This window comes from Phyllobates terribilis, unplaced genomic scaffold, assembly GCF_046119375.1.
Source record: "Phyllobates terribilis strain yellow unplaced genomic scaffold, ASM4611937v1 Scaffold_12__6_contigs__length_324123572, whole genome shotgun sequence".
In the NCBI taxonomy this organism is placed as follows: domain Eukaryota; kingdom Metazoa; phylum Chordata; class Amphibia; order Anura; family Dendrobatidae; genus Phyllobates; species Phyllobates terribilis.
In genome coordinates this window covers 75,753,215-76,329,930 of record NW_027362772.1, presented here as the reverse complement: position 1 = coordinate 76,329,930, position 576,716 = coordinate 75,753,215, and the positions used below count along the sequence as shown (strand labels likewise).

General features: G+C 44.2%; 1 protein-coding gene across 3 annotated transcripts; it reads right to left on the bottom strand.

The window, feature by feature from the left end:
* Positions 1 to 224,210: 224,210 nt before the first annotated feature.
* On the bottom strand, positions 224,211 to 512,349 carry SYT3 (synaptotagmin 3). Of its 3 annotated transcripts, none has more exons than XM_073655997.1 (10): positions 511,718 to 512,348; positions 403,911 to 404,112; positions 398,401 to 398,567; positions 335,935 to 336,307; positions 318,517 to 319,066; positions 272,522 to 272,642; positions 269,659 to 269,830; positions 269,141 to 269,270; positions 257,472 to 257,601; positions 224,211 to 226,001 (listed from the first exon to the last, which is right to left on the bottom strand). In XM_073655997.1, exons 3-9 carry the CDS (start codon positions 398,543 to 398,545, stop codon positions 257,515 to 257,517), a joined length of 1,578 nt encoding a protein of 525 aa, XP_073512098.1. In that variant the 5' UTR covers positions 398,546 to 398,567; positions 403,911 to 404,112; positions 511,718 to 512,348; the 3' UTR covers positions 224,211 to 226,001; positions 257,472 to 257,514. The 3 variants fall into 3 exon arrangements, with proteins under 3 accessions (XP_073512098.1, XP_073512099.1, XP_073512097.1); XM_073655998.1 differs by lacking the exon at positions 511,718 to 512,348 and adding an exon at positions 510,844 to 510,997; XM_073655996.1 differs by lacking the exon at positions 403,911 to 404,112 and having other exon boundaries at positions 511,718 to 512,349.
* Positions 512,350 to 576,716: the final 64,367 nt, after the last annotated feature.

The window sequence follows — 576,716 nt, the reverse complement described above, 5'->3', positions numbered from 1 at the left end:
GCCCTTTATCCTCTACACCGACGCAAGTAACATCGGGCTAGGAGCCGTACTGTCCCAGATCCAGCAGGGGAGAGAACGGGTAATTGCTTACGCCAGCCGAAAACTGCGACCCACCGAAAGAAACCCTGAGAATTACAGCTCATTCAAGCTAGAGTTCCTGGCAGTGGTGTGGGCAGTCACCGAACGCTTTAAGCACTACCTCGCCTCTTCCCGGTTCACCGTGTACACGGATAACAACCCGTTGACACACCTGGACACTGCAAGACTCGGTGCCCTGGAGCAGAGATGGATGGCCCGCCTGTCCAACTATGAGTTCACGATCAAATACCGGGCAGGACGCTCCAATACCAACGCGGATGCCTTGTCCAGAATGCCAAACCTACCGGACGTAGGGGAAGATCCAGAGGAAATGGAAGAGGTTGAACTCCCCGCGTTTCACCGTCATGGGACTACCCAGTATTCCCACCGTGTAAGGGGTAAGCAATCCGCTACGTTCAACCCCTTACCTCATTACAACTGGGCGGAAATGCAAGACAGTGACCCCGCCGTCCGACTGGTGAAGGAGATGCTGACTCAGCCAGATGCCCGCCTTGACCCAGACGCTCCGGAGGAGACCAAGCAACTGTGGGCTGAGAAGAGTCGACTGTTCCTTTACAAGGGGAAGTTGTGCCGCAGAATGGTTAACTCCCGGACGCATGAACTGATCTGGCAAGTAGTGGTGCCAAGAAGAGACGCGGCTATGGTACTGGAGGCATACCACGACGGAGCTGGGCACTTCGGATGGAAGAAGCTGGAGTTCCTGCTGCGCGGGCGGTTCCACTGGGTAGGCATGAGAGGAACCATCGAGAGGTGGTGCAGAGACTGTGGCCCATGCAACCTAAGAAGGAAGGACCGTGCCAGCCAGAAGACTCCCCTGCAGTCCATCGTCACCAGGCAGCCGTTGGAACTGGTAGCCTTGGACCATGTAAAACTGACCCCCAGCAGAAGTGGCTACGTCTATGCGTTGACCATCGTGGATCACTATTCCCGGTTCTTGGTTGTAGTCCCCGTCAAGGACTTAACGGCTCAAACAGCAGCTAGAGCCTTCCAGCAGCACTTCTGCCGTCCACACGGATACCCAGAGCAGGTGCTGACGGACCAAGGACCTGCCTTTGAAGCGGAAGTCTTCCAGGAGTTCTGCACCCTGTATGGCTGCCGGAAGATAAGAACAACACCCTATCATCCGCAAACCAATGGACTCTGCGAGAAGATGAACCAGGTGGTGATAGACCTTCTGAAAACATTGCCCCTGGAAGAACGCAGTATGTGGCCTGAGAAACTGCCTGATCTGGTGGACCTATACAACCACATCCCTGTAGGTTCTACCAACTGTACCCCGGCTTACCTAATGAGAGCAAGACCTGGTAAGCTGCCTGTTGATCTGGATATGGGAGTCCTGACACCCGAGGACCCTTCACCAGAAGCAGACTGGGACACAGAGAGGCAGCAGCAGTACCGGAAAGTACAGGAGAGCGTTGAGCGAAGTCTCCGTCAAGCAAGAGAAAGACAGGAGAAGACTTACAACCAGTATGCTCCCGCTGTTCCCCTGGTACCTGGAGAGCAGGTCTTGAAGAGGAAAAGACGGCTCCACAAGTTGGACAACCAGTGGGAGAAGGACCCGTACACCGTACTGCCATCAAGCCATGAAAACCCAAAAATCTGCACAATCAGTAAGGATGGAGGAGAAACCACAGCCATTGTCTCCCGAGATCACCTGAAGAAGTGTCCCGAGCAGCTACGAAACCCTAAAGAAGATCAAGAAAACCCTCGACCCGCAGAGGAAAGGGAAGAGATGGTCAGTACTGTACTCGGAGACTTCCCTCGGTCTTGGACACAGGTAAATGGCGCTGTTGTGGTACCCGTCCTCACCTTCCTCCAGCCAGCATCCCAAGTGCCTACGGAAAAACAGGTAGAGCTGGAAGAGCAACCGGTCCAGGAGGCAGAAGACCCCACACAAGCAGACCAGGAGAATCGACCCTCTGCTTATAGTGAGCCTGCCGTGCCCCTACTGAGCCAAAGAGTCCGTAGACAGTTGCCCAGCTTACCTTTGACACCTCCTACACCCTGTAGTGCAGGACCAGTTAGTGAGCTCCGTAGGTCTACTAGGGCCACTAGAGGCCAGTTGCCCGTACGTTGGAGGATCTAAAGTGTTTAGACTGTTTTATTAATATTTACCTGTTTACTGTTGCTTGTAAATAATTATGTTTTTCTAGTTATTTTATAGGTGTCTTTTGTGGATTAACCGGAACTCTGTTGTATATATGTTTGGAGCGTAACCCAGGAACGGACTATAGACTGTTAAAGACTCGGGGCAGGACAGACCCCTACCTGGTTACGGCTCCCTGTTCTTTGGTGAAATGGACACCCTTTTTGTTTCAAAAATTGCACCCGGTTGCGGACACGCCGTGACCACTTTAACATGTTTTTCCTTATTGTATTGTTCCTGTTTATACCCTGTTATATTTTCAAAAATATGTTTAGTCCCGGAGTACTAAATTTTACTAGGGGGGAATGTGGAACCCAGGGGTCTGGTTACCACAGTAATAGCAATATTACGTCTGTGAGCAGGTGGGAGGTCTCCTGGTCAGGAATCCTAAGCATGCCACACCTCCTGCCCAGTCCTGGGAGGGGAAGAACTTCCCCTATATAAACTGGGGCTGAGGTAGGGTTAGAGAAGAGGAGTCCCAGACAGAGACACAGTCTGGTCTGGAGTGGATCAGTTGCAGGGAGAGCAAGATCAGGAGCTCTGTGGGAGCAGTGATAAAAGAGGTCAGAGACTGGAAGCTGTAGAGCTCGTCCTGACTGAAGACATCTCACCGGACACGGAGTCCGAGGCTGTGGGGACTGTTCCATACCCAGCAGCAGAAACCGACCGGCAGAGGATTTCAGGTCCTCTGGCCAAGAAACCCGAAGGCACGGTCACACGCAAGGGACCAGCACCGCCGTCGTGGAGCGGAGGCTACCAGAAGGCCCCGAGTCACCGGCCATACGGGTGAGCACCACACGGTACACTCAGGGACGTGGGCTACTTTTACCCGCTTCTAGCAAGGAAGCCAAGAAGAGTACAGTTAGTTGGGGAGGCCTACAACTCCGCCTGGCCAGGGGAGATCCTGTCTGCTCACGGACTGACCAGACCCCGACCGCTAGCCAGTACTCCCGGGAGGGTCTATCTTTGTCACCAGTAAAGACCCTGAACTACACCGCATCGTCTCTGAGTGGTTCCTGGTGCCTGCGTGCAATTCTACCATCCCCATCATCCACGTCCGCTGCCCTGAGGCCGTACCCCTCCCGTTGGGGGTTATACTATCCACGCTGCACAACCGTACCACCGGCCTCAGCGGTCTGCCCTGCAGCGGCGGTTTCGTAACCGCATTCAACGGGTGGCGTAGTCGAACAATATCACATCTGCCACTAAAAACATCCCCACTTAGTTTGACACCCTGGGCACGGACCGGGTCACCGCCACGAGGACTACCACCCCCAACGGATCCGGCTCCGGGTATTCCCCAAACATGGCCCAGGGGGCGCGTCATATATATACATGGAATCGGAGGGGGGAGGGAAAGAGCATATATACAAGGAATGGGAGGGGGGAGAAAAAGAGCATATATACATGGAATCGGAGGGAGGAGGGAAAGAGCATATATACATGGAAAGGGAGGGGGGAGGGAAAGAGCATATATATATGGAATGGGAGGGGGAAGGAAAAGAGCATATATACATGGAATCGGAGGGGGGAGGGAAAGAGCATATATATATGGAATGGGAGGGGGGAGGGAAAGAGCATATATACATGGAATCGGAGGGGGGAGGGAAAGAGCATATATATATGGAATGGGAGGGGGGAGGGAAAGAGCAAATGTACATGTAATCGGAGGGGGGAGGGAAAGAGCATATATACATGGAATCGGAGGGGGAGGGAAAGAGCATATATACATGGAATGGGAGGGGGAAGGGAAACAGCATATATACATGGAATGGGAGGGGGGAGGGAAAGAGCATATATACATGGAATGGGAGGGGGGAGGGAAAGAGCATATATACATGGAATGGGAGGGGGGATGGAAAGAGCAAATATACATAGAATGGGAGGGGGAAGGAAAAGAGCATATATACATGGAATGGGAGGGTGGAGGGAAAGAGCATATATACATGGAATGGGAGGGTGGAGGGAAAGAGCATATATACATGGAATGGGAGGGGGGAGAAAAAGAGCATATATACATGGAATCGGAGGGAGGAGGGAAAGAGCATATATACATGGAAAGGGAGGGGGGAGGGAAAGAGCATATATATATGGAATGGGAGGGGGGAGTGAAAGAGAAAATATACATGGAATCGGAGGGGGGAGGGAAAGAGCATATATACATGGAATCGGAGGGGGAGGGTAAGAGCATATATACATGGAATGGGAGGGGGGAGGGAAACAGCATATAGACATGGAATGGGAGGGGGGAGGGAAAGGGCATATACACATGGAATGGGAGGGGGGATGGAAAGAGCATATATACATGCAATGGGAGGGGGAAGGAAAAGAACAAATACATGGAATCGGAGGGGGAGGGAAAGAGCATATGTTCATGAAATGGGAGGGGGGAGGAAAAGAGCATATATACATGGAATGGGAGGGGGAAGGAAAAGAGCATATATACATGGAATCTGAGGGGGGAGGGAAAGAGCATATATACATGGAATGGGAGGGGGGAGGGAAACAGCATATATACATGGAAAGGGAGGAGGGAGGGAAAGAGCATATATATATGGAATAGGTGGGGGGAGGAAAAGAGCATATATACATGGAATCGGAGGGGGGAGGGAAACAGCATATATACATGGAAAGGGAGGGGGAGGGAAAGAGCATATATATATGGAATGGGAGGGTTAAGGAAAAGAACATATATACATGGAATCGGAGGGGGGAGGGAAAGAGCATATATACATGGAATGGGAGGGGGAAGGAAAAGAGCATATATACATGGAATGGGAGGAGGGAAGGAAAGAGCATAGATACATGGAATGGGAGGGGGGAGGGAAAGAGCATATATACATGGAATGGGAGGGGGAAGGAAAAGAGCATATATACATGGAATGGGAGGGGGGAAGGAAAGAGCATATATACATGGAATCGGAGGGGGAAGGAAAGAGCATATATATATGGAATGGGATGGGGGAGGGAAAGAGCATATATACATGGAATGGGAGGGGGGAGGGAAAGAGCATATATACATGGAATGGGAGGGGGAAGGAAAAGAGCATATATACATGGAATGGGAGGGGGGAAGGAAAGAGCATATATACATGGAATGGGATGGGGAAGGAAAGAGCATATATATATGGAATGGGACGGGGGAGGAAAAGAGCTTATATACATGAAAAGGGAGGGGGAGGGAAAGAGCATATATACATGGAATGGGAGGGGGGAGGGAAAGAGCATATATATATGAAATGGGAGGGGGGAGGGAAAGAGCATATATACATGGATTGGGAGGGGGAGGGAAAGAGCATATATATATGGAATGGGAGGGGGTAGGGAAAGAGCATATATACATGGAATGGGGGACGGGACAGCAATATATACATGGAATGGGAGGGGGAGGGAAAGAGCATATATATATGGAATGGGAAGGGGGAGGGAAAGAGCATATATACATGGAATGGGAGGGGGAGGGAAAGAGCATATATACATGTAATGGGAGGGGGAAGGGAAAAAGCATATATATATGGAATGGGAGGGGGGAAGGAAAGAGCATATATACATGGAATGGGAGGGGGGAGGGAAAGAGCATATATATATGGAATGGGAGGGGGGAGGGAAACAGCATATATACATGGAATGGGAGGGGGGAGGGAAAGAGCATATATACATGGAATGGGAGGGGGGAGGGAAAGAGCATATATACATGGAATGGGAGGGGGGATGGAAAGAGCATATATACATGGAATGGGAGGGGGAAGGAAAAGAACAAATACATGGAATCGGAGGGGGGAGGGAAAGAGCATATATTCATGGAATGGGAGGGGGGAGGAAAAGAGCATATATATGACTCGCCCCCTGGGCCGTGGGGCACGCGGATCCGGGCGATAGGGGAACGATGGGGGTAGTAGTAGTGGCGGCCCGGTCCCGCGGCTCAGGGTGGTCAGGCCAATGGTAGTCTGCTATGCGCTCCAAATAATGTCCGACTACGCCACCCGTGGATTGCGGTTATTAGGAACCGCCGCTGCAAGGCAGTCCGCTGGGGCTGATGATGGGTGCAGCTGAGGTGATGTGACTCCCCACGGGAAGAGTGCAGCCCCAGGGCAGTGTAGTGGATGTTGGGAGTGATGGTAGTGCGAGTCCCGGTGCTGATAGTGCTGGAGGCGCGAAGAAGCACACAGACAACAAGTTACAGTCCAGGGTCTTTACTCACAGTTCGTTTGTTCCAGGTCACTTCGGCCAGCAGTGACCGCCCGAGCCGTGCTGCGTCCACCAGGTGAGGGGCTCGGTCAACTCCCAGGCAGTTCAGGAGCATGGCACAGGACCCCCTTTTATCCTTTCTCTGGCCTGCCTCACCAGTGACCCACTTTTGTCCAGCTGCCGCGGACCTGTGCGGTTAAACGTGGGCCCCGTCCTCCGCTGTCCTATATGGTGCCTTCCTAGCAGGTTTGATGAGGTGTCGCACCAATATATGATCACGACGACCGGTCTTTGGCTGAGGGTAGTTTCTCCTCCACCAACTTGGGATCCGGTACCCTTAATCTGCCTGACCCTTCACCCTGGATTCTCGTGGGTTCTTAGGGTCCCTTCCACCTTCTTGTTCCTGAGCCCTTCTGTTTCTCTGTCTCTCCTTCTTTGCAGTTCCTTTCTGTTTCTGTTCCTTTCTCTTGGAGCTGAGATGAGCCAGAATCTCAGCTCCCCTTCACCTCCTCCTCGGCCTCTTCTCCAGGCCCACTTCTCCTTCTCCTCTCAGGCCCCGGCCTCTTCCCTAGGCCTGCCTCTGGAGCTGCACTCAGCCTGAGCTGCTGCTCCCTGTCTTCTCCTCTCCACAGAACGAACCTAGATCTAAGATGGTGCCCACCTTTTATACCTCCCTCTAGCCATGAGCCCAGGTGACCAGCAACCAATGGGCTCCTACCTACGCTCAGGAACCGCCCCCTATCTGCCCCTACAGCACTGGGTGTTCCACCCCTCCCTCCCCACTCCAGCAGGGACATGGTCGGTGGTGCCTGCACTTATGTCTAGTGGGAGCACCGTTGAGCTGTCCCTCGGAAATGGGGTGTGTGTGCTGCATGCAGCTAACTGAGCCCTGGTCCACACTCCATCCTTACCTGGGAGTGGAATATCACACCTCCGGTCTGAGGTGCAATACCCCTGTAGCGGCCGAACCCTCGGGGCGCTACATATACATGGAATCGGAGGGGGGAGGGAAAGAGCATATATACATGGAATGGGGGGGGGGAGGGAAAGAGCATATATATATGGAATGGGAGGGGGAAGGAAAAGAGCATATATACATGGAATCGGAGGGGGGAGGGAAAGAGCATATATACATGGAATCGGAGGGGGAGGGTAAGAGCATATATACATGGAATGGGAGGGGGGAGGGAAACAGTATATAGACATGGAATGGGAGGGGGGAGGGAAAGAGCATATATACATGGAATGGGAGGGGGGATGGAAAGAGCACATATACATGGAATGGGAGGGGGAAGGAAAAGAACAAATACATGGAATCGGACGGGGGAGGGAAAGAGCATATATTCATGAAATGGGAGGGAGGAGGAAAAGAGCATATATACATGGAATCGGAGGGGGGAGGGAAAGAGCATATATACATGGAATGGGAGGGGGGAGGGAAACAGCATATATACATGGAAAGGGAGGGGGGAGGGAAAGAGCATATGTATATAGAATGTGAGGGGGAAGGAAAAGAACATATATACATGGAATCGGAGGGGGGAGGGAAAGAGCATATATACATGGAATGGGAGGGGGAGGGAAAGAGCGCATGTACATTAAATGGGAGGGGGGGGAAAGAGCATATATACATGGAATGGGAGGGGGGAAACAGCATATATATATGGAATGGGAGGGGGGAGGGAAACAGCATATATATATATGGAATGGGAGGGGGGAGGGAAAGAGCATATATACATGGAATGGGAGGGGGGAGGGAAAGAGCATATATACATGGAATGGGAGGGGGGAGGGAAAGAGCATATATATATATATGGAATGGGAGGGGGGAGGGAAAGAGCATATATACATGGAATGGGAGGGGGGATGGAAAGAGCATATATACATGGAATGGGAGGGGGGAGGGAAAGAGCATATATATATGGAATGGGAGGGGGGAGGGAAAGAGCATATATATATGGAATGGGAGGGGGAGGGAAAGAGCACATGTACATTAAATGGGAGGGGGGGAGGGAAAGAGCATATATACATGGAATGGGAGGGGAGAGGGAAAGAGCATGTATATATGGAATGGGAGGGGGAGAGAAAGAGCACATGTACATTAAATGGGAGGGGGGGAGGGAAAGAGCATATATACATGGAATGGGAGGGGGGGAAACAGCATATATATGGAATGGGAGGGGGGAGGGAAACATCATATATATATGGATTGGGAAGGGGGAGGGAAAGAGCATATATACATGGAATTGGAGGGGGGAGGGAAACAGCATATATATATGGAATGGGAGGGGGGAGGGAAACAGCATATATACATGGAATGGGAGGAGGGAGGGAAAGAGCATATATATATGGAATGGGAGGGGGGGAGGGAAAGAGCATATATACATGGAATGGGAGGGGGAGGGAAAGAGCATATATACATGGAATGGGAGGGGGGAAGGAAAGAACATATATACATGGAATGGGAGGGTGGAGGGAAAGAGCATATATACATGGAATGGGAGGGGGGAGGGAAAGAGTATATATATATGGAATGGGAGGGAAAGAGCATATATACATGGAATGGGAGGGAAAGAGCATATATATATGGAATGGGAGGGGGAAGGGAAAGAGCATATATATATGGAATGGGAGGGGGGAGGGAAAGAGCATATATATATATGGAATGGGAGGGGCGAGGGAAAGAGCATATATACATGGAATGGGAGAGGGAGGGAAAGAGCATATGACTCGCCCCCTGGGCCGTGGGGCACTCGGATCCGGGCAATAGTGGAACGATAGGGGTAGTAGTGGCAACCCGGTTCCGTGGCTCAGGGTGGTCAGGCCAGTGGTAGTCCTTTATGTGCTGATGATTATGTCCGACTACGCCACCCGTGGATTGCGGTTATTAGGAAACGCCCCTGCATGCAGACCGCTGGGGCTGATGAGGTGTGCAGCTAGGGTAGTGTGACTCCCCACGGGAAGAGTGCGGCCCCAGGGCAGTATAATGGATGGTGGGAGTGATGGTGGTGAGAGTCCCAGTACCGGTAGTGCTGGAGGTACGAAGGAGCACGCAGACAACAGGTTGCAGTCTAGGGTCTTTACTTGAACAGGTAAACTAACCCACAAACAGTCCCGGCTAGGAGGGGACCTGGATGTCTGAAAGCAATTGGGAGATTGGCCCTGGTCAGGGTGAGGGTGTAGGCCTACCGTGCTTTCTGCGCTCCTTCTGGCTATCTCCTCCTTATAGGGTAACAGCCCACGTTTCCGAGCTCTCCGTGTACTCTCGCCTGTATGGCCTGCAACGTGGGTTCCTTTCTGCTCCCGGCCTGGTACGGCTTTCCTGGTCCCTTCTGTTGTGGCAGGGCCTTCAGGCTTCTTAGGCCAAGGAATATACAGTCCCCTGCGGACTGGTTATCTGCTGGAGAATGTGGAATCCTCCCAGCCTCAGACACCAAAGTCTGGTAAATTAAGTCCGTTATCGGCTTGTGGCTCTCCTCCTGCCACACTTCCTCTTAGGTGCAATTCAACTTTCTGTCCCTGCTCTGCTCCGGGACACGTCTCAGTGCTGAGACAGGTCATCCAGTTCTCCCTAACCCTGCCCCCAGCACCAGCTTTTATAGGGGCAGCCAGCTCCCCCTACTGGCCTGAGACAGGAGGCATTGCATGCTAATGTTCCCCTGACTAGAGAACCTCCCCCTTGCTCTCAGACACAGCTTTAATATACTTGTGGCATCCAGGCCAGTGTGACACATTCCCCCCTAGTAGAATTTTAGTACTCCGGGACTAAACAATAAACAAAGACAATATACATGACTATAAAACATTATCAGACAGACGGCGCACAGATTGAGTTCTTAAGGTCACAGTGTGGTCTGTGACCGGGTGTCCATATCACCAGTACAACGGGGAGCCTTAACCAGGTGGGGGTCTGTCCTACCCCAAGTCCTTCACAGTCTTAGTTCATTCCGTGGTTAGGCTCCAAACGCAGTCCATACAAGGTCCCGGTTATAAAAAGTCCATAACCTGTGAGTCCTTACAGTAGCTGCAAGAAACTGAAACACAGAATTACCAAACATGCATGTAACTTTGCAAACATTTCAACATTTGGCAACAGGGTTATTTACAATTTTAGTACACTCTATATTCTCCAGCGAGCGGGTATCTGTCCCTTTGTGCTCCTGGTTTACCTCCTTAACCCACTGTCTGGTGGTGGACTGACTTGGCTTTCCCCACTAGCGTTAGGGGTGCAGCTACCAGCTGGGTGTACAGGTAGGGCAGGCAGCTGTCTGCGGGTCCTTAGGCTTACCGCAAGCATGGCAGGCTCACTGTCAGCAGAGGGTTGACTATCCTGGGCTGTTGGTACAGGCTCTTCTGGCTCTGGAACCGCTTGCTCCTCTTCACCTTCTGGCTCTGGTGTTGGTTGTTGCTGTGCCGGTTGCAGGAAATGCAGGACGGGTACCACTATGGCATCATTTATGCGAGTCCAGGACTGAGGGAACTCTCCGAGAACGGTGCTGATCATTTCTTCCTTGTCCTCTGTGGGTTCAAGGTCACTCTGATCCTCTTCTGCACTACGGAGTTACTCGGGGCATCTTTTGAGGTGGTCTCTGTAGACGGTGCTAGTGGTTTCTCCTCCGTCCTTGGTGATTACGCACACCTTCGGGTTGTCGTGATCAGACTGCAGTACGGTGTAGGGTTCGCTTTCCCACTGGTCGTCCAACTTATGTAGCCTTCTCTTCCTCTTCAGGACTTGCTCACCAGGTTCTAGGGGACCAGCAGGGGCGTGTTGGTTGAAGAGTTTTTCTTGCCTCTCTCTCACCTGGGCCAGGCTCTTCTCCACACTCTCCTGTACATTCTTGTACTGTAGTTGCCTTTCCGTATCCCAGTCTGCATCCGGGGAGGTGTCCTCAGGTGTTAGGACTCCCATCTCCAGGTCTACGTGCAGCTTACCTGGTCTGGCTCGCATCAGGTAAGCCGGGGTGCAGTTGGTAGCATTCACCGGGATATGATTGTATAAGTCTATCAGGTCCGGCAGTTTTTCTGGCCACAGGCTGCGTTCCTCCAGGGGCAACGTCTTCAGGAGAACAATGACTATATTGTTCATCTTCTCACACATCCCGTTGGTTTGTGGGTGGTAAGGCGTTGTCCGAATCTTCTTACAGCCATAGAGGTTGCAGAACTATTGGAAGATTTCAGCCTCGAACGCTGGGCCCTGGTCTGTCAGGACCTGTTTCGGATACCCGTGTGGATGGCAGAAGTATTGCTGGAAGGCTCTGGCCGCTGTTTGGGCTGTCAAGTCCTTTACGGGGACCACCACTAGAAAACGGGAATAGTGGTCCACGATTGTCAGGGCATAGATGTATCCTGACCGGCTGGGAGCCAATTTAACATGGTCCAGAGCTACCAGCTCAAGAGGCTTCATGGTGACGATGGGCCTCAAGGGTGTCCTCTGGCTGGCACGGTCCTTCCTCCTTAGGTGACAAGGGCCACAGTCTCTGCACCATTTTTCTACAGCTCCTCTCATGCCGACCCAAAAGAATCTTCCTCTTAGCAGGAACTCCAGTTTCTTCCAACCGAAGTGCCCCGCTCTGTCATGGTAAGCCGCCAGGACCATAGTTGCATCCCGCCTTGGGACCACGACTTGCCAGGTCAGCTCGTGCGTCCGGTGGTTGACAATCCTTCTGCACAACTTGCCTTCGTAGAGGAACAGCTTGCTCTTCTCTTTCCATAGCTTCTTGGCTTCCTCTGGGGCATCTGGATCCATGCGGGCGTCTTCCTGGGTCAGCAGATCTTTCACCAGGCGGATGGCAGGGTCACTATCTTGGGTCTCGGCCCAGCTGTGGTGAGGTAGGGGATTGATCATCACGGTTGTTAGATCCTCCTCCTTCACACGGTGGGAGTATTGAGCGGCTCCATATTGGTGAAACGCAGGGAGTTCTACCTCCTCCAGCTCTTCTGGGTCTTCGTCACCTTCAGGTAAGTGAGGCATTCTCGATAGGGCGTCAGCGTTGGCATTGGTTTTGCCTGCCCGGTACTTGATCACGAAGTCATAGTTCGAGAGTCGCGCCATCCACCGCTGTTCCAGGGCACCCAGTCTTGCATTGTCCAGGTGTGTCAACGGGTTCTTGTCCGTGTACACGGTGAACTTTGCGGAGGCCAGGTAATGCTTGAAGCGTTCCGTCACGGCCCACACCACCGCCAAGAATTCTAGCTTGAAGGAGCTGTAATTCTCCGGGTTCCTGTCGGTGGGCCTCAGCTTTCGACTGGCGTATGCGATCACCTGTTCTCTGCCCTGTTGGTTTTGGGACAGTACGGCTCCCAGTCCCACATTACTGGCGTCTGTGTGGAGAATGAAAGGCTGGCCGTAATCAGGGTAGGCCAGGATCTCATCCCCCGTGAGGGCCATCTTTAGCTGGCGGAAGGACTCCTTTTCCGGTTTATCCCACTTGAAGTGTGGCTTTTGACTTCTGGACTTAGACTGTCCGATCAGGAGGTCCTGCATAGGAGCTTCCATCTTAGTGAACCCGGGGATGAACCTTCGGTAGTAGCCTACCAACCCGAGAAACTGTCTCACCTCTTTGATGTTCGAGGGTCTTGGCCAGCTCTTGATTGCTGTGACCTTGTCAGGGTCGGGGGCTACTCCTTCCGCACTTACCACGTGCCCTAGGTACTGGACCTTTGGTTTCAGCAGGTGACACTTCGATGGTTTCACCTTCAGGCCATAGCCTGCCAGGGCTTCGAACACCTCGGTCAGGTGCTTGAGATGGTCCTCGTAGGTCTTCGAATAGACGATCACGTCGTCCAGGTAAAGGAGGACCGTCTCGAAGTTTTGGTGCCCCAGACAGCATTCCATCAGCCGCTGGAAGGTCCCTGGTGCGTTGCAGAGCCCGAAAGGCATACAGTTGAATTCGCTCAGTCCCATCGGGGTGGTGAAGGCGGTCTTCTCCTTGTCAGCTTCTGCCACAGGAACCTGCCAGTACCCGCTAGTAAGGTCCAAAGTAGAAAAGAAGTTAGCAGATTTTAGTGCGGCTAAAGACTCCTCTATTCTAGGCAGCGGATATGCGTCTTTGTGGGTGATACGGTTGATTTGTCTATAGTCCACGCACATTCTCATGGTGCCGTCTTTCTTTTTCACCAGAACCAAGGGGGCTGCCCAGGGGCTACAGCTATCTCTAATGACCCCAGCTTCCTTCATTTCTCTTAGCATGCCCTTTGCGTTCTGATAATGTGCAGGGGGTACAGGTCGGTGTCTTTCTTTTATCGGTGGGTGGCTCCCTGTGGGGATGTGGTGTTCTATCCCTTTTACTCTGCCGAAGTCTAGCGGGTGCTTACTAAAGACTCTCTCGTACTCCTGTACCACCCGGTAGACTCCTTGTTTTTGGTGCAGGGGAGTGGAGTCAGCACCCACGTGGAGTTTCTGGCACCAGTCCTCCTTTTGTTTCTGGGAGCCATTACCCTCCGCCTGAGGAGATGGAGGCAAGGGTTCCACGGCCCTGATAGCTTTGTGTTCGACAACAAACAGTTTGGCGAGTGTAGCGTACCTGGGTAAGTGTACTTCCCTCTCCCCAATGTTGAGGATGCGGACAGGCACCCTCCCATGACGGACATCAACCACCCCACGGGCTGTCAAAATGGTGGGCCTGCTGTCTCAGTACACGGGTTCTACCATGGCTTGGTAGTCTCTACCTCTCAACCCGATTGCAGTCTGACACCAGATCATCATTTCACTTTTGGGAGGCATGGAAATGGGGAATGGGTCACTCAGTCTTACGCTACCGATCTCACCACCAGACAGTTCAACCTGCTGTCGTCTCATCAGGGCTTTTATCTCCTTGTTGAGGACTCTCTGTTGGCTGGAACTAGCATTCACCGCCACCTGTTGTAGAATTACAATTACCTCTGAAAGACAATTTTCAATTACGTTAGTACCCGCAGTTATTTTAGGGTGACTTTCACGTCGGTCAATGTCCACAATAATTACTCCTTGTGCCGGTAGTTCAACTTTACCAATTTTAATGGTCATCTCCTTGAACCCCATCTGCAGCACGGGTAAGCCATTACTGGCGATGATGCTCAAGTTACTGTCTGGATACCGTGTGATATCAGCATCAGTCCAATACTGCTTAAAAAGTACATAAGGGATAGTGGTTACTTGCGACCCAGTATCCAGCAAGGCGCTCATGGGGATACCGTCCAGCACCACGGGTAAAACCGGGCGCCCCCAATGTACTTATCACGCCAATTATAAGGGCCTGGTGATCTTATGCCTGGGGGTTGGCCCTCTGCCCCAGGTTGGACCCGTTTAAATTACAGTACCTGGAAATGTGTCCGGGCTGGTTGCATCGATGGCAAATGGGCTGTCCATCCTCTGCATATCGGTCTGTGGGCCTCCCTCGGAACGACGGGATCCTCTTCTGTCGACGCCACGGGACATCCTCCGGACTTGAAGCCAACTCGATGGGTCTTGACGGGTCCACTTGCAACGCCTGGACGGTCCTGGTCAACGCCGCGACGCTCCTGGTCAGCTCCTGGACTTGGTGGTGCAGGTTTTTCGACCGGGCTTGGTTCAGGGCCTGTGCATCAGCCCCTACGGAGTCCATAGAGGAGGGCGCCGCCTCCTGGTGGTAGGTGAGAGCAGGGCGCCGGGGGTTTATAGCGCCACTTGTTGCGGATTCATGGAGCACCCTTATGGCCCTGTCCTTAAATTGGGCAAAGGTCAGATCAGGGTTCTGAAAGAACATGAGGTGCAGTTGGGCCCTGTGGGCGCTGGACAGCAGACCTTCTATGAATTGTTCTGTTAGTAGTTTATCCGTTTCCTGCACACTGCCAGGGTCAGTTTGTTGGATAGCCCTTAGGGCTTCCTGCAAATTTAGGGCATAGTCTCTGATGCTGTCCTGTGCCCGCTGCTTACATCCATAGAACCTCATTTTAATTTCAGCGGAGGTACGTGTGTCAAAGATACCCCGCAGCCGGGCCAGAATACCCTTCACGGTTCTTTTCTCCTCAGTGGGCCATGATTTTACCTCCCTCTGGGCTGCGCCAGTTAACTGCCCTGTTAATATGCTGACCTTCTGTTCCTCTGTCAGGGGGTAGACTTGGAACAAACTGTACAGCCTTTCCTTAAAATCAGTTAGGGCATGGGGCTCCCCTGAGTACTTGGGCAGCCAGGCCGCTCCAGGGATGTAGGGCAGGGAAAAGGGCATCACCGCTGCTGCAGCCGCGTTGGTCCGAGAAAACGGCTGGAGATGGCGGGAACCGGCGGAAGATGGCGGGAGACGGCTGGAAATGGCGGAAAACGTCTCCGGATGGCGGGAAACCTCTTTTCAGGTAAGTGCAAAGTCTTTTCTAGGCACGCAATACCCGTTAGTGGCGGGCTGGTAACGATCCTGCCGACTACGCCAAAACTGACTCGCCCCCTGGGCCGTGGGGCACTCGGATCCGGGCAATAAGGGAACGATGGGGGTAGTAGTGGCAACCCGGTTCCGTGGCTCAGGGTGGTCAGGCCAGTGGTAGTCCGTTATGTGCTGATGATTATGTCCGACTACGCCACCCGTGGATTGCGGTTATTAGGAACCGCCGCTGCATGCTGACCGCTGGGGCTGATGAGGTGTGCAGCTAGGGTAGTGTGACTCCCCACGGGAAGAGTGCGGCCCCAGGGCAGTATAATGGATGGTGGGAGTGATGGTGGTGAGAGTCCCAGTACCGGTAGTGCTGGAGGCACGAAGGAGCACACAGACAACAGGTTGCAGTCTAGTGTCTTTAATTGAACAGGTAAACTGACCCACAAACAGTCCCGGCTAGGAGGGGACCTGGATGTCTGAGAGCAATTGGGAGATTGGCCCTGGTCAGGGTGAAGGTGTAGGCCTACCGTGCTTTCTGCGCTCCTTCTGGCTATCTCCTCCTTATAGGGTAACAGCCCACGTTTCCGAGCTCTCCGTGTACTCTCGCCTGTATGGCCTGCAACGTGGGTTCCTTTCTGCTCCCGGCCTGGTACGGCTTTCCTGGTCCCTTCTGTTGTGGCAGGGCCTTCAGGCTTCTTAGGCCAAGGAATATACAGTCCCCTGCGGACTGGTTATCTGCTGGAGAATGTGGAATCCTCCCAGCCTCAGACACCAAAGTCTGGTAAATTAAGTCCGTTATCTGCCAAGACAGGCTCTCTTCGCCTGTTGTCTCTGGCTTGTGGCTCTCCTCCTGCCACACTTCCTCTTAGGTGCAATACAACTTTCTGTACCTGCTCTGCTCTGGGACACGTCTCAGTGCTGAGACAGGTCATCCAGTTCTCCCTAACCCTGCCCCCAGCACCAGCTTTTATAGGGGCAGCCAGCTCCCCCTACTGGCCTGATACAGGAGGCATTGCATGCTAATGTTCCCCTGACTAGAGAACCTCCCCCTTGCTCTCAGACACAGCTTTAATATACTTGTGGCATCCAGGCCAGGGTGACACACATATTTACATGGAATGGGAGGGGGAGCGAAAGAGCATATATACATGGAATGGGAGGGGGGAAGGAAAGAGCATATATACATGGAATGGGAGGGGGAGGGAAAGAGCATATATATATGGAATGGGAGGGAAAGAGCATATATATATGGAATCGGAGGGGAGAGGGAAAGAGCATATATACATGGAATGGGAGGGTAAGAGCATATATACATGGAATGGGAGGGGGGAGGGAAAGAGCATATATATATGGAATGGGAGGGGGGAGGGAAAGAGCATATATATATGGAATGGGAGGGGGGAGGGAAATGACTCGCCCCCTGGGCAGTGGGGTACTCAGGGCCGGGCCTCTGGATGCGGATGGGGAGTAGTAGTGGCGACCCGGTCCCGTGCTCAGGGTGTCAGGCTTAAAAGGTAACCGTCTTTTGATATATATATAGGGTTCGTTCCGACTACGCCACCCGTGGATTGCGGTCAGGGATAACCGCCGCTGCAGTGCAGACCACTGGGGCAGATGTAAGTGTGCAGCACTGAATAATATAACTTCGCACGGGAGGAGCGTGGCCCCAGGGCAGTATAGATAGGTGATGGAGGGGATGATTCCGACCCCAATAGCCAGGAAACGGAGGCCTCTTACACACTTCATGGTCTTTATTTGAACAGATGAAATGACCCAAAAACAGTACCGGCTAGGAGGGGGCCTGGATGTCTGAGAACAAGTGGGAAGCCCTTCTGGTCAGGGTGAGGGTGTAGGCCTACCGTGCTCTCTGCGCTCTTCCTGCCTATTTCCCTCCTCGTGGTGTAATAGCCCACGTTCCTGAGCTTGCTGTGTCTTCTCGCCCTTATGGCTTGCAACTTGGGTCCCTTTCTACTCCTGGCCTGGTGCAGCTCTGCTGGTCCCTTCTTCTGTGGCGGAACCTCCGGGCTTCTTAGGCCAAGGGACATACAATCCCCTGCGGTCTGGTTATTTGCTGTAGGACTTGGAATCCTAACAGCCTCGGACACCAAAGTCCGGTAGATTCGTTTCTCTCTCAGCCAGGACAGGCTCACGTCGCCTTCCGTCCCTGGCTCGTGGCTCCTCTACTGCCACACGACCTCCTTAGCTTCAGTTGAACTGGCTCTCCCTTCTCTGGGACACCTCTCACTTCAGAGACAGGTCATCCAGTTCTCTCTAACCCTGCCCCCAGTTCCAGCTTTTATAGGGGCAGCCTGCTCCCCCTACTGGCCTGGGACAGGAGGTGCTGCATGCTAATGATGCGCCCCCTGGGCCTGTGTGGTGCGTGCACGTGTGTGCGGGGAATACCCGGAGCCGGATTGCTGGGGGTTGTAGTCTCCGTGGTGATGACCCGGTCCGTGCCCAGGGTGGTCAAACCAGTGGCAGTCTTAGTAGTATTACAATTGTCCGACTACGCCACCCGTGGATTGCGGTCAGTGGGGACCGCCGCTGCAAGGGAGACCTCTGAGGCCGGTGTTGTGTGTGCAGCTAAGAATGGGATGACTCCCCACGGGAGAAGTATAGCCTCAGGCAGTTAGTGTGGATGATGCGAGTGATGGTGCACAAGCGCAGCAGGAATAACTCAGAGTCAGTGCAGTGCAGTTCAGGGTCTTTACTGGTGTTATAAAGTAGACCCTCCCGGGAGTACTGGTTAGCAGTAGAGGCCTGCTCAGTCTGCGAGCAAGCAGGATCTCCCCTGGCCAGGTGGAGTTGTAGGCCTCCCCGTCTATCTGGACTCTTCCTGGATACCTTGCTGTATGCGGGTAGAAGTAGCCCACGTCCCTGAGTATACCGTGTGGTGCTCACCCGTATGGCCGGTGACTTGGGGCCTTCTGTTAGCCTCCGCTCCACGATGGCGGTGCTGGTCCCTTGCTTGTGACCGTGCCTCCGGGCTTCTATGGCCAGAGGACCTGGAATCCCCTGCCGGTTGGATTCTGCTGCTGGACCTGGATGTCCCCACAGCCTCGGACTCCGTGTCCGGTCTTAGTGTCTTCAGCCAGGGCGAGCTATCTGGCTTCCAGCCCCTGGCACTCGCTCCTGCTCCTATAGAGCTCCTGCTGTAACTTTCCCTCTCCAGGCTTTGACTCACCTAATCCCGCCCCAGATCCAGTTTATAAGGGCAAATTTCTCCCCTCCCAGTTCTGGGCGGGCGGTGTTGCATGCTTAGGGCTCCTGACCAGAGAAACCTCCCACTTGTTCTCAGACGTAATATTTCTATTACTGTGGTAACCAGACCCCTGGGGTGCCACACTAATGGTCCCTAACCAGAGAAACCTCCCCCTTGCTCTCAGACACAGCTTTATTATACATTTGTGCCATCCAGGCCAGGGTGACACAGAAAGAGCATATATATATATGGAATGGGAGGGGGGAGGGAAAGAGCATATGTAAAGGGAATGGGAGGGGGGAGGGAAAGAGCATATATACATGGAATGGGAGGGGGGAAGGAAAGAGCTTATATACATGGAATGGGAGGGGGGAGGGTAAGAGCATATATATATGGAATGGGAGTGGGGAGGGAAAGAGCATATATACATGGAATGGGAGGGGGGAGGGAAAGAGCATATATACATGGATTGGGAGGGGGGAAGGAAAGAGCATATATACATGGAATGGGAGGGGGGAGGGAAAGAGCATAAATACATGGAATGGGAGGGGGAGGGAAAGAGCATATATACATGGAATGGGAGGGGGGAGGGAAAGAGCATATATATATGGAATGGGAGTGGGGAGGGAAAGAGCATATATACATGGAATGGGAGGGGGGAGGGAAAGAGCATATATACATGGATTGGGAGGGGGAAGGAAAGAGCATATATACATGGAATGGGAAGGGGGAGGGAAAGAGCATATATATATATGGAATGGGAGGGAAAGGGCATATATATATGGAATCGGAGGGGGGAGGGAAAGAGCATATATACATGGAATGTGAGGGAAAGAGCATATCTATATGGAATCAGAGGGGGGAGGGAAAGAGCATATATACATGGAATGGGAGGGGGGAGGGAAAGAGCATATATATATGGAATGGGAGGGAAAGAGCATATATGCATGGAATGGGAGGGGGAGGGAAAGAGCATATATACATGGAATGGGAGGGGGAGGGAAAGAGCATATATAAATGGAATGGGAGGGGGAGGGAAAGAGCATATATATATGGAATGGGAGGGAAAGAGCATATATATATGGAATGGAGGGGCAGCATATATACATGTGTAGCGCCCCGAGGGTTCGGCCTCTACAGGGGTATTGCACCTCTGCCAGAGGTGTGATATTCCACTCCCGGGTATGGATGGAGTATGGACCAGGGCTCAGTTAGCTGCATACAGCACACACACCCCATTTCCGAGGGACAGCTCAACGGTGCTCCCACTAGACAGAAGTGCAGGCACGACCGACTATGTCCCTGCCTGGAGTGGGGAGGGGGGTGGAACACCCAGTGCTGTAGGGGCAGATAGGGGTTGGTTCCTGAGCGTAGATAGGAGCTCATTGGTTGCTGGTCACCTGGGCTCATGGCTAGAGGGAGGTATAAAAGGTGGGCACCATCTTAGAACAGGGTTCTGTCCAGAGAGGAGAAGACAGGGAGTAGAGGCTCTGTAGGAGTTCTACTCCAGAGTGGGCCTAGTGAGAGGCCAAGGAGGAGAGTGGAGAGAGAGAGGAGGTGAAGGGGAGCTGAGATTACGTCTCATCCCAGCTCCACGAGAAAGGAACAGAAAGGAACAGAAAAGGAGAAGAAGAGAAAGAGAGAAACAGAAGGGCTCAGGAACAAGAAGGTGGAAGGGACCCTAAGAACCCACGAGAATCCAGGGTGAAGGGTCAGGCAGATTAATGGTACCGGATCCCAGGTTGGTGGAGGAGAAACAACCCTCAGCCAAAGACCGGAGGCTGTGACCATTTATTGGTGCAGCACCTCATCAAACCTGCTAGGAAGGCACCCTAAAGGACAGCAGGGAATGGGGCCCACGTTTACCTGCGCAGGTCCGCGGCGACCGGACAAATGTGGGTCACTGGTGAGGCAGGCCAGAGAAAGGAAAGAAGGGGGTCCTGTGCCATACTCCTGAACTGCCTGGGAGTTGACCGAGCCCCTCACCTGGTGGACGCAGCACGGCTCGGGCGGTCACTACCTGTACAGAAGTGACCTGGAGTACCTGAACTGTGAGTAAAAGACATTGGACTGCAGTACGTTGTCTGTGTGCTCTTTCGCTCCTCCAGCACTACCGGTACTGGGACTCTCACCACCATCACTCCCACCATCCACTACACTGCCCTGGGGCTGCACTCTTCCCGTGGGGAGTCACACCATCCCAGCTGCATACATCATCAGCCCCAGCGGACTGCCTTGCAGCGGCGGTTCCTAATAACTACCATTGGTCTGACCACCCTGAGCCACGGGACCGGGCCGCCACTACTACCCCCATCGTTTCCCTATCGCCCGGATCCACGTACCCCACGGCCCAGGGGGCGAGTCACATGGAATGGGGAGGAAACAGCATATATACATGGAATGGGGGGAAACAGCATATATACATGGAATTGGGGAGGGCAGCCATATATACATGGATTGGGGAGGGCAGCCATATATACATGTGACTCACCCCCTGGGCCGTGGGGCACTCGGAGCCGGGCAACAGGAGACGATGGGGGTAGTAGTGGCAACCCGGTCCGTGGCTCAGGGTGGTCAGACCAGTGGCAGTCCTTTATGAGTTTTAAGTGATGTCCAACTACGCCACCCGTGGATTGCGGTCAGGGCTAACCACCGCTGCAGTGCAGATCGCTGGGGCTGATATAAATGTGCAGCACTGAATTGTTCAACAATGGGAGGAGTATGGCCCCAGGGCAGAATATATAATGGATGATAGAGGGGATGATTCCGACCGCGATAGCCAGGAAACGGAGGCCTCTTAAACAGTTCAGGGTCTTTATTAGAACAGGTAATATGACCCAGAAACAGGCCCGGCTAGGAGGGGGCCTGGATGTCTGAGAACAAGTGGGAGGCTGGCCCTGGTCAGGGTGAGGGTGTAGGCCTACCGTGCTCTCTGTGCTCCTTCTGGCTATTTCCCTCCTTGTAGGGTAACAGCCCACGTTCCCAAGCTCACCGTGTCCTCTCGCCCATATGGCTTGCAACGTGGGTCCCTTTCTACTCCCGGCCTGGTATGGCTTTGCTGGTCCCTTCTGCTGTGGCGGAGCCTCCGGGCTTCTTAGGCCAAGGAACATACAGTCCCCTGCGGACTGATTTCTGCTGTGGGACGTGGAATCCTCACAGCCTCATACACCAAAGTCTGGTAGATTAGTCTCTTTGTCTGCCAGGACAGGCGCACTTCGCCTCTTGTCCCTGGCTCGTGGCTCTCCTACTGCCACACGTCCTCTTAGGCTGCAACACAACTGTCTCTCCCTGCTCAGGGACACCTCTCAATCCAGAGACAGGTCGTCCAGTTCTCCCTAACCCTGCCCCCAGTTCCAGCTTTTATAGGGGCAGCCTGCTCCCCCTACTGGCCTGAGACAGGAGGTATTGCATGCTAATGTTCCTTGACTAGAGAACCTCCCCCTTGCTCTCAGACACAGCTTTATTATATTTGTGGCATCCAGGCCAGGGTGACACACATGGATTGGGGAGGGCAGCCATATATACATGGATTGGGGGGGGGGCAGCCATATATACATGGAATTGGGGGGGGGGAACAGCATATATACATGGATTGGGGAGGGCAGCCATATATACATGGATTGGGGGAGGGCAGCCATATATACATGGATTGGGGAGGGCAGCCATATATACATGGATTGGGGAGGGCAGCCATATATACATGGATTGGGGGGACGACAGCATATATACATGGAATTGGGGGGACGACAGCATATATACATGGATTGGGGAGGGCAGCCATATATACATGGATTGGGGGAGGGCAGCCATATATATAAGGATTGGGGGAGGGCAGCATATATACATGGATGGGGGCATATAACAAGATGGGGGGAAGCACATTCTTTATTTCTGCAGTCTCATCCCCCTGCTCCTTTCTGTGGCTGCTCTATACTGCGCTCGTCTGCTCTCTATATGAGTTGTTTTTCCTAAACTAAAACCTCAGTATTCAGGTTAATTTGCCGTGTTGGCACTTGGCGATAAATAAGTGGGTTTTGGATTGCAGTTTGGGCACTCGGTCCATAAAAGGTTCCCCATCACTGACCTAGAGTGTTTTTAGTGGATTTTTCTAATAGTGGACTATCCATTGTTTTACAGGACAGATATAATTAATAAAGGGTAAAGCATACTTTCCAACATCCTGTTTTTAACTGGATTGTCAGTTCAAACAGACCTCTAAAGAACAGGATTTATGTAAAGCACCAGTTCTAAGTGGTCTTGTGGGCATTCCTGGGTAAAAAGTTGTAGATGATTTAGGGCAAATCAGTTCAAGATTTAAAGTGTCTTGCAAACAGAGATTATTTCTCACAGGGGTTGTCCAGGTTTGGGGTGCAAGTCTGCAGGCACTCTATGTGATTGCAGACTTGTGAATCCTCACAGCATGCAGTGTACGCACTGTCAGGATTATCTGGCACCAGGAGCAGACAGCCCAGAAACCACAAGTAGGAGATTTGCATACATACAGTCGGTGCTGACTATGCAAGGCCAAACATATCTAGTCAGAAGAATGCAAATGCAAATCAACTGGAGAATCCTGACAGTGCGCACTGTGCACACTGCGGGGATTCACAAGTCTGCATTCACTAGTGACTGCAGACTAGTACCCCAACGCTAAACTACCCTTTAATAATCATTTGCATTTTTAACTTTTTAAACATAAAATTAAGCAACTTTCTAAATAGTTTTTGTTAGAGTTTTTTTTCAAAGTGTATGTAAGTCTTTCGCCTACCTAGTTTGTCTGCAAAATCTTAAGGCCCCGTCACACTAAGCGATATCGCTAGCGAGATCGCTGCTGTGTCACGGTTTTGGTGACTCACCAGCGACCTCACCAGCGATGTCGCTGTGTGTGACACTTTGCAACGATCAGGCCCCTGCTGTGAGGTCGCTGATCGTTGCAAAGTGTCCTGGACCATTTTTTGGTCGTTGGCCTCCCGCTGGCCAGCACACATCGCTGTGTGTGACCAGCGGGACCAACGATCTGGCTGGTAACCATGGTAAATATCGGGTTACTAGGGGCACGCGCACACTTAGTAACCCGCTGTTTACCATAGATACCACTCTGCTACGGTGAGCGGAGGCTCCAGCGCACGGTAGCAGAGTGGTATCCTTGGTAAACAGCAGGTTACTAGGGGCACACGCGCACTTAGTAACCCGATGTTTACCATAGTTACCAGCCTGCTCCTGCTTAAGCAGCAGGCTGGGAACGGGAGCAGGACATCGTGGAACGATTCTTTCCACGATATCGCTGCTCCCCTCATCGCTGGTGAGCCTGCCTGTTTGACAGCTCACCAGCGATGTATTAGCGATGCAGCAACGATCCCTGACAGGTCGTATCGTTGTCGGGATCGCTGCTGCATCGCTTAGTGTGACGGGGCCTTTACACAAATCCATTAGAACAATGCTCTCTGCCTCTCTCTGCTCTTTAACTCTTTTCATTTATTGTTAGAGATAGCAGCTGTGAGTGGGTTGTACACAGTAGATCAGAAAGTAAAGATTGGGAAAGCATTTAAATTCATAGGGAGGGCAGATCAGGTTGTAGATAGGAAGGAAAGCACATAATCGTTCGTGTTTTACTTGGGGAATATACTAGTTAAGAAAAATCTAACACTTGAAACAAGTTTCAAACTGCATATTAGTGCTATCTCTTGATTCGATAGACAAAGAAGCCTAATTATACAGTGGGTGGAATAAATATTGATTTTCTAAGTAAATATATTTCTAAAGCTGCTATTGACATGAAATTCTCTCCAGATGTCAGTAACAACATATACAATCCACAGAGGCAAAAAAATCAAGCCATAGATGTCCATAAATAAAGTTATGTGGAATAATGAGAAATGACACAGGGAAAAGGTATTGAACACATGAAGAAAGATAAATGCAAACAGTCATGGAAAGCCATGATACAAGCTGAAATCTTAGTGAAAATTAATATCAGCTGATCCCACTGTTGGCCTATGTAAAGGTGATTTATTATCGAGGTGCCACACAAGAAGCATCTCATGATGGGTAAAAGCAGTGAGCTGTCTCAATATCTTCGCAACCTTATTGTTTTATTGTTGCAAAACATACTGATGACATTGACAGAAGAATTTCTAAAAAACTGAAGGTTCCAGTGAGCACTATTGGAGTCATAATCTGGGAGTGGAACGAACATCATTTCACCATAACCCGGCCATGACCAGGTGCTCCCTGCAAGATTTCAAACAGAGGAGTGAAAAGAATTATTATAAGAGTTGTATTAGAAGAGAAGAGCCAAGGACCACCTGTGGAGAGCTACAGAAAAACCAAAAACCTGGAATCAGCACGTACAATTATTTCAAAGAAAACTGTAAGTAATGCCCTCAACCTCCATCTCCTGTATGCACACTCACCATGCAAGACTCCACTGCTGAACAAAAAGCATGTTCAAGCATGTTTAAAGTTTGTTCAACAACATTTAGACAAGCCTGTGATATACTGTGAGAATATAGCCTGGTCAGATGAGACCAAAATGTAACTCTTTCGATGCCATAATACACATCATGTTTGGAGGCCAAAAGGCACTGCATATCACCCCCAAAAACACCCTACCACCAGTGAAGTTTGGAGGTGGGAACATCATGGTGTGGAGCTGTTTTTCAGAATATGCCACTGGCAAACTTCATGTAGTTGAAGAAAGAATGAATAAACAAATCTACCGAGATATTCATGATAAAAATCTGCTGCCATCTCCCAGGATGATGAAGATGAAACGAGGGTGGACATTTCAGCAAGACAATAACCCCAATACACAGCCAAGGAAACTCTCAATTGGCTTCAGAGAAAGAAAATAAAGCTGCTAGTATGGCCGAGCCGATCACTGGACCTGAATCTAATAGAAAATGTATGGAAGGAACTAAAGCTCAGAGTTCATAGAAAGAGCCCACAAAAGCTTCAGGATGTGAAGAGTGTTTGTGAGGAAGAATGGACCAAAATCACACCTGAGCAATGCTTGCGACTAGTTTCTCCTTAGAGGCGGCGTCTTGAAGCTTCATCACCAACAAAGGCTTTTGTATGAAGTATTAAATAAATATCAGTAATCATGTCCATGTGTTATTTCTCATTATTACGCATAACGTAATTTATGGACATCTATGGTTTGATTTCTTTGCCTCTGTGGATTGGATGGGTTGCTACCGATATCTAGTGAGAATTTCATGTCAATAATACCTTTAGAAATATAGTTACTTAGGAAATTGGTGACGTGTTCAATATTTATTTTATCTGCTGAAAGTCGATTAGATCAATTGTGCAGAGCGTCAGTATGAACAGAGATCAATTTTTCCACTTCGGCTCCGTGTCATACAGCATGCAATCGTAGAATCATATAAAGTAGAAGTATTATGAATTTGTGCCTTCCTTCCTTAAAATCTTTAAAGAGTTTTCAGTAGGTTGAGAACATGATTCTCATCGTTTAAGTCGTTTTTGGTTTTCTTATTTACGTACTCTTATTTAGAGCTAGATGTGGGTGTTGAAATGAGGAGACAAGACATACGAGATTATTTAAGAGTCCCTTTTGCCTAATTAGAAAAGAAAATTGCTTAAATTGGTCTGGAAACGTTTGGTTCATTTGGAACAATTTGCAATATAATGGCACACCCTATCCCACTCACGCGGCTGGATTTCCTGAGGTTTTCTGCTGAGTGTGATAGCACCTGCAGCTAAATAGGTAATTTCGACTTTAGTCAGTAAACATAGCTATGAATAGGTAATGGTAGCTCCTCAGTATGTACAAGCTGCACATTAGACTCTTCATCTCTTTACATCATTGCTTTTCACTTTGACATGCCAACTGTAAAGCCGTGAAAACAGGTGCCAGGAAATATGACAGTTGGGTAAATGCACCCAGGGCTATCCAATATAGGCTGTAATTAGGATAAATAAACATCCACAAAAAATGGGAAACGCTCGTTCGAATCAAAAGTGCAAAATTGACATCTATTAGTGCATAAAAATATACAAAAATATGGAAAAAAAATCAAACGTGAAATTATATTCTGTTACACACACGCCGCTAGGCTCAGATAGGGGCAAGACAGATTACATGAATTCTTTGGAATCCTGGGCGACCATAGCTTCTCTCAGGTACACAGGGGTATTGACCCTCAGGCACAGACACGTAGGTTGTTTCACTTGCTGACCAGACACACTTGACAAGAGTTCTCATAAACGGTAGAACAGAAGCATTTAATAAGAAGCCGCACAGCCAGTGCAAGTTAAGAGTTATGAGCAACAGGCTCCAGTGACAAACAGTACACTTTCCTTAGCAGCACAGCAGTTCACAGTTTTCCCATTAGTACAGGACAGCACAGTTCTAATGCAAAGGCACATTAATGAACACAGCATTCTTTACAGCACAGTGAGATGGAGGAGGGGGGGAGGGTTTCCTGAGGGAGATGATCCCTGTGACACCATTTCTTCCAGTCCTTATCTTTCTGCCTGACAATACTCTGCACTGCTAGTTCAGGAACTCTACCTGACCTGTGCTTAGCTTCACTCCTGACTTGAATCCTTTTCACTTGCAGGGGCACTTCTGTGAGATACAGAACACACACACCACATTTCTCTTTGGCTCCAGCAAGACACTAAACAACTTTTCTACAATCCCCCTGGGCTTTGCTAAAACACTCCCCCTTCTCCTTTGACTGTGTTAACCCCTCTAGTTGCTGGATGCTTCTGGAGCACAACACTTCCTGTCTCCTGTGCTTGTGTTACTGCTAAAAGTTGCTGAGTGCTTTTAAAGCAACAGCACTACTTCTGCATGTCACGATTCTATAATATCATGAGATACTGAAAAGCAAGGTCAGAAAGTTGCGAAGGATCCTCTTGCTCCTCACACTTAACTCTAGTTAAACCCTAAGTAGAATTGAGCGAATTGACCCATAACTAATATACACTGCTCAAAAAAATAAAGGGAACACTTAAACAACACAATGTAACTCCAAGTCAATAACACTTCTGTGAAATCCACCTGTCCACTTATGATGCAACACTGATTGTGAATCAATTTCTCCTGCTGTTGTGCAAATGGAACAGACAACTGGCAGAAATGATAGGCAATTAGCAAGATATCCCCTATAAAGGAGTGGTTCTGCAGGTGGTGACCACAGACCATTTCTCTGTTCTCATCCTTTTTGGCTGTTGTTTTGGTCACTTTTTCATTTTGCCATTGCTCTCACCCCTAGAAGTACAGTAGCTTGAGGCGGTGTCTACAGTACAACCCACACAAGTTGCTCAGGTAGTCCAGTTCATCCAGGATGGCACATCAGTGCGAGTTGTGGCAAAAAGGGTAGCTGTGTCTGTCAGCACAGTGTCCAGAGCATGGAGCAGATACCAGGAGATGTGGAGGGAGCCATAGGAGGGCAATAGCCCAGCAGCAGGACCGCTACCTCCTTCTTTGTGCAAGGAAGAACAGGAGGAGCACTGTCAGAGCCCTGCAAAATGACCTCCAGCAGGCCACAAATATGCATGTGTCTGCACAAACGGTTAGAAACCGACTCCATGAGGGTGGTATGAGGGCCCGACATCCACAGATGGGGTTGTGCTCACAGCCCAACAGGATGCTTGGCATTTGCCACAGAACACCATGATTGGCAAAGTCATCACTGACTCCCTGTGCTCTTCACAGATGAAAGCAGGTTCACACTGAGCACATGTGACAGACGTGACAGAGTCTGGAGACGCCATGGAGAGCGATCTGCTGTCTGCAACATTCTTCAGCATGACCGGTTTGGCAGTGGGTCAGTAAAGGTGTGGGGTAGCATTTCTTTGAAGGGCCGCACAGCCCGCCATGTGCTCGCCAGAGGTTGCCTGACTGCCATTAGGTACCGAGATGAGATCTTCAGACCCCTTGTGAGACCATATGCTGGTGCGGTTGGCCCTGGGTTCCTCCTAATGCAGGCCAATGCTTGACCTCATGTGGCTGGAGCGTGTCAGCAGTTCCTGCAAGATGAAGGCATTGAAGCTATGGCCTGCCCGTTCCTCAGACCTGAATCTGATTGAGCACATCTGGGACATCATGTCTCGCTCCATCCACCAACGTCACGTTGCACCACAGACTGTCCAGGAGTTGGAGGATGCTTTAGTCCAGGTCTGGGAAGAGATACCACAGGAGACCATCTGCAACCTCATCAGGAGCATGCCCAGGCATTGTCGGGAGGTCATACAGGCACGTGGAGGCCACACACAATACTGAGCCTCATTTTGACTTGTTTTACGGACATTACATCAAAGTTGGATCAGCCTGTAGTGTGTTTTTCCACTTTAATTTTGGGGGTGACTCCAAATCCAGGCCTCCATTGGTTAATAAATTTGATTTCCATTGATGATTTTTGTGTGATTTTGTTGTCAGCACATTCAACTTTGTACAGAACAAAGTACTCAATGAGAATATGTCATTCATTCAGATCTAGGATGTGCTAGTTGAGTGTTCCCTCTATCTTTTTGAGCAGTGTAGTTTGTTATGATTTTTCCTCAAATTTTGATTTGTGGCATTCAGAACCCATATTGATTCATTTTTTTGAGGGATGGAGTTATTAACTTCCTACACTGCCCGACTCCACCACCATTGCTCCTCTGAATGGGTCTTCAATCCTTCTTGGAGCTTAGGTCCACGCAGTCATAGGGGCGATGAACATTCATTGACGTCAATCACATACAGTATGTCATCCCCCTACATAACAGCAGCCTCACACGATCATAAGGTGGATGCCGCACATCTTTGAAAGTAATGACAAGTCGACTTCACCCATGGGACCATCGAAATCGAAGTCTGCGACGGCAGATGCAGCATGAGAAGTGAGATGGAGGCCTAGCACATATGCACATAGTGTGCATTTTTGTTAATTTTTACATCCTTCACTCTCCTCCATTTACTATGCATTGTGGTTTGGAGAGACCACAGAGTACAATATTAGTCTATTCCTGGCAATCACGGCACTTTGGATTAAGAACAATCGTATTCAGACCAAATCGAATCTGCTAGGCATTAGAGCAAATCTGTGTCCAACAAATTTTGGGAAATCCTTCATCTCTAATTCAAGGATTTTGACCCCCCGCTCCCAAAAGTAACCACAAATTGGCAACATATGTTTGACTAGCTTTATCTATAAGGCAGAATCAGTGGACTTCTATCTTGGAGATAGATGTTGGTGCTACCAATAGATATATGGATGTTCCTACAACTAATTAATCTTGTGTTACTTTTGGCTGTTTTTATAGTTATAGTGAAGCTACAATAAATAGTATCACTGCTTAAGGCCATAGCCCCACTATCAGTGTTCGGTCAGTATTCGATCAGTATTTTTTATCAGGAGTGGGAGCTACAACCAGGTGAGGAACAATCAGAGAAAAGGTAGAATAGAAACAAGTCACCAATTCTGCATTTATCACCCACTCCTGGTTTTGGATCCCACTCCTGAGAAAAAATACTGACCGAATACTGACCAAATACTATTAGTGAAGGGGTGGATTTAGACAAACCAATATAGCTGACAAACAAAATAAAATCCATATGCTTTAGGAAAATTAATTTCTGATCATTGCCCTTTGGAAACATACCCAGTGATCTACAAAAAAGTGAGCAAATGTTCGTTTGTTGGCTGATCACAGCAGAATAATGAAATTCCCAAAATTCGATTTTGCTTAGAATCGTTCAGTTTCATGAAAAATTTGATTAGGTCTGAACTGAAGGCAATTAAAAGTGCTTCAAAGATTCCAATTGTCCCGGAAAGACACATATAACACACCGAGGTCTCCTAGAACTAAATCGAAAACCTTTCAAGCTCTTTAATGCAAACAAAGCCTTAATAATGTCCAAGTGACCTCATCATATCTAGCTATAATAATTTTTAAAACTATTAATTTTTAAAAAAAAAATGAATTAATACACCTACCGGAGCCAAAGGACAACTGTGGCGTGCGTCTGCTACTACTGGCTGGACAGCTGGTGCCACTGACAACAGTGCTGCCCCTGCTGCTACTTGCTCTACAGCCTTCCACGTTCTTACTGACAGATGACATGGCACAGGTGTTTCATTTTACAATGCCCTAACCATTGCCAATCATTCTCTGAAACAAAACTGAGCCTGCATTGGTTATTGAGTGCTAAATTATCGCAGACTGAGCTAGAATAAATGGCGTTGTGTTTGAATACTAGTCGATTGAAACAGAACATAGCAATATTGGGTGTGAGGTAGAAGAAGACACTGGACAGGTACAAAAAATTAATGCTGTGCCGGAAGAGACTAAGTGAATTGCAGTACTAACACAGTGTGTCTCCTCTCTCTCTCTCTCTCTTCTTCTGCCTCTCTCTTTGTATTTCTTATAATAAAATTCATCTAGCCTTTTGGGCTCGTTCACATGGCGTATTGTCAGTCAATGAGATGTCCATCTGCTCAACGGACAGCACACTGATCCAGCAGTAACCAGTGTGCCTGTGCACACTAACAATTTTTCACAGACCAATGGTCCACATGAATAGAGTTGCAGCATGTTGGAATCCGCTCTGATTTACGGGCTACACTAGGACATGTCACTAACAGGCAGCTCCTTCACTCATCCGCTATTCGCACAAGCACGCAAAGACAGTCACGTCCACACGTTTGTTAGTTCTCAATGTGTTGTATGTCTCTCTGAGATTCTCTCTTTGATCCACATTATCAATTAATTGGCAGCTGCATCTTCTGCTTGGGCTTTTATAGTGGCTATAAGTCACAGTGACCTCTGATCTATAGTTCTTCATGATTAGCTGAGCTATAAGGTTGGATAACTGCAGTGCATTATTGTGAAGCCCATTAGGCCAGCCCCAAGGTCATATAACCCATCTTTTCTGTATAAGGTTCTCTGTAACATGGCAAATGTTATTTTACGCAATTCATCCAAAACAAATAGAGAATTATTTTGATTCAGAAACTTCATTGAATTTCAAAAAAGCTCGATCTGAACTTAATCCTTGCAGAATCGATTTGCTCATCTCTACTGATTACAGCTTTTATGTGGTCATAAAAAATTATCGATTGTTGGCTGCACACATGCTTGCGTAAAACACTACATGACTACGGAGACTAGTGGCATTCGCCATTCGTAAAGAAAGACACAGACACCATGATGGATAGAGCAGCCCTTAATTGATAAACACCATAAACTATAAATTGCATATTTAAAAGATCCCCCAATGATGTAACCTTTACAAGAAAGCAGAACCAATCGAGTCAGTCCAATAAAAATCACCCTTTGCCGCGTTCACCAACTCGAGGCCACTTGACTCTGAGTATGAAAATGTAAGCATAAATATGTTCACTGAACTCACTCAGGTACCCTAACCATCAATGTCCACATCTCATTTTTTGCAGTACACCCTTGAATGACCATATCTTCTGCCAAAACTGCTGTAACAAGATAACTACACCACTCCCCTACAAAAAACACAGTCCACCTTGAATGGGGCAGGTGGGCGAGACAACTCCAGCCTAGTAGCTTTGATCTTAGAGGAAGCTTCACCTTACAAGGACTCAGAAAGCCTTGATGTCTTCGCGGCACAGCTTCCTCCCCTTTTTCATCCCCGATAATGCCTCCCAACTGCTCCTGAAGCCATTCAGGGTCAAATGAGGCAGCTTCAATGTTAACCTTCTTTAACAATGCCTCCGTTACAATTGCTGTTTAAGCTCTGCAAGGGAACAGCAAAGAGCCTGGAGGAAAATGACTGAAGATAACTTCAGCCCAGAAGCTTTGATCAGGAAGAGGTAGAGGAGCCTTCAAGCACACCTTTATAAACATTAGCCCACCAGCCTTACCATATAAAATTAACCACTTGTTTGGCTACTTCACCGCCCCGGTCATGTTTTCCTTCCGCTATGCTCTATGCGACTCACTCTTGTGCTGATAACAAATATGCAAATTGTATGAGGATGAACGATTGCCCTAATAATCATTTGTCTCCATTTTGTTTACACAGTCATGATGATTTTCATATGTAAATGAAAGTTTCAGGAGTGCCAATCGACACGCAGTACCTTTGATCAATGCTCATTATGAGCAGATTATCTGGCATGTAAATAATTTATGCCCAGGTGTCAAATGATGGAACATCAAATGTGTCTCGTAGTTCCACTCATTCCAATTGATATTAGATTATATTACAGCATTGCTGTTGTATTTTGAATTGAAAACCACAAATCAGCGAGGAACAAAACTAGTTTCAACCCAGGTTCGGACTGGTCCACAGGGTAACAGGTGAATCCCCAGGTGAGTCCCCCCATATGAGCCGTTAGTGGTGGCAGACCACGCGGTTGCTTTGGGTCCCCCCATGCATCATACTGTCAACCATTTCGGCTTCCTGGATGCCGATACGGTTGAAAACAATGATGTGAGAGGGAGCCGTCAACTGACGCTCCCTCTCCCATCATTCCCCCCTCTGCGTCTGAGCTCTGTGCCGTCTCAGCGCAGAGGGTGCGATGATGTCACTACAGTGTGTCCTCTGTGCCGAGCAGTGCAGAGGGTCAGAAGACGCACTGCAGAGACCGGTGCAGCAGGGAATGAGGACAGGTGAGTATTTGTTGGTTTATTTTTTATTTATGGAGGACTATATTGTGCACATTATACTGTATGGAGCAATATATGGGGCCCATTATACTGTATGGAGGACTATATGTGGCCCATTATACTGCCTGGAGGACTATGTGGGGCCCATAATACTGTATGGGGGACTATGTGGGACCCATAATACTGTATGGGGGGTTATGTGGAACCCATAATACTGTATGGAGGGCTATGTGAGACCCATAATACTGTATGGAGGACTATGTGGGGCCCATAATACTGGATGATGGGCTATGTGGGGCCCATAATACTGTATTTGGGGCTATGTGGGACCCATAATACTGTATAGGGAACTATGTGGGACCCATAATACTGTATGGAGGGCTATGTGAGGCCCATAATACTGTATGGAAGGCTATGAGGGGCCCATAATATTGTATGGAAGGCTATGTGGGGCTCATTATACTATTTGTAGGGTTATCTGGGGGCCATTATATTATTTGGAGCGCTATGTGGGGGCTATTATATTGTTTGCCAGACTATATGGGGGCTGTTATACTGTCTGCAGGTCTATGTGGAGAGGGTATTATACTGTTTGCAGGTCTATGTAGGGACCCTTATACTGCTTGGTGGGCTATTTGGGGGCTATAATATTCTTTGGAGGGCAGAATGAAGCAGAGGTAAATTTGTAAATGAGGGTAATGTTATGTTACATGTAGTTGAACAGTTGGCCCGGAGTCAGTGTTTCTGGTGGGCCTTTGGCACCCCAGTCTGACATAGTTTCAATCTATTTGGATGTAGTAGAAATCAATATATTCAACAGCCTTATGCGTACAAAAGTAAGAAATGGGATTTCCAGCAGCGTTAATGCACACCCCGTAATGCCTGTCCTCAGCAGTTTTTGCTCAATTGTCTAGAGATCTGCTTAAAAAATACAAAAAGCAACGTAATATTTTGGAATAAAACCAATCACCTATGCCCCTATGAAAGCAAGAGCAGGAAATGCTATTTTTGCTCCTCTACGGCTGTAGAAGGTTTGTTGAGCATTTACTATAAACCTGCAGTAGTCTTCAAGCTGTGCACCTGCAGGTGGTTTTCTGTATGACCGAAACATCTTGACTTTTTCCGTCAATGGAATCAACAATTACTAAAGTGAACGACAAGAGATTATTCATTCACGCAACTGAACTGGACAGGGATGATTGCTTCTAGTGACAAACACTATTGAGACTATATCAAGATGCTTTAATGGAAAGAGAGTATTTTGTGTATTCATGGTTTATTTTATTGATTATATTTATGTTCCTTTTTTATTTTTTCTTAGGGCGGCCATATTGAATGCACATGCTTCTTATATTCTTTGTATAGAGAACAAATGAATATGACTTATTGTCTTGTTATCAGCCTTTGTAGAATAAATAACACAAAACAAGTTTCCATGTAGCGACGAAGAATGGTCCATACCAAAGAAAACAGAAATAAGGGAACTTGTACTCGGTGCCTCTAATGCTTATAGAATGGTCACAGAACGTAGTGAGCAATGGTAGTCCTTATTTCTTCACATGGTTGCAAACACACAGGAAAGTGTGACGCCCAGCAGCGCTTGGTATCACAGATCCTAGAAGTGTGCATTGAAGGATTCCTCCACAACAGGGCCCCCATAACCATTCACACATCTCCACCTTCCACCTCAGACCACCAGAGCGAGCCCGTTAGGGATAGATAAATAGAGAAGGTGGAGTCAGGCAGCAGTTAGTCTGTTGGAGTCAGAGTCTAGTCTATTCTGGTTTAGCAGTGAGTCCAGTACAGTCTGAGAAGAGTTACCTCAGAGGACAAAATCCTGTTCCGGCTCCTGCAATTGCTATCCTGCAGTGGAGCTTATCCAGAGCAAGACTCCATGTAGCTCAGAGAGGTGAGCTTTAGGTGTGCCGGCGCCATAAGATCGGTGAAGCGCGGCAAGCTGCTGTTAGTGTGAGTAGCCTAGTGAGGGCCCGAGTAGGCCGAAGGCAAGTGGAGAGTTAGTACATAGGGGGCAGAGGAGCTTAACTGGCTCACCCCGAAGAAGTTACCGGACACCGGGTCCGAAGTTTACCGGGATCTCTATGACCCAGTAAGATATAACCGGAATCCCTGGAGAACTACAAGTCCCAGGATCGCTAAAGTGCTGATACGTAACAGAGCCAGAAGACACATAGGCCCGCAGCTAAGGTGCGTGTACTCCAAGAAAAGGCCCTACCACAAGGTCAGCCAGCGCAAGACAGCGACAAAGTTAGGCCTAGCTCCAAGCAGGTCAGAAACTTACTACGCAGAGGCAGGAAACAGGAGGCCCAAAACCCGCTCATTGGGGAGGATCCTGACGTGCACCCTTCACCCTACAGTGCTCTGGGACGTGCCTGAATTTCCATCAGTAAAAGGTACTGAAGTGACTATCGTGTCTGTCCCTGTTCTTGCTCTGACCCGGCTGGGTCTCGCCTGTCCTGCATACCCCATCATACACTGCCCTGAGGCCCTGCTCCACCTGTGGGGATCAATACCATCGAGCTGCCTTATCATCGGCCTCAGTGGACTGCGCAGCGCTGGTGATCCCCACCAGAAGCCACAGGTGGCGTCACGAACTCTTTCTTAAAATTAACAAATATCCACCCTTTTTAGGAGAGACCCCAGGGTAGGGGCCCGGGACCCAACCACCGCGACATCCCTAAAGACAAAGGCCCGGGTACCGAGTCATCCCCATCCCCTGGGCTAGTCATCTCTAACTGGCGTCACGAATAGTGTTGAGCCACCCCCGTAGTGTTCGAGTTCGGTTCGGTTCGTCGAACACCCGTGTGTTCGCCGAACTGTTCGTCGAACTGTTCGTCGAACACCTTCGAACACCGTTAAAACCAATGGCAGGCAAACAAAAACACATAGAAACACATAGAAAACACCTTCAAAGGTGTCCAAAAGCTGACAAACTGCTCAGAAGACACAACTAACACATGGAAAAGTGACAAGTACATATAGTCATGCGAAAAGAAAAGAGGTGGAGGAGTAAAAGGAGGGGGAGACACAGATATAGGCATGTCATGCCCTTCTAAAATCCAAAAAGTGAGAAGCCGAGACGGCCAGTCCGCTCCTGCCCGTGCCACCTCTGTGTCGCCGGGTTTGTGCCAGAGCCGCGGTGAACCCTGACGGCCAGCCCCCCTCTCCCAATACTGGTGCCTGTCCGCTGGTGGGTCGAGAGAGCCCCCCTGTGGTGGAGGCAGCTCTAAGCTTTTTAATTTAAATTGTCCCTCTAATTTGAATGAATACACTTTAAATCCATTTACAAGGATCTATTGGAGGGCAAGTCTCATGCCAGCAGCCGCGTAATTCCAGCTCCAGTAGCGTCCACTAAAGCTGCTGCAGTTAAAAAGCTTTTATAAGGATCGAGCTCGGCTGTCCACCGCAAGGCATCCTAGTGCCAGTCCCAGCCCCTATGCCTTGGGGTGCCTCCTGATGCTCTTCACTAAGTATCCCGTGGTCCCGAAGCATTTCCTTTGAAAAAATTAAGTGTCCAAACTACAGGTGGTGTAGCTTGCTTAACAGCCGGGATAATCCGCTGACTAGCAGACACTGCTACTAGGCACAAAGTATTTCCTGGGCTAGATGCAGTTAAAAATTTGTAAGTAGATACTCTCGTTGGATGCTGAGAAAGCATTCCATAGAGTCTCCTGGCACGCCATATATGATTCTCTTAAAAAGCTTGGGGTAGGGGTCTAGGGGACCCTTTTATAGCCAAAATCACGGCCCTGTATCACAATACGTCACCTAGGCTGAAGATAAATGGAACTGTAGCACCGAGGGCTTGGTTGCTACAGACGTATTGCACCTCACCCAGAGGTGTGATATCTCACTCTCAGATAAGGATGGAGTGTGGATCAGGACCCGACACCTGCATGCATTACACCACATTGCCGTGGGGCAGGGCGACCAATATGCCCCTGAGATGGGCACGACAGTCCCTGTCCCTGGCTGGAGTGGGGGGAGGGAACACTGAGGAAGGGGAACCCTGCAGTGCAGGAGCAGGGAGGAAGCAGTTCCTGGGTGCATTGAGAAGGGAGTATAAAAGGTGGGCACCATCTTAGTTCAGTGCAGAGAAGTCTGAGCAGAAGTGGCAGGGAGCAGGGGCTCTGCATGAGCTCTGCTCCGGAGGCGGGCCTAGTAACAGAGGCCCAGGCCTGCAAGAGGGAGAAGGAAGGAAGAGGAGCGGAGAAGGCTCCAGGAACGAGGAATGAAGGGATCCCAGGGGTGCGGACGGGCGAGTCGCCACCGCACGCCCCAATCCACCTGCGTGGAGGGGTCAGGCCAAAGGGGGAGACTGGTCCCCGAACTAGTGGAGGCAGGAAACGACCCTCAGCTAGAAACCGGAGGCTCTGACATTTTATGTGGCGCAGCCCCTTGCTCCACCCGCTAGGAAGGCACCACATAGGGTCAGGGAAACTGGCGCCAAGTTTACCAAGAGGAGGCCCGAGGCAGCCGGACAGAAGTGTTGGTAAGAAAGGCCAGACAAAGGACACACAAAGGGGGTCCTGTGAAGCGCTCCAAAGTTATCTGGGAGTTGTCTGAGCCCCTCACCTGGTGAGCACAGTACGACGTGGGCAGCCGTTACCTGCAGACGTGGTCTGGATAATAAGAACTGTGAGTAAAGGCCCTGAACTGCATCACTGACTCCGTGTCGTTACTGCTGCTGCCCTGCACCATCACCCCCATCCTCCGCATACACTGCCCTGAGGCTATACTCCTCCCGTGGGGAGTTATGCTACGCTCTGCTGCACCCACAACACCAGCCTTAGCGGTCTGCCCTGTAGCGGCGGTTCACTCTGACCGCAATCCACGGGTGGCGTAGTCGGACATTTAAACATCAAAACCACATAAATAGTTCCGCCACTGGTTTGACCGCCCTGAGCCACGGAACCGGATCGCCGCCACGAAGACTACAACCACCAGCATCCACCAAAAAGGGTCCGGCTCCGGGTGTCCCAAGGCCCAGGGGGTGCGTCAGAACATTTTCATCACCTTTCACAATCACCAATGGGACAAGGCAGGGATGTCCTCTGTCCCCTCTCTTATACATCCTAGTGACGGAGCACCTGCTCTCATCAATTCGCCATAACCCCAATATTAGGTGGATTGAGGTGGGAGGCACCGAGTACAAGTGCTCTCTATTTGCTGATGATGTCCTAGTATATATCACTCAATCACATATATCCATCCCTGCTGTTATGGCTGAAATAGATCACTTTGTTACATGGTCAAATTTTAAAATCAATGCAGCGAAGTCTGAGGCCCTCGATGTCTCCCTCCCTAAATCCATATAGGATTCCATCCAGTCCAACTTTCCCTTTGCCTGGCCCTCACAGGGTATCAAATACTTAGGAATTCCTATTCATAGAGACCTCTCCCATCTATGTTATCTTAATTTTGGGCCCTTTATTGAACAATTCCATACAGACCACGGTTGGCAAGTTAGAACTGTAAGATTCACTACGTGAACCACTGGTGTTTTGTGGAAAAGCACATGTACACCGCGTTCCAAATTATTATGCAAAAAGTGTTTAGGAGTGATAAGGGAAGAATTTGTTTGTTTGTCAGTTAAACTCATTGATGGTGATGTGTGTCAGGGCTCTTTATATCACTGTAAGCAATTGCAGACACCTGTGCTAATTAGTTTGGCAGGTGTGTCCAATGAAAGGCAAGACTACTTAAGAAGGCTCTCTCACATTATTAAGCAGCCTACATTTTCTGCCAAAATGGGAAAGAAAAAGGATGTGTCGGCTGCTGAGAAGCAACAAATTGTGGAGTGTTTAGGTCAAGGCATGACTACAATCAACATTGTGCGATGATCAGGATGAAGTGTCTTGGCAATCAAGAAGTATGTAGCTGATTCACAGTACACACGTGTGCGTGCTGATAAGGGCAAATTGAGGACTCTTTCCTACAGGCAATTACGTCAGGTTGAAAGAGCAGCGGCAAAAAAGCCTTGTCATAGCAGCAGACAAGTTTTTGAAGCTGCTTGTGCCTCCAACGTCCCCCGAACAACAAGATGCAGGGTCCTTCAGAGGTTTGCAGCTGTGCATACGCCATCCTGTCAACCTCCTCTATCCACTTCACACAAGCAGAAACGGCTCCAGTGGGCCAAACATTACATGAAGACTGATTTCAAAACTGTTTTGTTCACGGATGAGTGCCGTGCAGCGCTCGATGGTCCAGATGAATGGAGTGGAGGATGGCTGGTTGATGGACACCCCACGCAAACACGGCTACAGCGCCAACAAGGAGGAGGTGGAGTAATGTTTTGGGCTGGAATCATGGGGAGAGAGATTGTCGGCCCCTTTAGGATCCCTGAAGGCGCTAAAGATGAACTCCATAATGTATGTGGATTTTCTCAAACAGCACTTCCTGCCATGGTTCAAGAAGAAGAACCGTGTATTTCACAGCAAGATCATTTTTCTGCATGATAATGCACCATCTCATGCTGCACATAAAACATCTGCATCTCTGGCTGATATGGGCATAAAAGGGGACAAACTTATGGTGTGACCCCCATGCTCCCCTGACCTCTACCCCATTCAGAACCTTTGGAGCATCATTAAAAGGAGTGTCTATGATGGCGGGAGGCAGTTCACATCTAAGCAACAGCTCTGGGAGGGTATTCTGTCCTCATGCAAAACAATTGAAGCAGAAACCATCCAAAACCTGACAAATTCAATGGACGAGAGAGTTCAGAAGCTCCTTTCGAACAAGGGGTCCTATGTGAAAATGTAACATCACCTAGAATAAAGTTTTGAGTTGAAAACTGTTTGATTTCAGTTTCTAACAACCTGCTAATGCTTATAATTTCAAAAATGACCATTTTTTTGGTCTTTATTAAAATGAAAAGGTTGATCGAAAAGTTTGGGGGATCTAAGAGTGTGGCAACCCAGTAGTCATGATTACTTCGAATTCTGACAATATGAGGGTCATGCTGCAGGTAGTGCAGCAAGAAGGCACTTATGTGTCTTGCGCATCTCGGAGCCCCAAAATTATTTTCCGGGCTAGATGCAGCTAAAAATTATTTTTAATTTTAAATCTGGTGAAGCTTATTATAGATGGCCTAATAGGATCAGTGCTGCACACTGCTACAAAGCCCAAATTATTTTCCAGTCAAGATACAGATAAACATGATTAGTAATTTGAAAGCTTAAAACGGTTGGTAGGGTGATTTTAACCAATCATCAAGCTTTTACTCTCCCCAGGATGACACAGGGGTAGAAAAGTCGTTTCGGATCCATGATTTGTTCATCTTTATGAACGTGAGTCTGTCTACATTATCAGTGGAGAGCCACGTGCGCTTATCTGTCAGCACACCACCAGCAGCGCTGAACACACGTTCAGACAGAACGCTGGCTGCGGGGCATGACAAGATCTCCAAGGCGTAAGTGGCTAGCTCCGGCCATTTATCCAGATTGGAAGCCCAAAAAGAGCAAGGGTCCAGTGACACAGTCGTGGCTTCAATGTTTACTTGGAGATACTCCTGTACCATCGTCTCTAGGCGTTGACTATGTGTCAGACTTCTTGTCTCCTGTGGCCTTGCAAAGGATGGGCTAAAAAAGTGGTGAAATGATTCCGCAAAATTGATGTTACCAGCAGATACTGTGGTTCTGTTACGGTTTGAGTGCTGAACACTTGACGGTCCCACGGTTGGCAAGTTGGAACTGTGAGATTCACTACGTGCACCACTGGTATTTTGTGGAAAAGCACATGTAAGATTCTGCAACAGTCTCTGCTGATACTCCTGCATGCGTGCATCCCTTTCTATGGCAGGAATAATTTCTGCAAATTTACTTTTGTACCGGGGATCTAACAGTGTGGCAACCCAGTAGTCAGGATTATTTCTAATTCTCACAATTCGAGGGTCATGTTGCAGGTAGTGCAGCAAGAAGGCACTCATGTGTGTTGCGCATCCAGGAGCACCAAGTCCCTGTTGTGTTGGTGGCGAGGTAACAATCATGCTTCCTTCCTCTGTCCTCTCCCCCCAACCTCGCACAACATAAATGTGATCAAGGTCTCCCTCATCTGATGAGTCTTCCATCAGTTCGTCCTCCACTTCTTCCTGGGCTCCTGCACCTTCCTCACTAGTTTGGCTGCTACCATGCGCCCTGGTAAAACCATCTCCCCCACCCTCACATGCCTGCCGCCTTGGTGCTGCCGACCGTCTGGACCTTGCAGATGTTAGCCCTTCCGCATACAACTCCTCCTCCTCTACTTCCTCCACCTCCTCTTGTGCCACCACCTGACTCCGAATTCTGTTTAACATGTGCTCCAGCATGTAAATCACCGGAATAGTCATGCTGATAATGGCATTGTCAGCACTAAACATCTTCGTCGCCATTTCAAAACTGTGCAGAAGGGTGCATAGGTCCCTGATCTGAGACCACTCCTCCAGCGTGATTTGCCCCACCTCTGAATCTCGTTGGCCCAGGCTATACGTCAGAACGTATTGCACCAGGGCTTGTCGGTGCTGCCACAGTCGCTGCAACATGTGCAGAGTTGAATTCCACCGGGTAGGCACATCGCATTTTAGCCGGTGAAGTGGCAGGCCCAACGACTTCTGTAGAGATGTAAGTCGCTGAGCTGCGGGATGCGAACGGCGGAAGTGAGCACACAGCGACCGTGCCCTCTGCAGAAGGCCATCTAGTCTGGGATAGTGGGCTAAAAATTGCTGGACAACCAGGTTCAACACGTGAGCCATACAAGGCACGTGTGTGACATTGCCCCGGCGAAGGGCCGCACCCAGGTTTGCAGCATTGTCGCACACGGCCTTCCCTGGTTTCAGGTCCAGTGGAGACAACCATTCATGAAATTGGTTCTCCAGAGCTGACCACAACTCCTCAGCTGTGTGACTCACATTTCCCAGACATTTCAATGTAAAAACCGCCTGATGACGTTGAGCCCTACTGCCAGCATAGTAAGGAGGTGTGCAGGATCCCTTCTGCGCAGTTAGAAAGCTTGTGGCATGACCAGACAGGCTTTGGGTGCAGGTGGAAGACCGAGAGGAGGTTGAGGAGGCAGAAGCAGTGGAGAAACTTTGACATAAAGAGGATTGACGCACAACTCGTGGGGACGGCAAGACTTGGACAGCAGCCCCTTGTCCTGCTGTCACCATAGTTACCCAGTGCCCAGTCAGCGACATGTAACGCCCCTGTCCATGCCTACTCGTCCAAGTGTCTGTGGTGAAATGCACCCTGTCACACACAGAGTTTCTCAAAGAAGCGGTGATGTTGTGTGCGACATGCTGGTGGAGCGCAGGCACACCTTTCTTTGAGAAGTAGTGCCGACTGGGCATCTGGTACTGGGGCACTGCGACGGACATAAGGTCTCGAAAATCCTCTGTGTCCACCAGGCGGAAAGGCAGCATTTCTGTAGACAAGAGCTTGCAGATGGTGAAATTCAACCTCTTAGCTTTCTCATGGCTAGGAGGAAATGGTCTTTTACTTGTCCACATCTGAGGGACCGAGGGCTGGCTATTGTGCTTAGACGGGGTTGATAAGGGTGTCCCCGGCAAACTGCCGGTCTGTGAGGAAGATGCAGGCGGACATGTTAGGTTGCCTTGATCCAAAGGTGGTGCTATCGATGTCGGACAGCGCTCAAGACCAGCTGGTGTTACCACCTCCAAAGAAAATGATGACCTGCCAATCACGCTGGCTGTTGCGGGTAAAGAGGTGGCAGGTCTGCGCCCCAAAACAGGTGTGACTGCTGTCCCCCCAGTCACAGAGGATGAAGAGGCCGCGGATGCACAAGATATGGCAGACGGTGGTTGGCCCGGCCGGCTAGACCGCATTGTAGCACACTGAGCTTCCCACTGCAACTTATGCTTCATGTCCATGTGCCGGTTCTTGCATGAAGTACTCAAACTATGTATTTTTTGGCCTCTACTTAGCTTTTGCTGACAAATGTTACAGATAACACGAGTTGGGTCATCTTTATCGATCTGAAAAAATGCCCAGGCTATGCAAGGCTTAGCACCCATGCGACCTGAAGAGCCACCACGACTTGTGGTGAGAGGCAGAGTTGTGTTTGAGGATGCAGTTGTTGACGTGCTTCCAGTACTACGTCTCTGTCCAGGAAGGCGCAACCTGACCTCGTCGTCACTAGCATCTTCCTCCACCTCCTCTGCTGACCTCATCTCTTGGCTGACTGTGGGTTGACAGTAAGTGGGATCTCCGACCTCATCATCATCACCCTGTGCGTTATCACACCCGTCGTCCTCAGAGCCAACCTGTTCCTGCCCTGACAAAAAACTAAAGTTGTCGCTCCAATCAGGTATTTGAGTCTTATCATCGTCTTCCTCATTGTCTCCACCAACAGGAGTTACAGTTTGGGAATGAGGGTCTACATTATGGTCAGAACCTTCTGCGTCTGGTCCTGGATCCGACTCATAAAGATTCTGGGCATCAGTGCAGATCATTTCCTCGTCTGGATTCACAGAAGCGCTGGAGTCGACCTCTGATTCCCAGGCTATAGTATGAGTAAACAGCTCTGCAGACTCAACCATCTGTTCTACCTCATACTCAGACGGGCAGCTGGAGATTTGGGAGCTGTGAGGAAGCAAGTGCGATTTGGGTGACACCTTTGAGGACTGGAGTATTTGTGATGTTGAAGTTGATGTGGAGGAGAGCCCACTTAAAGGAGCACTTGATATCCGTTGAAGCACCTGCTGTTTTTGTGCCTCATCTGGAATTTGTAGCGATTGGCGTGGCCGTAAGAAAGGGATCTTATCACATTGTCCGCTAAAAGAAGTAGACATTTTAGTTTGGCTGGAAGATGGTCTTTCTTCTGCACCTACCCCACGGACACAACCTTTTTTCCCCTTCCCAACACGCCTATTCCCCTTTCCACCAGCAGCAGGCCTTTTTCCACTCATTTTGGTGGTTAACTAATTCACAACTCTGGAGTTGTTTGCACAAAAAAACAATGGATGGTAACCGAGCAGAGCTGAGTGGCCAAACTGTGGTATTAGGCCAAAACTATTGGCTGGGTTAGATGCAGAAAAAAATTATTTTTAATTTGCAACCTGATGGAGGTCAGTATAGATGGACTAATAGACCAAGTCCCACACACCGCTAGAAGCCCAAATATTTTTTCAGAGCTAGATGCAGAAAATTTTTTTATTCAATTTGCAACCTGATGGAGGTCAGTATAGATGGACTAATAGACCAAGTCCCACACACTGCTAGAAGCCCAAATATTTTTTCAGAGCTAGATGCAGAAAAAAATTATTTTTAATTTGCAACCTGATGGAGGTCAGTATAGATGGACTAATAGACCAAGTCCCACACACCGCTAGAAGCCCAAATATTTTTTCAGAGCTAGATGCAGAAAAAAATTATTTTTAATTTGCAACCTGATGGAGGTCAGTATAGATGGACTAATAGACCAAGTCCCACACACCGCTAGAAGCCCAAATATTTTTTCAGAGCTAGATGCAGAAAAAAATTATATTCAATTTGCAACCTGCTGGAGGTCAGTATAGAAGGACTAATAGAACAAGTCCCACACACTGCTAGAAGCCCAAATATTTTTTCAGAGCTAGATGCAGAAAAAAATTATTTTTAATTTGCAACCTGATGGAGGTCAGTATAGATGGACTAATAGACCAAGTCCCACACACCGCTAGAAGCCCAAATATTTTTTCAGAGCTAGATGCAGAAAAAAATTATTTTTAATTTGCAACCTGATGGAGGTCAGTATAGATGGACTAATAGACCAAGTCCCACACACCGCTAGAAGCCCAAATATTTTTTCAGAGCTAGATGCAGAAAAAAATTATATTCAATTTGCAACCTGCTGGAGGTCAGTATAGAAGGACTAATAGAACAAGTCCCACACACTGCTAGAAGCCCAAATATTTTTTCAGAGCTAAATGAAGAAAAAAATTATTTTTAATTTGCAACCTGATGGAGGTCAGTATAGATGGACTAATAGACCAAGTCCCACACACTGCTAGAAGCCCAAATATTTTTTCAGAGCTAGATGCAGAAAAAAATTATTTTTAATTTGCAACCTGATGGAGGTCAGTATAGATGGACTAATAGACCAAGTCCCACACACCGCTAGAAGCCCAAATATTTTTTCAGAGCTAGATGCAGAAAAAAATTATATTCAATTTGCAACCTGCTGGACGTCAGTATAGAAGGACTAATAGAACAAGTCCCACACACTGCTAGAAGCCCAAATATTTTTTCAGAGCTAAATGAAGAAAAAAATTATTTTTAATTTGCAACCTGATGGAGGTCAGTATAGATGGACTAATAGACCAAGTCCCACACACTGCTAGAAGCCCAAATATTTTTTCAGAGCTAGATGCAGAAAAAAATTATTTTTAATTTGCAACCTGATGGAGGTCAGTATAGATGGACTAATAGACCAAGTCCCACACACCGCTAGAAGCCCAAATATTTTTTCAGAGCTAGATGCAGAAAATTTTTTTATTCAATTTGCAACCTGATGGAGGTCAGTATAGATGGACTAATAGACCAAGTCCCACACACTGCTAGAAGCCCAAATATTTTTTCAGAGCTAGATGCAGAAAAAAATTATTTTTAATTTGCAACCTGATGGAGGTCAGTATAGATGGACTAATAGACCAAGTCCCACACACTGCTAGAAGCCCAAATATTTTTTCAGAGCTAGATGCAGAAAAAAATTATTTTTAATTTGCAACCTGATGGAGGTCAGTATAGATGGACTAATAGAACAAGTCCCACACGCTGCTAGAAGCCCAAATATTTTTTCAGAGATAAATGAAGAAAAAAATTATTTTTAATTTGCAACCTGATGGAGGTCAGTATAGATGGACTAATAGACCAAGTCCCACACACTGCTAGAAGCCGAAATATTTTTTCAGAGCTAGATGCAGAAAAAAATTATTTTTAATTTGCAACCTGATGGAGGTCAGTATAGATGGACTAATAGACCAAGTCCCACACACCGCTAGAAGCCCAAATATTTTTTCAGAGCTAGATGCAGAAAAAAATTATATTCAATTTGCAACCTGCTGGAGGTCAGTATAGAAGGACTAATAGAACAAGTCCCACACACTGCTAGAAGCCCAAATATTTTTTCAGAGCTAAATAAAGAAAAAAAATATTTTTAATTTGCAACCTGATGGAGGTCAGTATAGATGGACTAATAGACCAAGTCCCACACACTGCTAGAAGCCCAAATATTTTTTCAGAGCTAGATGCAGAAAAAAATTATATTCAGTTTGCAACCTGATGGAGGTCAGTATAGATGGACTAATAGAATGATGCTATACCCAAAAGATTTTACTTCACTAGGTGCAGTAAAAAAATTGGTATTCTATACACAGGTGGTATATCTTGCAACACAGATAGGCTACTCCACTGACTAACACACTCTGCAATAGGCCAAAAAGGATTAGCTTTGCTAGATTCAGCCAAATGCTGTGAAAAAAACTTGCACAGCACTGGCACAGACCTGCCTGGCAAAAACTGATAGGAACTGATGTAACCTAGTCCTGAAAAGGACTCCAATTACAATTAGTCTTTACTCCCACAATCTATCTATTTAAGAGCACAGACCTGCCTGATAAAAGTCGTAGGAAATGCTGTAACCTAGTCCTTAAAAGGACTGCAATCACAACTATTCCCTACTCCCAAGCTATCTGTATATTTGTGCGAAAATTGGCTTGAAATTAACAAGGTATAGCGCACACAGCAACAGCGGTGCCGTCTAACACGCAGCTGCAGCAGTGAGAAAATGGTGGCGACGGGGAAAATGGCTTGGTCTTATAGGGCAAGGACATGTGACATACACTGCCAATCACACATGCCCTTGCTTGTGTGAAAAAAAGCACTTCGCTCCGTGTGTGCGCTGCTGATAGGCTGACAGATTGCACCTCCCCACTGCAAATGCGGGAAAGAGAAAAAAAAATGGAGATCTTCATTGTTCCTGCAGAGATCCATCCCCTGCCCCTCCCCCCGCCCCGCTGTACACTCAAACTGCGTATTAACATTAATTTTCATCATTACTGAGAAAAAATCCAGTTATGATTTTGGTGCACGAACAGTTATCGAACATAACCTCGAACAGCCGAATTTTTCTCAAATTGTTCGTGTTCGCCGACCGGCTCGAACACCGCCCAAAACAGCTCGAATTTGAGATTGGCGAACAGTTCGAGTAGAACAACGCTCATCTCTAGTCACGAACAGGATTGTGTGCCCGCTGCAGCGACGAAGTGTTGTGCCCGTTGCCACCGGGTACTGTGCGCCTTTATTCTGAACTGTGTACGTAAAGTTGTGGTGAAGGTTGCCGCCATTGTTGGGTCGTTGAGCGAGAAGAAGGGCGGGAAAATTAGGGGCGTACCTGCAAAAAGAGCGCGAAGCCTCGGACACGCCCAACGCCTTGATGTTAAACTAACAAGCGCCAGGTCCTGTAAGGGGCGTCGCTGAATGCGCTGACGTAAGACGCAAGCGACGCAAGGTCCTGAAGACGACCGTCACCTGCGGAGCTGCGGCCTACCGGAAGAAAAACCAGAAGGTAGGCCATGGTTAACTAGGGGGGCGCTAAGAAGTCAGACGAGCAGCAGAACGCCAATATGCCGGCTAAAATTTCTGAGGTTTAACCCACGCCCGATGATGAGCAGGCCGAAGCCGCCGCTCCACCAGCAGCGCCTGTAACACCTGTCATTCCTATGACTTTACCGTACATTCCTGGAGCAAAGTGGCTCCCCCAGTACAACGGCAAACCAGATACCCTGTCTGGATTCAAACGGAAGATATGTGGTATCTTAGACATGTACTCTATGACAGGCAAACAAAGAGCCGCCGTTGTATTAGGACAACTGACCAGTGCTGCGGAACGGGAAGTGGAAACATGGTCGGCCGCAGACCAGGAGTCAGTGTCCGCAATATTTCAAAAACTACAGACAGTCTTTGAGGACCTTACTGAGGCGGACCTCCGGATGAGGTTCTACAGCTGTTCCCAACAACCGGAGGACAATGTTCTGGACTACGCCTGGCGTCTTCAAGGGGCCCTGCGGGCTCTGAACCAGGTTAGTCCAACCAGCATCGAAAATGAGAACAAAATGCTGAAGGAACAGTTTGTCCGGGGACTGAGGTCTCCAGAGGAGAGCAGGACTGTGCGTTGGTGGTCCCTGGATCATCCATATGCCACCTTTGACAATATCAAGGACATGGCTATAAAAGGACTGCAGCCCCTGGTAACAAATGCCATCCAATGTTACCAGGGTGGGGCTACCCCAGTCCCTGCAACACCCACCTTTTCCCCAGTGGCTGCTGAAGCCAAAGTTCCAGCAACGTCCCCTAAAGAACTGGACAGTCTGCGCTCTGAGGTGCGTCAGTTGAGCAAAACCCTGACCACCGTGCTGAGTGCTCTGCAGTAGTGTTGAGCCACCCCCGTAGTGTTCGGGTTCGGTTCGGTTCGTCGAACACCGGGATGTTCGAGGAACTGTTCGTCGAACTGTTCGTCGAACACCTTAGAACACCGTCGAACACCGTTAAAACCAATGGCAGGCAAACAAAAACACATAGAAACACATAGAAAACACCTGCAAAGGTGTCCAAAAGCTGACAAACTGCTCAGAAGACACTCTCTTTAAAAAAGCCGGCCGGCAAATTCAGCAGCGGCATACACCGGTACCCGACAATTTAGACAAGAAGGAATAGAACATCACACATAGATTAGATAGATAGAAACATGTCAGTCACACATATAAGAAGCACAGTGACAGTGTTGGTTACTGCACTTGTCATTTAGTGTAAAGGATTTATTAAAAAAAATATTAGTGTTTTCATGCACCGTCTCTTTAAAAAAGCCGGCCGGCAATTCAGCATCTGTACCCGACAATTTAGAACAGAAAGAATAGAGCTTCACACATAGATTAGATAGATAAAAACATGTCAGTCACATATATAATAAGTACAGTGATAGTGTTGCTTACTGTACTTGTCATTTAGTGTAAAGGATTTATTTAAAAAAATAATAGTGTTTTCATGCACTGTCTCTTTAAAAAAGCCGGCTGGCAATTCAGCAGCGGTACCCGACAATTTAGAACAGAAAGATAGAGCATCACACATAGATTAGATAGATAGAAACATGTCAGTCACATATATATGAAGTACAGTGATAGTGTTGGTTACTGTACTTGTCATTTAGTATTAAAATAAAGGATTTATTATTAAAAAAATTGGCGTGGGGTTCCCGTTAATTTTAGGCTCTAGCGGAGGTTAAGCAGACGGCTGGGGCAGATGTTTGAAGCCTGGGAAGGGGGTAATACCCACGGAGCTTCCCAGGCTACTAATATCAGCCCCCAGCTGAATACATAGCCTTTACTAGCTATTAAAATGGGGGACCCCCCCAAAAAAATGACGTGGGGTCCCCCCTAATTTAATAGCTAGCAAAGGCTAGGCAGACAGCTGGGGGCTGATATTAATAGCCCAGGAAGGGAGCCATGAATATTGGCCCCCTCCCAGGCTAGAAACACCAGCCGTCAGCCGCCCCAGAAATGGCGCATTCATAGGATGCGCCAATTCTGGCACTTAGCCTCGCTCTTCCACGCTGCCCTGGTGCGGTGGCAGGGGGTAATAGGGTTGGGGTTGATGTCAGCTTATAATGCCAGCTGACATCAAGCCCAGGTTAGTAATGGAGAGGCGTCTATAAGACACCCCCATTACTAACCCCATAGTCAAAGTTAAAAAAAACACAAACACCCAGAATAAAGTCCTTTAATTGAAATAAAGACACAATCCTTTATTGTTCTAAATTAAACCATACTTACCATCACGCCCATTCCAGCTGAAGCCAACGATCTCCTGCAATAAAAGAAAAATATTAAAGCAACCTCATCCTTACCTTTCCATGGTTCCCACGACAGCTTCAGCTCTGCTACATCGAGATGACAGGCTGGACCGCAGCAGAACGCTGCCATCCAGCCTGTCATCCCGCAGACACTGAGAAGCGCAGGCATGCTTGCGCTGCTCAGCGTCTCTCTGTGACGACATCCAGATGAGCCGAGTTCATGTCCAATGAACTCGGCTCACCTCATGCACGTCACTGACAGCGTGGGAAAATTCTCACGCTGAAGCGCTGATTGCAGGAGAATTTTCCCACGCTGTCAGTGACGTGCAGGAGGTGAGCTGAGTTCATTGGACATGAGCTCACCTCATGCACATCACTGACAGCGTGGGAGAATTCTCCTGCACTCAGCAGTTCAGCGTGAGAATTTTCCCACGCTGTCAGTGACGTGCATGAGGTGAGCCGAGTTCATTGGACATGACCTCGGCTCATCTGGATGCCGTCACAGCGAGACAGTGAGGAGCGCAAGCAAGCCTGCGCTTCTCAGTGTCTGCGGGATGACAGACTGGATGGCAGCGTTCTGCTGCGGTCCAGCCAGTCATCTCGATGTAGCAGAGCTGAAGCTGTCGTGGGAACCATGGAAAGGTAAGGATGAGGTTGGTTTATTATTTTTCTTTTATTGCAGGAGATCGTTGGCTTCAGCTGGAATGGGTGTGATGGTAAGTATGGTTTAATTTAGAACAATAAAGAATTGTGTCTTTATTTCAATTAAAGGACTTTATTCTGGGTGTTGTGTTTTTTTTAAATACTTTACTAGAAATTCATGGCGGTCATGTCTAATACTGGCGTGACCCCATGAATTTTGGGCTTGGGGCCAGCTGATAATACCAAGCTGGCCCTAACCCCTTTATTACCCAGTGAGCCACCGCACCAGGGCCCTGGATGAGTTGGGTACAGCGCCAGAAGATGGCGCTTCTATGAACGCGCCATTTTCCGGGGTGGCTGCGGACTGCAATTTGTAGCGGGGGGGGGGCCCAGAAAGCTTGGGCCTCCCTGCGCTGCAGATTCCAGCCCCCAGCTGCCTAGTTGTACCTGGCTGGACACAAAAATAGGGCGAAGCCCCACGTACTTTTTTTTTAATTATTTCATGAAATTCATGAAATAATTAAGAAAAAAAGGCCTTCCCTATATTGTTGTGTCCGGCCAGGTACAAATAGGCAGCTGGTGGTTGGGGGCAGCCCGTTCCTGCCTGCTGTACCTGGCTGGACACAAATATAGTGCGAAGCCCCACTTCAATTTTTTTTAATTATTTCATGAAATTCATGAAATAATTAAGAAAAAAAGGGCTTCCCTATATTGTTGTGTCCGGCCAGGTACAAATAGGCAGCTGGTGGATGGGGGCAGCCCGTTCCTGCCTGCTGTACCTGGCTGGACACTAATATAGTGCGAAGCCCCACTTCAATTGTTTTAAATTATTTCAGGAAATTCATGAAATAATTTAAAAAAAATTGACGTGGGGCTTCGCACTATATTTGTGTCCAGCCAGGTACAGCAGGCAGGAACGGGCTGCCCCCAACCACCAGCTGCCTATTTGTACCTGGCCGGACACAACAATATAGGGAAGCCCTTTTTTTCTTAATTATTTCATGAAATAATTTAAAGAAAATTGACGTGGGGCTTCGCCCTGTTTTTGTGTCCAGCCAGGTACAACTAGGCAGCTGGGGGCTGGAATCCGCAGCGCAGGGAGGCCCAAGCTTTCTGGGCCACCCCCGCTGCAAATTGCAGTCCGCAGCCACCCCGGAAAATGGCGCGTTCATAGAAGCGCCATCTTCTGGCGCTGTACCCAACTCATCCAGGGCCCTGATGCGGTGGCTCACTGGGTAATAAAGGGGTTAGGGCCAGCTTGGCATTATCAGCTGGCCCTAAGCCCGAAATTCATGGGGTCACGCCAATATTAGACATGACCACCATGAATTTCTAGTAAAGTATTTAAAAAAAACACAACACCCAGAAAAAAGTCCTTGAATTGAAATAAACACACAATTCTTTATTGTTCTAAATTAAACCATACTTACCATCACGCCCATTCCAGCTGAAGCCAACGATCTCCTGAAATAAAAGAAAAATAATAAAGCAACATCATCCTTACCTTTCCATGGTTCCCATGACAGCTTCAGCTCTGCTACATCGAGATGACAGGCTGGACCGCAGCAGAACGCTGCCATCCAGCCTGTCATCCCGCAGACACTGAGAAGCGCAGGCTTGCTTGCGCTCCACAGTGTCTCTCTGTGAGGGCATCCAGATGAGCCGAGTTATTGTCCAATGAACTCGGCTCACCTCATGCACGTCACTGACAGCGTGGGAAAATTCTCCTGCACTCAGCGCTTCAGCGTGGGAGAATTCTCACACTGAAGCGCTGAGTGCAGGAGAATTCTCCCACGCTGTCAGTGACGTGCAGGAGGTGAGCTGAGTTCATTGGACATGAGCTCACCTTATGCACGTCACTGACAGCGTGGGAAAATTCTCCTGCACTCAGCGCTTCAGCGTGAGAATTTTCCCACGCTGTCAGTGACGTGCATGAGGTGAGCCGAGTTCATTGGACATGACCTCGGCTCATCTGGATGCCGTCACAGCGAGACAGTGAGGAGCGCAAGCAAGCCTGCGCTTCTCAGTGTCTGCGGGATGACAGACTGGATGGCAGCATTCTGCTGCGGTCCAGCCAGTCATCTCGATGTAGCAGAGCTGAAGCTGTCGTGGGAACCATGGAAAGGTAAGGATGAGGTTGGTTTATTATTTTTCTTTTATTGCAGGAGATTGTTGGCTTCAGCTGGAATGGGTGTGATGGTAAGTATGGTTTAATTTAGAACAATAAAGGATTGTGTCTTTATTTCAATTAAAGGACTTTATTCTGGGTGTTTGTGTTTTTTTTAACTTTGACTATGGGGTTAGTAATGGGGGTGTCTTATAGACGCCTCTCCATTACTAACCTGGGCTTGATGTCAGCTGGCATTATAAGCTGAGATCAACCCCAACCCTATTACCCCCTGCCACCGCACCAGGGCAGCGTGGAAGAGCGAGGCTAAGTGCCAGAATTGGCGCATCCTATGAATGCGCCATTTCTGGGGCGGCTAACGGCTGGTGTTTCTAGCCTGGGAGGGGGCCAATATTCATGGCTCCCTTCCTGGGCTATTAATATCAGCCCCCAGCTGTCTGCCTAGCCTTTGCTAGCTATTAAATTAGGGGGGACCCCACGTCATTTTTTTTGGGGGGTCCCCCATTTTAATTAGAGATGAGCGTTGTTCTACTCGAACTGTTCGCCAATCTCAAATTCGAGCTGTTTTGGGCGGTGTTCGAGCCGGTCGGCGAACACGAACAATTTGAGAAAAATTCGGCTGTTCGAGGTTATGTTCGATAACTGTTCGTGCACCAAAATCATAACTGGATTTTTTCTCAGTAATGATGAAAATTAATGTTAATACGCAGTTTGAGTGTACAGCGGGGCGGGGGGAGGGGCAGGGGATGGATCTCTGCAGGAACAATGAAGATCTCCATTTTTTTTTCTCTTTCCCGCATTTGCAGTGGGGAGGTGCAATCTGTCAGCCTATCAGCAGCGCACACACGGAGCGAAGTGCTTTTTTTCACACAAGCAAGGGCATGTGTGATTGGCAGTGTATGTCACATGTCCTTGCCCTATAAGACCAAGCCATTTTCCCCGTCGCCACCATTTTCTCACTGCTGCAGCTGCGTGTTAGACGGCACCGCTGTTGCTGTGTGCGCTATACCTTGTTAATTTCAAGCCAATTTTCGCACAAATATACAGATAGCTTGGGAGTAGGGAATAGTTGTGATTGCAGTCCTTTTAAGGACTAGGTTACAGCATTTCCTACGACTTTTATCAGGGAGGTCTGTGCTCTTAAATAGATAGATTGTGGGAGTAAAGACTAATTGTAATTGGAGTCCTTTTCAGGACTAGGTTACATCAGTTCCTATCAGTTTTTGCCAGGCAGGTCTGTGCCAGTGCTATGCAAGTTTTTTTCACAGCATTTGGCTGAATCTAGCAAAGCTAATCCTTTTTGGCCTATTGCAGAGTGTGTTAGTCAGTGGAGTAGCCTATCTGTGTTGCAAGATATACCACCTGTGTATAGAATACCAATTTTTTTACTGCACCTAGTGAAGTAAAATCTTTTGGGCATAGCATCATTCTATTAGTCCATCTATACTGACCTCCATCAGGTTGCAAACTGAATATAATTTTTTTCTGCATCTAGCTCTGAAAAAATATTTGGGCTTCTAGCAGTGTGTGGGACTTGGTCTATTAGTCCATCTATACTGACCTCCATCAGGTTGCAAATTAAAAATAATTTTTTTCTTCATTTAGCTCTGAAAAAATATTTGGGCTTCTAGCAGTGTGTGGGACTTGTTCTATTAGTCCTTCTATACTGACCTCCAGCAGGTTGCAAATTGAATATAATTTTTTTCTGCATCTAGCTCTGAAAAAATATTTGGGCTTCTAGCGGTGTGTGGGACTTGGTCTATTAGTCCATCTATACTGACCTCCATCAGGTTGCAAATTAAAAATAATTTTTTTCTGCATCTAGCTCTGAAAAAATATTTGGGCTTCTAGCAGTGTGTGGGACTTGGTCTATTAGTCCATCTATACTGACCTCCATCAGGTTGCAAATGAAAAATAATTTTTTTCTTCATTTATCTCTGAAAAAATATTTGGGCTTCTAGCAGCGTGTGGGACTTGTTCTATTAGTCCATCTATACTGACCTCCATCAGGTTGCAAATTAAAAATAATTTTTTTCTGCATCTAGCTCTGAAAAAATATTTGGGCTTCTAGCGGTGTGTGGGACTTGGTCTATTAGTCCATCTATACTGACCTCCATCAGGTTGCAAATTAAAAATAATTTTTTTCTGCATCTAGCTCTGAAAAAATATTTGGGCTTCTAGCAGTGTGTGGGACTTGGTCTATTAGTCCATCTATACTGACCTCCATCAGGTTGCAAATTAAAAATAATTTTTTTCTGCATCTAGCTCTGAAAAAATATTTGGGCTTCTAGCAGTGTGTGGGACTTGTTCTATTAGTCCATCTATACTGACCTCCATCAGGTTGCAAATTAAAAATAATTTTTTTCTGCATCTAGCTCTGAAAAAATATTTGGGCTTCTAGCAGTGTGTGCGACTTGGTCTATTAGTCCATCTATACTGACCTCCATCAGGTTGCAAATTGAATAAAAAAATTTTCTGCATCTAGCTCTGAAAAAATATTTGGGCTTCTAGCGGTGTGTGGGACTTGGTCTATTAGTCCACCTATACTGACCTCCATCAGGTTGCAAATTAAAAATATTTTTTTTCTGCATCTAGCTCTGAAAAAATATTTGGGCTTCTAGCAGTGTGTGGGACTTGGTCTATTAGTCCATCTATACTGACCTCCATCAGGTTGCAAATTAAAAATAATTTTTTTCTTCATTTAGCTCTGAAAAAATATTTGGGCTTCTAGCAGTGTGTGGGACTTGTTCTATTAGTCCTTCTATACTGACGTCCAGCAGGTTGCAAATTGAATATAATTTTTTTCTGCATCTAGCTCTGAAAAAATATTTGGGCTTCTAGCGGTGTGTGGGACTTGGTCTATTAGTCCATCTATACTGACCTCCATCAGGTTGCAAATTAAAAATAATTTTTTTCTGCATCTAGCTCTGAAAAAATATTTGGGCTTCTAGCAGTGTGTGGGACTTGGTCTATTAGTCCATCTATACTGACCTCCATCAGGTTGCAAATTAAAAATAATTTTTTTCTGCATCTAGCTCTGAAAAAATATTTGGGCTTCTAGCAGTGTGTGGGACTTGGTCTATTAGTCCATCTATACTGACCTCCATCAGGTTGCAAATTAAAAATAATTTTTTTCTTCATTTAGCTCTGAAAAAATATTTGGGCTTCTAGCAGTGTGTGGGACTTGTTCTATTAGTCCTTCTATACTGACCTCCAGCAGGTTGCAAATTGAATATAATTTTTTTCTGCATCTAGCTCTGAAAAAATATTTGGGCTTCTAGCGGTGTGTGGGACTTGGTCTATTAGTCCATCTATACTGACCTCCATCAGGTTGCAAATTAAAAATAATTTTTTTCTGCATCTAGCTCTGAAAAAATATTTGGGCTTCTAGCGGTGTGTGGGACTTGGTCTATTAGTCCATCTATACTGACCTCCATCAGGTTGCAAATTAAAAATAATTTTTTTCTGCATCTAGCTCTGAAAAAATATTTGGGCTTCTAGCAGTGTGTGGGACTTGGTCTATTAGTCCATCTATACTGACCTCCATCAGGTTGCAAATTGAATAAAAAAATTTTCTGCATCTAGCTCTGAAAAAATATTTGGGCTTCTAGCGGTGTGTGGGACTTGGTCTATTAGTCCATCTATACTGACCTCCATCAGGTTGCAAATTAAAAATAATTTTTTTCTGCATCTAACCCAGCCAATAGTTTTGGCCTAATACCACAGTTTGGCCACTCAGCTCTGCTCGGTTACCATCCATTGTTTTTTTGTGCAAACAACTCCAGAGTTGTGAATTAGTTAACCACCAAAATGAGTGGAAAAAGGCCTGCTGCTGGTGGAAAGGGGAATAGGCGTGTTGGGAAGGGGAAAAAAGGTTGTGTCCGTGGGGTAGGTGCAGAAGAAAGACCATCTTCCAGCCAAACTAAAATGTCTACTTCTTTTAGCGGACAATGTGATAAGATCCCTTTCTTACGGCCACGCCAATCGCTACAAATTCCAGATGAGGCACAAAAACAGCAGGTGCTTCAACGGATATCAAGTGCTCCTTTAAGTGGGCTCTCCTCCACATCAACTTCAACATCACAAATACTCCAGTCCTCAAAGGTGTCACCCAAATCGCACTTGCTTCCTCACAGCTCCCAAATCTCCAGCTGCCCGTCTGAGTATGAGGTAGAACAGATGGTTGAGTCTGCAGAGCTGTTTACTCATACTATAGCCTGGGAATCAGAAGTCGACTCCAGCGCTTCTGTGAATCCAGACGAGGAAATGATCTGCACTGATGCCCAGAATCTTTATGAGTCGGATCCAGGACCAGACGCAGAAGGTTCTGACCATAATGTAGACCCTCATTCCCAAACTGTAACTCCTGTTGGTGGAGACAATGAGGAAGACGATGATAAGACTCAAATACCTGATTGGAGCGACAACTTTAGTTTTTTGTCAGGGCAGGAACAGGTTGGCTCTGAGGACGACGGGTGTGATAACGCACAGGGTGATGATGATGAGGTCGGAGATCCCACTTACTGTCAACCCACAGTCAGCCAAGAGATGAGGTCAGCAGAGGAGGTGGAGGAAGATGCTAGTGACGACGAGGTCAGGTTGCGCCTTCCTGGACAGAGACGTAGTACTGGAAGCACGTCAACAACTGCATCCTCAAACACAACTCTGCCTCTCACCACAAGTCGTGGTGGCTCTTCAGGTCGCATGGGTGCTAAGCCTTGCATAGCCTGGGCATTTTTTCAGATCGATAAAGATGACCCAACTCGTGTTATCTGTAACATTTGTCAGCAAAAGCTAAGTAGAGGCCAAAAAATACATAGTTTGAGTACTTCATGCATGAACCGGCACATGGACATGAAGCATAAGTTGCAGTGGGAAGCTCAGTGTGCTACAATGCGGTCTAGCCGGCCGGGCCAACCACCGTCTGCCATATCTTGTGCATCCGCGGCCTCTTCATCCTCTGTGACTGGGGGGACAGCAGTCACACCTGTTTTGGGGCGCAGACCTGCCACCTCTTTACCCGCAACAGCCAGCGTGATTGGCAGGTCATCATTTTCTTTGGAGGTGGTAACACCAGCTGGTCTTGAGCGCTGTCCGACATCGATAGCACCACCTTTGGATCAAGGCAACCTAACATGTCCGCCTGCATCTTCCTCACAGACCGGCAGTTTGCCGGGGACACCCTTATCAACCCCGTCTAAGCACAATAGCCAGCCCTCGGTCCCTCAGATGTGGACAAGTAAAAGACCATTTCCTCCTAGCCATAAGAAAGCTAAGAGGTTGAATTTCACCATCTGCAAGCTCTTGTCTACAGAAATGCTGCCTTTCCGCCTGGTGGACACAGAGGATTTTCGAGACCTTATGTCCGTCGCAGTGCCCCAGTACCAGATGCCCAGTCGGCACTACTTCTCAAAGAAAGGTGTGCCTGCGCTCCACCAGCATGTCGCACACAACATCACCGCTTCTTTGAGAAACTCTGTGTGTGACAGGGTGCATTTCACCACAGACACTTGGACGAGTAGGCATGGACAGGGGCGTTACATGTCGCTGACTGGGCACTGGGTAACTATGGTGACAGCAGGACAAGGGGCTGCTGTCCAAGTCTTGCCGTCCCCACGAGTTGTGCGTCAATCCTCTTTATGTCAAAGTTCCTCCACTGCTTCTGCCTCCTCAACCTCCTCTCGGTCTTCCACCTGCACCCAAAGCCTGTCTGGTCATGCCACAAGCTTTCTAACTGCGCAGAAGGGATCCTGCACACCTCCTTACTATGCTGGCAGTAGGGCTCAACGTCATCAGGCGGTTTTTACATTGAAATGTCTGGGAAATGTGAGTCACACAGCTGAGGAGTTGTGGTCAGCTCTGGAGAACCAATTTCATGAATGGTTGTCTCCACTGGACCTGAAACCAGGGAAGGCCGTGTGCGACAATGCTGCAAACCTGGGTGCGGCCCTTTGCCAGGGCAATGTCACACACGTGCCTTGTATGGCTCACGTGTTGAACCTGGTTGTCCAGCAATTTTTAGCCCACTATCCCAGACTAGATGGCCTTCTGCAGAGGGCACGGTCGCTGTGTGCTCACTTCCGCCGTTCGCATCCCGCAGCTCAGCGACTTACATCTCTACAGAAGTCGTTGGGCCTGCCACTTCACCGGCTAAAATGCGATGTGCCTACCCGGTGGAATTCAACTCTGCACATGTTGCAGCGACTGTGGCAGCACCGACAAGCCCTGGTGCAATACGTTCTGACGTATAGCCTGGGCCAACGAGATTCAGAGGTGGGGCAAATCACGCTGGAGGAGTGGTCTCAGATCAGGGACCTATGCACCCTTCTGCACAGTTTTGAAATGGCGACGAAGATGTTTAGTGCTGACGATGCCATTATCAGCATGACTATTCCGGTGATTTACATGCTGGAGCACATGTTAAACAGAATTCGGAGTCAGGTGGTGGCACAAGAGGAGGTGGAGGAAGTAGAGGAGGAGGAGTTGTATGCGGAAGGGCTAACATCTGCAAGGTCCAGACGGTCGGCAGCACCAGGGCGGCAGGCATGTGAGGGTGGGGGAGATGATTTTACCAGGGCGCATGGTAGCAGCCAAACTAGTGAGGAAGGTGCAGGAGCCCAGGAAGAAGTGGAGGACGAACTGATGGAAGACTCATCAGATGAGGGAGACCTTGATCACATTTCTGTTGTGCGAGGTTGGGGGGAGAGGACAGAGGAAGGAAGCATGATTGTTACCTCGCCACCAACACAACAGGGACTTGGTGCTCCTGGATGCGCAACACACATGAGTGCCTTCTTGCTGCACTACCTGCAACATGACCCTCGAATTGTGAGAATTAGAAATAATCCTGACTACTGGGTTGCCACACTGTTAGATCCCCGGTACAAAAGTAAATTTGCAGAAATTATTCCTGCCATAGAAAGGGATGCACGCATGCAGGAGTATCAGCAGAGACTGTTGCAGAATCTTACATGTGCTTTTCCACAAAATACCAGTGGTGCACGTAGTGAATCTCACAGTTCCAACTTGCCAACCGTGGGACCGTCAAGTGTTCAGCACTCAAACCGTAACAGAACCACAGTATCTGCTGGTAACATCAATTTTGCGGAATCATTTCACCACTTTTTTAGCCCATCCTTTGCAAGGCCACAGGAGACAAGAAGTCTGACACATAGTCAACGCCTAGAGACGATGGTACAGGAGTATCTCCAAGTAAACATTGAAGCCACGACTGTGTCACTGGACCCTTGCTCTTTTTGGGCTTCCAATCTGGATAAATGGCCGGAGCTAGCCACTTACGCCTTGGAGATCTTGTCATGCCCCGCAGCCAGCGTTCTGTCTGAACGTGTGTTCAGCGCTGCTGGTGGTGTGCTGACAGATAAGCGCACGCGGCTCTCCACTGATAATGTAGACAGACTCACGTTCATAAAGATGAACAAATCATGGATCCGAAACGACTTTTCTACCCCTGTGTCATCCTGGGGAGAGTAAAAGCTTGATGATTGGTTAAAATCACCCTACCAACCGTTTTAAGCTTTCAAATTACTAATCATGTTTATCTGTATCTTGACTGGAAAATAATTTGAGCTTTGTAGCAGTGTGCAGCACTGATCCTATTAGGCCATCTATAATAAGCTTCACCAGATTTAAAATTAAAAATAATTTTTAGCTGCATCTAGCCCGGAAAATAATTTTGGGGCTCCGAGATGCGCAAGACACATAAGTGCCTTCTTGCTGCACTACCTGCAGCATGACCCTCATATTGTCAGAATTCGAAGTAATCATGACTACTGGGTTGCCACACTCTTAGATTCCCCAAACTTTTCGATCAACCTTTTCATTTTAATAAAGACCAAAAAAATGGTCATTTTTGAAATTATAAGCATTAGCAGGTTGTTAGAAACTGAAATCAAACAGTTTTCAACTCAAAACTTTATTCTAGGTGATGTTACATTTTCACATAGGACCCCTTGTTCGAAAGGAGCTTCTGAACTCTCTCGTCCATTGAATTTGTCAGGTTTTGGATGGTTTCTGCTTCAATTGTTTTGCATGAGGACAGAATACCCTCCCAGAGCTGTTGCTTAGATGTGAACTGCCTCCCGCCATCATAGACACTCCTTTTAATGATGCTCCAAAGGTTCTGAATGGGGTAGAGGTCAGGGGAGCATGGGGGTCACACCATAAGTTTGTCCCCTTTTATGCCCATATCAGCCAGAGATGCAGATGTTTTATGTGCAGCATGAGATGGTGCATTATCATGCAGAAAAATGATCTTGCTGTGAAATACACGGTTCTTCTTCTTGAACCATGGCAGGAAGTGCTGTTTGAGAAAATCCACATACATTATGGAGTTCATCTTTAGCGCCTTCAGGGATCCTAAAGGGGCCGACAATCTCTCTCCCCATGATTCCAGCCCAAAACATTACTCCACCTCCTCCTTGTTGGCGCTGTAGCCGTGTTTGCGTGGGGTGTCCATCAACCAGCCATCCTCCACTCCATTCATCTGGACCATCGAGCGCTGCACGGCACTCATCCGTGAACAAAACAGTTTTGAAATCAGTCTTCATGTAATGTTTGGCCCACTGGAGCCGTTTCTGCTTGTGTGAAGTGGATAGAGGAGGTCGACAGGATGGCGTATGCACAGCTGCAAACCTCTGAAGGACCCTGCATCTTGTTGTTCGGGGGACGTTGGAGGCACAAGCAGCTTCAAAAACTTGTCTGCTGCTATGACAAGGCTTTTTTGCCGCTGCTCTTTCAACCTGACGTAATTGCCTGTAGGAAAGAGTCCTCAATTTGCCCTTATCAGCACGCACACGTGTGTACTGTGAATCAGCTACATACTTCTTGATTGCCAAGACACTTCATCCTGATCATCGCACAATGTTGATTGTAGTCATGCCTTGACCTAAACACTCCACAATTTGTTGCTTCTCAGCAGCCGACACATCCTTTTTCTTTCCCATTTTGGCAGAAAATGTAGGCTGCTTAATAATGTGAGAGAGCCTTCTTAAGTAGTCTTGCCTTTCATTGGACACACCTGCCAAACTAATTAGCACAGGTGTCTGCAATTGCTTACAGTGATATAAAGAGCCCTGACACACATCACCATCAATGAGTTTAACTGACAAACAAACAAATTCTTCCCTTATCACTCCTAAACACTTTTTGCATAATAATTTGGAACGCGGTGTACATGTGCTTTTCCACAAAACACCAGTGGTTCACGTAGTGAATCTTACAGTTCTAACTTGCCAACCGTGGTCTGTATGGAATTGTTCAATAAAGGGCCCAAAATTAAGATAACATAGATGGGAGAGGTCTCTATGAATAGGAATTCCTAAGTATTTGATACCCTGTGAGGGCCAGGCAAAGGGAAAGTTGGACTGGATGGAATCCTATATGGATTTAGGGAGGGAGACATCGAGGGCCTCAGACTTCGCTGCATTGATTTTAAAATTTTACCATGTAACAAAGTGATCTATTTCAGCCATAACAGCAGGGATGGATATATGTGATTGAGTGATATATACTAGGACATCATCAGCAAATAGAGAGCACTTGTACTCGGTGCCTCCCACCTCAATCCACCTAATATTGGGGTTATGGCGAATTGATGAGAGCAGGTGCTCCGTCACTAGGATGTATAAGAGAGGGGACAGAGGACATCCCTGCCTTGTCCCATTGGTGATTGTGAAAGGTGATGAAAATGTTCTGACGCACCCCCTGGGCCTTGGGACACCCGGAGCCGGACCCTTTTTGGTGGATGCTGGTGGTTGTAGTCTTCGTGGCGGCGATCCGGTTCCGTGGCTCAGGGCGGTCAAACCAGTGGCGGAACTATTTATGTGGTTTTGATGTTTAAATGTCCGACTACGCCACCCGTAGATTGCGGTCAGAGTGAACCGCCGCTACAGGGCAGACCGCTAAGGCTGGTGTTGTGGGTGCAGCAGAGCGTAGCATAACTCCCCACGGGAGGAGTATAGCCTCAGGGCAGTGTATGCGGAGGATGGGGGTGATGGTGCAGGGCAGCAGCAGTAACGACACGGAGTCAGTGATGCAGTTCAGGGCCTTTACTCACAGTTCTTATTATCCAGACCACGTCTGCAGGTAACGGCTGCCCACGTCGTACTGTGCTCACCAGGTGAGGGGCTCAGACAACTCCCAGATAACTTTGGAGCGCTTCACAGGACCCCCTTTGTGTGTCCTTTGTCTGGCCTTTCTTACCAACACTTCTGTCCGGCTGCCTCGGGCCTCCTCTTGGTAAACTTGGCGCCAGTTTCCCTGACCCTATGTGGTGCCTTCCTAGCGGGTGGAGCAAGGGGCTGCGCCACATAAAATGTCAGAGCCTCCGGTTTCTAGCTGAGGGTCGTTTCCTGCCTCCACTAGTTCGGGGACCGGTCTCCCCCTTTGGCCTGACCCCTCCACGCAGGTGGATTCGGGCGTGCGGTGGCGACTCGCCCGTCCGCACCCCTGGGATCCCTTCATTCCTCGTTCCTGGAGCCTTCTCCGCTCCTCTTCCTTCCTTCTCCCTCTTGCAGGCCTGGGCCTCTGTTACTCGGCCCGCCTCCGGAGCAGAGCTCATGCAGAGCCCCTGCTCCCTGCCACTTCTGCTCAGACTTCTCTGCACTGAACTAAGATGGTGCCCACCTTTTATACTCCCTTCTCAATGCACCCAGGAACTGCTTCCTCCCTGCTCCTGCACTGCAGGGTTCCCCTTCCTCAGTGTTCCCTCCCCCCACTCCAGCCAGGGACAGGGACTGTCGTGCCCATCTCAGGGGCATATTGGTCGCCCTGCCCCACGGCAATGTGGTGTAATGCATGCAGGTGTCGGGTCCTGATCCACACTCCATCCTTATCTGAGAGTGAGATATCACACCTCTGGGTGAGGTGCAATACGTCTGTAGCAACCGAGCCCTCGGTGCTACAGTTCCATTTATCTTCAGCCTAGGTGACGTATTGTGATACAGGGCCGTGATTTTGGCTATAAAAGGGTCCCCTAGACCCCTACCCCAAGCTTTTTAAGAGAATCATATATGGCGTGCCAGGAGACTCTATGGAATGCTTTCTCAGCATCCAACGAGAGTATCTACTTACAAATTTTTAACTGCATCTAGCCCAGGAAATACTTTGTGCCTAGTAGCAGTGTCTGCTAGTCAGCGGATTATCCCGGCTGTTAAGCAAGCTACACCACCTGTAGTTTGGACACTTAATTTTTTCAAAGGAAATGCTTCGGGACCACGGGATACTTAGTGAAGAGCATCAGGAGGCACCCCAAGGCATAGGGGCTGGGACTGGCACTAGGATGCCTTGCGGTGGACAGCCGAGCTCGATCCTTATAAAAGCTTTTTAACTGCAGCAGCTTTAGTGGACGCTACTGGAGCTGGAATTACACGGCTGCTGGCATGAGACTTGCCCTCCAATAGATCCTTGTAAATGGATTTAAAGTGTATTCATTCAAATTAGAGGGACAATTTAAATTAAAAAGCTTAGAGCTGCCTCCACCACAGGGGGGCTCTCTCGACCCACCAGCGGACAGGCACCAGTATTGGGAGAGGGGGGCTGGCCGTCAGGGTTCACCGCGGCTCTGGCACAAACCCGGCGACACGGAGGTGGCACGGGCAGGAGCGGACTGGCCGTCTCGGCTTCTCACTTTTTGGATTTTAGAAGGGCATGACATGCCTATATCTGTGTCTCCCCCTCCTTTTACTCCTCCACCTCTTTTCTTTTCGCATGACTATATGTACTTGTCACTTTTCCATGTGTTAGTTGTGTCTTCTGAGCAGTTTGTCAGCTTTTGGACACCTTTGAAGGTGTTTTCTATGTGTTTCTATGTGTTTTTGTTTGCCTGCCATTGGTTTTAACGGTGTTCGAAGGTGTTCGACGAACAGTTCGACGAACAGTTCGGCGAACACACGGGTGTTCGACGAACCGAAGCGAACTCGAACACTACGGGGGTGGCTCAACACTAATTTTAATAGCTAGTAAAGGCTATGTATTCAGCTGGGGGCTGATATTAGTAGCCTGGGAAGCTCCGTGGGTATTACCCCCTTCCCAGGCTTCAAACATCTTCCCCAGCCGTCTGCTTAACCTCCGCTAGAGCCTAAAATTAAGGGGAACCCCACGCCAATTTTTTTAATAATAAATCCTTTATTTTAATACTAAATGACAAGTACAGTAACCAACACTATCACTGTACTTCATATATATGTGACTGACATGTTTCTATCTATCTAATCTATGTGTGAAGCTCTGTTCTGTCTGTTATAAATTGTCGGGTACCGCTGCTGAATTGCCGGCCGGCTTTTTTAAAGAGACGGTGCATGAAAACACTATTATTTTTTTTGATAAATCCTTTACGCTAAATGACAAGTACAGTAAGCAGCACTGTCACTGTACTTCATATATATGTGGCTGACATGTTTATATCTATCTAATCTATGTGTGAAGCTCTATTCTTTCGGTTCTAAATTGTCGGGTAGAGGTGTATGCCGCTGCTGACTTGCCGGCTTTTCATGTTTCACTGTTGGCACTGTTCCCATCGATTTGGGCAATCACTGTAATGCCACAACCACCATGGCTGTGGCATTACAGTGAGTGGCAGACAATCCCTGCATGATTGGTGCTCTAAATAGCGCCAGACATGCAGGACACGCTTTTGGTGCACGAACAGTTATCGAACATAACCTCGAACAGCCGAATTTTTTGCAAATCGTTCGTCTCGCCTGGAGCAGGGCCTCAGGGCAGTGTATGATGGGGTATGCAGGACAGGCGAGACGTGGGGTCCCCCCTAATTTAATAGCTAGCAAAGGCTAGGCAGACAGCTGGGGGCTGATATTAATAGCCCAGGAAGGGAGCCATGAATATTGGCCCCCTCCCAGGCTAGAAACACCAGGAAATTCATGAAATAATTTAAAAAAAATTGACGTGGGTCTTCGCACTATATTTGTGTCCAGCCAGGTACAGCAGGCAGGAACGGGCTGCCCCCAACCACCAGCTGCCTATTTGTACCTGGCCGGACACAACAATATAGGGAAGCCCTTTTTTTCTTAATTATTTCATGAAATAATTTAAAGAAAATTGACGTGGGGCTTCGCCCTGTTTTTGTGTCCAGCCAGGTACAACTAGGCAGCTGGGGGCTGGAATCCGCAGCGCAGGGAGGCCCAAGCTTTCTGGGCCACCCCCGCTGCAAATTGCAGTCCGCAGCCACCCCGGAAAATGGCGCGTTCATAGAAGCGCCATCTTCTGGCGCTGTACCCAACTCATCCAGGGCCCTGATGCGGTGGCTCACTGGGTAATAAAGGGGTTAGGGCCAGCTTGGCATTATCAGCTGGCCCTAAGCCCGAAATTCATGGGGTCACGCCAATATTAGACATGACCACCATGAATTTCTAGTAAAGTATTTAAAAAAAACACAACACCCAGAAAAAAGTCCTTGAATTGAAATAAACACACAATTCTTTATTGTTCTAAATTAAACCATACTTACCATCACGCCCATTCCAGCTGAAGCCAACGATCTCCTGAAATAAAAGAAAAATAATAAAGCAACATCATCCTTACCTTTCCATGGTTCCCATGACAGCTTCAGCTCTGCTACATCGAGATGACAGGCTGGACCGCAGCAGAACGCTGCCATTCAGCCTGTCATCCCGCAGACACTGAGAAGCGCAGGCTTGCTTGCGCTCCACAGTGTCTCTCTGTGAGGGCATCCAGATGAGCCGACTTATTGTCCAATGAACTCGGCTCACCTCATGCACGTCACTGACAGCGTGGGAAAATTCTCCTGCACTCAGCGCTTCAGCGTGGGAGAATTCTCACACTGAAGCGCTGAGTGCAGGAGAATTCTCCCACGCTGTCAGTGACGTGCAGGAGGTGAGCTGAGTTCATTGGACATGAGCTCACCTTATGCACGTCACTGACAGCGTGGGAAAATTCTCCTGCACTCAGCGCTTCAGCGTGGGAGAATTCTCACGCTGAAGCGCTGAGTGCAGGAGAATTCTCCCACGCTGTCAGTGACGTGCAGGAGGTGAGCTGAGTTCATTGGACATGAGCTCACCTTATGCACGTCACTGACAGCGTGGGAGAATTCTCCTGCACTCACCGCTTCAGCGTGAGAATTTTCCCACGCTGTCAGTGACGTGCATGAGGTGAGCCGAGTTCATTGGACATGAACTCGGCTCATCTGGATGTCGTCACAGAGAGACGCTGAGCAGCGCAAGCAAGCCTGCGCTTCTCAGTGTCTGCGGGATGAGAGGCTGGATGGCAGCGTTCTGCTGTGGTCCAGCCAGTCATCTCGATGTAGCAGAGCTGAAGCTGTCGTGGGAACCATGGAAAGGTAAGGATGAGGTTGCTTTATTATTTTTCTTTTATTGCAGGAGATCGTTGGCTTCAGCTGGAATGGGCGTGACGGTAAGTATGGTTTAATTTAGAACAATAAAGGATTGTGTCTTTATTTCAATTAAAGGACTTTATTCTGGGTGTTTGTGTTTTTTTTAACTTTGACTATGGGGTTAGTAATGGGGGTGTCTTATAGACGCCTCTCCATTACTAACCTGGGCTTGATGTCAGCTGGCATTATAAGCTGACATCAATCCCAACCCTATTACCCCCTGCCACCGCACCAGGGCAGCGTGGAAGAGCGAGGCTAAGTGCCAGAATTGGCGCATCCTATGAATGCGCCATTTCTGGGGCAGCTGACGGCTGGTGTTTCTAGCCTGGGAGGGGGCCAATATTCATGGCTCCCTTCCTGGGCTATTAATATCAGCCCCCAGCTGTCTGCCTAGCCTTTGCTAGCTATTAAATTAGGGGGGACCCCACGTCATTTTTTTTGGGGGGTCCCCCATTTTAATAGCTAGTAAAGGCTATGTATTCAGCTGGGGGCTGATATTAGTAGCCTGGGAAGCTCCGTGGGTATTACCCCCTTCCCAGGCTTCAAACATCTGCCCCAGCCGTCTGCTTAACCTCCGCTAGAGCCTAAAATTAAGGGGAACCCCACGCCAATATTTTTAATAATAAATCCTTTATTTTAATACTAAATGACAAGTACAGTAACCAACACTATCACTGTACTTCATTTATATGTGACTGACATGTTTCTATCTATCTAATCTATGTGTGAAGCTCTATTCTGTCTGTTATAAATTGTCGGGTACCGCTGCTGAATTGCCGGCCGGCTTTTTTAAAGAGACGGTGCATGAAAACACTATTATTTTTTTTGATAAATCCTTTACGCTAAATGACAAGTACAGTAAGCAGCACTGTCACTGTACTTCATATATATGTGACTGACATGTTTCTATCTATCTAATCTATGTGTGATTCTCTATTCTTTCTATTCTAAATTGTCGGGTACCGCTGCTGAATTGCCGGCCGGCTTTTTTAAAGAGACGGTGCATGAAAACACTATTATTTTTTTTGATAAATCCTTTACGCTAAATGACAAGTACAGTAAGCAGCACTTTCACTGTACTTCGTATATATGTGGCTGACATGTTTATATCTATCTAATCTATGTGTGAAGCTCTATTCTTTCGGTTCTAAATTGTCGGGTACAGGTGTATGCCGCTGCTGAATTGCCGGCTTTTCATGTTTCACTGTTGGCACTGTTCCCATCGATTTGGGCAATCACTGTAATGCCACAACCACCATGGCTGTGGCATTACAGTGAGTGGCAGACAATCCCTGCATGATTGGTGCTCTAAATAGCGCCAGACATGCAGGACACGCTTTTGGTGCACGAACAGTTATCGAACATAACCTCGAACAGCCGAATTTTTTGCAAATCGTTCGGCTTTTCGTTTTTTGCAGTGCAGTTGTTCGACGAACCCGAACGATTTGCAAAAAATTCGGCTGTTCGAGGTTATGTTCGATAACTGTTCGTGCACCAAAAGCGTGTCCTGCATGTCTGGCGCTATTTAGAGCACCAATCATGCAGGGATTGTCTGCCACTCACTGTAATGCCACAGCCATGGTGGTTGTGGCATTACAGTGATTGCCCAAATCGATGGGAACAGTGCTCACAGTGAAACATGGAAAGCCGGCAATTCAGCAGCGGCATACACCTGTACCCGACAATTTAGAACCGAAAGAATAGAGAATCACACATAGATTAGATAGATATAAACATGTCAGCCACATATATAATAAGTACAGTGAAAGTGCTGCTTACTGTACTTGTCATTTAGCGTAAAGGATTTATCAAAAAAAATAATAGTGTTTTCATGCACCGTTTCTTTAAAAAAGCCGGCCGGCAATTCAGCAGCGGTACCCGACAATTTAGAATAGAAGGAATAGAGAATCACACATAGATTAGATAGATAGAAACATGTCAGCCACATATATACGAAGTACAGTGACAGTGTTGCTTACTGTACTTGTCATTTAGCGTAAAGGATTTATCAAAAAAAATAATAGTGTTTTCATGCACCGTCTCTTTAAAAAAGCCGGCCGGCAATTCAGCATCTGTACCCGACAATTTATAACAGACAGAATAGAGCTTCACACATAGATTAGATAGATAGAAACATGTCAGTCACATATATATGAAGTACAGTGATAGTGTTGGTTACTGTACTTGTCATTTAGTATTAAAATAAAGGATTTATTATTAAAAAAATTGGCGTGGGGTTCCCCTTAATTTTAGGCTCTAGCGGAGGTTAAGCAGACGGCTGGGGCAGATGTTTGAAGCCTGGGAAGGGGGTAATACCCACGGAGCTTCCCAGGCTACTAATATCAGCCCCCAGCTGAATACATAGCCTTTACTAGCTATTAAAATGGGGGACCCCCCCAAAAAAATGACGTGGGGTCCCCCCTAATTTAATAGCTAGCAAAGGCTAGGCAGACAGCTGGGGGCTGATATTAATAGCCCAGGAAGGGAGCCATGAATATTGGCCCCCTCCCAGGCTAGAAACACCAGCCGTCAGCCGCCCCAGAAATGGCGCATTCATAGGATGCGCCAATTCTGGCACTTAGCCTCGCTCTTCCACGCTGCCCTGGTGCGGTGGCAGGGGGTAATAGGGTTGGGGTTGATGTCAGCTTATAATGCCAGCTGACATCAAGCCCAGGTTAGTAATGGAGAGGCGTCTATAAGACACCCCCATTACTAACCCCATAGTCAAAGTTAAAAAAAAACACAAACACCCAGAATAAAGTCCTTTAATTGAAATAAAGACACAATCCTTTATTGTTCTAAATTAAACCATACTTACCGTCACGCCCATTCCAGCTGAAGCCAACGATCTCCTGCAATAAAAGAAAAATAATAAAGCAACCTCATCCTTACCTTTCCATGGTTCCCACGACAGCTTCAGCTCTGCTACATCGAGATGACAGGCTGGACCGCCGCAGAACGCTGCCATCCAGCCTCTCATCCCGCAGACACTGAGAAGCGCAGGCTTGCTTGCGCTGCTCAGCGTCTCTCTGTGACGACATCCAGATGAGCCGAGTTCATGTCCAATGAACTCGGCTCACCTCATGCACGTCACTGACAGCGTGGGAAAATTCTCACGCTGAAGCGGTGAGTGCAGGAGAATTCTCCCACGCTGTCAGTGACTTGCATAAGGTGAGCTCATGTCCAATGAACTCAGCTCACCTCCTGCACGTCACTGACAGCGTGGGAGAATTCTCCTGCACTCAGCGCTTCAGTGTGAGAATTCTCCCACGCTGAAGCGCTGAGTGCAGGAGAATTTTCCCACGCTGTCAGTGACGTGCATGAGGTGAGCCGAGTTCATTGGACATTAACTCGGCTCATCTGGATGCCCTCACAGAGAGACACTGTGGAGCGCAAGCAAGCCTGCGCTTCTCAGTGTCTGCGGGATGACAGGCTGGATGGCAGCGTTCTGCTGCGGTCCAGCCTGTCATCTCGATGTAGCAGAGCTGAAGCTGTCATGGGAACCATGGAAAGGTAAGGATGATGTTGCTTTATTATTTTTCTTTGATGGTAAGTATGGTTTAATTTAGAACAATAAAGAATTGTGTGTTTATTTCAATTAAAGGACTTTTTTCTGGGTGTTGTGTTTTTTTTAAATACTTTACTAGAAATTCATGGTGGTCATGTCTAATATTGGCGTGACCCCATGAATTTCGGGCTTAGGGCCAGCTGATAATGCCAAGCTGGCCCTAACCCCTTTATTACCCAGTGAGCCACCGCATCAGGGCCCTGGATGAGTTGGGTACAGCGCCAGAAGATGGCGCTTCTATGAACGCGCCATTTTCCGGGGTGGCTGCGGACTGCAATTTGCAGCGGGGGTGGCCCAGAAAGCTTGGGCCTCCCTGCGCTGCGGATTCCAGCCCCCAGCTGCCTAGTTGTACCTGGCTGGACACAAAAACAGGGCGAAGCCCCACGTCAATTTTCTTTAAATTATTTCATGAAATAATTAAGAAAAAAAGGGCTTCCCTATATTGTTGTGTCCGGCCAGGTACAAATAGGCAGCTGGTGGTTGGGGGCAGCCCGTTCCTGCCTGCTGTACCTGGCTGGACACAAATATAGTGCGAAGCCCCACGTCAATTTTTTTTAAATTATTTCATGAATTTCCTGAAATAATTAAAAAAAATTGAAGTGGGGCTTCGCACTATATTTGTGTCCAGCCAGGTACAGCAGGCAGGAACGGGCTGCCCCCATCCACCAGCTGCCTATTTGTACCTGGCCGGACACAACAATATAGGGAAGCCCTTTTTTTCTTAATTATTTCATGAATTTCATGAAATAATTAAAAAAAATTGAAGTGGGGCTTCGCACTATATTTGTGTCCAGCCAGGTACAGCAGGCAGGAACGGGCTGCCCCCAACCACCAGCTGCCTATTTGTACCTGGCCGGACACAACAATATAGGGAAGGCCTTTTTTTCTTAATTATTTCATGAATTTCATGAAATAATTAAAAAAAAGTACGTGGGGCTTCGCCCTATTTTTGTGTCCAGCCAGGTACAACTAGGCAGCTGGGGGCTGGAATCTGCAGCGCAGGGAGGCCCAAGCTTTCTGGGCCCCCCCCCCCGCTACAAATTGCAGTCCGCAGCCACCCCGGAAAATGGCGCGTTCATAGAAGCGCCATCTTCTGGCGCTGTACCCAACTCATCCAGGGCCCTGGTGCGGTGGCTCACTGGGTAATAAAGGGGTTAGGGCCAGCTTGGTATTATCAGCTGGCCCCAAGCCCAAAATTCATGGGGTCACGCCAGTATTAGACATGACCGCCATGAATTTCTAGTAAAGTATTTAAAAAAAACACAACACCCAGAATAAAGTCCTTTAATTGAAATAAAGACACAATTCTTTATTGTTCTAAATTAAACCATACTTACCATCACACCCATTCCAGCTGAAGCCAACGATCTCCTGCAATAAAAGAAAAATAATAAACCAACCTCATCCTTACCTTTCCATGGTTCCCACGACAGCTTCAGCTCTGCTACATCGAGATGACTGGCTGGACCGCAGCAGAACGCTGCCATCCAGTCTGTCATCCCGCAGACACTGAGAAGCGCAGGCATGCTTGCGCTCCTCACTGTCTCGCTGTGACGGCATCCAGATGAGCCGAGGTCATGTCCAATGAACTCGGCTCACCTCATGCACGTCACTGACAGCGTGGGAAAATTCTCACGCTGAAGTGCTGAGTGCAGGAGAATTCTCCCACGCTGTCAGTGATGTGCATGAGGTGAGCTCATGTCCAATGAACTCAGCTCACCTCCTGCACGTCACTGACAGCGTGGGAAAATTCTCCTGCAATCAGCGCTTCAGCGTGAGAATTTTCCCACGCTGTCAGTGACGTGCATGAGGTGAGCCGAGTTCATTGGACATGAACTCGGCTCATCTGGATGTCGTCACAGAGAGACGCTGAGCAGCGCAAGCAAGCCTGCGCTTCTCAGTGTCTGCGGGATGACAGGCTGGATGGCAGCGTTCTGCTGCGGTCCAGCCTGTCATCTCGATGTAGCAGAGCTGAAGCTGTCGTGGGAACCATGGAAAGGTAAGGATGAGGTTGCTTTATTATTTTTCTTTTATTGCAGGAGATCGTTGGCTTCAGCTGGAATGGGCGTGATGGTAAGTATGGTTTAATTTAGAACAATAAAGGATTGTGTCTTTATTTCAATTAAAGGACTTTATTCTGGGTGTTTGTGTTTTTTTTAACTTTGACTATGGGGTTAGTAATGGGGGGGTGTCTTATAGACGCCTCTCCATTACTAACCTGGGCTTGATGTCAGCTGGCATTATAAGCTGACATCAACCCCAACCCTATTACCCCCTGCCACCGCACCAGGGCAGCGTTGAAGAGCGAGGCTAAGTGCCAGAATTGGCGCATCCTATGAATGCGCCATTTCTGGGGCGGCTGACGGCTGGTGTTTCTAGCCTGGGAGGGGGCCAATATTCATGGCTCCCTTCCTGGGCTATTAATATCAGCCCCCAGCTGTCTGCCTAGCCTTTGCTAGCTATTAAATTAGGGGGGACCCCACGTCATTTTTTTTGGGGGGTCCCCCATTTTAATAGCTAGTAAAGGCTATGTATTCAGCTGGGGGCTGATATTAGTAGCCTGGGAAGCTCCGTGGGTATTACCCCCTTCCCAGGCTTCAAACATCTGCCCCAGCCGTCTGCTTAACCTCCGCTAGAGCCTAAAATTAAGGGGAACCCCACGCCAATTTTTTTAATAATAAATCCTTTATTTTAATACTAAATGACAAGTACAGTAACCAACACTATCACTGTACTTCATATATATGTGACTGACATGTTTCTATCTATCTAATCTATGTGTGATGCTCTATCTTTCTGTTCTAAATTGTCGGGTACCGCTGCTGAATTGCCGGCCGGCTTTTTTAAAGAGACAGTGCATGAAAACACTATTATTTTTTTAAATAAATCCTTTACACTAAATGACAAGTATAGTAAGCAACACTATCACTGTACTTATTATATATGTGACTGACATGTTTCTATCTATCTAATCTATGTGTGAAGCTCTATTCTTTCTGTTCTAAATTGTCGGGTACAGATGCTGAATTGCCGGCCGGCTTTTTTAAAGAGACGGTGCATGAAAACACTAATATTTTTTTTAATAAATCCTTTACACTAAATGACAAGTGCAGTAACCAACACTGTCACTGTGCTTCTTATATGTGTGACTGACATGTTTCTATCTATCTAATGTATGTGTGATGCTCTATTCCTTCTTGTCTAAATTGTCGGGTACCGGTGTATGCCGCTGCTGAATTTGCCGGCCGGCTTTTTTAAAGAGAGTGTCTTCTGAGCAGTTTGTCAGCTTTTGGACACCTTTGCAGGTGTTTTCTATGTGTTTCTATGTGTTTTTGTTTGCCTGCCATTGGTTTTAACGGTGTTCGACGGTGTTCTAAGGTGTTCCACGAACAGTTCGACGAACAGTTCCTCGAACATCCCGGTGTTCGACGAACCGAACCGAACCCGAACACTACGGGGGTGGCTCAACACTACTCTGCAGCTGCGGATGGAGCCCGAGGAAGGAGGGAAGATCCTGCTAGTCGATAGCCCTGAGGATGTCCCCTGGATGCGAAGGAGGCCAACACCACCCTCTTTGAGGACCAGTGACCAGCGCCGTCCACCGAAGGACCCAGCCTGCTACCGCTGCCGCAAGACCGGACACATCGCCCAGAATTGTCCTTTAAACGAGAAAACCCTGGGTCTGAGGGCCGACACCCAGGAGTAAATTCACCAGGCCCATCAGACTGGTACAACAGGTTCGTCGGAGGAAGACCTTTCCTGTCCATTGTACTGGACGGGATCCCGACGCATGCCCTGCTGGACACAGGATCTCAGGTAACCATCATGCCTGACGTCCTCTACAAGAGGTTCTGGTCCATGGACGACCTACGTCCGCCAGCTCCAAATTTGACTGTATATGCCTCAAATGGACTCCCCCTTAACCTACTCGGGGTTAAGAATGTGACTGTAAAGGTGGGGAGAGTGGAGCTGAAGGACCAGGGGCTAATTGTAGTAGAGACCAATCCTGATGACACTAATCCGTATATGGTACTTGGCACTAACATTGTTGGTAACTGTTTGGGAGAGGTTGTGTTCTTACTCGAACAGATAGCTGACACTGCCAAACCAGGACAGAGGAGGGCGCTGCAGAAGGAAATCCGAGTACTGATGTATCAACAGCAAGTGAGGTTAACAGATGGTGAGATCGGTAACGAGAGGGTAACAGACCCCATACCCATTGTCATCACCCCAATGAGTGAAATGCTCATCTGGTGTAGAGCTGCTATAGGTCTTAGAGGACAGAGCTACCAGGCGGTAGTAGAACCCCTTTGCTCCGAGCATAGACCCACGCTCTTAACCACCAGGGGAGTGGTAGATGTACAGTACAGACCAAAAGTTTGGACACACCTTCTCATTTAAAGATTTTTCTGTATTTTCATGACTATAAAAATTGTACATTCACACTGAAGGCATCAAAACTATGAATTAACACATGTGGGATTATATACTTAATAAAAAAGTGTGAAGCAACTGAAAATATGTCTTATATTCTAGGTACTTCAAAGTAGCCACCTTTTGCTTTGATGACTGCTTTGCACACTCTTGGCATTCTCTTGATGAGCTTCAAGATGTAGTCACCGGAAATGGTTTTCACTTCACAGGTGTGCCCTGTCAGGTTTAATAAGTGGGATTTCTTGCCTTATAAATGGGGTTGGGACCATCAATTGTGTTGTGCAGAAGTCTGGTGGATACACAGCAGATAGACCTACTGAATAGACTTTTAGATTTTGTATTATGGCAAGAAAAAAGCAGCTAAGTAAAGAAAAACGAGTGGCCATCATTTCTTTAAGAAATGAAGGTCAGTCAGTGCGAAAAATTGTGAAAGCTTTGAAAGTGTCCCCAAGTGCAGTTGCAAAAACCATCAAGTGCTACAAAGAAACTGGCTCACATGAGGACCGCCACAGGAAAGGAAGACCAAGAGTCACCTCTGCTTCTGAGGATAAGTTTATTCAAGTCACCAGCCTCAGAAATCGCAGGTTAACAGCAGCTCAGATTAGAGACCAGGTCAATGCCACACAGAGTTCTAGCAGCAGAAACATCTCATCAACTGTTAAGAGGAGATTTTGTGCAGCAGGCCTTCATGGTAAAATAGCTGCTAGGAAACCACTACTAAGGACAGGCAACAAGCAGAAGAGACTTGTTTGGGCTAAAGAACACAAGGAATGGACAATAGATCAGTGGAAATCTGTGCTTTGGTCTGATGAGTCCAAATTTGGGATCTTTGGTTCCAACCACCGTGTCTTTGTGCGACGCAGAAAAGGTGAACGGATGGACTCTACATGCCTGGTTCCCACTGTGAAGCATGGAGGAGGAGGTGTAATGCTGTGGGGGTGCTTTGCTGGTGACACTGTTGAAGGCATACTAAACCAGCATGGCTACCACAGCATCTTGCAGCGGCATGCTATTCCATCCGGTTTGCGTTTAGTTGGACCATCATTTATTTTTCAACAGGAGAATGTCCCCAAACACACCTCCAGGCTGTGTAAGGGCTATTTGATCAAGAAGGAGAGTGATGGGGTGCTACGCCAGATGACCTGGCCTCCACAGTCACGAGACCTGAACCCAATCAAGATGGTTTAGGGTGAGCTGGACCGCAGCGTGAAGGCAAAAGGGCCAACAAGTGCTAAGAATCTCTGGGAACTCCTTCAGGATTGTTGGAAGACCATTTCTGGTGACTACCTCTTGAAGCTCATCAAGAGAATGCCAAGAGTGTGCAAAGTAGTCATCAAAGCAAAAGGTGGCTACTTTGAAGAACCTAGAATATAAGACATATTTTCAGTAGTTTCACACTTTTTTGTTAAGTATATAATTCCACATGTGTTAATTCATAGTTTTGAAAAACTACAGAAAAATCTTTAAATGAGAAGGTGTGTCCAAACTTTTGGTCTGTACTGTACGTAATGGGAGGGTGCCCGTCCGTCTTCTCAACTTAGTGGAAGATGAGGTCAAACTGCCACGTTATGCCACTGTTGCCAAATAACATGCTGTCAATAACAACTGCATCCATGAGGCGGAGTCCTTAGCCTCACCAGATGAAGTTGAGGATAATGACCCTGCAACCCAGGTGGAGAATTGGTGTCAACAGCTCCATGTTGGAACAGACACCACTCCTACCCATCAAAAACAGGGTGTACACCGGGTGGTTCTAGAATACTCGCAGGTGTTCAGTAAACATCCACTCGACTTCAGGAGGGTTAAGGGGGTTCAACATCATATCCCCACAGGCAATCATTCCCCAATCAAAGAATGTTATAGGCCTATACACCCAGCTCACTACCAGAAGGCAAGAGAGATGCTGCATGACATGAGGAAGGCGGGAGTAATTAGGGATAGTTGTAGTCCCTGGGCAGCTCCCCTAGTGCTGGTTAGGAAAAAGGACGGGAGCATGAGAATGTGTGTAGATTACCGTCAAGTAAATCGCATTACACATAAGGATGCATACCCTTTACCACGCATAGAGGAGTCCCTAGCTGCCTTAAAGTCTGCAAATTACTTTTCCACCCTTGACCTCACTAGTGGGTACTGGCAAGTAGCTGTGGCTGAGGAGGATCGGGAGAAGACGGCCTTCACCACCCCGATGGGACTCTGCAAGTTCAACAGTATGCCGTTTGGACTCTGCAATGCCCCCGTTCCAGAGATTGATGGAGTGCTGCCTGGGACACCGCAACTTCGAGACTGTGTTACTTTACCTGGACGATGAAATAGTGTACTTCAGAACGTACGAGGACCACTTGAAACACCTGGCAGAGGTATTTGAGTCACTGTCCCGGTACGGGATGAAGTTGAAACCCTCAAAGTGCCACCTGCTCAAGAGAAAGGTACAGTACCTGGGGCACATTGTCAGTCCAGAAGGGGTAGCACCAGACCCGAGAAAGTCACAGCCATCCAGAAGTGGCCGGAGTCGAAGAACCTCAAGGAGGTGCGTCAGTTCTTGGGACTAGTAGGATACTACCGGAGGTTCGTAAAGGACTACACTAAGAAAGCAGCTCCTCTGCAAGACCTCCTGGTAGGGCAGTCCCCCAAAGGCAGAAATCCCCCATTCCATTGGGGTAAGGAGCAAGCCGAGTCGTTTCAGGAGATGAAGGAGATCCTGACAGGCGATGAGATCCTAGCCTACCCTGACTACAGCCAACTGTTCCTGCTGTATACAGATGCCAGCAACGAAGGACTGGGAGCTGTCTTGAGTCAGAAGCAGAATGGCCAAGAGAAAGTGATTGCATACGCAAGCAGGAAGCTCCGCCCGACTGAGAGGAACCCAGAGAACTATAGCAGCTACAAGTTGGAGTTCCTGGCTTTGGTCTGGGCCATCACTGAAAGGTTAAAGCACTACCTGGCCTCCAGCAAGTTTACTGCCTTTACTGATAACAACCCCTTGACCCATCTTGAAACAGCTAAGCTCGGGTCACTGGAACAACGATGGATGGCTCGGCTGTCAAACTACCAATTTACAATTAAATACCGGGCGGGCCGCAAGAACGCCAACGCCGATGCCCTGTCTAGGATGCCTCACCAGTCAGACACGAAACAAGAAGTGGATGACCTGGAAGAGATAGAGCTACCTGCCTTTCATCGGAATGGGATGATCCATGAGCAACGAGCTTCCAGGAAGCAGCTTGGAAAGACGTTAAACCCCCTGCCTCACGACAGCTGGAAAGAGACCCAGGACAGCGACCCGGTTGTCAGTCGCATAAAGGAGCTGATAACCCAAGAGGGTGCCTCCCTGGAGAAGGAAGCGTCCCTGCAAGCAAAGCAGCTGTGGAACGAGAGAAGCCGGCTGTTTATCTACCGTGAGAAGCTGTGCCGGAGGTACGTCAATCCAAAGACCCATGAGATGGTATGGCAGATAGTGGTCCCGAAGACAGACATCAAGATGGTATTAGAAGCTTACCACGATCAGGCGGGGCACTTTGGCTGGAAAAAGCTAGAGACCCTCCTGAAGTGTCGATTCTACTGGGTAGGAATGCGCAGCTCCATTGAGAGGTGGTGCCGGGACTGTGGACTCTGTGGCCTTAGAAGGAAGGACTTCAGCAGCCAGAAGGCACCCCTGCAACCCATCAAGACGACTCGACCTCTGGAGATCGTGGCCCTGGACCATGTCAAGCTGTCCCTCAGCAGGTCAGGGTACTCTTATGCTCCGACCATGGTGGATCACTACTCACGTTTCCTGGTGGTCACCCCCGTCAAAGACCTGACGGCAGAGACAGCAGCAAAGACGTTCCAAGCATACTTCTGTAGACCCCATTGTTACCCTGAGCAGGTGCTGACGGACCAAGGTCCGGCCTTTGAGGCTGAGTTGTTCAAGGAGTTCTGCCATCTCTACGGGTGTAAGAAGATAAGAACTACACCGTACCACCCACAAACCAACGGTCTCTGCGAAAAGATGAACAACATCCTCATCATCGACCTGCTAAAGACCATACCACTTGAGGAGAGAAATCAGTGGCCAGACCTGCTGCCTGATCTACTGGATCTATACAATCATATACCTGTAAGTTCCACCAATTGCACTCCGGCATACCTCATGCGGGCAAGGCCAGGAAAGCTGCCCATGGATCTGGAGCTTGGTGTCGTTGAACCTGACGCTGATATGACCACTGAGGACTGGGACACGACCAGACAAGAGCAGTACAGAAGAGTACAATCTTGTGTCAAGGACAGTCTCACTCGGGTGAGAGAAAAGCAGGAGAGTCAATACAACAAAAATGCACCCGCATGACCTTTCATGCAAGGTGAAACAGTATTGAAAAGAAAAAGGCGCAACCACAAACTTGATGACCAGTGGGAAAAAGACCCCTACCCTGTGTTACTGTCAAGGTTTGACAACAAAAAGACCTGCATAATCAGTCGAGAAGGAGAAAAAACATCTACAGCAGTGTCCAGGGACCACCTAAAGTTGTGTCCAGAATTACTGAAACCACCAGAAAAAGTGCCTCTCACAATCCCGGAAGAACCCAAAGAGGAAATGATCCACACTGACCTAGGAGATTTCCCGGCAGATTGGCCACAAATAGGAGGTGCAGTAATCATCCCAGTACTCCAATTCTATGAACAGCCAGAAAACCCTCCACAGCAAGTTGAACCTGTAAGTGCTGCAGAAGTGCCAGCTCAAGAAGTATCCCCGGATGAAGGATCCCCGGCAGGAGCAGAGCAAGAGGGCCCAGCCAATGGCAGACTTGCCAGTCCAAGAGAGAGGTTAAGGCAGTTTTACAACATGGTTACACGTAGAACTGGTAGAGTAACTGAGAATACAGACCCTGACACCCCACCAACCATCGCACTACGCAAATCAACATGTAGCACGAGAGGTAAACCCCCTGCTAGGTACACTCAGTAAATGGTAAAAAAAAATTCTGAGAGTGTAGATAGCTACCCCTGGGGTATTGTGTATTAAATTGTAATGTACTGAATTAATTGTGTATCTTCATGCATATGTTTATTAATTTGTGCTTTACCTCATTAATTTCTTTACTTACCTAAGAACTGCGTGGCTGAGGACTGTGTGCAGCCCAAAAACTGTTTTTGTATATAATTGTGCTCTCTGGAGTGCCTTGTAGGTGACCTCAGAAGGAAAACCTTTCTGGAGTGGCTCTCTTGGAGGTCCAACGCGGGATCTTCATGCCCTGCAGCCACCCCAGGGCCTACGTAGAGGGTTTAGGACAGGTCCGACAAAACCACCAAGTACTCTACCCTGGGAGATGGACATCCTTTCTGGGAACCTCACCACAAGAGACTTGGATTCTGAGGACGCTTTGCATTTGTTATTGTTATGTAACGTTCAAGATTGGTGCCTCCCATAAAGGGAAGATTGTTCTTATTCTTCTTGCATTGTTTATGTTTACTGTTTTATAAAATGTACTTCAGCCCGGGAGTGCTGAGCTTAACTAGGGGGGAATGTGACGCCCAGCTGCGATTGGTATCACAGATCCTAGAAGTGTGCATTGAAGGATTCCTCCACAACAGGGCCCCCATAACCATTCACACATCTCCACCTTCCACCTCAGACAACCAGAGGGAGCCCATTAGGGATAGATAAATAGGGAAGGTGGAGCCAGGCAGCAGTTAGTCTGTTGGAGTCAGAGTCTAGTCTATTCTGGTTTAGCAGTGAGTCCAGTACAGTCTGAGAAGAGTTACCTCAGAGGACAAAAACCTGTTCCAGCTCCTGCAATTGCTATCCTGCAGTGGAGCTTATCCAGAGCAAGACTCCGTGTAGCTCAGAGAGGTGAGCTTTAGGTGTGCCGGCACCATAAGATCGGTGAAGCGCGGCAAGCTGCCATTAGTGTGAGTAGCCTAGTGAGGTCTCAAGTAGGCCGAAGGCGAGTGGAGAGTTAGTACATAGGGGGCAGAGGAGCTTAACTGGCTCACCCCGAAGAAGTTACCGGACACCGGGTCCGAAGTTTACCGGGATCTCTATGACCCAGTAAGATATAACCAGAATCCCTGGAGAACTACAAGTCTCAGGATCGCTAAAGTGCTGATACGTAACAGAGCCAGGAGACACATAGGCCCGCAGCTAAGGTGCATGTACTCCAAGGAAAGGCCCTATCACAAGGTCAGCCAGCACAGGACAGAGACAAAGTTAGGCCTAGCTCCAGGCAGGTCAGAAACTTACTACGCAGAGGCAGGAAACAGGAGGCCCAAAACCCACTCATTGGGGAGGATCCTGACGTGCACCCTTCACCCTACAGTGCTCCGGGACGTGCCTGAATTTCCATCAGTAAAAGGTACTGAAGTGACTATCGTGTCTGTCCCTGTTCTTGCTCTGACCCGGCTGGGTCTCGCCTGTCCTGCATACCCCGTCATACACTGCCCTGAGGCCCTGCTCCACCTGTGGGGAGCTATACCATCGAGCTGCCTTATCATCGGCCTCAGTGGACTGCGCAGCGCTGGTGATCCTCACCAGAAGCCACAGGTGGCGTCACGAACTCTTTCTTAAAATTAACAAATATCCACCCTTTTTAGGAGAGACCCCAAGGTTCGGGCCCAGGAGCCGACCACCGCGTCATCCCTAAAGGCAAAGGCCCGGGTACCGAGTCATCCCCATCCCCTGGGCTAGTCAAAAGCATAGTGAGCTTGATGGTTGCCGAAAACTCTCAAAGGCACAATACTTGACTATTACCAACGCTAATGTAATGGTTCTTCTCTTGAGCAGTTCTTGATCGAGGGCAGGTATTGAATGATACTGCACTGGTGCACCAAGGTTGGGACTAGAATTCCTACAAGATCCATCCTTCAGTGGGTCCTTCGAAGAAGCTAAACCCCACTCTCAGACTACTCCATCTGGCAGTTAATTGAAGGATGGCCACAGTCACAGTATATTGTATATCCTCTTGACCACAAAGTCACTACAGAATTGCTGCCAACCACCTTTTCCAGCGACTGTGCAGAAGAGACATTCAAGTAGCCATTTCTAAGACTGTCATCTGATACCCAGCCTAAACTTCCAGGCATTTTTCCATTGGATCCACTCTCTTCCTAGTTTCTAAATATGGTAGGTTACCGCACTCCTGTGGCACATCAATGCACAAGTAGGGTCCAATCCCAGAGCAATAAGACAAAAAACTTCCCACTCAAAATGACTCAATACATTTTGAGAATTTAATAGTAGAAAAAATAGTACAAAACAAACATTTTGGTCATGTAAGACCTTCCTCAGTGTACAGAAATTTTGGTAGTGGACATGAATGAGAGGTGCAGTGTCCAGCTTCTACATAAACCACTGAGTGGTATCTTACAGCAAGGGTGATCGCGGTGGGAACACGGATTCCACCACTGTACACTGAGGAAGGTCTTACATGACCGAAACTTTTGTTTTGTACTACTTTTCCTACTATTACATTTTCAAAATTTATTGAGTCATCTGGAGTGGCAAGTTTTTCGTCTTATTCTTCCTAGTTTCTAATCAGTCTGAAACTGTACAGTACTTTCAGGTTATGTACAGTATCTGGTCCACCACACAACCAGACTCTACTGTTGTCTCTACCTTTTTGCTATCACACAGGATGTCAGGGTAGGCTCCTAATAGGACTGAGATTTCACATAGCCGATACACACACTGTACCTTGCAAACCATACTTTTTTAGCCGTTCTCAAACTTTGTCGGTCTGAAATTCAGTTGCCCACTGCACGGCTTCTACTAAGTTGTGGCCTTCAGCAGACAGACAATCTTACCTACGTTAGCATAGTGATCTTTTATGGGCGAACGCTGATACTGCCCAGCTACTCTGCCACGTAGAGTGCAGTGCACTTCATACTACGATCCACCATCCTACCACAACATGGTACTGTACTGTACTTCTAGGATATGTATCTGGTCCACCGCACAACCAGACCCTACTGTTGTCTCTACCTCTTAGTTATCACACAGGCTGTCAAGTAAGGCTCCAAACAGGTCTGAGATTTCACGCAGCCAACTCATACACTGTGTTTTACAACACCATACTGTTTTGGCACTTCTCAAACTATATTGCCCACTGCATAGCTTCTACTAAGTTGTGGCCTCCAGTACACAATCTCATCCATGTCATCGGCAAGCTCTTTTAGGGCCAACGCTAATGTTGCCCAGCGAATCTGCCAGTGTATGGCAGTGCACTACATACTATGACCTACCATCCTACCACAACTTGGTACTAAATATGCTAAGACAGTGCAGGGACACATAAAACAGCATTGCGCAAGGCTAGGGTATTTAGTTGGAGAGCCCAGAGCATTAAACTAAATTGTTGTCCTGGGAGAAGTAAAGACCCTAATGTTGTCTCTACCTCTTAGTTATCACACAGGCTGTCAAGGAAGGCTCCAAACAGGTCTGAGATTTCACATAGCCAACTCACATACTGTGTCTTGAAACACCATACTGTTTTGGGACTTCTCAAACTGTGTTGCCCACTGCAAGCTCTTTTTGGGCCAACGCTGTTGTTGTCCAGCGAATCTGCCAGTGTATGGCAGTGCACTACATACATGACCCACCATCCTACCACAACTTGGTACTGAAGATGCTAAGACAGTGCAGGGACACATAAAACAGCATGATGCCAGGCTAGGGTATTTAGATGGGGAGCCCAGGGTATCAAATTAAATTGTTGTCCCGGGTGAAGTAAATGTGGCGCCCCTGAGGGCTCAGTCGCCACAGGGGTACTGCACCTCAAAATGAGGTGTGGTATCTCCTCTCCAAGGTAAGGATGGAGCACCACACAGGACCCCTACCAACACACTCAACACTACACCACTCCAGTTCTGCAGGGGGCCTAAAAGCACCATAGTGCTCCCCCGTTCCGGAATGGCGGAGTTTGGGGGGGAACCAAAGTTAGGGGGAACAAAGTAGTGAGTGAAGGTGGAGGAAGCACTTTACTTTAGCACTTAATAGAATCATATATAACTGGAGGCCATTTTAACAACCGGGTCTTTAGTCGTGGGTCTTTGGGACGGCAAGTCAGCAGTAAGCTGCAACCGGCTGAGGGGTCCACGATTCCCGGTCTCAGGCCTCGAGACGGGGGATTGGGGCAGAGTCATACCCGGCTCTGTCCCCGGTCAGAGTCCAACCAAGAAGGCCCAGGAGGGGAGCAGAGGAGTTAAGCTCCACAGGCGAAAGGATCTCAGGAGGTGCAGACAGAGCGGAGTCGCCACCTGTATTCCTTAATCTGAGTTCATCCAGAGGGACCCGGCCTTACGCCAAGTTCTCACCACTAGTATCCAAGAAGGGCACCCAGTCGGTCCGGGAGCTACAAGCTACCCATCAAGGACATCGCAGTACCCGTACGGGACACAGTGGGGGACACAAGACGGGAAAAGCTTCACACGGAGAGGAACACTTTACAAGCGGTGGTCCTGTCAAGCGCTCCTGAACTACCTGGAGTGTGCTGAACCCCACCCTGGCGGCCGCAACTCGCCGTTTGACGGCAGAGAGAAACTCTAGGCTGAGAAAGCACTACCGTTAGTAAAGACCTGGATGACTTCAACTACTGCCTCTGTCTGTTTTTTCCTCCGCGGCTCTGCACCCGCCAGCGCTCTGTTCTGCTCTTCTTCTCCTACTCTGCCCTGAGGCCCCGCTCCACCTGTGGGGAGCCGCGCCAACTAAGCTGCCTGACCACCGGCCTCAGAGGACTGTAGCAGCGCTGGTGATCCTCACCAGACACCACGGGTGGCGTCACGAACTTTCCCCTTTCCCATACACCCTTTCCCTCAATTCCTTGCTTTTAAGAGTGACCCCAGGGTACGGCCCCGGGAGCCGGCCACCACGGCATCCCCCAAAACCAACAACAAGGCCGGGGCGCCGAGTCGTCCACATCCCCTGGGCGCGTCATCTCGGCTCACAGTGATGCAACAATTATTACAGGGCACCCATAGCAGCTGCTAAATCTGCCACCCTAGTATTTAGTTTCGTAAACATGTTCTTTACACCAATGGCATCCAAACCTAAGCAATGCTGTAAAATATTCTGCTCTCTAGTTGTGAATGAAGTTGTTCTTTTCTTGTAAGACTTCCAAATCCAATGATGTAGTTATTCATTTTCTTGTGTTAAGGTATGGAAATGTTTACATTTATATCTCATAATGTCATTCTGTTATAATATCAACAGATAGACCGTTCCTCAAGGGTACCGCCGAGATCTCGGTGTGCTGAAGTCCATAATGTCTATGCCATAACAAGATCAATGTTGCCTATTACTTCAAGCACTGCAGTAAAATGCATGGCACGTCCTTGAATAAGAAATAAGATGTTTCTCGATCATTTGGAAGATAAATGAGCAATATTACATTAGCAGCTGCACTAGGGAGGACTTTCTTGCTGGACAATGATGAAGTAATTTCTGCTGAAAGTTTTTTTTTTCTTTCTTCGTACTTGTGCAGGCTATTTCGTTTGTTGGCATGGATTCCCAGCTTCCCCAAGTGCAATAAAATAAGGCCGGTAGCCTGTAATTACTTCTCAGAAAATGGTGTCACTGAAAATGGAGCCAGGTTATTGGATAATAACTGAACCGTTTCAATCCCCGCAGACTTCAGATCTGTCAACACAAACAAAAAAGGCTAAAAAAAAAACAGCAACTGAAAAAAAGTCACGTAAAACTGCAACGATAAATAAAAGATTAACAGGTCAGCATTTACACCACAAGGAAAAATGTCCAGAAAGTCGCTGTCCAAAATAGTTTTATAGCTAAAAGCAAATTAGGAATTGGCATTGTGTGAGTCTGGGAACTAATATACTGATCTCAATGAGGTTGCAATTCTAAGAAGGCTGATAACAAGACAATAAGTTATATTCATTCAGACTTGAAATGTAAAATAAAATCACCAAAATATGGCAAAAATTTGAAATGTTAACTAAGTAGTCAACAATTCTACCAAGAACATAATTTACAAAGCTTTCCATATCAAGGCAGACCAGATGAATTCATCTAAGGCAGGGCTGTCACCAGGAATTTTAGGGCCCCATACTTCACCCCAGCTCCGCTTCCATCCCTCGAACCTTCCACAGTCCCACCGCCCACTCTTGGAAAAACTCTACTTTCTGCACGACGTCTTCACCAATCATACATTAACGGTTCCCATCGAACACCATATCACTTGCATAGTCAGCAGCTTTTGTTTTGGCCAAAAGATTTTTTAAGCAGCCACCACAAAAAGGAGACTCTTCTAGCCGGGCCCTACTCTACTCTAACCTATCAAACATTTCTTATAATACCCAATACTATTTTTAGGTATATTTTTATTTAAGGGAATGTGTCACACATATTTTTTAAAATGACCAATTCTACCACAAACAAGGGAAAAATACCATCACACCATGACCAGACCACATATTGCCACCACATAGTTACCGAATAATACCACAAACAAGGAACAAATACCACCACACCGTGACGAGATCACATATTATCACCACATAGTGACCGAATAATACTACATACAAGGGACAAATACCATCACACTATGATCAGACCACATATAACCACCACATAGCGACCGAATAATACCACATACAAGGGACAAATACCGCCACACCATGACCATATCACATATTACCACCACATAGTGACCGAATACTACAATACTGATCATTCATAAAAAACAGAATACTAATATTGCCATAAGTGCCAATATTCACAGGAGCTATGTGCATAGTATACAGTGTATAGTGTCAGTGTACAGATAATACAGGGATCAACAGTGACATTATACACAGGAGCTCTGTATATAGTGTCAGTGTACAGGTAATACAGGGATCACCAGTGACATTATACACAGGAGCCCTGTATATAGTAGGTAGTGTATAGTGTCAGTGTACAGATAACACACTGACTCACCGGTGACATCTCTAGTTGAAGTCCTTCATCTTCGCTTTTCCTCTTCATCCAGCGCAGACCGACATCACTTCTTCCAGCCAGGACTCTTCTCTGCATAAAATAACACATAGTTATCTAGAGCAGCTTACAGAGCACATACCACATTTTTCCCCAACTTCTACGCTACGCCAGATGATGTAAATAAAGTGACACAGTGTCACTCTGCTCAGGAACAGGATCCCCCTTCACTGAAAACAGTATCCTCAAAAATAAAATACGTAACAGCAGTAATAATATTTATAATTAGCCCCTACAGTAATAATGTCCTACATCCTGCCCTCATTGTCTCCATCCTGCCCCCATTGTCTCTATCCTGCCCCCATTGTCTCCCCATCCTGCCCCAATGTCTCTCCTTTCTGCCCCCAATGTCTCCATCCTGCCCCCAATGTCTCTCAATCCTGCCCCCATTTTCTCCATCCTGATCCCATTGTCTCCCCATCCTGCCCCCATTGTCTCCCCATTCTGCCCCCAATTTCTCTCCATCCTGCCCCAATGTCTCTCCATCCTGCCCCCATGTGTCTCCACCCTGCCCCCATGTCTCCATTTGTCTCCATTCTGCACCCAATGTCTCCATCCTGCCCCCAATGTCTCTCTATCCTGCTCCCAATGTCTCTCCATCCTGCCCCCATTGTCTCCATCCTGCCCCCATTGTCTCTCAATCCTGCCCCCATTGTCTTTCCATCCTGCCCCCATGTGTCTCCACCCTGCCCCCATGTCTCCATTTGTCTCCATTCTGCCCCCAATGACTTCATCCTGCCCCCAATGTCTCTCTATCCTGCTCCCAATGTCTCTCCATCCTGCCCCCAATGTCTCCATTCTGCCCCCATTCTGTCTCCAATGTCTCACATTCTGCCTAGATGTTTCCCAGTCTGCCTCCATGTTTTCTATTCTGCCCTCCATGTTACCCATTCTGCCCCCCGTGTCTCCATAAGGCCCCCCATTTCTCCATAAGGCCCCCCGTGTCTCCATAAGCCCCCCCATGTCTCTCCGTAAGGCCACCATGTTTCCATCCTGCCCCCATGGTGCAGCTTTAAAAAAAAAGTTTCTTCTTACCTTGCAGGGCTCCAGCGGCGCCCGGCTCTCCCATCACCGGAAGCACGATCGCTGATGCATGACAGTGATGTCATACGCCAGCGAGGTGCACACTGACGTCAGCCACCGGACTGTGGTTGGCCAGCGGCTGTTAACTATTGCCGTGCAGGAAACTTCCCGTACGGCAATAGATTCAAAGTGAACCTGCATCTGAGGATGCACGTTCACAGTCAGTGAACTGGCAGAATCCTGCCCCTGGGGTCCGACGAGCAGAAGAACGGGGGCCCGGCCAGGTTTCTCTGCTCACCGGGCCCCATACTCCAGTAAGGGCAGTAATGCCCTGATGGCGGTCCTGATCTAAGGACACTTTGACCATCACAAATACTGTAATTCACTATGGATGAATATAGAATGAATCCGGCACTGTTTTGATAAAGAATATTTATTTGTATCATACAGAGTATAGAAGTGAAGTATATAAGTTGACAATTCAGTCCCAAAAGACCTTTATCAAACATACGCTAGTGTTTGTTTGGAGCAGTATGAGCTGTCTCAAAGCAGAGAAAAGGGGTAGTAAAGAGACAGCTGTCGCTGGTTAGTGTGTGCCTCCTAACCAGTTATGGTCTCACCAAGCGAGGTGGATTCTCTAAGACAGACCTGGGCAAAGTGTGGCTCATAGGCCACATGTGTCACTTTAACTGTTCTGGTGCTGCCCGAAGACTGGAAAAGTTGAAGGGCTGGATATAGTGTCACCCTGAACTATGTGGCCGCCCCCTGCCCAGCATCTCACACTTACTGGTATCTGCATCCTGAGGAATACCATGATAGGACAGAAGGCCTCTGACCTCTAGCTCCTTATTCCATCATTCAACTTAGGAGACTGAGTCTCTGCTCAGCAGGCACAATGATGTCAACAAATCACGCCTGCTGTGCTGGAGATTTAGTACACACAGTGTTCAAAGCGGAGCATTGGATAAGAGGGAACGGGGTGAGATGAATAGTATTATTTTTCTTTTCCATTTTAATTATTGGTCAGTACTTGTGTGGGGAAAATATGGGGGGCCATAATATTCTGTGAGGGGCTATGGGGACATCATATTTTATGAGGAGTTGTGGTGACATCATAATTGTGTGGGGGCCATTATGATGTGTGAGGGCTGTAAAAGCATAATACAGTGTGAGGGATTGTGACGACATCAACATTTGTCAGGGGCGGTGGGGAAATCATACTTGTCTGAGTGCCTTTGGGAAAATCATACTTGTGTGAGGGGGCTGTGGTGACATCATACTTTTGTGGGGGAGGGCAGTTGATTATGCTTCGTCTATGCTCATTAAATATAAGGCTGAACAACAGGAGCAGTATTATTTGTTCCTTTTTTATAAACTTTATAAATAACAATAAATTACATGGTGTTGATTAGCTGCTACTGATAAGAATATAGTTCTGATTAAAAATACTTAATTCAGCTCAATATTAAGTGATAAAAATATAAAATAATGATTATGAGCAGAATTAAGTTTGACTGGTTGGTTCAGCTCCTTACCACAGTCAAGGTCCCTTATATGACTGGTCTAAGCCATTGTTCAGCCAAAGGCAATGATACAGCATGCAGTACTTGCCAGATGACAAGTGGATCAGTGAAGTCCAGGGCGGCAGAGAAGCAGTTCCAGAAACACCAGAAAACACAGGTATAAAAGTGTAGACAAACACTGGAACTGTAGATGTATCATTAGTACAGTGCTTGCAGCAAACAAATGGTTATAGACAGAGTTGTATGCTATCTGCAAACAGATGGTCCTTGGCAGTAGTGATGAACAGGCAAACTGAATACTTGCATTTAAAGAAGACTCACACAATTGAAGCTGTGTTTGTAGTGTGAACAGCACTAGTGAAGAGTTTGTTATGCTTATAGCAGAGTTGACTGCTGGATTGAGCCTGTAAGTAACTGCAGATAGGCGTTTTCTGAAAAAAATGATGATTGCCTATTGAGAGAAATGAATGGTAAGCCAAACTTCAGAATAAAGTAATTGAATGCAAAGTTTACTGAATACTAGCAACTAGCAACATGGACCACAGCAAAGGGAAGAGGCTATAGGCAAAGGGAGCAGGGCTCAGCCCTGGAGCCAAGAAAGGTGAGTAACAGCGTAACCCTTTACTTCTCAAGGCAACTTGAGTTAACATGGGCACATCACTTATAGAATGAGATACGGTAGGTAAAACCAAATATTAGCCTTTATTAATTCACAAATAGTAAGGGGATAATAATTATTTTTGTACGTTTTGCATTTATTGTATTAGATATCGCAGTTGTGCATCACCTAAGAGGAAAAAATAACGTTTATACTGTTAATAAAAAGTGTTATTGTTGTTTTTATGTTATATGAGAATATTCTGATAAGTTGTAGATCTCACTTACACAAAGCTCTTGTGACCAACACTTCCCTGCATTCCACCATTGACAAAAGTTGGTGCCACTAAGCAGACTCTTTACATTCTCTCTTAGAAGTCTACATTTGACAAAAGTTGGTGCCACTGAGCAGACTCTTTACATTCTCTCTTAGAAGTCTACATTTGGGCTTTAAATTCAGTTTAACTTTAACTATATTTATATATAGAAAGAAATAAACACCAGATTGAAAATACGAAACACATAAAGTCAACTTCACATAATTGCCTGTATCCAGCTGTTTCTTTAATTTTATATATTTTTTTCAGCTTCATTTTTTTCTCTTTCTTTTAAGGTTAAATATATTTTGTAATCTTATTTTGCAACAGCCTTTAGTGACAATCTGATTTGATTTGAGCGAACCTGAGTCTGGTCTTCGAATGGCGGTATTGATCCTGCAGCCGTATCTGAGAAGGGTCCCAGGAGTATTTTTCAATAGGATATAATTGGATTTAATGAAACTGTTTTTTAAGTCTTTGTTGTGATTTGGAGACTCTTAGTGTTACAAATCTGTTGTCATTCATGGAGGAATCGAGCATTCTTTTATGAGTTGGCTTTTCCCCAAAGGCGTTACTGTAACTATTTCACTGCTAACTTTTGTTTCTGAATATTTTTTTTTTAAATCAGGGAAAATTATACATTTTACGCCCAAGGAAATTTTTACTAAAATAAATTTTTGATTTAAATATTCAAAATTAATTTTTGATTTAAATATGCAAAAAAAAATTAAAATGAATAAGAATAGGCATTTTATGTGAAAAAGTATGTCAACATGTCACCTATTACTGCACATTTTTATATTGAATTGATTTTGATCTTAAAATAAAGCATAACATAGAGAAAAAAATAAAACGTTTTTAAAATTATTAATTTATTTCCACTATATTCCCAAAGTCATAACTAACAATTTTGCTGCTAATTTTCAGTTCTGAACATTTTTTTTCTAATTCAGTGAGAATCATACATAGTGCGTCTAGGTAAACATAAGTTAAAACTGATTTTGATATAAAAATGCAAAAAAAAAAAAATTAATAACAATAGATATTTTATTAAAAAGTATTTTAAAATGTCACCTATTATTGCAAATTTGTTACATTGAATAGATTCCGCTCTTAAAATAAAGCATAAAAAGTAAAAAAAAAAAGTTTTTAAACGTATTACTACATTTGTGCCTTTTTTTAAAAACTGTAGTTATTTCTCCACTTCCTAATTTATGCTAGTAAGAATTAAAGGATAGATGGGACCGATCAGGCTACACAATTTGTTTGTTGTCTGTTACCATGGCAGAATATAGACTTCTATAAGTGCTGTAAAGTTTTTATTAAGACTATTTTCAATTTCTCCTTTTTATGCATTTTTAGATGCATTGATTTTCTTTCCTGTTCTACAACTATGCAAGGCCACATAGCAGAGATGAGTAAATCAATTTGATGCAAATTTAATTTGTGCAAAATTCAAACAATTTGCAATTCACTTTTTCATCAATGACTTAAATTGTCTGCTCCATTTTAAATATCGGAGAAGATTACATCAGCCAGACAAGGATTACATGTCCTCAGACGGGCTTCCCAATAATACCTTGCATCTAACACATCCGATGGTGTAGGTCAGCCAATCAGGAGGGCCTATCATAGCTTGTATAAAAGTAGAAGCAGGGAATGCAGCAGCAATTTAGTGGTGAATCTGAATAGTAAATGGCCGTCACAGCTCACAGTTTAGTCAAACAGGGAGAGAAAGCCGTAAAATGTTGATGCAACTGTAAATCTGTGGTCACACAATTTAGCTGAGTTGCACTTCTTTTAAAAAAACTGCAGCAAAAACATTGTGATTCTACCACGATAATTGCAAAAACCACAACATGGCCTCAATGTGATAACGCAGTATAGAGATAGTTTGAAAAAAGTAATGTTATAGATATCTTTTAAGGCAATTGGACACCTTTAAGTACTTTTGATTCAATGCAAATTAAATTTCCTGGGAAAATTTAGTGAATCAGGTAAAGTCAATTTTTTTGACCAAACTGACAGTGTTGCTGTCAGAGGTAACATTGTCCCAATGTGACTGAGATGAGTTATGTGCCACATATTCCATAACACCCTCCACTTCTTTCCGTCAACTGGAGGCAAATGAGGCAAATTGTGATCTGCATTTCATAGTACTACTGCCCGGACAGCTGATGCCAGTGGGCGAGGTGGTGATTCTACTGCCACTAGCAGCTTCCACTTTCTTATTTGTAGTATGTTTTTTTTTCTTTAACGCTACATTTTGTGAAAAATTGAGTAAAACCTATTGATATGATGCTCTCCTTGTTCACAGATTGCAATTCTCCTGTGTACGTGAAATCACTTCTTACTGCTGCTTCATAGCTCAGAGAGCCAAAATAATGGAATTTTGCACAACAAAAAAGTATGTAACAAGAAATACTAAGTAGGTAGGTAAACGTATGGAAAAACAAAATGTGGTAGCAGACGACAGTATAGGTGTGGCATGTACAGTTGTCAAATTGTGCAAAAAATGTGCAAAATCCAGAACAGTTAATCATCTACATCGTTTAGACAATTTTCTATTTTTTTTTTCAACAAAATTCAATCTCCTTCCCAAAAAAGACATGATAAGAAATGTCACGGAGGTACACACTCAAAGAGCCAGCACCAGCAACAGAGCAGAACAGAGAAGCAAATTTGACAGCTAAAACAGATGTGCAAAAAAAAATGCTTGTGACATGAACACTTTGTGAGGTACACTTTCATATTTAAATGTTTAGATTCGGAGAAATTTTCAGTTGTATTAAAAAAAAAACAATAATCCCCCCACCTTCACACAAAGGATTGCACAAGAAATGTGAAAACTCAGTACAATCACTTGTGACAAGAAAAGAAAGCACATCGACTGACACTGATTTCAGATTTCTTTTGTGGGTAAAAACTACAGTGCTGCCTTGCTTCTGCTTTCTAGTGCTTTAAGAAAGAAAAAAAAGTGTAATTGTAATTCAAATGCAGTAGGACAGATGCCAGCTACAGCATATCACTGATCAATTGTGTTGAGTCGGCCATCTCTCTTATCACTCTCTCCACCTATCAATGAATCTCTGTATTATTCACAGACTACTACACTCATCTTCTTCACTACTGCAGTTGTAGAACACATTACTGGCGTTCTCTTCTTATCTCTCTTGCTGAGCTACGAGCTCTAACGTCCTCTGGCTATTATATCTATATCACCCTACTATGGCTGCTGCAATCCTTGCCTCAGCTTTTATATAGGCTTTGATAGTCTCTAATGGCTGTGCTACACCATGTGACGTAATAGCTGCAAAACATTATGGGGAAATCTGAAAAGTCGCTTCTCAGGTCATTTAAACCTTCTATGTCTGATGCGACCTCATGCAATGGGTAAAAAGTCAAGAAGCATTTTTTATTGATCGGCGCAAATTGAAACGCAAATTGTTTGGGACCTGCAAATTTCATATTTAACTTGAATTTGATCCACATCGATTCTACACCCATATTTTCTATACTATTATTGAATTCCAAAAAGTTATATGCTCTTAAGCATTTTACTTAGTCAAAAAGTGATCAAAGGTAAATATTCACATTAGGGCTCTGTCAATAGCTTGAAAAAGAATTATTGTGCAAGGAAAAAGAGCAAAACATAGCAAATCACAATGAGTGGATCATAAAGATCAGATCTTACTTTAAGCCATATTATACTTCTCGTCTAAATGCAGAACAGACTCATAGAACAGCAGGACATCACATTAATGCCAAAGATACAAACCTTTCTTTCTACATTGATGCAATCATTGGGTCTGTGCCCAGTGCTATACGCTTAAATTGCCAGAGAGTATGGAAAAAAATGTCTGAAAAGCCAAAAAAAAGTCCATAAAAATGATCAATGAATATTTTTCCCTACAGGCGGATGAGAGAGAGCGGCGTCTGTTCCAGCTCTACATGAAACCTTGAAAATCAAAGCAGTCCAGAAATGGAGGCAATTTTAAGAGCTGTAAAATGTTAATGCAGCTGCAAAAGCGTGATTAATAGTGATGAGCGAACGCGCTCGCCACTGCTCGGTACTCGCTCGAGCATCACGGTGCTCGACAAGCTCAGCGCTCGGTGAGTATTTCCGGGTTGCTCAGGCGGGAACTCGGGTCCCCTCACTGTTTGGCACTCTTTAGAGTGCCAATGAACATGCAGGGATTGCCTGCCACGCACTGTAATACTGGAGCCATGTTGGTTGTGGCATTACAGTGGTTGGCTGGCCACACAGCGTCATCAGGTCTATGTAATTTCCAGTGCCATAATTCACTGGAAATATTCCAGGCTGGTTGGAGCCAAGCTGATTCCCATAGAAAAGTACCAGCAGCAAGCTAAGGAAATGGTGGCCTCAATCATCATCACAACCTCACCTCAGCACTATGAACTCTCCTGAAGGAGAAGCTAGGGTCCAACGGAGGAGTCTCCAGTTCTCTGGTGGGCCCGTCCATCCCTGCCGAGAAGCAGCCCTGGCTAAGAAAAGTCTGTGAGAAGGTTCCTGGACACTCTATGGCAGCTTTTTTTCCGGGGACTGGCTCCAGCAATCTATAAGATTGCAATCTATGATCCCTTCACTGGCTCCCCATTGGCCAGAGACTTCAGTTCAAAATCGTAACCAATGCATGCAAAGCCATCCACAACCTGTCTCCTCCATATATCTGTGACCTAGATGACCTAGACTCCCTGTACATACCTGCACGCAACCTCCGATCCTCACAAGATCTCCTTCTCTACTCCTGTCTTCTCTCCTCTTCCCACAATCGGCTACAAAATTTTTCCCGTGCGCCCCTTCTACTCTTGAACTTTGTACCCCAACATATCAGACTCTCGCCTACTGTTTAAACCTTTAAAAGGAAGCTGAAGACCCACCTCTTCTGACAAGCCTACAACCTGCAGTATCCCTCGCTCCACCATACCGCTGCACGACCAGCTGTACCCTCACCTACTGTTTCCTCACCCATCCCTTATAGACTGTTTGTGCGCCCTCACGGGCAGGGTCCTCTCTGCTCTTGTACCAGTCAGTGACTTCTTTTCACATGTAAAGCGAAATGGAATAAATGGTGCTATAATAATAATAATAATAATAATAAATAATAATAATTATACTACTTGTACTCTGGGTCAACTGATGTCACTTTCCTGTAGACTGCCCCTAAATTGATGTGTTTTGGCAGATTTGAAGGTGTTGTGTATACGTTTGGTTTTGGCACCCATTGAATCCAATGGCGTTTGGCAATGTTCGGCGAATATTCGACACTTACATTGGCGAATATTGCAAAAACGGCAATTGTAATCCAAAACGAATATTGAAATATTTGCTCATCTCTAATCAGAAACACCGTTAAAAAATTATGCGGGTGTTGCATCACGGTCTCCCTGGTGATATGGTGGTGGAGGATGAGGAGAAGGAAGAGGGTGACATAAAATAGGACAATCCTGAAGGGTATACCCATGTCTGAGTGTTAAGGGGTGCATAGGAATAGACCCCCAAAAAAATAACCACTGGATTTGAGTTTATGTTTGATGCTATCATCTGGTGGTGTTGAGAAGTCTGGCCCAATTCAGCCCTTGTTCATTTTTATAAGAGTCAGCCTGTCAGCATTTTCAGTAGACAGGTAGATGTGCCTATCAGTTTTATCAGTTATAATGCCCCCGGCGGCACTAAAAACTATCTCTGACAAAATGCTAGCGGCTAGGACCTCCAAGACGTAGAAAGACAGTTCATGACATGTGTCCAGCTTGCATCTTCCAAAACTTTTCACTCCTTGTTAGAGTACCCCATGTATCAGGGCCTGGGCGCTGGGAGGGTCTGAGAAAACTGTCCCAGACCTTTGACAGTGCTCTCCTGCCTCGGCCGCAACTTGTTTGTGTCTTTCTCGCTTGTACTCTTTGGTTGTCCAATGAATTGTCTGACTGTGACTTTTGTTGCCAGCGTTGTCAGATGGAAATTTTTTTTTGGTTATAATTCTTCAACAAGGGCCTGAACTTAATATCTCCAAAAATGAACTCCTTCGGTTTCCTCCCTCTACTCGACTTTGCGATTTCCTTTAGTTGCTGCCACCTTAACTCCCACTCAGCACGCCTGCTATCTTGGAGTCATATTTGACACACAACTTTCCTTTATTCATCGTGGAAAATCACTCACTCGCTCATATCACCTGCACCTTAAAAACTTCTCCAGAAGTCGACCTTTTCTCACCTTTGATACTGCAAAAACTCTTCCTGTCGATCCAACTCTCTTCTAATTGGTCTCCCTCTAAACAAACTGTCTCCTCTCCAATCCCTTCTGAATGTAGCAGCCAGGGTCGTATTTCTATCAAGCCACTTCACCGACGTCTCTACCTTGTGCCAGTCATTGCACGGGTTAAACAATCACTACAGAATACAATACAAACTCATATCTCTCACCCACCAAGCTGTCCACAGTTCTGCACTGGCCTATATCTCCTACCTCATTTCTGTGTCTCACCCCTCCTGTGCCTTCCATTCTGCAACTGCTCTAAGACAGACATCCTCCTTAATCAGAACCTCATACCTCCGTCTCCAAGAATTTTCTCGTGTCATGCCAGTTTTCTTTAATGCCCAAAATGCGTACAACGCGATGCTCACAGTAAAGGCAGGGGAACATAAAGTCGGCCTTGTGTGCCAGACTGCCAACAGCCAAGACTTCCCTGTTCTCACCAAGAGTATGACTGTCTATGTTCTCTTCCTCCTCCTCATTATCACCCAATCCGCGCTGACATGAGATGAGGCTGGGCTGTGTAGCATCACTCTGTATAGTTCCTCGCTTCGCCTGCAATGCCTCTTTAATTGTGTGCAGCAAGCGTTTTAGTAGACAGAGAAGCGGAATGGTAACCCTAATTATGGCGTCATCGCCGCTCACCATCTTGGTGGAGTCCTCAAAGTTTTGGAGGAGGGCACAGATGTCAGATATCCATGCCCATTCATTAGCTCTTATGTGCGGAGGCTGACCTGAATGCCGACGGATGTGTTGAAGCTGGTACTCAACAACTGCCCTCTGCTGCTCAAACTCATTCCAAACATCTGCAAAGTTGATTTCCAACGCGTAGTCACATCGGACACCAGTCAGTGAGCTAGAAACTGCAAACACTGCTTAAGCCCTGCCTGGGCGGCCGAAGCTGTAGCTGACTTTCTGAAATGGGCACACACGCAGCGTACTTTTACAAGCAGCTCTGGCAGATCCGTGTAGATTCTGAGAAACTGCAGAACCACTAAGTTGAGCACATGGGCCAGGAATGGTACATGTGCGAGCTTGCCTAGCTTCAGAGCCAACTGATACAGTTTCAACAAGTTTCAGAGCCAACAATTGATACAACTTTCAACAACTCTGCAATGGTGTGTGGTTTGTCGCCTAAGCATACAGTCCTGCTTATTGCTATTGTAACACATGAATTTTAAGTAAATAATCTGGAATATGTCCTGAAAAAATGAATCAAGTGATGGAGATGGAGGCAGAAGAGGAGGAGGAGGAGGTGGTGCAGGAGCTGTAGAATGTAGGGGTAACCATGATTGACCCAGGGCCCGCAATCCTCTGCGTCGGGAGGACGTGTTCCGTCCCAGGTCCCACTGGGTCCCGGCTTGCACAATATTAACCCAGTGGAATGCGTCAGTGAGATGAGCCATCCCTGGCCACATTCACCTGTCCACGTGTTTGTGGTTAGGCGGTCCTTCTCACTTAAGTGCACTGGGGAGGGCACGAGTAATGTTCTGGGACTCGCGCTTGTGGAAGGCGGAGACAAAACCGTGAAAAATAGTGGGGACTGAGTATGGACACCCGGCTGCTGCCGCCGCCATGACATTGTGGAAAGCTTCCCCCTCCACAAGCCTAAAAGGCAACATTTCAAGTGCAAGCTGTCCAGATATGTGGCAGTTAAGTATTGCGGCCTGTGGGTGGGTGGCTGGCTGCATACTTGTGCTTGCGCTCCAAGGACAGTGGTAGGGACAACTGAACACTGCAAAGGGACAAGGACATGGACGGTGATGGTTGCAAGTCGACAATGACAGGTGCAGGGCGGGAGGCATATTCGCATGCACCATGGACAGGGGATTGACATGCACGCACAACAGCATAAGAGGCAGTGGTGTCACCCGCAGACACTGTTTATGGACCTTGGCGTTCAGCCCAGCTAGCCAGATGCTTTGCTGTCATGTGCCTGAGCATGCTGGTGGTGGTCAGGCTGGTAGATTTGGAGCTCTTGCTGATGCTGGCCTGGCAGATGTTGCAAATGGCCTTTTTGGGGTTATCTAAACAGTCTTTAAAAAAGAACCATACTCGGGAAGACCTAACAGTTGTACTGGCAACTTCAGTCATGTTGGTGTTCTGGGGAACAGTTGCCCACCTTGTGTCTGTGGCTACCACACTGCTTTTTCCTGCCTGTTGTGGTGCTATGCCTCCATTCCCCTGTGTGCTGCTATCCTCATTCTGCATGTCCCCTTGCCAGGTTGATTCAGTGACTTCATCATCCACCGCTTCGTCTTCCACTTCCGCACCCTGGTCCTCCTCCTGACTTTCTATCCATTGTGTCTCATCATTATCCAACTCTTGCGACAATAATTGCACTTCACCATCGTCACCTTCAGGTGACCATGGCTGCTCAAATTGCTACATGCGATCTTCTATTGCCCTACTCGAAGCTGTCGAGAGGCCTGAATCTATCGATGAAAAAGTAAACAGCTCTTGGGGTAACCATGGACTTTAGTTTCTTCTTCAAACCACATATTCAAGCTCTTTCCACTTCCGAGAGGACCGAGCGAGAGGCCAGAAACTATAAATGGTAAGATGAACAAAACAGCTCTTCGTATTGTCCAACTGTGGGATCAGTTGTCTCAGGGCACTCGGAATGGTGGGAGGAAGGAGGATCAGGGTGAGGAAGATGCCGACTCCAAGTAAAAAAATCTTCCGGATCCGCACATTCCTCAATCACGAATCTACAAAAACACTAGTGCACGCACTCATCATCTCCCTTCTCGACGAATGCAACTTCCTGCTCTGTTGCCTCCCTTCTAACACGCTCGCATTCCTCCAATCTATCCTAAACTCTTTTGCCCTGGCCTCTCCTCTCTGTCAATCCCTTTACTGGCTCCCCATTACCCAGAGACTCCAGTTCAAATCCCTAACCTTGGAATGCAAAGCTATCCACAACCTGTCTCCTCCATACATCTGTGACCTAGTCTCCCGGTAATTACCTGCACGCAACCTCCGATCCTCACAAGATCTCCTTCTCTACTCCCCTCTTATCTCCTCTTCCCACAATCGCATGCAAGATTTCTTCCGTGCATCCCCCCTTCTCTGGAACTCCATACCCCACCATTTCTGATTCTCTCCTACTGTTGAAACCTTCAAAAGCACTAGAAGACCCACCTATTGCGAAATGCGTACAACCTGCAGTAACCCTCGCTCCACCATATTGCTGCAAGACCAGTTCTATCCTCACCTACTGTATCCTCACCCATGCCTTGTAGACTGTGAGCCCTCGCGGACAGGTTCCTCTCCTCTCCTGTACCAGTCGCTGTCACATTTTTGTTCAAGATTATTGTAATTGTTTTTGCGATGTATACCCCTTTTTCACATGTAAAGCACCATGGAATAAATGGCGATAAAGTAATAATAATAATGTGATCCAGACTCACATCTTCTGAGACTGGACCATGTGGAACACAGAGTGGTGGTGGTGGCAAACTGACTGGAAACATTATTTGCTATTAAACCAACAACCTTTTCACACTGCTGTGGCTTTAATAGTGGTGTTCCGAGCCCCCTAGAGATTGGGACAGGAAAGTTGTTCGACATGACATGGGTGTTTGTTGTGCTCCCTCAGCAGGCATAGTTCCATTTTGCCCACGGCCTCTGCGTGCACTATCACCATCACCATAACGTCTACTTCCCTGTCCCTTGACACACTCCTTGCCCATTGTAAATGGAGTTTAAGATTTGTCACGTTGCCAAAAATGTCTATTATTACTGCAGTAATATAGGGTTATGTCTGATGAGATGACCACAGTTTTAGGCAGTACCCTGGGAGTCAGAGATGCTTCCAGGGGTCTTCCCCATGCTGCTCCCATGTCACACACCACATGGCCAGATAAGGTTGTAAAATGTTAAAATGACATTTCCCAGTGAATGCATTTGTCTTGTTTGAAACCAATGCAAAAGTGCAAAAAGCATCAAAAGCGCTGCGTGTGAACATATTCCAAGTTGTGGAGGAGTATTTTTGTTTTTGGTTATTTATTTTGCCTTATATACAAGTCATTACCCTGGAAAGGATGTTCCTTAACATATTTCCCAGGAAAATCCATTTTGGTTTTGTTTTTGTATGTTTTATTGTGAGTCCGTAAAAGTGGCGTAATACTCTGACAACGTTGTTGACAGCAGTGACCTGGGAGTTAGAGATGCTTCCAGGGGTCTTCCCCATGCTGTTCCCATGTCATTTGAGCACTGTTCCCATCGATTTGGGCAATTTTTAGGCCCTCTGCAGACCGCCAGGGGGAGCAACCTGAAAAATGCTCGAGTTTCCCATAGACTTACATTGGGCTTGTTACTCAGACCAAGCACTCTAGCAATCTTCCAATTTGCTCGACCCGAGCAATGAGTACCCGAGCATTTTAGTGCTCGCTCATCACGAGTATGTATGCAACGTATAGGAGCATGTACACACTGGCCATTAAACAGACCTAAGATATAAACAAAATGAGCAAATACAGTAGGGTATTACATGTAAATAACAGGGTACTTAGTAAACACTGTTGTTGCTCAAAAAAGTGTAAAAGATATCCCACCATGACAAGGTGTACCCAATCGGGAGGGACTTACTCTTATACTGTTTCTAATGACCTCAATGTGAATAAGGGCTGAGCAAGATCGGTGCCCCATTATGGACACCCAGCCATGGGAAGCTATATAAATGCAATGACCAGCTCAAAGGAAGGGAGGTCACACGCTTATTTGTACTGAGTACAAAACGCTAAAGAAAACCAAGAAAAATAAGACGGACTATAAGTTACCATGTGTCTAAAATGACCTCAACGTAAATAAGGGCTGAGCAGGACCAGGCCCAACTGTGGACATCCAGCTATATAAATGCAATGCCCAGGCCAAAGGAAGGGAGGTCACACCCTTCTTTGTACTGAGTACAAAAAAATAAAGAAAACCTAAGAAAAATGAGCCAGAATATAAGTTACAATGTGTCAAAAATGACGTCAATGTGAATAAGGGCAAAGAAGGACTTTATCTTTTTTTTCTGTGTAAAAAATGCACAACGTGTATCGCAATGAGAACTGAATCTGTATTTCACTTGTTACACCAATGGGGGAAACCTATAATATAAGAGATCATTTAACCTGCTATAGTAAGAGGGTAACTTATTGCATAAAGTGGCCTTGTGAAAAACTGTACATAGGACGAGTAAAACGTGAATATTGAATATGCCCAGAATATTAAAAAAAAAAAATTTATGGGCCACCCACTATCAATACATTACAAAGAGGCTCAAAATGGTAGCATGAAAGATACATCTCTCTGGGGAATAGAAAGGGTTAAGCCGCACCGGATAGGCAGCAATTTATTACATCAAATGTCAAGAATAGAAAGCCGTTGGATATTGCAACTAAATAACTTAAAACAACAGGACTTATCAGTGAAATTTAACGTTTTGCCTTTATGGACTAAATTGTGATGGATCTAAAGAAGGGTTAATCGTTTCTGCAATCATCTTGAGGAGTGCAGACTGACGCGCGTCCCTGTCAGCGTGTATTAAATCCCACTATCAGAGATTAACAGCGACATTTAACAACAGCCATGGGCCGCTCCACTCCACCCAGAGCTGTTAAAAGCACATGATGGCTGATTAAATCAGCTGTCATGGGCGGGGAAAGATGCGGGCTCAATGTGTGAGCCCGCATCAAAGGCAGGGACACGACATATGACATAAATATACGTCATATGTTGTGATGGGTTTAAGATGAATGGATCCTTAGAAGCCATGATCCTTGATGAAGAAGGACGATTCCTTTGAAAAGCGTTGGTGAACTATTTCCTTTTTGGCCCTGTTCTATCCTTATTGGATACTGTTCATTGCAGTGAGTTTGTTATAGCGCCACCAGCTGAGGCATCTGTAGGATTACCTTACTTTCCTTAGGATTTGTGCTTTTTTATTTTCGTGACACATTATTTTATCTGTTTGTTTCTTTTTTTAGCTATAGAAATTAATTGATGCTCATTGATTTCAGTAGGTTCAATATAATGCTTCATTCGGAAGAGATAATCTGCAATGTAAAACTAACAAAATCTCTTTTGTAATGGGTGAAATCGCTTTTGTCATGAACATCATGTCACTACTGAAACCCCAGCCCTTAATCAATGTATGTTCAACGTGTGATTTCTGTGTCTGCATGGATTCTGCTGATCCTACAATCCATCTGATACGTTGCGCAGAGTTCAGCTCGGTCTGATGGGAATATAGATTTCAGCTGCATAAAATTCATTTATCTACCACAGCTTGATACCCGCTACACGAGAACTAATATTTATGGGATAGGGAAGCTGGAAAGTGACATTTTTCTAATAAACGCTGTTAAATTTGATGTTTAGCTTTTTGGCAACATGCTACAATGCAAGACATCCTAAATGGATCTGAGGTGTGGCACTAGGCATCTGAGGCCAAAATATATATTTATACAGTGGGGAAAATAAGTATTTGATACACTGCTGATTTTGCAAGTTTTCCCACCTACAAAGAATGGAAAGGTCTGTAATTTATATCGTAGCTACACTTCAACTGTGAGAGACAGAATCTTAAAATAAAATCCAGAAAATCACATTGTATGATTTTCACATAATTAATTTGCATTTTATTGCATGAAATAAGTATTTGATACAAAAGAAAAACAGAACTTAATATTTGGTACAGAAACCTTTGTTTGCAATTACAGAGGTCAGACGTTTCCTGTAGTTCTGGACCAAGTTTGCACACACTGCTGCAGGGATTTTGGCCCAATCCTCCATACAGATCTTCTCCGGATCTTTCAGGTTTCGGGGCTGTCACTGGGCAACATTGAGTTTCAGCTCCCTTCAAAGATTTTCTATTGGGTTCAGGTCTGGAAACTGGCTTGGCCACTCCGGGACCTTGAAATGCTTGTTACGGAGCCACTCCTTAGTAGCCCTGGCTGTGTGTTTCAGGTCATTGTCATGCTGGAAGACCCAGCCACGACCCATCTTCAGTGCTCTTACTGAGGAAAGGAGGTTGTTGATCAAAATCTCGCTGTACATGACCCCATCCATCCTCTGTTCAATACGAAGCAGTCGTCCTGTCAACTTTAGAGAAAAGCACACCAAAAGTATAATGTTTCCCCCACCATGCTTCACGGTTGGGATGGTGTTCTTCGGGTTGTACTCATCCTTCTTCTTCCGCCAAACACGGTGAAGTTGATACCAAAAAGTTCTATATTGGTCTCATCTGACCACATGACCTTCTCCCATGCCTCCTCTGGATCATCCAGATGGTCATTGGTGAACTTCAAATGGTCCTGGACATGTGCTGGAGTGAGCAGGGGGACCTTGCTTGGTCTGCAGGATTTTAATCCATGACGGCGTAGCATGTTGCTAACGGTAATGTTTGAGACTGTGGCCCCAGCTCTCTTCAGGTCATTGACCAGATCTTCCTGTGTACTTCTGGGCTGATTCTTGACCTTTCTCAGAATCATCCTTACCCCAAGAGGTGAGACCTTACATGGAGCCCCAGACCAAGGAAGATTGACAGTCACCTTGTGTTTCTTCTGTATTCTAATAATTGCGCCAACAGTTGTTGCCTTCTCACCAAACTGCTTGCCTATTGTCCTGTAGCCCATCCCAGCCATGTGCAGGTCTAGAATTTTGTCTGTGGTGTCCTTAGACAGTTCTTTGGTCTTGGCCATTGTGGTGAGGCTGGAGTATGATTTATTGAGTGGGTGGACAGGTGTCTTTTGTACAGGTAACGAGTTCAAACAGGTGCAATAAATACAGGTAATGAGTGCAGAGTAGGAGGGCTTCTTAAAGAAAAACTAACAGGTCTTGTTCTCTCAACAATACAGCACGTATATTGTTGGCAACTGTAACCTCTTTTGGATCCAGCACTGAATGCTGAACGCTTCTCCTACTAGCTCCGAGTCCAGGTTGCCCCAACATGCTTTGCATTATTGTTACACAACTGTCGCAGGTATTCTGGGCTCCGTTTCCTTTCCCTGGGTCCTCTGCGATCTGCTGTGCTCCACATCAGGTTTTGCAGGTTGCCCGGAATGGATCAATAACATCATCTTCGTAGACCTATTTATTGGCCCATTGACACACACAGCTGTGCCTTGGAATTAAGACTCAAGTCCTATGATGGTGTGCACCACCATTTTTGTGCCTTTTCTGTTTTTTGTTTTTACTTGCTTCCTTCCGTGCTGGGTTCCACTTCATTCGGCATGCTGCTTCTGAGATTACTGAGCATGCCTAATTCTCGCTCCCCATTTGTGCCATCCTGCTGCTGCATCAACGCCTGGGGTCCATATGCCCACCCAGACCTGAGGCTTAGAGGATACACCTTACCTGGTGAGCCTAACAATCATCATTCTCTTAGGTTAAATAGGTTGACTCTGGCAGTGGAATGAATTGTGAGTATTTAAGTTGATGGTGTCAATGCCGCAACTAAGGACCCCCTTAAATCTGTGGACTGTCATTGGCTAGGCTATTGGACTCTATTACAAAGCCAGCTCTGCAGTTCAACCTCATTTCAGACCTAGCTTTGCTACATCACTGTGTCAGAACTGCTATTGGACTTTATTACAACCCCAGTTCTGCGACATCACAGTACTAGCTTTGCTATTGGACTTCATTACAAACCCAGCTCTGCGACATCACAGTACTAGCTTTGCTATTGAACTTCATTACAAACCCAGCTCTGTGATATCACAGTACTAGCTTTGTTTTTGGACTTCATTACAAATCCAGCTTGGCGACATCACAGTACTAGCTTTGCGTTTGGACTTCATTGCAAACCAAGCTATCCAGTTCCTTATCACTGGTTTGAATTCCGAAACACTGTTGAACCATCTCTACATTAGAACCTCTAGTTCAACTCAGATCTTCTTTGCAAGCTCCTCAATGCTGAGTTTCATAGTTTGATCATTTTAAGGTTGAAAGAAGTTGACAATTGGTTCCTTTGATCATTTATTAGCTGATCGCTGCCATGTTTACATCAGTCGTTGATTGAGGACAAGCAATTAACCGACCACTGGCCTGTATAAAAGTGTAATAAAGGCATGTTGTTCGTAGAGGAAAGTCTTTGCCATCAGACTTCTTGGTTGCCAGAGACTGTGAACTCTTGCAGATTGACAATTTGGACTATCAGCATGGTTGCGCACTAGTTCAAACCGACTGCTCTCCCAGGCTGCTGGCAGAAGTACTGGAGCATGGGAGAACAAGAGAGGAACTGATTCACTCAAATTTAGCAGGGAGAATGGATTTGAATCAAATTTATTTGAAGAGAATCAAATTTTCCCTAATTGTTGTTAAAATAATTCCGTTTAATATCCTTTAAGAGCATAATAAACAGATAGTCATTTTACATTTGGATTAAAGTATATCTGTCACCAGATTTAACAATACAGATTGAATACATTAGTATATAGGTATTTTGGACCTGTTGAGGCTGGTGTATTTACATTGAAAAATCCATGTCGATATTAAAAGGAGCATTTTTTATAGTCCAGTTAAGAGAGCTCATGAGTCCGAGTGTATTCACACCCCGGCCTGACTGACAGCTTTAGCTTATACTGAGCAGTGTGAGGTCACGGGAGCAGCAGGGAGGAGGGTCACTGAGGTGCTCTCGTTCAGGCTAGATGGGCGTTGTTTTAGCAGCAGCATGGAGAAGGGACACAGGAGAGGTCAATCATGCTACACTAGCTGTAGAGAAGTACTATTAGTCTTGGAAATGGTAGTTTTCCATTTGTGCTAACAATAGTAGCATTTGTAGTTGTTTTATTAGAGATACTTATGATAATAGGAATAGTAACAGTTTTAGACTCAAGAGCATTAGTAGACCCTCCAAGAGCGTAAAACAAAAATATGTAGAACACGTCTCAAACTTTGCTCCTGGGCTACATTACTTAAAGGGCAGTTTGTTTTTTTATGTTTAAGGCATTTTCACAGGAGTGTGGCTACCACTTGACCTTTTTAATGAAGCCCCATGGATAAGAAAAGATATAAGGAGACTACGGTTACATGGTGAGTTTATCCTATAATTGGTCTCGGACGTTTCTGCAAGAAGAAGTTATTTCTACTAAACTATCATAAACCTTTCAAGGAAGTATATTTAGCCAGGATCTACGTTCAAGAAAACGTATGTGTTGTTCGCTAGTTGGCAGTAATTAAATGTCTCTTATCTCCTAGATAAGAAGCAAGTTTAATGCAATTTATTTTATAGTGTTATCTACCTTGCCAAGACCTTGTTATAGCTGAAAATGCTTCATGAACACCCCTTTGATTGCATTATTGATTTGCACGTGACCCTGTTTCCTAATCTACGTGTCCGCTAAAAAGACTTCTGATTTACAGTCTGAGTATCAATTTCTTCACTGAGCTCATTCTCAATACAAGGAGCATTCAAGAGCATTTATAGGCATTGCGCACACCAGGGCTTCTGAGACTTCCTTTCAGGGACCTCGCCAGCCAAATCTGGGTAAGAGGGGATGAATATTTAGTATATAGCACAAATTCTTTCTATATTGTATCTCATATATGTGCCAACCACAATGCGAGCCACAGTGCTCACATTAGGAGCCATAGTGCCCCAGAGAGAGCCATAGTGTTTCGCAGCCCACTACCTGCCCCAAAACTCTTATTATTAGCCAGTATGTCCCTAACTTGACTTTCATGCTCCTTTCGATCTGTGCGAGAAGTAAATGTGCTCCTACAAAGGAGATTGACTACATGATTTGAATCACTCTTATTGGCTATATGAGGCTTTCAGCTAAGCCAAGGTTGTCAGGTTTTGCCCATGCAACTGATCTAGGTTGGATGCTCTCTCATAAAGGAAACTGACTTCATGGTTTGAATCAATCTTGTTGGCTAATTGAGGCTTTCAGCTAAGCCAAAGTTGTCAGGTTTCGCCCATCCAGCTGATCTAGGTTATGGTAAAAAAATGGCTTATGTTCTCAGCTGGTCCCAGGATTAAACTGCCTTTATCATGAGTAGGTAGTTTAGAAATCAGCAATGAGAATGGATATAGATGTGACATTAATGGTGAAGCATTAACCTTTTTGGTAAAACCAAGGGTCTGGTAACACTGGTTAAGCTCAACAGGGTGTATGGTATAGTAGAAGGTAGTTTAGGAGGGAAGTCAGAAGGTGCAAGATTCCGCTATAAGGATCAAGCAGAACCTCATATGTGGTATAATTTAGAGTAGAGAAGAGCAAATAAATTGAATTCTGCTCAAGTTTTACAAAATTTGACAAACACAAATTTCTAGTAATTCACCTCCATGAAGAATTAGAAAAATGGTGGCCGCTTGCCATCCTTGTTCTGGACCGTAAAGGGCCATGAAAAGGGTTAAGAAAATTGAAAAATCCTTATACTCACCTTACCGTTCAACTCTCCGGCCAATCTACTACTCATCGTCATCTTCGTTGCATCTTCTGATCTCTGCAGCTCACGCTGACCTTTCATGGACATGAGAGAAACCCTCCTAGGTCTCATCAGAGCTAAGAGTCACGGCTCAGCGTGAGAGACCCATAGATTTCAACTCGAGCGACGGGGATCAGAAGATGTGACGAGCACTGGATGGGTGACAGTGAGGAGCGGAGGGGCCGGAGAGGTGAGTGGTAAGCTGAATATAAGGATTTTTTTATTTTTTTTTACATATTAAGTTTATTATGCCCTGCGGTCTGTAGAGACCCAAATTCATAAAAAGGGGCATTAAATTATTGGAGATTTCATGGGAAAAACTTGTGAGTGCGCAAATTCAAATTTTGCCAGATCGGCTCATCTCTAATAGGGAGTGATACACATGAAGCAATATATACCTTTAGGCCAGATTTACAAATTCAGTATTTCGTCAGTATTTTACCTCAGTATTTGTAAGCCAAAACCAGGAATGGGTGAAAAATGCAGAAGTGGTGACGTGTTTCTATTATACTTTTCCTCTTATTGTTCCACTCCTGATTTTGGCTTAAAAATACTGATGTAAAATACTGACCAAATACTGAGCGTGTGAATGTGGCCTTAGTTTTCTGATTGACCATGTGGCCAACCCTTCCACATGTCTAATTGCAATGGCTGATGAATGGACTAACACGAAACATCATAGCCTAGCCCCTAGTCTTCTTATCCCAGGAGGTATTGCAATCTGTTTCTCAAAATTCCATTTTCAGATGTGTCTTCATCCCATAAGTACCAGGTAAAGAACACTTATTCTTTCCATCTCATCCTGGTTTTAGAAAATAGAGCGATACTAATGAAAAATAAAAACTCCTCTAAATCTGCCTTGATACTGAGCTTTGATTAACTTGGCGGCAGATTCTCTTAATAAATCTGATGACGCTTGTGTGTCTTATGGGATTCTGTGTAGCCAGAAGACTCTTACAGCAATTTAGCAGAAGGCTGCTTCTTGACTCCTGAGATTAGATTTTTGCAGTGTCTCCGAGAGAGTATTCGCATAATTTAATGATCTAAAGACTCATTGTATAAAAGTAAAGCAATAGTCTATAAGTGTTACCCAAAAGATGTTGTGTCCATGATCATATCTAAATGGCTTATATCTTAAGTGTAACTATAAAATAAGTTCACCCCCAGGGATTGTTATCTTGATGATGTGGACTCTGCAAATTTTGGATCTTTTCCTTTCCTTCTTCTGGCAATAATAACTGCACATTTTCTATGTACATACTTGTATGAACTGGCTCCTCCTGATGCTCTGGGCTCTAGGCTAATCACATATCCCCCCTTCCCAATGCCTCCTTTGTTCTTCCCTTACACTTAAACATGGAGTGATAAACTGCAGCTTCATCCCCCTCCTCTCCCTTCCTTTTTATCCTCTGTAGACTGGTTTACACTAGATGAAAGTTTAGGTGTCTGAAGAGTTTTTTTAACATTTACAAAGGGCTTTCAGGTGTAGGATGACTGAAGTTTAAGGTAGGTGAATGTGAGGAGTCATGTGATAACCATGTAAGAGGTGGTTGGGTGCTGGTGTGTACCTTTAAATAATATAGTATAGTGTGGAACATGGAGAAGGAGAATGTACAACCTTTAATCCCCTGTTCAACAGTTTGGCCGTACATAAAATGGACAATGTTTATAAGGACTGATCTGGCTTATTGAATAAAGTGGGTAATGGGAGCGAGACTGCACTAAGTGCAATGGAACCAACAATGGAAGCAGCAGATCGAGGTACAATGTTGCACATGACGCGCCCCCTGGGCCAGTGCTGTTAGGGATACCCGGAGCCGGATCAGATGGGGGTTGTAGTCTCCGAGTGGCTGTGACCCGGTCCGTGCCCAGGGTGTCAAGCTCAGTGTGTGGCAGTCCTTATGATGTTACTAGATGTTCTTTTGTGTCGACTACGCCACCCGTTGATTTGCGGTCAAAAGGCCGCCGCTGCAGCAGGGTCCGCTGAGGCTGGTGATGTATGTGCAGCTCAGGTAGTATAACCCCCAACGGGAGGGGTATGGCCTCAGGGGGTCAGTTGCAGAGGATGGGGGTTGTGGTGGTGCAGCGAGGATGGAAATGAGACTCAGAGTCGGGCTGTGCAGTTCAGGGTTTGTTTACTTACTGCAGTTGTTCTGGTCACTCCGGCCTTAAGTGACCACCCGAGCCGTGCTGCGTCCACCAGGTCCTGGACTCGGCCAACCCCCAGGCAATTCTGGAGCGTGGTCCTGAGCTCCCTTTCTGTCCTGTCCTCTTCTCTGGCCTTCCCCACCAGGGATCCACCTATGTCCGGCTCCCTCGGGCCTCTTGGTGGTAAACCCTTGTCTCTGGGTTCCCTGACCCTATTCCTGGTCTGCCTTCTGGGTGGATTTAGTGGGTGATCGTGGCAGATCGATCCTGCCCACGACCTCCGGTTCCTGGCTAAGGTGTGCTGTAGCCTCTGCCAGCTTGGGATCCGGTACCCTGTTGCCAACTCTTCACCCTCTGGTCTAATTTGGGCTCTTGGAGTTCCTTCTTTCTCCCCCTCTGGGTCTTTCTTTCTCCTCTCTCTCTCTCTTGGCCTTGGAGCTGCTCTTCTCCTCTGCTCTGCTTCTCTGACTCAACTCTGACAGACTGACCCTGATCTAAGATGGTTCCCACCTTATATACTCCCTCTATGTGTGAGCTCAGGTGACCAGCACCCAATGAGCTCCTAGCTTTACCCAGGCTGCTCCCCCTATCTGCCCCTACACTACTGGGATGTTCCACCCCCCTCCCACTCCAGCCAGGAACAGACTCTGTCGTACCTGCACATTTCTCTAGTGGGAGTACCATCGGTCTGTTCCCCGGAAATGGGATGTGTGTAGTGCATGCAGCTAACTGAGCTCAGTTCCACACTCCATCCTTACCCGGGAGTGGAATATCACACCTCTGGGTTGAGGTGCAATACCCCTGTAGCAGCCGAATCCTCAGGGTGCTACACACACACCCACCAATGACACTCAATTTCTGTAACTGGCCCCGCCGTGGAAGGGAGGCCCACTCACTCGACTACTGCCGGGGGTCAGGTGTAGGATGATTGAAGTGTAAGGTAGGTGAATGTGAGGAGTCATGTGATAACCATGTAGGAGGTGGTTGGTTGCTGTTGTGCACCTTCAAATAAATTATTGCATTTAGTGGTCCTTCATTATAGAGCCAATTTCCACTCTGGGAAGGCAGTAGAAATGCAGATGTACACTGTTAACAGTTCAGCAAAAGCTTTACTCACCAATAATTTCTTCACTCCCTGGAATTAGCCTCTCTGCTTTCCTCTGTAGTAGTAATACTTTGTGCTCTCTTTCTGTAATAAATGGGCTGGCCTCCTTTACCCTCGACTAACTGCAGTGACTATAGATCAATCTGGAGCATATTGCATACTCTTTTGTGGCCCTTTTGAAAGATCTTGGCAGCATACTTTAATAAGAGTTACTCACCCCTACTTACTGGCTAGCTATAGTTCTTGTATCCATCTGCTGCTGTGCAGCTCTCCTTTTAAACTATCTGCGCTGTCTGTGTCTAGTGAGAAATAGGAATATTTTATGCTCTCTCTATATATGCTCTCTCTATTATTACCAGGAGACATGAGTGCACATTCTAATGCTGAACTCACAATGCTCTCTGACCCAGCTATGTCTACAGTATTTTATTTAATAATAACCACAATACAACCTTCTCTCTAAATGAGCAGCGCTACAAACTTTCTCAACACTACCCAGCGGCACCCTGCTTAGGCCTGCCCAGAGCATATCTCCTATATGCTTATCTTCTCTGGCATCACTACTAATTTGCATCACTCATGTGCAATATCTCAAAACTGAAATGTGATATTCAATTGTCACTGCACCCTCATAATTAACAGACGAAATAAACAATGACATTCCATTGAGTGAGTGTTTAACTAAAAAAGAGTAATACAATCTATGAGTCCTGAAATCTGAGAACTGACTTCTGAGATAATGAGAGTCTATGTGGTCTTATATTAGGCAAAACAATTTGCATAGTAATTAGTTAACATAGGTAATAATTAGTGTTGAGCCACCCCTGTAGTGTTCGAGTTCGGTTCGGTTCGTCGAACACCCGTATGTTCACCGAACTGTTCGTCGAACTGTTCATCGAACACCTTCGAACACCTTCGAACACTGTTAAAATCAATGGCAGGCAAACAAAAACACATAGAAACACATAGAAAACACCTTAAAAGGTGTCCAAAAGCTGACAAACTGCTCAGAAGACACAACTAACACATGGAAAAGTGACAAGTACATATAGTCATGCGAAAAGAAAAGAGGTGGAGGAGTAAAAGGAGGGGTGACACAGATATAGGCATGTCATGCCCTTCTAAAACCAAAAAAGTGAGAAGCCGACACGGCCAGTCCATTCCTGCCAATGCGACCTCCGTGTCGCAGGGTTTGTACCAGAGCCACGGTGGACCCTGACGGCCAGCCCCCCTCTCCCAATACTGGTGCCTGTCCGCTGGTGTGTCGAGCGAGCCCCTCTGCGGTGGAGGCAGGTCTAATCTTTTTAATTTAAATTGTCTCTCTAATTTGAATGAGTACACTTTAAATCCTTTTACAAGGATCTATTGGAGGGCAAGTCTCATGCCAGCAGCTGCGTAATTCCAGCTCCAGTAGCGTCCACTAAAGCTGCTGCAGTTAAAAAACTTTTATAAGGATCGAGCTTGGCGGTCCACAGCAAGGCGTCCTACCGCCAGTCCCAGCCCCTGTGCCTTGGGGTGACTCCCCGATGCTCTTCACTGAGTGTCCCGGGGGCCCGAACCATTTCCTTTGAAAAAATTAAGTGTCCAAACTACAGGTGGTGTAGCTTGCTTAACAGCTGGGATAATCCGCTGACTAGCAGACACTGCTACTAGGCACAAAGTATTTCCTGGGCTAGATGCAGTTAAAAATTTGTAATTAGATACTCTCATTGGATGCTGAGAAAGCATTCCATAGAGTCTCCTGGCACGCCATATATTATTCTCTTAAAAAGCTTGGGGTAGGGGTCTAGGGGACCCTTTTATAGGCAAAATCACGGCCCTGTATCGCAATACGTCACATAGGCTGAAGATAAATGGAACATTTTCATCACCTTTCATAATCACCAATGGGACAAGGCAGGGATGTCCTCTGTCCCCTCTCTTATACATCCTAGTGACGGAGCACCTGCTCTCATCAATTCGCCATAACCCCAATATTAGGTGGATTGAGGTGGGAGGCACCAAGTACAAGTGCTCTGCATTTGCTGATGATGTCCTAGTATATATCACTCAATAATATATCCATCCCTGCTGTTATGGCTGAAATAGATCACTTTGTTACATGGTCAAATTTTAAAATCAATGCAGCGAAGTCTGAGGCCCTCGATGTCTCCCTCCCCAAATCCATACAGGATTCCATGCAGTCCAACTTTCCCTTTGCCTGGCCCTCACAGGGTATCAAATACTTAGGAATTCGTATTCATAGAGACCTCTCCCGTCTATGTTATCTTAATTTTGGGCCCTTTATTGAACAACTCCATGCAGACCACGGTTGGCAAGTTAGAACTGTAAGATTCACTACGTGAACCACTGGTGTTTTGTGGAAAAGCACATGTACACTGTGTTCCAAATTATTATGCAAAAAGTGTTTAGGAGTGATAAGGTAAGAATTTTTTTGTTTGTCAGTTAAAATCATTGATGGTGATGTGTGTCAGGGCTCTTTATATCACTGTAAGCAATTGCAGACACCTGTGCTAATTAGTTTGGCAGGTGTGTCCAATGAAAGGCAAGACTACTTAAGAAGGCTGTCCCACATTATTAAACAGCCTACATTTTCTGTCAAAATGGGAAAGAAAAAGGATGTGTCGGCTGCTGAGAAGCAACAAATTGTGGAGTGTTTAGGTCAAGGCATGACTACAATCAACATTGCCAAGACACTTCATCCAGATCATCGCACAATCAAGAAGTATGTAGCTGATTCACAGAACACATGTGTGCGTGCTGATAGGGGAAAATTGAGGACTCTTTCCTACAGGCAATTACGTCAGGTTAAAAGAGCAGCGGAAAAAAAGCCTTGTCATAGCAGCAGACAAGTTTTTGAAGCTGCTGGTGCCTCCAACGTCCCCCGAACAACAAGATGCAGGGTCCTTCAGAGGTTTGCAGCTGTGCGTAAGCCATCCTGTTGACCTCCTCTATCCACTGTACACAAGCAGAAACGGCTCCAGTGGGCCAAACAATACATGAAGACTGACTTCAAAACTGTTTTGTTCACCGATGAGTGCCGTGCAACGCTCGATGGTCCAGATGGATGGAGTGGAGGATGGCTGGTTGATGGACACCCCATGCAAACACGGCTACGGCGCCAACAAGGAGGAGGTGGAGTAATGTTTTGGGCTGGAATCATGGGGAGAGAGATTGTCGGCCCCTTTAGGATCCCTGAAGGGGTAAAGATGAACTCCATAATGTATGTGGAGTTTCTCAAACAGCACTTCCTGCCATGGTTCAAGAAGAAGAACCGTGTATTCCGCAGCAAGATCATTTTCATGCATGATAATGCACCGTCTCATGCTGCACATAACACATCTGCATCTCTGGCTGCTATGGGCATAAAAGGGGACAAACTTATGGTGTGACCCCCATGCTCCCCTGACCTCAACCCCATTGAGAACCTCTGGAGCATCATCAAAAGGAGTGTCTATGATGGCGGGAGGCAGTTCACATCTAAGCAACAGCTCTGGGTGGGTATTCTGTCCTCATGCAAAACAACTGAAGCAGAAACCATCCAAAACCTGACAAATTCAATGGACGAGAGAGTTCAGAAGCTCCTTTCGAACAAGGGGTCCTATGTGCAAATGTAACATCACCTAGAATAAAGTTTTGAGTTGAAAACTGTTTGATTTCAGTTTCTAATAACCTGCTAATGCTTATAATTTCAAAAATGACCATTTTTTTGTTCTTTATTAAAATGAAAAGGTTGATCGATGAGTGTGGGGGATCTAAGAGTGTGGCAACCCAGTAGTCAGGATTACTTCGAATTCTGACAATCTGAGGGTCATGTTGCAGGTAGTGCAGCAAGAAGGCACTCATGTGTCTTGCGCATCTAGGAGCCCCAAAATTATTTTCCGGGCTAGATGCAGCTAAAAATTATTATTAATTTGAAAGCTGGTGGAGTTTAGTATAGATGGCCTAATAGAATCAGTACTGAAAACTGCTACAAGGCCCAAATTATTTTCCAGCCAAGATACAGATAAACATGATTAGTAATTTTAAATCTGGTGGAGTTTAGTATAGATGGCCTAATAGAATCAGTACTGCACACTGCTATAAGGCCCAAATTATTTTCCAGCCAAGATACAGATAAACATGATTAGTAATTTGAAAGCTTAAAACGGTTGGTGAGGTGATTTTAACAAATCATCAAGCTTTTACTCTCCCCAGGATGACACAGGGGTAGAAAAGTCCTTTCGGATCCATGATTTGATCATCTTTATGAACGTGAGTCTGTCTACATTATCAGTGGAGAGCCGCGTGCGCTTATCTGTCAGCACACCACCAGCAGCGCTGAACACACGTTCAGACAGAACGCTGGCTGCGGGGCATGACAAGATCTCCAAGGCGTAAGTGGCGAGTTCCGGACATTTATCCAGATTGGAAGCCCAAAAAGAGCAAAGGTCCAGTGACACAGTCATGGCTTCAATGTTTAATTTGACGTACTCCTGTACCATCGTCTCTAGGCGTTGACTATGTGTCAGACTACTTGTCTCCTGTGGCATTGCAAAGGATGGGCTAAAAAAGTGGTGAAATGATTCCGCAAAATTGATGTTACCAGCAGATACTGTGTTTCTGTTACGTTTTGAGTGCTGAACACTCGACGGTCCCATGGTTGGCAAGTTGGAACTGTGAGATTCACTACGTGCACCGCTAGTGTTTTGTGGAAAAGCACATGTAAGATTCTGCAACAGTCTCTGCTGATACTCCTGCATGCGTGCATCTCTTTCTATGGCAGGAATAATTTCTGCAAATTTACTTTTGTACCGGGGATCTAACAGTGTGGCAGCCCAGTAGTCAGGATTATTTCTAATTCTCACAATTCGAGGGTCATGTTGCAGGTAGTGCAGCAAGAAGGCACTCATGTGTCTTGCGCATCCAGGAGCACCAAGTACCTGTTGTGTTGGTGGCGAGGTAACAATCATGCTTCCTTCCTCTGCCCTCTCCCCCCAACCTCGCACAACAGAAATGTGATCAAGGTCTCCCTCATCTAATGAGTCTTCCATCAGTTCGTCCTCCACTTCTTCCTGAGCTCCTGCACCTTCCTCACTAGTTTGGCTGCTACCATACGCCCTGGTAAAACCATCTCCCCCACCCTCACATGCCTACCGCCTTGGTGCTGACTACCGTCTGGACCTTGCAGATGTTAGCCCTTCCGCATACAACTCCTCCTCCTCTACTTCCTCCACCTCCTCTTGTGCCACCACCTGACTCCGAATTCTGTTTAACATGTGCTCCAGCATGTAAATCACCGGAATAGTCATGCTGATAATGGCATCGTCAGCACTAAACATCTTCGTCGCCATTTCAAAACTGTGCAGAAGGGTGCATAGGTCCCTGATCTGAGACCACTTCTCCAGCGTGATTTGCCCCACCTCTGGATCTCGTTGGCCCAGGCTATACGTCAGAACGTATTGCACCAGGGCTTGTCGGTGGCGCCACAGTCGCTGCAACATGTGCAGAGTTGAATTCCACCGGGTAGGCACATCGCATTTTAGCCGGTGAAGTGGTAGGCCCAACGACTTCTGTAGAGATGTAAGTCACTGAGCTGCGGGATGCGAACGGCGGAAGTGAGCACACAGCGACCGTGCCCTCTGCAGAAGGCCATCTAGTCCGGGATAGTGGGCTAAAAATTGCTGGACAACCAGGTTCAACACGTGAGCCATACAAGGCACGTGTGTGACATTGCCACGGCAAAGGGCCGCACCCAGGTTTGCAGCATTGTCGCACACGGCCTTCCCTGGTTTCAGGTCCAGTGGAGACAACAATTCATGAAACTGGTTCTCCAGAGCGGACCACAACTCCTCAGCTGTGTGACCCACATTTCCCAGACATTTCAAAGTAAAAACTGCCTGATGATGTTGGACCCTGCTGCCAGCATAGTAAGGAGGTGTGCAGGATCCCTTCTGCGCAGTTAGAAAACTTGTGGCATGACCAGACAGGCTTTGGATGCAGGTGGAGGACCGAGAGGAGGTTGAGGAGGCAGAAGCAGTGGAGGAACTTCGAGATAAAGAGGATTGACGCAAAACTCGTGGGGATGGCAAGACTTGGACAGCAGCCCCTTGTCCTGCTGTCACCATAGTTACCCAGTGCCCAGTCAGCGACATGTAACGCCCCTGTCCATGCCTACTCATCCAAGTGTCTGTGGTGAAATGCACCCTGTCACACACAGAGTTTCTCAAGAAGCGTTGACGTTGTGTGCGACATGCTGGTGGAGCGCAGGCACACCTTTCTTTGAGAAGTAGTGCCGACTGGGCATCTGGTACTGGGGCACTATGACGGACATAAGGTCTCGAAAATCCTGTGTGTCCACCAGGTGGAAAGGCAGAATTTCTGTAGCCAAGAGCTTGCAGATGGTGAAATTCAACCTCTTAGCTTTCTCATGGCTAGGAGGAAATGGTCTTTTACTTGTCCACATCTGAGGGACCAAGGGCTGGCTGTTGTGCTTAGACGGGGTTGAGAAGGATGTCCCCGGCAAACTGCCGGTCTGTGAGGAAGATGCAGGCAGACATGTTAGGTTGCCTTGATCCAAAAGAGGTGCTATCGATGTCGGACAGCGCTGAACACCAGCTGGTGTTTCCACCTCCAAAGAAAATGATGACCTGCCAATCATGCTGGCTGTTGCAGGTAAAGAGGTGGCAGGTCTGCGTCCCAAAACAGGTGTGACTGCTGTCCCCCCAGTCACAGAGGATGAAGAGGCTGCGGATGCACAAGATGTGGCAGACGGTGGTTGGCCCGGTCAGCTAGGCCGCATTGTAGCACAGTGAGCTTCCCACTGCAACTTATGCTTCATATCCATGTGCCGGTTCATGCATGAAGTACTCAAACTATGGATTTTTTGGCCTCTACTTAGCTTTTGCTGACAAATGTTACAGATAACACAAGTTGGGTCATCCTTATCGATCTGAAAAAATGCCCAGGCTATGCAAGGCTTAGCACCCATGCAACCTGAATAGCCACCATGACTTGTGGTCAGAGGCAGAGTTGTGTTTGAGGATGCAGTTGTTGACGTGCTTCCAGTACTACGTCTCTGTCCAGGAAGGCGCAACCTGACCTCGTCGTCACTAGCATCCTCCTTCACCTCCTCTGCTGACCTCATCGACTTGCTGACTGTGGGTTGACAGTAAGTGGGATCTCCAACCTCGTCATCATCACCCTGTGTGTTATCACACCCCGTCGTCCTCAGAGCCAACCTCTTCCTGCCCTGATAAAAAACTCAAGTTGTCGCTCCAATCAGGTATTTGAGTCACATCATCGTCTTCCTAATTGTCTCCAACAACAGGAGTTACAGTTTGGGAACGAGGGTATACATTATGGTCAGAACCTTGTGCGTCTGGTCCTGGATCCGACTCATAAAGATTCTGGGCATCAGTGCAGATCATTTCCTCGTCTGGATTCACAGAAGCTCTGGAGCCGACCTCTGATTCCCAGGCTATAGTATGAGTAAACAGCTCTGCAGACTCAACCATCTGTTCTACCCCATACTCAGACGGGCAGCTGGAGACTGGGGAGCTGTGAGGGAGCAAGTGCGATTGGGGTGACACCTCTGAGGACTGGAGTATTTGTGATGTTGAAGTTGCGGTGGAGGAGAGCCCACTTAAAGGAGCACTTGATATCCGTTGAAGCACCTGCTGTTTTTGTGCCTCATCTAGAATTTGTAGCGATTGGCGTGGCCGTAAGAAAGGGATCTTATCACATTGTCCGCTAAAAGAAGTAGACATCTTAGTTTGGCTGGAAGATAGTCTTTCTTCTGCAGATGTTACTGTTGCTTTAACACCTACCCTACGGACACAACCTTTTTTTCCTTCCCAACACGCCTATTCCCCTTTACGCCAGCAGCAGGCCTTTTATCAATCATTTTGGTGGTTAACTATTTGACATCTCTGGAGTTGTTTGCACAAACAACAATGGATGGGAACCGAGCAGAGCTGAGTGGCCAAACTGTGGTATTAGCCCAAAAGTATTCGCTGGGTTAGATGCAGATAAAAATTATTTTGAATTTGCAACCTGGTGGAGGTTAGTATAGATGGACTAATAGAACAAGTCCCACACACTGCTTCAAGCCGAAATATTTTTTCAGAGCTAGATGCAGATAAAAATTATATTGAATTTGCAACCTGGTGGAGGTTAGTATATATGGACTAATAGAACAAGTCCCACACACTGCTACAAGCCGACATATTTTTTCAGAGCTAGATGCAGATAAAAATTATATTGAATTTGCAATCTGGTGGAGGTTAGTATAGATGGACTAATAGAACAAGTCCCACACACTGCTACAAGCCAAAATATTTTTTCAGAGTTAGATGTAGATAAAAATTTTATTGTATTTGCAACCTGATGGAGGTTAGTATAGATGGACTAATAGAGCAAATCCCACACACTGCTACAAGCCGAAATATTTTTTCACAGCTAGATGCAGATAAAAATTATATTGAATTTGCAACCTGGTGGAGGTTAGTATAGATGAACTAATAGAACAAGTCCCACACACTGCTACAAGCCCAAATATTTTTTCAGAGCTAGATGCAGATAAAAATTATATTGAATTTGCAACCTGGTGGAGGTTAGTATAGATGGACTAATAGAACAAGTCCCGCACACTGCTACAAGCCGAAATATTTTTTCAGAGCTAGATGCAGATAAAAATTATTTTGAATTTGCAACCTGGTAGAGGTTATAATAGATTGACTAATAGAACAAGTCCCACACACTGCTACAAGCCGAAATATTTTTTCAGAGCTAGATGCAGATAAAAATTATATTGAATTTGCAACCTGGTGGAGGTTAGTATAGATGGACTAATAGAACAAGTCCCGCACACTGCTACAAGCCGAAATATTTTTTCAGAGCTAGATGCAGATAAAAATTATTTTGAATTTGCAACCTGGTGGAGGTTAGTATAGATGGACTAATAGAGCAAGTCCCACATACTGCTACAAGCCGAAATATTTTTTCACAGCTAGATGCAGATAAAAATGTTATTGAATTTGCAACCTGGTGGACGTTATTATAGATGGACTAATAGAACAAGTCCCACACACTGCTACAAGCCGAAATAATTTTTCAGAGCTAGATGCAGATAAAAATTATATTGAATTTGCAACCTGGTGGAGGTTAGTATAGATGGACTAATAGAACAAGTCCCACACACTGCTACAAGCCCAAATATTTTTTCAGAGCTAGATGCAGATAAAAATTATATTGAATTTGCAACCTGGTGGAGGTTAGTATAGATGGACTAATAGAACAAGTCCCGCACACTGCTACAAGCCGAAATATTTTTTCAGAGCTAGATGCAGATAAAAATTATTTTGAATTTGCAACCTGGTAGAGGTTATAATAGATGGACTAATAGAACAAGTCCCACACACTGCTACAAGCCGAAATATTTTTTCAAAGCTAGATGCAGATAAAAATTATATTGAATTTGCAATCTGGTGGAGGTTAGTATAGATGGACTAATAGAACAAGTCCCACACACTGCTACAATTCGAAATACTTTTTCAGAGCTAGATGCAGATAAAAATTATATTGAATTTGCAACCTGGTGGAGGTTAGTATAGATGGACTAATAGAACAAGTCCCACACACTGCTACAAGCCGAAATATTTTTTCAGAGTTAGATGCAGATAAAAATTATATTGAATTTGCAACCTGGTGGAGGTTAGTATAGATGGACTAATAGAACAAGTCCCACACACTGCTACAAGCCGAAATATTTTTTCAGAGCTAGATGCATATAAAAATTATATTGAATTTGCAACCTGGTGGAGGTTAGTATAGATGGACTAATAGAACAAGTCCCGCACACTGCTACAAGCCGAAATATTTTTCAGAGCTAGATGCAGATAAAAATTATTTTGAATTTGCAACCTGGTGGAGGTTAGTATAGATGGACTAATAGAGCAAGTCCCACATACTGCTACAAGCCGAAATATTTTTTCACAGCTAGATGCAGATAAAAATGATATTGAATTTGCAACCCGGTGGACGTTCGTATAGATGGACTAATAGAACAAGTCCCACACACTGCTACAAGCCGAAATATTTTTTCAGAGCTAGATGCAGATAACAATTATATTGAATTTGCAACCTGGTGGAGGTTAGTATAGATGGACTAATAGAACAAGTCCCACACACTGCTACAAGCTGAAATAATTTTTCAGAGCTAGATGCAGATAAAAATTATATTGAATTTGCAACCTGGTGGAGGTTAGTATAGATGGACTAATAGAACAAGTCCCACACACTGCTACAAGACCAAATATTTTTTCAGAGCTAGATGCAGATAAAAATTATATTGAATTTGCAACCTGGTGGAGGTTAGTATAGATGGACTAATAGAACAAGTCCCGCACACTGCTACAAGCCGAAATATTTTTTCAGAGCTAGATGCAGATAAAAATTATTTTGAATTTGCAACCTGGTAGAGGTTATAATAGATGGACTAATAGAACAAGTCCCACACACTGCTACAAGTCGAAATACTTTTTCAGAGCTAGATGCAGATAAAAATTATATTGAATTTGCAATCTGGTGGAGGTTAGTATAGATGGACTAATAGAACAAGTCCCACACACTGCTACAAGCCGAAATACTTTTTCAGAGCTAGATGCAGATAAAAATTATATTGAATTTGCAACCTGGTGGAGGTTAGTATAGATGGACTAACAGAACAAGTCCCACACACTGCTACAAGCCGAAATATTTTTTCACAGCTTGATGCAGATAAAAATTATATTGAATTTGCAACCTGGTGCACGTTAGTATAGATGGACTAATAGAACATGTCCCACACACTACTACAAGCCGAAATATTTTTTCAGAGCTAGATGCAGATAAAAATTATATTGAATTTGCAACCTGGTGGAGGTTAGTATAGATGGACTAATAGAACAAGTCCCACACACTGCTACAAGCCGAAATATTTTTTCAGAGTTAGATGCAGATAAAAATTATATTGAATTTGCAACCTGGTGGAGATTAGTATAGATGGACTAATAGAACAAGTCCCACACACTGCTACAAGCCGAAATATTTTTTCAGAGTTAGATGCAGATAAAAATTATATTGAATTTGCAACCTGGTGGAGGTTAGTATAGATGGACTAATAGAACAAGTCCCACACACTGCTACAAGCCGAAATATTTTTTCAGAGCTAGATGCAGATAACAATTATATTGAATTTGCAACCTGGTGGAGGTTAGTATAGATGGACTAATAGAACAAGTCCCACACACTGCTACAAGCAGAAATAATTTTTCAGAGCTAGATGCAGATAAAAATTATATTGAATTTGCAACCTGGTGGAGGTTAGTATAGATGGACTAGTAGAACAAGTCCCACACACTGCTACAAGCCCAAATATTTTTTCAGAGCTAGATGCAGATAAAAATTATATTGAATTTGCAACCTGGTGGAGGTTAGTATAGATGGACTAATAGAACAAGTCCGCAACACTGCTACAAGCCAAAATATTTTTTCAGAGCTAGATGCAGATAAAAATTATTTTGAATTTGCAACCTGGTGGAGGTTAGAATAGATGGACTAATAGAACTAGTCCCACACACTGCTACAAGCCGAAATATTTTTTCAGAGCTAGATGCAGATAAAAATAATTTTGAATTTGCAACCTGGTGGAGGTTAGTATAGATGGACTAATAGAACAAGTCCCACACACTGCTACAAGCCGAAGTATTTTTTCAGAGCTAGATGCAGATAAAAATGATATTAAATTTGCAACCTGGTGGAGGTTAGTATAGATGGACTAATAGAACAAGTCCCACACACTGCTACAAGCCGAAATAATTTTTCAGAGCTAGATGCAGATAAAAATTATATTGAATTTGCAACCTGGTGGAGGTTAGTATAGATGGACTAATAGAACAAGTCCCACACACTGCGACAAGCCCAAATATTTTTTCAGAGCTAGATGCAGATAAAAATTATATTGAATTTGCAACCTGGTGGAAGTTAGTATAGATGGACTAATAGAACAAGTCCCGCACACTGCTACAAGCCGAAATATTTTTTCAGAGCTAGATGCAGATAAAAATTATTTTGAATTTGCAACCTGGTGGAGGTTAGTATAGATGGACTAATAGAACTAGTCCCACACACTGCTACAAGCCGAAATATTTTTTCAGAGCTAGATGCAGATAAAAATAATTTTGAATTTGCAACCTCGTGAAGGTTAGTATAGATGGACTAATAGAACAAGTCCCACACACTGCTACAAGCCGAAGTATTTTTTCAGAGCTAGATGCAGATAAAAATTATATTGAATTTGCAACCTGGTGGAGGTTAGTATAGATGGACTAATAGATCAAGTCTCACACACTGCTACAAGCCGAAATATTTTTTCAGAGCTAGATGCAGATAAAAATTATTTTGAATTTGCAACCTGGTAGAGGTTAGTATAGATGGACTAATAGAATGATGCTATGCCCAAAAGGTTTTACTTCACTAGGTGCAGTAAAAAAAATTGCATTCTATACACAGTTGGTGTAGCTTGCAACACAGTTAGGCTACTCCACTGACTAACACACACTGCAAGAGGCCAAAAAGGATTTGCTTTGCTAGATTTAGCCAAATGTTGTGAAAAAAACTTGCACAGCGCTGGCACAGACCTGCCTGGCAAAAAGTGATAGGAACTGATGTAACCTAGCTCTCAAAAGGACTGCAATTACAATTAGTCTTTACTCCCAACCTATCTATTTAAGAGCACAGACCAGCCTGATAAAAGTTGTAGGAAATGATGTAACCTAGTCCTCAAAAGGACTGCAATCACAACTATTCCCTACTCCCAAGCTATCTGTAGATTTGTGCGAAAATTGGCTTGAAATTAACAAGGTATAGCGCACACAGCAACAGCGGTGCCGTCTAACACGCAGCTGCAGCAGTGAGAAAATGATGGCGACGGGGAAAATGGCTTGGTCTTATAGGGCAAGGACATGTGACATACACTGCCAATGACACATGCCCTTGCTTGTGTGAAAAAAAGCACTTCGCTCCGAGTGTGCGCTGCTGATAGGCTGACAGATTGCACCTCCCCACTGTAAATGCGGGAAAGAGAAAAAAAAATGGAGATCTTCATTATTCCTGCAGAGATCCATCCCCTGCCCCTCCCCCCACCCCGCTGTACACTCAAACTGCGTATTAACATTAATTTTCATCATTACTGAGAAAAAATCCAGTTATGATTTTGGTGCACGAACAGTTATCGAACATAACCTCGAACAGCCGAATTTTTCTCAAATCGTTCGTGTTCGCCGAACGGCTCGAACACCGCCCAAAACAGCTCGAATTTGAGATTGGCGAACAGTTCGAGTCGAACACCGCTCATCTCTAGTAATAGTAGCAACTTATAAAGCATACCTCAACCCTATACAGAAGATAACAGTGGGTAACAGTTCAGATACAACTAGTCCTACTTACTATTTTAAGCAAACTTGGAGATGAAAGTGGATATAAAACCTGCACTGCCGAGGATTAGTGATGAGCGAGTATGTTTTGTTAACCCTTTCGCCGAGTATGCTCGGGCGAACACCGAGTAGTTACAGCTGCTTGGTGATATGTTTAAATCACTCCGGTGTGCATGATTTGCGACTGTTTGACTGCTTTAATACATGTGAGGAATGTGTAAGAAATAGACATTCCTCACATGTAATAAAACTGTCAAACAGTCGCAAATCATGCACACGGGAGTGATTCAAACATATCACCGAGCAGCTGTAACTACTCGGTGCTCGCCCGAGTATACTCGGCGAAAGGGTTAACAAAGCATACTCGCTCATCACTACCGAAGATCCAATACACAATAGGAAACCAGATGTGGTTTGATTTGTCAATGCGTTTCGAGGTGATCATTCCTCTTCATCAGGACAAACCACCATATTACGCTATTAGTCATTCCAGTTTTTATCTAAACATATATGATATTTTTCAGACCATAAGATGCACTTTTTTCCACCCAAATTTGGGAGAAAATTGGGGGGTGCGTCTTATGATTCTAATGTAGCTTGTGGTGGTGGTGGAGCGAGATTGCAGAAAGCAGGGTCCCTTCCTCAGGAGAACGGCGGCAGCAGAAGTGGTGCAATGATGCGGGCCCGGTATTGGCGGTCAGGCAGAGCTTTCCCGGCAGTCATTTTCTTGAAGCTGTTGGCCACATGCGTAGACTGGGATCTCAACCGCACATGCACAGCTTCGGGCGGCCATATTCCTGGGGCTATGCGCCAAGGGGAAATGCGCCATCTCGGACGGCCATTTCCCTGTAGATCACGACTTCAGGAAGATGGCCCCCAGAAAAGCATTGCACTCCACTCTGCCTCACCCGCAGCATCTCACCGCTTCTGCTGTGGCCTGGTTCCTGAGGAAGGGACCCTGCTTCCTGCGATCCTGCTCCACCACTGCCAAAACCCCCTTGCTGCTGGGGCACTCCCTTCTCCCACCCAGGGCCAGCAGCATTGCTCTACTTCTGCCACCCCCAACTTCCTGAGGGACCATGCCTCCTGTAACCCCCGCTCCACCACCACCCAAGTAAGATATCTATTCGAACTATAAGACAGACCCCCATTTTATAAAAAATATTTTTTCCTATTTTCCACCCCCAAATTTGGGGTGTGTCTTATAATCCGAAAATTACGGTACTTACAGTTTCAAAGAGTTGCAGACTCGTTTTTACTCCAAACAGGGATATGGGCAGCAAGAATTAGAGGAGTCATGGGTTGTAATTGGAGGTCTATATCTTGATGATTCCACAGTAAAGGCAATACTCATTAAGTGATAGTTTCAGTAATGCACAGCTCATTTACAGTCTACGGTAATTTGGGCCAAATTTCTGGATTTTTTGTTCTTTATGATGCCAGGTAATTATCCTTGGTTGCAACCGCAATACTCAACACAAGCATTTTAAGTCCCTAAAATAAGAGTACACACTCCTTACACTCCAGAGTCTTCTAAGACCATCCGTGAACTATTGGGTGTCTCTTTGCATTTCCCATGCAACAATTCGAAACCTTTTCATACATCTTCTTTATCCTTCTCATGAACCTGACTCCTTCTGACAGACCTACAGTTTGTCATGCCACTTGATGCCTCTTCCAAAGTTCTCCATCACTGTAACTGTAATGTCCATTGTCTAACCACTTAGATGCCATAGTTACTATCAATCATGGCATCTAAGGGGGTTAAACAGATGAATGTGAGCGCGTAGTTAGGAGACGGATCAGCGGGTCATCATTTCTGGGTGGCAGGTGCTGAATGTGTGGGAGTGGTGGGGAAGATAAGGCAACAAGACACTCTGCCATGTACAGAATATTTAGAATTTGAAACTTTACCCCAGGCCAAGAAAAACCTATGTATTACTTTGGTCATTAGTAAAGCAATATTCTTTCAGAACAATTTGCAAAACTGGTAAAAATAAAGAAGCTCCCCTATGGTTCGTAAAATCCTTTTTTTCTTCTGCAGAACTGAAAATTGCATATAACAATAATATTCCTATAAAATCAGAAGTCTAAACAATAATCAGTATGTTTTGTTGCCTGGACAATGCACAGTATACAGCTTTCTTCTCCTTGGAGCCCTGGAAACACTGTGTGGGCTGCATTACAATATTTGATATAGAATAGTTGAGAACTCATAATCTACTTAACTTGGTTACGTTTGCCCTTATGTTACCCTTCATTTCTTAACCCTTCGCCTTCTTCACTCATAAAACTCTTATATCAGAGGAGATATACCTCTGACGCGCCCCCTGGGGCCGTGGGGTACTCGGAGGCTGGGCCGGTTCTTTTTGAGTAGTCATGGTGGCAGTGACCCGGTCCGTGGCCCAGGGCGGTCAATAAGGAAAGTCAATTGGGGGATAATGTTTTGTGACGCCACCCATGGTATGCAGCTATAGGTGGCCGCCGCTGCTGTTCAGATCCACTGAGGCAGTTGGTGACGCAGCAAAGATGGTTCAGCTCTCCACGGGTAGAGCTAGGCCTCAGGACAGTTAAATAAGAGATTTAAGATGTTGGTGTTGTGGTGCAAGGCAGGTGACGCATCAAGTAAGTAAAGGACACAGTGAGGTGCAGTCTTCAAGTTTTTACTCACAGTTTTTATGGTGTTCCAGATTGCAACGGCTAGCCAGGTTATAACAGCCCACCGAGTCCTGTGTCCTCCAGGGAAGCGATCCAGCCAACTCTCAGATAACTTGGGTGCACTTGAATGGGACCCCCTTCTTGTGTACCTTCCCAGGTCGTCTCTCTGCGCTAGCTCTCGCCCTCCTGCCCTGCACCTCACACACAGCGTCCCGAGCCAGTGGCCGCAGGCCTTGTTGGGCGATGTCCTTTCTGTCCCCTTTGTCCTATATGGCCACCTTTTCAGCGAATGTGTGTGGTTGTTGGCTACGGCACTTGAAGATACCGCAACCTCCGGTTTGCTAGCTGAGTCTTGCAGTCTTCCACTAGTCTGGGGCCGGTCCCCTTCTGTGACCTGATCCCTTTACGGTCAGAGTGAACTCGGACGCATAGGTGGACTCTGCACTTCCCATACCCCTAGGATCCTGTCTCTCTCTGGAGCCTTTCTCACTGCTCCGGTCTTCTCTCCTCACTCTCCTACTGGGCCACTCTGACTGGGCCTTCACTCCTCCACGGTCCTCACTTACTGAACTCCTGCTCCTAGAACTGGACCCTTCTAGATGTTTCTACCCTTCCTTTTATATTCTCTGTCATGTGACCAATGTCACCAACTCTCACTCTATGTGGTCCCCTCTACCTTCAATCCTTCCTTGTGTGCTCCCTTAAACTACATCCTCCACCCACCTCATCTTCTTAGTTCCCTCCTCCAGACAGGGACCGGGTCTGTACTCTCCCTTAGGGGCAATCTTGCCCTTCCCTGATGGAGTGGTGTAGTGATGGATGTGAGTGTGTGGGTCCCGGGTAGTGCTCCCTCCTTACCTGAGAGTGGGGTAACACACCTCTGGCTGAGATGCAGTACCTCTGTGGCAATTGGACCCGCAGGGGGGCCAAACCCCCTTTCAATGAGCTTGCTATCCCGGTAGGTTTACTTTGATCTTCCTACTTACCGATATTGCTGTTGGCCGAATAGGGTTGCTTAAGTCCTACAAGACTAAGAGAAAGCCATCTCGAAATGCGTAGACCCAGTGTATCATCCTTTGTATATATTTTTAAACTTCTTTTTCGATTTTTAAGTATTACAATAAAATTGTGGTGTTTTAATTTATTAATTTATTGCATTTTCTCTCCTTTTTCATTGCTTAAGTCCTATGCCTAGTCTTGCTTGGAAACAACCCCAAATTACCCAGACCACTCATTTTTGAGTGGGGTTTATATTAGCCCTATCCATTTTAAGCCCAAAACAGTCCACATTTTGGACCATACCATTAGTAAAAAGAATCTTGCCTCCCACTTTCTGGCTTAATTTCAATTGTTAGAGTAGCCCTCACTCCAACTTAAAAGTTTCTGAGATTCAGCTTTCAGAAGAAATACACTGGCATGCGTTTTCCAAAAATCTCCAGGGACTTCTCGGAATGTTTGTATATTTATAGGCTTCATGACTACAGGGGTTCCGTAAATAAATTTATCCATTTCTAACACAATTCACCATTGCATAATAAATAAAAGACACTGCTTGTGTCCACCCAACTTTGTCACACAGTTTCTTTAACCCTAGCTATGAACTTTGGCAGGCCTGTAGACATTAACATTTCCTTAATCTAAAACAGTAACTCTGTTACTCTGCAAAATGAGAATTGTCTATTTTAGGCCTAGCTTTGGGGGTCAATGTCAGAAATTTGACAAAAGTTTATTTTGACTTCATTTGAGTCATTCAAGGTTGGTCGTGCTTTTGCTCCATCACCCAATTGTCCTTGTGGTCTTCTAGCCTACTCTTCAGTGCTTAAAAAGTTGATAAATTTGGTCCATTTGTTGACTTTTTACCGAAGAAATCTCTTTTCAGGGGTACCATCATTTCTGTCCAGGCCTATTTCATGAGTTTAATTTTTTAAAAATTCTGTGGAAGCAGAGTTGAAAAGCAATGTCTGACTTTCATTTGTTCATTTTCAAAGATTTTTAATTTATTATTACTTTTGTCAGATGCAAGTTATTTCTGTGGCCATTGTGGGTTTTTCTTTCATTAAATGAGGGGTACCAACAATTTTGACCACTTGTGTAGCAATCCTAAAAGTCAATACCAATTGTGACGATACAGCTTAAAATCTTAATCAGCCAGATTAGATTTGTTAAGTCAAGAGAAATACATTAAAAAACATTATTATCTTTGTGTTTCTGTTGACTTGTAAATGTATGTGTATTTCAAGAAGGACAAACCAGTATTTGTATAACCCTGATTGTTATCTCCTCTTGGGTTTGGAGACAATGATGTTTACTAAAATGCTAATTACACATTGTACTAAAAGCCAGCTGAATGTTGAGTTAAAGAGCCCACTGTATACCAACTATGTAAATTGATTAGCTGAAACAATGAAACCTGAGTGCTGCTCTTTCCCTGCAAACTGTGACTAATGACCTTACACAGATGTAAATATAAACAGGGATCTCTGTAGTGCTGTAAGCAGAATCAAGCTGCATCAGAAAGACTTGTCAAGGAGAATGAGAGACATCCTTCAGGACAGTAGATGGATTGCATAGCGGCTCCATCCAAAGAGACACAGATTTGGATTCTACATGATTCTAGTCTAAGGGTATATAGCCCATGTCGTGCTGCGTTCACCGGGCAGGGGCTCAGCGAACCCTCAAGTACCTCCGGAGTACATAACGGGACCCCCTTCTGTGTGTTCCTTCTGGCCGTCTCCCTGCACCTCACACCCAGTGTCCCAATAAAGTTACCGCGGACCTTTCCGGGCGACGTCTTCTCTGTCCCCTGGGTCCTCTATGGCCACCTTCTTGGTGAGATAGATGTGGCTTATGGCTGCAGCACCTGAAATGCTGCAGCCTCCGGTTACCTAGTTGAATATTGCAATTCTCACTAGTTAGGGGCCGGTCCCCTCTGCGACCTGATCCCTCCACCGCCTGGTAGACTCGGGCATACGGGTGGCCTCCAGCACTGCCCGTACCCCTGGGATCCTTCCTTCACTCCTGGAGCCTTCTCTCTGCTCCCGTTCCTTCCTCGTCTCCTACTCCTGGGCCTCCTCACTCAGGCCCGTGCTTCCCTGAGCAGAGCTCCTGCAGAGCTCCTGCTCCCAACTTTTCCTCTAACTGGAACTGACTGACTAGAATGTTCCACCTTCTCTTTTATATCACTTCTTACTGAGCTCCCCTGAACTTCTTCCTCCACCCACACCCACTACATGGTTCTCCCTACTTTGGTTCCCCCCACTCCAACCAAGGACAGGGCTCAGCAGAGGAGCAGCGCATCTTGCCCTCCTGCTGGTCTGGAGTAGTGTAGTGTTTGATGCAGGTGTTAGGGTCCCGGGCAGTACTCCTTCCTTACCTGAGAGTGAAATACCACACCTCTGGGTGAGATGCAGTACCTATGTGGCAACTGAACCCGCATGGGCGCCACAGATACATTTTGGGGAGACCAGGTTGGGACAATGAAGTCATCTGGTCCTGTGGAAATGTTGTTTGGGGTTGCCAGGTGGGACCATCTCGTCTCCTGGAACCCATGGAAATAATCTGAGAAGCCAAATTGGGAACAACAAGTCATCTGGCCCCATGGAAACTCTCGGATAGGCCAGGGTGGAACCCTTGGGTCTCCTGGCCTTGTACCTCGATGGACTGCTAGCTTCCTAAGCTTTCCGCTACCTTCTCTCTGTGGGGGCTCGCCAGAAGTGTGGGGGGGGCACTGGTTGACGTAGTTGGCCCTGTAAGTCGCAACTGTTCTATCCCAAGGGGGCGGAGCAGAAGGGTGAGACTGTGTAATGTTGTACCATCTTGGGTATTAGCTGGGACTGTTCTATCTGTTTATTGTCCATTTTGTCGTTCAATAAAGTATTGCCCCGCTGTTTTACCCTCACCCTGTGTTGTGTGAGTAGTATTACGCCACGGAAGACCCCTTGTCTTTACAACAATACTTTAACGAGCCTTGCCACATGACTTAGGATAAAAGCCAAACCAGAATCTCAGTTTGTAGACACTGTGTTTCAGTGTGCTGCTTCTAATCAGTGAAAAGTGTGAGATCTGGTTTGGCTAGATGAGAGGCATCTGACCTGGATCCAAGGAGTAACATTTCTCCTTTTGGAGAGTGACATACCAAGCCTGGCCTGCCAATTTGAGGAGACTTAAAACCTTGCAATGCTCCTCTGGGAAATTAAATATGCAAATTGCCTCTGCAAACTGATATTCTGGTTTGTTTTTTATCCCAAGTCATGTGACAAAGCTCCTTGGAGAGTCGATATTGACTTTTAGGATTGTTACTTCCAACAGGTGGCTCTAGAATTCTAGTCCTCTTCCTCTCTGAAGAGGCAATTTGCATATTTACCCCTTGGATCCCAACTAAGAGAGAAAATACTTATGCTCTGATGTACTGTGTATAGAGTGAGCTTTGCTTCTAAAGAAGTGCACCTCTATACTTATGTGTCACGGGTGTGTCAGGTGTGACAGACAGTTGCTGTGGAGCCGGCAGCAGAAGGTCACTGCGCTTGGCATTGCAGATGTCTTCTTGATCCTCTCATCTCTTTGGTATTATTGTATCCTTCTTCCTCTAGGACCCAGTAGCTACCTCCACCTTCTGCTGCTGATTGACACAGCCTTGCTTGTTAGTTAAAAACTCTCAGTTTCTCCAGAGAGTCACCGGTGATAGTTCTATGCACCTCTGTGTTGGCTTGGAGCACTAGCAGTTGGCTAGTTTCTTCTCTGGTGCCCTTGGAGGACAGTTGGTGTTATCTACCTGGTGTCTGCTCAAGCTAAGTGTAACCCCTTTGTTTGTCTCCGTTGTTGTCTTTAGTTAGTAGTGGGGCTTGACTAGTGCTCACCCCTCCCCCTCCCTATCTAGGGCCAAGCTCTAGGGACATTTAGGCCTTAGGTAACTGCTCGGCGATAGGTGTGGAACCTTTATAGGGACGGTAGGGTAGGCAAGGTGATATTAGATCTGCCTAGGGGTCTCCACTCCCACTTTCCCAAGTGTTTGGGCTTCATCCCCCTCTTCCCTTCTTGTTGCTCTTAGTCTTTCCCTGACCTTGCATGACATTATGGTCCAATGATGCATGACTCTGAATGGCTCTATATGGAATTAAAGAAACATGGATGTACAGTAGAAGACATCTTGGCACAACTATTACGGCTTCCTACAAAATGGATCCATAATACAGTTAAATGCTTGAACCCCTAATTATGACGTGCTTTTTTTTGAAGAAAATAATGTAAATAATTACAAATGTAACATGTAATAATTAATTATGCAAAGTTATTTTCTGAATGTTTAGTCCAGTGGATCGACAACTGGGATCAGGAAGGGAAAGATTAGCTCTTACTTTTACCCTTTCCCATCCCGCGTTTTAAGTTGATGGACATTTGTCATTTTTCAACCTTATTAACTGTATAACTACGACACACTGTATATGGAGGAAAACATCTCATCACACCACAGTATGGCAATGATTTTTGAGTTGCAAAGACATTTTTTCTAGGCCTTGTAATTTCGCGCTTTCCCACTATTTCTCATCACATGAGGAATAAGAAATATGTTGACTCCACCATAAATACCGCTTGAGCTTTTCATTGATCTTCACCATAAATGCTTGAAAACATTGCAGAGACCAATGAAGATTAGGAAATGTAATATTACTGTATATTTCAGATCTGTTGGATGTTTGATCAATCATTTCCCACCGTTGTGTCAGAGCCATAAAGCAGTATACATACATCTTTCTCTTCCCTGTTGTGTCTCCACATTAATTTGCCTCGTACCGAAGTCATTTTCGTAGGCTCCTTTCTCAGTCTGCAGAATGCCAAGAACTAGTTCTGCTTTTGTTTTCAATCTGCTGGAAACATTATTACTAGATAATGGTCTATTACCCCGGTGACCCGCTGCGTCCAGGAGTGGCAATGCAGCTCTCCGGTGTGTAATGGAGTAAGGAGGAAAAGGTAATGAACGCTGCTGATGGAAAGCAAAATCTGGAAGGTCACCTCAATGCCACAGATGACCCGTTGTGAAGGAGGCACAACTAAAAGGGGGTTAGGAAGAACTATTTAGTTTAAAGATTGGAAACAGTAGCAAAAGTTTCAGTTTTTTTTTTTATAAGGGTACGTCTTCATTGCATAAAAAAAACACTGTCAACAATCTACAACAAAGTTGTTGCCAAGTCTAAGGCAAAATTGACGGGAAAGCAAATGCTAGCACCACTGGAACAGCATCGGCAAGAGAGGTGAGTATATTATGGCCATTGCCAGTTTCGAAGACATGTTTTTTTTTATACTATTTTGTTAAGTAATATCTTTTTATATTATCTATTAGCATTTATTAATTTCTGTGATTAATATTTACCATTGATTATGGTTTTTATTTGAGGATGTGCATATTTATATAACCTATGTACGTTCTTATTCAGATTAGTGTCTTCTTTTATCAGTCTTGGAGTGGTATACTGCTCTTGGTTTTTCTTTTCTTTTTTTCTGTATATTTGCTTAGTTAATTTTTGGCCATTCTTGATATTTAGAAAATACTTTGTGCAAGGTCCTCTTATAAAGAACCAAGATAGGACACGATTTGTGCTTACTAACTGTAAAGTGTTAGAGATGAGCGGATCTAACCCCGGTTCATGGTCCAGATGAGTGCCCTCTGGCCGTGGACACGAGCTGCATGAATTTCCTAACCCTTTGGTATCCCAGACTTGGCTTATGATTAGCCAGGTGGTCAAGACTTAACTTCTCTGCCGCACATCCCCCAGATGACGTGACACTAGACTGGTGAACCAATGCCTCGCCAATAGTCCTGGAAGCTCAGGAACCTCATTCCGCTTCTATCCATGGCCAGAGTGCATTGACCTAGACCGTGAACCAGGGTTGAGCAAAGTGATCCTCTCATCTCTACTGTAAAAGATTTAACCAATGTCTTTGTGAGCTTGGAATTTTTTTTTTAATTAATGTTCTTCTTTGTGGAATTGACAAATGAGATGTAGCTTTGAGTGCATGTTGTTTTTTAAGGTCATGTATTTATACATGCAGGCTAGCCATCGTCAATGATCTTGTCTTGGCGCCCACCTACTTTCCATAACCAGACTTGAGAAGATGACATTGATGATGGCTTGGATCTTGTATTCTCACTTACATATATTTGCTCAATAAAGATCAACCCCTTCTGCATTTGACTTACATTGTTTTGTGTTATATCAGGGAGGTTACTTATAAATCATAAATGCAACAGACTACTACACTCCTCAATATAAATTTGCAACACCAAGAAGGACAGGTTGTGAAGTTATGGAAATCACAAGATGGAGATGTTACTGATTTGCAAATGAGGAAAAAAAATGGAAACAATGTGAAAAATATCTTGATTTATTCAGTATGGAGAATGAGCACCATGTGCTGAATGCATTTGGGCAAAACAACAAGATCTGCTGCTGGCAGCTTCCACCACAGTTGCCGGCCAATTACACCGCAGATGTGCTCGATGAGAGACAAGTCTGGAGATGCTGGTAGTACGTTTAGGCCAAGCAGACTGCTTACAGTGACACTAGTAACATTCAGACTGTAGTTGTTTTTTGATGAAAGGTTCCTTGGACACTTTGGAGAAATCTCAGCACCATTTCCACAAAACACATTCCTTTTGAGGAGGAGCTTTTGCTTTGTAATGAGGCCATGTTATAGTATGCTAATGATTGCTCTTTGCTCACTTTTATATACAGAAGAACCCAAGGTGCAGTGCATTATATTAGTAATGTAAGAAGACCTCAAAGCTTTTTACATTATACTGCAAAATGGACAGTCTCTACATCATCCTATGTCATCCACACAGTGTCCTCCATCGCACTCCTGCACAGGCACATTTCTCTTTGCCCTCCCAAGGGAAGAGCAAAGTATTTCATGCGCATGCGGCGTTGCTCTTTGGCCTTTCCCGCGCATGCGCATTACAGTATTTTGCTCTCCCTTTGACAAGGCAGAGAGAAGTGCGCCTGCACAGGAGCGCAATGGAGGACACTGTGTGGATTACATAGGATGCATCATCCACATGAAGCAGTGAAGGAGGATGGTGAGAGCAAGAAGAGAGGAGGCTCTGGATCAAAACCAGACATGTCCATCAGACCGTACCGCACTTTAGGTGAGTATAATATAAGCTTTTTTTGTGCCTTGCAGACCAGATTGGAGACATATATACAGCATTCTAATATGCTGTAACAGAGGGCTTATAGGTGTTGGCATTATTTTATATTGGGAAAACCTGGTTACCGGTTCCCTTTAATTGAGTCACCACTAGTAATGAGCGAATCTGACACTATTTGACTGTTAGGACCAACGAATAATCCTATAACCAAAAGTATTTGGCCGAATAAGAGAGATGCAACTAAATATCAGGAGATGAATGAGAGGAAAAAGAAAAATTGGGCTGCAAAATATTTCACCAATATATCAACTTTATTAAATATAAAATATTGTGGTGGATTTTGTACAAGAAAAACAGAGTCGCTCAATGGAGGGCTACCAACAAACCTTCCAAGGCTATAAACAATATATAGTTAGTATGACCACATATCTTCTGCAGAACATTCCCTAGTGGTTAACACATACATGAAATAGAAGAGTGTAGGTAGCAGACTTACATAGTAATGATGTGGATCCCTGTTAGGAGTATAGCCCTAGCCCTGCACACCTAACAGGGCTCCACATCATTACTATGTAAGTCTGCATCCTACACTCTTCTATTTCATGTATGTGTTAACCACTAGGGAATGTTCGGCAATAGATATGTTGGCATACTAACTATACATTGTTTATAGCCTTGGGAGGTTTATTGGTAGCCCTCCATTGAGCTACTATGTTTTTTTAACAAAATTTGCTAAAATATTTTATATTTATTAAAGTTGATATATTTGTGAGATATTTTGTTGGCACCATCTTTCGTTTTCTTTTGGTTTATCTCGTAATATTTGACTTTGGCAACCCAATCCATTTTGGTAAGGAAATTCAATTTGCATCAAAGTTAATCGATGTGAATGACATGTTCCTTATTAAGCTTTGGGGGCCTCTTGATAAAAAATACACCTTGCCATTCACCTGTTATGCTGAAGCGGCCCCCTATACAGTCCTCTGACCAGCTGTCATGCTAGGTATGGGAAGGACCCAGTGTATGATGAGGGGAAAGGGAGGGGAAACCCAGCAACTAGGGAAAGGGAGAGTGGAGATGCTTAGGTAGATCTTACAACACCCTGGCTCACCTATCAACCCTAAATAGGTTCCGCACCTATCGCCGAGCAGGATACCTAAGCCCTGGCTGACCCTGGAGCTAGGCCTGAGGTAGGGAGGGTGAGCACTAGTCAGCCCCACTGCAACTAAAGACAAACCAGGAAAACAGAAAAGGGGATACACTTAGCTTTGAGAAGACACCAGAACGATCACAACAACCATCACAAAGGAACTCCAAGAAGAAACTAGCCGACTGCTAGAACTCCAGGTCTGAACAGAGGAATGTACTTCTATCACCAGCAATTCTTTGGAGAGACTGGTTGTTATTTAAAGGTCCAGCAAGGGTGTGTTAATTAACAGCAAAAAGTGGAGCTAATCGCTGGGTCCTAGAGAGGGAGGGATGATGAAATGATCAAGAAGTTGTCTGCAAAGCCAAGCAGTGACCTTCTTCAGCCGGATCCAGAATGACTGTCTGTTACACCCGATACACCCGTGATACCAGCTCCCTCCAGCATTGAGAGCATCGTCCTCTTCAATGATTCCAACATCTTTACTAAGGCTCTTGTTTCACGATGTTCATTGCCCCAGGGCTAGTTAGTGCCTTGGGCAATGTTCATCATGACGTCAGAGGTCTGCTAGATCCTGGAAGAGATTAATAGGACATGGCGTGTGCGGTGTAGAAGAGACCTGTGGACCTGGGACAGTTGAGTTTTTTTCACCCATATTTTCTGGCCCGTCTATAAATCGCACAATTTGCACAAAGCAATTCCCAAAAGAAAAATCTCATCCAAATTTTTAAGAAAATTTGTGGCGAATTCTAATTTGTTCATCTCTAGTCACCACACCCCTAACTCCTCGAAAGTCAGATAGCTGATAAGACGAAGGCTGATAAGTAATTCTCTCTACCATGTTATCAATGTACAATGAGAGGAAGGTAAAAGACACTGTAGGCTATGTTCACACATCATGGTTTTTTTTGGCATCAATTTTCTGCAGCAAAACCTGATCTTCAAGGGCATTTTGTTCAGGATTTTTCTTGCTGTTTTGGTGCATTTTTGATGCGATTTTGGTGCGTTTTTTCAGCATTTTTTTTCACTGTCCTTTTGTCTCTTTTTATGCATGTACATAAAGTTCTGGGGAAAAAAAGAACCCCATTCTATTTTGGCATCAAAAACGCTGAAAAAACGCTGCAACTAATTTTGGTGCGTTTTTTGATGCGTTTTTTTCACCACCCATTACTTCCTATGGGTTAAAAAAACGCTGAAAGAAGAGACATGCTCTTTTCCAAAAAAACATTCAAGGCACATAATCCTGAACAAAAAAAACAACAAAATGTGTGAACAGAGAATTCTGGTTTCTCATAGACTTTACTGTTACTGCAAAAGGCAGCTGAAAATTTGTATAAAACACTGCATCAAAAAACGCTGAAAAAACATGATGTGTGAACATAGCCTTACAAGAACTTAATTACATAGAATGACTTTAAAAATTGTATCACAAAAGCAAACCAACCATTTAAATACAACATACAATTTTTTATGTATTGGTAGTTATGGTTTTACTTTTACGTCCATGTCCTGCACATAAACCGAGCAGAAAAAGAAAGTTACAACTTCCTTCAAGTCCTTACACACAATAAATAAAATTGTTAATGAAGCACATAAAAGGTTTCAGGCCGGGGGAGAAGTCCATCTATTTTTGTCTAGTGCTATTTCCAGGCATTTGTAAAGCTGTTGTAAAAAAATGTATATTTTCCTGTAAGGCATAGAGGCATTTGAGCCAAATTGAATTACTTACTGTACTGCTTATTATGGGTAACTGCATCACAGTCTTGGTCACAAAATCTTCCTCGGGGCTGTCCATGTATCAAGGGAGCATTTTGCAAGTGAAACTATTCTGCAGTTACAGGAAGCGGCATACTGGTCTAATTCATCATAGAATTGGATCATTTCTGTTCTCCCTGTTGGTATTTTTGTTAAATATGGTTTTTCACTTCATAACTGGAAATCCGAGCAACCAGGTTTTGACCTTGTTTTAAGTCTTGGCACAACTTCTCTGTTATTAATTTGACTCAATACCAAGTGCAACACTTTGGTGCCAACAATTACAAGTGCAGTCCAGTTGAGGTCATAGCCCTAATTTGTTAGGGGGATGGGAGAAAATCAAATATAGTATAGTCCAATAATGGTAGAGGTAGTTCTAAGTTCCAAGATGCTGAAAAACGTTAGTAGGTATGATGGCAAAAAGGTACAGTAAGCCCAAACAAATAGAGAGGGCAAACTTAGAAGGCCCTAAAGTATCTGTGTGTGGGAAAGTTGTGTTGTGCGTGAATTGAGAAATTGGCACCCAAATGTTGTCCTAAGAGAGATCCATGGTGCTCTTTTGTAAGCAGATTTGGTGGAAACTACTGTAGGTACTGTCAAGGGAATAGAGATAGTGTAGATCTATTCAGGCCAAGAGCAGATGTGGATCTACTGGGTTGCTAGTGTATTGGACTTAGGAAAACAGAGAGAATGGAGACTAAGTGATTGTGAATGCTCAAGATTAATCCCAGCAAAGGGATATAGATTTACTCACAAGGAACTGCCAGGTCACTAACGTCCATAATAGGTAACATAGTAACATAGTTTTTAAGGTTGAAGGAAGACTAAGTCCATCTAGTTCAACCCATAGCCTAACATGTTGATCCAGAGGAAGGCAAAAAAAGCCATGTGGCAAACACTAAGCTCCACATTGGGGAAAAAAATTCCTTCCCGACTCCGTACGACAATCAGACTAGTTCCCTGGATCAATGCCCTATCAAGGAATCTAGTATATATAACCTGTAATATTATACTTTTCAAGAAAGGCATCCATGCCCTTCTTAAATTTTAATAGTGAATCACTCATTACAACATCATGCGGCAGAGAGTTCCATAGTTTCACTGCTCTTACAGTAAAGAATCCGCGTCTGTGATTATGATTAAACCTTCTTTCCTCCAGACGTAGAAGATGCCCCCTTGTCCCCGTCTCTGGCCTCAGAGTAAAAAGATCAGTAGAAAGGTCTCTGTACTGTCACCCTCATATACTTGTACATAGTAATAAGATCACCCCATAGCCTTCGTTTTTCCACAGTAAATAACACCAAGTGTAATAACCTGTCTTGGTATTGCAGACCCCCCAGTCCTCTAATAACCTTGGTCGCTCTTCTCTGCACCCTCTCTAGTTCAGCTATGTCTTTCTTATACACCGGAGACCAAAACTGTACACAGTATTCTAAGTGTGGTCGCACTAATGACTTGTATACAGGGTCGGACTGGCCTGGCGGGATAGCGGCAAAATTCCCTGTGGGCCCTGATGAGAGAGTGAGAGAATTGGTAGTGGGGCCCTTTAAAAGTGCGGGCCCTTTAAAAGTGCGGGCCCTTTAAAAGAGCAGCCGAAGGAAATGTAGCGTCACGTGCAGCGCTCATACTATTCAGTGGTGACAGCGGGTGACGCGCATACTCACATGAAAGGAGGACGTGTTCTTGGTGGGCGGTGACACGCACCGCGCTCTGCTTTCCCGCTGGTGGCTGGCAGTTGTGTGGTGTCAGGTGACACGCTGACGTCGCGCTCTCCTCTCCCTGCTCCCCGGCTGGCTTCTGATACGCCGACGCTGCGCTGTGCTCTACAGTCCCGACTCCTGCTGCCTTGGAATTGGCCTTGTAACATCGGCTCCCGTCCGGGTATGTAACACCGCACCAGCACCGCGCACCGCCCTCTTCTCTCCTGCTCTCTTGGCCTCCTGGGCTGAGTATGTGGTGACCTGTGCTCTGCTCTCTCACCGTCACCCTGGAAACAAGGCTGCAGGCCTACAGCTCTCCCTGCTTCAACTTCAAGTCAAGTGCAATATCCACGTTTTTCTGGGTGAGTGTTCTCAGCATTGGCGATCATGCATATATGGGGGGTCAGGCTGGACACATGGGGGTGAGGGGGGGCAGGCGGGACACATGGGGACCTGGATGGACACATAGGGGTGAGGGGGGCAGGTTGGACACATAGGGTCCTGGATGGACACATGGGGGTGAGAGGGGGCAGGCTGGACACATGGGGACCTGGATGGATACATGGGGGTGAGGGGAGCAGGCTGGACACATGGGGGTGAGAGGGGGCAAGCTGGACACATGGGGACCTGGAAGGATACGTGGGGGTGAGAGGGGGCAGGCTGGACACATGGGGACCTGGATGGATACATGGGGGTGAGAGGGGGCAGGCTGGACACATGGGGACCTGGATGGACACATGGGGGTGAGGGGGGGCAGGCTGGACACATGGGGACATTGATGGACACATGGCGGTGAGGGGGGCAGCCTGGACACATGGTGACCTGGATGGACACATGGGGGTGAGGGGGGGGCAGGCTGGACACATGGGGACCTGGATGGACACATGGGGGTGAGGGGGGCAGGCTGGGAACCTGGATGGACATATGGGGGTGTGGGGGGGCAGGCTGGACACATGGGGACCTGGATGGACACAAGGGCGTGAGAGGGGGCAGGCTGGACACATGGGGACCTGGATGGACACATGGGAGTGAGGGGGGCTGGCTGGACACATGGGGACCTGGATGGACACATTGGGGTGAGGGGGGCCGGCTGGACACAAGGGAACCTTGAAGGACACATGGAGATGAGGGGGGGCAGGCTGGACACATGGGGACCTGGATGGACACAAGGGGGTGAGAGGGGGAAGGCTGGATACATGGGGACCTGGTTGGACACATGGGGGTGAATGGGGGCAAGCTGGACACATGGGGATCTGGATGGATACATGGGGGTGAGGGGGCAGGCTGGACACATGGGGGCTAGGATGGATATATGGGGTGGGGCAGGCTGGACACATGGGGGACTGGATAGATATATGGGGGGCTAGGATGGATATATGGGGTGGGCAGGTTGGACACATGGGGGCTAGGATGAATAAATGGGTGGGGCAGGCTGGACACATGGGGGCTAGGATGGATATATGGGGGTGGGCAGGTTGGACACATGGGGGCTAGGATGGATATATGGGCTGGGGCAGGCTGGACACATGGGGGACTGGATAGATATATGGGGTGGGGCAGGATGGATATATGGGGGGGGGACTAGGATGGATATATGGGGGTGGGCAGGTTGGACACATGGAGGCCAGGATGGATATATGGGACTGGACAGGCTGGACACATGGAGGCCAGGATGGATAGATGAGGGGGCCAGGATGGATAGATGGGGGGGCCAGGATGGATAGATGGGGGGGCCATGCTGGACAAGGGACTTTATTACTGTTTGGGGGCCAGATTGAGGATCTTTATTAGTTTATGGTGGCGAGTGGGGAACATTATTACTTTAGAGTCCAATTAGGGACATTATTACTTCTGTAATATAATTTACTTTTTAGGAAACGGTTTTCCATGGGATGGGACAAAAGGGGGGTCCTGTTACAGTGCAGGGCGGCAGTACGTCGCTTTATTTCTTCAACTGGTGTAGTGTAGAAGCCCGGGGAAAAGTGGGAATGTGCTCTAAAAGAGATCAGTTATTGATAACTGTGTTATTTTCTGCAGAGATGAATCCTGGTTGGAAGAAGTGATGGCGGACTGTGCCAGATGAAGAAGAAAAGCGAAGATGAAGAACTTCACCTAGAGACATCACTGGTGAGTCAGTGTATTACATGTACACTTACACTATATAGTATATACAGAGCTCCTGTGTATGTCACTGGTGACCAGTGTATTACCTGTACACTATATACAGAGCTCCTGTGTCTAATGTCACCCGTGATAACTGTATTACCTGTACACTAGATACTGAGCTCCTGGGTATAATGTCACCGGTGATCACTGTATTACCTGTACACTGACATTATATACAGAGCTCTTGTTTAGAATGTCACTGGTGATCACTGTATTACCTGTACACTATATACAGAGCTCCTGTGTATAATATCACTGGTGATCCCTGTATTACCTGTACACTATATACAGAGCTCCTGTTTATAATGTCACTGGTGATCACAGTATTACCTGTACACTGACACTATATATAGAGCTCATGTGTATAGTGACAGTTTTGTTAGTATTGTGGTTTGTATTCCTGATCAGTATTGTATTATTTGGTCACTATGTGGTGGTAATATGTGGTCTGGTCATGGTGTGGTGATATTTGTCCCTTTTGTATGTGGTATTACTGGTGTTGGTATAGTGGATTATGTTGTGTATGGCGGTCATTTGTTCTCGCTGATATTAACTAGGAAAATATTTTTTGCCATAAGGCCACGGCCTCACTATCAGTATTTGGTTAGTATTTTTTCTCAGCAGTGGGAGCCAAAACCAGGAGTGGGTGATAATGAAGAATTGGTGACTTGTTTCTATTATACCTTTTCTCTGATTGTTCCGCACCTGGCTTTAGCTCCCACTCCTGAGAAAGAATACTGACCGAGTACTGACCAAATACTGATAGTGGGGCTGTGGCCTTAGAGATTAAATACTTGGACCAGAGCAGCAGAGATGTACTTACAGGGGTTCTTCTGTGAAAACAAGTAATCACCTCTCCACAGGATAAGTGATAACTTATTGATTGGTGGGGGTCTGACTACTGGGACCTGCACCGATCGGCAGAATGTGGAGCTTTTATCCCCATTAGACTGGAAAGCATGTGCGACTCGACCACTGATCCATTCATTCCCTCAGTGGCTGCGAGCGCTGCTTTTTTTTGGAAGCCCCCAAGAGAACGAATGAGGCTGTGGTCAGACGTCCCACCTGTCGCTGCATTTTAAAATGGGGATAAGTGTCCTGTCAGGGATAAAACTTCCCCATTCTTCCAATCGGTGCGGTTTTCAATCAATAAGTGATCACCTATCCTGTGGAGCCCATGGATCGGTGATAACTTGTTTTAAACGAAGAAGCTCTTTCATGTAAACTACAGTAATTGTAGATCCCAGTTATAGTATGTGCACAGTAGATGTGCAGGAGGCGCCAGGAGACGCTCCACAATAACAGGGATAGTGGATAACAGATATTTGCATATTGCTGTAGGTGGGCCCCTAGAGTCAGTTCCCCCTGTGGGCCCCAGACACCCCAATCCGACCCTGCTTGTATAGAGGTAAAATTATGTTCTCCTCATGAGCATCTATGCCTCTTTTAATGCATCCCATTATTTTATTTGCCTTTGCAGCAGCTGCCTGACACTGGCCACTAAATGTGAGCTTGTCGTCCACCAATACACCCAGGTCTTTTTCAGTTACAATTTTGCCCAGTGTTTTACAATTAAGCATATAATTATACATTTTATTTCCTCTGCCCAAGTGCATTACCTTACATTTATCCCCATTAAAGCTCATTTGCCATTTATCAGCCCAAGCTTCTAGTTTACATAGATCCTCCTGTAATATAAAATTGTCCTCCTCTGTATTGATTACCCTGCAGAGTTTAGTGTCATCTGCAAATATTGAAATAATACTCTGTATGCCCCCTACAAGGTCATTAATAAATATGTTAAAAAGAAGGGGGCCCAATACTGACCCCTGTGGTACCCCACTGTTAACTGAGACCCAGTCAGAGTGTTTTCCATTAATAACCACCCTTTGTTTACTATCACTGAGCCAATTCTTAACCCACATACATATATTTTCCCCTATCCCCATTGTTCTCATTTTATGTATCAACCTTTTTTGTGGAACCGTATCAAAAGCTTATGAAAAGTCCATATACACAACATCCACTGCATTTCCTTGGTCCAGTCCAGAACTTGCCTCCTCATAAAAACTGATCAGATTAGTTTGACAGGAACGGTCCCTCGTAAACCCATGTTGATATTGGGTCATGAGGTTATTCTTCCTCAGATACTCTATTATAGCATCTCTTAGGAAACCCTCCAGGATTTTACCCACAGTAGAGGTTAAGCTTACCGGCCTATAATTTCCAAGTTCAGTTTTTGTCCCCTTTTTGAATATTGGCACCACATTTGCTATACGCCAGTCGCATGGTACAGACCCTGTTAATATGGAATCTTTAAAGATTAAAAATAATGGTCTATCTATGACGTTACTTAATTCCTGCAGTACTCGCGTGTGTATCCCATCCGGGCCCAGTGATTTGTCAACTTTAGTGATTTTTAGACGCCGCCGTACTTCCTGCTGGGTTAAGCAAGTGACATTTAATGGAGAATTTTTGTTATCACTAATCATGTTTTCTGTCATGCGATTTTCTTGTGTAAATACGGTTGAAAAAAAATCATTTAGCATATTAGCTTTTTCCTCATCCTCATCCACCATTTCACCCAGACTATTTTTAAGGGGCCAACACTATCATTTTTTAGTTTTTTACTATTTATGTAGTTAAAGAATATTTTGGGGTTATTTTTACTTTCTCTGGCAATGATTCTCTCTACCTCAATCTTTGCTGCCTTGATTTGCTTTTACATAATTTATTTAATTTTCTATATTTGTTTAATGCCTCATCACTACCTACTTGCTTTAGTCCTCTAAACGCTTTCTTTTTGTAATTTATTGCGCCCCTTACAGCTTTATTTAGCCATAGTGGTTTCCTCCTATTTCTAGCATGCTTATTCCCAAAGGTTATATATTGTGCACAGGTCCTATTCAGGATGTTAATAAATGTCTCCCATTTACTTTGTGTAGCTTTATGTCTCAGGATATCGTCCCAGTTTATTGCACTAAGATCATCTCTCAACCGTTGGAAATTTGCCTTCCTGAAGTTTAGTGTCCTTGTAACCCCTCTACTACACATCTTATTAAAGGTTACATGAAAACGTATTATTTTGTGATCACTATTACCCAAGTGACCCCCGATTCGTATATTTGATATGCGGTCTGGCCTATTGGTTAATATTAGGTCTAGCAGTGCCGCCCTTCTTGTTGGGTCCTGAACCAGTTGTGAAAGGTAATTGTCTCTCATAGTTGTCAAAAACCTATTACCTTTGCTTGAACTACATGTTTCTGTCCCCCAATGTATTTCAGGGTAGTCAAAGTCTCCCATAATAATGACTTCTCCTTGAGTCGCTGCTTCATCTATTTGCTTTACGAGGATATTCTCCGCTACTTTCATTATTTTTGGAGACTTATAACAAACCCCTATCAGTAATTTATTATTTTTTCCCCTTCCCCTTATCTCCACCCACAGGGACTCTACATTTTTATTAGATTCACAAATATCCTCCCGCAAGACAGGTTTTAAGGATGATTTTACATATAAACACACACCCCCCCCTCGCTTGTTTGTGCGGTCATTTCTGAACAGACTATAGCCCTGTAAATTAACTGCCCAGTCATGGCTCTCGTCCAGCCACGTCTCAGATATCAATACCATGTCATAATTATTTTCCAACAAAATTAATTCTAATTCCTCCATTTTGTTGGTGAGGCTTCTGGCATTAGTGTACATGCATTTTATGTATCTCTCTGTACCTCTATTCCTTCTTACTTTATTGACTGTTCTAACCCCACCCCCAATTTCTTTATTTGTGCCCAGGTCACTATCTGCACTATCTTTCCCACCTATAAAATGAATACCCTCCCCCCCAATCCCTAGTTTAAACACTCCTCCAACCTTCTAGCCATTTTCTCCCCCAGCACAGCTGCACCCTCCCCATTGAGGTGCAGCCGGTCCCTAGCGTAGCGTCTGTAGCCAACTGAGAAGTCGGCCCAGTTCTCCAGGAACCCAAATCCCTCCTTCCTACACCAGTTCTTAAGCCACTTATTTATCTCCCTAATCTCCCATTGCCTCTCTGGCGTGGCACGTGGTACCGGTAGTATTTCAGAGAATACCACCTTGGAGGTCCTTGCTTTCAGCTTGTAGCCTAATTCCCTGAAATAATCTTTAAGGACCTTCCACCTACCTCTAACTTTGTCATTTGTGCCAATGTGCACCATGACCGCTGGGTCCTCACCAGTAGAGATGAGCGTTGTTCGTCTAGAACTGTTCGCCAATCTCAAATTCGAGCTGTTTTGGGCGGTGTTCGAGCCGTTCGGCGAACACGAACGATTTGAAAAAAATTCGGCTGTTCGAGGTTATGTTCGATAACTGTTCGTGCACCAAAATCATAACTGGATTTTTTCTCAGTAATGAAGAAAATTAATGTTAATACGCAGTTTGAGTGTACAGCGGGGCGGGGGGAGGGGCAGGGGATGGATCTCTGCAGGAATAATGAAGGTCTCCATTTTTTTTTCTCTTTCCCGCATTTACAGTGGGGAGGTGCAATCTGTCAGCCTATCAGCAGCGCACACACGGAGCGAAGTGCTTTTTTTCACACAAGCAAGGGCATGTGTCATTGTCAGTGTATGTCACATGTCCTTGCCCTATAAGACCCAGCCATTTTCCCCGTCGCCACCATTTTCTCACTGCTGCAGCTGCGTGTTAGACGGCACTGCTGTTGCTGTGTGCGCTATAACTTGTTAATTTCAAGCCAATTTTCGCACAAATCTACAGATAGCTTGGGAGTAGGGAATAGTTGTGATTGCAGTCCTTTTAAGGACTAGGTTACAGCTTTTCCTACGACTTTTATCAGGCAGGTCTGTGCTCTTAAATAGATAGGTTGGGAGCAAAGACTAATTGTAATTGCAGTCCTTTTCAGGACTAAGTTACATCAGTTCCTATCAGTTTTTGCCAGGCAGGTCTGTGCCAGTGCTGTGCAAGTTTTTTTCACAGCATTTGGCTAAATCTAGCAAAGCTAATCCTTTTTGGCCTATTGCAGAGTGTGTTAGTCAGTGGAGTAGCCTATCTGTGTTGCATGCTACACCACCTGTGTATAGAATACCAATTTTTTTACTGCACCTAGTGAAGTAAAACCTTTTGGGCATAGCATCATTCTATTAGTCCATCTATACTGACCTCCATCAGGTTGCAAATTGAATATAATTTTTTTCTGCATCTAGCTCTGAAAAAATATTTGGGCTTCTAGCAGTGTGTGGGACTTGTTCTATTAGTCCATCTATACTAACCTCCACCAGGTTGCAAATTAAAAATAATTTTTATCTGCATCTAGCTCTGAAAAAATATTTGGGCTTCTAGCAGTGTGTGGGACTTGATCTATTAGTCCATCTATACTGACTTCCACCAGGTTGCAAATTGAATATAATTTTTTTCTGCATCTAGCTCTGAAAAAATATTTGGGCTTCTAGCAGTGTGTGGGACTTGGTCTATTAGTCCATCTATACTGACCTTCATCAGGTTGCAATTAAAAATAACTTTTTTCTGCATCTCGCTCTGAAAAAATATTTGGGCTTCTAGCAGTGTGTGGGACTTGTTCTATTAGTCCATCTATACTGACCTTCATCAGGTTGCAAATTGAATATAATTTTTTTCTGCATCTAGCTCTGAAAAAATATTTGGGCTTCTAGCAGTGTGTGGGACTAGGTCTATTAGTCCATCTATACTGACCTCCATCAGGTTGCAAATTAAAAATATTTTTTTTCTGCACCTAGCTCTGAAAAAATATTTGGGCTTCTAGCAGTGTGTGGGACTTGGTCTATTAGTCCATCTATATTGACCTCCATCAGGTTGCAAATTGAATATAATTTTTTTCTGCATCTAACCCAGCCAATAGTTTTGGCCTAATACCACAGTTTGGCCACTCAGCTCTGCTCGGTTCCCATCCATTGTTTTTTTGTGCAAATGACTCACCCCCTGGGCCAGTGCTGTAGTGCGGCACGCGTGCGCGCGGGGGATACCCGGAGCCGGATCCGATGGGGGTAGTAGTCTTCGTGTGGCGGTGACCCGGTCCGCGCCCAGGGTGGTCAAACTAAGTGGCGGTTATTGGTATGATGGTATTAGTGTCCGATTACACCACCCGTTGAATGCGGTTATGAAACCGCCGCTGCAGGGCAGACCGCTGAGGCCGGTGGTATAGGTGTGCAGCAATGTTGATATAACCCCCAACGGGAGAGGTATGGCCTCAGGGCAGCGGATGTGGATGATGTTGGGAGTGATGGTGTGGATGTCCCAGCACTAACGGTGCGACAAGGAAGCACGGAAACGCGAGGGTACAGTTCAGGGCCTTTACTGATGGTACAAGGCAAATTCCCCCGGGAGTACTGGCTAGTAGTTGGGGCCTGGTTAGTCTGCGAGTAAGCCGGAGTTCCCCTGGCCAGGTGGAGTTGTAGGCCTTCCCATTAGTCTGTACCCTTCCTGGCTACCCTGCTTTCGGCGGTTACAAGTAGCCCACGTCCCTGGGTATACCGTGTGGTGTTCACCCGTATGGCTGGTGACCTGGGGCCTCCTGTTAGCCTCCGCTCTGGGATGGCAGTGCTGGTCCCTTCGTTGTGACTGAGCCTCCGGGCTTTTATGGCCAGAGGACCTGGAATCCCGTGCCGAATGGATTCTGCTGCTGGGTATATCTTAGTCCCCACAGCCTCGGACTCCTGTGTCCGGTTTTAGTACCTTCTTCCAGGGCGAGCTCTGCACAGCTCCAGCCCCTGGCGCTTCTCCTTGGCTCCTACAGAGCTCCTGATGTCTATCTGTCCCTGTTTCTGCGTGTCCAGACCAGACTCCGTCTCTGTCTGGAACTCCTCTCTCTAACCCTGCCTCAGCCCCAGTTTATATAGGGGAAGTTCTTCCCCTCCCAGGACTGGGCAGGAGGTGTGGCATGCTTAGGATTCCTGCCCAGGAGACCTCCCACCTGCTCACAGACGTAATACTGCTATTACTGTGGAAACCAGACCCCTGGGGTGCCACATTCCCCCCTAGTGAAATTTAGTACTCCCGGACTAAACATAACAGGGTATAAACAATAACAATTAAATACATGAGATGGTCACGGCGTGTCCGTAACCGGGAAGCAATAAGGGTGTCCATTTCACCAAAGAACAGGGAGCCGTAACCAGGTAGGGGTCTGTCCTGCCCCGAGTCTTTAACAGTCTGTAGTCCATTCCTGGGTTACGCTCCAAACATATTTACAACAGAGTTCCGGTTACTCACTGTCCATAACCTGTCAGTCCATATAAAGAAACCTGTAACTGAAAAACATAATTAGCAACGGCTACAACAAAACAGGTAAACATAAAATAGTTAAAGCAACTAGCCAACTTAGATTCTCCAACGTACGGGCATCTGGCCTCTGGTAACCCTAGTGGACCTACGGAGCTCACTAACTGGTCCTGCACTACAGGGTGTAGGAGGTGTTATGGGCAGGCTGGGCAGCTTTCTGCGCACTCTTTGGCTCACTAGGGGCACGGCAGGCTCACTACTAGCAGAGGGTTGATCCTCCTGTACTGCTGGTGTGGACTCTTCTGCCTCTTGGGCCGGCTGCTCTTCCAGCTCCACTGGTTCTTCTGTAGGCACTTGCGGGGCTGGCTGGAGAAAGGTGAGGATGGGTGCCACGACAGCACCGTTTACTTGTGTCCAAGACCGGGGGAAGTCTCCGAGTACAGTCCTGATCATTTCTTCCCTTTCCTCTGCGGGTCGAGGGTTTTCTTGATCTTCTTCTTCAGGGCTTTGCAGCTGCTCGGGACACTTCTTCAGGTCGTCTCTGGAGACAACGGCTGTGGTTTCTCCTCCATCCTTACTGATCACGCAAATCTTTGGGCTCTCATGGCTTGATGGCAGTACGGTGTACGGGTCCTTCTCCCACTGGTCGTCCAACTTGTGGAGCCGTCTTTTCCTCTTCAAGACCTGCTCTCCAGGTACCAGGGGAACAGCGGGAGCATACTGATTATAAGCCCTCTCTTGCCTTTCTCTAGCTTGAGACAGACTTCGCTCCACGCTCTCCTGCACTTTCCGATACTGCTACTGCCGTCCTGTATCCCAGTCTGCCTCTGGCGAGGTGTCCTCGGGCGTCAGGACTCCCATATCCAGGTCGATAGGCAGCTTACCAGGTCTCGCTCTCATTAGGTAAGCCGGGGTACAGTTTGTAGAACCTACAGGGATGTGGTTGTATAGGTCCACCAGATCAGGCAGCTTCTCAGGCCACATACTGCGTTCTTCCAGGGGCAATGTTTTCAGGAGGTCTATCACCACCTGGTTCATCTTCTCGCAGAGTCCATTAGTTTGTGGGTGATAGGGCGTTGTTCTTATCTTCGTGCAGCCATACAGGTTGCAGAACTCCTGGAAGACTTCCGCTTCGAAGGCTGGCCCTTGGTCTGTCAGCACTTGGTCCGGGTACCCGTGTGGACGGCAGAGGTGCTGCTGGAAGGCTCTAGCTGCTGTTTGAGCCGTTAAGTCCTTGACCGGGACCACCACCAGGAACCGGGAGTAATGATCTACGATTGTGAGGGCGTAGATATACCCAGATCTGCTTGGAGCCAGTTTCACATGGTCCAGGGCTACCAGTTCCAGTGGCTGTCGGGTGATGATGGGCTGCAAGGGAGTCTTCTGGCTGGCACGGTCCTTCCTTCTTAGGTGGCACGGTCCACAGTCTCTGCACCACCTCTCGCTGGCTCCTCTCATGCCTACCCAGTAGAACCGTTCACGCAATAAGAACTCCAGCTTCTTCCACCCGAAATGTCCTGCTCCGTTGTGGTACGCCTCCAGAATCATAGCCGCGTCTCGTCTGGGGACCACTACCTGCCAGGTCAACTCATGCGTTCGAGAGTTAACCATTCTCCGGCACAACTTCTCACAACAGCCTACTTTTCTCCTTCCACAGTTGCTTAGTCTCCTCTGGGGCGTCTGGGTCCAGACTGGCATCGGCTTGGGTCAGCATTTCCTTCACCAGGCGGACTGCAGGATCACTGTCTTGCGTCTCCGCCCAGTTGTAGTGGGGCAAGGGATTGAACGTCGAGGAGCGCGTGTCCTTCACACGGTTGGAATACAGGGTAATCCCATGACGGTGGAACGCAGGGAGCTCAACTTCTTCCAGATCTTCTGGATCTTCCCCTACGTCCGGTAAGTTCGGCATTCTAGACAGGGCATCCGCGTTGGCATTTGAGTGTCCTGCCCGGTATTTGATGGTGAATTCAAAGTTGGACAGGCGAGCCATCCATCTCTGTTCCAGAGCACCGAGCCTTGCAGTGTCCAGGTGTGTCAACGGGTTGTTATCCGTGTACACGATGAATTTGGAGGAGGCAAGGTAATGCTTGAAACATTCGGTCACTGCCCACACTACTGCCAGGAAATCCAGCTTGAATGAGCTATAATTCTCAGGGTTCCTCTCGGTGGGTCGTAGCTTTCGGCTAGCGTAAGCGATTACCCGTTCTTTTCCTTGCTGGATCTGGGACAGCACGGCTCCTAGCCCGATGTTACTTGCGTCCGTGTAGAGGATAAAGGGCTGGCTGTAGTCTGGATATGCCAGGATTTCTTCCCCCGTGAGGGCCATCTTCAGCTGGCAAAAGGACTCCTCTTCCAGCTTTTCCCACCTGAAGGGCGGCTTCTGGTTTTTGGCTTTTCGAGATTGACCTATCAGGAGGTCCTGCATAGGGGCTGCCATTTTGGTGAAACCGGGAATGAATCTTCGGTAGTAGCCTACCAACCCGAGGAACTGCCGCACTTCCTTTATGCTGGAGGGTCTTGGCCAGTCCTTAATCACGGTGATCTTATCAGGGTCAGGAGCCACTCCGTCAGCACTCACCACGTGTCCCAGGTATTGCACCTTTGGTTTCAGGAGGTGACACTTGGAGGGTTTCACCTTTAGGCCGTAGTTTGCCAGAGCTTCGAACACTTCTGCCAGGTGTTTCAGGTGGTCCTCGTAGGTCTTGGAATAGACGATGACATCGTCCAGGTATAACAGGACCGTCTCGAAGTTCCGGTGTCCCAGACAGCATTCCATCAACCGTTGGAAGGTTCCTGGTGCGTTGCAGAGCCCGAACAGCATGCAGTTAAATTCGCTGAGACCCATCGGGGTGGTGAATGCGGTCTTCTCCCGGTCTGCCTCTGCTACAGGAACCTGCCAGTACCCGCTAGTGAGATCCAAAGTAGAGAAGAAGTTAGCAGATTTTAATGCAGCTAAGGACTCTTCTATCCTTGGCAACGGGTACGCATCTTTGTGTGTGATACGGTTGACCTTCCTGTAGTCTACACACATTCTCATAGTGTTGTCCTTCTTTTTCACTAAGACTAGTGGAGCTGCCCAGGGGCTACAGCTGTCCCTGATTACCCCAGCCTCCTTCATGTCTCTAAGCATCCCCTTGGCGTGTTGGTAGTGTGCAGGGGGTACGGGTCGGTATCTCTCCTTTATGGGAGGATGGTCTCCCGTGGGGATGTGGTGTTCTACCCCCTTTACTCGCCCGAAGTCTAACGGGTGTTTACTAAACACTCTCTCGTACTCTTGAACCACCCGATAGACTCCTCGTTTCTGGTGCGAGGGAGTGGAGTCAGTACCCAGATGTAGTTGCTGACACCAGTCCCCCACTGGTTTCTTAGAGCCGTTACCTTCCTCTGGTTGAGATGGAGGCAAGGGTTCCACGGCCTGTACAGAATTCTGGTTTATGGTGAACAATTTAGCTAGCGTGGCATACCGGGGCAGGTGTACTTCTCTCTCACCGATATTTATGATGCGAACGGGCACCCTCCCATGGCGTACATCGACCACCCCCCGTGCTGTCAAAATGGTGGGCCTACTGTCTGAGTAGACGGGTTCTACCATTGCTTGGTAGTCTCTACCTCTTAGACCAATAGCTGTCCGGCACCAAATCATCATCTCACTTTTTGGGGGCATGGCAATAGGGAACGGGTCACACATTCTCACGCTACCTATCTCACCACCAGATAGTTCCACCTGTTGCCGCTTCATCAGTGCCCGGATCTCTTTTTGGAGCACACGCTGCTGGCCGGAACTGGCGTTCTTGGCAACCTGCTGTAAAATGAGAATCACCTCTGCAAGACAATTTTCAATTACATTGGTTCCCAGGGTGATTCTAGGGTGACTCTCATGACGGTCTATGTCCACTATAATCAGTCCTTGTGCCGCCAGCTCGACTTTACCGATTTTAATGGTCACCTCCTTGAATCCCACCTGCGGCACGGGCTGACCATTGCTGGCGATGATACTCAGGTCGTCGTCTGGGTAGCGGGTTATGTCCGAATCATTCCAGTACTGCTTGAAGAGCACGTACGGGATGGTGGTGACCTGTGACCCAGTGTCTAGTAGGGCACTCATAGGAATGCCATCCAGTACCACAGGCAAGATTGGACGTCCCCCTACGTATTTATCACGCCAGTTTGATGGGCCTGATGGTCTTATGCCTGGGGGTTGGCCCTCTACCCCAGGTTGTGCCCGTTTAAATGACAGTACCTTGCCACATGTCCGGGTTGATTGCAGCGGCGGCAAATAGGTCGTCCGTCCTCGTTGTATCGATCGCTGGTTCTTCCTCTGGCCGGTGGGGTCCTCCTTGGTCGGCGCCACGGGATGTCCTCCGGTCCGGATGCCAGCTCGATCTTCCCTGCAGTAGAAACCTGTAAAGACTGCACAGTTCGGGTTAGCGCGGCAACGCTTTTAGTTAGCTCTTGGACCTGATGGTGCAGGTCTGTAGCCGGGTCACTGTTTAAAGCCTGCGCATCAGCTCCCACAGGCCCTGCAGACAAGGGCGCCGTCTCCTGGTGATAAGTGATAGCAGGGCGCCTGTGGGTCACAGCGCCACCTGGTGCCGGTTCCCGGAGCACCCGGATGGCTCTGTCCTTGAACTGTGCAAAGTCCAGGTCATGGTCCTGTAAGGCCATTGCCCGCAACTGGGTTCGGTGGGCATTGCACAGTAGACCCTCAATGAATTGTTCAGTCAACAGCTTATCTTCATTTCCCACGCTGTCAGGGTCTGCCTGCTTAATGGCTCTCAGGGCCTCTTGTAGGTTTAGAGCATAGTCTCTTATACTCTCATGTGCCCGTTGTTTGCACCCATAAAATCTTAGTTTTATTTCGGCTGAGGTGCGGGTGTCAAATGTGTCTTTCAGCCGGGTTAGTATGTCTCTGACAGTCCTCTTCCTCCCAGGTGGCCAGGACTTTACCTCCCTTTCGGCTGCCCCGATTAATTGGGCCACCAGGATGCTCACTTTTGCGCCTCCGTGAGGGGATACACCTGGAAGAGGCTATCCAACCTTTCTCTGAAGTCATTTAGGGTATGTGACTCCCCTGAGTACTGGGGTAGCCAGGCTGCCCCCGGGATATAGGGCATGGTGAAAGGCATTACCGCAGCAGCGGTGGCGCTGGCGGCTGCTGTGGCGGTGAAGCTCTCCTCCGTATCCGACATCCTCCTCCCCCCTAGTGGACCGTGGCCTACCTTGCGATGATCCTCTTCCGTAGGCTGCGGCTCCGCCGTGGATCGTCAGGGATGAGGACCTTCCGTCGCGCTCCTGTGACGTCGGCGTCTGCTGGGCTCCTTCCAGGACCTTACGCAACGTCCGGACGTGAGGCGGGGCTTCAGTTCTCGCGGGCTTTCGGAGTCCACGCCCCTCTTCTTCCCGCGCGGCGCCCTCAAGATGGCATCCAATGGCGGGAAAACTCCATGGATGGCGGGAAGAAGGCAGAAGATGGCGTCGGATGGCGGGAATCGGCTCCAGATGGCGGGAAACTTCACCACAGGTAAGTATAAAAGTCTCTTTTTTCAGGCACGCAGTACCCGGTGGTTGCGGGCACGTAATCCTGCCGACTACGCCAAAGTTGACTCACCCCCTGGGCCAGTGCTGTAGTGCGGCGCGCGTGCGCGCGGGGGATACCCGGAGCCGGATCCGATGGGGGTAGTAGTCTTCGTGTGGCGGTGACCCGGTCCGCGCCCAGGGTGGTCAAACTAAGTGGCGGTTATTGGTATGATGGTATTAGTGTCCGACTACGCCACCCGTTGAATGCGGTTATGAAACCGCCGCTGCAGGGCAGACCGCTGAGGCCGGTGGTATAGGTGTGCAGCAATGTTGATATAACCCCCAACGGGAGAGGTATGGCCTCAGGGCAGCGGATGTGGATGATGTTGGGAGTGATGGTGTGGATGTCCCAGAAATAACGGTGCGACAAGGAAGCACGGAAACGCGAGGGTACAGTTCAGGGCCTTTACTGATGGTACAAGGCAAATTCCCCCGGGAGTACTGGCTAGTAGTTGGGGCCTGGTTAGCCTGCGAGTAAGCCGGAGTTCCCCTGGCCAGGTGGAGTTGTAGGCCTTCCCGTTAGTCTGTACCCTTCCTGGCTACCCTGCTTTCGGCGGTTACAAGTAGCCCACGTCCCTGGGTATACCGTGTGGTGCTCACCCGTACGGCTGGTGACCTGGGGCCTCCTGTTAGCCTCCGCTCTGGGATGGCGGTGCTGGTCCCTTCGTTGTGACTGAGCCTCCGGGCTTTTATGGCCAGAGGACCTGGAATCCCCTGCCGGATGGATTCTGCTGCTGGGTATATCTTAGTCCCCACAGCCTCGGACTCCTGTGTCCGGTTTTAGTACCTTCTTCCAGGGCGAGCTCTGCACAGCTCCAGCCCCTGGCGCTTCTTCTTGGCTCCTACAGAGCTCCTGATGTCTATCTGTCCCTGTTTCTGCGTATCCAGACCAGACTCCGTCTCTGTCTGGAACTCCTCTCTCTAACCCTGCCTCAGCCCCAGTTTATATAGGGGAAGTTCTTCCCCTCCCAGGACTGGGCAGGAGGTGTGGCATGCTTAGGATTCCAGCCCAGGAGACCTCCCACCTGCTCACAGACGTAATACTGCTATTACTGTGGAAACCAGACCCCTGGGGTGCCACACAAACAACTCCAGAGTTGTGAATTAGTTAACCACCAAATTGAGTGGAAAAAGGCCTGCTGCTGGTGGAAAGGGGAATAGGCGTGTTGGGAAGGGGAAAAAAGGTTGTGTCCGTGGGGTAGGTGTTAAAGCAACAGTAACATCTACAGAAGAAAGACCATCTTCCAGCCAAACTAAAATGTCTACTTCTTTTAGCGGACAATGTGATAAGATCCCTTTCTTACGGCCACGCCAATCGCTACAAATTTCAGATGAGGCACAAAAACAGCAGGTGCTTCAACGGATATCAAGTGCTCCTTTAAGTGGGCTCTCCTCCACATCAACTTCAACATCACAAATACTCCAGTCCTCAGAGGTGTCACCCCAATCGCACTTGCTTCCTCACAGCTCCCAAATCTCCAGCTGCTCGTCTGAGTATGAGGTAGAACAGATGGTTGAGTCTGCAGAGCTGTTTACTTATACTATAGCCTTGGAATCAGAGGTCGGCTCCAGCGCTTCTGTGAATCCAGACGAGGAAATGATCTGCACTGATGCCCAGAATCTTTATGAGTCGGATCCAGGACCAGACGCAGAAGGTTCTGACCATAATGTAGACCCTCATTCCCAAACTGTAACTCCTGTTGGTGGAGACAATGAGGAAGACAATGATGAGACTCAAATACCTGATTGGAGCGACAACTTTAGTTTTTTGTCAGGGCAGGAACAGGTTGGCTCTGAGGACGACGGGTGTGATAACACACAGGGTGATGATGATGAGGTTGGAGATCCCACTTACTGTCAACCCACAGTCAGCCAAGAGATGAGGTCAGCAGAGGAGGTGGAGGAGAATGCTAGTGACGACGAGGTCAGGTTGCGCCTTCCTGGACAGAGACGTAGTACTGGAAGCACGTTAACAACTGCATCCTCAAACACAACTCTGCCTCTGACCACAAGTCGTGGTGGCTCTTCAGGTCGCATGGGTGCTAAGCCTTGCATAGCCTGGGCATTTTTTCAGATCGATAAAGTTGACCCTACTCGTGTTATCTGTAACATTTGTCAGCAAAAGCTAAGTAGAGGCCAAAAAATACATAGTTTGAGTACTTCATGTATGAACCGGCACATGGACATGAAGCATAAGTTGCAGTGGGAAGCTCAGTGTGCTACAATGCGGCCTAGCCGGCCGGGCCAACCACCGTCTGCCACATCTTGTGCATCCACAGCCTCTTCATCCTCTGTGACTGGGGGGACAGCAGTCACACCTGTTTTGGGATGCAGACCTGCCACCTCTTTACCCGCAACAGCCAGCGTGATGGGCAGGTCATCATTTTCTTTGGAGGTGGTAACACCAGCTGGTGTTGAGCGCTGTCCGACATCGATAGCACCACCTATGGATCAAGGCAACCTAACATGTCCGCCTGCATCTTCCTCACAGACCGGCAGTTTGCCGGGGACACCCTTATCAACCGCATCTAAGCACAACAGCCAGCCCTCGGTACCTCAGATGTGGACAAGTAAAAGACCATTTCCTCCTAGCCATGAGAAAGCTAAGAGGTTGAATTTCACCATCTGCAAGCTCTTGGCTACAGAAATGCTGCCTTTCCGCCTGGTGGACACAGAGGATTTTCGAGACCTTATGTCCGTCGCAGTGCCCCAGTACCAGATGCCCAGTCGGCACTACTTCTCAAAGAAAGGTGTGCCTGTGCTCCACCAGCATGTAGCACACAACATCACTGCTTCTTTGACAAACTCTGTGTGTGACAGGGTGCATTTCACCACAGACACTTGGACGAGTAGGCATGGACAGGGGCGTTACATGTCGCTGACTGGGCACTGGGTAACTATGGTGACAGCAGGACAAGGGGCTGCTGTCCAAGTCTTACCGTCCCCACGAGTTGTGCGTCAATCCTCTTTATCTCGAAGTTCCTCCACTGCTTCTGCCTCCTCAACCTCCTCTCGGTCCTCCACCTGCACCCAAAGCCTGTCTGGTAATGCCACCTGCTTTCTAACTGCGCAGAAGGAATCCTGCACACCTCCTTACTATGCTGGCAACAGGGCTCAAGGCATCAGTGTTTACTTTGAAATGTCTGGGAAATGTGAGTCACACAGCTGAGGAGTTGTGGTCAGCTCTGGAGACCCAGTTTCATGAATGGTTGTCTCCACTGGACCTGCAATCAGGGAAGGCCGTGTGCGACAATGCTGCAAACCTGGGTGCGGCCCTTCGCCGCGGCAATGTCACACACGTGCCTTGTATGGCTCACGTGTTGAACCTGGTTGTCCATAAATTGTTAGCCCACTATCCCGGACTAGATGGCCTTCTGCAGAGGGCACGGTCGCTGTGTGCTCACTTCTGCCGTTCGCATCCCGCAGCTCAACGACTTATATCTCTACAGAAGTCGTTGGGCCTGCCAGTTCACCGGCTGAAATGCGATGTGCCGACACGGTGGAATTCAACTCTGACCATGTTGCAGCGACTGTGGCAGCACCGACAAGCCCTGGTGCAATACGTTGTGACGTATAGCCTGGGCCAACGAGATCCAGAGGTGGGGCAAATCACGCTGCAGGAGTGGTCTCAGATCAGGGACCTATGAAGTTGACGCGCCCCCTGGGCCGTGGGGTACCCTGAGCCAGGCCGGTAGACGCTGGGGGTTGTAGTCACTGTGGCGGTGACCCGGTCCGTGATCCAGGGCGGTAATTTGTATATATGGGTTTTATAATGTCCGACTACGCCACCTCTGGAGTGGGGCAAAAGGGGCCGCCGCTGCGGAACAGTCCTCTGAAGCTGGTGGGTTTGCAGCAATGGTATTATTACTCACCACAGGAAGAGTGTAGCTTCAGGGCAGTGTGGGTGGATGATGGTGGTTGTAGTGCAGGGAGTCAGTAATGAACACAGAGTCCGTGTGATGCAGTCCCAAGATCTTTACTCACAGTTGTTGCAGTCCAGATTACAGGTACCAGAGCAATCTCACCCGTCGTGCTGTGCGTACTCAGTGAGGGGCTCAGTCCTCCCCCAGATAGCTCCGGAGTACTTAGTAGGACCCCCTTCTGTGTGTCCTTTCTCTGGCCTTCTCCCTGCACCTCACACCCAGTGACACTTCTATCCGGTATCCTCGGGCCTTGGCGGGCGACTTGTGTTCCGTCCCCTGGGTCCTATGTGGCTACCTTCTTAGTGAGACTGGTGTGGACTTTTACCTGCAGTACATGAAATGCTGCAGCCTCCGGTTTCTAGTTGAGCCTTGCTGTTTCTCCGCTAGTTGAGGGACCGGTTCCCCTTATCTGGCCTGACCCCTCTACCTCCTGGTAGCAGCAGGAGTACGGGTGGCCTTCTGATGGCGCGTAGCCCTAGGGTCCCTTCGGTTCCTGGAGCCTTCCTGCTCCCACTCCTCTCTTCTCTCCTTCAGTCCTGGGCCTCCCAGGCTAGGCCCGCCTCTGGAGCAGAGCTCATGCCGAGCCTCTGCTCCTGTCACTTTTCCTCCTCTGACTAGCTTGCTCTTTCTAAGATGGCTTCCTATTTATACTCTCCCTGTCATGTGCTCCGCTAAGCTGCTCCCCTAAGCACCTACTACATAGGACCCTCCCACCAGCTAGGGACCTGGAACTGTGCTCTCCCTTAGGAGCAATCTCGCCCTACCCCCACTGCGGGTATGTGTTGGATGCAGGTGTTAGGGTCCCGAGCCATATGCCTTCCTTACCTGAGGGTGAGATACCACACCTCTGAGTGAGATGCAGTAACTCTGTGGCGACTGAACCCTCAGGGGCGCCACACACCCTTCTGCACAGTTTTGAAATGGCGACGAAGATGTTTAGTGCTGACGACGATGCCATTATCAGCATGACTATTCCGGTGATTTACATGCTGGAGCACACATTAAACAGAATTCAGAGTCAGGTGGTGGGTCAAGAGGAGGTGGAGGAAGTAGAGGAGGAGTCATATGCAGAAGGGATAACATCTCCAAGGTCCAGACGGTTGGCAGCACCAAGGCGGCAGGCATGGGAGGGTGGGGGAGAGGGATTAACCAGGGCGCATGGTAGCAGCCAAACTGTTGAGGAAGGTGCAGGAGGCGAGGAAGAAGTGGAGGACGAACTGGCGATGGGCATGGAAGACTCATCAGATGAGGGAGACCTTGATCACATTTCTGTTGTGCGAGGTTGGGGGGAGAGGGCAGAGGAAGGAAGCATGATTCTTACCTCGCTACCAACACAACAAGGACTTGGTCCTCCTGGATGCGCAAGACACATGAGTGCCTTCTTGCTGCACTACCTGCAACATGACCCTCAGATTGTCAGAATTCGAAGTAATCCCGACTACTGGGTTGTCACACTCTTAGATCCCCGGTACAAAAGTAAATTTGCAGAAATAATTCCTGCCATAAAAAGGGATTGACGCATGCAGGAGTATCTGCAGATGCTGTTGCAGAATCTTACATGTGCTTTTCCACAAAACACCAGTGGTGCACGTAGTGAATCTCACAGTTCTAACTTGCCAACCGTGGGACTGTCGAGTCTTCATCACTCAAACCGTAACAGTAACACAGTATCTGCTGGTAACAGCAATTTTGTGGAATCGTTTCACCACTTTTTTAGACCATCCTTTGCAAGGCCACAGGAGACAAGAAGTCTGACACATAGTCAATGCCTAGAGAGGATGGTGCAGGAGTATCTCCAAGTGAACATCGAAGCCATGACTCTGTCACTGGACCCTTGCTCATTTTGGTATTCCAATCTGGAAAAATGTCCGGAGCTCGCCACTCATGCCTTGGAGATCTTGTCATGCCCTGCAGCCAGTGTTCTCTCTGAACGTGTGTTCAGCGCTGCTGGTGGTGTGCTGACAGATAAGCGCACGCGGCTCTCCACTGAGAATGTAGACAGACTCACATTCATAAAGATGAACAAATCATGGATTCGCAAGGACTTTTCTACCCCTGTGTTATCCTTGGGAGACTAAAACCTTGAGGATTTGGTAAAATCACCTCATCAACCGTTTTAAGCAACTGTGGGGCAATTGATGCCACTTAACCCTAGAACGCATGACCATAAAAATCTACACTTTCATATACCTGGGGCCTTTTAGGCCCGTGTGCAAATAACATGGAATAACTCAAACTCAAATGACAAACAACTATATACATGAAGAATACCTAGAGTTTCAAAATTCTAACTAAAGTAATCTTGTAGAAAATAGAAAACAATTAACAGGGCGGGCCTGCGAGGCCCCAGGTATGCGTTCTAGGGTTAAGTGGTGTCTGTGCCACAATTTTGGGAAAAAATGGAGACTCTTTTTGGAGTCCCCTTGCTGTGTCTTACGTGACGTTGGCATCGTCAATTCCAGGTGGGTTGGGTCGCCCCCCCCCCCTTTTAATTGTAAGAAACTACATACACTATGGCTTGGGGTAACACAGATGGTTGAGTCTGAAGAGCTGTTTACTCAGAGGTCTGCTCCAAATCTTCAGTGTCTGCTAGTCAGCGTAGAATTTTTAACTGCATCTAGCCTAGGCAATACTTTGGGCGTAGTAGCCCAGCTGCGAAGCAAGCGGCACCGCCTGTGTATCTAATAAGAATTTTTAAATGCATCTAGCCTAGGCAGACTGTGGGGACCCCCAACCAAACCCAGACGCTCAGCCCCCCTACAGCCCCCCTTTCCTTGACAATACAATAATGTAACTCTTACAACTGGATGGGTGAGGATCGGTCACAGCTTTATTAACTCTTTATACTCATTCCATTAGAAAGGCATTTTATTTCTAAAATAATTCAGCTTGTTGCAGCATGCCCTGGGTCTCCACTCCGGCAAGTTGGCCAACAAGTGTAACTCTCCAACATGTCCTTTCTATTTCCAGGCCACGGAGGATCCTGCGTACTCGTATGCAGGACTCTGACCCCCACCCATCACTCTTAACGCTTGTTCCACTCCGTCCTGGAGTCCTGACAGGAATATGTCCAGTACAATATCCATTAAGTGAACAACGTCGGGCCGTATGAGGCCTGCTTTATCTCCTTCCAGTTGTCGGTGTCGTACCACTACACCGCCTCTGTCTCTTCTAAATTTTGCCATCCGAATATTTATTACCCGCCTTGTCCGTTCGATGGCCGTGATGTCTCGCGCACCTTGCCATACCGCTATCGGCACAATCTCTGACCATACTATAGCTAGTTTTGTGAAAAATTCTCTGAAGCGCTCAGTGTCTAGTTTCATTATTGCCATTAGTTATGAACTGTTGTGATGACCTAGGTTGTTTCCCCCGGCCTGTATAACTAAGATGACCGGACATCTTGCCTCTCTCCCTACCTTGATTACCTCCATTAGTACCTGTGGCCATAGCAGGCCTCTAATACCTCTCTAGTTGAAATATGTGTTATGAAACTCTAATTTCCTCCCGCCTGGGCAGACTTTCGCCCTTTTTTCTGCCCAATACATATACGAGTGGCCTATCACCCAAACTGTTGGCTTAGCATCACCTGTAAAAGAAACAAACCACGTTAGGATAACAAGTCCGGTCTTATGTATCTTGCCAAACACGTGGATCGCCATCTCCCTATCCTCTGAACTTCCGTTTCTGACAGTCCTGCTCTTGCTGCTTCCGTGGCCGCGCCTATGCGGAATAAGTGTGTCCCGTAATCTTTGGGGTGGTTCCCTGCCGATGTTATGCATTTATTAAATATAGCCTGGAACTGGTATCTTGATAATGGCATTCCATCAATGTGTGATAGGAAGAAATTACTTTGTGATCTGATGGTTAGATATGTTTTTAATATTGTTACCCGACTCAGTGTACCGTTTGTGGGTTGTAGAAGTACCCAAGTGCCCCTGCCCGCTGGAACCGTTTTCGATTTGTGTATGTGTAGACGTATTGCATTATTGGCTATGACTACGTTCTGGTGTAATAAGCCTCCACTGGTGGTAATTTTGGATTGAGGGACTAATTCGCTTATGCATAGCGCCCTGAAGAAGGCGATCACAAATGCAGTAGACAGTAGTGTTGCCTCAAATTGTGAGTGTCATGTTAATGGTGTTAGGGATATGATATGAGAAATCAGTTTTAGTGACACGGGACGGGACGTCTACACTCCTGACTTGGCTGACCCTTTTTCCACCCTTTTATGGATTGTCTGATGATGAACCTTTGTCACATCTCCCCAATTCAGTAGTTGGAAGTGAAATGCTACTCCGGTCAGACACCGCTGCGCTGACGCCCCTGATATGCCCCTCATAATTAGCTGGTGGAGAAATTCTATGGTGACTTGTGATCTGGCTTGTTCACATTGGTCAACCCGTCTGCCTGCTACTAGTCGTGTCCACTCTTCCCATGCCTTACCGTATGCTTGCCACGTCGACGGGGCAACTGACGCTCTGATTAATGGCATCAACTATTCGCCACTAGATCCCATAGGGAAGGTGGGCAACTGTTGCCCGATGGGTTGGCGTTGTGGAAGAGCTCTGTGAAAATCTGCCAATTGAATTGTTATAAAGCATTAGCAGCAGCTTTAGACCCCTCAGCATAGTGGCTAGCGCGGACCCATACATTGTGTTTTAGGCACAGGAATGCTAGCCTGGGTAGTAGGCCTAGCACTGGGAGAGACGATGATGCCATGTTATTAATGCAGTGCGCTAGGCTGGTGTTTTTTGTTATGAAGCGTATATTTTTGTAAGCCAGGCGCGCGCCCCATATTTCTATTGCTACCACTATTGGGAAGAAAAATTATTTTCAGGGCTAGATGCAGCTAAAAATTATTATTAATTTAAAAGCTGGTGGAGCTTGGTATAGATGGCCTAATAGAACAAGTCCCACACACTGCTAGAAGGCCAAATATTTTTTCAGAGCTAGATGCAGATAAAAATTATTTTGAATTTGCAACCTGATGGAGGTCAGTATAGATGGACTAATAGAGAAAGTCCCACACACTGCTAGAAGGCCAAATATTTTTTCAGAGCTAGATGCAGATAAAAATTATTTTTCATTTGCAACCTGATGGAGGTCAGTATAGATGGACTAATAGAGAAAGTCCCACACACTGCTAGAAGGCCAAATATTTTTTCAGAGCTAGATGCAGATAAAAAATTATTTTGAATTGGCAACCTGATGGAGGTCAGTATAGATAGACTAATAGAGAAAGTCCCACACACTGTTAGAAGCCCAAATATTTTTTCAGAGCTAGATGCAGAAAAAAATTATATTCAATTTGCAACGTGATGGAGGTCAGTTTAGATGGACTAATAGAACATGTCCCACACACTGCTAGAAGCCCAAATATTTTTTCAGAGGTAGATGCAGAAAAAAATTATATTCAGTTTGCAACCTGATGGAGGTCAGTATAGATGGACTAATAGAACAAGTCCCACACACAGCTAGACGGCCAAATATTTTTACAGAGCTAGATGCAGAAAAAAATTATATTCAATTTGCAACCTTATGGAGGTCAGTATAGATGAACTAATAGAATGATGCTATGCCCAAAAGGTTTTACTTCACTAGGTGCAGTAAAAAAATTGGTATTCTATACACAGGTGGTGTAGCTTTCAACACAGATAGGCTACTCCACTGACTAACACACTCTGCAATAGGCCAAAAAGGATTAGCTTTGCTAGATTCAGCCAAATGCTGTGAAAAAAACTTGCACAGCACTGACACAGACCTGCCTGGCAAAAACTGATAGGAACCTAGTCCTGAAAAGGACTGCAATTACAATTAGTCTTTACTCCCACATCCTATCTATTTAAGAGCACAGACCTGCCTGATAAAAGTCGTACGAAATGCTGTAACCTAGTCCTTAAAAGGACTGCAATCACAACTATTCCCTACTCCCAAGCTATTTGTAGATTTGTGCGAAAATTGGCTTGAAATTAACAAGGTATAGCGCACACAGCAACAGCGGTGCCGTCTAACACGCAGCTGCAGCAGTGAGAAATTGGTGGCGACGGGGAAAATGGCTTGGTCTTATAGGGCAAGGACATGTGACATACACTGCCAATGACACATGCCCTTGCTTGGGTGAAAAAAAGCACTTCGCTCCGTGTGTGCGCTGCTGATAGGCTGACAGACTGCACCTCCCCACTGTAAATGCGGGAAAGAGAAAAAAAAATGGAGATCTTCATTATTTCTGCAGAGATCCATCCCCTGCCCCTCCCCCCGCTCCCCTGTACACTCAAACTGCGTATTAACATTAATTTTCATCATTACTGAGAAAAAATCCAGTTATGATTTTGGTGCACGAACAGTTATCGAACATAACCTCGAACAGCCGAATTTTTCTCAAATCGTTCGTGTTCGCCGAACGGCTCGAACACCGCCCAAAACAGCTCGAATTTGAGATTGGCGAACAGTTCGAGTCGAACAACGCTCATCTCTAGTCGAGACTCACGGCTACTAAAACTTGACCGTGTGGAAGACAGACCAGAGGTGGTGGTGCCCAGGTAACTGGAAGTATTATCTGCTATCCAATTAATAACCTGTTCACACTGATCAGTTCGCAATACTGGTGTTGTAGTGTGCTTCCCTAGTAATTTTGTCAAGAAGTTGGAGCGAGAAGATGAGGCTGTTGGTTGTGGCACATTTTCACCTTGGCCACGGCCCCGTCCTCTACACGCACCATCACCAGAACGTCCAGTTCCACGTCCCTAGCCACGCGCCTTGCCCATTGTAAATGAAGTAAAATAGCTTACACTCGCACTATCAATGGAAAAAGGGTAATAAAAAGGAGATTAGAACCGTGGAAGAGGAAAACCACAGTTCTATTTCTCTGGCCTACACCAGAATCTTTTAAATAGATATCTTGGTGTCTGACCAGTCAGGGAGACACTATTGCTGTTTTTTTTACGTAAAACAGGCCAAAAGCTGGATAATACAGAGATTTGAACCGTGGAACTGCAAAACCACAGTTCTAATTTACTGGCACATACCAGACTTTTTCAAATAGATATATTTGGGGCTGAACAGTCAGCGACACATTCAAACTGTTTTTTTTATGTAAAAAAGACCCAAAAGTGGATAATATAGAGATTTGACCCATGGAACTGCAAAACCACAGTTATAGTTATGTGGCGTACACCAGACTCTTTTAAACAGATATATTGGTGTCTGAACAGTCAGGGAGACACTATTACAGTTTTTTTTTACGGCAAAAAATGCCAAAAGCAGGATAATACAGAGATTTCACCCGTGGAACTGCAAAACCACAGTTATAGTTATGTGGCGTACACTAGACTCTTTTAAACAGATATATTGGTGTCTGACCAGTCAGGGAGACACTATTACAATTTTTTTGTACGGCAAAAAATGCCAAAAGCAGGATAATACAGAGATTTGACCAGTGGAACTGCAAAACCACAGTTATAGTTATGTGGCATACACCAGACACTTTTAAACAGATATATTGGTGTTTGACCAGTCAGGGAGACACTATTGCTGTTTTTTTTTATGTAAAACAGGCCAAAAGCTGGATAATACAGAGATTTGAACCGTGGAACTGCAAAACCACAGTTCTTATTTACTGGCGTATACCAGACTTTTTAAAATAGATATATTTGGGGCTGAACAGTCAGCGACACATTCAAACAGTTTTTTTTATGTAAAAAAGACCCAAAAGTGGATAATACAGAGATTTGACCCGTGGAACTGCAAAACCACAGTTATAGTTATGTGGCGTACACCAGACTCTTTTAAACAGATATATTGGTGTCTGAACAGTCAGGGAGACACTATTACAGTTTTTATGTACGGCAAAAAATGCCAAAAGCAGGATAATACAGAGATTTGACCCGTGGAACTGCAAAACCACAGTTATAGTTATGTGGCGTACACCAGACACTTTTAAACAGATATATTGGTGTCTGACCAGTCAGGGAGACACTATTACAGTTCTTTTTATGGCAAAAAATGCCAAAAACAGGATAATACAGAGATTTGACCGTGGAACTGCAAAACCACAGTTCTATTTATCTGGCCTACACTAGACTCTTTTAAACAGATATATTGGTGTCTGACCAGTCAGGGAGACACTATTACAGTTTTTTTTTACGGCAAAAAATGCCAAAAACAGGATAATACAGAGATTTGACCCATGGAACTGCAAAACCACAGTTCTATTTTTCTGGCCTACACCAGACTCTTTTAAACAGATATATTGGTGTCTGAACAGTCAGGGAGACACTATTACAGTTTTTTTTACGGCAAAAAATGCCAAAAACAGGATAATACAGAGATTTGACCCTTGGAACTGCAATGTTAGAACTCTCCTGTTAGATTTTTTCTATCTTGCTGGTCACATGACCTTGTTTGCCTATTTAATCCTGCTCCGCCCTCCTGGCCTTGCTGCACTTCATTGTAATTTCTACTCTTAAGTTAGCCTGGTGCTTAGTTACCTTTCTCAGTCTGTTTAGCTTGGTCTTCGGACCTTTATGTTCTATGTTGTGTGTTTGTCTTTTACTGCTACAATTTCTGCTAGGAGGTGCCCAACTTTATCCCAGTCCCTAGTTCTTGTAGGGATCCCTCCCTTGCATCTATAGGTCTTCGTACAGACTAGCCGAGGACTTTAGCGGGTCTGATCGCAGGATCAGATTCCCCGTTACATCGTAGGGATCTAGCTTAGTTCTATTGTAGGGACAGATCTCCTTTCTTTCCTTAGTGCTTGTAGCAGATCATAACAGTAAGTCCAGCCCAAAAATATCTCTAAGGAAAGACTTCCAGTTTCCATCATGGTGTCGGTTCAGGATTTGGCTCAACGCCTGCAGGGATTCTCTCTGGAGGTGGCCGAGCTCCAACAACACGTGAGTAGCTGTTCTGGAGCACATTTTGTGGAGCCAAAGGTACGTTTGCCTGATTTATTCTTTGGTGATCAACAGGAATTTTTTCCTTTAAAAATGCTTGTTTATTGTATTTTCGTTTGAGACCCAGATCCTCTGGTGATGAATCACAGCGCATAGGGTTCATAATGTCACTTTTGCGCAAAGAACCTCAGGGATGGGCCTTTTCTCTCCAACCTAGTGATCCATAGATCAGTGGAAAGTTTTTTTTCTGCTTTGGGTTTGTTGTATGATGATCCTGATCGTGTCTCATCAGCTGAGACTGAATTGAGACATTTGAGGCAGGGATCAGGTAATGTGGAAAAATATTGTTCTCACTTCCGTCGGTGGTCTGCCCAGGTGGGGTGGAACGATTCAGCTTTGAAAAGTTTGTTTCTTGCGGGGCTAGGTGAAAGGGTTAAGGATTTGCTGATTGCTTATCCCACACCGGGAAACTTGCTGGAGGCTATGCAATTAGCTATACAGGAGGACAGGAGACTGCGTGCAAGGGTTAATGAAAGTAAATCCTCTGCCATGTCAGCTCCGAGTCTTGAGAGGATCTGTACAGACATTGGAGAGCCAATGGAGATCAGGGCGATGGCACCCCGCTCTCAGGAAAAAGACCGCAGATCTTCTGAAGGTTTGTGCTTTTATTGCGGAAAATCTGATCATTTTATTAAGAACTGTGCACTTCGTATGAACAAAGAAAAAAAAAAGGTCAGTTACGCCCGTATTGCCTGTTTAAATTCTAAGGGGGTATTTCTTTCTGCTGCTACCACTGCTCAGGAAGAATTAATTGAATTTCGGATATTTGTGGATTGTGGTTCTACTCTGAATGTGATTGATGGGGGATTCTTGGAAAAACTTAAATTAAAACCCAAACCTTTGTCATCCCCTATTGCTGTGGTTTCTGTCGATGGCTCCCCCTTGAAGAGTGTTACTCACAAGGTCTGTGAATTTCCCCTCACTATTAATGGTGTTCATCAAGAAAATTTGGATTTGGTGGTATTAAATAATTTGCCTTCTCCAGTAATTTTGGGGTTACCCTGGTTAAAATTGCACAATCCTGTACTGGATTGGTCTACCAATGAAATTAAGTCCTGGAGTCCTAAGTGTTATGACAAGTGTTGTAACGGACGTATTGCTGCGGTGTTGAAAAGGGGAATTACCTGTACCTATTCAGGATTTTTGGAGAGTTTTTTCTGAGGAGGAGTCACAAAAATTGCCTCCCCATAGAGACTATGATTGTACCATTGAATTTGTCCCTGGAGCGACTCTTCCTAAAAGTCGCTTATTTAATCTTACTATTCCTGAGAGAAAGGCTTTGGAGGAATACATACAGACAAGCTTGGCCGCCGGTCACATTAGGCCTTCCAAGTCTCCTGTGGCTGTTGGATTTTTTTGTTAAAAAAAAGGACGGCGGTTTACGTCCTTGTCTGGACTTTCGTGAGATTAATAAAATTACTGTACGCAATCCTTACCCACTGCCATTGATTCCTGATTTGTTTAACCAGTTAGTGGGGGCCAAGTGGTTCTCTAAAATTGATCTCCGGGGGGCATACAATTTGTTGCGCATGAAGGAGGGTGATGAATGGAAGACTGCTTTTAACACTCCTGTGGGTCATTTTGAGAACCTGGTTATGCCTTTTGGTCTTACCAATGCTCCAGCATTTTTTCAGAATCTTATTAATGACATCCTTAGACATTTGATCGGCAAAAATATGGTTGTGTATTTGGATGACATTTTGATTTATTCGCCTGATCTGGAGTCTCATTGGCGGAGCGTACGTGAGGTTTTACAGTTACATATAGTTAGTAAAGCCGAATAAAGACTTGCGTCCATCAAGTTCGACCTGTTAGTTCTGTAATTGCTAAAGTTGATCCAGAGGAGGGCAAAAACCCCAAATGATTTAGCCAATCTTCACCTGAGGAAAAATTCCCTCCCGACTCTGAAACCAGCAGTCAGAATAAATCCCTGTATCAACCTACTATTTTATTCTATTTTTAAGTATATGCAGAAATCTGCCTGGTATCTAGAAAAGCATCCAGTCCCCGCTTGAACTGGTTTAGTGAATCCGACATTACCGTCTCCTCACTCAGTGAATTCCATATTCTCACTGCTCTTACGTAAAGAACCCCTTCCTATGCTGGTGCTGAAACCTTTTCTCTTCCAGTCTTAGTGAATACCCTCTTGTTACCGTAATATCCCTCCTTTTGAACAAATCCCGGGCAAGGTCTCTATACTGTCCCCTAACATATTTGTACACATTTATTATGTCCCCCCTCAACCTTCTCTTTTCCAGGCTAAATAGTCCTAGTTTTGCCAACCTCTCTGGGTATTGCAGTCCCTCCATTCCCCTTATTAATTTTGTTGCCCTCCTTTGTACCTTTTCAAGCTCATTTATATCCTTTCTATATATTGGGGCCCATAACTGAGCACAGTATTCCAAGTGTGGTCTGACCAGTGCTTTGTACAGTGGAAGAACAATGTTCTCATCCTTTGCAGCTATACCTCTTCTGATACATCCCATTACCCTGTTTGCCCTTACAGCAGCCGCCTGACTTTGGGCACTCCAATTTAGTTTGCTATCAATCAAGATGCCCAAGTCCTTCTCCATCTCTGAATTCCCCAATGGTTTCCCATTCAGTGAGTACTGGTGACTTCCATTTTTCCTTCCCATATGTATGACCTTACATTTCTCCTCGTTAAACCTCATTTGCCATTTAATGCTCCACCTACCCAGCTTATCCAAATCCCTCTGTAGGTCTTCACTATCCTCTTTTGTATTAATTGTTTTACATAACTTTGTGTCATCTGCAAATATTGATATTTTACTATTTATCCCGTTGACTATGTCGTTAATAAAGATATTAAATAACATTGGGCCTAGTACAGACCCCTGTGGTACCCCACTAGTGACGCTTACCCAATCTGAGTATATTCCATTTATAACCACCCTCTGCCTTCTATCCTTTAGCCAGTTAGCTACCCACTTGCAGACATTTTCCCCCAGCCCCATCATTCTCATTTTGTATACCAACCTATTATGGGGCACGCTATCGAACGCTTTTGAGAAGTCGAGATACACGACATCCACTGGTTCCCCCTGATCTACTCGAGAGCTAACCTCCTCGTAGAAGTCAATCAGGTTTGTTTGGCAGGAGCGATTCCTCATGAATCCATGTTGGTTCGGGGTTAATAGATTATTAGCATCAAGATGCTCCATGATTGCCTCATTAATAAAGCCTTCAAAAATTTTGCCCACAACGGACGTCAGACTCACCGGCCGATAGTTTCCGGTGTTACTTTTTGCTCCCTTTTTGAATATTTGCACTACATTCGCCTGTCGCCAATCAAGTGGTACAGACCCAGTCTCAACAGAGTTCTTAAATATAAGATATAACGGTCTGTCTATCACATTACTTAGTTCCCTTAGTACCCGTGGGTGTATGCCATCAGGTCCTGGTGATTTGTTTATTTTAATGTTACTGAGGCGTTTCTGTACCCCAACTTGGGTTAGATTTGTCATACTTAGTGGAGGATTAAGTTTGTCACTTCTCATTTCGCCTGTTAGTTCTTTTTCCTTTGTGAAAGTTGACGAAAAAAATTTATTTAATAGATTAGCTTTATCCTCATCTTTCTCTATGATTTTGCCTTCATCACTTTTTATCGGTCCAATATTATCCGATTTAATCCTTTTACTATTTATATACGTAAAGAACAGTTTGGGATTTGATCTACTTTCCCTAGCAATACGTCTCTCTGTTTCCTCCTTTGCTATTTTTATTTGTTTTTTGCAGGTTCTCGTTTTTTCCTTGTAACACATTAGTGCCTCCTTACTGTTTTCCTGTTTTAATCTCTTGAATGCCTCTTTTTTGCTATTTAACGCCCCTTTTACGTTCTTGTTCAACCATATTGGTTTCCTCTTATTTCTGGCCCTTTTATTCCCATACGGTATATACCTCTCGCACTGAGTATTCAGAATTCTTTTGAAGGTTTCCCATTTACTATTCGTATTTCCTTGATTAAGAACTTTGTCCCAGTCTATAAGTTGAAGGTTTTCTTTCAGCTGATCAAACTTCGCCCTCCTAAAGTTTAATGTTTTTGTTGTTCCCTTATTGATAACCCTACTGAAGGGCATTTTGAAATTGATAATATTATGATCGCTATTACCTAGGTACCCCCCTATCTGTACCTCAGTTATTCTATCAGGCCTATTAGTCAATATTAAGTCCAACACGGCCTTCCCTCTCGTTGGTTCCTGCACTAGTTGGGAGAGAAAATTATCCTTGATATTTGTCAAGAACCTTTTTCCTTTCTGCGATCTACAGGTTTCTGTTTCCCAGTCAATATCCGGGTAGTTGAAGTCCCCCATTACAATCACCTCATTATGTTTTGCTACTTTGTCTATTTGTCCTAATAGCAGTTTCTCATTCTCCTCTGTTATATTAGGTGGCTTATAGCAGACCCCCAGTAATATTTTATTATTATTTTTTGCCCCCTCTATCTCTACCCACATGGACTCGACCCCCTCTTCTCCCTCTCCTATATCTTCCCTTAGTCTGGGCTTTAGACGTGACCTTACATATAAGCAGACTCCTCCGCCCTTCCCCTGTTTCCGGTCCCTTCTAAATAAACTATAATCTGTTAAATTTACCGCCCAGTCGTAGCTATCTTCTAGCCAAGTCTCTGTTATACCTACGATGTCATACCTCTCCTCCGATATAAGCGCCCGCAGCTCATCCGCCTTATTGGTCAGGCTTCTTGCGTTGGTCAGCATGCAAGATAAAACTTTGGGGTTATTTAGCATCCTATTCTTCTCTAACGATCTAACTGTACTATCCCCACCCCCCTCTCCACCCTCGTTATATTCACTTCTCCCCTTCCCCCTTGCTTGCCTCACATCCCACCTATTTCCTTGGTTTCCCCCCCCCGTCTCTAGTTTAAAAACTCCTCCAACCTATTAGCCATCTTCTTCCCCAGCACCGCTGCACCCTCCCCATTGAGGTGCAGCCCGTCCCTACGGTAGAGCCTGTAGCCGACAGCGAAGTCGGCCCAGTTCTCCATGAACCCAAACCCTTCTGCCTTGCACCAACTCATTAGCCACTTATTCACCTCCCTAACCTCCCGTTGGCGCTCCTGTGTGGCTCGCGGGATTGGTAGTATTTCTGAGAAAACTACCTTGGAGGTCCTTGCCCTAAGCTTCCTACCTAGATCCCTGAAATCATTTTTAAGGACCTTCCATCTACAACTCACTTTGTCATTGGTGCCAATGTGGACCATGACCGCTGGGTCTTCGCCAGCCCCACCCAGTAACCTGTCAACCCGATCCGCGATGTGCCGGACTCGAGCGCCAGGGAGGCAGCACACCGTTCGGCGATCCCGGTCTTTGTGACAGATTGCCCTGTCTGTCCCCCTAATAATAGAGTCACCCACTACCAGGACCTGTCTAGCCTGCCCTACACTTCCCCCCTCCCCCTCATTACTGGAGCATACACTCCCCCGGCGGTCAGAGGATCTGTCGTGCTCCAATAATGCCAGTTCTGAACCAGCCTTCCTATACTTCTTCCCTCTATCCCTTCTAACTGTTACCCAGCTCCCTGCCTGTTCAGCCTGCGCTTCCCCACTAAGCTCCACCCCCAGTGTTGACCCATTGAGTGTCTGCTCGGTGAGCAGCAAACTCCGTTCCATGTTGTCGATGCTCCTCAGTACCGCTATCTGAGCACTTAGATCCAGGATTTGGGCTTCCAAGTTATTAATTGACAATTCGCTTTTTGCTAAGCTGGAGAAATGTGAGTTTGCTGTACAGAGAATTAGTTCTTTGGGCTACATTATCTCCAGCGAAGGCTTTGAGATGGACCCTGTGAAGGTTCAGGCGGTTCAGGAATGGCCTAGGCCTATTGGTTTGAAATCGATACAGAGGTTTTTGGGTTTCGCCAATTATTACAGAAAATTCATTAAAAATATTTCTATTATTGTCAAACCACTGACCGATCTCACCAGGAAAGGTGCTAATGCGGTTCAGTGGACTACTGAGGCCATTGAAGCTTTTGTGTTTCTAAAGGAGAGGTTCAGCTCTGCTCCTATCCTTATGCAGCCTGACGTGACTAAGCCGTTTTTGGTTGAGGTTGATGCTTCTTCGGTGGGGGTCGGTGCAGTGTTGTCTCAGGAAATCAAGGATGGAGTACATCCCTGTGCTTTTTTTTCAAAAAAATTTTCTGAGACTGAACTTAATTACGATATTGGTAATCGGGAATTGCTGGCTATTAAACTCGCATTTGAACAATGGCGTCATCTCTTGGAAGGTGCTGAATTTCCCATTCAGGTTTTCACTGATCATAAAAATCTGATCTATCTTGATGCTGCCAAGCGCTTGAATGCCCGTCAGGCTAGGTGGGCACTTTTTTTCTCACGGTTTAATTTTTCCGTTACTTACATCCCGGGTACCAAGAATGTTAAAGCTGATGCTTTGTCTCGCAGCTTTTCTCCCATGGTCGGTGCTGAGGAGGAGGGGAGCATTTTACAAGAAGGTGTTGTGATTGCTGCATTGGGCTCCGTTTTGGAAGATGAGATTCTTAAAGCACAGGAGAATGCCCCATCTAACACTCCCCATGGGAGGTTGTTTGTGCCTAGGACCTTTAGGAGAGATTTGTTTGTTGAGTGTCATGAGTCTCGGTTGGCAGGTCATCCAGGAATTTCTGAGACCAAGAGACTTGTGGGTCGCAGTTTTTGGTGGCCTGGATGGCAGAAGGAAGTCATTAAGTGGGTGCGTCAATGTACGGTGTGTGCTAGATCTAAGTCTTCACATACTCCTGCAGCGGGGTTGCTTTGCCCTCTGGAGGTTCCTAGTGCACCTTGGACACATCTGGCTATGGACTTTATTACTGACCTTCCCCCCTCTGAGGGTTTCACAGTCATCTGGGTGGTCGTGGACCGTTTTAGCAAGATGTGTCACTTGGTTCCTTTCATCAAACTGCCCTGCGCTAAGACACTCGCTAAGGCCTTTGTCAAGGAAATTGTAAGACTACATGGCGTTCCTACTGACATTGTTTCGGATAGGGGACCTCAGTTCGTGTCTCGTTTTTGGCGCGCTTTTTGTGACAGGTTGGGAGTTCATTTGTCGTTTTCATCCGGATATCATCCTGAGTCTAATGGCCAGACAGAAAGGAAGAATCTGGATGTTGAGCAGTTCTTGCGTTGTTTTGTGGCAGACAATCAGGAGGGGTGGTCTGAGTTTCTGCCACTTGCTGAATTTGCTCTTAACAACCATACATCCTCTTCTGCTGGTTGTTCGCCTTTTTTTTGTTGTTCTGGTAGACATCCGTCTTTTGGGTCATTCTCCAAATTGGTATCGGCTGTGCCTGAGGAGGAGAGTTTTTCCGGTGACTTGGAGAGAGTTTGAACGGATGTGCGTGGTAATCTTCAGGAGGCTAACAAAAAATCTAAGAGGTACTTTGATAGGAAACGGCAAGACGTTTTGTTTGCTATTGGTGACATGGTTTTGTTGTCCTCTAAGAATCTGCGGTTGAGGATTCCTTCTAAAAAATTGGGTCCCAAGTTTGTAGGGCCCTTTAAGGTGCTTCAGGTAGTTAACCAATCTGCTGTTAGGTTGGATGTTCCTACCTCCTGGAAGATTAATCCGGTGTTTCATGTTTCTCTGTTGAAAAGAGCTTGTGTGTCGGATGGAGACGTCTCTGCCATTGTTCCTCCGGTGGTGGAGGACGGGGAATACGAAATTTCCCGCATCCTAAATTCTAGACGGTATAGAGGGAGTTTGCAGTATCTCGTCGCTTGGAAAGGTTTCGGACCCGAGGATAAATCATGGGTGAGGGCGGATGATGTTACTGCTTCCAGACTTGTCAGAGCGTTTCACAAGAGGTTTCCTGATAAGCCTGGGCCTAGGGGATCCGGAGGATCCTCATAGAAGAGGGGGTACTGTTAGAACTCTCCTGTTAGGTTTTTTCTATCTTGCTGGTCACATGACCTTGTTTGCCTATTTAATCCTGCTCTGCCCTCCCGGCCTTGCTGGACTTCATTGTAATTTCTACTCTTAAGTTAGCCTGGTGCTTAGTTACCTTTCTCAGTCTGTTTAGCTTGGTCTTCGGACCTTTATGTTCTATGTTGTGTGTTTGTCTTTTACTGCTACAATTTCTGCTAGGACGTGCCCAACTTTATCCCAGTCCCTAGTTCTTGTAGGGATCCCTCCCTTGCATCTATAGGTCTTCGTACAGACTAGCTGAGGACTTTAGCGGGTCTGATCGCAGGATCAGATTCCCCGTTACATCGTAAGGATCTAGCTTAGTTCTATTGTAGGGACAGATCTCCTTTCTTTCCTTAGTGCTTGTAGCAGATAATAACATACAAAACCACAGTTCTATTTTTCTGGCCTACACCAGACTCTTTTAAACAGATATATTGGTGTCTGACCAGTCAGGGAGACACTATTATAGTTTTTTTTTTATGGCAAAAAAAGCCAAAAGCAGGATAACACAGAGATTTGACCTGTGGAACTGCAAAACCACAGTTATAGTTATGTGGCCTACACCAGACTCTATTATACAGATATTTTGGTGTCTGACCAGTCAGGGAGACACTATTACAGTTTTTTTTTACGGCAAAAAAACCCAAAAGCAGGATAATACAGAGATTTGACCCGTGGAACTGCAAAACCACAGTTATAGTTATGTGGCGTACACCGGACTCTTTTAAACAGATATATTGGTGTCTGACCAGTCAGGGAGACACTATTACAGTTTTTTTTACGGCAAAAAATGCCAAAAGCAGGATAATACAGAGATTTGACCCGTGGAACTGCAAAACCACAGTTCTATTTTTCTGGCCTACACCAGACTCTTTTAAACAGATATATTGGTGTCTGAACAGTCAGGGAGACACTATTACTGGCTTTTTTTTACGGCAAAAAATGCAAAAAGCAGGATAATACAGAGATTTGACCCGTGGAACTGCAAAACCACAGTTATAGTTATGTGGCGTACACCAGACTCTTTTAAACAGATATATTGGTGTCTGACCAGTCAGGGAGACACTATTACAATTTTTTTTTACGGCAAAAAATGCCAAATACAGGATAATACAGAGATTTGACCCGTGGAACTGCAAAACCACAGTTCTATTTTTCTGGCCTACACCAGACTCTTTTAAACAGATATATTGGTGTCTGACCAGTCAGAGAGACACTATTACAGTTTTTTTTATGGCAAAAAATGCCGTAAACAGGATAATACAGAGATTCGACCCGTGGAACTGCAAAACCACAGTTCTATTTTACTGGCCTACACCAGACTCTTTTAAACAGATATATTGGTGTCTGAACAGTCAGGGAGACACTATTACTGTTTTTTTTTACGGCAAAAAATGCAAAAAGCAGGATAATACAGAGATTTGACCCGTGGAACTGCAAAACCACAGTTCTATTTTACTGGCCTACACCAGACTCTTTTAAACAGATATATTGGTGTCTGACCAGTCAGGGAGACACTATTACAATTTTTTTTTACGGCAAAAAATGCCAAATACAGGATAATACAGAGATTTGACCCGTGGAACTGCAAAACCACAGTTCTATTTTTCTGGCCTACACCAGACTCTTTTAAACAGATATATTGATGTCTGACCAGTCAGGGAGACACTATTACAGTTTTTTTTATGGCAAAAAATGCCGTAAACAGGATAATACAGAGATTCGACCCATGGAACTGCAAAACCACAGTTCTATTTTACTGGCCTACACCAGACTCTTTTAAACAGATATATTGGTGTCTGAACAGTCAGGGAGACACTATTACTGTTTTTTTTTACGGCAAAAAATGCAAAAAGCAGGATAATACAGAGATTTGACCAGTGGAACTGCAAAACCACAGTTCTATTTTACTGGCCTACACCGGACTCTTTTAAACAGATATATTGGTGTCTGAACAGTCAGGGAGACACTATTACTGTTTTTTTTTACGGCAAAAAATGCAAAAAGCAGGATAATACAGAGATTCGACCCATGGAACTGCAAAACCACAGTTCTATTTTACTGGCCTACACCAGACTCTTTTAAACAGATATATTGGTGTCTGAACAGTCAGGGAGACACTATTACAGTTTTTTTTTACGGCAAAAAATGCCAAAAGCAGGATAATACAGAGATTTGACCCGTGGAACTGCAAAACCACAGTTATAGTTATGTGGCGTACACCAGACTCTTTTAAACAGATATATTGGTGTCTGACCAGTCAGGGAGACACTATTACAGTTTTTTTTTACGGCAAAAAATGCCAAAAGCAGGATAATACAGAGATTTGACCCGTGGAACTGCAAAACCACAGTTATAGTTATGTGGCGTACACCAGACTCTTTTAAACAGATATATTGGTGTCTGACCAGTCAGGGAGACACTATTACAGTTTTTTTTACGGCAAAAAATGCCAAAAGCAGGATAATACAGAGATTTGACCCGTGGAACTGCAAAACCACAGTTATAGTTATGTGACATACACCAGACTCTTTTAAACAGATATATTGGTGTCTGACCAGTCAGGGAGACACTATTACAGTTTTTTTTTACGGAAAAAAACCCCTAAAGAAGGATAATACAGAGATTTGACCCGTGGAACTGCAAAACCACAGTTATAGTTATGTGGCGTACACCAGACTCTTTTAAACAGATATATTGGTGTCTGACCAGTCAGGGAGACACTATTGCTGTTTTTTTTTTACGACAAAAAATGCCAAAAACAGGATAATACAGAGATTTGACCCGTGGAACTGCAAAACCACAGTTATAGTTATGTGGCGTACACCAGACTCTTTTAAACAGATATATTGGTGTCTGACCAGTCAGGGAGACACTATTACAGTTTTTTTTACGACAAAATATGCCAAAAACAGGATAATACAGAGATTTGACCTGTGGAACTGCAAAACCACAGTTCTATTTTCTGGCCTACACCAGACTCTTTTAAACAGATATATTGGTGTCTGAACAGTCATAGACACACTCAATTATTTTTTTTTGGGGGGGGGGGAATACCAAAAGGTTAATAAGACGCGTATTTGGACAGTCTGACTGAGGAAAAAAAAAATACAGGATTTAGATGAAAAAAAAATAGTTTTTCCTGGCCCCTGAGACCGGGGTAATAAGTCTAGCAATTTGACCAACAGGAGCACACAGGACTGTAATGCAGTGTTTGCTGGTATAACCACTGCGTCTCCTATACAGCCTGCCTGCCTGATATCTGGGATGATATTAGTCCTGAGAAGGACTGTTTGTTTGATTTGGCAGGCTTTAGAGACCCTACACTACCTATTTCGCACTATAAATCTCTCCCTAACTCAGTAGCACTGACCCTACACTGGCTGATCCGGAGCGACTGTGTCCAAGATGGCGGCGCCCGGTTTTAAATACTCAAGGTGACGCTGTGCGGCCAGCCAATCACTGTAATGCCCACAAACAACATGGCTGCGGCATTACAGTGACTGGCTGGCAATCCCTGCATGTTCATTGGCTCTGTAAAGAGCGCCAAACGTGCAGGGAGGAGACCCGAGCTCCCGCCCGAGTAACCTGGAAATGCTCGGTGCTCGCCGAACATCCCGAGTAGCGTGATGCTCGGGCGAGTAACGAGCACTGTCGAGCATGCTCGCTCAACACTACACATCACGCTTTATAACAGTGTTGTGCAAGCTCGGACTGGCCTACAGGTGAAGAGGTAAATTCCCTGGTAGGCTCCAGTGCAGGAGTAAGCCACTTACCCACCAACATGAGCAGTAGTTAGCCCAATACATTTGATTCACTATGTACAGACAAAAGCAGCGTATCGTTATTCATCCAACACACAAAATACTAAGTGTATTATTATATAGAAGAATAGATACATTTGTGAATGAGGGTGGGTAATATAATATTTGCATGTAGCTGAACAGTGGACCCCCAGAGTCAAGTTTCTATGTATGGATGGATGGATGGATAGATAGATTGATTGATAAATAGATAGATGGATATATGGATAGATAGATGAATAGATAGATAGATAGATAGATAGATGGATGGATAGATAGATAGATAGATAGATAGATAGATAGATAGATAGATAGATAGATAGATAGATAGATAGATAGATAGATAGACGGATTCAGGGCCGGCGTCAGCACCCGGCGCACCCGGTCAAGTGCCGGGGCCCTGAGCAGGCAGGGTGGCCCACTGGCGGTCGCGCACTCCGCTGGGCTATGGGCGGGGGAGAGCAGTGCCAGCGCCCGCCCTTCTCTCCCGCTTGCTCAGGGCCCCGGCAGCCGGATACTTACCTCTCCCCGTGCCTTCGCAGATCCGCTGTCTTCCTGCTCTGCGCTCCCTGTGACGTCTCAGGTCAGAGGGTGCGGTGACGTCTTTCCACTGCGCCCTCCCCCTGAGCCGTCACAGGGAGCGCAGAGCGGGAAGATACCGGCGACGCTGGAGTCCGGACCCAAGCAGCTGCAGCAGGTGAGGAGGAGTGAGGTGTGTATTTGATTTTTTTTTTTTAATGTATAGAGGCATGGGGCATACTATGGGGGGTGACATCCTGCATGGGGCATAATATAGGGGGGTGACATCCTGCATGGGGCATAATATAGGGGGGTGACATCCTGCATGGGGCATTATAAAGGGGGTGTGACATCCTGCATGGGGCATTATAGAGAGAGGGGGTGACAGCCTGCATGGGGCCTTATAAAAAGAGGGGGTGACATCCTGCATGGGGCATTATAAAGAGAGGGGGGGTGACATCCTGCATGGGGCATTATAAAGAGAGGGGGGGTGACATCCTGCATGGGGCATTATAAAGAGAGGGGGGTGACATCCTGCATGGGGCATTATAAAGAGAGGGGGGTGACATCCTGCATGGGGCATTATAAAGAGAGGGGGGGTGACATCCTGCATGGGGCATTATAAAGAGAGGGGGGGTGACATCCTGCATGGGGCATTATAAAGAGAGGGGGTGACATCCTGCATGGGGCATTATATAGAGAGGGGGGGTGACATCCTGTATGGGGCATTATAAAGAGAGGGGGGGTGATATCCTGCAAGGGGCATTATAAAGAGAGGTGGGGGGGGTGACATCCTGCATGGGGCATTATAGAGAGAGGGGGTGACATCCTGCATGGGGAATTATAGAGAGAGGGGGTGACAGCCTGCATGGGGCATTATAGAGAGAGGGGGTGACATCCTGCATGGGGCATTATAAAGAGAGGGGGGGGTGACATCCTGCATGGGGCATTATGGAGAGAGAGGGGGTGACATCCTGCATGGGGCATCATAGAGAGAGGGGGTGACAGCCTGCATGGGGCATTATAAAGAGGGGGGGTACATCCTGCATGGGGCATTATAAAGAGAGGGGGGTGACATCCTGCATGGGGCATTATAAAGAAAGGGGGGTGACATCCTGCATGGGGCATTATAAAGAGAGGGGGTGACATCCTGCATGGGGCATTATAAAGAGAGGGGGGTGACATCCTGCATGGGGCATTATAAAGAGAGGGAGTGACATCCTGCATGAGGCATTATAAAGAAAGGGGGGTGACATCCTGCATGGGGCATTATAAAGAGAGGGGGGTGACATCCTGCATGGGGCATTATAAAGAGGGAGGGGTGACATCCTGCATGGGGCCTTATAAAGAGGGGGGTACATACTGCATGAGGCATTATAAAGAGGAGGGGTGACAGCCTGCATGGGGCATTATAAGGGGGGGAACAGCCTGCATGGGGCATTATAAGGGGGGGAACAGCCTGCATAGTGCTTTAGGTGGGGGGAACAGCCTGCATGGAGCATTATAAGGGGGGGGGGACAGCCTGTATGGGGCATTATGTGGGGGGTAACAGCCTGCATGGAGCATTATAACGGGGGGACAGCCTGTATGGGGCATTATGTGGGGGGTAACAGCCTGCATGGAGCATTATATGGGGGCCAGTATCCTGTATGGAGTGTTATAAGGGGACCAGTATCCTGTATGGAGCGTTATATGGGGGCCAGTATTCTGTATGGAGCCTTATATGGCGGCCAGTATTCCGTATGGAGCCTTATAAGGAGGCCAGTATTCCGTATGGAGCCTTATATGGGGGCCAGTATTCCGTATGGAGCCTTATATGGGGGCCAGTATTCCATATGGAGCCTTATATGGGGGCCAGTATTCCGTATGGAGCCTTATATGGGGGCCAGTATTCCGTATGGAGCCTTATATGGGGGCCAGTATTCCGTATGGAGCCTTATATGGGGGCCAGTATTCCGTATGGCGCCTTATATGAGGGCCAGTATTTTGTATGGAGCCTTATATGGGGGCCAGTATTCCGTATGGAGCCTTATATGGGGGCCAGTATTCCGTATGGGGCCTTATATGGGGGCCAGTATTCCGTATGGGGCCTTATATGGGGGCCAGTATTCCTTATGGGGCCTTATATGGGGGCCAGTATTCTGCGTGGAGCGATTCGCCGGTTTCTGAGCTATTGTGGAATTAACAATAGATATCGCTCACGTAATGTAAGAAGTGAAATCTTCGGCATTGTACTATATATATATATTTCTCTGCGGTATCTGTGCATCATGAATCGTGGTATGTATTAAAGGGGCCCACTGAGACTCTTTTGCCCGGGGCCCAGAAAAACCTGGAGCCGGCCCTGGATGGATGGATAGATAGACGGATAGATAGATGGATAAATATATGGATAGATAGATAAATAGATATATGGATAGATAGATAAATAGATAGATAGATATATGGATAGATAGATAAGTAGATAGATAGATAGATGGATGAATAGATGGAAAATAGATGAATAGATAGATGGATAGAATGAATACATATATATATATATTTATATATATATATATGGATAGATAGATAGATAGATAGATAGATGATAGATATATGGATAAATAGATAGATGAATAGATAGATATATGGATAGATAGATAAATAGATTGATAGATAGATAGATAGATAGATAGATAGATAGATAGATAGATTTTTCTGTATTTTCATGACTATGAAAATTGTACATTCACACTGAAGGCATCAAAACTATGAATTAACACATGTGGAATTATATACTTAACAAAAAAGTGTGAAACAACTGAAAATATCTCTTATATTCTAGGTTCTTCAAAGTAGCCACCTTTTGCTTTGATGACTGCTTTGCACACTCTTGGCATTCTCTTGATGAGCTTCAAGAGGTAGTCACCGGAAATGGTTTTCACTTCACAGGTGTGCCCTGTCAGGTTTAATAAGTGGGATTTCTTGCCTTATAAATGGGGTTGGGAGTGGGACCATCAGTTGTGTTGTGCAGAAGTCTGGTGGATACACAGCTGATAGTCCTACTGAACAAACTGTTAGAATTTGTATTATGGCAAGAAAAAAGCAGCTAAGTAAAGAAAAACGAGTGGCCATCATTACTTTAAGAAATAAAGGTCAGTCAGTCAGAAAAATTGGGCAAACTTTGAAAGTGTCCCCAAGTTCTGTTGCAAAATCCATCAAGCGTTACAAAGAAACTGGCTCACACGAGGACCGCCCCAGGAAAGGAAGACCAAGAGTCACCTCTGCTTCTGAGGATAAGTTTATCCAAGTCACCAGCCTCAGAAATCGCAGGTTAACAGCAGCTCAGATTAGAGACCAGGTCAATGCCACACAGAGTTCTAGCAGCAGACACATCTCTTCAACAACTGTTAAGAGGAGACTTTGTGCAGCAGGCCTTCATGGTAAAATAGCTGCTAGGAAACCACTGCTAAGGACAGGCAACAAGCAGAAGAGACTTGCTTGGGCTAAAGAACACAAGGAATGGACATTAGACCAGTGGAAATCTGTGCTTTGGTCTGATGAGTCCAAATTTGAGATCTTTGGTTTCAACCACCGTGTCTTTGTGCGACGCAGAAAAGGTGAACGGATGGACTCTACATGCCTGGTTTCCACTGGGAAGCATGGAGGAGGAGGTGTGATGGTGTGGGGGTGCTTTGCTGGTGACACTGTTAGGGATTTATTCAAAACTGAAAGCATACTGAACCAGCATGGCTACCACAGCATCTTGCAGCGGCATGCTATTCCATCCGGTTTGCGTTTAGTTGGACCATCATTTATTTTTCAACAGGACAATGACCCCAAACACACCTCCAGGCTGTGTAAGGGCTATTTGACCAAGAAGGAGAGTGATGGGGTGCTACACCAGATGACCTGGCCTCCACAGTCACCAGACCTGAACCCAATCGAGATGGTTTGGGGTGAGCTGGCCGCAGAGTGAAGGCAAAAGGGCCAAGAAGTGCTAAGCATCTCTGGGAACTCCTTCAAGATTGTTGGAAGACCATTTCTGGTGACTACCTCTTGAAGCTCATCAAGAGAATGCCAAGAGTGTGCAAAGCAGTCATCAAAGCAAAAGGTGGCTACTTTGAAGAACATAGAATATAAGACATATTTTCAGTTGTTTCACACTTATTTGTTAAGTATATAATTCCACATGTGTTAATTCATAGTTTTGATGCCTTCAGTGTGAATGTACAATTTTCATAGTCATGAAAATACAGAAAAATCTTTAAATGAGAAGGTGTGTCCAAACTTTTGGTCTGTACTGTATATATATATATATATATATATATATATATATATATATATATAGATAGATAGATAGATAATAGATAGATATATAGATAGATGGATGGATGGATGGATGGATATATGGATAGATAAATATCTATCACTTGATTGGTGACAGGCGAATGTAGTGCCAATATTCAAAAAGGGAGCGAAAAGTGACGCCGGAAACTATCGGCCGGTGAGTCTGACGTCCGTTGTGGGCAAAATTTTTGAAAGCTTCATTAAAGAGGCAATTACGGAGCATCTTGATGCTAATAATCTTTTAATCCCGAACCAACATGGATTCATGAGGAATCGCTCCTGCCTAACAAACCTGATTGACTTCTACGAGGAGGTTAGCTCTCGAGTAGATCAGGGGGAACCAGTGGATGTCGTGTATCTCGACTTCTCAAAAGCGTTCGATAGCGTGCCACATAATAGGTTGGTATACAAAATGAGAATGATGGGGCTGGGTGAAAATGTCTGCAAGTGGGTAGCTAACTGGCTAAAGGATAGAAGGCAGAGGGTGGTTATAAATGGAATATACTCAGATTGGGTAAGCGTCACTAGTGGGGTACCACAGGGGTCTGTACTAGGCCCATTGTTATTTAATATCTTTATTAATGACATAGTCAACGGGATAAATAGTAAAATATCAATATTTGCAGATGACACAAAGTTATGTAAAACAATTAATACAAAAGAGGATAGTGCAGACCTACAGAGGGATTTGGATAAGCTGGGTAGGTGGAGCATTAAATGGCAAATGAGGTTTAACGAGGAGAAATGTAAGGTCATACATATGGAAAGGAAAAATGGAAATCACCAGTACTCACTGAATGGGAAATCATTGGGGAATTCAGAGATGGAGAAGGACTTGGGCATCTTGATTGATAGCAAACTAAATTGGAGTGCCCAAAGTCAGGCCGCTGCTGTAAGGGCAAGCAGGGTAATGGGATGTATCAGAAGAGGTATAGCTGCAAAGGATGAGAACATTGTTCTTCCACTGTACAAAGCACTGGTCAGACCACACTTGGAATACTGTGCTCAGTTATGGGCCCCAATATATAGAAAGGATATAAATGAGCTTGAAAAGGTACAAAGGAGGGCAACAAAATTAATAAGGGGAATGGAGGGACTGCAATACCCAGAGAGGTTGGCAAAACTAGGACTATTCAGCCTGGAAAAGAGAAGGTTGAGGGGGGACATAATAAATGTGTACAAATATGTTAGGGGACAGTATAGAGATCTTGCCCGGGATTTGTTCAAAAGGAGGGATATTACGGTAACAAGAGGGCATTCACTAAGACTGGAAGAGAAAAGGTTTCAGCACCAGCATAGGAAGGGGTTCTTTACGGTAAGAGCAGTGAGAATATGGAATTCACTGAGTGAGGAGACGGTAGTCGGATTCACTACACCAGTTCAAGCGGGGACTGGATGCATTTCTAGATACCAGGCAGATTTCAGCATATACTTAAAAATAAAATAAAATAGTAGGTTGATACAGGGATTTATTCTGACTGCTGGTTTCAGAGTCGGGAGGGAATTTTTCCTCAGGTGAAGATTGGCTAAATCATTTGGGGTTTTTGCCCTCCTCTGGATCAACTTTAGCAATCACAGAACTAACAGGTCGAACTTGATGGACGCAAGTCTTTATTCGGCTTTAGAGATGAGCGTTGTTCTACTCGAACTGTTCGCCAATCTAAAATTCGAGCTGTTTTGGGCGGTGTTCGAGCCGTTCGGCGAACACGAACGATTTGAGAAAAATTTGGCTGTTCGAGGTTATGTTCGATAACTGTTCGTGCACCAAAATCATAACTGGATTTTTTCTCAGTAATGATGAAAATTAATGTTAATACGCAGTTTGAGTGTACAGCGGGGTGGGGGGAGGGGCAGGGGATGGATCTCTGCAGGAATAATGAAGATCTCCATTTTTTTTTCTCTTTCCCGCATTTACAGTGGGGAGGTGCAATCTGTCAGCCTATCAGCAGCACACACATGGAGCGAAGTGCTTTTTTTCACACAAGCAAGGGCATGTGTCATTGGCAGTGTATGTCACATGTCCTTGCCCTATAAGACCAAGCCATTTTCCCCGTCGCCACCATTTTCTCACTGCTGCAGCTGCATGTTAGACGGCACCGCTGTTGCTGTGTGCGCTATACCTTGTTAATTTCAAGCCAATGTAGCACCCTGAGGATTCAGAGGTGTGATATTCCACTCCCGGGTAAGGATGGAGTGTGGAACTGAGCTCGGTAGGCTGCATGCACTACACACATCCCATTTCCGAGGAGCAGGCCGACGGTACTCCCACTTAGAAATGTGCAGGTACGACCGAGTCTGTTCCTGGCTGGAGTGGGAGGGGGGTGGTACATCCCAAGTAGTGTAGGGGCAGATAGGGGGAGCAGCCTGGGTAAAGATAGGAGCTCATTGGGTGCTGGTCACCTGAGCTCACACATAGAGGGTGTATATAAGGTGGGCACCAACTAAGAACAGGGTCAGTCAGTCAGCCTTTGCAGAGGAGTCAGTCTGCCACAGTTGGTCAGTCTGTCAGAGTAAGAAGCAGAGGAGCAGAGCAGCCCCAGAGAGAGAGAGAGGAGAAAGCAAGAGAGACCCAGAGGGGGAAACAGAAGAGAGGACTCTGAGACCCCAAATCCAATCCACGGGTGAAGAGTCGGCATCAGGGTACCGGAACCCAAGCTGGTGGGGGCAAAAACACACCCCAGCCAGAGACCGGAGGCCGTGGGCAGCGTCTGCCACGGCCACCCACCACATCCACCCCGAAGGCATACCACGTGGAGGGTCAGGGAACCCAAGGCCAAGGGTCTCCCAACAGAAGGCCCGAGGGAGCTGGACCTGGGTGGATCACTAGTGGGGACGGCCAGAGAAAGGACAGAAGGAGAGCTCAGGGTCACGCTCCGGACTCGCTTGGGGGTTGGCTGGATCCAGGACCTGGTGGATGCAGCACGGCTCGGGAGGTCACTTGAAGCTGGAGTGACCGGAACATCAGCAGTGAGTAAATACCCTTAACTGCATAACCCGACTCTGTCTTCCTTTAACATCTATGCTGCACCACCACAACCCCCATCCTCTGCACCTGACCCCCTGAGGCTATACCCCACCCGTTGGGGGTTATACCATCAAAAGCTGCACCTACACCATCAGCCTCAGCGGACCCTGCTGCAGCGGCGGCCATAGTGACCGCAATACAACGGGTGGCGTAGTCGACAATAAAGAACTTAATAACATCTGTAGGACTGCCACATACAACTGAGTTTGACACCCTGGGCACGGACCGGGTCACAGCCACTCGGAAGACTACAACTCCCATCTGATCCGGCTCCGGATATTCCCCCTAAAGAATATGGCCCAGGGGGCGCGTCACCAATTTTCGCACAAATCTACAGATAGCTTGGGAGTAGGGAATAGTTGTGATTGCAGTCCTTTTAAGGACTAGGTTACAGCATTTCCTACGACTTTTATCAGGCAGGTCTGTGCTCTTAAATAGATAGGTTGTGGGAGTAAAGACTAATTGTAATTGGAGTCCTTTTCAGGACTAGGTTACATCAGTTCCTATCAGTTTTTGCCAGGCAGGTCTGTGCCAGTGCTGTGCAAGTTTATTTCACAGCATTTGGCTGAATCTAGCAAAGCTAATCCTTTTTGGCCTATTGCAGAGTGTGTTAGTCAGTGGAGTAGCCTATCTGTGTTGCAAGATATACCACCTGTGTATAGAATACCAATTTTTTTACTGCACCTAGTGAAGTAAAATCTTTTGGGCATAGCATCATTCTATTAGTCCATCTATACTGACCTCCATCAGGTTGCAAATTGAATATAATTTTTTTCTGCATCTACCTCTGAAAAAATATTTGGGCTTCTAGCAGTGTGTGGGACTTGTCCTATTAGTCCATCTATACTGACCTCCATCAGGTTGCAAATTGAATATAATTTTTTTCTGCATCTAGCTCTGAAAAAATATTTGGCCTTCTAGCAGCGTGTGGGACTTTCTCTATTAGTCCATCTATACTGACCTCCATCAGGTTGCAAACTGAATATATTTTTTTCTGCATCTACCTCTGAAAAAATATTGGGCGTGTAGCTGTGTGTGGGACTTGTTCTATTAATCCATCTATACAGACCTCCATCAGGTTGCAAACTGAATATAATTTTTTTCTGCATCTACCTCTGAAAAAATATTGGGCTTTTAGCTGTGTGTGGGACTTGTTCTATTACTCCATCTATACTGACCTCCATCAGGTTGCAAATTGAATATAATTTTTTTCTGCATCTAGCTCTGAAAAAATATTGGGCTTCTAGCTGTGTGTGGGACTTGTTGTATTAGTCCATCTATACTGACCTACATCAGGTTGCAAACTGAATATATTTTTTTCTGCATCTACCTCTGAAAAAATATTGGGCTTCTAGCTGTGTGTGGGACTTGTTCTATTAATCCATCTATACAGACCTCCATCAGGTTGCAAACTGAATATAATTTTTTTCTGCATCTAGCTCTGAAAAAATATTTGGCCTTCTAGCAGTGCGTGGGACTTTCTCTATTAGTCCATCTATACTGACCTCCATCAGGTTGCAAACTGAATATATTTTTTTCTGCATCTACCTCTGAAAAAATATTGGGCTTCTAGCTGTGTGTGGGACTTGTTCTATTAATCCATCTATACAGACCTCCATCAGGTTGCAAATTGAATATAATTTTTTTCTGCATCTAGCTCTGAAAAAATATTGGGCTTCTAGCTGTGTGTGGGACTTGTTGCATTAGTCCATCTATACTGACCTCCATCAGGTTGCAAACTGAATATATTTTTTTCTGCATCTACCTCTGAAAAAATATTGGGCTTCTAGCTGTGTGTGGGACTTGTTCTATTAATCCATCTATACAGACCTCCATCAGGTTGCAAACTGAATATAATTTTTTTCTGCATCTAGCTCTGAAAAAATATTTGGCCTTCTAGCAGTGTGTGGGGCTTTCTCTATTAGTCCATCTATACTGACCTCCATCAGGTTGCAAACTGAATATAATTTTTTTCTGCATCTAGCTCTGAAAAAATATTTGGCCTTCTAGCAGTGTGTGGGACTTTCTCTATTAGTCCATCTATACTGACCTCCATCAGGTTGCAAATTAAAAATAATTTTTATCTGCATCTAGCTCTGAAAAAATATTGGGCTTCTAGCTGTGTGTGGGACTTGTTCTATTAATCCATCTATACTGACCTCCATCAGGTTGCAAACTGAATATAATTTTTTTCTGCATCTAGCTCTGAAAAAATATTGGGCTTCTAGCTGTGTGTGGGACTTGTTGTATTAGTCCATCTATACTGACCTCCATCAGGTTGCAAACTGAATATATTTTTTTCTGCATCTACCTCTGAAAAAATATTGGGCTTCTAGCTGTGTGTGGGACTTGTTCTATTAATCCATCTATACTGACCTCCATCAGGTTGCAAACTGAATATATTTTTTTCTGCATCTACCTCTGAAAAAATATTGGGCTTCTAGCTGTGTTTGGGACTTGTTCTATTAATCCATCTATACAGACCTCCATCAGGTTGCAAACTGAACATAATTTTTTTCTGCATCTAGCTCTGAAAAAATATTTGGCCTTCTAGCAGTGTGTGGGACTTTCTCTATTAGTCCATCTATACTGACCTCCATCAGGTTGCAAATTAAAAATAATTTTTATCTGCATCTAGCTCTGAAAAAATATTTGGGTTTCTAGCTGTGTGTGGGACTAGTTCTATTACTCCATCCATACTGACCTCCATCAGGTTGCAAATTGAATATAATTTTTATCTGCATCTAGCTCCGAAAAAATATTGGGCTTCTAGCTGTGTGTGGGACTTGTTGTATTAGTCCATCTATACCGCCCTCCATCAGGTTGCAAACTGAATATATTTTTTTCTGCATCTACCTCTGAAAAAATATTGGGCTTCTAGCTGTGTGTGGGACTTGTTCTATTAATCCATCTATACAGACCTCCATCAGGTTGCAAACTGAAAATAATTTTTTTCTGCATCTAGCTCTGAAAAATTATTGGGCTTCTAGATGTGTGTGGGACTTGTTCTATTAATCCATCTATACAGACCTCCATCAGGTTGCAAACTGAATATAATTTTTTTCTGCATCTAGCTCTGAAAAAATATTTGGCCTTCTAGCAGCGTGTGGGACTTTCTCTATTAGTCCATATATACTGACCTCCATCAGGTTGCAAACTGAATATAATTTTTTTCTGCATCTAGCTCTGAAAAAATATTTGGCATTCTAGCAACGTGTGGGACTTTCTCTATTAGTCCATATATACTGACCTCCATCAGGTTGCAAACTAAATATAATTTTTTTCTGCATCTAGCTCTGAAAAAATATTTGGCCTTCTAGCAGTGTGTGGGACTTTCTCTATTAGTCCATCTATACTGACCTCCATCAGGTTGCAAACTGAATATATTTTTTTCTGCATCTACCTCTGAAAAAATATTTGGGCTTCTAGCTGTGTGTGGGACTTGTTCTATTAGTCCATCTATACTGACCTCCATCAGGTTGCAAATTGAATATAATTTTTTTCTGCATCTAACCCAGCCAATAGTTTTGGCCTAATACCACAGTTTGGCCACTCAGCTCTGCTCGGTTCCCATCGATTGTTTTTTTGTGCAAACAACTCCAGAGTTGTGAATTAGTTAACCACCAAAATGAGTGGAAAAAGGCCTGCTGCTGGTGGAAAGGGGAATAGGCGTGTTGGGAAGGGGAAAAAAGGTTGTGTCCGTGGGGTAGGTGTTAAAGCAACAGTAACATCTGCAGACGAAAGACCATCTTCCAGCCAAACTAAAATGTCTACTTCTTTTAGCGGACAATGTGATAAGATCCCTTTCTTACGGCCACGCCAATCGCTACAAATTCCAGATGAGGCACAAAAACAGCAGGTGCTTCAACGGATATCAAGTGCTCCTTTAAGTGGGCTCTCCTCCACATCAACTTCAACATCACAAATACTCCAGTCCTCAAAGGTGTCACCCCAATCGCACTTGCTTCCTCACAGCTCCCAAATCTCCAGCTGCCCGTCTGAGTATGAGGTAGAACAGATGGTTGAGTCTGCAGAGCTGTTTACTCATACTATAGCCTGGGAATCAGAGGTCGACTCCAGCGCTTCTGTGAATCCAGACGAGGAAATGATCTGCACTGATGCCCAGAATCTTTATGAGTCGGATCCAGGACCAGACGCAGAAGGTTCTGACTATAATGTAGACCCTCATTCCCAAACTGTAACTCCTGTTGGTGGAGACAATGAGGAAGATGATGATGAGACTCAAATACCTGATTGGAGCGACAACTTTAGTTTTTTATCAGGGCAGGAACAGGTTGGCTCTGAGGACGACGGGTGTGATAACGCACAGGGTGATGATGAGGTTGGAGATCCCACTTACTGTCAACCCACAGTCAGCCAAGAGATGAGGTCAGCAGAGGAGGTGGAGGAAGATGCTAGTGACGACGAGGTCAGGTTGCGCCTTCCTGGACAGAGACGTAGTACTGGAAGCACGTCAACAACTGCATCCTCAAACACAACTCTGCCTCTGACCACAAGTCGTGGTGGCTCTTCAGGTCGCATGGGTGCTAAGCCTTGCCTAGCCTGGGCATTTTTTCAGATCGATAAAGATGACCCAACTCGTGTTATCTGTAACATTTGTCAGCAAAAGCTAAGTAGAGGCTAAAAAATACATAGTTTGAGTACTTCATGCATGAACCGGCACATGGACATGAAGCATAAGTTGCAGTGGGAAGCTCAGTGTGCTACAATGCGGCCTAGCCGGCCGGGCCAACCACCGTCTGCCATATCTTGTGCATCCGCGGCCTCTTCATCCTCTGTGACTGGGGGGACAGCAGTCACACCTGTTTTGGGGCGCAGACCTGCCACCTCTTTACCCGCAACAGCCAGCGTGATTGGCAGGTCATCATTTTCTTTGGAGGTGGTAACACCAGCTGGTGTTGAGCGCTGTCCGACATCGATAGCACCACCTTTCGATCAAGGCAACCTAACATGTCCGCCTGCATCTTCCTCACAGACCGGCAGTTTGCCGGGGACACCCTTATCAACCCCGTCTAAGCACAATAGCCAGCCCTCGGTCCCTCAGATGTGGACAAGTAAAAGACCATTTCCTCCTAGCCATGAGAAAGCTAAGAGGTTGAATTTCACCATCTGTAAGCTCTTGGCTACAGAAATGCTGCCTTTCCGCCTGGTGGACACAGAGGATTTTCGAGACCTTATGTCCGTCGCAGTGCCCCAGTACCAGATGCCCAGTCGGCACTACTTCTCAAAGAAAGGTGTGCCTGCGCTCCACCAGCATGTCGCACACAACATCACCGCTTCTTTGAGAAACTCTGTGTGTGACAGGGTGCATTTCACCACAGACACTTGGACGAGTAGGCATGGACAGGGGCGTTACATGTCGCTGACTGGGCACTGGGTAACTATGGTGACAGCACGACAAGGGGCTGCTGTCCAAGTCTTGCCGTCCCCACGAGTTGTGCGTCAATCCTCTTTATGTCAAAGTTCCTCCACTGTTTCTGCCTCCTCAACCTCTTCTCGGTCTTCCACCTGCACCCAAAGCCTGTCTGGTCATGCCACAAGCTTTCTAACTGCGCAGAAGGGATCGTGCACACCTCCTTACTATGCTGGCAGTAGAGCTCAACGTCATCAGGCGGTTTTTACTTTGAAATGTCTGGGAAATGTGAGTCACACAGCTGAGGAGTTTTGGTCAGCTCTGGAGAACCAATTTCATGAATGGTTGTCTCCACTGGACCTGAAACCAGGGAAGGCCGTGTGCGACAATGCTGCAAACCTGGGTGCGGCCCTTCGCCGGGGCAATGTCACACACGTGCCTTGTATGGCTCACGTGTTGAACCTGGTTGTCCAGCAATTTTTAGCCCACTATCCCAGACTAGATGGCCTTCTGCAGAGGGCACGGTCACTGTGTGCTCACTTCCGCCGTTCGCATCCCGCAGCTCAGCGACTTATATCTCTACAGAAGTCGTTGGGCCTGTCACTTCACCGGCTAAAATGCGATGTGCCTACCCGGTGGAATTCAACTCTGCACATGTTGCAGCGACTGTGGCAGCACCGACAAGCCCTGGTGCAATACGTTCTGACATATAGCCTGGGCCAACGAGATCCAGAGGTGGGGCAAATCACGCTGGAGGAGTGGTCTCAGATCAGGGACCTATGCACCCTTCTGCACAGTTTTGAAATGGCGACGAAGATGTTTAGTGCTGACGATGCCATTATCAGCATGACTATTCCGGTGATTTACATGCTGGAGCACATGTTAAACAGAATTCGGAGTCAGGTGGTGGCACAAGAGGAGGTGGAGGAAGTAGAGGAGGAGGAGTTGTATGCGGAAGGGCTAACATCTGCAAGGTCCAGACGGTCGGCAGCACCAAGGCGGCAGGCATGTGAGGGTGGGGGAGATGGTTTTACCAGGGCGCATGGTAGCAGCCAAACTAGTGAGGAAGGTGCAGGAGCCCAGGAAGAAGTGGAGGACGAACTGATGGAAGACTCATCAGATGAGGGAGACCTTGATCACATTTCTGTTGTGCGAGGTTGGGGGGAGAGGACAGAGGAAGGAAGCATGATTGTTACCTCGCCACCAACACAACAGGGACTTGGTGCTCCTGGATGCGCAACACACATGAGTGCCTTCTTGCTGCACTACCTGCAACATGACCCTCGAATTGTGAGAATTAGAAATAATCCTGACTACTGGGTTGCCACACTGTTAGATCCCCGGTACAAAAGTAAATTTGCAGAAATTATTCCTGCCATAGAAAGGGATGCACGCATGCAGGAGTATCAGCAGAGACTGTTGCAGAATCTTACATATGCTTTTCCACAAAACACCAGTGGTGCACGTAGTGAATCTCACAGTTCCAACTTGCCAACCGTGGGACCGTCAAGTGTTCAGCACTCAAACCATAACAGAACCACAGTATCTGCTGGTAACATCAATTTTGCGCAATCATTTCACCACTTTTTTAGCCCATCCTTTGCAAGGCCACAGGAGACAAGAAGTCTGACACATAGTCAACGCCTAGAGATGATGGTACAGGAGTATCTCCAAGTAAACATTGAAGCCATGACTGTGTCACTGAACCCTTGCTCTTTTTGGGCTTCCAATCTGGATAAATGGCCGGAGCTAGCCACTTACGCCTTGGAGATCTTGTCATGCCCCGCAGCCAGCGTTCTGTCTGAACGTGTGTTCAGCGCTGCTGGTGGTGTGCTGACAGATAAGCGCACGCGGCTCTCCACTGATAATGTAGACAGACTCACGTTCATAAAGAACAAATAAATGAACAAATCATGGATCCGAAATGACTTTTCTACCCCTGTGTCATCCTGGGGAGAGTAAAAGATGGATGATTGGTTAAAATCACCCTACCAACCGTTTTAAGCTTTCAAATTACTAATCATGTTTATCTGTATCTTGGCTGGAAAATAATTTGGGCTTTGTAGCAGTGTGCAGCACTGATTCTATTAGGCCATCTATAATAAGCTCCACCAGATTTAAAATTACTAATCATGTTTATCTGTATCTTGGCTGGAAAATAATTTGGGCTTTGTAGCAGTGTGCAGCACTGATCCTATTAGGCCATCTATACTAAGCTCCACCAGATTTAAAATTAATAATAATTTTTAGCTGCATCTAGCCCGGAAAATAATTTTGGGGCTCCGAGATGCGCAAGACACATAAGTGCCTTCTTGCTGCACTACCTGCAACATGACCCTCATATTGTCAGAATTCGAAGTAATCATGACTACTGGGTTGCCACACTCTTAGATCCCCCAAACTTTTCGATCGACATTTTCATTTTAATAAAGACCAAAAAAATGGTCATTTTTGAAATTATAAGCATTAGCAGGTTATTAGAAACTGAAATCAAACAGTTTTCAACTCAAAACTTTATTCTAGGTGATGTTACATTTTCACATAGGACCCCTTGTTCGAAAGGAGCTTCTGAACTCTCTCGTCCATTGAATTTGTCAGGTTTTGGATGGTTTCTGCTTCAATTGTTTTGCATGAGGACAGAATACCCTCCCAGAGCTGTTGCTTAGATGTGAACTGCCTTCCGCCATCATAGACACTCCTTTTGATCATGCTCCAGAGGTTCTGAATGGGGTAGAGGTCAGGGGAGCATGGGGGTCACACCATAAGTTTGTCCCCTTTTATGCCCATATCAGCCAGAGATGCAGATGTTTTATGTGCAGCATGAGATGGTGCATTATCATGCAAAAAAATGATCTTGCTGTGAAATACACGGTTCTTCTTCTTGAACCATGGCAGGAAGTGCTGTTTGAGAAAATCCACATACATTATGGAGTTCATCTTTAGCGCCTTCAGGGATCCTAAAGGGGCCGACAATCTCTCTCCCCATGATTCCAGCCCAAAACATTACTCCACCTCCTCCTTGTTGGTGCTGTAGCCGTGTTTGCGTGGGGTGTCCATCAACCAGCCATCCTCCACTCCATCCATCTGGACCATCGAGCGCTGCACGGCACTCATCCGTGAACAAAACAGTTTTGAAATCAGTCTTCATGTAATGTTTGGCCCACTGGAGCCGTTTCTGCTTGTGTGAAGTGGATAGAGGAGGTCGACAGGATGGCGTATGCACAGCTGCAAACCTCTGAAGGACCCTGCATCTTGTTGTTCGGGGGACGTTGGAGGCACCAGCAGCTTCAAAAACTTGTCTGCTGCTATGACAAGGCTTTTTTGCCGCTGCTCTTTTAACCTGACGTAATTGCCTGTAGGAAAGAGTCCTCAATTTGCCCTTATCAGCACGCACACGTGTGTACTGTGAATCAGCTACATACTTCTTGATTGCCAAGACACTTCATCCTGATCATCGCACAATGTTGATTGTAGTCATGCCTTGACCTAAACACTCCACAATTTGTTGCTTCTCAGCAGCCGACACATCCTTTTTCTTTCCCATTTTGGCAGAAAATGTAGGCTGCTTAATAATGTGAGAGAGCCTTCTTAAGTAGTCTTGCCTTTCATTGGACACACCTGCCAAACTAATTAGCACAGGTGTCTGCAATTGCTTACAGTGATATAAAGAGCCCTGACACACATCACCATCAATGAGTTTAACTGACAAACAAACAAATTCTTCCCTTATCACTCCTAAACACTTTTTGCATAATAATTTGGAACACAGTGTACATGTGCTTTTCCACAAAACACCAGTGGTTCACGTAGTGAATCTTACAGTTCTAACTTGCCAACCGTGGTCTGTATGGAGTTGTTCAATAAAGGGCCCAAAATTAAGATAACATAGATGGGAGAGGTCTCTATGAATAGGAATTCCTAAGTATTTGATACCCTGTGAGGGCCAGGCAAAGGGAAAGTTGGACTGGATGGAATCCTATATGGATTTGGGGAGGGAGACATCGAGGGCCTCAGACTTCGCTGCATTGATTTTAAAATTTGACCATGTAACAAAGTGATCTATTTCAGCCATAACAGCATGGATGGATATATGTGATTGAGTGATATATACTAGGACATCATCAGCAAATAGAGAGCACTTGTACTCGGTGCCTCCCACCTCAATCCACCTAATATTGGGGCTATGGCGAATTGATGAGAGCAGGTTCTCCGTCACTAGGATGTATAAGAGAGGGGACAGAGAACATCCCTGCCTTGTCCCATTGGTGATTGTGAAAGTTGATGAAAATGTTCTGACGCGCCCCCTGGGCCTTGGGACACCCGGAGCCGGACCCTTTTTGGTGGATGCTGGTGGTTGTAGTCTCCGTGGCGGCGACCCAGTTCCGTGGCTCAGGACGGTCAAACCAGTGGCGGAACTATTTATGTGGTTTTGATGTTTAAATGTCCGACTACGCCACCCGTGGATTGCGGTCAGAGTGAACCGCCGCTCCAGGGCAGACCGCTGAGGCTGGTGTTGTGGGTGCAGCAGAGCGTAGCATAACTCCCCACGGGAGGAGTATAGCCTCAGGGCAGTGTATGCGGAGGATGGGGGTGATGGTGCAGGGCAGCAGCAGTAACGACACGGAGTCAGTGATGCAGTCCAGGGCCTTTACTCACAGTTCTTATTATCCAGACCACGTCTGCAGGTAACGGCTGCCCACGTCGTACTGTGCTCACCAGGTGAGGGGCTCAGACAACTCCCAGATAACTTTGGAGCGCTTCACAGGACCCCCTTTGTGTGTCCTTTGTCTGGCCTTTCTTACCAACCCTTCTGTCTGGCTGCCTCGGGCCTCCTCTTGGTAAACTTGGCGCCAGTTTCCCTGACCCTATGTGGTGCCTTCCCAGCGGGTGTAGCGAGGGGCTGCGCCACATAAAATGTAACAGCCTCCTGTTTCTAGCTGAGGGTCGTTTCCTGCCTCCACTAGTTTCGGGGACCGGTCTCCCCCTTTGGCCTGACCCCTCCACGCAGGTGGATTCAGGCGTGCGGTGGCGACTCGCCCGTCCGCAGCCCTGGGATCCCTTCGTTCCTCGTTCCTGGAGCCTTCTCCGCTCCTCTTCCTTCCTTCTCCCTCTTCCAGGCCTGGGCCTCTGTTACTAGGCCCGCCTCCGGAGCAAAGCTCATACAGAGCCCCTGCTCCCTGCCACTTCTGCTCAGACTTCTCTGCACTGAACTAAGATGGTGCCCACCTTTTATACTCCCTTCTCAATGCACCCAGGAACTGCTTCCTCCCTGCTCCTGCACTACAGGGTTCCCCTTCCTCAGTGTTCCCTCCCCCCACTCCAGCCAGGGACAGGGACTGTCGTGCCCATCTCAGGGGCATATTGGTCGCCCTGCCCCACGGAAATGTGGTGTAATGCATGCAGGTGTCGGGTCCTGATCCACACTCCATCCTTACCTGAGAGTGAGATATCACACCTCTGGGTGAGGTGCAATACCTCTGTAGCAACCGAGCCCTCAGGGTAATACAGTTCCATTTATCTTCAGCCTAGGTGACATATTGCGATACAGGGCCGTGATTTTGGCTATAAAAGGGTCCCCTAGACCCCTACCCCAAGCTTTTAAAGAGAATCATATATGGCGTGCCAGGAGACTCTATGGAATGCTTTCTCAGCATCCAACGAGAGTATCTAATTACAAATTTTTAACTGCATCTAGCCCAGGAAATACTTTGTGCCTAGTAGCAGTGTCTGCTAGTCAGCGGATTATCCCGGCTGTTAAGCAAGCTACACCACCTGTAGTTTTGACACTTAATTTTTTCAAAGGAAATGCTTCGGGACCACGGGATACTCAGTGAAGAGCATCAGGAGGCACCCCAAGGCATAGGGGCTGGGACTGGCAGTAGGATGCCTTGCGGTGGACAGCCGAGCTCGATCCTTATAAAAGCTTTTTAACTGCAGTGGACGCTACTGGAGCTGGAATTACGCGGCTGCTGGCATGAGACTTGCCCTCCAATAGATCCTTGTAAATTGATTTAAAGTGTATTCATTCAAATTAGAGAGACAATTTAAATTAAAAAGCTTAGAGCTGCCTCCACCACAGGGGGGCTCGCTCGACCCACCAGCGGACAGGCACCAGTATTGGGAGAGGGGGGCTGGCCGTCAGGGTTCACCGCGGCTCTGGCACAAACCCGGCGACACGGAGGTGGCACGGGCAGGAGCGGACTGAACGTGTCGGCTTCTCACTTTTTGGATTTAGAAGGGCATGAAATGCCTATATCTGTGTCTCCCCCTCCTTTTACTCCTCCACCTCTTTTCTTTTCGCATGACTATATGTACTTGTCACTTTTCCATGTGTTAGTTGTGTCTTCAGAGCAGTTTGTCAGCTTTTGGACACCTTTGAAGGTGTTTTCTATGTGTTTCTATGTGTTTTTGTTTGCCTGCCATTGGTTTTAACGGTGTTCGAAGAACAGTTTGACGAACAGTTCGGCGAACACACGGGTGTTCGACGAACCGAACCGAACTCGAACACTACGGGGGTGGCTCAACACTATTCGGCTTTACAAACTATGTTACTATGTTACTATGTAAATAGATAGATAGATAGATAGATAGACAGACAGTCAGATAGTAGGAACTGGTGACATTGTTATTGCCCTTAATTTCAGGTTGCTTGTTTAGAACTCAGTGATACGTGGTCACGCACTCGAGTATCACTGTCAGCCTGCGAATATATAGCACTAGAGAGACTACACAGCAGACATTATTATAACACAATGTCAGTTTGCTCTCCAGCACAATCACTAGACTATAAATACACAATCGTGATCATTAATGCACTGCTGTATGGTCACGCAGCTCTGCGGCGAATTCCTCCTTGTGATGATGATCAGACATTTGTAAAATGTTTAAAGCTCAAAAGATGAAATAATTCAATGAAATTCAGCATAGCCTTGAGATAATTGTGCTGTGCTTTCTTTGATCCATGGAGGAAAAAAATCCATACAGAAACTATAACAAAAAACAAATTATTTTTTGTACTCAGCTCCTGTGCAGATAAATGTGTCTCCATCGTTGCAGACTACAAACAAAACCCTGTGTAGTCTGATCCTTTAGTCACATGCTAAGCCACTCCTCATGTCTCTTTTTTTTTTTTTAACCTACTAAATGTATATTAAAAAATTAAAGGGGTTGAATAATACTCTTCAGAAAGAGCGCATTACTTCTCTGCTGTGTGACGGTGCGCTCCTGATTGATTGACAGGTCAGACCAAAGGCATCAGAATTTCACTGGCCCAAATTTTGTGCATCTGAGGACTGTAGAGGCACAGGAGCTGGCAGGATCTGGCAATCAGAGAAGCTTTAGCAAACTCTATTGGAAAAAGCTTGTAAGCGCTGCACTCTTTAACTAGGAGAACAACTACCACTAATAGATTGTAGAAATGAATGTTAATATTACCAGGGTGCTGTAAATGAAAAATTAAAAAAGTTCTTCAGTGGATTTTTAATAATAGGTACATTGTAAAGTTGATTAATTTTACAATCACTTTGCAATATGATCATAAAAATTACCTTTTAACAGACACTTTGGGAGTGTAATTGCCAAAATGACTATACAAGTTTTGTCTATACACTGTAACCATTGAGATATATTTATCTGCAGAGAAGCTGCAAGCAAAATAACTGGAAACATTTTTTTAATGAATTCTGTATGCAAAGTTGCTTCAAATTTTATAATAAAGGGGTTGTCTGGGACTTTGACATTGATGGCCTATCGCTATGATAGGTCATCAATGTCTGATTGGTGGGGGTACGACACCTGATGCTCATGCCGAGAGGCTGTTCTCGGTGTCAGTGGCTGGAACTGCTCAGTTACGGAGCTGCGCAGCTCCGTTAATGGAATAGTGGCTGTTAAGTATACTTATTTTATATATTTATTTATACAGGACTTCTTACCAGATGCAATTCTTCAAAAGAACATGTCACGATAAATCTTATAAAAAATTTAGAGGTTTATTGGATTTCACCAAAAAGAATTATTGCAGCAAAATATAAAATAGGTATAGTTACAAAGAAATTGTCCATTGAGGTTCATCCATGAGTGTCCATCTGGGTTACAGTAGTAGCACGTCTCAGCTACTTACCCAGGATATCGTAAATATTACAAGGACATGTCTCTGTGTGTTGAAGTCCAAAATGCCATATGGTCAGGAACACGTGTCAAGCCTTTATCCATCTTTCCTAGGATCCTGAATGGTAATTTGCGTCTGTCTGTGTCGAGCACGTGGGTTAGGCCTACATGTCAGCTGTTCTCTGCGTACAGACCCTCCAAGCTGTGTCAGTGTAAAGTGAAAAGGCCCCACCCCTGTGTCTCACATGGGTTATATATCCCACATAGCACCTGTTTTTCATATATGGCACTAACATCTACCCTGAGCTAAACGTACAGAAATAACACATGTAATGTCAGCTAAAACCTACCATGAGGCTGATGCAATCTATTCAGGACAGAATTGAGAAGCCACAATTAATATTTAACAGTGACCACAGCCCGGTACTGCACATCCACCCCTATTTGAATAAGGGGCACGTGTAGCACATGGCCGAGGCCATTGTACAGTCTACAGAGCTGTACATCTTCTGCAACTGAGCAGCTCCGGATGCCGCTGACACCAAGAACAGCTGATCGCTGAGGGTGCCAAGTGTCGCACCAATCAGACATTGATAACCTATCCTAAGGATAGGTCATCAACGTTAAAGTCATGGACAACCCCTTTATTATGCCCTTTAGAAAGAAAAATGGTTGCCTTTCTTGGCTCTGTGCATAGGACCACATAGACTACTTGGCTTCTACCTGTAAAAAGTGCCTTTTATAGCTATGTAAGTCAGAATTCTAAATGCCTGCCTGTAGCCGAAATGGGGAGCTCACTCTGCAGATAAATGCCAATACTATTAAAAGGCGTTCTTCAGGACTAAAAATTTGAAGACTGGTGTCGGAAGCCAGAGAAGCCTTCTAATGTTATGGTGCTTATGAGTTGCCCAAGGAGCTGACTTGATCTCTGTGATATCATAAAATGTGCCAAAATGCCGTCCCCGTGCAGAGTGAAGGTGGCCGAAGAGAACATTGGATGCTGGAGGAAGGAAGAAAGAAGAGGCTGGATGGAGCAGAAGACTGGACGGTGGACTAGGGCAGGAACAGGACAGGTGAGCGGCAAAATGAGTTTTCATTTTTTTTTTTAACCTACATTTTTTATGCTCTGGGGTCTGGAAAGCATAACAAGCTGCATTTGATTCGCGTTGAAAAATTTAGAATTTTCTTGTCAAATTTGAGTGATTTCCCATATTTGAATTTCGGTAGATTTGTTAATTTCCAGGAGCTGCATATCAGGAACAGAAACAACAAAATAAACAACACCAAATTCAGAAATCTCCACCAGGTAAAAAAATTACATATCAATGGCAAGTGACAGAATCCCTTTAAATGTTGGCGCTTATTGTATGATATAACCCATCCTTAAAGGAAATCTGTCGGCAGGATTTTGCTACTGAATCTGAAGACAGCATGAGGAAGAGACTGAGACACAGATTTGAGGGATGTGTTACTTATTAGGATATGTGCTGTTGGTGGGGGCGGAGTTAGCTTTATGAGCTCTGCTGCGTACTACATCTAAAAACTCAGATTGTGTCACAACTGCTGCACCCAGTAAGCTAAGTGATACACAATTGGAATCAGGCTCTCTGCCCCTACATTATTTTGCTCTCATATGAGGTAGCAAAAACCTACTGACAGATTCCCTTTAAAATTCTTGATAAAATGTCACAAACTGTAGCTTCAATATTTATATTACAAACTTGGCCAATGAAAAAAAGTGATTTTCATATTGACTCCAGCTGGCAAAAGAAATTCTTAAGCAACTAAGGCCTTTGGCATATTTATCACACAGCACAGAATTAAAGAGGACCAGCACACATAGAGCATGACTAATTCTGTTTAAATTGAAATTTCCATCTCAAGCTTACTTCTGTCCCCGCTACTAAGCAGCAATTTTCATTCTCCACTGCAGAAAAATAAAATTTAATATTTAAAACTCATTGTGGAGATTTGTGCCGGGGAATACAAGATTGAAAGCTGCTTCTCAGACGGTGGAAGGGGCGCCTTGGAGCGACGCTGCTGATCAACAGCCCCTGCACGATTCAATTAAGAATTTTGCATATTTTGGAACAGACCAGCCAAAATGTTCTGCACGGTTTATGCAGGCACATACATAAACAAAGCAAATGGAGATGATTAAAATAAAAATCAGAATCTGAAATCCGAATTAAGTACATACTAAAACTAAGGTCGAACTAATGGGTTTATCAGGAGCTATGGTTTTCCACACATGACAAAGGCTATTTAAGTGAAAAACTTTTCTGTCCTCAGTTTCCATTACTTTGCATTTAATTCCTGGTTTTTATTGGAAACTTTTACACTAGATTTACAATGCAAATGAAAAAACGGCTTTATTTAAGAAAGTGAGTTATAGTTTTAGAATTTTACAACATAAAAATGACTTTCGGTGTAGCTCAGAACAATTAACTTTTACAACATTACACAGTTAAAACTTTGAAGAAGTTTAACAAAGTTTGCATGACTTTTTCGGTACTTACATTAGAGGATTTTATTTTTTGTCCTCTTTTAACTACCAATATTAAATTTCAAGTTGTGCTGCTTGCTTCTTTTTTATCAGGCAGCAGTGTATAGCGGGACCAAAGTATTTCTTTTTGTTTTACATTTTGCCCTGGATGTGAATAAAGAATAAAATAGTATGTAGTATGTAAGCAAAGTCATCTAAAAATAAGGATTTTAAAATTTAGTTAAAGATCACTTTGGTGGCTCTGTACCTTGCAAAGCTAAAAACACAAATCTTTGCAGATACGCTTATGTTTCCAAAAAGTACATCTCTTCACTTTTCCCTCCCCTAGGTATCCCTTTCCCACTTTGTTTACTCTCTTTGCTACTGGATACATCGGCCATAGTAGTTTTTGATAGGTGGTCAAGCATGTGCCATCATTTCTCCCTGTTCTCAAATTCACTCGCTATATCTCTCTGGACATAGTTTGTTTTTTTTCTCTGGTAACATATGGATGTGAAACCTGGACGATAAAGAAACAAGACAGTAGAAGATTCGACACCTTCGAAATGTGGTGTTGGAGAAGGATGTTATCAATACCATGGATGGCAAGAAGAACAAAAAAATCAACTTTTGAACAAATCAAGCCAGACATGTCTCTCGAAGAAAGGACCACCAAGATATGACTTGCCTACTTTGGACACATTATACGAAGAGAGCAATCACTGGAGAAGGACATCATAGTCAGAAGAATAGAAGAAACAAGGCGAAGAGGAAGACCAGCAACCCAATGGCTTGAAAACTATGGAGAAAACCCTGGTGGACCTATCTAGGCTTGGACTAAATCAATCTTCTTACAGATCGTACATCCATCAAGTCACCATTGCTCGAGACCGTTAAGTAATAAATAATAATAATCTCTCTGGAAAGGAAAACATGGATTCACTGTTTCCTTTTTTTCGACCAAGGGTGAGCATATGTAAGGAACCTGTTACATTGAGGATTGCTTTGTGGTCCCAAAGCTCCCGGACACAGTAACCCTGAGTGTGTGTGTGCGATCTGGGCGTGTGCTGCTTACACCTATCCAGGCCACAAGGGGTTCGATGGTACAGAGACCTTGAAAATATGTGACAAGTGTGACCAGAATCTGTTCTAAGAGAATAAAAGCCTCTTTACTGGAATTTTTCAAATAAAACTTTAACAAACGATAGCAAGCGCAACTCGTTTGGGACAAATCTTCTGTGTCATACAGAGGCTCTTCTCTTACATGTAACACCCAACATTTCCATGGTATTGGCATTATTGGTGAGTGATAGAGTACTTCTCAAGCTTCCAAGTTCTGGGTTTCACTATTTTTTCCTCTACTACAATGGTTTACAATGAGTTGCCTCCTGGACAGAATAGGAATTCTCCAAACCTCCAGATCTGGTTAACATGGTGTTTTTCTGTAGCCAACTCCTTCTAGCTGCCTAGGGGAATTCTCCCTCTGCTCTGTTATGCTATGGCTGGTATTCATTGATGGTGAAAGGAACCTTCTTCCTACTTCTTCAATCTTTGCACTCCAGCCGTGTAGAAATTATTTGCTTCATAACTTGCTATCCGTAAATCTTCGGTCACTAAACACACTCTCTCACTTGTGGCCTTCTCCTAATCAGCAATGCTTCTTATCTTATCAAAGGATTCTCCAAACTGCCTAACAACCAGGAACTAGCTTCTGGAACCCACTTAACACTTCCCAGCCTAAAAGTTAACTCTGTCCTCAGGCTAACTAACTGCGGCAGAACACAGCGTAAGTAAAATCACATCTAAAAACAGGTCAATGCCATTCATTCAACACACATTTTTTCAGAAGGGGTACCAATAGTTCCTCCACTACTTTACACTACTTTACACATACTCTGTATTTTTGCTTTGCCCTGCATTTCAGTAAGTGCCACTTTGTCTGGGTCACAATTGCACAAGAGCATTCGCCAATGATACCCTTGAACCACCAATGAAATAATAAACAAAAACACTCTTTTAACATGGATTCTCTCCTGAGCGCTATCAATCGATAGGAGAGAAAAGTGGACACTAAAGAGGTCCCTGCTGCTAGGAGAACGGAAATGTAGTTTTCTGGACAAAAGTGGCAGCCATATGTTAGCATCGAGAACAACCTGTTTACTCAATGACAAAAACACCAGGAATAGGAGACAAATTTTATATAGGGAAAATCATCAGAAAGTAAGGTTATTTTAGCATTGTGGTGTATATTCCTACCATGCTAAAAATTCATAGCTTTTGAAGAAAAAAAGAAGGACTGTAGAAAAACCTCTCTAAATTTTTTTCCACAGTTTTAAAGAGTAACCGTTGTTTTAATTTTTATTTAATAAATCAAGAGTGCACATGAAAATAAGTAATTCTGTAATATATCTTATCTGAGTAATCTGCCTCTTTTTCCTCCTGGACTGATCATTCACTCTCAATTCATGGGTAAAATGTACACTCAGTGAAGACAGATGTTCCCATTACTGAGATAGGAGATGACAGTTGGTGCTTTTAAAATTTTGGAGTGGGGAGGAGCTAGAAGCAAACACAGACATTCTCCTGAAACAACAGTTACTGTTCTCCATAGAACTTTATAAGCACCAACTCTTAGTAATGGAGAAATCTGTATTCACTGAAGACACATTTGACCTGTAAATTGATAATTTTGAGAATGAAAGGTCAGTCCAGGAGGTGAAAGAAGAAGATTTATCTAACAAAAAATATTACAGAGTTGCTTATTTTCATGCGCACTATTGATATATGAAAAAAATGTAAAACGTTGATTACTCTTTAAATGGTTGCTGTACATTCAGAGAATATTACTTTATTAGTTGAAGAATGTGATAAAAACACAATGCACAAATCACTTAATTTAAAGATGATGTCTTAACATAAAATAATGTAATGTGCCGACCACTAGGTGTCAACTTCTATTTTTGCTGTCCACTGCCTGTTGTCAAGTGTAATCCATTTTTTTTAGCAAAGAAGCAGAGACTAATTACATGGGGAGGGGGTAGAACTTTGTCTATCTGTTGCTGCCTTCCTCTACATCAAACTCAGGTATTCAGGCATAATGGAGAGGCAGACTTACCGTTCAGGACAAGTAAGCCACTGGATTATGGCAGGGAAAGGAAGTTCCAGTGCCTATAATGCTAGGCGAATGCTCATGAATAGGGATGGCCTGCTCAAAAAAAGTGAATGGCAAATGATAGAGAATCAGCACTCCAGTTTTTAGACATGTTAGGCTAGAGATGTTTATTGCATGGTCCACGATTGACCAGTAGGCAGAATCTTAAAGGGGTGGTCCCGTCCAAATTGATAAGTTTGCAGTTAGTCTGTGTGACTGCAGACTTATGAATCCACCAAGCGCATGCACTGTGCGCGACAGGAATTTGCCGGTTTCTGAGTTGGACCGGAGAGTATTTATGCGTTATACATACTCCCAGCCAGAGCCCGTCCAGTGGGTGTGGGCTTGCTCTATACACTTGTATTGAGCTGGGCCATGCCTCGCACTAATGATGAGGCTGTACAGTGGGCATGGCCGACTAGAGGATGCGGCCTTGCTCCATACAAGTCTACGGAGCGAGGCCATGCCCACTGAATGCACTCCGGCTGGGAGTATGTATAATGCATACATACCCTCCGGTACCAGCTCAGAAACCAGCGAATCCCTACAGCACACAGTGCATGCGCTGGGGGGGACTCATAAACTTATCGATTTGGACCGGACAACCCCTTTAAGGACAGCCGTTGGCTTAAGGGAAAACCACAATGTTCTATTGATTGGAACTTCTGGGTACTTTATAAACTTCAATATAAGTGATCATAGATAGTCACACTTGCGTGGCCATCTCTCGATTTACAGCAATAGAAGACAGGACTCCATTCTCATGATGTGAATACTCCTTTGAGGATTGGACCTACAAGATTGTCAGAGTCTGAGCCAACATACAACCTCTGTACCTAAATTAGTGGCCCACTATTTATTTTTCTCACAACGAGGCTTACCTATTGGGCTGAGTGACTTTTCAGAAAAAATGGCAAATGTGTTCATGCGAGAAATAACACTTTTTCAAGTCATTTTCATAATTTGTTTACTGCTGTTTTCACCAGTTTTCCCCTCTGCAGGTTCGATCTACAATTTTCAGTTGTCTCTGAGCTAGTGGGTGTAGACTAGCTTCTATAATGAGCACACAGACATGAGGGAGTCCTGCTATTCTGTCTCTACATAACAAATGTTCAGAAGCAACAACAGCAGAGAACATTACATTGCAGCACTAAGCAGTGCAGCTGTGAATCCAGCACAGAGGTGATATAAAACACTTACTAGAAAGTAAAGTAGAAACAGGACCTTTCTGCTTTTCTCCCACTCCGATACTTTTTTTTTTATAGACTTAATAATCAGAGAAAAATAATAACATTTTGATGAATTCCCGAGAAACAAATCACAAAAAAATGCTGCTCCTGAATCCGATTTTTTTTTTTTGCAAAATTCGAGGCAAATTCAATTCAATTTGAACCAATTCATTCTCCTCTATATTGATTTATGCAAACTTTGTTGAAATAGCAGAAACCATTTTAGAGGGCTTGTCCTTTTTGTATCAACTCAACACAGGACTTTTTAAATAAGAATATTATTCGAATATAAAAGGTCAGGAAAAAAATGAGAAATAAAATAAAAAAAACTATTCTTTCTACACTGGGAATCTTCTCTTAGCTTTTAGATTAAACCAATAAAAATGAATAATGTAATATCCTTAGTCTGCTCTTTTAACAAAGACACCTTGTCATCTGGGCACTGCACACACTAATTAACAGCCCTCCCCTGAATTTCTATGGAAATGAAAAGGGTCTTATTTAGTATACTTGCAAGAAAGACAGATGGAGGAATGAGAAATAGGACATTAAGGGAGAAGTGGAGAATGTATAAAGAGTACGGATAATATTACATGGCATGTTTTATCTGTACACTGATAAGGTGAATGAATGATGCACTGATACCAAACACGCAAATCTGTAAGTATAAAAAATACAAGCCTAAAGGATTTATTTATATATAAACATAAAAAGAGAGAAAGAAATCCAAACCTACAGGGCCCTATGTGAAAACGTGATTGCCCCCAAACCTAATAACTGGTTGGGCTACCCCTTATCAGCAACAACTGCAATCAAGCGTTTGCGATAACTGGTAATGAGTCTTTGACAACGTTCTGGAGGAGTTATGGCCACTCATCTTTGCAAAATTGTTGTAATTCAGCCACATTGAAGGGTTTCCAAGCATGAACTGCCTTTTTAATGTCATGCCACAGCATCTCAATCGGATTAAGGTCAGGACTTTGACTAGGCCACTCCAAAGTCTTAATTTTGTTTTTCTTAAGCCATTGAGAGGTGGACTTGCTGGTGTGTTTTGGATCATTGTCCTGCTGCATAACCCAAGTGCGCTTCAGCTTGAGGTCACAAACAGATGGCCGGACATTCTCCTTCAGGATTTTTTGGTAGACAGCAGAATTCATGGTTCCATTTACCTCAGCAAGTCTTCCAGGTCCTGAAGCAGCAAAACAGCCCCAGACCATCACACTACCACCACCACATTTTACTATTGGTATGATGTTCCTTTTCTGAAATGCTATGTTACTTCTATGCCACATGTAATGGGTCATACACCTTTCAAAAGTTCAACTTTTGTCTCCTTGGTCCACAGAGTATTCTCCCAAAAGCCTTTGTGATCATCAAAATGTTTTCTGGCAAAACTGAAGATGAGCCTTTATGTTTTTTTGCTCAGCAGTGGTTTTCGCTTTGGAGCTCTGCCATGAATGCCATTTTTTCCCAGTCTCTTTCTTATAGTGGAGTCATGAACACTGACCTTAACTGAGGCAACTGAGGACTGCAGTTCTTTGGATGTTTATGTGGGGTCTTTTGTGACCTCTTGGATGAGTCGTCGCTGCGTTCTTGGGGTAATTTTGGTCGGCCGGCCACTTCTGCGAAGGTTCACCACTGTTCCATGTTTTTGCCATTTGTGGATAATGGCTCTCACTGTGGTTCACTGGAGTCCCAAAGCTTTAGAAATGGCTTTTTAACTTTTTCATACTGATAGATCTCAATTATTTTGTTTCTCAATTGTTCCTGAATTTATTTGGATCGCTGCATGATTTCTAGCTTTTGAGGATCTTTTGGTCTGCTTCAATTTGTCTGGCGGGTCCTATTTAAGTGATTTCTTGATTGAGAACATGTGTTGCTTGGGAAATTGAACTTAGCTTCCCAAAGATGTGATAAACCACAGTTAATTTATGTTTTAAGGGGGGGGGTCACTTTTTCACACAGTGCCCTGAGAAGTTGGTTTAATTGTTGCATTGTGTGTCTGTGTGTGCCACACTAAGCATGGAGAACAGAAAGAGAAGAGAACTGTCTGAGAATCAAAATTGTTGAACAGTATCAGCAATCTTAACATTGAATGAAATGAAACACTATGGCAGGAGAACCAGGAGATCTCCATTGCTGACATAGAAACATAAAAAAGCAAGACTGCAATTTGCCAAAATGTAAGTAAGCCAAAATCGTTCTGGGAAAGTATCTTGTGGACAGATGAGACCAAGATATAGTTTCTTGGTAAAGTACATCATTCTACTGTTAATCGAGAAACAAATGAGGTCTACAAAGAAAAAAACACAGTACCTACAGTAAAATATGATGGAGGTTCAAAGATGTTTTGGAGATGTTTTGCTGTCACTGACACTGTATGCAAGACATCATGGAATCTAAAGATTACCAAAGGATTTTGGCTTCAATATAGTGTCCAGTATCAGAAAGCTGCGTTTGCTTTCTAGGTCATAGGTCTTACAGCAGTACTATGACCCTAAACATAATTCAAGAAGCTCCCAGAAATGGATGGAAACAAAGCACTGGAGAGTTCTGAAGTGAGCAGCAATGAGTCCGGATCTAAATCCCATTGAACACCCGTGGAAAGATCATAAAATTGCTGTTGGGAGAAGGCATCCTTCAAATATGAGAGACCTGGAGTGGTTTGCAAGGAGAGTGGTCCAAAATTCCAGTGGAGAGGTGTAAACAGCTTTTTGATGGTTATAGGAAGTGATTGATTGCAGTTATATATTACCAAGGTTGTGTAACCAAATATTAAGCGATCTGCTGCCTACAACATCATTCAGCATGACCGGTTTGGCAGTGGGTCAGCTATGGTGTTGGGTGGCATTTCTTTGGAGGGCCGCACAGCCCTCCATGTGCTCGCCAGAGGTAGCCTGACTGCCATTAGGTACCGAGATGAGATCCTCAGACCCCTTGTGAGACCATATGCTGGTGCGGTTGGTCCTGGGTTCCTCCTAATGCAGGACTATGCCAGACCTCATGTGGCTGGAGTGTGTCAGCAGTTCCTGCAAGATGAATGCATTGAAGCTATGGACTGGCCCGCCCGTTCCCCAGACCTGAATCCGATTGAGCACATCTGAGACATCATGTCTCGCTCCATCCACCAACGTCACGTTGCACCACTGACTGTCCAGGAGTTGGCGGATGCTTTAGTCCAGGTCTAGGAGGAGATCCCACAGGAGACCATCCGCAACCTCATCAGGAGCATGCCCAGGCATTGTAGGGAGGTCATACAGGCACGTGGAGGCCACACACAATACTGAGCCTCATTTTGACTTGTTTTAAGGACATTACATCAAAGTTGGATCAGCCTGTAGTGTGTTTTTCCACTTTTATTTTGGGGGTGACTCCAAATCCAGGCCTCCATTGGTTAATAAATTTGATTTCCATTGATGATTTTTGTGTGATTTTGTTGTCAGCACATTCAACTTTGTACAGAACAAAGTATTCAATGAGAATATTTCATTCATTCAGATCTAGGATGTGGTATTTCAGTGTTCCCTTTATTTTTTTGAGCAGAGTATATATACATATAAAATATATTGCTTTTCTTTTTACTGAATTGCATGCGAATTGACCTAATTTTTTTTATCTATTTGTAAAATAAAAAATAAACTTAGCAGAAAAAAATAATTAATTTCAATTAAAACAAGTTAAATGTACTGCAGCAAGAAACAGTATCTTAGTGTCTTGAGCATGGTTCTGTGCTCTTAACCTTCTGGACATTTAATGGGTGTCTCAGCAACTGTATCGCCAGGCTTGTGAGTCTGTGCATTGTGAAATTGGGCATTGAAAAGCATTGGAGAAAAATTTGAAGTGAATAATAATTCTGTGATATTTTATCTTAATTTATATTAATATTTTATTATCTGTCTACTTCTGGCTGAGAGCACCCCCCACCCTGGGGGTGTCTTAACTGTGGATCCCTCCTCTGCGATATCCATGATGTGCCTTAATAGATCATCTGCTGGACCAACCCTTTATTGTTAAGTGTAATATTGAGTGCACATTTACTGCTTGTTCACCTTGATACTGTAGAAACCAAACTCAAAGCTAATGAGAAATATGTAAGCTGCTGTTGACTGATCCTTAATTGTATTACATTTTAATTTTTTAAATCTTAGAGAGCCATAGTACACATTAAGTAGATTAGTGTGAGAAGAGAAAATAAATATTTAATTAAAAGAAACGGATAGAGGAGAGAGATAGGAGACACTGTGTACTGTTTTAGGTAGTGAGCTGTTGCTGCCCATCCTCCAATTCATTTGATTTCAATCTATACATCTTTTTATTTTGCCGCTCCCAATATTGTGTTATTTTCAGAGTTAAACATACTAACATTTAAACACCACATACAGCACCAATAATTCTAGTTTAGACTGTGACAAGTTAGTATGAGTATCACTGCAGTCATTTTTTGTATCTGTACAATTTTTTATTTTGTGTTTTTTTTTGGGGGGGGGGGACACTTAGGACAGGTGAGTATAAGGATTTTTTTTATTTTATTCTTATTTTACAGGTGGACACAGTGGGAGCAAAATAGTACTCTCAACATTGTCCCTTGCTAGCACTGATCACAGCACAAGCAGGGGACATTGATGAGTCTTGTACTGTAACTGTACTGATTCCTAGGCGCCGGTACGTGTGCTCCTGATGCAGCACACGGGCTGCACCCGTGTGCCACGCAGGTGCACACGGACATGGATATCTCCGGTACTGGTTTCACCGGTACCGGATATATCAGGACATGTGAAAGAGCCCTAAGACAAGTGCTTATCTTGAAAAAGGGTTTGGAGGGGATAATTTGAAGCGTTAATTCAGTCTGAATTAATTTTTTTGCTGAATTGCATACAAACGAACCAGAAATAAATTTAATTAAATTCGCTCATCTCTATCTACTACTTTGAATTGACAGTGACATTCTGCTGTGATTCAGCCATCTGATTATTTCTTCCTCGACACATGTACAACTCATTGCCAGTATTATCTATTAACAGGCAATTACGACATGGCTGTATAAAGCTCTGTTCACATCTGCATCAAGATTTACCTAATAATGGACCATATCACGGTGCTAGTACCCAAAATCACAATATGCCTACAGGTTCCCAATAGAACCCACCAACTTACAATGACGACCAGCGAGATTCGCCAAGTTCTTCGATGATTGAAGAAATAGTGCAGCACTTTATTTCTAATATATAAATGAACCAAGCAGCCTTAAGCATGCAAGACATTAGATTTATTTTATGAAGCCATACTAAGATCCACCAACAGCTACTGTTTCCATTAGCAACATGGAATTTAAAAAGTAAACAAACTGTCATGGGTGTGTCAGATGTGACAGACAGTCTCCCTGCAATTGGTTGCAGAAGATCTCTTTGTTTGGCATTGCAGATGCCTTCTTAGATCTGTATCACTCTAGGACCCAGCGGCTACATCCCTCCTGCTAATTGACACCAAGGCCTGGGTGTTTAAATACTTTCTGTTTGCTACAGGGAGGGGCCGGTGATATTCAAATGTTTCCTTGTGAAGGCTTGGAGTTATTGCAGTTGGCTTTCTCCCTCTCTGGTACTAGGAGAACGTTTGGTTTAATCTCACTTAAGTTGGCTCAAGCTAAGTTACTTTCCCTCGTGTTTGTCTCCTTTGTTGTCTTTAGTTGTTAGTGGGGACTGACTAGTGCTCATTCCCCCCTTCCCTATCCAGGGCCAAGCTCTAGGGAAATACAGAGTTTAGGTTCCTGTGCGGCGATTGATGAGGAACCAATATAGGGATGTTAGGAGAGACAGGGTGATATCAGATCAGCCTAGGGGTCTCCACTCCCCCATTCCCTAGTGTCTGGGCTCCCTTCCCTTCATGTTGCACTAAGTCTTTCCTACACCTTGTGTGACACAAACTGAAAGCATAAAAAGTGTAGATAATAGGGGAACAAGGACCATTGCTTGAAGAACATAATGTCTGCTCCGGGCTTCCTCCTCTGCTATCTTGTTATTCTCTTCCGGATTCTCTTGTCGGAGAGATCATGGATCATTATCCTGCAGCATAACCCAAGTGCGCTTCTGCTTGAGGTCACAAACAGAAGGCAGGACATTCTCCTTTAGGATATTTTGGTAGACAGCAGAATTCATGGTTCCATTTACCTCAGCAAGTCTTCCAGGTCCTGAAGCAGCAAAACAGCCCCAGACTATCACACCACCACCACCACCACATTTTACTGTTGGTATGATGTTCCTTTTCAGAAATGATGTGTTACTTCTATGCCAGATGTAAAGGGTCAAACACCTTTCAAAAGTTCAACTTTTGTCTCGTCAGTCCACAGAGTATTCTCCCAAAAGTATTTGCGATCATCAAGATGTTTTCCGGCAAAACTGAGACGAGCCTTTATGATTTTTTTTTGCTCACCAGTGCTTGGGGTAATTTTGGTCGACCGGCCACTCCTGGGATGGTTCACTACTGTTCCATAGTTTTGCCATTTGTGGATAATGGCTCTCACTGTTGTTCACTGGAGTCCCAAAGCTTTAGAAATGGCTTTATAACTTTTCAGACTGATAGATCTTAATTACTTTGCTCCTCAATTGTTAATGAATTTCTTTGGATCGCAGCATGATGTTTAGCTTTTGAGGATCTTTTTGTCTACTTCACTTTGTAGAAGCACTGGAAGATCCTTCAGATAGATGAAGACATAGGGAGCTATGTTAAGTCTACTCCACAGATTACATACCACAGGGGTAGATCCTTCGAGATAGGCTTGTACATAGCCACTATGTTGGTGGAGTGGGTACTGAATGGCTTAGATCAACTGGCAAGGGGTGCTTTAAATGCAGTGAATGTGTGGCATGCAAGGTGATCACACAAAGTAAAACCTTTGAGAGTAAAGTGACTGGAGAAATACACTATATCAATTCCTTCATAAATTGTAGATCCAAAGGGATTATTTACAAAGCCACATGTCAATGTAATATCGAGTATGTGGGTAAAAAGAAAAGAGAACTCAGGAGGCGTATAGGTGAACATTTATGTGATATTGTTAATAAAAAGGATACACCCCTGGCTAAACATGTCAATACTATGCATGAGGGCAAAGTTGATTCGGTCAGATTCATAGGTATTGATAAGGTCAAGTTTCCACTGAGAGGTGGTAATTGGGATAAGGCTCTACTTCAAAGAGAGGCCAAATGAATACATTATCTGCGTACGCTGGCACCTAGTGGATTGAATGAACAAATCTCGTATAAATGTTTCCTATAGGTCGAGGAACCATCTAGGGAAAGGAGTGTAGGGACAGCTGACTTTGAGTGGGGGACCCACTGCGCAGGTCTAGGGAGCCAACCTCCGCTGTCAGGTAGGGATTGGGGCCTAGGGCCAGTGTAGAAAGGATCAGGTGTGCCATGCTGTATCCCTTTGGCCTTTTTATGGGGCCATTTTTTTCGCCAGGGTTTCCTTTATTTATATTTAATTTACTTCTAATAATGTATCATCTATTAATGTACCTTATGATGTGTGTTTGTTCTCTCTATTCCGTACTTCAGATGCTGATCCCTGGTTTGGCCTTTTGGACAATGTTCCAAATGGATTTTTGTGGACAAATACGTGTTGGTCTTAGCCTCCTTCTCATGCCTACCTAGTTTGTCTGGTTAAAATAAGCCCTATGTTGGGAGGCCATGCTTAACCCTTAAGGGGTGGGACGATGGATGCTTCCTTTTTTTCTAAAAAGTTGAATTGTTACAAATTATCTGGTCCCATTGTTTGATATATTGCTGCAGGATTCTAGTGGCGAATATATATCTGTAAATGTAGGAGAGGAGGGGTATTATACCTCCCAGTCTGTGTGTCTGAGAGAGCTTTTTATTGTGTCTCTCCCTCCCCAATCACCGCTGTGTGGAGTCCAGTTTTGGATCGGCGGTTCTGGTTGGTTTGAAGCGCTAGTGTGCCTGAGATGCGCTTCATTTCAATATGCATGCGTTCCATTTACCGGAAACAGGAAGGACGTCACCGGATGTGATGTCGGCGGGATTCCATATGCGTTCCACCCGATGGTTTGCGTTCCAGATACCGGATATACCAGCCCACGTGACCGGAAGTGATGTAGCGGCGTGTCGTTTAGCGCGGCAGTTTAAAGGAGACACGGTGTAGGAAGTCTTTTGAAAGGAGGATAAAGGCGGTTTGAAATGGTGGAGACCCTCAGCCCCCTTTTTCAGTCTCCCCTGATGAATCTACTTTAGGAGGAAATGCGTTGGGAGCAGGATACCTCCAGTATGTTTTGGTCATGAATTATAGGATGACATTACACCAGGACGAATCAAGCCATGATGCACTTTAGGATTGGGTGAGATTGTTTCATTCTGTTTGATATAACAATAACCCGAAGGTTTCTTTCAGTGAGGCTTTGTTGATTTTCCCTGACATAATCCACGGTACCTTATTGAATAGAGGTCATGTGGGATTTTACTGTATAGTCCATGGTACCTTCTATGTTTAAAGGGCATACGGGAGTTCATTGTATACCTAATTTGTTTGAGAGCACACATGGTATCTCTATATGATGGTTATTTTAAAAAAAAGCCAACCAGTATTAGCAAGGGTAGTGTTTAATTCCATGCTCTGGATGAATTGAGGTTGATTTTTCTAAACCCTACACACTTGGCATTTGACATGTTGAGGTGTGGTTCGCATGTATATATTATCATAATTCATTGATGATACTTCAAAAGACCCAGGGTTCACTATTTAGCCCATTAGGGTTTTTTTACTTGAAAGAAAAGGAATTTTTTTTTAATATACAGTACAGACCAAAACTTTGGACACACCTTCTCATTTAAATACTTTTCTGTATTTTCATACTATGAAAATTGTACATTCACACTGAAGGCATCAAAACTATGAATTAACACATGTGGAATTATATACTTAACAAAAAAGTGTGAAACAACTGAAAATATGTCTTATATTCTAGGTTCTTCAAAGTAGCCACCTTTTGCTTTGATGACTGCTTTGCACACTTTTGGCATTCTCTTGATGAGCTTCAAGAGGTAGTCACCGGAAATGGTCTTCCAACAATCTTGAAGGACTTCCCAGAGATGCTTAGCACTTGTTGGCCCTTTTGCCTTCACTCTGCGGTCCAGCTCACCCCAAACCATCTCGATTGGGTTCAGGCCTGGTGACTGTGGAGGCCATGTCATCTGGCGTAGCACCCCATCATTCTCCTTCTTGGTCAAATAACCCTTACACAGCCTGGAGGTGTGTTTGGGGTCATTGTCCTGTTGAAAAATAAATGATGGTCCAACTAAACGCAAACCGGATGGAATAGCATGCCACTGCAAGAAGCTGTGGTAGCCATGCTGGTTCAGTATGCCTTCAATTTTGAATAAATCCCCAACAGTGTTACAAGCAAAGCACCCCCACACCATCACACCTCCTCCTCCATGCTTCACGGTGGGAATGAGGCATGTAGAGTCCATCTGTTCACCTTTTCTGCGTCACACTAAGACACGGTGGTTGAAATCAAAGATCTCAAATTTGGACTCATCAGACCAAAGCACAGATTTCTGCTGGTCTAATGTCCATTCCTTGTGTTCTTTAGCCCAAACAAGTCTCTTCTGCTTGTTGCCTGTCCTTAGCAGTGGTTTCCTAGCAGCTATTTTACCATGAAGGCCTGCTGCACAAAGTCTCCTCTTAACAGTTGTTGTAGAGATGTGTCTGCTGCTAGAACTCTGTGTGGCATTGACCTGGTCTCTAATCTGAGCTGCTGTTAACCTGCGATTTCTGAGGCTGGTGACTCGGATAAACTTATTCTCAGAAGCAGAGGTGACTCTTGGTCTTCCTTTCCTGGGGAGGTCCTCATGTGAGACAGTTTCTTTGTAGCGCTTGATGGTTTTTGCAACTGCACTTGGGGACACTTTCAAAGTTTTCCCAATTTTTCAGACTGACTGACCTTCATTTCTTAAAGTAATGATGGCCACTCGTTTTTCTTTACTTAGCTGATTTTTTCTTGCCATAATACAAATTCTAACAGTCTATTCAGTAGGACTATCAGCTGTGTATCCCCCAGACTTCTGCACAACACAACTGATGGCCCCAACCCCATTTTTAAGGCAAGAAATCCCACTTATTAAACCTGACAGGGCACACCTGTGAAGTGAAAACCATTTCCGGTGACTACCTCTTGAAGCTCATCAAGAGAATGCCAAGAGTGTGCAAAGCATTCATCAAAGCAAAAGGTGGCTACTTTGAAGAACCTAGAATATAAGACATATTTTCAGTAGTTTCACACTTTTTTGTTAAGTATATAATTCCACATGTGTTAATTCATAGTTTTGATGCCTTCAGTGTGAATGTACAATTTTCATAGTATGAAAATACAGAAAAATATTTAAATGAGAAGGTGTGTCCAAACTTTTGGTCTGTACTGTATAGCTAATAAATGTTATATTTTAACTATCTTGCTTGAAAATACTTCACTTTGTCAGGCAGATCCTATATAAGTGATTTCTTGATTGAGAACAGGTGTGGCAGTAATCAGTCCTGTGTGTGGCTTGGGAAATTGAACTCAGCTTCCCAAAGACGTGATAAACCACAGTTAATTTATGTTTTAAGGGGGGATCACTTTTTCACACAGGGCCCTTAATCACTTTTTCATACAGGTTTTTCCCGTAATAATAAAGACATTCTTTTAAAAACTGCATTTTGTGTTTACTTGTGTTATCTTTGTCTAATATTTAAATTTGTTTTGTGATCTGAAACATTTAAGTGTGACAAACATGGAAAAGAATAAGAAATCAGGAAGGAGGCAAACACTTTTTCACACCACTGTATGCACATCAGAACCTTCCTTTTTTACCAAAATCTACCAACTGGGAATGCTGTTTCAAACAAAATAATTACTACAGTCATAATGCCAAATGCTGTGCAGCCTTGTGTGACTAGTGCTCATCCCCCTCTTCCTTATCCAGGGCCAAGCTCTAGGGAAATACAGAGTTTAGGTTCCTGTGCGGCGATTAATGAGGAACCAATACAGGGATGTTAGGGGAGACAGGGTGATATCAGATCAGCCTAGGAGGTCTCCACTCCCTTCCCCTAGTGTCTGGGCTCCCTTCCCTTTGGGTTGCACTAAGTCTTTCCTACACCGTGCGTGACACAAAGTGAACTCATAAAAGACATAAAAAGTATAGATAATAGGGGAACAAGGACCATTGCTTGAAGAACATCATGTCTGCTCCGAGTTTCCTCCTCCGCTATCTTGTGATTCTCTTCTGGACTCTCTTTAAACTCTTCTTAGCGTTTTGCTTCTTAAATAAATATAAGCAATGCGGTTTATAATGCTGTTTGCTTTGCAACATTTACCCCAAGGCATCCTGTAATGTTTGCTGGAGGTTTGTGTGCTTACTTTACTGTAATTTAGTGAGTAACATAAAGTTATAATTTGCAGCCTGCAGTCAAATGTCATCTCACCTGTCACCGCTCCCTTGTCGGAAACATAAAGTACAGCGTTGCTTGTGACATTAAACTGCGCGGACAAGTTTTCATTTTGTCAATTCCTGGACTTTTTGATATTTTCCAGAGGCAGACAATATATCATACATATACATGTATTTTCCAAACAGAAGGTCAAGAAATAAGGGTATGATAACAGCAAAACATGAGGATAATATAAGGCTATGTTCACACACGTGTTTTTTTCTGCTGCAAATCTGCTAACTTTTCTCTGGCAGGAAACCAGCTGCGTTAAAAACGCAGGTTTTGGTGCGTTTTTGCTGCGCTTTTTTGAACAACCATTACTTCCTTTGGGTGAAAAAACGCTGCAAATATCAAGCAAAAAGGTAGGTGCGTTTTCTGCTGCAAAAACGCTAAAAGAAGTGACACGCTGTATTTTCCAAAAACTCAACCAAGTCACAAAATACGCAGCATAAAAAAACAAGATGTGTGAACAGAGAATTCTCATACACTTTGCTGGTACTGCAAAACGCAGCTGAAAATTTGCATAAAAATCTGCAGCAAAACGCGCTGAAAAACCCAACGTGTGTGAACATAGCCTAAGCACAGCAAAACAAAGCAAAATATTAAAGGAAAACCTGCTGCAGACTGCAAGAGAACGAAACCCGAGAGATGTATTTTCCAACCAGAAAGGCAAAAAATAAGGGTGATATAAAGGGAAAAACATTAGAGTAATAAGGGCAGTAAAATAAAACAGAATTCTACAGGAAAACCTCCTGCAGACTGCAAGAGAACTCTACCAGACAGATGTATTTTCCCAACTCCAAGCATGAAGGCAAAAAACATTACTTCTAATGTCCTTGAATGGCTAAGTAACTCATAAAATATGAAACAAACAGAAATGTTTTCTTACGGCCTACTTGACTGAACTTGAAAAATGTTACAAATAAAATAAAAAAGTACCTAAATGTAAAATGTTTACTAAATCTACTGTAATTCCACACTTAATAACTTAATAATTATAAGATGAGCAAATAAATTCGAGTGGAATTGAATTAAACAAAAATCAGCAACTGCCAAATTGCTAATTTTTGGCTATTTACTGTTGCACAGATGAAGCATTTTTTGGAATCGTAAATCAATAGTCTCCCGGTACATACCTGCACGCAACCTCCGATCCTCACAAGATCTCCTTCTCTACTCCCCTCTTATCTCCTCTTCCCACAATCGCATACAAGATTTCTCCCGTGCATCCCCCCTACTCTGGAACTCTCTACCCCAACACATCAGACTCTCCTACCGTGGAAACCTTCAAAGAAAGCTGAAGACCCACCTCTTCCGACAAGCCTACAACCTGCAGTAACCACCGCTCCACCATACCGCTCCACAACCAGCTCTTCCCTCACCTACTGTATCCTCACCCATCCTCTGTAGACTGTGAGCCCTCACGGGCAGAGCCCTCACGGGCAGGGTCCTCACTCCTCCTGTACCAGTTGCTGTCACATTGTGTTCAAGATTACTGTAATTGTTTTCGCTATGTATATCCCTTTTTCACATGTAAAGCGCCATGTAATAAATGGCGATATAATAATAAATAATAATAATAATAAAGTAAAAAAAAAAAAAAAAAACCCTTATACTCATTTTACTGCTCGACTCTCTGGCCCCTCCACTACTTAACGCCACTTGTCCAGTCCTCGCAGCATCTTCTGATCCCCTTCTGCTCGCGCTGTAATGTTCGGGCATCTCAAGCTGTGACAGGAGGACTTTTGGCTTTCATGGGGCCAGAAGGGTTCTGCACATGCACATATGAATGTAACAGCTCACATTGTGATATCATAACGCTGTGACCTCCCGAGCGTGTGTGCAGAATTTTCTGGGCCTCATGAAAGTCAGAAGTCTAGTGCAGCTTGAGAGGTCTGGAGAATCCAGCGCTAACGGTGGAGGATCAAAAGATGCGTCAAAGACCGGACAATTGTGCCTCATGTCTACTTACCATGTATAAAGCTGCTTACTGCTTATATCTTCAGATTTTTCTACATCAGCTTCAAGTTGATAATTTACCCAGATGATTCAGAAGAAGACAATGAAACCTTGTAGTCAATGCTTAGTTTTCCAGCCAAACATTGCACAACCACCAAAACTGGTAGTCCCATTATGGAAGCATTATCATTCTTTTTAATGGAAGGCTTATGTAGGTACAAGGTAAAATAAAAAACAAATCCTGTAGGAAAACCTGCTGCAGACCCCAGGAGAATTTTATGTGAGAGATGTATCAAAGATCAAACCTGATGGCAAAACAAGAATTTTTATGTCCTTAAGTGGCCAAATAATTCGAAATATGGGACAAACAGAAATGTCTACTCAAGGCCTACTTGGCTGAACTTGAACAGTTTAATCTAAAAATACAAAATACAGGAACTACTTGTAAAAAGCAAGTCAGTGAAAATATAGTTAGAAGAGCCGTCCGGGAACTATAGCCGGAGACTAGACCAGTCTTTGGCAGAGACCAAACCAGACTGGCTCTGCCCCCAGTTGGCTTCTCCAAGCATAGCTCTAGGTGATTTACAGATTACTGGCTAAGTACACCCATAGGAGAGACCTGTCAATCAACTAGCAGTGCTGGGAGAAGCTGGCAGAGGGCGGCGCTGGACCAATCTCTGCCAATGGTTCCCGAACAGCTCTTTTAAGTATATTTTTTTCTGAAACACTAGAGTGTACCTGGATACAATTGTACCTGGCTACAATTGTATAGACAGGCTCTGATTCATTCTGCTCGCAGTTTGGGCAGCAAGTATCAACTGACTGGTTTCCTTTAAAGGTTACAAGCTGGCAGCAGAGCGCACTGTCAGTGCGCATTATAAGAATATCCAGCGTGGCTACAATTGTACAGCCAGGCTACAATTGTACAGCCAGGCTCTGATTCATTCTGTTTGCAGTTTGGGCAGCAAGAATCAACTGACGGGTTTCCTTTAAAGGTTACGAGCTGTCAGGAGAGCCCACTGTCAGTGTGCATTATAAGAATACCCAGCGTGCAGACACCAGCATCACCCCTGCAAGTGACGTCACTTGCAGAGGCAGCACTGGTCTTTGCACGCTGGCTATTCTTACAACGTGCACTGACAGTGCACTCTCCTGCCAGCTTGTCACTTCTGATCAGAGCCGGAGAGGAAGCGAACTGTCACTATGCATATTGCACAATGACAAGAATCTACTGAGCAACCATCAGAATTGACAACCGATGCATGTACAGTAGAACAGGGAGTTGCCCAGCCCCTAAAAAGGGCGTCAATGATGATGCTTCATTTCAGGGAGGGGGCAGAGGCTGCAGAAGTGACCGCAGCTTCTGCCCCCTGATGACACTTCATTTGAGTATCTCAGCATGCACTTGGATTCTCAAAAAAAGAGTCATCACATAGGAAGTAGCAAAAAAAAATGAAAAAATAATGGGATGGTAGGGAATTTTTAATTAAAGCATATTAGAAAATAGATTTGATTATGGCATTAAATAGAGAGGCATTTAGGATGAAAATTAATTTGTGTTTCTGACCACCCCTGTAAGCTGAAATTTAGAGTACCATGCAAACCCAATGAACTGGACATCTGACATACAATAAACACGATACACTGTATTTCACATCTTCATTTTATTCCTTTTTTTGTATTTTTATATTGTTTGGTATGGCTTTACAGTCAATGACTGCTCAGAAATGAACATTTTCTCACACACTATAAACAGACAAATGTTTTTTGTTTTGTTTTTTTTTTCCAACAAAGTACACACGTGCATTTGGTTTAGATTTTTCATGGTTCAATTTTGTATGAGTCAGCTTTATTTTCTTCTATTTTGCAAATTTTTACCCCTCTTATTAATTAAAATAAATTGGGTAACCCCACCCCCTAAGTAGCAGTTCTGTTCCTCTTGCAATTGATTTTTTTTTAATTTTTTTAGAGCATGCTATGAAATCCATGCAATCCTTATTGAATCCAATTTATGTAGAGAAATTTGGAGAAAAAGTACTGACATTGAAAGAAAGGTCTCTCAAGAGGAACACATTGTAGAAGTCAAGCTCTTTTGTACCCCCTTTGCAAACGGAAAGCACACTTCTATAGGACTAAACCTCATACAAAGAATCTCATCATGAAATTTAAAATTTCACATTTTTTTTTTTTTGCTCGTATCAAGATGATATGACATGTACACGTGACCCTTCAAATTCCTCCCTTTTATAATTAATACTTAGGTTTTATCTCCTCAATCTTTAAAGTGAATTTCCACCTTTTTATCGTCACATTCTTAAAAAGAATTCGGAACTCTCAACTATTTTGGTAAAAAAAAGACCCCCAAAAAGTTGGATATTCACTTTAAATACTTTTCGAATACATAAAGGGACAGGAAAAAATAACCATTTTGAAGTAGATCGATGGGTAAAGGTCACTCGAAATCTAAACATCTGGTCAAGTGGTCAAGATGTTAGAAATAATGAAGACATCAAGATGATTTTAATCGACAGGTGGATATTGCACATCCTCCGATAAGCAATGGCAACGTTAAGACATTATCAAGAAATATACTTTGTAGGACTGAAGATGTATTGAAACAAGAACAGAGTCAGGTGCAGAATTAATATACATTGGTCACCATTACACACATGGATGGATGGATTTACCGTATCTAATTTTGTTTCTCGTGGTTCTTGAATGACCATGTGTACTCTTCATCATTTTAAGAATACATATAGATATATGTTTGGGAATATATATCTCTTCATATTTTAGTAGTATAGTTAGAATAATATCTGTTTCTTCAAAAAAAAAAAATCTCAATAATACATTTATCTTCAAAGCCATTAGGCACAATGTTGATTAGTAGGCCACAATGTTTAGGAGAAGATCTAGTGGCATTTAGCTGGCATTCATTTTAGTAAAAGAATAAGTTATTTTTGATCAAATCTATAGGTCAGTAATACCACATCTTCTATACAAACCGTAATCGTGCACTGGACAACAATCATCAGAACCCTTGGATCCATGACAGGGCTGGAAGACGAACCCTTTGGACAATCGCGATCATCGTCAAACATAGGACAACTGACCATATTCTGAAGTCTCGCTCACCATAATACCAATGGTAAACTTACACGGATGGAAAAACCATCAAATACCACTCAATTTGGCATTGTTATCAGCCTCACACACACAGAATTTACATTATTACATAAATCAATAGAAAGACAGTCGACAGAAAAGTGCTTACATCTCATGGCAAGAGTCTACAAAGTTCTCTTGGTGTCCATGGTCCAACAACTGTTTTACCAAAACAACCGATCTCACAATGGTAAATTAAACGTGTGGTACACAACAATCGTCATGAAGCTTCTTTTGTGTGTTTTTTTTTTTTACTTTTCATCAACTTTTTCTACGTGATCAGTGGCGTTCTCGTGAGAGACACTCAAAAAAAAAAAAAGAGACAAGCGTTTGTCACCGAGCTATGAAATGACTCGAAAGACCATAGCGGCATTGCTTTGGCAGTCAAGCACTATGTCCTCCAACCCAGGGAGCAAAATGACGCTGAGAGGAGAGGCTTTTCCTTTACATGCAGATCACTCGGACATAATGTTACTTCATCGTAAAGATTTAGTGCTGTACTGTTCGTCTCTTCTTTATCACCCATGCTCTGTTTAGTGCATTGCTGGAGTTTGAAATGAGGAGTGACAAGTCAGGCAACATCCGTTAACCCAATCCATGGTGGAAAGGCCTGTAAGAGTTCACCATGGCTCGGTTTAGGTTTCATCCAAAATGTACATGATTACTCTATGGCTTTAAATAAATCTACATTTGTTTACAGCCTTGTCTTCTTTTCTGTCATTCATGGATGCCCTCCTCAATAAAAAGGTGACATGAAGAGGAAACAGAGCAAGGCCCGCAGCTCAAATACCTGGAAAGGAATACAACATCGGTAAGAATTACACAATTTAAAAAGTTTTGAATCAATGGACAAAGTGCTTATTAACCCAAATTTGTGGTGCACTATAGCATTACTTCAACCAATTATGATATTTATGCATTTATAAGACAATGTTTGTGCTATCAATTTGGTCCTATTCCTACATCTGAGACAAAACTTATTTCCGGCTGTAAGACAACTGCCTTAAGCCTCACCTACCACAAAATTTTATGTATGTAGAAGACCAGTTTCCTTGGGGAAGATTTGCACTTATTTAGGCAGTGTTGCTATTTTTCTGGATTTTTATATAGAAGACTATTGGACATGTCTAGAAGAACAAATAAATCAGTTTTGGAAGAAATCAATCCAGATATGTCACTCAAAAAAAAAGATCACCAGTAGTGATGAGCGAGTATGTTCTGTTAACCCTTTCGGCGAGCAAGCTCAAGTGTTACGTTTTCGTCACTCAGTGCTCATGATTTGAGACTGTTTCACAGCTTTAATACATGTGAGGAATGCCTAAGAAACAGGCATTCTCACATGTATTAAAGCTGTCAAACAGTCGCAAATCATGCACACAGCGCTACTAAAACAAGCACGTTGAAGATACTTAGGAAACACCCGAGCATGCTCGTAAATCTCGAGTAACGAGCATGCTCGCTCATCACTAATCACCAGGCTATGACTTGCCTTCTTTTGACACATCATACAAAGAGAGCGATCACTAGAAAAAGACATTATGGTTGGAAAAATAGAAAGAACAAGGCAAAAATGAAAACCATCAACCTGATACTATCAAGATAACGGCAGAGAAGACCCTGATGGACCTATCTAGACTTGCACAAGATTGCTTTTCCTACAAAGTGTTCATCCATCAAGTCGCCATGACTTGAGAGTGAGCCAAAGGCCATTAAATAAATGAATATATAGACCAGGTGTTAGGCACCAGCAGTTGCTGGACCAGAAATTGGGTCAGAATCATCTGTGGTCTCCCATTCTAGTCCAGCTGGGACAGATGCTGCTTAGCATCGCCATCGGTCCCAACGCCTAGCCAGTGCACGAGAAGTACAGGCTGTCTCTTATGTCCTTGTTCCTAGTAGTGTTAAGCATAGGTTGCGGAGGGGAACAAGGGCTGCTACAGCCTAAGTCCAGGATGCACTGCACTGAGCATGCCCGTGACATGGCGGACCGTGATTGGTGCTTTGGTGTCAGCTGATCCGGTGACCTGGCACCGCCTGATTGGCCGCAGGTGACGTCATCAGTAGTGCGACCAATAATGCGACAGTGGGCAGGGCTTAGTCTTTAAATAGGCCGCCCACAAGCATGGCGGCGCGCTCTGATCATTGAGCTAAGGTTGTGTTCCTGTGTGGACGTTTGTCTGTTTGGGCTCCACATGCTCTCTAGCTGCTCTCTCCGTGACCTGCTGATGACAGAGTTCGCTCGGCTGTTTAGCACAGGTCGCTTAGGCAGGCCTAGCTTCGGACAGGCAGGTTTAGCTGGGAATAGGCAGTCTTAGCTGGAGGGAGGCAGGTAGTTTCCGTTTGACAGTCTGGCTCGGTCGAGGGGGTCGCTATACACCCCGAGCAGATTGCGGGCTCCATATCCCTGGTACCGCCTGTTAGTCACGTGGAGAGTTACTCCGCAGTCCGGTCGCACACTGGCTGGGAGCACGTACACGGAGGCGTGAGTCATCTCTCGTGCAGTTAACGGAGATGGTGCGAATCCCTTTTCCCGTCCCGGTGTGAAGTAACACTGGAGGGATTTATACATTAGTTGGTTGTTTTACCTTCTTACCCGGAAGGTGTTCGGCCGCAGTCCTCTAGGCTGCATCGCGGACCCCGGGTTCGGTTGCTTTCCATTATTTAATAAAGTTGTTTGCAATCATCCCCTTAACACCAGGGGTCCCCAAACCCTGGAGCTTGGCCATACTGCCTTGGTGTGATTTCAGTGGAAAAGCTTTGGCTGTCATTATACCGGTAATGGGGGCTTTGGTTGTCACTATTCTGAGTGGGGCAGGAGCTGAATGTGGCTCGCGGCCCTTCTCTCAGAGCTGAATTTTGCTCGCGACCCTCTTTCATACCTGAATGTGGCTCTCAAGGTCAGAAAGGTTGGGGACCTCTGATATAGAATAAGCCCCTACTATGCACGTAAAATATCGCTTGTAAACTCTGCAATGTAAATACAAGATTGTTTGTTTCCGGAGTTGTAGAAACCCTTGTAGACTGACGAACACGTTATACATGCAAAATTAATTTTCTGCAATCTAATAGCAGAAAAAACTGCAGCATTGCACTTTCCAATATAATCCTCCTTTATTAAAATTCCTCCTTTGCAACTATATTTTTATTTTTTCTTTGCTTCATAAATGCAAAGTTAAGCAGTTTTTCAGAGAGTCTTCTTTACAAGATTTTCTACCATTTTGCTGCTACAGAGTAAGTCCTTTAGCTGAGTGCTTTTGCAGAACTGTTACAAATCCCCAGAGCTCCTGCTCCTGACAGGTCTCTGTGCTCCATCCCTCCCTTCTTTCAGTGTTAAAGATAGCAGGAGGAAGGGGAAGAAGGCTGTACACAGATTTCCAGTGGACAGGGGGGGAAATATCTCAGGGAGGGCAGAAAAAAACAGGCCATAGGCAAGGAAGAAAGTGCATAAAGAGGAAATAACTACAGTACTGGAGCTGTGCTGATACATAACGGCAAGTAAAGACAAACAGCCTGGATACACACAGACATCACATCCAGCCTATTTTACTGAGAGAGATACTCCCAATCTGAAACCTGGATCAGACTACAAATGGCATTACAGGAGGAATTAGAATGAATGAATACATGAAGATTGCAGACTGAAATTTAGTGCAATTGACACGCCCCCTGGGCCGTGGGGTACTCGGTACCGGGCCGGTTGTTGCTAGGGGAGATGTCACAGTGGCGGTGACCCGGTCCGTGACCCAGTAAAAAGGAGATATTTACAGGGGAATTAAAGTTCTTATATACAGTTTGTGACGCCACCTGTAGTATGCGTCTATATGGAGCCGCCGCTGCGGAGCAGGTCCTCTGGAGCTGTTGTTAGTGCAGCAGAGTTGGTTTAGCTCTCCACAGGTAGAGCTTAGCTCCAGGGCTGTGTAGACGTTGCTGTTATGGTGTAGTGCAGAGGATGGCGCAGTTAATAATTAGTCCACAACTTAATGGCGGTTTCCTCTTATCTTTACTTGCGGTGGTTAGGCAGACCGGGGCACAGGTACTAGCTGGTAGTAGAGGTCCGGACGGCCTGGAAGCAAGTTGGGGGATCCACCTTGCCAGGTGGAGTTGTAGGTCTTCCCTTTTGCGCTACATCTTTGGCCCTGCTGCGTATAGCTATGCAGCGGCCCTCGTCCCTGAGTAAAATGTTTTTGTGCTCACCCGTATGGCAGGCAGCTCGGGCCTTCCTGGAGTGTCGCTCCCACGTGGCAGTGCTGGGCCCTATGTGCTGCTGAGCCTCCGGGCGTCTGATGGGGCCAGGAGACCTGCAGTCTCCTGCCCTCCGGTTTCTGCTGCTGGGCCTTCAGTGCCCCACAACCTCGGACTCTGGTGTCCAGTTCTTCTGCGCGCCGTGCAGCTCCACTCCCTAGGTCTTTCCTCGTCGACGACCTGACTTCAACTCCTCTCTGCTATCCTCACACTATCTAACCCCGCCTCCAGATCCCAGTTGCTAAGGGGAGGAGCTCCCCTTGCAAGTCTGGAGCCAGGAAAGTGTTGCATGCTAGCAAAACCTGATTAGGGGACCCCTCCTTGCTTTCAGGCATGGTATCACTTCTTGTGAGGGAGACAATGGCACCGTGGCAACCGGACTCCTGGGGTGCCACACAATTTTATGTAAAAATTATTTTTTCCATGTCAAAGCTATCCACAGCCTTAAATGAATTCAGGTGTTGGTGACCACACTGTCTACATAAGCACCAGTAAAAGACTAATATCTGTGGTCAATAGTCATTATTTCGTGCAGTAGAGTCTCAAGTGGATGTCCGCTCTGATGGACTATACAGTTTGACTACAAAACGGCTGCTGCATTCCTTGCCTCTGCTTTTATAGAGGCTTTGATAGTTTCTACTGATTGGTCATGTTATATCATGCGATAGATGGATTACTTAATAGCTGTAGTGGTCAAGCTTGATAACAATCTCATGTGACTACTGTCACACACTATCTGTAATGTTTATTCAGTGTTTTAAGACTTTCTTCCCGTATCTCTATTGCTAAGTTGTAACTCCCTCTCACTATACAGTTTGACTACAAAACGACTGCTGCATTCCTTGACTATGCTTTTATAGAGGCTTTGATAGTTTCTACTGATTGGCCATGTTATATCATGCGATAGATAGAATACTGTATGGCTGCAGTGGTCAAGCTTCATAAAGATGTAATGTGACCGCTGTCACACATTATCTTTAATGTTTATTCAGTGTTTTAAGACTTTCTTCCCTTATCTCTATTGCTAAGTTGTGACTCCCTCTCACTCCACAGTTTGATTACAAAACGGCTGCTGCATTCCTTGACTATGCTTTTATAGAGGCTTTGATAGTTTATACTGATTGGCCATGCTATATCATGCGATAGATATGAAACATTATAGGCAAGACCTCCTTCTCGGGCTCATGCAATATTCTGCCACGTGTAAAATGACGGCAGGTATTTTTTGGGAGTGATTCACGCGAATCTAATCGGTTCGCCTGTCTCTGATATTTTCCTGTAACACTAATGTTTCTAGGGGAAATATTAATGTGGCATGTGAAGGAGAATCTCATGATTTTTTTTGTCAGATATATACAGAATCTGGCAGAAAAAAAAAAAGACGTATATGCCTCCGAGTGAAATTGGAGGCACACGGGAATGTCACAGACTGCTATTGGGGGCGATGTCTCGGCACAGGAGAAAATCTTTTTTTTTTTCCTCTGTATTCTAGGCCTGTATCATTTTTATTACATAATGTAATGTAATTCGTCTGTATGTAAGCTTTACAGGCATTTTGCGCTATGGTTACCATAGCAACCCGAGCCGGTTCATCATCAATGGGATAATGGCAAAGTATTTGTGACTTGTCTTCCACAGATAAATGTCTGTTGTGATTCGGAGCATTCATCTTCATATATTTCATTTGGAGGCTAATGGATTATTCTTCATCACGAGGTTAGATTCATAGAATCATACAGATTCTACTCTTATAAATCTTGATTAAGAAGATTTGCATTAAGAATCCTCCGAGGAAGCTCAGGTTCACGTCGGTTAATTTGAAGCAAAGACTCCGGATAAAAAAGTAAAAATGACGATTTTGGACAGTTATGAAGCAAATTAGTTAAAGTATTTCTTATGGCTCAAGCTCAATGTTGATTGATCGTCAACACCAGCCAAGTAGAGAACCGTAGGGGATTGCCAAAAAGATGACTTTTTTTCAACCCCTTCATGACCTCTGACATATAGGTACTAGTGATGAGCGAGTATGTTCTGTTAACCCTTTGGGCTAGCATGCCTCGGGTGCTTGCCGAGTATTTTCAGCATTCTCGGGTTTTATGTTTTAGTAGCGCCGTGTGTACATGATTTGCGACTGTTTGACAGCTTTAATACATGTGAGGAATGCCTAAGAAATAGCATTCCTCACATGTATTAAAGCTATCAAACAGTCGCAAATCATGCACACAGTGTGACTAAAACATAACACCAGAGCACGCCGAAGATACTCGGGAAACACCCGAGCATGCTCTTAAATCTCGAGTAACGAGCATGCTCGCTCATCACTAATAGGTGCGTCAAAGGTCATGTCCCTATCATTCTTTTCCTGCACATGACAGCTGATCTCATGTGCCTCTAACAGCCGCGGGTGGATCCGAGATCACTAACAGCGGCACTTAACACACGCTGGGCGGAAGCGCGTCACAAGTCTCACCGATAGGTGCCCCTGTCACATGATATCGGGGCACCGATAGGTTGTTATGACAGCCGGAGATCTGCAAAAGATCCCCGTGCCTGTCATTGTGAATCTCCTATGGATGCCGGCTCGTGGCTGATATTCACAGGAGATCTTGATTTATGCTACACATAGCAAAGCTGAAGCCTGCTATGTGTAGCACAGGCGATCGGATAATCACAGCTTCAAGTCACCTAAGGGGACTATTGAAGCAAATAAAAAAATATATTTTTTAAAAAATCAAAAAAAAAAAAAAATAGAAAAATCCACAAAAGTTCAAATCGCCTCCCTTTTCCCCATTAAAAATAAATCAAACAAAAAAATATATATTTGGTATCACTGCGTTTAGAAATATCCAATCTATCATATTATAAAGTAAATTAATCCGATCAAAAAAAGGCGTAAAGAGAAAAAAATCGAAACGCCAGAATTAAAGTTTTCTTGGCCATCACAACATTGCAATAAAATGCAATAACGGAATAACGGGCGATCAAAACATTGTATCTACCCCAAAATGGTATCAATAAAAACATCAGCTTGGGGCACAAAAAAATAAACCCTTACCCAGCCCCAAATCATGAAAATGGAGACGCTACCAGTCTCGGTATATGGCGACATAAGCAACATTTTTTTCCTTTACAAATTTCGGATTTTTTTTTCACGACTTAAATAAAAAATAACCTATACATGTTTGGTATCTGCGAATTTGTACTGACGTGGGAAATCATATTGCCAGGTCAGTTTTAGTATTTAATAAAAAACCCAAAAAACAATTGTGGAATTGAACTTATTTTGTAATATCACCAAACTTGGAATTTTTTTTCCTATTTTCCAATATGCTATATGATAAAATCAATGGTGTCATTCAAAAGTACAACTCATCCCACAAAAAAACAAGCCCTCATATGGCCATATTGACGGGAAAATTAAAAAAAGTTATGGCTCTGGGAAAAAGGGGAGCAAAAAACGAAAACGCAATAACGGAAAATCGCAAAGTCGTAAAGGGGTTACGTATATAGATCCCAATGACTTTGGGGTGAATTTTCATTTATTGCCTGGAATTAAAGAGTTTTTCTCCTTGGGCAAATCCTTTATTAGAAAGTTTGGCAAATGATAAGATGGCAAAACCCGCTGATGAAACCCCCTGTAGATGTAAGTAAACTGCATTGGAGCCTATCAACAAGCGTCTGATTTCCCTTTAGCACTACCGGTTGGAAAATGAAGAATTGCACAGCTCCTAGGAAAATAATTTGTCCATGTTACGCCTATATGAGCCATATCTCCCAAAGCAAGAGGACATCTTTTTGTAGCTACTGTATAATATGGCTAAGAGGTTCCCATAAATTAATATTAAAGAGGTTGTCCTCTTTATTTAAAATTTAAATGTATTTTGGGGCTAAAATAATTTTCAAAATTGGTTTTCATGAAACATTTTGCTTTCACAGGCTCTTTGTTTCCCTGCACATTTAACTTTGAAGTGGCCTGAGGTCATAAATCATCCAAGAAAAGCTAAAAAAAAGACAGATAAAAGAATTACAAACTCTCTGACCGTCAGAATGAGAATACTGAAAGAATCCCAGTTAACTCATTCTGCAGCCGGCAATAGGCAAAGCAACACGGAGGCAAAAGAAGACAAAGAGAGCAAATAAAACCAAATAGCAAAAATTATTTTTAGCCCCAAAAACATGCATTTATTTAAAAAAAAAGTCCCCAATAATTGACATCCCTTTTAAAAAAAAATTCTCTATGAGTATTAAAAATGTGTTTTCAAAAATATATTACCCTTTCGAAATCTATATTTTAGATCAAATCAATTTGAGCAGAATCAAATATGCTGCAAATTTTGGAAAAAAACTTGAATCTGCCCAAATCCAATTTTTTTGCAAATTATTTTGGTTGAATCCAGCAGCATGGTGGCCGGACGTCTTTTTAATGGGTTATTAAGTGTCATGTGTCTGGGTTCAAACCTTTGAGCCTGTGCTTTGTGGTCGAATTCTCTTTCTGCCGAGCCGCAGCAGATACACCTTTTCTCCGGGTGTTTAGTTTCTGTTATCCTTGCTTCAGTCTTTGTAGGGTAACAGGTGTTTTCATTTACTCATTTATCTGCCCTATCACCTTTCCGGTGCAGCTTTATACACACGTGGTCAAAATTGTTGGTACCCCTTGTTTAATGAAAGAAACACCAACAATGGTCACAGAAATAACTTGAATCTGACAAAAAGTAATTATAAATTAAAAATCTATGAAAATGAACAAATGAAGTCAGACATTGCTTTTCAACCCTGCTTCCACAGAATTTAAAAAAAAATTTAACTTATGAAATAGGCCTGGAACCCCTGAAAATAATGTGACAAAGGGGACATGTTTAATCAAGTTGTGTCCACTAATTAGCATCACAGGTGTCTACAATCTTGTAATAAGTTACAAGATGGGCCGGTATATAGGACTACATGTACTAACTGTGCTGTTTGGTGACATGGTATGTACCACACTCAACATGGACCAGAGAAAGCAAAGGAAAGAGTTGTCTCAGGAGATTAGAAAGAAAATAATAGACAAGCATGTTAAAGGTAAAGGTTATAAGACCATCTCCAAGCAGCCTGATGTTCCTGTGACTACAGTTGCACATATTATTCAGAAATTTATGATCCATGGGACTGTAGCCAACCTCCCTGGACATGGCCGCAGGAGGAAAATTGAGGACAAATCAAAGAGACGGATAATACGAATGGTAACAAAAGAACCCAGGATAACTTCTAAAGAGATTAAAGGTGAATTTCAAGCTCAAGGAACATCAGTGTCAGATCGCACCATCCGTCGTTGTTTGATCCAAAGTGGACTTCATGGGAGATGACCAAGGAGAACACCATTGTTGAAAAAAAATCATAAAAAAGCCAGACTGGAATTTGCCGAACTACATGTTGACAAGCCACAAAGCTTCTGGGAGAATGTCCTATGGACAAATGAGACAAAAATGGAAGTTTTTGGCAAGGCACATCAGCTCTATGTTCACAGATGGAAAAATGAAGCATATCAAGAAAAGAACACTGTCCCTACTGTGAAACATGGAGGAGGCTCTGCTATGTTCTGGGGCTGCTTTGCTGCATCTGGCACAGGGTGTCTTGAATCTGTGCAGGGTGCAACAAAATCTCAAGACTATCAAGGGATTCTAGAGAGAAATGTGCTGCCCAGTGTCAGAAAGCTTGGTCTCAGTCGCAGGTCATTGGTCTTGCAACAGGATAATGACCCAAAACACACAGCTGAAAACACCCAAGAATGGCTAAGAGGAAAACATTGGACTATTCTGACGTGGCCTTCTATGAGCGCTGACCTAAATCCTATTGAGCATCTTTGGAAAGAGCTGAAACATTCCGTCTGGAAAAGGCAACCTTCAAACACGAGACAACTGGAGCAGTTTGCTCATGAGGAGTGGGCCAAAATACCTGTCGAGAGGTGCAGAAGTCTCATTGACAGTTACAGGAATCGTTTGATTGCAGTGATTGCCTCAAAAGGTTGTTCAACAAAATATTAAGTTAAGAAGAGCCATCATTTCTGTTCAGGTCTATTTCATGAGGTTAATTTTTTTTTTAATTCTGTGGAAGCAGAAAAGCAATGACTGACTGTCATTTGTTCATTTTCATCGATTTTTAATTTATTATTACTTTTGTCAGATTCAAGTTATTTCTGTGATCATTGTGGGTTTTTCTTTCATTAAACGAGGGGTATCAACAATTTTGACCACGTGTGTATACAGGGTGGGGCATTTATATGGATACACCTAAATTAAATGGGAATGGTTGGTGATATCAATTTCCTGTTTGTGGCACATTAATATATGGGAGGGGGAAAACTTTTCCAGATGGGCGGTGACCATGGTGGCCATTTTGAAGTCGGCCATTTTGGATTCAACTTTATTTATTTCAATGGGAAGAGGGTCATGTGACACATCAAACTTATTGAGAATTTCATAAGAAAAACAATGGTGTGCTTGGTTTTAATGTAACTTTATTCTTTCATGAGTTTTTTACAAGTTTATGACCACTTATAAAATATGTTCAAAGTGCAGCCCATTGTGTTGGATTGTCAATGCAACCCTCTTCTCCCACTCTTGACACACTGTTAGCAACACCGCAGAAGAAATGCTTGCACAGGCTTCCAGGATCCGTTGTTTGAGATGCTGCACATCTCGTATCTTGATGTCATGGTGTGGTATATGGGGTACAAAGATAGTGGGGCCATTCTTCATCAATGGAAACCTCAATGCTACTGGATATCTGAAATTGCTACATGATGATGTGTTGCCCTCTTTATGCACTGAAGATGGCACATTCCCTGAGTTTTTCCAACAAGATGGTGCACCACCACATTATGGGTGTCAGGTCCGAGCATTCCTACATGAACAGTTTCCTGGAAAGTGGATTGGTCGTCGTGGGCCAGTTGAATGGCCACCAAGGTCTCCCGATCTGACCCCCTTAGACTTTTATCTTTGGGGTCATCTGAAGGCAATTGTCTATGCTGTGAAGATACTAGATGTGCAGCATCTGAAACAATGGATACTGGAAGCCTGTGCTAGCATTTCTTCTGCGGTGCTGCTATCAATGTGTCAAGAGTGGGAGAAGAGGTTTGCATTGACAATCCAAGACAATGGGCAGCACTTTGAACACATTTTATAAGTGGTCATAAACTTGTAATTTAATTTAGGTGTATCCATATAAATGGCCCACCCTGTACTTCCCCCCTGCTGGTATTTCCTGCTGGTGATAGTCTCATTTGGAGATCCAGTCATACTGCTGTAGCTTAAGCCAGTCAGTGAAAGACCAGCTAGGGTTTATCTCTTTGCTGTTTATGTTTTTTACCCTGCACCTATCTTCTGTTTCTTTGGGAAGTAGGTGGCATATTCTCTAACAGTACGTATTTAATCCTTTTGTATTTATTGGTTTGTTTTATTCACTCTGGAATCTCTTTCTGTTTCAGCACCCTTTCCCTTCTGTAGGTAATTCACACTCTGATCTGCCCTTCAATTCTTTAGGAGGAACAAGAAGCACTCGACGGCCTTTCATGCATCATAGGTCCGAGTTTCCATTGTCTAGCCTGTGGTTAGGGTTATCTCAGCTCACGCAGGAACCACTAGGGACTGTGGGGTAAGGATCTCTAGTCTGTACCGGAACCAGGAGGGTCAGTGGCAGATTTTAGCGTGTTACCTATTTTCCTGATTACACTATCATAACATTAAGTAATGTGTTAAAATAATAAAACAATTACATTGATCCTCATATATCCATTTATTTTCTTCAGTCCTTTCTTCAGAGGGCCATCTTCGGCATCTTCTGTGGTTTCTTTCCTGCCATTTTTGGTCTTTACCACCATTACGACCTCATGGAACCTAATTAGTGCAGGAGCTGTCAAAAATGGTTGGTTCAGAAAGGCGCCAAATACGTCCAGCTGCTGAGAGATGCTGAAGATCACCCAATGAAGACAGAACCACAGTGGTGCTGCACATTAGCCAGGGAGGACTAGGTGAGATTTTTTTTTACCTATAATTATTATGCTCTGCGGTCTGTAGAGACATCTGGATATAACAATGCATATTCAATTCACATCAAATCCAATTTCCATGACAAAATCGAGCGAATCTGCTACTTCAAATTTTGGCAGATTCGCCCATCTCTTCTGTATGTATCTTTAATAAACTGCAATGCTTATCTTATACTGATTTCAATATATATTATTCTGTAGAACTGAATTTATAATTCTGCACTCCTCAGAGATTAAATCCTCCAATCTTCCTTGATGGTTCAACATCTTCAGGAACCTTGCTTTATCTTTACACCAGGCTCTGTAAAATTATCTAATCTTGGGAAAACTAAACGCTCCCACTGTATTATTGGAGATATAAACTGCTAAGGGGTAGTATACAATTATATGAAATATATACTTTTTCTATGTGAAAAAAAAATTAAAAGATCTAAAATTTCAGAGAAATGTACAGAGGAAAGCCTACTTATGAAAAAAAACAAACAGAAAACTCAATGCATTTCCATCCTCTGTGAAAGATGAAAGACATATGTAACTTTGATAACTTGTGTAATTGTTGTCAAGCAAATATTTCGCTTTGTTCTCAATATATTCAAAAATAAGAAAATCCAAGAACAAAACATCAATTACTGCAGCAAGATCAAAACCACAACCAAATCCAGAGGAGCAATACATGAAACAGAGAATGCTAAGAACCAGTCATCGAAGCCAAGTACACCAGCGAAACAACCTGTGGCTGATCGGCAGGACATACACACCGGGTTATGGGCCTAAAAAAGAGTGTTTTTTTTAAAGAAAGATAATGATACCAAATGCCCAAAATTGGTGCACTATACATACAAAAAATCCATATTCTGTATGTAAAAACAATAATTTACAAGTTTCACAAACTGTATAGGAGGCTCCTGGAAAAAAGGAAAACCTCTTTGAAGAGTTGGTAGATCTTCCGAGAAAGGCAAAAACCTCCAAAAAATCTCACTGTTATGACTGATCCTGCACACTCACACGGGTAACGTACAATCCTGGAGAGACGCAACACCTGCACTCAACAAGTGTTCAGACTGGGAAAATCCCTGATAAGACCATGATTTGTCCCAGCCTGACCGCAGAGGTTGGCACCTCAAGATTATGAAATGGCACCCTAACTCAAGATTGACTGGCAATGAAAGTCCTTAAGTGCACCCTCACTTTAGACAATGTGAAACACAAAAGCAATAATAACTATAGAAGAAGTACACATAAATTAGAGGAAGATGCACGGGCCTATGAATATGTTCATACTGCCACACAGGAAAGACATAGGAAAATAGGCAGAACCAAAAAGCAAACAGAAGACGTGGAAACCTCCCAGACCCCAAATGTGGAAAAAAGGAAAGGGTGCTGGGGAGGACAACTCAAAAAGAGACCGCAGGAAAGCAACTGAGATTACTAAAACAAGATAATCTTTTACTGAGGAACTGGAACTCCAAAACCTATCAATCTTGAAGTATTGCCAGCAAAAAAGGCAGGTCTAAGGTGAGAATAAATAGCCCCTCCCAAGATGTGATAGGACAGAATCAAAAAGGGAAGTGAGAGACACCAGAATAGAAGCAAACCAAAGAAAGGAAAGAAAAGGCAAAAGAACCATCAGCAGTTGGACAGAGAGCAAACAGGCTGTGGCTCAGAAGAGAGGGAAACCGACCACGCAGCAAGTGGTCACCGGATCGAGTCCTGAAACCGAGGCATGACAAGTACTTTGTGAGCCTGCTTTTGACTGAGCTCTGATATAAAATCAAATATTCAGGTGGTGGGGTAAGGGGGCATGGTCTTTAAAATGTGGTGCGTCAATGGTTTACTCCTCTCAGAGAAGCGGCTGGAAAAAATGGCAAGTCTGATCTAATCAGAAGCATATCTTGAAGGTTGTGGACCACAGTGCAAAATCATCTGTAATGGGGCACTATTTGGAAAGGCTATTTCCATTACAGGTCATATATTGATACATGCCCAACTTTTTTCTTCTAGACTCTCAAGCAAATGAGAAAAAAAAATCAAGGGCCCCTATATAAAGTTGGGAGACATACAAAGGTATAGAGTAAGCCAATGGGACATTACAGGTGTCATATTAAGGACCATGATGTAACACTGTGCATCAATTTCAATAAATTATTATATATAATCCACTGCTGGAATCCCCAGTGATCACTTATAATATGTGGGGAACCTGACAGCAGGAGCTTGATTCTGCTGCAGTGTCAACACAGGAGAAAATAAAATGACATAGTTCCCATTTAAATTAAAGGTCTGTCTATGTAAAATATGGACATGCTAAAAAATCAGAAATCTACATCTATGTACAGCACATAACACAGGATCATCCACCATTCACAATAAATGAGGTCACAGCTCACCTCCTCCTCCTGTACAATGACTGATAACACCTCTATATAGAGTAGATAGCACAGGATACACCATTCACAATAGGTGATGTCACAGCTCACCTCCGCCTCCTGTACAATGTCTGATAACACCTCTATATACAGTAGATATCACAGGATCCACCATTCACAATAAGTAATGTCATAGCTCACCTCCTCCTCCTCCTGTACAACAACTGATGACACCTCTATATACAGTAGATAACACAGGATCCACCATTCACAATAGGAGATGTCACAGCTCATCTCCTCCTCCTCCTGTACAATGACATAACACCTCTATATACAGTAGATAGCACAGGATCCACCATTCACAATAGGTGATGTCACAGCTCACCTCCCCCTCCTGTACAATGACTGATAACTCCACTATATACAGTAGATAACACAGGATCCACCATTCACAATAGGTGATGTCACAGATCACCTTCCCCTCCTGTACAATGACTGATACCACCTCTATATACAGTAGATGACACGGGATCCACCATTCACAATATGTGATATCACAGCTCACCTCCTCCTGTACAATGACTGATAACACCTTTATATACAGTAGATAACACAGGATCCACTATTCACAATAGGAGATGTCACAGCTCACCTCCTCCTCCTCCTGTACAGTGACATAACACCTCTATATACAGTAGATAACACAGGATCCACCATTCACAATAGGTGATGTCACAGATCACCTCCTCCTGTACAATGACTGATAACACCTCTATATACAGTAGATAACACAGGATCCACCATTCACAATATGTGATATCACAGATCACCTCCTCCTCCTGTACAATGACTGATAACACCTCTATATACAGTAGATAGCACAGGATCCACCATTCGCAACAGGTGATGTCACAGCCCACCTCCCCCTCCTCCCTTCACAGTGACCTCTGTCTAGATCAGAGCATGCTCAGATAACACCTCTATACAAATAAATAGTATTTGAGTGAGTCCATTTGGAAAACAATGTAAAATTTACAAGATTATATTTTATATAGACAATGAAAGAAAAAAAAACTTAAAATTCATAAAAAATACTTTAACAAAAAAAAAACTATAAATAAGTAATTTTATAATAATGCATGGTTTAAGAATTCAGATTTTTCTTTTCTAATTCTATGAGTAGATATGGATAGAGAGCGATATAATCAGATAAGCTATTCCTACAATCAGTAGGCTGGCCTCTAACAGGCAGTGATCTCCTCCATTCTCCGCATTCTGCGCAACTCTAACAGGCAGTGATCTCCTCCATTCTCCGCATTCTGCGCACTCTAACAAGCAGTGATCTCCTCCATTCTCCGCATTCTGCGCACTCTAACAGGCAGTGATCTCCTCCATTCTCCGCATTCTGAGCGCTCATATACAACATTATATACCGGCAGATGACAGGTAAGATGTAAATACCGCATGAAGCGGGAGATTTACACATCACGAGGCCGAGCCGTGGAGGCCGTCGTGTTTATTCATACATGAGAACTAATCAAGATACTTGCGGACCCAGAATTTGCAATTAGCGGCGCTCATTACGGTTCCACAGACAGCGCCATTAATAAAGCATTGAACAGATGATACTGGTAACATTGAGCGCTCTCCGTCTGATTATAGCACTGGGTGTACTAGGATCTTTTGGGGGATCCCTAGTAGATTAGAATGAGCGTATAGGTTTATTTCTAGACCTGCTGCAAATCTGTCTTCACAGGATTTAATTTTTAAGAGCAGCAGTTTGTCCTTCAGAGCTGTGCTTCCTGCCTTAACTAACGGAAGTGCCGAAAACTAAGCATTAGGTTGGCTTTATTCACAGTCTAAAGTCTGAGTTTCTTGACCCAAACTCAACAGCTGAATATTGCCTGTATATCCTTCTTATTTTTGGAAACTTTGTGAATTTCGCTCTGGAGCCCTACGATTTCCTTTTTTTATGCCCTAGGCATTGTTACCTATTTCTCATCTCAGATTGTTGGCAGGTTTCTTCCTGTAATGAACAGGGTTGAGGGGGAGGAGGACCAGAGCCTTCGCTTCTTTGTTTGTATCCAGTAGCCTCACGCTCCAAGAGAAATCAATTTTTCCCATCCAATTGATTAAATTAAGACCTTTCGCAATTTATTTTGATCTATTGAACTGTAAAGGCTGAATTAAGTCCTGCAGTGTAAAGTACAACGACTGCATCACGATACATTATATGGTCCAGCTCGTTGCCTTAGATAATAGTATTAGGAACCTCACATTTTTTTGCTTGGGGGCATTGTATGTTGAGCATTTTTAAAGGGACACGGTTGACTTTAATGAGTTAATGTAAGCCAGACTAGGTAGCCACAATTCTCCAGCTAGGCCACCCTGCTGTCCATGTAAATGAGCATTTCCCCTGCTTAAAGCAAATCCATTATCTTCTTCCATGCATATTGTACATCCTAAATAAAACTCCCCTATATTGTCTAAGTAAGACCGCCATGCTATGTCAAATAAAGTTCATTAAGCAAAATCCCTAACTAACATGATAATATAATAGTGATGTGCTGCCATGTAGTTTCCAGATAACAATGCCCCACTACCACTGTCTTATTGATATAAATCTAAGATGGGAGAGAGGGATTTAAATATGATACAGTAATGGCTGAATAATATGGCCACATAATGTACGCATATATTTGTCAAATAACACTACTCAGTTGATAGCACAACACTTTAAAACAACGTAACATAGAGTAGACTACATTGACCTTTTGAAAGGTATATACCAAAATTAGAAGTAACCCCTATTCACAGGATGAGGTATGATTTCCGATCGCTCAAGATCTGACCATTGGGACCCTAGCAATCTTGAGAAAGGTCTTTGGCACGCCCATTAAGGCACCACTCCAGTGGGATTTTTTTTAAGCGCTGGAGTGGCGCTTTAAATGTAAGACACAGCACCCATTCTTATAATCACTGTCCGGCAGCTTCACCTTTTACCGATGCCGCTCCGGTCCTGCGGCGCCATGTTGCGCCAGTAATTTCTTCTGGAAGTCAGAAGTTACGTCACGAGAGCTCAATGCAACTCTATGAGAATCAGAACAAGGCTCTAATAGAGATGTATTGAAAAGTGATCTCTGGCGCGCTCCATGAAACACTGGAGCTGCCAGAAGGTCACCTTTAGCCGGAGACCGACGGGAGTGACGCTGGAAAAGGATGAAGGCGGCAGGTGTGTATGAGAAAGGGGGCAGGGAAAAACATTTAAGGCTCCACTCCAGCTGTGCAATAGAAAAAAAAAACGTGGAGTGGTGCTTTAAAATATTATTTTCAATCTGCCTCTTAGGCCTCTTTCACATGTCCGGATATTTCCGGTACTGGAAAAACCAGTAACGGAGATGTCCGTGTGCACCTCACACGTGTGGCAACCATGTGCCACCCGTGTGCCGCATCAGGATCACACATACCAGTGCCTGGGAATCAGCAGTACAGTTAGCTCTATTCCCAAGCGCTGGGTGCTGAATGCTGCCCTTATCATTGTCCCCTGCTTGCGCTGGATCAGCTCGAGCAAGGGACAATGTTGACAGTATAAGATGAGTATAAGGATTTTTTATTTTATTCTTATTTTTACACCAGGACAAAGTGGGTCAGACTACTACTCTCGACATTGTCCCTTGCTCGCGCTGATCACAGCGCCAGCTGGGGAAAATGATGAGGGCAGCATTCAGCACCCAGTGCTTGGGAACAGTGCTTGCTGTACTGCTGATTCCCAGGCGCCGGTATGTGTCACGCTGATGATACGCGGATGTCATCTGTGTGTCATCAGTGTCCACATGTGTGGAGCATTTTGTGGCCCATGCTGGAGGAAAAAACGGGTATGTCAGTGTGTTTTGCCCACGGACACACAGTCCATGGAAATACACTTACATGTGCACAGACACATTCATTTGAATGGGTCTACGTGTGTCAGTGTCTCTGGTACGTGTGGAAACTGTCACCATACGTACTCTAAACACTTATGTGTGAAAGAGCCCTTAAGCAGCTCACAGCTCTGAAGTCTCTTTACTTACTGGTCTCTGGCAGGGCGGGTGCTTCTCCTTGAGTGACAGTTCTAGTGATAGCAGAGCTGTAGTATTAGCAGAAGTATAAAGCTCAGCACATGTTCTGCTGTAACACATTCAGCTATCAGTGTTTTGTTCTGAAGTCTACACTGAAATTACAGTATTTGCATGTAAGGAAAACAATGAATTTCAACATACACATAGCCCAGGACAGCATGATGCTAGGGATCAGGAGATTGTGATTACACAGTAATAATCAGGACTGATAAGATCAGTTTGTCAGGAGCTAAGAAGGATGGGGAGGAAAGTGAGCAGTTAATTGAAGCATAGCAATCAATGGATGGAAAGAGGTGGTTTGGATATTCAGAGTTAACTCTTCTCCTGGAATGCAGCTAGTGTACACACTTGGTGGGCTAGGTTATTGAAAAGAAGCTGTACTCTATGTAAGATAAAAGCTCTCATAGCAGGATAATAAAAGCAGAAAGAAAAATAAACTTGCTTATTTTCATGCTGTCTAACCAATTACAGAATTTAATAAGTTGAGAATTTCCCTTAAAGAGAGAATGAAGCAGAGGTGCGCATGCTGGGCCTCTACTTTATTCAGACAGGGCTCACAAGTGCTCTTTTCTCAGGATCAATGGGATTCCAGCGGGAGACCTCCGGAGACTGGAGAGTTATCAGTACCTGTGGACAGGGGGCAACTTCCAAACATGGCATAACCTCCTATTTTATTTTATTTTTTTTACTTTTATATCGAAAGCTTTTTGTCACGGGTGTGTCAGAGGTGGCAGACAGTCGCCCTGCAGTTGGTTTCAGGAGATCTCTACGTTTGGCATTACAGACATCTTCTTAAAGGCTGGCTGTCTCTAGGACCCAGCAGCTACCTCCCTCTAACTAATTAGCTCCCTGGCCTGGTTATATATATACCTGGTGTGTCTGAAAGGGCGGTGCCGGCTATATGCATTACTACTTGTGAGGTTTTAGCAAGCGAGGTACTTCTTCCTGTCTGGAGCTTGAGGCCATGTGCGCATTTGTTTGGAGTCATCTAAAGCTAAGCAATTCCCCCCTGTTTGTCTAGCCTTGTTGTCTATAGAGTTTAGTGGAGATCGACTAGTGCTCATCTCCTTCCTTCCCTAGCCTTAGCCATATGCCAGGGAAAGACAGGGCGATTGGTAAGGAGCCAATATAGGGATGGTAGTTGAGACAGGGTGACACTAGTCCAGACTAGGAGGTCTCCACTTTCCCCTTTCCCTAGAGTCTGGGCTCCCTTTCCCTCTTTGTTGCACTAAGTCTTTCCCACTCCCTGCATGACACTTTTGTTTGTTTTGCATGGCAAGCTGTAGTTTTTAATGGTACCATTTTGAGGCACATACATTAGTTTGATTACATTTTACTGCATTCGTTGTGATGAGCAAAAAACAGTACTTTTGGAAGTAAATTTTTTTCTCTATGAAGTTTACCGTATGAGTTAAACAATTTTATATATATTCATAGACCACAATTTTACAGATGAGATAGTACCAGATATGGTTACTATTTTTTATTATTTCTTAATTCTTAACTGGGAAAAGTGGGATGATTTAAATTATTAAGTTTTTTTAATTCTTTATATTTTTATTTTTTTGTTTCACTTTGCACTTTAATTTTTTTGTCCTTATTGAGGACTTTAACCTGTGAGCAAGTATGGCAGTGTTTAGGACTAATCACAGGTGAACAAAGACAGCAACAACTGGGACCTTTAGCAGATTCCTGACTGCAATGGCAAACCATCAGAAACCATCAGCATGTTGTAGGGGAAGGGGAGCGATAAGGGTGACCGAACAGACATGGCACTAGGATGGTGCAACTTACATGCCATTGTCAATGACTGACAGAGGCATTTAAAGGGTTAACCAGCAGCGGTGTGGAGATAGCTCCATGTGCTCGACAGCTGGCATTTGCCCTGTGTGTAATGAGCTGAACTCCTGAGTCCACGCATACAATCTGAACTGCTCTGTGACGTATATGTCCATTACAGAGCATGAAGCAGCTACGGGGTGCAAACTTCCAAATAGTGGCACCCCATGGACATTTATATCTTTTTCTCATGGTATAATAATACTGGACAACTCTTCTGGAATATGCATGGGACTCGTAAAAAAAGGGCAGAAATCCCTGACTCCAGGAAGAGTGGTAAAATCTCCCACATCTAACAAATTCTCCTGAAATCTTCTGGAAAGCAGCACTTCTTGAAGGTTTCTTATGTAGGACACCGAGAATCTGTCTGTGAAAGGTTGCCAAAAACTGAAATGAGTTTGCAGAAAAATGTATGGAAGTGGGAGGTCTTAAAAAAAGAGTGTTAAGATACCGGCATAGTACTGCTGGAAACCAATGGCCGAAGAAGCATGAGCAAGAACAGCAAGCAGTAGTAGAAGTTCTTGGAGTTAGCAAAAGGAGTTGTAGGAAACAATCCATAGATAGGTGAGAACAGTCTGAGTAAGAATGTTCAGAAGCTGGAGACTGGAAGTAGGCTAACAGCTAGACACAATACTCAAGCAATGAGTGAGAGATTCATGTGGCTTTAAGTAGGCCCAAACAGGAAACAAGATGGATTCCACAGGTTCAGAATCTGCCATCTCAGTAAAGGACAATTGCAGAACACAGCAGCAGACTCCGGTGATAACGAGTGGGATTGCAGCACAATTATTAAGGTGAACAATAGCAGGTGGTCAAACTGTAGAAGGACAACAGGAATTCTGACAAGGGGGTGAGTGTTGATCAAGTGCTTCAATCAACAAGTCTGATGGATGAGAATGTCGGGGTAAAAGAGAATATATATTTTTTGTAACTTTTATACTTTTGTAACTTTTATACGCTTTTTTGCTAATGTACTAACCACCATTTTGTGTCTTATAACAATAAGCTTTCCTTGCTACGTATTACTTAAATCGAAACTTAAACTAAGACAGTTCCAGTGTTGCCAAGACTTATTTCAGAGAAACGAAACAAGATTATAAGCTGACGGCTGCAATATCTGCCCAGAGACTGAGATAAGGAGATGTGGACCAATCAGGAGTGGCCAGACACTGGACTTTCATGGCTTACCCCGCCCCGGACAACCCCTTTCCCCTCCCCATTATGTAGTGTATTTAGGTTTGTGTATGTAGGAATAAACACAGAACATTGCTGAGAACGTTGTCTGTAGTAGTCTTTTGAGCGTGCTCTGAGTTTGAACCAGCTTGTTGTCTGACTCATTCTTTGAATGGTTGACCCATGCTCATAGCCTTAATTTGGAGTGACTGGAGGACGAGTGGAATGTCATCACGACCCTCACAAATGGCGCCCAACGTGGGGCGTGGCTAGCGGTACGCCGCCCTCCCGGACCCATATCGCTGATTTCACTGGTGGTGACCGCGGTGGCTGAATTTGAGGCCTGATCAACCTCCATCGAACACGGTAAGTTGAGATGTATTTTATATGTCTCACTTGCCTGTGTGTCAGCCGCAGCGGTTCCTGTTGGGTTGTCAGGTTGGATCTGGGTGGGTGATCGGTCGAGTGGTGAGACCTCAGGCGTCCCGCACCACGTCCTGAACCAGCAAGTGTTAAAACGAGTGACGTCGCATGCCTGCGCGTGCTCGTGTGAACACCATCTCCTCCTCCTCCGGTCACTGAACTCTCTTTAGATAGCTGCCTCCCGTAACTGATAGTCGAGGTTTCAAAGCATTCCTGAATTGTAGTGTAAGGGAGAAAGAATCTGTGACGAATTGAGGTGTACTCTTCGTCTTATACAGAGAAACCTCATAAGGAGGTGTTGTGCTGTCAGAATCTGTGACGAATTGAGGTGTACTCTTCGTCTTATACAGAGAAACCTCATAAGGAGGTGGTCTGCTGTCAGGGTCCATGACGGATTGAGGTGTACTCTTCGTCTTATACAGAGAAACCTCATAAGGAGGGGTTCTGCTGTCAGTCAGGGTGCCGTGGTGAGTCGTACTGTAAAGTTGCCATTCAAGGTTAGGAAAAAGGGATAGATGAGGGGTCTCTCTGTCTTATCAGTGTATTGAGGAGTACTCTACACTGACGGGTGGCGACCTGTGGACTGCACCAGTGATCTGAGTCGCGACAGATCATTGCATTCTATAAGAAAATGTTGCGTATATTTAAATTTGAAAGATCTCGTAAGTTGCGGAATGCTGCTGTGGGAGTTAAGCCAATTAGTGGAGTTACGGGAAGGCAAGAAGAATGTTAGGAATTTGTATAACATGATAAGCTTATCCAGTACAGGCAGGCTTTAGCCTTCAGTGTAGAAAGAATGTGTTACACAGAAATTGGGAAAGCTGGGTGAGGACTTCTGCACCAGGCTCAAGCACATCTTAGAGTAGCGAGTGATTTGAAGTCTGAAGGCTGGAAAGAAGTAGATGGTGTGGGGGGGACAGAGAATGCCGAGCCTTTGTTCGGATACATGAAAGCTGCAGACTGTGATTTGTTATGTGCCCCCAAAATGGCCGTTGCACCTTTGATGCCTGTCACTACACCGAGCCCTCAGCCACCGCCCTATAATGGTGCCAACAACAAATCACCAGAGGGGTGGACGTGTCGGGTGTGTGGAGAGCAAAACCCACCTTGGGCGGAGTTCTGCTGTGTCTCTGGGGCGGGCCGCCCATGGCACGATGCCCAGCCTGCCTCCAAGAACAATCCCACTCCACCTCCTCCCTCCAACGGCCATCTTACTACACCTTTTCCTGCCTCCAAGAACAATCCCACTTCCACTCTAACTCCTCCCTCCCACGGCCATCTTGCTACACCTCTTACTTGTTGTGGGAGGCCCGGAAAGCCCCAATCCGGCCTATATCCACTACTAGATCCGTCCGGTGCATATTACCAGCCCGCAGTCCCAGAGCACCCATCTGAAGCTAATGTGACACCCTCTGCTCCAGTCCACGATGCTGAGACGCTTCCCCTGTTTCCTATGGGAGTCACCCACAACCCTGGGGATATCCTCCTCAACTCCCCAGAATTTCAGGCCAGACTGCTCTCCTTCCGCCAACATACTGTTACTCAAGACGATACGGAGCCAGATGAGGGATGGGCTCAAGATACTCCAGCCCCCCCTCCTTTACCCCATACGTCTCCTATGGCATCCTCCACCCCACATCTATTACCCGTACTCCGGCCCTTGCTCCAAGCAACTGCTGAAAGAACACCACCCCCCCAGCCTCTCAGAAGTTTGGGACCCCTGCCGCTCCCGTAATCTAGTAGACCCATCAGGACGCCCTGTCACTCTGTCAATAGGCTATGGTGACATCCTTACACATCGGGTGGGGGCCATAGTCAACCCTGCAAACATCTGTATGAGCCATGTTGGAGGATTGGCTCGCAAAATTTCCCTTGCTGCTGGTTCTACTCTGGCTGCAGAATGCCAGGCTCATTTAGCCGAAAACGGAGAGCTTTCACAAGGCCAGACCTTAGTCACCCGTGCGGGTAGACTGCCCGCTGATGTCATCATACATGCAGTGGGTCCTATTTATGACTCCCGGAACCCTGAAGAGTCACGTTCCACTCGCGCATCTACCATCCGTTCAGTACTCCTTCATGCAGGAAAATTGAGTCATCAGGATATGCCCAGATGCACTTTAGCGATACCACTCATATCTTCTGGAATTTTCGGCTACCCACTCGGGCCGTGCTTGGAGGAACACGTACTGGCCCTCAAGGAAGGCATAGAGACCCTCCCTCATGGATTGGACTCGATACGCATTGTCTGTGTCCGTAGTCCAGCAGTTCATGTTGCTATGCCTTTGGCCCTTGAGCTACTAGTGGCAACCTCCTCCCCGACACCGATTCCCAATGCGGTTCTGTTGCCTGAAGAATCCTCCCTAGCGGCCACCCCAAACACCACCAAGGAACAAGCGACGCTGCCCGGTCCTCAACAAGTTCCTGGACCTTTAGGGATGATTAAATATCAACCCTTTACCCCAATACAAGTAGACACTCTGGTCTCAAAGCTTCTTGATCCCGATAAATCTCCCATGCAGTATGCTAGACGCTTGGACACAACCAGAGCCATTTATGGTGCAACCGGGGCTGATTTGGCAGGTATCACATCTGTGAAGGCCAAGGAATATTTCTTGCCTACTATCGAAAAGGCCATGGATTCCACAAAAGCAGGATCTCTTAGTATGTATGAATCCGGCCTAGAATACATGAAACAGTTAAAGGCCTGGGCTCAGGATCGCTTGTCAGATCAAGCTGGGTCTGTACAAGATGTTCAACAAGACCCTGATGAATCTGTGGAAAGATATGCTGCAAGACTCAGCATGCATTTTGAGGATCTCGGATACAGTCCTCACGTCAAGACGCAGGCCGCCCTGTTGGTTCAGGCCCTAGTAGATGGCCTACAAGACGCTCTCAGAGATGAAGTCCTGAGAGTACGGCCCGAGATTCGTTCTTCTTCTTTCAACGACGCGGTGGACATCGTTAAAGCTTTCCAAAAATCAATGCTAAAAATGAAAAAGGATACTAAGCCAAAGAAGAAAACCGCTCCTGCCATGGTATATCAAGCTCAAGAAAGCTACCCACCCCCTGGCAACCAACATGGAATCAAGTGGGTAATGGTTAAAGGCACAGGTGATGATACTCCTCCCACATATAGAAAACAAGACAGAAGAGATGACAAGGGACCATCTAGAAACAGAAGACAATCTCGTGATTCTGGAGGACGAATGTTGTGTTGGGAGTGTGGTAGCCTTGACCACATCCTCAGAGACTGTCCAACCCGCAGACAGTACCATGACCGGTCGTTCCGTGACGGTCCACACAACCATGGACCTTCCCGTGAACCATCTCATCCACGCCAATGACGGCTCGGTCAACCAGTGTCCACTTTCCCGGCTACGCATCTCACGGCCGCCTGTGGGACTGTCACTTTACAGGTGGACCATCAACCACTGGAGTTCCTGGTGGACACTGGGGCGGCCACATCTGTCATTTCCTCTGCACAGCTCCCTCCTTCTGTATCCCTATCACCGGATACCCTCACCTGTGTTGGGGTGGAAGGCCAACATGTTTCCTCTCCACTCACAGTCCCTGTGTCTGCAGGACTGTTCACCGGAGTACTCACAAGATTCTTGGTCTCTGAAACTTGCCCTGTCAATCTGTTGGGAGCCGATCTCTTAGAGCGGATGAAGGCAACAATTACCTTCGGAAACCATGGTATGGAGCTTCTTTTGCGGGACCCTCATTCCGAACAAGGGACTGAAGACCGCTGTGTTCTTAAAGCCTTCCCTCTCATGATGATGACCATACAACCTCACACTCTTCTTGATATCTCACAGTTCCCTCACTCTCTGTGGTCCAGTGGGCCAGAGGACGTCGGCCTCCTGCAGGTTCCCCCGGTCCGAGTACACCTCAAGCCTGGACACAGGTACCCACGGTTGCCACAATACCCCCTCAAGGCTGCACAAGAACAAAGCTTGGGTACCCAAATCGCTTCCCTCCTGGAATCAGGAGTCCTTGTCAGATGTGTATCTCCATACAATACACCCCTCTTTCCTGTAAAAAAGAGAACCGTTCCGGGAGAGTCTCCAAGATACCAGTTGGTTCAGGATCTCAGAGCCGTCAATGCAGCTACCATTTTAGAAACTCCAGTGGTACCTAACCCAAACACCCTCTTGTCTCAGCTGCCTCCAACGGCCACCTTGTTTACGGTGTTAGATCTGGCCAACGCCTTCTTCAGTATACCCTTACATGAAGATTCGTGGTTTCTTTCTGCCTTCACCTTTCAAGGAGCACAGCTTACATGGACCAGGACTCCGCAAAGAGCCCAGAACTCTCCTAACCAATTCACTCATTCTATGAAGTCTATTCTGGAGCCATGGGTTCAAGAGAACCCTCAGGTCACCCTTCTACAGTATGTGGATGATCTTTTACTCTGTGGCACTGAAGAAAATTTGCCAGAGATGTCAGCATCCCTATTCTGGTTTCTTCACTCAGCTAACTGTAAAGTCTCGAAAGGCGAAGTCCAATGGTGTCTGCCCAAGGTCATTTTCCTCGGACATTGTATATCACAAGGTGCTAGACATCTGACTGAAGAAAGAAAACAAGCCATCATGGATATCACCTTCCCAACCACCTACTCCGCTATGCAGACTTTCCTTGGCCTCATCACTTACTGCAGGCAATGGATCCCTGATGCCTCAAAGCTCATGCAACCTCTGTACGACTGTCTCAAGGATGAAGGCTCAGTTTGGCTTCATGCTGAAGATCCACGTGTTTCTCATCAACACAGACTATGTTTTGACCGCCTTAAACAGGCTGTTGTCTCTGCCCCGGCCTTGGGCTTACCAGACTATACTCAGCCATTTCACCTTTTTGTCTCGGAATCGGAAGGTCATGCCTCTGGAGTTCTAGCACAACGCTATGATCATAAGTATCGGCCTTTGGGCTACTACTCAGCCCGCCTGGACCCTGTCGCCCGAACTGCCCCCACGTGCCTTAAGGCGGTCCACGCTGCTCACATCCTCCTTGACAAGTCAGCTGATATCGTCCTTGGACATTATCTAGTTATACAGGCCGGCCATGATCTCTCAGCTGTTCTGCAACAAACATCTCCGAAACATCTAACCAACCAAAGACACCTGCGGCTGCAGTGTTCCCTATTGTTGCCCTCCAATATAACATTTACCAGATGTCTGACTATCAATCCTGCCACTTTGCTTCCACCTTCTAGGGGGGAAGGTGAAGAGGGTGAAGGTCCATTGGTGGAACCTCATGATTGTATAAAAATTTTGCAGGAAGAGACTTCTGCTCCAGAGAATATGGTAGCACATCCGCTCGCAGACCCTCAAGGGAAGTTCCACACGGGATATGCTGTCACAACGGACCTAACAGTCCTCAAGGCTGAAGCTCTACCACCATACATGTCTGCACAAGAAGCTGAACTTGTGGCTCTCACAGAGGCCTGCCACCTGGCAGCAGGAACAAAGGCGAATATGTATATACCGATTCCAGGTATGGACATGGAATTTGCAATGATTCTGGACTCTTGTGGAAGTCTAGAGGATTCATCACAGCTGCAGGTACACCAGTGAAACATGTCTCATGGATTAAGGCCCTAATGAAGGCCCTGGAACTACCCATTCAGGTTGCTGTTATCAAGGTCAAGGCTCATGGAAGACTAGAATCCAGAGAAGCCAGGGGCAACCACCTAGCTGACCAAGCAGCCAAGACTGCAGCAGTGGAGAATGTGTCATCAAAGTGGCAGGAAAAGGAAGAAGAGATGGGGGAGACCCTGCAAACCGTAGCTGTGGCGCTCACTAGAGCAAGAGCCAAAGAACAGCCGGCGGAAGACCATACAAGTCCAGCGGAGACACGAGTGGAATCCAGGGGGGTCAAGATGCCTGAAGAAAAATTGTGTGAGGAACAAAGGAAGACCCCCCACTGAAGAAGTCAAGCAATGGAAAGCGGCAGGAGCTGTGCTGGCAGGTCGCAAAGATTCAAAGGTCAACTCGACTCTTTACCAAGTGGATGGGAAGCCTTGCTTGCCTAGACGCATGTACTCAGCTGTGGCAGCATGGGCTCACGGGCCTACACACAGAGGAAAGAATCAAGCCTTGGCATGTATCAAGAAACTGTACTTTGCACCCGGAATCTCTTCCACTGTGACTGCGTACTCAAAATCCTGCTCTGTCTGCGCTACCTGCAACCCAACGTGTGCGGCACGGGTCCCTCTCCAACACCTGGCTAAACCAGACTACCCTTGGCAGAGAATACAAGTCGACCATATCCAAATGCCTAAAGCAGGAAAATAGGAGTACGTTTTGGTAGCCGTGGATATGTTCTCAGCCTGGCCCGAGGCCTACCCGGTTGTCAACATGACTGCTAAAGTCACAGCCAAGAAACTGATCACCGAAATTGCCTGCAGATTTGGAGTTCCCCAAGTCATAGAATCGGATCAAGGACCAGCTTTCACAGCAAATATCTACGAAGAACTCTGGAACATGTTGGGAACAGATTTGGGTCTCCACACTCCATACCATCCTGCCAGTTCAGGCAAAGTGGAGAGAATGAATTCCACACTCAAGACCCAGCTCTTGAAAATGACCTAAGATCATCCCCTCCCCTGGCCCGACCTACTCCCCATAGTATTGTATCATATCACACACACTCCTCAGGCCAAACATGGGCTGACTCCCTATAAAATTTTGTTTGGGACCCCACCCAAGATAGGAGAGATTAGGCCCCAAGAGTTGTCTGAAACACATGATAGAGTGGTAAAATTTGTGATTGCCTTGTCTAGAGAATTGACTAACACCCGCTCTCCAGTATCTGCTTCTCTCCCAGAATCTACAGGTGATGCAGTACATGATTTCATCCCAGGCGATCTAGTGTATGTGAAGAAGTTTGTCCGGAAAGACTGCCTCCAGCCGCGGTTAGAGGGACCGTACACTGTGCTTCTCACCACCCCGACGGCTCTGAAGCTTGAGGGCAAGAGCACCTGGATTCACGCCTCCCACTGCAAGAGAGACAGAACGAGTCTATAAAAGATGACTACCTTCTTCTATATCCTTTCCATATGCTTACTGTCTGTCCCAGGGTGGACAGCTACCACACAGGGGTAGATACCTCCTTCTTCTCAGGTTGGTTGGGAGGGCTCAAGGGATTCTTCCAACAAGTTTGTCTAGTAATGGGAGGTCTACTAGTATTGGGCCTGGTGGTCCTGTGCTGCATAGTCCCCTTATACAGGAAAGCTATAACCAATGCTGTCCCAACCTCCGGGACCTTTCTGAATCAAGAGAAAATATGGAGAAATACACTCCTTTGAACAAGCCTGACCAGCCCCCCCATGACAAAGTCCAATTGAGAGATTTAGTTTAGGGACAGTTGGGAGAACTCCATGTGTCACCCAGGATAGGGCTCGATTGTCTGGGGGCGTCCCATAAGGGGGCAGCTTCTAAGATGATTGGGTGAAGAAATCCACCTCCCCTCTCCCCACACATGGACAGTCTCAAAGGCCCCGAAGCAAGGGAAAGCTTAGTGTTTAGGGGGGAATGTCGGGGTAAAAGAGAATATATATTTTTTGCAACTTTTATACTTTTGTAACTTTTATACGCTTTTTTGCTAATGTACTAACCACCATTTTGTGTCTTATAACAATAAGCTTTCCTTGCTACGTATTACTTAAATCGAAACTTAAACTAAGACAGTTCCAGTGTTGCCAAGACTTATTTCAGAGAAACGAAACAAGATTATAAGCTGACGGCTGCAATATCTGCCCAGAGACTGAGATAAGGAGATGTGGACCAATCAGGAGTGGCCAGACACTGGACTTTCATGGCTTACCCCGCCCCGGACAACCCCTTTCCCCTCCCCATTATGTAGTGTATTTAGGTTTGTGTATGTAGGAATAAACACAGAACATTGTTGAGAACGTTGTCTGTAGTAGTCTTTTGAGCGTGCTCTGAGTTTGAACCAGCTTGTTGTCTGACTCATTCTTTGAATGGTTGACCCATGCTCATAGCCTTAATTTGGAGTGACTGGAGGACGAGTGGAATGTCATCACGACCCTCACAAGAATCCTCAAAACTTTGAAAAGTATGTGATCCACCCATTGAAACCTTCATCAGGACTGATGACCAAAATCAAGTGTGATCTCTTCCTGAAAAATTACATATGTATCATTTAGAAATCCAGTTACGGAAATTGGAGATTTCTTTGTCTCAGAAGTTTATGGGAAACCAGAGGTATTACTAGCAGCATTTTGGCTCCAATCCTTCAAGGCTCTCCCAACCATCTCATGCCATTTTTTAGTACTGCTGCCCTACAGTGTCACAGAGAGCCCTTTGGGCCCTTCAGAAAGTACGACCACGGTGTAATTGAAACCTTTGCATCTCTTACAGCTGAAAAGATTAGTTCTACACTATGAATAATTTTTGTTCAATTTACCGAAGTTTGATATTTCAACATAAAGCTTTCCTACCCGCTAATAAGACATCAAGCATTTACCTGCAGGCCGTATACAGTAATCTTTGCCGCTGGTAATATGGTTTCCCAAGGCACCGCATATTATATCAGACTTTAATGAATTGACTCTAACAGTACAATACCAGACAATTTCCACAGCTGGAAACTCGTTTACAATGCATTCAATCACAGTAATAGATCAGAGGCTGTATATTCAAGGTGTGGAAAGACAAATCTGTGTTTCGACTTTCTAACATGGAAAACCACTGCCTAGTCAATGTAAGGCTTCGAAAGAGTATGCGTGAAAGGTAATGCATACTTTCCAACTTTCAGAAAGAGAGATACATATGGCTAGTGAACCCAGTGAATCTACCCACACAGTATGGGACCTCTTTCATGGCCCCCATACAGTATGATGACCCCCCAGTACACAGTATAATGCCCAGACAGCACCCCACATACCATATTATACCCTAGATTCCAACATACACAGTTTGATGCTCACACAGCCTCTCTCACACTGTCCTCAATACATAGATTCAGGACATACCCTCGACTTCCCGGGACAGCACCTCAAATTCATGGCTGCCCCACTGGATCTGGGACAATTTGGAGGTATTCATAATATACTGTGTGTTTCCACCTAGATGGATGTGGTTCATAATTTATTCCTTTTTTCCAAATATAATATTTCCTGGACATACCTATCCTCTGTACTAAAAATCCAAAGATACGTGAATAAACTAAGGTTATTTGGGTTTTGTTTATAGAATAACATCTCAAAAAATAAAAAAATCAGTTCTTCTACAGGTGACGTAGATTGTGGTTGCTTGGTAATATCGTAGACATTTGGACTTCCTACAATTGACTTACCAACTCTTGGTCGGCTCCCAGAAAAATGGGGAGATCTCCTAGACTACCAAAAGAGATGGCAAATCTCTTGGGCTTCGATAAGACCTTCCGGAAAGTAGAGTTTGCAAAAGATTTCTTGTGCCTCAACAGCTCTGAATAAAAGGGAATGAGTCACTTGAGGGGTGGAAAAGGGGCAATGGAGTGGGTAGAGAACCAACAGATGGTGGTCACCTATAAAGGAAGGCATGGTCATAGCCAATGTCTCCCAGATGCCAGCTTCCAAAGCTCACAAATATGACCTTAATTGTCCTTGTGGAGCCACAAAGTGTTTTTTTTTTATTTGCCTGGTGGCGAAACTTGCCACAATTGCCCTTTGGGTTTTGTTTTCACTTCCATTGGGTTCCATACAGATGCTGTCTCTGTTGACTCTCTTGGTTAGTTTACTGGGCAGTATTTTTTGCAGTATTTTTTACTTCAATGTCAAGTTTGGTGAGGATTTCACAAAGAAATTCCCATCATTATTTTTCCGCGCTATTGTCTACAAAACCCCGTTGGCGAGAAACCTGTGGACTTCCCTTTTACATAATTAAAAAGAACATTCAGAATTTTTTTTAAAATGGTTTTAGATGTGAATTAGAAGAGGATCCTTCTTCAAAATTCAAGGCTAAAAAATAGAGTCAGAATGTGAGCATCAGCACTGTTCACACCATCAGAATTATATCAACTGATTTTTCCATAATCTCAAACAGCAAATTTGATGGACATGTGATACTTACAGCTCTCCTGATCTGCTTCTCTCTTCTCAGATAGTGGAATCAACTAGTCGGATTGTGTATTGTCCACTATTATACTTGGCTTCTCCCGAGGTGGGGAAGATTTTGTCACAAAACTGGTCAAAGCTTTCTCCTGAAAAGATCAATGAAAAGAGTAAATCCTTTAACATCATGAACCAGGTTCACTTACAGCTGATCTGTCAGGTCTCTCATCTCCTACCGCTAAATTTGCAGGTGGCAAAGCGCTCCATCGCTGCTCTATGCTATCACCTTAGCACAACTGTCTAATACTAATAGGATAAATGGAACGCTGTGTAAATAGCAAGGTGTGGTCCTCTTCTGTCACTGCAGGATTCAGATGTTGTGCTCAGGGAAATATAATTTTCCAAGATCTAAAAAGTTGTTTAGCAGCCGTTGTGAGTCACAGAGAAAGCCTGTGAGACCTGCTATTCTGCCCACTAATAGAGAAAGCCTGTGAGTCCTGCTTCCCGCACCCACTAATATGGAAAGCCTGTGAGTCCTGCTTCCCCCATCCACTAATATGGAAAGCCTGTGAGTCCTGCTTCCCGTACCCACTAATATGGAAAGCCTGTGAGTACTGCTTCCCCCATCCACTAATATGGAAAGCCTGTGAGTCCTGCTTCCCCCACCCACTAATATGGAAAGCCTGTGAGTCCTGCTTTCCCCCACCCACTAATATGGAAAGCCTGTGAGTCCAGCTTCCCCCACCCAATAATATGGAAAGCTTGTGAGTCCTGTTTCCCCCACCCACTAATATAGAAAGCATGTGAGTCCTGCTTCCCCCACCCACTAATATGGAAAGCATGCAAGTCCTGTTTCCCCCACCCACTAATATAGAAAGCCTGTGAGTCCAGCTTCCCCCACCCATTAATATGGAAAGCCTGCGAGTCCTGTTCCCCCATCCACTAATATGGAAAGCCTGTGAGTCCTGCTTCCCCCACCCACTAATATAGAAAGCCTGTGAGCCCTGTTTCCCCCACCCATTAATATGGAAAGCCTGCAAGTTCTGCTTCCCCCACCCACTAATATGGAAAGCATGTGAGTCCTGCTTCCCCCACCCACTAAAATGGAAAGTCTGTGAGTCCTGTTTCTCCCACCCGATAATATAGAAAGCCTGTGAGCCCTGTTTTCCCCACCCACTAATATGGAAAGCCTGCAAGTTCTGCTTCCCCACCCACTAATATGGAAAGCCTATGAGTTCAGTTTCCCCCACCCACTAATATAGAAAGCCTGTGAGTCCTGCTTCCCCACCCACTAATATGAAAAGCCTGTGAGTCCAGCTTCCCCCACCCACTAATATGGAAAGCCTGCAAGTCCTGCTTCCCCCACCCACTAATATGGAAAGCATGTGAGTCCCGTTTCCCCCACCCACTAATATAGAAAGCCTTTGAGTCCTGCTTCCCCCACCCACCAATATAGAAAGCCTGTGAGTCCTGATTCCCCAACCCACTAATATGGAAAGCCTGTGAGCCCTGTGTCCCCCATCCACTAATATAGAAAGCCTGTGAGTCCTGGATCAATCACCCACTAATAAGGAAAGCCTGTGAGTCCTGGTTCCCCCACCCACTAATATGGAAAACCTGTGAGTCCTGTTTCCCCAACCCACTAATATGGAAAGCCTGTGAGCCCTGTTTCCCCCACCCACTAATATGGAAAGCCTGTGAGTCCTGGATCAATCATCTACTAATAAGGAAAGCCTGTGAGTCCTGCTTCCACCACCCACTAATATAGAAAGTCTGTGAGCCCTGTTTTCCCCACCCACTAATATAGAAAGTCTGTGAGTCCTGGATCAATCATCTACTAATAAGGAAAGCCTGTGTGTCCTGCTTCCACCACCCACTAATATGGAAAGCCTGTGAGTCCTGCTTCCCCCACCCACTAATATGGAAAACCTGCGAGTTCTGCTTCCCCCACCCACTAATATGGAAAGCTTGTGAGCCCTGATTCCCGCACCCACTAATATAGAAAGGCTGTGAGTCCTGCTTCCCCCACCCACTAATATAGAAAGCCTGTGAGTCCTGCTTCCCCCACCCACTAATATGGAAAGCCTGTGAGTCCTGATTCCCCCACCCACTAATATGGAAAGCCTGTGAGTCCTGCTTCCCCCACCCACTAATATGGAAAGCCTGTGAGCCCTGTTTCCCGCACCCACTAATATATAAAGCCTGTGAGTCCTGCTTCCCCCACCCACTAATATGGAAAGCCTGTGAGTCCTGCTTCCCCCACCCACTAATATGGAAAGCCTTTGAGCCCTGTTTCCCGCACCCACTAATATAGAAAGGCTGTGAGTCCTGCTTCCCCCACCCACTAATATAGAAAGCCTGTGAGCCCTGTTTCCCCCACCCACTAATATAGAAAGCCTGTGAGGCCTGCTTCCCCCACCTACTAATATAGAAAGCCTGTGAGTCCTGGATCAAGCATCCACTAATAAAGAAAGCCTGTGAGTCCTGCTTCCCCCACCCACTAATATGGAAAGCCTGTGAGTCCTGCTTCACCCACCCACTAATATGGAAAGCCTGTGAGCCCTGTTTCCCGCACCCACTAATATATAAAGCCTGTGAGTCCTGCTTCCCCCACCCACTAATATGGAAAGCCTGTGAGCCCTGTTTCCCGCACCCACTAATATAGAAAGGCTGTGAGTCCTGCTTCCCCCACCCACTAATATAGAAAGCCTGTGAGTCCTGCTTCCCCCACCCACTAATATGGAAAGCCTGTGAGTCCTGATTCCCCCACCCACTAATATGGAAAGCCTGTGAGTCCTGCTTCCCCCACCCACTAATATGGAAAGCCTGTGAGTCCTGCTTCCCCCACCCACTAATATGGAAAGCCTTTGAGCCCTGTTTCCCGCACCCACTAATATAGAAAGGCTGTGAGTCCTGCTTCCCCCACCCACTAATATAGAAAGCCTGTGAGCCCTGTTTCCCCCACCCACTAATATAGAAAGCCTGTGAGGCCTGCTTCCTCCACCTACTAATATAGAAAGCCTGTGAGTCCTGGATCAAGCATCCACTAATAAAGAAAGCCTGTGAGTCCTGCTTCCCCCACCCACTAATATGGAAAGCCTGTGAGTCCTGCTTCACCCACCCACTAATATGGAAAGCCTGTGAGTCCTGATTCCCCCACCCACTAATATGGAAAGCCTGCAAGTCCTGCTTCCCCCTTACACTAAGAAAGATAGCCTGTGAGACCCCATGGAAAAGTAAACCCTAAGAGTCAAGCTTTCCTCTCCCACATATATTGATTGACCATTTAGATCTTTTTTTTGTATTTGTTTTATACAGATGGAGCTGTCAATGATGGGGTATCAGAAGATGAAGCAGGTCTCATGCACTCTATTAGTGGGCAGTGCAGCAGGACTCACAGGCTTTCTCTATTAGAATATGTTTCGTTCCCTCTTCATATATATGACATATATTTAAATATATATACATACGATGAAGGAAATAAGTATTTGATCCCTTGCTGTTTTTGTAAATTTGTCCACTGACAAAGACATGAACAGTCTATAATTTTAAGGGTAGGTTAATTTTAACATTGAGAGATAGAATATCCAAAAAAAATCAAGAAAATCACATTGTATAAATTAGATAAACTTATTTGCATTTTGCAGTGAGAAATAAGTTTTTGATCCTCTACAAACCATTATAAGTTCTGGCTCCTACCGACCAGTTAGACGCTCCTAATCAACTAATTACCTGCATTAAAGACAGCTGTCTAACATAGTCACCTGTATAAAAGACTCCTGTCCACAGACTCAATTAATCAGTCAGACTCTAACCTCTACAACATGGGCAAGACCAAAGACCTTTCTAAGGATGTCAGGGACAAGATCATAGATCTGCACAAAGCTGGAATGGGCTACAAAACCATAAGTAAGACGCTGGGTGAGAAGGAGACAATTGTTGGTGCAATAGTAGGAAAATGGAAGAGATACAAAATGACTGTCAATCGACATCGATCTAGGGCACCATGCAAAATCTCACCCTGTGGGGTATCCTTGATCATGAAGAAGGTGAGAGATCAGCCTAAAACTACACGGGAGGAACTTGTTAATGATCTCCAGGCAGCTGGGACCACAGTCACCAAGGAAGCCATTGGTAACACATTACGCTCTAAAGGTTTAAAATCCTGCAGTGCCCGCAAGGTCCCCTGCTCAAGAAGGCACATGTGCAGGCCCGTCTGAAGTTTGCCAATGAACACCTGGATGATTCTGTGAGTTATTGGGAGGTGGAAACATTCTGTTTTGGGGGTGTTTCTCTGCTAGGGGCACAGGACTACTTCACCGCATCAATGGGAGAATGGATGGAGCAATGTACCGTAAAATCCTGAGTGACAACCTCCTTCCCTCCGCCAGGACATTAAAAATGGGTCGGGGCTGGGTCTTCCAGCAAGACAAAGACAATGACCCAAAACATACAGCCAAGGCAACAAAGAAGTGGCTCAAAAAGAAGCACATTAAGGTCATGGAGTGGCCTAGCCAGTCTCCATCCTTAATCCCATAGAAAACTTATGGAGGGAGGTGAAGCTCCGAGTTGCCAAGCGACAGCCTCAAAATCTTAATGATTTAGAGATGATCTGCAAAGAGGAATGGACCAAAATTCCTCCTGACATGTGCACAACCCTCATCATCAACTGCAAAAAACATCTGACTGCTGTGCTTCCCAACAAGGGTTTTGCCACCAAGTATTAAGTGTTGTTTGCCAGAGGGATCAAATACTTATTTCTCACTGCAAAATGCAAATACATTTATCTAATTTATACAATGTGATTTTCTTGATTTTTTTGGGGATATTCTATCTCTCAATGTTAAAATTATCTCACCCTTAAAATGATAGACTCTTCATGTCTTTGTCAGTGGGCAAACTTACAAAACAAGCAAGGGATCAAATAATTATTTCCTTCACTGTATATGTTCCACGTGACATAGTTCTGTAGCCAACATCAGGGTCCTATCAGTCCAGTGTCTGTATCATCTCATATTGTGAATCCAAGGTGGCAAACATGAAAACCCCATTATAAAACCTTTTATTAAAAAAATAAATCCCCACAAAGTAGAAAATGAATATACAGTCATGGCCGAAAATGTTGGCACCCTTGAAATTGTTCCAGAAAATGAAGTATTTCTCCCAGAAAATTATTGCAATTACATGTTTTGTTATACACATGTTTATTTCCTGTGTGTGTATTGGAGTAACACAAAAAAAACTGAGAAAAAAAGGCAAATTGGACATAATTTCACACAAAACCCCCAAAATGGGTAGGACAAAATTGTTGGCACCTGTCCAAAATTGTGGGTAAACAATTTTTTTTCAAGCATGTGATGCTCATTCAAACTCACCTGTGGCAAGTAACAGGTGTGAACAATATGAAAATCACACCTGAAACCAGATAAAAAGAGAAGTTGATTCAGTCTTTGCATTGTGTGTCTGTGTGCACCACACTAAGCATGAAGAACAGAAATAGAAGAAGAGAACTGTCTGAGGACTTGAGAACCAAAACTCCTGAACAATATCAACAATCTCAAGGTTACAAGTCGATCTCCAGAGATCTTGATGTTCCTTTGTCCAAAGTGTGCAATATGATCAAGAAGTTTAAAATCCATGGCACTGTAGCTAATCTCCCTGGATATGGACGGCAGAGAAAAATTGATGAAAGGTTTCACCGCAGGATAGTCTGGATGGTGGATAAGCAGCCCCAATCAATTACCAATTCAAGCTGTCCCACAGGCACAGGGTGTTATGTTCTGCTACCAAAGCTAAGGAAAGAGAGGAGATCTGTCCCTACTATAAGACTCAGCTGAATCCCTACGATGTAACAGGGAACCTGATCCTGCGATCAGACCTGCTAAAGTCCTAATCTAGTCTGTACGAAGACCTATAGATGTGGGGAGGGAATCCCTACAAGTACTAAGGACTGGGAGGAATATGGGACACCTCCTAACAGAAATAGTAGCAGACAGACGAACAAACAAAATAGATAGAACATAGAGGTCCGTAGACCAAGCAAACTAACAGAGTTAGATACAGAGCACAGGCTAGCTAGAAAGTAGATATACAATGAAGTCCAGCAAAGCCAGAAGGGCGGAGCAGGATTAAATAGGCCAACAAAGTCATGTGACCAGCAAAGGAAAAAAAACCTAACAGCAAGGTTCTAACAGTACCCCCCCTTCTAAGAGGATCCTCCGGATCCCCTAGGACCAGGCTTATCAGGAAATCTCCTGTGAAACGCTCTGATAAGTCTGGACGCGGAAACATCATCTGACCTCACCCAAGAGTTATCCTCGGGTCCGAAACCTTTCCAGGCCACAAGATACTGCAAACTACCTCTATACCGTCTAGAGTCAAGGATGCGAGAAATTTCATATTCCCCGTCCTCCACCACCGGAGGAACAGAGGCAGAGGCGTCACCATCCGACACAACAGCTTTTTTTAACAGAGAGACATGAAAGACCGGATTAATTCTCCAGGAGGTAGGAACCTCCAACCTAACAGCAGATTGGTTGACAACCTGAAGCACCTTAAAGGGCCCTACAAACTTGGGACCCAATTTCTTAGAAGGAATCCTCAACCGCAGATTCCTAGAGGACAACCAAACCATGTCACCAACAGCGAACAAAACCTCCTGTCGTTTCCTATCAAAGTAGTCTTTAGATTTTCTGTTGGCCTCCTGAAGATTACCACGCACATCCGTCCAAACTCTTTCCAAATCACCGGAAAAATTCTCCTCCTCAGGCACGGCAGATCCCAACTTGGAGAACGACCCAAACGACGGATGTCTCCCAGAACAACAAAAAAAAGGCGAACAACCAGCAGAAGAAGATGTATGATTGTTCAGAGCAAATTCGGCAAGTGGCAGAAACTCAGACCACCCCTCTTGATTGTCTGCCACAAAACAACGCAAGAACTGCTCAACATCCTGGTTTTTCCTTTCTGTCTGGCCATTAGATTCAGGATGATATCCGGACGAAAACGACAAATGAATTCCCAACCTGTCACAAAAGGCACGCCAAAAACGAGCCACAAACTGAGGACCCCTATCAGAAACAATGTCAGTAGGAACGCCATGAAGTCTGACAATTTCCTTGACAAAGGCCTTAGCGAGAGTTTTAGCGCAGGGCAGTTTGACGAAGGGAACCAAGTGACACATCTTGCTAAAACGGTCCACGACCACCCAGATGACAGTAAAACCCTCAGAGGGGGGAAGGTCAGTTATAAAGTCCATAGCCAAATGTGTCCAAGGAGCACTGGGGACCTCCAAAGGACAAAGCAACCCCGCAGCAGGAGTATGTGAGGACTTAGATCTAGCACATATAGTACATTGGCGCACCCACTTAATGACTTCCTTCTGCCATCCAGGCCACCAAAAACTGCGACCCACCAGTCTCTTGGTCTCAGAGATTCCGGGATGACCTGCCAACCGAGATTCGTGACACTCAACAAACAAATCTCTCCTAAAGGTCCCAGGCACAAACAACCTCCCATGAGGAGTGTTAGATGGGGCATTCTCCTGAGCTTTAAGAATCTCATCTTCCAAAACGGAGTCTAAAGCAGCTATCACAACACCTTCTTGTAAAATGTTTTCCTCTTTCTCAGCACCGACTATGGGAGAAAAACTGCGAGATAAGGCATCCACCTTAACATTCTTAGTACCAGGGATGTAAGTAACGGAGAAATTAAACCGCGAGAAAAACAGTGCCCACCTAGCCTGACGGGCATTCAGGCGCTTGGCAGCATCAAGATATATCAGATTTTTATGATCCGTAAGAACCTGAACGGGAAATTCCGCACCTTCCAAGAAGTGGCGCCAGTGTTCAAATGCGAGTTTAATAGCCAATAATTCCCGATTACCAATATCGTAATTCAGTTCAGTCTCCGAAAATTTTTTTGAAAAAAAGGCACAGGGATGTAATCCATCCCCGTTATCCTGAGACAATACTGCGCCAACCCCCACAGAGGAAGCATCAACCTCAACCAAAAACGGCCTAGTAACATCAGGCTGCATAAGGATGGGAGCAGAGGTGAATCTCTCCTTGAGATACACAAAAGCTTCAATGGCCTCAGAAGACCACTGAACCGCATCAGCACCTTTCCTGGTGAGATCAGTCAGAGGTTTGACAATACTAGAAAAATTTTTTATGAATTTTCTGTAGTAATTGGCGAAACCCAAAAACCTCTGTATCGATTTCAAACCAATAGGCCTAGGCCATTCCTGCACAGCCTGAACCTTAACCGGATCCATCTCAAAACCTTTGCTGGAGATAATGTAGCCCAAAAAACTAATTCTCTGTACAGCGAACTCACATTTCTCCAGCTTAGCAAAAAGCGAATTGTCCATTAATAACTGTAATACCTCACGCACGCTCCGCCAATGAGACTCCAGATCTGGCGAATAAATCAAAATGTCATCCAAATACACAACCACATTTTTACCGATCAAAGGTCTAAGGATGTCATTAATCAGATTCTGAAAAAATGCAGGAGCATTAGTAAGACCAAAAGGCATAACCAGATTCTCAAAATGACCCACAGGAGTGTTAAAAGCAGTCTTCCATTCATCACCCTCCTTCATGCGCAACAGATTGTATGCCCCCTTAAGGTCAATTTTAGAGAACCACTTGGCCCCCATTAACTGGTTAAACAGATCAGGAATCAATGGCAGTGGGTAAGGATTGCGTACCGTAATTTTGTTAATCTCACGAAAATCCAGACAAGGACGTAAACCGCCGTCCTTTTTTTTTACAAAAAAAAATCCAACCGCCACAGGAGACTTAGAGGGCCTAATGTGACCGGCGGCCAAACTTGTCTGTATGTATTCCTCCAAAGCCTTCCTCTCAGGAATAGTAAGGTTAAATAAACGACTTTTAGGAAGAGTCGCTCCAGGGACAAATTCAATAGAACAATCATAGTCTCTATGGGGAGGCAAAACCTGCGATTCCTTCTCAGAAAAAACTCTCCAAAAATCCTGAATAGGAACAGGCAATTCTCCCCTATCCAAAGCTGCAATACGCCCATTACAACACTTGTCATAACATTTATGGCTCCAGGATTTAATTTCACTGGTAGACCAATCCAGTACAGGATTGTGAAATTTTAACCAGGGCAAACCCAATATTACTGGAGAAGGCAAGTTATTCAACACTACCAAATCCAATTTCTCATGGTGAACACCATTAATAGTGAGAGGAAATTCACTGACCTTGAGAGTAATATTCTTCAAAGGGGAGCCATCCACAGAAACCACAGCAATGGGGGATGATAAAGGTTCAGGTTTTAAATTGAGTTTTTCCACGAATCCCCCATCAATTACATTCAGTGTAGACCCGCAATCAACAAACACCCGAAATTCCATTAATTTTTTCTGAGCAATCGTGGAAGCAGCTAAAAATATACCCTTGGAATTTAAACAGGCAATACGGGCGTGACTGACCATTTTTTTTTCTTTCTTCATCCGAAGCTCACAGCCTTTAATCAAATGACCAGATTTTCCACAATAGAAGCACAAGCCTTCCGAAAAACGACGGTCTTTTTCTTGAGAGCGAGGTGCCACCGATCCAATCTCCATCGGTTCACCACTGTTAGTACACACATTATCATAACCAGAAACTGACATAGCAGAGGATTTGCTCTCATTAACCCTAGCACGCAGTCTTCTATCCACCCGTATAGCTAATTGCATAGCCTGTTGCAAATCCTCAGGTGTAGGATAAGCAATTAGCAGGTCTTTAACCCTTTCACTGAGCCCAGCAAGAAATAGACTTTTCAGAGCAGAATCGTTCCACCCTGTTTGAGTGGACCAACGACGAAAATGTGTACAATATTTTTCCACATTACCCGATCCTTGTTTTAGACGTCTCAACTCAGTCTCAGCTGATGCGACACGGTCAGGATCATCATATAATAGTCCCAAAGCAGAAAAAAAACTATCCACTGATCTGAAGCATGAATCACTAGGTTGCAAAGAAAAGGCCCACTCCTGAGGCTCTTTGCGCAAAAGTGACATTATGAACCCTACGCGCTGGGATTCATCCCCAGAGGACTTAGGTCTCAAACGAAAATACAATAAGCAAGCATTTTTAAATGAAAAAAATTCTCGGTGTTCACCAAAAAATAAATCCGGCAAACATACCTTAGGCTCCAAGAAATGTGCTCCAGGACAGTTACTCACGTGCTGACGGAGTTCGGCCACCTCCAGAGAGAGTCCCTGCAGGCGATGAGCCAAATCCTGAACCGACACCATGATGGAACAGAAAAATCTTTCCTTAGAGAATTTGCAGGCTGGACTTACTGTTATGTTCTGCTACCAAAGCTAAGGAAAGAGAGGAGATCTGTCCCTACTATAAGACTCAGCTGAATCCCTACGATGTAACAGGGAACCTGATCCTGCGATCAGACCTGCTAAAGTCCTAATCTAGTCTGTACGAAGACCTATAGATGTGGGGAGGGAATCCCTACAAGTACTAAGGACTGGGAGGAATATGGGACACCTCCTAACAGAAATAGTAGCAGACAGACGAACAAACAAAATAGATAGAACATAGAGGTCCGTAGACCAAGCAAACTAACAGAGTTAGATACAGAGCACAGGCTAGCTAGAAAGTAGATATACAATGAAGTCCAGCAAAGCCAGAAGGGCGGAGCAGGATTAAATAGGCCAACAAAGTCATGTGACCAGCAAAGGAAAAAAACCTAACAGCAAGGTTCTAACACAGGGTGCATCAGTGTCAGCGTGAACTATCCATCCACATTTGAATGAAATGAAACGCTAAGGCAGGAGACCCAGGAGGACCCCACTGCCGACACAGTCATAAAAAAGCTAGACTGCAGTTTGCAAAATGCACATGAGTAAGCCAAACTCCTTCTGGGAAAGCATCTCGTGGATAGATGAGACCAAGAAAGAGTTGTTTGGTAAAGCACATCATTCTACTGTTTACAGAAAACCAAATGAGGCCTACAAAGAAAACAACACAGTACCTACAGTCAAATATGGTGGAGGTTCAAAGATGCTTTGGGGTTGTTTTGCTGCCTCTGGCACTGGGTTCCTTGACTGTGTGTAAGGCATTATAAAATCTGAAGATTACCCACGGATTTTGGGTCGCAATGTAGTGCGCAGTGTGAAAAACCTGGGTCTGCGTCCTAAGTCATGAGTCTTCCAGAAGGACAATGACCCCAAAGATACTTCAAGAAGTGCCCAGAAACGGATGGAAATAAAGCGCAGGAGAGTTCTAAAGTGGCAGCAATGAGGCCGGATCTAAATCCCATTGAACACCTGTGGAGAGATCTTAAAATTGCTGTTGGGAGAAGACACCCTTCAAATATGAAAGACCTGGAGCAGTTTGCCAAAGAAAAGTGGTCCAAAATTTCAGTTGAGAGAAGCTTGTTGTTTATGGGAAGCGATTGATTGCAGTTATTAATCCAAACAGTGTGCAACCAAATATTAAGTTGAGGGTGCCAACAATTTGGTCTGGACAATTTTTTTTTTTTGTGCGAAATTATGTCCAATTTCCCTTTTTTGTTTTTTTCCTGTTGATCCAATACAAACAAAGGAAACAAACATGTGTATAACAAAACATATGGAATTGTAATAATTTTGTGTGAGAAATACTTCATTTTCTAGAACTCTTTATAGTCATCAACCAAACCAGATATCTTTACCTCAACTAGTTGATGCCAATGTTCTATTGGTTTTCTGGGATTTGCCAGCATCTCATTCCAATGTTCCCTTCCTGGCATGTCCGCATCACTGCCCACACGACACATTCCAATAACCTCATTGTGACCTATACTGTAAAAATGCAATGAAATAAAGGAATTACATCTCAATTACTTGATGAAAACCACAAACTGTGTTGACATTTCACACAGCAGTGTTAAAACCTTTAGTTAAACCTTTTTATGATAACTTTTCTAAGTAACAAAAAAACAAGTGTAGGAAGGACCACATCGAATATTAACATCACCTGTTTACACAGAACCAAGAAAGAAGAGAATGCTCAATTTTGATTATTGTCTCGTCTAAATGGACCTTAATTCGATGGCTGTGTGATGGGAAAAAAGGGATTTGGCCTTATCATTTTTCAAAAATAGCGTCATAGATCAATGTGTGGTCAGCAGACTGCAATAATGAGTACATCGTTTGGTGAAACTATGACGAAATAAGACCAAGTCCTTACCAATCATAATCCATAACTGCAATGGTGAGGCTCACATGGTCCATATTCTCATTAGGAATGTCAAACACAAGCGCCTCATTATAGGTTGGGTTCAGCGTATTCTTCTTTATAGATGTTTTTCGCTTTTTCAGCCTCCGGCCTTCACAAATGAGAGATGCTTTCACGTATGGATCTTTAAGACAAAGAGGAAAAACAAGAAAGATTATGATACATTGTGAACTGGAGCTGATATGAAGAATATTCCTACTTGATGGTAAGAGTCCAGACAAATGGAGTCAGGAGGTTATTGACCATTTTAGCAGATGTACGAGTAAATTGATTTGTAATATTCATTTGTAATGTATAAGTTAGCGACAAGGTTAAAATTGATAGCATACTGGAAAAAGCATTGCTTGTGCCCATATAACAAGATTGTGTTGAGCTTCTGTAAAGATTTGCTTCATAAATTCCCTGAAGAAAACTTCTTTTGAAGGCTCAAGTTTAAGCCTTGACCCTACGACCATCTAAATTGTTCCCATCCTAATGGTTTGTCTTCAGTAAGAATGTTCAATTGGGTTGACGTCAAGCGATTGACTTGGCCATCGAAGAATATTCTATTAATTTACTTTAAGAAGAATTTATGTGGGTTTTTAGTATTTTTTTGGGCCGTTATCCATTTGGTCATTTAGCTTCATTCTAAAGATTCAGAAAGGGGATGAAAGAATTAAAAAAAAATTCTACACACCTTTCCACTGCCCTCACCTGTCCAGCATCTTCGGCACTTCTGGCACTGACTAGACCTCACAAAGTCATGACATTGCGAGGAAAACGCACATCATAATCTCAGGCCTAGTCACAAGATGTCATAAGACTTAGACAAATGCCCGAGAGACCAAAAATGCCAAAAGGTAGAGTTGGGTAGAATACCGGATCGGAACAGGGCTTGACGGCAGGACAGGTAAGGTCTGGAGCCGAATATAATTTACTTTCTTAACTGTTTTTCTATGTTCTAGGTTATTCGGAGCACAATAAGGCATATTTGATCCACATCCGGTCTGACGAATCCGAATTTCGGCAGATTAGCTCATCACTAGCCGGTATCATTGGCAGGTATAAAAGCCCATGCCATAAGATGTTTCCACCATGTGTGAACAGTGAGGTCGTATTTCTCCGATCTCTAGCCCTTTCTTTGCTTTTTTGTACTTTTTGTTACCATTCTGGTTCAAGTTATTCTTAATTATATAGGATTTTATTTCAGAACTGGGCTAATCCGGCCTTCCTGTTCTTGAGGGTTACCAGGGTTTTGCTTTCTGAACTGTCTCCAAGACGTGATGCTGGCTGTGATTAATAATTGATTTTCATCACTCAAGTATTGCTACCAATCTGAAGTCATAACACATGTGAAGATTGGAAGTTTCCTCATATTCATCATGAGAAGACTCTTGAGTAGGTGGACATATCAGTGTCAAATTCTACAATCAAAAGATGCCTTCAAGAAAGTAAATCTCCCTTCCATCCTCTCCCACATCTTTAAGTTTGCTACTGCGTTTCGTTTTTTTACGAAGGTCCAAAATTGTTGATAGGGCCACTTCTTAATTTTCTCTCCGCTCATGTTGGAAACTTCCAATTTTGCACTTTCAAAAACTTTTTCAAATCTAATCACAAAGCTGATATATTGTCTTACTTAAACTAAATCCATCCCATCGCTCCAGGAAGGCATAGGCAGGAAGAACACGAAGAACGCAGATTCGGATAATTCTTAATATGAGCAACTTTCAATCTTCAAACATGTTGTTGTGACTGCAGATTGGTAGCAATACTTCAGTGATGAAAATTAATTATTAATCACAGGAACTTCGTGTCTAAGAGATAGGTCTGAAATGTTCTTCCTAATTTCTCTAAAGCCGTCCAAGTGCTCATTCTTTAGGCCATGAAATATTTAGTGTAAGTTTGTAAAAATAATCTCAATCATACAGCAAAATTCATTCTCTTACGCAACCATAATGCTAATTCCACTTGATATAAAGACATCAATAAACATGTAGAATATGACAGATTATCCACTTAGTATTACAATACTGTTTTAAATCTTTATTGTTTATTCATAGGCCATTTTTGGCTTAATAGGTTTATCCAGCACAATATTTTCTTCTTTTTTTTTAACTATGGGCCTAAAAACTAACAGGCAGGAAGTTGCTAACTACCTGCCTGCTCTACCCGGCACAGAGGGGTCATTGATGGCTCCTGCTGGCAAATCAGCTTCTGAACATCAACAGAGCAGCTCTTCTCCTTCCGAGCCGCTCTGTTAACGGGGCGCGTCTGCCAATGTCATGCTGACTTGACAGCCAGCTCCCCGCAGTTAGGCAGCGGGGAGCTGGCTGTCAATCAGCTTGACGTCAGCAGTCACACACTGTCAACAGAGCAGAGTGGAAGAGAAGCCGCTGCACTGTTGATGTGACTTCAGTGGAACCCACTGAATTGCAGGCAGGAGCAGTCTGTGATGGGCATCAGGCACATCAGGTAGGCATATAGAAACAACTTTCTTGTTAGTTTTTAGGCCCATGGTAAAAATAAAATAAAAAAAGTCCAGAATAACTCCGATGGTTTAACTTTAGAGGGTGCTACTGTGACACATAACAGGACAAGAGTAATATAAATGGCATATACAAGGTTGGTAATTTTGTTTCCAACAGCTGGTAGTTTCAGCAACATGATACGCATTTTTTGGGAATCCTCCTAACTAGGTTGACACGTTCTCACTTTTTTGTATCAAACCATCAAGATCAGATATATCAACTAATGGAGGACAATGGAGTTTTACTTCCTACTTGTACATAAATCTCACTTTATCTCAAGACATAAGCGTGGCGAACAATAGCAATACCTGAGAAGCCAGTCAGATCCATTGCCTTCAGGTTCGATGCTTTAATGATGGTGACAGTAAGGCGGCCGGCAGTCGGGAGGTAACACAGCGAAAAGTTGATTTCACCCAAGTCGGCTTTCTCCTTAAAATGCAAAACAGACTTTGAATGTTTCCTGTTTTTACAGCAATATTATTTTTAGAAGAGGGGCAATTAGGAAGTGAAACGGTTCCGCAATTAAAACCAATTAAAAGAAAACTACGACACAAGGTGTAGACACTTCACCAGATGTTTCCGCGGCTCAATTAACAACCTTGAGTAACTTATGTTATGCACACGCCCGGGCTGAGCGGCGTGTGCGTGTGATTGTAGTGATTCCACTGGACCATGAACCGGAGAGTGCCTGGAGGGGCGTGACTAAGTATCTGGCCGATCCGACCAAGATGGCACGACGGCATACGACGCCAGTGCACCAGGGAGAAACCGGGCAGAGGGACCAGGTGCTACTCCAGGTCAAACTCCGGACACGGGGGTTGACCCACACAGGGATTACTGGATCAGGCTGGTTAGGCTGGCGCACAGACTGGAGGGTATAGGCAGGCACGACTGGTATGCAGGCAGGCGGGTAAAGGCAAGCGCAGCTAGAGTGCAGACAGGGAGGCACTAGCAGGTAGGAACACAGGCGGGATAGGACCCAGTACACACTGGGACTCAGGAACAATACAGGTAGAGGGGTACAGGCAAGCACAGCTAGAGTGCAGACAGGGAGGCACTAGCAGGTAGGAACACAGGCGGGATAGGACCCAGTACACACTGGGACTCAGGAGCAGGCAGGTTAGGCTGGCACAGACTGGTGGATATAAGCAAACACGGCAGGTATGCAGATGGGTGGATACAGGCGAGTATGCAGGCAGGGAGGTACTGGCCGAAAGGACGGGCTGGAGCACAGAAAGGTTAAGACCCAGTACAGACTGGGTCACAGAACCGCAGATGCGGTAGACAACCACAGCAGAGAGGGAACGCCCGAAGCGGTGGGCAAGAACAGAGCAGGACGGGGCTGCAGGAGCAGCGAGCACAAGCAGGGCAGGACAGGACTGCCGGAGCAGCGGGCAGAAGCAGGGCAGGACAGGACAGGACTGCCGGAGCAGCGGGCAGAAGCAGGGCAGGACAGGACTGCCGGAGCAGCGGGCAGAAGCAGGGCAGGACAGGACTGCCGGAGCAGCGGGCAGAAGCAGGGCAGGACAGGACTGCCGGAGCAGCGGGCAGAAGCAGGGCAGGACAGGACTGCCGGAGCAGCGGGCAGAAGCAGGGCAGGACAGGACTGCCAGAGCAGTGGGCAGAAGCAGGGCAGGACAGGACTGCCGGAGCAGTAGGCAGAAGCAGGGCAGGCTAGAACTGCCGGAGCGGTAAGCAAAGGAGTCAGAGCAGACTAGAACCGCCGGAGCGGTGAGCAAAGGAGTCAGAGCAGGCTAGAACCACCGGAGCGGTGAGCAAAGGAGTCAGAGCAGGCTAGGCTGAGTAGGGGGGACAGGGCTCTGTTCACACGGAACAGACAGGAAGGGAAAGGCAGAGCCAGACACCCACAGGGTACTAGCAGAGAAGTAGCGAGTGGACCACAAACTCACAAACGGGAGTACAGAGACAACAAGCAGGAGTTAGGTACGAGTTCAGACTCTGCAGAAAAAGGAAGGGAACGGACATAGAGGCAAAACAGGTAAAGGATAGGAGAGAGTTCAGACTGGAACTGAGTGTACGGAGGAGACCGACACTGCAGCGGAATACAGGAGCGGGTCTGGGAATACGGCCCCCAGAGAGGCAGGACGAACAGGCAAGGTGCGTGTTCAGACAGGACAGACAAGATACAGGAGCAGGTCTAGGTAATCGGCCCCTAGAAGGCAGGAGGAACAGGCTAGGAGCGTGTTCAGACAGGTCAGACAAGATACAGGAACGGGTCTAGGTAATCGGCCCCTAGAAGGCAGGAGGAACAGGCTAGGAGCGTGTTCAGACAGGCCTGGAAATACAGCCTCCAGGATAGGCAGACAAGAGAACACAGAACGGGACCTGGCACCTTCAGAGTGCAAGCACACACTGAATGAAACACTATGCTCAGGCAGGGATAGATGGGAGCAGCTGAGCTATATACCAGGTGACAGACAGCAATAGGCTGAGGACGCACAAGGGGTGTGACCCACAGCAGGTACAAAAAGCAGGAAGTGATCGGGCGCCACCCTTAAGCAGCAGAAACAGACACAAACAGACAGCATGGAGGGAAGCCAGAGAGACATTCTGGACAGGAGATCAAGTGCGCGCTCTTGCACAGTGGGAGATGGACCACTATGCAAGGACGCCGCCAGGTATGTTACAGTACCCCCCCCCTTACGCCCCCTCTTCTTCAGGCCTGCCAGAATCTTCCGCAGGGAATTCGAGGGCCAATTCTTCACTTCGAAGAGATCACTTCCCCTGTCCACCGGAAAAACTGGTCTCCTCTGGGTAGCTAGGATGCTACCTCCCATCCAGCCACCCTTAGCAACAGATGAAACGGGTGGAGTACCAGGAACAGCACACAAGGAAGTCTCTCTCCACATATTTTCAGGTGGCACCCCAGAGGGTACAGGAGACAACTGGAAGTCCTGCACCGGGTTGGAGGGGGACAGAGACTTGGGGGTAATCTCTGCTTCGAGGTACATCTTGTCAAGCTCACAGGAAGAAATAGACGGGTTATCAGGTACATAATGAGGAAAAGTCACTGTCTCTTTGTTTTCTGGTGGTACCCCGGAGGATTCAGGAAACAACTGGAGGTCCTCCGCCGGGTCAGAAGAGTGCAGAGGCTCAGAGAAAACATCTGCTTCAGAGTACACTAGGTCGGACTCACTGGACGAAGCAGGCGAGGTATCGGGTACCGAGTATAGGAAAGTCTCTGTCCATTCTCCACCAGGTGGCACCCCGAAGGGTTCTGGAGACAACTGGCGGTCCTCCGCCTGGTCAGAGGGGTGTAGAGACTCACGGGTAACCTCTGCTTCAGAGTACACTAGGTCGGACTCACTGGACGAAGCAAGCGAGGTATCAGATCCAGGATATAGGAAAGTCTCTGTCCATTTACCACCAGGTGGCACCCCGAAGGGTTCTGGAGACAACTGGAGGTCCTCCGCCTGGTCAGAGGAGTGTAGAGACTCGGGAGTAACCACTGCTTCAGAGTACACTAGGTTGGACTCACTGGACGAAGCGAGCGAGGTATCAGGTACAGAGTATAGGAGAGTCTCTGTCCTTTCGCTACCAGGTAGCACCCCGAAGGGTTCAGGAGACAACTGGAGGTCCTCCGCCTGGTCGGAGGGGTGTAGAGACTCGGGAGTAACCTCTGCTTCGGAGTACACTAGGTTGGACTCACTGGACGAAGCGAGCGAGGTATCAGGTACAGAGTATAGGAGAGTCTCTGTCCTTTCGCTACCAGGTAGCACCCCGAAGGGTTCAGGAGACAACTGGAGGTCCTCCGCCTGGTCGGAGGGGTGTAGAGACTCGGGGGTAACTACCACTTTGGGGTACCCATTGTCAGGCTCACAGGACGAAGCGGACAAAGTATCGAGTACCGGGTGTAGAGAATTCTCTCTCCATTTGTCATCGAGTGGTATCCCGGAGGATTCAGGAGGCAACAGGGGGTCCTCCGCCAGGTAGTAGAGGTGCACAGACTCTGAGGTAACCACAGCTTTGGAGCATCCTTGGACATGCACACCGGTTAAAGTGGGTGAAGCATCTGATGCCGGGTGCAGGAAGTTCTCCTGTGTGGAGTCTGGATGGGCAGAAGTCTCTTCGGGCAGGAGAACTGGTGCACTACCCACGCACATTACCCGTTGGGGCTTCTCCGGGATACAGGGAGATGAAGCTTTAGTAGGGACTTCAAGGTTGGGGTCAGGAGGTCTCAGGGAGGACAGACCCTGGCGTGACGGCTTGCCTCTACGTCTAGCACGTCTGGACTGCCTCTTGAGGTTGGGAGAAGTATTCCGGAAAGCGTAGTCACCCTGTGAGGATTCTGGGTGGGCAGTAGTCTCATTGGGCTGGAGGACTATTGCGCTACCCACACACATTACCCATTGGGGCTGCTCCGGGATATTGGGAAGTGAAGCTTCAGCAGGAGCCTCCGGGTTAGGATCATCGAAGACCATTAGAAAGGCCACCAGGAAGGCCATTAGGTCCAGGAGGATCGGATCCTGTGTTTCATATAGGGGGTTGATCCATTCCAAGGCATCACCCGCCAGGTAAGACATAATGAATGCCACCTTAACCCGATCGGTGGGAAAACATAGAGGGTAGAACTTGAAGTGTAGCATGCATTGCTCCACAAATGCACGACTTTGTCTAGGATCCCCATAATAACGTAGCGGATCCGCGGGAACGAGAGCAGATAGATCCATCTGGACGGGTGCGTAATTCGCCTGGAACTCAGCTAAAGGAAAAAAAAAATATTTATTTATTTATTTTAATGCATGTATTCGCTGGAAAACTTCTCAGAGAGCGAAGGCCGTGGGGCTCAACGGGAACCATGGCCTGAGCATGCTGTTATGCACACGCCCGGGCTGAGCGGCGTGTGCGTGTGATTGTAGTGATTCCACTGGACCATGAACCGGAGAGTGCCTGGAGGGGCGTGACTAAGTATCTGGCCGATCCGACCAAGATGGCATGACGGCATACGACGCCAGTGCACCAGGGAGAAACCGGGCAGAGGGACCAGGTGCTACTCCAGGTCAAACTTCGGACACGGGGGTTGACCCACACAGGGATTACTGGATCAGGCTGGTTAGGCTGGCGCACGGACTGGAGGGTATAGGCAGGCACGACTGGTATGCAGGCAGGCGGGTAAAGGCAAGCGCAGCTAGAGTGCAGACAGGGAGGCACTAGCAGGTAGGAACACAGGCGGGATAGGACCCAGTACACACTGGGACTCAGGAACAATACAGGTAGAGGGGTACAGGCAAGCACAGCTAGAGTGCAGACAGGGAGGCACTAGCAGGTAGGAACACAGGCGGGATAGGACCCAGTACACACTGGGACTCAGGAGCAGGCAGGTTAGGCTGGCACAGACTGGTGGATATAAGCAAACACGGCAGGTATGCAGATGGGTGGATACAGGCGAGTATGCAGGCAGGGAGGTACTGGCCGAAAGGACGGGCTGGAGCACAGAAAGGTTAAGACCCAGTACAGACTGGGTCACAGAACCGCAGATGCGGTAGACAACCACAGCAGAGAGGGAACGCCCGAAGCGGTGGGCAAGAACAGAGCAGGACGGGGCTGCAGGAGCAGCGAGCACAAGCAGGGCAGGACAGGACTGCCGGAGCAGCGGGCAGAAGCAGGGCAGGACAGGACTGCCGGAGCAGCGGGCAGAAGCAGGGCAGGACAGGACTGCCGGAGCAGCGGGCAGAAGCAGGGCAGGACAGGACTGACGGAGCAGCGGGCAGAAGCAGGGCAGGACAGGACTGCCGGAGCAGCGGGCAGAAGCAGGGCAGGACAGGACTGCCGGAGCAGCGGGCAGAAGCAGGGCAGGACAGGACTGCCAGAGCAGTGGGCAGAAGCAGGGCAGGACAGGACTGCCGGAGCAGTAGGCAGAAGCAGGGCAGGCTAGAACCGCCGGAGCGGTAAGCAAAGGAGTCAGAGCAGACTAGAACCGCCGGAGCGGTGAGCAAAGGAGTCAGAGCAGGCTAGAACCACCGGAGCGGTGAGCAAAGGAGTCAGAGCAGGCTAGGCTGAGTAGGGGGGACAGGGCTCTGTTCACACGGAACAGACAGGAAGGGAAAGGCAGAGCCAGACACCCACAGGGTACTAGCAGAGAAGTAGCGAGTGGACCACAAACTCACAAACGGGAGTACAGAGACAACAAGCAGGAGTTAGGTACGAGTTCAGACTCTGCAGAAAAAGGAAGGGAACGGACATAGAGGCAAAACAGGTAAAGGATAGGAGAGAGTTCAGACTGGAACTGAGTGTACGGAGGAGACCGACACTGCAGCGGAATACAGGAGCGGGTCTGGGAATACGGCCCCCAGAGAGGCAGGACGAACAGGCAAGGTGCGTGTTCAGACAGGACAGACAAGATACAGGAGCAGGTCTAGGTAATCGGCCCCTAGAAGGCAGGAGGAACAGGCTAGGAGCGTGTTCAGACAGGTCAGACAAGATACAGGAACGGGTCTAGGTAATCGGCCCCTAGAAGGCAGGAGGAACAGGCTAGGAGCGTGTTCAGACAGGCCTGGAAATACAGCCTCCAGGATAGGCAGACAAGAGAACACAGAACGGGACCTGGCACCTTCAGAGTGCAAGCACACACTGAATGAAACACTATGCTCAGGCAGGGATAGATGGGAGCAGCTGAGCTATATACCAGGTGACAGACAGCAATAGGCTGAGGACGCACAAGGGGTGTGACCCACAGCAGGTACAAAAAGCAGGAAGTGATCGGGCGCCGCCCTTAAGCAGCAGAAACAGACACAAACAGACAGCATGGAGGGAAGCCAGAGAGACATTCTGGACAGGAGATCAAGTGCGCGCTCTTGCACAGTGGGAGATGGACCACTATGCAAGGACGCCGCCAGGTATGTTACAACTTATACATGAAGTCTGTCTTTCTAGTCTTCATAGTACAGCCATCTTTTACTTTAGAGTCTCTTAAATTAGAGAAGATCAAAGACAAAAAAATGGTTACAGACCAGTTCCAGTGTTCAGGTTAAAGTGTACAAAAGAGCAGAGTCAGCTGAATCCAATGGTTTTGACGCTACTACCAACAAATCTGACCACTTTCTTCCCAGCTCTCAATCAACAGATAATGTTGAATTTTAACGTTTGGACATTGTTCTCGAGAAGTTGATGCCAGAGGTGTTTTGTCCCTTCTCCCCAAGGAAAACACTTGCATACTCAGGTCTTATGGAAGAGTTGAGAGGAGGAGTTGGTGAATGACATCTTTGAAAGTATGTAGGACATTCAATCTCCCTGTACACATTATGCTAACATCACTTGAACCCACCAATATTGAGGGGCTCAGCTGACAACCTAATGTGTATGGGAGCTTCTTGACTGTCCTTTGAAAGATGAAGTCAAGGGACAAAAGGATCCAGTAGGTCTGATTTTTTTTTTTGACTGCCGATCATTTTGTTCTTCAAGAGAAAAGCTGCCTGCCAGAGAAGACTGGCAGTGGCTCGCTCATAGAGAAAACAGGATACGGAAGTCAGAAGAGATGGCTGTCGGCCGAACAATTGGTGAAACCATTGTTCAACGAACAGCCATCTAAACAATATAAGAGGCTTTAGTTTCACTCTGAAGGCCTTTCAAATGCTCATTTACGATCAAACCAAGGTCAACAGCCATGCAACCAGGACCGATGAGATGAGACAAATGCATGATGAGCCAGTCACATACCATAAATTAATGTTAACCAAACCCAACAGTTGTCCCTCCGAGTCCTGACTACCCATAAATGTACACTATTGGAAAGACTGGAAAGCCCCTTTACACTTTAGATAGCTGTCAGCTGAACGATACCTTGACCGGACATTCGGCCGACAACTATCTTCCACAACTCTTCCAGTCACAGAAGCACTCAGCTTACCCTACATCATTTGTCAGATGACATTAGATTGTCGCAGATCTCATCAGGTTCTGCCAACATTAGTCTAATGTACAGAACAAACCAAAAGTTTGGACACACCTTTTCATTTAAAGATTTTTCTGTATTTTCATGACTATGAAAATTGTACATTCACACTGAAGGCATCAAAACTATGAATTAACACATGTGGAATTATATACTTGACAAAAAAGTGTGAAACAGCTGAAAATGTGTCTTATATTCTAGGTACTTCAAAGTAGCCACCTTTTGCTTTGATGACTGCTTTGCACACTCTTGGCATTCTCTTGATGAGCTTCAAGAGTTAGTCACCGTAAATGGTCTTCCAACAATCTTGAAGGCGTTCCCAGAGATGCTTAGCACTTGTTGGCCCTTTTGCCTTCACTCTGCGGTCCAGCTCACCCCAAACCATCTCGATTGGGTTCAGGTCTGGTGACTGTGGAGGCCAGGTCATCTGGCGTAGCATCCCATAACTCTCCCTCTTGGTCAAATAGCCCTTACACAGCCTGGAGTTGTGTTTGGGGTCATTGTCCTGTTGAAAAATAAATGATGGTCCAGCTAAACGCAAACCGAATGGAATAGCATGCCGCTGCAAGATGCTGTGGTAGCCATGCTGGTTCAGTATGCCTTCAATTTTGAATAAATCCCCAACAGTGTCACCAGCAAAGCACCCCCACACCATCACACCTCCTCCTCCATGCTTCACGGTGGGAACCAGGCATGTAGAGTCCATCCGTTCACCTTTTCTGCGTCGCACAAAGACACAGTGGTTGGAACAAAAGATCTCAAATTTGGACTCATCAGACCAAAGCACAGATTTCCACTGGTCTAATGTCCATTCCTTGTGTTCTTTAGCCAAAAAAGTCTCTTCTGCTTGTTGCCTGTCCTTAGCAGTGGTGTCCTAGCAGCTATTTTACCATGAAGACCTGCTGCACAAAGTCTCCTCTTAACAGTTGTTGAAGAGATGTGTCTGCTGCTAGAACTCAGTGTGGCATTGACCTGGTCTCTAATCTGAGCTGCTGTTAACCTGCGATTTCTGAGGCTGGTGACTCAGATAAACTTATCCTCAGAAGCAGAGGTGACTCTTGATCTTCCTTTCCTGGGGCGGTCCTCATGTGAGCCAGTTTCTTTGTGGCGCTTGATGGTTTTTGCAACTGCACTTGGGGACACTTTCAAAGTTTTCCCAATTTTTCGGACTGACTGACCTTCATTTCTTAAAGTAATGATGGCCACTCGTTTTTCTTTACTTATCTGCTTTTTTCTTTCCATAATACAAATTCTAACAGTCTGTTCAGTAGGACAGCAACTGTGTATCCACCAGACTTCTGCACAACACAACTGATGGTCCCAATCCCATTTATAAGGCAAGAAATCCCACTTATTAAACCTGACAGGGCACACCTGTGAAGTGAAAACCATTTCCGGTGACTACTTCTTGAAGCTCATCAAGAGAATGCCAAGAGTGTGCAAAACAGTCATCAAAGCAAAAGGTGGCTACTTTGAAGAACCAAGAATATAAGACATATTTTCAGTTGTTTCACACTTTTTTGTTAAGTATAAAATTCCACATGTGTTAATTCATAGTTTTCATGCCTTTAGTGTGAATGTACAATTTACATAGTCATGAAAATACAGAAAAATCTTTAAATGAGAAGGTGTGTCCAAACTTTTGGTCTGTACTGTATATGAGGGCCTTTAGTTTGACCCCACTGGCTGATCCTTTAAAAATCATCTGGTTTCAATGACTTTATTCTAATGTTCGTGCCCATATCTACTATATATTGAAAATCCTGGCACGAGTTTGTGAAATAACCATTTAAATCTGGAAAAATATACAGCATACAGATTATCATAAGTCAACAAATGGAGCAAAAATGATCCAACGATGAGGCTTAACAATGTTCTCATGGAAAATATCACAATCAGTTCCCTGATGAAGACAGCCGCGGCTGTCGAAACGCGTCGGATTGCTCCTAGACCCAGCCCAGGAGGCACAAACAGGCCTCCGTAACTATCGTACGCTGCGTACCACGTGACTCCCAGTCACGCTGCTCCTCTCGCGCGCCTTCCACGAGAAGCGCGCCGTCTTTCTCCTCCCTCCCTCTCCCTCCCGCAACCCGCAACCCTTAAGTAGGTGAGCACGCGGCAGTCACCGGCCGGGACACCGCTCTCGCCCCGGATCCCTGACACCTTCTGACACCACCGCTGGACAACTCACTGTAAGTAGGATCGGACCACGGCCCCATCGGAACCGCCAGACTTATAGCCATACAATACCCCTTATTTCTCCCCAACAGAATCTGCAGACGGACTCTGCAGTTCAACCCTACAATTTCAGCACAGCTACCGCTACTCCTATCTGACACAGACTTGTCAGCCAGAGCCTCCTGCTGCACCCCCCTCTGAAATCTACACCAAGACAGGTACCTAGCCAATACTATACAGCCAGCCAATAGTGACCACTGACCACTCCATCTATAATAATACAACTACCACCTCAGCTTACAGACGCCGACCCTCTGGCATAGCCTGAGCGTCCTGCTGCAGCCAGAGCCTCGTATTGCATCCACCTAACGGGTACTACTATCAGAAACCCTAACTATCCTGAGACATCCCTGAGACCTCTCTGGACCACCCCTGCAAACCTACCTGGCAGGTAACTCTAGGCACCTAGTGTACCAACCCTGTTACTACTGTGCTAACCTTGATATTAGTCCCCACTACTGCTACTATTATTAATCTTGCTTCCAGAACCGCTCTGGGCAAGCATCCAGATCCTCCTGGTGCATCTACTTAAAATAGGACAAAACCAAATCCGTAACACCTACCACGGAGCCTACCTTCTAACTACTGGACCCGCACAGGTACACCCTACAGCTTACCTACAGGTAGCCAATTATCCTCCATCGCTCCTACAACTGGGCATTATCCCACTTGTCTCTCCTAGACTAATCTCTGTAAAGAGCCATACAGGACCACTGTCCAAGCAAGACACCGTCTACATCATCCACCACCTGCTGATTGCCACACCAATAGCAGGTAAGTTGCAAGCCAATATACAGTTCGGCCAACATCTTAACACCGAACACTCAATCCCACAACCTTAATTACCTTTTCCCGTGGATGCCACCGGGGGTGGGCGTCTGCCTACTGCAAGGACGACATCACCACTGGACCTACAGCCTGCTGATTGCCTTATCAATAGCAGGTAACTCCATTGGTATATCACTGACCACTGGTCACCCACTCACCCACCCCCAAAAAAACCTAACCAGCTTGTCTTCATCCCAGGTACCACTACCTTTAACCTCACTCCGCCTACCACAAGGAGCCACCAATCAAGTATAGCGGATCTACGAACCTCTGTCTCCTAAAATCAACCACTCATATTGAGCACCTTGACAACCTGAGAAGCAAGACACTATCCAATTATCCATTTACTTATTTTTTATTTATTATTTATTAATACCTTTTTATCCATTGTGTGTATTTAGCTTGGTGATACTAAACACCAATTTTTAAATTACTCCCTTATTTTACGCGCAATTTTATATCGCCTGTGTATCTCAATAAAAGTCTAATTCTTTTAACCAAGCATCTCTCCCCTTCTTTCTCCAATCTCACTACCATTAGCGCAAATTTATATCTTTACAAAATATCACAATAGTTGAAAGTAAGAGGTAAAAAAAAGAATAAATGATGTAAGAGCCAATTTAAAGTAAGAAAAAAATAAAATGAAGACCCCAGGTATCTTATCTTAAAACCCCTACTGAAGCATATATATAACATTTATAACGTGCACATAGTCCATCATATAAGGGCCATGTAGAGGACATCCAACTTATGTTAACTCAATCTCTCTTCTAATGAGTAGTCCATAAATAAATCCAGTCGGTACTCCTGGGGTTGTGGAGTTCGTTTCAAGGGATGGTGTCCCACTTGGAAGCAGTAACGGAAAAACCGGCACTCACGTACACTGAAGTAGTTTTCCAAGATTTCTTCTGTAAGGTCCCCAAAGAACATTAAAAGTGACGCGTTTCGGCTCTAACTGAGTCTTTTTCAAACAGAGCCGAAACGCGTCATTTATGATGTTTTTTGATGGTCTGATGGAATACATCTTGGAAAAGGGCTTCAATATATGTGAGTACCGGTCTTTATTTTAGTGAATCCAATGAGTAATGTGACATTTCTTGGATCTCCTAAACAACAAAGTCACCACAATGCTAACAGAGAAGGAAAAGGACATGATGACCCTCAGCTCAGATGATGACGCTTTCTCCTGGTTTTGAAGATTAGTGTCTGCCATTGGGTTGTGTGGCAAGAAACAGAAAGCCCGTCCTCAGTGAATGGTTATCAGACTGGGTCCAGCCTTCAGAATACTAGATGATCTGATGACCAGAACTTCTCCTGGAAAAAACAGTAAAATCTATGCACCACCAACATGGCATCAGTCATTGTTCTGGGTGCTTGCATCGTTAGCTTGTGCCATTTTAGTAGACTAGCTAGTCATTTCTTGGCACCAAAAAATCACTGTTTTGCTGAGGAACATACATTAAATGTTTTGTTTTTTTTTTCCCCGTCTGTAGCCAGTGTTCCTGTCTGCATTCAGACATGTCCCAATTCCAAGCTGATAAATATGTATGGCTTGTCGGAGCCAGCGATCTGTGGCGCTACAAATCCATTTGTGATGTGAAATAAAAACCGCAGAACAGACTAGTCTCACTAGACACAACAAGGCCTCAGCACATGAAAAGCAACACAATCCCACAAAATTCATCGAAGGCGACATGGAATTACTAACACACATCAGGATACTCAGGAGGGTATCTTCCCAGCCAATATTCTTCTAATGAAATCGCTTATCAACTTTGCTCTATGAATGGTGGAGGTGCTTGTATTGAGGGTAATGAAAATCGCATATTTAAGGAGGCATCTACTTGTACGAATGCCAAGTAAACGCAAACAATTAACTAATTACTACCGTAGGGAACATCTCAGCAGAAATAAGTGTCATGTTGGCCACTTTTGTACAAAATATGCTAATTGAAACCAAAATGAAAGTTCTATTCTCACCGTGTCCCAAAAGGCATCTCAGATGCTAACCGAGGATTTGTCGACTTTCGAGGTGCAATCCAAAAAATAGTAACGATACTACAATGAAAATCCACTAATTTATTAAATAATTCCATTAAACTGGAGGACGTGGAGAAGAAATGGAAGTGAGAGTTCAATTTTACACTTACATGTTTAGAACTTTGTCATCCTTAAAGAGGTCTTGCCAACTGCTGAAAATAATTCAGTCAAATACATTGTAAAAAAAAATCCCTGAGCTTCACTGATTCTGCCCCTTTTCCGTTTTGTGCTGCGTCGCTCTATTGCAGAGATATTCACATTTGTTTCCACTGGAGCGCAGTATGTGAAATCTCTGCTTGCGATGCACCTAGGCATGTCTATCGAGTATTCTAGTTGGTGAGCTTTAATCCTTCCCTCCCAGATGCTGCCAATCTGATACTGCTCAATCAGGTGTTGTGCTGTGATTTGCAGCATCTGGGACAGAGGGGTGAAAGCACATGCTCAAAGAGAAGGCCAATTGGACTGTAAAGCAGAGATTTCACATACTGTGCTCCAAAAAAAATCAATGTGAATATCTCTACAATGGAGCGATGAAGCGCAAAACGGAAAAGTGAAGCAGAATCAGGGGAGCTCGGGGATTTTTACAAGGTATTCAACTTGATTTTTTTGAGCAAATGACGGGTCCTCTTTTATTATAGAATGATAATGAACAAGGAAGATGCAAAACATAGGTGTATAGTGGACCTCTCTCATTCACTTCTGCAACGTATTAATGGAAATATGTAAAAGATGAGTATTTTTAATTGTGGAAATACTACTGTCACACAAGGTGTAGGAAAGACTAAGTGTAACACGAAGGGATAAGGGGAAGAGAGCCCAGACACTATGGAAAGGGGCAGTGGAGACCTCCTAGGCTGATCTGATATCACCCTGTCTCCCCTATCGTCCCTATATTGGTTCCTCACCAATCGCCGCACAAGAACCTAAAACCCTGTATTTCCCTAGAGCTTGGCCCTTACTAGGGAAGGGGGGAGATGAGCAATAGTCAGTCCCCACTAAACAACCAAAGACAGCAAGGTAGACAGACACAGGGGAAAGCAAATTAGCTTGAGCCGACTTCAGAGAGATTACAACACATCCTCTCAGCACCAGGGAGGAAGTAAGCAGACTGCAATAGCACCAAGCCTTCACCGGAAACATGTGAATATCACCGGCCCCTCCCTATATCAAACTGAAGGTCTTTAAACACCCAGGCCAGGGTGTTAATTAGAGCAGAAGGTAGGTAGCCACTGGGTCCTAGAGTGAGACAGATTCTAAGAAGATGTCTGTAATGTCAAACGAAGAGATCTCCTGCAACCAACTACTGGGCGACTGTCTGTCACATCTGACACACCCGTGACATCTACATTGTTACTAGCTTCAAGGTTGTAATGCAAAATTTGATGTATAATATTTAGGCACAAGTGCCACTAAGGATCTGGAAGATGGGCTAGTATTTGTTTCCGTCTCCCTACAAATTATGCCCTTGGCACGTTTCTCAGCTACCTTAAATGCTAAGATTATAGAACATGTGGAGAGGGAAGTCCTACAAAGCCATTGCTTGCAACAGTCCTGAATTTGAGAGGAGTCTAGAGATGAGTGAATCTGCCAAAATTCCATTTGGACAGATTCACTTAAAACTGAAGACAGATTTAATTAAAAATCATTTGCTGGGCTCTAAGGTCACCTCAGACCCCAAAGTATATTAAATAAAGAGGAGGAAATAATGAAAGATCATACTCACCTGTCCAATGTCCACACCTATGTCCACCTCCCGTTACCTGTCTTTTGTCATAAATATATAATTCTTTAACTTGTTGTAAATGCCGCCGTTCTCCTGAATCCGGCGTTGTTTTTGTTTTGTTTCTACGCCTCTCCGTTCCTGAGATATGGCTCTATCTTTCCTGAATATGAATTGAGTATAATTAACCAACTGGGTGTTGTTTTCATGAAAACACCCACAGGAAAACATTGAGGACTACGCCCACTTGGAAAAAAAAGACTACATTTATATACAAGGAACTAATGGCCATATCTCAGGAACGGAGAGGCGTAGGAACAAGAGAGAAACAATGTCGGATTCAGGAGAACGGCGGCATTTACACTGGGTAAAAAAAAAAGAATATTTCTGGCAAGTGACAGGTCTTCTTTAAGATAATGTAGAAAAGGCTGAATAGAATATTACGTCTTATGGCATTTTTTTTTTCCTTTGCAGTCCTGCGCTCCTTGCAGCAGCCGAAAAGATGAGAAACTGTACAAGAGTCTAACAAAATAGGCACCTGCGTTACGCGATACATTATACATGACTTGGTATTAATATTTCAGCATCTACCTTAGATTGAAGTGAAGAGTGAAGGTAAAATGTAGAAGACAGAAGGAATGTCTGACGATAATGGGCAACGTACGTGTCTAACTATGTGAGAGCCTTGAAGATTTCCACAATTATTTTTAAAGACTTTGGTATTTTCTTGCTTTTTTTTTTACCATGTGTAATTATTAACTATCTTTAATATTGGTCTGCGGAGAATGCACGCACATCAGGCACAAATACTTTGTATTTACACGCATTTCAGGCCAAGTTGCACTATGTTAACCCCTTCCTGCTACGTCCAAATTTTCATTTTTGCACGTTTCGCTTTTTCTTCCCCTTCTTCCAAGTACTTTTTTTTTTTTTTACATTTTTTTCCATACAACATAGTCATATCAGAGTTGTTGTTTTTTTTAAGGAGTGACAAGTTAAAGTTCTGAATGCCATCATTGATTTTAACCAGAATGAAAAAGGAAGAAGAAGTGGCAGGGTTGTCGGCAAGCAGAAGACGTTTCTCAGAGCTCTCGTCTGGCAGTTACAGAATACTGACGTAGTTGTGGGACCAGGGTTAAGCAAATCGGTTCATTCATCTCTAATTTTGATAGCTTAGATTCTTGCTGACATGATAATATGAATTATACTTAATTTTTTTTCCATTTTTTTATTTTTGTATTGGGAAAAAGGGGATGATTTAAACTTTCGAGTTTATTTTGAGTTATATATAAATTATATATATATATATATATATATATATATATATAAACTGCTCAAAAAAATAAAGGGAACACTTAAACAACAGAATATAACTCCAAGTAAATCAAACTTCTGTGAAATCAAACTGTCCACTTAGGAAGCAACACTGTTTGACAATCAATTTCACATACTGTTGTGCAAAAGGAATAGACAATAGATGGAAATTATTGGCAATTATCAAGACCCCCTCAATAAAGGAGTGGTTCAGCAGGTGGGGACCACAGACCACATCTCAGTACCAATGCTTTCTGGCTGATGTTTTGGTCACTTTTGAATGTTGGTTGTGCTTTCACACTCGTGATAGCATGAGACGGACTCTACAACCCACAGAAGTTGCTCAGGTAGTGCAGCTCATCCAGGATGGCACATCAATGCGAGCTGTGACAAGAAGGTTTGCTGTGTCTGTCAGTGTAGTGTCCAGAGGCTGGAGGCGCTACCAGGAGACAGGACAGTACACCAGGAGACGTGGAGTGGGCTGTAGGAGGGCAACAACCCAACAGCAGGACTGCTACCTCCGCCTTTGTGCAAGGAGGAACAGGAGGAGCACTGCCAGAGCCCTGCAAAATGACCTCCAGCAGGCCACAAATGTGCATGTGTTTGCACAAACTGTTAGAAACTGACTCCATGAGGGTGGTATGAGGGCCCGACGTCCACAGATGGGGGGTTGTGCTCACAGCCCAACACCGTGCAGGACGCTTGGCATTTGCCACAGAACACCAGGATTGGCAAAGTCGCCACTGGCGCCCTGTGCTCTTCACAGATGAAAGTAGGTTCACACTGAGCACATGTAGCAGACGTGACAGAGTCTGGAGACGCCATGGAGAGCGATCTGCTGCCTGCAACATCCTTCAGCATGACCGGTTTGGCAGTGGGTCAGTAATGGTGTGGGGTGGCATTTCTTTGGAGGGCGACACAGCCCTCCATGTGCTCGCCAGAGGTAACCTGACTGCCATTAGGTACCGAGATGAGATCCTCAGACCCCTTGTGAGACCATATGCTGGTGCGGTTGGCCCTGAGTTCCTCATAATGCAGGACAATGCCAGACCTCATGTGGCTGGAGTGTGTCAGCAGTTCCTGCAAGATGAAGGCATTGAAGCTATGGACTGGCCCGCCCGTTCCCCAGACCTGAATCCGATTGAGCACATCTGGGACATCATGTCTCACTCCATCCACCAATGTCACGTTGCACCGCAGACTGTCCAGGAGTTGGCGGATGCTTTAGTCCAGGTCTGGGAGGAGATCCCACAGGAGACCATCCGCAACCTCATCAGGAGCATGCCCAGGCATTGTAGGGAGGTCATACAGGCACGTGGAGGCCAAACACAATAATGAGCCTCATTTTGACTTGTTTTAAGGACATTACATCAAAGTTTGATCAGCCTGTAGTGTGTTTTTCCACTTTAATTTTGGGGGTGACTCCAAATCCAGACCTCCATTGGTTAATAAATTTGATATCCATTGATGATTTTTGTGTGATTTTGTTGTCAGCACATTCAACTTTGTACAGAACAAAGTATTCAATGAGAATATTTCATTCATTCAGATCTATGATGTGTTATTTGAGTGTTCCCTTTATTTTTTTGAGCAGTGTATATATATATATATATATATATATATATATATATATATATATATATATATATATATATATATTAGCTATTGAACCCGTTCTACACCCGGGTGGCAAGCATTTTTATTGGTATATGGTCTTCCATGCTGGTATGTGCTGCCCCCCTCCTGTCCCCACCATCCTATCCTGGTATGCATGGCACCCCTCATCCCCATCCTGGTATGCATGTCACCCCTCATCCCTATCCTGGTATGCATGGCACCCCTCACCTCCAATCCTAGTATGCATGGCACCTCTCATCCAGAATCCTGGTATGCATGGCACCCCTCACCCCCAATCCTGGTATGCATGGCACCCCTCACACACAATCCTGGTATGCATGGCACCCCTCACCCCCAATCCTGGTATGCATGGCACCCCTCAACCCCAATCCTGGAAGGCATGGCACCTCTCACCCCCAATCCTGGTATGCGTGGCACTCCTCATCCCCAATCCTGGTATGCATGGTATCCCTCATCCCGGTATGCATGGCACCCCTCATCCCCAATCCCGGTATGCATGGCACCCCTCATCCCCAATCCCAGAATGCATGGCACCCCTCATCCCCAATCCCGGTATGCATGGCATCCCTCATCCCTAATCCCGGGATACATGGCACCCCTTATCCCCAATCCCGGTATGCATGGCACTCCTCATCCCCAATCCTGGAATGCATGGCACCCCACATCCCCAATCCTGGTATGCATGGCTCCCTCATCCCCAATCCTGGTATGCACGGCACCCCTCATCCCCAATCCTGGTATGCATGGCACCCCTCATCCCCAATCCTGGTATGCATGGCACCCCTCATCCCCAATCCTGGTATGCATGGCTCCCTCATCCCCAATCCTGGTATGGATGGCCCCTCATCCCCAATCCTGGTATGCATGGCTCCCTCATCCCCAATCCTGATATGCATGGCACTCCTCATCTCCAATCCTGGTATACATGGCACCCCTCATCCCCAATCCTGGAATGCATAGCTCCCTCATCCCCAATCCTGATATGCATGGCACCCCTCATCCCCAATCCAGATATGCATGGCACCCCTCATCCCCAATCCTGATATGCATGGCACCCCTCATCACCAATCCTGGTATGCATGGCTCCCTCATCCCCAATCCTGGTATGCATGGCACCCCTCATCCCCAATCCTGGTATGCATGGCACCCCTCATCCCCAATCCTGGTATGCATGGCTCCCTCATCCCCAATCCTGGTATGCATGGCACCCCTCATCCCCAATCCTGGTATGCATGGCACCCCTGATCCCCAATCCTGGTATGCATGGCACCCCTCATTCCCAATCCTGGTATGCATGGCACCCTCATCCCCAATCCTGGTATGGATGGCCCCTCATCCCCAATCCTGGTATGCATGGCTCCCTCATCCCCAATCCTGATATGCATGGCACTCCTCATCCCCAATCCTGGTATACATGGCACCCCTCATCCCCAATCCTGGTATGCATAGCTCCCTCACCCCCAATCCTGATATGCATGGCACCCCTCATCCCCAATCCTGATATGCATGGCACTCCTCATCCCCAATCCTGATATGCATGACACCCCTCATCACCAATCCTGGTATGCATGGCTCCCTCATCCCCAATCCTGGTATGCATGGCACCCCTCATCCCCAATCCTGGTATGCATGGCACCCCTCATCCCCAATCCTGGTATGCATGGCACCCCTCATCCCCAATCCTGGTATGCATGGCTCCATCATCCCCAATCCTGGTATGGATGGCCCCTCATCCCCAATCCTGGTATGCATGGCTCCCTCATCCCCAATCCTGGTATGCATGGCTCCCTCATCCCCAATCCTGATATGCATGGCACCCCTCACCCCCCAATCCTGGTATGCATGGTCCCCTCATCACCCAATAATGGTATGTGTGGTACCCCTCATCCCCAATCCTAGTATGCTTGGCTCCCTCACCCCCATCCTGGTATGCATGGCACTCCTCATCCCTATCCTGATATGCATGGGCCCCTCATCCCCAATCCTGGAATACATGGTACCCCTCATCCCAAATCCTGGTATACATGGTACCCCTCATCCCTCTCCTGGAATGTATGGTACCCCTCATCCCTATTATAGTATGTATGGTACCCCTCATCCTGGAATGCATGGCACCCAATCCCTCATCCTGGTATGCATGGCACCCCATCCCTCATCCTGGTATGCATGGTACCCCGCATTCCTTTCCTGGTATGTATGGTACCCCTCATCCCTATTCTGGTATGCATGGCACTCCTCATCCCTATCCTGGTATGCATGGGCCCCTCATCCCCAATCCTGGTATACATGGTACCCCTCATCCCTAATCCTGGTATACATGGTACCCCTCATCCCTATCCTGGTATGTATGGTACCCCTCATCCCTATCCTGGTATGTATAGTACCCCTCATCCCTATTCTAGTATGTATGGTACCCCTCATCCTGGAATGCATGGCACCCAATCCCTCATCCTGGTATGCATGGCACCCCATCCCTCATCCTGGTATGCATAGTACCCCGCATTCCTATCCTGGTATGTATGGTACACTCATCCCTATTCTGGTATGCATGGTACCCCTCATCCCTATTCTGGTATGCATGGCAGCCCTCAACCCCCAATCCTGGTATGCATGGTCCCCTCATCACCCAATAATGGTATGTGTGGTACCCCTCATCCCCCAATCCTGGTATGCATGATCCCCTCACCGCACAATCCTGGAATGCACGGTCCCCTCACCCCCCAATCCTGGTATGCATGTTCCCCACACCCCACCAATCCTGGTATGCATGATCCCCTCACCCCACAATCCTGGTATGCATGGTCCCCTCACCCCCCAATCCCGGTATGCATGGCACCCTTCATCCCCAATCCCAGTATGCATGGCACCCCTCATCCCCAATCCTGGTATGCATGGCTCCCTCATCCCCAATCCTGATATGCATGGCACTCCTCATCCCCAATCCTGGTATACATGGCACCCCTCATCCCCAATCCTGGTATGCATAGCTCCCTCACCCCCAATCCTGATATGCATGGCACCCCTCATCCCCAATCCTGATATGCATGGCACCCCTCATCCCCAATCCTGATATGCATGACACCCCTCATCACCAATCCTGGTATGCATGGCTCCCTCATCCCCAATCCTGGTATGTATGGCACCCCTCATCCCCAATCCTGGTATGCATGGCACCCCTCATCCCCAATCCTGGTATGCATGGCACCCCTCATCCCCAATCCTGGTATGCATGGCTCCATCATCCCCAATCCTGGTATGGATGGCCCCTCATCCCCAATCCTGGTATGCATGGCTCCCTCATCCCCAATCCTGGTATGCATGGCTCCCTCATCCCCAATCCTGATATGCATGGCACCCCTCACCCCCCAATCCTGGTATGCATGGTCCCCTCATCACCCAATAATGGTATGTGTGGTACCCCTCATCCCCAATCCTAGTATGCTTGGCTCCCTCACCCCCATCCTGGTATGCATGGCATTCCTCATCCCTATCCTCATATGCATGGGCCCCTCATCCCCAATCCTGGAATACATGGTACCCCTCATCCCAAATCCTGGTATACATGGTACCCCTCATCCCTCTCCTGGAATGTATGGTACCCCTCATCCCTATTATAGTATGTATGGTACCCCTCATCCTGGAATGCATGGCACCCAATCCCTCATCCTGGTATGCATGGCACCCCATCCCTCATCCTGGTATGCATGGTACCCCGCATTCCTTTCCTGGTATGTATGGTACCCCTCATCCCTATTCTGGTATGCATGGCACTCCTCATCCCTATCCTGGTATGCATGGGCCCCTCATCCCCAATCCTGGTATACATGGTACCCCTCATCCCCAATCCTGGTATACATGGTACCCCTCATCCCTATCCTGGTATATATGGTACCCCTCATCCCTATCCTGGTATGTATGGTACCCCTCATCCCTATTCTAGTATGTATGGTACCGCTCATCCTGGAATGCATGGCACCCAATCCCTCATCCTGGTATGCATGGCACCCCATCCCTCATCCTGGTATGCATAGTACCCCGCATTCCTATCCTGGTATGTATGGTACACTCATCCCTATTCTGGTATGCATGGTACCCCTCATCCCTATTCTGGTATGCATGGCACCCCTCAACCCCCAATCCTGGTATGCATGGTCCCCTCATCACCCAATAATGGTATGTGTGGTACCCCTCATCCCCCAATCCTGGTATGCATGATCACCTCACCGCAAAATCCTGAAATGCACGGTCCCCTCACCCCCCAATCCTGGTATGCATGTTCCCCACACCCCACCAATCCTGGTATGCATGATCCCGTCACCCCACAATCCTGGTATGCATGGTCCCCTCACCCCCCAATCCCGGTATGCATGGCACCCTTCATCCCCAATCCCAGTATGCATGGCACCCCTCATCCCCAATCCTGGTATGCATGGCACCCCTCATCCCTAATCTCGGTATGCATGGCACCCCTTATCCCCAATCCCAGTATGCAAGGCACTCCTCATCCCCAATCCTGGAATGCATGGCACCCCTCATCCCCAATCCTGGTATGCATGGGCCCCTCATCCCCAATCCTGATATGCATGGCACCCCTCATCCCCAATCCTGATATGCATGGCACCCCTCATCACCAATCCTGGTATGCATGGCTCCCTCATCCCCAATCCTGGTATGCATGGCACCCCTCATCCCCAATCCTGATATGCATGGCACCCCTCATCACCAATCCACGTATGCATGGCTCCCTCATCCCCAATCCTGATATGCATGGTCCCCACACCCCCCCCAATCCTGGTATGCATGATCCCCTCACCCCACAATCCTGGTATGCATGGTCCCCTCACCCCCCAATCCAGGTATGCATGGTCCCCTCAACCCCCAATCCTGGTATGCATGGTCCCTTCACCACCCAATCCTGGTATGTATGATCCCCTCACCCCACAATCCTGGTATTTGTGGTCCCCTTACCCCCCAATCCTGGTATGCGTGGTCCCCTCACCCCACAATCCTGGTATGTGTGGCCCCCTCACCCCACAATCCTGGTATGCATGGTCCCCTCACCCCCCAATCCCGGTATGCATGGCACCCTTCATCCCTAATCCCAGTATGCATGGCACCCCTCATCCCCAATCCTGGTATGCATGGCACCCCTCATCCCTAATCTCGGTATGCATGGCACCCCTTATCCCCAATCCCAGTATGCAAGGCACTCCTCATCCCCAATCCTGGAATGCATGGCACCCCTCATCCCCAATCCTGGTATGCATGGCTCCCTCATCCCCAATCCTGATATGCATGGCACCCCTCATCCCCAATCCTGATATGCATGGCACCCCTCATCACCAATCCTGGTATGCATGGCTCCCTCATCCCCAATCCTGGTATGCATGGCACCCCTCATCCCCAATCCTGATATGCATGGCACCCCTCATCACCAATCCACGTATGCATGGCTCCCTCATCCCCAATCCTGATATGCATGGTCCCCACACCCCCCCCCAATCCTGGTATGCATGATCCCCTCACCCCACAATCCTGGTATGCATGGTCCCCTCACCCCCCAATCCAGGTATGCATGGTCCCCTCAACCCCCAATCCTGGTATGCATGGTCCCTTCACCACCCAATCCTGGTATGTATGATCCCCTCACCCCACAATCCTGGTATTTGTGGTCCCCTTACCCCCCAATCCTGGTATGCGTGGTCCCCTCACCCCACAATCCTGGTATGTGTGGCCCCCTCACCCCACAATCCTGGTATGCATGGTCCCCTCACCCCGCAATCCTGGTATTTGTGGCCCCCTCATCCCTTTCACGCTGTACACACATACAAAAAAATAAACACCTATACTCACCTTTCTTCTCTGTGCTCCAGCGCTTCTGTGTCCTGTTCTGCCGGAGGCTGGGGGAGGAGTGCGGTACCGCAGCACCGCGCTGTCCGGCGCCATTTTGCTGAAGACACACTGCAAATGTGTCTTCAGTAAAATGGCGCTGGATAGCGCTATGCGCACGCGCCGATCAGACGCCTCACTCCTGCCTCGGTCTCCGGCGAAGAGAGAGGCGCCGCGGCAACGCTCCTCCCGGTCAGGTAAGTATGTAAGTATGGAGCCAGAGATTGCGGTATGCGTTCAGTGTCTACGCATACCGCAATCTCCGGCGCCATACACTCCTCTTACCTGTAACAGCTGGATGCGGTCTTCTGTTTGGAGCCAGACTGCGCGTCACGCATTTTATATTATAGATATATATATATATATATATATATATATATATACAATTTTTTTTTTATTTTTATTTATTTTTTATTTTGTTTTGTTATATTTTTAAAAACTTTTTTTTATACATTTTATATTTCTTTAGTCCCCATAGGGGACTTGAACCTGCAATTGCTTGGTCAGTATTGCAATATGTAGTAACATTAAAGATCTCCTATGAAGCCCAGCCACAACCTGGGCTTCAAAGGAGCACAAAGATGGTGGTAACGGGGGGCCTGCCAAGACAATCCATCATCACCCAGTGAATGCTTTGCAGGGGAACGGATAATAATCACTGGAAAAGACCCCTTCCCCAAAACACACCGTTTAAATGCCACAGTCAGAGATTGACCGTGGCATTTAAGTGGTTAAACAACATTAACTGGAGGCTCAACGGCCTACTCCACTTACTGCTCAAAAGTAGGACCTCCTGACTTATTGAGTGTGGTCGAGGATGGAGCTGGTGACCTTCCCTGGTGGGACATTGGACTCTTAAATGGGTTGTCCACTACTAAAAAAAACGCCTTCTTGATCTGTTTGGCCCCGATAAAATAAAAAAGCTTAGACTCACCTCCCGTGCCGGCAACGTTCCAGCAGTGTTGACACTCGCGGTCCTGAGGTTCCCATGCGGTTGTTGTGACACATGAGCCTGGCACCCAATCAGTGCCGCTGTCACTGTCTCCAACCTTCGTATGAATTGACCATAAAGAAGAAGTCCGGGCTGCAGCTGATTTCTGACTTCCTCTTCATGTTCAATTTGTTCGAAGGCGGAGATAGTGACGCCAGCGCTGATTGGGCGCCAGACTCACGTATCGCAACAACCACATGAGAGTCCCGGTACCGCGAGTGCCGACACCACTGAGTCCCGGTACTGCGAGTGCAGACACTGCAGGAACAGCACCAGAACATGAGGTGAGTATAAGCTTCATTATTTTATCAGGGCCAGACATTTAGATCAAGGAGAGGTTATCCTAGTAGTGGACAACCCCTTTAAGCCAAAAGCAACATTGATTGTTGAACACTTTAAAAAAGTAAAAAAAAAAAAAATAGAATACGTATGGCAAAAAACTAAAAAAACAATTTATACTTACCTATCCTCTTGTAGTGGTCCCGAAATCCCCCACCATGTAAAAAAACAAAAACAAAAAAAATCAAAGCTGTCAAATACACTGTTAAAATATGAAACGCTTTTCCTAAGAAAACATGTGCTGCAGTAAAATAAGCCGTCGCACCAGACGGCGCCATCTCTTCTTTATAATTGTAAGATATGTTTATTTTTCTTGTCTTTTGTCTTTCGGCTGATAATTCGAAACGGCAGAACTCCCCGAACACGATAACGCACCGTGTACCAATAGTGAAGCTCCCTCGGCAGTTTCCCAGATAAAAAGTTTTCTTCCTTCGCAGAAAATTGGCAGCATACTAATTAGCCGCGGTGAAACTGAGCATTTTGCTACTGTTTTCCTCCAAAACAAGCATTCCCGTTGAGAGGGCGGTTGAAAAAAAATTGGAAGCGGCTTGAAGATTTTTTTAACCCTCTGACAACTTCCAAATAGCAAACTGCTGAATATGTACTAAAGTAACTAAGGTACTGTTACTGAAAGTGGATCTGTCACTTTTTAAAAAATCTCAGACCTGATGAGGTCGGTTTATTATCTGTGACAATTCGTGTCAGAATGAATCCTGTTTCAAGGTTGCCCTGTCTAATATTGAAATGAGTATTTTATTAGTAGTATTATACAGCCATTGTAACATGGATTTTCATAGTTAGGTACACCGGCCTCATCTGGCCTAAGAGATCTATTTAATAATTTATGCAGTTTGTAATGTGAAAACTAGAGACGGATCATCTTTAAGGAGGTGCCTGGATTAGAAAAACAATCTGTTACAGAGATTGCCAAATTAGAGAGAGGTATCACATTCAGAACCCTAATCTATTAACAAGAAAGCATCACCGATTGTGGAGGATCCGGCATATGCAATACCATATTTCACCTGTGGGGGCTCTGCAGAAAAACTGCACACATCTTGCTGTTTGAAGTGCCACCTTCTGATATACAGGTAGTTCCAGAAATATTTGGACAGTGACACAAGTTTTGTCATTTTACCTGTTTACCGAAACGTATTCCAGATACAGTTATATAATCAATAAGGGCTTAAAGTGCCGACTCTCAGCTTTAATTTCAGGGTAGTCACATCCTAATTGGAGTAAGGGTTTAGGAATTACAGCTCTTTAAAGAGGTTGTCCACTACCAGGACAACCCCTTCTTGAACCGGATAGGTTTTTTATTTTACTGGGGCCAAACATTTAGTTCAAGAAGAGGTTGTCCTAGTAGTGGAAAACCCCTTTAATATGTAGCTGCGTCTTTTTCAAGAGACCAAAAGTAATTGGACAATTATTTAAAAAGCTTTTTAATTGGCTGCATGGGCATTTCCCTCGTTAATCCATCATCAATTAAGCCGGTAAAATATCTGGTGCTGATTCCAGGTGTGGCATTTGCATTTTTAAACTGTTGCTGTGAACCCACAACATGCGGTCAAAGAAACACTAAATTGAAGAGAAAAAAATCATCATTAAACTGAAAAAAAGAAGAAATCCATCAGAGAGATAGCGGAAACGGATGCAATGGAAACATGATTCCCCCTCTAGAGGAGAAAACAGGAGAGCCGGAACACCGGCAGCATTAGGGAGGAGCACCAGGGATCCGGTAGGTAAAACTAATAAGAAGCTCAGGATGAACAGCACAGGGGTTCACTCTCACTTTGGGTAATGCCATATTTTATAGAATTGTAGGAAATCGAGAAAACCGGTAATAATCAAGAAAAGCGTTTAGTGTCTGCAGATAATTTAACAGCTTTCCAATTTAGGAAGATTAAGAAGATTTGATTGGCACGCTTTAAAATCCCCCACACATCCCTTCCTGTGATTCATTGGGTGATTTCCAGAAGTAATGAGATGAAAATATTCCGAGAGCAAACAAATTAATTTGCACATCAATTACGGCAGGTAATTTATGGGCGACCTAAACTCTTAAAGTCAGAGCTGGCTCGCTGAACATCTGTGTAGTAACTGTACCATGTAGATGTAGGTGATGGGGGGATAACGCAAAGGCAAATAAATAAAACAAGCAAAGTCCTATGTGTCTGTCCAGAAATACAAATATTTGGGTTGGGAGATGCTGATTTGCATACGATTTGCATATCGTTAAAGCCTATGCACTTTGTGGTTAAAGCCTGAAGTGACATTAAGAAGAGTTTATGTCACCTTGAAGTGAGGGGCTTAGAAGGGCGCACAGCTTTCCCTTCATGTGACAAATAACAAAGAGTTTGTGATGCAAAACACCTCTAAACACCGGAGCCCGAGAGAGAGAGAAAAAGCTCATGGCGTCTTATAAATCATTTTTCATGCCTCAAAGGTCTAGATAGAAGGTAAAGAGCGAGCACCTTCCAAATACGGGGAGAAAAGGAGAAAAAACAACAATAGTTCATTGTTTAAAACAACATTCACTATAGTAAAGAGAGATTTCACAAAATATATACATTTTAAACGTATTTTATAATTGTTTTTTTATTTTATTTATTTATTTTTTTCTCATATTTATAAACGAAAGCTTGGGCACCGCAATTTCTCCAGAGTTCCTGTTACAATCGGTTCTCAGCTTTGCCGTACAGACTGTGACAGAGTGAGCAGAGTCATCATTAGAGGGTGGTCAAGTTAATGACAGCTTTATTGTACAGCTGGAAGCCTAGGTAAGGCAGAATAGTGACACTGTACACTATATACACAGATCTGGTTGAGTATGCAGTTTCCCTCTCACTCCCCATCTTTGGGGGGAGGCGCTGAGTTCCATCACTTTCTGGAAACTGTACATTGGCTCAGTGTCAGACTGGGCTGCCAAGGACCGACCAGTAACCAACTCCAGGACCCCACTTTTCAGCCACATGGAAATGTGACATCATCCTCAATCACAAATGTATATAACAATGAACTGGGTAGATTGCTAGATGAAGAAGATGCTGCCTTTGTCTCTACATAGTGAATCAAGAATATTGTGCCAAGTACTGGTGGCCCACCAGAGGATTCTCCTGTTCTCCTGTTGGCCAGTCCAAGCCTGATTGACTCACATTCATCTTCCAGCTGTCATAAAGCACACAATCCCTGCTACACTGTCTATACAGACAATACAAGAAGTTTGCATACCAATATTATACTAACCAACACTAAGCACTAGCCCCTCGAGCCTAGGAGTCTCCAAAAAATACCCAATCTTGACCGGAGTTCGCATGCACCGCTTCCATTTTTTCACATTTGGAGCAAACAATTGTACTGACTAAATGGGTGCTGTTCACAACTATGAATCTGACCGCCTTCAAGGTAAGGGAACCTGTCAGCTACCCTAGCCCCCTAAACCGCCACCACGTCACTACTCCATGCTATTTCTGCATTTTAGCAACCCCCTTCTTGTGGCTTTGCTCTCTCCATATACTTTCAAAATTAAGTGTTATTCTATGTTTTTGAGTTATGCAAATGTCTAAGGATTAGTCCGTTGTTTTTCCCTCAAGTTAGTCCGGCCTCCCATCATGTAAGCACTAAGCACACCTTTTTGGGTGCAGTTTACAAAATTTGCAAGAGCGTCGGCACCATCAGCTCCTTGCAAATCTAATGCATGTGCACGGCATTCTGCCTTATTGGGTATACGCAGAGAACGGAAGAAGCTAGGGAGTGTACAGAGGGGCATGTCTACATATTGGGGGGCTAGACTAGTCCAGAGAAATCAACGCCCACTTGACCAATCCTGAAAACATTGTATAGGGTGCATGAAGAATGAAACTGGACTTTGTAAGTATGTAGAAATATAAATATCTATCATAATTATCTATCTAAAAAAATAGCTATCTATCCATCTTCTATTATCTATCTATCAATTATCTAACTATCCGATACAGGGTGGGCCATTTATATGGATACACCTAAATTAAATGGGAATGGTTTGTGATATCAACTTCCTGTTTGTGGCACATTAGTATAAGGGAGGGGGAAAACTTTTCCAGATGGGTGGTGACCATGGCGGCCATTTTGAAGTCGGCCATTTTTGATCCAACTTTATTTTTTTTCAATATGAAGAGGGTCATGTGACACATCAAACTCATTGAGAATTTCATAAGAAAAACAACGGTGTGCTTGGTTTTAACGTAACTTTATTCTTTCATGAGTTTTTTACAAGCTTATGACCACTTATAAAATGTGTTCAAAGTGCTGCCCATTGTGTTGGATTGTCAATGCAACCCTCTTCTCCTACTCTTGACAAACTGATAGCAACACCGCAGAAGAAATGCTAGCACAGGCTTCCCGTATCCGTTGTTTGAGATGCTGCACCTCTCGTATCTTGATGGTATGGTGTGGTATATGGGGTACAAAGATAGTGGGGCCATTTTTCATCAATGGAAACCTCAATGCCACTGGATATCTGAAATTGCTACATGATGATGTGTTGCCCTCTTTATGCCCTGAAGATGGCACGTTCCCTGAGTTTTTCCAACAAAATGGTGCACCACCACATTATGGGTGTCAGGTCCGAGCATTCCTACATGAACAGTTTCCTGAAAAGTGGATTGGTCGTCGTGGGCCAGTTGAATGGCCACCAAGGTCTCCCGATCTGACCCCCTTATACTTTTATCTTTGGGGTCATCTGAAGGCAATTATCTATGCTGTGAAGATACGAGATGTGCAGCATCTGAAACAACGGATACTGGAAGCCTGTGCTAGCATTTCTTCTGCGGTGTTGCTATCAATGTGTCAAGAGCGGGAGAAGAGGGTTGCATTGACAATCCAACACAATGGGCAGCACTTTGAACACATTTTATAAGTGGTCATAAACTTGTAAAAAACTCATGAAAGAATAAAGTTACGTTAAAACCAAGCACACCATTGTTTTTCTTATGAAATTCTCAATAAGTGTGATGTGTCACATGACCCTCTTCCCATTGGATCCAAAGTGGCCGACTTCAAAATGGCCGCCATGGTCATCACCCATCTGGAAAAGTTTTCCCCCTCCCATATACTAATGTGCCACAAACAGGAAGTTGATATCACCAACCATTCCCATTTAATTTAGGTGTATCCATATAAATGGCCCACCCTGTATATCTATCATCTATATTTTTATCTGTCTATCATATATCTATTATCTATCTATCTATTATCTATCTATTATCTATCTAATTATCTATTACCTATTTATTTATCTATCTATTATCTATCTATTATCTATCTATATACTGTATCTATCTATTATCTATCTAATTATCTATTACCTATTTATCTATCTATCTATTATCTAACTATCTATTATCTATGTATCTATCTATTATCTATCTATCTATTATCTATCTATCTATCTATCTATCTATCATCTATCTATCATCTATCTATCTATTATCTATATATCTATCTATTATCTATCTATCTATCTATCTATCCATCTATTAGCTATCTATTAACTACAGTACAGACCAAAAGTTTGGACACACCTTCTCATTTAAAGATTTTTCTATATTTTCATGGCCTTGAAAATTGTACATTCACACTGAAGGCATCAAAACTATGAATTAACACATGTGGAATTATATACTTAACAAAAAAGTGAGAAACAACTGAAAATATGTCTTATATTCTAGGTTCTTCAAAGTAGCCACCTTTTGCTTTGATGACTGCTATGCACACTCTTGGCATTCTCTTGATGAGCTACAAGAGGTAGTCACTGGAAATGGTCTTCCAACAATCTTGAAGGAGTTCCCAGAGATGCTTAGCACTTCTTGGCCCTTTTGCCTTCACTCTGCGGTCCAGCTCACCCCAAACCATCTCGATTGGGTTCAGGTCTGGTGACTGTGGAGGCCAGGTCATCTGGCGTAGCACCCCATCACTCTCCTTCTTGGTCAAATAGCCCTTACACAGTCTGGAGGTGTGTTTGGGGTCATTGTCCTGTTGAAAAATAAATGATGGTCCAATTAAACGCAAACCGGATGGAATAGCATGCCGCTGCAAGATGCTGTGGTAGCCATGCTGGTTCAGTATGCCTTCAGTTTTGAATAAATCCACAACAGTGTCACCAGCAAAGCACCCCCACACCACCACACCTCCTCCTCCATGCTTCACGGTGGGATCCAGGCATGTAGAGTCCATCCGTTCACCTTTTCTGCGTCGCACAAAGACACGGTGGTTGGAACCAAAGATCTCAAAATTTGGACTCATCAGACCAAAGCACAGATTTCCACTGGTCTAATGTCCATTCCTTGTGTTCTTTAGCCCAAACAAGTCTCTTCTGCTTGTTGCCTGTCCTTAGCAGTGGTTTCCTAGCAGCTATTTTACCATGAAGGCCTGCTGCACAAAGTCTCCTCTTAACAGTTGAAGAGATGTGTCTGCTGCTAGAACTCTGTGTGGCATTGACCTGGTCTCTAATCTGAGCTGCTGTTAACCTGCGATTTCTGAGGCTGGTGACTCGGATAAACTTATCCTCAGAAGCAGAGGTGACTCTTGGTCTTCCTTTCCTGGGGCGGTCCTCATGTGAGCCAGTTTCTTTGTAGCGATTGATGGCTTTTGCAATTCCACTTGGGGACACTTTCAAAGTTTGCCCAATTTTTCACACTGACTGACCTTCATTTCTTAAAGTAATGATGGCTACTCATTTTTCTTTACTTAGCTGCTTTTTTCTTGCCATAATACAAATTCTAACAGTCTATTCAGTAGGACTATCAGCTGTGTATCCACCAGACTTCTGCACAACACAACTGATGGTCCCAACCCCATTTATAAGGCAAGAAACCCCACTTATTAAACCTGACAGGGCACACCTGTGAAGTGAAAACCATTTCCGGTGACTACCTCTTGTAGCTCATCAAGAGAATGCCAAGAGTGTGCAAAGCAGTCATCAAAGCAAAAGGTGGCTACTTTGAGGAACCTAGAATATAAGACATATTATCAGTTGTTTCACACTTTTTTGTTAAGTATATAATTCCACATGTGTTAATTCATAGTTTTGATGCCTTCAGTGTGAATGTACAATTTTCAAAGTCATGAAAATACAGAAAAATCTTTAAATGAGAAGGTGTGTCCAAACTTTTGGTCTGTACTGTATATAATTATCTATTACCTATTTATCTATCTATTATCTATCTATATACTGTATCTATCTATTATCTATCTATCTATCTATCTATTATCTATCTATCTATTATCTATCTATCTACCTATTATCTATCTATCTATTATCTATCTATCTATCACCTATCTATTATCTATCTATTATCTATCATCTATCTATCTATCTATTATCTATCTATTATCTATCTATCTATCTATTATCTACCTATCTATCTATCTATTATCTATCTATTATCTATCTATATACTGTATCTATCTATTATCTATCTAATTATCTATTACCTATTTATCTATCTATCTATTATCTATCTATTATCTATCTATTATCTATCTATTATCTATCTATCTATTATCTATCTATCTATCATCTATCTACCTATTATCTATCTATCTATCTATCTATTATCTATCTATCTATTATCTATCTATCTATCAATCACCTATCTATTATCTATCTATTATCTATCATCTATCTATCTATTATCTATCTATTATCTATCTATTATCTATCTATCTATTATCTATCTATCTATCTATCACCTATCTATTATTTATCATCTATCTATCTATCTATTATCTATCTATTATCTATCTATTATCTATCTATCTATCTATCTATCACCTATCTATTATCTATCTATTATCTATCATCTATCTATCTATCTATTATCTATTATCTATCTATCTATTATCTATCTATCTATCTATCTATCTATCTATATATCTATCATCTATCTATCTATTATCTATCTATCTGTCTATCTATTATCTATCTATCTATTATCTATCTATTATCTATCTATCTATTATCTATCTATCTATCTATTATCTATCTATCTATCATCTATCTATCTATCTATTATCTATCTATCTGTCTATCTATTATCTATCTATCTATTATCTATCTATTATCTATCTATCTATTATCTATCTATTTATTTATCTCTCTTGAGGGTAACTGGTAAGAATCTAGAATTTCTTTGATGAATTATTCTTTTGTGAGGGGGGAAGCAAGGTCCTCACAGAAATTGTGAAATCGATAATGTACCTGTTTAAATAGTTGTTTTAGTGCAATCAATGGGATTTTTTAATGAGCCATTTCTAACACAGATGGACGGAGGTCAGAGTTCAATAAAAGCCATTGTATGACCACGCTGTTGACAGCAGAGACTTATCATTTACAACTAGTGATGAGCACAATTGCTCGTTACTGGAGTTTGCCCAGGGTGCTCGGGTAGGCTCCGAATATTGCGGATGCTCGAGTGACATGTTCAAGTCCTCGTGGTCACATGTTTAACCGCTGTTACACAACCACAAAACATCCGGAGACTGCTCGTGTGTGTCAGGCAAACTCGCATGTTTTGTGGCTGTGTAACAGCCATGAAACATGCGCCCGTTGGGACTCGAACATGTCACTCAAGCACCCGCGATACTCGGAGCATACCCGAGCACCCTGGGCAAACTCCAGTAACGAGCACTTGCGCTCATCACTAGTTACAACCTTTGCGGGTGACATAATATATATACTACTGAGAAAACTGTCTGCCCTAATGTCTTCTGTACTGACCCCATGCCTAGATCTATAGCCGTCATTGGTGTGGACTGGTTCAAAAATATATGACCGCTAGAAAAGCTGCCATTGTGGCAGGGTTTGTCCACCTTAAACAATCCCTTTTGGATAGTAATGTCCCCTGATGATTAGTTGAATACTTGATTCTTCTGCTGTGACCCAAATTGTGAACTGTACATTTCAAAACAAGTATTCAATTCCAATTTCCCTGCAGTAACGCAACAGGAGACACGACACATTACATGGTGGCCATTAAAACCAATGGGTGGTCAGTGGATAGAAAGTCATATAAGGTCTCCAAAGTGAGAGATGCTTTTTGTAGCAATGGACAGACTTTGCTCAAGCGACCCCACTTACCAAGATCCCTGATTAACCCTGGCCTTAACCCTTGAACCCCTAAACAAGGATCTGGAATTACAACAGGGTCCCCCTGTGTTATATCCACGGAGTGGCCGCTGGAGCAAGCTGTCAAAGGAGAGTTGACAAATCGGGTCAAAAGCAGAGAGGCCAGCTACAGGAAAAAGTCATAAGTCAGGGACAAGCTCAGGAGATAGCTGAGGCCAGAGCTAGGAACCAAAGGCAGAATTGTAAGGCAAATGGAGAGATAAGACAGTCCAGGACCACCAACGGGAATCAAGTAAGCTAGGTCAGGTAGCGGGGTATCACATAAAATCAGAACAGGGTTGGTGAATACTTATAACTTGCAACATCCAGAAAACTAGTGGGACTTTAGAAAGTGTGATGGCACACCCAGAGCTGGCAGCAGGGAGCTAAGTACATCTGCTGATTAGGTGATCTGCGGAAACACACAGACTCACTGGCTGGCCGGCACCAAAAGTCTCAACCATGCCAATAGGCTTGACTAGCCAACCACTTTGTCTCCCAGAACAATCTGCAGTGTAAAAATTGTGCCACCTGGTCAGAGAGTCAGAGATAGTAGTAGCAGGTTTAGACAAGGATGTAACAGAATGGCAGAAGAGTGTGGTCCTAACTGTCACGGGTGTGTCAGGTTTGACAGTCGCTCTGGAGCTGGATGTAGAAGGTCACTGTGTGGCAACCCAGGGGTCCGGTTGCCACAGTGGCATTGCCTCCCTCACAAGAGGTGATGCCATGCCTGGAAGCAAGCAGGGGTCCCCTAGTCAGGTATACTAGCATGCAACACTTTCCTGGCTCCAGACCAGCAAGGGGAGCTCCTCCCCTTAGCAACTGGAATCTGGAGGCGGGGTTAGTTAGAGATAGTGAGAGGAGTTGAATACAGGACAGCGACGAGGAAAGACCTGGGGAGTGGAGCTGCACGGCAGCTTACCCCAGAGAGGAGCGTAGAAGAACCGGACACCGGAGCCCAAGGTTGTGGGGCACTGAAGGCCCAGCAGCAGAAACCGGAGGGCAAGAGACTGCAGGTCTCCTGGCCCCATTAGACGCCCGGAAGCTCAGCTGCACCGCAGGGTCCTGCACCGCCACGTGGGAGCGACACTCCAGGAAGGCCCAAGCTTCCTGCCACACGGGTAAGCACAAAGATGTTTTACTCAGGGATGAGGGCCACCGCACAGCTACAAGCAGCAGGGCCAAAGAGATTAGCGCAAAGGGAAGGCCTCCAACTTCACCTGGCGAGGTGGATTCCCAACTTGCTTCCAGGCCGCCCAGACCTCTACTACCAGCTAGTACCCGTGCCCCGGTCTGCCTAACCACCGCAAGTAAAGATAAGAAGAAACCGCCATTAAGTTGTGGACTGATTATTAACTGTGCCATCCCCTGCACTACACTGCACAGCAACATCTATAAAATCACCACTTCCTGCCCTGGAGCTAAGCTCTGCCTGTGGAGAGCTGAACCAACTCTGCTGCGTCACCATTAGCTCCAGAGGTTCTGCACCGCAGTGGCGGCTAAATATAGCTGCATACCACAGGTGGTGTCATGAACATTGTATATAAAAACTCTGTTCCCGTTTCTTTAAAACCCCTTTTATTGACCGCCCTGGGTCACGGACCGGGTCACCGCCACTGTGACATGACCCAGCATCGACCGGCCCGGCTATCGAGTACCCCACGGCCCAGGGGGCGTGTCAACTGCACTTGGCATTGCAGAAGCCTTCTTGATTCCCTCATCTCTGTAGTATAGCTATATCCTTCTTCCTTCAGGATCCAGCAGCGACCTCCATCTTCTGCTGCTGATTGACACACCCTTGCTGGGTAGTTAAATAGTCTCAGTTTCCCAAGAGAGTTGCCGGTGATAGTTCCATGTACCTCTGTGTAGGCTTGGAGAACTAACAGTTGGCTAGCATCTTCTCTGGTGCCCTTGGAGGACAGTTGGCATTATCTCTTTGGTGTCTGCTCAATCTAAGTGTATCTCCTTTGTCTACCTTGTTGTCTTTAGTTTGTAGTGGGGCTTGACTAGTGCTCACCCTGTCCCCTTCATATCTAGGGCCTAGCTCTAGGGACATTCAGGGCTTAGGTTCCTGCTCAGCAATAGGTGTGGAACCTATATAGAGACAATAGGGTAGGCAGGGTGATATTAGATCTGCCTAGGGGTCTCCACTCCCGCTTTCCTTAGTATTTTGGCTCCCTCCCCCTCTTCCTTTCGTGTTGCACTTAGTCTTTCCCTCACCTTGCGTGACACTAACATGTCCATTCATGACATTTCTCCCCTAATAAATCTTCCCCTGTCACCTGTGAGTGATATTATTGAGAGGTGGAAGGAACTGCGGTAACTAAGCCATGAAGTGGAGACCCCGTAACGTTACAGAGTGGGACCAACGAGTGCTGAGGAGCAGAGGGCAGAAAAGTCACCAATGCTCTGCTGACTCCATAACTGGAGAGTCCAGACCTCCTCTGCTATGTACATCAGCACAAAAACGATGCCACCTCTGGGAGCTTGATGGTATGCTTTTCCAGTTTGGAAAGTCTGGTGTGGAAGATCATGACTGGCCGTACAGAGTCCAGACCTCAGCCTTATCTAACATCTCTGGCATGAACCAGAATGGAGATTGTGAGCTCGGACCTCTCCCCAATATGAAGGTCTGACCTCACAAATGGTTTACTGGATGAAGGGGAAAAAAATTTCACAGACACCGACAAAATCTTGTAGAAATTCTTCCCAAAAAGGCAGAGGTTGCTATATCTGCAGAGGGTGAAAAACTGAACATTAAAGGAGTTACTCGGCCTTGCAGAACAAGTCTGTAGTCAATCTATGCAGATTTGGGAATCCTCACAGCGCGCACTGTGAGGATTCTCTGGCACCTGTAGTAAATGGTCATGTGACCGCAAGTATGCGATTTGCATATTTCTGGCCACATTCCGACTAGACGAGTTCGGCTTCGCTGAATACACTTGCATTGAGCAAGGTCATGCACGTCTAGTCGGCACATGACCGCATGAAATTGCATACTTGTGGTCACGCTCCCGCCACCGGCACCAGAGAATCCACACATAGTGACTAGTGTTGAGCCACCCCCGTAGTGTTCGGGTTCGGTTCGGTTCGTCGAACACCGGGATGTTCGAGGAACTGTTCGTCGAACTGTTCGTCGAACACCTTAGAACACCGTCGAACACCGTTAAAACCAATGGCAGGCAAACAAAAACACATAGAAACACATAGAAAACACCTGCAAAGGTGTCCAAAAGCTGACAAACTGCTCAGAAGACACTCTCTTTAAAAAAGCCGGCCGGCAAATTCATCAGCGGCATACACCGGTACCCGACAATTTAGACAAGAAGGAATAGAGCATCACACATAGATTAGATAGATAGAAACATGTCAGTCACACATATAAGAAGCACAGTGACAGTGTTGGTTACTGCACTTGTCATTTAGTGTAAAGGATTTATTAAAAAAAATATTAGTGTTTTCATGCACCGTCTCTTTAAAAAAGCCGGCCGGCAATTCAGCATCTGTACCCGACAATTTAGAACAGAAAGAATAGAGCTTCACACATAGATTAGATAGATAGAAACATGTCAGTCACATATATAATAAGTACAGTGATAGTGTTGCTTACTGTACTTGTCATTTAGTGTAAAGGATTTATTTAAAAAAATAATAGTGTTTTCATGCACTGTCTCTTTAAAAAAGCCGGCCGGCAATTCAGCAGCGGTACCCGACAATTTAGAACAGAAAGATAGAGCATCACACATAGATTAGATAGATAGAAACATGTCAGTCACATATATATGAAGTACAGTGATAGTGTTGGTTACTGTACTTGTCATTTAGTATTAAAATAAAGGATTTATTATTAAAAAAAATTGGCGTGGGGTTCCCCTTAATTTTAGGCTCTAGCGGAGGTTAAGCAGACGGCTGGGGCAGATGTTTGAAGCCTGGGAAGGGGGTAATACCCACGGAGCTTCCCAGGCTACTAATATCAGCCCCCAGCTGAATACATAGCCTTTACTAGCTATTAAAATGGGGGACCCCCCAAAAAAAATGACGTGGGGTCCCCCCTAATTTAATAGCTAGCAAAGGCTAGGCAGACAGCTGGGGGCTGATATTAATAGCCCAGGAAGGGAGCCATGAATATTGGCCCCCTCCCAGGCTAGAAACACCAGCCGTCAGCCGCCCCAGAAATGGCGCATTCATAGGATGCGCCAATTCTGGCACTTAGCCTCGCTCTTCCACGCTGCCCTGGTGCGGTGGCAGGGGGTAATAGGGTTGGGGTTGATGTCAGCTTATAATGCCAGCTGACATCAAGCCCAGGTTAGTAATGGAGAGGCGTCTATAAGACACCCCCATTACTAACCCCATAGTCAAAGTTAAAAAAAACACAAACACCCAGAATAAAGTCCTTTAATTGAAATAAAGACACAATCCTTTATTGTTCTAAATTAAACCATACTTACCATCACGCCCATTCCAGCTGAAGCCAACGATCTCCTGCAATAAAAGAAAAATAATAAAGCAACCTCATCCTTACCTTTCCATGGTTCCCACGACAGCTTCAGCTCTGCTACATCGAGATGACAGGCTGGACCGCAGCAGAACGCTGCCATCCAGCCTGTCATCCCGCAGACACTGAGAAGCGCAGGCTTGCTTGCGCTGCTCAGCGTCTCTCTGTGACGACATCCAGATGAGCCGAGTTCATGTCCAATGAACTCGGCTCACCTCATGCACGTCACTGACAGCGTGGGAAAATTCTCACGCTGAAGCGCTGATTGCAGGAGAATTTTCCCACGCTGTCAGTGACGTGCAGGAGGTGAGCTGAGTTCATTGGACATGAGCTCACCTCATGCACATCACTGATAGCGTGGGAGAATTCTCCTGCACTCAGCACTTCAGCGTGAGAATTTTCCCACGCTGTCAGTGACGTGCATGAGGTGAGCCGAGTTCATTGGACATGACCTCGGCTCATCTGGATGCCGTCACAGCGAGACAGTGAGGAGCGCAAGCATGCCTGCGCTTCTCAGTGTCTGCGGGATGACAGACTGGATGGCAGCGTTCTGCTGCGGTCCAGCCAGTCATCTCGATGTAGCAGAGATTAAGCTGTCGTGGGAACCATGGAAAGGTAAGGATGAGGTTGGTTTATTATTTTTCTTTTATTGCAGGAGATCGTTGGCTTCAGCTGGAATGGGTGTGATGGTAAGTATGGTTTAATTTAGAACAATAAAGAATTCTGTCTTTATTTCAATTAAAGGACTTTATTCTGGGTGTTGTGTTTTTTTTAAATACTTTACTAGAAATTCATGGCGGTCATGTCTAATACTGGCGTGACCCCATGAATTTTGGGCTTGGGGCCAGCTGATAATACCAAGCTGGCCCTAACCCCTTTATTACCCAGTGAGCCACCGCACCAGGGCCCTGGATGAGTTGGGTACAGCGCCAGAAGAAGGCGCTTCTATGAACGCGCCATTTTCCGGGGTGGCTGCGGACTGCAATTTGTAGCGGGGGGGGGCCCAGAAAGCTTGGGCCTCCCTGCGCTGCAGATTCCAGCCCCCAGCTGCCTAGTTGTACCTGGCTGGACACAAAAATAGGGCGAAGCCCCACGTACTTTTTTTTTAATTATTTCATGAAATAATTAAGAAAAAAAGGGCTTCCCTATATTGTTGTGTCCGGCCAGGTACAAATAGGCAGCTGGTTGATGGGGGCAGCCCGTTCCTGCCTGCTGCACCTGGCTGGACACAAATATAGTGCGAAGCCCCACTTCAATTTTTTTTAATTATTTCAGGAAATTCATGAAATAATTTAAAAAAAATTGACGTGGGGCTTCGCACTATATTTGTGTCCAGCCAGGTACAGCAGGCAGGAACGGGCTGCCCCCAACCACCAGCTGCCTATTTGTACCTGGCCGGACACAACAATATAGGGAAGCCCTTTTTTTCTTAATTATTTCATGAAATAATTTAAAGAAAATTGACGTGGGGCTTCGCCCTGTTTTTGTGTCCAGCCAGGTACAACTAGGCAGCTGGGGGCTGGAATCCGCAGCGCAGGGAGGCCCAAGCTTTCTGGGCCACCCCCGCTGCAAATTGCAGTCCGCAGCCACCCCGGAAAATGGCGCGTTCATAGAAGCGCCATCTTCTGGCGCTGTACCCAACTCATCCAGGGCCCTGATGCGGTGGCTCACTGGGTAATAAAGGGGTTAGGGCCAGCTTGGCATTATCAGCTGGCCCTAAGCCCGAAATTCATGGGGTCACGCCAATATTAGACATGACCCCCATGAATTTCTAGTAAAGTATTTAAAAAAAACACAACACCCAGAAAAAAGTCCTTTAATTGAAATAAACACACAATTCTTTATTGTTCTAAATTAAACCATACTTACCATCACGCCCATTCCAGCTGAAGCCAACGATCTCCTGAAATAAAAGAAAAATAATAAAGCAACATCATCCTTACCTTTCCATGGTTCCCATGACAGCTTCAGCTCTGCTACATCGAGATGACAGGCTGGACCGCAGCAGAACGCTGCCATCCAGCCTGTCATCCCGCAGACACTGAGAAGCGCAGGCTTGCTTGCGCTCCACAGTGTCTCTCTGTGAGGGCATCCAGATGAGCCGAGTTAATGTCCAATGAACTCGGCTCACCTCATGCACGTCACTGACAGCGTGGGAAAATTCTCCTGCACTCAGCGCTTCAGCGTGGGAGAATTCTCACACTGAAGCGCTGAGTGCAGGAGAATTCTCCCACGCTGTCAGTGACGTGCAGGAGGTGAGCTGAGTTCATTGGACATGAGCTCATCTTATGCACGTCACTGACAGCGTGGGAAAATTCTCCTGCACTCAGCGCTTCAGCGGGAGAATTCTCACGCTGAAGCGCTGAGTGCAGGAGAATTCTCCCACGCTGTCAGTGACGTGCAGGAGGTGAGCTGAGTTCATTGGACATGAGCTCACCTTATGCACGTCACTGACAGCGTGGGAGAATTCTCCTGCACTCACCGCTTCAGCGTGAGAATTTTCCCACGCTGTCAGTGACGTGCATGAGGTGAGCCGAGTTCATTGGACATGAACTCGGCTCATCTGGATGTCGTCACAGAGAGACGCTGAGCAGCGCAAGCAAGCCTGCGCTTCTCAGTGTCTGCGGGATGAGAGGCTGGATGGCAGCGTTCTGCTGCGGTCCAGCCTGTCATCTCGATGTAGCAGAGCTGAAGCTGTCGTGGGAACCATGGAAAGGTAAGGATGAGGTTGCTTTATTATTTTTCTTTTATTGCAGGAGATCGTTGGCTTCAGCTGGAATGGGCGTGACGGTAAGTATGGTTTAATTTAGAATAATAAAGGATTGTGTCTTTATTTCAATTAAAGGACTTTATTCTGGGTGTTTGTGTTTTTTTTAACTTTGACTATGGGGTTAGTAATGGGGGTGTCTTATAGACGCCTCTCCATTACTAACCTGGGCTTGATGTCAGCTGGCATTATAAGCTGACATCAACCCCAACCCTATTACCCCCTGCCACTGCACCAGGGCAGCGTGGAAGAGCGAGGCTAAGTGCCAGAATTGGCGCATCCTATGAATGCGCCATTTCTGGGGCGGCTGACGGCTGGTGTTTCTAGCCTGGGAGGGGGCCAATATTCATGGCTCCCTTCCTGGGCTATTAATATCAGCCCCCAGCTGTCTGCCTAGCCTTTGCTAGCTATTAAATTAGGGGGGACCCCACGTCATTTTTTTGGGGGGGTCCCCCATTTTAATAGCTAGTAAAGGCTATGTATTCAGCTGGGGGCTGATATTAGTAGCCTGGGAAGCTCCGTGGGTATTACCCCCTTCCCAGGCTTCAAACATCTGCCCCAGCCGTCTGCTTAACCTCCGCTAGAGCCTAAAATTAAGGGGAACACCACGCCAATTTTTTTAATAATAAATCCTTTATTTTAATACTAAATGACAAGTACAGTAACCAACACTATCACTGTACTTCATATATATGTGACTGACATGTTTCTATCTATCTAATCTATGTGTGAAGCTCTATTCTGTCTGTTATAAATTGTCGGGTACCGCTGCTGAATTGCCGGCCGGCTTTTTTAAAGAGACGGTGCATGAAAACACTATTATTTTTTTTGATAAATCCTTTACGCTAAATGACAAGTACAGTAAGCAACACTGTCACTGTACTTCGTATATATGTGGCTGACATGTTTCTATCTATCTAATCTATGTATGATGCTCTATTCTGTCTGTTATAAATTGTCGGGTACCGCTGCTGAATTGCCGGCCGGCTTTTTTAAAGAGACGGTGCATGAAAACACTATTATTTTTTTTGATAAATCCTTTACGCTAAATGACAAGTACAGTAAGCAGCACTTTCACTGTACTTCGTATATATGTGGCTGACATGTTTATATCTATCTAATCTATGTGTGAAGCTCTATTCTTTCGGTTCTAAATTGTCGGGTACAGGTGTATGCCGCTGCTGAATTGCCGGCTTTTCATGTTTCACTGTTGGCACTGTTCCCATCGATTTGGGCAATCACTGTAATGCCACAACCACCATGGCTGTGGCATTACAGTGAGTGGCAGACAATCCCTGCATGATTGGTGCTCTAAATAGCGCCAGACATGCAGGACATGCTTTTGGTGCACGAACAGTTATCGAACATAACCTCGAACAGCCGAATTTTTTGCAAATCGTTCGGGTTCGTCGAACAACTCGAACACCGCCCAAAACAGCTCGAATTTGAGATTGGCGAACAGTTCTAGTCGAACACCGCTCATCTCTAATAGTGACAGCAGACTTGTAGCCTAATGCAGGGCAACCCCTTTAAGATCTACAGATTTCGAAAGGGAGGTCAGAAAATCTCCTGTGAATGGAGGGGGCACAATACTTTTATCTATATAGTGTATACGATACATAGACGACTCAAGTTTATCAGAAAAGCTCTCTGTTCTGGCTCATAGAGCGGAGTGCGGAGTTGGGGACCATAGTTATGATATGTATGTGTCGTATGAGGCACAGGACAATCAAACCATATTGAAATCTCCACCTGACGTAATGCAGTGCTCTGCAGGCAGCTCATTCATTATCAGATCCATCTGAACCTCTGTACTCTATATTGTGCATATTAATTCTGATGGATTTTACACTCACCGGCTCTGATTGGTAAGTAAAGATGTTATTAGTCACCGCTCTTGGTATAGATCCCACAGATTACAATGTATGAGTCTACTTAACCAAGGTAATGATTTTTCTCTCACTGCTTAGATTTGCATTTGCCCTGAAAATTGACTTTGGACGATGACTTAGAAACGGTTACATACGACTGAACCAAAATACAATTCTGAGCTTGTTGTAATTCTTCTTTATGTGCTGTCACATAGGCTATGACTCCACGGCAAGACCGCGCCACCCGTTAGAAATGGAAACATTAAAATATTCCACGGAAACAAAAATATCTGACCATAGGGAATCAACGAGGAAGATTTACTTTTCCGAACTTTTAGACAATGCAAAATTGATTGTTGCTGTTTGATAATGTCAGTGCATCTTTACACTGTCTAGTCTAAGTTTACGCCATCTATTAGTTGGCTTACTTTGATCATCTGTGTCAAACTGTGATGCAATTTTGGCGCACAGGGTCATACTTTAGGCTATACTCCATTCTGAAAATCTCTTTATTTGAAGATTATGTTGTCTTATAGTACTTCCGAAAAATCACTTCAAAGTGTCGTCTGATAGATGTCTCCTTTTAGTCTAACTTGCCGTTGACTGCCTGTTGTCAAGTGTAATAAGTCTATCAGCAGAGGCACCAAGACTGATTACAGTAAGTGAGGATGGGTCTTTGCTAGAGATGAGCGAATAAATTCGAGTGGGATTGAATTCTACTCAAATTTTACAAAAATCGGCATTCGCCGAAATGCGGATTCAGCAAAATGGCGACTGTCGTATACGACCATCAAAATGTAATACAAAATATTATTCGCACCTTACTCCTCACCTCTCCCATCCAGTCCTCATCGCATCGTTATAACATCGCCACTCGTGTTGAATTCACTGGTTCTGAGCACGACAGCATGACGCTATGACCTTTGGCGCTCACATGTCCAGAACTCTGGAAGTCCTAGCCCAGCATGAGAAACCCGGGGAATTCAACATGGCCAGCAGCAATCTGAACATGCAACCAGTACATGGCAGTTAATAATGAGGAGCTGAGGGGTCGGGAAGGTGAGTAAAAGCATTTTTTTTACATATTACGTTTAGTATGCTTTATGGTCTGGAGAGATCACAAATTTGTGAAAAATAACTTCTCCATGAATTGAAATTCCTGGGAAAATCCACGCAAATTCAAATTTTTCTTGATCTGCTCATCTCTAGTCTTTTCTGTTTCTCTTTGCTCCTCTTCTACTGTCTGTTACACCACATACAAAGAAGCACACCTTCAGTCCAAGGAAGGCAAGCCATTGGACAATGAACGGAGAAATGCATGCTAGGAAGTACATAACCATAGTGGGTGCAGGTGTTGTAACCACACATGAGTGTTGTAACCTAAGGGGCACAAAAGGTCCCTTTGACCCTTATAAGAAGATCAATACTATTAAAGCCTCAAGATAGTTGAGGAGACTGGTGGAGATTATAAGAGGTTCGAGTTATACCACTGCTGGGAAACAAGGGAAAGGGAGTTCCAGCACCTATAGTGCTAACAGAATATAAACCAAGAGGAAACACCCACTAAAAGATAATGAATGGAAAGTTACAGATCATGACAATTGAGACAGTTCCTGGGCCTATTAGACAGCTATGTGCACTAAAAGCAGTTTTAACCTACTAAGGGTGATGAAGGCAACTAAATCAGGCTTTTATTCAGGTTTTGTGTGAAATTACAAGTATGCTCTAGAGTTATGTATACTATCATGATCTCACAGGTTCTTATGTAATATAATACGCCACATAATGTAGTGAGTCCTAGAAATATCTGGCGTCAGTCTAAAAGGATTTGCTAATACAAAACAATTAGAAAACAGAATAAATTCACCGATGAAGTGTTACATGGGGAGTTCTGAAAATATTCTCTGGAAGAACATCATTAAATCCACTGTAACAGAATTATTCCTGCTGAGTTGCCCGTCGTTAATTGACACATTACCAGCAGAATAGAGAAATTCAATAGTGTCTTGATTGATGCAACATCCACTAACCCCCTGAGCTTTACTACAGAAACAATTTGTAAGAATGGGTGGAAGGTGTGCAAGGGAAGGGGAGGCCGCATACACTTCAAACAGAAAATATGAGGGGAATGACAACTCATTTGTCTGGATGATAGCAGTAGTATTATATGGGGCCCATTCAAATGACTGCTCATTCACAGAATACAATCTGTTAGTGATAATGCAACTCTTCTATAGCTACAGAAGGGTCCGACCAAAAGTTACCCTCTAAGACATCCATACACTATAACATTTACGCTAGCTTTACACTGTCATTGCTGGAGGGAGCTTCTTTAAAAAAATAATTTTTCACAATTCACCAATACTACGACCTGGGTTGTAATTATAATTAATGAGGCCCCATATCAGAGTCAGGAATGGGCCCTTTAACAGAGTCAGGAATGGGCCCTTTAACAGAGTCAGGAATGGGCCACACAACAGAGTCAGGAATGGGCTCTTAAAAGAGTCAGGAATGGGCCACATAACAAAATCAGGAATGGGCCACATAACAGAGTCAGGAATGGGCCACATAACAGAGTCAGGAATAGGCCACATAACAGTCAGGAATGGGCCACATAACAGAGTCAGGAATAGGACACATAACAGAATCAGGAATGGGCCAAATAACAGAGTCAGGAATGGGCCACATAACAGAGTCAGAAATGGGCCAAATAACAGAGTCAGGAATGGGCCAAATAACAGAGTCAGGAATGGGCCACATAACAGAGTCAGGAATGGGCCACATAACAGAGTCAAGAATGGGCCACATAACAAAGTCCGGAATGGGCCACATAACAAAGTCCGGACTGGGCCACATAACAAAGTCAAGAATGGGCCACATTACAGAGGCAGGAATGGGCCACATAACAAAGTTAGTAATGGGCCACATAACAAAATCAGCAATGGGCCACATAACAGAGTCAGGAATGGACCCTTTAAAAAAGTAATATAAAACAAAATAATATCTTGAGAAATAATAATAATATTATATAAATAAAACTATGTATTTAATTTTTATCTCATTTTTTTAACATAATGTGACCTCCTATTTCCACATGATAGTAACTAAAGACTTACGGAACTGGCTTCCAAGATATCTCTCCAGATGGGGGTTTCTTCTGTAGGATTTGAGAAATCCAGCAAGTTATCCAATACCACCTGTCCAATGAGGTCATGTCGGGAGAATCTGTCAAAGTCATAGATGCTGAAGTGTAATTTGCGGTTCTGGAGATCATTAAAGGGCACATTAAAATGGAATGTCTCGTTAAAGATCGGGTTAAGAGTCTTGCGGTGAACTTTAGTCTGGAACTTTTTCTTTCGGTCAGGAAGTAGATACATCTTCACGTATGGATCTGAAAACCCGTTGGCATCCTTTGCTGGTAGGTCTAGAGCTTTTAATATCTTTACAACCAGTTGCTCTGTGTTGTAGGCATAGCGGAGGATGAAGCTAATGCGTCCACAGCTGGTGGCCTCCAGCTTCTTCATCTGTTCGTCAGCTGACCGCTGCTTATATAGCTCTGGCTTAATCTGACCGATACTGGTGGCTTGTTCCGGTTTTTCATCCACATGACCTGAAAAGTCAGGACTGGATAACTGTTGCGTCATTGGCCTGGGCAACGTACTATATCTAGAAGGAAAAAAAGTGGAAAATATTATTTTTTTCTGTATTACTGTGCCTATAGTTTGAATAATTTTTATTTTGATCAGAAGTGAAAAATTAGGTCCCTCCCAACGTAACTGTAAATCTCTCTAAGACTTTGTACACTTTTGGGCTGGGTTGTAGATTTTGATGGTAAGCAGACAACAGATGCACAATGGAAACCTGGACTTCCTCATTATAAGGGCTCATTCAGACATTCACTTTTTGCGTACAAGTTCTATCCGTGTTTTTCAGCACACGTACATTCATATGTCCGTGATTTTCCATTTGTGCAAAATCGGGGAAATTGGTCCGATGTTGATCCGAGTATTGGATTAAAATTGGCAATGAAAGTTTATGGGTAAAAAAAAATTGGACAGCACCCGGATGCCATCTGAGTGTGATCCAAGTTAGGAAAATATGGATTTTTTTTACGCATGGGAAAAACTGATGACACTTGGACCAAACTCTGATGACACTCGGATGAAACTCTAACCGAAAAAAATGGATGTCTGAATGAGCCATAAGTCAATGTGCTCAGATGACCTATGGTGGCATCCATCATGCAACAAATCCAGCAGATCGCTGCGGACTTTAAATGAGAAGCCAAATCGGAACCTTCAAGAAGTAGTCAGCCTTTCAGGACAATTTTTTGGTTACTTAAATGCATGTATTTTGGGCTAAAAACAAATTTTTGCAATTGGGTTTCATTAAAAACTTTGCACCATTTTTGCTTTTACAGGTTTTTTTTGTCTCTGTACATTCAATGTTGATGTTGTTTGTGGTCATAAATGACCTGAGAGGACCTCAGAAAAATAACTCAACTTCAGACTGTTGATGGATTACCAATTTACTAATTTTAGCAATAGACAACACAACACAGAGGTGATAGCGGTCAAACAGTGACAAATTCTTAATGAAACCCAATTGTAAAAAATGAAATTTTTAGCCAAAAATTAATACAATCAAGTAAAAAAATGTAGACTATCTCTTTAAAGTGGATATCCTGCCAGAGAAAATTATTCGGAAAACAGCTTAGCATGATGCAACTCAACAACAGAAAACATATTTAGCTTACCGATCCACCATTGCTTCCGATCTGATGACTTCCGGTCACTCGTTAATCTCTGGACTTCCTATTCCAATGATGACAACTCACTGATATAATTATCACCACTACAACCAGTGATTGGTTGGATTAGTCACGTGTCCATATTAAGGTGTCATCACCGGAGAAGGAAGTACAAAGACTTTGGGTCCAAGAAGAGTCAGAATGTAGAGGTGGAGATCGGTAAGGTGCTTTCTTTTATTGTTTAATTTTATTAATCTGTTTTTTTCCAAAACAATTCCTGTCTGGCCAATCCTTTAAAACTCAAACGATCTCATCATTAGCAATAAAGTGTGAGATTACCAGGTCTATGTGTGACGCACTTTCCCATCTTCCATTTTAAATTCAATTTAATGGAGTTTTACAACAAATAAATTTCTTCTGCAGTCGAAAACTGAAAAACAAAAAAACTAAATGCTAAAATACTTACCTTTTGGATGCAGGTAAGGGCGATCAAGTTTGGCTCCCAGAAACATGCCTCTGGTGGTCTATCATTCGCCACTTCGATGACATGCCATCCAGTAAGCATAAAGCAAGATGCGCCAAATCTGTCACACAACGTGTGAATTGTATGAAATTTGGAGCATCTTCTGGTCTAAGACCGGCTTGACTAAGTTTATGCTGCCTGATTAGTAGAAATCATTATTAAATGTGTTCAAATGTGGTTACTGAATGTATACATGAAAGGCTACCAATATATGGACTGTATACTTGCAGAATACTGACACTTAGCAAAAATTTCTGCAATTATCCAATTCATATAAATGGAGCCATATATCCAATCAGGTAGGATATTTTTAAACAGGACATGACACTTTCTAAAAAAAAATACCTTGTGAAAATCCCTGAGCTACCCTGATTCTGCTGCTCTTTTCCATTTTGCTCTACGTCGCTCCATTGCAAAGATATTCACATTTGCTGCTTTTGGATCACAGTATGTGAAATTTCTGCTTGTGGTGCAACTGGGTCTTCTCTGGGAGCATGCGCCTTCACTCCCCCCTCTCAGATGCTGCTTTTTAGCAGCATCTGAGATGTAGTATTGAAAACGCACGCCTCCCTCCAACCTAGAGGAGTATCTGAAGAAACGTCCAGTTGCACTACAAGCAGAAATTTCACATAGTGCGCTCCAAAAGCAACAAATGTGATTATCTCTGCAATGGAGCGATGCAGAACAATACAGAAAAAAGCTGTAGAATCAGGGGAGCTCTGGGAATTTTACAATGTATTCAACTAATTTTGTAAGCAAGTGACAGGTCTTCTTTAATTATTACAATTTGCAAATATGCAACTTAGTGGTTAACAGTATTCCTTGCGGTTCTGGATTCCAATTTGACAATAAAAAGATGGACAAAGACAGCAGAGTCCCTCTTGCTCTTCAAAAGTTCATTTTAGAGCATCCACTTAAGTCTTTTCGACAATCCATCACTCATTTTGAGCTATGAAATTAATCATCTTGGTCCACTGCATGCAATAGGAATTTGTTTTAAGATGACAGTGGGCCCATTAACCTATTGAGACTCTTTGCAGCTTTAGGTTGCACAAAGGGTTTGGACTTTCTGAGAACTAGGTAGTGTTTCTATAGTTTGTTCTCCTGCTGGTTTTAGAGGTTTTCTCTAGGTACTCCACGTTTTCCCCATGCTTGAAAAAAACATGTTAGGGTATGTGTGTGCACACAAAGTGTCTTTTGGAACAGGTCTCCTCCAAAAACCCATCTAAAAAAAATCGCTTGAAATAACTACTTTGCTGGTCATATGTTTAGTTTTTTGAGCATTTTTCTTCTTCGGATTTTGAAAAATGCTCTGTGGAAGAAAATAAAGTGCATGTCATTTCTTTAAAGTGTCTCCTAATGAAAAATGATCAAAACTAGGCCTGCCCAATTTAAAAAAAAAATCAGGAAATAAAAAAAAAAACCACTTAAAAAACTTTTCAGAAAACCAAAAATTCCTCCGAAACTCTTCAAAGAAGGAGCATTTCCAAAAGCGGTTTCTACTAAAAACAAAAAAACCCCACTGTGTGCACATAGCCTTAATTGGTTTCCTATGAAATTTGCGCTAAGGTTTTTTCTGAAATTGAGTCCCCATTGGGGACTTGTATGTGGAATATTTTGCAGCTTTATAAACAGTGGGACAAAATCATGTTTAGAAAACTTCAATTCAGATTTGTTTGGGTAAATTGGATAAGACATAATATATATTAAAAAAATATATATATATATTATATGAAAATGTGAATACTCACCCATTATTTGTAAGTAAGTAGAAAAGACTTAATAAAAAAAAAAGTTAATAAATATCCACACTATTTTTAGTGCCCGATGTGTGCACTGCAACTCAATTTTAACATGAGATGTCCAGACCAGGCAGCCGGGGCGATAAGCACAGGTGACAGCCGTGATCTTAGGTAATCTGTCCTGACAGCATCTCCCCTCACTGTGACAGATAAGTGGGAAAATCTCCGAAGAAGAACTCACCGGCTCGATATGAGACTGTCAGATAAAAGCCCAGCATCAGTTTGCTGCCTTACCATGTTATATCTGACTCGTATTTTAGCCTATAGACCCTCAAAGCGCCATAACAGCAAACAATGAGGAATAAAATGTATTATTTCGTTACAGAAAATTCGCATCTCGCAGGGAGGAATTCAGGAATTTTTCACAGGCAATTTGTTCATATTCCGTTGCCTTTTTTTTATCCATGATAATTTCATCCATGACGGAAAAATCTAATTGATTTATTGATTTTTTTTTTAAGGGCTCGATTAAGTAAAGAATAAATGTAATAGCTATAAGCGCAGTGTAAAACGCCAGGTCTACAAAAAATTATTTCCACTTTGGAAAAACAATTAACTCAAAGCTAACAACGATTTGAGAATTTGTTTTGAAATTTTTTGTTGTTGAATGACATTAGAAAGAATGGTATTGCAGCTTGGACTTACTTACTTAAACGAGACTGAACTGCAATACCAGACGCAACCTATAAGGTAAGAGTGGAGCTGTTTCGGGAACAATTTTTGAACTGGTGAAATTTTGCTGCGTAAAAAAACAAGAAGTGCAGAAACATCACATATTTGGTTACGTAGTAGGAATCGTCATTTTCATTGGCAAAAAAAAATCATGTTGCTCACTGTTTTTTTCACTGCTTTTAAAGGGAACCTGTCATGTCCACATATGCTATTAACTAGCAGATATGGGGTTAATCTGCAGGTTGATAGTGTTCTAAAGCCGTGTGGCCACTGCACTGAAAGTCCAGCTGCCAGGAGGAAATTTACTTTATTCCTCCCAGCAGCCTCCGACTTTCAGTCATAGGCATGCACGGAGTGGCTGCTATCACTGGTCAGTATATAGTGAGTGACCCCTTAAAGCACAACCCAGCATAGACTGACAACTGACTTAGCCGTGCATCAGTGCTGAAACAATTGTCAGTGCCTTGGCGTAGTTATAGCCGCCGTTCACTGAATACTGAGCCACGTCAGATGCCACTCTATGACTGAAAGCTAGAAACTGCCAGGAAGAATAAAGTTAATTTCACACCAGGGGGACTATACATGTGAAATGAATAGTCACTTTTCAGTCCGAGGGTGGAGGGTCCGTTTAAGGCATTGGTTAGAACTTTGGTGGTATTTACTCATTTGAGACATTCGTCTCTTGTTTGGACCATTAGTGAAATGTATAAGTTTAGGACCTTGATGGTCCCTACCAGTTTAGGACATTGATGGCCCCTATTAATTAGGACATTGAATAAACCAATCTGTTCTGGACTTTTCTGGAATTTATCAGTCTAGGACATTGATGAAACCAGGAATCTACCAGTTAAGGACATTGGTGAAGTCATTTTGTCTGGAACATTGGTGGAACTTGCCAATTTAGGACATTGGTGAAACTATTTTGTTCAGGACTTTGGTGGAATCTACTGGTTAAGGACATTGAATAAAATATTTTGTTTGGGGCATTGATGGATTCTGCCAGTTTTCGATATGAAACCATATTATTCAGGGCATCACTGCAATTTACCAGAAAAGGATATTGACAAAACCATTTTGTTCAAGACATTGGTAGAATCTACCAGACTAAGACATTAATGAAACTAGGACTTTGGTGGAATCTACCAGTAAAAAACATTGATGAAACCATTTTGCTCAGGAAATTGGTGGAATCCACCAGTCTAAGACATTGGTGTAACTAGAACTTTGGGTAAATCCAACAGTTAAGGACATTGATTAAACCATTTTGCTCTTGGTGGCATCTACCATTCTAAGACATTGATGAAACTAGGGCTTTGGATAAATCTACTAGTTTAGGATATTGACGAAACCATGCTGTTCAGGACATTGTTGGAATCTACCAGTAAAGGACATTGATGAAACAATTTTTCTCAGGACATTGGTAGAATTTACCAGTCTAAGACACTAATTAGACTAGAACTTTGGATTAATCTACCAGTTTAGGATATTGATTAAACCATTTTGTAAAGGACTTTGGTAGCATCTACCAGTCTAAGACATTGATGAGACTAGGGCTTTGGATAAATCTACAAGTTTAAGACATTGATAAGACCATATTGTTCAGGACAATGGTGGAATCTAAATCTACCAGTAAAGGACAATGATGAAACCATTTTGCTGAGGACATTGGTGGAATTTAATCAATCAGAACAAAGATCAAACTACTTTGTTCATGATACTTACTGGTGGACCCTGGTGTCAACATTCAGTAGACCTACTTGTTTAGGATACTGGTGGATCCTACAAGTTTAAAACATTGGTAATACCTACTTTTTCTTGACTTTTTGGAGGTTTCTAGCTCCCAGGACCTCAGGCGATGACTGACATATCACAAGACCCAAGCATGGCAATACCCTCTATAAGTAAGGCTCAGAAAAGCAGATGGTACTGTGAGATGCTGTTGTGTTGTGTTTTACAGCTGGTGTACATGTGTGGGTGGCTTTCTGTCACCGACAATTATATTTATAGAATATTATATAATTGATTTCTATTATAACAGATGAGTCTCGATACATTTCAACCATGATATTTAAACAGTAAGTGTCTCATGATCTTATTCGCTGCTTCCCAGGCTGAATGTCTCGTGTATTAGTCCTGAAATGACTATTAATATTTCATCTCATTATTTTCTTGCAGTAAGGAATACTGGAATTTGCCTGTCAGCTGGGAGAAGTAATAAAAGACATTTGTATACACTTTCTGGCAACGCGAGTATCTGTCTGCTGCTAATTAGAACTGCTTTCTAATAAAAAAAAAGGACACAATGTGGTTAAATATAATCTATTGTTCTTTGTTATCGGCTAATTCAGACTGAGTAGAAACTGAATGATGAGTTGTTCTTTAATTGGATTTTTTCAGGGATTTCAGAAAAATCCCACTTTTCACAGTGAAGATTTTGCTAGTTGTTTCCAGTCATCTATGAGCTAAATACAAAAGCAAACCACGTCTCTCCCCTTTCTAGATAGTTTGCTACAACGTATTTGGGGAAGTCCAAGCTGTTTAGCTGAAGGGAGGGCATAGACTGAGTATATCTGTATCGAAACATCAGCTGTGGGAAGCGTTAGGTCATGTTCACACTAGAGTTCCGAGTTCCATATTTCTGTTCCATTATCGTAACAGAATAATGGAACAGAGCTGTCATTTCTATCAATAAATCTTTGTATTATTTGCAAAATACTACACTCATCTTCAGTGTTGCAGTTGTACAAAATTTGTCCAATATTTTAGGGATTTCTCTGACATCCTCTCACTATTCTAAATCACCTTAAAATGGCAGCTGCATTCCCTGCCTAAGCTTTTATACAGGCTAAGATACTCCCTCCTGTTTACATGTGCTATACCATTTACTCCAGTCCCTGATAAAAAGTGGCAAAAAGTGCAGTCCCTATGTTGACCTAGTGATATACTTTGTTTCCAGTTCCATCTGTATCACTGGTGATTATATATTTAGTCTCCAATATTATTTGTTTCCATATTTTAGCATCAGATGACGCTGTTCATAAATTGTTATGTCATAGAAATACCTAAGTAAGAGGGGGTAGTGGAGAAGTTGTCTTCCACTGGGCAGGCAACAACTTCTATGTGAAATAACATTTAGTGCAAAACTACTAAGGCAGGGGAGACAGCAGTATCATCCCGGACAAGCAGCCAAGGCACTGGCCCTTTTAAGACCAGAGAAGCAAGGGCCACAGGAATACATTTTGAAAATTTAGTGCTCAAAGAAATAATTTTTTTTTGTAGGTTTGATAGGCTTTATCCGAAGACTATTAGGAATAAAATTACACGTTAAGGAACTCTGGTTGGTTGGGTCCACTATAGTATCTGATGATCCTCAAGTAGGCACAGGTTCATAACACAACAAAGCACAAAAATTTCAGCAAAAGACAACCCCATTTGGTTATGACATATGTTCTACATGGAACCTCAGAATAATTTCTTCTGGTAGATCAAGATACCCAAGTTCAATGCTGATGTTTATAATCAAGATAACTGTGGTTATCATCATTAAAGGGTTAATCCCAAAAAATCCAGTTACCCTCTAGACCAGTGTTCCCCAACTCCGGTCCTCAAGAGCCACCAACTAGTCATGTTTTCAGGATTTCCCTAGTATTGCCCAGGTGATAACTGCCTCACCTGGACAGGCAAAAATTCCATCACCTGTGTAATACTAAGGAAATCCTGCAAACATGACCTGTTGGTGGCTTTTGAGGAGCGGGCTTGGGGAACACTACTCTAGACAATGAATTAAGTGGAGGCCGCCCATGCTCTACCCCTTAACCATTCAGGACAGGGCTACAGAGCGCTTTTCTCAGGGTTCCAAGGCCTCGATCTCGGCATTACTGGAGGTCCAAGTGGTTGGACCTCTAGCAATCAGTAAGTTATCCACTATTCTATGAAAAATTCAATTTTTTTTAGGAATAATCCTTCAAAGTGTGTTATTTTATAGATCTAATGGAGATCATATTGAAATATATATACACACTTCTATTTGGATCAGTGTGTTTTAGGTGCATAACATTGTGGCCTTTGACAAAATGTTTGCTCTGAGAACTATTAAGGGTTAAATTAAAGTATCAGCATGATGAATGAAGAGACTACATAAAAGGGAGAAAACTTCTAAAAAGTATAGTACTGTGAAAACGGTTTAGGCAGGTGTGAAAGAAAATGCTACAAAGCAGGAATGCTTTCAAAAATAGAAGTGTTAATAGATTATTTTAATCAATTAACAAAATGCAAAGTAGGAAATTTTGGAGGATTATATTCAAGTGTATGAATAACCATAACCAATTACACCAAACAGTTCATGTCTCAAGTCATACACCCTGGCAAAACTGAGCTTAGTAACAAGACACAAGGTAGTTATACTACATCAGCAAGGTCTCTCCCACACAAAAATTTCACGGCTGACTGGATGTGCTGTCCAAGCTCATTTAAAGAAGAACCAAGAAATGGGTAATGTTGAAGACTTTGGAAACAGTGGTCGGTCAAAGAAAATTACTGCAGCAAATGAAAAACACATTATGCTTAATTCAATTCCAAACTGGAAGGTGTCCATCAGTGCCATCATCTCAGAACTAACAGCAACCAGAGGGGCCAGCTGATCCCATCAACTATTAGAAGTCTGGCCAGAAGTCTTTATGGAAGAATTGTGGCAAAAAAAGCCAGATCTTCATCATGGAAACAAGGCCAAGTGACTCAACTATGCAAAAAAACATAAAATCTGGGATGCAGAAGAATGGCACCAGCTCTGGACTCAAAATGTGAAATATTTGGATGTAACAGAAGGCAGCTTGTGACAAGCAAGCACACCATCTTATATTGATTTCCGACTTTTTTTTGCTATAAAAATATTGTGCTGCCTTGTTGATGCTTTTTAGTGCATTAATAATCAAGAACAAAATGTGCAATTGTAATTTACAAGCAGCAGGACAGATGCCAGCTCCACCATATCATTGATCAATCACACAAAATCTGGCACTTCCCCTATCAATGAATTTCTGTATTATTCGCAAAATAATACACTCATCTTCTTCAATGCTGCAGTTGTACAACATAATTTACTTGCAGTTTTTATCCAATGCTTTAGGGCTTTCTCTTCCTATCTATATGGCTGAGCGTCCTCTCACTTTTCTAAATCACCCTAAAATGGCTGCTGCATTCCCTGCCTCAGTTTTTATACATACAGGCTATGATAATCCTTCCTTATTGACTGCACTGTACTATGTCATGTGATAACTACAAGACATTATTGGGAAGACCTTGTGGAGGCAACTGAGGTTATGTCAGTCTTCTGTGGCTGATGCAATCTTCTGTACTGTGTAAAAAAAAGTCAGTGGGCACTTTTTGGGGGGTATTTACCATTGATCAAATTAGATTTGTCTCTAATCATTGTTCTTATCTCTAGTGGCACTTTTTCCAGGATTTTTGGAACCATCTCCCTGTTGAGTTCCTTCAAAAACCGTGTGCAAGTGTATATCGAAGAATTGATCAAGACAAAGAGCCATCACATCAAATACTGATTTGATTTAGATTTGTCTTTTGTTTATTCACAATTGATAAAAATAATCTACTATTGCTTCAATTTGTAAATACATTCTTACTTTTGCAGCATTTTTTCTCACCTGCCTAAAACTTTTGCACAGTCCTGTATGTCTACAGTAATGTGTCTATGAAACAACCTTCATCTTCCAATGTCATTCCTAAGCACGTGAAACATAGGGATCTGTATCCGCACGTAAGGCTTTATTCTGTAGCGCAGTGAACCCCCACGTGGATTCCTATTTGTATGTGTTCACTTGACTGACATGAAACTAATTGTGTATGATATCAGAGATTTGCATATATAAACCCTTCAAGTACTCTAGGGGCACATTTCAATCCAATTGTTTAGATTCAATGCAAATTACATCTCCGGTGCCCCGCTTCTTATGATGTCTAAATCCTGGCTCCACTAATTAAAGGGGTATTACGGTGTCTGCCAATAAAATCTTTTTATACCGTACAGAATTTTTCAAAACATTTTCCAAAACAATTCAAGTAGAGTTGAGGAAAATGATTTTCGGGACCCAGGTTTAGAGGCCAGGTCGGTATTCCATGTTTGCCACACCAAAGCCCTGCAAAAATCCTCCCGGGACCACTTCTAATTAGTAGGATACCATGATGTGATGGGTGTGTTTTGCTACAACAAAATGATGTTGCAGTGGCCTGCTTATCAGAAGAGGCTCCGGGGATGTTAGAGGTAGTAGGAGGCTCCCAGTGGACCAGTCCAGTGGCTAATGACTACCAAAGAGGGGCTGGATCAAGATCTTTAGCTCAACTCTAATTTCAAGATCTCCACTTGTCATTTACTCCACAGGGATGAACATCGGCTCTGGTCACGAGATGGACACATCGGTGCACAAATTGTTCTACAACAAAATTAATCAAGATGATAAATGTATGGTCATTGTGGATCTGACTGCTGGGACCCCCATCGGTCTTGAGAACACCCCTACAAGTATGAAGCTGATGGGAACATATCTGACCACGTCTTCACTGACTGTCTACCAAAGTGCTGGTGGCACATGCTCACGACCACTCCCTTTACACATTACACTTTGGGACCTCTGTGCTCAGCAATCATACATTTGTCACCTATCCTGTGAGGTTTGCTAGAAATCTGTTTAATAAGACCACTGTCTATCATTAATATAGTACTTACAGTTTCAAATTATTTCTGAATGTTCCTATTTCAACTTTTATTGGAAATCTGAGCCAAAATTCAACAAGCAAAGATATATTTCATTAAACCTTCGATACCATTTATATATGCCCTTCTAAGTGCAAGCACATTGGTGGGGGGCCGTGTCCTGAGTCCCCCACCGATCGCTTAACAAACCCCTTGACAAGTGAACAGGCTTTCTATTATATTCATGCTCTGCATTGCGGCCACACTCAGGCATAAGTTGTGCATTCCTGTCTCCTGAGATGCACACTTCTTGAGGGATTTTTGTGTGTTCAATGACACCTCATGACCCAGACCCTCATTTATCTGCTTGTAATTAAATAGCCACTGAAATATAAACAAGGGTATCAATGGTTTACATACCCTTAAAAGGGGTTGTCCAGGAATGTTAGGAAGGAGAAATTGTAGGTAGCGATTTATCCATCTTGAGACTGTACATGAGTCTCAGGATGGTGCTTTGTAGATGGAGTGGCCATAGACTGAGTTTGGGAGTGTGTGAGCATTTTTGACATATCTACATGGTATACATTGTAATGCAACCAGCTCTGGCATCACTCTACCGTCCTTGAAACAAATCAAGACATCCAGAGCAAGTGAGACAGCAGCAGCAGCTCTCACTTTCTCCAGATCTTAATTATGTCTACAGGAGAGGAGAGTGAAGCTAGCACTGAATGGTCACATGGATTGGTCCTGGGAGAGCTAGTGCTGACACAGTTGGAATGGTGGCTGCACCAGAGGTGAGTATAAGTGTTATTATTTTACTGGAAGAAGACACAGTCATTCAGAAGGGGTTGTCCGAGTAGCGGACAACTCCTTTAAAGTCTTAGTTTCAATTTGGACAATTGTGAGTTATCTATTGTATAGCGTGTAGATATATCACACATGCTCTCACACTATTACCTTCTCCTCCTACAAAGCACCATCCTGAGACTCCTGTACAGTCTCAAGTTGGATAAATCTTTACCCACAATTTCTCCCTCCTAACATTTCTCAAACTTGTGTGCTCTCCTAAGACTCTCCTGCAGTTAGTAATGGTACAGACAATAATGTTCCAAGTGCTAATAACACTGGCTCAGTGTAATTTAGGGGAGAAATTAGTCATATAATTGATTAATTTATTATAATATAATCTAGAACTGCACCATCACCATTGGTCACTAGTTGATCAACTTGCTATTCTTCTCCGTGAAAGTGCACTGTCTCTGGGCTTCTGCTCTCCCTTCCTCACTGTACATACCCTCAGGCACTGATATCTGGCAACAAGACAATTCAAAGCACAGTGCTCTGAGAGCTGCTGGCTGAGTCCTGCCTCCTGCATTCAGAGCTGTGCTTCCTGCACAGACAGGAAACCTCTGTACTCTGCGTTTAGGACAGACTGTAGAAGGAAGTAAAGAGCTGGAGGTCACATCACCACATGTGACAGACCAAGACCAGGACAGAATTTTAACAGTAAGTAAATTATGAAGTTTCTTCATTTCTAATAAACTTTACATAATTTTAATAATCTGTGTGCCTGAAAAAAAACTTTAAGTCTAAAGCAATATCCAGTGCAATCAGGTCCATGAACCACAGTTAAATTGTACTTATGCTAAGTTATATTATTTTGCAACAACTGGAGTGCTACAGGTTGGGAAGACTAGTCTAGATACTGTTGCTACATACTAGTTATTGTGCCCATTGGTGTCCTATTAATGTCCTTTTTATGGGAAATTAGGCTCGAATTTCCAAAATCAAGGTAAAAACCATGCACCGTGTGTTTGAAAAATCACAGCACAAAAATGAATCACAGTCACATGTGAACCCAGCTTAAGTGAACACCCACTTGGAACAGGGCTACAGATAGATTTCTGCTATCATCCATCGTTGACAAAAAGAGTCAGGGCATTAGAAACATTTTCTTCATTGGCCATTCCTAGAAGGACTTCAAAGATCACCAGAGGGCACCATATGCATGTACCAGAAATATATATCCAAATTAGCTCTCCTCCATAAGGAAGAAAATTGTCTATCAGTTGCTGACCCTTTAATAAGCCTTGCAGCAAGATAATTGAATTCACCTCAAATTTTGTAAAAATTTAAATTTTCCAAAATTGGAATTTTTGGAAATGTGCTTTGTGTGAATCCAGGAGGCCGCCGTTCTGCCAAATTGAAGTGAACAAAATGGTGAAAAAAAAATAAAAAATTCACATCTGCGACAGCCCGCCATCTGGTGCTCTGTAACTCTTCTCACGTCCTTTTGACCCCGAGCAAGCCTCAGAGGACATGATGCCATGACATTATAATGAGTGTAATTCAAGGTCTAGTTATCACTTGGGGCAATACGTCTCATGTGCGTCATGAAACCACAACACGCATCACCTGTGGCACTGACAAGACCTTGGGCAACACAGATCATGAAGTCATGTTGTTGTGAAGTGTGAGTCCTATTCGGCAGTAGTAGAGTGGGGCATGTTGCATAGGAAGACCTGAGAGGAGGTGAGGAGCACCAGACAGTGGGCTGTGGAAGCAGGAAAGCAAGTGTGGCACATGGTGATTATTGCATGGAAAGACCCAAGAGGAGGTCAGGAACATCAGACGGTGGGCTGTGAAAGCAGGACAGGTAAGTTTGAGGAAAGGTGATTATTGCATAGGAAGACCAGAGAAGAGGTGAGGAGCATCCGACAGTGGGCTGCGGAAGCAGGACAGAAAAGTGTGACGCATGGTGATTATTGCACAGGAAGACTAGAAGAGAGGTAAGGAGCATCAAAAGGTGGGCTGTGGAAGCGGGACAGGTAAGTGTGACGCATGGTGATTATTGCACAGGAAGACTAGAAAAGAGGTAAGGAGCATCCGACGGTGGGCTGTGGAAGCAGGACAGGTAAGTGTGGGGAAAGGTAAGTGTGACGCATGGTGATTATTGCACAGGAAGACTAGAAAAGAGGTAAGGAGCATCAAAAGGTGGGCTGTGGAAGCGGGACAGGTAAGTGTGGGGACAGTAAGTGTGACGTATGGTGATTATTGCACAGGAAGACTAGAAAAGAGGTAAGGAGCATCAAACGGTGGGCTGTGGAAGCGGGACAGGTAAGTGTGGGGACAGGTAAGTGTGACGCATGGTGATTATTGCACAGGAAGATTAGAAAAGAGGTAAGGAGCATCAAACGGTGGGCTGTGGAAGCCGGACAGGTAAGTGTGACGTATGGTGATTATTGCACAGGAAGACTAAAAGAGGGGTAAGCATCATCAATCGGTGGGCTGTGGAAGCGGGACAGGTAAGTGTGAAATATGGTGATTATTGCACAGGAAGACTAGAAAAAGAGGTAAGGAGCATCAAACGGGGGGCTGCGGAAGCGGGACAGGTAAGTGTGACGAATGGTGATTATTGCACAGGAAGAATAGAAAAGAGGTAAGGAGCATCAGACGGTGGGCTGCGGAAGCGGGACAGGTAAGTGTCACGCATGGTGATTATTGCACAGGAAGACTAGAAAAGAGGTAAGGAGCATCAAACAGTGGGCTGTGGAAGCGGGATAGATAAGTGTGACGCACAGTGATTATTGCATAGTAATACCCGAGAGGAGGTGAGGAGCATCAGATGGTGGGCAGCGGAAGCAGGGTAGGAAAGTGGAAAGGTGATTCATTTAATAATAAATTCATTTAATTTTTAAATAATAACAATAAAATAATAACAATAAATTAATTTAAATTTTGTTACATCCTATGTTTATTATTCTCTGGGTCTGGAGAGATAGATAGGCAATAAATGTATGATTGCTGCAGGGTTGACTGAAGAAACCTCCACCGACTCCAAGAACAACAGTACCCAAAGTGCCCTTCGTGAATGGCTCTTTAGTGAGCATGTACAACCACTGGTCCACTCACTGTCTATAGTGGTGGTCACACATGCTTTATACCATTCCATATACCCAGGGATCTTTGGGCCCAAAGCTATGATACTTTTAATTAAGTATCCGAGATGTTGCAGTCTAAAAATCAGAAATGGTTCAAGAAACAAAGACTTCCCCGACATGATCGAAGCATAAAATTGTAAGATAAAATGCATTGGCTGAATAGTGAAGGACTATTAGCGAGCTACATCCCGGTAATAATCACATTGCCAGTGTATCCGGATCAGTACGCTTATGTGTATAATAATTATATAAAATGTATTCTTCCTTTGGAGGAGTGAATATTTTATAAAAACACACTGTGCAACAAAAGTTAACATTATTTTCTGAAGATGTATAAAGCTAATGAGAATTAATAAGAAGGAGCCAGTGGACAGATAATTATCCAGCCATGGAATTACATCTATCGTTTTATACAAGAGAAGTCAATGAAACTCTTCAAATTAAGAGAGACTTTCAAAAGTCTCCCAGAGGTCCAGTAATAAAAGTGCTGTATATTTAATTTTATATTTGTGCGGTGAACTCAAAACCGTGCCAAAGCGAGAGAGCGGCCAAAAACTTACTAAGAAAATAAGCTCATGTGCGGAGAGGAATTCTACTGGGAGATGTAGCGTAACTATTAACGGATATTATAGGAGGGGGGTAGAAGAAGGTCAGCACATAAATAGAAACATTGGAATATATCATTAAGGCCAACGAAAGCATAGAAATTGCTTGATTATCTTGCTTTGATTGGCAAATCTGTATATCAATGACCAGAGGAACCAATGGTGATCCATCAATCTGGTTGGTTGGAAGGTTTGCTGGTCAGGACTATGGTTGGTTCTGTTGTAAAAGTCAACTGCAGAGCAATTTGATCTGTTCATCTGGGTCTTAAACAAGACTAAGGGTCTCCATACACAATAGATAGCTGTTGGCCGAGCAATGCACAGTAGATTGCTGTAAGCCGTCTCCACTGTGTCTCCCATACACAGGAGCATTCGTCCTGTGCTCTCTATGAGAATGTTGCCAGCTGACATCTTTGGTGTTAGGTTCACCTTGGGAAGTGGAACCACTAAGCCCCAGGTCCACTGATCACGGGCATTGGTGCAGCCAGCAGGATATCATGGTGAGCGAGGTTGTGGCACACATAAGAGTCTTGAGAGAGGGGTAGGATGAAGTGAAGTCAATAGGGAAAAAAGCAGGTTATGCATGGTATGCCCAGGAGATGGAGTACACCAAACTAGAGTCTTGAATCACAATCGTTAGAAACTGGTGTGTGTCCTAATGGGCCTTAAATGGGATCATGGAAATGACATCACTAAGCCACAGCGGGAAACCTGCAAAACCCAATGTGGAGCACAACAGAGGGCAGCGAACCGAGGAGAAAGAAGCAGAGCTCGGAATACCAGAGATATGTGTGTAACATGTGCTGGCGGCTTCTCTTTGGGAGAACAAAACAACATCGGACATGCCCGATCGACAACTCCTCAGCACCCCCATATACATAAAAATGTCACCTGAACCCATTCATATTGGCAGGTGAGGCTGATGTTAGTCTAATGTGTATGGGGGGCTTAAGGATCCTCAAACACAATATATAGTTCTCAGCCGAATACATTTTTCCAATCATTTGGGCGGCAGCTATCTCTCCTGACTCCACCATACACAGGGAAGCTCACTCCTGTGTTCTCTACAAGAGAGCCACTGCCCGATTCCTCAAGAACCAAAGGATTGGCAGTCCTTACATCATCTGTTGGGTAAGAGTCGAGAGAACCCCATACACATTAGACTGTCATGAGGAACAAGGAAAAAATAAATGTTTTTGCAAAAATCAATAAAAAAATTTGCAAATCAAAATCATCTTTTTGAAATCAAAGCAGCCTTGAAAAAACTGGACAGCACGTAGATGCCATCCATGTGTTCCAGATTCCAAAAATTGTGGCATGCTCCGATGCATTTCATGTTATGACAATGTTCTACCCTAGAGGCACCAAATGGCAAACAAAATAGAGCCAATGTGTCAATAGTGTAACACTGTGCCTCCGTACAAGGGCCATTCATAAAGTTTGTGTATGAGCATGTAAGTACATATTAAAACAACCTACAAACTCACGTGTAACGTCTGAGGAGCAAGGCAACCGGTGAAATATAGGATTCTTACCTTGTTGTCGGAGCAATATTAGCCACTTGCTGGTGTGACTGTGCATAAGGCATCTGAGATTCCTTGGCCACACCTTGGCTGTCAACTGGTATGTCAGGAGATGTCTGACTTATTTTAATGTTGGCTTCTGGATAAGAGTCCATGTCTAAATAAGAACGTTCCGGCATCTCCTGTCCAAGCTCCACACGTTCCACCAATAAGTCTCCATAGTGGGAATGGTGGAGGTGGCCATGGTGTCCATGATCCTTCTTCTGAGTTGAACCTTTGTCCCTCCATGGAATCCAACATAACTTCCAAGAGACAAAGAGCAAGACTCCAAGGAGAACTATTCCACAGAAGGTGACAATGACTGATAAGAGACTGACAGAGACATCTGGAAGAAAAGGTTAACGGGAGTTAGTAGGAATATGAACAATGGACTGAATCACAATTATGCTGGTCAAGGTCACAATGACTTACAGAGATAAAGCCAACCATATAGCTCATTCACAATAAGTAATCAAGTGAGAGATTTATTGACCCCCTACTACTGAATGCTAATACAACAAGTAGATCTTACCACAAAGTACAATGAAAAAGCCAGATATCAGGTACTGCATATTCCGGGACGCTTCACTATTGGGGCAGAACCATAAAAGTGCAAAAGTTCCGGGTTCACCTGAGACCCGTAACCTAAAGGGGTCCAAAAGTTCTCTCTGTCCAATATGTCTGGTGTGGGAACTTAAAGGTCCATCTCTCCTTTACAAACAATGCTTTTTTGAGAACAGGCATGAAAAAAGACCATCAACTGGGCCACCTCTCCATAAAGTGGTTAGTCCATGAACAACATGTCCTGTGGAAAGGTGATATGATCTGTGAGAGTCCAACTCCTGAAACCTCAACTGATCCCAACAGTGAGAGTCCAAAAGATGTGTGAATGGAGTAGTGGTGTGCATCCGTGACCACTGCTTCCATTGGCAGTATATCGAGTTGTTGTCATGCATGTGTACTACTACTTCATTCACATAGGGGTAATGAGACCCCATTTTTAGAATCAGTAGGGGTTTCATCAGTCGAACCCCACCTGTCATAGGTTTGTCACATATCCTTGTCTAGTTGTCTCAGTAACCCTCCATTCTGACAGTGAAGACAACCCATTTTCCTTATTGCCATCTTGCATCTTTCTTCAAGATGGAGTTCCCCCTCTGAAAAGCAAAATTGCTATATAAATAAAACAATTCACTCTACAAAAGTAAAATGAAAATGTAAATTCTACTCATCTTGAGTCAATATTAACATTTATGAAGCTCATAGAAATCTATCATTACTGTTCATTTAAAAGTCATTCTTCAGACACAGTGCTGAGTCTCCTGGCAGGAAATTATTGTCTCTATGCAAATAGAATATGAAAACCTGTCTTCTTACCAGGAGCTCATGACCTTCTTGGTATTAACCCAGCAGAGAGCACAAAAGGAACATATCTGATTGAAAACATACTGATTAACTCCACTTTATTGCAAGTACTGCACGTTTAAAATTTACCAATGGTTCATTGCATTTATATATGTAGGTTGAAGCATTGAGCTACAATACTCAGTTCTAGGTAGAACAAGTTATATAAAGCTGAGCCCACCTAGTGTTCAGATCACCAGACAATGGTAAGGTCAGCTTGTGAGTACACTGAGAAAAGGGTCCTCCAGATAAGGAACACCTGTCCAGAATTACTAGCAGTGAGGAGGGTTAGTGGATGGAGTTGGACCTGCAATCGATAGATAGTGACCCTAACATCTAATGAAGGAGTTTGGAAGAGCTGTTTGCACCATGTACCTACTCTGGATAGTAAAAACTTAGTATATATATATATATATATATATATATATATATATATATATATATATATATATATATATATATTTATATGTATATTGGGCCTGCTAAACCAGATGCTTAGTGAATTTGTGGTCTGACTTCTGACTATTACAAGCGTTGTGAGCCACATCCAGTCTATAGTCTGTATTGTGGGTGAGTTCAACACAAAACACCATGATTTGAGTGACATTGCCAGCCCCTTAATGTCCTGTTATGAATTATACTGTGACCTGTCCTGAGACTGTGTCCTTTTTGCAGCTGGTAACAGCCAAGTTCTGTCCCTCAACTTTGATGTGTAACCGGGAAGTTCTGTTCCTCAACTATGATATGTAACCACCAAGTTCTGTCCCTCAACTCTGATGACTAACCGCCAAGTTCTGTCCCTCAAGTCTGATGACTAATTGCCAAGTTCTGTGCCTCAATTATGATGTGTAACAACCAAGTTCTGTCCCTCAACTAAGATGTGTGCCAGCAAAGTTCTGTCTCTTAACTCTTATATGCAACTGCGAAGTTTTGTCCTTCAACTAGGATATGTAACCTCCAAGTTCTGTTCCTCAACATTGATGTGTAATAACCAAGTTCTGTACCTTAACTCTGATGTGTAATCACCAAGTTGTGTCCCTTAACTGTGATATGTAACTGCCAAGTTCTGTTCCTCAATATTGATGTGTAATCATCAACTTTTGTCCTTTAACTTTGTTGTGTAACCGCCAACTTATGTCCTTCAGCTCTTATACGTAGCAGCGAAGTTCTGTCCTTCAACTAAGATGTCTAATCGCCAAGTTCTGTACCTCAAATTACACGTGTAATCTCCAAGTTCTGTCCCTTAGTTCTATAGGTAACCACAAAGTTCTGTCCCTCAACTCTGATGTGCAACTGCTAAGTTCTTTTCCTCAACTCTGATCTTCAACCACCAAGTTCTGTCCCTGAACTCTGATGTGTAACCACCAAATTTTGAATCCAACATTTTTTGGATTCAATTTCTATGAATGCAGCAAAATGCCGGCTATCCAGCCACTATTTTACTGTCTTCTTTTGAGTGCAGGGAAGAAGTTAAAATATAATTATATTCATCTGTCTTTACACCAGTTCTTCTGGTGCTCCCAGTTATTGGACTCAAGTGACTATGTCGGAGACAGCATGCGTCATTGATATAGTCAATCACTGGCTTCAGTGACGAAATAGTGTTGGAAGAACCAACGACCAAAGTACTGTGAAACTCTGGCGGAGGCAACGTAATAACAGGGGAGGGCCTGGGTGAGTACAGTGTATTTTCTTATTTTAATTCCTTATGAGACCTTCATTTGTTAAGCATTGGGGTCTGGAGCTGTCCAATGAACGTTTTTTTTTTATGACAAGCGCAACACTTTCAATTCAGACTGATTTTATTTGGACAAAAACAAATCTACCGGCAAAATTGAGCGAATTTCAGAAATTTTTTTCATTTCTATAAACAACTCCTTTAAGCACACTGTCCACCACTAATTTTAAGGGATATATATACATTTGGTGTACCTGGTGGTCAGGTGATATAACACATAGGACACAATTCCTGCAGAATGGAGAATCTCATCTAATTGTTTCCCATTGAGGGATAGCTTGGTGAGGACGTAGCTTCCATATCAATGTAGCACTCCAAAGCTTATGGTTAAGCAATCAATGTTAGGATCAGAGGAAGTGTTTTCTGTGAGTGATAACCTATTGATTAAGAACAGACTGCACACAGAACAGGCGGCACGGGTACCAATGCATTGGAAGCATAGCCCAGGGGATGCTCACGAGTGTCCACCTGGAACAAAAAGAATCATCACCCTAATATGCACAAGGAACACAATTCTGTGCAGAATGATTGTTTCTGTGTCTCCGGAGAATTTACAAGTGATAGCTAAAAGCAATTAACTAAAGTACTATTTCTTAGCACCTAAAACTGTGCAGCTTCTAAGAGCTCTTCCTATGATCTCCGGTCTAATTGTGAGATGGAATCACTGATTGGTTTCCATCCTAATTTTCGAAAAGGGTAAGGCTATATTCACACATCCATGTGTCACAGTACAAGTGTTAGGCTCACTTGGTGTGGTGGATTCTCAAAACCGAAGGTCCGAGTGGGCATACAGGCCACGGGCATTGGAGCAGCAGGCAGTTGAAGTTTTCTATTTTATTGGTTTTAAATTCTATAATAAAATGTATATTTTTATGAAGGATATGTGTGTCACTTCTTAAACTCGGCGGGGAAGATTAGTACCCAATGAGTATGGTGTATTAATATAATTTGGAAGTGCTAAATGATATAGTTTGGACGTCTTTTGATAATAAATTACCAGTTTTTGCTGTTGTTTAAACAGATAGTCCTCCCATATGGATTTCAAAGCCAGAGAAAATTCCTGGTTGACCACGGCATCTAATATTTTCAGAAAAGGAACTAATGTACGATCGTGTCATGTTTTTAATTCCAGTCATGATACAATAAAAAAATATAAAAATCTTCTTTATAAAGAGACCAAAATATGGTGGACAAAAATTTCTTTGGAAAATTATATTGAACAAAAGATCATCCCTAGAGGCCTAAGAATTCAAACATATCCAACCTTTGACTTGGAAGATGAGATTTTGGTGCAGAGATGGATTCAAGAAGCTAACACATGTTCACTAGAATTCATTAAAATAATTATTGAGAAAAATACAACCACAATAAAAAAGGTTGAGGATGAGATTGAAAATTTACAAAAAAGTTTGCAGCAAGATATGAAAGACGAGGAGTTTCAAAAAATGCTGCTTGATTTGGAAAGAGATTTTGAGAAATGGGAGAAAAATATTAGTATGGACAAACATAAGAAATATGAACGTGATCTCAATGACTACCAAACTGAAAAAAAATTTCTGCTGGCAAATGAGAAAAGCCAGCTTTAAGAGAGATTTATCAAGGAACTCATCCACCCAATCCCTTTCCTCTTTGCAAGAGGGAGTTGAATCAGGGGCAGAATCGGATTCGGGTCCTAAGACAAGACAACAACATACTAACAAGTCGTATGAGAGACAGTACAGTAAAAATTATAGGGGTGATTCCCTAAAGGTAATTAATCTCTCATCACATATATTGACAGAAACACAAATATCAGTTTTACAAAAAGGTCTAACATTTTCCCCTTCGTCTCACATAGACTCGTTCACGGCGATAAAAGATCTTCATCTTTTCTCCCGAAAATTGGTTTTAAAGAAAATCCACTTCAAACCTGATATACATGAGTTATTTCCATCTCGAGAAGAAAAAGAGGCCTTGGAAGTGTTAGAATCATTGGCGGAAGAAAATAATCCAGATGTAAGTACTTTTCCCTCCCATCTGGTGGGTCTTAACAAAAAATTTCCGGCTTTAACATTGGTACCGGCAGTTGACATATTCACAAAATATAGAAGAATTAGCAGCTAAAAAATCTAGAGGAAGATCGAATCTAAATGTGAAGGAGAGGGAGCCATTGGAAGAATTGGAACAATGGAGTGACGTGGTCTTCAAAATGGCCGATAAAGGGGGCAACATTGTTGTTTGGCCAAACACAATGTATTTAAGCCAAGCCAAAAAATTATTGGATGAACCTGGTTGTTATAAACAACTAACTCATAACCCCACATCCAAATTTCATGCTGACCTCCTTAATATTCTAGCAGAAGCCTTTGAGGACCACGTCGTTCCTAAGAGATTATTGGAATTGTATAAAAACCTACATCCAAAATTGGCAACTTTATACTTGATTCCAAAGGTCCATAAAAATGCCATAGATCCCCCTGGGAGACCAATAGTCTCTGGGAATGAGAGCCTAAGTGAGGTTATTTGCAAAATAGTGGATTATTATCTGAAGCCACTTGTGTCAGAGTTGCCATCATACATAAAAGGCTCTACTAGTGTTCTCAAAAGCTTAGACAATATTTTTCTGTCTGAAAATATGATGTTGGTAACAGCAGATATAGAGGCATTATATACATCGATTAAACATACGGACGGGCTGAGTGCAGTCAAATGGTTTCTACAATCCAGTAATATTGAACAACCTATGGCCAAATTGATTCTAACTCTGTTGGAGTTCGCATTGACCCATAATGTATTTGCATTTAACAAAAAGATTTTTTTGCAGTTTTAGGGAACCGTGATGGGGGCCTCTTGTACCCCCTCGTATGCAAATCTTTTTTTGGGTCAATGGGAGCGGGAGATCTTTCAGGATGACTCATTGTGGGGATCAACAAGATCCAAAATTGGATATGATACATTGATGATATCCTATTTATATGGGAGGGATCGGTGGATGAGTTACAAACCTTGATGAGACAATTAAATGATAATGATAGTAATATTAGATTAACTTATAAATTTGGTAGATCAGTGGAATTTCTTGACATTCTTATTTCTACAAATCCAGATGGTTACATCTCAACATCTGTTTTTCGCAAATCCACAGCAACAAACGCTCTTTTACATGCAACCTCATCTCATCCTCGACCTACAATTGATGGTATCCCTGTCGGACATTTTCTGAGGATAAAGTGAATCTGCTCTGAGACTGTCCAATTTGAATCCCAATCGAGAGAATTGTCTGAACGCTTTAAAGAGAGAGGGTATAGCCACAGAAGTATTAAATGCAATTATCAACGAGCCAAAGCAACGTCAAGAGAGGTTTTGTTATATCAGAATGCACCTACCCGTAAACAGAATACTGACAAGAACCAGGTACGTTTTATAACAACCTTTCATGATCAATGGGATGGATTCAAGTAGATAATAAGAGAACACTGGAAAATCTTATTTACAGATCCAGTATGAAGAGAAATCTTGACATCCAACCCATCCATTGTTGCAAAACGGTCACGGAACTTAGGTGATATCTTGGTACATAGTCATTTTGACCCTCGCACTGGCCACAAAGACATCCATGATAATCCTGGCTTTTTCCCTTGTGGGCTTTGTAAGGCTTGCGCTAATCTGATAAAAACAAAAAATTTTAAAAATCATGATGGCACACGAGTATATGACATCAGATACCATATTACATGCTCCACGAAGGGGGTCATTTATCAGGCCGAGTGCCCGTGTAATAAGATTTACATAGGACTCACTAGTAGAGAATTAAAAATTAGGACTCGTGAACATTGTTTAGACATCGAAAAGGCTAAAAAAATCATGGATGTGTCTTCTCACGGGGAACAGGTAGCAGAGGTCCTGGAGACCACAAACAGGTAGCAGAGGTCCTGGAGACCGAAGATAGGTAGCAGATGTCCGGAGACAGCAGACAATAAGCAAAGGTACAGGTGACCAGGAACAGGTAGCAGAGGTCCGGAGACCGCAGACAGGTAGCAGAGATCCTGGAGACCAAAGACAGGTAGCAGAAGTCCTGGAGACCGCAGACAGGAAGCAGAGGTCCTGGAGACCGCAGACAGGTAGCAGAGATTCTGAAGACTGCAGACAGGTAGCAGAGATTTTGGAAGCTGCAGGCAGGTAGCAGAAGTCTGGAGGATGCAGGCAGGAAGCAGAAGTCCTGGAGACCGCATACAGGTAGGAGAGGTTCTGGAGGCTTCAGACAAGCAGCAGAGGTCATGGACACCACAAAAAGGTAGTAGAGATTCTGGAAGCTGCAGGCAGGTAGCAGAAGTTTGGAGGACACAGGAAATTAGATGAGGTTCTGGAGACCACAGACAGGTAGCAGAGGTCCTGGAGACTGCAGACAGGTAGGAGAGGTTCTGAAGGCTTCAGAAAAGTAGCAGAGGTCATGGAGACTGAAGACAGGTAGCAGAGATTCTTGAAGCTGCAGGCAGGTAGCAGAAGTCTGGAGGATGCAGGCAAGTAGGTGATGTCCTAGAAACCACAGACAGGTAACAGATTCTGGAGGCCGCAGGCAGGTAGTAGAAGTCTGGAGACAGCAGACAGGTAGCAGAGGTTTCCAGATTGACGTTCGCAAGCTGCAGAAATCTTGCAGCCTGACAAATATTTTTTCCTACCATGTTAGGTTCAAACCTACCATGATTTGCCTTATTTGACAGTCAGGAATCTCTAGGAAATCCACTGTTAAAAATGCTACATGGAGCTAAATAATGAAAGAATAGATCAAAAACAAATATTTTCTCCTCACCGCAGTTGGCACCTTTACAGCTACACATGGAGATTTTACTACCTGCAGATTTTGCACCGTTACATAATACATCTATGAGTTATAGTTTGATTGCCGATTCTTTTCTGTCTCCGGTCTCCTGTGGGGAAGATACCTGTTTTAGTGCATTACTCCACTGCTTCAGTGAACTGGAGAATACTAAGTACTAAGCTGAAAAGGATAATGGAAGCGCACAATTAGGGATTCTAATGGTACATAGGGATTCTGGGAACTAATATACTCAGGTTCTCAGTTGTACTGATAACGTGACAAACATATGTCTGGATATATACTGTATGCTTAATCTTTAAAGGGGTTGTCTAATCTTATTAAATGGGCAAAATTCCAAACAGGCAATGCTGCAATTTTCCCTTTTAAAATCCCCTCCGTTCTCAAGAATTGTGGGATTTGAAGTTCTATTGTGTACAGCTTGTTGCCAAAGTTACCGGCAAGGTTTCCTAGGTAAAGAGTGTGCACTTACAAGCTCTTTGCTGTACAGCTTGCAAGCACTGCTGTGAAGCCAGCTGGATCACTGTTTCCAGCTAAGTTTAGTGACCCTGATCCTGTAGAGGCAAAGCGGATGTAACGCTATTGCCAGCACCCCTGCATGGTTCCTCTTACCCCTCCATGCAGGGATGCCAGCATACTCACCGCCCCGGATGTGCGGCGTGCTTCCTGCTTCCTTCCTTCTTGGCCTGTGCCCTAAACCCAAACCCCTGTCCTGGTTTGGCCAGTGTCCTGAATCCGAAGTCCCTGGTCCTTGTGTGGCCAGTCCTGTAGCCAAAGTCCCTGGTCTTTGTGAGCCCAGTCTTGAACTCATAGTCCCTGGTACTAGAGTGTCCAGTGACTGAATCTCGTCCCCCGGTCTGTGTGCGGCTAGTCCTTGAATCAGTATTCGAGTCCCATTTCTCTGAACACTTGCCTATCCAAGTATTCCATGTATCCGGACTGTCCTAACAGTCTCCGAATCAGCCCTATCTGTGTCTCCGTGTCAGTAACCGTTCTACCCGTGGATCCTGAACCTAGTAGTCTGAACGGAGCCTAAGTCCTTTCCGTGTCTGAGTACCTGACCTCTGAGGTCAGCAGCTGCAGTATCGGGGACTGCCTAGGAGTGGCACCTGGTGGCAAGCTGCAGCTCAAGCCTGACCCCACCATTAGGAGCTCTATTGAACAACAGGGAGCCACTTAGCTACGCCCCTCCTAGGTAAGCCTGGACCCGTGGCACAGTGGGCCCACAAGCCACGTGCACCACCTTGCGTGCGTAACAGCGGCCTTTGCTTGTAGTATCTGAGAGTGAATATTTTGGACCAATGGCTCAGCCATGCAGCCATGCAGTCGTTTCAAACTGTCAATCGTCAGGAGCGCACTAGCCCCCAGGCAAACATGAAGCCTGGAGGCTGGGGAGCAGTGCGCTCCTGAAGAAAACATGAAACAATCCCTTGCACTGATTGCATTTTGCTAGGGCTGTCTGTTGGTTGACCACCACCAATCGCACTAGGAAACATCATGCCAGTTTGACTTCTGTTGGGTTTCCATGTATTTCTCCAGAGGCTTCATAGTTAACCCGTTATTGTCAATTGTTGACTGTGGAACACCTAAAAAAAAGCTGAGGCAACAAAAAAGAATCACTGAGGAACACTGTGCTTCGAAGATTTGAGGTGCCCTACTGCTAAATATGCTCTTCTTTTATCAAAGGGGGACCCACAGTGACTGCTACCCAATGTACACCGCATAGCTGGATCGTGAGAGGCTGGAGGCAAACATATATAGGATTATGAATATACAGACTATTACCTTTCCATGAATTTCGCCAATGATTCCAATTTTCGACAAAACAAATTCAGCAAAGAATTAAGTCATGATAGCAAAATCGTTGACTGGCTGCACTCCACATCTCAACCACTGTCTAGCCACATACAGACACATAGTATAAACATCTCTTGACAGAATATCACAAAATCATGCTTATTTTTCAAAGCAAGTAATCTTGTGTCACTTATGCCGACCCAAAAGGATATAGTCGAACATCTTGTAAGGTCCACCAATAAGAGAGTTCCTCTGACATATCCATTGCAAATGACTAGCTCATATTTTCCTGCCTGTTATTAAAGACTATGGGCACCTTGAATAAGGAAAAACTGATTTTTACATATTAGTGATTACCTTTAGTTAATAAAATTGTACTAAGTTTTGGTCTTCCATTTGTATTCCTTCATTCATTTTTATACCCACTAAAGTTTTAAATTCTATACACATTTCAGATTTGGAATGTCCCTACCTGTAATATAGGCTGGATGAGAGCGCTGTGTGTATCCAGGGTCCTGCTGTCTTCACTCGCTTTCATACATCAGCACAGATCCAGAACTCAACTAATTTCCTCCCCATGTGCTTTCCTCTATAGTTTTTTTTTTCTGCCCTCCGAGATACTTTCTCACCTCTCCACTGCAGATCTGTATACAAACCCCTCCTTTCTGCTATTTCTCACACTGAGAGAAGGGAGAAGCAGAGAGTGAAATCAGAAGCAGGAGCAGTGCCTTTTTTCCAGATCACTCATCTAGATAAAGTTCTTGCAAATTAGTAGAAAATGTAGTGAAAACTATTTAGAAAGTTACTTAACTTTGCAAAGTTGAGAAAGCAAATAAGCAATAAAATTCTGTGTGAAGGTGTACAAATCCAGGATGTTGGGAAAGGAAAGTATAAAGTGACCTGGTATGAGATAGTCATTGCTAGATCATGAACCTTTTCGGCTTCCTGCACTTACGACTGACCTATCCATCACTCTACTGTCTTAACCACCATTCTGCTGGCCTCCAACATAGATAGATTTCCATAGAAAGCTTCAGCCATACAGCTGACTATAACATGGTACAGAATTATCCACGAGTGGTGTTTTAAGACGTTTGGAGAATACGTCTCACTACTTCGGGGATTTCTCTCATTCAAATGACACAAAATTACAAGCCATTAATATGAGAACATGTGATTGGCCATGAGGGACCATTAGCAATGATCATTAGTGCTGTCTTTTTAGCTAGTGATGGATATGTTCTTAATAATTCTACAAGGAGAGGATTCATTCACATTGGTAGAACTGGCAATCTAATATACTTAACTGTCGTTCTAGGTATCTGAAGGACCCAAGGTACGACAAAGGAAAAAGGGGGGAAGCCCAGCAACTAGGGAAAGGTGGTGTGGAGACCCTTAAGCAGATCTTACAACACCCTGACTCCTCTATCGTCCCTAAATAAGTTCCGCATTTATCGCCGAGCAGGATACCTAATCCCTGACTGACCCTAGAGCTAGGCCCTAGGTAGGGAGGGAAAGGGATGAGCAATAGTCAGCCCCACTGCAACTAAAGACAAACAAAGCAAACAAACAAGTCGATACACTTAGCTTTGAGAAGACACCAGAGAGATCACAACAAATATCCACCAAGGAACTCCAAGAAGAAACTAGCCGACTGCTAGAACTCCAGGCCTGGACAGAGGAAAATATTTCAATCACCGGAGACTCTCTGGAGACACTGAGAGTTTTTAAATATCAAGCAAGGGTGTGTCAATTAGCAGCAGAAGGTGGAGATCACTGCTGGGTCCTAGCGAGAGAAGGATACCACTACACTACAGAGATGACAGGATCAAGAAGGTGTCTACAAAGCCAAGCACAGCGACCTTCTACAGCTGCATCCAGAACGACTGTCTGTCAAACCTGATACACCCGTGATATTAACATGGAAGGGGGGTGGTCCGCCCCCATAAAAATGTACTTAAATGAGCATAAAGGGGTTGACTGGCAAAAATAAGTTATCACCTATCTGCAAAATAGGTGATAACTTATTGATCAATGAGGGTCTGCCTGCTGAAATCCACACTGATCAGCAGAACAGTGAACTTTCATCCACTGGATTCTCCTACAGATGCTAACAAAGACTATTTGGGGCAGTAGCGGTCTGGAGATTTCCTGCAGCAGAGTTAACATTTTGGTCTGGAGGTTAAAAGGTAAAAAATGGGCACCCCTTAGACACAGTTCCCAATTTTTAGTTTATCAATATGGTGGAATTACATCATCCTGGATAAGCCATTTGGCCCTGCTTGAACCGCCATTGCTTCTTTTTTAGAGCCAGTAGCACTAATTTATCAACTCCCGCCCTGGGTTTTATAATGTGCCCCCCTCCCATATTGCTTTGGACCTGAGCAATAAGATCCATTTGGTTCCTGATCTGTGCAAAGGTCTTCAACTTTTTTATATCTTTTATTATTGACCAAGTTTTCTCATCTTGTTCACCGCCTGTCCTGACCTCCCGCATATCTACTGTTATACAAAATCCGCCTACCCTGACCCTGGCCTCTCTGACTCTGTTTTCTGGATGTAGCTTTGCTATAGTGCACTGGATTCTCCTACAAATGCTAAATTTGGAGCAGTAGCGGCCTGGAAATTTCCTGCAGCAAAGTCAACATTTTTGTATGGAAGTTAAAGGGTAAAAAATGGGCACCCATTAAACATGTTTAACAATTTTTAGCTGATCAATATAGTGGAGTTACATCATCTTGGGAAAGTCATTTGGCCCTTCTTGAACTGTCATTGCTTCTCTTCTAGAGCCAGTAGTACAAATTTATTAACCCCTCTCCCATATTGCTCTGGACCTGAGCAATAAGATCCATTTGGTCCCTGATCTGAGTAAAGGTCTTCCACTTTTTTTATATCTCTTGATATTTACCTAGTTTTTTCACCTTGTCCACTGCCTGCCCTGACCTCTGGCATGTCTACTGTTTTACAAAATCTGCCTACCCGGACCCCGGCCTCTCTGACTCTGGGTGCAGCTTTGCTATAAGTGCACTGGATTCTCCCACAAATGCTATAAGAGACTATTTGGGGCAGTAGCGGCTTGAAGATTTCCTACAGCAAAGTCAACATTTTTCTATGGCAGTTAAAGGGTAAAAAACCGGGCACCCCTTAGACGTGTTTAATAATTTTTAGCTCAGCAGTATAGAGCCAATAGTACAAATTGATCAACTCCCCTCCCATATTGCTCTGGACCTGAGCAATAAGGTCCATTTCGTTCCCGATCTGTGTAAAGGTCTTCCACTTTTCTATATCTCCTGTTATTGACCTAGTTTTCTCACCTTGTTCACCGCCCGCCCAGACCTCCAGCATATCTACTGCAACACAAAATTCGCCTACTCTGACCCTGGCCTCTCTGACTCTGTTTTCTTGGTGCAGCTTTGCTATAGTGCACTGGATTCCCCTACAAAATGCTATTTGGGGTAGTAGAGGCCTGGAGAAGACCTGTAGTAAAATCAACATCTTTGTATGTGGGATAAAGATTAAAAAACGGGCACTCCTTAGATGCAATTCCAAACTTTTAGCTGATTAATATAGTGGATTTACATCATCCTTGGTAAGCCATGTGTCATATAAGTGACTATCCCATATATAAAGCTGGAAGGATTGGTTTTTCTGATGCTCGGCTCCCCGGCGGCGTTTACTTATTTGTATCTTGCATTATTAGAGGGAGCCGGAGTTTTATGTAATTGCGATATATTTACATAATATCTTCTCAGCGGGAGATTAATGCTCCCAGCAGGGACGGTGCAACTGTAAATTCATTATCTCTATTATTACTATTTCACTATAAATGTCATTATGAAAGGACTCCATTGTGTGTGCAACTGGGAGATTCTGTAAAAACAAGGCAGGAGGTGTCTTTTTCATCTCATATTTGCCGAGATAACTCCATAGAGGCTCAATGTTTTGATCTAAGGAGAATAATGTAAAAAAAAGAAATTCTCGATTACTAGTTTTTTCCCTGATTCCAAAGAACACAATAGAAATTCTCGATTACTAGTTTTTTCTTTATTCTTCAGTCTGATGGGCTTATTGCAGAATACCCGGGATGGAGCAATAGGAGGTTCTCAAGACGATTACAGAAAATACAAAAAACTTTGAACCTTTTTAATCCCCCCTAGATCCAGTCTTGAGTGTCCGCCACTGCTCCTGGGGTCTTAAATTGTCTGCAGTGTTGTCGTCACCACGATAATGATGCAGCCAATCACTGTGCACTGATTGGCTGCATCACTTTTTATTTAATTCTATCAGAGGCAGGATGAACATAAACAACAATTATGTTTTTTTTTAAGAAATATTCAATTTTGGTAAAATAATTTAGTAACATTATCCTAGGAATTCCTATACGTTGCTAATAGCTCCCACTGCTGATAGCTCCTGTTTTTTGCACATACCTTTACGCACCACAAAAAAAAAAACATTGTTTTGATTTCTTTTTTTTCATAAATCAACAGTAGACATGATAATAAGCAACTTTGTAATATATCTTATCAGATAAATCAGCTTCTTTCTCCTCCTGGACTGATCTTTCACTCTATAAACTCTGTAATCAGTGGTAAAATCTGTCGTCAGTGAAAACAGATTTTCCCACTTGTTGTTTAAAAGTTTAAATTGTAACTGTCATCTTAGGGGAACTGGCAGCATAATGTCTGCATGTTCCACTATCTCCTCCCCTCTCCATATAATCTTAAAAGCACCAACTGTCATTTACTATATCAGTACTGGGGAAATCAGTCTTCAGTGAATATAGCTTTTTCCCAGTTGCTGCTTAAAGTTTTAACTGTGGTTTTCATTTCAGGAGAACTTGCATTAGAATGTCAGCATGTTCTAGATACTTCCCTCTCCATAGAATCTTATAAGCACCAACTGTCACTTCCTATGTCATAACTGGGTTAATTTGTCTTCAGTGAACACAGATTTTTCCCAGTTGCTGCTTAAAGTTTAAATCAATGAAAACAGATAATCTCAATACTAAGAGAGGATGTGATAGTTGGTGCTTATAAGATTCTATGGAAATGTAAGCGCTAGAGGAACACGCTGACATTCTGCTGCAAGTTCTCCTGAAATTATAATTACAGATAAAACTTTAAGCAACGACTGGGAAAAATTTGTATTCACTTATGACAGATTTCCCCAAAACTGACATAGGAGGAGACAGCTGGTGCTTATAAGATTCTATGGAGAGGGGAGGAGCTAGTGGAACACGTAGAAATTCTGATGCGAGTTCTCCTGAAATGATAATTACAGTTAAAACTTTAAGCACCAACTGGGAAAAATCTGTATTCACTTAAGACAGATTTCTCCAGTATTGACACAGGAGGTGACAGTTGGTGTTTATAACATTCTATGAAGAGAGGAGGAGCTAGTGGAACACACAGACATTCTACTGCAAGTTCTCCTGAAATGACAGTTACAGCGATTCTAAAGAGATGCAGGAGCTAGAGGAACACACAGACATTCTGCTGCAAGTTCTCCTGAAATGATAATTGCAGTTAAAACTTTAAGCACCAACTGGGAAAAATCTGTATTCACTGACGACAGATTTCTTCATTATTGACATAGGAGGTGACAATTTGTGTTTATAAGATTCTACGAAGAGGAGAGGGGCTAGTGGAACACACAGACATTCTGCTGCAAGTTCTCCTGAAATGACAGGTACAGTGATTCTATGGAGATGCAGTAGCTAGAGGAACACGCAGACATTCTGCTGCAAGTTCTCCTGAAATGACAGTTACAGTGATTCTATGGAGATGCAGGAGCTAGACGAACACACAGACATTCTGCTGCAAGTTCTCCTGAAATTACAGGTACAGTGATTCTATGGAGATGCAGGAGCTAGAGGAACACGTGGACATTCTGCTGCAAGTTCTCCTGAAATGACAGGTACAGTGATTCTATGGAGATGCAGGAGCTAGAGGAACACGCAGACATTCTGCTGCAAGTTCTCCTGAAATGATAATTGCAGCTAAAACTTTAAGAACCAACTGGGAAAAATCTGTATTCACTGACGACAGATTTCTCCATTATTGACATAGGAGGTGACAGTTTGTGTTTATAAGATTCTAGGAAGAGGAGAGAAGCTAGTAGAACACAAAAACATTCTGCTGCAAGTTCTCCTGAAATGACAGTTACAGTTTAAACTTTCTTCAGTTTAACTGGGGAAATTTGTATTCACTGAAGACAGATTTTACCACTGAATACAGAGTTTATAAAGTGAAAGATCAGTCCTGGAGGAGAAAGAAGCAGATTTCCCTGATAAGATATATTACAAAGTTTCTTATTTTCATGCGTACTACTGATTCATGAAATAAATAAAAATAAAAAGATGGATAACCTTGGCTTCTGTTTTAGACAATAAATCGGTATTAGAAGCGTTCTCTGCATGTAAATGTGACCCCGATCCCTAATCTGATCTCAGTCAGCAAGTGCTTATTTTTCCAACGGTGCCTCCACTGGTGAAATCAAGCATTACACTGCTCATATTAAAATTAATAGACTATGTGTGTTAGATACAGTTATATTGGGTCCTCCAGAGTAAAAGGTTGGCTGTAATATCTAGATTGTGAGCCCCATTGGGGACAGTGCCCATAATGTGCCGATAATGTCTGTAAAGCGCTGTGGAATAAATGGCGCTATATAAGTTAGTAAAATAAATAAATAAATAAATAGGAAAATCTCTTTAAAAAAAATAAAAGAAAAAAAAATCAGAAATTCAGTTCAAAACTAAATAGAAGAAAAGGTAAAACAAATTGAGTTGCAACCTATTTTTTTTTTTTTTAGATAAGGATCAAATGATCGTCTCAGCAGAAGAAATTCCAAAACTTCCAGGCAGTGAAACATTCCTTCTGCAGCGGCCACTACAGGAGAAATGTGGTATTGCATGGTAAAATCAAAATGAATGGGTAATAACTTAATATATGGAGGCGCTAATTCGTCCTTTGTTTTTGCAGACTTCTATAACGTCTATATTCAGATCATTTATCTGTAGATATAACTCTGCTAAGGCTGAAGAACTCTTAAGATATCTGCAGTAAAACATACAAAGTCTGTGCATCGGGGGGGATAGGATGTAAGAGTCGCCATTAACTGTATGATCCCAGTGCATCATTAGGCAAAGAGACGTCATTTACACCCCAAGAAGACAAAGTTTTACAAACAATTTTCACCACAAAGGAATCAGTGATTTATTGCTCCCTGGAGGACACATTACAGAGAATGAAGCCGGGTACATCAGAAGAACAGGAGGAAATCTCTGCAGCATTCATGTCCCTTGTTTGTAGCACAACTTTACAGGCAGCATGGGCTGGAAGACGACAGACTTAGTGATCCTCATAAGAATGGCTTCTATCACTTGTCAGATCCCAGAATCTCTCTGGTCAGGTCCACTAAAGGTCCCTTTACAAGAGCAGATTGCTGCTCCTGGGGGGATGTGCTGCCGACACCGGGTCTGCATGCTGATTGGTTGATCACTGCCAGGCTAGAATCGATCAACTGATCAGAAATGAGCACTGCCATGGATGAATGATAGATAGGATAGATAGATAGATAGATAGATAGATAATAGATAGATAGATAGGATAGATAGATAGATAGATAGATAGATAGATAGATAATAGATAGGATAGATAGATAGATAGATAGATAGATAGATAGATAGATAGATAGATAGATAGATAGATAGATAGATAGATAGATGTTTTTTGTAGGGATCACAAAAAGAAGAGAAGTCAAAAAGAAAAGAAGGAATTAAGGTAGGAAAGAAAGAAAGAAAAAGAGAGAAAGAAAGAGAGAGAAAGAAAAAGAGAGGAAGAAAGAAAGAAGGAAAGAAAGAAAGAAAGAAAAAGAGAGAAAGAAAAAGAGAGAAAGAAAGAGCAAAAGAAGGAAAGAAAGAAAATAAAGAAAGATGTAAGAGAAAAATAATGCATAGGAGTATCAGTAATGAGTATGAAGAAGAAAGAAAAAAAAAAAGAAGGAAAGAAACAGAGAAAGAAGGATAGAAAGAAGGAAAGAAAGAGAGAAAGAGAGAAAGAAAGAAAGAAAGAAAGAAAGAAAGAAAGAAAGAAAGAAAGGAAAAAAATAATACATAGGAGTATCAGAGCCGGATAATCACTTAATTAAAAGAAAAAAAATCTCCATTGTGAGGGCTAAAACATTGAATTATGGGTAAATAAAATCATTGGTATATATTTTGGAGTCTTGGATATTTTGGAGTATTTTGAATATTTAGTAAAAATCCAGGATCAGGGAAGGACGGTTCACCATTTCAAAAATAGCTGTTCATGATTACAACTTCAATTTTTCAATTACAGTAGGGAGTGCAGCTCTGGAGTCTAAACTTCTGCTCAAAAAGTTTGATACATGGACATTTTATTATTTGATATCATTTTAAGGAGTGGTCTCACAATAGCCATGGCCTTCATAGGAGCCATCATTGAGCCCTTCTTGATACCCTCAGCAGACAGTATTGTCCAAATATGAACCCTATTAAACCTGATTCCTTCCTTTTTCCCATGTAGATGACCCCAGACCGGCGTGACATATATGATCCACTGCATATCGCAATGTCTCCTCTCTTCCCTCCCCAGATACTGGACTGAATTCCTAATCGTATTATCTCTATTAATTCCATGTGTTCCTATTTTGGAGCCAATGATTCAAGAAATTATTGATCTTTTTTTTCTTAAAATCAATACGATATTTCTATTAATGGCCTCCTGGCGTCAGCTTCTTTATAAACCGCTCAGCTATTTTTATAGTGTAACTTTAATCCTGCGCATCTTCATATAAAATGAAGCAGAAAAACATCATATTACATCTGGGCTGAAGAAATGAAATAATGTATAAAAATAGATGGCGACATAATGCAATGGAGGGGACGATGCAATATGCATGACATATACGTCACGAGTGGACCTCCGGAGTATCTCAACGCTTCCGAACCCACAATAATAATAATGTTTGTATTCATTCTCTCTGTATCCTAAAGCAAACTTTTCAATTATTAACACATGAAATAACATCTGAGCTGACGATAAAGTGCTTGGACTCATGAACCTTGAATAATATTTCATCCTATGTGTACAGTAGATTTAATTAGTCATAAAGCAAAATATATATATAAAAAAATTATTGCAGGAAGGCAAGTGCGATGAGGCTTCCTCCCAGCTTCTAAACTAAAGGCATATACAGTACAGACCAAAAGTTTGGACACACCTTCTCATTTAAAAATTTTTCTGTATTTTCATGACTGTGAAAATTGTACATTCACACTGAAGGCATCAAAGCTATGAATTAACACATGTGGAATTATATACTTAACAAAAAAGTGTGAAACAACTGAAAATATGTCTTATATTCTAGGTTCTTCAAAGTAGCCACCATTTGCTTTGATGACTGCTTTGCACACTCTTGGCATTCTCTTGATGAGCTTCAAGAGGTAGTCACCAGAAATGGTTTTCACTTCACAGGTGTGCCCTGTCAGGTTTAATAAGTGGGATTTCTTGCCTTATAAATGGGGTTGGGACCATCAGTTGTGTTGTGCAGAAGTCTGGTGGATACACAGCTGATAGTCCTACTGAATAGACTGTTAGAATTTGTATTATGGCAAGAAAAAAGCAGCTAAGTAAAGAAAAATGAGTGGCCATCATTACTTTAAGAAATGAAGGTCAGTCAGTCCGAAAAATTGGGCAAACTTTGAAAGTATCCCCAAGTGCAGTTGCAAAAACCATCAAGCGCTACAAAGAAACTGGCTCACATGAGGACCGCCCCAGGAAAGGAAGACCAAGAGTCACCTCTGCTTCTGAGGATAAGTTTATCCGAGTCACCAGCCTCAGAAATCGCAGGTTAACAGCAGCTCAGATTAGAGACCAGGTCAATGCCACACAGAGTTCTAGTAGCAGACACATCTCTTCAACAACTGTTAAGAGGAGACTTTGTGCAGCAGGCCTTCATGGTAAAATAGCTGCTAGGAAACCACTGCTAAGGACAGGCAACAAGCAGAAGAGACTTGTTTGGGCTAAAGAACACAAGGAATGGACATTAGACCAGTGGAAATCTGTGCTTTGGTCTGATGAGTACAAATTTGAGATCTTTGGTTCCACCCACCGTGTCTTTGTGCGACACAGAAAAGGTGAACGGATGGACTCTACATGCCTGGTTCCCACCGTGAAGCATGGAGGAGGAGGTGTGATGGTGTGGGGGTGCTTTGCTGGTGACACTGTTGGGGATTTTTTCAATATTGAAGGCATACTGAACCAGCATGGCTACCATAGCATCTTGCAGCGGCATGCTATTCCATCCGGTTTGCGTTTACTTGGACCATCATTTATTTTTCAACAGGACAATGACCCCAAACACACCTCCAGGCTGTGTAAGGGCTATTTGACCAAGAGGGAGAGTGATGGGGTGCTATGCCAGATGACCAGGTCTCCACAGTCACCAGACCTGAACCCAATCAAGATGATTTGGGGTGAGCTGGACCGCAGAGTGAAGGCAAAAGGGCCAACAAGTGCTAAGTATCTCTGGGAACTCCTTCAAGATTGCTGGAAGACCATTTAATGTGACTACATCTTGAAGCTCATCAAGAGAATGCCAAGAGTGTGCAAAGCAGTCATCAAAGCAAAAGGTGGCTACTTTGAAGAACCTAGAATATAAGACATATTTTCAGTGGTTTCACACTTTTTTGTTAAGTATATAATTCCACATGTGTTAATTCATAGTTTTGGTCTGTACTGTATATTATAATTAGCACTGCTCAACAAGAAACATTACTATGAGGTACTAAATGATGGGGCATCAAGACCTTCATAGACAATTAACAGTTGCAAGCACTGAAGATTACATCTACATAATGGGAGGGATAGAACTAAGCAACAGCAGGTGTGAAAAAGACTTGTGTATACTAATAGATCGCAGACTGCACATGAGGCCACAGTGTGATGCAGCTGCAAAAAAAAGAGCAAACACAGTTCTGGGATGTATTAAGAGAAGCATAGATTCTAGATCACATGAAGTAATTATCCCCCTCTACTCCTCCTTGGTCAGACCTCATCTGGCATACTGTCCGGTTCTGGGCACCACATTTTAAAAAAAGATATAGAAAAACTGGAGCAAGTTCAGAGAAGAGCTACCAGGATGGTGAGCGTTCTGCAAACTATGTCCTATGAGGAACGGTTAAGGGATCTGGGAATGTTTAGCTTGCAAAAAAGAAGACTGAGAGGAGACTTAATAGCTGTCTACAAATATCTGAAGGGATGTCATAGTGTAGAGGGATCATCCTTATTCTCATTTGCACATGGAAACACGAGACGCAATGGGATGAAACTAAAAGGGAGAAGATACAGATTAGATATTAGAAAAAACTTTTTGACAGTGAGGGTGATCAATGAGTGGAACAGGCGGCCATGAGAGGTGGTGAGTTCTCTTTCAATGGAAGTCTTCAATCAGAGGCTGGACCAAATGTTGGACACGATAACCCTGGAGGTCCCTTTCAACGCTAACAATATATGATTCTATGAGATGTGGAAATGTGATTCCTATTGCGGTGCTTGGTTTCCCTTCCTAGGACAGAAGGGTTGGTGCTTGTTTGACCCTTTTCACTCTTTCCATGAACCTAAAATCAAAAACCTCTTTATTTGCAATCAAAACAGATTTTTCGGAAAGTCGAGTACAGATCCTCACCATATTGAAGAGAAGAGGATGGGACCATCTAGTGCTGGTCTTCCTTTCTCCAAGGAGCCAGATATGATCTGCATGGGCTGTCTTTACGATAATTGCAAATACCCATTGAAAAATGGTATAAAAAAGATCTCCAGTCAGTGGCTACTCACCCAGCCAAATCAGATCTTCTGCTTTCAACTGACGAGGGGCAAACACCCTCAAACACGTGTCTGCAAACAGAGATTTTGGTTTTGGCTTCTTATCCTAAGTCATGTGGCAAGGCTCATTAAAGGGTCGATATTGACTTTTAGGATTGCTACATTCAATAGGTGGCACCAGAGCTCAAATCCTATTCCTTCTGAAAAGGCTATTTGTATGTTTAAATTCCCAGAGGAGAATTGCATGGCCTATAAGTCTCCATACCACCAATCAGTGGCCTCTCATCTAGCCAAATCAGATCTTCTGCTTTGCACTGATGAGGGGCAAACACCTTGAAACATGTGTGGGCAAATGTAAATTTTGGTTTTGACTTCTTATCCTAAGTCATGTGAGCAACCCTTTTCTTTCTGAGGAGGCTATTTACATATTTAAAATTCCCAGAGGAGAATTGCATGGCTTATAAGTTTCCTTACACAGGCTTGGCACTCGCCGCAAGGAAAAATGTTACTTCTTAGACCCCCAGTCAGAGGCCTCTCACCTAGCTAAATCAGATCTCCTGATTTGCACTGAGGAGAGGCAACACCCAAAACACGTGTCTGCAAATGCAGATTTTGCACTGGCTTCTTATTCTAAGTCATGTGGCAAGGCTCATCAAAGGATCGACATTCATTTTTAGGATTGCTACATCTAGTAGGTGCTGCTAGAGATCAAGTCCTCTTCCTTTTCAAGAGATAATTTGCATAAAAATATCATATTTTTATATTTCCTATTACATTAAAATTGAGTTAAAATGATTAACAAAAGCGTGGAGGTCTAATAAGAGGTCCTAAGTGTGGGACCGTCGGGATCTTCATAGACAATTAGCAGTTGCAAGAATGGAATAGACAAAAATGTGATCCCTATTACGGTGCTTGGCTTCTCCTTGTAGGACAAAAGGGTGGGTGCTTGTTTGCCTCTTTTCGCCCTTTCCATGATCCTTAAATCAATTACTCCCGTGTTTGTACTCAATACCAATCTTCTGTAGAGTCTAGAACAGGACCTTACCACATAGTAGAGGAGGGGATGGGACCAACTGGTCCTCCACTCTCCAAGGATCCAAATCATCATGTGCTTTCTTTATATATATTACAAATATCCACTGATAAATTATATTAAAATACATAAAACATATATCTGAGCATTTCCAACTTCATTTAAAAATGGAGTTAAAATGATGGGTAAAAGCCTGAAGGTCTAGTATGAGGTTCTAAATGTGGGATCGTCAAGATGTCTATAGATAATTAGCAATTGCAAGTGCAGAAGAGATCAAAATGTGATTCCTATTGTGATGCTTGCTTGTTTCCCCTCATAGGACAGAAGGGTTGGTGCTCGTTTCCCCTCTACATCCTTTCCCTTTGATCATTGATTAAATTCCACCCATGTTTGCTATCAATACTGTTCTTCTGGAGAGTCCAGTATAGGTCCTCGTTACCATAAAATAGAGAAGGCAATAGTACCAACAAAAGCTGGTCCTCCTTACTCCAAGGCACCAAATATCATCTGCATGCGTTGTCTACATTAAAATAGAGTAAAAATGATAGTGTATAACCTAAACCGGGAGTAAAAGCCTGGAGGCCTGTAAGATCCATTGTTTCTAGCATAAAATTACATTGCAGAGAGGGAAAAGCAAGGACGAAGGATAATCCCAGGCTACGGGAAGTTTGGATGCTTCTGCTGGGGATTCCTCCAGTCATACAGGATCCATATCTACCCAACCATTAGCTTATTTACATAGATAACCATGGACCGCCTAAAGCAAAGCGACCCCAAACATCTGCCCAAATATAACTGGTGTACTGCAGATGCCAGCCCTAGTTTTGTCCACTGCAAAGATGGCTCCAAGTTAACAAGCTGCACATGAAGCTCAAAGTCCACCAAAGGTGTTGTGGTTAATATTCCACCAGGTCAGGGTTCATGTGCCAAAAGAAAACCACCTGTGGATGTTAAGTATCATGACACACACCGATACCTTCAAAAGGCCTGTAAGATCCATTGTTTCTAGCATAAAATTACATTGCAGAGAGGGAAAAGCAAGGACGAAGGATAATCCCAGGCTACGGGAAGTTTGGATGTTTCTGCTGGGGATTCCTCCAGTCATACAGGATCCATATCTACCCAACCATTAGCTTATTTACATAGATAACCATGGACCGCCTAAAGCAAAGCGACCCCAAACATCTGCCCAAATATAACTGGTGTACTGCAGATGCCAGCCCTAGTTTTGTCCACTGCAAAGATGGCTCCAAGTTAACAAGCTGCACATGAAGCTCAAAGTCCACCAAAGGTGTTGTGGTTAATATTCCACCAGGTCAGGGTTCATGTGCCAAAAGAAAACCACCTGTGGATGTTAAGTATCATGACACACACCGATACCTTCAAATGGATATGACAATTTTAGTGAACAAGACCAGGTGAAGGATCAGAGCAAAGGAGGAAGCACTTGGCCTTCAAGCTTTGGAGTGGAAGACACGATGGTGAAACCAATAGTTAAGGAAGCTCCCATATCTATATGAGGCTCTCCAGTCCATGAGTCTATCATTTTTTGGTTCCAAGAGAAGATCAATTGCTTTATCTCTTGGTAATGACTATGGCGGACTAGTGATATTCTACCACACCACTCATGGCTTATCTCTTCTTGACTATTATAGTAATCCTCCTTTTTGTCCCTCATTATCTCAGATATGTTATTTACCCGCACTATAAATCAAAAAACACATGATGACGGCACCTCACTCATGCTACGACTTTATCTAAAATGATGGCAGAGAGTATTAATTAACCAAAACTAATTGATGCGATATAAGAGCAAGAGAGTGCTTGAGGAAAATAAAATATTCATTAGAATACACAGAGCTTTAATATAAACTACTTTAATTAAAAAAAGGATGAGAGCCGTGCTTTACATGTATAGTATGTCATCACATTTATATTAACTAAGTACAAGTTTAATAAAACTGCAAGAGCATTAAAGCCATATGGCAGCATTATTATATGCGTCATAGGGTATTACTTTAAAATATCATAAGAACTGATTATGGGTAAAGTGAAAAAAGCTTTTTATGAAAGTAAAAACAAAAATACGGTATAGAAGTTCTTGGTTTCTTAATCAAATTAAGCAGAACCACACATTCAGCCCTTTTGGATACTATTTGGCCTATGGTGGAACAATAGAAGAAGCCAGTCAAATCTAATTACAAAATGAAGGCCCCCGTACCCATTAGAGTAAAGTTGGCCAAACTCACGTTCGCCAAAACTCGAGTATGTATGGGTGTATGAAGGTGCCGGCCAACTGATAGTCAAGGGGAAAGTTGATTGAGCATGTCCGATTTTGGACTGCCGATCACTTTCCTCTCCCAGAGATAAGCCATCGACAGACATCTCTGCCGGTGGTTTTCTCATAGAGAACACAGGAACGCTTAAGGGACTGTCAGCCGAGATCGACCAAACGATCTGCCGAAATATCATTTCGCCAACAACCATCTATTGTGTATGACCAGCTAAAGAGTTTGAGAACCTGCAACATAAGGAAACAATGGACAGAACTTAGCTGAAGGTCAAGACATCCTTCTCTGTTAAGACTCCCCATATACAATAGTTAGCTGTCAGCCAGAGATATTTCTCCCGACTCCTTCATGCACAGGAATGCTTGGCTCGGCCCATCACTCCTGTGTTCTGTATGAAAGAGCCCTATACAAACTCCGCTGGTAGCAGCTCCTGAAAAACGAAAGGATCAGTCATTGGAAATCCTATGGGCAGATCCTCCTGTCCTCAACATCATCCACTGGGGAAGAGTTGGAAGACCCCCATACACATTAGACTCTCTGACCATCCTGCCAATATCAGCAGGTTCAGCCAACTTTGGTCTATGGCGTATGGGGAATCCTATGCGCAGATCCTTCTGTCCTCCACATCATCCGTCGGGGAAGAATTGGGGGGCCTCAATACACATTAGACTGTCTGACCATCCTGCCAATATCAGCGGGTTTAGCCAACTTTGGGCTACAGTGTATGGAGACCTTTACAGTGGACAAACCCAAGTGGGGTCAAACTTGTTCAGCATGGGATTCACTTTTTGTCACTGGTGGCTATATATGCACTAACTGATAGCGAGATGCATGTTTGGTGGCAAGCTATTTCACCGGACTCATAAACATGCATGCGTAGCCCACTTATTTCAATGGTAAGAGGGGATATGTTTCTGTTAGACACCTCTAGTAGAGGCCTATTCTGTGTGGAAACAAAGGAAGGGGTATCTTGAAGAACAACATGTCCAATCCATTATCCTTTGACATCCATCATCAGTTGGGAGGTCCATATACAGATTAGACTAACCGTCGTCTAATATGAATAGCCAGCTTAAACGGGTTTTCAAACACCTTTCGTTTGTTTTTTATAGTGTCAGACTGGAGTGTCAAAGGCCCCCCAGTAACATTGATTATGGGGACCCACTGTTTAGCTGTTTAGCTCCATGTAATATTACCTGCGTCTTGTTCACAATTTGGTCTATGCTTCTATCTACTAATAGACTAGGTAACTTGATAAATGAATGGTGAGATGCAGCTCATATATGTACATTTAGCAATAAGTATACTGTGATTATGTAGAAGTTGGGAGGGCCTACCGGGGAATTCCCCTGTTCTCCTGTGGGCCAGTCCTAGCCTGTCTTCATAATCCACCCCAAAATACCTATTTGGGCAAATTTCAGATGAATTTTCATGGTGCTTTTTGCACTGCCATTTGTTTACCAGCTGGACTTCCAGTCCGTCGTGATTTACAGGTACTAATAGCCTACATCTTCCATAATCATATGTTACCACCATCTTCACCATCTCCTGATCTGCCCACCACACCTCCCTGGTATTCTCTCAGTCCACCCACTCGACTTCCCAGAGATATGGCAAATTTAAGAAGAGACCGGACGCGGGTGCAATATTGATGTAAAACTTAGAATGCAGCTGAAAAGCCGATCACAACATGCTCCGTTGACGAACATTCATGTTCAGCCGTTGTATTTGACATCAGAGATTACATTTTTTTCATTCATCGGAATATCATCAGAAGTGTTTAGATCCTCAACAATCAGTGGCGATCAGGTTAATAAATATTCAATTTCCCTGCAGTGCCCCCACAGGAGAAATAAAGAATTACACATCCTCCAGAGCTTGACAGGCTCATTATAGCATTACTGGCTAGTAAATGAGATTTTTTAGAACTTTTTTATATGATTCTCCTGCTTTGAAGAAAAAAAGAACGTAGATACAAATGCATACAAGAATTGTAAACACTCAGAATTCTTTAGTTTTCCCTTTTTCATTCTTTTTGACCCGGAGATGTACGATGGGATCTAGTATTCCGCACACATATCGCATACACGGTTATTGTTGAATAATTTTAAATATTATGTTGTCTCATTTTTTATTCAGTTATTGATTCAGTGGTCATAAAACATTTTGTGCCAGGATATAGTTATAGCTCATGCATGCTTAGTGACAAATGTTCCTGTCCTCTGCCTAGATCAATGTCCTCCTGCCTTACAATATGTGTTTTATTTACCTTAAAAATGCTGAATTTGCTAGTTCTGCAATAATTATGGAAGAATCATCTAAAGCTGTGGAGGAAATAAAAGAAACATGAGATATGGAATCTTCCAAAAAGTACTGATTCTATCACTTTAAAGGGAATGTGTTATCAGAAAATGTCCTATGGTTTAAATCGCATTTTAATGGTAAATATATTTTTATAAAAAAGTATCGATAGTTTTTTAAATTTTGAGTATCAGTATCTTTATTAAAAAAAATAAGAAACCTTGCAATTTTCACACTGGCTATTAGGGATAATTTTTAGACTCACACTTCCTGTTCCTTATAGAAGAGTTTCAGAAGTCTCATTATCCTCACAGACACGATTACAATGACAGTTAAAAACACAGGATCCACCATTAAAACCAGGGAAATTTTCAGTTCACCTCCTCTCCCTCCCTTTGACCTATATAGAGCATGCTCAATACATACTTCAAAAACACTAAGGAGGATCCAAATGAATCTATTGCTGCTAACGTCTATGTGGCTTTTCTGAGAGAGCGGAAGTGGCCGATGAGAAAAGAGCAAGATCTCAATTTTATTTTATTTTTTTTAATACAGATTGTGATTTGAAAGACGAATAAAAAAATATTGCAATATAAAAAAATACCCAATTTAAACAATAGTTCATAACTAGTGTTGAGCATTCCGATACTGAAATATCGGGTATCGGCCGATATTCGCGGTATCGGAATTCCGATACTTAATTCCGATACTATTGCAATATCGTATACCGGAATCGGAAGTTCCCATAATGCAATGAGACATTTTCATTTTATTCAGCCAATGAGGATCCTAAGAAGTGTGGGCACATCCTGTTAGGCATGTAGGCATCTTAACTAATGGCATGGCTGTGATTGGCTGCTGAAATGATGTCATGATGCACTATAAAAGCCACCGCCGCCATTTTGAGCTCACTCTGCTGTGAATTCAGTTAGGGATAGGACGCTGTTGTTCTGAGGGACAGTTTTAGCTACCTATTTGCTCTATACTGCTTTACCCAAGCTACTTTCTAAATCACTGTGCCTTGCAGTGCTAGTGCACAGTTCCCTGTGCTGTTCACCGCTATCTGCAAGGTCTGTGTGTGTGAGTGCAGCTCACCCTGTAGTGTGTGCTTCAGCCAAGTCTGGTTGTAGTGCACTCAGTGTGTGTCACTGCCTCATACATTGTCCTTTTTTGCCAATTCATAATTTTTCCTGATATCTCCTATTAGTGTGGTGGTTCCATCTGTATTCAGCTAAATTGGTTCCAAACACACTATATAGGAGTAGATAGAGAAATTTTTTTCCGTCTTGCAGCACTAGTGCACAGTGCTCTGCATCTGTACTGTTCACCGCTGTCTGCAAGGTCTGGTGTGTGAGTGCAGCTCACCCTGTAGTGTGTGCTTCAACCCCGTCTGGTTGTAGTGCACTCAGTGTGTGTCACTGCCTCATACATTGTCCTTTATTGCCAATTCATAATTTTTCCTGATATCTCCTATTAGTGTGGTGGTTCCATCTGTATTCAGCTAAATTGGTTCCAAACACACTATATAGGAGTAGATAGAGAATTTTTTTCCGTCTTGCAGCACTAGTGCACAGTGCTCTGCATCTGTACTGTTCACCGCTGTCTGCAAGGTCTGGTGTGTGAGTGCAGCTCACCCTGTAGTGTGTGCTTCAACCCCGTCTGGTTGTAGTGCACTCAGTGTGTGTCACTGCCTCATACATTGTCCTTTATTGCCAATTCATAATTTTTCCTGATATCTCCTATTAGTGTGGTGGTTCCATCCATATTCAGCTAAATTGATTCCAAACACACTATATAGGAGTAGATAGAGGAGCCTTTCTGCAGCATTGGGCCCTGCAGCCCCAGCCAGATTAGTATTAGCCTATTTTTTGCAGCCTCATCTATTGCATTGTAGGTTACCTTCCTACATTGTAATAGCTACAAAAAGTTTGTGATACTATCGTTATTACATCTTTAGGCACATCCAGTGTCTTTTTGTGACAAAAAAAACCTAAATAAAGTTCACCAAACACTCCACTTTACAGTTGTGTAGGCCACATTAGCTCATATTAAAGTCTAGTCCACACTTTATAAAATTAGTGTTTCTTATACCTGTTAGCAGCTGTTCAGGAATAAGCACACTAAGCCCTTAGTACTTTTCTGCCTATCTTTATCAGTCTACCAAGATGAAGAAGGCAGGGAGTAAGGCATGTGGTCGTGGTCGTGGGCGTGGGCGTGGAGTTTCTGCAGGGAGAGGACGTGAGGATTCTGTGCCTGCAGGGAGAGGACGTGGGGATTCTGTGCCTGCTGCGGGCACCAGTGACTCAGCATCCCCCAGTTTTACCAGGGAACAGTCCTTTATGCGCAGCTTTGTAGGAGCTAGCCGTACCCCACTGCTGCGCGAGGACCAAATTGAAGCCGTTGTCGGATGGATGGCAGCTAACGCATCGACTTCAATTAGTTCCAGATCCTCTCAGGTCCTGAGCACTGAAGAGCACCCATCTGTCTCTTCACCACCTGCCAAATTGCCCAGGCAGTCAGAGAGCCCTGGACAGGAGCCATCTCTACTTCTGTTCTCTGAATCTCTTGGCTTGGAAAGAGGGGGCCAGCCAAGCAGAATTCGAGAATTTGAAGAAGAGGTAGTATGCAGTGATGCGCAACCGTTTTGTCTCTCTGAATCTGAAGAGGCGGGTGGGCCAGTGCCTATGGTCAGCAGCACACCTCAGTATGCATCTGATGATGAGACTCAGGTGCCACTTTCTGGTGCGTACTGTGCTGTCGAGACTACCCAGGAGAAGCAGTTGTTTGAAGAGGGTGGTGTAGATGATGAGGTCCTTGACCCATCATGGCGTGAGGGACAGGAAGGTGGTGGGAGCAGCTCTGAGGAAGAGATTCCCCGAACGGCCCAAAAAGGAGGGAGAGGGAGGGGGCAGACTTGGTTGCCTGTAGCCTCCACTTCGGCACCCATTAGGAGCATGGCTCTTCCAAAATCCAAAGCGGGCGCTCCCAAGACTTGCAGTGCCTGGTCCTTTTTTGACACAGTTGCAGATGACATTTGCTTTGTCAAATGCAAGCTGTGTAATCAGAAGGTGAAAAGAGGGAAAAGTGTCAGCAACCTCAATACCACAAATATGTGGAAACATGTGCGGACCAAGCACGTGGTGGAGTTACACAAACACACTGAAGACCTAGGCCAACCTACAGCGCCACCTACCACCTCTTCAGCTCGTGTTGTAGCCTCTTCCTCCAGCTCACACACAGCTGGTTCGGCTTCCTCACAGGATCGCCATGGAAGAATCTCTGGCACTGTTGTACAGAGACACAGTGTAATTCCACCCACAGCACCACTTTCCCAGTCATCCTCACACTCCCAGGCCAGTCTACAGCCATCGTTAGCACAGGCATGGGAGAAAAGGCGCCCATACTCGGCAAACCACCCCCGAGCACAGGCTCTGAATGCTGGCATTGCTAAACTACTGGCCCTTGAAATGCTATCATTCAGGCTGGTGGAGACTGACACATTCCGTAACTTTATGGCATTGGCAGTCCCACAATACAACGTGCCCAGCCGCTTTTATTTCAGCAGGCAAGCCGTCCCTGCCCTGCAACATCATGTGGAGGGAAAAATTAAACATGCGCTACAAAACGCCGTCAGTAGCAAGGTCCACCTGACCACTGATGCGTGGACCAGTAAGCATGGACAGGGACGATACCTTTCCCTCACTGCCCATTGGGTAAATGTTGTGGAGCCGGGTACAGATCTTGAGAGTGGCGCTGTACGTGTTCTGCCAACTCCAAGGATTGCAGGAATCCAGTCTGTACACATTGACTCCTCCTCATACTCCAGTTCCTCTGAATCAGCGCTGCAGGAGCCGTCACGGTCTACCTCCACATCGACCCGTGAACGGTTACCTGTTATGATGACCGATATGAGCACAGCCGTGGCCAAACGTCAACAGGCCGTATTAAAATTAATTTCTTTGGGGAATCGAAGCCACACAGTGCAGGAGCTCTGGAATGCCATCAAGCAGCAGAGTGACGTGTGGTTTGTGCCAGCGAATCTCCAGCCAGGCATGGTAGTGTGTGACAATGGCCGAAATCTGGTGGCAGCTCTGGGCCTAGGCAACCTCACTCACATCCCATGTCTGGCACATGTGCTCAACTTGGTCGTGCAGAGTTTTTTGAGGGACTATCCGGATCTTGATGCACTGCTTCACAAGGTCCGCATAGAGTGCGCTCACTTGCGGCGTTCCAGCAATGCAAGATCACGCATTGCAGCTCTGCAGCGCCGATTATGTCTTCCGGAACATCGCATCATATGTGACCTACCCACCAGGTGGAATTCAACGTTACATATGTTGGAGAGGTTGTGTGAGCAGCAGGCAGCAGTAATGGAGTACCAGCTGCAGCAGGCGCAAACAAGTCGCAGTGCGCGCCGTTCACACTTCACCACCACTGAGTGGGCCTCTATGAAGGACATTTGCCACGTTTTGCGTGCCTTCGATTATTCCACGCGGATGGCGAGTGCAGATGATGCACTAGTCAGCATGACTATCCCCCTTATCTGCCTGCTTGAAAAAACACTGCAAGCACTAAGGGACGAGGTTTTGGAAGAGGTGGAGGATGAGGAGTCACAAATGCCATCTGCTTCTCTACAGTCTGCGCAACGTGGTTCCTCACAAAGGCCTAGGCAGGGGACACTTTGTGAGGAGGATGAGGAGGAGTCAATGGATGAGGAAGACATCTGTCCAGAGGAGGGAGGTACACAATGCTCTAGTAGTCAGTATCTAGAGCGAGGGTGGGGTGATGCAGAGCAGGCAGAGATCACGCCTCAAGCAGGGGACAGCGTTTCTTGGCCAGTTGGCAGTCTGCAGCACATGGTTGATTTCATGCTGCAGTGCCTCAGAAACGACCGCCGCATCGCCCACATTCTCAACACGGCTGATTATTGGGTGTCCACCCTCCTAGATCCTCGCTACCGGGACAACTTACAAAGCCTCATAACACCATTGAACCGGGAGCGTAAAATGCGGGAGTACCAAGACGCACTGGTGCATTCCATCATGTTCTCCATTCCAACCGAGAGCAGTGCTGCTAGTGCTTTACAAAGCAGCTCAGTGCGTCGAGGCAGTGGAGGAAGCTCTGCACAAAGAGGGAGCAGAAGCAGCGCCTCAGCACAAGGCAAGACCAGTATGGCCGAAATGTGGCAAAGTTTTGTGTCCCCGCCGCCACAAATGTCTACACCATCACAGACAGCTCCAGTCAGCAGGAGGCAACGTTTCCGTCAGATGGTGACAGACTACATGTCTTGCCCTCTTAGTGTACTCCCAGACGGCTCTTCTCCCTTCAAGTTTTGGGTCTGTAAGCTGGATACATGGCCAGAGCTTAGTCAGTATGCACTGGAGGTGCTAGCTTGCCCTGCTGCTAGTGTATTATCGGAACGCGTCTTTAGTGCCGCAGGTGGTGTACTAACAGACCGTCGCATGCGACTATCCTCCGATAACGTTGACCGGCTTACTTTTCTCAAAATGAACAAGGCCTGGATCTCTCATGAATTTGCCAGTCCTCTTCCAGAATAAATAATTGGTTGGCAACAGTATCCAGGTCTCCTGTTCTGTTCATGTTTCTACCACCTGAACTGTAATCCCTGAGCTCCAACACCGCCAGTTGGCGCTCGGAAGTGCCGTCTGCACAGTCAACACTTGCTGCCGTGTTATTGGGGTTCAGTAACGTCAGCTGTTCTCCTGCTGTGCGGACGGCAATTTCTCCTGATTTGTCCACATCCACTGTACTACACATTTTAAAGTTGCTCCAATTACTCCTCTGGCTCCTCTGTTTTCATTCTTATCCCTGGGCTCCAGCACCGCCAGTTGGCGCTCGGAAGTGCTGTCTGCACAGTCAACACTTGCTACCATGTTATTGGGGTTCAGTAACGTCAGCTGTTCCCCTGCTGTGCGGACGGCAATTTCTCCTGCTCTGTCCACATTCTCACTACTACAGATTTTAAAGTTGCTCCAATTACACCTCTGGCTCCTCTGTTTTCATTCTTATCCCTGGGCTCCAGCACCGCCAGTTGGCGCTCGGAAGTGCCGTCTGCACAGTCAACACTTGCTGCGGTGTTATTGGGGTTCGGTAACGTCAGCTGTTCCCCTGCTGTGTTCACGGCAATTTCTCCTGCTCTGTCCATATTCACTGTGCTACTTATTTAAAACTTGCTCCAATTACACCTCTGGCTCCTCCGTTTTTAGTATTTACCCTGGGCTCCAACACCGCCAGTTGGCGCTCGGAAGTGCTGTCTGCACAGTCAACACTTGCTGCCGTGTTATTGGGGTTCAGTAACGTCAGCTGTTCTCCTGCTGTGCGGACGGCAATTTCTCCTGCTTTGTCCACATCCACTGTACTACACATTTTAAAGTTGCTCGAATTACACCTCTGGCTCCTCTGTTTTCATTCTTATCCCTGGGCTCCAGCACCGCCAGTTGGCGCTCGGAAGTGCCGTCTGCACAGTCAACACTTGCTGCGGTGTTATTGGGGTTCGGTAACGTCAGCTGTTCCCCTGCTGTGTTCACGGCAATTTCTCCTGCTCTGTCCATATTCACTGTGCTACTTATTTAAAACTTGCTCCAATTACACCTCTGGCTCCTCCGTTTTTAGTATTTACCCTGGGCTCCAATACCGCTAGTTGCTGCTCAGAAGTGCCGTCTGCACAGTCAACGCTTGCTCCAGTGTTATTGGGATTCAGTAACGTCAGCTGATCCCCAGCTGTGTGTCCGGCAAATTCTCCTGCTTTGTCCACATCCACTGTAGTACGGATTTAAAACCTCCTCCAAATACACCTCTGGCTCTTCTGTTTTTAGTATTTACCCTGGGCTCCAGCACCGCCAGCTGGTTCTCGGCAGTTCCATTGGCTCTTGTACCTTCTGCTACCCATCCGGGTTCCAGTACCGTCAGCTGGTTCTCGGCAGTGCCTTTGGATTAGGTGCCTCCTTCTCGGTATCCAAGTTCCACCAACGTCTGCTGGTCCTTGGTAGTGCTTTCTGGCACAGGTACCTCCTGCTTAGTAACCGAGTTCCAGTAACATCAGCTGGTCCTCGGTAGTTCCATTGGCTCTTGTACCTTCTGCTACCCATCCGGGTTCCAGTACCGTCAGCTGGTCCTCGGTAGTTCCATTTGCTCTTGTATCTTCTGCTACCCATCCGGGTTCCAGTACCGTCAGCTGGTCCTCGGTAGTTCCATTTGCTCTTGTATCTTCTGCTACCCATCCGGGTTCCAGTACCGTCAGCTGGTTCTCGGCAGTGCCTTTGGATTAGGTGCCTCCTTCTCGGTATCCAAGTTCCACCAACGTCTGCTGGTCCTTGGTAGTGCTTTCTGGCACAGGTACCTCCTGCTTAGTAACCGAGTTCCAGTAACATCAGCTGGTCCTCGGTAGTTCCATTGGCTCTTGTACCTTCTGCTACCCATCCGGGTTCCAGTACCGTCAGCTGGTCCTCGGTAGTTCCATTTGCTCTTGTATCTTCTGCTACCCATCCGGGTTCCAGTACCGTCAGCTGGTTCTCGGCAGTGCCTTTGGATTAGGTGCCTCCTTCTCGGTATCCAAGTTCCACCAACGTCTGCTGGTCCTTGGTAGTGCTTTCTGGCACAGGTACCTCCTGCTTAGTAACCGAGTTCCAGTAACATCAGCTGGTCCTCGGTAGTTCCATTGGCTCTTGTACCTTCTGCTACCCATCCGGGTTCCAGTACCGTCAGCTGGTCCTCGGTAGTTCCATTTGCTCTTGTATCTTCTGCTACCCATCCGGGTTCCAGTACCGTCAGCTGGTCCTCGGTAGTTCCATTTGCTCTTGTATCTTCTGCTACCCATCCGGGTTCCAGTACCGTCAGCTGGTTCTCGGCAGTGCCTTTGGATTAGGTGCCTCCTTCTCGGTATCCAAGTTCCACCAACGTCTGCTGGTCCTTGGTAGTGCTTTCTGGCACAGGTACCTCCTGCTTAGTAACCGAGTTCCAGTAACATCAGCTGGTCCTCGGTAGTTCCATTGGCTCTTGTACCTTCTGCTACCCATCCGGGTTCCAGTACCGTCAGCTGGTCCTCGGTAGTTCCATTTGCTCTTGTATCTTCTGCTACCCATCCGGGTTCCAGTACCGTCAGCTGGTTCTCGGCAGTGTCTTTGGCACGGGTACTCCCTCCTGCCCAGCCTGGTTCCAGCACGCCAGCTGTTTCCGGGTAGTGTCAACGTCACTTTGCCTCCAATGCGTTGTCCTGTCGTGTTGCGGTCGGGTTAGCCGACTCTATGGTGCCTGCAGTTTAGGTGACTCCTATGTGGGCTGCGGGATCTGGCAATGAAGGCTGGTTCCATAGTGCCAATAGGACAAGCACCCTCTGTAGGACTGTGGGTTTTGGTAACTGCGGCCGGCTCGCGGCCTTGAACTTTTTTTTTACATGGGTACCTTCTGCTACCCATCCGGGTTCCAGTACCGTCAGCTGGTTCTCGGCAGTGCCTTTGGATTAGGTGCCTCCTTCTCGGTATCCAAGTTCCACCAACGTCTGCTGGTCCTTGGTAGTGCTTTCTGGCACAGGTACCTCCTGCTTAGTAACCGAGTTCCAGTAACATCAGCTGGTCCTCGGTAGTTCCATTGGCTCTTGTACCTTCTGCTACCCATCCGGGTTCCAGTAACATCAGCTGGTCCTCGGTAGTTCCATTTGCTCTTGTATCTTCTGCTACCCATCCGGGTTCCAGTACCGTCAGCTGGTTCTCGGCAGTGTCTTTGGCACGGGTACTCCCTCCTGCCCAGCCTGGTTCCAGCACGCCAGCTGTTTCCGGGTAGTGTCAACGTCACTTTGCCTCCAATGCGTTGTCCTGTCGTGTTGCGGTCGGGTTAGCCGACTCTATGGTGCCTGCAGTTTAGGTGACTCCTATGTGGGCTGCGGGATCTGGCAATGAAGGCTGGTTCCATAGTGCCAATAGGACAAGCACCCTCTGTAGGACTGTGGGTTTTGGTAACTGCGGCCGGCTCGCGGCCTTGAACTTTTTTTTTACATGGGTACCTTCTGCTACCCATCCGGGTTCCAGTACCGTCAGCTGGTTCTCGGCAGTGCCTTTGGATTAGGTGCCTCCTTCTCGGTATCCAAGTTCCACCAACGTCTGCTGGTCCTTGGTAGTGCTTTCTGGCACAGGTACCTCCTGCTTAGTAACCGAGTTCCAGTAACATCAGCTGGTCCTCGGTAGTTCCATTGGCTCTTGTACCTTCTGCTACCCATCCGGGTTCCAGTAACATCAGCTGGTCCTCGGTAGTTCCATTGGCTCTTGTACCTTCTGCTACCCATCCGGGTTCCAGTACCGTCAGCTGGTTCTCGGCAGTGCCTTTGGATTAGGTGCCTCCTTCTCGGTATCCAAGTTCCACCAACGTCTGCTGGTCCTTGGTAGTGCTTTCTGGCACAGGTACCTCCTGCTTAGTAACCGAGTTCCAGTAACATCAGCTGGTCCTCGGTAGTTCCATTGGCTCTTGTACCTTCTGCTATCCATCCGGGTTCCAGTACCGTCAGCTGGTCCTCGGTAGTTCCTCAGCTTTCTTGTACCTTCTGCTACATTTCCAAGTTCAAGCTTTTTGAAATGGTTCTTGGTAATCACTCTGGATCTCCCTGACGAGGACCCTGAAGACGAGGACCCTGAAGACCAACCCTAAGAAGACGAGGACCCCGAAGACAATGACCCTGAAGACGAGGACCCTGAAGACCACCCCGAAGAAGACGAGGACCCTGAAGACCACCCCGAAGAAGACGAGGACCCTGAAGACCACCCCGAAGAAGACGAGGACCCCGAAGACGAGGACCCAGAAGACCAACCCGAAGAAGACGAGGACCCCGAAGACGAGGACCCCCGAAGACGACGACCCTGAAGACCACCCCGAAGAAGACCAAGAAGATGACCCTGAAGAAGTTGACCAAGAAGACAAAGAAGAGAAGACAAGCACCAAGATACAGAAAAACAAGAGACAGAAAACCAAGAAGCAGAAATACAAGAAGCTGCAGAACAAAAAGCGGAAGAACATTAAACATAAGACTAAAAATCAGAGCAAAAGATAATATCTAAATTATAAGCAGAAGATGACTAAGCAGTGTATGGGGGTGAGTCCGTTCCTCCTCGTGGTGCCCCTGGAAAAGACCTGCTGCTGCAGGCCAAACTGAACGCGGACAAATCCTGTTGTAAATCTTTTGTGACGGGCAGAACGAAAGGTGTAATGTCCAACCTTTTATAGATAACAACTACAGGAATGCCTGTCACAAATAAGAATATGATGAAGAAGAAGAATATGAAGAAGATGAAGAAGTAGAATATGAAGAATGTAAAAAAAAGAATAATACGAAGAAGGTGAAGAAGAAGAAGGTGAAGAAGAAGTGGATGAAAAAGATGCTGAGGATGATGAAGGAGAAAGTGTGGGAGAAGTAAAAAAGAAGGTGAAGAGCATGGAAGTAGTGAAACATAAATATCTGACAAAATATAAAAATACTTAACATAGTTAATATTTCCGTAACTCAGAACATAATAAAAAAATATTAATTCCTGCTATTCCATTTGACTGGGCTAAACCTCTATGCCTTTATTGTCTCCCCCACCTCCCCCAATACATTCTACATTATTCTTAGTTGTTTTCCTTCATGTAGAAATAACCTACAAGGAAAGAAAGGGTTTATTTTAATTCCGATATTTATGTCCCATTGACTTGCATTGGTTTCCGGTATCGGAATCGGCGATATCCGATACTTTTTCGGTATCGGTCCGATCCAATCCGATCCGATATTTCCCGATATCGGAAGGTATCGCTCAACACTATTCATAACACATTATCTTTAAAGGGTTTGTTTTCTACATATAATATATATATATATATATATATATATATATATATATATATATATATATATATATATATATTTTTTTTTTTTTTTTAAATGTCCCTCCTTTGTAAATTAACCAATAGATGTCCCAATGCTAAGACCTACGTTTTAAGTAATATCTGGAGGAGCCTGGCTGTGACTGTTTAATTTTCGTGCATTGCCCCCACAGGGTAAACTAAGCATTACACATTGCCAATTGAAATCAATGCTCTATCATTGTCAAACGAAAACATTGTAGGTCCTCAAAAGTGAGAGAAAATTATGTCACCTTGGTATTCTAGTAATTCTAGAAAACTGATCAGAAGAGCGAGGCTCATCTGTACATCTTAATACCCCAAAATCCCAAAATTGTATTACAATCATTAAAATACTAAACCAACTGGTATCCATAAAGAACTTAGGAAAGATGTCCTACCTTTATGGCATTCACAATGCTGAATGTTAGCTATAGAGAGAAGTGAACAAATTTGCCCAATTTGTTTTATTATTTCTGAGAAGACTGTAGTGTTCACTAAAGTTGAGCAAAAAGATTCTGACTTCCCTGGTTCAGGGATCCGATCTGGTCCTCACGCAATGTCATGACATTGCAAGACCTAGTGTTACACTGAGTTACTTCTCACGGACAAACAGTGAGTCGTGATAGTCAAGGAGTCCGAGGTCAAAAGTCAGGAGGGTACATAATAAACTGAAAGGAAAGAGACAAATGAGTAGTGAGGTAAAGGTCCGAGGTCAAAATACCAGGAAGATAGCGGATCAGAACAAAGGGGTTAAACAGACGAATGGTCAGAACGAGGTCCAAGATCAGGTAATGAAAGATCAACAAACAAAACACAAGGCACAGAGAGATAAACCACACAAGGCTGAATGTACATCTGGCACTGGTCTGGGACTAAGTGCTTAAGTAGTGACTAAGTAGCCAGGCAATCACCTGGGACAATGAACACCTGGAGATAGCCCAGCACCTCCCAGTCTCAGATTGGACAGCCGAGCTCTCAATCAAGATCCAGACAACTAAGCAAGCCCATGTACCAAACTGGACACTGAGCTGTCAATCAAAGAATTGACAGCTTCAGCACACCCCTGCACCAGATTGGACAGCTGAGCTGTGAGTAACAGCATCCCAGACACACTGAGGAGTGGAATTGTGACACTAGTAAATGCCAGAAGTGTCCAGGATGCCGGGCTGAGGATATTGGTCGAAAAAGTAAAAACTGACTGATCTGACTGCCATGGAGAACCAATCGTAATGTTAGACCACCGCAGCGGGAATGTTTTTTCTCAACTCTAGTCAACACTCTAATCATGGTGGAAATTGCCCAAAAATTAAAAATTGATAAAAATGATTTCCAAATAATCTCTGATTCATCAAACTACAGTACATAGTTCAGTATTACCCTTAATCCAATTAGAAATGGCAACTGAAAAACAAATCTGTATATTGACCAGAATTCTTCGTAAAAGATGGCAGATTTACTATTGTTAGTGCATCTGGACTTTGGTGGAAAATGTGAAAAATTTTGGTGCTTTTTTGCTTTTTGGAGCAAATTATTGCACGCAGTCACATAATAATTTATCACGCATTGTTCCATCTTACTGGATGAGGGAGCTGTATTTTTTTCGGGATGGGCATGGATTAGCTGGAAAAGAGCTGTTGCTACAAGTGTGCTAAAAAATGATGCAAAAGTAAGTTAACCAATAGGTGGTGTAGAGTTACTCAAAAGTGTCAAAAAATGCACCATATTTATCATCAAGCATCCAGCAACAACTGAGTTAAATTTGGCACATATGTAGACTGTCTAGTCTAAGTTTAGACTGTTGGGTATATCTTGATCAAAACAAGATGGATTTCTAATTCACTGAGAGATCAGGTTACAGCTGCACAGTAATGTTTATGGAGAAGGGTTGAGGAGGGAGCAGCTGAGTGGGAAACAGAGGTAAAGAGAGGGTCAGAGAAACAAACGGACAGTCCTGCCGATTTCTAGTAAATGTTATCCTCACCCTACAGCTGGATTCACAGTTACACTGCTCAGTACTGCTGTTTCATTTCCTCTGTGCTGCTGCTTCTGAAAAGGAGCTAGATAGAGACAAGAGAGCGAGAAATCCTCGTGTTTATGTGTGCTGTGTATGGGAAATATTATAGCAAGTAGTCTCAACCACTAGCTCAGAGAAAAGTGCATGGGAGAAAACTAGTGAAAAATGCAAGATACAAGTCATATAATAGAAATAAATAACATTATCTCTCAGTACCCTCAGTACACTTTATCATTAAATTCAATGCAGAAAGGAAGAATTCATATCACCAAGTCTGAAGATCAGATTTACGGAATTAAGGTTAATTTTCAACATTTTGTCCAAAATTAATTAAAACATCCCCAAGATTAACCAAACCTTCATATCATATCAGAACGTTAGATATTTCCCAGGGCGAGATTTACGGTTAGCTAATCTAAGTATTAAGATTTGCGAAATTTCCAGAGCAAAACAAACTTATGAAGTTTTAGCATAAGAACATTAACAACTCACAAGTTAAGAGAGAACCATCTGTCTCCAAAAAAAAAAAAGAAAAACACAATACCCGGCAATATATATGGTTGAGATGCACCTCTGTGGGAAAGGAAACACATAGAGAATATCCAGCATCGGAAGACAGAAGGCAAGTGGGCCTCTTTTGCGAATCCCACATGCTCTAATGCTTATAAAGACTTGGAGAAAGGTTATCGAAAAACAAAGCTGTGAAAATACTGAACATCTTGACTAACAGGAAGAAGGACCAGTTCATTAGTGGAGAATCTTACACAGAAAATGGACATCTTTGACATTTGATCATGAAAACACAGAATTTAGCAGATAAAACCATCGATTTAACTCCTAGCCTGGCCTACATTTTTCATTAGTTGCAGCATGGGTTTTCCTACCATCCATTGGGGCAGCTTATTGTTTCCTGCTGGAATCTCTGAGCACTGAGCTGCACACTTCCCACGACATGCATGCTGCTGCGCAGAGCTCAGTTTACAGCCTCTCCTGTGCTTAAAGATGCCGATACATCTTAAATAACTGTACATGTACATGCATGTTTATTTGGCATTGGGTTATTTCCTCTAACATCATGTCACGGGTGTGTCAGATATGACAGACAGTCGCTCTGCAGTTGGCTGCAGAAGATCTCTTCGTTTGGCATTACAGATGCCTTCTTAAATCTGTCTTACTTTAGGACCCAGCGGCTACCCTCCTCCTGCTCTGTTTGACACCCTGTCCTGGGTGTTTAAATAGTTACAGTTTGCTACAGGGAGGTGCCGGTGATATTCACATGTTCCCTTGTGAAGACTTGGAGATATTGCAGTCTGCTTACTTCCTCTCTGGTGCTAGGAGGACATTTGGTGGAATCTCTCTGAAATTGGCTCAAGCTAAGTTCCATCCTCCTGTGTTTGTCTCCCTTGTTGTCTTTAGTTTATAATGGGGAATGACCAGTGCTTATCCCCCCCTTCCCTATCCAGGGCCTAGTTCTAGGGATATCAGGGCTTAGGTTTCCTGTTCAGCGACTGATGAGGAACCAATATAGGGATGGTATGGGAGACAGGGTGATATTAGATCAGCCTAGAAGGTCTCCACTCCCCCTTTCCCTAGTGTCTGGCCTCCCTTCCCCTCATCCCTTCGTGTTGCACTTTGTCTTTCCTACACTGTGCGTGACACATCATCATTAGTCAGGACACCTCCCCATACAGAGTAGATGGCTACAAATTCCCCCAAAACTGACAGGTCAGTCCAACATTCATCTACAGCGTAAGGGGGCCTTTATATACAATATGTATTTCATGATCCAACATCCGACTTACAGATTTTTTGACTATAGCCGTGTTCACACTGTATCCAGGTACTATTCAATGTAACCCATGTGTCGAACATGCCCATAGACTTAACCCCCCAAAAATATGCCAAAATAGTGTATGTTTGGCATACAATTGGCTTGTATATGTTTTATTCAACTATATTAAAATCCTGGAAGACTACGTTTTTCATAACCATACAATAAATTTAGAATGTAATGCCTTAAAGGGCTTTTTTGTGACTTAAAGGGATCCTGGAACTTCTTATTCTAAACCACTACTACCCTATCTTTTTCTTAAAACATAAAATGATATAGTGTAAAAAAATAAGTTTCTGTCACAAGCAATAAACTAAATACTCCTGAGTAGTCATCTGGGTGGGGCTATCTCTGTGATTAAACTGTAATTACACCTATTGTGCTGTTATGGTGGTGAAGCACAAGGAATCTCCTTCATGTTCCTCAGACATTTGGTGCATGCGTAGTGTGAATGATGAGGCTCAAGTAAGTACATTTTGCTTCACTGCACAAATCTCATGACAGAAAGTAAGTGTCACTCAGGACTTGAACCCAGAAGCTCTTGTACACCAGGCAGCAGCTCTTCCCGCTGAGCTATTCAGCTTGCTGGACAGTGCCTGGCTAACCTACATTCTAGTACCTATGTAGTTACTGAGCGGCTCCACCCTGTGTTATTCCTGTTTGGCTTCATCCTGTGAGTTCCTGATTGAACACCATATTTAAACCCGACCTGGCACCTCCTTCCTTGTGAGATTATTGAACTCCCAACCTTTAGTCAAGCTCGCTCTGCACCTGCTGCCTCATACAGAATTATACTGCTGTTACTGTGTTCCTAGCTTTTCCTGACTACGCTACCTGCTGGTGCGGCCCCTAATGGTTGCAATACCACTACTCCAATCCAGGTCACTTCCTAACAGTAAGTGTTTACCTCACCCCAGAGCTGGATTCACAGTTACACTGCTCAGTACTGCTATATAATGTTCTCCATGTTCTTGCAGATCTGAACATGAAGTATAAAGAGACAGGAGAGCAGGAATTCCTTATGTCTGTGTGTGCTGCATATGGGAGACATCATAGCACATAGTCTCACCCGCTAGCACAGAAAAAAATGATAATGAGAGACATTCTGGGTCCTTAATCTGGCCACAACGGGAATGATTTCAGCCTAGACTTTAAAGAAGTTGTCTACTACTTTTATGTTGATGACCCATTCTTCAGATGAGTCGAATGTCTGACATCTGGCACACTCCACCAATCAGCAGAACAGCACGGTTCTGTACATTGTTTAGTGACTGCACCTATGTACTGCAGATGCTCTCCTATTAAAAAGAATAGTAGCTGATCTGCAGGACCCGCCAATAGTTACTACACAGTGAATGAAGCTGTGCTGTTCTGCTCCGTCCACTGCTTACATCCAGTCGCTACTCAACCTAGTAACATCCAAACATAGTGCCCTCCCTGCCCCAAAGATTGTGCCCCGGTACTGAGACCACCCTGGAATATAATGCTAAAGACCACAGGTATATTCCATTTATAGAACTCAAGAATGCCCCTATTCCTTCACTGGAGGTTACGTCTGGGTTTTTTTTTGCAGAAGGCGGAGATTTCAAGGACTCGGAGCGATGTGTATTTAACATAAAAAGGGATTATCAATACAAATCAAGGGATTATTGATACAAAACCGAGGGATTATCAATGCTGAATTAGCATGGAACTCGTTTCATCTTCCGGAAGCCGTCGCGATCTGACCGGCTGAGCTCCTGGGTGCAACGTATCAATTCAGGCTGTCACTATGTATTACCACTAACATGTATTAACATTTACCAGATGTACATTATTAACAGGGGCTCTAATTTGGTTATAATAGGCTTCATAGTATGTCACATTCATGTATCCTAACTAAATAAGCAAGAAACCAATCCCTACGACGAAGTTCCTCACATTTCTTTTGTACGGCTTCATCGCAACACCAGGTTGCCCAGAAATGGTAAATGTGTTACCTACACGGGGCAATAATGTTTACCTTAAGGCTATGTTCACACGCTGCATTTTTGCTATGCTTTTTTCGGCAGGGAAACCAGCTCTCTTGGCAGTAAAGAAGCTTCTTACAAAAAGCATGCTCTGCTGCATTTTTCCCCGCATTTCTGCTGCGTTTTTCAGTATCCCAAAGTTCAGCTTTGCTTCCACCACAGATGCATGAACACGGGTCACCAATGCAAGACATATGTGAAGCCATAAAAACATTTTTTTGATCAAATTATTTAGTGGAAAAGGATTTTTATGTCTGAAAAAATAGTAACTATTCTGAACAAAAAAGTTAATGAGTTCATGAAAAAATACACAATTACAAATGTAACAGAGGGGGGAAGTGAATTGGTAGGGAATAGTTTACCTAAGACACTGACAGAGAATTGAGTTTGCAGGACACAGTTTACTTTACACCTTGGTCAGCCATTGTTTACTTTGTACGCATCACTAATTTAATTAAACTGTACTAATACTAACTGCTATTCTCAACTGCCATGAACACCAAGATATAATGGTTTAAACTTGGGAAAATCACAAAAATAAATGAGTCTGAATGAGTCTTTAGGTCTCATGCAGACATCCGTGTAAATCCGACAGTAGGCTTTGTGAGAAATTTTACACAGAAATCAGAAGGGTAAATTGACATTTGATGTCAAATGTAGTGTTGAGCCACCCCCGTAGTGTTCGGGTTCGGTTCGGTTCGTCGAACACCGGGATGTTCGAGGAACTGTTCGTCGAACTGTTCGTCGAACACCTTAGAACACCGTCGAACACCGTTAAAACCAATGGCAGGCAAACAAAAACACATAGAAACACATAGAAAACACCTTCAAAGGTGTCCAAAAGCTGACAAACTGCTCAGAAGACGCTTTCTTTAAAAAAGCCGGCCGGCAATTCAGCAGCGGCATACACCGGTACCCGACAATTTAGACAAGAAGGAATAGAGCCTCACACATAGATTAGATAGATAGAAACATGTCAGTCACACATATAAGAAGCACAGTGACAGTGTTGCTTACTGTACTTGTCATTTAGTGTAAAGGATTTATTAAAAAATATAATAGTGTTTTCATGCACTGTCTCTTTAAAAAAGCCGGCCGGCAATTCAGCATCTGTACCCGACAATTTATAACAGACAGAATAGAGCTTCACACATAGATTAGATAGATAGAAACATGTCAGTCACATATATATGAAGTACAGTGATAGTGTTGGTTACTGTACTTGTCATTTAGTATTAAAATAAAGGATTTATTATTAAAAAAAATTGGCGTGGGGTTCCCCTTAATTTTAGTCTCTAGCGGAGGTTAAGCAGACAGCTGGGGCAGATGTTTGAAGCCTGGGAAGGGGGTAATACCCACGGAGCTTCCCAGGCTACTAATATGAGCCCCCAGCTGAATACATAGCCTTTACTAGCTATTAAAATGGGGGACCCCCCCAAAAAAATGACGTGGGGTCCCCCCTAATTTAATAGCTAGCAAAGGCTAGGCAGACAGCTGGGGGCTGATATTAATAGCCCAGGAAGGGTGCCATGAATATTGGCCCCCTCCCAGGCTAGAAACACCAGCCGTCAGCCGCCCCAGAAATGGCGCATTCATAGGATGCGCCAATTCTGGCACTTAGCCTCGCTCTTCCACGCTGCCCTGTAGCGGTGGCAGGGGGTAATAGGGCTGGGGTTGATGTCAGCTTATAATGCCAGCTGACATCAAGCCCAGGTTAGTAATGGAGAGGCGTCTATAAGACACCCCCATTACTAACCCCATAGTCAAAGTTAAAAGAAAACACAAACACCCAGAATAAAGTCCTTTAATTGAAATAAAGACACAATCCTTTATTGTTCTAAATTAAACCATACTTACCATCACGCCCATTCCAGCTGAAGCCAACGATCTCCTGCAATAAAAGAAAAATAATAAAGCAACATCATCCTTACCTTTCCATGGTTCCCACGACAGCTTCAGCTCTGCTACATCGTGATGACAGGCTGGACCGCAGCAGAACGCTGCCATCCAGCCTGTCATCCCGCAGACACTGAGAAGCGCAGGCATGCTTGCGCTCTGCAGTGTCTGGCTGTGACGGCATAAAGATGAGACGAGTTCATGTCCAATGAACTCGGCGCACCTCATGCACGTCACTGACAGCGTGGGAAAATTCTCACGCTGAAGCGCTGAGTGCAGGAGAATTCTCCCACGCTGGCAGTGACGTGCATAAGGTGAGCTCATGTCCAATGAACTCAGCTCACCTCCTGCACGTCACTGACAGCGTGGGAGAATTCTCCTGCACTCAGCGCTTCAGCGTGAGAATTCTCCCACGCTGAAGCGCTGAGTGCAGGAGAATTTTCCCACGCTGTCAGTGACGTGCATAAAGTGAGCTCATGTCCAATGAACTCAGCTCACCTCCTGCACGTCACTGACAGCGTGGGAGAATTCTCCTGCACTCAGCGCTTCAGTGTGAGAATTCTCCCACGCTGAAGCGCTGAGTGCAGGAGAATTTTCCCACGCTGTCAGTGATGTGCATGAGGTGAGCCGAGTTCATTGGACATTAACTCGGCTCATCTGGATGCCCTCACAGAGAGACACTGTGGAGCGCAAGCAAGCCTGCGCTTCTCAGTGTCTGCGGGATAACAGGCTGGATGGCAGCGTTCTGCTGCGGTCCAGCCTGTCATCTCGATGCAGCAGAGCTGAAGCTGTCATGGGAACCATGGAAAGGTAAGGATGATGTTGCTTTATTATTTTTCTTTTATTTCAGGAGATCGTTGGCTTCAGCTGGAATGGGCGTGACGGTAAGTATGGTTTAATTTAGAACAATAAAGAATTGTGTGTTTATTTCAATTAAAGGACTTTTTTCTGGGTGTTGTGTTTTTTTTAAATACTTTACTAGAAATTCATGGTGGTCATGTCTAATATTGGCGTGACCCCATGAATTTTGGGCTTAGGGCCAGCTGATAATGCCAAGCTGGCCCTAACCCCTTTATTACCCAGTGAGCCACCGCATCAGGGCCCTGGATGAGTTGGGTACAGCGCCAGAAGATGGCGCTTCTATGAACGCGCCATTTTCCGGGGTGGCTGCGGACTGCAATTTGCAGCGGGGGTGGCCCAGAAAGCTTGGGCCTCCCTGCGCTGCGGATTCCAGCCCCCAGCTGCATAGTTGTACCTGGCTGGACACAAAAACAGGGCGAAGCCCCACGTCAATTTTCTTTAAATTATTTCATGAAATAATTAAGAAAAAAAGGGCTTCCCTATATTGTTGTGTCCGGCCAGGTACAAATAGGCAGCTGGTGGTTGGGGGCAGCCCGTTCCTGCCTGCTGCACCTGACTGGACACAAATATAGTGCGAAGCCCCACGTCAATTTTTTTTAAATTATTTCATGAATTTCCTGAAATAATTTAAAAAAATTGATGTGGGGCTTCGCACTATATTTGTGTCCAGCCAGGTACAGCAGGCAGGAATGGGCTGCCCCCAACCACCAGCTGCCTATTTGTACCTGGCCGGACACAACAATATAGGGAAGGCCTTTTTTTCTTAATTATTTCATGAATTTCATGAAATAATTAAAAAAAAAATACGTGGGGCTTGCCCTATTTTTGTGTCCAGCCAGGTACAACTAGGCAGCTGGGGGCTGGAATCTGCAGCGCAGGGAGGCCCAAGCTTTCTGGGCCCCCCCCGCTGCAAATTGCAGTCCGCAGCCACCCCGGAAAATGGTGCGTTCATAGAAGCGCCATCTTCTGGCGCTGTACCCAACTCATCCAGGGCCCTGGTGCGGTGGCTCACTGGGTAATAAAGGGGTTAGGGCCAGCTTGGTATTATCAGCTGGCCCCAAGCCCAAAATTCATGGGGTCACGCCAGTATTAGACATGACTGCCATGAATTTCTAGTAAAGTATTTAAAAAAAACACAAACACCCAGAATAAAGTCCTTTAATTGAAATAAACACACAATTCTTTATTGTTCTAAATTAAACTATACTTACCATCACGCCCATTCCAGCTGAAGCCAACGATCTCCTGCAATAAAAGAAAAATAATAAACCAACCTCATCCTTACCTTTCCATGGTTCCCACGACAGCTTCAGCTCTGCTACATCGAGATGACAGGCTGGACCGCAGCAGAACGCTGCCGCAGACACTGAGAAGAGCAGGCATGCTTGCGCTCCTCAGTGTCTCGCTGTGACGGCATCCAGATGAGCCGAGGTCATGTCCAATGAACTCGGCTCAACTCATGCACGTCACTGACAGCGTGGGAAAATTCTCCTGCACTCAGCGCTTCAGCGTGAGAACTCTCCCACGCTGTAAGTGACGTGCATGAGGTGAGCCGAGTTCATTGGACATGACCTCGGCTCATCTTTATGCCGTCACAGAGAGACAATGTGGAGCGCAAGCATGCCTGCGCTTCTCAGTGTCTGCGGGATGACAGGCTGGATGGCAGCTTTCTGCTGCGGTCCAGTCTGTCATCTCGATGTAGCAGAGCTGAAGCTGTCGTGGGAACCATGGAAAGGTAAGGATGAGGTTGCTTTATTATTTTATTTTTATTACAGGAGATCGTTGGCTTCAGCTGGAATGGGCGTGACGGTAAGTATGGTTTAATTTAGAACAATAAAGAATTGTGTGTTTATTTCAATTAAAGGACTTTATTCTGGGTGTTTGTGTTTTTTTTAACTTTGACTATGGGGTTAGTAATGGGGGTGTCTTATAGACGCCTCTCCATTACTAACCTGGGCTTGATGTCAGCTGGCATTATAAGCTGACATCAACCCCAGCCCTATTACCCCCTGCCACCGCACCAGGGCAGCGTGGAAGAGCGAGGCTAAGTGCCAGAATTGGCGCATCCTATGAATGCGCCATTTCTGGGGCGGCTGACGGCTGGTGTTTCTAGCCTGGGAGGGGGCCAATATTCATGGCTCCCTTCCTGGGCTATTAATATCAGCCCCCAGCTGTCTGCCTAGCCTTTGCTAGCTATTAAATTAGGGGGGACCCCACGTCATTTTTTTTGGGGGGTCCCCCATTTTAATAGCTAGTAAAGGCTATGTATTCAGCTGGGGGCTGATATTTGTAGCCTGGGAAGCTCCGTGGTTATTACCCCCTTCCCAGGCTTCAAACATCTGCCCCAGCTGTCTGCTTAACCTTCGCTAGAGCCTAAAATTAAGGGGAACCCCACGCCAATGTTTTTAATAATAAATCGTTTATTTTAATACTAAATGACAAGTATAGTAACCAACACTATCACTGTACTTCATATATATGTGACTGACATGTTTCTATCTATCTAATCTATGTGTGAAGCTCTATTCTGTCTGTTATAAATTGTCGGGTACAGATGCTGAATTGCCGGCCGGCTTTCTTAAAGAGACGGTGCATGAAAACACTATTATTTTTTTTAATAAATCCTTTACACTAAATGACAAGTACAGTAACCAACACTGTCACTGTACTTCATATATATGTGACTGACATGTTTCTATCTATCTAATCTATGTGTGATTCTCTATTACTTCTATTCTAAATTGTTGGGTACAGATGCTGAATTGCCGGCCGGCTTTTTTAAAGAGACGGTGCATGAAAACACTATTATTTTTTTTGATATATCCTTTACACTAAATGACAAGTACAGTAATCAACACTGTCACTGTACTTCATATATATGTGACTGACATGTTTCTATCTATCTAATCTATGTGTGATTCTCTATTCCTTCTATTCTAAATTGTCGGGTACCGCTGCTGAATTGCCGGCCGGCTTTTTTAAAGAGACGGTGCATGAAAACAATATTATTTTTTTTGATAAATCCTTTACGCTAAATGACAAGTACAGTAAGCAGCACTTTCACTGTACTTCGTATATATGTGGCTGACATGTTTATATCTATCTAATCTATGTGTGAAGCTCTATTCTTTCGGTTCTAAATTGTCGGGTACCGGTGTATGCCGCTGCTGAATTGCCGGCTTTTCATGTTTCATTGTTGGCACTGTTCCCATCGATTTGGGCAATCACTGTAATGCCACAACCACCATGGCTGTGGCATTACAGTGAGTGGCAGACAATCCCTGCATGATTGGTGCTCTAAATAGCACCAGACATGCAGGACACGCTTTTGGTGCACGAACAGTTATCGAACATAACCTCGAACAGCCGAATTTTTTGCAAATCGTTCGGGTTCGTCGAACAACTCGAACACCACCCAAAACAGCTCGAATTTGAGATTGGCGAACAGTTCTAGTCGAACACCGCTCATCTCTAGTCAAATGTTAAACTGCATTAGGCTGTATTCACACATTGCAATTTTTATGCAAATTAAAGCTGCTTTTTACAGTACCAGGAAAAAGTATGAGATTGCAGTAATCTCATGCACACACTTGTTTATTTTTTACGGACTGAATTGGAAAATCACTGCGTTTTTTTATATATGCAGCTTGTCGATTCTTTCAGCGTTTCTGCACCCATAAAAAGCAATGAGTAAGTGAAAAAAAATAAAGTGTTTTCAGTGAATATAACTAACGTTATTAAACATGCACTGTAGATACCCCAAAAAAGTTCTGAAAACACTGAAAAATAGGTGCTTTCAATGCAGCATTTTTCCTGCCAAAAGAGCAGGTTTTGGCTGAAGAACATAAAAAGCATCAAAAAATACCGTGTGTGAACATAGCCTTAGGAAGGCTGCTGAAAATCTTCAACATTTCCGCAATGAAATTAACAAAACATTACCGCTTTTTTTTCTGCAGACAAAACTTGCTCTCTTGGCAGGAAAAACGCTGAGTTCAAAACACCCATTTTTCAGTGTTTTTCACTCCATTTGTGGGCCATTTTTTGGGTTCTGATTGCATGTGTGATGTCTACAGTATATGTTTAATAAAGTTAGTTTTAGGGCTATGTTCCCACGAGTTTTTGGCGAGATTTTGATGTTACAGATTTTCTACACCCATTAAGTACAATAAGTTACATGCATGTTTTTGAAAATACGCAGTGTAAAAAACTCACCAAAAACTCATCTTGGAAATGCTTCAAAAACGCTGTGGAAAACCCTGAAAAACAGGTTTGTTATGAATACAGTGTTTTTCCTGCCAGGAGAGCAGGTTTTGTCTGCAGAAAAAAAACGCAACAAAGACGCTATGTGAACATAGCTTAAGGCTATGTTCACACGTTGTGTTTTTGCTGCATTTTTTTCAGCGGCAAAACTTGCTCTCTTGGCAGCAAAGAAGCAGCGTCAAAAAAACAGTTTTTTGCTGCGTTTTTTCCCCGCGTTTTTGTCAGGTACAATTGTCTCTTGTGCATGCTGATAAAATTTAGTGCATAAGAAAATACATGATTCAACCTCCTCAGTATTTTGCACCAAACATGCAGCAAAACCTGATACCTGCATTTTTTGCAGCATTTTTGCACTACCCATTGCTTTCAATGGGTCAAAAATGCTGAAAAAACACTGAAAGAAGTGACATGCTGCAGTTTGCAAAATTGCAGCAGCTTGACAAAACAGTCAGGAAAAAAAAACAATGTGTGTGTCACGCAAGGTGAGGGAAGGAACAAGTGTACAACGATGGTAAGAGGGGGAAGGGAGCCCAACAGCTATGGAAAAGGGGAGTGGAGACCCCTAGGCAGATCTAATATCACCCTACCCTGTCGTCCCTATATAGGTTCCGCACCTATCGTCAAGCAGGAAACCTAATCCCTGAATGTCCCTATAGCTAGGCCCTAGGTAGGGAGGGGGTGAACACTAGTCAGGCCACACTGTACAGTCATGGCCAAAAGTATTGAGAATGAGACAAATAGTAATTTTTCTAAAGTTTACTGCTTCATTTTTTGTAATGGCAATTTGCATATACTCCTGAATGTCAAAGAGTGATCAGCTTAACAGCAATTACTGTACTTGCAAAGTCAATATTTGCCCAGAAAATGAACTTTAATCCATTAACACAGGTGTGGGTGTTGATGAGGACAGGGCTGGCGATCAATCAGTCATGATTAAGTAAGAATGACATCACTGGACACTTTAAAAGGAGGCTGGTTCTTAGTATCATTGTTTCTCTTCAGTTAACCATGGTTATCTCTAAAGAAACACGTGCAGCCATCATTGCACTGCACAAAAATGGCCTAACAGGGAATAGTATCGCAGCTACAAAGATTGCACCTCAGTCAACAATCTATCGCATCATCAAGAACTTCAAGGAGAGAGCTTCCATTGTTGTCAAAAAGGCTCCAGGACGCCCAAGAAAGACCAGCAAGCGCCAGGACCGTATCTTAAAACTGTTTCAGCTGTGGGATCGGACTACCAGCAGTGCCGAGCTTGCTGAGGAATGGCAGCAGGCTGGTGTGAGTGCTTCTGCACGCACTGTGAGGCGGAGACTCTTTGAGCAAGGGCTGGTTTCAAGGAGGGCAGCAAAGAAGCCACTTCTCTCCAGAAAAAACATCAGGGACCGACTGATATTCTGCAAAAGGTACAGGGAGTGGACTGCTGAGGACTGGGGCAAAGTCATTTTCTCTGATGAATCCCCTTTTCGATTGTTTGGGACATCTGGAAAACAGCTTATTCGGAGAAGAAGAGGTGAGCGCTACCACCAGTCTTGTCTCATGCCAACTGTAAAGCATCCTGAAACCATTCATGTGTGGGGTTGCTTCTCAGCCAAGGGAATCGGCTCACTCACAGTCTTGCCTAAAACCACAGCCATGAATAAAGAATGGTACCAGAATGTCCTCCAAGAGCAACTTCTCCCAACCGTCCAAGAGCAGTTTGGCGCCCAACAATGCCTTTTCCAGCATGATGGAGCACCTTGCCATAAAGCAAAGGTGATAACTAAATGGCTCATGGAACAAAACATAGAGATTTTGGGTCCATGGCCTGGAAACTCCCCAGATCTTAATCCCATTGAGAACTTGTGGTCAATCATCAAGAGACGGGTGGACAAACAAAAACCAACAAATTCTGGCAAAATGCAAGCATTGATTATGCAAGAATAGACTGCTATTAGTCAGGATTTGGTCCAAAAGTTGATTGAGAGCATGCCAGGGAGAATTACAGAGGTCTTGAAGAAGAAGGGGCAACACTTAAAATATTGACTTGCTGCATTAACTCATTCTAAGTGTCAATATAACCTATTGGTACTCATAATATGATTGCAATTATATTTCTGTATGTGATATAAACATCAGACAAACACTAATAAAAACCAGAGGCCAGCAGATCATGTGAAAACATAATTTAGGTGTCATTCTCAAAACTTTTGGCCATGACTGTAACTAAAGACAACAAGGTAAACAAACAAAGAGGATACACTTAGCTTGAGAAGACACCAGGGGGATAACGCCAACTGTCCTCCAAGGGAAGTCCAAGATGAAACTAGCTGCCTACTAGTACTACAGACATGGACAGAGGAACATAGAACTATCACTGGCGACTCTCTGGAGACACTGAGATTTTTTAACTACCAAGCAAGAGTGTGTCAATTAGAAGCAGAACTATCACCGGCGACTCTCTGGAGACACTGAGAGTTTTTAACTACCAAGCAAGGGTGTGTCAATTAGAAGCAGAATGAGGAGGTCGCTGCTGGGTCCTAAAGGAAGAAGGATATCACTACACTTCAGAGATGAGAGGATCAAGAAGGCGTCTGCAATGCCAAGCGCAGTGACCTTCTACAGCTGGATCCAGAGCGACTGTCTGTCACACTTGATACACCCGTGACAGTGTGTGCATGAGATTTCTGAAATCTTATAGACTTTTCTGGTATTGTAAAAAGCAGCTGAAAATTTGCATAAAAAACGCAGCAAGTGAACGTAGCCCTAGAAAAGCTGTTGAAAAGCTGCCACATTTTCGCAATGAAATCTGAATTTCTGGGGGCGCATTTGGCCTGCAGTGATATATGCTGTGCATGTGGACGTGCCCTTAAAGAGGCTCCAAGTCAGAGCTTTACTTTATTGGTTTTGCAAAATACGCCATCCTGCCATCTTTAACGAATTGCCTGAATGACGGATCTGCAAATCCCAGATGATTGCATGCAGTGAACGTGAGATCCGAGCTGCCGCCAATCACTTGTCATTATTTGTGCAGCTCACCTTCCTCTGGCACAGCCCGGCCTCCGCTTCTTGCCTTTGTATCTGGTAAATAATTCAGCGTCTTTAGACAGTGACTTTTTTCCACTCTATTTGTAACAAACAGGTTACATGCACGCTCTATTGATTTCTCTTCTCGGGCCGCAGGTCTCAGCTTTCTGCCAGATTCTACAACTACAATCTCTGTGCAAATGTCATCACTTTCAGAGCGCAACATGAACACACCGAGGGGCGGCAGGTGTTTATCGTAAGGAATTGAGAGGTCACAAGTCTCTGCTAGCCAAATGTTGCCAACAACACTGTCAATGACCAAGAAAATGTTATTAAAGGGGGTCGCCGCTAACACAGGAGTATTCATACTGTCATCATAAGATGAGACCGGCGGTAAACCTTCGGGGCAAGGCAAGTATTTTGCACCCCCTTAACCTGTGAACCATTTGCACTTCCCAAGTCCCTTCCATCAATCCAGTATTAAATACTGATGATTTGGGCAATTTTAAGAAATAAAAAGTTATAGATTTTTGTTTTTTAATGTATCAATCCCTAACCCTAAACCAATATCTAACCCTAACCTTAACATACTGTTAAGGTTAGGGCTAGATATTTGGTTTAGGGTTAGGGACTGATACATAAAAAAGCAAAAATCTATAACTTTTTAGCCCAATGTTCACACATTGCATTTTTGCTATGAAAAAAAAGCATTTTTTTTCCATTATCAGCAAAGGGAATTTCCTAAATTGCTAATTTTTTCCTTGCACACATGAAGCAGTTTCATATCTGCACCATGTCAATTCTTTCAGCTGTTTAGTAGCGTTTTTCACCCATTCAAATGAATGGAGAAAAATGCGCCTCAAAATCACAAGTATTTTTTCTCGCATTTTTCCTGCCAGAACTCATGTATGTGCAACGGATTTTTCTGTTGCAAATACTGAATGTGTGCACATGCCTTTGATTTAGTTAGGGATAGAAAAATTGTAAAAATGTCTTCATTCATTAGCTACTCATTTTCTGGCATGCCTATGCAGAGAGCATCAGTCAGGATGAGTTTGTCATAGGCTGCTGTGCTCGGCGTAGGTAGCGACCGAGAAGACAAAGCTCACTTCAACATACTGAGCTGGATGCTGCATTCGCAGAGCTCAGCAGCCGAGATGAGTTTGTCATAGCCTGCTATGCTCTCCATAGGTAGTGACCGAGAAGACAAAGCTCACTTTAATATACTGAGCTGGATGCTGCATTCGCAGAGCTCAGCAGCCGAGATGAGTTTGTCATAGCCTGCTGCGCTCTGCATAAGTAGCGACCGAGAAGACAAAGCTCACTTCATTATACTAAGCTTTGTCATTTTTGGACATTGTCACTGCGCTCTGCATAAATAGCGACTGAGAAGACAAAGATCACTTCATTATACTGAGCATTATAATTTCTGGATAATGTCATTGGTGGCTGCGCTCTGCAGAGGCAAACAAATCTCGGCTGCTGCGCTCTGCATAAACTGTGTCAGGCAGGCACTAAATCCACCACGTTTAACCTCGGTCGTTGCTTATGCAGAGTGCAGCAGTCAAGATGAGCTTGTCATAGGCTGCTGCGCTCTGCATAGGTAGCAACCGAGAAGACAAAGCTCACTTCATTATACTGTGCTTTGTCATTTTCGGACATTGCCTATGAAGAGTTCAGCGACCAATGACAAACACATTGTCATTGTTCGCTGCGCTCTACATAGGCAAACACATCTCGGCTGCTGTGCACTGCACCATGTTTGGAGGCGCCGATCATTTGACAATGGATGCGTCGAGGGTGATTTATTTTACACCCACCTAGACTTTGGCACTTGGCACTAAAGTCACTGTTTCCCCCAAGAGATTATGTTACTGTAAGTCCCATTTTCATTTATTCTAAAACTTTTGCTGCATTTTTTGCATGTATTTTTTATGTGCTTTTACTTGTATTTTTTTTTGATTCATTAGAAAGGGTGAAAAATGCTGGAAGAACATTGAAAGAATTGACATCCTGCAGATTAAAAAAATAAATGCAAAGGATAAAATGCAGCATGTGCATGAGATTTTTTACATTCTCATTCACTTTGCTGCTGCTGTAAAAAGTAGCTGAAAAAAATGCAGAAAAAAAAACCCCAAAATTCTGCAAAAATGGCAAGTATGAACATACCCCTACTTTCAAATTTCCTTGTAGTCACTTGTGGTCCATGGAGTTAGATTAATTTATTGTCAAAGGACCCTTCTAATGAAAGTCACAGTACCATGACCATCATTATGCATCTCCATAATTACTGACAAAAAATAAACCTATGTAGTTCGATCCTCCATCATGCTTTACTTTCTTCCATCTGTCCTATCTTTCCTAAACTACAAATAGCAAAAGAACAAACAGATAGGATAGAGTAGCGCATCATACTGAATCAGACTACAAAAGTTTGTTTGTAGTCTGTAGCCACGGCGACATATTGATCTGCGCAGAAGCTGTTTAGGCAAAATGGTATTTTTATTATAAAGGTTGTTTGTAAATATGCAGGTTATCATATGCATTAAAACTAATATTTGCTAAATGTAGCGTGCATTCATGGCAAATAATGATTGCTTTGGCTTTTGCAGCTGGGATCTAAGGGGTAAAGTTTCTCCTTGTGGAGAGTAAAAAGCCAAGCCTGGCATGTCAAAGTGAGGAGACTTATAAGCCATGCATGCTCCTCTGGGAAATTAAATATGCAAATTGTCTATTCAGGGAGGAAAAGGACTAGAACTCTAGTGCCACCTATTGGAAGCAGTGATCAAAAATAGTCAATATCGACCCTTTAACGAGCCTTGCCATATGACTTAGTATAAAAGCCAAACCAGAATCTCAATTTGCAGACAGTTTTTTGAGGTTTTGCCCCTCATTAGTGAAAAGTATGAGATCTGATTTGGCTAGGTGAGAGGCTCTGGACTGAGGTCACATTTCTCCTTGTGGAGAGTGACAAGCCAAGCCTGGCATGTCAGAGAGAAGAGACTTATAGGCCTTGCAATGCTCCTCTGGGAAATTAAATATGCCAATTGTCTCTTCAGAGAGAAAGAGGACTTGAACTCTAGCGTAACCTATTGGAAGTAGAGATCCTAAAAATCAATATTGACCCTTTAAAGAGCCTTGCCATATGACTTAGGATAAAAGCCAAACCAGAATCTCAATTTGCAGACAGTTTTTTGAGGTTTTGCCCCTCATCAGCGCAAAGTATGAGATCTGATTTGGCTAGGTGAGAGGCTCTGGACTGAGGTCTAATGGGTAACGTTTCTCCTTGTGGAGAGTAAAAAGCCAAACCTGGCATGTCAGAGTGAGGAGACTTATAAGCCATGCATGTTCCTGTGGGAAATTAAATATGCTAATTGCCTCTTCAGAGAGGAAGACGACTAGAACTCTAGCGCCACCTATTGGAATCAGTGATTCTAAAAGTCAATATCGACCCTTTAACAAGCCTTGCAATATGACTTAGGATAAGCTGAAATACAAGGGCTATAATTAGGTGTTTTGTGTATATATTATGCAGGAAAGTCCATGGAGCCTCTGTTAGCAGTTCCACATCATGGGGTTTGGAAAATCAGTGAATTAAGGTTCTTTGTTTTGGAAATGGTCTCACATCTCCTGATAAACATCAATTGTCTTGAGTCAGACCATGATTTCAAGGGCAAAACCGACAGATGGCAAACTAGACCCTATCGTCATTTACCAGCGTGTCCTATTATGTACAGACGGGTCCTGACACTGATCATAGGAGATATCACATCGCCCTAAACCGTGATCGAGGATGCGACAAGACACATGTTTACTTCCTTAAAATACAAAAAGTATTAAATGTCACATGTCAATGGCCTCATCCACCAGAGCTGTATCCACTGAAACCTAAATCCACTAGATCCAATATTTAGGGCTAAAATCAGTTATAGGTGGCAGTTGACCCTATTTAACAGGGATCTCTCACCAGATTTCACAACATAAACTGCATGCATAATTAAATAGATCTCTTAGACCTGATAAGGCTGGAGCACTTACTGTGAAACTCCATTTCACAAATCTACATCTTTTTTTAAAACTTCGAGTCCATCAAGAGAGTAAAACAGCCCATTAATCTGAGTGTATTCGACCTCCGTCCATCTAGTCTAATCGGCAGCTCCTCAGTGCCCCTCCTCTCTGTTGCTGAATCTCTGCCCATCCTGTTTTATTGGCAGCTCCACAATGCCCCTCCTCTTAGTTGCTGCTGCTTAATCTCTGCCCACCTATCCTGACTGACAGCTCCTCAGTGTCCCTCCTTCCTGCAGTTGCTGAATTTCTGCCCACCTAGCCTGATTGACAACGGCTTAGTGTTCCGTTCCTCCTCCCTGCTGAAATCTCACACTGATCAATACAAGCTGCACCAGTCAATCAGGCTGGTTGGAGGTGGAATACATTTGGACTCATGAGCTCGTTCACTTTTTACATGGGCTCATCAAATGTTCACTTCAATATCAGGTTTTACACAACCAATCTTATTTGGATTTTCAAAGTAAGCACATCAGTCTCATCAGGTCTAAGATAACTATTTAATAATTTATGCATTTTGTTTTGTGAAATCTGGTGACAGATCCCTTTAAAATGGTTGTTTGCTTTATTCAAGTCCATTTTGTTGTAGAATTTGCTTAGCAGCAAGTGCTTAATTTTTCTTCAGGTCCATCACAAGGGAATGAAGGAAACAGTTTTTTGAAGTTTCTGTAGAAATTGTACATTGGGTCCTTCAGAGTAAGAGATTATTTCTATACTTGCTTTTTGCTCTTGCAAATAAATAAGGATCCTTGAAAGGTACCTATCACGCTAAAATGAACTTTTGACATGTCAGAGTGACACATCGGAAGGTTTAAAGGGAATCCGCCAGCAGGTTTTTGACATGTAATCTGGCAGCAGCATGGTGTAGGGGCAGAGACCCTGATTCCGACGATGTGTCACTTTGTTTACTGGGTGCAGCAGTTGTAATACAATCACAGTTTTCTCTGTTGCAGATCTCAGAATGCTGAGCTCTGTATAACCCCACCCACACCACTGATTGGCTGCTTTTAACAGTGGTGGGGGCGTGGTTGGACCAGGAGGTACCAGACACCTACTCCTATAGTGATAAAGCAGCAAAACACAGCCTAGTAAGTGACACATCGCTAGAATCAGGGTCACATTCCCTACTTCATGCTACACTCAGATTACCTGCTGACAGATTCCCTTTAACCGATGGGGGTCTAGGTATTCCTCAGAGTAATGGTGGTGTACCAATTCAAATATACTTATTAAGTCACTGTAGACTTTCTAACAGTTCATCCCCTGCTCATTCCAAGGAGTTTTGCCACCTAGGAATGAAACAGATGGTGTTTGTTTATCCTTTGTACTCTTTTCATACCTCTTGGGTTGTACCCTATTCCTTTGTTTCCAGTTCCTCGGAGGGAGGAGTCCACCAACCAATAGCAAAAAGGCTAGAATCAATCAGGTCTGTGCTCCAACTGTCTTTGGGTCCCATAAATTGCTGTGTTACAGACAATTTACTCTTCGACAACTTCCCAATGATATCTGACAGCACAGCACTGTCATATCCCAAGTAGCAACCAGCAGAATTCTGATTTCAGCTCTGAATGGGTGAAGAGCACTTACGTGTATTTTACAGCCTAAAGCTTTTAAAGCCACATTATTATCCCTGATTGACAAACAGATTCCCGTCTACTTTATGCTCATGGCTTAGCGAAAGGAAAAAAAACGTTTTGCCTAATAACTCATAATTATAGAAAATGTTCCATTTTGACTTCATCCTGACAGTTTTATCTTTCCTTCAGCGCTTAACCTCCTTAAATGCCGAGGCCATCAGACTTCCCGGCATCTCCACTCCCGGTCCAGCGCACAAGAAATGGCGATTGTCGAAATTAACCTGATTATTACTATTAATAAGCCGTCGGGGAAATCACAGGTCGGGGGAATCGGCAGTACTATTAGGTCAACATGTCATCTATTGACATATTACTCCACGAGTGGCCGGCAGACTGCTGCCGGGACTTGCAGGAACGATGAAAAAATCAGGAGGTAATTTACTCACATTTACAGTAAAATAGATCTCGGCAGGAAAATAACAGCCTTTTTTCTCTAAATTGCCCCAAAATGTCACAATTTACAATAATTGCCAGAGAAAATAACAAAATTGAGAGTATTTTGTGGAGTCGAAAATTCCCTGTTTGCAGAACTCATTGACAAAGGTTTTTTTTTCGACAAACGATATATTAGTTCTTGTATTTCTAAAAAAAAAACGAAGAAAAATCCCTTTGACCAAGGGAAACCCCTAACGGTACGCACTCAACGTCTTTTTTAGGTGAGTTTTTCAAGATGAAGACTCTTTAGGAAACTCTAGTATTTTTTTTTTTCCTTAAAGAAGTTGTCCACTACTTGGACAACCCCTTCTCATACCCCACACTTGGCCCCCATAAAATAATAAAGCTTATACTCTCCTACCATGCTGGCGCCGTTCCCACGGTGTCGGCACTAGTACCGGGGCTCCTGTACTGTTGTTGTGACACGTGATGCCGGCGCCCATTCAGCACTGGCGTCACTGTCCCCATCTCCTGTCGAATTGAGCATGAAGAGGAAGTCAAAGACTAGCTATAGCCCAGACTTCCTCTTCATGTTCGATTTGTCGAAAAGACAGTGACTCCAGCGCTGATTGAGTGCCGACTTCACGTGTCACAACAGCACCGGAGCTGCGGGAGAGTGAGTGCCGACACCATGGGAACAATGCATGGGAACAATGCTGGCATGGGAGGTGAGTATAAGCTTTATTATTTTATGGGGGCCAAACATTTTGATCAGGAAGGGGTTATCAACCCCTTTAAGGCAACATTCCCATGATGAGCTTTTGGTGAGCTTTTGATGTTGCCACTTTTCGACACCATTTCCGCGCCCATTAAAGAAAACAGGCTACTTGCATTTTTTTCAAAAATAAGCGAAAGAAATCTCACCAAAAACTCATTGTGGCAATGTAGCCTAAAGCGTCATGTTCATTCTTTTAAGCATTTTTTCTTAGGCCTTTTTCCATAAGGGTTTCGGAGCAGACCCACTTGGAAAAGACATTGCGTGCACCTAGTACCGGTCTTGGGTGCCAATGGCCCACCAGTAACACCGAGTCTGGTGGCCCACAGTTCAAATATCACATTACCGTCACTCAATGTATGTTGAGATGATCCCTTGTCTGTTCACAGTGAAACATGTAATGAGCCAACTACTTCTCATAAGTGTGGAGCCAATTCCTGCATGGGGGCCCACCGGAGGATTCTCCTGTCCTCCCGTAGGCCAGTCCGAGCCTGTGAGCACCTACTCTAAAGTTGGAAACATATATGCAGTTTTTGGGCATTTTTATTCAAAGATACAAACCATAATTGATCCAGAAAGAGGGAGTGGAATCACTCTTTTCTTTCTAGATTTTATTCTTTTCAAATCCGGTCTTGGTTTTGGATCTAAACAAATTGCATCAAAAATTGCAGAATTCCAGTCTTTGGGAGCTTTTACATTTGCCATTTTGATACAGTTTTTGGGTGAACTTTTTGAAGAAACTGTCAAGGGAATGAAATTATTTAGGAAAGATTTTGCTTTTTTTCTTAGGGTAGGTTCACCCGACCGATATCTCCACTTCCGAGAAAAACGGTCACATTATTCTGATCAGAGTTTGATCAGACTAGCCGACTTTAAAGAACGTTGCTTATTTTAATACACAAAAATTTACGGAATTTAAAAAAAAATTGTCTGAAAAGTGGTTAACCCCTTTAAGGGGCTATTCCACAGCACTGTCTAAATTTCAGCTGTAGATACATGATTGGTTGATTACTGATGATCACGTGTTTTAGAAAAGAAATACTATACAACACAGAGAAGTTTTAAAGGACATTTTTTTTACCTAAATTCATATAGTTTGGTCTAAAAAAAATTGTTGCAATTGGAATTTGTTAAAAATCTTGCAGCGTTTGCTCTTTGTTTCTCTGCACATTGCTGTCTGCAGAATGAGGTAACTGAAAATCCATCAGTGAGCCTCTTCTGACGAGTTTGTATCTCTTCCATCTGTATTTTTCCGAGCTGATTTCTGACCACATCAAATGTTGAGCTTAAGCTTGATGCGGTCTGTGGTCTGGAATCAGCGCAGGGGAGTTCAGAAAAAGACAGATGGAAGAATTAGGAGTTCACTGATGGACTCTCAGCTACCTCATTCTGCAGGCAAAAAAAGCAACAATTTTAAAAATACAATAAACTAGAAACAAATAAAAAAGTAAATTAACAGAAAAATAAATTAAAATAAAGATTACTTTGGACCATTTTCCCAATATTAGCTTTAATATAAACATATCACACAGTCATAATTATAACATGTCTGGATCAAGTGGGAATTAGACAAGAAATGCATAAAAATTACCTGAGTCCGTATAGCGCGTCACCCCATTGTTTCGTTGGATGTCATAAAATTCCAGACATTTTTCATCTTGTTCATTCTTGTAGCAAAGTTCTTTCATCAACCGCACTGTGATGGTGCAAACATCCTCTTCATAGTCCCCGGACATCTCGTAATACCATCTCTCAACACTAGGGGCATAAAAATCATTTTAATAAAATACTTAAAAAAAAAAAAAAAACTCAATAAAAAATTCTAAAGTATTTTTTTTATATATATTTTTCTTGACCTATGCATTTATGGTGTCAGGAAATTTTACCCAGACAATAAGAAAATAGCAACAAATATACTAACTCATTTTTTGCGCTTTCATTCAATTTTTCCTCCCTTTTTTCCAATATTTATTTATGTTTTTTAGATTTTAGAGGTCAAAAAAATGAACAACTTTCTAAAAAAAATTGATTTGTGTCACCATTTTTGTGAGATCTGTAATTTTTTTATTTTCTCAATGGAGGTGTATGGGAGCTGTAGTTCTAATTGTTACCATTTTGCGGCACATATGATGCTTTATTTATTGCACTGTTTTAGGAAGGTGGAGTAATATAAAAACAGCAATTCTAGCTTTTTTTTGCTTTTTTTCTTACCGCATTTTCAACGCGGGTTAATTTTTCGTCTATTTTCATACATCGGACTTTTGCGGACATGAGAAAGCCAAATCTGTGCTTTATCTTAGTTTTTAAGATTACTTTTATTTATTTAAACTTTTACATTTTATTTTTTATTTTCATAATATTTTTAAAGGTTTTTTTTTAATTACGGTACTTTGTTCTTTTTTTTAGTTCCCCTAGAAGACGTTCAATATATTCCAATACTTTAATATTGCTGTAAAATATACAATCTCCCATGAAGCTCAGCTGGGCTTCATAGGAGTAGCAAAATGGCGACAACAGGGGATTTCAGCCGGCTCCCAGCAGACGTAGCAACCTGGCACAGACATGAAAACACTAAAATACCGCTGTCAGAAATTGGCAGCAAAATTTAAGTGGTTGAAAAGCAGCGATCGGAGCTAGCTGACTCTGATCTCTGCTGTTTAATACAGCTGGCACCAGCCGGGTATGGTGCAGGCTCAACCCCCATACTTGTACATACAAATATATGGCAGAGATTGAGAAGGGGTTAAGTAAGATCAATATCTACATTAAAAGCATTAATGTATTGTATTAAACAAAAACTTCTCTACTAGAAAGTATCCATCCGGAGTTCAAAATACATCTTTACAGGAGTTCAAACTGTTTTTTTTTTCATATACGGAGCTCTAAATCCCCTGCATATCCATAGAATTAAATGATAAAATTATGCTTTCCTGCAGCTTTTTCATTGAGCTTAATGTATAGAGAGTGGGAAATAAACTCCTAAACTCCTTCCGCTGGCATCCTGAATGTAATGATTTAAAGAGGTTCTCCACCTTTGAGGACATTTGCATATATTTGGGTCTAAAAATGATTTTTATAATTGAGTTTTATTAAAATTTTTGCCTTCTGTAGCCTCTGTATTGCACTGTCTCTTGCTGCCCGTAGAAAGAGTTAACTGAAAATCGGTCAGTGAGCTTGTTCTGATGGTCCAGTTTGTAACTCTTTTATCCCTTTTTTTCTGAGCTCTTCACAGCTGATTTATGACCAAACACAACACCAAAGATGAATTTGCCAAGAAACAAAAGGTCTGTAAAATTTTAAAGAAACCCAATTGCAAATATGATTTTCAGCCCCAAAAAGGCTTCTGTTAGCAGTGATCACACTGTATCTGTTGTCCATAGAACTCTGAAATAGACAAACTCTATATTAATGTTCTAACGCAAGTGTAAAATTTTTGGATTCGCACATAAAATATTATTTTTTCACACATTTTACGCTACGAGCCGTCTCTCAGGCAGATGTGAGCCAGATCCCGGAAGCTCGATTGCACATACAATAATGATTTACTATGCCAACCATAATCTCTTGAGATTTCAGACTACAACGATAATCTCCTGGCTATGCTGTTACTCACAGCCGGTCAGTGCTACATTGTATCAGCGAATGGCTTATTAAGTGCAATCTTAAAAGGTAAATATAATAGTAAAAAATAAAAATTATTGCATGTCATACAGTAGTTACATGTTTGAATAGTGAAGTCAGTTATGTTGAGACCCCCCAACACTTGCTAAATCGGAAAGGCAAAAGAGTACTGAATTTTAATTTTTTATTGGCTCCCTTCAGACATGAAAAGCGAGTACAGCAGAAGTTAACAGATTCATGAAAATTTTATGGAGTGGAGCGAGCGGTAAAAGGATTCATAGAACATCTATGGATCAGAGCAAGAAGTGTGCAGATTCATAAAAAATCTATGGAATGAAGAAAGCAGAGTGCAGGTTCATAGAAAACCTATGGAGTGGAGCGAGAGGAGTGCAAGTTCATAGAAAATCTATGGAGTGGAGGGAGAGGAGTGAATGTTCATAGAAAATCTATGTAGTGGAGCGAGAGGAGTCCAGGTTCATAGAAAATCTATGTAGTGGAGCGAGTAGAGTGCAGATTCATAGAAAATCTATGCAGTGGGGAAAGAGGAGTGCAGATTCATAGAAAACCTACGGAGTGGAGCAAGCGGAGTGCAGGTTCATAGAAAATCTATGCAGTGGAGCGAGCGGAGTGCAGGTTCATAGAAAATCTATGCAGTGGAGCGAGTGGAGTGCAGATTCATAGAAAATCTGTGGAGTGGAGCAAGCGGAGTGCAGGTTCATAGAAAATATATGGAGTGGAGTGAGCGGAGTGCAGATTCATAGAAAATCTATGGAGTGGAGGGAGAGGAGTGCAGGTTCATAGAAAATCTATTAAGTGAAGTGAGCAAAGTGCAGATTCATAGAAAATCTATTTAGTGGAGCGAGTGGAGTGCAGGTGCATATAAAATCTATGGAGTGGAGCGAGAGGAGTGCAGGTGCATAGAAAATCTATGGAGAAGAGTGAGCGGAGTGCAGATTCATAGAAAATCTATGTAGTGGAGCGAGCGGAATGCAGATTCATAGAAAATCTACGGAGAAGAGTGAGCGGAGTGCAGATTCATAGAAAATCTATGTAGTGGAGCGAGCGGAGTGCAGATTCATAGAAAATCTATTTAGTGGAGCGAGTGGAGTGCAGGTGCATATAAAATCTATGGAGTGGAGCGAGAGGAGTGCAGGTGCATAGAAAATCTATGGAGAAGAGTGAGCGGAGTGCAGATTCATAGAAAATCTATGTAGTGGAGCGAGCGGAGTGCAGATTCATAGAAAATCTATGGAGAAGAGTGAGCGGAGTGCAGATTCATAGAAAATCTATGTAGTGGAGCGAGCGGAATGCAGATTCATAGAAAATCTATGGAGAAGAGTGAGCGGAGTGCAGATTCATAGAAAATCTATGTAGTGGAGCGAGCGGAGTGCAGATTCATAGAAAATCTATGCAGTGGAGCGAGTGGAGTGCAGGTGCATATAAAATCTATGGAGTGGAGCGAGAGGAGTGCAGGTGCATAGAAAATCTATGGAGAAGAGTGAGCGGAGTGCAGATTCATAGAAAATCTATGTAGTGGAGCGAGCGGAGTGCAGATTCATAGAAAATCTATGCAGTGGAGCGAGCGGAGTGCAGATTCATAGAAAATCTATGCAGTGGAGCGAGCGGAGTGCAGGTTCATAAAAAATCTATGGAGTGGAACAAGCGGAGTGCAGGTTAATAGAAAATATATGGAGAGGAGCGAGCGGAGTGCAGGTTACTAAAAAATCTATGGAAAGGAGTGAGCGGAGTGCAGATTCATAGAAAATCTGTGGAATGGAGTAAGTGGAGTGCAGGTTCATAGAATGTCTCTGGAGCGGAGTGAGCGGAGTGCATTTTCATAGAAAATCTGTGGAATGGAGCAAGCGGAGTGCAGGTTCATAGAAAATCTATTGAGTGGAGCGAGAGGAGTGCAGATTCATGGAAAATGTATAGAGTGGAGTGAGCGGAGTGCAGATTCATAGAAAATATATGGAGTGGAGCGAGCGGAGTGCAGGTTCATAGAAAATCTATGGAGTGGAGCAAGCGGAGTGCAGGTTCATAGAGAATCTATGGAGTGATGCAAGTGGAGTGTAGGTTCATAGAAAATCTATGGAGTGAAGAGAAGCAGAGTGCAGGTTCATAGAATACCTCTGGAGTGAAGCAAGTAAAGTGCAGGTTCATGGAAAATCTATGGAGTGGAGCGAACAGAGTACAAATTCATAGAAAATCTATAGAGTGGAGCGAGCAGAGTGCAGAGTCATAGAAAATGTATGCAGTGGAGCGAGCGGAGTGCAGGTTCATAGAAAATGTATGCAGTGGAGCGAGTGGAGTGCAGGTTCATAGAAAATCTATGCAGTGGAGCGAGCGGAGTGCAGGTTCATAGAAAATCTTTGCAGTGGAGCGAGCGGAGTGCAGGTTCATACAAAATCTATGGAGTGGAGCTAGCGGAGTGCATGTTCATAGAAAATCTATAGAGTGGAGCGAGCGCAGTGCAGATTCATAAAAAATGTATGGAGTGAAGCGAGCAGAGTGCAGGTTCATAGAAAATCTATGCAGTGGAGCGAGCGGAGAGCAGGTTCATAGAAAATCTACGGAGTGGAGCAAGCGGAGTGCAGGTTCATAGAAAATCTACGAAGTGAAGAGAAGTAGAGTGCAGGTTCATGGAAAATCTATGGAGTGGAGCGAACAGTGAGCAGAATAATAGAAAATGTATGGAGCGAGCGGAGTGCAGGTTCATAGAAAATCTATAGAGAGGTGAGAGCAGTAATGAAGGTACATAGGAAATCTATGGAGTTGGGCGAGCAGTGTGAAGATTCATAGAAAGTCTATGGAGTGAGCAGTTTGCAAATACAAATAAAATCTATGGAGTGGCGAGAGCAGTGTGCCAATACAATCTATGGACTTTCTATACATTTGTACATAACTTGCTCTACAATCCAATGAGAGTTGACCAGAGTTGCAAGCTTCTGCCCCTTAATTTTAGTAATTGGTGGGGTATTCAGCTCCCCGCATCTACCAAGAAAAACTTTGGCATGACATGTCATAACTTTTCTAGATACCCTTTAATTTTCCTGGAGTGCTGAATTATACTGTGCCCAACAAAATGGACAGCGTTCTCCATCAAGAGAGGGAGATAAAGAAATGCTCTAGCTATTAGATGTGGGTCCCGAATGGAGCACCCCATATTAGCTCAACATTTTCTTATAAGGTTATTAAAAATAACTTTTTGTAGATATCTCCCATACTTCCAAACCATAGAACAGGATTTGGAACCACAGCACCTGGTCCCAAGCTTACAAGAGTAATTAATCAAGTCATTGACCCTACAAATAATGCTCACCGACATTCCCTGTACTGAATATCGACAGGTCCTCTTGAATGCTCACTCAATGTGAAGAACATTTCAAAAAGGATATGTTATACACAAGACAATTTGTGCTACTTGGCATAAAACATTGCCAGGTAAGAATATCACATGCTCTCGTTCCCCTCGTCTCTCACCTTTCATACAGTTTCACATCATTTCCAGGCTTTCTTCCAGACGCACCGGTTCCTTTGAACTGGGAAACATTGTCAAAGTCTTTGTAGTCTTCTCATGAGATCCTCGCGACTTCCCCTTGGCTAGAGATCGGAGATGGTTCATTGAATGACTGGTGGCCAAGATTTACATTGCCGAACCCATCGATTCCCCTGAAGAGTCAAGCTGTACGGAAGATGAAATGGAAATCTTGGTCTCAAATGTGCATAAATCCATATAAGCAAAGCAGAAGGCATCAAGACGGACAAGTATTATCATTTTTGATGGGATTTGGAACAGTGCACATGTGGGTTTATTGCCCGGCTTGTCGTCATGTGACAGATCTAGATCAATCATCAATTCTGCACCTGTTCCTTACTCCCTCGTTTTCAACTACATGACATTTCTCTCTGTCAAAACTTTCATTCCGCCATGGTAATAATTCATGTGGTGATTAGGATTGTCTTCCAATTCCAAATTGTTTTTGTCAGAAGGCTTGAACATAATTAGTTACTATATAAAGATTCTGAATAAATGATATCGCAGGGCTGGGATTCAAAGGATTAAATAAAAAAAAGAAAGACCAAGAAAAAAAATGTTAAAGTGTTAATTCAACTTTGTAGAAATTTTTATGATTTCATGCATCTTAAATCTATTAAAAATTTTCCTATTGTTTCATTAAGCTCTACATAGATGTCTACATGGTTACAGACTACGGGAAAAAAGCCTCGTGCTTAGTCAGATTCTGAAATAAAAATCTACTTCTTGTTGGAAATAAATGCCAATTTTTTTTGCTTGGTTTTGTACAATTGGCCTGGTGAAGACCCCAATTATAGTTGAAGCGCGGTTTTTCTTCTACACAATTTTACCTTTTGGATCAAGACTTGCACCAGTTGATTTATATTTTCTGTCCATGTCCTCAACAGAATTTTGCCGTTGCCTAAAAATTTTTATCTAGCAATACCCCACCCTGTTCCACAAATCCCAAGAGCCCAATCTCAATGGAGATAAGGTTGAGCATGTGTGCCACTACACTATTCATTCTTTACGGGACCACCATAAGTAGTACTTGGCTTTTGCTGAGTGGTGAGCAGCCTCAATCTCCACTCCATTGAAAGGGGTCTCTGAACTGCTTTGGTCTCTGGATTTTTGGAGGTACCATGGTTAAAACCCTAGTATTTAGAAAATTATCATTCATTCTCTGAATAGGGCATAACTGGTAAACATGGGCCAAACTACTTAAAGGACCATTCCTGCATCTCCCCTCAATAGGATGGAGACAACTTCCTATTTGCTTGTGGTCAGATCGTTAGGCCAACTCAATGATCTAGTGAAGAGGACTCAGGACCCTGAGAACAGGACTCTGCAAAACCTCATCTTGAATTGAGTAGAGATGCGTATGCACGACCTTCGACCATTTATTCTCCATGTACTGTTGCCGAAAGTGGAGTACAGTGCTCCATAGTCCTACAGACAATGAAGCAAGTAGAAGTCAAGCTTCCACATCTCTGCTCCATTTACATCACGTCATTCTGTAGAGCCAAGTTCCCAGGTGCCAAATATCTCTTCTTTTAGAAACTAATGAGGGTCCCAGTGGTTGAACTTCCCTAGCGATCAGTAAGTGTCCCCTATTCCATGGACAGGGGATAAATTTGGAGCACACTACACACACAGCACTATTTAAAGAAGCACTCCTCCTCCAATCAAAATTTTTATCCTCTTAATATATTGCAATCATCACATTATATAGCATTGTGTACTTACAATTGCTCATTTTACCTTTCTACCCAGTTAATTCTTCTCTTTTCCATTAGGTCTATGACATCACGTGACTAACACTGACTAGCTGAATCCTTCTAAACTCTATGTAGAAACAGAAAGTCTCTTTTCCCTGCATGAGTCATCACCGCAAAAGTGGGTGAGGAGGAACACCTGGGTCAGGAGTTGAAGGGGAGGATGACTCATGCAGGGAAAGGAGACTTCCTATTTCTACATAGAGCAGAGACAAGAGAAGAATTAGTTGGGTAGAAAGGGAAAATGAGCAATTGGAAGTACAGAGTGCTATATTATATGATGATTAGTGATGAGTGAGCATGTTCTGTTAAACCTTTCGGCGAACATGCTCGGGTGCTAGCCGAGCATCTTCAGCGTGCTCAGGTGTTATGTTTTAGTCACTCCGTGCTCATGATTTGCAACTGTTTGACAGCTTTAATACATGTGAGGAATGCCTAAGAAAAAGGCATTCCTCACATGTATTAAAGCTGTCAAATAGTCGCAAATCATGAGCACGGAGTGAATAAAACATAACACCCGAGCACACCGAAGATACTCGGAAAACACCAGAGCATGCTTGCAAATCTCGAGTAACGAGCATGCTCGCTCATCACTAATGATGATTGTAATATATTAAGAGGGTGAAAACTCTAAGGTAGCACTTTTTTACTCTTCACTTTTTTGGTAGTTATTACTTTTTTTTTAACTCGTGTCGTGACAATGTTCTTTTCCATTTTTTTTATTCTTCAAAAAAAATGGATGTGTTAATGTGACTTGCACATGATTATTGAGTTACTTGGGGAAATGTTTGGCAAGCGTTGCAGCTTGCCGAATGCTAACGGTGTGTAATATGCACGCTGTTAAAATTTGGCTCCGCTTGCCGGTTCGATCAGTGGTCACGTGACTGCAAGTAAGCGATTTGCATGCAAGTAGTTGAGAAGCTAATTGGCAGATGACCACACTATGCAAATTGCATGCTTGCAGTCATGTGAAAACCACTCGAACCGGCAAGTGGAGCCGAATCCTAACAGTATGTATATTACACACTATAAATATTCGGCAAGCTACAGTTTTTGCAAAAATGTTCGCAGGGCTGGAAAACTCCTTTATTTTGCAGTTTTTGTATAGCTCTTTTGAATATGCTAATGCAATTTAAGCAACAGGAAATAATGACCCTTAAATGTTAATGGTGTTTAGGGGTAAATAAATCATAGTCCTGCCCGTGTCTGCCAGCTTGGTCTGGCTACTACAACTGGAGTACAGTCACTGTTCTGGTGCTCTGTCAATTGCCGCCGGACAGGATTCCATTAAACCACAGTTAATAAAGAAGCAGTTGAGGTTATAAAAAGCTTTTGTGGACAACATGGAAATTGAAATGTCACACTCCACTCACAAAACTGTAATCTGTAGTGAAATTACCCGTCCCCCGAATCACTTAGCGCGCCTTTCTCTATATTTATATTTCTTATCCATAATGGTTTGTCTGGAGGTTTCACTGTTAACAAGCGGCAAGGGGAGAAGCCTGCAGGAGGATAAGCATGGGTCACGGCCTTCTTCCCTGCCGATTTAGATGCCTAATGTGGTTCTAAAAGACTAGTAAAAAGCACAAAGCAAAGCTTGATAATACAAAAATACATTCATGTTTTCTGATACTGTACACATAGCTATTCAGAGAAGGACGCTGACAGTAAAGGGCCCCTTGTGTAGGACATGTGTCTGGGCCCTCCACCATCATTCTCCACCCATTTATACAAAATATGCACATATTAATGGATTACAAACTATGTACCCATCTACACATGTGCACATAAGCATGTATAAAATACACATGCATGGAAGTACTGGTTTTATGCAGATGTTCAAAAGGCAAGAAGATTTTTTTTTGTTTTCATCTTCTTACATTTTTACCATAAAATAATCACTTCCTGACGAAGACTACTGCCGAAACGCGCGTCGGGTGGATGCCATTCAGTAGTGGGAGTCTCCAGCTACCTCACTATATTGCAGTAAATACAGACTTTACAATTCCCAACTTGCTCATTCTACTGGCACTTTTAATAGGCTCTTTGATACTTCGTGATACTTCCTTATTGAAAGATATTACTATATTATGGTAATATGACTCCTTATCGTCATATTTTTTTTTATCATTTTGGGTGTGTGCCGCGTTGCATTCCTTGTTTATCCATTTGTTGCCTTTCTGATCTTCAATAAAGAATACTTACATTTTATTATACCTTTGACTACACTGGGCTTCAACAGTTGGTTTGTTTCTTAGTCCTCTCCCTTTATAAAATAATGTACAGGTATGTAGAGATGCACTGGTATATAGAGTTGCATCTCTATGTACCAGTACAATATTCCTGCAAAGAAGAAAAATACCATTTTGATCTTTCGGTAGAGAAAAATTCTATTACCATTTATATCTTTAGGTAGAGAAAAATTCTTTTACCATTTTTAGATCTCTAGGTAGGGAAAATTCTGTTAAAATTTAGATCTTTAGGTAGAGAAAATTAGGTTACATGTAACAACAGATCAGCATGTGCGTCACTGTTAGTGTTTCTTCCCTCAATACTGCAGATACTGTGTTTGAGTTATAGGTAAGACCAGTTTGAAGAAAAAACAAATAATTAATAAAATATATAGGGTTATCTAATTAGCATAGTTAGATGGTGACGGAGTGAAAACACATATCAGGGAGGACAATAAACTGCGATCAATAAATGGCATAGATCAATTGCACCCCTTTACCCGATGGGCAGGTGCACATGCAGTGTGTCCACCTTTCTTTCATTTGCTGCAAATTGAATTTTTTGGGGAAATTTTTTTGCGAAAATTTTTGGGGAAAATTTGGCGAATCTAATTTCCAAAAGATCTGCTCATCTATATTGATAAGCCTATAATCATTAATTGTGTTTGATAAGTAATCTACTATTTGTAGCTGATGGATTTTTAGAGTTTTATATACAGTACAGACCGTAAGTTTGGACACACCTTCTCATTTAAAGATTTTTCTGTATTTTCATGACTATGGAAATTGTACATTCTCACTGAAGGCATCAAAACTATGAATTAACACATGTGGAATTATATACTTAACAAAAAAGTGTGAAACAACTGAAAATATGTCTTATATTCTAGGTTCTTCAAAGTAGCCACGTTTTGCTTTGATGACCGCTTTGCACACTCTTGACATTCTCTTGATGATCTTCAAGAGGTAGTCACCGGAAATGGTCTTCCAACAATCTTGAAGGAGTTCCCAGAGATGCTTAGCACTTGTTGGCCATTTTGCCTTCACTCTGCAGTCCAGCTCACCCCAAACCATCTCGATTGGGTTCAGGTCTTGTGACTGTGGTGGCCAGGTCATCTGGCATAGCACCCCATCACTCTCCTTCTTGGTCAAATAGCCCTTACACAGCCTGGAGGTGTGTTTGGGGTCATTGTCCTGTTGAAAAATAAATGATGGTCCAACTAAACGCAAACCAGATGGAATAGCATGCCGCTGCAAGATGCTGTGGTAGCCATGCTGGTTCAGTATGCCTTCAATTTTGAATAAATCCCCAACAGTGTCACCAGCAAAGCATCCCCACACCATCACACCTCCTCCTCCATGCTTCACGGTGGGAACCAGGCATGTAGAGCCCATCCGTTCACCTTTTCTGCGTTGCACAAAGACACGGTGGTTGGAACCAAAGATCTCAAATTTGGACTCATCAGACCAAAGCACAGATTTCCACTGGTCTAATGTCCATTCCTTGTGTTCTTTAGCCCAAACAAGTCTGTTCTGCTTGTTGCCTGTCCTTAGCAGTGGTTTCCTAGCAGCTATTTTACCATGAAGGCCTGCTGCACAAAGTCTCCTCTTAACAGTTGTTGTAGAGATGTGTCTGCTGCTAGAACTCTGTGTGGCATTGACCTGGTCTCTAATCTGAGCTGCTGTTAACCTGCGATTTCTGAGGCTGGTGACTCGGATAAACTTATCCTCAGAAGCAGAGGTGACTCTTGGTCTTCCTTTCCTGGGGCGGTCCTCATGTGAGCCAGTTTCTTTGTAGAGCTTGATGGTTTTTGCAACTGCACTTGGGGACACTTTCAAAGTTTTCCCAATTTTTCAGACTGACTGACCTTCATTTCTTAAAGTAATGATGGCCACTCGTTTTTCTTTACTTAGCTGCTTTTTTCTTGCCATAATACAAATTCTAACAGTCTATTCAGTAGGACTATCAGCTGTGTATCCACCAGACTTCTGCACAACACAACTGATGATCCCAACCCCATTTATAAGGCAAGAAATCCTACTTATTAAACCTGACAGGGCACACCTGTGAAGTGAAAACCATTTCCGGTGACTACCTCTTGAAGCTCATCAAGAGAATGCCAAGAGTGTGCAAAGCAGTCATCAAAGCAAAAGGTGGCTACTTTGAAGAACCTAGAATATAAGACATATTTTCAGTTGTTTCACACTTTTTTGTTAAGTATATAATTCCACATGTGTTAATTCATAGTTTTGATGCCTTCAGTGTGAATGTACAATTTTCATAGTCATGAAAATACAGAAAAATCTTTAAATGAGAAGGTGTGTCCAAATTTTTGGTCTGTACTGTATAGTGAAGCTTTATCAAAAACAAAAATATGTCTACCCCGACATTCCACTAAAGACTGGTATTTTTCTGGGACAAATGTTTTCACATAGTCCCGTTTCTCGTTAGGTTAATTTCACAAAATAAGACAAGGACGCATGGCGCATTATTCGTGGCTCGGCAATTGATAGAATTCTAATGAACTGTGAGCTGAAAGCTTTGGATTTTATTAAAAGGTGCTAAATACTAAAAGGCCAGATTTTGATTCTCTCTCAAGGACAATTACAGTTGACGGCGACAGAAAAGTAACGACTGGTAGACAAAGTGAACAGTCTGTTCTCAGGTGTCGCCATTCATAAGAGATGAATTGATGTTTTGTCGCTTTTACCAATGTCGGGAGTATCAGTTCACCTTGAATCATTATGTCAGAGAACAATTATTGGTCCTGTGGCTATTCTGTCCTAAAAGTTTGCCTTTAATTTACTTCTGTGCATTGAGGCTAGAGGAGGACATCAACATCACGCAACGTATAGAGGTGAGGGGGTCCTATTAAAATGTCCCCTATAGGTGCTGCTTAATGTCTACCTGCAACATAATGTATATTTATGTTATAGATCTAGTATGGGCTGAGGAATTCAGCCCGCTCTATGTATTGTGAGTGCCTTTTTTTTTTTATCTACAGGATGAGTGCTGGATCCCATTGCTGCTGTTAACCATTTAGATGCTGGAGGTAATCACTAACTGCAGCACTTAAAGAGTACCTGATACCAGTTTTAAAGTTACCAGTTTTTGCCCTTATTTTATTCCCACAGCATCCCTGTGTATTACGATTTTTGTTTTTTTTAAATTCATCATGTGGATCCAGAGTTGTGAGTGGTTTTATTTGTATGGTCTTTAAAGGGATTGGGGGCGTGGCTCATGGGAACCTCTGGGGCATGTCTTTAGGCTACGCATTTCTCCCTGTGGACTAAACCCTCTTGGCTAAGACCATAAAAATTAGCACTAAAGAAAAATGCCCAGATTTCTTGAACGGTATGGTGGATTTAAAAAAAAAGAAAAAAGAGATGACTCGGGGAGCAGTAAGAATAAAATAAAACCAAAAAATGCAAGCTTTTAACCTCTTAATACGTCCACTTTAAATAGTTGCTAAGTGGCTGCAGTGTTCTGATGTGTCACTATAGGATTTCTGAAGATCCCTGTCACCGCCATGTTGACTCACCTACAAAGCTCACAACTGCGTTTTTTCCATCTCCACACCTCCCCCAAAAAATAAAATAAGTGATCAAAACATCCTACCTAGTCACTTAAAGGACAGATCACCATGGAAAAAACAATTCCTTACACAAAAAAAATTAAAAGGTTGCAGGTCTCAAAAATTGGGGCATGAAAACATTTTTTATTTTGTTTTGCAAAGTTCTCAAATTTGTTTTAACCACTAAAATATAAAGCTTTTTTATCACTGAAAACATACTTACCTAGAGAATCATGCCGTTAATTCTTTATTTTCTTACACAATGAATATCATAAAAATGAAAATACCCAAAACTATGGTGGAAATACCCTTCCCTTTCCTTAATGTTAGAGATAGCAGAAGGGAGAGGGAGTTGTACACAGATATGCAGTGTAGAGAGGGGAAAGTATCTAAGCTTGTAAAAAAAGCTGAGAAAATAGGCTTTCAGTATCATGGAAAGCAAATGGAGAGGAAAGCAAGTGGATACCGCAGCACGCTGACTTGGTATACAAAGACCTCACATCCAGCCTAAATTACTGGGAGAGACACACAGAGCTCACATCCAGCTTATATTACTGGGAGAGACACACAGACCTCACATCCAGCCTTTATTACTGGGAGACACACACAGACCTCACATCCAGCCTATATTACTGGGAGAGACACACAGACCTCACATCCAGCCTATATTACTGGTAGAGACACACAGAGCTCACATCCAGCCTATATTACTGGGAGAGACACACAGACCTCACATCCAGCCTATATTACTGGGAGAGACACACAGAGCTCCCATCCAGCCTATATTACTGAGAGAGATACTAAGACTTCATATCCAGCCTATATTATAGGGAGAGACACACAGAGCTCGCATCCAGCCTATATTACTGGGAGAGACATACAGACCTCACATCCAGCCTATATTACAGGGAGAGACACACAGAACTCACATTGAGCCTATATTACTGAGAGAGAGACTAAGACCTTACATCCAGCCTATATTGTAGGGGAGACACACAGAGCTCACATCCAGCCTATATTACTGGGATAGACACACAGACCTCACATTGAGCCTATATTACTGAGAGAGATACTAAGACCTCACATCCAGCCTATATTGTAGGGAGAGACACACAGAGCTCACATCCAGCCTATATTACTGGGAGAGACACACAGACCTCACATCCAGCCTATATTCCTGGGAGGGACACACATAGTTCACATCCAGCCTATATCACTGGGTGAGACACACAGAGCTCACATCCAGCCTATATTACAGGGAGAGACACACAGAGCTCACATCAAGCCTATATTACTGGTAGAGACACAGAGCTCCCATCCAGCCTATATTACTTGTAGAGACACAGAGCTCCCATCCAGCCTATATTACTGAGAGAGACACACAGATGTCACATCCAGACCATATTACTGGAAGAGACACAAAGACCTTACCTCCAGCCTATTTTACTGGTACAGACATATAGACTTAACATCCAGCCTATATTACTGGTAGAGACACTCAGACATCATATCCAGTCTATCTTAATGGGAAAGACACCCAGACCTGACATACAGCCTATATTAATGGTAGAGGCACTCTCATAAGAGAAAAATCAGAAAATTGCAAACTGCATATCAGGGTGCCTGAAATGAATGAAGGAATGAAGATGTTCATAATGTTTAAGGTTTATCACCTGTCCACAGGTAACATGCACAGTCAAGACTGGATGGAGCAGCATGCTCACTGCTGTTTCATTCATTGTCTACTAAACTGACAGAGACAGCCATGATAGTACAATGATACAGTGTGTGCCCTGAGCATAAGGACAGGGATAACCTAGATGGGACAAGCTCACTGAAAGATTATCACTCTTCAGAGGTTATTCTTATTTCCAGCCAAAGACATATGCACCGTAGGCGCAGCCATGATAGTACCATGTGGCACATCAAGGGAGGGGGCCCAAATCAAGGTGCCCTATCTTTCCTCTACTTTATGTGGCTATTGAGAACCTGCAAAGGGACTCTCTATCTACAAGATCCTCCATCAGCAAATAATCAGAATATTTTTTTCCCAAGATATGGCTAGGAGGAACAAAAATCGCCAGTCGGTTCTATGACCAGTATAACATCTTGGTAGTGCTGGAGAGTAGTGTTGAGCCACCCCCATAGTGTTCGGGTTCGGTTCGGTTCGTCGAACACCGGGATGTTCGAGGAACTGTTCGTCGAACTGTTCGTCGAACACCTTAGAACACCGTCGAACACCGTTAAAACCAATGGCAGGCAAACAAAAACACATAGAAACACATAGAAAACACCTGCAAAGGTGTCCAAAAGCTGACAAACTGCTCAGAAGACACTCTCTTTAAAAAAGCCGGCCGGCAAATTCATCAGCGGCATACACCGGTACCCGACAATTTAGACAAGAAGGAATAGAGCATCACACATAGATTAGATAGATAGAAACATGTCAGTCACACATATAAGAAGTACAGTGACAGTGTTGGTTACTGCACTTGTCATTTAGTGTAAAGGATTTAGTAAAAAAAATATTAGTGTTTTCATGCACCGTCTCTTTAAAAAAGCCGGCCGGCAATTCAGCATCTGTACCCGACAATTTAGAACAGAAAGAATAGAGCTTCACACATAGATTAGATAGATAGAAACATGTTAGTCACATTTATAATAAGTACAACGACAGTGTTGGTTACTGTACTTGTCATTTAGTGTTAAAATAAAGGATTTATTAAAATAAAAATTGGCGTGGGGTTCCCCGTAATTTTAGGCTCTAGCGGAGGTTAAGCAGACGGCTGGGGCAGAGGTTTGAAGCCTGGGAAGGGGATAATACCCACGGAGCTTCCCAGGCTACTAATATCAGCCCCCAGCTGAATACTTAGCCTTTACTAGCTATTAAAATGGGGGACCCCCCCAAAAAAATGACGTGGGGTCCCCCCTATGTTAATAGCTAGCAAAGGCTAGGCAGACAGCTGGGGGCTGATATTAATAGCTCAGGAAGGGTGCCATGAATATTGGCCCCCTCCCAGGCTAGAAACACCAGCCGTCAGCCGCCCCAGAAATGGCGCATCCATAGGATGCGCCAATTCTGGCACTTAGCCTCGCTCTTCCCACTGCCCTGTAGCGGTGGCAGTGGGGTAATAGGGTTGGGGTTGATGTCAGCTTATAACGCCTGCTGACATCAAGCCCAGGTTAGTAATGGAGAGGCGTCTATAAGACACCCCCATTACTAACCCCATAGTAAAAGTTAAAAAAAACACAAACACCCAGAATAAAGTCCTTTAATTGAAATAAACACACAATTCTTTATTGTTCTAAATTAAACCATACTTACCATCACGCCCATTCCAGCTGAAGCCAACGATCTCCTGTAATAAAAATAAAATAATTTACCAACATCATCCTTACCTTTCGATGGTTCCCAGGACAGCTCCAGCTCTGCTACATCGAGATGACAGGCTGGACCGCAGGAGAAAGCTGCCATCCAGCCTGTCATCCCGCGGACACTGAGAAGCGCAGGCATGCTTGCACTCCTCAGTGCCTCGCTGTGACGGCATCCAGATGAGCCGAGGTCATGTCCAATGAACTCGGTGCACCTCATGCACGTCACTGACAGCGTGGGAAAATTCTCCTGCACTCAGCGCTTCAGCGTGGGAGAATTCTCACGCTGAAGCGCTGAGTGCAGGAGAATTCTCCCACGCTGTCAGTGACGTGCATGAGGTGAGCAGAGATCATTGGACATGAACTCACCTCATGCACGTCACTGACAGCGTGGGAAAATTCTCACGCTGAAGCGCTGTCAGTGACGTGCATGAGGTGAGTTCATGTCCAATGATCTCTGCTCACCTCATGCACGTCACTTACAGCGTGGGAGAATTCTCCTGCACTCAGCATTTCAGCGTGAGAATTTTCCCACGCTGTCAGTGACGTGCATGAGGTGAGCTGAGTTCATTGGACATGACCTCGGCTCATCTTTATGCCGTCACAGCGAGACACTGAGGAGCGCAAGCATGCCTGCGCTTCTCAGTGTCTGCGGGATGACAGACTGGATGGCAGCATTCTGCTGTGGTCCAGCCTGTCATCTCGATGTAGCAGAGCTGGAGCCGTCCTGGGAACCATGGAAAGGTAAGGATGATGTTGGTTTATTATTTTTCTTTTATTGCAGGAGATCGTTGGCTTCAGCTGGAATGGGTGTGATGGTAAGTATGGTTTAATTTAGAACAATAAAGAATTGTGTGTTTATTTCAATTAAAGGACTTTATTCTGGGTGTTGTGTTTTTTTTAAATACTTTACTAGAAATTCATGGCGGTCATGTCTAATACTGGCGTGACCCCATGAATTTTGGGCTTAGGGCCAGCTGATAATACCAAGCTGGCCTTAACCCCTTTATTACCCAGTGAGCCACCGCACCAGGGCCCTGGATGAGTTGGGTACAGCGCCAGAAGATGGCGCTTCTATGAACGCGCCATTTTCCGGGGTGGCTGCGGACTGCAATTTGCAGCGGGGGGGGCCCAGAAAGCTTGGGCCTCCCTGCGCTGCAGATTCCAGTCCCCAGCTGCCTAGTTGTACCTGGCTGGACACAAAAATAGGGCGAAGCCCCACGTATTTTTTTTTTAATTATTTCATGAAATTCATGAAATAATTAAGAAAAAAAGGCCTTCCCTATATTGTTGTGTCCGGCCAGGTACAAATAGGCAGCTGGTGGTTGGGGGCAGCCCGTTCCTGCCTGCTGTACCTGGCTGGACACAAATATAGTGCGAAGCCCCACTTCAATTTTTTTTTATTATTTCATGAAATTCATGAAATAATTAAGAAAAAAAGGCCTTCCCTATATTGTTGTGTCCGGCCAGGTACAAATAGGCAGCTGGTGGTTGGGGGCAGCCCGTTCCTGCCTGCTGCACCTGACTGGACACAAATATAGTGCGAAGCCCCACTTCAATTTTTTTAAATTATTTCAGGAAATTCATGAAATAATTTAAAAAAAATTGACGTGGGGCTTCGCACTATATTTGTGTCCAGTCAGGTGCAGCAGGCAGGAACGGGCTGCCCCCAACCATCAGCTGCCTATTTGTACCTGGCCGGACACAACAATATAGGGAAGCCCTTTTTTTCTTAATTATTTCATGAAATAATTTAAAGAAAATTGACGTGGGGCTTCGCCCTGTTTTTGAGTCCAGCCAGGTACAACTAGGCAGCTGGGGGCTGGAATCCGCAGCGCAGGGAGGCCCAAGCTTTCTGGGCCACCCCCGCTGCAAATTGCAGTCCGCAGCCACCCCGGAAAATGGCGCGTTCATAGAAGCGCCATCTTCTGGCGCTGTACCCAACTCATCCAGGGCCCTGATGCGTTGGCTCACTGGGTAATAAAGGGGTTAGGGCCAGCTTGGCATTATCAGCTGGCCCTAAGCCCGAAATTCATGGGGTCACGCCAATATTAGACATGACCACCATGAATTTCTAGTAAAGTATTTAAAAAAAACACAACACCCAGAAAAAAGTCCTTTAATTGAAATAAACACACAATTCTTTATTGTTCTAAATTAAACCATACTTACCGTCACGCCCATTCCAGCTGAAGCCAACGATCTCCTGAAATAAAAGAAAAATAATAAAGCAACATCATCCTTACCTTTCCATGGTTCCCAGGACGGCTCCAGCTCTGCTACATCGAGATGACAGGCTGGACCTGCAGAACGCTGCCATCCAGCCTGTCATCCCGCAGACACTGAGAAGCGCAGGCATGCTTGCGCTCCACAGTGTCTCTCTGTGAGGGCATCCAGATGAGCCGAGTTAATGTCCAATGAACTCGGCTCACCTCATGCACGTCACTGACAGCGTGGGAAAATTCTCCTGCACTCAGCGCTTCAGCGTGGGAGAATTCTCACGCTGAAGCGCTGAGTGCAGGAGAATTTTCCCACGCTGTCAGTGACGTGCATGAGGTGAGCTGAGTTCATTGGACATGAGCTCACCTTATGCACGTCACTGACAGCGTGGGAGAATTCTCCTGCACTCAGCGCTTCAGCGTGAGAATTTTCCCACGCTGTCAGTGACGTGCATGAGGTGAGCCGAGTTCATTGGACATGACCTCCTCTCATCTGGATGCCGTCACAGAGAGACGCTGAGGAGCGCAAGCATGCCTGCGCATCTCAGTGTCCGCGGGATGACAGGCTGGATGGCAGCGTTCTGCTGCGGTCCACCCTGTCATCTCGATGTAGCAGAGCTGAAGCTGTCGTGGGAACCATGGAAAGGTAAGGATGATGTTGCTTTATTATTTTTCTTTTATTGCAGGGGATCGTTGGCTTCAGCTGGAATGGGCGTGACGGTAAGTATGGTTTAATTTAGAACAATAAAGAATTGTGTCTTTATTTCAATTAAAGGACTTTATTCTGGGTGTTTGTGTTTTTTTTTAACTTTGACTATGGGGTTAGTAATGGGGGTGTCTTATAGACGCCTCTCCATTACTAACCTGGGCTTGATGTCAGCTGGCATTATAAGCTGACATCAACCCCAGCCCTATTACCCCACTGCCACCGCTACAGGGCAGTGGGAAGAGCGAGGCTAAGTGCCAGAATTGGCGCATCCTATGGATGTGCCATTTCTGGGGCGGCTGACGGCTGGTGTTTCTAGCCTGGGAGGGGGACAATATTCATGGCACCCTTCCTGGGCTATTAATATCAGCCCCCTGCTGTCTGCCTAGCCTTTGCTAGCTATTAAAATAGGGGGGACCCCACGTCAATTTTTTGGGGGGTCCCCCATTTTAATAGCTAGTAAAGGCTAAGTATTCAGCTGGGGGCTGATATTAGTAGCCTGGGAAGCTCCATAGGTATTATCCCCTTCCCAGGCTTCAAACATCTGCCCCAGCCGTCTGCTTAACCTCCGCTAGAGCCTAAAATTAAGGGGAACCCCACGCTAATTTTTTTTTAAATAAATCCTTTATTTTAACACTAAATGACAAGTACAGTAATCAACACTGTCACTGTACTTCATATATATGTGACTGACATGTTTCTATCTATCTAATCTATGTGTGATGCTCTATTCCTTCCATTCTAAATTGTCGGGTACCGCTGCTGAATTGCCGGCCGGCTTTTTTAAAGAGACGGTGCATGAAAACACTAATATTTTTTTTAATAAATCCTTTACACTAAATGGCAAGTACAGTAATCAACACTGTCACTGTACTTCTTATATATGTGACTGACATGTTTCTATCTATCTAATTTATGTGTGATTCTCTATTCCTTCTATTCTAAATTGTCGGGTACCGCTGCTGAATTGCCGGCCGGCTTTTTTAAAGAGACGGTGCATGAAAACACTAATATTTTTTTTTATAAATCCTTTACACTAAATGACAAGTACAGTAATCAACACTGTCACTGTACTTCTTATATATGTGACTGACATGTTTCTATCTATCTAATCTATGTGTGAAGCTCTATTCTTTCAGTTCTAAATTGTCGGGTACCGGTGTATGCCGCTGCTGAATTGCCGGCTTTTCATGTTTCACTGTGAGCACAGTTCACATCGATTTGGGCAATCACTCTAATGCCACAACCACCATGGCTGTGGCATTACAGTGAGTGGCAGACAATCCCTGCATGATTGGTGCTCTAAATAGCGCCAGACATGCAGGACACGCTTTTGGTGCACGAACAGTTATCGAACATAACCTCGAACAGCCGAATTTTTTGCAAATCGTTCGGGTTCGTCGAACAACTCGAACACCGCCCAAAACAGCTCGAATTTGAGATTGGCGAACAGTTCTAGTCGAACACCGCTCATCTCTACTGGAGAGATAGGTGCCAACATTAGTCCCCAAGGGTAATGCCGCTCCTACACCCAGGCCTGCCTTGGTCGTTCATTTCTGTACTTTGGACACATCATACGAAGAGAGCGATCACTGGAGAAGGACATCATGGTGGGAAGAAATGAAGAGGAAAACCAGCAACCCGATGGCTTAATATTATCAAGATAAGGGCGGAGAAGACCCTGGTGGACCTATCTAGGCTTACACAAGATCGATCTTAATACAGATCGTTCATCCATCAAGTCACCATTGCTCGAGACTGAGCTGTAGGCCGTAAATAATAATAATTAATAATAAAAGTACACATCATCTTTTGGACTATTTGGCAGCATTCTGCCCATTTAAGGATTTTTTTTGCTGCAGCTAATTGTGTAACTTTCAGAATGAACTGCATTTTAACTAAACTGAAAAAAATCAACTCAAAAGACATTTAACGGGCATTTTCTAGGGAATATTAGGATTAAAATGTATTTTTACCTAGTAGGAGGTTTAACCACAAAACATTACGTTTTGTGAAGGAATGAAACTGCCTTAATGTTTCCGATTATGTCCTTAGATAACTTCTTTGTATTATCAGATGAAAGAAGAAATTTCATACAATGTCGTTAAAATCCTCCAGGATTACAGAAAAGCAATTTCTGAAACAGCGCCACCCTTATGCACAGGCTGTATCTGGGTACTGCAGACCATCTTCCTGATGGTCGCACTGTTTGAAAATCTGTAGGATTTTCTGCAGCTCTTGGAACTCTCTTGTAGAAATGTTGCAGACCACAAATGGTAAACTTCTTCCTGATCTGTTCAATTCTTAACAGTAAATGACTATGACAAGTGGGATTAGCTGAGGCCATTCATCTGAATAGCTGCCGTGTAATGCTAAATTTCTCCTGCAGTGGCCGCTGTAGTGTAAATGCCCCAGATTGAAGTGCCAAGAGCAGGAACAGGGGCGGTCAGTTGATCACCAGATTGGCCATATTTTGAAAGGGGTGGTCTCTGATGGGTAAAAAAAAAAAAGAGATATTTATTTCACACATAACTGTCAACTTGTCAGTTTACATAAAAGGATTTCACCTCCCAAACTATTTATATGTGCATGAAGCTCTTTCAGGGACAAGTCCAGCAATACCTTTACATGGGCAGTCTGTTCCTCCATTACTGAGAATTCACCCTTTGAATTGATATGCAAATGAAGCTTAAGAGCTATGGTAGATCTGAAGCCTCTGTCACTCCAACTCTATTTCCTACCCAGTGCTGCCTCCTCCTGCTTAACTGATGGCTTAACTGATGGCTCCATTGCCTGAAGTCACACAGCATAGAGGTTGTCAGTCCAGCAGAATGCAGCGGCGATGGGTGGGAAGTAGAGCTGGAGTGACAGAGGATTCAGATCTACCACAGTCCTTTAGTTTCATTTGCATATCAATATAAATGCTGAGCTCTGCTGCTGCTCCCAGCATCTGCAGCAGCACTGCAGCCAATAACTGAGCTTAAAACTCTGTCCAAGCTGATGGTGTGAGCTGCTCAGAGCTGTTGAGCTTATTGATTGTCTGCAGCACTGTCGATAACAGACACAGGGAGTAGCAATGGAAAATCAGTGGCCATACACACATGGGATAGCTGTCAATCAAATAGAAGACAATTATCTATCCTGATCCCCCACACAAATGAGTGCTCATGTCACGCAAGGTGAGGGAAATACTAAGTGCACAATAACGGGAAGAGGGGAAAGGAGCCCAACAGCTAGGGAAAGGGGGACTGGAGACCCCTAGGTAGATCTAATATTACCCTGTCTGCCCTATTGTCCCTATATGGGTTCCACACCTATCGCTGAGCTGGAACCTAATCCCTGAATGTGCCTAGAGCTAGGCCCTAGATAGGGAGGGGACGTGGTGAGCACTAGTCAAGCCTCACTACAAACTAAAGAGAACAAGGTAAACAAATAAAGGGGATAAATGTAGCTTGAGCAGACACCAGAGCCAACTGTCCTCCAAGGGCACCATAGAAGAAACTAGCTGATTGCTAGTGCTCCAAGCCTGCACAGAGGTACATAGAACTATCACCGGTGACTCTCTGGAGAAACTGAGAGTTTTTAACTACCAAGCAAGGGTGTGTCAATCAGCAGCAGAAGGTGGAGGTCGCTGCTGGGTCCTAAATGAAGAAGGATATAACTATTCTACAGAGATGAGAGGATCAAGAAGGCGTCTACAATGCCAAGCGCAGCGACCTTCTACAGCTGGATCCAGAGCGACTGTCTGTCACACCTGACACACCCGTGAGTGTTCATGTGTTTTCAACGAAGAAAGAGGAGAAAACTGCAGCCAAACTCCTCTATCAGTGGCTTTTCTCCCTGGAAAACAAAAGAATCGGTTGTTGATATTCCAACTGCACGATCCTCATCAACTGTTGGGTGAGAATAGAGGGGCTTCCATACAGGTCAGATGTTCAGCCAGTCCGGCCAAAATCGAGAGGCTCGGCTGATTTTCCCTAATGTGGATGAGGTGTCTTATGACCTCCAATAATATTTAATTATGTTTTGAACTCCATATTTGCTATTTTACAGATTATACATGATATCCTTCCTAAGCAATTTCCGAAAATTGGATTCTCAGCTACCCGCCAAAATCTGAATGACATAACATTTGTTCCTTTCGAAAACAGAGAACCCTTCGTAAAATTGGTTTCCTACCATTGCCTGTCTTAAGCCGAGCTAAGAAGTGCTGCACCTTAAAACGAAACCCTAAAATCTCTTTGCAATTAGCCCGTTTAAATGCTTCGGGTATTTTCACTCCATATAAATCCAGTAATCTTCTCTCCACAGCGACACAAATAAAGCTTGTCTCCCAAGTGTGAATAAGTAAAAATAAATATGTGAACCGATGAAAAGCTTAGCAAGAACATTTCCATTAGAAAGATAGACTTGTGCTGTCTCAGCTCGGGAAATACATTTTTTTTTTCTAGTTTTATTGAAAAAAAAAAAAAGTTTCAATAATCCATTGATGGTTCTTAGACGGTTTTGCCCAAAAGGCATGCGCTCCCTATGTGGGAAGGATCAAGGGAAATCTGTCAGTCTGAAATATATTAAAATATCCTGCACTATTATAGCAGAAATCAAGCGGAAGAGAACAGGAAAAAAATCAAAGGGAGATTCATGCATCGCAAGATGAATTTTAACAAAAACATGGACAATATAAACTAAGCCCAGATGTTCATGGAGGCCCATATGTACAAGACCATATGGATTTATTACCGTTCCTCACACGATATAGGGCCGATTCGTTATTGCATTGGCCTCTTTTTTGTCTAGTTTTTTAATTTTTCTTTTATTTGCTCCTTTTCTAAAGTCTATTTTATATCCAATTTTTTTTAATTTATATCCGCCATTGTGTGCCAGGTTTTCATTTTTTTTCGGATGGTTTCGGCTGATTCTTAAATTGGGACTTTTTAGATTCCAGATTTTTGCACATACGTACTGTATGGCTGCAATTTTTGGTGCAAATTGTGTGAAATCTGCAAATTTTTGCTCTAAAAAATTGCAAAAAAAAGTTAGATTTTTGAACTAACTTTAGAAACTAGGAGAACCATTTTGAAGCAAAAGTACCTCAACAAGAACCACAAGACAAAAAAAAAGATACTTAAAAACCCATAAATGATTTATTGGGATCAAAGTTTGCTGGGTTCTCATTTTAATTGAAAAAATTACTGGTGCTGCAGTATGAACTTAGTCCCTGTTCATATGTCCTATTGGGGTATATAATAGTCCCATTATTTGAGCCATAATTGTAGGAGAGGCACTAGTAATGGCTGAATTAAACCATCTTTGTATCACAAGGACTGCCACTCATCTGAACAGCTGCCATGTAATACTACATTTCCCCTGCAGTGGGCGCTGCAGTATAAATGCCCCAGCTTAAAGTGCCATTAGCAAGAACAAGGGTGATCAGTTGATCAACCCATTAGCCACATGTTGTAAGGGGTGGTATCAGATGGAAAAAAAAATGGAATATTTATTTCACACATAATAGTCACCTTGTCAATTTACATAAAAAAGATTTCACCTCTCAAACTATTTATATGCGCATGTAGCACTTCAAAGACCAGTCCAGCAATACTTGTACAACCCCTGGCAAAAATTATGGAATCACCGGGCTCGGAGGATGTTCATTCAGTTGTTTAATGTTGTTGAAAAAAAGCAGATCACAGACATGGCACAAAACTAAAGTCATTTCAAATGGCAACTTTAGGGCTTTAAGAAACACTAAAAGAAATCAAGATTAAAAATGTGGTACTCAGTAAGGGTAATTTTTTTCAGACCAAGCAGAGGAAAAAAATTATGGAATCACTCAATTATGAGGAAAAAATTATGGAATCATGAAAAACAAACACACAAAAGAACACTCCAATACATCACTAGTATTTTGTTGCACCACCTCTGGCTTTAATAACAGCTTGCAGTCTCTGAGGCATGGACTTAATGAGTGACAAACAGTACTCTTCATCAATCTGGCTCCAACTTTCTCTGATTGCTGTTGCCAGATCAGCTTTGCAGGTTGGAGCCTTGTCATGGACCCTTTTCTTCAACTTCCACCAAAGATTTTCAATTGGATTGAGATCCGGACTATTTGCAGGCCATGACATTGACCTTATGTGTCTTCTTTCAAGAAATGTTTTCACAGTTTTTGCTCTATGGCAGGATGCATTATCATCTTGAAAAATGATGTCATCATCCCCAAACATCCTTTCAATTGATGGGATAAGAAAACTGTCCAAAATATCAATGTAAACTTGGGCATTTATTGAAGATGTAATGACAGCCATCTCCCCAGTGCCTTTACCTGACATGCAGCCCCATATCATCAATGACTGTGGAAATTTGCATGTTCTCTTCATGCAGTCATCTTTATAAATCTCATTGGAATGGCACCAAACAAAAGTTCCAGCATCATCACCTTGCCCAATGCAGATTCGCGATTCATCACTGAATATGACTTTCATCCAGTCATCCACAGTTCACGATTGCTTTTCCTTAGCCCATTGTAACCTTGTTTTTTTCTGTTTAGGTGTTAATGATGGCTTAGGTTTAGATTTTCTGTATCTAAATCCCAATTCCTTTAGGTGGTTTCTTACAGTTCAGTCACAGACATTGACTACAGTTTCCTCCCATTTGTTCCTCATTTGTCTTGTTGTGCATTTCCTGTTTTGGAGACATATTGCGTTAAGTTTCCGGTCTTGACGCTTTGATGTCTTCCTTGGTCTACCAGTATGTTTGCCTTTAACAACCTTCCCATGTTGTTTGTATTTGGTCCAGATTTTAGACACAGCTAACTGTGAACAACCAACATCTTTTACAACATGGCGTGATGATTTACCTTCTTTTAAGAGTTTAATAATCCTCTCCTTTGTTTCAACTGACATCTCTCGTGTTGGAGCCATGATTCATGTCAGTCCACTTGGTGCAACAGCTCTCCAAGATGTGATCAGTTGATCACTCCTTTTTAGATGCAGACTAACGAGCAGATCTAATTTGATGCAGGTGTTAGTTTTGGAAATGAAAATTTACAGGGTGATAACATAATTTTCTCCTCAGAAATGAGTGATTCCATAATTTTTTCCCTCTACTTGGTCTTAAAAAAATTACCCTTACTGAGTATCACATTTTTAATCTTGATTTCTTTTAGTGCTTCTTAAAGCCCTAAAGTTGCCTCTAAACTATGAATTAACACATGTGGAATTATATACTTAACAAAAAAGTGTGAAACAACTGAAAATATGTCTTATATTCTAGGTTCTTCAAAGTAGCCACCTTTTGTTTTGATGACTGCTTTGCATACTCTTGGCATTCTCTTGATGAGCTTCAAGAGGTAGTCACCGGAAATGGTCTTCCCACAATCTTGAAGGAGTTCCCAGAGATGCTTAGCACTTGTTGGCCCCTTTGCCTTCACTCTGCGGTCCAGCTCACCCCAAACCATCTTGATTGGGTTTAGGTCTGGTGACTGTGGATGCCAGGTCATCTGGTGTAGCACCCCATCACTCTCCTTCTTGGTGAAATAGCCCTAACACAGCCTGGAGGTGTGTTTGGGGTCATTGTCCTGTTGAAAAATAAATGATGGTCCAACTAAACGCAAACCAGATGGAATAGCATGCCGCTGCAAGATGCTGTGGTAGCCATGCTGGTTCAGTATGCCTTCAATTTTGAATAAATCCCCAACAGTGTCACCAGTAAAGCACCCCCACACCATCACACCTCCTCCTCCATGCTTCACAGTGGGAACCAGGCATGTAGAGTCCATCCGTTCACATTTTCTGCGTCGCATAAAGACACGGTGGTTGGAACCAAAGATCTCAAATTTGGACTCATCAGACCAAATCACAGATTTCCACTGGTCTAATGTCCATTCCTTGTGTTCTTTAGCCCAAACAAGTCTTTTCTGCTTGTTGCCTGTCCTTAGGAGTGGTTTCCTAGCAGCTATTTTACCATGAAGGCCTGCTGCACAAAGTCTCCTCTTAACAGTTGTTGTAGAGATGTGTCTGCTGCTAGAACTCTGTGTGGCATTGACCTGGTCTCTAATCTGAGCTGCTGTTAACCTGCGATTTCTGAGGCTGGTGACTCGGATAAACTTATCCTCAGAAGCAGAGGTGACTCTTGGTCTTCCTTTCCTGGGGCGGTCCTCATGTGAGCCAGTTTCTTTGTAGCGCTTGATGGTTTTTGCAACTGCACTTGGGGACACTTTCAAAGTTTTCCCAATTTTTCGCACTGACTGACTTTCATTTCTTAAAGTAATGATGGCCACTCGTTTTTCTTTTCTTAGCTGCTTTTTTATTGCCATAATACAAATTCTAACAGTCTATTCAGTAGGACTATCAGCTGTGTATCCACCTGACTTCTGCACAACACAACTGATGGTCCCAACCCCATTTATAAGGCAAGAAATCCCACTTATTAAACCTGACAGGGCACACCTGTGAAGTGAAAACCATTTCCGGTGACTTCCTCTTGAAGCTCCTCAAGAGAATGCCAAAAGTGTGCAAAGCAGTTATCAAAGCAAAAGGTGGCTACTTTGAAGAACCTAGAATATAAGACATATTTTCAGTTGTTTCACACTTTTTTGTTAAGTATATAATTCCACATGTGTTAATTCATAGTTTTGATGCCTTCAGTGTGAATGTACAATTTTCAAAGTCATGAAAATACAGAAAAATCTTTAAATGAGAAGGTGTGTCCAAACTTTTGGTCTGTACTGTATATATATATATATATATATATATATATATATATATATATATATATATATATATACATCCATAAATATTTAGATTTGAGAGTCCTCAGTGGTTGATACCTTTTAATGGCTAACTGAAAAGATGGTAACAAGTTGCAAGCTTTACGAGACTACTTAGGCCTCTTCATCAGGCTAGTATAACCCAAAATCTGAAGAGTCACATATTTATACACAATATGGCACAGAAATAATGCAATAGATGAGACAGGTGATGAGTAGTCTCAAAAGCTTACAACCTGTTACCTTCTTTTCAGTTAACCATTAATATTAGGCATCAGTTTGTTGCTGGATTTGAAATGGGTTCAGAACCTTCTGTGGTCTCCCATTTTGGTCCAGCCAGGGCTGATGCTGCTTAGCATCGTCTTCAGCCCCAACGCCTAGCTGGTCCAAAAGATGCACAAATTGTCTCCTGGGTATTTGTGCCTAGCAATGTTAAGCATAGGTTGCGGAGGGAGACAGGGCTTTCAGAGTCTAAGTCCAGGATTCGCCGCACTGAGCATGCCCGTGACCTGGCGGATCGTGATTGGTGGTTTGGCACCCACCTGACATGGTGACCTGGCACCGCCTGATTAGTCCATGGGTGGCGTCACCAATGGCGCGTCGGCGGGCAGGGCTTAGTCTTTAAAAGGCCAACACACAAACATGGCGGCGCGCTCTGATCATTGAGCAAGTGTTGCTGTGTGTGGACGACTGTGCTCCATGTAGTGAAAGTAGGCAGGCTAGTTAAAGTAGGCAGGTAGCTTCGTCTAGCAGTCTGGCTCTGCCAAAGGGGTCGCCTAACACCCCGAGCAGCCTGCAGACGTCCTATTCACGGCTATCGCCTGTCTGTCACGTGGAGCAGTACCCTTCAGTCCGGTAGCACGCCGGCTGGAGGCACGTGTACCCATCAGCGTAGTCACACACGCATCCTAGCACCGCCAGTGTAGTCCCAGTGCAGTAACAGGGCTACAGATAGTTTCCCGGTCGCACATCTCCCGTGCTGTTAACGGAGATAGAGCAAACCGCTATACCCGTTCCTGTGTAAAGAAACACGGAAGGGTTTAACATTTAAGTTTGTTGCTTTCCTTTCCACCCGGAAAGTGTTCGGCAGCAGTCCACCAGGCTGCATCGCAGACCCCGGGGTCGGTTGCGTTCCATTATATTAAAGTTGTTTGCAACCGCCCTCCTAACACATTAAAAGGTATCAAACACTGAGGACTCTCAAATCTAAATATTTTTCTATCTACTGGCTAACACGGTACAAAAAAAAAACAAATATATATATATATTCCCTGTATACATACATAAACACTTTGGCACCTGATTCATCTTTCTTTTTGCACTTTTTTTGGAGTAAAAGTTTGGATTTTGGGCATTCATATTTGAGCACCATATTGAGTATGGCTTTTGCAAAATTTTTATGCTTTTTTTTCAGTTCTCGTAATTTTGGGGGTTTCAACAAAGTGGGCATGGCATTATCCAGAGATTCTCACCTAAGTCATCATTTGTCACAACATTGTTTCACATTTGTCTTACAGTATCCTAGCGGAGCACACAATCTATTTTTTTGCACAGTTGTAGTATTAGTTCTGACATTCTAAAGCTCATTAGAGTGATCGTGCAACATTTCACTCTAAGAGGGCACAAAAAATTGCCAAAAGAAAATCTTACAACTTGCACCAAACTTTTTAAACTTCGTGATAAATCTGGTGCTAAGTCAACCAGTGAAAAAAGAAAAACTATATAGAAAGATTATAAAAAAACAGAAATTGATGAATTGGGACCATTTATTGTGAACGACTCCTGACAAAGCATTGCAAAATGAAGCGTTTTTTTCGAAGCTGGTCCTTTCGTGCCATTCATCTCAGGATAAGATGAACCAAGTGGACAGGTAAAGTAGGACACATCTTTATTTTTCAATATAAGGGGTGTTTCTGTAATGTTGGAAAACCCAAATAGTGGATTTTCAGCTTCATCCAAGGGGCGAAACTATAGTGGCTGCAGGGGATGCAGTCACTTCTTAATCCTTGAGCCTTGGCAGAGGCCAAATGGTCCATTTGGACTTCATGAGAAGACTATTATTAAACACCCGTGATAGTTGGGGCCCTTTTAGAGATTTTGCATTGGAGCTCACAAGCATGAAGTTTCGCCGCTGCTTCATCAGTTGTTTCTTGTTGTTGTTTTGATTCTGTTCCACTTGACATTTAGTCATGATATATTAAAGATTTTTTTCTGGCATGTATGTGTTAACAGTGGGAGTTAGTCTCATAGTTTTTATGTCTTAGAAGGAGATCTTAGAACGATGTGGGAGTAAATGGCTTCTTGCGGAAGGTGATTCCACAGGGAGATCAGAGGAAGCATATTGAGTAGGAAGAATATTCTTTATGTATCTATTATGAACATAAACATAATATAGAAAATTCACTTTACGCCTCCTTAATGTCACGGTGAGTAGGTTGTTTGTGCTTCATCGCTAAATAATATCACAGTCTCCTTGAGAATGAATAAGCACTTTGTACCTACAGTGCATAGAAAATAAAGTTGTTGCCCCCGTATTCATGTTTTATTAAAAAATTAGACTTTTTTCATGCTAATCAATAGAAAAAAACTTTATACTAGAATTTTAAAAGTAATAAAGGAATCTACATCAAATGATCTACAATAATTAAGAGTCAAATAACGTACAACGATCTGCCTCCCGTCAAGGTAATATATAATGGAGGTAGTGATTAGAGGCATAACCAAATGCAAAATTCTTTGACTTGATCGTACATTTTACTTTCTTTTCCTGGTACAAACCAATAAACACCCTGAAAAAATGAAAGCGAAAAATAAAAGTTCAATTATTAAATTCTGACCGCCTGCAGTCACCACTAGAGGGAGCTTAGGACTACACACTGAGCACAATAATAAAACAATATGCAGCGTGCCCCTCCTAATTTTTTTTTGTCTTTTTGGAATAATAATATTTTGTTTTTGAAAAACACTTGCCCCCAGGATGCGGGTTTTTTTTTTTTTAAAAATGGTGCTTTACTCACATTTTTAGAGTCCGACACTGAGTCTCCACCTCTTTTCCTGGTATCTGTTGTTGTTTAAAGCACTAATGTCACATCAACAGTGCTGCAGCCAATCAGTGACGTAAGCTGCTCTGAGTGGCCCACGCTGCAAATGAGACAGAGATGATGAGCTCACTGATTGGCTGCAGCACTGTTGATGTGACTTTAGTGCTGCAGATAAAAGGAGCAGTGATGGGAACTTGGCACTGGACACTGGGAGGGCGAGTAAAGTTACAATTGTTTTTTTAAAACAATCTACCAGGGGGAGAGGGTCTTTTTCTGAAAACCCCTTTAACTTTCTTCAAAGTTGCAGTTTTCTTGCAGACTGCAGCAGGTTTCCCTCCATTATTTTACTCTAGCTTGTTGCATTTTTTTAGCTTGTTATCTAGGGAGGCCTCTCTGGCTAAGTTGCAGAAAAGCAGCCAGTGATACCTACCGCCATATTTTGATGACAGAAGACCGTCAGGGGGCACAGTACAGAGTGCAGGGAGCGGCACAGGTCTGGGAATAAAATATATATATATTTTTTATTTCTCTTAACACTCTGGGCCCAATATGTTCCATTTTTAATATATGGACAACAATTTTAATACTTCCATACACAGCAGAGAAAATGTGTCCAAACTCAACAATTCCAAATGGAATCAGCCAACGGGAGCCTCCGGATGACGATGATGTTTGAGGGAAAGAAGGTTTGGGCTGGTTCAATACCAGTACTCGATTTTTTGATCTTCAGAGAGATAAAGTTGCTTCCTGAGGTGTAAAAACAGATGCCCGCTTGGTCGAAAAGAGCAGGCATGAGTAGGAAGGTCTCAATGGTCCAAAAGCAGATGCTCTTCAGCACCAAAGGAAAGTAGCTAAATCTTAGCCTTTAATCATAGAGGATACAAAAATGGTATATTGTGCATGTATTAAAAAAAATGCATAATTCCTACGTGTTTCAGGTAGGAACATATTTTTCTACCCAAAACGCGTAAGCATTGTTTTTTTTTTCAATATGCACACATTCTGCCAATTTCTTATCCTATATGATTAAAGACTAAGTTTTAACTACTTTCCTTTGGTGCTGGAGAACATCTCCTTTTGGACCATTGACCTGGAAGCTAGACTAGTGCATACTCCGGCACCACACCCAGACCACAGACTATCATTTCTAGAAGTTTTCTACAGTATCTAAGGTTTCTCCTTGCAGAGAGCGACATGTTAAGCATGTCACGGTGAGGAGACTATTAAAGCTGCAATGTTCCTCTGGGAAATATTCAAATTGTCTCTTCAGAGAGGCTCGTTAAAGGGTCAGTATTGACTTTTAGGATTGCTACGTCTTGTAGGTGGAACTAGAGTTCTGGTCCTCTTCCTCTCTGAAGAGACAATTTAGAAGTTTTCTGAAATAATTATTTCCCACAGAAGAGTGGTGAGTTAAATTGACACTTATTCTTTTTTTTTGTACGTGTAGGAAGGGTGCATGTGAGAGGAATGGTGGCTGAAAGAAATAGCTATCGTCCAAATGAGAGTTGGTATGAGGCGTTGGGGCCATCTAAAGTAATTTTCCATCCACTATTTTTTTTAAAAAAAAGGTCATAATGGCATTAAAATAAAAAAAAGTGATACTCACCTCGCTGATTCCCTGCCGACCCCATTTAGATGCTTACTGGATCCCGGTAGAACTCTACTTCCTGGTTCCTTTCGACACACAGAAAATGACACTTCCTGTCTGAGATGGACCATCGATGCAGCCAGTGATTGTCTGTGTGTTCATTTCCAGTGTGGCAAGAAAGACTAGGAAGTAGGGACAAGCAGGAACTTAGGAAGCAATACCCCCGGTGTAACGGGGGACTGGTCACGGGAGTATCACTATTTTTATAAATACCATTCTGGTGAGTTGTTTTTTTTTTGTTTTCTAAAAAAAACTTCACTTCCTCTGCCTCATCTACACACATTAGCCCAGGAGGTAAAAAAAAATAACCCACGACTGCTGAATCAGACTACACAGCGTAGTCTGTCACCATGGAGACACTTGAGTCTAGATAGGAGCTGTGGACAAATAAATAAATAATAGATTTGTAACCACTATTTGCCTATTTCAATTTTGGATGCACCGAATTCATAAAATAATTACAAAATAAATCTACATAGTCTATATTGATATTTATAACAAGGCTTTCATTACTTTGGGAGTAATAAAGAAGCTCTAAATGGTCCAAAAGGGGATGTTCTCCAGCACTGAAGGAAAGTAGTTAAGACATAGCCTATAATCATGTAAGATTTTAAAAAATGGCGAAATTTGGACATATTTAAAAAAAAACATAATGCCTGTGCATTTCGGGTAGAAAAATTAAAGAAGGTGGGCATTAGAGTGACAGATCATTTATGGAAATGTTCAACAACCTACAAATCTGCAGTGTGCCAGAGGTTGGGGACACCACTATGTATTACATAGCTTGGGTATGACAGGTAGAACTGTCACCACATCTGCTTGTTCCAGGATAATTCTATAAGGTTTTATATTGTCTCTCACATGACAGCTGTCTGATTCCCTCTTGTCTTATCTGTCACATGAGGATTGTACGTGTTTCTCCTACAGATTCACATATCCATTTGGAGCGTGCCACGTGACGCGCGCCGCTGCGCAGCTTTTCCCAGGGTATTGCAATCAGGGATCCTATGTCTATGAGCTGGCTATTTAGGATGACAATTTACAGACTAAGCTCCATTTAAATCCATAGAAGCAAAAGGATTAAATAGCATTTTCCAAACTATACATGTAATGAATAATTAATAGCGCACGACACATCCTCGCCAGCGTCGGCTGCTTCCCATCTCGCCCTCTGCCTACCCATCTCTGCCACCTCTGGAGATATTCTTGGGCTCATGAACATAAAACACGGTCACCTGTCAGGAGCTTGCAGAATTTTGGAATTGGTGCTTTTATCAATTAATTTGTATCAATATTTTGATTAAAAAAAAAAAAGGGTGTGATTACTAGGGAGGGACACGGACAGAAATGTTCCAATGGAATAAGCATTTCTGAGCACAGAAAATTGGCAAAATTAACCACAAATTTATGGATGTTCATAGCATTCTATTTAAAGTGGTTTTCCGCTTTCCCAAGGTAGCAGTTTGTTACTGTCCTTTACTTACCCTCCCAGGGTCCAGTGCTGAGTCTCCACCGCTGCTCCCAGTGTCTGTTGTTGTCTGCAGCGCTGACGTCACGTCGACAGGACTGCACATTTGGGAATATTGACAACTCCGCATTGCAGTCGTAGTATGTTGTAGGTCACAACGCGACACCATTGGAAATCATTACATCCAATGTTGCAATGTATTGTTGCGCTTTTATTGTTGCACTTTGCACGTATAGGGTCATGGCTCCCCCTTTTTGGGCTGTGAATTTTGTCCATATAGTAAGTGTTTAGACAGTCAGGTCTGGGTCCTTCTATGCCCCCATCTATTTTGAGGTCTGCTGACACATAGAGAAGTGAATTACAAGAGTTTGGGACCACCCAGATTGGGTACACCTTGACGTGGTGGGATGGCTTTTACAGTGTTTAGCTCAAATCAGTGATAATTAAGTTTCCTGTATAATTTTTTATTACCAGCTATTTATACACTGCTCAAAAAAATAAAGGGAACACTCAAATAACACACCTTAGATCTGAATGAATGAAATATTCTCATTGAATACTTTGTTCTGTACAAAGTTGAATGTGCTGACAACAAAATCACACAAAAATCATCAATGGAAATCAAATGTATTAACCAATGGAGGCCTGGATTTGGAGTCACCCACAAAATTAAAGTGGAAAAACACACTACAGGCTGATCCAACTTTGATGTAATGTCCTTAAAACAAGTCAAAATGAGGCTCAGTATTGTGTGTGGCCTCCACGTGCCTGTATGACCTCCCTACAATGCGTGGGCATGCTCCTGATGAGGTTGCGGATGGTCTCCTGTGGGATCTCCTCCCAGACCTGGACTAAAGCATCCGCCAACTCCTGGACAGTCTGTGGTGCAACGTGACGTTGGTGGATGGAGCGGGACATGATGTCCCAGATGTGCTCAATCGGATTCAGGTCTGGGGAATGGGTGGGCCAGTCCATAGCTTCAATGCCTTCATCTTGCAGGAACTGCTGACACACTCCAGCCACATGAGGTCTGGCATTGTCCTGCATTAGGAGGAACCCAGGGCCATCGCACCAGCATATGGTCTCACAAGGGGTCTGAGGATCTCATCTCGGTACCTAATGGCAGTCAGGCTACCTTTGGGGAGCACATGGAGGGCTGTGTGGCCCTCCAAAGAAATGCCACCCCACACCATTACTGACCCACTGCCAAACCGGTCATGCTGAGGAATGTTGCAGGCAGCAGATCGCTCTCCACTGCATCTCCAGACTCTGTCACGTCTGTCACATGTGCTCAGCGTGAACCTGCTTTCATCTGTGAAGAGCACAGGGCACCAGTGGCGACTTTGCCAATCCTGGTGTTCTGTGGGAAATGCCAAGCGTCCTGCACGGTGTTGGGCTGTGAGCACAACCCCCATCTGTGGACGTCGGACCCTCATACCACCCTCATAGAGTCGGTTTCTAACCATTTGTGCAGACACATGCACATTTGTGGCCTGCTGGAGGTCATTTTGCAGTGCTCCTCCTGTTCCTCCTTGCACAAAGGCGGAGGTAGCGGTCCTGCTGCTGGGTTGTTGCCCTCCTACAGCCCCCTCCATGTCTCCTGGTGTACTGGCCTGTCTACTGGTAGCGCCTCCAGCCTCTGGACACTACGCTGACAGACACAGGAAACCTTCTTGCCACATCTCGCATTGATCTGCCATCCTGGATGAGCTGCACTACCTGAGCAACTTCTGTGGGTTGTAGAGTCCGTCTCATGCTACCACGAGTGTGAAAGCACAACCAACATTCAAAAGTGGCCAAAACATCAGCCAGAAAGCATTGGTACTGAGATGTGGTCTGTGGTCCCCACCTGCAGAACCACACCTTTATTGAGGGTGTCTTGATAATTGCCAATGATTACCACCTATTGTCTATTCCATTTGCACAACAGCATGTGAAATTGATTGTCAATCAGTGTTGCTTCCCAAGTGGACAGTTTGATTTCACAGAAGTTTGATGTACTTGGAATTATATTCTGTTGTTTAAGTGTTCCCTTTATTTTTTTGAGCAGTGTATATTTACTTACTACAGGGCAAAAGTGGGGGAGAGGGTTAGAACTGTTCACGCTGGTTACTTAGATGAATCCATTGCAGTAATTAGAAACTAATGGGTGCCGTACCTGCTGGTGATTGCAGCTGTCAGAGAGAAAAATTAGGGTAGTTTCCAGCACAACCAACTGGATAAAAAATGTACCTTTATTGAATCAAGTTAAAAGTCCAGTAAAAGTTAAACACCTCAACACCTAGGTGTTGGAAAAGGAAGTGGAAAAGGCATGAAACGTGCGTCGGGGTAGGAAGACGTGGGACCGCACTTTGTTGAGGACTTGTATATACAATCCAAGGCTCTACATGTAGGTAATAACTTGAAACTATATTATTGATGTCTCTCTCTAGTGTGACATTTACTGGGCATTTGGGAACATATTAATAAAGGAGAGCACACCATCAGTTTACCACATGATGATAGGTTACTGAAGTCTCTTTCTACTAGTACTGTGCATTAAGGATTATGGAAATTGGAGATTGGGTGACACTGGTTAATATAGAGTAATAAGGTCCTGTCATTATATTATTGTGTATATTTGGTCCTTTGTCCTGGCACTGAGGTATTTTTTTATTTATTCGATAAAGTGTGGTTGATTTTATATCTTTGAGCAGTCATTTGGTATATATTCTTAAGGGACTATTAAGGTATATACTGATATACATTGCAGTTATACCAACATATTTGCCACTCCATTTTTTCGGTTTCGCCGTGTAGCCCTAGCCTAAAAATGGTTGTCTCTGATAGCACCACCTTAAGCTAGAATTCCCTCAAATGGGAACATCTTTAACTTTACCTAATTATATTGCAACTTTACACAATGATGACAAGCAAATACCGTTACTTAATATTTTTTAATTTTTTTTTTCATTTTCAAGCTAGTTTGTTTTCTCGGAACTTAAGAGGTTAAATCAGAAAAACAGATCCAGGAAGTAACGTCCATAATACGATAATTTTTTTTTTCCCTTCCACCATTGGATTTACATCGACATTAGCATATGATTGGCTGTATTGTGTAAAGATGAGTGCAAGAATATGCAATCTTCAGCAAAACAATGAGTGAATTACCCAAAGGGAAATTGATAGGTCAAACTCTTATAGGAATCTTTGCGAAACCAGAATAAAAAAAAGAGTCAAAATGCAATAAAGTCGACCGGCAACTCAACAATGCCTGCAACACAGTCTGTACTTCATGAATTGGGATCATTATGATGTCTCCTTCTATAATAAACCGGTGATATCATTGCCGTTCCAGTCCATATCAACTTCCATCCAGCTGCCAATATATTTTCGACTTTTCCATTGAAATGTGTCCTCCTTATAAGTCAGTAAATGGAAGTTGGTAACGGAAGGCTATTGAGCCGCTCCTCCATGCCACTGCAACAAAGGTCTAACAGGGTACATATCTCTGCCATGAAAGGGTTACGCACACTTGGCGTCAGGGCTGATCGTTCTTTTCATTATGTAAAGCACTAATCAAGTTTTCATTCGCTAAATACCTCTCTGTTTGATTCTCAGTAGGCGATGTCTGCTGCATGCTAAATTGCATCTTGACAAGGAGCCTTGCCAAGAGAGGCGGCTGCGCATTGTGGGACACGCGGACCATTGAAGCTTGCAAAGGTCACCAGTTACAGCTATCTTGTCTTAAAAGGCCAGAAACAACAAATAGGACGACATTTCTATTTATTTCAACATAGAACAAAACATAGTTTCGTCTCTGTAATACTAATCTATGTCTGGCTGATCCTTAAAAATCTAGAAATGGTTCTCTGAGGTTCTTTATCTTTTACCAGGGATAACTTAGAGGACTTCTTTCGAGAGTGACTACCACTGTTATTGCTATGAGATCTTAAAGCAAAAAATGGGTCAGTGGGTCCAACTTACACTCAATAGATTTTGTAGTGGACCTTCCACATTTAATAAGAAGCCCCGGAAAACCATAGAAAACTTTCTGAAGAAGTCTTATTGTCAGTACTTCCTCACTATCTATAAGAAGTACATACTGAGTAACCCTTCAGTAGACCTTCCACCTGATGGTAGTTTTACATCAAAACTTAGGAAGACAATGGAAGAATTCTCTTGAAGCCAGTTTAACCCTTGTTGGACCTTCAAACTAATTGTGGCTTTACATGGAATACTTGGAAGACAATGGAAGACTTCTCTTGAAGAATATTCTTTCCTGAGCGTCTAGGGTTATACTACTCTCCCAGAGTAATGACAATTTTCAATGCTTTGGGGTCAGTGAGCCCCTTTTACACAAGATGGACCCTGTGGTGGACCATCCACTGAAGGTTGGCTTCTGGTGGCAACCTTAGAAGTGATTGCATCTTAGATTAAACTATTACTGTAATAGCCATTATGTGTTAGGGCTCTCTCAGTAAAGAAGGGCCAGTTTAACCCTTGTTGGACCTCCAAACTAATTGTGGCTTTAGATAGAATACTTGGAAGACAATGGAAGGCTTCTCTTGAAGACTATTCTTTCCTGAGTGTCTAGGGTTATACTACAGTCCCGGAATAAAGAACATTTTCAATGCTTAAGGGACAGTGAGCCCCTTTTACAAAAGAAATACTTTATAGTGGACCCATCCAATGAAGAGTGACTTCTGGTGGAAACCTTAGAAGTATATTTTGAGTACTTGAGCATCTAGGATTAAACTATTAGTGTAATAGACATTATATCTTAGGGGTAAAGAAGGGCCAGTTGGACCATTGTTGGACCTCAAAAGTAATGGTGGCTTTTGATATAATCCTTGGAAGTCTTCTCTCATGAACTCTTGTTCTTTTTTTCTTCTTAAGTGTCAGTGGTTGAACTTGTACATACAATGAGCCATGAAACCTTCCACCTAAGGTTAGCTGCAGGTGAAAACATTTGAAGTTTTTTCTTCGAGAATTTATTCCTAATGTATTTTAGTGTCATGGGTTGAACTACATGGACAGCAGTCGGGAAGGAGAACTCCTGTGAGCTATAATTTGGTAACACATGAACCTTGGGTGGAAATAGTAGGGATTGAACTGGAGGATCTATTATAGTCTAGTAGAGATGAGTTAATCGTTCCAACGCAAATTTAATTTATGTAAAATTTTAGGAAATTCGCTGAACCTGACAAATTCGAACAATCTGCGAATCACTAAAAACATGTCCACTGCCATTTTACACAAAGCAGAAGACCTTAGGCCTGACTGCGCGGGCTTTCCAATAGTGCCTTGCAGATATCACATCCCATGGTATAGCACAGCCCACCAGAAGACTATCACAGTCTGTATATCAGTAGAGGCCATTTTTGTGCAAATCTGGATAGTGATAAGACATAAGTTTAGTAATAGAAATAGTGAGAGAAAGCCTTAAAATACTGAATAAACATTACAGATAGTGTGTGAGAGGTCAGCAGTGAAAAACAGTGGACAAATGTTCAACCGTACCCATATATGTTGACATCACTTGACATTGCTAAGTCTGTGTTAGTATTAAAGACTTTTAAGGATGGTTCAATACAGACCTAGTAGACCTAAGAGTGTTACATTTCTCTTTCCATGGTAGCTAGAGGCTTTGTCGTATTTGTGATTTGCGGCCAATGAATTTTTGGGAAAAAATTGGTCGAAGCAGGCGAATTTTGAATTTCAGAAGATTTGCTCATCTCTACAGTAATAGTCAATTCCCTACTCACATGCCACTTCCCATGTTTAGGTCCATTGAAGGACAGAAAGGATATATGGAGAGGACCAACAATTAAAAGTAATTACTTGCACATATGTCAACAATACAACCTTACAAGATTTTTTTTCTCCTTATTGCATTAAGATCAGCGTAATCGTATTGACTGTTTAGCTTACGGAACACAAAGGTTAAAAGGAATGTGTCCTCAAGGACTTCCAGAGAATGACATTACTGCGCTTTGTGTGTCAAAGCAAAGTCATAAAATGCAATTATACAATGCTCACAGCTAAGGAAAAAGTAAGGAACAAAGGGTTACATTAATGAATAAGAAGTCCAAGGTAACTACTTCAGTGGTGGCTTTGTCATGGTAAAATTGAATCGCGTTGCGTTAATCTGAGTATACAGTAGGTTTTATGAAAAGTCGACTTAAAGTTTAGAAAAACATGGCTGCCTTATTTCAGAAACAGCGCCACACCTGGTTGACAGGTTGTGTGTGATATTGCAATTCAGCTTCATTGACATAAGGTTGAGATACAATGCCCCGCGCAACCAATGGACAGGTGAGGAGCGGTTTGTGAAAGAAAGCTGCCAAGTTTTACTAATTTTTAACAACCCCCTAGTTTCTAATGGTGCCAAAAATTTCTACAAAGTTATAGAATTTTTTTTTAAATGACATGAATGAATCGTTTACACCATCAATCACAGGCTGATGATGGGAAGTTGACCATCAATATTGATATTGAAGGAGATACTGGTATACCTTTGTCAGTTGCCCAAGTCATGAACGTAACCATCCATGTCAGGACCTGCCCCTCTGTTTCTGCTTCTGTCACCGGTCATTCCGCACCTTCATTGAGTCCTATTTAGTTCTTACGGTTGGTGGTGCCATCCAAGGCAGAGATCTTGTGGGGTTAATTCTTTGTTTAGCATTAACTTCCTGCTAAGCGTCTTGGGTGGAGCTGTTCACTATATAAGTTCTAGAATCCCTGTCTCCCTCTGCCAGTTATAAATTCTGCTTAACCAGGTTCACATTCCTGATCTCTGTTCTCTTGTGCTAGCATTCTTTCCTGTTTCTGACCTCAACTTGTTTTCTGACTATTCTTCTGACATTTTTTTTCCTATTCTTATCATGCAGCCAGGCTCTGACTAAGGGCTCATGCACACGACTGCTTTTCTGATGAGTGCTATTCATAATTTTCAGCCTATGATATTTTATGTGGCTGTGCACGTCTAACATTTTACTTGGACCGAGTGGTCGGCGGAAAAAATCAGAGACATGTCCGTATTTGATCCAAATGTCGGGTCAAAATCAGGAATGTAAATCTATGGGTCCATGAAAAAAAAAAATCTCACCGCACTCAGATGACATCCAAGTGCAGTCCGATTTTCACGGACTGTCAGAGTGGAGAAACTTTTTTTTTGTCTCCACACTCAAAAACAACTGATGCCACTCTGATCAAACTCTGATCGGACCAATAAGACAGTTTTTCTCGGATATAGAAAAAACAGTTGGGTGACTGTGAATTGACTGATTTTTTTTCCTTTTAAATTCTATTTATTATTTGAACCAAAATTATAGGGGGACAATTTAGGGGGTCCTATATTATCAGGGGCATTTTTACAGTCGCTCTTCTTTGAGGCTGATTGCCGCTATCTGCACCAAATTTATCAATGTTTTGCACAAAGTTTGATAAATTTCACGCATGTAAAACTTTTGTCTAAAACTGTTTCTCTATATTTAACTTTGTCGCCCAACTGGAGTAAAATTGTGACTTTTTTGAGATTTTTTAAAAAGTCGCACTGCATAAATCAGGCTTGCAACTGATTTACATAACTAACTACAACCATCTCGACACCTACTTGTTCAAAGTGGCGCAACAGAATAAAATAGTAAAAATGTGCACTTTTTTTGTACAAAAAAAAAGTACCAAACTTTGCGACTTTTTGATGCTGAAAAAACTGGCTCAAAACCCTTTAAGAGAACCTGTCATTTCCCTAAACACTATTAACCTGGGTTAGTTATAGTGTTACAATGCTGTCCGGCCGCTTTACTGAAAATGTAGCTACCAGGAGAAAATGTTTTTCATTCCACCCTGAAGCCGCCGGCTTTCAGTCATAGAGGCTTTTCGACAGCGGCTCACAGCATTGTGAGAGGCAGATGTAAACAGCTCACTCGGACTGGATGTGCTGCAGTGCAAGCTGTCAATCAAATTGTTAGGGTGTGCTTAGAGCCGCCACTCACTGTGTACTATGGCCACGCCTCTATGACTGAAAGCCGGCGGCTCCCGGGAGGAATAAGGTTAACTTTCTCCTGCACTTTAAGTGCATTATAAAGATATATACCTGTAGATTAACCCTATATCAGTTCCCTATTATTCCATTTTGTGATCAGTGACCCAAAAAGAGATCATCAATGCAAGAGAACCCTCTTTCCTTTCCTCAAAGAGGTCGGTCACAGTGATCGATCCCTTTCAGCTGAGATTTTGCATTGACCGACAGGCAGCAGCGACAGAGGAGAATAAATGAATAAGCCAATTATCAACAGATGTTTCCAGTTATCTCCGAGCCGGAGATAAAACAGTACAACGAGCGCGCAAGCAAATATTGGCCTCCGCGAGTGTCCGAAGGCCCTTGTCACGATTTTGACAGCCTGTCAAACTGGACCACATCACTGGCTGACATCAAACTGCTGCACGCCAGTTTACATTAAATAGGCATGCATTATACATCCGACCGCTGACACAATAGACTGCAGTCTTTTTTCCTTCACTGCACTGCAGCTCTTTCCAGTCTTCCCAAGTGCAAGGAGCGAGCCGGACAAGACAAAGCCATGGGGGGCAGTGAAGGCTATGGGGGGTGCTTCCATGATTGCAATAAATTAGAAACCAAAGAGGTCGATGAAATAAGTAACCCTTTGTGTGCTTTCCTAGCAGAACAAGAAAGGGTTAAGGTATAGACAAGGGATTTTGGAAGATCATGTTGACATCCACGGGCCACCGGGCAGAAGACTCACGACAAGCTGGTGAAGGAAAGTATCTTTCAGCTGTCATTGCATTTTGGGATTTGTGGTTTTTGCACTAGCCAAGTTCTTTGCAGCCAAAGGAAATAAAGTCATGGGGTGCATCAGTCAATCATGGGATTTATTTGGGTAAATCCAAAAAAAACTTTACACCACACTACGTTTCTTGAGTTGGGATTGTTCTCATCAGATACAATAGTCCACCACTGTGTAGTTTTAGGGTGTTATGGCCAAACAGCCACCCACCTACATACAGGTATAAAATGACATTTTCACCAATCCCTTTATCTTCTAGTATTCCATTTTTATCTCTATCAATGCTGTTAAAGCCAAACTCCAATACAATGAGCAAAGCTATAGGTAGGAGCTGTGTTGCCAACCATCCCAAAATTCCAGGACACTCCGTAAAAACTGGTCCCTTATTTGCCCTGTCCGTAAAAAAAAAATTAAGGTGCCCATGATTTTTTTTTAAAGCTGAGGAAACTTATACAGATTATTTTGAGTGTAATTATCATCACTTCACAGTTTGCAGTGAACACAGCTCATGTCTTTGTATCAGAATTATGGGCTGGAGACAATTAATATCACTGACATACTCATTATGATTTATAATGGTTTTCTAATGTGTCCTTAAAAAATTGTCTGTCCGTGATTTTTTTGATTAGCTGTCCAGAAAACATAAAAAGTCAAGTTGGCAACACTGTATTAAGACTGTAGACAGTGTCAGACTGAAGAACATTGGGCCCACCAGAGGATTTAACTCTGAGGGCCCACCTTTCTCCCCCACTCAAGAACCCCATAGCAGCTGCAAGGTTTGCACTATCAACTCTCCTGAAGGAGAAGCCAGAGTCCACCGGAGGATTCTCCGGTTTTCCAGTGGGAAAGTCCAACCCTAGCTGTAGACGTTGTAGTCCCGCATGAGTCCTCGTATCCCATGGAGCCTAAATTTCCTTCTGCTACATTGGAAGTTACCGATTGTTCATTGGTGCCAAAGAGGAATAAGGGGTTCCCCAGCCTAATGATCATTTTTCCCAGCCTAATGATCATTTTTAAGGACCCTCCATCTACCACTCACTTTGTCATTGGTGCCGATGTGGACCAGCGGTCATGGTCCACATCGGCACCAATGACAAAGTGAGTGGTAGATGGAGGGTCCTTAAAAATGATTTCAGGGACCTAGGTAGGAAGCTTAGGGCAAGGAACTCCAAGGTAGTTTTCTCAGAAATACTACCAATCCCGCGAGCCACACAGGAGCGCCAACGGGAAGTTAGGGAGGTGAATAAGTGGCTAAAGAGTTGGTGCAAGGCAGAAGGGTTTGGGTTCATGGAGAACTGGGCCGACTTCGCGGTCGGCTACAGGCTCTACCGTAGGGACGGGCTGCACCTCAATGGGGAGGGTGCAGTGGTGCTGGGGAAGAAGATGGCTAATAGGTTGGAGGAGTTTTTAAACTAGAGACGGGGGGGGGGAACCAAGGAAATAGGTGGGATGTGAGGCAAGCAAGGGGGAAGGGGAGAAGTGAATATAATGAGGGTGGAGAGGGGGGTGGGGATAGTATAGTTAGATCGTTAGAGAAGAATAGGATGCTAAATAACCCCAAAGTTTTATCTTGCATGCTGACCAACGCAAGAAGCCTGACCAATAAGGCGGATGAGCTGCAGGCGCTTATATCGGAGGAGAGGTATGACATCGTAGGTATAACAGAGACTTGGCTAGACGATAGCTACGACTGGGCGGTAAATTTATTAGGTTATAGTTTATTTAGAAGGGACCGGAAACAGGGGAAAGGCGGAGGAGTCTGCTTATATGTAAAGTCATGTCTAAAACCCAGACTAAGGGAAGATATAGGAGAGGAAGAAGAGGGGGTCGAGTCCATGTGGGTAGAGATAGAGGGAACTAAAAATAATAATAAAATATTACTGGGGGTCTGCTATAAGCCACCCAATATAACAGAGGAGAATGAGAATCTGCTATTAGGACAAATAGACAAAGTAGCAAAACATAATGAAGTGATTGTAATGGGGGATTTCAACTACCCGGATATTGACTGGGAAACAGAAACCTGTAGATCTCAGAAAGGAAAAAGGTTCTTGACAAATATTAAGGATAATTATCTCTCCCAACTAGTGCAGGAACCAACGAGAGGGAAGGCCATGTTGGACTTAATATTGACTAATAGGCCTGATAGAATAACTGAGGTACAGATAGGGGGGCACCTAGGTAATAGCGACCATAATAAAAATGCCCTTCAGTAGGGTTATCAATAAGGGAACAACAAAAACATTAAACTTTAGGAGGGCGAAGTTTGATCAGCTGAAAGAAAGCCTTCAACTTATTGACTGGGACAAAGTTCTTAATCAAAGGAATACGAATAGTAAATGGGAAACCTTCAAAAGAATTCTGAATACTCAATGCGAGAGGTATATACCGTATAGGAATAAAAGGGCCAGAAATAAGAGGAAACCAATATGGTTGAACAAGAACGTAAAAAAGGCGTTAAATAGCAAAAAAGAGGCATTCAAGAGATTAAAACAGGAAAACAGTAAGGAGGCACTAATGTGTTACAAGGAAAAAACGAGAACCTGCAAAAAACAAATAAAAATAGCGAAGGAGGAAACAGAGAGACGTATTGCTAGGGAAAGTAGATCAAATCCCAAACTGTTCTTTACGTATATAAATAGTAAAAGGATTAAATCGGATAATATTGGACCGATAAAAAGTGAGGAAGGCAAAATCATAGAGAAAGATGAGGATAAAGCTAATCTATTAAATAATTTTTTTTCGACAACTTTCACAAAGGAAAGAGAACTAACAGGAGAAATGAGAAGTGACAAACTTAATCCTCCACTAAGTATGACTAATCTAACCCAAGCTGGGGTACAGAAACGCCTCAGTAACATTAAAATAAACAAATCACCAGGACCTGATGGCATACACCCACGGGTACTAAGGGAACTAAGTAATGTGATAGACAGACCGTTATATCTTATATTTAAGGACTCTGTTGCGACTGGGTCTGTGCCACTTGATTGGCGACAGGCGAATGTAGTGCCAATATTCAAAAAGGGAGCGAAAAGTGACGCCGGAAACTATCGGCCGGTGAGTCTGACGTCCGTTGTGGGCAAAATTTTTGAAAGCTTCATTAAAGAGGCGATTACGGAGCATCTTGATGCTAATAATCTATTAACCCTGAACCAACATGGATTCATAAGGAATCGCTCCTGCCAAACAAACCTGATTGACTTCTACGAGGAGGTTAGCTCTCGAGTAGATCAGGGGGAACCAGTGGATGTCGTGTATCTCGACTTCTCAAAAGCGTTCGATAGCGTGCCACATAATAGGTTGGTATACAAAATGAGAATGATGGGGCTGGGGCAAAATGTCTGCAAGTGGGTAGCTAACTGGCTAAAGGATAGAAGGCAGAGGGTGGTTATAAATGGAATATACTCAGATTGGGTAAGCGTCACTAGTGGGGTACCACAGGGGTCTGTACTAGGCCCAATGTTATTTAATATCTTTATTAACGACATAGTCAACGGGATAAATAGTAAAATATCAATATTTGCAGATGACACAAAGTAATGTAAAACAATTAATACAAAAGAGGACAGTGCAGACCTACAGAGGGATTTGGATAAGCTGGGTACGTGGAGCATTAAATGGCAAATGAGGTTTATCGAGGAGAAATGTAAGGTCATACATATGGGAAGGAAAAATGGAAGTCATCAGTACTCACTGAATGGGAAATCATTGGGGAATTTAGAGATGGAGAAGGACTTGGGCATCTTGATTGATAGCAAACTAAATTGGAGTGCCCAAAGTCAGGCTGCTGCTGTAAGGGCAAACAGGGTAATGGGATGTATCAGAAGAGGTATAGCTGCAAAGGATGAGAACATTGTTCTTCCACTGTACAAAGCACTGGTCAGACCACACTTGGAATACTGTGCTCAGTTATGGGCCCCAATATATAGAAAGGATATAAATGAGCTTGAAAAGGTACAAAGGAGGGCAACAAAATTAATAAAGGGAATGGAGGGACTGCAATACCCAGAGAGGTTGGCAAAACTAGAACTATTCAGCCTGGAAAAGAGAAGGTTGAGGGGGGACATAATAAATGTGTACAAATATGTTAGGGGACAGTATAGAGATCTTGCCCGGGATTTGTTTAAAAGGAGGGATATTACGGTAACAAGAGGGCATTCACTAAGACTGGAAGAGAAAAGGTTTCAGCACCAGCATAGGAAGGGGTTCTTTACGGTAAGAGCAGTGAGAATATGGAATTCACTGAGTGAGGAGACGGTAATGTCGGATTCACTACACCAGTTCAAGCGGGGACTGGATGCATTTCTAGATACCAGGCAGATTTCAGCGTATACTTAAAAATAAAATAAAATAGTAGGTTGATACAGGGATTTATTCTGACTGCTGGTTTCAGAGTCGGGAGGGAATTTTTCCTCAGGTGAAGATTGGCGAAATCATTTGGGGTTTTTGCCCTCCTCTGGATCAACTTTAGCAATCACAGAACTAACAGGTCGAACTTGATGGACGCAAGTCTTTATTCGGCTTTACAAACTATGTTTACAAACTATGTTACTATGCTATCATCTATCCACTGGATGGATAACTGTTAGATCAGGGTAGGTTTCATTGCTTTGTCCCCTAATGAACTCCAAAATGGGGGACTTTTGTTCCCTTTTTACTGATGGCTCTTCCTTGACCACAGACAGAAAGAGTTGAATGGAGCAATTGGTCATGCATTTGCCATGCTGCTCTATTCAAGTCCATGACATTGAAGATACCAGTCATAGGCTGTTTTCATCAGCATCATGGGTTATGATGCAGCAAAACGGCTTGCGCTCAACCAACCGTTCCCTTCTGCCAGAGGTCTGGTTGGCTATGGGAGAACAGAAGACACAAGTCCCCTATTCTGGCCATCAGTGGGGGGCTCAGTGGTGGGACTCACACCTATCCGGTGGATATGTCATAAAGGGGAATACCCCTTTCATTTAGACCTCTACAAAGCACAGTTGAAAAAGGCATACAAACAGCAGAAAAAGAGTCAACCATATAACTGTGGAGAGACGCATGGGTCCTCTACAGCAGGGTTCCCCAACTCCAGTCCTCAAGGCCCACCAACAGGTCATGTTTTCAGGATTTCCTTAGTATTGCACAGGTGATGTAACTATTGCCTGTGCTGATGATGGAATTATCACCTGTGCAATACTAAGGAAATCCTGAAAACATGACCTGTTGGTGGGCCTTGAGGACTGGAGTTGGGGAACCCTGCTCTACAGGTTTCCATTCTTTTCAAAGGAAAGCACAGTTTGGCAAGAAAAACAGCTATAATAACATATTAATAAACACACTTATTAAATAAAAGTGTAAGAATTTAATGATGTTCCCAAAGGAAAAAACCCAGAACCAATGAATGTTTTATCCCATCGACCATGTAATTACTGGGTGCTGGACATTCCTTGACGTAACACCGGGGAAATTAAAATGAAAGCCCATTCAAACGCTCCTCAGTGTTTCCGAACTGTTTCCAGCATTTCAAACCATTTTCTAAATTACTTCTTTGACTTTTTCTTTACAGTTTAAAGCATAATAGAAGTCATTTTGCAGATATTGATTACCTGCTAGGCGCCGACGGCTTGCCAACTCTCGCTGCCAATTTTCAGAGTACGTTTTTTAAATGGTGCGTCACCAATGAAGGTGCGTCGTCAATGAAACTTAGCAGGTAAGCAACGTCAGCCAAATAATATCTTTTATTTTGAAAATTCGAAAAGAGAGGTTACATCAGAGTTAAAAAAAAAACACTCACAAATCTTACCATTATGAAGTGCACCTACAGAAATGTTCTCTAGACCTGCCACAAGAAGAATACCTCAATACATAGATCATTCGGACAGCACAGGATGAAGCATAATTAGATGCGAAACAGCTGTAGCCCAGTTTGTGTATCTTTGCTCTGTATTTCCATATGACCTTGGAATAAAAGAGCACAAAATAATGCGCCAGTGGCGAGTGACACTCATCTTGTACTCTTGAAAATTTTCATAGATCAGTCGAGAACCTGCTAAGATCTGGAGCAAGTTCAGAAAAGAGCGACCAGAATGGTGACTGGTCTGCAAACAATGTCCTACGAGGAACGGTTAGAGGATCTGGGAATGTTTAGCTTGCAAAAGAGAAGACTGAGAGGAGACTTGATAGCTGTCTACAAATATCTCAAGGGCTGTCACACTGTAGAGCGATCAGCTTTATTCTCATTTGCACAAAGAAAGACTAGAAGCAATGGTATGAAATTGAATGGGAGAAGATACAGATTAGATATTAGAAAAAACTTTTTGACAGTGAGGGTGATCAATGAGTGGGACAGGCGGCCACGAGAGGTGGTGAGTTCTTCTTCATTGGAAGTCTCCAACAGAGGCTGGACAGACATCTGTCTGAGATGCTTTAGTGAATCCTGCATTGAGCAGGGGGTTGGACACGATGACCCTGGAGGTCCCCTCCAAGTCTACCATTCTATGATTCTATGATCTGGTGTTCTGTGGGCAACCATGAACTCAACTAAGCCACATGCACAGACTCTGCAAGATGGCACATAGGGTCCTAAAGGATGTATGAACCTTTTGGTAATCCACATGTCATTGAAGGCACCATATTTTCACATAGAAGCAGAAAAAAATCTAAATTGTAGCCCTGAACAAAAATGAGAGGTACACAGAAGTGCAGTGTGGCCCCATTGCAGCCTTTGGACATTACATTATGAATACATAGTTCCATAATACTGTCCCTCGAAAGTAAGTTAGAGCCCAGGTGATCAGCTCTAATCTATTGGAAACCTTGGTAGTAAGCATACAATTTCCCTGCAGCACTCCCATAGGTGAAATGTAGTATTGTACAGCATCCATTCAATTTAGTGGTTTTTATATTGAGTCCTCCAGAGTGAGAGATACTTTTGTAACTACTCTTGACTCTGGTCATAGGGATAAGGGTCCTGGATGGACAACTCCTCCCTAGAGTTTAGAAAATGATGCAAATGACTCTGGTCCGGTATCCAATCCAGTCCTCCGTGTCAGCTGGACTAGGACAATATTAACTTCCGCACTAACCATCATTTCCCCAGCATCTAGAGAGAGTCAGCTGCTTACAAGACCCCCATAACATGAAGATTTGGGGAGCCTAGCAAAAGCTTTCAGGATCCCAGGTAGAGGATTGCTGGCAGGCATCGACTGACTGCCACAGAGAACCAAACTGGATGTCAGAGAAGGGTAGCTTAAATCTTTTTGCTCATATCTACTCCAGACTAAAGGTGTCTTTCTGTTAGTGATAACATATCCATGGGATAGGTCATTGATATCAGATCAGTGGGGGTCCAAATATGAGATCCTCGGGAACCCTCTATTAATGTCACGCAAGGAGTGGGAAAGACTAAGTGCAACACGAAGGGAAGAGGGGAAGGGAGCCCAGACACTAGGGAAAGGGGGAGTGGAGACCTCCTAGGCTGATCTGATATCACCCTGTCTCCTCTATCGTCCCTATATTGGTTCCTCATCAATCACCGCACAGGAACCTAAACCCTCTATTTCCCTAGAACTTGGCCCTGGATAGGGAAAGGGGGATGAGCACTAGTCAATCCCCTCTAACAACTAAAAACAACAAATGAGACAAACACGGGGGAAAGTAACTTACCTTGAGCCGACTTCAGAGAGATTACACCACACGTCCTCCTAACTCCAGAGAGGACGTAAGCAGACTGCAATAGCTCCAAGATTTCACAAGGGAACATGTGAATATCAACGGCACCTCCCTATAGCAAACAGAAAGTATTTAACCACCCTGGCCTGAGTGTCAATTAGCAGGAGAGAGGTAGCCACTGGGTCCTAGAGTGAGGCAGATCTAAGAAGGTGTCTGTAATGCCAAATGAAGAGATCTTCTGCAACCAACTACAGGGAGACTGTCTGTCACATCGGACACACCTGTGACAATTAAAGGGCTTGTCCATGTCTATGATATAGCTGGTCTATTTTTATACTAGATAGTCAATATGGGTCCAGTGGATGGGACCAAAGCTGCAATACTCAAGAATGGCACAGTGTATGGAGCTGTCATGATTCGGCTTCATACACTATGTACTGTCAGCCGCTGATTGATGGATGGGGATGTTTGGCATCCAAACCTCACCAATTTGACATCGATGACCTGTTCTTAAGCATAGGTAAATAATATCACAGTCCTGTACATCCCCTTTAAGTCACAATTCCCTAATACAGTGCATGAAAATGAGTTTCCCACACTGAACAACCCCTTTAAACTGCCTGGAAGACATAAAAGACATCAAAACTGCTCTGTGACTGGTTCCTACAAGGCCAATTTTTCTGTTAGACCATTTTTGATAAATGAATATGTGGTTTCTATAGAAACAATTCTTGGAATATTTCCGGACATTCTTTTTTTTAAGGAATATGACCCCCATCACTATCGTAGAGGAAAATTTATGTAGTAATCATAAAACTAGATATTTCATGTGATTAAATATGTGTAGTATTTGACTCCTGGCTCGAAGCCTTAACGATCGGAGTAGAAATTGGAAGTGATGCATGTGATGTATGTGCAGAATGTGATGTATGTGCAGCCGCCTTTGCTCTTTAATATTTTAAGTCTATTTTGCTCGGCTTCCAGTGCAGCTGCTAATATGGAGAAACATGACAAGTGCGAGGCCATATACATCACAGCTGCATTGTCTAACTAATTAATAGCAGAGTTGCCCCCCCATCCTTCCTAGGAGATGATGAAATGCCAGACCCTACACTTTAATAGGTTTTGTCAGGCTTGGGGTTATAGTGCTAGGATCAAACGTCAGAATGACAGCTCCACCGTCTCAAAATGAATCCAACAGTCCAAAATGTTCTTTATGTGAGAAGTAAATAATGTGTTTTATGTTCTTGTGTGGTAGAGAAGAAGTCCTGGGGGATCGAGTCAGGACAGAGCAGATGCGGAGGCAGCAAATCCGACTCCTGAATGTAAGGAGAAGATAATCCTGTTAATGCACAGCATATCCTTTACCACCGACTAATGCAACCCAACAAGTAATACCGACCTTACACCGCGATGTGCTCTGTGCGGTGAATTCTGATGGTGCCGCTATATATGATGTCCCGTCATATAGTCTACAAATAAACATTACCTTACACTATGAAACAATGTATGACGACAAAACGGTTCCATACACATGCCTAAACACCCCTGCTATACAGTGCCGCCATAATCATAATCCACAAAACTGGTATATTGTCCAGTGCCTAAGTATAAATGTATCAAACACTGTATGACGCCAAAACATCAAACACTGTATAAAGCCAAAAAAGAAAACAACATTGTATTTCAAAGCATCACTGTATGACCCCAAAACAGAAAACAACACTATATGACCCAAAAACAGAAAACACTGTATGACCTCAAAAACCTCAAACAATACTGTATGACCCCAAAACAGAAAACACTGTATAACCCCAAAATATCAAACAACTGTATGACCCCAAAACATCAAACACTGTAAGACCCCAAAACATCAAACACTGTATGACCCCAAAACATTAAACACTGTATGACCCCAAACATCAAACACTGTATGACCCCAAAACATCAAACACCGTATCACCCCAAAACAGAAAACATTGGTTGACCCCAAAACATCAAACAACGTATGACCCCAAAACATCAAACACCCTATGACCCCAAAACAGAAAACACTGTATGACCCCAAAACATCAAACACCGTATGACCCCAAAACAGAAAACACTGTATAACCCCAAAACAACAAACTAAGTATGACTCCAAAACATCAAACACTTTATGACCGTTATACAGCGCCACTATAATCGTAAAGTACAGAAAACACTGTATAACCCCAAAATATCAAACAACTGTATGACCCCAAAACATCAAACACTGTAAGACCCCAAAACATCAAACACTGTATGACCCCAAAACATTAAACACTGTATGACCCCAAACATCAAACACTGTATGACCCCAAAACATCAAACACCGTATCACCCCAAAACAGAAAACATTGGTTGACCCCAAAACATCAAACAACGTATGACCCCAAAACATCAAACACCCTATGACCCCAAAACAGAAAAAACTGTATGACCCCAAAACATCAAACACCGTATGACCCCAAAACAGAAAACACTGTATAACCCCAAAACAACAAACTAAGTATGACTCCAAAACATCAAACACTTTATGACCGTTATACAGCGCCACTATAATCGTAAAGTACAGAAAGCACTGTATGACCCCAAAACATCAAACACTGTATGACCCCAAAACAGAAAACACTGCATGACCCCAAAACAGAAAACACTGTATGACCCCAAAACAGAAAACACTGTATGACCCCAAAACAGAAAACACTGTATGACCCCAAAACATCAAACACTGTATTCCTCCAAAATATCAAACACCGTATGACCCAAAAACATGAAACACCACTGTATGACCCCAAACATAAAACAACACTTTATGACCCCAATACATAAAACAACACTGTATGACCCCAAAAACTTAAACACTGTATGACCCCAAAACATCAAACACTGTATAAAGCCAAAAAAGAAAACAACATTGTATGATTTCAGAGCATCAAACACTGTATGACCCCAAAACAGAAAACACTGTATAACCCCAAAACATCAAACAACTGTATGACCCCAAAACATCAAACACTGTATGACCCCAAAACATCAAACACTGTATGACCCCAAACATCAAACACCGTATGACCCCAAAAACAGAAAACATTGTATGACCCCAAAACATCAAAAACTGTATGACCCCAAAACATCAAACACCGTATGACCCCAAAACACTGTGTGACCCCAAAACATCAAATACCGTATGACCCCAAAACATCAAACACCGTATGACCCAAAAACATCAAACACCGTATGACCCCAAAACAGAAAACACTGTATAACCTCAAAACAGAAAACACTGTATGACCCCAAAATATGAAACACTGTATGACCTCAAAACATCAAGCACTGTATGACCCCAAAACATCAAACACCGTATAACTCCAAAACATCAAACACTGTGTGACCCCAAAATATGAAACACTGTATGACCCAAAAACATCAAACACCGTATGACCCAAAAACATCAAACACCGTATGACCCCAAAACATCAAACACTGTATGATGCCAAAACCTCAAACACTTTATGACCCCATCACATCAAACAACACGGTATAACCCCAAAATATAAAATAACACTTTATGACCCCAAAACATAAAACAACACTGCATGACCCCAAAAAAATGAAACAACACTGTATGACCCCAAAACATCAAACACTGTATAAAGGCAAAAAAGAAAACAACATTGTATGATCTCAAAACATCAAACACTGTATGACCCCAAAACAGAAAACAACACTCTATGACCCCAAAACAGAAAACACTGTATGACCCCAAAACAGAAAACAACACTCTATGACCCCAAAACAGAAAACACTGTATGATCCCAAAACAGAAAACACTGTATGACCCCAAAAACCTCAAACAACACTGTATGACCCCAAAACATTAAGCACGGTATGACCCCAAAACAGAAAACACTGTATAACCCCAAAAGAGAAAACACTGTATAACCCCAAAACATCAAACACTGTATAACACCAAAACATCAAATACTGTATGACCCCAAACATCAAACACTATATTATCCCAAAACATCAAACACCGTATGACCCCAAAACATCAAATACTGTATGACCCCAAAGATCAAACACTATAATATCCCAAAACATCAAACACCGTATAACCCCAAAACAGAAAACACTGTATGACCCCAAAACAGAAAACACCGTATGACTCCAAAACATTAAACAGAGTATGACCCAAAAACATCAAACACTGTATGACCCCAAAACATCAAACACCGTATGACCCCAAAACAGAAAACACTGTATGACCTCAAAACATCAAACACTGTATGACCACAGAACATAAAACAACACTGTATGACCCCAAAACATAAAACACTGTATGACCCCAGAACATCAAACACTGTATGACCCCAGAACATCAAACAACACTGTATGACCCCAAAACATAAAACACTGTATGACAGTGCTGTTTAATGTTTCGGGGTCATACAGTGCTTTTTGATGTTTTGGGGTCATACAATGTTTGATGTTTTGGGGTCATACAGTGTTTGATGTTTTGGGGCTATACCGTGTTGTTCGATGTAATGGGGTCATACAGTGTTTGAGGTTTTGGCATCACACAGTGTTTGATGATTTGGGGTCATACAGTGTTTGATGATTTGGGGCCAAGCAGTGTTGTTTGATGTTTTGGCATCATATAATGATGTTGTTTGATGCCAAAACATCAAACAATACTGTATGACCCCAAAACATCAAACACTGTATAAAGCCAAAAAAGAAAACAACATTGTATTTCAAAGCATCAAACACTGTATGACCCCAAAACAGAAAACAACACTATATGACCACAAAACAGAAAACACTGTATGACCTCAAAAACCTCAAACAATACGGTATGACCCCAAAACATTAAACTCTGTATGACCCCAAAAGAGAAAACACTGAATGACCCCAAAACAGAAAACACTGTATAAGCCCAAAACATCAAACAACTGTATGACCCCAAAACATCACTGTATGACCCCAAACATCAAACACTGTATGACCCCAAAACATCAAACACTGTATGACCCCAAACATCAAACACTGTATGACCCCAAAACATCAAACACCGTATGACCCCAAAACAGAAAACATTGTATGACCCCAAAACATCAAACACCGTATGACCCCAAAACATCAAACACCCTATGACCCCAAAACAGAAAACACTGTATGACCCTAAAACATCAAACACCATATGACCCCAAAACATCAAACACCATATGACCCCAAAACAGAAAACACTGTATAACCCCAAAACATCAAACACTGTATGACCCCAAAATATCAAACACCGCATGACCCCAAAATATCAAACACCGTATGACCCCAAAATATCAAACACTGTATAAACTCAAAACATCAAACACTTTATGACCGTTATACAGCGCCACTATAATCATAAAGTACAGAAAACACTGTATGACATCAAAATAACAAACACCATATGACCCCAAAACATCAAACACTGTATGACCCCAAAACAGAAAACACTGCATGACCCCAAAACAGAAAACACTGTATGACCCCAAAACAGAAAACACAGTATAACCCCAAAACATCAAACATTGTTTGCCCCCAAAATATCAAACACCGTATGACCCAAAAACATCAAACACTGTATAACCCCAAAACATCAAACATTGTATGCCCCCAAAATATCAAACACCGTATGACCCAAAAACATCAAACACCGTATGACCCCAAAACATCAAACACCGTATGACCCCAATATATGAAACACTGTATGACCCCAAAACATCAAACACCGTATGATCCCAAAACATCAAACACTGTATGACCCCCAAAACATCAAACACCATGTGATCCCAAAACATCAAACACTGTAAGACCCAAAAACATCAAACATCGTATGACCCAAAAACATCAAACACCACTGTATGACCCCAAACATAAAACAACACTTTATGACCCCAAAACATAAAACAACACTTTATGACCCTAAAACATAAAACAACACTGTATGACCCCCAAAAATTAAACAACACTGTATGACCCCAAAACATCAAACACTGTATAAAGCCAAAAAAGAAAACAACATTGTATGATTTCAGATCATCAAACACTGTATGACCCCAAAACAGAAAACACTGTATAACCCCAAAACATCAAACAACTGTATGATCCCAAAACATCAAACACTGTATGACCCCAAACATCAAACACCGTATGACCCCAAAACATAAAACATTGTATGACCCCAAAACAGAAAACATTGTATGACCCCAAAACATCAAAAACTGTATGACCCCAGAACATCAAACACCGTATGACCCCAAAACACTGTGTGACCCCAAAACATCAAATACCGTATAACCCCAAAACATCAAACACCGTATGACCCCAAAACATCAAACACCGTATGACCCCAAAACAGAAAACACTGTATAACCCCAAAACATCAAACACTGTGTGACCCCAAAATATGAAACACTGTATGACCCAAAAACATCAAACACCGTATGACCCAAAAACATTAAACACCGTATGACCCCAAAACATCAAACACTGTATGATGCCAAAACCTCAAACACTTTATGACCCCATCACATCAAACAACACGGTATAACCCCAAAATATAAAATAACACTTTATGACCCCAAAACATAAAACAACACTGCATGACCCCAAAACATCAAACACTGTATAAAGGCAAAAAAGAAAACAACACTGTATGACCCCAAAACATCAAACACTGTATAAAGGCAAAAAAGAAAACAACACTGTATGATCTCAAAAGAGAAAACACTGTATAACCCCAAAACATCAAACACTGTATAACCCCAAAACATCAAATACTGTATGACCCCAAACATCAAACACTATATTATCCCAAAACATCAAACACCGTATGACCCCAAAACATCAAAAACTGTATGACCCCAAAACATCAAACACCGTATGACCCCAAAACACTGTGTGACCCCAAAACATCAAATACCGTATAACCCCAAAACATCAAACACCGTATGACCCAAAAACATCAAACACCATATGACCCCAAAACAGAAAACACTGTATAACCTCAAAACAGAAAACACTGTATGACCCCAAAATATCAAACACAGTATGACCTCAAAACATCAAGCACTGTATGACCCCAAAACATCAAACACCGTATGACCCCAAAACAGAAAACACTGTATAACCCCAAAACATCAAACACTGTGTGACCCCAAAATATGAAACACTGTATGACCCAAAAACATCAAACACCGTATGACCCAAAAACATTAAACACCGTATGACCCCAAAACATCAAACACTGTATGATGCCAAAACCTCAAACACTTTATGACCCCATCACATCAAACAACACGGTATAACCCCAAAATATAAAATAACACTTTATGACCCCAAAACATAAAACAACACTGCATGACCCCAAAACATCAAACACTGTATAAAGGCAAAAAAGAAAACAACACTGTATGATCTCAAAAGAGAAAACACCGTATGACCCAAAAACATCAAACACCATATGACCCCAAAACAGAAAACACTGTATAACCTCAAAACAGAAAACACTGTATGACCCCAAAATATCAAACACAGTATGACCTCAAAACATCAAGCACTGTATGACCCCAAAACATCAAACACCGTATGACCCCAAAACAGAAAACACTGTATAACCCCAAAACATCAAACACTGTGTGACCCCAAAATATGAAACACTGTATGACCCAAAAACATCAAACACCGTATGACCCAAAAACATTAAACACCGTATGACCCCAAAACATCAAACACTGTATGATGCCAAAACCTCAAACACTTTATGACCCCATCACATCAAACAACACGGTATAACCCCAAAATATAAAATAACACTTTATGACCCCAAAACATAAAACAACACTGCATGACCCCAAAACATCAAACACTGTATAAAGGCAAAAAAGAAAACAACACTGTATGACCCCAAAACATCAAACACTGTATAAAGGCAAAAAAGAAAACAACACTGTATGATCTCAAAAGAGAAAACACTGTATAACCCCAAAACATCAAACACTGTATAACCCCAAAACATCAAATACTGTATGACCCCAAACATCAAACACTATATTATCCCAAAACATCAAACACCGTATGACCCCAAAACATCAAAAACTGTATGACCCCAAAACATCAAACACCGTATGACCCCAAAACACTGTGTGACCCCAAAACATCAAATACCGTATAACCCCAAAACATCAAACACCGTATGACCCAAAAACATCAAACACCATATGACCCCAAAACAGAAAACACTGTATAACCTCAAAACAGAAAACACTGTATGACCCCAAAATATCAAACACAGTATGACCTCAAAACATCAAGCACTGTATGACCCCAAAACATCAAACACCGTATGACCCCAAAACAGAAAACACTGTATAACCCCAAAACATCAAACACTGTGTGACCCCAAAATATGAAACACTGTATGACCCAAAAACATCAAACACCGTATGACCCAAAAACATTAAACACCGTATGACCCCAAAACATCAAACACTGTATGATGCCAAAACAGAAAACACTGTATAACCTCAAAACAGAAAACACTGTATGACCCCAAAACATCAAACACTGCATAAAGGCAAAAAAGAAAACAACACTGTATGATCTCAAAACATCAAACACTGTATGACCCCAAAACAGAAAACAACACTCTATGACCCCAAAACAGAAAACACTGTATGATCCCAAAACAGAAAACACTGTATGACCCCAAAAACCTCAAACAACACTGTATGACCCCAAAACATTAAGCACGGTATGACCCCAAAACAGAAAACACTGTATGACCCCAAAAGAGAAAACACTGTATAACCCCAAAAGAGAAAACACTGTATAACTCCAAAACATCAAACACTGTATGACCCCAAAACATCAAATACTGTATGACCCCAAAACATCAAACACCGTATGACCCCAAAACAGAAAACATTGTATGACCCCAAAACATCAAACACCGTATGACCCCAAAACATCAAACACCGTATGACCCCCAAACAGAAAACACTGTATGACCCCAAAACATCAAACACTGTATGACCCCAAAACATCAAACACCATATGACCCCAAAACAGAAAACACTGTATGACTCCAAAACATCAAACACTTTATGACCGTTATACACCGCCGCTATAATCATAAAGTACAAAAATATACCATACAGCGGCTATGTATAAGTCCAATATCATACAGTATAAAATACTGTATGCCACAAAAACACTCCCATACAGTTGCTGAAATACACCTGCTATACAGTGCCACTATAATCATAATCCATAGAAATACACTGTACAGTGGCTAAGTATAAGTCCAATACCATACAGTATAAAATACTGTATGCCACAAAAACACTTCCATACAGTTGCTAAAATACCCCTGCTCTATAACCATAAACTACAAAAAATAATATACTGTACAGTGTCTAAATATGAGAACAGTCTAAAACAGTGACCCAAAAACCTACTTGCATATTGTTGCTTAAATGCTCCAGCTTTACAGTGGCGCTATAATCATAAACTACAAAAATATAAAGTACAGTGGCTATGTACAGTACAGACCAAAAGTTTGGACACACCTTCTGATTTAAAGATTTTTCTGTATTTTCATGACTTTGAAAATTGTACATTCACACTGAAGGCATCAAAACTATGAATTAACACATGTGGAATTATATACTTAACAAAAAAGTGTGAAATAACTGAAAATATGTCTTATATTCTAGGTTCTTCAAAGTAGCCACCTTTTGCTTTGATGACTGCTTTGCACACTCTTGGCATTCTCTTGATGAGCTTCCAAAGGTAGTCACCGGAAATAGTTTTCACTTCACAGGTGTGCCCTGTCAGGTTTAGTAAGTGGGATTTCTTGCCTTATAAATGGGGTTGGGACCATCAGTTGTGTTGTGCAGAAGTCAGGTGGATACACAGCTGATAGTCCTACTGAATAGACTGTTAGAATTTGTATTATGGCAAGAAAAAAAGCAGCTAAGTAAAGAAAAATTAGTGGCCATCATTACTTTAAGAAATGAAGGTCAGTCAGCCCGAAAAATTGGGCAAACTTTGAAAGTGTCCCCAAGTGCAGTTGCAAAAACCATGAAGCGCTACAAAGAAACTGGCTCACATGAGGACCGCCCCAGGAAAGGAAGACCAAGAGTCACCTCTGCTTCTGAGGATAAGTTTATCCGAGCCACCAACCTCAGAAATCGCAGGCTAACAGCAGCTCAGATTAGAGACCAAGTCAATGCCACACAGAGTACTAGCAGCAGACACATCTCTTCAACAACTGTTAAGGGGAGACTGTGCAGCAGGCCTTCATGGTAAAATAGCTGCTAGGAAACCACTGCTAAGGACAGGCAACAAGTAGAAGAGACTTATTTGGGCTAAAGAAAACAAGGAATGGACATTAGACCAGTGGAAATCTGTGCTTTGGTCTGATGAGTCCAAATTTGAGATCTTTGGTTCCAACCACCGTGTCTTTGTGCGACGCAGAAAAGGTGAACGGATGGACTCTACATGCCTGGTTCCCACCGTGAAGCATGGAGGAGGAGGTGTGATGTTGTGGGGGTGCTTTGCTGGTGACACTGTTGGGGATTTATTCAAAATTGAAGGCACACTGAACCAGCATGGCTACCACAGCATCTTGCAGCGGCATGCTATTCCATCCGGTTTGCGTTTAGTTGGACCATCATTTATTTTTCAACAGGACAATGACCCCAAACACACCTCCAGGCTGTGTAAGGGCTATTTGACCAAGAAGGAGAGTGATGGGTTGCTACGCAAGATGACCTGGCCTCCACAGTCACCAGACCTGAACCCAATCGAGATGGTTTGGGGTGAGCTGGACCGCAGAGTGAAGGCAAAAGGGCCAACAAGTGCTAAGCATCTCTGGGAACTCCTTCAAGATTGTTGGAAGACCATTTCCGGTGACTACCTCTTGAAGCTCATCAAGAGAATGCCAAGAGTGTGCAAAGCAGTCATCAAAGCAAAAGGTGGCTGCTTTGAAGAACCTATAATATAAGACACATTTTCAGTTGTTTCACACTTTTTTGTTGCCTTCAGTGTGAATGTACAATTTTCATAGTCATGAAAATACAGAAAAATCTTTAAATGAGAAGGTGTGTCCAAACTTTTGGTCTGTACTGTATAAGCCCAATATTAGAGTATAAAATACTGTATGACCCCAAAACACTCCCATACAGTTGCTGAAAAACCCCTGCTATACTGTGCCACAATAATTATAAAGTATAAAATAATATACTGTACAGTGGCTACATATACCCACTATATGATATAGTATAAAAACTGTATGGCCAAAACAACACTTGCATATCGTTACCAAAATAACAGTGTTATATAGCGCAGCCATTAAAATACACTGCTAAAAAAATAATTGTCTAAGTAGCAGTACCGCAGAATGTCACAGTGCCTAAATAATAGTTATATATGTAAAGTCATCTGATAATATTCAGATTTGTAAATGGCACTACAGTACAATACAATTACTATTCGGATTCATGGTGACTACAGACAGGCTTGGACTGGCCCACAGGAGAACAGGAGAATCCCCGGGTGGGCCACCACCCTCTTATATAAGCACTACTAAGGTGTGTAGGAACACAATAATTCCAGATTCCCATGGTACAAGTAGCAAAGATCCATTGTCTGAGATTCAAGGGCTAATTCCAAATTTGCAACCAATTTTTGTTTCATTGTGCTAATGCATATAAAATGAAACGTGCAACTTTTTGCAATAGGCTTTGAAAAATTGCAAATTTCCTTTCATTCTGCTGTAAACCGCTTCCTTACCGGCGAAGAAAAATATTTCTAGTAGAACAAAAGATGTCATTATGTAACCTCCTGGGATTTTCTCACCATTAGGGAGTTTCCTCCTATCCCCTCTTTAAAAGCTCTTCCGCATGGCTAAATCCTTATACATTTTACACGTCGTAACGATTCTTAAGGACACTGATAAATTATACATGTTCCCACTATTCTTAGAGGATGAAGAATCCTTAGACCACAGCCAGATGTTGCCTCCAGAATGAGTTTGGCTTTCAAAGCCTTATTTAGTAACACGACCTGCGCACAGCAATGCAACGGTAAGGCCGCAAGTGCAAGAGACAAAGATTTCTAGAACACCGGCTGATCAAAGACTCATCTGTAAATCAAGTCTGACAGCCCTCATCACACCAGGTTTACAATCGAAGATGTAAAAGTATAGCAGGTTCCTCATCAGTTGGCTGGAATTAACATTTGCATTGAAGATTAACCTTTAGGAATGAAAGTATAAAGTTCCAACTACTGTAGAAACCTTGCTCCATATACCTAAACCTCCTCCTTGTAATACTGGTCAATTCTTCTTTCACTGGTTTACTCAATGGTCCTAGTTAGATAGTACAGTGATTCGGCCTAACAGAGTTACACCACTGCACTACACTCCTCTGCATCACTTGTGTGTCAACATCATATTTGCCAAGCTTTCAAAAAGGATCATCTGGGAGCACAACGGTATTACAGACTACACCCTTTTAAGGACCACTCAACTTTCTCATCCCATCATTGTGCACATGGATGCCATGGTTCAGTGTAATGACAAATCATCCCCTCCAGCCATGCACAGGAAAATCTTTACGGAGCACAAATTACCTGGAGGCTTCTACAGAACGTTGGCCTTTGCCAACTTTCCTCAAAATCCAGAAGCTCTGTCCTCTTTCGAAAGACTCTTGAACATTACAAGAGAGTTGGCAAGAATGGGTGATCTTCAATCTAGTTTGGGCATTCCTATAAAGATCTAGATGAACATTACTAAAGGTTCATCCCAGACAAGGATATTAGGAACAATACATTTCATTTGAGGTTTTAGAGAGCGTGGCCCAAGTTCTAGGTGGTCCAATACTCTCGAGAGCAAGAATGTGTGCAGGACTCCCTACTCCAGAGGAGCTGCATTGGGTGAGAAATTGGCTCAAAAAATAAGCCTAAAAATTCAACTTTGAGGTTTGTACTCCACTAATATCATCCTCCAGATAATACTTTGGTGTCAAGAAAAGTAAAGTGAGCAAACTCTTCATGTTATGTGTAGAAATGAAAAATGTCAAAAATTGTGAATATTCACAAAGCATCTTCCTCACAGTAATAAAGGTCATACCATGATAATGGAATCTGCCAACACTTTCAGGAGTCCAGATGTCTGTCCTTTTCTGAGAACCTCCCTGACATTACAATAGACTTGGTAAGGATGGTCAATCGTCAATAAAAGGGCAATAGGCAGACCATAAAGCAACTATGGGTTCTTAGAGTGAGCGGCTCCATTTCTAGCTGGTCCAATGCAACTGGAGGCAACAATTTTTGCTGAACTGCCCAATTCAAAGGAACTACATTTGGGTGAAAAATTTGCTGCACTCTTCGAGGACTCCAGAAAGAGCTCTAAAAATGCAACTCTGAGGTTTGTACTCTAATGATATTATCCTCCAGCTAATACTAAATTCCATTGTGTTCCAGTGTCAAGAAAAGTAATGTGCAAACTCTTCATGTTTTTATGTAGGAACGAAAAATGTCAAGAATTGTGAATACTGGAGAAACGTTTTCCTCAGAGTGATAAAGATCACACCATGATATAAGAAGACACACTCCCCCAGATACGTGCAGAGCTGGAGAAGTAAATGTGGCAGCATGAGTCATGTAAGGTGTCTTTAAATACTTCGGTATCTACTATGTCTGTAAATCACATATAGGTTCACATTCTTGACATATGGCAGATTTCCTCCTCCACTATGTGAATCATTGCAAGGACATACTGTATGTAGAATATGACGACAGTCACAGTAACAAGACTGAAGAAGTCTTTGAAGGCTGAGCAACAAGATGTGGACCACTTTTAACCCTCCGTAACATTCATGTGGGGTGTCACATAACAGCTGGGTCAATTTTGTAATGGCGGAGCTGTTATGTGACAGACCCTATAAGAATATATCAGGTTAGCGGCAATAGGACAATAGAGTCCCATTCTTTCAATCCCATCAATCTCCTAACCAGAAGGGTCCGTCTACTTTTGCAAGGAATTTACATAAACCCCAAATCTTTATGGCCAAGGACTGCCCAGTCTTTGCCAGGGTTGTAAATGCAAAAACTGTAACTGGGCAGCCACTCATCATGTGAAATTTATAATACTGATGTATGCGGCAGAGGAGCCTCCAGAGCTTCCTTAGGTCCTTCTGTCCTGGAGCAACTGCTACTTCTAGTGGACCACATTCCGTATAAGGAAGGTGTCCTTGAGTGGTGAGACAGGTTGGCCTTTAATCTCCTGTCTAGTATACATTTTCTCCTCCCCCTCATTTTAGGATAATTGTGATCCTTTGTTTCCCTTGGTACTAATGAGGTTAATGTGAGCTGCACCGATTGTCATGCTTCAGCAAGAGGTTTTGTCCTGGTCAACCCTTGATGTGTGTTAATGCTAAGTGCCTTATGCCTCCTCTGCTCCTCCACCTTGTCTCCTCCCCTACCTTTTTTCTAATTTGAACTGGTGGCCGGCCACCTGACTATAAAATGCCTTCTACCCGTTTTTTTTTTGGCTTCTTCACCGGTACCTCCTGATGAAGCTTCCCTTCCTCACTCCCTATCTAGTCATGTGTTACCTTGGGATTTTACGAGATCAAGTCACAGTTGGCTGTTAAAATGACCTGGTTGAAGACTTAAAGGAACTGAATACCGACTTGTCCACCAGGAGTCCTTGCATACCGTTTCAAGTTCCGGATGTTTCGCTTGTTGTTTGGTTAAAAAGCTTGGTTGGAAATAAAATTTTAACTAAAGCTGTGGCTGACTCTGTCCAACAAGTTAAATATGTTTCTGTGGTTTTCTCTGTGGCTTATTTCATCATGGGTTGGAAAAGTTTGGTTTAAGCAAATGGTTGACTGGGTCTCTCCAGTCTATACTTCCTATGGCTGCACCACTGCTGGTAGTAATCTGCAATGTGTGGATCCATAAACAAAATTATCAAAAACATCTCTGTTTGGAGCATTTCAGCATAAATTCAGCAATTTTGCTTGGTTCAAAGACCAATCCTACAAAATCCAGAAATTTTTGCACTGATGAAACTCACAATATGAATGCTGAATCCAACATGCTGGCAGGTAGACAAAGTGGACATGATAGACATAATGAGCAATACATACAATGCAGCCAGAACTCCCTTGAATGGCATCCACCAAGTAGAAAACTGCTAATCAGTGGTGGGGGTGAGGTTATACCAAGCAGAAGGACTAGATGGCACGAGACAACTAGTCCTCTAGTGATAATCTCCTGATGATAAAACACTGTTTATTGAAACTACAACAAGCAGTCCAGTAAGTGACAAATCCCTGGATTCAGTGTCTCTACCCCAAGATCATGCTGATTAGGTAGCAAAAATCTGTTGACAGATACAATTTAAAAAAAACACTTCAAACAAAACATGCCTAGTGCAGGGCATGAGGAGGTAGAGCATGGCACCGGACAGGACACCCAAGAGATAACCCCTGTGTCATGTTCTAACCCCTACACTAAACAGTCAACCTCTTTCGCCAAAACTTTTCTTCTTATTCTTAGTAACCAATCAAAGCTCAACTTAAGTGGCTCACACAAAAAAGTAGTACTCTGGTAAAAGAGTATTTTTTTCCCATTAGAGAGTCTCAATGAATCTTCCCCAAAAAGGAGTCTTTGAGCATGGTCTTGGACCTGTCTGGTCCATGATGGCCAAATCAACCACAGGGCATCTTGCCATCAGAGCTCTCCTAAAATAAGGATTATGCACTTCTGTATACCAACGGTTCCAACTTGGAGCATAAAATATGTTGCTTCCAGTTCTCTTCCACCATCTGGCACAGAGGGAAACTAATTCTTATATTTGGGGTAGGTTTTGCACCCAGGTCTATGTGCTCTTAAATATTTTGAACCATTAAAAGTTTTTGTAAAAATAAAAAAATAAATTAAAAGTAAATCATTTTAAAACAGAGCTGATTGGTGGACTCTTATCATATGTTTTTTGACCACAGAAAAAGCACCGAAATCTGTTTCAAAATAACTCAGTGTGAACACAGCCCCTTAGGGAATGCTCACACTAGTGTATAAAAAAATCGGCCCCATTCTCATCCAGGAGAGTGGTACAATTTTCCCTCACTTGTCATCCATGTACAATCCGTTTTTTTTTTATCTAGTGTGAGCGAGCCCTTATATTTAGAGTCTCTAAACCCATACTTAATGTGTCCTGCTCTCGGCTGAGAATTGGATACTGTTGTATCCACCGACTCCGACTACTGAATTTCCCTGACTCCTGACTCCAACTCCTCCCTACTGAGCATGTACATAAAGTGCTACACAGATTCATCTCAACTAAAATCCTAAATCCTTAGATCAGGAATAGAACAGACTTTTATAGGACATTTCATAATTTTCCCAAATTTGTATGAAAAATTTTACAGCACTTCCTGCATTGAACTACTGTACCCAATGTATGATATATTTTAGGAGTCGGAGTCGGTTCATTTTTTACCGACTCCACCAACATGAACACCGACTCTGACTCCACAGCCCTGGCTGTATCTAGTCTAGCGTAGGCAATGCTCTGTGAGCTAAACACATCATCAGCTGTAAAAATGTCTCTGCTAATTTGCTGGAAAGTATCCGTCCAGTGTCCAGGCTCTTTAGCTTACAGAGCATTTTCTACACTGGGTATAATTGTATCCACTTCTCATTCGGTATCACGACGAGCTATCTACAGGTTTGCCGTCTCTGACTGTAAGCAAGAGAATTTTTCATTCAGTGACTGTCAGCAAATATCCCAAAAATACGACTTCTTGAACTTTTTTTAAATGGTCTCTGCAGTTTAAGACAACTTGATCTCATTTGATAATGTGATATATAGACAATGTGTAAATTACAGTATGTTCTCTTATCCCTGAAAAACCACCATGTCTAATAAGCTGTCCGCTGCCTGTTGTCAAGTGTAATCCATCTCTATCAGCAGAGACACTGAGAGGAATTCCATGAAGTTGGGGTGGGTCTCCGTCTCTTTACAGCAAGTGGGGATGTGTCTTTATTTTTTTATAGGAAGTGTGGACCAGTCTGTGTCTTTACAGGAAGTGGTGGAAGGTCTTTGTCTTTGTGCTCCTGCTATCCTGTCTGCAAAAATCTAGACAATCATAACAGAGATAAGGCTTCTTCCAGATCAGGGCAGGCAGGCTCTGACAAGAGCAATACATGTTGAGAATGGCAAATGCAATTCATGCTGAGTGGTGAGGGGAAGGAAAACCTCGCACCTACGGTGCTGGTAGAATGCTGATTAAGAAGAGCCACTAGAGATGAGCAAGTCAATTCATGTTGAATTTTTGGAAAATCCCTGAACCCAGCCAATTTGAATGACCTAGAATGCCCGCAGGCATTAAACACATTGCATAAGATTGTATCAGGCTCACAATACCTTGGGACTCCCTCATAATGTCCCCTATCACATGGTATATCACAGCCAATTAAGAGGGACTATCATAGCCAGTATAAAAGCAGATGTAGGAAATGAAGCAGCCATTTAGTGATGAATCTGGATAGTGAGAGGACATCACAGCTCACCCATAGAGATAAGGTGAGATAAACACTGAAAAAATTGTGGAGATAGTGTGTAACAGCACAGTAGTGAAGAAGATTAGTGTGTGAGGAACAGGCTGTTTCTTACCACCACTTGCCATCAGTTTTCCCGTAGCCATAAATATTGTATTAACTTTGATATTACTAATAGAGATGAGCGAACCCGAACATTCATATCGGACAGTTACTGTTTCGGGCTAAATGCCGAACACGGACTTTCTCTGGAATTCCGTTGCAATATTCGAAGTTCCGGGGTAAGTCTGTTGCAGTGAGAGAGAAATTGTTTTTCCAGTTCAGGTCTCCTTTAATTTCAATGAGGTCCAGGTTCTGGTTGAAGTTCAGGTACTGTTCTGGCACCCGAACTTTGGACTAAAGTTCGAGTCGGGTACCAGAACCCAAACTTTCTCCAGTCTGCTCATCCTTAATTACTAAGTCTTTGTTTGTGCTAAAGAGCTTGAAAACAGTTGGATTCAGTCCTAGGAGACCTCAGAGCGTTACACATGTCTTTATCGGGCAATTGGAGGCTTTGCTTTACTTTCAATTTTGTAACAAATGTAATTTTTTGGAAAAAAATTCTACAATTTTTAATTTTTACAAAGCCTAAAAAGCCCTTTAATGTTTTATTTATATATGAAAGAATTCTTTTACAAGATACATTTATAATATTCCAGACATTCTACACAATTCTCCGGCCGATTCTTTTCTTGCATGATTTGGGTAAAGAACGAATGTCTTCCGTTGCAGGGTGACATCATCACTATCATGAGCCCTGCTGAGCCGCATTGTCACTTTTCTGGGTGATGTCATTGTCACACATCTGATATAAATAGCACGATGTTATCACCTGAAGGATTTGCAGTAAGTTTTGGCCGCAAATTGAAACGACAGACATAACCCGACAGAAGCTCTATTAGGTAACTTGTCTTCCTTCCCAGCGTAAATCCCGCTCCAAATAATTAGACAACACACTGGGTATACGAAGAAAAATCTCAAATCTGAGATTGGACTCGTCTGTCATGACAGAGACTCAGAGATTATTTCTTCCTGATCATTATTTTATTACTTTTTTCAATTAACCCGTTCCTACAGAAATGCAAACACCAGGGTCTTGTAGAAGATCTCATGGACAGGTCTCGGGCCTCCACCTCCCCGTCCCTGTGGATACAAATTTTTTATGGGGCAAGTTGTAAATTTTTTAAGTGTTACAGACATATATACACTACTCACAAATAGTTAGGGATATTTGACTTTCAGGATAATCCTAAAATGCGCTCTAACCTTCTCAGGGGAACGTAATGTGACCGTCTCTAAACTATTGAATGTCCAACTGTTTAATGTTTCAGTACTTTTTGCACAACTTGCTGTTCTCTAACAAGGAGCTTAATGGCAAAATTCACAACAAATTTCGGGGTTCAATTAGATTTGGTATTAACCAGTCACCAGTCATCCACATCATGCCGTTCACACTTTGACATCATGAGAAGAAGACAACACCTAACAATTGATCCACAGTACCTCGCCATTACGAGGCTTCAAGCAGGATGTTCTCAGACGGAAGTGATCACTGAGCATAGAATGTCATAGAGTCATCAGCAGGTTGCAACAGAGATACAGAGAGGCTGGAAGAGTCACAGAAAGGTAGAGAAGTGGACATACAGTATAGACCAAAAGTTTGGACACACCTTCTCATTTAAAGATTTTTCTGTATTTTCATGACTATGAAAATTGTACATTTACACTGAAGGCATCAAAACTATGAATTAACACATGTGGAATTATATACTTAACAAAAAAGTGTGAAACAACTGAAAATATGTCTTATATTCTAGGTTCTTCAAAGTAGCCACCTTTTGCTTTGATGACTGCTTTGCACACTCTTGGCATTCTCTTGATGAGCTTCAAGAGGTAGTCACCGGAAATGGTCTTCCAACAATCTTGAAGGAGTTCCCAGAGATGCTTAGCACTTGTTGGCCCTTTTGCCTTCACTCTGCGGTCCAGCTCACCCCAAACCATCTTGATATGGTTCAGGTCTGGTGACTGTGGAGGCCAGGTCATCTGGCATAGCAACCCATCACTCTCCCTCTTGGTCAAATAGCCCTTACACAGCCTGGAGGTGTGTTTGAGGTCATTGTCCTGTTGAAAAATAAATGATGGTCCAACTAAACGCAAACCGGATGGAATAGCATGCCGCTGCAAGATGTTGTGGTAGCCATGCTGGTTCAGTATGCCTTCAATTTTGAATAAATCCCCAACAGTGTCACCAGCAAAGCACCCCCAACACCATCACACCTCCTCCTCCATGCTTCACGGTGGGAACCAGGCATGTAATGTCCATATGTTCATCTGTTCTGCGTCTCACAAAGACACGGTGGTTGGAACCAAAGATCTCAAATTTGGATTCATCAGACCAAAGCACAGATTTCCACTGGTGTAATGTCCATTCCTTGTGTTCTTTAGCCCAAACAAGTCTCTTCTGCTTGTTGCCTGTCCTTAGCAGTGGTTTCCTAGCAGCTATTTTACCATGAAGGCCTGCTGCACAAAGTCTCCTCTTAACAGATGTGTTGTAGAGATGTGTCTGCTGCTAGAACTCAGTGTGTCATTGACCTGGTCTCTAATCTGAGCTGCTGTTAACCTGCGATTTCTGAGGCTGGTGACTCGGATAAACTTATCCTCAGAAGCAGAGGTGACTCTTGGTCTTCCTTTCCTGGGGCAGTTCTCATGTAAGCCAGTTTCTTTGTAGCGCTTGATGGTTTTTGCAACTGCACTTGGGGACACTTTCAAAGTTTCCAAATTTTTCGGACTGACTGACCTTAATTTCTTAAAGTAATGATGGCCACTCGTTTTTCTTTACTTAGCTGCTTTTTACTTGCCATAATACAAATTCTAACAGTATATTCAGTAGGACTATTAGCTGTGTATTCACCAGACTTCTGCACAACACAACTGATGGTCCCAACCCCATTTATAAGGCAAGAAATCCCACTTATTAAACCTGACAGAGCACACCTGTGAAGTGAAAACCATTTCCGGTGACTACCTCTTGAAGCTCATCAAGAGAATGCCAAGAGTGTGCAAAGCAGTCATCAAAGCAAAAGGTGGCTACTTTGAAGAACCAAGAATATAAGACATATTTTCAGTTGTTTCACACTTTTTTGTTAAGTATATAATTCCACATGTGTTAATTCATAGTTTTGATGCCTTCAGTGTGAATGTACAATTTTCAGTCATGAAAATACAGAAAAATCTTTAAATGAGAAGGTGTGTCCAAACTTTTGGTCTGTACTGTACTTTGGCTACATCCCTCACTGATGACCGCTTCATTGTGAACAATGCTCTTAGGAACCAGATGATGAATGCCACACAACTCCAGGCACATTTAAGTGAGGTGAGAGCCACCCAAGTGTCACGTCAAACCATTCAAACCGTGGTCTGCGTACTAGACAACCTGCAAGGATTCCTGACCACACCACCAGACACAGGCATCATCTACGCTGGACGAGGAACCAGTGGGCCTCAGTGCTGTTCACTGATGAAAGTCGATTCACACTGAGCAGAAATGATGGCCATCAATGGTGTTGGAGACGTCAAGGAGAGCACTATGCATCAGCCACTGTCACCAGATGAGCCTTTGCTGGTGGTGGTGTTACAGTGTGGGCAGGAGTCTAGTCAAAACAGAACTGAACTACACTTTGTGAATAGTACAGTGACAAGCCCCTACTACTTGAAGAACATGATTAATCCACTCATTGTGCCTCTGCACGAACAACACAGGCCTAACTTCATCTTCATGGATGACAATGCTCCAACTCATGGAGGTCACATCATTAGGGAACGGCTGCTGGAGACTGGAGTACCTCAAATGGAGTGGCCTTCACTTTCTCTAGACCTGAATCCTATAGAAAACCTATGGGATCAGCTGAGACGCTGTGTGGAGGCTCTTAACTCTGTGCTCCAGAACCTTAATGACCTGAGAGCCGCCCTTCAAGAAGAGTGGGACGCCATGCCTTAGCAGATAATAACCCCACTTGTAAACAGCATGAGACGTCGTTGTCAAGCTGTAATTGATGCTCAAGGCCACATGACACGTTATCGAGACATTGACATATTTTGTTGGGGTATACCTACCACTGTTCTTGGCTTTTGTTTCAATAAATAGTTTGACATGAGGAAATCACCATTACATGCTTCTACTTAGATGCCCTACTTTCATGATGAAATATCACTTTTAAAGTTTGACATACAGTACAGACCAAAAGTTTGGACACACCTTCTCATTTAAAGATTTTTCTGTATTTTCATGACTAGGAAAATTGTGCATTCACACTGAAGGCATCAAAACTATGAATTAACACATGTGGAATTATATACTTAACAAAAAAGTGTGAAACAACTGAAAACATGTCTTATATTCTAGGTTCTTCAAAGTAGCCACCTTTTGCTTTGATAGCTGCTTTGCACACTCCTGGCATTCTCTTGCCACCGGAAATGGTTTTCACTTCACAGGTGTGCCCTGTCAGGTTTAATAAGTGGGATTTCTTGCCTTATAAAAGGGGTTGGGACCATCAGTTGTGTTGTGCAGAAGTCAGGTGGTTACACAGCTGATATTCCTACTGAATAGACTGTTAGAATTTGTATTATGGCAAGAAAAAAGCAGCTAAGTAAAGAAAAACGAGTGGCCATCATTACTTTAAGAAATGAAGGTTAGTCAGTGCGAAAAATTGGGCAAACTTTGAATGTGTCCCCAAGTGCAGTTGCAAAAACCATCAAGCGCTACAAAGAAACTGGCTCACATGAGGACCGTCCCAGGAATGGAAGACCAAGAGTCACCTCTGCTTCTGAGGATAAATTTATCCGAGTCACCAGCCTCAGAAATCGCAGGTTAACAGCAGCTCAGAATAGGGACCAGGTCAATGCCACACAGAGTTCTAGCAGCGGACACATCTCTACAACAACTGTTAAGAGGAGACTTTGTGCAGCAGGCCTTCATGGTAAAATAGCTTCTAGGAAACCACAGCTAAGGACAGGCAACACGCAGAAGAGACTTGTTTGGGCTAAAGAACACAAGGAATGGACATTAGACCAGTGGAAATCTGTGCTTTGGTCTGATGAGTCCAAATTTGAGATCGTTGGTTCCAACCACCGTGTCTTTGTGCGACGCAGAAAAGGTGAACGGATGGACTCTACATGCCTGGTTCCCACCGTGAAGCATGGAGGAGGAGGTGTCATGGTGTGGGGGGCTTTGCTGGTGACACTGTTGGGGATTTATTCAAAATTGAAGGCATACTGAACCAGCATGGCTACCACAGCATCTTGCAGCGGCATGCTATTCCATCCGGTTTGCGTTTAGTTGGACCATCATTTATTTTTCAACAAAACAATGACCCCAAACACACCTCTAGGCTGTGTAAGGGCTATTTGATCAAGAAGGAGAGTGATGGGGGGCTATGCCAGATGACCTGCCCTCCACAGTCACCAGACTTGAACCCAATCGAGATGGTTTGGGGTGAGCTGGACTGCAGAGTGAAGGCAAAAGGGCCAACAAGTGCTAAGCATCTCTGGGAACTCCTTCAAGATTGTTGGAAGACCATTTCCGGTGACTACCTCTTGAAGCTCATCAAGAGAATGTCAAGAGTGTGCAAAGCAGTCATCAAAGCAAAAGGTGGCTACTTTGAAGAACCTAGAATATAAGATATTTTCAGTTGTTTCACACTTTTTTGTTAAGTATATAATTCCACATGTGTTAATTCATAGTTTTGATGCCTTCAGTGTGAATGTACAATTTTCAAAGTCATGAAAATGCAGAAAAATCTTTAAATGAGAAGGTGTGTCCAAACTTTTGGTCTGTACTGTAAATCTCACCCGAAAGCCTCATATCCCTAACTTTTTGTGAGTAGTGTATGTGATATCCTATCCAATTAATGCACAATCTACAGTAATCCCAATCCACAGAATCCGAACGATCACCAGAACCGGTTGATTTCCCGTTTTTGCTTTCAATTTTTTATCCTTACCTTTTTATTTTTCCTGTTATAGAAGTCTGAGGGTTTGTTATTATATATTTATGTATATTGTAGTTTTGAATGACATTATTCATTTTCCCATATAACAAAATGAAAAAAGGGAATGAAATTCCACTTGGCTTGAAATAATGAAAAAAGAAAGTTGTTTGGAGCTGTTTTGCTATGATTAGGTTCATTCTGCAGTAAAAATGACCTGGCGGTATTATTATTCAGGTCACGGACTAGGAAAAGTAAGACGATTTAAACAATAATATTTTTTAAAATTTTTATTTAATTTTTAATAAAAAAATATTTATTTATTTTTATTTTTTTTAGTCTCCATAATTTGATAGCTTATATTATGTGGTGTAATTGTATGTCCTCCTGTGAAGCTCATTTTGAACCAAAATGTCAGTGACGCTCATGAATGGTGTCAACGGAGGGAGGGATGGGTGTTTTTGCAAGCCCAGTCCCCATAATTGTTGCAAAAAGGAGGAGAGCAGCATTTATCTCCTTCGCTTTAGGGATCTCTGAGGGTCTCTGTCACACCAGGTGTGGGAAAGACTTAGTGCAACACAGAAGGAAGAGGGAAAGGGAGCCCAGACACTAGGGAAAAGGGGGAGTGGAGACCTCCTAGTCTGGTCTAGTGTCACCCTGTCTCAACGGCCGTCCCTGTATTGGCTCCTCGCCAATCGCAGCACGCTTACCTTGCCCTGTTTTTCCCTGGCATATGGCTAAGGCTAGGGATGAGAGGAGATGAGCACTAGTCGATCTCCACTAAACTCTATAGACAACAAGGGTAGACAAACAGGGGAGAATTGCTTAGCTTTAGACGACTTCAGACAAATGCGCACACGGCCTCAAGCTCCAGAGAGGATGAAGTACTGCTCTTGCTAAGCTTCCACAAGTAGAAATGAATATAGCCGGCACCTCCCTCTCAGATACACTAGGCATATATACACCCAGGCCAGGGAGATGATTACCAAAGGGAGGTAGCCGCTAGGTCCTAGAGACAGCCGGCCTCTAAGAAGATGTCTGTAATCCCAAACGTAGAGATCTCCAGCAACCAACTGCAGGGCAACTGTCTGTCACCTCTGATATACCCATGACAGTCTCAGAACCCGGACCCCCACCGATCAAAACTTCGGTCTCTATAAGTGTCGATCCGGAAAAAAAATTCTGCCAGCGCGGCAAAAAAAAAAATGAAGTTTATTCGTAACTCCTTGTAAACCTGAGAATATTTATAGCTTTCACTGTATCACAGGGACTACTAAAAGGGAGTGGATGGTTTCTAGTAAACAGGACGTAATTGCCAAATTGTATTCCACGAGGCAATTACAGAAACGACTGAATTCGCCTTTCATTAGCGAAGCTTTCCTGAATTCAAAGTGTTTAATTACAGTTTAATCGGATGACTGTAGTATAACTCACTTTCGCGATTTGGTCACATTTGCCCTGTCCATTCTCTCAGCCCAGCAATGAATATTACACACGAATGACCAGAAATAACGATCTGTAAATTGGTACTATTACTGCACATAATGTGATCGGCCGGGGAAGCTGAAAGTCTGAGGATGATTTTTCCTTCAATATCACTGCTCTACTCTATAGGTTTAGTATTATTTTGTATATTTCCCCCATTCAAGTGTACTGGGCTGAGCTGCGGCACCAGGGGCGGACACTTCTACACCCCTGGAAATTGGTACTATTATCACACATGATGTGATAGCCTTCAGCAGCTGGTTGTCTGAGGATGTTTTTTCCTTCAATAGCAGTATTCTTCTCTATAGGTTTCATCTAATACTGTATATTATCCCATCCAAATGTATAGGACTGAGATGCGGTACCAGTGACGGACACTTATTTCCCACTGTGGTTGGCTCAACAATGAAAACCTGCTGTTTATGAAGTCTTGTTGGCCATGCTCCATCGGAAAAAGAATAAAAATTGCCTCTCTCCAATAAAAAAATGTAAACTATCTTGCTTGTGACGTATATTTGAGATTGAACCTTATAAGTTAATATCCAACCCTTTAACAAGACCTCCAACATGACTAGGCATGTTAGCCAAGCCAGACACTAGAAATGAGTAAATCTCCCAAAATTCATTTTGGCCCGATTCCTTCAATTTGGGCGCAGATCTGATTCGATCTTAATAAAATGAAGCTAAATCAAAAGTGCCCTAATTACCATGAAAATAAGTTATTATGAACTGTCTCGTCTTGTCCGAAGTCCTCATCTGTCCTTAAGCCACCATCACCAATCCTTCCCGAGTCCGGGCTTCAGTTCTTCCGGGAAAGTAGAGAATGGTTGACCTGATGTGGACATGTAGGGGGTAGTGATGAGCGAGTATGTTCGGTTAACCCTTTCGGCCAGTATGCTCGGACCAATACCGAGTATCTTCAGCGTGCTCGATCCGATCAATCAAAATGTAAAATTAATTAACCTGATTGGTAAATGACATAAAGATTAAAAAAAAAAAAAAATGAAACGCTAGAATTTACGCCAAAGTGGAATCAATCAAAGCGTGACACCAACACGCAAAAATAAAACCCTCACATATCTCTATTAACAGAATAATGAAAAAGTGACAGGTCTCACAGTATGGCGACAAAAGCAACATATTCTATTTTACGAATTTACAAAAAAAAAAATTTCAACACTTAAAATAAAAAAAAAAAAAACTGTACAAAGTTTGGTATCGCCATAATCTCACTGATCAGGGTAATCATGTTTCTAGATCCTTTTATTGTTCTAAACACAGAATGCTGTAAAAAAAAAAAAAAAAATTGCAGAATTGCAATTTTTGCGTAATTTCACCACGTGTGGATTTTTTTTGTCATTTTTCATTACATCCTATGGTAAAATGAATGGTGTCATTCGAAACTACATCTCATAGCCCTCAAATGGCTACTGTATGTGAAAGGAGCGATAAAAAAAAAGTTATGACTCTTGGAAGAAAAAAACAAAAACGCAAAAATTGAAAATTGCCTGGTCGGGAATTGGTTAAAACTACATAAGCGATTGAAGTCAAGGAGTACAAAAATAATTAAAATAATTCTTTATAAAGCCTGGCGTCTTATGACAGACTGACGTAATCGGTAGAAAAAGGGACAAGAGCTCCAGACAGTTGATAAATCACAGACTCAGCATGAGACTTAAGAAATCAGTGTATGCGTCACAATGTGCACAAACGCGAAAAGGTTAGAAAATACCCCCCCACTGTCTCCGGCTGTGCCGTACATGTAAGCTATACCTTCGATATAGGTAACTGTATATAGTACTATGCTGAGCCAAATATATTGTATCACTCATGTATTCCTGAAAACAGTAAACCCTCCCTAAGAATGTAAAAAGCTGAGCTGAGAAAGCTGTAACCTGATGTCACTGGTGTGTCAGAAGTGACTGGCAGTCGCCCTGCAGTTGGTTGCAGGAGATCTCTACGTTTGGCATTACAGACATCGTCTTAGAGGCTGGCTGTCTCTAGGACCCAGCGGCTACCTCCCTCTGGCTAATTAGCTCCCTGGCCTGAGTGTATAAATACCTGGTGTGTCTGAGAGGGAGGTGTCGGCGATATTCATTACTACTTGTGAGGCTTTAGCAGGAGCAGTACTTCTTCCTCTCTGGAACTTGAGGCCATGTGCGCATTTGTCTGGAGTTGTCTAAAGCTAAGCAATTCCCCCCATTTGTCCTTCCTTGTTGTCTATAGTGTTTAGTGGAGATTGACTAGTGCTCATCTCCTCCCTTTCCTAGACTTAGCCATACGCCAGTGAAAGTCAGGGCGAGGCACACGTGCGGCGATTGGTGAAGAGCCAATATAGGGACTGGGAGGTCTCCGCTTCCCCCTTCTGGGCTACCTTTCCCTCTTCACTCTGTGTTGCACTGAGTCTTTCCCACACCCTGTGTGACACCTGATCCCTAAGTTAGGTTGCAATTCATCTTGTCTTGTCCATTGTAGATTTTAGATGTTTTTCAGAGCGAATAATGAGTCCAGGAGGAGCTGCCACAGTTGGTCAGTCTCTCTCTCTCTCTCTCGCTATACTCCTCCCCTCTTCATAGACTTTAATAGGCAACTGTAATCTGATCCCTCAGGTAGCATGCAATTCATCTTGTATTGTCCATTACAGATTTTAGTTCTTTTTCAGAGTGATGATGAATACAGGAGGAGCTGTCACAGTGGTCAGTCTCTCTCTCTATGCTCCTCTACTTTCCTCTACATAGAAATTACTAGGCAGCTGTAATCTGATCCCTCAGTTAGCTTGCAATTCATCATATCTTGTCCATGATACATTTTAGCTGTTTTCAGAGTGAATGATTAGTTCAGGACGCAGTCTGAGGGGAAGAAGTGGCTTATAAGTGGAGAAAGAAACATTTTTCTCTGATAAGATATATTACAAAGTTTCTTATATTCACTTGTACTATTGAGTTATGGCAACAGCGGCCATTTAAATTTTAGCACATCACCAACAACATGAATGTTAATATTTGTAGTTTGAGACATTGTAGCAACGAAGACGAAATATTTTAAGCTATAATTTTACAACTTTAAGAAATTAGATATAAAAAGAAATGTGCTCAAAGCATTAATAATAACATTAAAAAGTCCAAACAATCATTGGGCTCGTGACAACTGCAACATTTGTTTTATGGATATTCCTATACATCAAATTATAAGATAATGAATGAGATAAAGCATGAGACACGATCCTTTCCAGACATCTTAAAAGGTGATTACTAGGACTTATTTTACAAATAAAGAAATGTCGCCTTATTCACATTCATCCACGTATCGGGTCAGGTGCTGTGTAGTAAAGCTCAGGATGGTGGGATTTCACTATCAATTAGCTTTTTTTCTGGTCACGTGAAACTTTTCCCTTTAGACTTATTGATCAGTTTGGTTTTCTATAGCTGATTGTATTGGATAAATAATCAGATAAAGGTTAAATTAGTTTAACATTGGTGAAAAATAAATTAAATTATAAAATGAGAGATTTCTGACCGGAATCACAAGTGACGAAAAGAAAGGAGAAGAAACAATGGTCAACACTTCCAATATCATGTTCTACAGCTTCTGACCATTTCGACCAATATATATTTATATAGACACAGTGGAGAGTCTTCCCTACAGTAAGGAAGCAATATACTGACCATGGACCTAAATGGACAAGTTTCTACCTCTTAGCACATACATGTGAAACTCTGGCACGTGGGCCAAGTCTGACCCGCAAGGTAGTTTTATTTAGCCTAAGACGCCAGCCTATGTGCGACCATTATTCTGTATGGAGGACTATGTCTCGCTCATTATACTGTATGGAGGACTATGTGCGGCCATTATTCTGTATGGAGGACTATGTGGGGCCATTATTCTGTATGGAGGACTATGTGAAGCCCATTATCCTGTATGGAAGACTATGTGCGGCCATTATTCTGTATGGAGGACTATGTGGGGCCATTTTTCTGTAAGGAGGATTATGTGGGGCCATTATTCTGTATGGAGGACTATGTGGGGCCATTATTCTGCATGGAGGACTATGTGGGGCCATTTTTCTGTATGGAGGACTATGTGGGGCCATTATTCTGTATGGAGGACTATGTGGGACCATTATTCTGCATGGAGGACTATGTGGGGCCCATTATTCTGTATGGAGGACTATGTGGGGCCAATATACTGTATGGATGACTATGTGGGGCCCATTATACGGTATGGGGCACTATGTGGGGACATTATTCTGTATGGAGGACTATGTGGGCCCATTATTCTGTATGGAGGACTATGTGGGCCAATATGCTGTATGGAGGACTACGTGGGGCCCATTATACTGTATGGGGGACTATGTGGGGTCATTATATTGTATGGAGGACTATGCGGGGCCCATTATACTGTATGGAGGACTATGTGGCGCCCATTATTCTGTATGGAGGACTATGTGGGGCCATTATTCTGTATGGAGTACTATGTAGGCCCATTATACTGTATGGAGGACTATGTGGGACCATTATTCTGCATGGAGGAATATGTGGGGCCCATTCTGTATGGAGGACTATGTGGGGCCAATATACTGTATGGAGGACTATGTGGGGCCCATTATACAGTATGGGGGACTATGTGGGGCCATTATTCTGTATGGAGGACTATGTGGGGCTATTATTCTGTATGGAGGGCTATGTGGGGCCCATTATACTGTATGGAGCACTATATCGGGCTCATTATATTGCATGGAGGACTATGTGGGGCCCATTATATTGTATGGAGGACTATGTGGGCCCATTATTCTGTATGGAGGACTATGTGGGGCTATTATTCTGTATGGAGGGCTATGTGGGGCCCACTATACTGTATGGAGGACTATATGGGGCCCATTATATTGCATGGAGGACTATGTGGGCCCATTATACTGTATGGAGGACTAGGTGGGCTCATTATTCCGTATGGAGGACTATGTGGGGTCCATTATACTGTATGGAGGACTATGTGGGGTCATTATACTGTATGGAGGACTATGTGGGGTCAATATACTGTATGGAGGACTATGTGAGGCCATTATTCTGTATGGAGCACTATGTGGGGACATTATACTGCATGGAGGACTATGTGTGGCCCATTATGCTGCATGGAGGACTATGTGGGTCCATTATTCTGTATGGAGGACTATGTGGGGCCGATTATTCTGTAAGGAGGACTATGTGGGGCCCATTATAAGGTATGGAGGACTATGTGGAGGCCATTATTCTGTATGGAGGACTATGAGGGGCCCATTATACTGTATGGGGGACTATGTGGGGCCATTATTCGGTATGGAGGACTATGTGGGGCCCATTATATTGTATGGAGGACTATGTGGGAGCCATTATTCTGTATGGAGGACTATGTGGGGCCCATTATACTGTATGGGGGACTATGTGGGGCCATTATTCTGTATGGAGGACTATGTGGGGCTATTATTCTGTATGGAGGGCTATGTGGGGCCCACTACACTGTATGGAGGACTATATGGGGCCCATTATATTGCATGGAGGACTATGTGGGCCCATTATACTGTATGGAGGACTATGTGGGCTCATTATTCTGTATGGAGGACTATGTGGGGTCCATTATACTGTATGGAGGACTATGTGGGGCCATTATACTGTATGGAGGACTATGTGGGGTCAATATACTGTATGGAGGACTATGTGAGGCCATTATTCTGTATGGAGCACTATGTGGGGCCATTATACTGCATGGAGGACTATGTGTGGCCCATTATGCTGCATGGAGGACTATGTGGGTCCATTATTCTGTATGAAGGACTATGTGGGGCCCATTATTCTGTATGGAGGACTATGTGGGGCCTATTATAAGGTATGGAAGACTATGTGGAGGACATTATTCTGTATGTAGGACTATGTGGGGCCCATTATACTGTATGGAGGACTATGTGGGGGCCATTATTCTGTATGGAGGACTATGTGGGGCCCATTATTCTGTATGGAGGACTATGTGAGGCCATTATTCTGTATGGAGGACTATGTGAGGCCATTATACTGTATGGAGGACTATGTGTGACCCATTATCCTGTATGGAGGACTATGTGAGGACCATTATACAGTATGGAGGAGGATCTGGGGTCATTATTCTGTATGGAGGACTGTGTGGGGCCATTATACTGTAAGGAGGACTATGTGTGGCCCATTATTCTGTATGGAGGACTATGTGAGGCACATTATACTGTATGGAGGAAGATGTGGGGTCATTATTATGTATGGAAGACTATGTGGGGCCATTATACAGTATGGAGGACTATGTGGGGCCCATTATACTGTATGGGGGATTATGTGAGGCCCATTATTCTGTATAGAGAACTATGTGGGGCCATTATACGGTATGAAGGACTATGTGGGGCCCATTATTCTGTATGGAGGACTATGTGGGGCCCATTATACTGTATGGAGGACTATGTGGGGCCATTATACTGTATGGAGGACTATGTGGGGTCATTATACTGTATGGAGGACTATGTGAGGCCATTATTCTGTATGGAGGACTATGTGGGGCCCATTATAAGGTATGGAGGACTATGTGGAGGCCATTATTCTGTATGGAGGACTGTGTGGGGCCCATTATACTGTAAGGAGGACTATGTGTGACCCATTATCCTGTATGGAGGACTATGTGAGGCCATTATTCTGTATGGAGGACTTTGTGAGGCCATTATACTGTATGGAGGACTATGTGTGACCCATTATCCTGTATGGAGGACTATGTGGGGCCCATTATACAGTATGGAGGAAGATCTGGGGTCATTATTCTGTATGGAGGACTGTGTGGGTCCATTATTTTGTATGCAGGACTATGTGAGGCCATTATACTGAATAGAGGACTATGTGTGGCCCATTATTCTGTATTGAGGACTATGTGGGCCCATTATTCTGTATGAAGAACTATGTGGGGCCATTATTCTGCATGGAGGACTATGTGGGGCCATTATACTGTATGGAGGACTATGTGGATCCCATTATTCTGTATGGAGGACTATGTGGTCCAATCATTCTGTATGGAGGACTATGTGGGGCCCATTATTCTGTATGGAGGACTGTGTGAGTCCATTATTCTGTATGGAGTACTATGTGGGGCCATTATACTGTATGGAGGACTATGTGGATCCCATTATACTGTATGGAGGACTATGTGGGGCCCATTATACTGTATGGAGGACTATTTGTGGCCCATTATTCTGTATGGAGGACTATGTTGGGCGATTATACTGTATAGAGGACTATGTGGATCACATTATACTGTATGGAGGACTATGTGGGGCTCATTATACTGTATGGAGGACTATGTGGGGCCCATTATTCTGCATGGAGGACTATGTGGGGCCCATTATTCTGTATGGAGGACTATGTGGATCCCATTATTCTGTATGAAGGACTATGTGGTCCCATTATTCTGTATGGAGGACTATGTGGGGCCCATTATTCTGTATGAAGGACTATGTGAGACCATTACACTGTATGGAGGACTACGTGAGGCCCATTATTCTGAATGGAGGACAATGTGAGGCCCATTATACTGTATGGAGGACTATATGGGTCCATTATTCTGTATGGAGGACTATGTGAGGCCATTATACTGTATGCAGGACTATGTGTGGCTCATTTTTCTGTATGGAGGACTATGTGAGGCACATTATACTGTATGGAGGAAGATGTGGGGTCATTATTATGTATGAAGGACTATGTGGGGCCCATTATACTGTATGGGGGATTATGTGAGGCCCTTTATTCTGTATGGAGGACTTTGTGAGGCCCATTATACTGTATGGAGGACTATGTGGGGCCCACTATTCTGTATGGAGTACTATATGGGGACTATTATTCTGTATGGAGGACTATGTGAGGCCCATTATACTGTATGGAGGACTTTGTGGGGGGTCCATTATACTGTATGGAAGACTATATGGGGCCCATTATTCTGTATGGAGGACTATGTGGGGCCATTATACTGAATGGAGGACTATGTGGGGCCCATTATTCTGTATGGAGGACTATGTGGGGCCATTATTCTGTATGTAGGACTATGTGGGGCCATTATTCTGTATGGAGGATTATATGAGACCATTATTCTGTATGGAGGACTATGTGGAGCAATTATTATGTATAGAGGACTATGTGGGGCCCATTATTCTGTATAGAGGATTATGTGGGACCATTATTCTGTATAGAGGAATATGTGGGGCCATTATACTGTATGGAGGACTATGTGTGGCCCATTATTCTGTATGGAGGACCATGTGGGGCCATTATACTGTATGGAGGACTATGTGGGGAACATTATTCTGTATGAAGGACTATGTGGGGCCCATTATTCTGTATGGAGGACTATGTGGTGCCCATTATACTGTATGGAGGACTATGTGGGGCCCATTATTCTGTATGGAGGACTATGTGGGGCCCATTATTCTGTATGAAGGACTATGTGGGGCCCATTGTACTGTATGGAGGGCTATGTGGTGCCCATAATACTGTATGGAGGACTATGTGGGGCCCATTATACTGTATGGAGGACTATGTGGGGCCCATTATACCGTATGGAGGACTAGGTGAGGCCCATAATACTGTATGGAGGACTATGTGGGGCCATTATACTGTATGGAGGACTATGTGGGGTTCATTATACTGTATGGAGGACTATGTGGGGCCCATTATCCGGTATAGAGAACTATGTGGGGCCATTATACTGTATTGAGGACTATGTGGGGCTCATTATTCTGTATGGAGGACTATGTGGGGCCCATTATACTGTATGGAGGACTATGTGGATCACATTATTCTGTATGGAGTACTATGTGGGGCAATTATTATGTATAGAGGACTACGTTGGGCCATTATACTGTATGGAGGACTATGTGGATCCCATTATTCTGTATGGAGTACTATGTGGGGCAATTAATCTGTATAGAGGACTATATGGGCCAATTATACTGTATGGAGGAATATGTGGGGCCATTATACTGTATGGAGGACTATGTGGGGCCCATTATTCTGTATGGAGGACTACGTGGGGCCATTATTCTGTATGGAGTACTATGTGGGGCCGATTATTCTGTAAGGAGGACTATGTGGGGCCCATTATAAGGTATGGAGGACTATGTGGAGGCCATTATTCTGTATGGAGGACTATGAGGGGCCCATTATACTGTATGGGGGACTATGTGGGGCCATTATTCGGTATGGAGGACTATGTGGGGCCCATTATATTGTATGGAGGACTATGTGGGAGCCATTATTCTGTATGGAGGACTATGTGGGGCCCATTATACTGTATGGGGGACTATGTGGGGCCATTATTCTGTATGGAGGACTATGTGGGGCTATTATTCTGTATGGAGGGCTATGTGGGGCCCACTACACTGTATGGAGGACTATATGGGGCCCATTATATTGCATGGAGGACTATGTGGGCCCATTATACTGTATGGAGGACTATGTGGGCTCATTATTCTGTATGGAGGACTATGTGGGGTCCATTATACTGTATGGAGGACTATGTGGGGCCATTATACTGTATGGAGGACTATGTGGGGTCAATATACTGTATGGAGGACTATGTGAGGCCATTATTCTGTATGGAGCACTATGTGGGGCCATTATACTGCATGGAGGACTATGTGTGGCCCATTATGCTGCATGGAGGACTATGTGGGTCCATTATTCTGTATGAAGGACTATGTGGGGCCCATTATTCTGTATGGAGGACTATGTGGGGCCTATTATAAGGTATGGAAGACTATGTGGAGGACATTATTCTGTATGTAGGACTATGTGGGGCCCATTATACTGTATGGAGGACTATGTGGGGGCCATTATTCTGTATGGAGGACTATGTGGGGCCCATTATTCTGTATGGAGGACTATGTGAGGCCATTATTCTGTATGGAGGACTATGTGAGGCCATTATACTGTATGGAAGACTATGTGTGACCCATTATCCTGTATGGAGGACTATGTGAGGACCATTATACAGTATGGAGGAGGATCTGGGGTCATTATTCTGTATGGAGGACTGTGTGGGGCCATTATACTGTAAGGAGGACTATGTGTGGCCCATTATTCTGTATGGAGGACTATGTGAGGCACATTATACTGTATGGAGGAAGATGTGGGGTCATTATTATGTATGGAAGACTATGTGGGGCCATTATACAGTATGGAGGACTATGTGGGGCCCATTATACTGTATGGGGGATTATGTGAGGCCCATTATTCTGTATAGAGAACTATGTGGGGCCATTATACGGTATGAAGGACTATGTGGGGCCCATTATTCTGTATGGAGGACTATGTGGGGCCCATTATACTGTATGGAGGACTATGTGGGGCCATTATACTGTATGGAGGACTATGTGGGGTCATTATATTGTATGGAGGACTATGTGAGGCCATTATTCTGTATGGAGGACTATGTGGGGCCCATTATAAGGTATGGAGGACTATGTGGAGGCCATTATTCTGTATGGAGGACTGTGTGGGGCCCATTATACTGTAAGGAGGACTATGTGTGACCCATTATCCTGTATGGAGGACTTTGTGAGGCCATTATTCTGTATGGAGGACTTTGTGAGGCCATTATACTGTATGGAGGACTATGTGTGACCCATTATCCTGTATGGAGGACTATGTGGGGCCCATTATACAGTATGGAGGAAGATCTGGGGTCATTATTCTGTATGGAGGACTGTGTGGGTCCATTATTCTGTATGCAGGACTATGTGAGGCCATTATACTGAATGGAGGACTATGTGTGGCCCATTATTCTGTATGGAGGACTATGTGGGCCCATTATTCTGTATGAAGAACTATGTGGGGCCATTATTCTGCATGGAGGACTATGTGGGGCCATTATACTGTATGGAGGACTATGTGGATCCCATTATTCTGTATGGAGGACTATGTGGTCCAATTATTCTGTATGGAGGACTATGTGGGGCCCATTATTCTGTATGGAGGACTGTGTGAGTCCATTATTCTGTATGGAGTACTATGTGGGGCCATTATACTGTATGGAGGACTATGTGGATCCCATTATACTGTATGGAGGACTATGTGGGGCCCATTATACTGTATGGAGGACTATTTGTGGCCCATTATTCTGTATGGAGGACTATGTTGGGCCATTATACTGTATAGAGGACTATGTGGATCACATTATACTGTATGGAGGACTATGTGGGGCTCATTATACTGTATGGAGGACTATGTGGGGCCCATTATTCTGCATGGAGGACTATGTGGGGCCCATTATTCTGTATGGAGGACTATGTGGATCCCATTATTCTGTATGAAGGACTATGTGGTCCCATTATTCTGTATGGAGGACTATGTGGGGCCCATTATTCTGTATGAAGGACTATGTGAGACCATTACACTGTATGGAGGACTACGTGAGGCCCATTATTCTGAATGGAGGACAATGTGAGGCCCATTATACTGTATGGAGGACTATATGGGTCCATTATTCTGTATGGAGGACTATGTGAGGCCATTATACTGTATGCAGGACTATGTGTGGCTCATTTTTCTGTATGGAGGACTATGTGAGGCACATTATACTGTATGGAGGAAGATGTGGGGTCATTATTATGTATGAAGGACTATGTGGGGCCCATTATACTGTATGGGGGATTATGTGAGGCCCTTTATTCTGTATGGAGGACTTTGTGAGGCCCATTATACTGTATGGAGGACTATGTGGGGCCCATTATTCTGTATGGAGTACTATATGGGGACTATTATTCTGTATGGAGGACTATGTGAGGCCCATTATACTGTATGGAGGACTTTGTGGGGGGTCCATTATACTGTATGGAAGACTATATGGGGCCCATTATTCTGTATGGAGGACTATGTGGGGCCATTATACTGAATGGAGGACTATGTGGGGCCCATTATTCTGTATGGAGGACTATGTGGGGCCATTATTCTGTATGTAGGACTATGTGGGGCCATTATTCTGTATGGAGGATTATATGAGACCATTATTCTGTATGGAGGACTATGTGGAGCAATTATTATGTATAGGACTATGTGGGGCCCATTATTCTGTATAGAGGATTATGTGGGACCATTATTCTGTATAGAGGAATATGTGGGGCCATTATACTGTATGGAGGACTATGTGTGGCCCATTATTCTGTATGGAGGACCATGTGGGGCCATTATACTGTATGGAGGACTATGTGGGGAACATTATTCTGTATAAAGGACTATGTGGGGCCCATTATTCTGTATGGAGGACTATGTGGTGCCCATTATACTGTATGGATGACTATGTGGGGCCCATTATTCTGTATGGAGGACTATGTGGGGCCCATTATTCTGTATGAAGGACTATGTGGGGCCCATTGTACTGTATGGAGGGCTATGTGGTGCCCATAATACTGTATGGAGGAATATGTGGGGCCCATTATACTGTATGGAGGACTATGTGGGGCCCATTATACCGTATGGAGGACTAGGTGAGGCCCATAATACTGTATGGAGGACTATGTGGGGCCATTATACTGTATGGAGGACTATGTGGGGTTCATTATACTGTATGGAGGACTATGTGGGGCCCATTATTCGGTATAGAGAACTATGTGGGGCCATTATACTGTATGGAGGACTATATGGATCCCATTATTCTGTATGGAGTACTATGTGGGGCAATTAATCTGTATAGAGGACTATATGGGCCAATTATACTGTATGGAGGAATATGTGGGGCCATTATACTGTATGGAGGACTATGTGGGGCCCATTATTCTGTATGGAGGACTACGTGGGGCCATTATTCTGTATGGAGTACTATGTGGGGCCATTATTCTGTATGGAGGACTATGTGGGGCCCATTATTCTATATGGAGGACTATGTGAGACCATTATTCTATATGGAGGACTATGTGGGCCAATTATTATGCATAGAGGACTATGTGGGGCCCATTATTCTGTATGGAGGACTATGTGGGGCCATTATTCTGTATGGAGGACTATGTGGTGCCCATAATAATGTATGGAGGACTATGTGGGGCCCATTATTCTGTATGGAGGACTATGTGAGGCCCATTATACTGTATGGAGGACTATGTGGGGCCCATTATACTGTATGGAGGACTATGTGGATCCCATTGTTCTATATGGAGTACTATGTGGGACAATTATTATGTATAGAGGACTATGTGAGGCCATTATACTGTATGGAGGACTATGTGGATCCCATTATTCTGTATGGAGTACTATGTGGGGCAATTATTCTGTATAGAGGACTATGTGGGGCCATTATACTGTATGGAGGACTATGTGGATACCATTATTTTGTATGGAGTACAATGTGGAGCCATTATACTGTATGGAGGACTATGCAAGGCCATTATACTGTATGTAGGAATATGTGGGGCCATAATACTGTATGGAGGACTATGTGGGGCCCATTATTCTGTATGGAGGACTATGTGGGGCCATTATTCTGTATGGTGGACTATGTGGGGCCATTATTCTGTATGGAGGACTATGTGGTGCCCATTATACTGTATAGAGGACTTTGTGGGCCCATTATTCTGTATAGAGGAATATGTGGGGCCATTATACTGTATGGAGGACTATGTGTGGCCCATTATTCTGTATGGAGGACTATGTGGGGCCATTATACTGTATGGAGGACTATGTGGGGCCCATTATTCTGTATGGAGGACTATGTGGGGCCCATTATTCTGTATGCAGGACTATGTGGGGCCCATTATACTGTATGGAGGACAATGTGGGGCCATTATACTGTATGGAGGACTATGTGGATCCCATTATTCTGTATGGGGGACTATGTGGTCCCATTATTTTGTATGGAGGACTATTTGGGCCACATTTTTCTGTACGGAGGACTGTCGGGGCCCATTGTACTGTATGGAGGGCTATGTGGTGCCCATAATACTGTATGGAGGATTATGTGGGCCCCATTATATTGTATGTTGGCCTATGTGGGGCCCATTATACTGTATGGAGGACTATGTGGATCCCATTATTCGGTATGGAGGACTATGTGGGGCCATTATTCTGTATGCAGGACAATGTGGGGCCATTATACTGTATGTAGGACTATGTGAGACCATTATTCTGTATGGTGGACTATGTGGGGCAATTATTATGTATAGAGGACTATGGGGGGCCCATTATTCTGTATGGAGGACTATGTGGGGCCATTATTCTGTATGGAGGACTATGTGGGGCCATTATACTGTATGGAAGACTATGTGAGACCATTATTCTGTATGGAAGACTATGTGGGCAATTATTATGTATAGAGGACTATGTGGGGCCCATTATTCTGTATGGAGGACTATGTGGGGCCATTATACTGTATGGAGGACATTGTGGGGCCCATTGTACTGTATGGAGGGCTATGTGGTGCCCATAATACTGTATGGAGGACTATGTGGGGCCCATTATACTTTATGGAGGACTATGTGGGGCCCATTATTCTGTATGGAGGGCTATGTGAGGCTCATTATACTGTATGAAGGACTATGCGGGGCCCATTCTACTGTATGGAGGACTATGTGGATCCCATTATTCTGTATGGAGTACTATGTGGGGCAATTATTATGTATAGAGGACTATGTGGGGCCATTATACTGTATGGAGGACTATGTGGATCCCATTATTCTGTATGGAGTACTATGTGGGGCAATTATTCTGTATAGAGGACTATGTGGGGCCATTATACTGTATGGACGACTATGTGGATCCCATTATTCTGTATGGAGTACTATGTGGGGCAATTATTCTGTATAGAGGACTATGTGGGGCCATTATACTGTATGGAGGACTCTGTGGATCCCATTATTCTGTATGGAGTACTATGTGGAGCCATTATACTGTATGGAGGACTATGTGAGGCCATTATACTGTATGGAGGTATATGTGGGGCCATTATACTGTATGGAGGACTATGTGGTCCCATTTTTATGTATGGAGGACTATGTGGGGCACATTTTTCTGTATGGAGGACTGTGTGGGTCCATTATTCTGTATGGAGGACTATGTGAGGCAATTATTTTGTATAGCGGACTATGTGGGGCCCATTGTACTGTATGGAGGACTATGTGGGGCCCATTATACTCTATGGAGGACTATGTGGGGCCCATTATACTGTATGGAGGACTATGTGGGGCCCATTATACTGTATGGAGGACTATGTGGATCCCATTATTCTGTATGGAGGACTATGTGGGGCCATTATTCTGCATGGAGGACTATGTGGGGCCATTATACTGTATGGAGGACTATGTGAGACCATTATTCTGTATGGAGGACTTTGTGGGGCAATTATTATATATAGAGGACTATGTGGGACCCATTATACTGTATGTAGGGCTATGTGGTGCCCATAATACTGTATGGAGGACTATGTGGGGCCCATTATACTGTCTGGAGGACTATGTGGGGCCCATTATACTGTATGGAGGACTATGGGAGGCCCATTATTCTGTATAGAGAACAATGTGGGGCCATTATTCTGTATGGAGGACAATGTGGGGCCATTATACTGTATGTAGGACTATGTGAGACCATTATTCTGTATGGTGGACTATGTGGGGCAATTATTATGTATAGAGGACTATGGGGGGCCCATTATTCTGTATGGAGGACTATGTGGGGCCATTATTCTGTATGGAGGATTATGTGGAGCCATTATACTGTATGGAAGACTATGTGAGACCATTATTCTGTATGGAAGACTATGTGGGCAATTATTATGTATAGAGGACTATGTGGGGCCCATTATTCTGTATGGAGGACTATGTGGGGCCATTATACTGTATGGAGGACTTTGTGGGGCCCATTGTACTGTATGGAGGGCTATGTGGTGCCCATAATACTATATGGAGGACTATGTGGGGCCCATTATACTTTATGGAGGACTATGTGGGGCCCATTATTCTGTATGGAGGACTATGTGAGGCCCATTATACTGTATGAAGGACTATGTGGGGCCATTATACTGTATGGACGACTATGTGGATCCCATTATTCTGTATGGAGTACTATGTGGGGCAATTATTCTGTATAGAGGACTATGTGGGGCCATTATACTGTATGGAGGACTATGTGGATCCCATTATTCTGTATGGAGTACTATGTGGAGCCATTATACTGTATGGAGGACTATGTGAGGCCATTATACTGTATGGAGGAATATGTGGGGCCATTATACTGTATGGAGGACTATGTGGTCCCATTATTATGTATGGAGGACTATGTGGGGCACATTTTTCTGTATGGAGGACTGTGTGGGTCCATTATTCTGTATGGAGGACTATGTGGATCCCATTATTCTGTATGGAGTACTATGTGGGGCAATTATTCTGTATAGAGGACTATGTGGGGCCATTATACTGTATGGAGGACTATGTGGATACCATTATTTTGTATGGAGTACAATGTGGAGCCATTATACTGTATGGAGGACTATGCGAGGCCATTATACTGTATGTAGGAATATGTGGGGCCATTATACTGTATGGAGGACTATGTGGGGCCCATTATTCTGTATGGAGGACTATGTGAGGCAATTATTTTGTATAGCGGACTATGTGGGGCCCATTGTACTGTATGGAGGACTATGTGGGGCCCATTATACTCTATGAAGGACTATGTGGGGCCCATTATACTGTATGGAGGACTATGTGGATCCCATTATTCTGTATGGAGGACTATGTGGGGCCATTATTCTGTATGGAGGACTATGTGGGGCCATTATACTGTATGGGGGACTATGTGAGACCATTATTCTGTATGGAGGACTATGTGGGGCAATTATTATATAGAGAGGACTATGTGGGGCCCATTATACTGAATGTAGGGCTATGTGGTGCCCATAATACTGTATGGAGGACTATGTGGGGCCCATTATACTGTCTGGAGGACTATGTGGGGCCCATTATACTGTATGGAGGACTATGTGAGGCCCATTATTCTGTATAGAGAACAATGTGGGGCCATTATTCTGTATGGAGGACTATGTGGGGCCCATTATTCTGTATGGAGGACTATGTGGGGCCCATTATACCGTATGGAGGATTATGTGGGGGCCATTGTACTGTATGGAGTACTAGGCGGGGCCATTATACTGTATGGAGCATTATGTGGGGCCCATTATTCTGTATGGAGGACTATGTGGAGCCCATTATACTGTATGAAGGACTATGTGGGACTATTATTCTGTATGGAGGACAATGTGGGCCCATTATACTATATGGAGGACTATGTGGGGTCCATTATTCTGTATGGAGGACTATGTGGGGCCATTTTACTGTATGGAGGACTATGTGGGGCTATTATTCTGTATGGAGGACAATGTGGGCCCATTATACTCTATGCAGGACTATGTGGGGCCCATTATACTGTATGGAGGACTATGTGGGGCCATTATACTGTATGGAGGACTATGTGGGGCCCATTATTCTGTTTGGAGGACTATGTGGGGCCATTATTCTGTATGGAGGACTAGGTAGGGCCATTATACTGTATGGAGCACTATGTGGGGCCCTTTATTCTGTATGGATGACTATGTGGAGCCCATTATACTGTATGGACGACTATGTGGGGCCATTATTCTGTATGGAGGACTATGTGGGCCCATTATACTGTAAACTGGTTGGCCCACTACTTTGTCCAAGTTTTTAATTTTGGCCCTCTGTGTTTTTGAGTTTTGATGTGCTGGGGTGTGCACGCGTCTTCTTGTGCAAAGTGGCTTCGGAGATAAGTGGCAGTTATTTCAGAGGCCATGGACTAACATTCGTCTTCTTCTTCTCTTTCCACAGGTACATGCTCTGCATAATTCCACTGCTCCTATGTATGCTGTCATCTAATGCTCTGCTGACCCATCTCTCTGGTACATGCTCTGCATAATTCCCCTGCTCCTATGTATGCTGTCATCTAATGCTCTGCTGACCCATCTCTCTGGTACATGCTCTGCATAATTCCCCTGCTCCTATGTACGCTGTCATCTAATGCTCTGCTGACCCATCTCTCTGGTACATGCTCTGCATAATTCCCCTGCTCCTATGTATGCTGTCATCTAATGCTCTGCTGACCCATCTCTCTGGTACATGCTCTGCATAATTCCCCTGCTCCTATGTATGCTGTCATCTAATGCTCTGCTGACCCATCTCTCTGGTACATGCTCTGCATAATTCCCCTGCTCCTATGTATGCTGTTATCTAATGCTCTGCTGACCCATCTCTCTGGTACATGCTCTGCATAATTCCCCTGCTCCTATGTATGCTGTCATCTAATGCTCTGCTGACCCATCTCTCTGGTACATGCTCTGCATAATTCCCCTGCTTCATCTGTCCCACTCCAATCAATATTCACATATGTTTGTCCTTTCCCCACTATATACCTTATCTGATTTTTAGAGGTGCTAAACTGCAGAGACTTGCGTCCTGGCTCTGTCTTTGATCACCCAGCCATCTCCTGTTGAAATGACCAGCTGTTAATTTATCCACAAGCCGTTCCCACAATGCCCTACACCTGATATAGTTTAATGTGGCCTATATATTTAGACTCTCTGTAAGGGGTGCACACGTGCTGGGGTGTGCACGCGTCTTCTTGTGCAAAGTGGCTTCGGAGAGAAGTTGCAGTTATTTCAGAGGCAGTTAGTCGGGGCAGGAGTCAGGTAACCAACACTTTGACCACTTACTCTCCTTTAACTATGTTTCTGTTAGCTCTCACTTTTTCCTCTATAGTCCTCCACTTTCTAATAACCCCTCAAATCCCTACACCAAGTAAGAAACTCTTCATCTCTCCCTCTATTCTCCCCATTCATCTCACCTCCTCCTCCAAATTATTCCTCAACATTCAATCCTGGATCTCCAAACACAGACAGCCACCTCATGCTCTCTCTTGCTCCCACCTGCTAACACTTTCTCTGCTCCTCCTCACTGCTGGAGATATCTCTCCAAATCCTGGTCCTCCTCGCCATATCCCCACAGTCACTTCTACCTCCTATCCACGACCTTCCTCAAACTGTCGCAACCCTTCTAACCTCATACCCATCCAACTAATACCCACCTCCTCAGCTATACTAACAGGAGCTCTCTGGAACGCTCGCTCTGTCTGCAACAAAGTTTCCTTCATCCACGATCTTTTCATTACAAACAAACTTTCCTTCCTCGCCATCACCGAAACCTGGCTCACCCCCTCAGACACAGGCTCCCCAGCTGCCCTTTCATATGGCGGATTCCACCTTTCCCACACCCCCCGCCCCAATGGCAAACATGGTGGAGGTGTAGGTTTCCTCCTATCAGAACTCTGCGCTTTCACCAAAATCCCACTGCCACCCTCCGTTACACTCCCCTCTTTTGAGGTGCACTGTGTGCGCATCTATTCCCCCTCCAACCTCCAACTGGCCGTCGTTTACCGACCCCCAGGGCAAGCCACCACCTTCTTAGACCATTTCACTACCTGGCTGCTTCACTTCCTTTCCACTGACATCCCCACTATCATAATGGGTGACTTCAACATCCCCATTGACACTCCCCACTCGTCTGTCTCTAAGCTCCTATCCCTCACTTCCTCCTTTGGACTCACTCAATGGTCTTCCACACCCACCCACAAAGATGGCCACACACTGGACCTCATCTTCACCCGCCTCTGTTCCCTATCTAACCTCTCTAACTCACCACTCCCTCTCTCTGACCATAACCTCCTCACATTCTCTACCCTCTCCTCTCCGGGTGCACAATCCCCACTCCACAAACTCACACACCCTCGCAGAAATCTCAAACACCTTGACCTACACTCTCTCTCTGAATCCCTCCTTCCTCTCACAGACATAAATTCCTTGCACGATGCAGACGTTGCTGCTGCTTCATATAACACCACAATAGCTTCAGCTCTAGACTCGATCGCCCCTCTCACACACACCACACCTCGCACATTCAACAGGCAACCCTGGCACACTAAACTTACCAAAGAACTGCGCCGGGCCTCCAGGGTTGCGGAGCGGAGATGGAAAAGGTCTCACTCCATCGAGCACTTCATCGCATTCAAGCAATCCCTCACTAATTTCAAGTCTGCACTCACTACAGCAAAACAAACCTACTTCTCATCTCTCATATCCTCCCTATCTCACAACCCTAAGCAGCTATTTAACACTTTCAACTCTCTCCTTCGTCCCCCAGCACCTCCTCCCTCTTCTCTCATCTCAGCCGACGACTTTGTCTCATTCTTCAAACAGAAGATTGACACCATCAGACAAAACTTTGGCCTAAAGTCCACACAACCCCTCCTCATATCTACTCAACCCTCCTCCTCCAAACCCCACTTCTCCACCATTACAGAAGGTCAAGTCTCCTCTTTACTCTCCAAATCACACCTCACCACCTGCGAACTTGACCCAATCCCATCCCACCTCATCACTAACCTCACCACAGTCTTCATCCCAACCCTAACCCACCTCTTCAATCTATCACTAACAACCGGAGTCTTCCCCTCATGTTTCAAACATGCCGCAATCACACCCATCCTCAAAAAGCCCTCCCTTGACCCTTCCTCTCTGACCAGCTACCGCCCCATATCACTCCTCCCCTTTGCCTCAAAACTTCTAGAACAACATGTCCACCTTGAACTGTCCTCCCACCTCTCCTCCTGCTCCCTCTTCGACCGTCTACAATCTGGCTTCCGACCGCATCACTCGACTGAAACTGCCCTGACCAAAGTCACCAATGACCTACTAAATGCCAAATCCAAGCAACACTACTCCATCCTCCTCCTTCTGGACCTGTCATCTGCCTTTGACACAGTGGACCATTCCCTCTTACTCCAGATTCTCTCATCTCTTGGCATCACGGACTTGGCTCTATCTTGGATCTCCTCATACTTAACAGACAGGACATTCAGCGTCTCCCACTCACGCACCACCTCCTCATCTCGCCCCCTATCTGTCGGTGTCCCCCAAGGTTTAGTTCTAGGACCTCTGCTCTTCTCCATCAACACCTTCGGCCTGGGACAGCTCATAGAGTCTCACGGCTTTCAGTATCACCTCTATGCTGACGACACACAGATCTACCTCTCTGGACCCGATATCTCCTCCCTACTAACCAGAATCCCACAATGTCTGTCCGCCATCTCATCCTTCTTCTCCGACAGGTTTCTAAAACTCAACATGGATAAAACAGAGTTCATCATCTTTCCACCCTCTCATTCACATCCCCCATCCGACCTATCCATCAACGTCAATGGCTGTTCACTCTCCCCAGTCCCACAAGCTCGCTGCCTTGGGGTAACCCTGGACTCTGATCTCTCCTTCAAGCCACATATCTAAGCCCTTTCCACCTCCTGCCGACTCCAACTCAAAAACATCTCCCGGATCCGTGCATTCCTCAGCAAAGACTCTGCAAAAACACTAGTGCATGCCCTCATCATATCCCGCCTCGACTACTGCAACCTCCTGCTCCATGGCATCCCTTCCAACACTCTTGCACCTCTCCAATCTATCCTAAACTCTGCTGCTCGACTAATCCACCTGTCCCCCCGCTATTCCCCGGCCTCTCCTCTCTGTCAATCCCTTCACTGGCTCCCCATTGCCCAGAGAATTCAGTTCAAAACTCTAACCATGGCATACAAAGCCATCCACAACCTGTCTCCCCCATACATCTGTGACCTAGTCTCCCGGTACTTACCTGCACGCAACCTCCGATCCTCACAAGATCTCCTGCTCTACTCCCCTCTTATCTCCTCCTCCCACAATCGTATACAAGATTTCTCCCGTGCTTCCCCCCTACTCTGGAACTCTCTACCCCAACATATCAGACTCTCGCCGACCGTGGAAACCTTCAAAAGGAACCTGAAGACCCACCTCTTCCGACAAGCCTACAACCTGCAGTAAACACCACTGCACGACCAGCTCTACCCTCACCTACTGTATCCTCACCCATCCCTTGTAGACTGTGAGCCCTCGCGGGCAGGGTCCTCGCTCCTCCTGTACCAGTCGCTGACTCGTTTTGTTAAGATTATGTAAATGCTTTTGTTATGTATATCCCTATCACATGTAAAGCGCCATGGAATAAATGGCGCTATAATAATAAATAATAATAATAATAATAATATCCCAGCCTTAGAACAAGAATGCTATGTCTTTCTACATCCATAAATATATGCAAAAGGATTTAGCATCATTTTCCAATGGTCTAATATGACTCAAGGGCAGTTTTTTTTGCTTTATGGACCAACAATTGTCAGAAAACGTCATGAAATATAATAAGCTGATGGAAACGAGAGACAGAAGATGGCGAAGAAGAAGAAGTAGGATGATAAAGAGGAGAAAAAAATAGGATGATAATGGTGAAGAGGTTGAAGAAGAGGAATGATGATAAAAAGGAAAATAAGAAGAGAAAGAATGTAATGAAGAAGATAAAAAAGAATAATAAGAAGAAGTTGCAGGAAGTAAATTAAGGAAGAAAAAAAGATGTAGAAGAAAAAAAAGAAGATAATGATGACGAGAACAACAAACAAGGAAGATAAGGAAAATAAGAAAAAGGAGAGAGAATATAATGATAATCAAAAGCAAGAATATGATGAAGAAAAAGAAGAAGGAAGGAAAATAAGGAAGAAAAAAAATGAAGAAAAAAAGAAGTTAATGATGAACAACAAAGAGGAAAGATGATAAGAAGGGAAATAAGAGAGAGAATGTAATGACAGTCATCCTAAAGACGAAGAAAAAGAAGGAGAAGAAGAAGGAAGTAAAATAAGACAGAAAAAAGATGACGAAGGAAAAAAGAAAGTAATGATGAACAGCAAAGGGTAAAGATGATAAGAATGAAAATAAGGAAAAAGAGAAAGTAAGTGAGGAAGATCAAAAAGAAGAAAAGGAATAATAAGAAGACGATGAAAATGAACAACAAAGAGGAAAGATGAGGAGGAGGAAAATAAGAAGAGAGAATATATAACAAGGATCATCAAAAAGGTGATGATGAAGAAGAAAAAGAAGAGGAAGAAGGAAGGAAAATAAGACAGAAATAAAGAAGATGAAGAAGAAAAGGAGATAATGATGAATAACAAAGAGGTAAGATGATAAGAAGGAAAATAAGAAAAAAGAGAAAGAATGTAATGAGGATGATCAAAAAGAAGAAGAAGGAAGCACAATACAGAAGAAAAAAGAAGATACTGATGAAGAGAACAACTAAAAGATAAGGAAAGCAAGAAAAAAGAGAATGCAATGAAGAGTATCAAAAACAAAAAGAAAAATTAGAATGATGAGAATAAGAGAGTAAAACAAAGAAGAAAAAAGGAAGAAGATAAATAAGAGAAAAAGAGGAATGAGAAGATTAAAAGGAAAAGTGGAAAAATCAGGAAAGATGGAAAAACAAGACAAGACCCTCACTGATTCAGTTTACACCGTACTTGGGCAGATATTGCACAGGTGAAACCTCTTGGCACCATTAGTCATTTATTACAAGCCGGTGCTGTGCAGTTAGCACCAAGGGCCAAAAATGTACAGATAATAAAGGCGACACTTCAGCATCAGCCACAATGGGAGATATCTGATTCCAGAAGTTCTGCTGCCGGCAATAGTGACCGAGACATCTAAGTAGTTGGAGGCAGCTCCCACCGTCAGCTCATCTGCGATGGAGGCCAGAGGCCGAATGAGGGAGCCCAGGTCGGCCATCTTTGAACTCCTGTTAGACACAGGGCCAATAAGAAGGCCTGCCAGATTTTGTGAAGGATGTTGTCAAGTTCTGTTAGTAAAAGAGACAAATTCGAGGCTCAGATGTGCAGCTTATAGCAAGCAAGAAAAGAAACTCCAATAGTCAGAAAACTCCAAATGGACCAAGTTTATAGACATGAAGCTTTTAGTAAATTAGTCAAATACCCTTTCCAATTACATTGTAGCATCGTTGTTTTTCCAGCTCTGACTACAACAAATCTGCTTTGAAGAAAAGAAAGGGAAATAAAATGGATAAGAAAGAAGATAAACAAGAAGTGGAAAAATATGATGAAAAAAAAAGAGAAAGAAGAGGAAGAAGAGAAAGAACGAAGTAAAGGAAAACAGAAGGAGAAAAGAATGAAAGAAAGAAACAACGCAAAGAAGAAGATAAAGAAGTGGGAGAGATAAGAGAAAGAAAAGAGAGAAAGAAAGAGAGAGAGAAAGAGAGGAAGAAAGGAAGAAGACAGAGAGAGAGAAAAAGAAAAGAAAGAGAAAGAAAGAAAAAGAAAGAGGACAGAGATAAAAAGAAAAAGAAAGAAAGGGAGGAAGAAAGAGGACAAAGAGAGAAAAAGAAAAGAAAGAAGGAAAAAGAAAGAGAGGAGGGAAGGAAGAGGACAGAGAGAGAGAAAAGAAAAGAGAACAGAAGAGAAACAAAGTGCACAGAGATAAAAAGAAAGGGAGGAAGAAAGAGGACAGAAAGAGAAAAAAAGAAAGAAGCAAAAAGAAAGAAAGGAAGGAAGAGGACAGAGTGAGAAAAAGAAAAGAAAGAAAGAATCAAAGAAAGAAAGAGGAGGGAAGGAAGGGGACACAAAGAAAAAGAAATGACAGAGAATGAAAGAAAGAAAAAGAAAGAAAAAAGAGATTGGAAGGAAAAGAAAGAAAGAAAGGAATAGGGAAAGGAAAGAAAACAAGAAAGTAAGAAAGAGTAAAGGTGAAGATAGATAGACAGACAGACAGACAGATAGATAGATAGATAGATAGATAGATAGATAGATAGATAGATATCAAGAAAATAAAAAAGAAAGAGCAAACAGAAATAAAGTAAAAGAGAAAGAAAAATAAAAGAAAGTAAGAGACCGAGGAAGAAAAAAAGAAAGAACAAAGAAAAGATATGAAAAGAAGAGAATGAGAAAAAATGATTGAGATGAAGAAAAAAGAGAAAAGGGCAAAGAAGAAAGAATAAAATGATGCATTAAGCAATACACTGTGTGCAGAATTATTAGGCAAGTAGTATTTTAGAGGATTATTTTTATTATTGAACAACAACTATGTTCTCAATCAACCCAAAAGACTCCTAAATATCCAAGCTTAATATTTTTGGAAGTTGGAGTGGCTTTTTTTTTCGATTTGGCTATCTTAGGAGGATATCTGTTTGTGCAGGTAACTATTACTGTGCAGAATTATTAGGCAACTTAATAAAAACCAAATATAATCCCATCTCACTTGTTTATTTTCACCAGGTAAACCAATATCAGTGCACAAAATTTAGAAATAAACATTTCTGACATGCAAAAACAAAAACCAAAAAAATTAGTGATCAGTATAGCCACCTTTCTTTATGATGACACTCAACAGCCTTCCATCCATAGACTCTGTCAGTTGCTTGATCTGTTTTCGATCAACATTGCGTGCAGCAGCCACCACAGCCTCCCAGACACTGTTCCGAGAGGTGTACTGTTTTCCCTCCCTGTAGATCTCACATTTTATGATGGACCACAGGTTCTCTACGGGGTTCAGATCAGGTGAACAAGGGGGCCATGTCATTATTTTTTCTTCTTTTAGACCTTTACTGGCCAGCCACACTGTGGAGTAGTTGGATGCATGTGATGGAGCATTGTCCTGCATGAAAATCATGTTTTTCTTGAACGATACCGACTTCTTCCTGTACCACTGCTTGAAGAAGTTGTCTTCCAGAAACTGGCAGTAGGTCTGGGAGTTGAGCTTCACTCCATCCTCAACCCGAAAAGGTCCCACAAGTTCATCTTTGATGATACTAGCCCATACCAGTACCCCACCTCCACCTTTCTGGCGTCTGAGTCGGAGTGGAGCTCTCTGCCCTTTACTGATCCAGCCTCTGGCCCATCCATCTGGCCCATCAAGAGCCACTCTCATTTCATCAGCCCATAATTGTGATCACAATTCAAAAGTTTGGAAATTTCAAGACTGCGGCATCCCTCTGCAAGACATCTCACAATTTTGGACTTTTCAGAACCCGTCAAATCTTTCTTCTGACCCATTTTGCCAAAGGAAAGGAAGTTGCCTAATAATTAAGCACACCTTATATAGGGTGTTGATGTCATTAGTCAACACCCCTCCTCATTACAGAGATGCACATCACCAGATTTACTTAATTGGTAGTTGGCTCTCAAGCCTATGCAGCTTGGAGTAGGACAACATGTATAAAAAGTATCATGTGATCAAAATACGCATTTGCCTAATAATTCTGCACACAGTGTAGACCAATAAGAAAAAAAGAAAACAAAGAGTAGAAAGAAGGGAGGTGAAGGAGAAGGCAAAAAGAATAGAAAGATAAAATCATGGGGAAAAAAGGAAAGAAATAATGAAGGAAAAGAAATAGCAATAAGAAAGAAAATTTGGCAAAAACAAGATGAGTAAGGCTTCACGAAGATGGAGAGAAATACATTGATACTTTCAGCACAAATGTGAAATAAAAACCCGGCTTTCGTTTTGATGTTCCATTTTTATTTGAAGGATAAAACGTTCTCCTATAACTACCTGGAAGCCTGTAATAGACAGATGTAATGATGAGAAATGGTCGCACAGCTACAGATGGCTGCTAAATCACCGGCTCAGCAGGAGAGGTAAGAAACCAGTGTATGTTTCCCAATGTGCACAAATGTGAAAGGTTACCACACACCACCGACTGTCTCCTGTAGTATAATGCATACAGTGTATAGCGGTACTGTCTGCGCCCCTGCAGTGTGAACTATAACCAAGCAATGACCAGCTCGGCCAAGTGCTGGGTACAGAACAATATATCTCTGGTGCTCTGCTAAGCATGAAGAGTACGGGTCTGACGTACCATATCTCACCTCCATATCTCATAGACTTCTGGTTGACATGTATTTAGTACTAGACCCTGAATCAGCCATATAAAAAAATGCCAAAGTATTCAATACAAGGAAACTGAAGCTACAATAAAAGTCTATTAGAGACAATATTTTTTTGTTCAAAAACAGCAATTTTTCTGAGTTTTCCTCAATTAAATTAGTTGTCTAATTTTCATTCATCAGGAGCACACTGCTCCCTTGCCTCCCAGCTATCTACTTGCCTGGGTGCAGTGTGCTCCTGAAGATTGATAGATCGGACCAGAACCACAGTCATGTCACTGGTCTGAACTGTGCACTTTACTATGTTGCTGTTATGATAGTGTAGCAGCTCCCCCGGGAAAATAGGTAACAAACTAAAAAATTGCAAGTTCCTGTACAGACTATAGATCCTGACCCCACAGTCCCTAATGATTCCTGCGTGAGAAGGGCTACAGACTAGAAGATGGAAGCTCTGACCCATGCTGCTTGAAAGGCCGTCGAACGCTTCATGTTCCTCCTAAAGAACCAGAGGGCAGAGCAGAGTGTGAATTACCTATGAAAGGGTAAGTATGCTGAAAAAAACAAAATATCCCAGAGTGAGTAAAGTATGAGATAAACCCTAGCTAGAATTTCACTGACTGGCTTTAAGCTACAGCAGGAAATACCAGCAAGGGGACAGAATATAAAGCTGCACCCAAAAGGTGATAGGGCACAAAATGAAAACACCTGTGTTATGCCTAACCGACTGCAGTTAGAATAACAGATCCTAAACACCTGGAAGAAGGTGTGTCCACTGTGACACGGCAGACAGAGAAGCCAACCACAAAAGACAGGCTCAAGTGTTTGAACCCAAGAACATGACAGTTGCATGCAGAAGAAGCTTTACCTCTGCAGCATGGGAGGAGCATAGGAGCAATCCAGCCGGCTCCAGAGCTGTGCTTGCAAGTGCACGCTCCTTGTCTGGGAAACCGGCCACCTCTCACAGACTGCAGAAGTATATAGTATCCTAGATAATGTGTCGTAAATTATAAAATTAAAAATCCCTATGTTCTTGAGAACGGAGAGGATGTTTAATAAAAGGTAAATTACAAAGTAAGTTGTTTTTACAAGCACTTTGTAATTGCAGCCATTTTTGAAGTTGAGACAACCCCTATAATTACACATGCAAAAAATGTTTCTGAGCTTTGTGTGCACTGTACAAAAACACAAAAAAGCACTTAAAGGGGGATGTCCAACCTTGGGCTACAAGTCTGGAATACCAAGAGAACCAGGAGTAAATGGTATATAACATTTTTATTTGTTATTACTCATCAATTACAAGTATAAATGCATACAAAACAAGAGTAGATAAGAAACCAACAAAAGCGGACAGTGAATAAAGCCAAACCCACAAACCCCAAGACACAAATCCCTCACATTATAGCACTATAAAAAGTGCAGTGCAGGCAGACATCACCATGGTAAGGTATAGGTAAATAGTTTAAAGTATCATAAGACAGAGCCAAAAAGGATTGTATAATTTTTAACCTTACCAGAAAAAATGGGGTTGTGTGCGCCAGGGGAGGCGAGCTGGAGGTAGCCTCAACGCGCGTTTCGCGATGTATACTAAGGCTTTCTCAAGAGGCAATAAGTATGCAATTTGCATACATGCCGGTCACATGCCGACTAGGCATGCGCAACCTCTCTCAATGCAAGTGTTGTAAGTGAGGTCAGACACGTCTAGTCGGAATGTGGCTGAAAGTATGCAAATCGCATACTTGCCAGCCGCCTGCTCCCGACTCTGGCATTAGAGACTCGTCACAGTACATACTGTGTGCAATGTGAGGATTCACAAGTCTGCAGTCACATAGAGTGACTGCAGACTTGTAGCCTAAGGCTGGACAACCCTTTAACGCGGCATACGATGCCCACTATGACTAAAATACATACAAACAACTAAAAAAAGACTAATGTAAAAAATAACCACAAGAACAAAGCACTAAACGAGTATTCACAAACATCAAGCAGGGGATCAGTTCCCTTCACCTTATCCAAATGGGTAATATTGATCCATACATCGTTCAATGGTGGACTACTGAAAACTATTGACTACATGTATGCCAACTGTTTTCCTATAAATTCTATGTTTACGAACAAACACAAAGTAGTTGCATCACCATACAGTTAGACCAGCTCAATATATTTTAAAGGGGTTGTCCAAGATTGGGAAAAAAAAGTAATCTCCAATGCCGCTCTATTTTATAGACCGTATTTGATATTGCACATGTCAACTTCAATGGGAATGAGCTGCAAAACTAGACCCAACACATGGAAAGGGATGGAGATCAAAAAAAAGATCAAATACTATTTTAGTCCAAGGCAATCACTTTCATTGACTTGTATGTATAGTGGAGGAATGAGAACATAGAGAAAAAGATTGAAGGAAAGAATTTTATGTATCCCTTGCTGCCAATATAGTCTAAAATGTCTACTAATGAGTATAGTAAATCCAATAAAGGCAAGATCTATAAGACAAGACCAATAATGGGAAGATCCAACCAAGATCAAATTGCTGTAACATTTTGTAAGATGATCTCCCTAGGATGGGGAGCATAATTATAACGAGAAGAAGAAGGAAGAAGAAAAAAGGAAGAACAAAGAAGAATAAGAAGGAAGAAGAAGAAGGGAGAGGAGGAGAAGAAGGAGAAGGAGCAGAAGAAGAAGAAGGAGCAGAAGGAGAAGAAGGAGGAGAAGGAGGAGAAGAAGGAAAATATGGAGGAGTAGAAGGAGAAGGAGAAGAAGAAGAAGAAGAAAAAAAGGAGAAGAAAGAAGAGAAGTAAGAGAAGAAGGAGGAAAAGAGGAAGGAAGAGAAGAAGAAGGAAGAGAAGAAGTAGGAGAAGAAGAAGGAGGAGAAGAAGTAGGAGAGGAAGTAGAAGAAGAAGTAGGAGAAGAAGGAAGAGAAGAAGGAGGAGAAGAAGAAGGAGAAGAAAGAACAAGAAGTAAGAAGAAGGAAGATGAAGAAGGAAGAAGAAAGAAGAACGAAGAAGGAAAAAGAAGGATGAAGGAAGAAGGAAGAAGAAGGCTGAAGGCACGTGACTATTAACCCCTGGTCTTTCTTAGTGTTAGACATAGTAAAAGGGGTTGTTTGGTGAATAACTTGTTGATCTGTGGTGGTCCGACCTGCTGGGACCAGCACTAATTTGCAGAACGGACACTTTTATCCACATTAGAATGGAGAAGCAGTATGCATGCTCAACTGCCACTCTATTCTTTCTATATGGAATATTCACTATTCTATTCATTCACTATGGAGCTGCTTCAACTTTTTCCCGAAGTCCCATGGAGAATGAATGCCACTCCATTTTTGTAATTTGAATAAACATTGTCTATTCTGGCGATCGGTGCAGGTCCTAATGATCGGACACCTACCGATCAGTAAGTTATCAGCTATCCTAAGTGGATAGGTGATAACTTGTTTTCACCAGACAGACCCTTTAAATAGCAGTCTCAGTATATAAATTATTTGATGGTTAAAATGAGGGTCAAGGAAATCAACTTAATTAGACGTTAAGGAGATGTTTCACAATTTATCCTACCAGCTTTTTTAATAAAAAAGATGATCATGTTAAGAATGTAGTGAATCTGTGGTCATGCTGGGAAAAGATCCAATACAACTTGTAATTCACTCATTTTAATTCTGAGGTTAGTAGTCCAGTGGGTGGTCTTTAACAGGACTCCTAAGTCTAGAAAAAAAAGTTCTACTGAATCTTTCCCCATAAGACTATAAAAAAGTCCTTTCAGCTCCTTCTGCTTTGTCACATACTACGCCCAGATTCGACGCCATGTTCAATGTGATGGGTTCCCATTATTTGCCTAATTTTAAGCCATTGCAAAAGTTTTGCATCAAAGTTAGATGCAAATCTAGATAAGAAAAGCAAAACTGGAGCTGATAGACCCACCTATTAAAGGAAGACCAGGTGGCCCATCTTATAAATCGTGAAAACTTTTCAAGATGTCTAAACATGTCCAGCCAATGTTGGCTTAGCCCTACTGGAGATATCGTGACATGGATGAACGAAAAACTTCGTAGATGACTTTACACCAAAAAAGGCATTATGGACGCCATAGATAAAATATTGCCTACAATTTTAACAATGTGCATTTACGTTCTCCATGGAAAAAGCAAAAGTCAATCAACTTTGACTAAGAGTTGGCTAAGAAACAAAGGTTGATAAATTAAAATGTACAAGTTTATCCACCATGATATTTTGCCGTCACGTGACTTATTTAGAGTAGCGTTGTCTTATGGAAGGTGTACAAGAGACATTTCAGAAGATGTCATCAGTAGAGATCAATCTTTACCTTCATCAATGACTAGAACTTAACGTAACAAGCCTTTGAGCTCTGTACGAAACCAAGAAAGAGCTGATTTTTGGTACATGTTCATACTATGAGTTCTGTACCATTTAAAGTGGAATTATACTTTCACGGAACTTTGCATAAATCATAAATACCAGCAAATTTAAGAAACTTTGTAAAATATCTTATCAAAGATCTTCTTCCCCTAACTGCTTCGTGAACTCGCCATCCAGTCTGACAAAACGGTTCAACTCTGTCTAGATCAGGTTAAGATGGACAGCCAGCACAGTGAAGAGCTATTATATTCGATAGTGTAATGCAGCGACTTGCTGGCATTACGGTAATGGTCCAGGATGTGTTTTACCTGACCATGTACCTTCCCCCTCAGGTGACTGGTCACATGACTGTGACATAGCACAGGTCCTGCACGCACAGAATGTCTGTCTGATCACATGACTGTGACATCAGCAAGATCCTGTCAGTATGTGTGTGTGTGTGTGTGCACGGGATGCATATATAAACCCTGCTTGATGGGAGACAGGTGTTCTGTGAGAGGGGCGTGAGGCCTGTTCCCTGTGTGTGTGGGACACCGTGATACCGTGAAGCCTGGCAGCCTGAAAGGTCGAGCCTGGATCTTGTGTAGATGCCAGTGGCCTTGGAAGGCAGCGGCTTGGTGAAGAATCCGGAAAGGCGCAGACAGGATGGGTGTGAGTGAAACATTCCAGTAGCCTTAGACGGGACGACGGCTAGAGACCCCCACCTGGGAAAGCCTTAAAGCCACAGTGGTGGCGGATTAAATGGACTGCAGCAACTAAACCAGGCAAAGGTAATACACTTTGTAATATGGACACTTATATAGACATTGCTATAGTATTACCTTGCTGAAGGCTGTAACTTGGGCCAATTGGGCCTGTCTGCTACTTGAGAGACTCCCGGATGTGAAGTGTGTAAACATGCCGGTGATATACTAAGAAGGACTGTGTGATATTCGGTTTATGATAAGATAATAAACTGCTGTATTGAGAAAATACCGGAAGGACATTGCACGTGTGCCTAATTTACCCGGTGCAGCGAGTATCCCCCATTATGATGACTAGTGCTGCCTTACAATAGATAAGGAAGTGGGGAGGAGGAGTGAGGAGCAGAGTGAGAAAACAGGTAGAGGGAGACGCAAAAAGATTATGCTGAGCTTTCTAACAAGTCTTTTATCTCATCCTAGAGATAGATAGACATCTACACTGCTCAGTACTGCTGTATATTGTCTTCCAGGCTGCTGCTTCTGATTGTATGTTAACTAAGGAATGAAGAGCCCTTTCTCTGTGTGTTGTGCAGTGTATGAGAGACATCATAGCAGTTTGTCTCCTCCCACCAGCTCAGGTAATAATTGCAAATTATCAGAGAGAGTCTACAGAAGAAGGGAAACCTGGAGAAAATGCCAAAAATGGCCATGTACACACAGATGACAGCTTATTCTGAAAAGTTACTAGAAAGTATAGTTACCCCTTAACTCCTGCATTGTAGATCTCCAATCAGTAACCTGTAGTCGGCAATGACAAATATGAACCTTTGGATATTCGCATCAGAAAACAAAGAACCATGGAAGTCTGATCCTAGTGATCGGAGAAAGTCACATGACAAAGTCCTCTACCAGGGACTTGTGTTAAAAAATCTCAGCATCCTTTTAGAAGATGTTTACAGGTGCCCTTTCCCTTTAAGAAAGATTTTAGGGGATGGTTGGTTTAAAGGGGTTGTCCAGTCTTAGGCTACAAGTTTGCAGTCACTCTACGTGACTGCAGACTTGTGAATCCTCATATCACAGTGCACACTGTGAGGATTCTCTGATGATGGCATCGGGATCGGGCAATATGCACATTCCAACTAGATGGGTGAGGCCTCGCTCAAGGCAAGGATATTGAGCGAGCCCAAAAACAGTCTAGTCGGAATGTGACTGGATGTATGCATATTCCATACTTGCGATCACATGACTACCCACTCCCGGCGCTGACAGCGAAGAACCCTGACGCGCGTTGTGAGGATTCACAAGTCTGAAATACCATGGTGACTTTTAGCTTAAGACTGGACAACCCCTTTAAGCTGGTTGGTTTTGGGATCATTTTGGGTATCACATATTCTGCAGATACTATTTTATCAGTATCTCCAAATCTGCCACTTCCCTACAAATCTGCATTGAGAACCATAGTCACGTGTATTTCTCATTATCCCGGCTCCAAAAAAAAAAAAAAGACGCTCCGCACTCCCAATAATAAGCCCCTCTTGATTGCCGGCTCGTCTGTGTTTTCTGCGGCTGTAATTGGTTAACGATTACAAATGTATCATGCAGCCAAAGAACAAAAGGCATAAAATAGAACAATTTACCCCCAAAAAAATGAAATAAAGTCATCTTGTTTATAAAGCAAGGACACAAAAAGCCAGCGAGGAATCTCCAGACAAAAGACACATAATGCAAAACAAAAACCCTCCGCCTGACAACACACAAAACACATCTGTCAAAATAATCTGGGAATAATTCTTCAGCGCGTTCATTCAGAAGCCGAAGCAAAACTTACTCATTTGGATTAACTGAGCTGACAGGACAAGAATACCCCGTGTATACCGCGTGTATACGAATGCGGGGAGATAGCAGAGGTACAGATGGAGCAGAGCGGGGTGCAGCGCTACACTGATCTTCTGCGCACAGTGATTATTCCATGAGTTATTATTCCATTCGTTGTGTCAAATAACAAGGAATTTATACTGTGTCCATTACAGAAATAGAAGAGCTGAATACGCGGTTGGGTCATTCCCCTTGTGTGATCTGACCGAGGTCTGATATCGGTAGTCCGATGGATAGAACGATCTATGGACAGAGAGAAAGGTACGAGATAGATAGACAGGCAGACGGAGGGAGGGACAGAGAGACAGAGATATGAAGATAGGTGAATGAAAGAAAGGAAGGAAGGAAAGAAGCAAGGAAGGAAGAGAAAGGAAGGAAAGAAAGAAAGGGAAAGGAAGGAAGGGAAAGGAAGGAAGGAAAGAGAAAGGAAGGAAGAGAAGGAAGGAAGGGAAAGGAAAGAAGAGAAGGAAGGAAGGGAAAGGAAGGAAGGGAAAAGAAGGAAGGAAAGAAAGAAGGGAAGGGAAAGGAAGGAAAGAGAAAGGAAGGAAGAAAAGGAAGGAAGGAAAAAGAAAAGAAGGAAGGAAAGAGAAAAGAAGGAAGAAAAGGAAGGAAGGAAAAGGAAAGAGAAAGGAAGGAAGGAAGAAAAGAAAGGAAGGAAAAAAGTGAATGGAAGGAAGGAAAGAGAAAGTAAGAAAGGAAATAGAGAGGAAGAAAGGAAGGGAAAAAAGAAAGGAAGGCAAGGATAGGAATGGAAGGAATAAAAAAGGAAAAGAAGGAAGGAAAGAAGGAGAGAAAAAGGAAGGAAGAAAAGAAAGAAAGGAAGGAAAGAAGGAAGGAAACAGAAAGGAAGTAAAGAAAGAAAGGAAAGAAAGGAAAGAAAGAAAGAGAAAGGAAGGAAGGAAACGAAAAGGAAGGAAACGGAAGGGAAAAAAGGAAAGGAAGGAAGGGCAAGAAGAAAAGGGAAGAAAAGAAAGAAATTAGCTAAAGTGATAGCTAGATAGATAGATAGCTAGATAGATAGATAGACAGATAGCTAGACAACATGGGTCAATTTACCCAATTACCTATTACATTGACAGATCTATATATGGATATACCAACATGGAATGCATGGATGGATGGATGAATAAATGAGTATATAGATAAATAGATAGATAATAGATAGATGACAGATAGATGATAGATAGATAGATAGATAGATAGATAGATAGATAATAGATAGATAGATGATAGATAGATAGATGGATAGATAGATAAAAATTAAAAAGCATAGGCAGCACACTTAGTATAGTTATTCAAAAGTGTTGTAAGTATCACCCAACTGGGCTGATTAAAACTTGCTGCACTTTTGGACACCTATCCTATGTGTGCTGCCTATGTTTTTTCATTTTTGCATGGTGCGGTTGTTGGGTCGCAACCTGAAGGCTGACATTTCATATCTACTTTTCATGCTGCTTTAATCCTTTTTGTTTTAAACTAGATAAATAGAATATAATAAATATACGCCGTATGTTAAAATACGTTAAGTGATGTACCTGCAGTGCAATGGATAGATCCGTGGTGGACAGATAGATAGATAGATAATAGATAGATAGATAATAGATAGATAGATAGATAATACATAGATAGATAGAGAGAGATAGATAGAGGGATAGATAGATAGATAGATAGATAGATAAGAGATAGATAATAGATAAATAATAGATAGATATACATAGATAACAGATAGATAGATGGATAGATAGATAGATAGATAGATAGATAGATAGATAGATAGATAGATAGATAGATAGGAGATAGATAGAATATTGTTGGTAGTGCATGGAGTCAGTGCAGGATACTGACCTCGCCTATGGACAGTATTACCAGCAGACATTTAATGGATAGGCTTAAAGACTAAGCAACTTCTGTTACATTGAGTGAGCGGAGCCGTTATTGTGGCTGACTGTGTTATAAAGGAGATGATGGCTGATGCTATATGTATCTGTCCATTTAGAGGATATAGCAACGTGCGCTGATGGAGCAAGCGGAATTGTGTTGACTATTGGCTTTCAGATAAAAACTCCCGAGCTATGATAAGCACAAAAGGGGTTTTAAGACTGATGGGATTGTAGATGGCGAACATGCTACAGGTTGCCGATAAATGGGAGACTACATGGAAAAATCCTACAGGTGATATGAGCTCTGCCATTGCAAGCAGATGCCCGGGCGCCAGCTGCGGTCGCCTGCAGTGATTTGGGCTATAATGGATAGAGTAAGCTGCCTTTCAGCACCGCGGACAGCAATCTGCAGTCATGCAGTACAAACAGTCTACAGCCCATAAGGCTCCATTCCCACAATGAGTTTTTGTTGAGTTTTTTTTCTTTAAGAAAATCTGCAACCTCAAAAACTCTCCTAAAAAAAAAAAGTCACTGACAATCCTATAGCCTGGTCGGAGGATATTATGACACAGCTGCAACCACTGCACCAAAAAATCCTAAAAGCGATAGGACTGCATGGATAAACAGGCATAAAAATGAAAAAAAAAATTAAAATAAGAAATGTAAAAAATTGCGTAAAATGAAAATTTCAGCAAAATTAGGCAATACCGTACACAGATTCTAGGTCATTCATTGTCTTTCCCAGGTGTCAGGACATCACAAAGTCTATCTCCCCCTCCTCCCTATAGTAAACAGAGACCAAGTGTAAACCCCCCAGTCTCCTTAGTATGTCCAGCCAGCAATTAGCGAGTCAATAATGTCATAACCTTACCTTAACACTATACAGTCAGAAAGGAAGGAAGCTTTTTTTTTTGCAAAATATGACTGCACCTTGTCTATTCCAGCCTGATTCTAGGGCAACAGGCAATGTGCAAATTTAGGTCACATCATTACATATGACTTCATCCATGTTCCCGCTTTTGCACAGAGGGGGGGGGGGTATCACAGTAGGTGGTCTCCTAGTCAATAGGAGTAGGATGCAGCAAGGATTCCCCCATCATAGGAAACAATGCATAATTAAATATACCTCCCCTTTTTTCTTCTTTGTACCTTTTGTCAGTAAAGGATTAATCCTCAGATGTTGATGGAGGAAGGGGGGGGGGATAGAAGCAGCAAAGAGCAGCAGCAGCTCCTGCACCTGAAAGCAGCCTGGACTGTGGTGCTGCAGATTGCAGCTCTTGATACACATGTATCTTCTGCTTTCATTTACATCCTAAATCAATTAGACCCCATGCACTTTTTGCTTTTCTCTCGATACTGAAAAAACACTGCAATAAAATAAATAAATAATAAAAATACTAATAAATAAATGCAAAAAAATAATAATAATAGTGCATAAATAAATGCAAAAAATAATCGTAAATAAATACAACCAAATAATAAATAAATAATAAATTAAAAAAAAAATTACAACCAAATAATAAATAAACAAATACAAAAAATAAATAAAAAGAATAATAGTAGGCTTGATGGGCAATGGCTATGACTCTGTAATTACAGACTGAAGAGGGGACTGATGGAGGTATGTGGGGGGGGGGAAGCCTTCTTCTGCCCCACCCCTATTAGAAACTGGAGACACTATGCATTGGCTATGGGAGGAATCCACATAATAGGCATTGACAGTGCTTGCAGTAGGTGCTGCTTACCTGACAGTGCTTGCATTCTTTGAATGAGGCAGATCTGGTTGAAGGATGCAAAAAAAAAAAAAAAAATCATTCATCCCCTTCCTGTTGTAATTCGCCTAGTCACAGCCCTTCCAGGCTCATATCCCTCCCTCCCTTGTTATATAGTCCAGCTGCTGATCCAGGAGAGTTTCTGGGTCACACAAGCCCCTGGATCCTGGTCCTGGATGGAGATGCTTGCTCCCAGTCTTGGCTTTGCAAAGCTTGTGAGGATCAGTCTCTTCCTCTTCCTCTCTCTCTCTGTTTCCCCTCCTCCTCTTTCTCTCTCCTTGCTTCTCTGCCTCTCATTACTACTGCATGCTGAGAGGGAAAGAAGCCTGTCCTGGAATTCACTTACTCTTTTCTGTATGCTACACAGCAGATAGATGGCAGCCAGGATCCTTCTGAAAGTGTCTGCAAGAAAATGGGAAAATACTCAAGACATGACCCAGGACTAGGCAATGGCTGCTGCACTGTCCTCCCCCTCTATAAGGCTAGAATAATGCTATGCACTGGAGATGTGATGAATGCATGGTGGAGGGAGACATTGCAGCCTGACATCTTCAGCACTGCTACATCCAGGATCATATAGATTCCAGTATAGGGGATGGGTTTTGGTGCAATGGATTGCAGCAGGATACAGACACAACTGTGATGACAGAGGAGGGGAGAAGACACATTGTAGTGAAAAAAATCCAGGAAAGTGAGGATGATGATGAGATGAAACAATGTATCAATGTAGGGACAATGCAGTGCTGATCTCTGGGATTAATTGTATCAATGGAGTTATTATTATTTATGTAAAGGTCGTTATACGGAGATAAACGGCGCTGCGAAAACACCAGACACTGCCACTGATTGACGGATGTGCGCGGATCCCTTTCTCTTTAAGATGAGGTTCTTCAGCAGCTGCAATGTGCATTTTATAAATCGGTGTCTCTGCTGCTGCAGAACATCATAATATATAGCTGCAGAACGTTATAATACACATCTCAGCTGTTGCAGAACATCATGATATAGAACTCAGGTGCTGCAGAACATCATAATAAACAACTCAGCTGCTGCAGAACATCATAATATATAGCTGCAGAACGTTATAATACATCTCAGCTGTTGCAGAACATCATAATATGGAACTCAGCTGCTGCAGAACATCATAATAAACAACTCAGCTGCTGCAGAACATCATAATATAGAACTCAGCTGCTGCAGAACATCATAATAAACAACTCAGCTGCTGCAGAACATCATAATATATAGCTGCAGAACGTTATAATACATCTCAGCTGTTGCAGAATATCATAATATGGAACTCAGCTGCTGCAGAACATCATAATAAACAACTCAGCTGCTGCAGAACATCATAATATAGAACTCAGCTGCTGCAGAACATCATAATAAACAACTCAGCTGCTGCAGAACATCATAATATAGAACACAGCTGCTGCAGAACATCATAAACAACTCAGCTGCTACAGAACATCATAATAAACAACTCAGCTGCTGCAGAACATCATAATATAGAACTCAGCTGCTACAGAACATCATAATAAACAACTCAGCTGCTGCAGAACATCATAATATTGAACTCAGCTGCTGCAGAACATCATAATATAGTACTCACCTGCTGCAGAACATCATAATAAACACCTCAGCTGCTGCAGAACATCATAATAGACCTCAGCTGCTGCAGAATATCATAATATGCAACTCATAATCAACATCATAATATAGAAGCCAGCTGCGGCAGAATACCATAATACACCTCAGCTGCTGCAGAACCTCATAATACACCTCAGCTGCAGCAGAGCCTCATAATACACCTCAGCTGCTGCAGAACCTCATAATACACCTTAGCTGCTGCAGAACCTCATAATACACCTCAACTGCTGCAGAAACTCATAATACACCTCAGCTGCTGCAGAACATCATAATACACCTCAGCTGCTGCAGAACCTCATAATACACCTCAGCTGCTACAGAACCTCATAATATACCTCAGCTGCTGCAGAACCTCATAATGCACCTCAGCTGCTGCAGAACATCATAATATAGAACTCAGCTGCTGCAGAACATCATAATAAACAACTCAGCTGCTGCAGAACATCATAATATAGAACTCAGCTGCTGCAGAACATCATAATAAACACCTCAACTGCTGCAGAACATCATAACACACCTCAGCTGCTGCAGAACCTCATAATACACCTCAGCTGCTGCAGAACCTCATAATACACCTCAGCTGCGGCAGAACCTCATAATACACCTCAGCTGCTGCTGAACATCATAATACACCTCAGCTGCTGCAGAACCTCATAATACACCTCAGCAGCTGCAGAACATCATAATACACCTCAGCTGCAGCAGAACCTCATAATAAACCTCAGCTGCTGCAGAACATCATAATACACCTCAGCTACTGCAGAACCTCATAATACACCTCAGCTGCTGCAGAACTTCATAATACACCTCAGCTGCTGCAGAACATCATAATACACCTCAGCTGCTGCAGAACCTCATAATACACCTCAGCTGCTGCAGAACCTCATAATACACCTCAGCTGCAGCAGAACCTCATAATAAACCTCAGCTGCTGCAGAACCTCATAATACACCTCAGCTGCTGCAGAACCTCATAATACACCTCAGCTGCGGCAGAACATCATAATATAGAACTCAGCTGCTGCAGAACATCATAATAAACACCTCAGCTGCTGCAGAACATCATAATACACCTCAGCTGCTGCAGAACCTCATAATATACCTCAGCTGCGGCAGAACCTCATAATACACCTCAGCTGCTGCAGAACACCATAATACAACTCAGCTGCAGCAGAACCTCATAATACACCTCAGCTGCTGCAGAACATCATAATACACCTCAGCTGCTGCAGAACCTCATAATACACCTCAGCTGCTGCAGAACTTCATAATGCACCTCAGCTGCTGCAGAACCTCATAATAAACCTCAGCTGCTGCAGAACCTCATAATACACCTCAGCTGCTGCAGTGCCTCATAATACACCGTAGCTGCAGCAGAACCTCATAATAAACCGTAGCTGCTGCATAACCTCATAATACACCTCAGCTGCGGCAGAACCTCATAATACACCTCAGCTGCTGCAGAACCTCATAATACACCTCAGCTGCTGCAGAACATCATAGTACACCTCAGCTGCTGCAGAACATCATAATACACATCAGCTGCTGCAGAACATCATAATACACCTCAGCTGCTGCAGAACATCATAATACACCTCGGCTGCTGCAGAACATCATAATACACCTCAGCTGCTGCAGAACATCATAATACACCTCGGCTGCTGCAGAACATCATAATACACCTCAGCTGCTGCAGAACATCATAATACACCTCAGCTGCTGCAGAACCTAGTAATAAACTCAGCTGCTGCCGAACCTCATAATAAACCTCAGCTGCAGCAGAACCTCATAATAAACCTCAGCTGCTGCAGAACCTCATAATACACCTCAGCTGCGGCAGAACCTCATAATACACCTCAGCTGCTGCAGAACCTCATAATACACCTCAGCTGCTGCAGAACATCATAATACACCTCAGCTGCTGCAGAACATCATAATACACCTCAGCTGCTGCAGAGCCTCATAATACACCTCAGCTGCTGCAGAAGCTCATAATACACCTCAGCTGCTGCAGAACCTCATAATAAACATCCACTGCTGCAGAACCTCATAATTCACCTCAGCTGCTGCAGAACATCATAATAAACCTCCACTGCTGCAGAACATCATAATACACCTCAGCTGCTGCTGAACATCATAATACACCTCAGCTGCTGCAGAACCTCATAATACAACTCAGCTGCTGCAGAACATCATAATACACCTCAACTGCTGCAGAGCATCATAATACACCTCAGCTGCTGCAGAACATCGTAATTCAACTCAACTGCTGCAGAACCTCATATTACACCTCATCTGCTGCAGAACCTCATAATACACTTCAGCTGCTGCAGAACCTCATAATACACCTCAGCTGCTGCAGAACATCATAATACACCTCAGCTGCTGCAGAACCTAATAATACACCACAGCTGCTGCAGAACATCATAATACACCTCAGCTGCTGCAGAACCTCATAATATACCTCAGCTGCTGCAAAACATCATAATACACCTCAGCTGCTGCAGAACCTCATAATATACCTCAGCTGCTGCAGAACCTCATAATACACCTCAGCTGCTGCAGAACCTCATAATATACCTCAGCTGCTGCAGAACCTCATAATACACCTCAGCTGCTGCAGAGGCTCATAATACACCTCAGCTGCTGCAGAACCTCATAATACACCTCAGCTGCTGCAGAACCTCATAATACAGTCATGGCCAAAAGTATTGAGAATGAGACAAATAGTAATTTTTCCAAAGTTTACTGCTTCATTTTTTGTAATGGCAATTTGCATATACTCCTGAATGTCAAAGACTGATCAGCTTAACAGCAATTACTGTACTTGCAAAGTCAATATTTGCCCAGAAAATGACCTTTAACCCCCAAAACACATTTCAACATCATTGCAGTCCTGCCTTAAAAGGAGCAGCTAACATCGTTTTAGTGATTGATCCATTAACACAGGTGTGGGTGTTGATGAGGACAGGGCTGACGATCAATCAGTCATGATTAAGTAAGAATGACATCACTGGACACTTTAAAAGGAGGCTAGTTCTTGGTATCATTGTTTCTCTTCAGTTAACCATGGTTATCTCTAAAGAAACACGTGCAGCCATCATTGCACTGCACAAAAATGGCCTAACAGGGAAAAGTATCGCAGCTACAAAGATTGCACCTCAGTCAACAATCTATCGTATCATCAAGAACTTCAAGGAGAGAGCTTCCATTGTTGTCAAAAAGGCTCCAGGGCGCCCAAGAAAGACCAGCAAGCGCCAGGACCGTATCTTAAAACTGTTTCAGCTGCGGGATCGGACTAACAGCAGTGCCGAGCTTGCTCAGGAATGGCAGCAGGCTGGTGTGAGTGCTTCTGCACGCACTGTGAGGCGGAGACTCTTTGAGCAAGGGCTGGTTTCAAGGAGGGCAGCAAAGAAGCCACTTCTCTCCAGAAAAAACATCAGGGACCGACTGATATTCTGCAAAAGGTACAGGGAGTGGACTGCTGAGGACTGGGGCAAAGTCATTTTCTCTGATGAATCCCCTTTTCGATTGTTTGGGACATCTGGAAAACAGCTTATTCGGAGAAGAAGAGGTGAGCGCTACCACCAGTCTTGTCTCATGCCAACTGTAAAGCATCCTGAAACCATTCATGTGTGGGGTTGCTTCTCAGCCAAGGGAATCGGCTCACTCACAGTCTTGCCTAAAACCACAGCCATGAATAAAGAATGGTACCAGAATGTCCTCCAAGAGCAACTTCTCCCAACCGTCCAAGAGCAGTTTGGCGCCCAACAATGCCTTTTCCAGCATGATGGAGCACCTTGCCATAAAGCAAAGGTGATAACTAAATGGCTCATGGAACAAAACATAGAGATTTTGGGTCCATGGCCTGGAAACTCCCCAGATCTTAATCCCATTGAGAACTTGTGGTCAATCATCAAGAGACGGGTGGACAAACAAAAACCAACAAATTCTGGCAAAATGCAAGCATTGATTATGCAAGAATGGACTGCTATCAGTCAGGATTTGGTCCAAAAGTTGATTGAGAGCATGCCAAGGAGAATTACAGAGGTCTTGAAGAAGAAGGGGCAACACTGCAAATATTGACTTGCTGCATTAACTCATTCTGAGGCTATGTGCCCACGTTGCGGACCTGAAGCATATTTTTTACGCTTCTCCCTGGTGGGAAAATCGAATGCGGATATTACATGCGGTTTTCCCGCCAGGTAGAAGCGTTTGTGAGGCGTCTTTGCATGCATTTCCGCATGCGGGTTATCAAGCACTTCTCCAAGCATCACTTGGAAAAGTGCTTGACAACTTGTTCAGAATGGTAAAAAATAAAAAAATAAACTTTATACTCACCTTCTGATGCATTCTCTGCCCCGTCCGGAGGCTTGAGCGGCTCACGCTGTTGTGTGCAGGACCTGCGGTGACGTCATTGAGTCATGTGGTGGGTCACATGACTCAATGACGTGGCAGGTCCTTCAGACAACAGCGCGACGGAGGGAAAACATCAGAAGATAAGTATAAACTTTATTTTATTCTTTTTTTTACAGGTTCTTTGGTACCCAGGTCTGGATGAGAGTCTCCTCTCATCCTGACTTGGGTACCATCCGCACATTGATTCCGCTGCGCTTCCGCAAAATTAATGAACATGCTGCGGATTTTTGACCGCAGCATATACGCTGCGGAAAAATCCGCAGCATGGGCATTGACATTGCGGAATGCCATTGGGGACCATGGGGTGCGGATATACATGCGTTTTTCAAGCGTTTACGCTGCGGAAATTCCGCAGCATATACGCTTGAAAAATGCTACGTGGGCACACAGCCTAACTGTCAATATAACTTATTGGTACTCATAATATGATTGCAATTATATTTCTGTATGTGATATAAACATCAGACAAACACTAATAAAAACCAGAGGCCAGCAGATCATGTGAAAATATCATTTTGGTGTCATTCTCAAAACTTTTGGCCATGACTGTACACCTCAGCTGCTGCAGAACCTCATAATACACCTCAGCTGCTGCAGAACCTCATAATACACCTCAGCTGCTGCAGAACCTCATAATACACCTCAGCTGCTGCAGAGCCTCATAATACACCTCAGCTGCTGCAGAACCTCATAATACACCTCAGCAGCTGCAGAACCTCATAATACAGCTCAGCTGCTGCAGAACATCATAATACACCTCAGCTGCTGCAGAACCTCATAATAAACATCCGCTGCTGCAGAACCTCATAATAAACCTCCACTGCTGCAGAGCATCATAATTCCCCTCAGCTGCTGCAGAACCTCATAATACACCTCAGCTGCTGCAGAACCTCATAATACACCTCAGCTGCTGCAGAACCTCATAATACACCTCAGCTGCTGCAGAACCTCATAATACACCTCAGCTGCTGCAGAACCTCATAATACACCTCAGCTGCTGCAGAGCCTCATAATACACCTCAGCTGCTGCAGAACCTCATAATACACCTCAGCTGCTGCAGAACCTCATAATACACCTCAGCTGCTGCAGAACCTCATAATAAACATCCGCTGCTGCAGAACATCATGATAAACCTCCACTGCTGCAGAACATCATAATTCACCTCAGCTGCTGCAGAACATCATAATACACCTCAGCTGCTGCAGAACCTCATAATACACCTCAGCTGCTGCAGAACCTCATAATACAGCTCAGCTGCTGCAGAACCTCATAATACACCTCAGCTGCTGCAGAGCCTCATAATACACCTCAGCTGCTGCAGAACCTCATAATACACCTCAGCTGCTGCAGAGCCTCATAATACACCTCAGCTGCTGCAGAACCTCATAATACACCTCAGCTGCTGCAGAACCTCATAATAAACATCCGCTGCTGCAGAACCTCATAATAAACCTCCACTGCTGCAGAACATCATAATTCACCTCAGCTGCTGCAGAACCTCATAATACACCACAGCTGCTGCAGAACCTCATAATACACCTCAGCTGCTGCAGAACCTCATAATACACCTCAGCTGCTGCAGAACCTCATAATAAACATCCACTGCTGTAGAACATCATAATTCACCTCAGCTGCTGCAGAACCTCATAATACACCACAGCTGCTGCAGAACCTCATAATACACCTCAGCTGCTGCAAAACCTCATAATACACCTCAGCTGCTGCAGAACCTCAAAATAAACATCCGCTGCTGCAGAACCTCATAATACACCTCAGCTGCTGCAGAACCTCAAAATAAACATCCGCTGCTGCAGAACCTCATAATACACCTCAGCTGCTGCAGAACCTCAAAATACACCTCAGCTGCTACAGAACCTCATAATACACCTCCACTGCTGTAGAACATCATAATTCACCACAGCTGCTGCAGAACCTCATAATACACCTCAGCTGCTGCAGAAACTCATAATACACCTCAGCTGCTGCAGAACCTCATAATACACCTCAGCTGCTACAGAACCTCATAATACACCTCCACTGCTGTAGAACATCATAATTCACCTCAGCTGCTGCAGAACCTCATAATACACCTCCACTGCTGTAGAACATCATAATTCCCCTCAGCTGCTGCAGAACCTCATAATACACCTCAGCTGCTGCAGAACCTCATAATACACCTCAGCTGCTGCAGAGCCTCATAATACACCTCAGCTGCTGCAGAACCTCATAATACACCTCAGCTGCTGCAGAACCTCATAATACACCTCAGCTGCTGCAGAACCTCATAATAAACATCCGCTGCTGCAGAACATCATGATAAACCTCCACTGCTGCAGAACATCATAATTCACCTCAGCTGCTGCAGAACATCATAATACACCTCAGCTGCTGCAGAACCTCATAATACACCTCAGCTGCTGCAGAACCTCATAATACAGCTCAGCTGCTGCAGAACCTCATAATACACCTCAGCTGCTGCAGAGCCTCATAATACACCTCAGCTGCTGCAGAACCTCATAATACACCTCAGCTGCTGCAGAGCCTCATAATACACCTCAGCTGCTGCAGAACCTCATAATACACCTCAGCTGCTGCAGAACCTCATAATAAACATCCGCTGCTGCAGAACCTCATAATAAACCTCCACTGCTGCAGAACATCATAATTCACCTCAGCTGCTGCAGAACCTCATAATACACCTCAGCTGCTGCAGAACCTCATAATACACCTCAGCTGCTGCAGAACCTCATAATACAGCTCAGCTGCTGCAGAACCTCATAATACACCTCAGCTGCTGCAGAGCCTCATAATACACCTCAGCTGCTGCAGAACCTCATAATACACCTCAGCTGCTGCAGAACCTCATAATACACCTCAGCTGCTGCAGAGCCTCATAATACACCTCAGCTGCTGCAGAACCTCATAATACACCTCAGCTGCTGCAGAACCTCATAATAAACCTCCACTGCTGCAGAACATCATAATTCACCTCAGCTGCTGCAGAACCTCATAATACACCACAGCTGCTGCAGAACCTCATAATACACCTCAGCTGCTGCAGAACCTCATAATAAACATCCACTGCTGTAGAACATCATAATTCACCTCAGCTGCTGCAGAACCTCATAATACACCACAGCTGCTGCAGAACCTCATAATACACCTCAGCTGCTGCAGAACCTCATAATACACCTCAGCTGCTGCAGAACCTCATAATAAACATCCGCTGCTGCAGAACCTCATAATACACCTCAGCTGCTGCAGAACCTCATAATACACCTCAGCTGCTACAGAACCTCATAATACACCTCCACTGCTGTAGAACATCATAATTCACCTCAGCTGCTGCAGAACCTCATAATACACCTCCACTGCTGTAGAACATCATAATTCACCTCAGCTGCTGCAGAACCTCATAATACACCTCAGCTGCTGCAGAACCTCATAATACACCTCAGCTGCTGCAGAACCTCATAATACACCTCAGCTGCTGCAGAACCTCATAATAAACATCCACTGCTGTAGAACATCATAATTCACCTCAGCTGCTGCAGAACCTCATAATACACCACAGCTGCGGCAGAACCTCATAATACACCTCAGCTGCTGCAGAACCTCATAATACACCTCAGCTGCTGCAGAACCTCATAATAAACATCCGCTGCTGCAGAACCTCATAATACACCTCAGCTGCTGCAGAACCTCATAATACACCTCAGCTGCTACAGAACCTCATAATACACCTCCACTGCTGTAGAACATCATAATTCACCTCAGCTGCTGCAGAACCTCATAATACACCTCCACTGCTGTAGAACATCATAATTCACCTCAGCTGCTGCAGAACCTCATAATACACCACAGCTGCTGCAGAACCTCATAATACACCTCAGCTGCTGCAGAACCTCATAATACACCTCAGCTGCTGCAGAACCTCATAATACACCTCAGCTGCTGGAGGTGTTTATTTAAAAGAATATTTCTGTAAATTATAAAGCATGAGCCCCATTGTCCGTTCATGGTCTGTGCTCGGCCTTATCATTTCATATTCACATCGAGCTCCTTGGTGGATTCTAATATTCTTATAATTTTCAGTATGGAGTTTATCACATAATGATATTAATATTATCGATAAATAATCTTTTCATTAGTTTTATTGTAAGTATCACATTGCAACATTCTTTAAAGAGAATCTGTTAGCAGGTTACTCCCATTTTTTTTTCAATATATACAGTGGTGGCCAAAAGTATTGGCACCCCTGCAATTCTGTCAGATAATACTCAGCTTCTTCCTGAAAATGATTGCAATCACAAATTCTTTGGTATTATTATCTTCATTTAATTTTCTTGCAAGGAAAAAACACAAAAGAGAATGAAGCAAAAATCAAATCATTGATCATTTCACACAAAACTCCAAAATTTGCCAGACAAAAGTATTGACACCCTCAGCCTAATACTTGGTTGCACAACCTTTAGCCAAAATAACTGTGAACAACCGCTTCCGGTAACCATCAATGAGTTTCTTACAATGCTCTGCTGGAATTGTAGACCATTCTTCTTTGGCAAACTGCTCCAGGTCCCTGATATTTGAAGGGTGCCTTCTCCAAACTGCCATTTTGAGATCTCTCCACAGGTGTTCTATGGGATTCAGGTCTGGACTCATTGCTGGCCACCTTAGAAGTCTCCAGTGCTTTCTCTCAAATCATTTTATAGTGCTTTCGGAAGTGTGTTTTGGGTCATTGTCCTGCTGGAAGACCCATGACCTCTGAGGGAGACCCAGCTTTCTCACACTGGGCCCTACATTATGCTGCAAAATTTGTTGGTAGTCTTCAGACTTCATAATGCCATGCACACGGTCAAGCAGTCCAGTGCCAGAGGCAGCAAAGCAACCCCAAAACATCAGGGAACCTCCGCCATGTTTGACTGTAGGGACCGTGTTCTTTTCTTTGAATGCCTCTTTTTTTTTCCTGTACACTCTATGTTGATGCTTTTTCCCAAAAAGCTCTACTTTTGTCTCATCTGACCAGAGAACATTCTTCCAAAACGTTTTAGGCTTTCTCAGGTAAGTTTTGGCAAACTCCAGCCTGGCTTTTTTATGTCTCGGGATAAGAAGTGGGGTCTTCCTGGGTATCCTACCATACAGTCTCTTTTCATTCAGACGCCGACGGATAGTACGGGTTGACACTGTTGTACCCTCGGACTGCAGGGCAGCTTGAACTTGTTTGGATGTTAGTCGAGGTTCTTTATCCACCATCCGCACAATCTTGCGTTGAAATCTCTCGTCAATTTTTCTTTTCCGTCCACATCTAGGGAGGTTAGCCACAGTGCCATGGGCTTTAAACTTCTTGATGACACTGCGCACGGAAGACACAGGAACATTCAGGTCTTTGGAGATGGACTTGTAGCCTTGAGATTGCTCATGCTTCCCCACAATTTGGTTTCTCAAGTCCTCAGACAGTTCTTTGGTCTTCTTTCTTTTCTCCATGCTCAATGTAGTACACACAAGGACACAGGACAGAGGTTGAGTCAACTTTAATCCATGTTAACTGGCTGCAAGTGTGATTTAGTTATTGCCAACACCTGTTAGGTGCCACAGGTAAGTTACAGGTGCTGTTAATTACACGAATTAGAGAAGCATCACATGATTTTTCAAACAGTGCCAATACTTTTGTCCACCCCCTTTTTTAGGTTTGGTGTGGAATTATATCCAATTTGGCTTTAGGACTAGAGATGAGCGTTGTTCTACTCGAACTGTTCGCCAATCTCAAATTCGAGCTGTTTTGGGCGGTGTTCGAGCCGTTCGGCGAACACGAACGATTTGAGAAAAATTCGGCTGTTCGAGGTTATGTTCGATAACTGTTCGTGCACCAAAATCATAACTGGATTTTTTCTCAGTAATGATGAAAATTAATGTTAATACGCAGTTTGAGTGTACAGCGGGGTGGGGGGAGGGGCAGGGGATGGATCTCTGCAGGAATAATGAAGATCTCCATTTTTTTTTCTCTTTCCCGCATTTGCTGTGGGGAGGTGCAGTCTGTCAGCCTATCAGCAGCGCACACACGGAGCGAAGTGCTGTTTTTCACACAAGCAAGGGCATGTGTCATTGGCAGTGTATGTCACATGTCCTTGCCCTATAAGACCAAGCCATTTTCCCCGTCGCCACCATTTTCTCACTGCTGTAGCTGCGTATTAGACGGCACCGCTGTTGCTGTGTGCGCTATACCTTGTTAATTTCAAGCCAATTTTCGCACAAATCTACAGATAGCTTGGGAGTAGGGAATAGTTGTGATTGCACTCCTTTTAAGGACTAGGTTACAGCATTTCCTACGACTTTTATCAGGCAGGTCTGTGCTCTTAAATAGATAGATTGTGGGAGTAAAGACTAATTGTAATTGCAGTCCTTTTCAGGACTAGGTTACATCAGTTCCTATCAGTTTTTGCCAGGCAGGTCTGTGCCAGTGCTGTGCAAGTTTTTTTCACAGCATTTGGCTGAATCTAGCAAAGCTAATCCTTTTTGGCCTATTGCAGAGTGTGTTAGTCAGTGGAGTAGCCTATCTGTGTTGCAAGATATACCACCTGTGTATAGAATACCAATTTTTTTACTGCAGCTAGTGAAGTAAAATCTTTTGGGCATAGCATCATTCTATTAGTCCATCTATACTGACCTCCATCAGGTTGCAAATTGAATATAATTTTTTTCTGCATCTAGCTCTGAAAAAATATTTGGGCTTCTAGCAGTGTGTGGGACTTGTTCTATTAGTCCATCTATACTGACCTCCATCAGGTTGCAAACTGTATATAATTTTTTTCTGCATCTAGCTCTGAAAAAATATTTGGCCTTCTAGCAGTGTGTGGGACTTGTTCTATTAGTCCATCTATACTGACCTCCATCAGGTTGCAAATTAAAAATAATTTTTATCTGCATCTAGATCTGAAAAAATATTTGGCCTTCTAGCAGTGTGTGGGACTTTCTCTATTAGTCCATCTATACTGACCTCCATCAGGTTGCAAATTAAAAATAATTTTTATCTGCATCTAGATCTGAAAAAATATTTGGCCTTCTAGCAGTGTGTGGGACTTGTTCTATTAGTCCATCTATACTGACCTCCATCAGGTAGCAAATTAAAAATAATTTTTATCTGCATCTACCTCTGAAAAAATATTTGGGCTTCTAGCTGTGTGTGGGACTTGCTCTATTAGTCCATCTATACTGACCTCCATCAGGTTGCAAACTGAATATAATTTTTTTCTGCATCTAGCTTTGAAAAAATATTTGGCCTTCTAGCAGTGTGTGGGACTTTCTCTATTAGTCCATCTATACTGACCTCCATCAGGTTGCAAATTAAAAATAATTTTTTTTCTGCATCTACCTCTGAAAAAATATTGGGCTTCTAGCTGTGTGTGGGACTTGTTCTATTAATCCATCTATACAGACCTCCATCAGGTTGCAAACAGAATATAATTTTTTTCTGCATCTACCTCTGAAAAAATATTTGGGCTTCTAGCTGTGTGTGGGACTTGTTCTATTAGTCCATCTATACTGACCTCCAACAGGTTGCAAACTGAATATAATTTTTTTCTGCATCTAGCTCTGAAAAAATATTTGGCCTTCTAGCAGTGTGTGGGACTTTCTCTATTAGTCCATCTATACTGACCTCCATCAGGTTGCAAATTCAAAATAATTTTTTGTCTGCATCTAGCTCTGAAAAAATATTTGGCCTTCTAGCAGTGTGTGGGACTTTCTCTATTAGTCCATCTATACTGACCTCCATCAGGTTGCAAACTGAATATATTTTTTTTCTGCATCTACCTCTGAAAAAATATTTGGGCTTCTAGCTGTGTGTGGGACTTGTTCTATTAGTCCATCTATACTGACCTCCATCAGGTTGCAAATCGAATATAATTTTTTTCTCCATCTAACCCAGCCAATAGTTTTGGCCTAATACCACAGTTTGGCCACTCAGCTCTGCTCTGTTCCCATCCATTGTTTTTTTGTGCAAACAACTCCAGAGTTGTGAATTAGTTAACCACCAAAATGAGTGGAAAAAGGCCTGCTGCTGGTGGAAAGGGGAATAGGCGTGTTGGGAAGGGGAAAAAAGGTTGTGTCCGTGGGGTAGGTGTTAAAGCAACAGTAACATCTGCAGAAGAAAGACCATCTTCCAGCCAAACTAAAATGTCTACTTCTTTTAGCGGACAATGTGATAAGATCCCTTTCTTACGGCTACGCCAATCGCTACAAATTCCAGATGAGGCACAAAAACAGCAGGTGCTTCAACGGATATCAAGTGCTCCTTTAAGTGGGCTCTCCTCCACATCAACTTCAACATCACAAATACTCCAGTCCTCAAAGGTGTCACCCCAATCGCACTTGCTTCCTCACAGCTCCCAAATCTCCAGCTGCCCGTCTGAGTATGAGGTAGAACAGATGGTTGAGTCTGCAGAGCTGTTTACTCATACTATAGCCTGGGAATCAGAGGTCGACTCCAGCGCTTCTATGAATCCAGATGAGGAAATGATCTGCACTGATGCCCAGAATCTTTATGAGTCGGATCCAGGACCAGACGCAGAAGGTTCTGACCATAATGTAGACCCTCATTCCCAAACTGTAACTCCTGTTGGTGGAGACAATGAGGAAGACGATGATGAGACTCAAATACCTGATTGGAGCGACAACTTTAGTTTTTTGTCAGGGCAGGAACAGGTTGGCTCTGAGGACGACGGGTGTGATAACGCACAGGGTGATGATGATGAGGTTGGAGATCCCACTTACTGTCAACCCACAGTCAGCCAAGAAATGAGGTCAGCAGAGGAGGTGGAGGAAGATGCTAGTGACGACGAGGTGAGGTTGCGCCTTCCTGGACAGAGACGTAGTACTGAAAGCACGTCAACAACTGCATCCTCAAACACAACTCTGCCTCTCACCACAAGTCGTGGTGGCTCTTCAGGTCGCATGGGTGCTAAGCCTTGCATAGCCTGGGCATTTTTTCAGATCGATAAAGATGACCCAACTCGTGTTATCTGTAACATTTGTCAGCAAAAGCTAAGTAGAGGCCAAAAAATACATCGTTTGAGTACTTCATGCATGAACCGGCACATGGACATGAAGCATAAGTTGCAGTGGGAAGCTCAGTGTGCTACAATGCGGCCTAGCCGGCCGGGCCAACCACCGTCTGCCATATCTTGTGCATCCGCGGCCTCTTCATCCTCTGTGACTGGGGGGACAGCAGTCACACCTGTTTTGGGGCGCAGACCTGCCACCTCTTTACCCGCAACAGCCAGCGTGATTGGCAGGTCATCATTTTTCTTTGGAGGTGGTAACACCAGCTGGTGTTGAGCGCTGTCCGACATCGATAGCACCACCTTTGGATCAAGGCAACCTAACATGTCCGCCTGCATCTTCCTCACAGACCGGCAGTTTGCCGGGGACACCCTTATCAACCCCGTCTAAGCACAATAGCCAGCCCTCGGTCCCTCAGATGTGGACAAGTAAAAGACCATTTCCTCCTAGCCATGAGAAAGCTAAGTGGTTGAATTTCACCATCTGCAAGCTCTTGGCTACAGAAATGCTGCCTTTCCGCCTGGTGGACACAGTGGATTTTCGAGACCTTATGTCCGTCGCAGTGCCCCAGTACCAGATGCCCAGTCGGCACTACTTCTCAAAGAAAGGTGTGCCTGCGCTCCACCAGCATGTCGCACACAACATCACCGCTTCTTTGAGAAACTCTGTGTGTGACAGGGTGCATTTCACCACAGACACTTGAACGAGTAGGCATGGACAGGGGCGTTACATGTCGCTGACTGGGCACTGGGTAACTATGGTGACAGCAGGACAAGGGGCTGCTGTCCAAGTCTTGCCGTCCCCACGAGTTGTGCGTCAATCCTCTTTATGTCAAAGTTCCTCCACTGCTTCTGCCTCCTCAACCTCCTCTCGGTCTTCCACCTGCACCCAAAGCCTGTCTGGTCATGCCACAAGCTTTCTAACTGCGCAGAAGGGATCCTGCACACCTCCTTACTATGCTGGCAGTAGGGCTCAACGTCATCAGGCGGTTTTTACTTTGAAATGTCTGGGAAATGTGAGTCACACAGCTGAGGAGTTGTGGTCAGCTCTGGAGAACCAATTTCATGAATGGTTGTCTCCACTGGACCTGAAACCAGGGAAGGCCGTGTGCGACAATGCTGCAAACCTGGGTGCGGCCCTTCGCCGGGGCAATGTCACACACGTGCCTTGTATGGCTCACGTGTTGAACCTGGTTGTCCAGCAATTTTTAGCCCACTATCCCAGACTAGATGGCCTTCTGCAGAGGGCACGGTCGCTGTGTGCTCACTTCCGCCGTTCGCATCCCGCAGCTCAGCGACTTACATCTCTACAGAAGTCGTTGGGCCTGCCACTTCACCGGCTAAAATGCGATGTGCCTACCCGGTGGAATTCAACTCTGCACATGTTGCAGCGACTGTGGCAGCACCGACAAGCCCTGGTGCAATACGTTCTGACGTATAGCCTGGGCCAACGAGATCCAGAGGTGGGGCAAATCACGCTGGAGGAGTGGTCTCAGATCAGGGACCTATGCACCCTTCTGCACAGTTTTGAAATGGCGACAAAGATGTTTAGTGCTGACGATGCCATTATCAGAATGACTATTCCGGTGATTTACATGCTGGAGCACATGTTAAACAGAATTCGGAGTCAGGTGGTGGCACATGAGGAGGTGGAGGAAGTAGAGGAGGAGGAGTTGTATGCGGAAGGGCTAACATCTGCAAGGTCCAGACGGTCGGCAGCACCAAGGCGGCAGGCATGTGAGGGTGGGGGAGATGGTTTTACCAGGGCGCATGGTAGCAGCCAAACTAGTGAGGAAGGTGCAGGAGCCCAGGAAGAAGTGGAGGATGAACTGATGGAAGACTCATCAGATGAGGGAGACCTTGATCACATTTCTGTTGTGCGAGGTTGGGGGGAGAGGACAGAGGAAGGAAGCATGATTGTTACCTCGCCACCAACACAACAGGGACTTGGTGCTCCTGGATGCGCAACACACATGAGTGCCTTCTTGCTGCACTACCTGCAACATGACCCTCGAATTGTGAGAATTAGAAATAATCCTGACTACTGGGTTGCCACACTGTTAGATCCCCGGTACAAAAGTAAATTTGCCGAAATTATTCCTGCCATAGAAAGGGATGCACGCATGCAGGAGTATCAGCAGAGACTGTTGCAGAATCTTACATGTGCTTTTCCACAAAACACCAGTGGTGCACGTAGTGAATCTCACAGTTCCAACTTGCCAACCGTGGGACCGTCAAGTGTTCAGCACTCAAACCGTAACAGAACCACAGTATCTGCTGGTAACATCAATTTTGCGGAATCATTTCACCACTTTTTTAGCCCATCCTTTGCAAGGCCACAGGAGACAAGAAGTCTGACACATAGTCAACGCCTAGAGACGATGGTACAGGAGTATCTCCAAGTAAACATTGAAGCCATGACTGTGTCACTGGACCCTTGCTCTTTTTGGGCTTCCAATCTGGATAAATGGCCGGAGCTAGCCACTTACGCCTTGGAGATCTTGTCATGCCCCGCAGCCAGCGTTCTGTCTGAACATGTGTTCAGCGCTGCTGGTGGTGTGCTGACAGATAAGCGCACGCGGCTCTCCACTGATAATGTAGACAGACTCACGTTCATAAAGATGAACAAATCATGGATCCGAAACGACTTTTCTACCCCTGTGTCATCCTGGGGAGAGTAATAGCTTGATGATTGGTTAAAATCACCCTACCAACCGTTTTAAGCTTTCAAATTACTAATCATGTTTATCTGTATCTTGGCTGGAAAATAATTTGGGCTTTGTAGCAGTGTGCAGCACTGATTCTATTAGGCCATCTATAATAAGCTCCACCAGATTTAAAATTACTAATCATGTTTATCTGTATCTTGGCTGGAAAATAATTTGGGCTTTGTAGCAGTGTGCAGCACTGATCCTATTAGGCCATCTATACTAAGCTCCACCAGATTTAAAATTAATAATAATTTTTAGCTGCATCTAGCCCGGAAAATAATTTTGGGGCTCCAAGATGCGCAAGACACATAAGTGCCTTCTTGCTGCACTACCTGCAACATGAACCTCATATTGTCAGAATTCGAAGTAATCATGACTACTGGGTTGCCACACTCTTAGATCCCCCAAACTTTTCGATCAACCTTTTCATTTTAATAAAGACCAAAAAAATGGTCATTTTTGAAATTATAAGCATTAGCAGGTTATTAGAAACTGAAATCAAACAGTTTTCAACTCAAAACTTTATTCTAGGTGATGTTACAATTTTACATAGGACCCCTTGTTCGAAAGGAGCTTCTGAACTCTCTCGTCCATTGAATTTGTCAGGTTTTGGATGGTTTCTGCTTCAATTGTTTTGCATGAGGACAGAATACCCTCCCAGAGGTGTTGCTTAGATGTGAACTGCCTCCCGCCATCATAGACACTCCTTTTGATGATGCTCCAGAGGTTCTGAATGGGGTAGAGGTCAGGGGAGCATGGGGGTCACACCATAAGTTTGTCCCCTTTTATGCCCATATCAGCCAGAGATGCAGATGTTTTATGTGCAGCATGAGATGGTGCATTATCATGCAAAAAAATGATCTTGCTGTGAAATACACGGTTCTTCTTCTTGAACCATGGCAGGAAGTGCTGTTTGAGAAAATCCACATACATTATGGAGTTCATCTTTAGCGCCTTCAGGGATCCTAAAGGGGCCGACAATCTCTCTCCCCATGATTCCAGCCCAAAACATTACTCCACCTCCTCTTTGTTGGCGCTGTAGCCGTGTTTGCGTGGGGTGTCCATCAACCAGCCATCCTCCACTCCATGCATCTGGACCATCGAGCGCTGCACGGCACTCATCCGTGAACAAAACAGTTTTGAAATCAGTCTTCATGTAATGTTTAGCCCACTGGAGCCGTTTCTGCTTGTGTGAAGTGGATAGAGGAGGTCGACAGGATGGCGTATGCACAGCTGCAAACCTCTGAAGGACCCTGCATCTTGTTGTTCGGGGGACGTTGGAGGCACCAGCAGCTTCAAAAACTTGTCTGCTACTATGACAAGGCTTTTTTGCCGCTGCTCTTTTAACCTGACGTAATTGCCTGTAGGAAAGAGTCCTCAATTTGCCCTTATCAGCACGCACACGTGTGCACTGTGAATCAGCTACATACTTCTTGATTGCCAAGACACTTCATCCTGATCATCACACAATGTTGATTGTAGTCATGCCTTGACCTAAACACTCCACAATTTGTTGCTTCTCAGCAGCCGACACATCCTTTTTCTTTCCCATTTTGGCAGAAAATGTAGGCTGCTTAATAATGTGAGACAGCCTTCTTAAGTAGTCTTGCCTTTCATTGGACACACCTGCCAAACTAATTAGCACAGGTGTCTGCAATTGCTTACAGTGATATAAAGAGCCCTGACACACATCACCATCAATGAGTTTAACTGACAAACAAACAAATTCTTCCCTTATCACTCCTAAACACTTTTTGCATAATAATTTGGAACACAGTGTACATGTGCTTTTCCACAAAACACCAGTGGTTCACGTAGTGAATCTTACAGTTCTAACTTGCCAACCGTGGTCTGTATGGAGTTGTTCAATAAAGGGCCCAAAATTAAGATAACATAGATGGGAGAGGTCTCTATGAATAGGAATTCCTAAGTATTTGATACCCTGTGAGGGCCAGGCAAAGGGAAAGTTGGACTGGATGGAATCCTATATGGATTTGGGGAGGGAGACATCGAGGGCCTCAGACTTCGCTGCATTGATTTTAAAATTTGACCATGTAACAAAGTGATCTATTTCAGCCATAACAGCATGGATGGATATATGTGATTGAGTGATATATACTAGGACATCATCAGCAAATAGAGAGCACTTGTACTCGGTGCCTCCCACCTCAATCCACCTAATATTGGGGTTATGGCGAATTGATGAGAGCAGGTGCTCCATCACTAGGATGTATAAGAGAGGGGACAGAGGACATCCCTGCCTTGTCCCATTGGTGATTGTGAAAGGTGATGAAAATGTTCTGATGCACCCCCTGGGCCTTGGGACACCCGGAGCCGGACCCTTTTTGGTGGATGCTGGTGGTTGTAGTCTTCGTGGCGGCGACCCGGTTCCGTGGCTCAGGGTGGTCAAACCAGTGGCGGAACTATTTATGTGGTTTTGATGTTTAAATGTCCGACTACGAAACCCGTGGATTGCGGTCAGAGTGAACCGCCGCTGCAGGGCAGACCGCTGAGGCTGGTGTTGTGGGTGCAGCAGAGCGTAGCATAACTCCCCACGAGAGGAGTATAGCCTCAGGGCAGTGTATGCGGAGGATGGGGGTGATGGTGCAGGGCAGCAGCAGTAACGACACGGAGTCAGTGATGCAGTCCAGGGCCTTTACTCACAGTTCTTATTATCCAGACCACGTCTGCAGGTAACGGCTGCCCACGTCGTACTGTGCTCACCAGGTGAGGGGCTCAGACAACTCCCAGATAACTTTGGAGCGCTTCACAGGACCCCCTTTGTGTGTCCTTTGTCTGGCCTTTCTTACCAACCCTTCTGTCCGGCTGCCTCGGGCCTCCTCTTAGTAAACTTGGCGCCAGTTTCCCTGACCCTATGTGGTGCCTTCCTAGCGGGTGTAGCGAGGGGCTGCGCCACATAAAATGTCAGAGCCTGCGGTTTCTAGCTGAGGGTCATTTCCTGCCTCCACTAGTTTCGGGGACCGGTCTCCCCCTTTGGCCTGACCCCTCCACGCAGGTGGATTCGGGTGTGCGGTGGCGACTCGCCCGTCCGCACCCCTGGGATCCCTTCATTCCTCGTTCCTGGAGCCTTCTCCGCTCCTCTTCCTTCCTTCTCCCTCTTCCAGGCCTGGGCCTCTGTTACTAGGCCCGCCTCCGGAGCAGAGCTCATGCAGAGCCCCTGCTCCCTGCCACTTCTGCTCAGACTTCTCTGCACTGAACTAAGATGGTGCCCACCTTTTATACTCCCTTCTCAATGCACCCAGGAAATGCTTTCTCCCTGCTCCTGCACTACAGGGTTCCCCTTCCTCAGTGTTCCCTCCCCCCACTCCAGCCAGGGACAGGGACTGTCGTGCCCATCTCAGAGGCATATTGGTCGCCCTGCCCCACGGCAATGTGGTGTAATGCATGCAGGTGTTGGGTCCTGATCCACACTACATCCTTACCTGAGAGTGAGATATCACACCTCTGGGTGAGGTGCAATACCTCTGTAGCAACCGAGCCCTCAGGGTGCTACAGTTCCATTTATCTTCAGCCTAGGTGACGTATTGCGATACAGGGCCGTGATTTTGGCTATAAAAGGGTCCCCCAGACCCCTACCCCAAGCTTTTTAAGAGAATCATATATGGCGTGCCAGGAGACTCTATGGAATGCTTGCTCAGCATCCAACGAGAGTATCTAATTACAAATTTTTAACTGCATCTAGCCCAGGAAATACTTTGTGCCTAGTAGCAGTGTCTGCGAGTCAGCGGATTATCCCGGCTGTTAAGCAAGCTACACCACCTGTAGTTTGGACACTTAATTTTTTCAAAGGAAATGCTTCGGGACCACGGGATACTCAGTGAAGAGCATCAGGAGGCACCCCAAGGCATAGGGGCTGGGACTGGCAGTAGGATGCCTTGCGGTGGACAGCCGAGCTCGATCCTTATAAAAGCTTTTTAACTGCAGCAGCTTTAGTGGACGCTACTGGAGCTGGAATTACGCGGCTGCTGGCATGAGACTTGCCCTCCAATAGATCCTTGTAAATGGATTTAAAGTGTATTTATTCAAATTAGAGAGACAATTTAAATTAAAAAGCTTAGAGCTGCCTCCACCACAGGGGGGCTTGCTCGACCCACCAGCGGACAGGCACCAGTATTGGGAGAGGGGGGCTGGCCGTCAGGGTTCACTGCGGCTCTGGCACAAACCCGGCGACACGGAGGTGGCACGGGCAGGAGCGGACTGAACGTGTCGGCTTCTCACTTTTTGGATTTTAGAAGGGCATGACATGCCTATATCTGTGTCTCCCCCTCCTTTTACTCCTCCACCTCTTTTCTTTTCGCATGACTATATGTACTTGTCACTTTTCCATGTGTTAGTTGTGTCTTCAGAGCAGTTTGTCAGCTTTTGGACACCTTTGAAGGTGTTTTCTATGTGTTTCTATGTGTTTTTGTTTGCCTGCCATTGGTTTTAACGGTGTTCGAAGGTGTTCGACGAACAGTTCGACGAACACACGGGTGTTCGACGAACCGAACCGAACTCGAACACTACGGGGGTGGCTCAACACTATTTAGGACAATTCTTTTTGTGTTTTTTCATTGAAGACAAATTAAATGAAGATAATAATACCAAAGAATTTGTGATTGCAATCATTTTCAGGAAGAAACTGAGTATTATCTGACAGAATTGCAGGGGTGCCAATACTTTTGGCCACCACTGTATTTTATACTGGTAGTGAAAGTTCTGTTTTTCTTATGCAGAGCTTTATTTTTTTTGATTAGCCATAAAGGGATAGGGAATCTGTCATCTGCTTTTTGCTACATCATCATAGATCAGCACGATGTAGGGACAGAGTCCCTGATTCCACCAATGTATTACTTACTGGGCTGCTTGCTGCAGTTTTGATAAAATCACTGTTTTTCTGCTGCAGATTTACCAGTTCTCTGAATACTGAGCTCTGTATAACACTGCCCACAAGAGTGTTATCTCACAGCAGTATGATGTAGAGTCAGAGACCCTGATTCCAGCTATATGTCACTTACCAGGTTGTGTTTTGCTTTTTCAATAAAATCAGTGTTTTATCAGCAGGAGATTATCACTACAGGACTGGGTGTTTCGTGCCTGCTAGTCCAACCACGCTCCCAGTACTGATTAGCAGCTTTCTGTCACTATACAGTGTACACACAGAAAGCAGCCAATCAGTGATGTGGGCGGGGTTATACACAGCTCAGCATTCAGAGCTCTGCTAGATCTGCAGCAGAGAAAACAGGGATCGTATCACATCTGCTGCACCCAGAAAACCAAATGATACATCACCGGAATCAGGGTCTCTGCCCCTACATCATGCTGCTGTCAGATTGATTACACAGCAAAAATCTGTTGACAGATTCCCTTTAAGAAACTGAAGAAGTCATCAGTTGGCACTTATACATTATATAGTATCTCTATCGCTAGTGCAAGGCTGACAATGCTGACTAAGAGGGCATCTAAAGACTCTTACACCTCATCACGCAAGCCACAATGTTGTTAGGTCCATACTTATGTACTGATTAATTCTTCAGATTTTTCTGTGCGGGGTTACTCTTCATCAGTGTTCTTACAGCACTATAGGTGCTGGAACTTTCTTTCACTTATTTATCAGCATGCATTGTAACAGTTATTGTCCAATAGCTAGCCTGTCCTGAAATGAAAGCCTGCCTCTATATTATATCTGTATGCAGTTTTACAGACAAAGACCCACTCCCAGCTTCCTCCCTATTGCTGTCCCTGATGCTAGAGATGGATTATACTGGAAACCAAGTTGGGCCGATTGCAGTTTTCTAATGTTACAACTGCTTGAAATCTAGCACTTTCGTTGTTTTTATGCCCGTCCCGACCAGCTCTGGGTACTTTTTGAAGATTGGACATGGAGAAGTAAGGACCGAGTGCAGCTGACAAATTCATCATAATTTCCACCGCAAAAGTGGCTTAAAGTATGACAGAAATGTACACCAGTCCCAACTCTTTAACTCCCCATAATGGTGACTGAAGACAAAGTTTGAAACCTTAAAGCTAATCTGTCACCAGTTTTTTGCCACCTAATCTGAGAACTGTATAATGTAGGGGCAGAGATCCTGATTCCAGTGATATGTCACTTACTGGGCTGCTTCCTGTAGTTTTGATAAAATCACTGTTTCATCAGCAGAAGATTATCACTAGAGGACTAGAAAACCTGCTGCCATGTAGTCTACCCACGCCCCCCATCACTAATTGGCTGCTTTCCTTGTACTCTATGCATAGGCAGGAAGCGGCCAATCACTGTTGTGGGCGGGGTTATACAGAGCTCAGCATTCAGAGAACTGGTAAATCTGCAGCAGAAAAACAGTGATTTTATCAAAACTGCAGCAAACAGCCCAGTAAATGATGCATTCCTGGAATCAGCGTCTCTATCCCTACATCGTGCTGATCTATGATGATGTAGCGAAAAGCAGATGGGTTCCCTATACCTTTATGGCTAATAAAAAAATAAATAAAGCTCTGCATAAGAAAAACAGAACTTTCACTACCAGTATAAAATATATATTGAAAAAAAATGTAAGCTATCAAGATAAAATCACAGAATTGCAGACTGTCATTTTAGCTACATATCACTGGAAAAGTGGGATATTTGGCACCAGTTTGTAAGACTATGAACTAGAACAATGTTCCAGATCTCAGATGTGTATTGATAACATACATATATGTATATGTATCTCATAAGGGCAATTTCCACTTTAAAAGTGGAATCTCCCTTTAAAGTATACCTGTCATTCTAGTTGAATTTTCAGGGTAAGCTATGTACATGAGGATTAACACTATTCTTGGTCAATACTTGTAGCCTGTATTTTTGACCAGTTGCCCTCTTCTGCCTCTAATTTGCAGTAAGTGAAGATGAGCTGCTATGATATCTCCTATACACTATAGACATAAGGGATTCCTGTTCTGTCTCTATGTAGCACATATTCAGAAGCAGCAGCAGCACGGAGGACATTTCACAACAGTACTCAACAGTGTAACTGTGAATCCAGCACTATGTAACTGTGAATCCAGCACTGGCATGAGACAAAAACACTCATTAGAAAACTGCAGCAGCATGAAGGACATTATATAGCAGTACTGAGCAGTGTAACTGTGAATACAGCACTGGAATGAGACAAAAACACTCGTTAGAAAACTGCATCAGAATGGAGGACATTACACAAAAGTACTGAGCAGTGTAACTGTGAATCCAGCACTAATATGAGACAAAAATACTTGTTAGAAAACTTTAGCAGCATGGAGGACATTATATAGCAGTACTGAGCAGTGTAACTGTGAATCCAGCACTGTGTAACTGTTAATCCTGCACTGGAATGAGACAAAACACTTGTTACAAAACTGCATCAGCATGGAGGACATTACACAGCAGTACTGAGCAGTGTAACTGTGAATTTAGCACTGGAATGAGACAAAAACATGTGTTAGAAAACTTCAGTAACATGGAGGACATTATATAGCAGTACTGAGCAGTGTAACTGTGAATCCAGCACTTGAATGAGACAAAAACACTTTTTAGAAAACTGCAGCACCTTGGAAGACATTATATAACAGTACTGAGCAGTGTAACTGTGAACGCAGCACTGTGTAACAGTGAATCCAGCACTGGAATGAGACAAAAATACTTGTTAGAAAACTGAATCAGCATGGAGGACATTACACAGCAGTACTGAGCAGTGTACCTGTGAATCCAGCACTGATATGAGACAAAAACACTTGTTAGATAACTACAGCAGCATGGAGAACATTAGCAGTACTGAGCAGTGTAACTGTGAATCCAGCACTGGAATGAGACAAAAACACTTCTTAGAAAACTGCATCAGCATGGAGGATATTACACAGCAGTACTGAGCAGTGTAACTGTGAATCCAGCACTGGAATGAGACAAAAACACCTGTTAGAAAACTGCAGCAGCATGGAAGACATTATATAGCAGTACTGAGCAGTGTAACTGTAAATCCAGCACTGGAATGAGACAAAAACACTTGTTAGAAAACTGCAGCAGCTTGGAGGACATTAAATAACAGTACTGAGCAGTGTAACTGTGCATTTAGCAGTGTGTAAATGTGAATCCAGTACTGGAATGAGACCAAAACACTTGTTAGAAAACTGCAGCAGCATGGAAGACATGATATAGCAGTACTGAGCAGAGTAACTGTAAATCCAGCACTGGAATGAGACAAAAACACCTGTTAGAAAACTGCAGCAGCATGGAAGACATTATATTGCAGTACTGAGCAGTGTAACTGTAAATCCAGCACTGGAATGAGACAAAAACACTTGTTAGAAAACGGCAGCAGCATGGAGGACATTAAATAGCAGTACTGAGCAGTGTAACTGTGCATCTAGCACTGTGTAACTGTGAATCCAGTACTGGAATGAGACAAAAACACTTGTTAGAAAACTGCAGCAGCATGGGGGACACTACACAGCAGTACTGAGGAGTTTAACTGTGAATCCAGCACTGGAATGAGACAAAAACACGTGTTAGAAAACTGCAGCAGCATGGAGGACAATATATACCAGTACTGAGAAGTGTAACTGTGAATCCAGCACTGTAATGAGACAAAAACACTTGTTAGAAAACTGCAGCAGCATGGAGGACATTATATAGCAGTACTGAACAGTGTAGTTGTGAATCCAGCTCTGAGGTAACATATAAGAACACTTGCTGAAAATCTCAGCCTCTGTCTCTCTCTGCTCCTCCTTTTTAGACTTCAATAGGAAGCTGTTATCTTGTCCCACCAGATTTTTCAGAGTGAATGAGGCACAGAGTTCAGGAGGTGCAGAAACAAAAAGTGGCTCATACGTGGAGAAAGAAGCATATTTCTGTAATAAGATATTTTACAAACTTTCTTCAATTCTCTTGCACTATTGATTGACTTAAAGTTTGTCGAAACAACAATGACCATTTAAGTTCACCCCGTAGGAACACACCCTGCAAAAATTTGAGTGTGTGATTTTGCATATCCCAAGTCCTGTGGTCAGTGTCAGAAATGTTCTAATTAATTATCGTTAATGAGCAGACATCAGCCGCAGTGGTCCGCGCCTCTGGAGACAGGCAGGAAATAAAGTCAACATTCAATTAATACAACCCGATAGCAAATAACAATGACAAATACCTTGGCATTCTCGGGAGAAGTAAGGACTGTGTGATGTCAATAATTATTAATGGTTTATAGATCTGGGTTTTTGCTCTCTTATCATTACCTGTTAATGTTCTCCAGAAGTTTCTGTTAGTGCTAGAAGGCTAGCTATTAATAAAACTCTCGGAGACTGTGAAAGCTTCCAGACCCTCATATTCTGTGACTGATTAGTTATAAATCTAATGTATCACCGTTTACACGCAACGTAAGGGCCGACAAATCTTCGAAGGGTTGACTATTGCGTTCCCAAAGGAACACAGCTCTCTACATCAATTATTTCTTTGTACGTGAAGAAATTAAAGGAGTTTTACCATAAACAACGCATATTCCAAGAAATTGTGAAAAATATATGATCCCTGGGGAGTCAAATCCCCACAGATTATGAGAAAAGTCTTGAGGTTCCTTGTTTGAATGGGGCAATAGTGAGCATGTGCGACCACCGCTCCAATGTCTGAAGTGGTGGCCGCACATGCTCAGTACTGTGCCATTCAAATAATCTGTCCCCTCAGTGATCATACATTTTTCATTATTTCTAGGACTATAGCAAAACAGAAAAAAATGATCAAACAGGCCACAAAGTTTGTACCATAGTAAAAAATACTTTATTGATAATAATCAACAGGAAAATCGGGGAGGGGGAGGTACAAACGTGCAGGTAGCTATGTGTGCATGAGACGCACGGTAGTGGAGCTGCAATTCATTAAAATATTGGTAACATAGTGTACCATATATTTGCATCTCTCATATACCATAAATCCGTAGTAGTATACATGGGTATATTACCCCTATCAGGCACTCACTAATGTGCCACAAGATTACCATAATGATATAAGTCATAGAGGTTTGTAAGGCACATCTATAAGTCTGGGCTGATATTCTACACAGGTAAGGTCACATTGACATATAGAACATAGTCATGCCAGTTATACTGAAAATTCAATACCTGGGATGCAGGGGGGAGAGAGAGCGCAGAGGCCTCCACAGACCTCGGGTCCGCCCCAACGCGCGTTTTGGTCCTGCCTTTATCAGGGGGCAACGAATATGTGAATACAAAGTATTCTGCTGATCCGCTTCAACTTCCACATAAAAAAAACACTCTTAGGTTTTCCTAGGCAAAGTCAGTGTTTTTTTTCCTAAAGCTGCTTCACTGGTGATTTTACCATCTTTTTGCAGTGGATTTTCTGCTGGCATTTTTTTCCTATAGTTTAGGCTGTCAAGAGAGGTCAGCTTCCAAATGACACCACCCGCAGACCGATCATATTACTTCTTTTAACCACTTCACGGTTTCCAAACTCTGAAGTGGTAAAAAAAGTAACAAAAGACTGAACGTGTGCACAGCAATGTTGTTCTTACATTGCTGGGGATTATATTAAATTTTTATGGTGGATTTGTGGCGCATGGGCAAATACCCTTTGAATACACTTTGAGGAGGATTGTGAAGCATATCCATTTCCAGTTAAAAAACTCAGTGTGAACATTCATGGTCTGTAGCGGTAGGGTGTGTTTTTTGGACTGTTATATTGGCAAATATCTTGCAAAAATGGCAAAAAAATTGCGATAAAAACAGGATGGATAAGTGCTAAATGCTCTGAAAAAAGGCAGTATGTGTATTATAGGCTTGTTACTCCTTCAAGAGAATAGGAAGTTTGTTACAAGTGAACTTAAAGTACTTTTTATGTGTATTCTTTGATGGAACTTGCATGAAAAGTCTTGTTAAATGTTGCGTGAATAAACCCTTAAAGGGTTATCTTAAGAGGTCCATTCAGTGTATATGCACATTATAGAAAAGGGTTCCTCGTTTGGAAGGTTGGCCTTATGTTGGGAAAAACATAGATAATTGTGATTTCCAGCTTCTGTCTTAGCAGTCCATCATGACATACCCAAGACAAAGAGATAGCTTTCCATCATGACATACCCAAGACAAAGAGATAGAAGTCCATCGTAACATATCCAAGACAAAGAGATAGCAGTCCACCATGACATACCAAAGACAAAGAGATAACAGTCCATCATGACATACTCAAGACAAAGAGATAGCAGTCCATCATGACATATCCAAGACAAACAGATACCAGTACATCATAATATACCCAAGACAAACAGATACCAGTACATCATGACATACTCAAGACTAAGGGATAGTAGTCCATCATCATGTACCCAAGACTAATAGATAGCAGTCATTCATGACAAACCCAAGAGTAAGAGATACCAGTCCATCATGATATACACCAAGACAATTAGATAACAGTCCATCATGACATACCCAAGACAAAGAGATAGCAGTCCATCATGACACACAAGACAAAGAGATAGCAGTCCATCATGACATACCAAAGACAAAGAGATAGCAGTCCATCGTGATATACCCAAGACTAGAAGAGATAACAATCCATCATGACATACCCAAGACAAAGAAAGAGATAACAGTCCATCATGACACATAAGACAAAGAGATAGCAGTCCATCATGACAAACCAAAGACAAAGAGATTGCAGTCCATCGTGATATACCCAAGACTAAGAGATAGCAGTGCATGATGACATATCCAAGACTAAGAGATAGTAGTCCATCATGACATACACAAGACCAAGAGATAACAGTCCATCATGACATACACAAGACAAAGAGATAGCAGTCCATCATGACATACCCAATACAATACTAAGAGATTGTAGTCCATCATGACATACCCAATTCTAAGAGATTGTAGTCCATCATGACATACCCAATACTAAGAGATTGTAGTCCATCATGACATACCCAAGACAAGGAGAAAGTAGTCCATCATGACATATCCAAGACAAGGAGATAGTAGTCCCTCATGACATACCCAAGACTAAGAGATAGCAGTCCATCATAACATACCCAAGACAAAGAGATAGCAGTCCATCATGACATATCCAAGACAAAGAGATAGCAGCACATCCTGGTATTCCCAATACAGGGACATAGAACAACCCATCACGACTCACCCATTAATGATGGCAGCTCATCATGGTATATCACTCTGTCATTAAGGAGAATGCCTTTGAATAAACCAAAAAGCCATTTCCATCTGTTCTAGAAATAAAAAAGTACATAAATAAAGTTAGAGAGAAAAATCAATAGGTGATACTTCAGCCTAAAGCAGCGAGCTCTCCAGCCTTGTCACATCCAATGAGTGAGGGATTACAGACCCAATGTTTTCTCTGCCATTACTGAGACCATTGATAATGCACAGACATTAACTTGTCATTCGGAGAAAAAAAATAGGATCTGAAATAGCGAAAGCACAGTAATCAGCTTAGGATGGTGGTGTATTTTCACATTAAAAGAAATGCTCCCTTACGTCAAAGGTCTCTTAGCTATGTTCCTTCTGATGGATTCAGATCTAGTGGTTGAGTCTAATACATACTAATGTGATTGTTGGTATAAAAAAGGAAAGCACAAATATATTTTTATCTCAGTTTTGGATTATTTTGTATTTCCAAACAACTGATAGGAAAAACCTGCTTATTCCATTAACTCATAGAGGAATTCTATGAGACCTTCATCCCTCTGACTACTCATGTAGAAAGCTTGTAAGTCCTCTTCCCTTGCCTACTCAGATATAAAGCCTGTGAGTCTTGCTTCCTCCTCACACTGATAGTAAAAGCCTGCGAGTCTTCCTTCCCCCAGATAATTCATGTAGAAAGCCTGTGGGTCCTGCTTCCCCTGATCGCTCATAGCAAAAACCTGTGAGCCCTGCTTCCTCCACCCAATCATAGATAAAGTTGGTAAGTTCTGCTTTCTCAGGCAACACAGTGAGTGACAGTCATTACTGATAACAAACACAAAAAAGAAGTGTATCACTGTGTGTTGGTGGGTGGGCAAGCAGGACTCACAGGCTTTCTCTATAAATGGGTGGGGGAAGCAGGACTCACAGGATTTCTCTATGAGAGCTGGGAAGGCAGGACTCACAGGCTTTTTCTATGAGTGAGTATGAGAAACAGGGCTCCCAGACTACCTCCATGAGTGAGTGGGGGAAAAGCAGGACTCATAGGCTTTTTCTATGAGAGAGGAGGTAAGCAGGACTTTCAGGCTTACTTTAGGATTCGCAGGCTTTAGCTATGAGACATTTGTGGAAAGCAAGACTCACAGGCTTTCTGTGTGTCTGGGTGGGGAAAGCAGGACTCACAGGCTTTCTGTGTGTCTGGGTGGGGAAAGCAGGACTCACAGGCTTTTCGTGTGTCTGGGTGGGGAAAGCAAAACTCACAGGCTTTATTGACAAGTGGACAGAGGAAGCAGGACTCACAGGCTTTCTCTATGAGTGGGTGGGAAAAGCAGGACTCACAAGTTTTCTCTATGAGTGGGTGGGAAAAGCAGGACTCACAAGCTTTTTCTATGAGTGGGTGGGAAAAGCAGGACTCAAAGATTTCTCTATGAGAGAGAGGTGGAAAGTAGGACTGGCAGGCTTACTTTATGAGTTGATGGGGAAAGCAGGACTCAGAGGCTTTATCTATAAGTGAGTGGTGGAAATCAGGACTTACTGGCTTTCTGTATGAGTGGATGGGGAAGCAAGACTCACAGGCTTTTTCCATGAGTGGGTGGGAAAAGCAGAACTCAAAGGCTTTCTCTATGAGTGGGCAGGAGAAGCAGGACTCCTAGGCTTTCTCTATGAGTGGGTGGGAGAAACAGGACTCACAGGCTTTTTCTATGAGTGGGTAGAAGAAGCAAGACTCTCAGGCTTTCTCTATGAGTGGGTGGAGGAAGCAGGACTCATAGTGTGACATGCAGAAGTAGTGTTGTTGCTTCAAAAGCATCCAGCAACTATTACAAATAATATAAGCACAGGAGACAGGAAGTGTTGTGCTTCAGAAGCATTCAGCAACTAGAGGGGTTAACACAGTCACAGGAGACAGGGAGTGTTTTAGCAAGGCCCAGTGGGATTGTGGGGAACTTGTTATTGTAGTCTGGCTGAAGCCGAAGAGAGAGGTGGTGGTGTGTTATCTGTATCTGACAGAAGGCAATTGAACAGGATTCAGATTAGGAGAGAAACTAAACACTGGTCAGATAAACTCCCTGAACGAACAGTGCAGAGTATTATTGGGCAGGAAGATAAGGACTGGAAGGAATTGTGTCACAGGGATAACCTCCCTCATCAAACCCTCCCCACCTTCATCTCCATGCAGGATAAAGAATGCTGTGTACTATTGTGTACTTGTGAAGGAAAAGACTGTGGTTATGTATGCATAGAAGTGTGCTGCTAAGAGATCTAATCTGTGCTGAACTGTGCTACTGAAGAGACTGCCATTACTGTACCTACTTTAACAGTACTGTGGTGAAGCCTGTTTCTTCAAAGAGTTAAATGGTACTGGTCGTACTTGAATAAACTCCACTGTTAAACTGTTAAAAAAGACTCTTGTCAGATGTGTCTGGTCAGCAATTGAATCTATCGTGTGCCTGAGAGAAGCTTCAGCCTATGGTCTCCCTGAGTAACCGTTCCCCCAGGATTCCAAAGAATTCATGAAACTCATCTCGCCCCTATCTGAACATAGGCCATGTGCATGTAACATTAGTGGCCAGTACAGGGAGTCCTGAGCGGGAATTAGCATGTAGAGGGAGAAGAGGAAAAGTGTCTGGAAAAACACAGTAGCACAACACCTCAATTCAACTCTTCTACACCAGTTAAAGGGGACCAGCCCTAAAGAAAACTCACTAGCAGCAATGGATGTGGAAATACAAATGGATAGAATTAGGGCCCCGTCACACTAAGCGATGCAGCAGCGATCCCGACAACGATACGACCTGTCAGGGATCGTTGCTGCATCGCTAATACATAGCTGGTGAGCTGTCAAACAGGCAGGCTCACCAGCGATCAGGGGAGCAGCGATATCGTGGAAAGAATCGTTCCACGATGTCCTGCTCCCGTTACCAGCCTGCTGCAAGCAGGAGCAGGCTGGTAACTATGGTAAACATCGGGTTACTAAGTGCGCGTGTGCCCCTAGTAATCCGCTGTTTACCATGGATACCACTCTGCTACGGTGCGCGGGAGCCTCTGCGCACCGTAGCAGAGTGGTATCCATGGTAAACAGCGGGTTACTAAGTGCGCACGTGCCCCTAGTAACCCGATGTTTACCATAGTTACCAGCCAGATCGTTGGTCCCGCTGGTCACACACAGCGATGTGTGCTGGCCAGCGGGAGGCCAACGACCAAAAAATGGTCCAGGACACTTTGCAACGATCAGCGACCTCACAGCAGGGGCCTGATCGTTGCAAAGTGTCACACACAGCGACATCGCTGGTGAGGTCGCTGGTGAGTCACCAAAACCGTGACTCAGCAGCGATATCGCTAGCGATATCGCTATGTGAGACGGGGGCTTTAGTGAGCTGCTTCTTCAGCTAACCTGTGAAGAATTGAGAACAGTAGAAGCACATATACAGTGGGTACGGAAAGTATTCAGACCCCTTTAAATGTTTCATTCTTAGTTTCATTGCAGCCATTTGGTAAATTCTAAAAAGTTCATTTTTTTCTCATTAAAGTAAACTCTGCACCCCATCTTGACTGAAAAAAAAGAAATGTAGAAATTTTTGCAAATTTATTAAAAAAGAAAAACTGAAATATCACATGGTCATAAGTATTCAGACCCTTTGCTCAAACACTCATATTTAAGTCACATGCTGTCCATTTCCTTGTGATCCTCCTTGAGATGGTTCTACTCCTTCATTGGAGTCCAGCTGTGTTTAATTAAACTGATAGGACTTGATTTGGAAAGGCACACACCTGTCTATATAAGACCTCACAGCTCACAGTGCATGTCAGACCAAATGAGAATCATGAGCTCAAAGGAACTGCCCAAGGAGCTCAGAATCAGAATTGTGGCAAGGCACAGATCTGGCCAAGGTTACAAAAGAATTTCTGCAGTACTCAAGGTTCCTAAGAGCACAGTGGCCTCCATAATCCTTAAATGGAAGAAGTTTGGGACCTCCAGAAGTCTTCCTAGACCTGGCCGTCCAGCCACACTGAGCAATCGTGGAAAAAGAGCCTTGGTGAGAGAGGTAAAGAAGAACCCCAAGATCACTGTGGCTGAGCTCCAGAGATGCAGTAGGGAAATGGGAGAAAGTTCCACAAAGTCAACTATCACTGCAGCCCTCCACCAGTCAGGTGGCCTGATGGAAGTTTCTCATCAGTGCAAGACATATGAAAGCCCGCATAGAGTTTGCTCAAAAACACAGGAAGGACTCATAAACTATGAGAAATAAGATTCTCTGGTCTGATGAGACGAAGATAGAACTTTTTGGTGATAATTCTAAGCGGTATGTGTGGAGAAAACAAGGCACTGCTCAGCACCTGCCCAATACAATTTCAACAGTGAAACATGGTGGTGGCAGCATCATGCTATGGGGGTGTTTTTCAGCTGCAGGGACAGGACGACTGGTTGCAATTGAAGGAAACATGAATGCGGCCAAGTACAGAGATATCCTGGATGAAAATCTCTTCCAAAGTGCTCTGGACCTCAGACTTGGCCGAAGGTTCACCTTCCAATAAGACAATGACCCTAAGCACACAGCTAAAATAACAAAGGAGTGGCTTCAGAATAACTCTGTGACCATTCTTGACTGACCCAGCCAGAGCCCTGACCTAAACCCAATTAAGCATCTCTGGAGAGACCTGAAAATGGCTGTCCACCAACGTTCACTATCCAACCTGATGGAACTGGAGAGAATCTGCAAGGAAGAATGGCAGAGGATCCCCAAATCCAGGTGTGAAAGAAGACTCATGGCTGTACTAGCTGAAAAAGGTGCTTCTCCTCAATACTGAGCAAAGGGTCTGAATACTTATGACCATGTGATATTTCAGTTTTTCTTTTTTAATAAATTTGCAAAAATTTCTACATTTGTTTTTTTTTCAGTCAAGAAGGGGCGCAGAGTGTACTTTTATGAGAAAAAAATGAACTTTTTAGAATTTACCAGATGGCTGCAATGAAACAAAGAGTGAAAAATGTAAAGGGGTCTGAATACTTTCCGTACCCACTGTAAAGATGTCAGAAGAACAGATTTCTAAAGCCCCCAACCACAGACAACTGTTCGCAGCCATTAATGCAAAAATGAATGAGCTGGGGGAGAAAGAAGCTGAAGACGTCATGGAGAGGTTCCTGTTATGATCTGCAACATGAATTAAGGAAAGATAGGGGAAAGCTGTCCCTACAGTAAGACTAAGCTGAATCCCTACGATGTAGCGGACTGCCTGTTCCTAGCGAACAGATCCGCCTTAGTCCTCGGCTAGTCTGAACGAAGACCTATGGCATGAAGGGAGGAGTCCCTAAAAGAACTAAGGACTGGGACAAAAAATGGGACACCTCCTAAACAGAGTAGTTGTTGCAGAACACAAAAAGACAAACTGACAAAAAGGTACTAGAGGTCCCAGAAGGACCAAGCGAACTGACAGAGAAAGGCACAGAAGCCCCTAGCTAGAGAAACAGTCAAACACTGAAGTCCAGCACAGCCAAAAGGGTGGAGCTGGAATATAAAGGCAGATGGTCACGTGACCGCAAAACACAAGATGGAAAAAACAAACAGGAGGGTTCTAACAGTACCCCCTCTTTTGTGAGGATCCTCCGGATCCTCCAGGCCCAGGCCTATCCGGAAACCTCTTGTGGAAAGCTTTAACAAGCCTAGGAGCAGAGACATCATCCGTTCTTACCCAGGAGTTGTCTTCGGGACCGAAACCCTTCCAGGAGACGAGATACTATAATCTCCCTGTATGCCATCTAGAATTCAAGATATGAGAAATTTCAAATTCGCTGTCTTCCACCACAGGAGGAACTGTGACAGTGGCGTCCCTATCAGATACATCAGCCTTTTTCAACAAGGAAACATGAAACACAGGATTAATCTTCCAGGAAGTAGGGACATCCAACCTAACAGCAGACGGGTTAACAACCTGAAGCACTTTAAATGGACCCACAAACTTAGGACCCAGTTTTTTAGAGGGAATCCTCAACCGCAGGTTCTTTGAGGACAACCAAACCATGTCACCCACAGTAAACAAAACCTCCTTACGTTTCCTGTCAAAATACTTCTTGGACTTCTTGTTAGCCTCTTGAAGGTTGCAACATACATTAGTCCAAACTCTCTCCAAATCACCTGAAAAATTCTTCTCCTCCGCCACCGCTGACTCCAATTTGGAGAACAAACCAAAAGACGGATGTCTCCCAGTACAACAAAAAAAAGGAGAACACCCAGCAGAGGAGGATGTAAGATTGTTAAGAGCAAATTCTGCGAGAGGCAGAAACTCAGACCACACCTCTTGATTGTCTGACACAAAACAACGCAAAAACTGTTCAACATCCTGTTTCTTTCTTTCAGTCTGTCCATTAGACTCAGGATGATAACCAGAGGAAAATGACAAATGGACTCCCAACCTGTCACAAAAAGCACGCCAAAAGCGAGCCACAAACTGAGGTCCTCTATCAGAAACAATATCCGTGGGAACGCCATGGAGCTTGACAATCTCCTTAACCGGTTCAGGACCGCCCACTGTACATAAACGTCGGCGCTGCCTGGGCTCTGTGCAGCGCCGACGTTTAAAAATGGTGGGTGGTCCCGCAGCGCTCAGGACCCCCAGGGTCCTGCTAGCGCTGCGGTACCGGTTCAGAGCGATAGCTCTGACATGTGGCATCATGGGGACCTGAATGGATCAGGTCCCCATGATGTTAACCTGTTCCTATCTTCTAGATGCCGCGATCCATAGCGATCGCGGCATTTAAAAGATAGTAACAGCTGGTGGTCGGCGATCGGGACCCCCCACATACCTCAGGAGCGGCGGGGATCCCGGTGCTGTGACCTCTGACATCATTGAGACCTGATTGGCTCAGGTCTCGATGATGTCAGCGTCACACCAGCCAATCAGAGAGATCACCAGGGAAGTTTGTTTTAGCAACAAACTTTCCCGGGTGATCTGCCTGATAAATACACTGTTTCTCCTCCGATCTCAGTGAGAGAGCAGAGGAGAAACAGTGTGACAAGAGCTGTGTCAGCCTTGCCACTGTGAAAGTAAAAAAAATAAAATAAAAAAGAAAGTAAGAGTTAGGGTTAGTGAGTCTGTCAGATCAGTCCTGCCAGATCTGTCAGTCAGTCAGTCCTGTCAGATCTATCAGTCAGTCAGTCCTGTCAGATCAGTCAGTCAGTCCTGTCAGATCTATCAGTCAGTCAGTCCTGTCAGATCAGTCAGTCAGTCCTGTCAGATCAGTCAGTCCTGTCAGATCTGTCAGTCAGTCAGTCCTGTCAGATCTGTCAGTCAGTCAGTCCTGTCAGATCTGTCAGTCAGTCAGTCCTGTCAGTCAGTCAGTCCTGTCAGATCTGTCAGTCCTGTCAGATCAGTCCAGTCAGTCAGTCCTGTCAGATCAGTCCAGTCAGTCAGTCCTGTCAGATCTGTCAGTCAGTCAGTCCTGTCAGATCAGTCAGTCAGTCCTGTCAGATCAGTCAGTCCTGTCAGGTCAGTCAGTCCTGTCAGATCAGTCCCGTCCGTTCAGTCCGGTCCGTTAAGTCCAGTCAAAAAATCTAAAAATAAAATGGCCCGTCAGACTTATACCGCAGAGGAGGTGTATGCCCTGCTGTGTTCTGACACTGATGACAGCGCAATCTCAGATGGAGATGTGGATTTTGAGGGCTTTAGTAGCGGCGACACTGAGAGCTCAGAAATGAGCAGTGATTCTGGTCCATCCTCAAGCCCAAGGACCAGTACAACAATAGTGGCAAATAGCGCTACTGGAGAAACGTCTCCAAATCAGGGAACACTGCCCAGTACAAGCGCTGTCCCTGCTACTAGTGAATTGGCGCACGCCAGTGTACAAGGGGCTTTGCCACATGATCTAGCATTTCCCAGATGTGAGGCTTCGGATTCGGCTGCTCCATTCAGCCCTGATTTCAACGCCACTCCTGGTATAAATGTGGAGGTGGAAGATTTTGGACCAATTCATTTTTTTAATTTGTTTTTTACAGACAGCTTGCTAGAGCATATTGTCGTGCAAACAAATTTATATGCATCCCAATTCATAAGCCAGAATCCCCGATCTTACTATGCTAGGGCAAATTTATGGACACCAACTAATGTCCCGGAAATAAAAAAAATTTTAGGACTTACATTTGCCATGGGGCTTGTTAAAAAACCGAGCATTCGATCCTACTGGTCCAACCACCCTGTTCAAGCCACCCCTATGTTTTCAGTCATTCTGCCTAGGACCCGTTATGAAATGCTCATGCGGTTTTGGCATTTTAACGACAATAGTCAATGCCTGCCCAGAAATGCCCCAGAACATGACAGGTTATATAAAATTAGACCCATCATTGAAAATTTGTCAGAAAAATTCTTAAGCCTCTACACCCCAACACAAAATATTTCTATAGATGAGTCCCTTGTAAAATTCAAAGGAAGACTGCACCTCAAGCAATTTATCCCATCTAAAAGGGCAAGGTTTGGAATAAAGATCTATAAAATGTGCGAAAGTTCAACCGGATACACATCCGCTTTCCGCATATATGAGGGGAAAGATAGCCAACTAAACCCACCAGGATGCCCTACTTATCTGGGGACATCTGCAAAAATTGTTTGGGAGCTGATAAGTCCATTTTTTCAAAAAGGCTACAATCTATATGTGGACAATTATTACACCAGCATACCCCTATTTAAAAGTCTGGTTGAACACAACATCGGGGCTTGTGGGACCATCCGTAAAAACCGTCAGGGGTTTCCACAACCATTGGTCAACCAAAAGTTCCAAAAGGGGCAGTCAGGGGCTGTACGCAACGGAGAGCTGCTTGCCCTGAAATATAGGGATAAGAGGGATATTTTTGTCCTCAGCTCGATCCACACAGATGCCACAAGGGCCACTGTAGAACTAGGATCCACCACTCCGAAGCAAAAACCTGTGTCAGTCATTGACTACAACAAACACATGGGGGGTGTGGACCTTGCAGACCAGGTTCTACAGCCATACCAGGTATCAAGAAAGTCCTATACCTGGTATAAAAAGTTGGTTATCTATTTGTTTCAGGTGGCCACATACAATTCTTTTGTGTTGTACAAAAAAGCAGGAAATTCAGATCCTTTTCTTGATTATCAAGAAAAGGTAATTGAAAATCTTGTCTTTCAAAGTGTTAGCCCCGCCTATCCATTAGAATCTGAGGATGTGAAAAGACTCACTGAACGACATTTTATTGCACTTATTCCAGCAACGGAAACAAGAAGGAACCCCCAGAAAAGATGTCATGTATGTACTAAGAGAGGAATGAGGTGTGATACCCGCTACTATTGCCCACAATGCCCATCATTGCCAGCATTATGCGTCACTGACTGCTTTAAAATCTACCACACAGAACCACGTTTTTAAACTGTAAAAATGTATCCCAATTTGTCATTCAAACATTTGGTTCATTTAGTGAATGACATATTCGAGTAGAGCTCACTTAATTTCCAGGGGGGGTTCTCCAGAATCTAAACCTTCCATTGCGTGCTTGTTTCTGGAAATCATCCATCGAGTTAAAATGGTCACTAAACCCATAGATGAATTCCCAGAGGGGTGTCATTTCCAAAATGGGGTCACTTCAGGGGGGATTCTTTAGCTCTGGTACTCTGAAAAGTGCCAGAACAGCATAATCCCCCCTGAAGTGACCCCATTCTGGAAATGACACCTCTGTGGGAATTCATCTATGGGTTTAGTGACCATTTACCTACTTATTTTCCCACCACTAGATTAATTTATACAGAGGAGTAGATTCTAAAATTCGGTCACTTGTTGTGGGTTTCCTCTGTTTAGGCACCTCAGGGGCTCTCCAAATGCAACATGGCGTCCGCTATCCATTCCAGTCAAATTTCCATTCCAAAAGTCAAATGGCGCTCTTTACCTTCCGAGCCATGCCGTGCGCCCAAACAGTGGCTTTGCACCACATATGGGGTATCAGCGTGCTCAGGAGAAATTGCACAACACATTTTGGGGTCCATTTTTTCTGGCTGCCCTTGTGAAAATTAAAAATTTGAGGCTAAAGTAGCAGTTTTGTGATAAAAATGTGTTTTTTTATTTTCACCCTTCAACATTATAAAATTGTGTGAAGCCCCTGGGGGTTCAAGGTGCTCACCACACATCTAGATAAGTTCCTTGAGGGGTCTAGTTTCCAAAATGCCGTGACTTGTTGGGGGTTTCCTCTGTTTAGGCACCTCAGGGGCTCTCCAAATGCAACATGGCGTCCGCTATCGATTCCAGTCAAATTTCCATTCCAAAAGTTAAATGGCGCTCCTTACCTTCCGAGCCATGCCGTGTGCCCAAACAGTGGCTTTGCACCACATATGGGGTATCAGCGTGCTCAGGAGAAATTGCACAACACATTTTGGGGTCCATTTTTTCTGGCTGCCCTTGTGAAAATTAAAAATTTGAGGCTAAAGTAGCAGTTTTGTGATAAAAATATGTTTTTTTATTTTCACCCTTCAACATTATAAAATTGTGTGAAGCCCCTGGGGGTTCAAGGTGCTCACCACACATCTAGATAAGTTCCTTGAGGGGTCTAGTTTCCAAAATGGGGTGACTTGTTGGGGGTTTCCTCTGTTTAGGCACCTCAGGGGTTCTCCAAATGCAACATGGCGTCCGCTATCGATTCCAGTCAAATTTCCATTCCAAAAGTCAAATGGCGCTCCTTACCTTCCGAGCCATGCCGTGCGCCCAAACAGTGGCTTTGCACCACATATGGGGTATCAGCGTGCTCAGGAGAAATTGCACAACACATTTTGGGGTCCATTTTTTCTGGCTGCCCTTGTGAAAATTAAAAATTTGAGGCTAAAGTAGCAGTTTTGTGAAAAAAAGTTAAATGTTCATTGTTTTCTTCCACATTCCAAAAATTCCTGTGAAGCACCTGAAGGGTTAATAAACTTCTTGAATGTGGTTTTGAGCACCTTGAGGGGTGCAGTTTTTAGAATGGTATCACTTTTGGGTATTTTCTGTCATAAAGGCTCCTCAAAGTCACTTCAAATAAGATGTGGTCCCTAAAAAAATGTTTTTGTAAATTTTGTTGTAAAAATGAGAAATCGCTGGTCAACTTTTAACCCTTATAGCTTCCTAACAGAAAAAAATTTTGGTTCCAAAATTGTGCTGATGTGAAGTAGACATGTGGGAAATGTTATTCATTAACTATTTTGTGTGATATATCTCTCTGATTAAAGGGCATGAAAATTCAAAGTTTGAAAATTGCAAAATTTTCAAAATTTTCGCCAAATTTCTGATTTTTTCACAAATAAACGCAAGTGATATCGAAGAAATTTTACCACTATCATGAAGTACAATATGTCACAAAAAAACAATCTCAGAATCAGGGGGATTCGTTGAAGCGTTCCAGAGTAATTACCTCATAAAGTGACAGTGGTCAGAATTGAAAAAATTGGCCCGGTCACGAAGGCAAAAACAGGCTCTGGCGCGAAGTGGTTAACAAAAGCCTTAGCGAGTGTCTTGGCGCAGGGCAACTTAATGAATGGAACCAAATGACACATCTTACTAAAACGGTCTACGACCACCCAGATGACAGAAAAACCCTCAGACACAGGAAGATCAGTAATAAAATCCATTGTGAAATGCGTCCAAGGCGCACTGGGAACCTCCAGAGGGCAAAGCAACCCCGCAGCAGGAGTATGTGAAGCCTTTGACCTAGATCATATAGTACACTGACGCACCCACTTGATGACCTCCCTCTGCCATCCCGGCCACCAAAAACTGCGACTGATAGGTCTCTTAGTCTCCGAAATTCCTGGATGACCTGCCAACCGAGACTCATGATGCTCCACAAAAAAATCTCTCCTAAAGGCTCTAGGCACGAACAACCTCCCATGGGGAGTGTTAGATGGAGCATCATCTTGAGCTTTCAGTATCCCATTCTCCAAATCGGAGTCCAATGCTGCCACCACAACTCCTTTCTGTAAAATGTTCTCCTCCTCCTCGGCACTGACCGTAGGAGAGAAGCTGCGAGATAAAGCATCGGCTTTAACATTCTTAGTACCAGGGATATAGGTGACAGAAAAATGAAACCGAGAAAAAAAAGTGCCCACCTAGCTTGACCGGCATTCAAGCACTTGGCAGCATCCAGATAGATCAAATTCTTATGATCTGTGAAAACCTGAATAGGAAATCTAGCGCCTTCCAAAAAATTCCGCTAATGTTCAAACGCGAGTTTAATAGCCAGCAACTCCCGATTTCTAACATCATAATTCAGTTCGGTTTCCGAATTTTTTTTCGAAAAGAAGGCACAAGGATGTATTCCACCCTTGTTCTCCTGAGACAAAGCTGCTCCGACCCCCACCGATGAAGCATCGACCTCGACCAAAAAAAGGCTTGGTCTCATCAGGCTGCATAAGGATAGGGGCAGAACTGAACCTCTCTTTGAGATACTCAAACGCTTCAATGGCCTCAGTAGTCCACTGGGCCGTATTCGCACCTTTCCTGGTGAGATCGGTTAGAGGTTTAACAATTACAGAAAAATTCTTAATGAATTTCCTGTAATAATTGGCAAAACTCAAAAATCTCTGTATAGATTTCAAACCCATAGGCCTAGGCCATTCCTGCACAGCCTGAACATTCACAGGGTCCATCTCAAAGCCCTCGCTGGAGACAATGTAGCCCAAAAAATGTATCTTCTGCACTGCGAACTCACATTTCTCCAGCTTACCAAAGAGTGAATTATCACTCAATAACTGCAAAACTTCACGTACACTTTGCCAATGGGACTCTAGATCTGGTGAATAAATCAAAATGTCATCCAAATACACAACCACATTCTTACCAATCAAAGGTCTCAAGATGTCATTAATAAGGTTCTGAAAAAATGCAGGTGCATTGGTAAGACCAAAAGGCATCACCAGATTCTCAAAATGACGTAAAAGCAGTTTTCCATTCATCACCCTCCTTCACTCGTAACAAATTGTATGCCCCCCGAGATCAATTTCAGAGAACCACTTTGCCCCCACTAACTGGTTAAACAAGTCAGGAATTAACGGCAATGGGTAGGAATTGCGTACAGTAATCTTATTAATTTCACGAAAATCCAGACATGGACGTAAACCCCCGTCATTTTTTTTAACAAAGAAAAATCCAACTGCCACAGGCGACTTAGAAGGTCTAATGTGACCAGCAGCCAAGCTAGTCTGTATGTACTCCTCCAAGGCCTTTCTTTCAGGGATGGTCAGATTAAACAAGCAACTCTTGGGAAGAGTAGCTCCCGGAACAAACTCGATGGCGCAATCATAATCCCTATGAGGAGGTAAAACTTGCGACTTCTCCTCTGAAAAAACCCTCCAAAAATCTTGAATAGGTACAGGTAATTCCCCTTTTTCCACAGCCGAAATGTGACCATTACAACATTTATCATAGCACTTCGGACTCCAAGACTTAATCACATTAGTAGACCAGTCCAATAAAGGATTGTGCAGTTTTAACCAAGGCAGTTCTAGAACAACCGGAGAGGGTAAATTATCTAATACAACCAAGTCCAAAATTTCTTGGTGAACTCCATTGATAGTGAGAGGAAATGCAGCAACCTTGTGAGTAATACATTTCAAGGGAGTGTTATCAATTGCAATCACAGAAATAGGTGATGACAAAGGTTTGGATTTCAATTTAAGGTTTTCCAAAAACCCTTTATCAATCACATTAAGTGTTGAACCACAATCCACAAATACCTGCAATTCAATCAAATCTCCCTGCAAAGTAGTACTCCCAGAAAGAAATACTCCTGCAGAGCGTAAACAAGCTATATGGGCGTAACTGACCTTTTTTTTTTCTTTACTTAAACGAAGCTCACAATACTTAATCAAATGGTCAGCTTTACCACAATAAAGACACAATCCCTCGGCGAACCTCCGGTCTCTTTCCTGAGAGTGGAGTGACATCGTCCCAACCTCCATCGGTTCTCCGCCATCTGAGCAGATTTTCTGGCGACTAGGTACTGACATTACAGGAGTCTTTACCTCATTCAGCTTGCACCTCAGCCTCCTGTCCACACAAACAGCTAATTGCATGGCATCCAGCAGAGTCTCAGGTACAGGGAATGCAATTAGCAGATCCTTAACCCTTTCACTCAGATCAGCAAGAAATAAACATTTCAGCGCAGGATCATTCCATTTAACTTCTGAGGCCCATCTCCTGAAGTGTGTGCAATAATTTTCAATATCACCTGACCCCTGATTCAAATGCCTGAGTTCTGCCTCAGCAGATAAGATTCTATCAGGATCGTCATATAATAGCCCCATAGCAGAAAAAAAATCTTCAACAGACGTTAAAAACACATCATGAGGCTGGAGAGAAAAGGCCCACCCCTGTGGTTCATTGCGCAAAAGTGACATAATAAAACCAATGCGCTGTGATTCATTCCTAGAGGACCTTGGTCTCAAACGAAAATATAACAAACAAGCATTTTTAAAGGAAAAAAAATCTTGCTGTTTACCATAAAAAACATCAGGCAGTCCTACCTTGGGTTCCACAAAATGCGCTCCAGAACAGCTACTCACGTGTTGCTGAAGTTCGGCCACCTCCAGAGACAATTCCTGCAGGCGTTGAGCCAAATCCTGGATGGAAACCATACTGATCCCCGAATTTCTTTCCTTTTAGTTTTTTGGGCTGGACTTACTGTTATAATCTGCAACATGAACTAAGGAAAGATAGGGGAAAGCTGTCCCTACAGTAAGACTAAGCTGAATCCCTACGATGTAGCCGGCTGCCTGTTCCTAATGAACAGACCCGCCTTAGTCCTTGACTAGTCTGAACGAAGACCAATAGCATAAAGGGAGGAGTCCCTAAAAGAACTAAGGACTGGGACAAAAAATGGGACACCTCCTAAACAGAGAAGTTGTTGCAGAACACAAAAAGACAAACTGACAAAAAAGTACTAGAGGTCCCAGAAGGACCAAGCGAACTGACTGAGAAAGGCACAGAAGCACCTGGCTAGAGAAACACTCAAACACTGAAGTCCAGCACAGCCAAAAGGGTGGAGCTGGAATATAAAGGCAAATGGTCACGTGACCGTAAAACACAAGATGTTGAAAACAAACAGGAGGGTTCTAACAGTTCCTCCAGGAGCTAACACAGTTTCTAACCAGGTTGAAGTTGGAGGATGGAGGGGCGGCACCAATTACCAAAAACGGGAATCTCCATCCGCAGACAGAACTACAGGAATTGAAAAACAATTCAAAGCCCTAACAATAGCCCTGCAGGAATTGACCAAAACCTCTGAACAGGTGACAGACTCAGTCAGAACCTTTAACCTGCTCAGGTTAGATAAATCAGGAAGACTGTCCTCTCTAACACCACAAATCACCATAAGGAAAGAATTCAAGATCATGGGACAGATTGGAGAGTGTGAACAGAAAGAGAAACTGTCTAATATGAACTTGTTGCACCAGATCGATGCAGGCTTACAGAAAGGCTACCAACCAGATGACATCATTGAGGGGGTAGTGAAAGCGATCAGCCCAGGACGGAACCTCTGTAGTATGCTAGAAATGAAGAGTCAATTGACCTTGCAACAGCTAAAGATGATTTTAAAAGGGCACTATAAAGAAGAGAGTACTTCAGAATTGTTCCACCAACTCATTAACCTCTCACAGAAAAATAATGAATCACCCCAAAGTTTCTTGTTCAGAGCAATTGAACTGAAGGATAGACTGTTGTTTGCATTCAGAGATGTAGAATCGGAGGAGAAGTTTGATGCTGAACTAGTCCAGAAGAAGTTCTTGAGCTCATTGGGAATGGGTAAAATCAGCAAAGACATCAAGTTGCAGCTGAAACAGTACCTAGAAGAACCTGGCATTCTGGACGAAGTCCTAATTGAAAAAATAAATGAGGCAGCTAGTTTGGAGTCAGAGAGTGAACAGAAGTTAAAAAAAGGCTCTGCTCCTAAAATCGCCAAAATGAGTCAGCTTAAGTTGGAGACCCCCGGTGGCCAGTCTGAAGATCATCATGGAGACCCTCCTGTGCCACCTCAGAGAGGAAACCTTAAATCTCCAACAAAAGAGAGGACCGCCAGCGCTGACTGGGAGGAAGTAATAGGAGAACTGTGAGCCAAGTTGATTGAGCTGAAAAAGTTGATTCTTTCCAGGCCAGAACCTATATCCCTCATGCCCAGGAGTGGGTTCCAAAACAGAAGATACCCGGCTTGTGAAGCGTGTCGTTCATCAAATATGGTGTGTGTCCAATGTCTAAGATGTGGTGAGGAAGGACATTATGCCAAGAAATACCAATGGTCACGGTCGTTTGGGTTAAAAGACAGGAGGTCGCCAGTGCAGGGCGACTGGTAACCGCGACTCGGAGGAGGCCCCAGAAGCAAATCCAAATCTCACCAAACCCCAGAACGAAGCATAAGATAAATTGGCTGCATCAGTGCTATCCCTAAGTGTGTTCCCATCTACAATAGCTGCAAGAGAGACAGGGGCATCAGTTACTTAATGCCCTGTGCGGAGGTCAAACGATGTACTCCTGGGAGGAGGATTCCTCGGTCAGTAAAGATAGCCTCATCAGCCTAATCGGTGAAAGGTGCTTTATACAGTACCAGCTAGATGGACTCCTGGTAAAAGTACTGTGGGACACAGGAGCCCAAGCGAGCCTTTTAAATGAAGAATGGAGAAGGCGCTACCTGCCATATACTTGCATTCGGTCACTAAAAGAACTCTTTGGACCAGTGGAACTCCACGGCAAAGCTGTTAATTGGACCGAAATCCCTTTCACAGGCTGGGTGGAAGTGACTTTCCAACTGAGGGCCACGAAGCACAGCAACACCATTGAGCTTTTGGTACCTTTTCTCGTGACCAGTGATCAGAACGTGGCAGAGGATCCTATCCTGGGTTATAATGTAATCAATGAGGTCATCACGAAACACAAGTCAGGGACGCTGGTGGTGGATGTAATTGCCACATCACTTGCCATACCCAACACCATGGCGGAAAATGTGATTCATAGAGTAAAAAAAAGCACAGAATACAATGGACCTAAAAGAAGTCAAGGTAGGCTGGCGCCCAACCATCATCCCTGCAAACCAAATGGTGGGGGTGAGGTGGGGAGTCCAGGTAGAACCGGGAAGAAAAGTCCAGAAAAGACTGGTCCTGCCAAAAGACTCCTCAGAACTTCCGGAAGGCCTAGTTCAAGGTGAGACTGTGCTTACAATTTCTACTGGTGGGTTTGTTCGAGTGACAGCACCGGTGATGAATACTACAAAACACGAAATTAGACTGGATTCAAAGACTGTGTTAGGTCACATTGAAAGCGTTGAAACAGTATATCCAGCCACTGTGAGACCCACCCAGGGGTCTATCGTGAATTCAGTCTCCCTACCAAGGAACAGGAGTTGCCCAGGGGAGGAAATTGCATGACCCACATCAGGGTCCTGGGATCCCCCAGTACCCCTGGAATACTTGTGTGCTGAAGATATAGCGATAGCAAAACAGATACTGAGAGAAGAATGTCATGCATTCTCTAAAGATGACTCTGATATAGGCTGTATCCCGTCATTGCAATTGAAAATCAATTTGAAAGACACAACTCCAGTAACCAGAAGTTACATGTCTGTGCCAAAACCATTACACCGTGAAGTGAAACAGTATTTACAAGATCTAATCAACAGAGGTTGGGTCCAAAAGTCGAAGTCGTCTTATTCCTCTCCTATTGTTTGTGTTAGGAAGAAGGACGGTACGTTGAGACTCTGCTGTGATTACCGGGAACGAAACCGAAAGTCAGTACCTGATTGGCACCCGATACCAAAGATTCAAGATATGCTGGATAGCCTATCAGGAAGTACCTGGTTCTCTGTCCTCGATCAGGGTAAAGCATACCATCAAGGGTTTGTTGAAGAGTCCAGTAGACCCTTGACAGCATTCATCACACCGTGGGGGTTATATGCGTGCATCTGCATACCGTTTGGGCTCAGTTCAGGTCCAGCAGAATTTCAGAGGAGCATGGAGAACGGTTTGGAAGGATTGAGGGACGATATCTGCCCGCCATACTTGGATGACAATGTGGTACACAGCAAAACCTTCCGGGAGCATGTTGAACACGTGAGGACCATATTACAACGGTATCAACAACACGGAATTAAGTTGACCCCAAAGAAGTGTGAACTGTTCAAAAAGCAAGTCTGATTTCTAGGGAAAATTGTGTCCGGAGAAGGATATACCATGGACCCACCAGAAATCGCTTCGGTACTTGCTTTAAAATATAAACGTCCCAACACATCAACCTGGGCACCTATGGGCAACATCCAAACTATATATCCGTTTGAGATGGTCTCAATAGACTTTCTACATCTCGAGAAGGGCAAGGGTGGTTACAAATACATATTGGTGGTGATGGACCATTTTACTCGATTTGCCCAAGCATATGCCAGCACTAATAAATCAGGTCAAACAGTGGCAGAGAAGATCTTCAATGATTTTGCCTTGAGGTTTGAGTTCCCTACGAGGTTACACCATGACCAAGAGAATTTGAGAACCAGCTCTTTGCCAAGCTAGGAAAGTACTGTAGAATTCAGAGATCCCACACAATGCCCTATCACCCAGAGGGTAATGGACAAGTGGAACATTTTTAACTGGACATTATGGTCGATGTTGCACACTTTAACAGCTGATGAGAAAAAAGACTGGAAGAGTTCTCTGTCAAAAGTGGTACATGCCTCTAACTGTACAAAGAGCGATGCGACAGGTTACTCACCCTTTTTCCTATTGTATGGACGATCGCCAAGACTGCCAATCAACATCATGTTCAATACTCCGGTGTCAAAGACTTACAGAACGTATCCGGAGTACGTTCGGAAATGGAAGGAATGGATGGCAGAGGCATACAACAGAGCGTCCAAAGTGGTTACGCAAGGACAGAGCAAGAGTAAGGAGTACTATGATTGAAAATGTTATGGAGCAGAATTGGCACCGGGAAAAGCGCGAAGTCCAAAGCCCCGCCCCACGCACGGATGCAGCGCCAGGTCCTGGAAGAAGCCACAGCGAATGCTGACGTCAGATGCGTGCGACGCCAGGTCCTTGACAGAGACCATCGCCTGCGGAACTGCGGCCTATGGAAGAAAAGGCCACGGTTTACTAGGGGGGAGGAAGACGCCCGATATGGAGGGAACTTCAACCACCGGCGCGGCCGCTGCCGCGGTAATGCCATTCTCCATGCCATATATACCGGGGGCGACGTGGTTGCCCCAGTACTCAGGAGTGTCGCACACCCTGAGTGACTTCAAGGAGAGACTAAGCAGTTTATTTAAAGTATACCCCCTGTCCGAGGAGCAGAAAGTGAGCATCCTCGTAGGCCAGTTGATTGATGCAGCCCAGAGAGAAGTAAAATTCTGGTCAGGCAGAGAAAAAGGGACTGTAAAAGAGATACTGGCCCGCCTAAAGGACACTTTTGACACCCGTACTACGGCAGAGATAAAGATGAAGTTTTATGGGTGCAAACAACGGGCACAGGACAGTGTACGGGACTATGCTTTAAACCTGCAGGAGGCGCTGAGGGCCATCAAACAGGTAGACCCTGACAGTGTGCGTGATGAAAACAGACTGTTAACTGAGCAATTTATTGAGGGTTTACTGTCCAGCGCCCACCGAACCCAGCTGCGCATAATGGCTCTGCAAAACCCTGACTTGGACTTTGCTCAATTTAAGGACAGGGCCATCCGGGAGCTATGGGAACCAGCACCATGTGGCGCTACAGCTCACCGGCGCCCAGCTATCACCTACCACCAGGAGGTGGCACCCTTTTCCCCGGAGCCTGTAGGAGCTGATGCACAGACTCTGGACAATGTCCCATCTACAGACCTGCACCATCAGGTCCAAGAGTTAATTAACCCCTTAAGCCCCGAGGATGGTTTGCACGTTAATGACCAGGCCAATTTTTACAATTCTGACCACTGTCACTTTATGAGGTAATTACTCTGGAACGCTTCAATGGATCCCCCTGATTCTGATATTGTTTTTTTGTGACATATTGTACTTCATGATTGTGGTAAAATTTCTTCGATGTCACTTGCGTTTATTTGTGAAAAAAATGGAAATTTGGCGAAAATTTAGAAAATTTTGCAATTTTCAAAATTTTAATTTTTATGCCCTTAAATCAGAGAGATATGTCACACAAAAGAGTTAATAAATAACATTTCCCACATGTCTACTTTACATCAGCACAATTTTGGAACCAAAATTTTTTTTTGTTAGGGAGCTATAAGGGTTAAAAGTTGACCAGCGATTTCTCATTTTTCCAACAAAATTTACAAAACCATTTTTTTAGGGACCACATCACATTTGAAGTCACTTTGAGAGGTCTTTATGAAGGAAAATACCCAAAAGTGACACCATTCTAAAAACTGCACCCCTCAAGGTGCTCAAAACCACATTCAAGAACTTTATTAACCTTTCAGGTGCTTCACAGGAATTTTTTGAATGTGGAAGAAAAAAATGAACATTTAACTTTTTTCACAAAAATGTTACTTTAGACCCAATTTTTTTATTTTCACAGGGGTAACAAGAATAAGTGGACCCCAAAATTTGTTGTGCAATTTCCCCTGGGCACACAGATACCCAATATGTGGGGAAAAAACACTGTTTGGGCGCACGGCAGGGCTCCGAAGGGAAGGAGCGCCATTTGACTTTTTGATTGTAAAATTTGCTTGAATAATTAGCGGACGCCATGTTGTGTTTGGAGAGCCCCTGTGTGCCCAAACATTGGAGCTCCCCCAAAAGTGACCCCATTTTGGAAACTAGACCCTCCAAGGCACCTATCTAGATGCATAGTGAGCACTTGGAACCCCCAGGTGCTTCACAAATTGATTCATAAAAATGAAAAAGTGAAAAAAAAAACACTTTTTCATTTTTATGAATCAATTTGTGAAGCACCTGGGGGTTCCAAGTGCTCACTATGAATCTAGATAGGTGCCTTGGGGGGTCTAGTTTCCAAAATGGGGTCACTTGTGGGGGAGCTCCAATGTTTGGGCACACAGGGACTCTCCAAATGCAACATGGTATCCGCTAACAAATTGAATGGAAAATCGGCTCAAATTGTTAGCGGACACCATGTTGCGTTTTGAGAGCCACTGTGTGCCCAAACATTGGAGCTCCCCCACAAATGACCCCATTTTGGAAACTAGACCCCCCCAAGGCACCTATCTAGATGCATGGTGAGCACTTGGAACCCCCTAGGTGCTTCACAAATTGATTCGTAAAAATGAAAAAGTGTTTTTTTTTTCATTTTTTCGAATCAATTTGTGAAGCACCTAGGGGTTCCAAGTGCTCACTATGCATCTAGATAGGTGCCTTGGAGGGTCTAGTTTCCAAAATGGGGTCACTTTTGGGGGAGCTCCAATGTTTGGGCACACAAGGACTCTCCAAATGCAACATGGTATCCGCTAACAAATTGTCGGCTCAAATTGTTAGCGGACACCATGTTGCATTTGGAGAGCCCCTGTGTGCCCAAACATTGGAGCTCCCCCACAAGTGACCCCATTTTGGAAACTAGACTCCCCAAGGCACCTATCTAGATGCATAGTGAGCACTTGGAACCCCCAGGTGCTTCACAAATTGATTCATAAAAATGAAAAAGTGAAAAGAAAAACACTTTTTCATTTTTATGAATCAATTTGTGAAGCACCTAGGGGTTCCAGGTGCTTACTATGCATCTAGATAGGTGCCTTGGGGGGTCTAGTTTCCAAAATGGGGTCACTTGTGGGGGAGTTCCAATGTTTGGGCACAGAGGGACTCTCCAAATGCAACATGGTATCCGCTAACAAATTGTCGGCTCAAATTGTTAGCGGACACCATGTTGCGTTTGGAGAGCCCCTGTGTGCCCAAACATTGGAGCTCCCCCACAAATGACCCCATTTTGGAAACTAGACTCCCCAAGGCACCTATCTAGATGCATAGTGAGCACTTGGAACCCCCAGGTGCATCACAAATTGATTCATAAAAATGAAAAAGTGAAAAAAAAACCCCACTTTTTCATTTTTATGAATCAATTTGTGAAGCACCTGGGGGTTCCAAGTGCTCACTATGCATCTAGATTGGTGCCTTGGGGGGTCTAGTTTCCAAAATGGGGTCACTTGTGGGGGAGCTCCAATGTTTGGGCACGCAGGGGCTCTCCAAACGCAACATGGCGTCCGCTAACAATTTGAGCTGATTTTCCATTCAATTTGTTAGCGGACACCATGTCGCGTTTGGAGAGCCCGTGATGTGCCTAAACAGTGGAGCTCCCCCACAAGTGACCCCATTTTGGAAACTATACCCCTCAAGGATTTTATTAAGGTGTATAGTGAACATTTTGAACCCAGAGTTACGACACAGAATTTGTTTACATTAGGTCATCATATTGAATAAGCTGTCATTAGTCTTGAGCGCAAGTGCTCGCTACTTGAGTTTGCATCGGGTACTCAGGTATGCACCATGTACAGCGTTTGCTCGAGTGACATGCTCGAGTCCCTGCTCCGCATGTTTCACGGTTATTAGACACCCAAAAAAAAACATGCGGGGATCGCTCGTGCATGGCAGGCAATCCCCGTAAAGTTTTTTTGGCCGCGAAGCATATGGGGCAGAGACTCGAGCATGTCACTCAAATACCCACGATACTCAATGCATACCAGAGCACCCAATGCAAACTCAAGTAGCGAGCACTTGCGCTCAACACTAGTCGCCATATCGTCATCTTTTTTTCTTACTTTTGAAAAAAATCCCAACCCCATCACAACCCTAACCCCAACCCTAACCCCAACCCCAGCCCTAACCGTAGCACAACCCTAACCGTAGCACAACCCTAACCCTAGCACAACCCTAACCCTAGCACAACCCCAAACCCAGCCCTAACCCTAGCCCAATCCTAACCCAAGAGTTTATTTTTGATGCCGTTCCTCGTGCGGTATAAGTGATTAGACGACTTTATTCTTCGGGTTGGTGTGATTACAGCAATACCAGAATCATATGGGGTTTTTATGACTGACAGCTGTCACACACTAAAAGGCGCATTTTTTGTAAATCTAGTTTTTGCATCGCCATATTTTGAGAGCTATAATTTTTCCAGATTTTGGCAGACAGTCATGTGATGGCTTGTTTTTTGCGGGATGAGTTGACGTTGTTATTGGTGCCATTTTCAGGCACGTGACATTTTTTGATCGCTTTCTATTCCGATTTTTGGGAGGCAGAATAAACAAAAACCAACAATTCAGGAATTGTTTTTTTTTTTTTTTTATTCTGTTCCGCGTGTGGTAAAATTGATAAGGCAGCTTTATTCTTTGGGTCAATACATTTACAGCGGTACCACATTTATATAGTTTTTCTATGTTTTGCACTTTTACATAATAAAAGCAATTTTATAGAAAAAATTATTTTTTAGCATAGCTTTATTCTGAGAGCTATAACTTTTTTATTTTTCGGCTGATGGAGCTGTATTGCAGCTTGTTTTTTGCGGGACGAGATGACGTTTTCAGCGGTACCATTTTTATTTATATTTGTCTTTTTGATCGCGTGTTATTCCATTTTTTGTTTGGCGGTATGGTGATAAAGCATTGTTTTTTGCTTTTTTTTTTTTTTTACCGTGTTCACTGAAGGGGTTAACTAGTGGGACAGTTTTATAGGTCAGGTTGTTCCGGACGCGGCGATACCAAATATGTGTACTTTTATTGTTTTTTTTTTTTATAATAATATTTATTGATGGGTACATTATATTTTTATTTTTGGTGGATTATTTTTATTTTTTTATTTTTTATATTTTTGCAATTTTTTTTTTTTTTCCACTTTCTGAAAGTTTATATACTTTTTTACTTTGTCCCTCTGTGGGACTTTCACTTTTTTTATTCTGATCGCCTGCATGGCACAGGAATGCAGCACCATCCCTGTGCCATGCAGGCTGTCAGCGCTGGAAAGGGAGAAGATTGTTTGGAGATGCACTGCGCATGTCCAAACAATCTTCCTGCTGTCTGGTGACCCGGATGTTGTCATGACGACATCGGGTCGTCATGGCAACACCCGGGAAGCCTTTGCAGACAGCGCTGGAAGTCGGAAGAGGAGGTGAGTATCTGCGATCACCTCCCCTTGCCCCCGCAATGCTGCGATCGACTTCGATCGACTTCGATCGCAGCATCGCGGGGGTTAATGTGCTGGGAGCGGTGCAGGACCGCTCCCTGCACATAGTATCGGGTGTCAGCTGTGACAATCAGCTGACACCCAGCGGCGATCGCGCCCGCACAGCCTGTGTGCGTGCGCGATCGTCATGACGTACTAATACGGGTCTGGCTCTTAAGTCCCAGGGCACAGACGCGTATTAGTACGTCAGATGTTGTTAAGGGGTTAAAAGTGTAGCTGCGCTAACCAAAACTGTGCAGTCCTTGCAGGTGTATCCCAAAGGAAAGATCCAGCTGGCTTCCAGTCTGGAGGACGTCCCGTGGCGCCGACAGAAGAGGATTCCACCATCCAGAGGGAGGAACAGCGACCGCTATGACCAGGACGGACAACCCATCTGCCGCCACTGCAACCAGCCAGGACATTATGCAAGGTACTGTCATTTAAACGAGCAAAACCTGGGGCAGAGGGCCAACCCCCAGGCATAAGACCACCAGGCCCATCAAGCTGGCGAGACAAATATGTGGGAGGATGACCGGTCCTACCTGTCATGCTGGACAGCTTTCCAATGAGCGCGTTGCTGGACACTGGATCCCAGGTGACCACCATCCCCTACATTCTTTTCAAACGGTACTGGACTGACTCTGACATCACCCGCCGTCCAGACGAACATTTGAGCATTTATGCCAGCAATGGTCAACCTGTGCCTCAAGTGGGGTTCAAAGAAATGACCATAAAGGTTGGCAAAGTCGAACTGCCAGCACAAGGACTGATTATTGTCGACATTGATCGCCGAGAAAGTCATCCCATGATAACTTTAGGCACTAATGTCATTGAAAATTGTTTTGCAGAAATAATTGTCTTGTTACAGCAGGTTGCGGAAACCGCCAGTTTCAGCCAGCAGCGGGTTCTACAGAGGGAGATCCGAGCCCTGATGAAAAGACAGCAGGTAGAACTGTCTGGTGGTGAAATTGGTAGTGTTAGGATGAGCGACCCATTCCCAATCGCCATGCCCCCAAAAAGTGAAATGATGATATGGTGCCGGGCAGCTATTGGTCTAAGGGGTAGAGACTACCAGGCCGTGGTAGAGCCCGTCTACTCTGACAGTAGGCCCACCATTTTGACAGCCCGGGGGGTAGTTGATGTCCGCCATGGGAGGGTACCCGTCCGCATCCTAAACATTGGGGAGAGAGAAGTCCATTTGCCCCGGTATGCCACCCTAGCCAATCTGTTCACTGTCAACCAGAATTCTATAAAGGCAGTGGAACCCTTGCCTCCATCCCAACAGGCGGAGGATAACAGCTCCAAGGGACAAATGGAGGACTGGTGTCAGAAGCTGCATGTGGGCACTGACTCCACCCCTCCACACCAAAAACAAGGAGTATACCGGGTGGTACAGGAATACGAAAGGGTCTTCAGTAAACATCCACTTGACTTCGGGAAGGTAAAAGGGGTTCAACACCATATCCCCACGGGAGACCATCCATCCATTAAAGAAAGGTACCGGCCTGTACCCCCTGCACACTACCAAAATGCCAAAGGGATGTTGCGAGAAATGAAGGAGGCTGGGGTAATAAGAGACAGTTGTAGCCCCTGGGCAGCTCCATTAGTTCTTGTAAAGAAAAAGGATGGCACTATGAGAATGTGTGTAGACTACAGGAAAATCAACCGCATAACACACAAAGATGCATACCCGCTACCCAGGATACAGGAGTCACTAGCTGCGTTAAAATCTGCTATTTCTCTACTTTGGATCTTACTAGTGGGTAGTGGCTGGTTCCTGTAGCAGAGGCGGATAAGGAGAAGACCGTATTCACCACCCCGATGGGCCTCAGTGAGTTCAACTGCATGCCATTCGGGCTCTGCAACACTCCAGGAACCTTCCAGCGGTTGATGGAGTGCTGTCTGGGACATAAGAATTTTGAGACAGTGCTGCTGTACCTGGATGACGTCATTGTATACTCCCAGACGTATGAGGATCATCTGAAGCACCTGGCGGAAGTGTTTGACGCCCTGGCTGGCTTTGGTCTAAAGGTGAAGCCCTCAAAATGTCATCTGCTGAAGCCTAAGGTACAGTACCTGGGGCACATGGTGAGCGCTGACGGTGTAGCTCCAGACCCCGATAAAATCACAGTAATCAAGGACTGGCTAAGACCCTCCACTGTAAAGGAAGTGTGGCAGTTCCTCTGGTTGGTACTACCGAAGATTTATTCCAGGCTTCACCAAGATGGCGGCACCCATGCAGGACCTCCTGATAGGCCAGTCCAGGAAGGCCAAACACCAGAAGCCGCCATTCAGATGGGACAAGCTGGAAGATGAGTCCTTCCACCAGCTGAAAATGGCCCTCATGGGGGACGAGATCATGGCTTACCCTGATTATGGCCAGCCCTTCATCCTCCACACGGACGCAAGCAACGTGGGACTGGGAGCAGTGCTGTCCCAGATCCAGCAGGGCAGAGAACGGGTAATCGCTTATGCCAGCAGGAAGCTCCGGCCCACAGAAAGAAACCCTGAAAATTACAGCTCCTTCAAGCCAGAGTTCCTCGCAGTTGTATGGGCAGTGACAGAATGCTTTAAACATTACCTCGCCTCTTCCAAGTTCACCGTATTCACAGACAACAACCCACTGACACACCTGGACACTGCGAAACTTGGTGCCCTGGAGCAGAGATGGATGGCCCGACTCTCCAATTATGAGGTCACCATCAAGTACCGGGCTGGGCGCAAGAATGCCAACGCAGATGCACTGTCCAGGATGCCTAACTTGCCAGATGGGGGAGAAGACCCGGAAGAACTGGAAGAGATAGAAATCCCCGCCTTCCACGGTCATGGGATAACTCAGTGCTCCCACTGTGTGAAAGACAGGTACTTTGCCACCAAGGAGGCCACGTTCAATCCCTTGCCCCACCACGGCTGGGCAGAAACACAAGACAGTGACCCAGCCGTCCACCTAGTCAAAGAGTTGCTGACACGAGCTGACTCATACCCTGACCCAGATGCTCGAGAGGGGACCAAACAGCTGTGGAAAGAGAAAAGTAAGCTGTTCATCTATGAAGGGAAGCTGTGTCAAAGAACTGTCAACTCCCGGACGCACGAGCTGGTCTGGCAGGTGGTAGTCCCGAGGCGGGACGCGTCTATGGTCTTGGAAGCATACCACGATGGAGTAGGACACTTCGGATGGAAAAAGCTGGAAGTCCTGCTGCGTGAACGGTTCTATTGGGTTGGCATGAGAGGAACAATCGAGAGGTGGTGTCAAGACTGCGGACCGTGCAATCTGAGAAGGAAAGACAGTGCCAGCCAGAGGGCTCCCCTGCAGCCCATCGTCACCAAGCAGCCACTCGAACTGGTAGCCCTGGACCATGTGAAGCTGTCCCCGAGCAGGTCAGGCTATGTCTACGCTCTCACCATTGTAGACCACTACTCCCGGTTCCTGGTAGTAGTGCCAGTCAAGGACCAAACGGCTCAGACAGCAGCCAGAGCTTTCCAGCAGCACTTCTGCCGCCTGCATGGTTACCCAGAACGTGTGCTAACTGACCAAGGTCCAGCCTTCGAGGCAGAAGTATTCCAGGAGTTCTGCAACCTGTATGGCTGCAAGAAGATCAGGACAATGCCTTATCACCCCCAGACCAACCGGATGTGTGAAAAGATGAACCAGGTGGTGATAGACCTACTGAAGACATTGCCCCTGGAGGAACGCAGTATGTGGCCAGAAAAGTTGCCAGACCTGGTGGACCTCTACAATCATATCCCAGTGAATTCCACCAACTGCACGCCAGCTTGCCTGATGAGAGCGAGACCTGGTAAGCTGCCCATCGACCTGGATATGGGAGTTCTGACACCAGAGGACGCCTCACCGGATGCGGATTGGGACACTGAGTGGCAACAGCAATACCGTAAGGTACAGGAAAGTGTTGAAAGAAGTCTGTCCCAAGCAAGAGAAAGGCAAGAGAGGACTTACAATCAACATGCACCTGCTGCCCCCTTGTCACCTGGAGAGCAAGTCCTAAAGAGGAAGAGGCGACTCCACAAGTTGGATGACCAGTGGGAAAAAGAGCCATACACCATTCTACCATCAAGTCATGATAACACCAAGGTGTGCCTCATAAGTAAGGATGGAGGTGAGACAACAGCAACAGTTTCCAGAGACCACCTGAATAAATGTCCCGAGCAGTTACAGCATGCTGAAGAAGGCCAAGATATCCCTCAACCCCCAGAGCAAGTGGAAGAAATGGTCAGCACAGTACTCGGAGAATTTCCCCGGTCATGGACACAAGTAAATAATGCAATAGTTGTGCCAGTCCTTACATTTCTCCAACCAGCCCCTCAAGAAGCTGTAGAAGTCCCAGTAGGGTTGGAAGAACCATTGGCCCCGGAGACAGAAGATTCCTCATCAGCATACCAGGAGAATCTACCCTCTGCTAGTAGCGAGCCTGTCGTACCCACGGTAAGCCAAAGGATCCGTAGGAAGCTGCCCAACCTACCAGTGACACCTCAATATACCAGTAGTGCAGATCACATAGTGCCCACTACACCAGGGGTAGGGAAAGGGGACCAGAGCGGAACACAGACAGACAGTGTGTTACGCAGGTCTACCAGAAGCACCAGAGGTCAAATTCCTGCTCATTGGAGAATTTAAATGTAATGTATAACTTTAATGTTGAAATGTTTTATGTGTGCATTTAACCTGTTTTTCCAGTTACCCGACAGGTTTCAGAGACTTTTTAGGTTATGGACAATGGATAACCAAAAACTTTGCCTGTAAATAGTTGCACCTGGAAAGTGCCCCTATGTGCCAGACCACAGAACAAAAACCCGTGGAGGTGGCTGAAGACGTGGTCCAGCATCGGATCATCAATGTCCTGTAGCCACCCCAGGGCCTCCGTGGAGGGTTTGGGATGGGTCCCTCAAACTACATCTTCGGTGAAATGGACACCTGGTTGCGGATGATACCGTGACCTATAAAGACTGTAGTGTCTGTAAATATTCTAATGTACATTGTATTAGTATTGTATATTGTTACCTGTTATACTTTTGCAAAATATGTTAAGTCCCGGAGTACTGAAATTTACTAGGGGGGAATGTGGCACCTCAGAGGGTCTGGTTGCCACAGTAATACCATGTCTGGGAGCAAAACAGGAGTTTCCTGGTCAGGGACACATGACATGCAACACCTCCTGCTCCAGACCAGAAAGGGGAGGATCCTGCCCTATATAACTGGATCTGGAGGCGGGGTTAGCTCGGTTCAGTGTCAGGAGTCTAGCAGGACACATGAGCAAGAAGCCAGGGACTGGAGCTGTGCAGAGCTCGTCCTGGCCAGAGTACATACAGAGGACCGGACACCGGAGTCCGAGGCTGTGGGGATTGTATATCCAGCAGCAGAAACCACACGGCAGGAGATTGTAGGTCTCCTGGCCAACAGAAGCCCGGAGGCTCAGCCACACGAAAGGACCAGTACCACCACTGAGGAGCGAGGAATACACGGGATCCGAGTCGCCAGCCATACGGGTGAGCAGCACGTTACACTCAGGGACGTGGGCTACAACACGACTATAAGCGGGATAGCCAAAAGAGTACAGTCAGAACGGCAGGCCTACAACTCCACCTGGCCAAGGGACTTCTAGGATTGCTCCCAGACTGACCAGGCCCTCATCCCTAGCAAGTACTCCCGTTGGGGCCTATATACTTGTCACCAGTAAAGACCCCAGGACTGCACTGCAAAGACTCTGTGTCATTATTACTGATCCAGGCACTATCACCACCATCATCCTTACACGCTGCCCTGAAGCTACACTCCACCTGTGGGGAGTTACATCACCCTGCTGCGCACACCACCAGCTTCAGCGGACTGCCCCGCAGCGGCGGTTACCAATGACTGCAATCCACAGGTGGCGTAGTCGGACTATCTATAACTGAGACACATAAACTACCCTGGTTTGACCGCCCTGGGTCACGGACCGGGTCGCCGCCATGGGTACTACAACCCCCCAGCATTTACAAGGCCCGGCTCCGGGTATCCCCACTGCCCAGGGGGCGCGTCACTTACAGAGGCAGTTCCAGGAGCATCTGATGAAGCACGGGAAATGAGTGCGGCAGAAGAAACTCCTTTGACCGAAGAACCCGTGGTATCTGAAGAACAACCCACCAGGAGGATGTCGACTCGAGAATTGAGGAGGCCCCTGATGCTGACGTATGAGGCACAAATAACACAAGCACAGGAGACAGGAAGTGTTGTGCTTCAGAAGCATCCGAGGGGTTAACACAGTCACAGCAGACAGGGAGTGTTTTATCAGAGCCCCAGGGGGATTGTGGGGAACTTGTTATTGTAGCCTGGCTGAAGCCGAAGAGAGAGGTGATGGTGTGTTATATGTATCTTATAGAAGGCAACTGAACAGGATTCAGATCAGGAGAGAAACTAAACACAGGTCAGATAAACTCTCTGAACTAACAGTGCAGAGTATTATAGGGCAGGAAGATAAGGACTGGAAGGAATTGTGTCACAGGGATCATCTCCCTCATCAACCCCCCCCCCCCTCCATCTGCATGTAGGATAAAGAATGCTGTGTACTATTGTGTCCTTGTGAAGGAAAAGCCTGTGGTCTGTGCTGCTAAGAGATCTAATCTGTGCTGAACTGTGCTACTTAAGAGACTGCCGTTACTGTACCTACTTTAATAGACTGTACTGTGGTGAAGCCTGTTTCTTCAAAGAGTTAAATGGTACTGGTCGTAGTTGAATAAACTCCACTGTTAAAATGTTGAAAAAGACTCTTGTCAGATGTGTCTAGTCAGCAATTGAATCTATTGTGTGCCTGAGAGAAGCTGCAGCCTATGGTCGACCTGAGTAACGGCTCCCCCAGGATTCCAAAGAATTCATGAAACCCGTCTCGCCCCTATCTGAACTTAGGTGGCGTGCGTGTAACAATAAGCTTTCTCTATGAGTGGGTAGGAGTAGCTGGACTCAGGTTTTCTCAATGAGTGGGTAGGAGAAGCAGGACTCATAGGCTTAATGTATGAGTGGGTGGGGGAAGCAGCCATACTCCATGAAGGAAGGAGAACTCTCATACTTTTTCTATGACTGAGCAGAGGCTTTCTCTATGAGTAGGTAGGAAAAGCAGGACTTACAAGCTTTCTCAATGAGTGAGTAGAGGAATCAGGAGTCACAAGTTTATTTACCAGCGGATGGAGAAGGAGAATTCAGGAATTTTCTATGAATAAGTGGTGGGAGGAAGGATTTTCAGTCTTTCTCTGCGACATCTGGCAGCATTTCAAAGAGTGTTTTTTACATGAGAATACTGAAAAATCACAGAAAACTATACATCCCTGAGGTTAGCATTAGTGATGAGCGAGCACTAAATTGCTCGGGTACTCGTTGCTCAGGTCGAGCAAATTGGAATACTTGGGTGCTCGACCTGAGCAACGAGCCCAATGTAAGTCTATGGGAAACTCGAGCATTTTTCAGGCGGCTCCCCCCGGCGGTCTGCAGAGGGCCTAAAAATTGCCCAAATCGATGGGAACAGTGCTCAAATGCCATGGGAACAGCATGGGGAAGACCCCTGGAAGCATTTCTGACTCCCAGGTCACTGCTGTTAACAATGTTGTCAGAGTATTAAGCCACTTTTACAGATTCACAATAAAACATACAAAAACTAAACCAAAATGGATTTTCCTGGGAAATATGTTAAGGAACATCCTTTCCAGGGTAAAGACTTGTATAGAAGGCAAAATAAATAACCAAAACAAAAAATACTCCTCCACACCTTGGGCTATGTTCACACGTTGCGTTTTTGATGCGTTTTTGCACTTTTGCATTGCTTTCAACCAAGTCAAATGCATTCACCAGGAAATGTAATTTTAACATTTTACAACCTTATCTGGCCATGTGGTGTGTGGCACATCATCAGACACATGCATACAGTGCTGAAAAGACATGGGAACAGCATGGGGAAGACCTCTGGAAGCATCTCTGACTCCCAGGTCACTGCCTAAAAGTGTGCCCATCATAAGTGATCCTTGGCGCATGCGAAGATGCCTCGCGCCATGCTCCTGTCATTACAGACTTGCAACAATCACCGTCCACATCCTTGTCCCACTGCAGCATTCAGTTGTCCCTACCCCATTCCTTGGAATGCAAGCGCAAGTATGCAGGCAGCCAGCCACCCACCCACCCACAGGCTGCAATACTATACTGCCAAATTTTTGACAGCTGCTTGCACTTGAAATGTGGCCTATTAAGCTCGTGGAGGCGGAAGCTTTTCACAACCTCATGCCAGCGGCGGCCGGGTGTCCATACTCGGTCCCCAGCTGTCACTATATTTCCCGGTATCGCCTCCGCCTTCCACAAGCACGGGTCCCACAACATTACCCGTGCCCTCCCCAGTGCACTTACTGGGAAGGACCGCCTAACCACAAACACGTGGACAGGTGAATGTGGCCAGGGACGGTACGGAGCCAGTCCACAACTTTTTTTGCAGTTGTATTTAGCTCGGTGAAAGGACTGGCATAGAGGGAAACCTTATCTAGCTTGCATGTCATTTCTCACAGGAAGTCCTGTAAAGCTGCTTGCACTTGAAATGTGGCCTTTTAGGCTCATGGAAGCGGAAGCTTTTCACAACCACATGCCTCATGCCTCGTGTCCATACTCGGTCCCCAGCCGTTACTATTTCTCCCGGTGTTGTCTCCGTGTTCTACAAGCACGGGTCCCTGAACATCACTGCTGGTACTTTTCTGTGGGAATTTGCTTACCTCCTACCAGCCTGGAATATTTCCAGCAAACTATGGTACGACGCCATGGTATTAGCACGGCCCCCAGTAACAGTAGCGAAGCCATCCCCAATTTCCTTCTCAGGAATTTTATTTGGTAGACTGAGTGGCTGCCCAAATACATTTTCTCACAAAGGAGCTGATGATAGAGTGGCAGTAGGTGCAAGTTTCTCCAGCCTGTTAGATATTAGAGGGAGAACGGCAGCACATTGGATCAGTGGTTAGCACTGAAGACTTGCAGCACTAGGATCCTGGGTTCAAATACCAGCAAGGACAACATCTGCAAGGACTTTGTATGTTCTCCCCGTGTTTGCGTGGGTTTCCACCTCAGTAAAAAAAAGCAGCCATAGAGTGTGCGGGAACCTTCCCACACACTTTTCTTAGCCAGGACTGCTTCTCGGCAGGGTTGGTCGGTCCCACCAGAGAATCCTCTGGTGTGCCTTGGCTTCTACCTCAGGAGAGTTCATGATAGCGCTAACTTTGCAGCTGCTATGGGGCTCTTGAGCGGGGGAGAAAGGTTATCCCTCAGAATCAAATCCTCTGGTGGGCACAATGTTTTTCAATCTGAAACAGCTTCTCAGTGGGAGTTGTATTTCACCACAGCCATATTCTTTAGCTCGGTGAAAGGACTGGCATAGAGGGAAACTGTATCTACCCCAGCTGTCATTTCTCCGTCACCAGGTTCCGCCCATTGTCACACACGACCATGCCTGGCTGTATGTTCAGCGGTGAGAGCCACAGATCAGGCTGCTGTGTTACAGCTTTCAACAACTCTGCAGAGCTGGGCGGTTTGTCAATTAAGCATTAAGCATGTTATCTTCAGCACAGCCTGTTGCCGCTTGGCCAAGGCAGTGCTGCAGTGCTCTCAGCTTGTGACTCATGTGGTCATTTCGGAGATGGAGGAGGAGGTGCATGAGCTGAACAATGTAATTACATTGTTGTTAAATTGGTGACACTGTTTTTTATACTAAAGAAAGATCCTATTGTTTTGTTTTTTTTAAGTTTTTTTTAAAACAAATGCATTCACCGGGAAATGTCATTTTAACATTTTACAACCTTAGCTGGCAATGTGGTGTGTGACACATCATCAGACACTTCCTGTTTTATTTATGATGGAGGGACTCTGAAAGTCATAAAGCCTATTTTTATATGGACATCAGATGGCCCTTACTATTCTTAAAAGGCCAGCAGTCGGCCCTAGCTATTGTTAGAGAGCCATCTGCCGGCTATGCTTTGTTGTTCCCATTATTAACAAGTGGGTCTCCTATACTGTTATTGCGTATCCAGTGACTGCAAGGGCTGCCAAAAATTTGGATGCAACCCAATACCCCTTTGAAGAGACATAGAGGAGGGTCTCAGTAAAAAAAATGTTCCCATTATAAAGGAGCGGGTCTCCTATAGTGGTAATGCCCATGCTGTGACTGCAAAGGCTGGCAAAATTTGGGAAAAACCCCACTAAGAATTTAAAGACACAGGGAGCAGGGCCACAGTAACAAGGTACAACATGTTCCCATTAGAAAGGAGAGAGTCTGCTATACAGTTATAGGGTATGCAGTGAGTCCAACGGCTGACTAATTTTAAGAAAAACCCCACTAAGAATTTAAAGACACATGGAGCAGGGCCACAGTGACAAGGTACGACATGTTCCCATTAGAAAGGAGAGGGTCTGCTATACAGTTATAGGGTATGCAGTGAGTCCAACTGCTGAATAATTTTAGGAAAAACCTCACTAAGAATTTAAAGACACATAGAGCAGGGCCACAGTAACGACAAATTCCCATTAGAAAGGAGAGAGTCTCCCATAGTGTTGGCCTATGCAGTGAATGCAAGGGCTGCCAAAAATTTGGAGGCACTTCAATGCCCCTTGGAAGAGACGTGGAGGAGGGCCTCATAAAAAAATGTTCCCATTAGAAAGGAGCGGGCCTCCGATACTTGTAATGCCCATGCACTAAGTGTATGGGCTGACAAACATTTACTCCTGGGGGGTATTCATGAACATACTGTATCAAAAATTTTTTTTACGGGCATCATAAATACCCTTTAAAAAAATTAGGTGGGTGTTGCATCACGGACCACGGTCACCCTGGTGATATGGTGGTGGAGAATGAGGAGAAGGAGAAGGACAAGAGCAAA

Coding starts and splice junctions, on each gene's coding strand:
- SYT3 (XM_073655996.1), bottom strand. CDS start 511,791: ATGAATGATTTTTTTTTTTTTTTTTGCATCCTTCAACCAGATCTGCCT. Junction 398,568..511,717: donor AAGAATGCAAGCACTGTCAG/GTAAGCAGCACC, acceptor TTATGCCCCTAG/TGTTGAGAGATGGTATTACG. Junction 336,308..398,400: donor GACGCGCTATACGGACTCAG/GTAATTTTTATG, acceptor CTTTTCTTCCAG/ATGTCTCTGTCAGTCTCTTA.